The sequence below is a fragment of the Lampetra planeri genome, chromosome 69, assembly GCF_965212315.1.
Source record: "Lampetra planeri chromosome 69, kcLamPlan1.2.h2, whole genome shotgun sequence".
Classification (NCBI taxonomy): Eukaryota; Metazoa; Chordata; class Hyperoartia; order Petromyzontiformes; family Petromyzontidae; genus Lampetra; species Lampetra planeri.
In genome coordinates, this window is record NC_136174.1 from 1019044 (window position 1) to 1595759 (window position 576716).

The following is a 576716-nucleotide window of genomic DNA, read 5'->3' on the forward strand; positions in this document are numbered from 1 at the left end:
TCACTCCATCGCCTGGATCCTCGCTCACGCAGAGACACGCAGAGACACGTAGAGTCACTCACACAGACACGTAGACTCACTCACACAGAGACCCGTAGAGTCACTCAGAGACCCATAGACTCACTCACACAGAGACCCGTAGACTCACTCACTCCATCGCCTGGATCCTCGCTCACGCAGAGACACGTAGAGTCACTCACACAGACACGTAGACTCACTCACACAGAGACCCGTAGAGTCACTCAGAGACCCATAGACTCACTCACACAGAGACCCGTAGACTCACTCACTCCATCGCCTGGATCCTCGCTCACGCAGAGACACGTAGAGTCACTCACACAGACACGTAGACTCACTCACACAGAGACCCGTAGAGTCACTCAGAGACCCATAGACTCACTCACACAGAGACCCGTAGAGTCACTCAGAAACCCATAGACTCACTCACACAGAGACCCGTAGACTCACTCAGACCATCGCCTTGATCCTCGCTCACGCAGAGACACGTAGACTCACTCACACAGACACGTAGACTCACTCACACAGAGACCCGTAGAGTCACTCAGAGACCCATAGACTCACTCACACAGAGACCCGTAGACTCACTCACTCCATCGCCTTGATCCTCGCTCACACAGAGACACGTAGACTCACTCACACAGACACGTAGACTCACTCACACAGAGACCTGTAGACTCACTCAGAGACCCATATACTCACTCACACAGAGACCCATAGACTCACTCACACCATCGCCTTGATCCTCGCTCACACAGAGACACGTAGACTCACTCACACAGACATAGACTAACTCACACAGAGACCCGTAGAGTCACTCACACAGAGACACAGACTTACACAGAGACATATAGACTCATCACACAGAGACACGTAGACTCACTCACACAGAGACACAGAGTCACTCACACAGAGACCCATAGACTCACTCCATCGCCTGGATCCTCGCTCACGCAGAGACACGTAGAGTCACACAGAGACACGTAGAGTCACTCGCACAGACACGTAGACTCACTCACACAGAGACCCGTAGAGTCACTCAGAGACCCGTAGACTCACTCACTCCATCGCCTTGATCCTCGCTCACACAGAGACACGTAGACTCACTCACACAGACAAAGACTCACTCACACAGAGACCCGTAGACTCACTCACACAGAGACACAGACTTACACAGAGACATATAGACTCATCACACAGAGACACGTAGACTCACTCACACAGAGACACATAGAGTCACTCACACAGAGACCCATAGACTCACTCCATCGCCTGGATCCTCGCTCACGCAGAGACACGTAGAGTCACTCACACAGAGACACGTAGAGTCACACAGAGACACGTAGAGTCACTCACACAGACATAGACTCACTCACACAGACACATAGACTCACACAGAGACACATAGACTCACTCACACAGAGACCCATAGACTCACTCACTCCATCGCCTTGATCCTCGCTCACACAGAGACACGTAGACTCACTCACACAGAGACCCATAGACTCACTCACACAGAGACATAGACTCAAAGAGAGACTCATAGACTCACTCACACAGAGACACATAGACTCACTCATACAGAGACCCGTAGAGTCACTCACACAGAGACACGTAGACTCACTCACACAGAGACCCGTAGACTTACTCAGAGACCTATAGACTCACTCATACAGAGACCCGTAGAGTCACTCAGAGACCCATAGAGTCACTCACACAGAGACCCATAGACTCACTCACACAGAGACACATAGACTCACTCATACAGAGACCCATAGACTCACTCACACAGAGACACGTAGACTCACTCACACAGAGACCTGTAGACTCACTCACACAGAGACCCGTAGAGTCACTCAGAGACAGGTAGAGTCACTCGCACAGAGACCCATAGAGTCACTCACGTAGACACATAGACTCACACAGAGACACATAGACTCACTCATACAGAGACCCATAGACTCACTCACTCCATCGCCTGGATCCTCGCTCACGCAGAGACAGGTAGAGTCACTCACTCAGACACATAGACTCACTCACATAGAGACAAGTAGAGTCACTCACACAGACACATAGACTCACACAGAGACACATAGAGTCACTCATACAGAGACCCATAGACTCACTCACTCCATCGCCTGGATCCCCACTCACACAGAGACACATAGACTCACTCACACAGAGACACATAGACTCACTCACACAGAGACCCATAGACTCACTCACACAGAGACCCATAGACTCACTCATACAGAGACCCATAGACTCACTCACACAGAGACCCATAGACTCACTCATACAGAGACCCATAGACTCACTCACTCCATCGCCTGGATCCCCACTCACACAGAGACCCGTAGACTCACTCACACAGAGACACGTAGACTCACTCACACAGAGACACATAGACTCACTCACACAGAGACACGTAGACTCACTCACACAGAGACCTATAGACTCACTCACACAGAGACACATAGACTCACTCATACAGAGACCCATAGACTCGCTCATACAGAGACCCATAGACTCACTCGCACAGAGACCCATAGAGTCACTCACACAGAGACCCATAGACTCACTCACACAGAGACCCATAGACTCATTAAACAGAGACCCATAGACTCACTCACACAGAGACCCATAGACTCACTCACACAGAGACCCGTAGACTCACTCATACAGAGACCCATAGAGTCACTCACACAGAGAACCGTAGACTCACTCATACAGAGACCCATAGACTCACAAAGAAACCCACAGACTCACCACACAGAGACCCGTAGACTCACTCACACAGAGACCTATAGAGTCACTCACACAGAGACCTATAGACTCACTCACACAGAGACCTATAGAGTCACTCACACAGAGACCTATAGACTCACTCACACAGAGACCCATAGACTGACCACACAGAGACCTATAGACTGACCACACAGAGACCCATAGACTCACAAAGAGACCCACAGACTCACACATGAAGCCGTTTCTGCCGCCGCTGCTGCTGTAGTTGTTGTTGTTGATGTTGTTGTTGTTGCTGTAGTTGTTGTTGTTGTTGATGTTGTTTATGTTGTTGATGTCGTTCCACGGGGATGTTGGGGCCTCGGACCATCGTGGGTCAGGGCTGGAGACGGCTTCCCTGCACGCGTCGCTGGTGATGTGGAGCACAGCGGAGGCACGGGAGCAGAGCCAGAGGGAGTGTCATTGGTGGTGGTGGGGTACGCGTGTGTGTGTGCACGCGTGTGTGTGTGTGTGCACGCGTGTGTGTGCACGCGTGTGTGTGTGCACACGTGTGTGTGTGTGTGTGCACGCGTGTGTGTGTGTACGCGTGTGTGTGTGTGTGTGCACGCGTGTGTGTGTGTGTGTGCACGCGTGTGTGTGTGCACGCGTGTGTGTGCACGCGTGTGTGTGCACGCGTGTGTGTGTGTGTGTGCACGCGTGTGTGTGTGTGTGTGCACGCGTGTGTGTGTGTGTGTGCACGCGTGTGTGTGTGTGTGCACGCGTGTGTGTGTGTGTGTGCACGCGTGTGTGTGTGTGTGCACGCGTGTGTGTGTGCACGCGTGTGTGTGTGTGTGTGTGCACGCGTGTGTGTGTGCACGCGTGTGTGTGTGCACGCGTGTGTGTGTGCACGCGTGTGTGTGTGTGTGCACGCGTGTGTGTGTGTGTGCACGCGTGTGTGTGTGTGTGCACGCGTGTGTGTGTGTGTGCACGCGTGTGTGTGTGTGTGCACGCGTGTGTGTGTGTGTACACGCGTCTGTGTGTGTACACAGAGTGTAGTGGTTATCGAGCTACACTAAGAACCCGGCGACCCGAGTTCGATTCTAGCTGAAGGCCAACAATGGTGACGATCATCTGAACCGGTCCTGAGCCCTCACCTAGGTCAGCTCAGCCTCAAATGAGTACCTGGTGCTGACCATCCACCCACCCACCCACCCCCTCGTGTACCACAGTCCCGACCTTGATAGGTGCTACAAGCACTCGCCAGCCGCTTAAACACCCCCCACCCTACCCCACCGCCACTAACTCAACGTGGCGACTTAAAGACACACGTATAAACAGGAGTAGATATTAAATGAAACGTTATTAAAGTTTTTTTTTTTAATTTCCCTCCCAACTCCCGAGCGTGACCGGCGTCGGCCTAGGCCGGCCTACCGAGCACCTCGCGCCTCGGCCGGTACGGATTCTATCCGAGGGGCGGTGTCTCTCGCGGCCTCGCCTCAGCGGGGTGGTTTAAACGCCTCGGCCTTTTGGCGGCGGGGGGGGGGGGGGCTTCTTTGTCTGTCGCTCTCTCTCTCGGGGGGGGGGGGGGTGAGGAAGACAAAGACGGCTGGGAGGGGGGTGGGGGGGGGACTCACGGCGATGAGAATTCGCAGGAAGCGAGGCGACTTCGTCAACAATGGGGAGCGGTGAACTCAAACCGAATCGATTAGTGCGCGTTGCGTGACTGAAGCATCGATTCCGATTCCTCTAGATACGTCGATGTGTTGGGGGGCAAGTGGTCTTTGTCGATTTCTGGATCGAACATAAGATCCAAGTCCGATTCAGTACAGTGCATAAAATCCGTGATCTGATTCCATCTGTGAAGGATGTCGTTCCTGACTTACAGTATCCTGGAGTCTACAAATTGAGTTGCATTTGTGGTGATTGCTACATTGGAGAAACGAAACGTCATGTTTCTGATCGTGTCCGCGAGCACAAGTCAGATCTCAAACACGGCAGAACTGATTCTTCGGCCGTTGCCGATCATTGCTACAACTCGGTGGGCTCTCATGAGATTGTCTTTTCCGAGACCAAGGTGCTCTGCAAACCTCCCGGCTACCATCAAAGGTTTGTACACGAAGCCATACACATATACAAACACAGACATAATTTCAACCGTGATGATGGTTACAAACTGAGTAATTATTGGAAAGATGCGATTAACCATGTGTAATGCGGGCGTAAACGACTTCGCGGATATGACGTCATGGGGGGAGGAGTTAGGTCACGTGGGAGAGAGGGGTGAGGTCTTAAGGGAGAGATACCGGAAGAGATGGGAGAGTGTGGGAGACAGAGTTAGAGTGATGCCACGCAGGGCGGAGGTCGGGGAGTGGCGAGATCGCCACACACACGGGGGAGTAAGACTTGGCACCGTCGGCCAGCGGTGACCAAGCGCGGAGGAACGACGGGCAGCAGGGGAGCTGCAGTAAGAGCAGCGATGGAGCTGCAGTGAGCGCAGCCAGAGGACTGCACAAGGGGTCTGCAACGGAGCTGCAGAGGTGTGGAGGCTACGGGAGCGAGGGCAGCTATGGAGCTGCCAGGGGGAGAGCTCTGAGCGAGGGCCGTGCGGGAAAGGTGTAAGAACCCAGTGTAGTGTATAGTAGTGTATAGTAGTGTATAGTAGTGTATAGTGTAGTGTATAGTGTAGTGTATAGTGTAGTCTGTTGTATCCTAACCCTTCTTCCAAACTTGATATTTTTATATATTATTTTTTTTACTTGATATATAATGAATGAAAACACACCAAAGCACAGCAAACTGCAAAACACCAGGTGTTGTTAAGTGATGAACTGGAGGAGGGCTGGGATGACAGAATTTGCAACTTTGTCTCAAGGAAGATAAATCCAGGGTGAGTGGTCAAATGAAGTGGGTCAGCAACGCTGTGTGCACAGGGGAGGGAGCTGATTAACAACCCTGCCCGGCTGAACGTGAGGGGGCCTTTGACCTGAAATTAAGAATAACACTCCCAGAGCAGAAGGTTGGATGACCACAGTGAGACGAGAATAAGGGGTTGTGCCTCTCTCAAGGCTGCAGGCTCAGCTGAATAACAAGGCTGCGGAGGTTACCAGGAGTTCGCGTTCGCCTAGTTAAGTCAAAAAGCTCAATTATTCTGTATTGCTATTAAAGTAACGTTAAAGTCGGAATTTAACAACAGGGTAGGCTAAAGTTATTGATATTCACACCCACTCCAATTAAACCAGGCCACAAGTTACGCCTACTGAACCATCACCATCATTAAGTCAATATGAAATGTTATTTCCATACTTTAATATACAACTCGACCCAAAGCATATGACAATCAGAACCTTCCTAAGTCAAAATTGAATCGCACCCAGACAGGAGCGAATAGTCGATATAAGGTTGAAGAGGGAAGGAAATTAAGAGCACGGCGAACTGCAAACGTAAGCAAAAAAAGCCGGGAACAACACACCAGCCAGCAACAGCGAGTCGGGCTTCGACAGGCCATAAAAGTAGGAATAATAACTCCCGGGGTCAGGGGACATCAGAAAAAGCAAGCAGACAAAAACCAGAACTGACTCCAAGGTTCAACCGCCCTCACCTACAAGGAGTGACGGAAATTAATGAGGCCTTGAGTTAACGGCGTCAGCTGGACAGCAACAACACCGGCGAGCAGAGACAGAGTGAGGCAAAGACTGCCAGGCTATGAAATACAACTTCATGTCAGTAAAGCCGAACAAGTTAAGTTAAAGACATCACAATACATAATATCGTACATAACATCAATGTTAACGCTATTCACCGTCAACTATATTCCGCTTATATAACCATGCAGACACCAAGGAATACGAATTCCTAGGATCAAGAAACTTACCCCTTAACCTAAGATATCGGAAATAAATTAATAATAATAAGCCTATGCATGAAAGACAAAAGTAAAACTTATGAAAAGCCAGGATAGCGGGATAAATCACCACTAGGTCGAAATAAAATACATAATAAAAGAGCGATGTTAAACCCAGGGTCGGAGAGAAAGGGAGATCCCGGCCGTCTTTGTATCCCCGCAGCGCGGGATGGGAGTGTGTATGTGCTCGGGGAGGCACCTCCACTTGGGTCAAGCACCACGATGGGAAACGACACCTGAGGTTACATACAGAATCATAACTGGGAAATGGTAAGGGACAAATGTTAATTTAAAACTTTTTAACCATGTCTTTGTGTGCTGTGAGGATCGGAGGGAGTGTGCCCCTCCCTCCAGGTCGTGCAACACGGACAGAGACGCCTGTGAGACGATTTGTAACGTCTGTGTTTTGGTTCATGAAGAAGGCCAGACAAGAGATAATATTGCACCCAGACAGAGAGACGACTTCGAGGCAATTTGTAACATCTGATTGTTTGCTCATGGATTTTATGGAGGGAGTATGACAACGGAAAATACCGTGGGTGATGCACACAAGGACACACGGACGTACGGACACACACATGAACACACCTACACACGGACAGATCCTGACACAGTAAATCAAAAGAAAACCCCGCCTTGTGGGCAGGACCCAAAGGGATTTTTCGGCATAAAAGAAAGGACTCTGAGCATTGGAAACCAGTTCGACCAGGAGAGTCAACTCATCACGAGTGCGACCAACGGGTCGACTCATGAGCGAGCTCGACCGGAAGGGTCGGCTCGACTCATCAGCCGAGTTCGACCAGAAGGGTCAACTCACCAGCCGAGTTTGACCAGAAGGGTCAACTCACCAGCCGAGCTCGACCAGCGGGTCGGCTCGACTCATCTTCAGCTCGACCGAGCGGGTCGACTCAAGGGCGAGCTGCGACTAACGGGTCGGCTCGACTCTTCAGCTTCTGGGACTCAGCCGAGTTCAGCCGGCTCTCGGGGCTCGACTCAAGCGGCTCCCCATCTCCTCTGCAGGCGGGCAAGACCCGCTTGACAGCTCAACCTCTGCCGAGTCGGTTTCCCTGCTGCCGCGAGAATCACGGTTTGGCGACGACGCTGCGAGCGAGCTGTGGGCGCCACCTACCGACCGGGTTCCGAACTACGACAGCGTATCAACAGGCATCCAACCAATTCCCCACGGCGACAGAGGAGCGACTAATACGTATGACGCGCACCGCCCCCTCACCACACGACCCCCAGGCGTCTGTTTGACATAAAGAACCGACTCCGAACACTGACTATTGAAGACAACTCTTACCACTCAAACCCACTCGAACCCATAAGCCATCCGTGGCTGTGAAGAAAACACTCGAGACCGAGTGATGGCCATCCGTCGTTTATAAGAGTATTCGTAATTTTATCTTTAATATTTAGTGGACTGTACTCTTAATCGCATAAATTCCCAACAGATCCATCAATACGAATTGATTCTTGGCACCTCCTTCCGCCGAGCCACGCTCACGTGGGGAGTGGTGGCCCACCAGATCCTTATCAGGTGATCTGGTCCCCAATTAGTAAATTTGATATAAGATAACGATCTTCGGAAAAGGAGCATCGTCGCCGGCCCTTACTCCGAGCCATTCTGTTGTCAGATAACCTGCCGATGTATCTGTTGAGATTGGTGCCTTTAAGAATAATAACTGTTTTTGATTGTGTTTTTATCGACGTATAATCTTTCAAGTATCTTTCATTCATTAACGTTAAGGTTTTCTTAGCATAGTATTTGCATGTTTTAACGACTCTCTCTCTCACTAACAACCATCGCGTTACGCGGGATCCATGTGCCGTTGTCAAGTGAAATCAGACAATCATTGATGATACTGTATTGATGCCGTGTTGACGTTCCGGGATTGAGAGTTCGCATACTATATCATAGTTGAGGCTGAATTAGTAATAAATTGATTAATACAGAAGTGGTTGTGTGATTCTTTCCTGAAGTCTATGCATAAGATCTGCTTCTGCGTTGAGATCTGAACTTGGTGACCTTAATAAACACACTTACACATACTCAGTAAATGTTAAAGCGATAACGGGGCGAACCGGGGACCTAAAATAAGCGAGAATAAGACGAACCTAGACAACGATGCCGAGTTAATTTAAGTTAATCTTGCATACTTACACCACACCTGCATAACTGCATACGATTAATTGCCTTATTCCGATCGATAACCCACCCTCGTCACCGAGGCGGGGTCTGGTTATCATAACGACTTGCATCATCATAATTACACCCACTCGCATAATTACTACAATTACCTCTCGAATTGGCATAATTAAATGTGCATAATTACATAAAATTAACATATTTCCGGATAATTACACATTTGGCCAAATTTCATTTGATTATTATTATTTTCACTGAATATTCATAACCCACAAATACAACATAATAATTTCACCCACGCACGCATACAACACATCAAAATGTTCATACCCAACATATACAACATAATGGGGGCTCTTGTCCGGGATCTCTCGCAGACAGTTGTGCATGAATTCAGGAACGAATCACTGTTGTGTTAATCAAAGTGTTGTGAACTAACGTTGCCTTGTGATTATAAACGGGGGTATGTACGCGCTCTGAAGGGAAATACCAGAGTAGCAGAGTATAACAAAGACAGCTGGGCTGAAATTATTTGCTCGAGTTGAACTGACGCATCCTGTGATACAATTGTTTATAAGTACTCTGAAAAGGAATGTCAAAGTAACTCCTGCCGCTTGAGATGATAGGATTAAGAATAATTTTTGAATGGGTGACGGGGTACGGGGAGCTCGTATTAAAACGTACCGACCAATCTGTTACAAAGCAGTACAGTCAGAGAGACATATGGGGAGGGAGCTGTATCGATAACACGAACACACCTCGGGGGAAACTAATTGACTGGATAAAATGTAACAAAGGCGAACACGATGCAAAAACTGCAGAGAAGGCAGGACAGGACTCATTCCTCCTCACACAGGCATACAGTCAGGGATGGTGGAATAAAGGAAAATTTGGAAAGGAAACAGGAGAGAAATCGTCTCTAATAAACGAGGAAAAATGTCCTCACACCATCGTAAGGGAGGAGAAATCAGGGCTCGCGACACCAGCGGAACTCACAGATGGGGATCCACAGAATAAATGTGGAAGTAACATTAAATCACACTCATTCGAGAGAAGGGATGGAGAGATACATATGCAAACAAAAACATGTGAGATTGACAACTTCACAGATAGAGGGAAGCAAAATGTTAAAGTAAAGTCGACAGGACGTGCTCCGCTAAGGGCAGAGGAAAAAACTGAAGGGAAATGGCAACACGAGCGACACGGCATTGGGCGCGCACACAGAAAATGCACACCGCTTAATCACGCCCCACACAGAACAGATAAAAGTGACAGATGGCCTGATGATAACTTGGTTGATGATGACGCTGACGGCAATCAACTTTCGGAATACCTATTCACCAGTAAAACCCTTAAATTGATGGACAAGGCTCTAGTCAGAATTCCCGATTTTGACCCCCACAATAAGTCCATGGATATCCACACACATATCGCGACAGTGGAAGAGGAGGCAATGATTAGAGGGTTGATGAGACGGGATGAAAAAGCGAGTTTGTTGAAACGAAGCTTAAATAAAGATTCTATCCCATGGGTAAAGTCACTACCACACAAGGTTAGAAATGATTTTAAACAACTGAGCCTGGCAGTGATTCGGAAGTTTGGAGAATATTCGACACTCACTGAGGGGTTTTATGCTGTAAAATCGATGACCCAGGGCATGGACCAAGATCCACGTGACTACCTCGTACAATTTAAAAGAGCGTATTACGCAGGCGATGTGAATCAATACCACGAAGGAGATAAATGTTCAAAATTATGTTTTTTGAATCCTTGAGCCCAGAGATTACCGAAAGGGTGAGAATGGTTGTGAATCCAGAAACCGCATCCTTACGCCGCATAGAGAGCAAGGCGTACATGGCATGGTTATACAGAGCTAAGAATCATAATTCGGATCCAGAACACAGGGAGAGGGATAAAGAACCCAGCCTCTCAGAGAGGAATAAAAATCACCGAGCAGTCCCACAATGCAGGACGGAGCAAACACGCACGCACACATGGCAAAATAACCCAGAGAGAGGTTGGCACGAGAATGAGAGCGGCACAAAGCCGGACATTCAGAGGAATCGCAGGAGGGGGAGGTTCAGAACAGAACCATACCAACACCCCATCCCACGACACACGCAAGGTTCAAATTACGCACAGAGATGGCAAGATAACCACCTAGCGGGAAGGTGTTACACAGACCGCGGAGGTATGGATGCGAACATTCAGAGGAATCGCAGGATGGGAGGTCAAACACAATCGGTCCAATTCCGACCAATTCCTCCACCGGCTATACCAGGAGGGAATAGAGGAATAACACAGAATGCGGTCCAAAGACATGATAAACAACCCACAGTGAGCGCGAGCGAGCGGCCAACACGCGCCCCACCCGCCGAGGTATTAAACCCGAAGCTCAATGAGGAATACGGGCAGGCTGCAAGTGACAGGGCGGGCAAAAACGTGGACAGTGCTCCCGTAAATGACGCGCGGATCGAATACAAGGACAGGGTTGCATTGAAGCGTGATCGGACAGTACAAAAACCGACAGCAGGGACACGCCCTGAGGAGCGCAGGCATGAGCCTTTGAATGGAAAATATCCAAGGGAAACCAAAATTTATGTGGATCGGAGTGCTAAAATGGAGACGAATGTCCATGACGTATCGGGAATGGTGTTGGAATCCAACACACTCGTAAAAACAAAGAGGGCAACATTACGAGGGACAGAATTAAATCGACAAACTGACTCGGCAAATGTGCATGTAATCGCAGAGAGAGCGAATGCCAGTGATGACGGAGTACAGAAGTTGGTTGTGTGCGCGAATTCTGATTATGTGCAGCACAATTTTACACCACACACTCCCACGACGCGAGAGAGTGAGAGGGGAAATTACAAAAACGAACCGGAAAACCGTGATCGAATGATCAAACTGATAAGTGGTAAACCAGACACTCAGAACTTGGTAAAAAGATTGCAAGGATGTAACAGGAGGGAATTAACGCAAAAATGCGTTCGAAACCGCTACCTAGCGTTTCCCAGGATTTAGCAAAAACAAAAAAAATTAATATCCGTCGGAGTTATGAGGGATGAGAACCATGTAACTGGTGATACCGATGTTTAACGTTGTGTTTTATTTCTTTTGCTTATTTCAAATGTAACCATGTTACGATTGTGATACATATGCGCGCGTCGTAAGAAATAACCGCCGAGAGTGAGGGCGGCTTATAGATTCATAACACAAAAAAAAGGGGCATTTACTTGGTTTGGAAATTCGCCAGTGGCCAAATCGACCCCTGATAATTTTCAAACGGGCGGATTGTTGTGTCTATTTTTTTTTAATTAAGAACAATTCAAAAAAATATAATATTTTTTTAAATCTATATATATATACCTTTTTTTAATCAATTAATGAAAACAACTCACTTCTCCTCACAAGAACACCAGGAATCCATGAAACATGGAGGGCGGTTAAAATGTTGAGAGTTCGGTCACAAAGAGGTCATGGACATCCAGATGGACAAAAGATGTATGGACTAGCCTCCCAAGACATCTGGAGATATACAGATAAGGGCAGGATAAATAACGGTTGAAACTTCGCGTTTTCTTAACGTTTTCCTTACCGAAAAGTAGAAACTTAACAAAGAATTAACCAACAAACAATAATATTTTTTTTTCTATTATTATATGTTTCCTACCTACACGACCTTCCAAAAAAAATAAAATAATAAAAACTAAAGAGTACGAATTCCAGAAAGCTTAAGTGGAAACATAATAACGCTTAACCTTAGGACATAAAAAAATTAACTCAGAATAAAACACCAATCTCTGGGGAACTAAACTAATGGGCATATCACACTACAATAATGTGTAACATGTTTTCCAGGAAATGGCAGCCCTCCTGCTCACGCTCCTGCTAACGTACCTTGCCAAGCTAGAAGGGAGCCAAGGCCTGATGATGCCACCCAAGAATAACCGTAGAAACTATCTTTTTAACGATATCTGCTATAACACATAGTCAATAGAATAATTTCTCCCTCCCTTATCGTGTTACCTTCCTTTAGAATATATTTTTTTTTTCCTCTCTCTTGTCACATATAACCATGTTAAGTTGTGACACGTACGCGCGCGTTGTAAGGAAATAGCAGCAAAACTTGAGGATAATCGATGGTTCATGATGGAAGAAGGGTATACATTTTTTTAAAAATAACCCGTGGCCATTTGACCACTGGTCATTTTTAAAAGGGCGGAATGTTGTATACTAAACTCTTCTTCCAAACTTGATATTTTTATATATTATCTTTTTACTTGATATATAATGAATGAAAACACCCCAAAGCGCAGCAAACTGCAAAACACCAGGTGTTGTTAAGTAATGAACTGGAGGAGGGCTAGGATGACAGAATTTGCAACCTTGCCTCAAGGAAAGATAAATCCAGGGTGAGTGGTCAAACGAAGTGGGTCAGCTCAAGGCTGTGTACACAGGGGGGGATGATTTAAACAACCCTGCACGGCTGAACGTGAGGGGGCCTTTGACCTGAAATTAAGAATAACACTCCCAGAGCAGAAGGTTGGATGGCCACAGTGAGACGAATAAGAGCGTTGTATATCTCAAGGATGCAGACTCAGCTGAATAACAAGGCTGCGGGGGTCACCAGAAGTTCGCGTTCGCCTAGTTAAGACGAAAAGCTCAATTATTCTGTATTGCTATTAAAGTAACGTTAAAGTCAGAATTTAACAACAGGGTAGGCTAAAGTTATTGATATTCACACCCACTCCAATTAAACCAGGCCACAAGTTACGCCTACTGAACCATCACCATCATTAAGTCAATATGAAATGTTATTTCCATACTTTAATACTTTTTATACAACTCGACCCGAAGCATATGACAATCAGAACCTTCCTAAGTCAAAATTGAATCGCACCCAGACAGGAGCGAATAGTCGATATAAGGTTGAAGAGGGAAGGAAATTAAGAGCACGGCGAACTGCAAACGTAAGCAAAAAAAGCCGGGAACACACCAACCCAGCGACCCACCAGCCCAGCAACAGCGAGTCGGGCTTCGACAGGCCATAAAAGTAGAAATAATAACTCCCGGGGTCAGGGGACATCAGAAGAAGCAGGCAGACAAAAACCAGAACTGACTCCAAGGTTCAACCGCCCTCACCTACAAGGAGTGACGGAAATTAATGAGGCCTTGAGTTAACGGCGTCAGCTGGACAGCAACAACAACGGCGAGCAGAGACAGTGAGGCAAAGACTGCGAGGCTATGAAATGCAACTTCATGTCAGTAAAGCCCTGACCAACAAGTTAAGTTAAAGACATCACAATACATAATATCGTACATAACATCAATGTTAACGCTATTCACCGTCAACTATATTCCGCTTATATAACCATGCAGACACCAAGGAATACGAATTCCTAGGATCAAGAAACTTACCCCTTAACCTAAGATATCGGAAATAAATTAATAATAATAAGCCTATGCATGAAAAGACAAAAGTAAAACTTATGAAAAGCCAGGATAGCGGGATAAATCACCACCAGGTCGAAATAAAATACATAATAAAAGAGCGATGTTAAACCCAGGGTCGGAGAGAAAGGGAGATCCCGGCCGTCTTTGTATCCCCGCAGCGCGGGATGGGAGTGTGTATGCGCTCGGGGAGGCACCTCCACTTTGGTCAAGCACCACGATGGGAAACGACACACCTTAGGTTACATACAGAATCATAACTGGGAAATGGTAAGGGACAAATGTTAATTTAAAACTTTTTAACCATGTCTTTGTGCGTCTGTGAGGGTCGGAGGGAGTGTGCCCCTCCCTCCAGGTCGTGCAACACGGACAGAGGCGCCTCTGAGACGATTTGTAACGTCTGTGTTTTGGTTCATGAAGAAGGCCAGACAAGAGATAATATTGCACCCAGACAGAGAGACGACTTCGAGGCAATTTGTAACATCTGATTGTTTGCTCGTGGATTTTATGGAGGGAGTATGACAACGGAATATACCGTGGGTGATGCACACAAGGACACGGACGTACGGACACACACATGGACACCCCTACCTACGGACAGATCCTGACACAGCAAAAATCGAAAGAAACCCCGCCTTGTGGGCAGGACCCAAAGGGATTTTTCGGCATAAAAGAAAGGACCCTGAGCATTGGAAACCAGTTCGACCAGGAGGGTCAACTCATCAGCCGAGTTCGACCAGTGGGTCGGCTCAGGAGTTCGACCGGGAGGGTCGGCTCAGGAGTTCGACCGGGAGGGTCGACTCAGGAGCGAGCTGCGACCAGCGGGTCGGCTCGACTCTTCAGCTCGTCTGGGACTCAGCCGAGTTCGATCGGCTCACCGGAGCCGGCTCTCGGGGCTCGACTCAAGCGGCTCCCCATCTCCTCTGCAGGCGGGCAAGACCCGCTTGACAGCTCAACTCGGCCTGCGTGGGTCAACCTCTGCCGAGTCGGAGGTCTCTGCTGCAGCTGACAATCGCGGTTTGGCGACGAGGCGACGACCCAACATTGCACGCTGCGAGCGAGCTGTGGGCGCCACCTACCGACCGGGTTCCGAACTACGACAGCGTATCAACAGGCATCCAACCAATTCACCACGGCGACAGGGGAGCGACTGATACGTATGACGCGCACCGCCCCCTCACCACACGACCACCAGGCGTCTGTTTGACATAAAGAACCGACTCCGAACACTGACTATTCAAGACAACTCTTACCACTCAAAAACACTCGAGACCGAGTGATGGCCATCCGTCGTTTATAAGAGTGTTCGTAATTTTTATCTTTAATACTTAGTGGGCTGTACTCTTAATCGCATAAATTCCCAACAGATCCATCAATACGAATTGATTCTTGGCACCTCCTTCCGCCAAGCCACGCTCACGTGGGGAGTGGTGGCCCACCAGATCCTTATCAGGTGATCTGGTCCCCAATTAGTAAACTTGATAAGATAACGATCTTCGGAAAAGGAGCACCGTCGCAGGCCCTTACTCCGAGCCATTCTGTTGTCAGATAACCTGCCGATGTATCTGTTGATGCCTTTAAGAATAATAACTGTTTTTGATTGTGTCTTTTTTTTTATCGCCGTATAATCTTTCAAGTATCTTTCAGTCATAATCGCCGCGCATACTCGCATCCTATCAATAAGGAGTACGGTACTGCGTGAACAATATTGAGTAATCATTCATTAACGTTAAGGTTTTTCTTAGCATAGTATTTGCATGTTTTAACGACTCTCTCTCACTAACAACCATCGCGTTATGCGGGATACATGTGCCGTTGTCAAAGTGAAATCAGACAATCATTGATGATACTGTATTGATGCCGTGTTGACGTTCCGGGATTGAGAGTTCGCATACTATATCATAGTTGAGGTTGAATTAGTAATAAATTGATTAATACAGAAGTGGTTGTGTGATTCTTTCCTGAAATCTATGCATAAGATCTGCTTCTGCGTTGAGATCTGAACTTGGTGACCTTAATAAACACACTAATACATACTCAGTAAATGTTAAAGTGATAACGGGGTGAACCGGGGACCTAAAATATAAGCGAGAATGAGACGAACCTAGACAACGATGCCGAGTTAATCTAAGTTAATCTTGTATACTTACACCACACCTGCATAACTGCATACGATTAATTGCCTTATTCCGATCGATAACCCACCCTCGTCACCGAGGCGGGGTCTGGTTATCATAACGACTTGCATTATCATAATTACACCCACTCGCATAATTACTACGATTACCTCTCGAATTGGCATAATTAAATGTGCATAATTACATAAATTAACATATTTCCGGATAATTACACATTTGGTCAAATTTCATTTGATTATTATTATTTTCACTGAATATTCATAACCCACATATACAACATAATAATTTCACCCACGCACGCATGCAACATAACAAATTTTGATACCCACATATACAACACGGGTAATCAAACCCAGGTAACTGGGTTCGTAGTGCAGTGTGCTAACCACTATGCCACCACTCCCCCCACACACAAATGCACAGACACATTCACAGGCACACACTCCATCTCAACATCACAATTACCCCAGACTCGTAATGCTGATTATTTACACAAGAACGCCACACTGAGTCTCATGGTGTTGTTAAGTAGGGTCCTGCATTGGGATGTGTAAGATCCCCTGTGTAGCCTAAACAGACCATTGGGGCAAGTGCTTTTAGCGAGTGTCTACGAAGACCGGCACGGCACACAAAAACGTGGGTGGCCAGCACCACGCCCGACCACCTTTGTCTCCCTAGTGGCGATTTTGTTCACACCGCATCAAGTTCCATGATGTAAACAAAGATAAATATTCCCCGTGTTGCCTTAACAGACTGTCGGGGCAAATCAGCACCTTTGAAAGCTGGCACGACACATGAGGGGCCAGCACTACGCCTGGCCACCTTTGTCTCTCTAGTGGTGATGTTTATACACAACACCAGGTAATTATTTAGGCTGAATCGACCTCGTGCACACACACACGGTGATCAAGAACTCACACAGGAATTTGGCCACAGTTTCCTCGGTGCCTTTAAGCGAGGCAATGTCCTCTTGGCTGGGAGCTGAGGGTGGAGCTGCTGTAGCCCGCCCTATCCTGTGAAAGCAGATCAGACACGGCCACTTTCACACATAGATTATCATCACTCATAGGATCACCACAGCTCCATCACATAGACACACATCACACAAAGCATCACGACTCACATCACAATCATTCACAGCATCACCACATACAGCATGATCACTCGAAGCATCATCACAATCAACACAACCACTCACAGTTTCACCACTGACAGCATCATCACACAGCATCCCCACACAGCCAGTGTCTCACTGGCCGTGCCCCATACTCAGTCCCATGTTGTCGTGTGTCGAGTCGTGAGTGATAGTCGTCTTTTACCTGCACGTCTCCTCCAGGTGCCCCTGTGGGAGAGAGATAGATGCATTACTGTGACTCTACCTCCAATTCCTTGTGATCAGTGGAGTTCCACTGCAACACCGCGGGTGGAATTTACAACACAAAGTCTTGGCTCATGACCTCATGAGCATCAACACTGACTTACATTGCAGACATCGTCGTGAGTGGGGATGACAGCACGCAAGGACCAGGCGGAAGTTCAGGCCGTGCGTGACAAAGCGCAGTCGATGTGAAAACCTCATTCACGATCCTCAACTCTGATGCTGTCGAGGGCTCTGTGCAAATAGCGACACCAGAGACTCATCGCTCACCTGCAGGAAGGCGAGCGAGTCCCTCTCCTGCGCTAGGCCCTCCAGACGAGTGGCTGCTGCCTGGAGCTCGCCGATCTCGCGCTGGTAGTGAGCGATGTTCTTCTCGATCTGGGTCAGCAGCTCGTGCTCCTTCTTGGATGCACGAGCCAGAGCCGCCTTCTCGTCCTCGTCCAGAGCTGCTCTCATGCGGGCGAACTCGCCATTGATTCGCTGCCTCACCCCGGTCATCGATCCCTGCCAGGGCGTGTGATTTGTGTTCATTAAATAATTCAAGGAGTTAATCTCGCAACGGTTGATCTATGTCTTAGGGAGGTGGCGTTTACACCTCTCTTTCCGGAATCATAAATGTACAAGCGAATGTGGCCACACAACGCAAACTATGGGCAATAAAGTAAACCTATAGAGACACGTAGATATACCTCGCAATCCATAGAGATACATAGAGACTCAGATGTAGAGACCCATAGAGAAATACAGACACATGAAGACAAATAGAGATGCATATATACTCATTTGAGTCAATATAGGGCAGTGTGACTGTGGTCATACAACCCAGACTATGGACTGTATAATAAACCCATGGAGACACTCATAAATCCATAGAGACCCATCGAGACCCATAGAGATGCATTAACATCAATCCACAGTATTGCCACTGTGGCCATGCAACCCACACAATGGGAGACGTTTTGACCTGCAACCCTGGTGACCTTATGGAGGATGAACCCCTCCTGTACACGAGGGCCTCAGTAGCCAATGAACAATACAATTGTCACCTTTCATAACCCTGCAAATTACACAGGACTCAATCGCAAATATGACATCACAAATCTGAGAAAAATAAGGAATTTAAATGATCATTAAATATGAACCCCATCTTTTCGGAGAGTTGCACAAGGTGCGTGTAATGCAAGCAGAGTGACAAAGCAAATTGTCATAATTGAAGCTACCTGATCAGCAACGCTTCCACGCTGTATTCCTATCACAAAACAAGCCCAGCTGGGACTAGACACGAGAGCTGGGTTTCGTGACTGAGCAGTGATAAGTTCGGTGCACCGATGAGAACTGGACATGCAACTTGGTGACCGTACCTCGAAGTGTCTCTGTGCTTTGTAGGATACTTTATTTAAATTCAAATTAACTTTTATTCTCACATAGCACATTTCAATATACTGAATGGGAGTGTACTATGTGAATAGGTTACGTTAATATGCACATCTTATAAGGCACACTGCGTGCATTCAGTGTATTGCGTGGTTGTGGCTTTACAGATATTTCTCGCTACTGATGTTAGTCATCGCTGGGAGTTGATCTCAGGTGACTTGGGTTCATAGCACAATGCGATACATATTGTAAACATATATATTACGTGAACCCTGCCACCAATGTACTGGATAACAGGTATGCACTACCTCATCTGGCCAGAATAGACATATATAACAGAAGATGAAATGGCAGTTCACATGGGGATATCAGGCCCCCATCCTAAGGATGTGGAATTTCCACGACTAATTCAGTTCCTCATTGGAGATGAGAACCACTTATTTGCTTGTCTGGGTATTGATGCGCATTGACCTTGTGTCTTTAGTCCCACGATGTGTTCAGAGCCTATGGAAGTCAACGTGAATGAATGGAGTTGTCCTCCATCACAAACCCTACTCAGAGTGGAGTTACGAGGTCACAGGGTCCGGTCCAGACGCGGTACCTGCACGTCCCTGCGAGCGGCCTCCATCCGCTTCACGGACTCCTCCGCCTCCTTCCTCTTCTCCTCCACCGCCCGCGTCTCCTCTCCCACTTGTTTCTGTGAGAGACGTCACCAGGGGAGACTCCACTCACTCTCTGAGCGCCCCCTCTCACCCCCGCTCCACGCGGACCCCTCCACAGTGACGGTTCCATCTCCAGGCTGCTGCGACCCTGTGCAGCGATGGAGGCTGGAGGGGCGAGCGCTGCAGGAAACCGATTTCACGAGGAGCTCAAACGCCTCCTGCAGCATTTTGCGTTTAGTTTTCATTTCCCTGCACCTCCGATAAGCACGGTTGGTTACGTTTCGTGCGAAAGAAGTTCAGCATACGTATAGCTGGGCTCGGATAGCATGCGCAGCAACCTAAACCTGTGGACCCAATCACTCTCCACTGCTACTTGAGCAGTGGGTGAGGCTACCTGAGCAGTGGGTGGAAAAGGCGCCGCGAAATGTTAATCTGCCTTGCCTGGTATATAGGAGGTCGTGGTTTCGATCCCACCTGTATATGTGGAGTTCTCCCCATGGTCGCATGGATTTTTGTCCAGGACCTCCGGGTTTTCCTCTACATTTAGAAACGTGCGTTTAGAGTATTTGGCTGCTATGAATTTCGACTTGATAAGCCACTTCTTGGAGCTGTCATTTGTTGCCAGGTTTGGTTCTGAAAAAGAGATTCATAGCACTGTGCGCTTCACCTGGTAAAATAAAAAATAGTTTTAGTTTAGTTTTACATGGCACAAGGAGGGACTTCCATGTCTCTGTTGAGTGTCGGAGAAATTCGGTGAAGAGAATCTTGATGAAAATATAAAAACCATCACGAAATACTTGTTCTGTCAAAATCACGCAATATTTCTGGAACACTGGGAGTCCAGTGACCCGGTAGCTGCTGTAGAGTGCGGCGCTAAACTGGCACAGACCGACACGAGGCTACCAAGCGGTGAGCACTGCGACTCACGCAGTCCCAGTCGTTTTACATTTCGTTTACATTTTAGGGAATGCTCCTCTCTACCACAAATCACTTCATGTATAGAAACCACGGTCTATGCACTTTCGTCGTTTTGAGAAAACATTGTACGCATTAAAGTCCTTCGTTTTTAGAAAATATACTAAGAGCACATTTAGAAATTTGCCAAACAACAGGATTGATTATAACTTTCTGTTGTATTATTTCTTATATTAAATTAAAGTTGTTAAAATGTGAATGAACAAAGGCCAGCTGAGAGAGGAATGATATTTAGTTGGATGTTATTGTTCAGTTCGTACTGGGACATGATGACCTCACGCAGGAGAGGCTCCCGCTCACACACGCAGACCGTCTCACCTCCCGTGTCTTGTGCTCATCATCCAACGTAGCCACATCGTGACCCTTGTGGTCTCCTGCGATGGTGCAGGTTGTGCAGACCAAGCTCTTGTCCTGTCGGCAGTAAAACTCCAGCTCCTTTCTGTGCGTCTTGCACTTTCGTTCTTCAGGATTCGTGGCTGGATCCACCAGAACGTGGTCCCTGAACTTCGGGTTCTCCTGATGAGGCTTTACATGAGTCGCACAGTAGGATATATCACACTTGAGGCAGGTCATCGAGGCAGCGGTCGTGCCATCGTTGCAGAAGTCACACAAGACCACGGTGGCCATTTTCTCTGCGGCACTGCGCTGCTCCACCAGGTTGGCGAGCGTGAAGTTCTTGCTCAGCTTGGGCCTCCGAGGGAAAGTCACTCGGCACTGGGGGCAGGAGAAGGACTTGGCCACATCCCAGGCGCCCTCCACGCACTTGAGGCAGAACGAGTGGCCGCAGCTGAGCGTGCAGGGGCAGCGGAAGGCGTCCAGGCAGATGGGGCAGGTCAACTCCCCTGGAGTCTCGCTATCACTGGAAGCCCCACTCGCCATGGCCCTGTGGCTTCACTCAGAGAGGGGCGTTGGCTGGAGCTCAGGCAGTAGCTGGCCGCGCATGAGGCACAAAAACAGAAACAAGCCTCGTGAATGTGAGAAAGGGAAGTACGGTACAAACACTTTCGGTTTAATTTGCATATCAGATGAAACGCCCTGGAATGTGATGACACGTCGCCTCGTCTCAAATCCTATCCTCACACACCTCACCTCATCTGAACTCACCTCAATATCTCAACTCACCTCGTCGTCTCAACTGAACTCGTAGGGGAAGGCTGCTTGTAAACGCGTTGCGTCTAAATTATTTTGATTATTTTGCTGCTGTACATTTCCATGTGGTGATGATGATGATGATGAGTAACTAAGTTGAGCCATCATTTGTCGCCAGGTCACGTATGAAAAAATATCTAATAGTTCATTGGGGACTTATCTGGTATGAAAACAATTATTTGTAGTTTTATCTCTATAAATATGTCTCGAAGTGATTTGTCTACCTTTCCTACACTTTGTACTCCTGTCGTGTTGTTGTATTGCTTGTTGTTGTTGTAACGTTCTGACCTGCCCCGACTGGACATCGGTGAAAAAGAGCTTTATAGCTCATCGGATTCCACCAGTATGAATACTTGTTCTCATTCGGTTGCCTCTACCCTCTCTGCTCCACGATATTTTATTATTTCAGCTCCACTTTTTCTTGCCTATTTAAATCGTTAAATTACTTAATTAAAAATTAAAATTTGACTTAAAACGTTCGTGACTGCAGGGATTCATATGCTATGGTTCGTTCGGTAAAGTCACGTAGTGACGTAGTGACTTTACCGAAAGAACCAAAGAGTAAAATGAATAAAAAATAATTCTTTTCATTTTATTGATATAATTTTTTCTGGGAGTGACTTTACCGAAAGAACCAACGAGTATGGATTCCTGCAGTCACGAAAGCTTCAAATCAAGATTTAGTCACTTTATTTTCATTTTTATTATTTTAATCTTATTATTTTTTTTTCTATCTACGTGACTTTACCGCAAGAACCATAGACAAGTAAACAATGTGTCGGGTGTCTCGTTCTCGAGCTGTGAGACGCCTGTGGAGTTGCTCGCCTTCAACTCAGTCACGTGGGCTGCGGCTCACTGCTCTGTGTCGTGCAGAGACAAAGCTCCCCCGTGTAGCCCACGCAGACTCTAGGCGGTGAATGGCCAGCACCACACCCACCCGGCCGCCTTTGTCTCCCTAGTGCCGATGTCTACTACACACCGCACCAGGTAACTGTTTGAGGCTGAGTCGACCTAGGGGAGGCCCAGAGCCGGTTGAGATAATCACTGACGCTGTCCCTGGTGTGGGTGGTGGCCATGAGCGGGATTGGGGTCTCTGCCCGAATCGACGCACGGCGTGCCGCGCTAACCGCTGCGCCACCGCTCCCACCACAAAACTGTACACATTGGCACGTGCAGCCGGTGCAAGTCGCTCTGAACCACTGACACCGCACACCGCAGAATGTCCATGTGAAGTAGAGCCGATACGAGGTTGGGGGGGGGGGTCCGTCTTTTATTCACCCCCAGCCCACACTTGCCCACAGCCCTCTCCCAATCCGTTCCCCCCGCCACAATGCCCCGAGCCCCCTGATGCCCCCTCCTGCATCTCCTCGCCTTCTCCTCCCCTCCTCCACTGTTGCCGCTCCACTGTCTTCCTCCTTTTGGTTGGGAATTCCCTCCATGCCCCGTAACCCACTGTCCATCTCCATTCCCACCCCTAACATCCCTTACATACACAACACATCCACTGCCATGCCACACTCGTACATTGCAGAGCTTCCAGGGTTCCATTTGTCAGTCTCGACTCGCTGCTGGCTCCCAATGCATTTTACCACTCGGCCATTTTCATTCTACTGCTGACGTTTTGTGTCTGTTATGCATTCGTCGTTTTTATTTCACTGCAGGCTTCGCGAGTCTTATTGTTGTTCATTCTCACTCCACTGCTGTATCAAGACAGTGCTGGTGATCTACCAGTCCCTATCACTCCACTGCTGTATCTATACAGTGCTGGTGATCTACCAGTCTCTATCACTCCACTGCTGTATCAATACAGTGCTGGTGATCTATCAGTCTCTATCACTCCACTGCTGTATCAATACAGTGCTGGTGATCTACCAGTCTCTATCACTCCACTGCTGTATCAATACAGTGCTGGTGATCTACCAGTCTCTATCACTCCACTGCTGTATCAATACAGTGCTGGTGATCTACCAGTCTCTATCACTCCACTGCTGTATCAATACAGTGCTGGTGATCTACCAGTCTCTATCACTCCACTGCTGTATCAATACAGTGCTGGTGATCTACCAGTCTCTATCACTCCACTGCTGAATCAACACAGTGCTGTTGATCTATCAGTCTCTATCACTCCACTGCTGAATCAATACAGTGCTGTTGATCTATCAGTCTCTATCACTCCACTGCTGTATCAATACAGTGCTGGTGATCTACCAGTCTCTATCACTCCACTGCTGTATCAACACAGTGCTGGTGATCTACCAGTCTCTATCACTCCACCGCTGTATCAATACAGTGTGGCGTGATTCGAAGTCTACCCAAGCAGGGTGGGGGAATTGGCAGACTAACTCCACCTGATGCCTTGAAGGCACGACGGATGCCTGCCCGGGGCAGCACCGGCCACTGCTAGACCCTCGTGCTCCATCATCGCTCGTCTCCGCGAGCAACTCCTGCGGGTGCGCATCGTGCGACCCTCTACCATGCCACTGGGCCTGGCTGCAAACTCGATGGGCCTCGCCTCTGGCGGTCTCCGTTTCTTTCTCAGTGCCCCTATATAGGACAGTACTTCCTCTGAGCAATGCCCTCCTGGAGGGTACTTTGCCCCCCCCCTCTGAGTGCACCGGCACGTGCCATCGGATTGTCATCCCACACTGGGTTTGGGCAACCTTACCTGCGGGTGGGTATGTATATATGTGAATCTCTCCACAGGGGTGGTGATAACACAAGCTAAGGTCGGCCCCTCGTACCCACGGCGAATCTACACATTTTCTGCCTTTCTGCGACCTTTGGCGGCACGGGCGGAGATAAATTGGACCGTCTCCCATTTCGCCTGTTAGAGGGAGACCCGCTTTGTGCATGATAGAAATTACTCAGCGGTGGCTTGAGCACGACCTAAAGTTGGCCCCTTGCCCTACGCAACCCCCCCCCCCAATACCCCCTCCAGTTGTGGTCATGCGGCCTTCCCAAGGCTCAAGGAGACGGCTCCTCGGGGTGAAGTCCCTATGCAGGACTTGCTGGCACTCGGGAGGTTTTCTAAACTGAGAGCGTCCTGTTCGGGACGAGCCCTCTAATACATTTAGCTACCTGCCTAACAACAAGTCACTTGCACACCCACAAGGCACCACCAAAGTCAGGAAGACCAAGACGACACGGACAGTGTAACGTTTAATCTCTCACCTCTGGTTTGTCTGGGCATAGACTGACTTTCTGGGGTGACCCGACCTGGTGTGCATGGCGTGTCGGCAATAGAACCCAGAAAGTGAGAGTTCTCGCACAACTCTACAGACGACCATTCTCCAGCTCGCCCTGCTCCCGAATGTCCCGCACATGCCCTGTGCCTCCTGTTCCTGGTTTTTGCCCACTCTTGGCCCTAGCTCCCCGATTTGCTACCAACAGAGGAGTCTATGGGGCTACATGTGGTAAGTCTATGGGTCTCTGTGTGAGGGAGTCTATGGCTCACTGTGTTATTGAGTGAATGGGTGTCTGTGTAAGTCTATGGGTATGTGTGGCTATGATACTCTGTGGGAGTGTGGGTCTCTGTGTGAGTCTATGGGTTTCTATGTGATGAGTCTATGTGTCTCTGAGTGAGTGAGTCTGTCTCTGTGTGAGTGAGTCTATGAATCTCTGTGTGAGTCTATAAAAGTGCCACATGCACCCTGCAGCAGAATTCGTGTATTTTCTTGACAGACAGAACGAGGACTACTATAGGATTTGTGTTGAATCAGATACAGCGAGTACTGGTCTGATCACACGCAAACTCACGTCAAATTAGTCCGTGTCACTGTACGCGTATTGCTTTATATAGACTGTAGGTAAAAGTCACTTTGTATAAACAGTAATACTGAAGACAATAGCACGCGCTGTGTGGTTTTTGACCTTTGAATTTTTTTACGTAACATTTTTATTTTCTATCCAAACACGAGCAGCCTGCACGGCCTTTGTACTTGACTGTCCATCCCTCCGTCTTTCCCTCCAGCCATCCAGCCAGACAACGTATTTTCCTAATGTAGTTTGCTAGTATGATGATCTGAGTATGATATGATAGCGTGATGACGCATCTCACTAATTTGTGCGGGATACACGCCCAGGGGTGAATGGTGATTTGAATTTGGTAGGTAGGGAGGATTGTGACGTCAGCACCATGCAGGAACCTGTCTCAACGCTGTGGGGTGCTGTGTTGACGCCATCACGCAGATGCGCGCCGTGACGTCATCACTGAATACGCTCACTTGCTCGCCTGCCCGCCAAGAAGCCAGGCAGGCAGCCAGAAATCCAGGCAGCGAAACTTATGAACATATACGTACAGTAATGGTTATAATCACATTGCTAGATCGAACCAAGACGGTCACCGTATTGTGTGGCGCTGTTAGATGTGCTCCTTCTGTGGCAGTCTGGAACGCTTTTTCTTACATCATTAGGAAGCCACTGGAGCTCTTCTTCTTGGATAACTTTGACATTTCTACTTATACCCTAATGTTTATTGAATTGTATAACCACTCCTTAAACCAAATGTAGTGTCAACGATTCAGAGACAGAGTTTCTAGGAGGCACCTTCTTGATTCACAACTTCCACGGTCTCGTCCTTGCAATCTCTACCATTACTTAGTCTAGCCTGTACACAACCCTAACCATCAAACACTGATGGCGCTGACTGAGGTAGCCAACAACTTCCAGCAGCGCAATATCTAGTGAAGACGGCAGTGACGACGGTGACGAGGCAACAGCAGAGACGAGACGAGTCCACTCCCAGAACCGGCAGTTGGGCTGAACGATTTGGGGAAAATATCTAATTGCGATTTTTCTGACAGATATTGCAATTGCCATTTGATTTGCGATTACATATTTTTTTAAGTCAAGCTTCAGTTCAATATTCACTGTGTAATAGATTTAAAACATGTGATGAAGCATTACCACATGATACCATCAAAATATGAACTGCTCTATATATTTTAATGCAAGTGTATTGTGAGGTTACACCTGGATGATAATGATAGGCTCTGCTGGCCTCAGCCCCCAACCAATGGGGAGTCGAGCCAGGGGCGTGGCCCTGGAGCCGGACAGTATCTTCGGGAAAGTTCCAGGGGTGTGGCTGAGGATTGGCTGTGTGGTATCACGTGGGCCAGGGATTAAAAGGGGCGGAGAAAGACAGCATGTGATCAGTGTGCGGAGGAACAAAGGGAGAAGCCACGCTGGTGCCGTAGTCCGGAGCCAGCCACGTGGCGGGCCGCGGCAGTCTCTTTCTCTCTCCCTCACGCCTTCATCCAGTAGCGTGAAGGAGCAAGGGAACCAAGTGAACGGATGTAGTGGAAAGCTGTGAACGGAAACGCATAAACAACTCTCAGGTCACGACGTCGTCTGAACGGGGTTTATTACACAAGTATGAGAACGTAAAATATATGAATTGCTTCTAAAATGTATTTATTAAAATGTTTTAATTGAAATAGAACAATTAAATATATAATAATTGTTAAGTTAAATAACTAAAGACTCGCAAAAAATCGCAGCCTTTGCGATTTGTAATAGCATTGTTTCAAATTGCGATTTGAAATCGATTCATCGTTCAGCCATAACCGGCAGCCCTGAGCCCCCCGCTCTCGGCTCCATTTATGCTGCCAGTGGCGGCCTGGCTCCGCCCTAACCGTGCCTCCCTTCTCGAACCCGCTAGCAGGTTCCAGGGGCCCCCAGATGGGGTCCTCCGTGACCCTTGCCCCAGTTCCTCTCTCTGCCTACACCCCGTGCACGCCCTCACCGGCGTGTGTACTGTCTGCCCACCACAGATGCCGCTGCTGTCCACCAGCCGGCGCTATTACACTACACATGTACACCACAAGTACCGTGTGTGGTTAATGCAGTACTTGATTCCTTGCAAAAGCTATACTCTGTTTGGTGTTTGAACATCTTAACACAACTCTCTCATTTATTGTTGCCAGAAAAGGGGTATGAAAACCTCTTCTTATTGTTCACGCCCTGCCTGATTTATTAAGAACAATTCAAATTTTTTTTTTTTTTTATCTATATATATACTTTTTTAAATTCATTAATGAAAACAACTCACTTCTCCTCGCAAGAACACCAGGAATCCATGAAACATGGAGGGCGGTTAAAATGTTGAGAGTTCGGTCACAAAGAGGTCATGGACATCCAGATGGACAAAAGATGTATGGACTAGCCTCCCAAGACATCTGGAGATGTACAGATAAGGTGCAGAATAAATAACGGTTGAAACTTCGCGTTTTCTTAACGTTTTCCTTACCGAAAAGTAGAAACTTAACAAAGATAATTAACCAACAAACAATAATATTTTTTCTATTATTATATGTTTCCTACCTACACGACCTTCCAAAAAAAAACTAAAGAGTACGAATTCCAGAAAGCTTAAGTGGAAACATAATTACGCTTAACCTCAGGACATTAAAATATAACTCAGAATAAACACCAATCTCTGGAGAACTAAACTTGGCGAAGCCAAAATAATAATGTGACGAGAATCATTACGAATATTCATTAAACATAGACGAATGATTACCACGATACTAAGACCGAAGGAACTCATAAAATATAATTCAAGAATGAATGTAACACACAGGACCACATAAATGTATTACAAACATCTCCTCAGCCACCTTTGTCTTCCAGCGGGGTCTGACGGGCAAGGAGGGAGCAAAAGGTCACAAGGGGGGGGGGTGTCTGCTTCTTCTCGCTCTGTCTTGTTTGTTTTCTCTCGCAAGAGACGCGAAGAGAGGGGAGTCACGTTTTGAGTTAGGCACGGGCGCACACCTCGAAAGGACAGTCTGGGTTGAGTCAGTCCGAGTCGAGCTCAGCGTTGCGACGGGGCACGCAAGGGAGCTGTGGCAGTCGTGCCTCGAGAAGAGATGGGACGACGAGACTTCGTTAAAGTGACAGTCTGAGAGCAGTCTGTCCGAGGCGCTCGGTCTCGCAACTCGGCTTGCGACGCAGCGTTGCGACGGGGGCTCGCAAGAGAGCTGGGGCGGTTGTGCCTCGAGAAGTGATGGAACGAGGAGGAGTCGTTCGAGTCGCAGAAGTCTGAGTTCAACCTGAGTTGGGGCTGGGTTTCAGCCGTGCTCCGGCTGGCGGAGCGTCGTGTGGAAACGAAACACCGATGCCGATAGCAGGTGTCGCTTCTCGCAGAACGAAGTTAAGTGCGAGTGAAGCTGGCAGCTGCACGAACAAAGGAAGCACGGAGCAGAGAGAGTGACGAGTGACGACAAGCAATCAACCTGTAAAAGGGCGGAGATCGCCAAGCGTCGACCAAGCGTGCAAAGCAGAGAGCGCGAAGCAGTGGAGAAAGCCTGGTCAAACGGCTGGGAGGGAGAGGACAGCGCCTGAGGGCACACCGACCAACGACCAGTGTGAACACACCAGACGTCCAGAGCGACGGCGAGCATCGTGCCGACTCAACAATCAATCGAGCAGTGGAGAAGCCGGGGGCTGCCACCAAGAAAGCGCGAGCGACACCCAGCGCCACCGAGCGACACCCAGCGCCACCGTGCGCCACCGAGCGACACCGAGCGACACCCAGCGCCACCGAGCGACACGAGCGACCGTGCATCTTCAAGGACAGCATCGTGCCAACTCGTCATCCAGCAGTGGAGGGAAAGAGAGAGCGCACAAGCAGAGACACGCAGGGGCTCGCGGCGGCCACGCCCAACCCAGAGAAAACTTCTGGCCGCTGTTTGTATCCTCCTACACCACACAAGCTAACGACACAATTAATATTACGAGGGGACAACGCACACACAGCACGCACACGAATAAGACTTTAAAAAAAAAATATTGTCTTTGCGTTTCAAAAAGGGTTGCCATTTCGAGGTGGTGCGTTCAATATCAACTGATCGTGCAAAGCAGTTGCTGCCGTCGAGTTACATGAATAAAAAATGTTTAGTCATTCATATTAGGTAATCGCATAATATCGTAAATGCATAAGTTTTTGTCATTCTTTCGATTTAAAGCTTTCGTGACTGCAGGGATTCATCTTCTTGGTTCTTTCGGTAAAGTCACGTAGAAGGGAAGTAATAAAATAATAAAAATAAAACATAATAAAACAATTCTCACGACGTTTCGGCCACAACGCAAGCAGCCGTCCTCAGGCGAAGAATGTTATTATTTTATTACTTCCCTTCTACGTGACTTTACCGAAAGAACCAAGAAGAGGTTTTTGTCATTCATATTAGTTCATTGCATAATCTTGCTCATGAATTATTGACGCATTTTTGACCTGCATGATAGAATGTCACATGCTTGTTAGAATAAAATTGCTTAACACCAACTGTTCGAGTGCTTCTTTCCAAGTCCATGCAAAACTGTCTTATTCATAAGAGCTGTATCCTGTGATGAGATCTGAACTGGTGACCTTAAATATCATAACACACACTAGGATAATCAGTAAACGTTTAATCGATGATAATCGTGTTATCCTGATTGACAACTCTGGATAAACGAAGCTGAGCCTAATTATCACAACTGCACACATTAACATCATCGCAAGCATCCGCATAAATTACTACGATTATCTCAGCGATTATCATAATTTATGCATATAATTACACGCATCATCATAATTTATGCATATTAATACACACATTAACATAATTAATGCGATTTGCGCATTTTTCGGAAAATTATTAATTTTTATTATTTTCATCAAAATTTCATAACCCGACACATACAACATAATGGGTGGCTCGCCCGGGATCTCTTACAGACAGTGTTTTGCATGGATGATGGAATGAATCACTACTGTTAACCATAATATCGTGACCAAACATTGCATTGTGATTGTAAACGGGCGTAAAACAAAAAAAAAACGCCCTCTGAGGTTAAAACCCAGAATAGCAGGTTAAAAAAAAAGACAGTGGAATTAAGATAATACCGTATCAAACCGATTGCATCCTGTGATAAATGGTGTTAGAGGTACGCACTCTGAATCGGAAAAGTACAGAATAGCTCGATTCAAACTGACTACCCTCTGTGAGATAATTGTTTTATATGCACTCTAAAAAGGAAATGTCAAAGTAACTCTTGCCATACCTAAGATGCTAGGATTCAGAATAATTTTTGAATGGGTTACGGGATACTGCGAGCTCGTATTAAAACGTACCGGCCAATATGTTATAAAGCAGTACAGTCAGAGAGACATATGGGAAGGGAGCTGTATCGATAACACGAACATACCTCGGGGGAAACTAATTGACTGGATAAAATGTAACAAAGGCGAACACGATGCAAAAACTGCAGAGAAGGCAGGACAGGACTCATGCCTTCTCACACAAGCATGCAGACAGGGATTGTGGAATGAGGAAAAATTTGGAAAGGAAACGGGAGAGAAATCGTCTCTAATAAACGAGGAGAAATGTCCTCACACCCTCGAGAGGGAGGAGAAATCAGTGCTCGCGACACCAGCGAAACTCACAGACGTTGATCCACAGAATAAATATGAAAGTAACAGTAAATCACACTCTTGGGTACGGGGACAGAGTCAAGGGACTGATCGCAAAAAAATTATGAATATCGAACAAAAAATCCTTGACAAAGGGAAACCCTCACAATTCGAGAGAAGGGATGGAGAGATACATATGCAAACAAAAACATGTGAGATTGACAACTTCACAGATAGAGGGAGGCAAAATGTTAAAGTAAAGTCGACAGGACATGCTCCACTAAGGGCAGAGGCAAAAACTGAAGGGAAATGGCAACACGAGCGACACAGCACTGGGCGCGCACACAAAAATTGCACGCCACTTAAAAACAAGCGACACAACACAGACCAAAGTGACAGATTGCCTAATGATAACTTGTTTGATGATGACGCTGTCGGCAATCAACTTTCGGAATACCTATTCACCAGTAAAACCCTTAAATTGATGGACAAGGCTCTAGTCAGAATTCCCGATTTTGACCCCCACAATAAGTCCATGGATATACATACACATATCGCGACAGTGGAAGAGGAGGCAATGATTAGAGGGCTGATGAGACGGGATGAAAAAGCGAGTTTGTTGAAACGAAGCTTACATAAAGAATCTATTCCATGGGTAAAGTCACTACCACACAAGGTTAGAAATGATTTTAAACAATTGAGCCTGGCAGTGATTCGGAAGTTTGGAGAATATTCGACACTCACTGAAGGGTTTTATGCTGTAAAATCGATGACCCAATGGCATAGACCAAGATCCACGTGACTACCTCGTACAATTTAAAAGAGCGTATTACGCAGGCAATGTGAATCAATACCACGAAGGAGATAAAATGTTCAAAATTATGTTTTTTGAATCCTTGAGCCCAGAGATTACAGAAAGGGTGAGAATGGTTTTGAATCCAGAAACCGCATCCTTACGCCGCATAGAGAGCAAGGCGTACATGGCATGGTTATACAGAGCTAAGAATCATAATTCGGATCCAGAACACAGGGAGAGGGATAAAGAACCCAGCCTCTCAGAGAGGAATAAAAATCACCGAGCAGTCCCACAATGCAGGACGGAGCAAAAACGCACGCACACATGGCAAATTAACCCAGAGAGAGGTTGGCACGAGAATGAGAGCGGCACAAAGCCGAACATTCAGAGGAATCGCAGGAGGGGGAGGTTCAGAACAGAACCATATCAACACCCCATCCCACGACACACGCAAGGTCAAAATTACCCACAAAAATGGCAAGGTAACAATCCAGGAAAAATTTGGCACCCAAATGGGAGAAACACTGGGCCAAAAATGTACGAGAATCGCAGGAGGGAGAGGTTCAGAGCAGAACCATATCAACACCCCATCCCACGACACACGCAAGGTTCAAATTACGCACAGAGATGGCAAGATAACCACCTAGCGGGAAGGTGTTACACATACCGCGGAGGTATGGATGCGAACATTCAGGAGAATCGCAGGATGGGAGGTCAAACACAATCGATGCAATTCCGACCAATTCCTCCACCGGCTATACCAGGAGGGAATAGAGGAATAACACAGAATGCGGTCCAAATACATGATGAACTACCCACAGTGAGCGCGAGCGAGCGGCCAACATGCGCCCCACCCGCCGAGGTGTTAAACCCGGAGCTCAATGGGAAATACAGGCAGGCTGCAAGTGACAGGGCGGGCAAAAACGTGGACAGTGCTCCCGTAAATGACGCGCGGATCGAATACAAGGACAGGGTTGCATTGAAGCGTGATCGGACAGTACAAAAACAGACAGCAGGGACACGCCCTGAGGAGCACAGGCGTGAGCCTTTGAATGGAAAATATCCAAGGCAAACCAAAATTTATGTGGATCGGAGTGCTAAAATGGAGACGAATGTCCATGACGTATCGGGAATGGTGTTGAAATCCAACAGACTCGTAAAAACAAAGAGGGCAACATTACGAGGGACAGAATTAAATCGACACACTGACTCGGCAAATGTGCATGTAATCGCAGAGGGAGCGAATGCCATTGATGACGGAGTACAGAAGTTGGTTGTGTGCGCGAATTCTGATTATGTGCAGCACAATTTTACACCACACATTCCCACGACGCGAGAGAGTGAGAGGGGAAATTACAAAAACGAACCGGAAAACCGTGATCGAATGATCAAAGTGATAAGTGGTAAACCAGACACTCGGAACTTGGTAAAAAGATTGCAAGGATGTAACAGGAGGAAAATAACGCAAAAATGCGTTCGAAACCGCTGCCTAGCGTTTCCCAGGATTTAACAAAAACAAAAAAATTAATATCCGTCGGAGTTATGATGTATGAGAACCATGTAACTGATGATATCGATGTTTAAAATGTTGTTATCTTCTTTGCTTAATTCAAATGTAACCATGCTAAGCAAAAACAAAAATGAACATTCGTCGGAGTTATGATGTATGAGAATCAATGTAACTTGTGGTGTTGATGTTAAACGTTTTGTTGTATTTTCCTTGCTTATGTAATAAAAGACTTGACCACGATGTCTGGCTCAGTGTCCTTTATTTGGTTCGTACTGTATTACCCACACGGCTGTCTCCTATTTGTCCAGTCCCCACAGTGCTGGCTCCGATGTCGCTCCAGTCACCATCAGCAGCCCCGCTGCTGTTCCTTGTCGCTCTCGTAGCACCACAGCAGCTCCGCCGCTGTTATCTCACACAGCCCCCCTGGCTGTTCTTGCTGCAGCTCTTCTCTCTCTCTCTGCTACTCCGCAGCTCTGACAGCCTCGTGCTGTCTCTCTCTCCGTTGCCCCTGCAACTCCTGGCAGCCACACCGCTGCCTCTAACACACAGCCTTCTGGCTTTACTATCTGCAGCTTCACACCCCCCAGTAGCTTCCTACTGTCCCCGGGGTTGGCTCCCGATCCGACGGTGCCCCCCTCCTCTTGTTCGCCCACGTGGCCTCACTCTTTCCCATTCACAACCCGACTGCCTTCTCCTTCCGGTTTACCCCCTTAAGGGCCCGAACCTTCCACCCACGTCACATGACTCCGCCCCCCTGTGACGTCACATCCGGAAGGTCGCTTACGCCCGCATTACACCAACCTCCCCCGTAGAGAAAATCCCAGCCGACCTCGGCTGAACAATACCAAACCGTAATGCGGCGAACCGACCTTCCCCCTTAAAGGACACTAAGCATGCAATATAACAACAAGAACAACAACACAAGTAACATTAACGAACGTACGAAAGCATGCGATAAATACAGCGCTAAGAACAAGAACAATAACACAACATACAATCAACGAAACGTAAGCGATTTGGAACGAGTGCGGGTCGCCGGCCCGTCCCGGACGGTCGGCGGCCCACTTGCAGAACGGGGACGCGATGGAACTCGAGGAATGACAGGGGGTAATTCCCCTGCTGCGGTTGGAAGTCCACCGACGTCCCGTGTCCCTGACGAATTAGTCTTGGCCATGTCCCGCGAATGTGCCTGCAGCGGGGTCGGAAGGGCTGCAGGGCTCGAAGGTCCCGCAGACCTGGCAGGCGCCCTCCGAGCAGGGCCCCTCGTCCCCCGCGGTGTCACGGTCGGCCTGTCTGGAACAGGTACGACAGGCGCTCTAGCAAGATCAATGGACGTAGGCGGGGGAGAGTCAGAGTCAGCAGCAACAGACCCCGGCAAGGCAACATTGGGAGATGACGCATCATGTAGGGGAGCAACACATGGTTTCAACCGCAACGTATGAACAAACCAGCGACGAGATCCAATCTGAACGCGTGCCGACTGTGGGTTGGGAACCTCAATGAGGCGTACGGGACCATGCCAAGGCTTGTGCAATTTAGGAGAGGTTCCCGGCCGTACCTGTGGACAATGAAGCCAGGCTAGGTCCCCAACCTTCCAGGGGCATTCTCCCTCGGACCGTCGAGCATACCGCTCGTTTCGGGCCAGGGCTTTGGCCGTAGCCACGCGGGCATTCTCCCGCGCCTCCGTGACCCGTCGGACCATATCCTGAATGTATTCAGGGAGTGGTTTACGAGGTCCCTTCAATCCAGTTCCCATTTGCACATCCACCGGAGGCACGTTTTCCCGACCATACATAAGGTAAAACGGCGAATACCCTGTAGCAGCATGAGGCGTCATCCTGTACGCCGAAAGCACTCCGGGGATGTGCAGATCCCAATCTGATTGTCGTTCACTCACAGTATGGCAAAGCATGGCGGACAACGTCCTGTTCAGCCATTCAACCATACCATCCGTCTGCGGATGGTATGGGGATGTCCGTACTTTCTTAGTCCCAAGGCCTGCGCACACTTCCGCCAATAATTTAGAAGAGAAATTTCGGCCCTGGTCCGTGAGGAGTCTCTCAGGCGCCCCCTTGTCCATAATGTACCCAAACAAAAAGGCGTCGGTAATGGCCGCGGCCGATTGATCGGGCAACGGCCAGGCCATCGGCCAACGGGAGAGGTACTCAACCCCTACCAGCAAATATGTATTACCCCTCGCCGATGGTGGGAAGGGTCCCAATATGTCCAGTGCCACCAGTTCATTGACGCGAGACACCTGAATCGACTGGATTGGCGGCACGTAAGGACGTTTAGGCGGCTTACGTCGGGCGCACTCAGGGCACGCGCGCACGTGCCCTACGACATCTGACGCCATGCCGTGCCAAAAATAATGACGTTGCAACGTCAACAAGGTCTTCTGCACCCCTAAATGTAAGAGTGTGTCACAATGGAGAGTTCTAATCAACTCGAATCGCAAGGACGTTGGTACCACCAAACGCCAGGGTTCCTGGAACCCCTCCCACCACATAAGTAACCCATCTCGGAGAGCGGTTTGCGGCCCCACAGCCGTACTCGGACTCCCATTGTCCCTCGTAGACTGCTTCCGCAAGGACAACAACGACTCATCCATCATCTGTTCCCGAATCCAGACAGACCGCTGCAGATTCAAAACCCCGTCAGTCGGTCCCGGTTCCATCGAAGTATCCGACTTCTCGATGGCCAACGTAAGCAGCTGAGGGGGGTTTAGAATCGGCGAACACCTATGCGTCCCCGAAGCACATTTACAAGGGGCGCGCTGCGGTAATCTGGAAAGTGCGTCAGCGTTCGCATGGCGCACTCCCTTCCGATGTTGAATTTGGAATGAAAATTCCTGTAGCGTGTCCAACCAACGTGCCAACTGTCCGGATGGCTGGTCCATTTTAAGTGCATATTGCAAGGCCGCGTGATCCGTACGCACAATAAAAGAGCGACCGTAGAAAAAAACAACCGCCAAAAGTTCTCTGCGAGTGACACAGTAGCGGGTTTCCGCAGGAGACAAGACTCGGCTACCATACGCCACGACGCACTCTACACCCCCTTTAGACTGTGATAATACCGCCCCAATACCTGTGTCACTCGCGTCCGTATCAAGAATGAACGGGTGATCAAAATCGGGATAGTCCAATGTTGGGGCCGTAGCCAATAGATCACGCAGACTCCGAAAGGCCGCCTCTTCCGGCTGTCCCCAAACAAACTTCCGTCCTTTACCCGTAAGGAGATGCAAGGGCCTCGCAATCGTCGCAAAACCCGGCACAAATCTTCGGTAATACGAGGCAAATCCCAAAAACCGCCGAACATCCCCCACGGTGGCCGGAGTCGGCCAATCCCGGACGCACGCCGTCTTTTCCGGATCCGTGGACACCCCCTCAGCACTCACAATGTGCCCCAAATAACGGACGGACCGTTGCAGTAGGTGGCATTTCTTTGGTTTGAATTTCAAATTCGCAGAGCGCATCCTCGTGAACACTGTCTCCAGCCGCGTTAAATGTTCCTCAAATGTGCGGCTGAAGACAATGACATCGTCCAAATATATAAGACACGTCTCCCACTGCAACCCCGTCAAAACGAGCTCCATCAATCTCTGAAATGTAGCAGGGGCCGCATTCAATCCCATCGGAAGGCAGTTGAATTGAAATAACCCCTGCGGCGTACGGAATGCGGTTTTCTCCCGTGAGGACTCGTCAAGGGGAAGCTGCCAAAATCCCGAAGAGAGGTCCAGTGTGGAAAAGAACTTAGTCCCCGACAATGCGTCAAGGGAGTCGTCCATACGCGGCAGGGGGTACGCATCTGCCACCGATATCTTATTCAATTTTCGGAAATCAACACAAAATCGCAATTTGCCATCCTTTTTCTTAACCAAGACCACAGGAGCGCCCCATGGGCTGTTAGATGGCGATATAATGTCTGCAGCCAACATATCTTCCACTGCCCCCCGAACGTGTTCCCGCTCCGCAGGGCTCATCCGATGCGAATTTAATCGAATAGGGGCAGCGTCGCCCGTATCAATGTGATGGTAAAGCAACGATGTGCGGCCCAGATCCAAATCATCGGAGCTGAAGACATCCGAATATGTCAACCACAATTTACGCAGCGCCCCACGTTGCTCCATGGACAGGGAAGAATTTCCGTCACATAAGTCAGCAATCCAACGATTATCCGAACCCCTCAGCTCGGAAACACCAGCAACCACTCCCCGGCTGTGCAGACAATTGTGCGTCGCAAACGCCGTAGTGGCATGTGCCACAACCGTACCGGCCGGAACACGGACGTTTTCCACCCCCGCATTGAGTACCTGTAAAAACGGTAATTGATCCGGCCGGACGATGGTCTGTGCCCCAACTAACGCCAACCCGGTTGTTATCGTGGCGGACGGTGACAACAAGACCCCCACTGCTCCTAGCTGATCAGGCAGGGGCTTCCGATACCGCAAGGGTATAAGCATCTGTGAACCAGGTGGGATATCCACAGATGCAACGGACAGCGCCTGCACTTGTACGGCCGAAGCAGGTCGCCCCCAGGGCGACGGCAGAAACGAGATTTGACGGCCCCCCGGCAATTCAATACAATTCTCATTGATTTTGATCAAAATGGGCATCTTAGCCAAAAAATCTGTGCCTAATAAGCAAGGAACCGCCAAAGATCTTGATATTAACACAACGCCCGAAGCCGACACATCCCCAATAGATATCTTAGCATCCACCTGGCCCACGATACCCATGCTACCCCCGTTCGCAGCGACGCACGACCCATAGACCGGACGCACAGCCCCCGGCGGGATGTTCAACAGATGGAAAATGACATCCGATATAATAGTCGCAGACGCTCCCGAGTCGACCAAAATGCGCACGTCCACCCCTTGTATAGACCCCGGTACAGTGGACGAACCCGTAGCGGCCGCGACAACTCTCCGTGCCAATTTGCGCCACTGCGTCACCGAGCGACAAGGCCCCGTCGATGGCCCTTCTTTAACAACAACATTAGGATCGCGCAACAAAGGTGGTGGGTGAGGTGTAAAGCCTTGCCGGGTGTCTGGTGCGTGCCGACATGCCTGTTTCGGAGGTTCTTTGGTCGGCTTGTCCGGTAATGAGGCCTCCTGCTGCGGCAGACCCGGGAAGCGGGCCCAGCAGTCCTTGGCGTAGTGGCCCCTACGCCCGCAGCGGAAGCAGTCGACATCGTTGCGCCGAAGCGCAGGCCTTGCATCCCGACGGCTCCGTCCTGGTAGCGTAGCGCGCGGCCCCGGCCCGCCGCGTCCCGACCATGGAGCGGAGGCGGCCGTCAGCTCCTGAGGGCCCCGCTCATCCGGCACGTAGACCGCCTTCGTAGGGTCCCACCCAAGCGCGCCCCCCTCTTTGACGGGCCCCCCCGTCCACGCCGCCACTTGCTTCCAGCGACGGAGATTAAACTGCGCATCCAGACACTTAGCTGCCGCCCGGGAAGTGAGCATCTCATGCCCACACACGGGCATGGGGATCCCCAGATCCCGAGACAGCTCCAGCATTTTTCCTAATATGAGAGGCTCGAGCAGGTCCTGTGGCGTCTCAGGATATGCTGCCATGGCCAGCTCCAGCACCGCACCCCTGAACGCCACGGGCGATTCCTCGGGTGCTCGTTGTCGTTGAGCGAATCGCCGATGCGCGTCGTCAGGTGGCTCATAAGCGTCGGCCATTTCTTCAAAAACTCCACGTAAAGTCTTCTTCTTATCGGCCGTTATGGAACGGAAAAATCGAACAGATTCGTCGTCCAATAGAGTCGGCAACACTTCCAAGGCCTCAGCATCGGTCCATCTTGCTGAACGAACCGCCGCCAAAAATCCGCAGGCGAAAGCGCTCCAATCGCCCCCGATGGAGAATTCCTTAACTGTGGTAAGGTGGCGACTCCGACTCCTCTTTACGCCGTCTTCCAATGATGGTTGTTCTGGAGGCAAATTCAAAATGGCGTCGGCCCGCGGCGTGGCCAAGATGGCGGTTTGGCGCCGCAGAGCGCGCAAGATGGCGTCTTCTTGCCGCGTGGCCAATGGCGGCGGCAGGGCAGGCAACGTGGCGGCCCGTGGAGCACCTTCTCCTTCCGCCGTCGTCCTTGGCGTGACGAGATGACATAGTTGCGCCAGGACGTCCTTGAGTGCCTCCAGTTGTTCTGCCACCTGTTGCCATCTTTGATCAGCGTCCGATGATGTTGACGGACCCGCCATCGCGCCGACATCTTCCACGCCCGTCCCCGTGCTAGCTTCAGCAGGGCTCTCCTCCACCACCCCAGCAGAATCCGTGGTTGGAGGGAAATCGTCGTCGTCGGACGAAGAAGCCGATGCTGGCGCCAGAGGAATTTTCTTCCTTACTTGCTTCGACATGCTGTTTCACTTCTGACACCAGTGTAATAAAAGACTTGACCACGATGTCTGGCTCAGTGTCCTTTATTTGGTTCGTACTGTATTACCCACACGGCTGTCTCCTATTTGTCCAGTCCCCACAGTGCTGGCTCCGATGTCGCTCCAGTCACCATCAGCAGCCCCGCTGCTGTTCCTTGTCGCTCTCGTAGCACCACAGCAGCTCCGCCGCTGTTATCTCACACAGCCCCCCTGGCTGTTCTTGCTGCAGCTCTTCTCTCTCTCTCTGCTACTCCGCAGCTCTGACAGCCTCGTGCTGTCTCTCTCTCCGTTGCCCCTGCAACTCCTGGCAGCCACACCGCTGCCTCTAACACACAGCCTTCTGGCTTTACTATCTGCAGCTTCACACCCCCCAGTAGCTTCCTACTGTCCCCGGGGTTGGCTCCCGATCCGACGGTGCCCCCCTCCTCTTGTTCGCCCACGTGGCCTCACTCTTTCCCATTCACAACCCGACTGCCTTCTCCTTCCGGTTTACCCCCTTAAGGGCCCGAACCTTCCACCCACGTCACATGACTCCGCCCCCCTGTGACGTCACATCCGGAAGGTCGCTTACGCCCGCATTACACTTATTTCAAATGTAACCTTGTTAAGATTGTGATACATATGTAGTGGTGGTATTGACGTGCGCCGACTGTGACAGTGATGGATCACGGGGCGGCGCGGGGTGCGGGGTTGGGCACGCGTTGTGGGCGTGGTGTGGACGCGCGCGCCGGGAGTGACAGATGACGGGGCGGCGCGGCGTGGGTGGTGAGGCACGATGAGATGTGGGAAAAGAGGATCGTAGCCAGCGCCCGGCGATTGGTCGAATAAGTGGGTGCTCGCAGCGACGTCCGCAGGTGGCGTATAAAGGGGGACGCGCGAGAGCACTCGAGGAGAGTTACCCAGTTGAAGACCCGAAGACGGAGCTGAAGACCTAGTGCCCCGAGACCCCTAGTCCCGCCGTCCTTGTGGGGACCGGGGCCCTGTGTGGCTCGGAGGCGAGGCTGTGGGACCCGGGGTCCGACGCCCCCGTGGGTCGGGCTGGGGACCCACAGTCGAGACGGATACCCCGGGCAGGGAGTGTCCCGAGTAGCTCAGTGGCGTTAGTCGCCGAGTAGCTAAGTGGATGTTGGTCATCCGAGTAGCTCAGTGGGCGTTAGTCGCCGAGTAGCTAAGTGGGTGTTTGTCACCCGAGATACTAAGTGGATGTTGGTCATCCGAGTAGCTCAGTGGGCGTTAGTCGCCAAGTAGCTAAGTGGGTGTTTGTCACCCGAGATACTAAGTGGGTGTTTGTCACCCGAGATAGCTAAGTGGGTGTTTGTCACCCGAGATACAAAGTAGGTGTTAGTCACCTGTAAACGAGTTTGATAAAATAAAGAGTGTGTTACCCGTGAAGTCGTCTCCCGCCGAGTTACTACATTACAACTGGCGTCAGAAGTAAACCTGTCTTCAAGGAGTATGGACACGAGGAAGACTACCCGTACCCACGAGCGAGGTCGGGACGACGACGGCGTACCGGGGACACCGACCTCGGGAGTAGAGGACGAGGAGTTGCCGCCGATGCAGCACTTCGCGGTGATGGCCGACGCTCCGCTTGCCTCCGACACCAGCCTCCAGGACGCGCACGCCCGGTTGGCGGAGTTGCTACTCGCCGCCGCCGCTGTCTTGGCCGACATCTCCGTTCCGGCGAGCGGAAAAACGGCTGCGGGGGTCGTGGAGGAAGCGATGGTGGAGGATTCCCGCCAAAAGGCGCTTCGCGCCAAAAGTCTGGAAGTTGCCGCCGTTTTTGGGGGGCCGCCACCGATTGGCGGGAAAGACGGACGCCACGTGGCCGGACACCTCCGCGCAGCGCAGCCCACGTCATCAGCGCGCGCCGGAGCCCTCCATTTTGCGCCTGACAACCGAGCCGACATTTTACACAACTACAGCGGAGCGCGGGAAAATCTCTCCGACGTCGACGACGATCGGGTCCTCCAGCAAAGATTGCCCGCGCTGTCGGCGTTCAAGGCGGATGGGGGCGACTGGGGAGCCTTCCAACGAAGGTTCCTCGCTCATCAGGAGATGTCGGGGTGGTCCGACACCACTGCCCTGCGTGCGTTGCCAGCGATGCTTGACGACGACGCGCTTGCAGCCTTCACATCTGCTGCAAGGTCGTCCCGCTCTACGCTCCAGGCCGCACTACACCTGATGGCGAAGGTGTTCGGGCCGCCCTCCACGTGTCGCCACCAGTTCTACGATCGGCGGAAGGTGGCTGGAGAAACGACGCTCGCCTATCGCACGGCACTACTCGCCTTGGCGGACGCAGCTTTTCCCCGCATGGATAAGGAGGGGAAGGACGCCATGGTGACGGAGCAGCTGCTGGTGTTGGCCCACGAGTTGGGGGTCCCCATCAACGTGGCGGACGAGATGGATATATGCTCCCTGGCGATCGCCACGAGCATTCACGCGTACGAGGTCCTCAAACGCAAGCCGGGGGTCGTCTGCAAATGGGCGGGGAACGCGGCACTGGCCGCCACGATCGCCGAACCTCAGCCAGCTGCGGTGCAGGAGCAGGCCTTCGCTGCATCACGTCCGGGGGAGTGGAGAACGGGAGGTCGTTCGCCCACACGTTCGCCCCGCAAGCTGGAGCAACCGAAACCTACGACGTCCGTCGTCTGCTACAACTGCGGCCTTCGGGGTCACGTCGCAGCCGGGTGCCGGGCCCCGCGTCAGCGCGCCACAGGACCACGTCGGGACGACGACCAGGGCCACAAGTCATCCCAACAAAACCCGGCAAGTCGCGGCACCTCACACGTTCGGTCCACAAACACGGCACATTCGGGTCGCCGCTTCGCGGTGGGGGGTTCGCGGCTGGGTGCCGGGGGTTCATTTCGGCGAGGGGGGTCCGTACGCGGCCCGCAAGCAGTCGAGTGGTCCGAATTGGCCCACAGGATCGTGGCTGCGTCGGCCGGGTCGTCCGTGGTAACGGGGTTCATTGACGGGGTTGAGGTCCGGGTGCTTGTTGACACGGGTGCGTCGGCCACCATCATCTCGGACCTTATTTATAACATTCTTCCCGTCCAAAGTAGACCCCTTCTGCCAGTAGACGTGCCATTTTATGCGGCGAATGGGGAATCCCTGGGGATCATCGGCCAGATTCGGGCGACTATTTGCATTGGTGACATCAAATTGGCGGGCCCTATTTTTGTATCATCATCGCTGGCCGTTCCCTGTTTGCTAGGTACGGACTTTTTGTCCAAAATGCCCATCAAAATTCTTATAGATCAGGCCTGCATAGAGCTTCTGTCAGGTCGGCGGGTTGCGTTCTTGTCGAGCCCTACCAAAGTGCGCACGGTTTGTGCGACGGTGCAGGCGCTGGCGACTCACACTGTACGGGTGCCCCCGGGATCGCAAATGTTAGTACCCCTTCGGTTCAGGAAGCCACTTGAGGTGGGTGCGGAGGCACAGGGGGTGCTGTTGGGGCCGTCTAACAGAGCCAGTAGGGGCCTCGACTTAGCGGTTGCTCAAACCATGGTGAGAGGGGACAGTGAGCCGTTCGTAATGGTCCTGAATACGGGGTCGCGGCCGGCCGTAATTGCGCAGGGAACGGTGCTGGCTCACGCCGCGCCGCTACCCGTTGAGGAACGGCTCGTGGCTCAAGCAGATTTCACTGTTAAGTCGCATCCTCCAAGTGATGAGGGGACTGAGTGGTTGGACTCGTTGTGTGCCGGTTCTGCTAACTTGTCCGGGGTGCAATTGGGAGCATTGAGGGGTTTGCTAATCGAGTTTGCTGACGTGTTCAGCAAACATAAGTACGATATCGGCTGCACTGACCTGTTGCGCCACCATATAGCTACAGGGGACGCGGCCCCTATTTGTCAGAATCCCTTCCGGCTCAGCCCAGCCGAGAAGGAACATGTGCAATCGGCGGTTAATGATATGTTGGCGGCCGATATCATTTCGCCCTCTTCTAGTCCGTGGGGTGCTCCTATTGTCCTAGTAAAGAAACAGGACGGGTCCTTGCGGTTTTGTGTCGATTTCCGCCGCTTAAACAAAATCTCGATGGCGGATGCGTATCCGCTCCCCAGGATGGATGAGTCGCTGGATGCCTTGGCGGGAGCGCAGTTTTTTTCCACACTCGATCTGCTTTCTGGATTTTGGCAATTGCCACTCGATAACGAGTCTAAACCTAAAACTGCTTTCCGGACACCTGGGGGCCTATTTGAATTCAACCGTTTGCCCATGGGCTTACATTCCGCTCCCGCCACGTTCCAGAGACTCATGGAATTGGTTTTGTCGGGCCTCCAATGGGATACCTGTTTGATTTATCTCGACGATATCATCGTCTTTAGTCGGACTTTCGAGGAGCACCTCCAGCGACTGAGAGCGGTGTTCCTCAGGATGCGTTCCGCTAAGCTTAAATTTAAACCGGCTAAATGTTTTCTGCTTCGGGAATCGGTCAGGTATTTGGGCCATATCGTGAGTCGTTCAGGGATCTCGACGGACCCTGCTAAGACGCATTGCGTCAGCTCATGGCCAACGCCAACCTCGGTCACGGAGGTTCGTAGTTTCATTGGTTTCGCCTCCTATTACCGTCGTTTTGTCAAGCAATTTGCCACCATAGCCAAGCCCTTGCACGCTTTGACGGCTAAGGGTGTGAGGTTTCACTGGGGGGCGGAAGAGGAGGCTGCGTTCTGCTCCCTCCGTGACGCCTTGGTGCAGGCTCCCCCCTTGTGTTACCCCGATTTCACACAACCGTTTTTGCTTGACACGGACGCCAGCAATACGGGTATCGGGGGGGTGCTCTCACAGGTGGTCGGGGGGGTTGAACGGGTGGTCGCCTACGGTAGTAGAGTTCTTTCCCCCGCCGAACAACGCTATTGCGTAACTCGTCGTGAATTGTTAGCCATTGTGTTTTTTACACAGCAATTCAGGCCGTATCTTTACGGCCGTCATTTTACGGTCCGTACGGACCATGCGGCTCTACAATACGCTATGCGCGTGGCACAGCCATCGGGCCAATTGTCCCGATGGTTGGAGGTCCTTCAAGACTACCAATTCACGACGATTTACCGCAAGGGGTTGCGACACTCAAATGCGGACGCCTTGTCGCGGTTGCCTCCGTGCACGGACTGCACATGTTTGTTGGGATCGGCGCGGTGCAAACCCCCGGTCGCCGGCACCCCGGGAGTTGCGCTCGCCGCCACTGACACCCCGGGAGAGGACGCCCCCACGGGGAGGGATTCGCTGTTGTCGTTGCCCCTCATTGAGTGGGGCCGCCTCCAGATGTCCGACAGCTCCCTACTTACGCTACGTCGGAAAGTTGGCGCTCCCGAGGAAGGGGAGGCGCGGGTCGGTTCCTGGGTGTGCAGACAGGGCCTTTTGATGAAGTGGGACAACATGTCCCGGCGTCACGTGCTCGTTGTGCCTGTTGCTATGCGGGGTAGGGTTGTTCTGGCAGCTCATGAACGGCTCATGCATCTGGGTTTTCACAAAACGCTCGCCCTAATCCAGCGAGACTATTATTGGCCGGGGATGGGTAACGACGTGACGAATATTCTTAAGGGATGCGTAGGGTGCGCCAAAAGGAAACCGCCACCATTGGCAGCTAATCCACCGCTGCAATCCATTCAGGTTTCGCGTATAAACGAATTGGTAGCGTTGGACATCTTGGGGCCCTTTCCGGCTACACCAAGGGGAAATAGGTTCCTGCTGGTTGGCGTGGAATACTTCACCCGATGGCCTATGGCATGGCCGCTCGCCAACCAGTCGGCTGCGGCGGTGGCGGACGCCTTTGTCCAGGGTTATGTTTTGGACAAGGGCGCCCCCGAACGCTTGCTGACGGATCAAGGAAAGAATTTTTCGAGCGTTTTGTTGCGCGAGGTGTGCGACCTGTTGGGTACAAAGAAAGTGCGTACTTCCCCCTACCACCCGCAGACTGACGGGATGGTTGAGCGTCTGAACAGGACGATTACGTCTATGTTGTGCCAACAGGTCTGCGACGATCAGGTTGATTGGGACTTACAGGTGCCGGGGGTACTCGCGGCCTATCGAATGGCCCCTCATGCGGCGACGGGGTTTTCCCCATTTTTTCTTATGTATGGGCGGGAGGCCGATCCGGCCATGGACGTCCAACTGGGGATTTCCCAGCCACGTGCAAAATCTAAATTGGCAGACCACATCAAATTTAATATCGCCAAATTGACTGAAGCGCGGGAGGCGGCAAGGTTGAATTCGCGGTCGCGGCAAATTGCGAACGAGAAATTGCATGAGCGGAGGGTGCATACGCATGATTGGAAACCAGGCGATAAGGCCTGGCTGCATTGTCCACATGCACCGTTGGCTACGTCCCCCAAGTTGTTGAGACCTTGGAGGGGACCGGTGGAAATTGTGCGGGTTGCACGACCCCAGAGTATACAGATTAAATGGGGGAAACGCCGTTGGTACGTGCACCCCTCCCGACTGAAGCCCTATGCGGCACCGTGTGACCCCGTTCTGTGCCGTGACGACCGGGCGTGTGATGTGACCGTCGACTCGGGGAGGGAGGTGTCGCAGGCTGATCCTCACGTGTCTCCACCTGACCCACCCCCAGGTGCCTCGGGCTTGACGGCTGCTGACCGTCGAGAGCCTGAACCCCGGGGCACGCACGGGTCCTCGATGCCTGGCCGATGTCTTCCTGAACCGCCGGCACCACCGGACGTTCAACCGCGTCTGGTGCCGTACGACGGACCGGCAAGGCGGACTCGGGCTAGGTCTCAACAATTTTCATGAAGACGTTTTTTTCTCTACACCGAGCTCGCCCGGTGTTCCCCTATGCCGGGGTAATGTCCCGTTGTAGGGACGCTCGGAAGAAGAAGGGGACACTGCACGAGTCGAAAGAAAAAAAAAAAAAAAATTCCATTTATTTTCCTTTTTGCATACACATTGCTATTGTCACTCGCCGGTTTGTATATATTGTTCTATTGTCGCGGTGGCATTGGTTGAGGGTTGCGGATGGTAGTGTTCGCGTCGTGTTGTGTTGTTAAGTTAGTTGTTGTTCTTGTTGTTGTGTTGTGTTACGGGGCACACAGGGCGGTTTGTATATTTTTATAGCAGCCGGGTCGGCTGCGAGCTATGTGGTAGGGGGTGATGTAGTGGTGGTATTGACGTGCGCCGACTGTGACAGTGATGGATCACGGGGCGGCGCGGGGTGCGGGGTTGGGCACGCGTTGTGGGCGTGGTGTGGACGCGCGCGCCGGGAGTGACAGATGACGGGGCGGCGCGGCGTGGGTGGTGAGGCACGATGAGATGTGGGAAAAGAGGATCGTAGCCAGCGCCCGGCGATTGGTCGAATAAGTGGGTGCTCGCAGCGACGTCCGCAGGTGGGGTATAAAGGGGGACGCGCGAGAGCACTCGAGGAGAGTTACCCAGTTGAAGACCCGAAGACGGAGCTGAAGACCTAGTGCCCCGAGACCCCTAGTCCCGCCGTCCTTGTGGGGACCGGGGCCCTGTGTGGCTCGGAGGCGAGGCTGTGGGACCCGGGGTCCGACGCCCCCGTGGGTCGGGCTGGGGACCCACAGTCGAGACGGATACCCCGGGCAGGGAGTGTCCCGAGTAGCTCAGTGGCGTTAGTCGCCGAGTAGCTAAGTGGATGTTGGTCATCCGAGTAGCTCAGTGGGCGTTAGTCGCCGAGTAGCTAAGTGGGTGTTTGTCACCCGAGATACTAAGTGGATGTTGGTCATCCGAGTAGCTCAGTGGGCGTTAGTCGCCAAGTAGCTAAGTGGGTGTTTGTCACCCGAGATACTAAGTGGGTGTTTGTCACCCGAGATAGCTAAGTGGGTGTTTGTCACCCGAGATACAAAGTAGGTGTTAGTCACCTGTAAACGAGTTTGATAAAATAAAGAGTGTGTTACCCGTGAAGTCGTCTCCCGCCGAGTTACTACATTACACATATGCGCGCGCTTTGGAAGGAATGCGTTATGGATTAGTACCGATGTTTAACGTTGTGTTTTATTTCTTTTGCTTATTTCAAATGTAACCATGTTACGATTGTGATACATATGCGCGCGTTGTAAGAAATAACCGCCGAGAGTGAGGGCGGCTTATAGATTCATAACACAAAAAAAAGGGCATTTACTTGGTTTGAAAATTCGCCAGTGGCCAAATCGACCCCTGATAATTTTCAAACGGGCGGATTGTTGTGTCTATACCCTTTTTTTTATTAAGAACAATTAAAAAAAATAATGATAATTTTTTTTTTAATCTATATATATACCTTTTTTTTTTATTAATTAATGAAAACAACTCACTTCTCCTCACAAGAACACCAGGAATCCATGAAACATGGAGGGCGGTTAAAATGTTGAGAGTTCGGTCACAAAGAGGTCATGGACATCCAGATGGACAAAAGATGTATGGACTAGCCTCCCAAGACATCTGGAGATGTACAGATAAGGTGCAGAATAAATAACGGTTGAAACTTCGCGTTTTCTTAACGTTTTCCTTACCGAAAAGTAGAAACTTAACAAAGATAATTAACCAACAAACAATCATATTTTTTCTATTATTATATGTTTCCTACCTACACGACCTTCCAAAAAAAAATAAAAACTAAAGAGTACGAATTCCAGAAAGCTTAAGTGGAAACGTAATTACGCTTAACCTCAGGACATTAAAATATAACTCAGAATAAACACCAATCTCTGGAGAACTAAACTTGGCGAAGCCAAAATAATAATGTGACGAGAATCATTACGAATATTCATTAAACATAGACGAATGATTACCACGATACTAAGACCGAAGGAACTCATAAAATATAATTCAAGAATAAATGTAACACACAGGACCACATAAATGTATTACAAACATCTCCTCAGCCACCTTTGTCTTCCAGCGGGGTCTGACGGGCAAGGAGGGAGCAAAAGGTCACAAGGGGGGGGGGGTGTCTGCTTCTTCTCGCTCTGTCTTGTTTGTTTTCTCTCGCAAGAGACGCGAAGAGAGGGGAGTCACGTTTTGAGTTAGGCACGGGCGCACACCTCGAAAGGACAGTCTGGGTTGAGTCAGTCCGAGTCGAGCTCAGCGTTGCGACGGGGCACTCAAGGGAGCTGTGGCAGTCGTGCCTCGAGAAGAGATGGGACGACGAGACTTCGTTAAAGTGACAGTCTGAGAGCAGTCTGTCCGAGGCGCTCGGTCTCGCAACTCGGCTTGCGACGCAGCGTTGCGACGGGGGCTCGCAAGAGAGCTGGGGCGGTTGTGCCTCGAGAAGTGATGGAACGAGGAGGAGTCGTTCGAGTCGCAGAAGTCTGAGTTCAACCTGAGTTGGGGCTGGGTTTCAGCCGTGCTCCGGCTGGCGGAGTGTCGTGTGGAAACGAAACACCGATGCCGATAGCAGGTGTCGCTTCTCGCAGAACGAAGTTAAGTGCGAGTGAAGCTGGCAGCTGCACGAACAAAGGAAGCACGGAGCAGAGAGAGTGACGAGTGACGACAAGCAATCAACCTGTAAAAGGGCGGAGATCGCCAAGCGTCGACCAGGCGTGCAAAGCAGAGAGCGCGAAGCAGTGGAGAAAGCCTGGTCAAACGGCTGGGAGGGAGAGGACAGCGCCATCGAATGCGCCGTGTGCCTGAGGGCACACCGACCAACGACCAGTGTGAACACACCAGACGTCCAGAGCGACGGCGAGCATCGTGCCGACTCAACAATCAATCGAGCAGTGGAGAAGCCGGGGGCTGCCACCAAGAAAGCGCGAGCGACACCCAGCGCCACCGAGCGACACCCAGCGCCACCGTGCGCCACCGAGCGACACCGAGCGACACCCAGCGCCACCGAGCGACACGAGCGACCGAGCATCTTCAAGGACAGCATCGTGCCAACTCGTCATCCAGCAGTGGAGGGAAAGAGAGAGCGCACAAGCAGAGACACGCAGGGGCTCGCGGCGGCCACGCCCAACCCAGAGAAAACTTCTGGCCGTTGTTTGTATCCTCCTACACCACACAAGCTAACGACACAATTAATATTACGAGGGGACAACGCACACACAGCACGCACACGAATAAGACTTTAAAAAAAAATATTGTCTTTGCGTTTCAAAAAGGGTTGCCATTTCGAGGTGGTGCGTTCAATATCAACTGATCGTGCAAAGCAGTTGCTGCCGTCGAGTTACATGAATAAAAAATGTTTAGTCATTCATATTAGGTAATCGCATAATATCGTAAATGCATAAGTTTTTGTCATTCTTTCGATTTAAAGCTTTCGTGACTGCAGGGATTCATCTTCTTGGTTCTTTCGGTAAAGTCACGTAGAAGGGAAGTAATAAAATAATAAAAATAAAACATAATAAAACAATTCTCACGACGTTTCGGCCACAACGCAAGCAGCCGTCCTCAGGCGAAGAATGTTATTATTTTATTACTTCCCTTCTACGTGACTTTACCGAAAGAACCAAGAAGAGGTTTTTGTCATTCATATTAGTTCATTGCATAATCTTGCTCATGAATTATTGACGCATGTTTGACCTGCATGATAGAATGTCACATGCTTGTTAGAATAAAATTGCTTAACACCAACTGTTCGCGTGCTTCTTTCCAAGTCCATGCAAAACTGTCTTATTCATAAGAGCTGTATCCTGTGATGAGATCTGAACTGGTGACCTTAAATATCATAACACACACTAGGATAATCGGTAAACGTTTAATAGATGATAATCGTGTTATCCTGATTGACAACTCTGGATGAACGAAGCTGAGCCTAATTATCACAACTGCACACATTAACATCATCGCAAGCATCCGCATAAATTACTACGATTATCTCAGCGATTATCATAATTTATGCATATAATTACACGCATCATCATAATTTATGCATATTAATACACACATTAACATAATTAATGCGATTTGCGCATTTTTCGGAAAATTATTAATTTTTATTATTTTCATCAAAATTTCATAACCCGACACATACAACAGGGGGTGTTGACGTTTATTTGTTTGCATGTGAGGCAGAGGGCTGGGCAAGAGGAGGAGGTTGGGGGGAGGCAATGGCTCCGTTTGGGTTACAAATGAAGCATCCGGCTGCTCGCTCCACGGATGCTCCCGGAGGGAGGTCGACGCCGAGGGGGATCCGGGACGGTCTCGACCTGGGGGGCTTGCCACTCGCCGTTGTGACGACAAACCCAGGAACTGTGGGTGGGGGGGACCGGGAGGAGTGGGCTGTCGGGGTTGTCTGTGGGAATCGTCGTCACGTCGCTTTGGACGCCGCGACGGGTGGCCCTGGGTAGACGAGATAGTCCCCCAACACGTGGACACGACTGTGAGTTGGGTTTACAGACGCTGTCTCCACCCATGCAGTTTTGGGAGTTTGTTCGGAACGCTGTTTTTTTCCGGTTCCATCTGTAACACGGTGGTGGTTGTTGTTGTTTTTTTTCTGCCAATTTATCTTCGCTTCATTATTGTTACCTGTGCTCACGTTGTCGTTTTTGTTATTTTGGAGATCCCCCCAGCCCCAGATAACTCTTGCAAATGAGACTCCTGCCCTGGTCTCTCGAGTTCCTCACCTGGTTACAGACGATACACTTGAACTCACCCACTCAATCATTTACCCACTCAATCATTTACCCACTCACCTCCCCTCTCGCTCACTAACTTAACCACTGACCCAATCAGCCGCTCACTCACCCACCATCTCACTCACCAATGCACTCAAACGTTCACTCACTAACCTACTCACTCACGCACTCAATAAGTTACCCACTCACCCTCTCACTATTTCAAACACTCCACCAATCCACTCACCCATCCACTCACTCACTCACTAACTCACCCACAAACTATCTCCCCCGTCTACTCACCCGCTCAATCACCCACCATCTCACCCCATCAAACCATGTTCTCACTAAATCAATCAATCAATCACCCACCATCTCTGTCACTTATCTACTTACTCATCTACTCACTCACCCTAGCACTCACTCCCCATTCCACTCGCTCTTACAAATGAGACTCCAATCTTGGTGTCTTGAGTTCTCGCACTGGGTAAACACAATAAACAAAAATAACAGCCCGGACTACAAAGACGTTACAAAGACGATACCATGATGATGGTGGTAGTGGTGGTAATAATGGTAAAATGGTGATGATGGTAGTGGTGTAGATCATGGTTGTAATGATGGTAGTGATGGTGATGATGATCGTGGTGATGGTTGTGATGATTATAGTAAAAATGGTGATGGTGATAATCGTGGTGGTGATGTAGGCGGTGATGATGATAATGATGATGATAATGATGGTGGTGATCATGGTGGTGGTGGTGATGATGACAGTGGTGGTGGTAATGATGGTGATGAGGGAGATGGTGGTAATGATGGTGATGGTGGTTTTCACGGTAAAGATGATAGTGATGATGGTGGTGATGATGGTCGTGATGGAGGATGTGATAGTGGTGATGATTATAAAAGTTTTTGTGGTGTTGATGTTGATGATCGTAATGATGGTGATGATTGTGATTATTGTAATGGTGGTGATAATAAGAAGGGTGATGGTGATGTGGGTGCTGATAGTGATAATGATGGTGGTGATCATGGTGGTGGCAATGATGATGGTGGTGATGATAGTAGTGGTGTTAGTCGTGGTATTAATGGTGATGAGCTTGATGTTGGTGATGATGGTTATGGTGATGATGGGTCCGGCAAAACAACCTCCTACCTCCTCGCGGTGCCGGACGGGCAACACTGTCGTGGGCAGTGCTGTGGGGGGAGGGCCAATGCCCATTGGCCTCTCCCTTCATGGCGTCTGTGGCCACCACAGTGGCTAAACGGGAGCTCTGGACGGGTGCGAGGGGCTGGTAACCCCTCCACCTTCAATTAACCACCACTAAACTACGAAGTAAACACAGACCTGTAACTAATAAGCTTGTGCCGGAGGCCCCGGGGGGTCAGGCTTTTATGACGTCTCCTGGCCAAACTCCATTTGGCGGAGCCAGGAGATTGAATTTTCACCCTCGGGGCTCCTCCAGAAACAACGAAAAACCATTGCGGATGGCCACGTGGAATGTTCGAACGCTCACTGCGGAGGACAGGCTGCCACTCCTCTGTCGGGAGCTGGACCGGTACCGTCTGGATCTCTGTGGCATTCAGGAGGTCCGGTGGACTGGTTCTGGATCCTGCCACCATGAGGGGTGGACAGTCCTCTACTCGGGGCAGGAGACTGCCAAACAACAGGGTGTGGCTCTTCTTCTGAACAAAAAAATGAAGGGGGCGTGGGAGCGTGGCGGTGAGGTGTGGGAAGCTGTAAGCCCCAGGATACTTTGGGCTCGCCTTCCCATCAATCAGAGGCGAGGAATGGTGGTCGTGGTTACTTATGCCCCCACCGAAGACGAACATCCGTGGAGAGATGCAGGCAAAGCCGATGAGTCAGACGCTTTCTATGACCTCCTGTCACAGGTGCTGGCTAAAGTGGCCACTCGGGACAGAGTCATCTTGTTGGGTGACTTCAATGCCCGAGTTGGTCATGATGCTGACACCTGGTCTGGAGTGATTGGAAGGCATGGGCCAGATCAGCTCAATAATAACGGTAGGAGGCTGCTAGATTTTTGTGCAGCCCATGGGCTTGTAATTACCAACACGCTCTTCCGGCATCGGCGCATCCACACAACATCATGGATACATGCCGGGTCCAAGCAAGAACATCTGCTGGACTACATAGTGACGGACCAGCGGATGCGAGCCCATGTCCTTGACACCAGGACCTACCGTGGAGCTGATCTGCCCTCTGACCATCGACTAGTCATCTGTAAGATGCGCCTGCCATTCTTCCACTCCGGTGGTGGGTGTACACCCAGGATCCCATTCCAACCAAAAGTGGCCTGGTCTCAGTTAGCTGATGAAAGTTGCAAGCGAGAATTTCATCATCGCTTGCAGCTGGGGTTGGCATCGTCCCCCACTCCACCTGATGTCGAGGGTAAATGGGCGAGGTTTAAGACTGTGACTCATGCAGCTGCAATGGTTGCTTTGGGTACGCGGTCCAGACCTCCCCAGAAACCCTGGCTGACAGAGGAGGTGTTCAGGTTAATTGAGAAAAAGCGACAGGCCCACTCTCATCGCCTACAGCATCCCACGTCAGAGAATGAGGAGGTTTACCGCAGCCTTCGCTCGGAGGTTCGGAGAGCCGTAAGGCGCTGTAAGGATGGGTGGTGGTCGCGGGTTGCTGAGGAGATGGAATCTGCCTCAGTGGCCCGCGATCACAAATCACTATTTAACTCCATCAAAAAAGTAACCTGCAGCGCCACACCTATTACCATCATTAGAGGAAAAAACGGTGATCCAATCTCCGACCCCCAGGAACAGGTTTGCAGATTTGCTGAGCATTTCTGTGAGGTCCTGGGGAGGGAAAATCTCTCAGCCAGGAAAACATCATGGCACAAAGTGGGGATAACCCTGCTGAGGCTGCGGTGCCTCAAATATTGGAAGAGGTCACCCCCTGTGAGTGGCTGGCTGAGGTGCCAGCTGTTGAGGAAGTACTGAGGGCGATCCGGAGTCTGAGACCAGGGAAGGCACCGGGCAGAGATGATCTCCCAAGCGAAATGCTGAGGGAGGGTGGCGTTTGTGCACAAACTGCCCTATATGACATCATAACAACAGTCTGGACCACTGGACGGGTTCCGCAGGACTGGAAGGATGCCCTGGTGGTCCCCCTCTTTAAGAAGGGGGACCGTACCGACTGTAACAACTACAGGGGCATCTCACTCCTCAGTGTGCCGGGTAAGGTCCTGGCAAGGATTATTCAACATCGCCTTGCTAGGCACGCTGAGGAGAGGCTTGCGGAGCCCCAATGCGGTTTCAGGAAAGGGCGGTCCTGCACAGATGCCATATTTTCTGTCCGTCTGCTACAGCAGAGGTGTAGGGAATTCCAAAAAGACCTACATCTCTGCTTTATTGACCTGGTCAAGGCCTATGATACCATCAGTAGGACTGGGCTCTGGGTTGTTCTTCGTGCTTTCGGAGTCCCTGACCCTCTGCTCACGATCATTAAGGACCTTCATGATGGTGAGCGGGCCCGGGTAAAACTACGTGGCCGGGAGTCGGAGCCTTTCCCTGTACACCTTGGGGTGCGACAGAGATGTCCTCTGGCACCCACATTATTTAACATCTATTTCGACTGCGTAGTTCGTGAAGCCTTCAATAGCTGTACCGGGGGAATTTCCATTTGGTACAGATATAATGGGAGGCTGATCGACGCCCGGGTGCGATCAAGGGATGGCTCCCTATTGGTCAACCACGTTATGTATGCCGATGATTTGGTAATAGCTGCTCATTCAGAAGAGGAGTTGGAGACGCTGCTGCTGAGACTGGAGCGTGCCACTAAGAGGTGGGGCCTTACCATCAGCCCCACCAAAACTAAGCACCTGCCTGGGTATTTTGTACCATCGGACACTCCACCCCCACAACTCCCAATTGGTGATGGGGCAGTTGTGGAGAGAGTGGAGAGTTTCCCATACCTGGGCAGTGTGCTTATGACCGGCTCCAGTTTATCAGCAGAGGTCTCACTCCGAATCAGTCGAGTGGCAATATCTTTTCATCGGTTGCGTAACGCTGTGTGGAAGCTACCTGGTCTGTCGCTCCGCACGAAGCTTCAGGTTTTCTCGGCCACGGTCATTCCCTCCCTTCTCTACGCTTGCAAAACGTGGACCCCCCTAGTGGAGCATCTTCGCCGGTTGGAAACATTTAGGCTGGCCTGCCTACGATCCATCCTGGGTTTAACCAGGCTGGATTGTGTGAGGAGCTCACAAGTCCTTGAAAGATCTGGGCAAAGTCCCATCAGTGAGCTCCTCCGGCAGGCAAGGCTGCGTTGGCTGGGTCATGTAGCCCGCATGCCCAGCCACCGCATGCCTAAACAGCTTTTGTTCGGCCGGATCGAGGGGGCTAAACGGGCGCGGCACGGGCTAGAGAAGAGATGGAGTGATGTGGTACAGGAGGACGTGGAGCTGAGTGGACTTGCCGATGACTGGTACCAGCGGTGTCAAGATCGGCCTCAGTGGAGGAGGCTCGTGAAGGACGCTACTGGGCAGTTGGAGGCAGTCGCCCTCCAACAACAACGGAGGGCGGATGAGCGACGCTCACAACAACGAGCGGAGCGCCGGGTGGCTAAAGCACAGCAAGTTGGTACAGTAGGGGGCACAGGTGGTGCATCAGCCAGTCATCTCGGTCATCTCGGTCAGTCGACCCGTGGCACCTGGGTCTGCCCCGTGACCTCCTGCCAGCGGGCGTTCGACACTTCACGTGGCCTCAAGGTGCACATGGCCTGGCACAAGCGTCGTGGTGACGTCACCGCCACTTAGTGGCGAATGGCGGTTGTTGGTGATGATGGTCATAATGATGGTGATGATGACAGTGGTTATGTTAAGTAATGATTATGATGATGGAAATGATAATGGTGATAATTATTGTGATGTTGATAGTGATAATGAGGATGGTGGTGGTTGATGGTGGTGTTGGTGGTGATCGTTGTAGTGGTGATGATGGGGATAATGATGTTGATGTTGCTGATGATAGTGTAGTGTTGTAAATAACAGATGAATAAACTTTTTAAGGCACACACTGGTTTATTGTCTTTCTTCCGACACAGTCCCTATACACACACAGAGGGATATGCTAGCCTAGGGAGGTACAGCCTCCGAACTGGCGGGAGCTATTCCCAGTCTACCCGCTACCCTAGCGTCCTCCGGCTGGGACCTAGAGGAGGCTAGCTTGACCCACCGCTGGCTCGGTGGGTCTCCTGACCATAGGTCGTGCAGAGCCTTAGCTCTCACCAGAGCTGGAAGGCTGGGGAGCCAGGGTCCTGCCTGCCAGAACCTATTCTCCCCTTGACCACTGGAACACTGAGCCTTAGCTCTTACAAGAGCTGAAAGGCTTGGTCCAGGGTCCTAGCTTCTTCAGCCGGGCTTCTGTCTTCGTGTGAGGAGAACTCGCGGGCGCTCCCCGCGCACGCCCTTTTATACCCGTTTGTAACGGTTCTTATCCAATCCCACGCTCCCTCGTGGGACCCTCTGATTGGTTCTTTACAATCTGCGTTTTCGATCCTCTTTACCTCATCTGACCCTTGGCCGTTGGTCTGGCGGGAATCCGTGTTTACGATCCGCTCTCACCTCTCCCTGGTAACACTGCATTGCCCCTCTGATACATAGTGGCCCCGCAAGTTACTGAATAGAGTGTCTAGCACCTCCACATCACCCCCCCCCCCCCCCCCATTTGGAAGCTTCAGCCGTCCCGGCTGCAACAATGGTAAACTCCAACAATGCAAAAATGAAGTGTCTGTGTGCCTTGCCAAAAAGAACAAGAACCAATTTCAAAAACAAGAATAAACACCCAGTATAAATGCCCCCCCCCCCCCCTTAATAACACAACATATTTACAAGGTAACATGTCAACATTTTTACAACATGCGCGACACAACAACCCAGGCAGCAGTTGCTGCAAAAACAAGATGCACCACCGGGACCGTGTCGTACAACGTAACGTAGATATTACGAAAATCGGCGGGATTTCGCACGCGTGTGTTTCGCGGGACCATCGTAGGGGATGAGTGGCCCCTTTAGCGGTGAAGGCGGATCAGGCGGCATGACAAGAATGTCAGGCGGGTCATGAGGCCTCTCCGTAGAGACCTTTGATGACCCCGGTCCCCAGCGGTCGATCGTGGCCTGCACGGCCCCATCATTCCTGCGTCATCTGCAGAAGGAATTACACGTCTGTGCTGCGGATTAGGCACCAATGGGGCGATATCCGGTTCGTCGGACACATCGCATGCTCGGCCCTCATGTTGTGAGTTTGACGCAGAAACGCGCGGCGCAACAAAAGGCTTTACGCGAGAAGGGTGAACAAACCAGCTACGCCATCCCCAATGGATTCTAACACATTGTGGTCGTACAACCTCGAACACTTCCACCGGACCCCTCCACGGTTTTAGGAGTTTTGCCGATGTAGACACCGGCACCTGGGGGCAATGAAGCCACGCTTTATCACGCGGTGCCCACTGATGCGTGGACGTGTGAGGGGCTTGCAGCCTTGAATTTTCCCGCTGGCGGGAGGCCGAATTTTCGATTGCCGTATCACTGCCTCAGACAGCTTACAGAGATTGAAGCGTAAGTGATCAGCGAGCTTTGACGATTGTGGAGGCAGCTCTATCTCCAGCCGAACGTCGGCGGGGGGAATGGCATCCCTGCCATACATTAGAAAGAATGGGGAGAACCCCGTCGCTGCATGTGGTGCCATGCGGTATGCAGCGAGGACCCCCGGAATCTGCAAGTCCCAGTCTAGGTGGGATTCATCAACCTGATGGCACAGTAAAGAGATGAGGGTTCTATGCAGGTACTCCACCATGCCGTCAGTTTGAGGGTGGTGGGGGAAGTGCGCACCTTCTGTGTGCCCAACAGGCGGCATATATCACTCAACAGGGTACTAAAAAAATTCCTTCCCTGATCGGTCAGCAGCCGTTCCAGAGCACCCTTGTCCAATACGTAGCCCTGAACAAAGGCGTCCATGATGGCTGCTGCCGACTGGTTGAGGAGGGCCCAGGCCATAGGCCACCGTGTAAAATACTCAACCCCAACCAGAAGGTACTAGTTACCACGAGGCGTAGTAGGAAAAGGCCCCAGAATATCGAGAGCAACCAGCTCGTTTACATGGGACACCGAGATGGGCTGCAGGGGTGGGCATGCAGGCTTCGCTGGCGGTTTTCGTTGCGAAAAGTTGGGTGCAGCCCATTCAAATATCCGTTACATCACCAGCATGACTGGCCAGAACAATTGCAAACGTAGCAAGCCAATGGTTTTGTGCACACCCAGGTGCAACAATCGCTTGTGTGCCGCCCACACGGCTTTACATTGCAACCCCGAAGGCACCACAATTTTGTAATGGCATTAATCAGCATCCCAATGCATGAGCAGACCCCGCCGTATAGCGAAATAATTCAATTTCCCATAACGTGAGGCCGTATCACGTGCACGATGACGCAGAGGCAACAACGATGCGTCGTCCATCTGGTGCCGACCCCATTCATCCAGTGTTAGCCCCAGCAAGTCCTCACTTGCTGCCGGACCCACATGGTCCGCCCCCGGTGCAGAATCGGAGGGAAACGCGGCGGCAACTGTTTCAACAGGTGCAACTGGCTCTGCCAGTGATGGCTTGCAGTGGCCAGAACCCATAAAGCACGCACATTTATTCACCGGCGGAAGTCGAGATATCACATCGGCATTACTGTGCTGTGTACCCTTGCGGTAAGTTACCATGAAATTGTAGTCCCGGAGGACTTCGAGCCACCGGGAGAGCTGACCGGATGGTTGGTCAACACGCAGAGCGTATTGTAACGCTGAATGATCAGAGCGTACGGTAAAACGTTGACCGTACAGGTACGGCCTGTATTGCTGGATGAAATAAACAATGGCCAGCAGCTCGCGTTGGGTTACGCAATAGCGTTGCTATGCAGGGGACAAGACCCTGCTCCCGTAGGCAACGACCCTCTACACCATTTACGTTTTGGGACAACACCCCACCGATCCCATTGTTGCTGGTATCGGTGTCAAATGTGGCCTGTTCAGCATTCCCCCAATGAAATTTCATCCCTTTTGACGTAAGGGCATGCAGTGGTTTGGCGATTGTCGCGAAGCCAGCAACAAAACGTCGGTAATACGATGTAAACCCGATAAAAACTGCGAACGTCCCCCGCAGAGGTGGGGGTAGGCCATTGGCTGACGCATTTGGTCTTTGCGGGGTCGGTGGAAATTCCTGAGCGGCTGACTATGTGGCCCAAATAGCGCACAAACTCACGCAGAAGCTGGCATTTCTGCGGTTTGAACTTCAAGTTAGCAGCACGCATTTTCAAGAAAACAGCACGCAACCGTTCAATGTGTTCGTTGAACGTGCGGTCAAAGATGATGACGTCGTCAAGGTAAATGAGACATGAGTCCCACTGGAGCCCAGCGAGGACGAGCTCCATGAGCCTTTGGAACGTCGCTGGGGCCGAGTGGGGACCCATGGGCAACCTATTAAACTCGAAAAGGCCCTGTGGTGTCCGAAAAGCAGTCTTTGGTTTTGACGCCTTATCGAGGGGAAGTTGCCAAAAACCCGACAGAAGGTTCTAGAGTGAAAAAATAACGCACCCCTGCCAGAGCATCCAATGACTCATCCATACGTGGGAAAGGATAGGCGTCAGCCATGGAAATTGTATTCAGGCGCCGAAAATCAACACAAAAACGAAGACTGCCATCGTGCTTTTTGACCAGCACTATCGGAGCACCCAGGGACTGGTTGAAGGAGAAATGATATCAGCCGCCAGCATGTTTTCAACTGCCTATTTCACATGCTGTTTCTCCGCCGGGCTGAGCCGAAACGGGTTTTGACGGATAGGGGCAGCGTCGCCAGTGTCAATGTGGTGACACAGCAGCTTGGTGCAGCCAATATCAAATTTAGATTTTCTGAACACATCCGAGAATTCCCGCAAAAGAGCCCGCAATTTCAGCTGCTGCGGCCTGGATAAATCGCCAGCGTTCACGCAGAGTGCATCTAACCATCCCTCGTCTGATTTGGGAGGAGGTTGAGGCTGCGGGTCGTCAAATACATGTCCCATGACCTCGGTCCCCAGAGGCGCCACTGTCGCGTGAGTGAGCACAGACCCCTGTGGAACGACGGTTTCGGACAGCCCAACATTCAAAACTTGCAAAAATGGCTCCATGTCGTCTGCTACGAGGGTCTGTGCGGCCACCAATGCTAGGCCCTTAACTGCCGTGTTGGAGGGCCCTAACAGAACGCCATGTACCGAGGCGTTAGGAGCGAGTGGTTTCTTTAACTGCAAGGGTACAAGCATTTGCGCCCCTGGCGGAATGCGTACAGTGCAAGCCGCAAAAACCTACACAGAGACATTGGCCATACGTGAATGCGTGGTCGCGGGTAAAAACGCCATCCGACGGCCCGATGGAAGTTCAATACACCCCTGATCCATAAGGATTTTAATGGGCAATTTGGCGAGAAAATCAGTTCCCAGGAGGCACGGCACCGCGAGGGAGGAAGAGACCAAAACAGGGCCGCCAATTTAATATCACCAATCGAAATTTGCGCCCGAATTTGCCCGATAATCCCCAGCGAACTTCCATTCGCAGCAAAACACGGAACAGAGACCTTTTGCAAGGGTCGACATCGCACCAGCAGTATGTTATAAATTTAATCCGAAATGATAGTGGCTGATGCACCAGTGTCGACAAGCACACAAAACTCTACACAATTGAACCCACAACCACCGAGGAACCCACCGTCGCTGCGACCACTCTATGGGGCAGCTCCTACCACTGCCCAGGTCGGAGTGGCTGTGAAGAATCACCAGAACACCGCACGTCATACGCCGAATCACGAGCGAAGTCAATGGTGCATTGTGGTGTATAAGGTGTGAGTGAGGGCCGAGCGTGAGGGGTGCCGCGACTCGCCTGTTTATGCCGCGGTGTATTGGGTGCCCTGCGGTCCTGGCCTCGGGACCCGGAGGAGCGCCGACGAGGTGCACGGCAGTCGGTTGAGATGTGGCCTCGGCGGCCACAGTTGAAACACGTCACGTCACTGCGGGGGAAGGGCCGTCCCCGCTGCTGGTCGTCGCGACGCCCGGTACGGTCGGGTGATTGCCGGCCCATCGGCCTGGTCATTGCAAAGGCATGATCTGGAGAGCGATCGTCATCCCTGCTGGCAGGCTCCGACGTCGTAGCCGATGCGGTGATGATCTCGTCCTAGTCCAGCATCAGGTGAGTATGGATGCTCCGGGCAGCTCGCAGTGAGCACATATCTTCATCATCCATGGCTTGGATGACAACGTGCAGTCCACGTGCCAGCTCCAGCAGCTTCTGGAGGACGAGAGCGTTTATGGCCTCATCATCTATGCGGGGGTAAGCCGCTCTTGCCATGGCGAGAAGTGTAGTATGGAACGCCAATGGCGATTCTCTAGGTTTGCACTCTCTCATAGAACTGATGGCGGGTGGCGGAAGGAGGTCCGTAGATATCGGACATTCGCCGAAGTGCCGCTTGTAGAGTTGCTCTTTGTCGCTTGGGAATGGAGATGAGCGTGGCGAGAGCGTCGTCATCTAAGGTGGCTGGCAGCGCCCATAGTGCCTGTACGTCCGACCAGCCCACCATCTCCAGGTGGCTGAGGAAGCGATGCTGGAATGCGACGTTGTTGGAGAGCAGCCATCTCGTCATCTTCAGCTCGTTCGGACTCGGTCCCGAACGCGGCGATTGCTTGGTCTACGATGTCTACTGTACAGCGTCGCTGCCGTGATGACGTGGCATTGCCCGAGCGACTTGCGGAGGCAGCGTCCGACGCTGATGACGTGGCGTGCCGTGATTGGCTGTCAATGTTCTCAGCGTGCACTTGATTTCCACTTCCAGCGGAAGCACGTGACCTTTCGGCGGGAAATTCGAACCCTTCTGGGTTTGTAATGGCGGGAACGTCCGCCGGCTTCCGGTCCACTCCGCCCGCAGCCCCCAAGGTAATTCCTTCAAGGATGGCGGCTGAAGCATGCAGCAGTTGGGCGAGATGGCCGTGTGCAGCCTGGATCTTGTCGCCCGCGGCGATCGGTGGTCGGGCTGGCAGTTGGGCGGAGGGCTCCATGCCCACATCTTCAGCGGCGCTCTCCGCTCCTGCAGGTGAGTTGGAGTTTTCTTCCTCCATACCTCGCACACGGACTGTGCTTCTTGTTTCCATGTTCGTCTTTAACCACTTCTGACGCCAGTTGTAGTGTTGTAAATAACAGATGAATAAACTTATTTAAGGCACACACTGGTGTATTGTCTTTCTTCCGACAAAGTCCCTATACACACACAGAGGGATATCCGGTTCCCTCACCCGTAGCCTAGGGAGGTACAGCCTCTGAACTGGCAGGAGCTATTCCCAGTCTACCCGCTACCCTAGTGTCCTCCGGCTGGGACCTAGGGGAGGCTAGCTTGACCCACCGCTGGCTCGGGGGGTCCCCTGACCACTGCTCGTGCAGAGCCTTAGCTCTTACAAGAGCTGGAAGGCTGGGGAGCCAGGGTCCTGCCTGTCAGGACCTATTGTCTCCTTGAACACAGGAACACAGAGCCTTAGCTCTTACAAGAGCTGGAAGGCTTGGTCCAGGGTCCTAGCTTTTTCAGCCTGGCTTCTGTCTTCGTGTGAGGAGAACTGGCGGGCGCTCCCCACGCTCGCCCTTTTATACCCGTTTGTAACGGTCCTTATCCAATCCCACGCTCCCTCGTGGGACCCTCTGATTGGTTCTTTACAATCTGCGTTTTCGATCCTCTTTACCTCATCTGACCCCCTGGCCATTGGTCTGGCGGTAATCCGTGTTTACCATCCGCTCTCACCTCTCCCTGACCCCGGCCGTTGGTCCCAGAGTGGTAACACTGCATTGCCATCTAATACATAGTGGCACCGCAGGTTACTGAATAGAGTGTCTAGCACCTCTACTATAGTAATGATGATGGAGTGATGGTAATGATGGTGGTGATCGTTGTGATGATAGTGACGATGTTGGTGATGGTTTTGGTGGTGTTGATAGTAATAATGATGGTGATGGTGGTTGATAGTGATGGTGGTGATGGTGATAATGATGGTGATGATGGTGAATCGTAGGGATGAGGAGGCATGGTGACGCGAGCACGCACTGCAGGTGAAGGAGTGACCACATGGACTTTGGGGCTGTGCTGATTCCCCACTCAGATTTCATTAAAATCCCTCAATCTTCCGCACCGGCGATTTGTACTTGACAGGCGACATCGCTCACGCACACCAACCTGAACCTCACCCTCCCTTCTCACCCTACCCCTCCATGCTCACCTCACCCTTCCCTGAATTTTCACCTCACCCTCTGCTCACCGTCTCAATACCCACTCCTTCCCATCCTCTCCTCTCTTAACCCTCTCCTGACCCTTCACCCTCACCATCACCCTCAATGCTCACCCGCCACCTTCCCCTCCAATTTCCCCTCACCCTCACTTCACACTCTCCTCAACATCCCCCGTCTCCTCTGTTTTTTGGGTTTTTGTATCTCCCCATCCTCAGGATGCACGACTCAGATCCATGATCTTCAATGGTTCATTCAAACACCACACACACATCCCAGGGTAGAGAGGCTGCAAGAATATCTGCCGAACCTCGTGGATCACCTCCATGGAGTCGGCGCGGTAAAACGCCAGGAGCCCTTCCTCCCAGTGCAGCTGAAGCCTGATTCTGCGGGAGTAGGGGGCCCACCTCACCGACAGTGCAGTCTTCACTCCACCATGAAACACTGAGAAGTTGTCGTCATATTTCTCTAAACACCAGGACGCGTCGCTCCCTCCCAGCAACGGTGCAGCACCACCACTCCCTTTCCGTGGGATCGTCCCGTACGCGACTCCAACCCGCCACCACCTCGCGTCCCCCACGTCCACCTCCCAGTAGTGGTGGCCTGACGAGAAGCTCTCACAGCACAGGGCTTGTGACCAGTAATCAAACCGGTGTGGATGATCGGGGCGACCCTGGGAGTCACGGGTCCGCGTCATCGTCCTGAGATCCGAGGAGATCTGGAGTTGGTTATGAGCTGAGTTTGTGTCCAGAGTCGGTGAGCGTCCGTCTGTGACAACAGCGATGACAACATCACTACAGAACACCGTCATCACCATCATCCACCATCACCACCATCAACATCACCATCACCAACCATTATCTTTACCATCACCTAAAACATCACAAACATCACCATCACCAACCATTCTCGCCATCAATATCATCAATGACAACAACATAAACATCACCATCACCACCATCATCAACACTATGAACATCAACAACATCACTATCGCCATCAACAACATCACAACGATCATCACCACCACGAGCACCTTCACAAACAATCACCACCACCATCACTACCATCACCTCGACCATCACCACTATCCCCATCACCCCAACTCATCACCATCTTCATCACCATCACCAACGCAACCAGCATCATTATAACCATCATAACGACCATCAAAACCATTGTCACGACCATCACTACCATTATCACCGTAACCAATATCATCATCACTACTTCTATCAGCGCCATCAGCAAAACCATCACAACCATCACCACCTATATTATCACCAATGTCACCATTATGACCATCACCACGACCAACACCATCATTCAACAATGCCATCACCGTCCCCATCACTCACATTATCACCAACATTAGCATCATTACTAAGGACAACAACAGCAATTCGCCACTAAGTGGCGGTGACATCACCACGGGGCCTGTGCCAGGCTATGTGCACGTTGAGGCCACGTGAAGTGTAGAACGCCCACTGGCAGGAGGTCATGGAGCAGACCCAGGTGCCATGGGTCGACTGAGATGACTGGCCAATGTACCACTATCCTCATCACGACCACTATCACCATCATTATGACTATTACCAGCAAACAGGAACTCATTTGAGGTTGAAACTGCCCAGTAGAGGCCCTGGACTGGATAAGATATCACCTGCAACTGATATTAGCCATGGTGGGTAATCAAACCCAGGTAACTGGGTTCGTAGTGCAGTGTGCTAACCACTATGCTACCGCTCCCCCCACCCATACACATTCACAGGCATGCACTGCATGTCAACATCACAATTACCCCTGACTCATGCTGATTATTTACGCAAGAACACCACACTGAGTATCATGGTGTTGTTCAGTAGTGTCCTGGAATGGGATGTGAACAAAGACAAAGATCCCCTGTTTAGCCTCAACAGACCATTGGGGCAAGTGCTGTTAGCGAGCGTCTATGAAGACCAGCACGGCACACGAGGAGGTGGATGGCCAGCACCACGCCCGACCACCTTTGTCTCTCTAGTGGCGATTTTGTTCAAACACCGCATCAAGTTCCATGATGTAAACGAAGATAAATATTCCCCGTGTTGCCTTAACAGACTGTCGGGGAAAATCAGAACCTTTGAAAGCTGCCACAGCACATGAGGGGCTTGGTGGCCAGCACTACGCCTGGCCACCTTTGTCTCTCTAGTGGTGATGTTTACACACAAAACTAGGTAAGCATTTGAAGCTGAGTCGACCTCGTGCACACACACATGGTGATCATTTATTGTGAAGATGGCCCCATCACCCATGTTTCACACTGAATAACTCACACAGGAATTTGGCCACAGTTTCCTCGGTGCCTTTAAGCGAGGCAATGTCCTCTTGGCTAGGACATGAGGGTGGATCTGCTGTAACCCTCCCTGCCCTGTGAAAGCAAAACAGACATGGCTACTATCTCACGCAGAGCATCGTCACTCACAGGACCATCACAACTCCATCACATAGACACGCATCACAGCATCATCACACAGCATCACCTCATAGCATTACTATCACCACACTTAGCATCATCACACACAGCACCATCACATAACATCACCACACAATATCACTACACACATCATCACATAGCATCATCACACAGCTTCACCACACACACCACCTCACACAGCATCATCACATGAAGCTTTACTATCACCACACATAGCATCATCACATACAGCATCACCACACACACCATCACCACACAAACCATCACCACAGACAGCATCCCCACACACAGCCAATGTCTCACTGCCCGCACCCCACACTCAGTCCCATGTTGTCATGTGTCGAGTCGTGAGTGAAAGTCGTCTTTTACCTGCACGTCTCCTCCAGGTGCCCCTGTGGGAGAGAGAGAGAGATGCGTTACTGTGACTCTACTTCCAATCCATTGTGATCAGTGGAGTTCCCACTGGAACATCGTGGGTGGAAAACACTGACTTATGGGGCGAATATTTCACAGTGAGACCGATTCATAGTTAACGATAAACTACAATTTATTTTCCAGTTGTAATGCGAGCGTAAATGGGGTCGCTGCTGGGCTCTGGCCCAATCACACGGCCCGGGGTATTGGGGGGCGGAGCCCGGTATGGGGGGCGTGTGGGAGGGGCCGCCGTTTACCTCGGCTCCAATGGGAAGCGAAGTGAATGGAGATGGAGCCAGCAGGGCAGTATGGGAAGGCCGGATCTGATGATCCGGAAGGGGAGGAGTCAGGGTCACATGGGAAAGAAGATATATGTGGGAGCCCGGAAGGGATCGGGGTCAGTTGTTGGAGTGAAGAAGCGGGACCACGTTGGGTGGCCGCCGCGCCATCAGCCACGTGGCTGATGGGGCTTCGGCACACCGTCGGTCAGCGGTGTGCGGAGCGGGGAGGAGCGGAGCAACTGACGGGAGAGCGCGTGCGGGTCGCGCGCAAGAAGGAGCTGATGGGAGAGGGCGTGGCGGGGCGCGCGAGGAGGAGCTAACGGAGGAGCATGCGCGGCACACGAGAGGAGCGTGCGCGGCACACGAGAGGAGCGTGCGCGGCACGCGAGAGGAGACGCTGGTCCCTTGTCAGGACCAGCGGGGTGTGAGGAAGAGTGGAGGAGCTGAGGAGGGAGCGCGTGCGGGACGCGCGTGAGACGACGCTGGTGAGTGGAGGAGACCAGCGGGGTGCGGAGAAAGAACTTGAATTAAAGACCAACGGAGACCAGCAGTGCCTGACGGAGTCTTTTATTACACAAGTAAGGCTTACAGAGCTATATAGCTCTTTTTCAGAAGCGACCTGGCCACAAATGATAGCTCAACGAAGTTGTTCATGTCGTGGAAATGTCTAGCAGCCCAATACTCTAAACGCACGTTTTCAAATGTGGAGGGAAAAACTGGAGGACCCGGAGAAAAATCCATGCGACCATGGAGGGAGACATTTAAACTCCAAATATATAAGGACGTCAGGGTTGGGATTAAATCCCGAACCTTCGGTATACCAGGCGAGGTAGTTAACATCTCGCCACCCCCATGAGGACCAACACTAATTTGCAGGGCAAATATTTCAGAGTGAGACCGGTTGATATTGATCTGTGTTGAGAGGAATGTAGGACGAGAAGTTTCTGGAGTTACCAATGCACATGGTGCAGATCTTGTAGAAGTGATATCCAAGACACAATGATATCATTAATAAGTGTATGAGACCTATTTATTTTAGCATCCCTGATATGAGCAATGAAGGTAGCGCATCCAAGTGGAGGTACACGAAGTAAGAAGGAGAGATGACATCGGGTCGTGAGCAGGCGCTGTTGGATTGTTGCATCGCGGCATCATGAAATGTGGCAATGGCTTGGGGAGGCCTTCTTCAATAAGTGGATAGATTATGGCTGATGATAATCATGAATACCGTGTACATTGTTGTTGTATGGTTGATTTAAAAAGTGAAATTACATTAACATTTAGTTTATATTCACAATGAAACAAACTTAATGGGAATCTGTTAAAGGACGAGAGAGATAATTAATTTAACTGAGAAAATATAAGCTGGCCTTCCAAATATTAGCCACTGGAGCTGCGATGCGAGTCCAAGAGTGAAGCTGTGTTCTCAAGCCCAGGAGATGCGAGCTCTCATTCAGGAGCCTCCCTCTCCTGCTGCTGGTAAGAGGGCTTTGTGCCAGTTGTGACACTGGAGACTCATCGCTCACCTGCAGGAATGCGAGCGAGTCCCTCTCCTGCGCTAGGACCTGCAGGTGAGTGGCTGCTGCCTGGAGCTCGCTGATCACCCCCTGGTAGTGAGCGATCGTCTTCTCGATCTGGGACAACAGCTTGCGCCCTTTCTGCTCCAGTTGCTCTAAAGCCGCCTTCTCCTCTGCATCCAGCGTTGCTCTCGCGTGGGCGAATCTGACCGAGATTGTGGCCTTTTTATCTGTCATGGATCCCTGCAAAGAGAAATAAATGCCACCTCTGTTTATTAAATGTCTGGTCCTTTGTAAAATGACATTCAGGTGTCCAGAGTCTGCAGCACTGAGCCCTCCTTCTTCCTCTGATAGCGCTGCTGTGCATTGTCAGTACAACACGATTCGGAGGCAATGAAGCATTGAAATAATCAAATATCATCAGGAGTACATTTAGGGTCTGTGCCATTCTCATTGCGCAAGGCTATCAGGACGATGCTTTGTTTGCCTTCGCATGAAGCGAAGATAAATATGGAATTTGCCTTCAGCAATTTGAGCCATAAGGAATTTTGAAGTTAGGCCAATTCCTCTTCAAATGAATATTCTGCATGTGAGAGAAACCCACATATGTGTAATAAAAGACTCCGTCAGGCACTGCTGGTCTCCGTTTGTCTTTTATTCAGGTTTTTCTCCGCACCCCACTGGCCTCCTCACGGACCAGTGTCGTCTCGCGCGCGCCCCACGCACTTTCCCTCTCGCGTGCCACGCACGCTCTCTCTCGCGTGCCACGCACGCTCTCTCTCGCTCACGTGCCACGCACGCTCCTCTGTTAGCTCCTCTATTCTCGCACTCCGCACACCGCTGGCCGACGGCGTGCTGAGGTCCTTCGGCCACGTGGCCGATGGCGCGGATCTTTTCCTCACCAACCAACATGGCTCAGCCTCTTAACTTCCCCGACTGCCCCGATCTCTTCCGGGCTCCCACTTATATCCATTCCCCCCACGTGACCCTGACTCCCGCCTGCCGGATCGTCATATCCGGCCTTCCCATACTACCCTGAAGGCTCCGCCCCCATTCACCTCGCCTCCCATTGGAGCCGAGGTGAACGGTGGCCCCTCCCACACGCCCCGCAGACCAGGCTCCGCCCCCGAATGCCCCGGGCCGCGTGATTGGACCAGAGGCCAGCAACAACCCCATTTACGATCGCATTACATATGTATGGATGAAGAGAGGGGATCATGAAACCAGTTGCTATACTGGCACCTGGCTACTCTAACGTCTAATTGGTTTCACATCGGTGTGATCCACAAACTTTTCCACCAGAGTACTGGATAAGAGGTACTTACCACCTCATCTGACCAATATAGATTACAGACATTGAAGTGGTAAGTTGTATGGAGATATTGGAATGTGGAATTTCCACCACTGATTGAGCTTCTCAGTGGAGATGAGAACCACCTCGTTGCTTGTCCTGATTATTGAGGCGCATTAACCGTTATGTCTTTAGTCCCACAATGTGTTTAGAGCCAATGGAAGTCCACGTGAATGAATAGAGTTGTCCTCCATCACAAACCCTACTCAGGGTGGAGTCATGGGGTCACCGAGTCCGGCCCAGACACGGTACCTGCACGTCTTTGCGAGCGGCCTCCATCTGCCTCACGGACTCCTCCACCTCCCTCCTCTTCTCCTCCACCACCCGCGTCTCCTCTCCCACTTGTTTCTGTGAGACGTCACCGGGGGAGACTCCACTCACTCTCTGATCGTCCCCTCTCACCCCCACTCCACACAGACCCCTCCACAGTGATGGGGGCAGTAGCCCCGGTGCAGCGATGGAGGCTGGGGGATCAAGCGCTGCAGGGAACTGATTTCACGAAGAGCTCAAACGTGCGCAGGTCTACCTAAGTGTGGGTAGGGCTGCCTGAGCAGTGAGTGGAGCGACCTGAGCAGTGGGCGGAGCTACCTGAGCAGTGTGTGGGGCTACCTGGGTAGTGAGTGGGGCTACCTGAGTAGTGGGTGGGGCTACTTGAGCAATGGGTGGGGCTACCTGAGCAGTGGACGGGGCTACAGGAGAAGTGGTCTGGGCTACCCGAGTAATGCGCGGGAGTTACCCGAGTGGTGGGCGGGGCTACTCGAGTGGTGGGCGGGGCTATCTGAGTAGTTGCTGGACAGGGCAAATCAGCGGCGAGATGTTATCTGCCTTGCCTGCAATACAGGAGGACGTGGGTTCAAACCTGCGCCTGATGCCTGTTTATGCAGTGTGCATGTCTCTCTCCATGGTCGCATGGATCTTTCTCTGGGCCCTCCAGTTTTTATGTCCACGTTTTGGAAAGTAAGTTTAGAGCATTTGGCTGCTATACATTTAGACCTGATAAGCCACATTGTTGAGCTGTAATTTGTGGCCAGGTTTGCCTGTGAAAAAGAGCTACATAGCTCACTGAGCTTCACTTGGTGAAATAAAAAAAAGTTTTAGTTAAGTTTTACATGGCACAAGGAACTGCTGCTATTTGACTGTTGAGCGTCAGAGAAATTCGGTAGAGAGAATATTAATGAAAATATAAATGCAGTCACGAATTACTTGGTCCGTCAAAATCAAGCAACATTTCTGGAACGCCACTTCCAGTGACCCGGTAGCTGCTGTAGAGTGCGGCACTAAACTGGGACAGACCGGCACGAGGCTACTAAGCGGTGAGCACTGCGGCTCACGCAGTCCCAGTCGTTTTACATTTCGTTTACATTTCGGGGAATGCTCCTCCATTCCACAAACCACTTTTTTGTATACAAACCACAGTCTATGCACTCACCTCATTTCGAGAAATTATTGTATGCATTATAGTCCTTCAGTTTTATAAAATATACTAAGAGCACATTTATAAATTTGTCAGATAACAGGATTGATAATAACATGTTTTCGTATTATTTCTGCACTATGACAACCTCAGCATACTTTATATTAAATAAAGGTTGTTAAAATTTGAAAAAACAATGGGAAGCTGAGAGAGGAATGATATAATATTTATTTGGATATCATTGTTCAGTTTGTACTGGGACATGATGACTTCACGCAGGAGGAGCTCCCGCTCACACACGCAGACCACCTCACCTCCCGTGTCTTGTGCTCATCCTCCAGCGTAGCCACATCGTGGCCCTTGTGGTCTCCTGCGATGATGCAGGTTGTGCAGACCAAGCTCTCGTCCTGTCGGCAGTAAAACTTGATCCTCTTTCTGTGCGGCTTGCATTTGCGGTCCTCGGGATTCGTGTCTGGATCCACAAGAACGTGGCTCCTCAACTTCGGGTTCTCCTGATGAGGCTTTACATGAGTCACACAGTAGGACATATCACACCTGAGGCAGGTCTTCGAGGCAGCAGTCGTGCCATCGTTGCAGAAGTCACACAAGACCACAGTGGTCATTTTATCTGCAGCACTGCGCTGCTCCACCAGGCTAGCGAGCGTGAAGTTCTTGCTCAGCTGGGGCCTCTGAGGGAAAGTCACTCGGCACTGTGGGCAGGAGAAGGACTCTGCCCCGTCCCAGGCGCCCTCCACGCACTCGAGGCAGAACGAGTGGCCGCAGCTGAGGGTGCAGGGGCAGCGGAAGGCGTCCAGACAGATGGGGCAGGTCAACTCCCCTGGAGCCTCGCTACCCCTGGGAGCCGCACTCGCCATGATCCTGGGGCTCCACTCAGAGATAGGCGCTGGCTGTTGTTCAGGCAGTCTCTGGCTGTAGCACAGACAGTCTTTGGCTGTAGCACAGACAGTCAATGGCTGTAGCACAGACAGTCTTTGGCTGTAGCACAGACAGCCAATAGCTGTAACTCCGGCAGTATCTATCTATAGCTCACGAGGTCTCTGGCTGTTGCTCAGGCAGTCTCTGGCGACATCTGATACACTAAACTAGGAACAAGCCACGTAAATGTGAGGCAGGCTAAAGTACAAACTCTTTTAGTTTGATTTGCATATCATGAGGCGCACCCTGGAATGTGTTGACTTTTGACCAGGCAGAGACGTCTCGGTGCCAGAAATAGCTAAATAAAGACTCAGCTTACCTCATCTCAATTTACCTCATCTCAACTAACCTATTGCCAACTCACCTTGTATCAACTCATCTCATTCTCAACACACTTCTGTGAACGTTGGTACAACTTGGAGCTAACAAAATTCCCTCTTGTAGTTCACACAGCTGCTCTCACAAGCAACACCTACCCTCCAATAACATAAACTCACGATCCCCACCGTCACGCAGAGATGACGTAGGTTGTCCCCATAACAAAGTTGAATTCACCTATCAAAAGCTCCAAATAATCGTGACCCTTAAAGACGCGAATTTCAGAACAGTTGAGCACCAACAAATCCTGGTGCGTCCTTTCCAGACAGTCCTGAAAGGACGTGGGAGTTGCAGTTGAAAAAGTCCCTCCAGTCTAAGTTCCACTCTTAAGTTCAATCTCAAACAGGTCCACATGGTTCATGAAGTTTGTCCAAAACTTTGGCCACAAATAATGAGCCTGACACGGTGCACAGCCAGGGACTCACTACTCAAAGCAGGTGTCCTCCATGGGCACTGCAGGTGTCCTCAACAGTCTGAAACGAAAAGAGCTGCTGTAGGGTTGTGATTGGGTTTCTCGCACATTCAAAAACACTAATTTGAAGAGGAACTGGCTGAACATCCCAAAACAATATTTGAAAAGTGACTCATTGAGGTTTTACTTGTTGAAAGACAATTTACACAGATTTCTCTTCGCAGAAAGTGACAGATACAATTTTAAAAATTAACCCGTAAAAACAAAGTTTTTCACAATAAATCCTTTATATGCGTGGCATCGGTTTTATTTTATTATTCATTTCTGTTTTTCTTGAGTAAGAGTTTCATTTTTATCACATTGGTATTTTAAATTAAATATGAATTTTTTTTCCTAAAAAGTGGAACAATTTGGAAAAAAGAAATTCACGAAAGTAAATTGTCACGCACAACGAGTCTGTGTGCAAAATGTCAGCTTGATAGGATCACGGGAAGTGGGTTAAAAAACGACCGAAAGATTTGCACGGTCGTAAGCACGCAAGCAAGCAAGCAAGTGAACTTATTATAAAGGATTTAAAAATTAACCCGTAAAAACAAAGTTTTTCACTCTAAATCCTTTATATGCGTGGTGGCTATAGTCCTCTCGTCCTCTGGCTTGAGATGGCTGCTACCTATGGGTCAGATGATTGTCTGCCAGCATTAAGCAATTGGTAATTAAATAATTATTTATTTTTCCCTAAACAGTGTAAAATTTTGGAAAAAAAATTTCACGAAAATTAATTGTCACGCACAACGAGTCTGTGTGGAAAATGTCAGCTCGATTGGATCAAGGGAAGTGGGTTAAAAAACGACCGAAAGATTTGCACGGTCGTAAGCAAGCAAGCAAGCACGCAAGCACGCAAGCAAGCAAGCGAACTTAATAAAAAAATTAACCCGTAAAAACAAAGTTTTTCACTATAAATCATTTATATACGTGGCAGCTAGAGTCCTCTCGTCCTCTGGCTTGAGATGGCTGCCACCTATGGGTCAGATGATTGTCTGCAGTATTAAACAATTGGTAATTAAATATTTAATTTGTTTTCCCTAAACAGTGTAATATTTTGGAAAAAAATTTTCACGAACATTAATTGTCTCGCACAACGAGTCTGTGTGCAAAATGTCAGCTCGATTGGATCACGGGAAGTGGGTTAAAAAACGACCGAAAGGTTTGCACGGTCGTAAGCAAGCAAGCAAGCACGCAAGCAAGCGAACTTAATATAAAGGATTTAATAAAGGATTTAACAAGTAAACCCGTAAAAACAAAGTTTTTCACTATAAATCCTTTATATGCGTGGCGGCTAGAGTCTTCTCGTCCTCTGGCTTGAGATGGCTGCCACCTATGGGTCAGATGATTGTCTGCCAGTATTAAGCAATTGGTAATTAAATATTTAATTTGTTTTCCCTAAACAGTGTAAAATTTTGGGATTTTTTTTCACGAACATTAATTGTCTCGCACAACGAGTCTGTGTGGAAAATGTCAGCTCGATTGGATCACGGGAAGTGGGTTAAAAAACGACCGAAAGATTTGCACGGTCGTAAGCAAGCACGCAAGCAAGCAAGCACGCAAGCAAGCAAGCGAACTTAATATAAAGGATTTAAAAAGATGGCGACCTCCAGAGCAGTGGCGAGCCTCGCTGCGTCTGTCAACAGCGGTGCTCATCTCAACAACTTGTTTTATATTTATAGCACACCTTTTCTCAATGTGCTTAACATAGTTATATAAAAAGGTTACATAATACAATGCTACGTATGATAGGAACGTATTAAAGGCTGACGAATGGGTGACTGCGATAGGGGATACTTAGAGATCACGAAAGGGTAGGGGGAGGGAAGAGGAAGAGTGTGACGGTGGGTAACTAACTCTTGCGTCACTACATGATTACTTCCACCATGGTGATGCCCACGTAGGGTCTCGTGGGGGGGTCCCCTGGTATCCTGAGTTTTTACCGGAGGGTCCCCTCATGGGGACGACCCACGGTTTCCCAGTGCCAGGAAATTGGCCGACCCCCGCCAGGCCGAATTGCACTGCGGCCCCGTGGGAACACACCGAACACAGGGGAATAGGGCCGTGGGGAGAGCTAAACACCCAGCGAGCTGGCTAATGCTAAAAACCTCAACCAAGAGTACGAGAGGGAGGACGGGCACGGACACAATGGGTTGTGAAGCAAGTGAGAGCCAAACGCCAGGTAGGCGCCCGATTGGCCAGCAAGGTATCGCTCGCTGCCTAGCCCTGCGCGGGTGGAAAGTTTGGGCCCGATTGGCTAGGAGGGCAACACAACTTAGCCAGGGATTTTTGAATTGGGAAGAGATAAAAGTAGGAAAGAGGAGATACGTTGGTCAGTTCTCCTCCAGTCAGCCAGCTACCCAGTCGGACTCCCAGCCGCTCGAGCGTCCGAGAGACGCTGGCGAGTGCAGCTACAACTCGACCCAGGCAAAGACCTCCCGGATCCCATCGCGTCCGTGAGATATCGTGAGGACGTAAGAGGGGTGAGGAATAGCGCGAGGGTTCCCCGAGGGTTTGGATAGAGACAGGTGGGACGCTGCTCGCTAGGTATTTTGCTCCGGGTCACGCATGGTTTTTCTTCGGGTGAGCCAGTAATAAACTTTAGCACAGAGCAACGACACCGCGTGATTGCTGTGTGTGTGAGGCAGCGCGGGTAGTAATTCATTAACTGCGCTTGGGCTAGCCGTGAGTGTTTTCCCAGCGGATTAACGCGCGAATATCATCATCAATCCGATCGTCGTTCACAGTTCCTATGACCACTGTTTCATTGCTTTCATGGCTTTATTTTGGTGATTTTCGAAAAGTTTTTTGGTTTGGCCATGTTTGTTTGTTGTAGTACAGAGTTAGACTGATGGCCTTAATCTAAGTTGTCTTGTGGTTGTTGTTATTGTTTGACTTGCATCCCACTGGGATTTTTGCAAAGGATTCGTGTACGGTGATTTTTCTGCAATATTTTGCTGTCTTTTCTTGGATTTTCTGTTTGCACATAGTCACTTTAAGATGTTTTCTTGTTCATGTTTTTGTTTATTGTTTGTTGCGGTTGCACCCGATTCAAGAGTCGAATGGCTCACAGGGCTATACCTAATAAATGAACTTTGATCTTTGTGGTTCCCGGTGCTTGCGTGATTGCGTGCGGGTTTACTCAGCGCATTTTACGCAGTGTGTCTGCGTAGCGACACGCGTTTTACGCAGTGTGTCCGCGTAGCGAAGAGCGTTTTACGCAGCGTGTCCGCGTAGCGACGATAACGCTCAGTGGTGCAACGCGTGAATATTGCCATCGATTCGATCGTCGTGTGCCCAGGACTACGCATTTGCCTCCAAGGCAGAAGGAAGCAGATTTCGTGGGAGAGAGCAGAGGCGCGGCATATTCATACGGCTATTTTTAGCGTGAGTCGGGGCAGGCAACCTGAGCGGGCACGCGCATACGCATCCACCGCAGCAGGTACGGGTGTCTGGTCGTGCACGTGGTGAGCAGCAGGTACGGTTCGTGCGCATGCACGCAGCCACTGCAGCATGAGTGGTGGTTTACGTGGGGGAGGGAGTCAGGTTAACACATGGCGGTGGAGAGCCAGCCCCGAGGAAACAAGGTTTTTCCAAAACGTTGGTGCTGCAACGGTAAAATGGTTGTCACCTATTTCAATTATCGTTGTTTGGATAGTTAACAGGCAATTAATTGGATGTCTTAAGTTTCTTGGGTTTGACAGTGGGTTTATGATTTAGCTAAATGTATCACAGATTTTGCCAATAAGGATTTTACGGATGAACAGGGCCCAATGTAGATTTCGACTTGCATCAAGTGACGTGAGATGGGATTTTAAGTCGAGGTCAATTTGGTGGGTAATGTATAGTACATCCAATACAAATCTAAGATCAGAATGACAAATGGGGTTTAGTCTGTTCAGTATTACATTAGTAGCCGATCTGTATGAAGCGTCACAGTAGCCACCAACCTTGTGGAATGCAATTTGTTATTTTAATATATTTGGACGAGATTTTACCAGGATGTACCTTTTGAAAACAGTATGAGAGGTACCTCTGAAACCATTTTATTTTCTGCCTGAAAATGTTATATTATTTTGTCGTGTGAGTAGAATATCATGGTCAACAGTATCAAAGGCTTTTGATGAGGGAATGATTAGTGCACAGAAGTAGTGGCCTTTATGCAGGTTACTGAAGAAAAAATTATTATCCATCATAGCTGTGGTGGCACAGGAATCCTCATGGAAACCAGACTTATTATTGCGCGGGAGATTGTGAGTTTCAGGTCGCCGTCTATTATTTTTTTCGAATATTGTAATTGTGAAAGAATAAAAATTGGTCTATAATTATTCTTACAATGTCCGCCCTAACAAAACTGCCCACATCCAGTTCAGCAGTAACTGTGCAGGGTGCAACGATCACATTCGAAGGGTGTTTGTAAATCTTTCCATATAGCATGCAGTCACATATTCTTAATCTAGCATACAGCTGCTTATCTCTGAAGTACAATAAAACATTTCCCCACGTTCAAAAGTTTGCACTTCGTTGGTGCCGAGTAACCTATTTGTTCCTAAAAATGCAACTGGCAGTTTCTAAAAACGTTATAATCACATCCGACTTTTTCACATAGCCACCAATGATTCAGTCCCCAGCGAGTCGGATAGGCGACGTTGGACTGTAAAAATAAAAAAAATGCTAATTTTGTTACAATTTTGCATCACTGTTTACAATCTTTAAGCACAGGGGTAATTCCTCAAATCCGTACCCATACCACACGACTATTGTGTAGCCTGAAGCGTGGTCAAATAACCCCCACGACCCTCACAGCGTGCGGCGGCCCTCATCAAACAGTGGACTGACAAAAGGGCTGTACATGGACAGTTTATCGCATTGTAGTTAGGATACGGGATATATAATTAATGTACGTATGTTGAACTTGTTTCACACCGTACGTAGCCAACTGTTTAAATCGATACGAACTGTGCTCTGTGAAAAATACAACTTGACATAAGTTAAGTACGTCTTACACCCAAGCAATCATTTGCGTGCAACTTGGCAACTCGGGTGTATGCAACTGAATCGCTTCTACGTGGACGTCTCTGCAACATTTTGCTCACAGTGTAACGAGACTACTTTCAAGCATCGATCTCCTTAGCGAATCATAGCAACGTAATGCATCATCACGTGCTGCACAGTTCCGAATTGTGATAAAGTTACAATCGAGATGCAGGTGGGGGGTTGTGGTAACCAGACAAGGGGGCAGACATTTTTCGATTTAAAGCTTTCGTAACTGCAGGGATTCATCTTCTTGGTTCTTTCGGTAAAGTCACGTAGAAGGGAAATAATAAAATAATAAAATAATAAAACATAATAAAACAATTCTCACGACGTTTCGGCCACAACGCAAGCAGCCGTCCTCAGGTGAAAACCAGGTCTGTCGAGGCTTGTCTTTTGTTGTGCAACTTCTCGCACAGATTTTGCCAAAGCAGCTGCAAATGCCTAAGTCACAGGAATTCGAGTGATTTGGTTGCACAACTCATCTCTAAGATGTGGACTTGGATTAAGAAAATGTGAGACAATCCGTTTTGTAATTTTCCAAATTCCATCATTCAATCCGTGTCCATCATCATCAGCATTGTCCTTAGCACTGAAACATTTATTATCAGTAACACGTTACCTTGAGGATACAATACTGCGATAGAACCAGGAAACGCCGATTTGTAGTTAATCTAAGCGGCACAGCTGACGGTAATGTACCTGGACACATCTGTCACTTCTTCCTTACAGTAGATCTCCTGCGCAAAAGGAGACAAACGTAACCCACGATGCATCAATGCACTTAACAATAACGCTGGCATACGCTCACATACAGCATGATGGATAAGATAAGGAATTTTGTCAACAGGGAAATACTCCACATATTCTAGGGCCTCTCCATCGACATAGTTGAGGGATGTTTGGCTGCTCCAATCACGGTTCTTATCTAATCTTAATGAGATTTATATAGCATCTTTACGAAGGTGTTTTACAGCAATTATAAAATCGTATATAGCTTGATGAATTAAATGAAGAATGGGGTTATTGTAAAGTGCCGATGTACTTTTGATGACAATAAAAAAAGAGGGATGGATAAAGAGGGGTTTTGATAGGCCTGGTCGTAGCTGGGGGGGGGGGGGGTGACAGAAAGCTTGGGGGGCTGAAAAAATAATGAGGCATCGTTGTATTGAGAAGACAAAGAGTGGTGAGCGATGGGCTGGAGTTAGGAGAGAGAAGGGGGCCACCGCAGTCGAGTCAACCGCACCGCCGAAGACGTCCACAACGTCTGTGCAGTGCAGCAGCGCAGTTCCCCCCACGACGAGGTAGAAGGCGCAGCCTCAGCCCAGCTCGCTTGCCATGGACACGAATCTTCCCTCCGTGCCCGGCATGCTGACACGGTGAAGACTCCCCCAGGGGCAGGAGCTCGACCTCCCATCCGGCCACGTGGGATGGCGAGGAATTCGCACGGCGCCGGCGTGGCCCGGCGGGCGACCGCCGGCAGCCGGGCCACCAAGCGGACGTGTGGTGGGCGTGGAGGGCAGGCAAGAGACGCGGGAGGGGAGCAGCGCCGATCGTAAAAAGTGGAGAGGAAGCCACGAGGTGCCGGCGATGGTGCGGCTCAGCGAGGAACCGCTGGCAGCCAGGCTGCTGTGAGGACGACCAAGGGGCCGTTCATAAATGACGTCACGCGATTTTGGACGATTTTTTAACCCCCCCCCCCACTCGTCATACGGCGTCACAAAAACTCCAACTCCCCCTCAAATATGACGTCACAAAGCTCTGCCTTCCCCTCCCCTACCTCGCTCTCCTTCTCTCTTCTTCTTCTTTCCGTCCACCACTATCATTTGTTTTACTTCTTATTTCGGCGACTTCTGTTTTGTTTTTGCGGGCGCCGCTTCCTGATCACGTCTCCTGCCTGCTCCCGCCCCCATTGGGGGCCGTCCATAAATGACGTCACGCACCTAGAGGGGGGGTCAGACATTTGTGACGATGTGTGACGAGGGGGGTGTGAGAATTGTGACGTCACGTAAAAATGCGCAACTTTAAATAAATATAGAATTGTTATAACAACACTGATTGTTATAACAACACTCCTACAACATCAGAGTGCAGCGCCACATTAAATACGCACTACAATGACAATAGTTTAAAGCGATTTGAAGCATGTTTTATTTTCAAAATGGAAATATGATTGGGGGGGGGGGGGGGGCAGAGCTTTGTGACGTCATAGTTGAGGGTGGGGGTCTGATTTTTTGTGACGTCGTGTGACGAGGGGGCGGGGTCAAAAATCGTCCAAAATCGCGTGACGTCATTTATGGACGGCCCCTGTTGACACATACGCGCACGAGAGAGAGAATAATCCGTGGCTGTGTTTGGTTGTTCCATTGAAAGAAGTTGGACGACCGTCCGCGATCTGTGATCGTAACGAACGTTCACGTTGCATTCCCGAGAGCAAGGCGGTCCATCATGACACTGTGACCTGCATCCACACCCAAAGGTGGCTTCATCAGAGCTCAACGCTGACCCACGCAGGACACGCCCCCCCCTCAGGCCCCGCCCACCTACCCTCAGGCCCCGCCCACCTGACCCCTGATTTTGGCGGGAAACCAACATCAGATTGGCGGCAGTGATGTTGCTAAGCAGCGAGGCGGTGAGACACGGGCTGAGGTAAAAGTTTTACTTCTTGCGTACATGCACGTGAGGTAAAGTCACTGTGCTGATTACATTTACTGTGCTATGAGGTAGGGAACAGTGGTGTAAGGTTACAACTTGTCCAGATAGAGGTACGTGATTAAGAATGTAACACAACTCTGTAGCATTCTGAGCTAAATATTTAAATACGTATTTTAGATTTAAGCTGCGAATGTTAACATTTATAGCAACACTAGCGGAAGTACCCGGCGTTGCCCGGGTGAAAAATATATATTTTAAAAACCTTACATATATATACACACATATACTAAGGTATTGTGAAAGCTCGGTGGGCCGTTTGTACATTTCTATACCAACAAATATATGAGAGGCTTGCACAAGTCCAAAAAGTTGTAGAAAGTGTGGGGTAAATAGTTGATGTACAAGGTTTCCGAAAATTGTGGACCCCCCCCCCTCAAAAAATATATTTACCCCTCGTAGGTATATATACTAACAAGACCTTACATACAACAGAGTAAGTAGTATCTATTGGCTCTGTAGTAGTATCTACTGACTGTACCGTAGTATCTACTGAGCCAGTAGTAGCTACTGACTGTGTAGTAGTATTTAGTGGCTGTAGTAACTACTGACCATAATAGTATTTACTGGGCCTACAGTAGTATCTACCGACTATATAGTCGTAACGACTAACTGTATAGTATCTGCTGACTCTACTTGTATCCACTGACTATAGTAGTAACTACTAAATCTATAGCAGTATCTACTCACTCTATAATAGTATCTACTGACTCTAGTAGCCAGAGGTGTGGACTCGAGTCATGTGACTTGGACTCGAGTCAGACTCGAGTCATGAATTTGATGACTTGCGACTCGACTTGGACTTGCATAACAATGACTTTGTCCCACCTATGAGATGTGGACTCGAGTCATGTGACTTGGACTCGAGTCAGACTCGAGTCATGAATTTGATGACTTGCGACTCGACTTGGACTTGCATAACAATGACTTTGTCCCACCTCTGCTAGTAGCTACTCACCGTAGCAGTATGTACTGACTGTATAGTAGTATGTACTGACTGTATAGTAGTATATAATGACTGTAGCAGTATTGACTGACTGTAGTGGTATATACTGACTGTTTTAGTATCTACTAACTCTATATAGCAGTATCTACCAACTCGATAGCAGTATCTACTATCACTACAGCAGTGTATACCGACTGAGGTGGTACCTGCTATCACTACAGCAATGCATATTGTGTTGGTACCTGCTATGATTACAGCAGTACATACTGTGTTGGTACCTGCTATGATTACAGTAGTGCATATTGTGGTGGAACCTGCTATGATTACAGTAGTGCATATTGTGGTTGTACCTGCTATGATTACAGCAGTGCATACTGACTGGTGGTACCTGCTATGATTACAGTAGTGCATATTGTGGTGGAACCTGCTATGATTACAGCAGTGCATATTGTGGTGGTACCTGCTATGATTACAGCAGTGCATATTGTGGTGGTACCTGCTATGATTACAGCAGTGCATACTGACTGTGGTGGTACCTGCTATGATTACAGCAGTGCATACTGCTGTGGTGATACCTGCTATGATTACAGCAGTGCATATTGTGGTGGTACCTGCTATGATTACAGCAGTGCATACTGACTGGTGGTACCTGCTATGATTACAGCAGTGCATATTGTGGTGGAACCTGCTATGATTACAGCAGTGCATATTGTGGTGGTACCTGCTATGATTACAGCAGTGCATACTGACTGGTGGTACCTGCTATGATTACAGCAGTGCATATTGTGGTGGAACCTGCTATGATTACAGCAGTGCATATTGTGGTGGTACCTGCTATGATTACAGCAGTGCATATTGTGGTGGAACCTGCTATGATTACAGCAGTGCATATTGTGGTGGAACCTGCTATGATTACAGCAGTGCATATTGTGGTGGAACCTGCTATGATTACAGCAGTGCATATTGTGGTGGTACCTGCTATGATTACAGCAGTGCATATTGTGGTGGTACCTGCTATGATTACAGCAGTGCATATTGTGGTGGAACCTGCTATGATTACAGCAGTGCATATTGTGGTGGAACCTGCTATGATTACAGCAGTGCATATTGTGGTGGAACCTTCTATGATTACAGCAGTGCATATTGTGGTGGAACCTGCTATGATTACAGCAGTGCATACTGACTGGTGGTACCTGCTATGATTACAGCAGTGCATATTGTGGTGGTACCTGCTATGATTACAGCAGTGCATATTGTGGAGGTACCTGCAATGATTACAGCAGTGAATATTGTGGTGGTACCTGCTATGATTACAGCAGTGCATACTGTGTTGGTACCTGCTATGATTACAGCAGTGCATATTGTGGTGGAACCTGCTATGATTACAGCAGTGAATATTGTGGTGGTACCTGCAATGATTACAGCAGTGCATATTGTGGTGGTACCTGCAATGATTACAGCAGTGCATATTGTGGTGGAACCTGCAATGATTACAGCAGTGAATATTGTGGAGGTACCTGCAATGATTACAGCAGTGCATATTGTGGTGGTACCTGCTATGATTACAGTAGTGCATATTGTGGTGGTACCTGCAATGATTACAGCAGTGAATATTGTGGTGGTACCTGCAATGATTACAGCAGTGAATATTGTGGAGGTACCTGCAATGATTACAGCAGTGCATATTGTGGTGGTACCTGCAATGATTACAGCAGTGCATATTGTGGTGGTACCTGCAATGATTACAGCAGTGAATATTGTGGAGGTACCTGCAATGATTACAGCAGTGCATATTGTGGTGGCACCTGCTATGATTACAGTAGTGCATATTGTGGTGGTACCTGCAATGATTACAGCAGTGAATATTGTGGTGGTACCTGCAATGATTACAGCAGTGCATATTGTGGTGGAACCTGCTATGATTACAGCAGTGCATATTGTGGTGGAACCTGCTATGATTACAGCAGTACATATTGTGGTGGTACCTGCTATGATTACAGCAGTGAATATTGTGGTGGAACCTGCTATGATTACATCAGTACATATTGTGGTGGTACCTGCTATGATTACAGCAGTGCATATTGTGGTGGAACCTGCTATGATTACAGCAGTACATATCGTGGTGGTACCTGCTATGATTACAGCAGTGCATATTGTGCTGGAACCTGCTATGATTACATCAGTGCATATTGTGGTGGAACCTGCTATGATTACAGCAGTACATATTGTGGTGGTACCTGCTATGATTACAGCAGTGCATACTGACTGTGGTGGTACCTGCTATGATTACAGCAGTGAATATTGTGGTGGTACCTGCAATGATTACAGCAGTACATATTGTGGTGGAACCTGCTATGATTACAGCAGTACATATTGTGTTGGTACCTGCTATGATTACAGTAGTGCATATTGTGGTGGAACCTGCTATGATTACAGCAGTGCATATTGTGGTGGTACCTGCTATGATTACAGCAGTGCATATTGTGGTGGAACCTGCTATGATTACAGCAGTGCATATTGTGGTGGTACCTGCTATGATTACAGCAGTGCATACTGACTGGTGGTACCTGCTATGATTACAGCAGTGCATATTGTGGTGGAACCTGCTATGATTACAGCAGTGCATATTGTGGTGGTACCTGCTATGATTACAGCAGTGCATACTGACTGTGGTGGTACCTGCTATGATTACAGCAGTGCATACTGCTGTGGTGGTACCTGCTATGATTACAGCAGTGCATATTGTGGTGGTACCTGCTATGATTACAGCAGTGCATACTGACTGGTGGTACCTGCTATGATTACAGCAGTGCATATTGTGGTGGAACCTGCTATGATTACAGCAGTGCATATTGTGGTGGTACCTGCTATGATTACAGCAGTGCATACTGACTGTGGTGGTACCTGCTATGATTACAGCAGTGCATACTGCTGTGGTGGTACCTGCTATGATTACAGCAGTGCATACTGCTGTGGTGGTACCTGCTATGATTACAGCAGTGCATACTGACTGGTGGTACCTGCTATGATTACAGCAGTGCATATTGTGGTGGAACCTGCTATGATTACAGCAGTGCATATTGTGGTGGTACCTGCTATGATTACAGCAGTGCATACTGACTGTGGTGGTACCTGCTATGATTACAGCAGTGCATACTGCTGTGGTGGTACCTGCTATGATTACAGCAGTGCATATTGTGGTGGTACCTGCTATGATTACAGCAGTGCATACTGACTGGTGGTACCTGCTATGATTACAGCAGTGCATATTGTGGTGGAACCTGCTATGATTACAGCAGTGCATATTGTGGTGGTACCTGCTATGATTACAGCAGTGCATACTGACTGTGGTGGTACCTGCTATGATTACAGCAGTGCATACTGCTGTGGTGGTACCTGCTATGATTACAGCAGTGCATACTGCTGTGGTGGTACCTGCTATGATTACAGCAGTGCATACTGCTGTGGTGGTACCTGCTATGATTACAGCAGTGCATACTGCTGTGGTGGTACCTGCTATGATTACAGCAGTACATACCGAGTGTGGTGGTACCTGCTCTGATGAGAGCAGTACGTACTGTGGTGGTGGTACCTGCTATGATTACAGCAGTGCATATTGACTGTACTCACCACTCACCCTCACTATTCACCACTCACAGCTCACCCTCACCACTCATCCTCACCACTCACACTCACCACTCACTACTCACCACTCACCCTCACAACTCATCACTCACCAATCTCCCTCACCACTCACCCTCACCATTCACCCTCACCACTCACCCTCACCACTCACCAATCACCACTCACCCTCAACACTCACCCTCAACACTAACCCTCACCACTAACCCTCACCACTCTCCCTCACCACTCACCCTCACCACCCTCCCTCACCACTCACTCTCACCATTCAACTCACCATTCAGCCTCAGCACTCACCCTCACCACTCACCACTCACCATCACAACCACCACTCACCCTCACCACTCACCCTCACTACTCACCACTCATCCTCACCAATCACCACTGACCAATCACCACTCACCCTCACCACTCTCCATTAACCCTCACCACTCAACCTCACCACTCACCCTCACCACTCACCCTCACCACTAACCACTCTCTCACCCCTCACCACTCATCACTAACCACTCACCACTCACCCTCACCACTCACCCTCACAACAACCACTCACCCTCACCGCTCACCACTCACCCTCACCATTCATCTTCACCAATCACCACTCACCCTCACCGCTCACCCTCACTGCTCACCCTCACCGCTCAGCACTCACCCTCACCACTCATGCTCACCGCTCACCACTCACCATTACCACTCACCCTCACCACTCACTAATCACCACTCACCCTCACCACTCACCCTCACCACTCACACTCACCGCTCACCCTCACCACTCACCATCACCACTCACCCTCACAACAATCATTCACCCTCACAACAACCACTCACCCTCACCGCTCACCACTCACCCTTACCACTCACCCTCACCACTCACCACCCATCCTCACCAATCACACCCTCACCAATCACCACTCACCCTCACTGCTCACCCTCACTGCTCACCCTCACTGCTCACCCTCACCACTCACCACGCACGCTCACCATCACCATTCACCCCTCACGAATCACCACTCACAACCGCCACTCACCCTCACCACTCACTCACCCTCACCACTCACCCTCACTACTCACCACTCATCCTCACCAATCACACCCTCACCAATCACCACTCACCGTCACCACTCACGCTCACCACTCACCCTCACTACTCACCACTCATCCTCACCAATCACACCCTCACCAATCACCACTCACCCTCACCACTCACGCTCACCGCTCACCCTCACCACTGACGCTCACCACTCACTATTACCACTCACCCTCACCACTCACTAATCACCACTCACAACCGCCACTCACTCTCACCACTCACCCTCACCACTCACTCTCACCACTCACCCTAACCACTCACCCTCACAACAACCACTCACCCTCACCACTCAGCCTCATCAATCACACCCTCACCAATCACCACTCACCCTCACTGCTCACCCTCACCACTCACCACTTACCCTCACCACTCACCCTCACCACTCACCCTCACCACTCACCAGTCACGCTCAACACTCACCACTCACGCTCACCACTCACCCTCACTACTCACCCTCACTAATCACCACTCACAACCGCCACTCACCCTCACCACTCACTCACCCTCACCACTCAACCTCATCCCCCACCCTCACTACTCACCACTCATCCTCACCACTCATCCTCACCAATCACACCCTCACCAATCACCACTCACCCTCACCACTCACGCTCACCGCTCACCCTCACCACTCACCACTCACGCTCACCACTCACCCTCACCACTACCACTTACCCTATTCCCGTTTAAAAAAAAAAACGTGCTTACGTGTCGCCAAGTATACACCACTCACGCTCATCGCTCACCCTCACCGCTCACCCTCACCACTCACCATTCACGCTCACCACTCACCCTCACCACTCACCCTGACCACTCACTAATCACCACTCACAACCGCCACTCACCCTCACCACTCACCCTTACTACTCACCACTCATCCTCACCAATCACACCCTCACCAATCACCACTCACCCTCACCAATCACACCCTCACCAATCACCACTCACCCTCACCACTCACCCTCACCACTCAGGCTCACCACTCACCCTCATTACTCACCCTTACTACTCACCACTCATCCTCACCAATCACACCCTCACCAATCACCACTCATCCTCACCAATCACACCCTCACCAATCACCACTCACCCTCACCACTCATGCTCACCACTCACCTTCACCACTCACGCTCACGACTCACCCTCACCACTCACTAATCACCACTCACAACCGCCCCTCACCCTCACCACTCACCCTCACCACTCACTCTCACCACTCGCCCTCACCACTCACCCTCACAACAACCACTCAACCTCACCACTCACCACTCATCCTCATCAATCACACCCTCACCAATTACCACTCACCCTCACTGCTCACCCTCACTGCTCACCCTCACCACTCACCACTCACGCTCACCACTCACCCCTCACCCCTCACTAATCACCACTCACAACCGCCACTCACCCTCACCACTCACCCTCACCACTCACTCTCATCACTCACCCTCACCACTCACCCTCACCACTCACCCTCACCACTCACCAGTCACGCTCACCACTCACTACTCACGCTCACCCTCACTACTCACCCTCACTACTCACCCTAACCACTCACCCTCACCACCACCACTCACCCTATTCCCGTTTTAAAAAAAACTTGCTTACGTGTTGCCAAGTATGCTTAACATTTCTTACAGACACACACATTCACTAATTTAGCTTTTGACATTACACATACAAAACGTCAGCTTGTACTACTGTGATGATAGCAGGTACCACCACCACAGTGATGGTGAGTGGTGAGGGTGAGTGGTGAGGGTGAGTGGTGTGTAGTGAGGAGTGAGGGGTGAGTGGTGAGGGTGAGTGGTGAGGGTGAGTAGTGAAGAAGAGTGGTGAGTGGTGAGGGTGTATGGTGAGTGGTGAGGGTGAGTGGTCAGGGTGAGTGGAGGTGGTGAGTGGTGAGGGTGAGTGGTGTGTAGTGAGGAGTGAGGGGTGAGTGGTGAGGGTGAGTGGTGAGGGTGAGTAGTGAAGAAGAGTGGTGAGTGGTGAGGGTGAGTGGTGTGTAGTGAGGAGTGAGGGGTGAGTGGTGAGGGTGAGTGGTGAGGGTGAGTAGTGAAGAAGAGTGGTGAGTGGTGAGGGTGTATGGTGAGTGGTGAGGGTGAGTGGTCAGGGTGAGTGGAGAAGGTGAGTGGTGAGTGGTGAGGGTGAATGATGAGGGTGAGTGGTGAGAGTGGTGAGTGGTGAGGGTGAGTGGTGAGGGTGAGTGGTGAAGGTGAGGGTGAGTGGTGAGTGCTGAGGGTGAGTGGAGAGGGTGAGTGGTGAGAGGTGAGTGGTGAAGGTGAGTGGTCAAGGTGAGGGTGAGGGAGAGTGGTGAGGGAGAGTGGTGGTGGTGAGGGTGAGGATGGTTGGTGAGGGTGAGTGGTGAGCATGAGTGGTGAGGGAAAGGGGTGAATGGTGAGGGTGAGTGGTGAGGGAGAGTGGTGAGGGTGAGTAGTGGTGGTGAGGGTGAGTAGTGAGTGGTGAGGGTGAGTGGTGAGGGTGAGTGGTGAGCGTGAGTGGTGAGGAGTGAGGAAGAGTGGTGAGGAAGACTGGTGAGGAAGAGTGGTGAGGGTGAGTGGTGAGCGTGAGTGGTGAGGGAGAGGGGTGAGGGTGAGGGTGAGTGGTGAGGGTGAGGGTGAGTGGTGAGGGTGAGTGTGAGTGGTGAAGGGTCTATGGTGAGTGGTGAGGGGTCTGTGGTGAGTGTGAGTTGTGAGTGATGAGTGGTGAGGTGGTGAGTGGTGAGGTGTTGAGTGTGAGTGGTGAGGGTGAGTGGTGAGGGTGAGTGGTGAGAGTGAGTCGTGAAAGTTAGTGGTGAGAGTGAGTGAGAGGTGAGGGTGAGTGGTGGTGAGTGATCGGTTCTTTAAATAGAATCTTGAATTGTCACGCGAGACGAATCTGTGTAGAACATTTGAGATCGTTAGACTTCGTAAAAGCGTCAAATATTTGAAGTAACATAAACAAACAACAGGGCGTTCAATTAAAGTGTGTAAAAAATAAACCTGTCACGACCTCGGCGGCTAACCCCGACTGAGCAAAGTAAATTTCAATCGCACCAAAACATGTCCACCATTTCAAGTGGTACATACAATAACTTAAAATAAATCATATGAAAAGCAGTTTAACACGTAGACTTTCGCGACCAATATTATATACGAGGTATTTTGGAGTTAGATCGTGTTAATATAAATTAGTCGTTACGCCATTAATTACAACCAACATGTGTAGGCTGGTTGTGATGACCAGCGAATCGTCTAATTAACTGATGATTCGAGGTCTGGAGCAGAGAGGAGTGGGCACAATCCTCGGAGTGTTCGGAGGTGGTAGAGACCTGCTCTGACCGTAGCTGCGACCTGCGAGCGCACGGCCAAGCTTTGATCAAACAGCACACCGAGGTTGCGTCCTTTGGACACAGGGAGAGAGCGAGCTCTGCTAATCAGTAGAGGGTCGAAGTGGCCCTGCCACGCTCTCAGACTCTTCTCTGAGTCACTAATCATACACTCTGTCTTGCCCAGGTTTAACTGCAGCCAGTTTTGCTTCAGACAAGCATTCTGAAAGAACAGAGATAGCGGCGTCTGGATCTGACGTACATTGAAAACTAATTTCCTTGGAACTGATGTTTGTGTTTGGTTTGTTGTCTTCACCCCACACCTCCGATTTTTTACTAACAAATTACAATCGGATATTAATTGCTATGAATGTTTAAACACTAAATGCAAGTGTGGGCAATTCAGGAAACACAACAATAGTCCCTGATCACACGAAGACAGCACACAGTCTCTCAATAAAATTTACATTAATATTGAACTATTGATACATGGATATGGTTCAAAGTTCCAATCACATTTTAAAATGTGGCTGTAGCCAGCACAATTCTTCTGCTTCAGGACATTTATTGAAGGCAGATCCATTATGTTAAAGAAGGAAACAAGGTTTTTCCAAAACGTTGGTGCTGCAACGGTAAAATTGTTGTCACCTATTTCAATTCTCGTTGTTGGGATAGTTAACAGGCATTTATATGAACGTCTTAGGTTTCTTGGGTTTGACAGTGGGCTTCATGATTTAGCTAATTAAAGCACAGCTTTGTCAATAAGGGTTTTACGGATGAACAGGGCCCAATGTAGATTTCGACTTGCATCAAGTCACGTGAGATGGGATTTTAAGTCGAGGTCAAATTGGTGGGTCATGTATAGTACATCCAATACAAATCGAAGATTAGAATGACAAATGGGGTTTAGTCTGTTCAGTGTTACATTAGTAGCTGATCTGTATGCAGCGTCACAGTAGCCACCCAACCTTGTGGAACAACATTTGCTATTTAAATATTTTTGGACGAGAAGTTACCAGGATGTACCTTTTCAGAACGGTTTGAGAGGTACCTCTGAAACCATTTTATTATACTGTCTGAAAATGTTAGTTGACTGCGTCGTGTGAGTAGAATATCATGGTCAACAGTATGAAAAGATTTTGACGAGGCAATGAATAGTGCACATCAGTAGTGGCCTTTATGCAGGTCACTGAAGAAAAATAATATTTTCCATCCATCATAGCTGTGGTGGCACAGTAATTCTCATGGAAACCAGACACTATATTGCGCGGGAGATTGTGAGTTTCAGGTCGCCGTCTATTCGTGCTTTAAATATTTTTTTCGAATATTATTGTAATTGTGAAAGAATAACAATTGGTCTGTAAATATTCTTACAATGTCCGCCCTAACAAACCTGCCCACATCCAGTTCAGCAGTAACCGTGCAGGGTGCAACGATCACATTTGAAAGGTGATTGTAAATCTTTCCTTATCGCATGCAGTCACATATTCTTAATCTAGCATACAGCTGCTTATCTCTGAAGTACAATAAAACATTTCCCCACGTTCAAAAGATTGCACTTCATTGGTGCGGGGTAACCTATTTGTCCATAAAAATGCAACTGGCAGTTTTTAAAAACGTTCACATAACATCCGACTTTTTCACATAGCCACCAATGATTCAGTCCACAGCGAGTCGGATATGCGACGTTGGACTGTAAAAAAAAAGCTAATTTTGTCACAACTTTGCATCACTGTTCCAATCTTTAAGCACAGAGGTAATTCCTCAAATCCGTACCCATACCACACGACTATTGTGTAGCCTGAAGCGTGGCCAAATAACCCCCACGACCCGCACAGCGTGCGGCGGCCCTCATCCCGCAGTAGATTGACAAAAGGGCTATACATGGACGTATTGCATTGTAGTTAGAATACGGGATCAATAATTAATGCACGTATGTTGAACTTGTTTCACACCGTACGTAGCCAACTGTTCAAATCGATACGAACTGTGCTCTGTGAAAAATACAACTTGACATAAGTTAAGTACGTCTTACACCCGAGCAATCATTTGCGAACAACTTGGCAACTCGGGTGTATGCAACTGAATCGCTTCTACGTGGACGTCTCTGCAACATTTTGCTCACAGTGTAACGAGACTACTTTCAATCATCGATCTCCTTAGCGAATCATAGCAATGTAATGCATCATCACGTGCTGCACAGTTCCGAATTGTGATAAAGTTACAATCGAGATGCAGGTGGGGGGTTGTGGTAACCAGAAAAGGGGGCAGACATTGTAGTCACTGAGACTTGTGTTTTGTTGTGCACAGATCTTGACAAAGCAGCTGCAGGTGACTAAGTCACACGATTTCGAGTGATTTGGTTGCGCAACTCGTCTCTAAGATGTGGACTTGGATTAAGAAAATGTGAGACAATCCGTTTTGTAATTTTCCAAATTCTATCATTCAATCCGTGTCCATCATCATCAGCATTGTCCTTAGCACTGGAACATTTATTATCAGTAACACGTTACCTTGAGGATACAATACTGCGATAGAACCAGGAAACGCCGATTTGTAGTTAATTTAAGCGGTACAGCTGACGGTAATGTACCTGGGCACATCTGTAACTTCTTCCTTACAGTAGATCTCCTGCGCAAAAAGGAGACAAACATAACCCACGATGCATCAATGCACTTAACAATAACGCTGGCATACGCTCACATACAGCATGATGGATAAGATAAGGAGTTTTGTCAACAGGGATATACTCCACATATTCAAGGGCCTCTCCATCGACATAGTTGGGGGATGTTTGGCTTATATAGCACCTTTATGAAGGTGTTTGACAGCAATTATAAAATCGTATACAGAATGATGAATGAAATGAAGAATTGGGTTATTGTAAAGTGGTGGTGTACTTTTGATGACAGTAAAAAAGAGGGATGGATAAGGAGGGGTTTTGATAGGTCTGTTCGTAGCTGGGGGTGACAGAAAGCTTGGGGGGCTGAAAAAATAATGAGGCCTCGTTGTATTGAGAAGACAACGGGGGTGGGTGATGGGCTGGAGGCAGCAGGGGGCCACCACAGTCGAGTCCACCGCACCGCCAAAGACGTCCACAACGTCTGTGCAGTGCAGCAGCGCAGTTCCGGAAGAGCCCACGACCAGCTCACGACGAGGTAGAAGGCACAGCCTCAGCCCATCTCGCTTGCCATGGACACGAATCTTCCCTGGCCGGCATACTGACACGGTGAAGACTCCCCATAGGGGCAGGAGCTCGACCTCCCATCCGGCCATGTGGGATGGCGAGGAATTTGCACGGCGCCGTGCGAATTCCTCGCCGGCAGGTGACCACCTGCAGCCGGGCCACCAAGAGGACGTGTGGTGGGCGCGGGTGACAGGCAAGAGACGCGGGAGGGGAGCAGCGCTGATCGTAAAGAGCGGAGAGGAAGCCACGAGGTGCCGGCGATGGTGCGGCCCAGCGAGGAACCGCTGGCAGCCAGGCTGCTGTGAAGACTCCCAAGGGGCCGTCCATAAATGACGTCACACGATTTTGGACGATTTTTGACGATTTTTGACCCCCCCCCCCACTCGTCATACGGCGTCACAAAAACTCCAACTCCCCCTCAAATATGACGTCACAAAGCTCTGCCTTCCCCTCCCCTACCTCGCTCTCCTTCTCTCTTCCCCTTCTTCTTCTTGCCGTCCACCACTGTCATTTGTTTTACTTCTTATTTCGGCGACTTCTGTTTTGTTGTTGCGGGCGCCGCTTCCTGATCACGTCTCCTGCCTGCTCCCGCCCCCATTGGGGGCCGTCCATAAATGATGTCACGCAACTAGGGGGGGTGAATCAGACATTTGTGACTATGTGTGACGAGGGGGGGGGGTTTGAGAAATGTGACGTTACATCAAAATGCCAGCTTTAAATAAATATATAATTGTTATAACAACACTAATTGTTATAACTACACTCCTACAACATCAGAGTGCAGCGCCACATTAAATACGCACTACAATGACAATAGTTTAAAGCGATTTGAAGCATGTTTTATTTTCAAAATGGAAATATGGTTTTGGGGGGGGGGGGCAGAGCTTTGTGACGTCATAGTTGAGGGGGGGTCTGACTTTTTTGTGACGCCGTGTGACGCGGGGGGGGGGGGTCAAAAATCGTCCAAAATCGCGTGACGTCATTTATGGACGGCCCCTGTTGACACATACGCGCACGAGAGAGAGAATAATCCGTGGCTGTGTTTGGTTGTTCCATTGAGAGAAGTTGGACGACCGTCCGCGATCTGTGATCGCAACGAACGTTCACGTTGCATTGCCGAGGAGCAAGGCGGTCCATCATCCCACTGTGACCTGCATCCACACCCAAAGGTGGCTACATCAGAGCTCAACGCTGACCCACGCAGGACACGCCCCTCTCCCTCAGGCCCCGCCCACCTGCCCTCAGGCCCCGACCACCTGCCCTCTGACCCCTGATTTTGGCGGGAAACCAACATCAGATTGGCGGCAGTGATGTTGCTAAGCAGCGAGGCGGTGAGACACGGGCTGAGGTAAAAGTTTTACTTCTTGCGTACAGACACGTGAAGTAAAGTCACTGCGCTGATTACATTTACTGTGCTATGAGGTAGGGAACAGTGGTGTAAGGTTACAACTTGTCCAGATAGAGTTACGTGATTAAGAATGTAACACAACTCTGTAGCATTCTGAGGTAAATATTTAAATACGTATTTTAGATTTAAGCTGCGAATGTTAACATTTATAGCAACACTAGCGGAAGTACCCGGCGTTGCCCGGGTGAAAAATATATATTTTAAAAACCTTACATATATATACACACATATACTAAGGTATTGTGAAAGCTCGGTGGGCCGTTTGTACATTTCTATACCAACAAATATATGAGAGGCTTGCACAAGTCCAAAAAGTTGTAGAAAGTGTGGGGTAAATAGTTGATGTAAAAGGTTTCCGAAAATTGTGGACCCCCCCCCTCAAAAAATATATTTACCCCTCGTAGGTATATATACTAACAAGACCTTACATATGTAGTGGTGGTATTGACGTGCGCCGACTGTGACAGTGATGGATCACGGGGCGGCGCGGGGTGCGGGGTTGGGCACGCGTTGTGGGCGTGGTGTGGACGCGCGCGCCGGGAGTGACAGATGACGGGGCGGCGCGGAGTGAGTGGTGAGGCACGATGAGATGTGGGAAAGGAGGATCGTAGCCAGCGCCCGGCGATTGGTCGAATAAGTGGGTGCTCGCAGCGACGTCCGCAGGTGGGGTATAAAGGGGGACGCGCGAGAGCACTCGGGGAGAGTTACCCAGTTGAAGACCCGAAGACGGAGCTGAAGACTTAGTCGCTAGCTCAGTGGCGTTAGTCGCCGAGTAGCTAAGTGGATGTTAGTCATCCGAGTAGCTCAGTGGCGTTAGTCGCCGAGTAGCTAAGTGGATGTTGGTCATCCGAGTAGCTCAGTGGGCGTTAGTCGCCAAGTAGCTAAGTGGGTGTTTGTCACCCGAGTACTAAGTGGATGTTGGTCATCCGAGTAGCCCAGTGGCGTTAGTCGCCGAGTAGCTAAGTGGATGTTGGTCATCCGAGTAGCTCAGTGGGCGTTAGTCGCCAAGTAGCGAAGTGGGTGTTTGTCACCCGAGTACTAAGTGGATGTTGGTCATCCGAGTAGCTCAGTGGGCGTTAGTCGCCAAGTAGCTAAGTGGGTGTTTGTCACCCAAGATACAAAGTAGGTGTTAGTCACCTGTAACCAAGTTTGATAAAATAAAGAGTGTGTTACCCGTGAAGTCGTCTCCCGCCGAGTTACTACATTACAACTGGCGTCAGAAGTAAACCTGTCTTCAAGAAGTATGGACACAAGGAAGACTACCCGTACCCACGAGCGAGGTCGGGATGACGACGGCGTACCGGGGACACCGACCTCGGGAGTAGAGGACGAGGAGTTGCCGCCGATGCAGCACTTCGCAGTGATGGCCGACGCTCCGCTTGCCTCCGACACCGGCCTCCAGGACGCGCACGCCCGGTTGGCGGAGTTGCTACTCGCCGCCGCCGCTGTCTTGGCCGACATCTCCGTTCCGGCGAGCGGAAAAACGGCTGCGGGGGTCGTGGAGGAAGCGACGGTGGAGGATTCCCGCCAAAAGGCGCTTCGCGCCAAAAGTCTGGAAGTTGCCGCCGTTTTTGGGGGGCCGCCACCGATTGGCGGGAAAGACGGACGCCACGTGGCCGGACACCTCCGCGCAGCGCAGCCCACGTCATCGGCGCGCGCCGGAGCCCTCCATTTTGCGCCTGACAACCGAGCCGACATTTTACACATCTCCAGCGGAGCGCGGGAAAATCTCTCCGACGTCGACGACGATCGGGTCCTCCAGCAAAGATTGCCCGCGCTGTCGGCGTTCAAGGCGGATGGGGGCGACTGGGGAGCCTTCCAACGAAGGTTCCTCGCTCTTCAGGAGATGTCGGGGTGGTCCGACACCACTGCCCTGCGTGCGTTGCCAGCGATGCTTGACGACGACGCGCTTGCAGCCTTCACATCTGCTGCAAGGTCGTCCCGCTCTACGCTCCAGGCCGCACTACACCTGATGGCGAAGGTGTTCGGGCCGCCCTCCACGTGCCGCCACCAGTTCTACGATCGGCGGAAGGTGGCTGGGGAAACGACGCTAGCCTACCGCACGGCACTGCTCGCCTTGGCGGACGCGGCTTTTCCCCGCATGGATAAGGAGGGGAAGGACGCCATGGTGACGGAGCAGCTGCTGGTGTTGGCCCACGAGTTGGGGGTCCCCATCAACGTGGCAGACGAGATGGAGATCTGCTCCCTGGCGATCGCCACGAGCATTCACGCGTACGAGGTCCTCAAACGCAAGCCGGGGGTCGTCTGCAAATGGCCGGGGAATGCGGCACTGGCCGCCACGATCGCCGAACCTCAGCCAGCTGCGGTGCAGGAGCGGGGCTTCGCTGCATCGTGTCCGGGGGAGTGGAGAACGGGAGGTCGTTCGCCCACACGTTCGCCCCGCAAGCTGGAGCAACCGAAACCTACGACGTCCGTCGTCTGCTACAACTGCGGCCTTCGGGGTCACGTCGCAGCCGGGTGCCGGGCCCCGCGTCCGCGCGCCGCAGGACCACGTCGGGACGACGACCAGGGCCACAAGTCATCCCAACAAAACCCGGTGCCTCGGGCTTGACGGCTGCTGACCGTCGAGAGCCTGAACCCCGGGGCACGCACGAGTCCTCGATGCCTGGCCGATGTCTTCCTGAACCGCCGGCACCACCGGACGTTCAACCGCGTCTGGTGCCGTACGACGGACCGGCAAGGCGGACTCGGGCTAGGTCTCAACAATTTTCATGAGGACGGTTTTGTTGTGCTCTACACCGAGCTCGCCCGGTGTTCCCCTCTGCCGGGGTAATGTCCCGTTGTAGGGACGCTCGGAAGAAAAGGGGACACTGCACGAGTCGAAAGAGAAAAAAAAAAATTTTCCATTTTTTTTTTGTATACACATTGCTATTGTCACTCGCCGGTTTGTATATATTGTTCTATTGTCGCGGGGGCATTGGTTGAGGGTTGCGGATGGTAGTGTTCGCGTCGTGTTGTGTTGTTAGCTTAGTTGTTGTTCTTGTTGTTGTGTTGTGTTACGGGGCACACAGGGGGGGTTTGTATATTTTCATAGCAGCCGGGGCGGCTGCGAGCTATGTGGTAGGGGGTGATGTAGTGGTGGTATTGACGTGCGCCGACTGTGACAGTGATGGATCACGGGGCGGCGCGGGGTGCGGGGTTGGGCACGCGTTGTGGGCGTGGTGTGGACGCGCGCGCCGGGAGTGACAGATGACGGGGCGGCGCGGAGTGAGTGGTGAGGCACGATGAGATGTGGGAAAGGAGGATCGTAGCCAGCGCCCGGCGATTGGTCGAATAAGTGGGTGCTCGCAGCGACGTCCGCAGGTGGGGTATAAAGGGGGACGCGCGAGAGCACTCGGGGAGAGTTACCCAGTTGAAGACCCGAAGACGGAGCTGAAGACTTAGTCGCTAGCTCAGTGGCGTTAGTCGCCGAGTAGCTAAGTGGATGTTAGTCATCCGAGTAGCTCAGTGGCGTTAGTCGCCGAGTAGCTAAGTGGATGTTGGTCATCCGAGTAGCTCAGTGGGCGTTAGTCGCCAAGTAGCTAAGTGGGTGTTTGTCACCCGAGTACTAAGTGGATGTTGGTCATCCGAGTAGCCCAGTGGCGTTAGTCGCCGAGTAGCTAAGTGGATGTTGGTCATCCGAGTAGCTCAGTGGGCGTTAGTCGCCAAGTAGCGAAGTGGGTGTTTGTCACCCGAGTACTAAGTGGATGTTGGTCATCCGAGTAGCTCAGTGGGCGTTAGTCGCCAAGTAGCTAAGTGGGTGTTTGTCACCCAAGATACAAAGTAGGTGTTAGTCACCTGTAACCAAGTTTGATAAAATAAAGAGTGTGTTACCCGTGAAGTCGTCTCCCGTGGAGTTACTACATTACACATACAACAGAGTAAGTAGTATCTATTGGCTCTGTAGTAGTATCTACTGACTGTACCGTAGTATCTACTGAGCCAGTAGTAGCTACTGACTGTGTAGTAGTATTTAGTGGCTGTAGTAACTACTGACCATAATAGTATTTACTGGGCCTACAGTAGTATCTACCGACTATATAGTCGTAACGACTAACTGTATAGTATCTGCTGACTCTACTTGTATCCACTGACTATAGTAGTAACTACTAAATCTATAGCAGTATCTACTCACTCTATAATAGTATCTACTGACTCTAGTAGCTACTCACCGTAGCAGTATGTACTGACTGTATAGTAGTATGTACTGACTGTATAGTAGTATATAATGACTGTAGCAGTATTGACTGACTGTAGTGGTATATACTGACTGTTTTAGTATCTACTAACTCTATATAGCAGTATCTACCAACTCGATAGCAGTATCTACTATCACTACAGCAGTGTATACCGACTGAGGTGGTTCCTGCTATCACTACAGCAATGCATATTGTGTTGGTACCTGCTATGATTACAGCAGTACATACTGTGTTGGTACCTGCTATGATTACAGTAGTGCATATTGTGGTGGAACCTGCTATGATTACAGTAGTGCATATTGTGGTTGTACCTGCTATGATTACAGCAGTGCATACTGACTGTGGTGGTACCTGCTATGATTACAGTAGTGCATATTGTGGTGGAACCTGCTATGATTACAGCAGTGCATATTGTGGTGGTACCTGCTATGATTACAGCAGTGCATATTGTGGTGGTACCTGCTATGATTACAGCAGTGCATACTGACTGTGGTGGTACCTGCTATGATTACAGCAGTCCATACTGCTGTGGTGGTACCTGCTATGATTACAGCAGTGCATATTGTGGTGGTACCTGCTATGATTACAGCAGTGCATACTGACTGGTGGTACCTGCTATGATTACAGCAGTGCATATTGTGGTGGAACCTGCTATGATTACAGCAGTGCATATTGTGGTGGTACCTGCTATGATTACAGCAGTGCATACTGACTGGTGGTACCTGCTATGATTACAGCAGTGCATATTGTGGTGGAACCTGCTATGATTACAGCAGTGCATATTGTGGTGGTACCTGCTATGATTACAGCAGTGCATATTGTGGTGGAACCTGCTATGATTACAGCAGTGCATATTGTGGTGGAACCTGCTATGATTACAGCAGTGCATATTGTGGTGGAACCTGCTATGATTACAGCAGTGCATATTGTGGTGGTACCTGCTATATTACAGCAGTGCATATTGTGGTGGTACCTGCTATGATTACAGCAGTGCATATTGTGGTGGAACCTGCTATGATTACAGCAGTGCATATTCTGGTGGAACCTGCTATGATTACAGCAGTGCATATTGTGGTGGAACCTGCTATGATTACAGCAGTGCATATTGTGGTGGAACCTGCTATGATTACAGCAGTGCATACTGACTGGTGGTACCTGCTATGATTACAGCAGTGCATATTGTGGTGGTACCTGCTATGATTACAGCAGTGCATATTGTGGAGGTACCTGCAATGATTACAGCAGTGAATATTGTGGTGGTACCTGCTATGATTACAGCAGTGCATACTGTGTTGGTACCTGCTATGATTACAGCAGTGCATATTGTGGTGGAACCTGCTATGATTACAGCAGTGAATATTGTGGTGGTACCTGCAATGATTACAGCAGTGCATATTGTGGTGGTACCTGCAATGATTACAGCAGTGCATATTGTGGTGGAACCTGCAATGATTACAGCAGTGAATATTGTGGAGGTACCTGCAATGATTACAGCAGTGCATATTGTGGTGGTACCTGCTATGATTACAGTAGTGCATATTGTGGTGGTACCTGCAATGATTACAGCAGTGAATATTGTGGTGGTACCTGCAATGATTACAGCAGTGAATATTGTGGAGGTACCTGCAATGATTACAGCAGTGCATATTGTGGTGGTACCTGCAATGATTACAGCAGTGCATATTGTGGTGGTGCCTGCAATGATTACAGCAGTGAATATTGTGGAGGTACCTGCAATGATTACAGCAGTGCATATTGTGGTGGCACCTGCTATGATTACAGTAGTGCATATTGTGGTGGTACCTGCAATGATTACAGCAGTGAATATTGTGGTGGTACCTGCAATGATTACAGCAGTGCATATTGTGGTGGAACCTGCTATGATTACAGCAGTGCATATTGTGGTGGAACCTGCTATGATTACAGCAGTACATATTGTGGTGGTACCTGCTATGATTACAGCAGTGAATATTGTGGTGGAACCTGCTATGATTACATCAGTACATATTGTGGTGGTACCTGCTATGATTACAGCAGTGCATATTGTGGTGGAACCTGCTATGATTACAGCAGTACATATTGTGGTGGTACCTGCTATGATTACAGCAGTGCATATTGTGGTGGAACCTGCTATGATTACAGCAGTAGATATTGTGGTGGTACCTGCTATGATTTACAGCAGTGCATACTGACTGTGGTGGTACCTGCTATGATTACAGCAGTGAATATTGTGGTGGTACCTGCAATGATTACAGCAGTACATATTGTGGTGGAACCTGCTATGATTACAGCAGTACATATTGTGTTGGTACCTGCTATGATTACAGTAGTGCATATTGTGGTGGAACCTGCTATGATTACAGCAGTGCATATTGTGGTGGTACCTGCTATGATTACAGCAGTGCATATTGTGGTGGAACCTGCTATGATTACAGCAGTGCATATTGTGGTGGTACCTGCTATGATTACAGCAGTGCATACTGACTGGTGGTACCTGCTATGATTACAGCAGTGCATATTGTGGTGGAACCTGCTATGATTACAGCAGTGCATATTGTGGTGGTACCTGCTATGATTACAGCAATGCATACTGACTGTGGTGGTACCTGCTATGATTACAGCAGTGCATACTGCTGTGGTGGTACCTGCTATGATTACAGCAGTGCATATTGTGGTGGTACCTGCTATGATTACAGCAGTGCATACTGACTGGTGGTACCTGCTTTGATTACAGCAGTGCATATTGTGGTGGAACCTGCTATGATTACAGCAGTGCATATTGTGGTGGTACCTGCTATGATTACAGCAGTGCATACTGACTGTGGTGGTACCTGCTATGATTACAGCAGTGCATACTGCTGTGGTGGTACCTGCTATGATTACAGCAGTACATACCGAGTGTGGTGGTACCTGCTCTGATGAGAGCAGTACGTACTGTGGTGGTACCTGCTATGATTACAGCAGTGCATGTTGACTGTACTCACCACTCACCCTCACTATTCACCACTCACAGCTCACCCTCACCACTCATCCTCACCACTCACACTCACCACTCACTACTCACCACTCACCCTCACAACTCATCACTCACCAATCTCCCTCACCACTCACCCTCACCATTCACCCTCACCACTCACCCTCACCATTCACCCTCACCACTCACCCTCACCACTCACCAATCACCACTCACCCTCAACACTCACCCTCAACACTAACCCTCACCACTAACCCTCACCACTCTCCCTCACCACTCACCCTCACCACCCTCCCTCACCACTCACTCTCACCATTCAACTCACCATTCAGCCTCAGCACTCACCACTCACCACTCACCATCACAACCACCACTCACCCTCACCACTCACCCTCACTACTCACCATTCATCCTCACCAATCACCACTGACCAATCACCACTCACCCTCACCACTCTCCATTAACCCTCACCACTCAACCTCACCACTCACCTTCACCACTCACCCTCACCACTAACCACTCTCTCACCCCTCACCACTCATCACTAACCACTCACCCTCACCACTCACCCTCACAACAACCACTCACCCTCACCGCTCACCACTCACCCTCACCATTCATCTTCACCAATCACCACTCACCCTCACCGCTCACCCTCACTGCTCACCCTCACCGCTCAGCACTCACCCTCACCACTCACGCTCACCGCTCACCACTCACCATTACCACTCACCCTCACCACTCACTAATCACCACTCACCCTCACCACTCACCCTCACCACTCACACTCACCGCTCACCCTCACCACTCACCATCACCACTCACCCTCACAACAATCATTCACCCTCACAACAACCACTCACCCTCACCGCTCACCACTCACCCTTACCACTCACCCTCACCACTCACCACCCATCCTCACCAATCACACCCTCACCAATCACCACTCACCCTCACTGCTCACCCTCACTGCTCACCCTCACCACTCACCACGCTCACCATCACCATTCACCCCTCACGAATCACCACTCACAACCGCCACTCACCCTCACCACTCACTCACCCTCACCACTCACCCTCACTACTCACCACTCATCCTCACCAATCACACCCTCACCAATCACCACTCACCGTCACCACTCACGCTCACCACTCACCCTCACTACTCACCACTCATCCTCACCAATCACACCCTCACCAATCACCACTCACCCTCACCACTCACGCTCACCGCTCACCCTCACCACTGACGCTCACCACTCACTATTACCACTCACCCTCACCACTCACTAATCACCACTCACAACCGCCACTCACTCTCACCACTCACCCTCACCACTCACTCTCACCACTCACCCTAACCACTCACCCTCACAACAACCACTCACCCTCACCACTCAGCCTCATCAATCACACCCTCACCAATCACCACTCACCCTCACTGCTCACCCTCACCACTCACCACTTACCCTCACCACTCACCCTCCCCACTCACCCTCACCACTCACCAGTCACGCTCAACACTCACCACTCACGCTCACCACTCACCCTCACTACTCACCCTCACTAATCACCACTCACAACCACCACTCACCCTCACCACTCACTCACCCTCACCACTCAACCTCATCCCCCACCCTCACTACTCACCACTCATCCTCACCACTCATCCTCACCAATCACACCCTCACCAATCACCACTCACCCTCACCACTCACGCTCACCGCTCACCCTCACCACTCACCACTCACGCTCACCACTCACCCTCACCACTACCACTTACCCTATTCCCGTTTAAAAAAAAAAAACGTGCTTACGTGTCGCCAAGTATACACCACTCACGCTCATCGCTCACCCTCACCGCTCACCCTCACCACTCACCATTCACGCTCACCACTCACCCTCACCACTCACCCTGACCACTCACTAATCACCACTCACAACCGCCACTCACCCTCACCACTCACCCTTACTACTCACCACTCATCCTCACCAATCACACCCTCACCAATCACCACTCACCCTCACCAATCACACCCTCACCAATCACCACTCACCCTCACCACTCACCCTCACCACTCAGGCTCACCACTCACCCTCATTACTCACCCTTACTACTCACCACTCATCCTCACCAATCACACCCTCACCAATCACCACTCATCCTCACCAATCACACCCTCACCAATCACCACTCACCCTCACCACTCATGCTCACCACTCACCCTCACCACTCACGCTCACGACTCACCCTCACCACTCACTAATCACCACTCACAACCGCCCCTCACCCTCACCACTCACCCGCACCACTCACTCTCACCACTCGCCCTCACCACTCACCCTCACAACAACCACTCAACCTCACCACTCACCACTCATCCTCATCAATCACACCCTCACCAATTACCACTCACCCTCACTGCTCACCCTCACTGCTCACCCTCACCACTCACCACTCACGCTCACCACTCACCCCTCACTAATCACCACTCACAACCGCCACTCACCCTCACCACTCACCCTCACCACTCACTCTCATCACTCACCCTCACCACTCACCCTCACCACTCACCTTCACCACTCACCAGTCACGCTCACCACTCACCACTCACGCTCACCCTCACTACTCACCCTCACTACTCACCCTAACCACTCACCCTCACCACCACCACTCACCCTATTCCCGTTTTAAAAAAAACTTGCTTACGTGTTGCCAAGTATGCTTAACATTTCTTACAGACACACACATTCACTAATTTAGCTTTTGACATTACACATACAAAACGTCAGCTTGTACTACTGTGATGATAGCAGGTACCACCACCACAGTGATGGTGAGTGGTGAGGGTGAGTGGTGAGCGGTGAGGGTGAGTGGTGAGGGAGAGCGGTGAGTGGTGAGTGGTGAGGGTGAGTGGTGTGTAGTGAGGAGTGAGGGGTGAGTGGTGAGGGTGAGTGGTGAGGGTGAGTAGTGAAGAAGAGTGGTGAGTGGTGAGGGTGTATGGTGAGTGGTGAGGGTGAGTGGTCAGGGTGAGTGGAGAAGGTGAGTGGTGAGGGTGAATGATGAGGGTGAGTGGTGAGAGTGGTGAGTGGTGAGGGTGAGTGGTGAGGGTGAGTGGTGAAGGTGAGGGTGAGTGGTGAGTGCTGAGGGTGAGTGGAGAGGGTGAGTGGTGAGAGGTGAGTGGTGAAGGTGAGTGGTCAAGGTGAGGGTGAGGGAGAGTGGTGAGGGAGAGTGGTGGTGGTGAGGGTGAGGATGGTTGGTGAGGGTGAGTGGTGAGCATGAGTGGTGAGGGAAAGGGGTGAATGGTGAGGGTGAGTGGTGAGGGAGAGTGGTGAGGGTGAGTAGTGGTGGTGAGGGTGAGTAGTGAGTGGTGAGGGTGAGTGGTGAGGGTGATTAGTGAGTAGTGAGGGTGAGTGGTGAGGGTGAGTGGTGAGCGTGAGTGGTGAGGAGTGAGGAAGAGTGGTGAGGAAGACTGGTGAGGAAGAGTGGTGAGGGTGAGTGGTGAGCGTGAGTGTTGAGGGAGAGGGGTGAGGGTGAGGGTGAGTGGTGAGGGTGAGGGTGAGTGGTGAGGGTGAGTGTGAGTGGTGAAGGGTCTATGGTGAGTGGTGAGGGGTCTGTGGTGAGTGTGAGTTGTGAGTGATGAGTGGTGAGGTGGTGAGTGGTGAGGTGTTGAGTGTGAGTGGTGAGGGTGAGTGGTGAGGGTGAGTGGTGAGAGTGAGTGGTGAGGGTGAGTGGTGAAAGTGAGTGGTGAGAGGTGAGGGTGAGTGGTGAGGGTGAGTCGTGAAAGTTAGTGGTGAGAGTGAGTGGGGAGGGTGAGTGGTGAGGGTCATTGGTGAGTAGTGAGTGGTGAGAGGTGAGTGGTGAGGGTGAGTGGTGAGGGTGAGTGGTGAGGGTGAGTGGTGAGGGTGAGTGTTGAGGGTGAGTGAGAGGTGAGGGTGAGTGGTGGTGAGTGGTGGTGGTGAGGGTGAGTGTTGAGGGTGAGTGGTGGTGGCGAGGATGAGTGGTGAGGATGAGTGGTGGTGGTGGTGAGGGCGAGGATGATTGGTGAGGGTGAGCGTGAGTGTTGAAGGAGAAGGGTGAGTGGTGAGGGTGAGTGGTGAGAGAGTGGTGAGGGAGAGTGGTGAGGGTGAGTAGTGGTGTTGAGGGTAAGTAGTGAGTAGTGAGGGTGAGTGAGTGGTGAGGGTGAGTGTGAGTGATGGTGAGTGGTGAGTGTGAGTGGTGAGTGATAGTGAGTGGTGAGTGATAGTGAGTGGTGATGGTGAGTGGTGAGGGTGAATGAGGGAGAGTGGTGAGGGAGTGGTGAGGGTGTATATATTTTTGCCTATGATGACGTTTTGTATGTTAAATGTAAAAGCTAAATGTGTGAATGTGTGTGTCTGTTGGCGACACGCAGTTTGTTAAAAAGGGAATAGGGAGATTCTAAAGTAATCTCCAACCCTCGATTCCTTCGCAACGATTGCAAAGAATCGCTTCTTTTCGCGCTTGGGCTACATTTTTAATTACAGAGTTTTATTTTCATTGATATGTTATGTTTTACTGGTAGGAACGAAGTGGACCAGCCACCAATAGATTATATCGTCCGTCCGTTTGTCCGTCCATCCGTCCGTCCGTGTAGCAACATCGCCCCCTACTGCAAACACTTGGCATGACCCTACAAAACCGAGACCTAGGCCTGAAACTCTCCCTTCGTATCGTACCACCGCGTGTGTGAAAGGGACTTAATGTTTAACAATGTTACATTCCCTGATGTTTTTAAATAGCAACATTTACATTTAAAGCTTTTACATAACTAATTAAAACATTTATATTAACAATTAACTCACGGCGGCCTAAGGCCTACAGCTAGGCCTAAAGCCTAGACCTCGGCCTCAAACTCTCCCTTCGTATCGTACCCCCGCGTGTGTGAAAGGTGGTTAATGTTTAACAATGTTACATTCCCTGATGTTTTTTTATAGAAACATTTACATTTAAAGCTTTTACATTAAAAACAACTCCCTACCCCCCCCCCCCCCCCCCCCCCTCGTCGGCGGCTCTCCAGCCGAGCCAGGCCTGGGAATCTCTCCCCCGCTTGGGGTGTATAGGGCGGGGCTACAGCGGCAGGGGGCGGGGCTACGCGGGGCTGGGCGGGGCAACGGCGGCAGGGGGCGTGGGCACGAGGTGGAGGACGGGGCTACGCGGGGTTGGGGCGGGGTTACGGCGGTAAGGGGCGGGGCAACGAGCTGGGTGCGGGGACACCGAGATGGGGCAGGGCCACGGGTGGCCGGGGCGGGGTTACGCGGGTGGAGGGCGGGGCCACGGGGCATCCACTTATTGGCGGCCATTTTTTGCCATTTTATTTTATTATAGCCATTCAATTGTTCGGTCCTACCAGCCCACCCAACAGGGTCCTGTTAAAGTTGTCAGGAGTTTTTAATTATATTTTTGCCCCGGTCAACGCCGGATATTTCCCATTCGTAGCAGTTTATATCAACTTTATAACCAACTTATATTAAACGGGAACAGGGCGATTCTAAATGAATCTACAATTTTCGATTCCTTTGCGCGATTCAGATAATCGATTCTTGGCGCGGTCGGTTTTACATTTTAAATTACACAGTTGTATTTTCATTGGTATGTTATGTTTTAAAGTTTTCAGAAGATTTAAAATGTATTTTCCCCCCGGGCAACGCTGGGTATATCGAATTTATAGCACAAAGTCGTCGCCTGACAAGCGTGGGGTGTCGAGGCCTAGTACCGTGCAGAGCCTCCAGCCTCGCCTAGATTGCCCACCCGGCTGAGGCTGGGTGCTGTGGCCGTTTCCCCCCCCCCCTCGCGCTACAATAATACTGTCTAATCGCTATAATTTTATTATCTACCGACCCTATGATAGTAATTGCACACATTAGGGTGGGGTGAGTGAAGAGGACGTGAAACTTTGATGAATTTACCTCAGCGTCGCGTGTTAATTTGTGCGCATATTTTTAACGGGAATTAAAAATGGCGTCTACCCCGCAGCAACGGCGTTGCTGCCCGTTGCCAGGGGCCAACCACCCGTTGCCAGGGGCCAACCGCCCGTTGCCAGGGGCAACCGCCTTCGCGCATGCGCAACGACGTGCTTCGTTACGTGCCGGTCGGCAATAGTAAATAAATAAATAAAGAGAAATCGCACTAAATCGATAATCGGTCCGATTTAAAGTTTAGAGACGAAAAATCGGAAATGCCTAAGTTTACCGCGGGGCCGGGGGCGTGCCCACCTGCAAAATTTAATCTCGGCGAACCCCACGGTCCGAGAGCTAAATCCCCCGGACAGACAGACAGACAGACAAAAAATGAATTATATAGGTTAGATAGTTACATGGCTTAGTTATTTCTCAAAACTCGTTTGTAAGTGTGACTTGAATCAAAAGTAGTTATGATAGGTAAAAATGCTGTATTATAATTATTGACGTAAATACATACATTATTTAAAGCTATAACAAGTCTATAAAAGCATATTAAATATGTATTATGTATCTTTAAGCATTCAGAATAACGTAGTTACGTAGCTTACATGATTCTAACAACTCGTGTGTAAGTGCGTATGATTACAAGCAAACACAATGTGTGAATGTGCTGTAATTGACGCTACGCAGCACCCCCCTGTAATGACAACAGCAGAGCACCGTGATAATAAAACTTGCAGAGAGCGCGGAGATCTTAAACTTTGATTTAAAGCTTTCGTGACTGCAGGGATTCATATTCTTGGTTCTTTCAGTAAAGTCACGTAGTAGGGAAATAATACATTTTTTATTTTTATTTTTTTTATTTAATAATAAAATAATTATTTTTATTTTTTTTATATAAAAATATCTTTTTAACATAAAACAATAAATAGTTTTATTTTTTTATTATTTTATTATTTCCCTACTACGTGACTTTATCGAAAGAACCAAAATTATAGCGCGGAGATCGTCGTACAAACCCTCACGCTCGCTCCACTCTTGGGTGAAGGGATGAGGCAGCACAAGGCCGTAATTACAATATTTATTGGGGGAGAACATCCCCAAATATGCTCAAAATGTCCCCCCCAATATATTGCTATAAAAAATATTTCTGTTTATACGATTGTGGTTATGGTTGTAGTTTATTAATCCCTAATCTCTGCCATTACATATGTAATGGCGTAAGTAGCGCAGGAGACGTTGACGGAGGCAACACGTATATATTAAAATTAAATCCAATACAGCAGAGTAACGACTCTAACACTCGAAGAGGTATCGGCCCCTTCACCCGGTCTATCCGAGACAGTGTCCCTCGGCTAACGTTTCCCCGTTAGCTCCTATACTCCTCTAGCCCAGACCATCCTAGTAAAGGCTAACTGACCTGGCCCAGCTTTGGCTCAGGTCCGACCCTCAGCCACACGAGCCTGGCCCTCACAAGGACACAGACCTCGCTACTCTGAGGTCGCCCCTGGCTTGCCCTGCTCGGCTCTTATAAGAGCAGCGAGTCAGGGTAGTCCCAGGGCTAGCTAGCTGGTCTTCAGTCTTCACTGGCTCTTCTGCTCCAACGACTCCCCGAGCTCTCTCGCGCACCGCCTTATATACCAAACTGCTCCCCCGAGGGGCGGGGCTGTATGCGGACATTGATGTAGACACCCCATGTACGGACGTTGATGTAGACACCCCAACGTAACGGCTTGCTACACCCCTCTACGTAATACCTCTTCACATACAATGAAATAAAAGGAAAAAAATAAAAAACAGAGCAATGTAATACAATACACTATTAGACATTATTGTACAAAATAAATAAAAAGTCCATGCTATGTGTTGGTAATTTTTTTTATATTTTAGGCAGGAAATTAGTTTTCAAATTAAAACAAAAAAATCTGGGGGGGGGGGACCCCCAGACCCCCTGGAAGATTTGGTCCCCCCCCAATGTTGACTCCATGGCTACGGCCTTGAGGCAGCATGAACCCAGGGCACACGAATCTGCAGTGAAGTCGTTTGCAGCCTCAATGATTCCCAGCACCCAGCAGGGGGTGTCTTGTTTTCACTGACAACTGCGCTCTAGAAGTATGCACTCAAAAAGACGGTGTTTGTACTTGTGTTGGGGCCGCTGGTCCCCGAAGTCCCTCCCTGCTCCGTGCCTATGGTAGGGGCTCCGCCGTTCGCCGACCCCTCGCTACTCTGCGAGCAGCTGCTGCTGTCGCTGGGCTCATCGCCCGACGGCTCCCCTTCCTGGTCCGTCCCTCCGCGAGCTCGTGTGAGAGGCATAGCTCGCCGCACGCTCTCGTTCACCTGCAAACGCTGTGTTGTCTCTCCACCAATCACGCGCTCTAAACGGGGGTCAGGGGTCGGAGGGCGAATGACGATGCCCTCACACCGCGCGAGTCCCTGCGGCGATAGACGGAGCGGGTACCTGGGAACGCACCGACCCCTTCCCCCACGCTACGAGCGCACACACCTGCACACACGCGACACCCACTCGTGCGCCGCTCTACACAGCGCTCCCACGTGGCGAGCCGCTGTCTACACAGCACCACACGCGTTCCCACTTCTCAGCGAGATCACACAGGACACGATCGGCTATTAATGATTTATTGGTTGCTACCTGGGACTGGTTGTTGAGTGAGTATGAATCAACGAGGCTGGCCTATTCTACTACCCCTGGACCTATTCCCTATTTATCGGCTATGATCGTACTTCACCTTCTTACTCACTGCTAGGTGCCCACGGCGGTCCGTTGATCCCGTACTCACAGCGTACCTCAATGCGTCTCACGGACATTCGGGTCGCTGGACTGGAGAGCGTCTTGTCGCCTGGTGCTGGAGTAAGAGGGCGATCTCCCCTTTGCGCCCCCTTTTTATCCTCCTACATCAAAGGGATGCGGCTCCGAGCGTGGTGGCGGCCCCCTCCCAGTTTTTCTTTAACAATGGGCGCGTGCTCGTCAGCACGCGTACGGCGGTTCCGGGCGCCCTTGCTATGCTAATCAGATGCGCTGCGTGTTGCGGCGTTTATTCTAGTTAATCCCTTTCTCATGCATGGCGCCTTGGTCTTGCGCACTATGCAGCGGCGTCCATCACCACGGCCTGCTGTGGAAGTTAAGCGCGGAGCCTCCGCATGTCTCCACCACCTGCCCCATCACTTGCGCTCTATGCGCCCGAGTCGCCTCTCTGATTATTTGCAATTCCAGCCCTATCCTTTAACTTCCCTAACAATGGCACCTACGCACTCGAGCCCGCTTTCGTCGTACTGTCCAGGGGGAGATCTGCCGCACCACGGTCCAGGGTCCCCGCCAGTAGGTCGTCAGTTTCCCCACCTGCCCGGCCCCGACGCGAGGAGTGTGTAGCCATACCTTAGCGCTGGTCAGGAATAAGGGGGGTTCCATGCGGGGTCGGGCGCCCTGTTCTTGCCGCCGATGCACGGCTTCCCCTTGCGGGTATGCTCGGCCTCGGGCTTCTCGCAGGGTCTCCATCAGGTGTTCCACGGGGTGGCTTCCCTCCTCCGGCTGGGGGGAAGGAACGCCGAATAGCAGATCTGCGGGTAAACGAGACTCACGGCCGAACATCATTAAAAACGGGGTTTGTCCCGTGGACGTGTGTACGGTGGTGGCGTAGGCGAAAAGGGCGTAGGGGAGGTGTTCGTCCCAAAACCGTTGATTTGCGGCCACCATACGTTTGAGTTTCCCCGTTAGGGTCTGATTCATGCGCTCTACCATACCGTTCGCTTGGGGGTGGTACGCTATGGTTCGGTCCTTCTGGATTCCGAATTCTCGACACAGTGCCTGGAACAGCTCGGCCTCGAACTAGCTACCCTGGTCGGTAAGGACTCGTTCTGGGATCCCGTGCTTAAGTACGTGATGCTCCACGAATGCCCGGGCCACCACCAGGGCCGTTTTATCAGGGATGGCCACTGCCACGGGGTAGCGGGTGAAATACTCTACTGCGACTAGGATATACCGGTTGCCTCGATGGGACCGCGGGAATGGCCCCTGTAGGTCTATCCCCACCAGCTGGTTCGTGCGGCTGACGTGGAACGGCCTTAGGGGTACCTGATATTGTGCCGGTTTCAGCCCACACTGCTGACAGGCGCGGCAGCCCTGTACCCAGGTGGCCACGTCTTGTGCCAGTTTGGGCCAGAGGTACTGGCGACGCAGGGTCTCTCGAGTGCGTCGTTCCCCATCATGGCCCCCGAGTGGGTGGTCATGCACTAGCCGTAGCAGTTGGGGTCGCACCTGGGCAGGGACACAGATGCACCCCGGCTGGCCGGCCTCGGTTAACTCCTGTACCACCCCGTTCTGCACACACAACCGGCCATACAAACCGCTCCAGGGTCCTGGTAGGGCACTCTTTTCCTCCCGCAGTGCCGCCTCCACTGCCGCCAGATCCGGATCCCGCTGCTGGGTCTGTCTCAGCTGCTCGTCGTTCAGGCCCGGGAAGGTGCAGCTGACGTCCTCCTGGATCCGTCCGATCGGGGTGGGGTGATCCACCGGGTCCCGAGCCATGGGTCCCGCGCTTGCCGGGCGGTCGACGGGATCCTCGGTGCCACCTGTGAGGGTCTCTGTGGCGCACACTGCATTCTCTCTCGCTGGGGGGGGGGTCAGTGGCCGCGGCCTCTCGGGGGTTCGTTGCCTGCCGGCAGCGTCCCCCCGTGAAACACGGGCAGGCCTCCTCCGCCCTTGTCTCGGCGTACACCGTGGGCCGCCTCGACAAGGCGTCCGTGTTTGCATGCGTCCGGCCAGCCCGATACTCTATTTGCAGGTTGTACTCCTGCAACTGCGCCAACCACCGGGCCATCTGCCCCCGCGGCTCCTTGAATGTAAGAAGAAACTGCAGAGCATAATGGTCAGTGCGTACGCGACATTTCCTGCCGTACAAATACGGCCGGAACTGCTTACATGTGAAAATCACGGTGTACAACTCTTGGCGGGTCACGCAATAGTTCAGTTCGGCCCCACTCAAGGTCCGGCTGGCGTACGCGATGACTCGTTCCGTCCCATCCTGTACCTGTGACAACACCGCGCCCAGCCCGCTGCTGCAGGCGTCGGTGTCCAAAATAAAATCAGTGGCAAAATCGGGGAAAGCGAGGGTGGGGGCGTGGGTGAGGTGGTCTTTGAGAGTGGTGAAGGCCGTCTGGCAGCCCCCCGTCCACTGATAGGGGTGCTTAGCGGAGGTGAGTTGGGTGAGGGGGCGTGCAATCTCGCTGAATCCCTTTACAAATCGACGATAATAGGTGGCGAGCCCTAAAAATGATCTGATCTCCGTCAGATTCCTTGGCCGTGGCCACTCCACTACGGCGCGTACCTTCTCCGGATCGGTGTGCACGCCTGCCTCGCTGACGCGGTGCCCGAGGTACCCCACCTCGCGTTGTGCGATGTAACACTTACGTGGCTTGAGCTTGAGATGAGCCGCTCGCAGTCGCTGGAACACCTCTCGTAGCCTGGACCAGTGCTCAGACAAAGATCTACTGAACACGATCACGTCATCCAAGTAAATCAGGCACTGTTCCCATTGCAAGCCCCGCATCACCAACTCCATCAGCCGCTGGAACGTCACGGGCGCATTGGTGAGTCCGAACGGGAGTACTCGAAACTCGAATAGTCCCATCGGGGTGGTGAATGCGGTTTTCGGCCGATCCTCCTCCGCCATCTCCACCTGCCAGTACCCGGACGCGAGATCGAGAGTGGAAAAATATCGCGCTCCGGCGAGGCTGTCAAAAGTGTTGTCGATACGGGGTATGGGGAAGGCGTCGCCGAGCGTGACTGCGTTCAATTTACGGTAATCGACGCAGAACCGGGTTGACCCATCCTTTTTCGTTACTAGTACCACCGGGGCTGACCAGGGGCTCGTCGAGGGCTGAATTATGTTATCGCGAAGCATATCCCCAACCGCCTCTTTGATCTGGGTGCGTTCGGGTGCGCCCACTCGGTACGCAGGGAGTTTGATGGGTCGGGCTGCACCGGTGTCAATTTGGTGCTTAACAAGGTCGGTCCGACCCATGTCCGAGTCGTGTTCGCTGAACACGTCGGCATACTCCCGCAGTAACTCGCGCAGCCGATCGGCCTCTCCCTTAGGTAAATCCGCCCATGGTACATGTAACGCGTCGAGCAGGGGAACGACCTCGGCTCGGGGAGTCGGGCCGACTCGCCAGGCCAGGTCCTGGTCACCCTCAGGATGACCGGGGTCCCCAGCCCAGAGTGCGAACACCGAGTCGTATCGAAGGGGAGGCCTGCGCTACCCCTTTTGGGCTGCCACCACGCGGTGCGAGCTAGGTACCTGAGTAGCTTGTCTGCAGCTAGCGCGTCAATGACCTCCTTCGCGAACTCTGGACGGGCGATCCGGGTTAGTGATCGCACGTCCTCGGCGTAGTTTCGGAAGTCCTCGCCGGGTTGGCGACGGCGCGCCTCTAAGGCCGTCTTTGCCCGTATCGCGTTGCGCGTGCCGAAACGCAGGTCTAATCTACGCATTAGTTCTTCTAGTTGGGTTTGCGCGCTTTCGGGTAGTGCCTCTACAAAGTCGGCTGCCCACCGATCTAGGTTCAACGTAAGTTGTCGTAACGCCTGCGCGTCCGACCAGCCATTAAGCTCTTTAGCCCCTATGATATTGCGGGAAAACGCTTTCCATGTAGGGGTCCCCTGGCCGGTGAACACATGCCTTACCTTTGCGTGGAGTAGTTCGCCAATTTCCCGTGAAGATGTGAGGGTTCATCCCACTTCTGACACCAAATTGTTGGGGCCGCTGGTCCCCGAAGTCCCTCCCTGCTCCGTGCCTATGGTAGGGGCTCCGCCGTTCGCCGACCCCTCGCTACTCTGCGAGCAGCTGCTGCCGTCGCTGGGCTCATCACCCGACGGCTCCCCTCCCTGGTCCGTCCCTCCGCGAGCTCATGTGAGAGGCATAGCTCGCCGCCCGCTCTCGTTCACCTGCAAACGCTGTGTTGTCTCTCCACCAATCACGCACTCTAAACGGGGGTCAGGGGTCGGAGGGCGAATGACGATGCCCTCACACCGTGCGAGTCTCTGCGGCGAAAGACGGAGCGGGTACCTGGGAACGTACCGACCCCTTCCCCCACGCTACGAGCGCACACACCTGCACACACGCGACACCCACTCGTGTGCCGCTCTACGCAGCGCTCCCACGTGGCGAGCCGCTGTGTACACAGCACCACACACGTTCCCACTTCTCAGCGAGATCACACGGGACACGATCGGCTATTAATGATTTATTGGTTGCTACCTGGGACTGGTTGTTGAGTCAGTATGAATCGACGAGGCTGGCCTATTCTACTACCCCTGGACCTATTCCCAATTTATCGGCTATGATCGTACTTCACCTTCTTACTCACTGCGAGGTGCCCACGGCGGTCCGTTGATCCCGTACTCGCAGCGTACCTCGATGCGTCTCACGGACGTTCGGGTCGCTGGACTGGAGAGCGTCTTCTCGCCTGGTGCTGGAGTAAGAGGGCGATCTCCCCTTTGCGCCCCCTTTTTATCCTCCCTACATCAAAGGGATGCGGCTCCGAGCGTGGTGGCGGCCCCCTCCCAGTTTTTCTTTAACAATGGGCGCGTGCCCGTCAGCACGCGTACGGCGGTTCCGGGCGCCCTTGCTATGCTAATCAGATGCGCTGCGTGTTGCGGCGTTTATTCTAATTAATCCCTTTCTCATGCATGGCGCCTTGGTCTTGCGCACTATGCAGCGGCGTCCATCACCACGGCCTGCTGTGGAAGTTAAGCGCGGAGCCTCCGCATGTCTCCACCACCTGCCCCATCACTTGCGCACTATGCGCCCGAGTCGCCTCTCTGATTATTTGCAATTCCAGCCCTATCCTTTAACTTCCCTAACAATGGCACCTACGCACTCGAGCCCGCTTTGGCATGCTAAACTATGCCGCCCCGTCCCTCCTCTGCCTGTCTCGTCGACCCGTGGGGGTGTGTGTGGGGGGATGCGTTTCAACCGCGGTGGCCGAATGCCCTTCGCCGCGACCATACCATCTTAAGGCCGGTCGCAGCGCCGTGGTGCAAAGTAGCGTCGGGGGAGGTCGTCCAATTCCCTGGTCGCTGGAAACCGTGAAAGTTAATCCCGATAAGGGTTTCTCGGATAAAAACCGGTCGGTCAGGTGACCTCCCCTCGGAGCTCTATGGGGGGGGGGGGGGGGGGAAATACGTGCGGGTGTGTTCATGTGAGGTGAGGTGAGGGGGACGCGGGGTCGGCTCCGTCGCTTGGTGGTAGCGAGGTCGTAGATGGGGCGCCTGCTGAACGGCTTCGTGGCGGCGGCATCACACTTGGCCGGCACCTCCGACCGCACGTTGAACAGCTTGGCGCAGCTGCAGTCTGAGGTCTCGGAGCCGCCGGACCGGCAGTCGTCGATGGTCTCCTCCCGGAGTCCCGTGGTCACGGTGTAATGCGTGCATTTGTCGTATTTGTGATCAAAAGTACTGCACTGTTATTTGGTTCTTTCGGTATGAAAGGTGCTGACGTGTGAGCGCCAGGGGTGGCTGGTCAAAGGCCATCTCAACTAACATGTCAACTCATCTTATCTCAACATACCTCATGCTAACTCAGCTCTCTTACCTCGCCCTAAACTCAGCACACCATCCTACTAACCCACCATCTCACGCACCCATCGATTCACTCACCGACCATATCACTCATTCACTCACTCACCATCTCACTCACATTGTGTCACTTTTACACTCACCCACTCACTGATTTAATTACTCACCATCTCACGCACCCACTTACTCTCATTTGGCTAAAACAAAATAACCTCGTGTAGTTGTCCATACACCATTTAATAAAAAGCCACATTGTAACAAAGCGTTCATTCCTGCATTTACCACAAACCACCAACACCTGAAACCACTTTTAACATCTAAACCACAACCTTGAGAAATCACCCTAATACAGGGCATTCCATTGAGAGATACCCCAACTGATTTTGCGAATGAACTCCGTCTTACTCTTCCCAACAGCGATGGCTGCGTAATCTCGGAGCTGTGGGAGATGACAAGACTGTAGAGGTATTCACAAAATCCCCGTACAGCCTTAGCACACTTCTGCTGAGGCGAGTGTTGTTAGCAAGTAGCACCTATAAAGCCTGGCACGGCACACGAGGAGTGGGGGTGGGTGGGCAGTACCATGCGCGGCCGCCTTTGTCTCCCTTTAACATCATCAAAGCAAAGGTCGTCCAACAAACACCATTGGATCAGCCAACCACCCCCAGACTATCCATGTCAATGGAGAGGCCCTTGAATATGTGAAGTGTTTCCGTCTTGACACGCCTCCTTATCTTCCCCATTCTGCTGTGTGTGAGCATATTCCAGGGTTATTGTTAAATGCGTTGATGAATCGTGGGTTAAGTTTGTCTCATTTGAGCAGGAGAAGTGATAGATGTGTCGAGGTACACCACCATCGGCTGTGCCGTTTAAATTAACGACAAATCGGCATTTCCTATCTTTAACATGGCATTGTATCCTCGTCAAAAGCCTTTTGAAACTCTTGACCATGATATTCTACTCACAAGACACAGTCAACTCAAATTGTCAGACAGTACGATAAAATGATTTCAGATATACATTTCAGACCGTTATCAAAAAGGTACATCGTGGTAACATCTCGTCCACACATTTTTTTTATAACAAGGTACGGTGGCTACGGTGATGCTGCGTATACATCAGCTACTAATCTAACACTTAACAGACTAAACCCCATTTATCATTCTGATCTTCGATTTGTATTGGATGTACCATGTAGCACACACTAATTTGACCTCGACTTCAAATCCAATCTCACATCACTTAATGCAAAACGAAATCTACATTGGGCCCTGTTCATCCATAAAACCCCTATTGGCAAATCTGTGCTTTAATTAGCTAAATCATAAAGCGCATTGTCAAACCAAAGAAACCTAAGACGTACATCTAATTGCCTGTGAACTATCCCAACAATGAGAATTGGAATGGGTGACAAGGCCTTGGCTGTTGCAGCATCAACGTTTTGGAACAACATTGTTTCCTCCCTTAACATCATAAATCTTCCTGCAATAAATGTTCTGAAGCAGAAGATTCATGATGTACAAAGCCTCATTTGCGAATGTGATTGGAACGTTGATCCATACTGTTGTATGTGTTGGGTTATGAAATTTTGATAAAAATAATAAAAATTAATAATTTTCCGAAAAATGCGCAAATCGCATTAATTATGTTAATGATGTATTATCATGCATAAATTATGATAATGCATGTAATCATATGCGTAAATTATGATAATCGTGGAGGTAATCGTAGTAATTTATGCGGATGCTTGCGATTATGTTAATGTGAGCAGTTGTGATAATTAAGCTCAGCTTCGTTTATCCAGTGTTATATCAATCAGGATAACATGATTATCATCGATTAAACGTTTACCGATTATCCTAGTGTGTGTTATGATATTTTAGGTCTCCATTTTCATATCTCATCGCAGGCAACAGCTCTTATGAATAATATAGTTTTGCATGCACTTGGAAAGAAGCACTCGAACAGTTGGTGTTAAGCAATTTATTCTAACAAGCATGTGACATTCTATCATGCAGGTCAAACATGCGTCAATAATTCATGAATAACCAAACTTATGCATTTGCGATATTATGCATTCGATTAATATGAATAACTAAAATTCTTATGCATTTGCGATATTATGCATTCGATTAATATGAATAACTAAAATTCTTATGCAATTACGAGATTATGCATTTGACTAAAATGAATGAATAAACACTTATGCATTTGCGAGACTGTGCATTTAACTAAATTGAATAACTCAAAACTCTTATGCATTTAACGAACTGAATGACTTAAAACCCTCCTAACAATTGTAACCTCTACCTTTCCACCAGGCATCTCATTAGTTCGTTTTTGTATCGATCACAATCGGCAACTGGCCGAGTTTGAAAACAAGCATGACACACTTCATTTTGCGGTAATAAAAAGCACTTATTGTATCCAAGAGGCGAAAGTATATGTCAATAGATTCGTCGGCAAGTATAAAATCCTTTTAACGGAATGTTTGATATAATGGTGGGTGAGGGCGTGGGTGTATGGGAGAGCGAATCTGGCTCTGTTTTACTTAATGCTTCGGCGAGACTCTATGACAAAGGGAACTGGTTTGACAAGATATTCTCTCTCTGTGTACGGTCAATTCGTAATGAGGATTTCGAGTTTGCCTCGACGAGTCTATTGATCGCCTATGTGATGAGCGGAACAAGGGAAAGGCGCGGAAAACAACCTCACTCTTATAACCGACGGACTCTTAATCACTCGATGGGCCGCGGTTCCTCATGGCCAGCTGATGGTTCATGTGGTTGATAATCAGTCTTCTGATAATTGACTAGGGTTGATACGATGGTAAGGACGAAATAGATAGTCTCACAGGTGAGTGGGGCGTCGATGCGTGCGTGTGTGTGGGTCTATTGGTGGGGGAAGTTGTGGGTACGAACGACTTTCGGAGAAGGACCCTCTGGCTTTGCGCTGCTGCGGTGAGTGGCTTGCTTTCCGACTCCTCCCTCGGCTGACCCCGTATGATGATTGACGGCGCGGCCGCGCTCGTTTGCGTGGTCAGGCGATGCACCTCGGCGTGGCGACACGGCAAGGGAGCTGGGCTCGTACACTCGTGTGCGGCAGGCGATGCACCTCGGCGTGGTGACACGGCAAGGGAGCTGGGCTCGTACACTCGTGTGCGGCAGGCGAGCACCTCGGCGTGGTGACACGGCAAGGGGGTTGAGTCTCGCGTACTCGTTTGCGGCAGGCGATGCGCCTCGGCACCCCGCGAACCTCGTCCTTCTGGATGACGAAAAGCTTCTTCGTTGGCGGAGACGAGAAGAGATGGAGCCGAAGCCCTGGAGATCTGTGGTGGGGCCAGAGGCCCTGACGATCTGAGTTGAATGGATTTTTCCCCGGCTTATATTGAGAAAATCCACTCAGTCTTCCCGAGTCGTTTGAAGGCCGTCATATATCTTTCTGTGGGTTGAACACATCTGCGTCCGTGTGTTTTGTGTGTCGTGTGCGTGTTTATTAGTAAAGACACAGCTGTGTAACCATTCTGAGAGGAGGGGTGGGGAATGCTATTTGCTTGCGTGTGCAAATCTTGCTGTCCGTGCTGCGGAGAGACGAAGACGGCCGTGTTTTAACTCAAACGTGGGCACCCTCTCCTCTCTCCGCGTCTCTTGCGAGGGAAAACAAACAAAACAGAGCGAGAAGAAGCAGACACACTCGCGTCCCCTCCTCACGACCTTTCCTAACCCTCCAAGCATTCATGGGCCATCTGTTTGTGCTGCGGGGAGACAAGGGCGGCCGTGTTTAACTCAAAACTTGAGCACCCTCTCCTCTCTCTGCGTCTCTTGCGAGAGAAAACAACAATGTCAGCACAAACCCCCCCCCCCTTGTGACCTTTTTGCTCCCTCCTTGCTCGCCAGACCCCGCTGGAAGACAAAGGTGGCTGAGGAGATGTTTGTAATACATTTATGTGGTCCTGTGTGTTACATTTATTCTTGAATTATATTCTATGAGTTCCTTCGGTCTTAGTATCGTGGTAATCATTCGTCTATGTTTAATGAATATTCGTAATGATTCTCGTCATATTATTATTTTGGGCTTCGCCAAGTTTAGTTCTCCAGAGATTGGTTTTTATTCTGAGTTATTTTTTTTATGTCCTGAGGTTAAGTGTACTATGTTTCCACTTAAGCTTTCTGGAATTCGTACTCTTTATTTTTTTTTTTGGAAGGTCGTGTAGGTAGGAAACATATAATAATAGTAAAAATATTATTGTTTGTTGGTGAATTATCTTTGTTAAGTTTCTACTTTTCGGTAAGGTAAACGTTAAGAAAACGCGAAGTTTCAACCGTTATTTACTCTGCACCTTATCTGTACATCTCCAGATGTCTTGGGAGGTTTAGTCCATACATCTTTTGTCCATCTGGATGTCTATGACCTTTCTGTGACCGACTTCTTACCAGTTTAATGGCCGTTTCACAGATTCCTGGCGTGCTTGTAGTGGGTTGTTCTCATTATTTCATTAAAAAGTGTATATAGATATAATAAAAAGAGAAATATATATATATATTTTTCTTAATATTAATAACGGAAAACAGGGCATAGATACAACAATCCGCCCTTTTAAAAATTATCAGTGGTTGATTCGGCCACTGGCGAATTTTTAAACAAAGTAAATGCCCTGGTTTTTTTTTTATAAATCCATCAGCCGCCCTCACTCTCGGCGGTTATTCTTACAACGCGCGCGTGCGTATTACAATGTTAACATGGTTATATTCGAAATAAGCTAAGAAAAGTAAGGAAGAGGGAGGAAAAACAAAGGTACCTTCTACTGGTTATGTTTCCTAGGGGTTGCGGTTACCATGGCTTCTGTCAGTTGACATGCCCTCCCCCTTCCCTATTCTTTTTTTTTTTTTTTTTTTTTTTTTATTAGGCCTTGATTCCTCCTTTGTTCCTGGGCTCGAACGGTATGTGCTTTGTGCCTGCGATTAGTCTTTTAAGCTTGGCATTCATCTTGGACACGTGGTATGCTAGGGTTAGGATAGCCATGGCTAGTATGATCATTCCAGTTGCTCCGGTGATCCCCAGTCCCATCTGTTGATTCCGCTGGTGTCCGAATTCATCGGTTGCCCAGGTGAGGTCAGTTACGTTAATTTTTGAATCACTGATGGCTAATCTCACGGTGTGGAATTCTTTGCTGTTTAGTAGGTTCGACAGGGCGTTGCTTATTTCAAACTTGTGGCTCCTGAATATGTTTACTGTTTCTACATCTGCTTGATGTAGGCCTTTGTCTAAATTATATAATACTTTATCCCCTATGTGTACGAATGTTCCTTTTGGTACCGTGACTAGCACGACAGGGCTTGGTATCGGAACTTTCATGGTGACGGAATGTCGATCGGTGGAAATGGTTGCTGTATCCAGAGGCGTGCTGACTAGCCACTGGGCATCAGCTTGCAGGTCTCTCTGAGGCTTTGGGTCGCCAGGCCGCACATTATTTTAGCTGTATTGATTAGGAAGGGTTTGCCTGGACAGAGCCAATGGGTGTCTTTCATTATTTGGCACATGGTTAGGTCGGGTACTAGGTATTTAAGGGGGCTTTCTTCTTGGTAGGCTATTACGGAGGGTGTCTCCATTTTGGAGTAAATGTCATTTCTCCATGTACCCACGTTTAATACTGTTCGTAATCGGTATACCTGTTCGGGTTTGACTAGTGGCAAGTTTATCAGGAACGCCAGTTGTCTGGTTTGGGGGTTCACATATATAGGTGTGGCTGTACCCATGTTAAATGCAATTTGTACTTGTGTTGGGCTGATTCTTTCTAGGGAGGCTGTTTGTAGCACGTTTTGTATCAGCGTCGGAGTTACCAGATACGAGGGAATTTGACCTTGGATTAGATCACTGATGCTTCCGCTGATGCTACGCAACATGTCTTGGATTACCCATTGGATTGGTTGTCGAAGATTGCCATCGTCGTATAGATCTCGGAGTGTACGCCCCAGATCTTGGATGGTTAAGTTCAACATGGCTGAATGTAGGTTGACCAGAACTATGGTGTCTCTAAGGGTGGAACCCATTTCGATTAAGTTTTTTTCTTGGTGACGGATTTGTCGGCGGATTTGATGCATATTGAGTTGTAGGTTTTCGATGCCTTGCGTGAGGTGTCCAATTTTCACGGCGTTGGATATAGATACTCCTAATGTGATTAAGGAGCTAAAGCCGGACAGGACTCCGAAGGCCACTCCCAGGCCGATCGATCTCTTGGTCCGTGTGGTGTTGAACGTGGCGGGGGGAAGTATCATGGTTCTCTGTAATTGCTCCAGGATCGTTCTGATATTCAGTTCGCTGTATTTTAGGAAGCCATGGTACCAAATTAGGGTTTCTGCGGTGGCCGAGGATGGGAACTTCCCGAAATGTCTCTCTACTGCCATGTCAGGGTCTAATGTAACATAGACTTGTTGGGTTACTGTTTTCGTTTCGGTTACTAGGAAACCGGAAGAATCTCTCAGCATCACCCCGGATTCTGGTCCTGGCTTGAGTAGGTCTTGGCTGCCTTCTAGCTTGGCGATGCACGTTAGCAGGATCGTGAGCAGGAGGGCTGCCATTTCCTGGAAAACATTTATACGTTGTTTTAATGTGATATCCCCACTCCTTAGTTTCTTCCCCCCTTTTATTGTACCGTTACATCTACTTCTCTGGTTCCATCTGCACAGGGTACAACTTGATTTGGTTGATGTGTACCCACTTGTATTGCTGCTCCCTCCCTGTCTTTGTAATTTTTAATTGGTACACGACTGGGGATATTTTGTCAACAATCTCGTATGGTCCTGTCCAGGAAGGGAGGAATTTCCTGCATTTTTGTTTTCTTTTCTCGTAATTGAGGTACAACACCTGATCTCCTAGCTGATATTCTGCATGGCTAGCTTTTTGGTCGTAGTATGCTTTGCTCCCTTGAGCCTCGGCTTGCAATTTGTCTCTGACCATCGCGAACGTGTTCTGTAGGTGGCTGTTCAATCCGGTTATGTATTCTGTCGGTGTCATTGCCGTCGTGACTTCGTCCTCCGCTGGAACGTATAGCAGGTGTACTGGAAGGGTCATCTGTCTTCCGGTCATGATCTCGAAGGGTGTCCTGCCTGTCGCCCGGTTGGGGGTGGCTCTAATGGCCATCAATACTAGGGGTAGTTTTGTGTCCCAGTCGCATCCGGTAGTGGACACATATTTTTTTAGGAGGCTCACAATGGTCCTGTTGGCTCTTTCCACCTGTCCTGAGGATTGTGGGTGGTATGCGACATGTAGTTGTCTTTTTACTCCCAATGTCTTCCACACTTCTGCAATTACATCGGCTGTGAAGTGGCTTCCTTTGTCAGAATCAATGGTTGACGGTAGGCCCCATCTACTGAATATCTGGTTGACCAGTAGGGTAGCTGTCGTCTCCGTTGGGGGCTGGTAAGCACTCCACCCACTTGGAAAAGGCACAGGTTACAGTCAGCATGTATTTGTTTCCTTTGGTTGATCTGTTGACAGGTCCTATCCAGTCGATTTGTAGGTTAGACCAAGGGAAGTCTGTTCCCCTTTTCTGTAGGGGTGCTCGGTGTTGTGAGTTCGTTGGCTGGTATTTGCAACACACGAGGCAGTTGGACACATGCTTGTGTACGTCTTCACCCATTTTGGGCCAGTAGGCCACCTGTCGCAACATCTGTCCTGTGTTCATCTCGCACCGATATCCGCTACATGGTTCATCGTGGGCGTGTTGTAGCATTGTGTCCCGATATTGCGAAGGAACTACCCATCTGGTGTTTCCGTCTTTTTTGTTTGTGTATACCAGTAGCCCTTTCCGCATTGAAAATCTTCTGACTTGGTTATGCATGGACTCGAGTTCCTTGTTGTTGTTCAGGTTGTCTGTCGTGATTGGTTTTCCTGTCGGATCCTGGATATGGTCGGCTAGCGTCTTTATTGTTTCGTCCTCTTGTTGCATCCTGATCAGGTCTTCGGGAGGCTGTGTATTGCTCAAGTGAGCTCTGGTCCCAGTTTCTGCTGAGTTATTTCCGCTTCTTGTGACCAACCCTATAACGACAGAGTCCGAGTTCGTCGCCTCTTCTAGTCTGTTAGGTTTGGGTTGGTCTTCTAGCTTCCATGGGGTGCCTTCCAGGCTTCCTAGTTTTGCTAGGGCGTCTGCTCGGTCGTTCCCCGCCTTCTCCTGGCCTGGTATCTTGGAGTGCCCTTTTACTTTCCTCCAAAATATCTTCATGTCGTTCTGCTGGATCATAGTGTCTATGGCCTCGAACAGTTCTCGATGGTGGATTGGTCTATTCCTATGGTTCTTCATGCCATTTTTTTTCCATATGGGTAGGTGGTTTAGGAAGCTGTATTGTACGTAGTCAGAATCGGTGCACACCACCATGGTCTGTATCTTGTTATCGGCTGCCATTTGGAGGGCAATGTGTACCCCAGCCAGCTCTGCATACTTGTTTGACTTCGGTCCCAGCTGGAACCCCTCTTGGATGCCTGTGAGTGGTCCGGATTCCCACATGATTCCTGTTCCAGCGTGGAGCTTGTTTTCTTTCATTATGGCGCATCCATCGATGTACACCCTTGGTATGTTGGCACATGTTTCTTTGTCAAAGGGAAGGTGCCAGCTGTCCTCGGGAGGTACCCCTACGTCATGTGCTCCTACGCTGTCTAGGGTGCAATCATGTAGATCGGCAAGTCCTTGGGCTACTGGGCTTTTCTTATTTTTCGCGTATTTTACTGTGATTGGTAAACCTTGGAGGGTCAGTGTCCAATTGGCTATTCGGCTGCTGGTCACGCGGCCCTCTCGAATCTTCTTGCTGTTGAGATATGCTAAGGATTCATGATTTGTTTCCAAGATGATCTTTTCCCCATTCAACAAGTTCCGAAAATGTTGTATAGCCCAGATGTTTCCGAATATTGCCTTCTCACATTCGGAGAACTTTGTCTCTACTCCCCGGAGTGCTTTACTGGCATAGGCAATAATTTGTTTCCCTGCCTCTGGTCTCTGGTACAGTACTGAGCTGATACTGTGGTCTGAGTAGGCAGTCTCTAGGTAGTATTCCTTTCCTTTCTCGGGATAGGCTAGGCAGGATGCTCTTGTGATCTGTTGTTTCAATTCTTTTTCTGCAGCTTCCTGTTCTGGTCCCCACTCCCATGGCTCGTCCTTTTGTAGTAGTTTGACTAAGGGTCGAGTGATCCCTACATAGTCGTCCACGAACTGTCGGAGGTAGTTGCAGATTCCCAAGAAACTCCGGAGGGTCGGGATTGTGTTGGGCGACTTGAGTGTGAGGAGGGCTTCAATTCTGTTTGTTTGGGGTAGTAATCTCTCAGTGCCAATCTGAAACCCAAAATAGTCAACCTTTTTCGTGCCCATTGCCCTTTTTGTATTGATATTTTTGCTCCTGCTTCCTTTAATTGTTCAAGGGTATGTTGGAGGCTCTTGAGATGTTCTTGCCATGAGGAGTCCTTGACTAGTATGTCGTCGACGTAGACGATGGTGCCTCGCTCTTTTGCGTCGCCCATCGCCTTGTGTAGGAATATGTTGAAGTCTGCAGGTGAGTTCGAGTATCCGAACGGGCAGCGATTCCAAGTATACTGTATTCCGTCGAAGGTGAAGGCCAACTTGTATTGATCGGTTTTTTTTACTGGCATGGTCCAGAAGCCATTTGCTAGGTCCATTGTGGTGAGTACCTTTGCGCCTTTTATTTGGTTGAGACCGTGGTCGATTTCTGCCATTGGCCATCGAGATAGGGGAACTGTTTTATTGAGTTGCCGGTAGTCGATGGTGAGTCTCTATTTTCCCGTGGGTTTTAGTACTGGCCAAATGGGCGAGTTGTAGGTCGAGTTGCATTCCCGGATTATGTTCTTTTTGAGTAGGTTCTCCAGGGTTTCTTGGATCGATTCATAGGCGGCCAGTGGAATCTTGTATTGTTTCACGTATACCGCTGGTGCTCCCTCCAGTGTGAGAATGGATACCACATGTAGGTCGGTTTTGCCACAATCATAGGAGTCTTCGGAGAACAGGGAGTTGTATTTTTGGAGCAGTTTTCGTAGCTCGTCTCGTTGAGTGTCGTTCTCTAGGGCGTCTGCAGCTTCAATTTGTTGTTCTATTTGTTCTTCTATTGTGAGGACTCTTTTCTCTTGGTTTGGATCTAGGGCCTTCATGGTTTCGGGCGGCTCAGTTTGGTGTTTTCCTTGCGTTAGTGGTGGTTGGATCGCCGTTGCTTCACTCGAAGGGGATGAGCTCTTGCCCTTGGGCTCTCCCTTTGTTTCCTGTTCACCTGTTTGGCCACTAGTGGGCTGTCGATATTCTCTGGAGTGATGGTCCTTCGGAAAAACCGGCCGTAGGTCGGCTTCATTAAGGTCCTTTCCCCGTTCATTGGTTATCAGTTGAGTGTTACGTATTTCAGCCGGAATCTTATTTTTGTCTTTGATTGTCGGTGGCAGGTCTTTGAGTTCTTGTGCTAGCACTTGGGTTCCCGTGGGGCTTCGTTCTTCTTCTTCGTCCTCTGGATCTCTATGCCATTCCGGTATTGATTGTGCCCAGATTTGTCGGGACCCAAGGTTCACAATGGGTTTTAGCCGATTCAGTAGTTCGATCCCAATAATCAGCTCTTTTCCTGGGTATTGTACGACATATGTTGATCCCGTTGAACGTGAGCTTCATCATGACTTTGCCCAAAGGTCGCATGTGGGTCCCTTCGCATTCATTTTTCCGCTGGAGGGCAGTCTGGAGTTCACCAAATAGGTGATCGGAAATCATTGATATTTCTGTTCCGGTGTCACACAGGCCCTGGCTGGTCAGAGTGTCTTGCAGTCTTACTTCCAGGTGGACTCGTCCGCCCGGTCCTACGGGAATTAGTTCTCCCAGATAGTGACCTCTGCCCTCGGGTATCACCTCAGTGGCTGCTTCGGGGTTTCTTGAGCTTCCGATGTTCACTTGGGCTATATTTGCATTGGGTGCGTCCTCTTCCTGCGTGTGTTCTGTTGATGTTCTTGCCTTTGTTGTTTGCATGGGAGTCTTCCTATTCTCTAGGGGTTCCCTTTCCATCCGGATGTGGTGAGCATATCGATTCCAGTTGGTTGGTGGTGGTCTATGCTCTATGGCTAGTGGAGACGGCAGTGGGAGGCGGTATGGTAATTGGTTTGGTGGGCGTCGGCCTCCCCAGGGTGTGGGCGGTCCATCATTCGCTCTCCACCCCCCGTGGTTGTTCCAGGATTCGCTTGTGTCGGCATTCCCTGGTGGTGGTTGTCGCGGGTGCCAGCTTACTCTTGCCTCGTCCCTAGATCCATTGTTCAGTGGGTGGCCGGTGGGTGTTGGTCTTTGTCGGTTTGGCGCCCTCTCCTGGGGTTTTCCATGTTCGTCCCGTGTGATGCTGCTGTTGTTTTCAGGGGGTTCGCTTCCCTCGAGGTCGAGGTGTTCTTTATCCTTGGTGACGATATGTGCTTTGACTATGTTGGTTGTCCTCCGGCCGTTCACCCAGGCCGTGTGGGCCTTGCTTTCTATCTGGCGTAGGGAGGCCGTTTCGGGGTCTAACATCATTCCTACTATTCTCATGATTTCTGGCCTCAGTGATTGGAAGAACATCACTTTTAATATTTTCCTTTCTTCCTGGGTGTTGTCTACATCGCCTGCGTAATATGCTCTCTTGAGTCGGAGGAGATAATCTCGTGGGTCTTCGTCTGCACGTTGCGTCATTAGTTTTGCCGCGTTCAACCCTTCAGATAGAGTGGAATATTCCCCAAATCTTTTAATTACTGCCTGGCTTAATTGTTTGAAATCGTTCTTGACTCTGTGTGGCAAGGAGGCTACCCATGGTCTGGCATGTTCATGTAAGCTTCTTGACAATAAGCATGCTTTTTCCTCTGACTTACCCAGACCCCGGATCTTAGCCTCCTGTCTTACAATAGCGATGTGAATGTGTATATCTCGATTCTTGTTCTGTGGATCAAAATAGGGAATCCTCACGAGCGCTTTGTCCATTAGCTTGAGGGTTTTACTGTTGAAAGAGTGTTGGTCATCATCGGTGGCGTCGGTTTCCGAGGAGTGCTCACTCGAGTCGTCTCTGCTATCACTGCTATCGCGTTTCCTTTGTCTGTGTCGTGGTTTCGCTTTATCTGACGAGTCGTGTCTGTCTCTTGGCTTGTTCCTGTGTTTCTTATGTTGGTCTCGTGACCCGTGTCTCTGTTGGCGTGCGTGGTCTTCTTGATTCATGCCTGTGTGGTGAGCGTTTTTGAGCTCGGCCTTCACGCCGTCCACCATGGGTGTGGTGTCTGTTCGGCGAGGCGCTTATATTCCGATGTCCTAGCCTGGTATTTGATTTATGTTGGTGTCGTGCGTCGTGACTGTCGTAATCACTGTGGCTGTCATCTGTGGTGCGGGTTGGTTTTTTTTTTGTGGGTTTTGCGTGGCATGTGTCTCTCTGGTGAGCTGTCTGCACTATCTGGTTGGTCATGCTTGCGTTGTGCGCGTCCCTCTCGCGAGTGATCCCTGTTGGTGGTTCTACGTCGGTCGTGTGTGCGCGTCGCGTGTGTTTCTGGCGAGCTGTCTGTACTACCCGGTTGGTCATATTTGCACAGTGTGCGTCTTTGTGGTGAGTGATCTCTGTGGTTGGTTCTACGTTGGTCGTGTGTACGTGTCGCGTGTGTTTCTGGCGAGCGGTCTGCACTACCCGGTTGGTCATATTTGCGCAGTGTGCGTCTTTGTGGTGAGTGATCTCTGTGGGTGGTTCTACGTTGGTCGTGTGTACGTGTCGCGTGTGTTTCTGGCGAGCTGTCTGCACTACCCGGTTGGTCATATTTGCGCAGTGTGCGTCTTTGTGGTGAGTGATCCCTGTCTTCGTGTTGCTCGTGTTCCTTTTTTTCTGTTTTTATTTGTACTGCATATCCTGCCAATTTTTTTTTTATTTTTCCTTTCCCTCCAGCTTCGGGGTCGTCAGTCTCAATTTGTTTTGTCTGTGTCTCTCCCTCCCTTCTCTCGAATTGTGAGGGGTATTCTTTGTGACGGATATTTTGATCGATACCCATACATTTTGTGTGATCTGTCCCAGGATTGCACCCCCGTGGGTCGAAGTGTGACAGGCTGGTGATCCCGCTTGTGTGCTGTGTCAACATTTGTGGTTTTTGCCAATGTCTCTAGGTAGTGTACCTGCTCATCCAGGAGGGCTTGGAGGTGTTCTACCTCGTTTTGCACGCTCCGTCTTTCAATTTTTTCCCTTTCATATCTTTCCTCATTCCAGGCTCTTTCTCGGTCTGTTTGTCGGAGGAGATACGAGTCTAATCTTGCTATTTCCGCAATTTTCACATCATGTTCGCTTTTGGCACATTTTATCAAATCCTTCAGAAGTATTGCCCGGTGTATCTTAATGTCGTCAATACAGCTCCCTTCCCATACGTCTCTATGCCTATCCTGCTCTGTGGCAGTCCGGCCTGTGCGTTGCAGCACAATTTCCCGATAATCTTCCTCTAGTGAGTCCATCGTCCCTCGGGAGGGCTGATCCCCGTTATTGGGGTCACTCATTTGGGTGCCAGTCTTAGAACCTTGTGAGTCGGATTCCGTTTTCGTGGACTCGAGAATTTATCTTAGCCTTAACATTTCTCATGTGGCGTCAGCTGCCCTGATATTCCTTTTCAGAGTACTTATAAAACAATTGTATCAGAAAATGTAGTCAGTTTGACTCGAGTTATTCTGTTATTTTCCGATTCAGAGTGCGTATCTCTAACACAATTGATCACAGGATGCAATCGGTTTGATACGATATTATCTTAATTCCACTGTCTCTGTTTCAACCTGCTATTCTGGGTTTTAACCTTAGAGGGCGTTTTTTTTTGTTTTACGCCCGTTTACAATCACCATGCAATGTTCGATCCCGATATTCCGGTTAACACGGAGTGATTCATTCCATCATCCATGCAAAACACTGTCTGCGAGAGATCCCGGACGAGCCACCCATTATGTTGTATGTGTTGGGTTATGAAATTTTGATAAAAATAATAAAAATTAAGAATTTTCCGAAAAATGCGCAAATCGCATTAATTAAGTTAATGATGTATTAACATGCATAACTTATGATAATGCATGTAATCATATGCATAAATTATGATAATCGCGGAGATAATCATAGTAATTTATGCGGATGCTTGCGATTATGTTAATGTGAGCAGTTGTGATAATTAAGCTCAGCTTCGTTTATCCAGTGTTATATCAATCAGGATAACACGATTATCATCGATTAAACGTTTACCGATTATCCTAGTGTGTGTTATGATATTTTAGGTCTCCATTTTCATATCTCATCGCAGGCAACAGCTCTTATGAATAAGATAGTTTTGCATGCACTTGGAAAGAAGCACTCGAACAGTTGGTGTTAAGCAATTTATTCTAACAAGCATGTGACATTCTATCATGCAGGTCAAACATGCGTCAATAATTCATGAATAACCAAACTCTTATGCATTTGCGATATTATGCATTCGATTAATATGAATAACTAAAATTCTTATGCATTTGCGATATTATGCATTCGATTAATATGAATAACTAAAATTCTTATGCAATTACGAGATTATGCATTTGACTAAAATGAATGAATAAACACTTATGCATTTGCGAGACTGTGCATTTAACTAAATTTAATAACTCAAAACTCTTATGCATTTAACGAACTGAATGACTAAAAACCCTCCTAACAATTGTAACCTCTACCTTTCCACCAGGCATCTCATTAGTTCGTTTTTGTATCGATCACAATCGGCAACTGGCCGAGTTTGAAAACAAGCATGACACACTTCATTTTGCGGTAATAAAAAGCACTTTATTTGGAGCTTTCGTGACTGCAGGAATTATTCTTTGGTTCTTTCGGTTAAGTCACGTCTAAAAATAAAATAATGAATTAAAATAATAGCGACGTTTCGATTGCAACACAAGCAATCATCATCAGGCATAAAAGAAATAGCAATAAAAATCTAACTAGAAAACTATAGACAGACATAAGCAGACAGACATCACAAGGACACCCAGAGAGAGGACACATATCGGCACAGAGAGAGGGGTCGTTTCTGTGACGGTCCCTTAAATATAGAGAGGGGGGGCGGGGACGGAGAGAGGGAGGGGGCAGAGAAAATTAGCATATCAATGAGTGTACGGCAACGTGTTGCTGCTGCGCAAGTAAGATGACGACGTGGCACGGCACACAAGCTGGAAAATTACGAGAAAGGAACACTAAAATTAAATAACCTCGCAAAATATCGAAATGTGATGTAATACAACACAGAGAGTAAATAACCTCGCAAAATATCGAAATGTGATGTAATACAACTCTCTGTGTTGTATTACATCACATTTCGATATTCTCGCAAAATATCGAAATGTGATGTAATACAACTCTCTGTGTTGTATTACATCACATTTCGATATTTTGCGAGGTTATTTAATTTTAGTGTGCCTTTCTCGTAATTTTCAAGCTTGTGTGCCGTGCCACGTCGTCATCTTACTTGCGCAGCAGCAACACGTTGCCGTACACTCATTGATATGCTAATTTTCTCTGCCCCCTCCCTCTCGCCGTCCCCGCCCCGCCTCTCTATATTTAAGGGACCGTCACAGAAACGACCCCTCTCTCTGTGCCGATATGTGTCCTCTCTCTGTGTGTCATTGTGATGTCTGTCTGCTTATGTCTGTCTATAGTTTTCTAGTTAGATTTTTATTGCTATTTCTTTTATGCCTGATGATGATTGCTTGTGTTGCAATCGAAACGTCGCTATTATTTTAATTTATTATTTTATTTTTAGACGTGACTTAACCGAAAGAACCAAAGAATAAAAAGCACTTATTGTATCCAAGAGGCGAAAGTATATGTCAATAGATTCGTCGGCAAGTATAAAATCCTTTTAACGGAATGTTTGATATAATGGTGGGTGAGGGCGTGGGTGTATGGGAGAGCGAATCTGGCTCTGTTTTACTTAATGCTTCGGCGAGACTCTGACAAAGGGAACTGGTTTGACAAGATATTCTCTCTCTGTGTACGGTCAATTCGTAATGAGGATTTCGAGTTTGCCTCGACGAGTCTATTGATCGCCTATGTGATGAGCGGAACAAGGGAAAGGTGCGGAAAACAACCTCACTCTTATAACCGACGGACTCTTAATCACTCGATGGGCCGCGATTCCTCATGGCCAGCTGATGGTTCATGTGGTTGATAATCAGTCTTCTGATAATAGACTAGGGTTGATACGATGGTAAGGACGAAATAGATAGTCTCACAGGTGAGTGGGGCGTCGATGCGTGCGTGTGTGTGGGTCTATTGGTGGGGGAAGTTGTGGGTACGAACGACTTTCAGAGAAGGACCCTCTGGCTTTGCGCTGCTGCGGTGAGCGGCTTGCTTTCCGACTCCTCCCTCGGCTGACCCCGTACGATGATTGACGGCGCGGCCGCGCTCGTTTGCGTGGTCAGGCGATGCACCTCGGCGTGGCGACACGGCAAGGGAGCTGGGCTCGTACACTCGTGTGCGGCAGGCGATGCACCTCGGCGTGGTGACACGGCAAGGGAGCTGGGCTCGTACACTCGTGTGCGGCAGGCGAGCACCTCGGCGTGGTGACACGGCAAGGGGGTTGAGTCTCGCGTACTCGTTTGCGGCAGGCGATGCGCCTCGGCACCCCGCGAACCTCGTCCTTCTGGATGACGAAAAGCTTCTTCGTTGGCGGTGACGAGAAGAGATGGAGCCGAAGCCCTGGAGATATGTGGTGGGGCCAGAGGCCCTGACGATCTGAGTTGAATGGATTTTTCCCCGGCTTATATTGAGAAAATCCACTCAGTCTTCCCGAGTCGTTTGAAGGCCGTCATATATCTTTCTGTGGGTTGAACACATCTGCGTCCGTGTGTTTCGTGTGTCGTGTGCGTGTTTATTAGTAAAGACACAGCTGTGTAACCATTCTGAGAGGAGGGGTGGGGAATGCTATTTGCTTGCGTGTGCAAATCTTGCTGTCCGTGCTGCGGAGAGACGAAGACGGCCGTGTTTTAACTCAAACGTGGGCACCCTCTCCTCTCTCCGCGTCTCTTGCGAGGGAAAACAAACAAAACAGAGCGAGAAGAAGCAGACACCCTCGCGTCCCCTCCTCACGACCTTTCCTAACCCTCCAAGCATTCATGGGCCATCTGTTTGTGCTGCAGGGAGACAAGGGCGGCCGTGTTTAACTCAAAACTTGAGCACCCTCTCCTCTCTCTGCGTCTCTTGCGAGAGAAAACAACAATGTCAGCACAAACCCCCCCCCCCCTGTGACCTTTTTGCTCCCTCCTTGCTCGCCAGACCCCGCTGGAAGACAAAGGTGGCTGAGGAGATGTTTGTAATACATTTATGTGGTCCTGTGTGTTACATTTATTCTTGAATTATATTCTATGAGTTCCTTCGGTCTTAGTATCGTGGTAATCATTCGTCTATGTTTAATGAATATTCGTAATGATTCTCGTCATATTATTATTTTGGGCTTCGCCAAGTTTAGTTCTCCAGAGATTGGTTTTTATTCTGAGTTATTTTTTTATGTCCTGAGGTTAAGTGTACTATGTTTCCACTTAAGCTTTCTGGAATTCGTACTCTTTATTTTTTTTTGGAAGGTCGTGTAGGTAGGAAGCATATAATAATAGTAAAAATATTATTGTTTGTTGGTGAATTATCTTTGTTAAGTTTCTACTTTTCGGTAAGGTAAACGTTAAGAAAACGCGAAGTTTCAACCGTTATTTACTCTGCACCTTATCTGTACATCTCCAGATGTCTTGGGAGGTTTAGTCCATACATCTTTTGTCCATCTGGATGTCTATGACCTTTCTGTGACCGACTTCTTACCAGTTTAATGGCCGTTTCACAGATTCCTGGCGTGCTTGTAGTGGGTTGTTCTCATTATTTAATTAAAAAGTGTATATAGATATAATAAAAAGAGAAATATATATATATATTTTTCTTAATATTAATAACGGAAAACAGGGCATAGATACAACAATACCCACGTATCGATAGTTAAATATTCATGTGCAGTTGTATCCAGGGACTGCCGTGTTGTCTTGGTGTGATCTGGGACTGTTGTTACTGCCTTTCTCACGCTAGCATTTAGTTTTGAAAATCGGTAGGAAGTAATATACGATTGCAATTTGTAGTTATAAACTTAATTTAATTAGTATTTATCTAGTTTCAGTGATTTGCACACCTTACCTATATTTTACACCCCTATCCGTTGTTTGGACTGTGTTATTATAACTTTCTGACCCACCCCTACTGGACATCTTTGAAAAATATCTTAATAAATCATTGGATTCCTCGAGTTTTAAGATGTTGATTCAGATTCTATGTATGTATGTATGTTTAACTTATTTCGCACTGTACATAGCCAACCGTGCTAATCGGAGGTGCAGGGTGATGACAACAAACGAAAGAGAACCATCAGTTCTAAAGATATTAGTTTTCAATGTTCGAGTGTTGGTGATCCAGACGCTAAAATTCCTGCCCTTTTAGAATGCATGTCTGAAGCAAAACTGGCTGCATTTAAACCTGGGCAAGACATAGTACAAGATAGTTGGCTCAAAGCAGCGTCTGAGAGCGTGTCAGGGCCACATCGATCCTCCACTGATTAGCAGAGCTCGCCCTCTCCGTGTGTCCAAAGTACGCAACCTCGATCAGAGCTTGACCGTGCGCTCACAGCTCATAGCTACGTTCAGACACTGGCAGAGCCAGTAAGGGAGTGGGGTGGCACGTGCCCCCACAATGATCCTATCGAAATCCATAATTTAGATCTAATCATTGGGGTTTATTAGTAATAAATCAGCATTTTGCGACCCCCACTGCCACTGTGTAGCATATTATTACGTGCCAGGGACTCTATAAGATGACAGGACAATAGTCTTAGTCCATAACTGGTAATAAGTAACGGCAAAGCAGTTATACGTGACTCAGAATTGTGCGCAATTGCGTATACAGTACATGACTTCCCTGAAGGCATTCACCTTCAGCGAGCGCGATGCCGATCACACACGGTTCGAATTCGGCCCTCGATCGATGGCTGTGCCATCGAATAAAAAGCAAGGGACAAGTCCTTACTAACAACTCCTATAATTTTTCATTGCTGGAGGGGTTGCCCCCCCACCTGAAAATCCTGGCTCTGCCATTGCGTTCAGAGTAGAGGGTTGTGCCTGCTCCTCTCTGCCCCAGACCTGTAATCATTAGTTCATGCCTTTGTCTCAACACGCCTGGATTATTTATGCAGAGCTTCCACTTGGATTGGTGCAGAGGCTCCAGTTAGTGCAGAATGCAGCTGCCCGGATGATCCGGCGGGTTATCCGCTTTGAACACATTACGCCCTGTGCAGCTTGTAGCCGCTACTGGTCCGCTTCCGTGATGACAAACCCAGGAACCGTGGTGGGGTGGTTAACCGGGAGGAGTGGGCTGTTGGTGTTGTCTGTGGAAGTCGTCGTTACGTCACGTTGGACGCCGCGACGGGTGGCCCTGGGTAGACGAGATCCCCCCCCAACACGTGGACACGACTGTGAGTTGGGTGTACAGACGCTGTCTTCCCCCATGCAATATTGGGAGTTTGTTCGGGCGCTGTTTTTTTCCGGTTCCGTCTGTAACATGGTGGTGGTTGTTGTTTGTTTTTTCCGCTAATTTATCTTCGCTTCGTTATTGTTCCCTGTGCTCACGTTGTCGTTTTTGTTATTTTGGAGATCCCCCCCAGCCCCAGGTCGCTCTTGCAAATGAGACTCCTGTCTTGGTCTCTCGAGTTCTACACCCGGTTACAGACGATACACTTGAACTCACTCACTCAATCATTTACCCACTCTCCTACCCTCTCGATCACTAACTTACCCTCTGACCCACTCAGCCACTCACTCATCCACCATCTCACTCACCCATACACTCAATCGTTCACTCATTAATCTACTCACTCACGCACTCAATCATTTATACACTCGCCATCTCACTAACTCAAACAATCCACATATCCACTCACCCATGCACTCACTCACCCACCAACCATCTCCCAAGTCTACTCACCCACCATCTCACCCAATCAACCATGCACTCACTCAATCATTCAGTCACCCACCATCTCTGTCACTTATCTACTTACTCATCTACTCACTCACCCAAGCACTCACTCCGCATTCCACTCTTACACATGAGACTCTTATCCTGTTGTCTTGAGTTATTGCCCCCGTTAAACACAATAAACAAAAATTACAGCCCGAATTACAAAGACGTTACCATGATGATGGTGGTAGTGGTGGTAATAATGGTAAAATGGTGATGATGGAAGTGGTGTTGATCATGGTAGTAATGATGGTAGTGATGGTGATGATTATGGTGGTGATGGTTGTGATAATTATATTAAGACTGGTGATGGTGATAATCGAGGTGGTGATGTATGCGGTGATGCTGCTGCTGCTGATGATGATGGTAGTGGTGGTGGTGGTGATGATGACAGTGGTGGTGGTAATGATGGTGATGAGGGATATGGTGGTAATGGTCGTGATAAAGGCGACGGTGGGAATGATGGTGATGGTGGTTTTCACGGTGAGGATGATAGTGATGATGATGGTGGTGATGGTGGATTCGATAATGGTGATGATTATGGCAGTTTTTGTGGTGTTGATGTTGATTATCGTAATGCTGGTGATGATTGTGATGATGGTGGTAAGAAGGGTGATGGTGATGTGTGTACTGATAGTGATGATGATAATGATGGTGGTGATCATGGTGGTGGAAATGATGATGGTGGTACTGATAGTAGTGGTGTTAGTCGTGGCATTGATGGTGATGAGCGTGATGGATGTGGTGATGATGCTGAAAGTAATGATTATGATGACGGTGATGGACTTGATAATGATGATGATTATTGTGGTATTGATAGTGATAATGATGATGGTGGTGCTTGATGGTGGTGATGGTGGTGATTGTGGTAGTGGTGATGTTGGGGATAATGATTTTGATGATGATGTTGCTGGTGATAGTGATGATGATGGGGATGATGATGATGCTGATAGTGACGATGGTGATGGTGATTATTATGGTTTTATGGTGTTGATAGTAATGATGATGGTGATGGTGGTTGATAGTGGTGGTGGTGATGGTGATAATGACGGTGATGATATTGGTGATGCAATTGGTAATGATGATGGCGATGATGGTGGTAGTGATGACTATGGTGATTATGACACCCTCTCTACCCCTACATCATATTCTCTCCTCTCTGCAACCGTCTCCTCACCATCACCCTCATCGCTCACCCGCCACCTTCCCTCACCTTTCTCTCCATGCTCCCCTCACCCTCACTTTACCTCACCCTCCGTTCCAACTTCCCCTCACTTTCACTTTCACTTCACCCTCTCCTCACCATCCCACTCTGCTCCATTTATTGGATTTCTGTCTTGGTTTCTTGGGATTCTACCTCTCTTCATCCTCAGGATGCACGACTCAGATCCACAAACTTCAATGGTTCTTTAAAATACCCCACCCACATCCCAGGGTAGAGAGGCTGCAAGAATCTCTGCCGAACCTCGTGGATCACCTCCATGGAGTCGGCGCGGTAAAACGCCAGGAGCCCCCCCTCCCAGTGCAGGTGAAGCCCGATTCTGCGGGGGGAGGGGGCCCCCCTCACCGACAGTGCAGTCTCCACTCCACCATGAACCACTGAGAAGCTGTCGTGACGTTTCTCTAAACACCAGGATGCGTCGCTCCCTCCCAGCAGCTGTGCATCACGATCCCCTTTCCGGATGATCTTCCCGTATGCGACTCCAATCCGACACAGCCGCGCACCATCCACGTCCACCTCCCAGTAGTGGTGGCCCGACGAGAAGCTCTCACAGCACAGGGCTTGTGCATTGTAATCAAACCGGTGAGGGTGATCGGGGCGACCCTGGGAGGCATGGACCCCTGTCATCGTCCTGAGATCCGAGGAGATCTGGAGTTGGTTATGAGCTGAGTTTTTGTCAAGAGTCGGTGAGCGTCCATCTGTGACAACAGCGATAACAACATCACTACAGAACACCGTCATCACCATTATCCACTACCATCAACATCACCAACCATCATATTCACCATCAACAATAACATCACAAACATCACCATCACCAACCATCCTCGCCATCAATATCAATGACTACAACATAAACATCACCATCACCATAACAATATAAACATCAACAGCATCACTATCGCAATAAGCAACATCACAACCATCACCACCACTAGCACCATCACTACCATCACCACTGCCATCACCACTATCCCCATCACCACCATCTTCATCACTATCACCAACATCACTAACATGACCAAGATCATAACCATCACAACAAACATCAAAACCACCATCACTACCATGATCACCATAACCAATACCATCACTACTACCATCAGCGCCATCAGCAAAACCATCACAACGTTCACCATCTATATTATCACCACGACCATCACTGACATCACCACGACCAACACCATCACCAATGCTATCACCATTCCAATCACACACATCACTAACATCATCATTGCCACCATCATCACGACCACTATCACCATCATTATGACCATTACCATCATCAGGAACTCATTTGAGGATGAAACTGCTTAGCAGAGGCCCAGGACTTAATCAGATATCACCTGCCACTGATGTTAGCCATGGCGGGTGTTGTCTTGACAAATTAATAAAAATAATAAAAATGTAATGAAGATTGGAAAAATGCATAATTATCCGAAAGTATGCTAATTTATCGAATTATTATAGTAATTAGGGAGATCAGCATATTAACGTATGCCAATGTATGCGATTATGCTAATGTATGCAGTTCTGATAATTATTCTTAGCTTTGTTGTATAGGGTCGTATTATTAATCGGGACAATACAATTATTGTAAGAAGTTATGCAAGTGTGATGCAATTATGCTACATTAAGCTCGGCTTCGTTGTCTAGGGTTGTATTATCAATCGGGACAATACAATTATTGTATGAAGTTATGCAAGTGTGATGCAATTATGCTAAATTAAGCTCGGCTTCGTTGTCTAGGGTTGTATTATCAATCGGGATAATACAATTATTCTCGCTTTAACATTTACTGATTATGTCTTAGTATGTTTATGTTAGGTCTCCAAATTCAAATCTCACCGCAGGATACAGTTCTCATGATTTGTGATTTAGCATTGTTATAACCACGTATTTCTTAGGGTTTATTTAACCTTTGTTGTCTGTCTGTATCTAGGAATTTGTGCTGTTTTACTTGAGTCATATTTTGATGTCCTGAGGTTAGAACAATATGTGAGGTAAATGGGAATTAAATAAGGTACTTATTAAATCAAGGCCACCAACGTAACTGCAGTCTGATTTTTAATCTGGGTGAGTGTGTTGGTGGTTTTTGATGCCGACTTAATCTTTGTCGCTAAGTTCTGAATTTTTAACCATTGTATTAAGAGAATCGAAAACAATAAAAAAAATTATCATAGCGCTTAGTACTCTGCATTGTGTTGAGGGGGCCTTTTGAAGTTGTGATGAGATCTCCCCAGAATCTCATTAGAAAACTTCCCCCTCTCTTTCCTTTGTACCAAGGTTTTTTAAAATTACCTTTTATGGTTTATCTCCGGCTGCCTGATTTTGAGTGTGAGGCGCAGCTGCTCGTGGGGGGTGAGGGTGGTTGTTACATTTTTTTGTTTGTGCCTTATGCTACACCCCGATTAATTATTTTAAAATATATATTGGCAGAATTATTCTTAGTGTAAATTTTTGGGAAAAGGCCTATATATACAACACGGGTAATCAAACCCAGGTAACTGGGTTCGTAATGCAGTGTGCTAACCACTATGCCACCACTCCCCCCACGAACAAATACACAGACACATTCACAGGCACACACTCCATCTCAACATCACAATTACCTCTGACTCTTCATGCTGATCATTTACCCAAGAACACCACACTGAGTCTCATGGCTCTGTTCTGTAGGGTCCTGCATTGGGATGTGAACAAAGACTAAGATCCCCTGTGTAGCCTTCACAGACTATTGGGACAAGTGATGACTGTAAAGGTCTGAAGATGGCTGGCATGGCACACGAGGTGGGTGGCCAGCACAACGCCTGGCCGCCTTTGTCTCCCTAGTGGTGATGTTTATAAAACACCAGGTAATAATTTGACGCTGAGTCGACCTCGTGCACACACACGGGGATCATTTATTGTCAAGATGGCCCCATCACCCATGATTCACATTGAAGAACTCACACAAGCGTTTGACTGCAGTTGTCTCCAGCACTTTAAGTGAGGCAATGTCCTCTTGGCTGGGAGCTGAGGGTAGAGCTGATGTAACCCTCCCTGCCCTGTGAAAACAGAACAGACATGGCTACTGTCTCACATAGAGCATCGTCACTCACAGGATCATCATAGCTCCATCACATAGAGGCATCACAGCATCATAACGCGTGGGATTATCACAGCTCCACACAGGCACTCATCAAACAAAGCATCATCACTCATCTCACAATGACAGCATCAACACACATAATTACTATTACCACACACAGCATCACCACACAGCTTCACCACACAGCATCACCACACACAGCCAATGTCTCACTGCCCGCAACCCACACTCAGTCCCATGTTGTCGTGTGTCGAGTCGTGAGTGATCGTCGTCTTTTACCTGCGCGTCTCCTCCATGTGCCCCTGTCGGAGAGAGAGATGTGTTACTGTGACTACCTCCAATCCCTTGTGATCAGTGTTGTTCCCACTGCAACACCGTGGAATATAAACCCAAAGTCTTGGCTCACCAACACTGACTTACGGGGCAAATATTTCAGTGAGACCGGTTGATAGTCAACTATAAACTACTATTTGAATTTTTCCACGTAAGGCCCACTGAGTGATAGAGCTCTTTTTCAGAAGCGACCTGGCCACAAATGATAGCTCAACGAAGCGGTTCATAGCGTGGGAATTTATAGCAGCCCAATATTCTAAATGCACGTTTCCAAATGTGGAGTGAAAAACTGGACGACCCGGAGAAAAATCGATGCGACCATGGAAAGAGACATGAAAACTCCAATGTATAAGGACGTCAATGTTGGGATCAAATCCCCGACCTTCGGGAAACCAGGCTAGGTAGTTAACATCTCGCCACCCCTATGAGGACCAACATTGATTTGCAGGGCAACTATTTCAGAGTGAAACCAGTTCATATTAATCAGTGTTGAGATTCATTTCTGTCGTCAATGCACTCGTGGCAGGTCTTACAGAAGTGGTGGTGAATACACAACAATGTTATTAATACGCGTATGAGACCTCGTATTTATTTTAGCTTCCATAATCGGAACAGTGAAGGTAGCGCATCCAAGAGGAGGTCCACAAAGTAAGAAGCAGAGATGACATCGGCTCGTGAGCAGGAACTGGTGGATTGTTGCATCGCGGCATCAAGAAATGTGGCAACGGCTTGGGGAGGCCTTTATCAATAAGTGAATAGATTTTGGCTGATGATAATCATAAATACCGTGCACATTGTTGTTGTATGGTTGATTTAAAAAGTGCAAATCCAATAACATTTAGTTTATATTCACAATAAAACAAACTTAATGGGAATATGTTAAAGGACGGGAGAGAGAATTCATTTAACTGAGAAAATATGAGCTGGGCTTCCAAATGGCAGTCACTGGAGCTGCGATGCGAGTCCATGAGTGGAGCTGTGTTCTCAAGCCCAGTGGATGTGAGCTCATTCAGGAGCCTCCTTCTGCTGATGCTGGTGAGAGGGCTCTGTGCCAATAGCGACACTGGAGACTCATCACTCACCTGCAGGAACGCGAGCGAGTCCCTCTCCTGCGCTAGGGCCTGCAGGCGAGCGGCTGCTGCCTGGAGCTCGCTGATCTCGCGCTGGTAGTGAGCGATCTTCTTCTCGATCTGGGACAGCAGCTCGCGCCCTTTCTGCTCCGCTTGCTCTAAAGCCGCCTTCTCCTCCGCATCCAACGCTGCTCTCGCGCGGGTGAATCTGACCGAGATTGAGGCCTTTTCATCTGTCAAGGATCCCTGCAAAGAGAAATAAATGCCACCTCTGGTCCTTTGTGAAATGACCCGAGTGCAACTCTGAAGGTGTCCAGACAGTGATACGAGTCTGCAGCACTGAGGCCTCCTTCTTCCTCTGCCTCTGATCACTCCACTTTGCATTTCCACTACAACACGATTCGCCATAACTGGCGGGGGCTGTGAGGCAATGAAATCATCAAATACCATCATGAGTACATTTAGCATCCATGCCATTATCATTGTGCAAGGTTATCAGGACGATGCTTTGTTTACCTTCGCAAGAGGCTTAATGAAATGGGAAGTTAGGCCAATTCCTCCTTAAATGAATGTTTTGAATGTGACAGAAAACCACATGTATGGACGAAGAGAGGGGATCATGAAATCACTTGCTATACTGCCACTTGGCCACCCCAAAGCTTGAGTGATTTCAGTATGATGGTGTACAACAGTCTATGTGTGATCACCAACTCTGCCACCAGAGAATTGGATAAGAGGTATGTACCACCTCATCTGACCAATATAGTTAACAGTCGTTGAAGTGGTAAGTTGTATGGAGATATGGGAGTGTGGAATTTCCACCACTGCTTCAGTTTCTCAGTGGAGATGAGAATCATCTTTATGCTCGTCCTGATTATTAAAGCGCATTGCCCGCTTTGTCTTTAGTCCCACTATGTGTTTAGAGCCAATGGAAGTCCACGTGAATGAATGGAGTTCTCCTCCATCACAAACCCTACTCAGAGTGGAGTCACGGGGTCACAGAATCTGGCCCAGACGCGGTACCTGCACGTCCCTGCGAGCGGCCTCCATCTGCTTCACGGACTCCTCTGCCTTCTTCCTTTTCTCCTCCACCGTCCGCGTGTCCTCTCCCACTTGTTTCTGTGAGAGATGTCACCAGGGGAGACTCCACTCACTCTCTGAGCGTCCCCTCTCAACACCGCTCCACGTGAACCCCTCCACAGTGATGGGGGCAGTAGCCCCGGTGCAGCGATGGAGGCTGGGGGAGCAAGCACTGCAGGGAACAGATTTCACGAGGAGCTCAAACGTGCGCAGGGCTTCCTAAGTAGTGGGTGGAGCTACCTGAGTAGTGGGTGGGGCTACCTGAGTAGTGGGTGGAGCTACCTGGGCAATGGGCAGAGCTACCTGAGTAGTGGGTGGGGCTACCTGACTAGTGGGTGGGGCTACCTGAGTAGTGGGTGGGGCTACCTAAGTAGTGGGTGGAGCTACCTGAGTAGTGGGTGGAGCTGCCTCAGCAGTGGGCAGGGCTACTGGAGTAGTGGGCAGGGCTCCTGGCGTAGTGGGCGGGGCTACCTGAGTAATGAGCGGTTATCAGAGTGGTGGGTGGGGCTACCCGAGAGGTGGGTGGGGCAACATGAGTAGTGGGCGGGCCTATCCGAGTTGTGGACGGGGCTATCTGAGTAGTGGGTGGACAAGGCACCATAGTGGTGAGATGTTATCTGCCTTGCCTACTAAACAGGAGGTCATGGGTTCGAACCGGACCCTGATGCCTGTGTAGTGTAGTTGAACGACACTACTGTATTGGCTCGGTATGGGGGCTGTCGGCAGTTGTCACGGGGTCGTGTTGGGCCGTGAAACTTTGCGTGAACCCAACCGGACACGTGACCGGATAAAAGCGGGCCAGGGGCCCCAGGGGGGGGCGTGGCCTGGGGCAGAGCCAGCCATGCCGGAGTGGTTATAAGCGGGGTGTGGATGGAGAGCTGTGCTGTTCTGGGCTGTTCTGTGATGTTCTTCTGGGTCATCTCTGGGATGAAGCTCTCCGGTCTCCGCTAGTGGACCAGGCAGCGTGTTGGGCTGTCCTGGTCCAGTGATGTAGTATCCCCGTGGGTTGGTTAAGTTAGGAAAGGTGGCTACCACCTTAAGTCGTTATGTTAAGTGTTAATTGTTATGTTACCTAATAAATAGAATTGCCTCCAAAGTTCCAGTGTGTGCCTGAATTTAACCCACTACACCTGTATACAGTCGACCCTTCCACCTTGTGGGGGTTAGGGGCGCAGGCCCCCCGTGATCTGAAAAAAAACGCTTAAAATGTTTTGGTCCCCTTGGTCCCCTTGGCGAGCGAAGCGGCACAAAAAGATACGAGAAATGCGAGATACAAAGATCACTGCGAGATCACTGCGAGACATCAAGTGAGAGGCTGCCGTAAACACACTTGGTGTCCTCTAAACCAGCGCATAGAACCGCAGTTCTTTTCGCAAACTAACTTTAAAAAAAATGTAACTTAAAAAAATTGTGTATTTATGGTCTGTTTGTCCCGCGCGTGACGTCACTCCAAATGAGGCGAACCCCCCTCATTAATATTCATGAACAGGTGGGGTCCTCTACATGGACTCCCCCCGCCTCAATAATAATCATGAACGGGTGACGTCACTCCACATGCCGCACCCCTCCCCTCATTAATAACCATGAGCGGGTGACGTCACTCCACATGCCGCACCCCTCCCCAATAACCATTAGGGGGTTAAATCACTCCATATGGGGCAACCCCCCCCACCCCCCTCATTAATAATAATGAGCTGAACAATTTTTCTATTGAATATTTCAGATTCACTGCAATATACACCCGTCCTTGGAGGGACAAACAAGCTAGTTGAAATATTAAATACATTAATATTATATAGTACTGTACATATAATTTATGTATTTGAGTTACTAAACTTTTTGTGTGTCGTCTGCGGTTTTCGCGTGTCGTCTGCGCCTTTCGCAAAACTCCCAAAAACTCCCAAAAAATGCCAATTTCATTTCTTATGCCAACCCCGCGATATATCGAAACCGTGATGGGGAAAGTCGCGATGCAGAAGGGTCGATGGTGCTATGAATCTACCGTTCAAACACTCGTTTGAAAAATAAATTGACGGGCATGTAAAATATTAAATCCACTTTAAAATGAGGGTGGTTCGTTATAATTAGATGTTGCTGTTGAGAGCCAATGACAGAGTTCATCAGCTGATACTGCGGTATCGTGGGTACTAGGTGGTGACCATGAGAACCTCCTTCTCACCTTTCGTTTGTCGTGCTCCACCTTGAGAGTGACGAGCTCGTGCCCTCGATGATCCACAGTGACGGTGCAGTCCCTGCAGACGAGGCGTCCGTCATTAACGCAGTAGAAGCGGTACTCGTCTCCATGTTCCGCGCACCGTCGATTCTCCAGATTCACACCGGGCGACACAAGGACGTGGTCACTAAACTTTGCCAACTTTCGGTGGGGCGCGACGTGGGTCATACAGAACGACGTCTCACACTTGAGGCAAGTCTTCACTGCGGGCTTCCTGCAATGATCGCAGCAAACAGCAGAAGCAGCAGAATCGGCAGCCACGGGCTCAGCCACTCGCAGCTGCTCGATGAGGTTGGTGAGCGTCACGTTCTTGTTCAGCTTGGGCCTCCGAGGGAAAGTCACTCGGCACTGCGGGCAGGAGAAGGACTCAGCCGCATCCCAGGCGCCCTCCACGCATTTGAGGCAGAACGAGTGGCCGCAGCTGAGCGTGCAGGGGCAGCGGAAGGCGTCCAGGCAGATGGGGCAGGTCAACTCCCCTGGAGCCTCGCTACCACTGGGAGCCGCACTCGCCATGGCCCTGTGGCTCAACTCAGAGATAGGCACTGGCTGTAGCTCAGGCAGTCACTGGCTGTAGCTCAGGCAGTAGCTGGCTGGAGCTCACACAATCTCTGCCAGTAGCTCCGGCAGACTGGCTGTAACTCCGGCAGTATTTAGCTATAACTCACGCAGTCTCTGGCTGTAGCTCATGCAGTCTCTGGCGACATCTGAGACACTAAACCAGAAACAAGCCACCAAAATGTGAGGCAGGTTAAAGTACAAAGTCTTTCAGTTTGATTTGCATATCATGAGGCGCACCCTGTAATGTGTTGACTTGTGACCGGGTAGAGATGTCTCAGCGCCAGAGATGGCTAGATAAAGAGTCAGCTCACCTTATCTCAAATCACATCATCTCAACTAACCTCTTGTCAACTCAGCTCATGTCAACACACTTCTGTGAAGGTTGGTCCATCTTGGCTCGATGAACATTCTTGTTGTCCACACAGATGCTCTCAAAGGCAAAAGCTACCCTCCAATTACACAAACTCACGAGCCCAACCGTCATGCTTAGATAACGTAGGTTGTCCCCTAACAAAGTTTAACTCACCTACCAAGCTCCAAATAATTGTGACGCGAAAGACTCAAATCTCACAACAGTTGAACACCAACAAATCCCGGCGCGTCTAGTCCAGTCCTTCAGTTGAAAAAGTCCCTCAGTTGAAAAAGTCTGGTCTCAAACAGGTCTTCAGGGTTCACGAAGTTTGTCCAAAACATTGGCCATGAATAATGAGCCTGGCACGGTGCACAACCAGGGACTCACCACTCAAAGCAGGTGGCCTCCATGGGCACTGCAGGTGTCCTCAACAGTCTGAAACGAAAAAGCTGCTGCAGGGTTGTGGTTAGGTTTCTCGCACATTCAAAAACGCTAATTTGAAGAGGAAGTGGCTGAACGTCCCAAAAAATATTTATTTGAAAAGAGGCTCATTGATGGTTTACTTCTTGAAGGCCGATTTACGCAGATTACCCTTCGCTGCAAGTGACAGATACGTTATAAAAAAAATGGTGACCTCTAGGGCAGTGTCGTTGCCATTCCACAAGTTGAGCGGTGGTTTAAAATAAGGTTACATAATACAATGATATGGATGGCAGGGACGTGTTAGAGGCTGAGGAATGGGTGACTGCGATAGGGGATACTTAGAGATAACGAAAGGGTAGGGGGAGGGAAGAGAAAGAGTGTGACGGTGGGTAACCAACTCTAGCATCACTACATGATACCTCCACCATGGTGAACTATTTTTCAGGCCAGTGGGCTCCACAATGCGGAATAAGCAGCGACACCCATGGACCAGGCTTTTAAGCGGTGAAGCAATTTTACTTCTGTGCTTTGGCCAGGTTACAGACAGTAGGGTGAGATTTGTGTTGGCCCACCAACACGGCCTATCTAAACCCACTCACGTCTATGACCCTGCGTAATCCTGACACACGCACAGTCTCAGCAGTCGTGGTCGTTATGCGTTTTACCATATCACACACATCACCAAAACCAACTCCACTGTCCACACGCACTATAGACACCCCACGAATATCCCCAATAGGCACACCGCATCTTAGTAATTGATTCACCCACTCACTCATTTACTCACCCACTCACTCACCCACCCACTCACTCAACCAACATATCACTCACTCATGCACAATCCCACTCGCCCACATATGCATGTCATAAAACGCGTCCTGGAAAGTGCCGACGTCAGGGGTTGCTGGTCAAAGTCCATCTCAACTAACCTCATGGCAACTCACCTAATCTCAAATAACCTCTAGTAGACTAATCTCAAGTCACCTCATTCTCACACCTCATCTCACCTCAATTCAACTCACTTCTCGACTCACCTCATTCTCACCTTCTCAACTCACCTCACCCTGAAAGACCTCACCTTAAATCACCTCACCCACCCACTCACTCACCCATTAATTCGCTCATGCTCCATTTCAAACATTCACTCACAATCTCACACACCGACTTACTCACTCTCAACTGGCTAAATAAATAAACTCCTTGTAGAGCTGCCCATTTACCGTTTCATAACAAAGCCACATTGTAACAAAGCGATGAATTACTACAATTACCACAATCCACGAACACCTGAAACCACCGTCTGCTACACGGTACACATTAACAAGCCCATGCATTGACACTTCCATAGATTCACAGAGAGACCTATAGACTCACCACATTGAAACTCATCAGAGAGACCCCATAGACTCACCACGCAGAGACCCATAGACTCACACAGAGACCGTAGACTCACCACACAGAAACCCATAGACTCGTCAGAGAGACCCCATAGTCTCACCACGCAGAAAACCATAGACTCACCACACAATGAAGTAGGCATCAGCGCAGAACGGACACGGTTCAGCGGGAAGAGAACAACAAAAATGAATTTCGATTTAAAGCGTTCGTGACTGCAGGGATTCATCTTCTTGGTTCTTTCGGTAAAGTCACGTAGAAGGGAAATAATAAAAAACATAAAAATAAAACATTATAAAATACAATTCTCACGACGTTTCGGCCACAACGCAAGCAGCCGTCCTCAGGTGAAGAACAGGTCTGTCGGAAAGACAGCGTCTGAATTCAGCATTCAAAAACTAGTTTTTTATGTAATTTATTTATACGTTTTAGTCTAAATATTTGCTTTCAATGCTTTCACAATTTGTATCTCCCAAAAAAGCTGACTTGAAATGTATAAAATACCAAAGTTAAATGCGTCAATGTTTTATTGTTATAAATAAATAGTAACTAGCGATAAGTACCCGGCATTGCCCGGGGTAAAAAAACAGACACACACATCGACCTACACACACAGACATTGACGCACACACACAAAGACATGGACTTACACACACGCACATATGGACTCACACATACAGACATCGACTTTAGATACACACACATGGAGTTACACACACAAATCGACATACACACATACAGCGACTAACACACACATATACGTAGACTCTCACAGACACATCGACCTAAGCACACATATGGACTTTGTTGTATATATAGGCCTTTTTCCAAAAAAATTATATGAAGAATAATTCTGCCAATATTATTTTTTTCATAATTGATCGGGGCGAGCATGGGACATGAAAGGGTGGGGGCACACCCCACACTTCACACCCAGCTGCTTTACCGCATTAAAAGCAACTCGAGGGAAAAGGCCGTAAAAGAACCATTAAATAATTCTAGATTTGAAGCTTTCGTGACTGCAATGATTCATATTCTTAGGTTTTTTCGGTAAAGTCACGTAGGTAAAACATTAAAATTAATGAAAGTAAAATAAAACAAAATAAAAATAAAAATCACGACGTTTCGGAGGCAACACAAGTCTCCGTCATCAGGTGGGACCGTCACAGCCGAATTAGCTGCATCAAGTGAAGCAATGATTCAAGATGTAATCCCTTATAAGCAAGTTGAAGGGAGGTGGAGAGGGGGGGGGGTTGGAGAGCTTGTCAGACTGTGGTAGCCAATGAATGGAAACGTATCGGGAGGGAGGAGGAGCGGTGATCAAAGACTGCACGTAGTGCTCAACACAATGAATGGACACGTGTCGGGAGGGAGGAGCGGTGATCAAAGACTGCACGTAGTGTTCAACACAATGAATGGAGACGTGTCGGGACGGAAGGTGAGCGGTGATCAAAGACATCACGTAGTGCTCAACACAATGAATGGAGACGTGTCGGGACGGAGGGTGAGCGGTGATCAAAGAACAATGAAGAGATTACTGTTAAACACTGGGGATGTTAACACTCCGAGTGTTAACAGGATCAATGATCAATGATCATTCAATGATCATTCTCGACTGATTCGTACTTCATGGAACCAAGCTAATGCTGGTTTCTTGAATAATTCCTCAGCTGGAACACAATGAAGTGCCATGGAACTCTCATCAATTGGTGAGTCCCGCTTGTTTCCATCATCGATATGGAGCAATTACATCTACAACCAAGTGCTGATTGAAGGCAACAATTTGTACTAAATAATTAGAATGCTGGTCGCTATGCCCAACATCAACATACCAGAGTTCAGCTTCCTGGACGTAAAAAACTTCGATGTCATCCAAATCGACTTCATCATGTTCTACGACTCGTTCTCAATAGTGCATGATAATGCTCCATTAACTTTCATAAATCTGGATGACAAACGGAACATTCCTGAAATTGGCTTCAAGTTGCTGAACGGTTTGAAACAGCTGTTCAATCATCATGGTGCTGGAATTTTGATAGCAAACTGCAAATGCTATGCGGTGATCCAGAATAGTGACAAATATCATTTCTGTGATTCACATTCTTGTGGAGCAAAGGGAACAACATCAGCGAACAGATCAGAATACATCAAATTAATCTACTGAATAAAAGTGAGTGGTTTACTTTCGATATTAGTTTAAATTTCTTTATGCAAGCCACCCACTTGATTCAAATTTAATCAATTCTGGGGTCAAAATAATTTATTTTCTACGTTTGAATGCAAATAAAAGTGTGTGCATTGAAAAACGAGTTTTTTTTCCCTAATTTCATTTTTGTTGTTCTCTGTCCCCTGAACCGTGCCCGTTCTGTTGGAATATGTGCTGATGCCTACTTCATTGTGTGGTGAGTCTATGGGTCTCTGCGTGGTGAGTCTATGGGGTCTCTCTGATGAGTCTATGGATTTCAGTGTTGTGAGTCTACGGGTCTCTATGTGAGTCTATGGGTTTCTGCACGGTGATTATATGGGGTCACTCTGATGAGTCGATGGGTGTCTATGTGAGTCTGGGTCTCTGTATGGTGAGTCTATGGGTGTCAATGTGAGTCTATGGGTCTCTATATGGTGAGTCTATGGGTGTCTATGTGAGTCTGGGGGTCTCTCTGTGAAACTATGAAAGTGTCAATGCATTGGATCGTTAACGTGCACCGTGTAGCAGATGGTGTTTTCAGGTGTTGGTGGGTTGTGGTCATTGTAGTAATTCATCGCTTTGTTACAATGTCGCTTTGTTATGAAACGGTTTATGGGCAGCTCCACGAGGAGTTTATTTCTTTAGCCAGTTGAGAGTGAGATGGTGAGTGAATGTTTGAAATGGAGCACGAGCGAATTATTAGGTGAGTGAGTGGGTGAGGTGATTTGAAGGTGAGGTATGTTAGGGTGAGGTGAGTTGAGATGGTGGGGATGAGGTGAATTGAGATGAAGTGAGTTGAATTGAGGTGAGATGAGGTGTGTGAGAATGAGGTGACATGAGATGAGTTTACAAGAGGTTATTGGAGATTAGGTGAGTTGACATGAGGTTAGATGAGATGGACTTTGACCAGCAACCCCTGGCGCTGAGACGTCGGCACTTACCAGGGGGCGTCTTGTGACATGCATATGTTAGCGAGTGGGATTGTGCATGAGAGTGTGATATGGTGGTTGAGTGAGTGCGTGGGTAAGTGAATGAGTGAGTGGGTGAATACGTTACTAATATCCTGAGTGAGAGAATGAGTGAGCAAATGACTCAGATGGTGGGTGTCTGCATGATTTAATTAATGCGTGAATGAGTAAGTGGGTGAATTAGTTCCTGAGATTGTAGGTGGTTGAGTGAGATAGTGGTGAGTGATAAGTGAGTTGGTGGGTGAGTGAATGAGTGAATGAAGGGGTAATTGAGTGACAGAGATGGCGAGAGGGTGAAATAGTGAGATGGTAGGAAAAGTGAGTGAGATGAAGAGTGAGTGAATGACGAAGTGAATGGATGAGTGGGTGAGATGATGAGTAAATGAGTTGAGGACAGGGTGCGATGGTGTAGTTTGAGTCCCTCTCTCTATGTGCCTCTTTCTCCCTGTACTCAATCCCGTTATCGATCCTTATTCCTCTTTGGACCCTCTACTGGATAAAGATCTCCTGGACATTGAACAGCACTGCCCATAGACTCAACACTGCCCATAGACTCAATGCTGCCCAAATACTCAACACTGCCCAAAGACTGAACACTGTTCATAGACTCTACACTGACCCTGTACATGAAGCAGCCTCACTTCTTACCCTCTTTCTTTCTCTATAGTAAAGCCTGACCTCTTCTCCATTACCCTATCTCGTTGTCACGGATACAATATAACGTGGTTCACAGTGGTGTTCAATGATGGTACAATATTCTGACTCGACGGGTTTCCGGTCCATTTGAAACTGAAATTATTTGGATGTGACTAGAGACCAGGTGGCCAAAACCCATTGGCACCTTCCAGTATACAAGGGGGTTGACTGTTAGAGCAGCACCAGCAAAAGAAGCAGCACCAGCGGGAGAAGCAGCAGCCACAGTGGAGGAGGCAGCGGCACCAGCGGAAAAGCAGCAGCACCAGCAGCAGTGAGCTGAGAGTGCAAGGCAGCTCCCCCTGGGGTGGGAGCAAAGACCCACAGCCTGGTGTGAAGATCAGAAGGGAGAAGGCAGGACTCAGGATCCAGCCCACTGTAGGCCTCTTGGACTGATGCCTAAAACCGCGGTGCTGGTTTCCCGGTCCCGTGGATTGAATACGTGGTACGGTTATTCAGGGATGTTCGCAGACTGTCTACAGTACATGTGGACAGTAGAGTTGGTTTTGGTGATGTGTGTGAAATGGTGAAACGCATAACGACCACCACTAATGAGATTGTGCGTGTGTGTGTATGTTGGGATTACACAGGGTCATAGGTGTGAGTGGGTTTAGATAGACCCGTGTGTCTGTGTTGAATTGTGTGTTCTGTGGGTGTGTGGCCGTGTTGGTGGGCCTTCACACATCTCACTCTACTGTCTGTAACCTGGCCTAAGCACAGAAGTAAATGTGATGCCGCCGCCACGAAGCCGTTCGGCAGGCGCCCCATCCCCGACCTCGCCACCACCAAGCGACGGAGCCAACCCCTCGTCCCCCTCACCTCACATGAACACACCCGCACGCATTCCCCCCCCCCCATAGAGCTCCGAGGGGAGGTCACCGGGTCGAGCGGTTTTAATCCGAGAAACCCTTATCGGGATTAACTTTCACGGTTTCCGGCGACCAGGGAATTGGACGACCTCCCCCGACGCTACTTCGCACCGCGGCGCTGCGACCGGCCTTAAGATGGTATGGTCGCGGTAAAGGGCATTCGGCCACCACGGTTGAAACGCATCCCCCCACACACACCCCCACGGGTCGACGAGACAGGCAGAGGAGGGACGGGGCGGCATAGTTTAGCGTGCCAAAGCGGGCTCGAGTGCGTAGGTGCCATTGTTAAGGAAGTTAAAGGATAGGGCTGGAATTGCAAATAATCAGAGAGGCGACTCGGGCGCATAGTGCGCATTTGATGGGGCAGGTGGTGGAGACATGCGGAGGCTCCGCGCTTAACTTCCACAGCAGGCCGTTGTGATGGACGCCGCTGCATAATGTGCATGACCAAGGCGCCATGCATGAGAAAGGGATTAATTAGAATTAACGCCGCACACGCAGCGCATCTGATTAGCATAGAAGGGCGCCCGGAACCGACACACGCGCGCTGACAGGCGCGCGCCCATTGTTAAAGAAAAACTGGGAGGGGGGCCACCACCACGCTCGGAGCCGCATCCCTTTGATGTAGGAAGGATAAAAAGGGGGCGCAAAGGGGAGATCTCTCTCTTACTCCAGCACCAGGCGACAAGACACTCTCCAGCCCAGCGACCCGGACGTCCGTGAGACGCATCGAGGTACGCTGCGAGCGCTGGATCAACGGACCGCCGTGGGCACCTAATAGTGAGTAAGAAGGTGAATTAGGATCATAGCCGATAAATAGGGAATAGGTCCAGGGGTAGTAGAATAGGCCAGCCTCGTCGATTCATACTGACTCAACAACCATTCCCAGGTAGCAAACAATAAATCATCAATAGCTGATCGTGTCCCCGTGTGATCTCGCTGAGAAGTGGGAACGCGTGTAGTGCTGTGTACACAGTGGCTCGCCACGTGGGAGCGCTGTGTAGAGCGGCGCACGAGTGGGTGTCGCGTGTGTGCAGGTGTGTGCGCTCGTAGCGTGGGGGAAGGGGTCGGTGCGTCCACAGGTACCCGCTCCGTCTATCGCCGCAGGGACTCGCGCGGTGTGAGGGCAGCGTAATTCGCTCTCCAACCCCTGACCCCCGTTTAGAGCGCGTGATTGGTGGAGAGACAACGCAGCGTTTACAGGTGAACGAGAGTGGGCGGCGAGCTATGCCTCTCACAATAGCTCGCGGAGGGACGGACCAGGGAGGGGAGCCGTCGGGCGATGAGCCCAGCGACGGCAGCAGCTGCTCGCAGAGTAGCGAGGGGTCGACAAACGGAGCCACAGCCATCGGCACGAAGCAAGGAGGGACCTCGGAGACCAGCGGCCCCAACATAAACTTGCTTCATCGCTTAAAAGCCTGGTCCATGGATGCCGTTGCTTATTCCGCATTGTGGAGCCGATCGGCCTGAAAAATAGGTCACCATGGTGGAGGTAATCATGTAGTGACGCTAGAGTTGTTTACCCACCGTCACATTCTTCCTCTTCTTCTTGGTTCTTTCGGTAAAGTCACGTAGAAGGGAAGTAATAAAATAATAAAAATACAACATAATAAAACAATTCTCACGACGTTTCGGCCACAACGCAAGCAGCCGTCCTCAGGCGAAGAATGAGACATTATCAATCTAGGAGCTTATATAGGTGTAGCGAGGAGGAGCGCCTTAACAAAAGAATGTGCATATGAAGAGGAATTTAGCATACCAATGGGCAATGCGTAGGAGGGGGGCGGAGGGGTTTCAAAGTCCCATTATGCCCATGCATTATGCAGGATCAACAGCACCACGGGGGGGCGCAAGGAACAGCGTTAATAAAGGAAAGGAATGTTAATGATATGTAGCTGCATTTACCAAACAACCACGTAGAAAACCAAAGTATAAACTACATAAAAAACTAAAATATAAACTGATACTTACTATACTCTACAATAAGCTGAGTTACTAACAACAAATAATAAATTACAATTCTACGTCGTAAGAAGTATATAATATACTTCCATCTAAACTGTATTCTCTTAGCATATACAGTACTATATACTGCCATAGATAAACCCAACATTGAATTATATACTGTATTGCTGTAAACCACCCTATACTTTATACATTTTAATATAACACTATGTATTATTCAACTCACCCTAATGTGTATCGAAATGGTTTATTACGTCCTTCCAATGATTGCTAAGCCTGAATCCATCTTCTCGGTTAAAATTGTCTCTGTGTTTGTATATGTGGATCGCCTCATGAACGAATCTCTCATGATAGCCAGATGGCTTGCAAAGAACCTCCGTCTTGGAGAAGTCAATGTCATGTGAGCCCACTGAGTTGTAACAGTGGTCTGCCACGGCTGAGGTGTTTGTCCTACCGTGTTTTAGATCAGCTTTATGTTCACGAATGCGGTCTGAGACGTGTCGTTTGGTTTCCCCAATGTAACTGCTACCACAGAGGCAACTTAGTTTATTGTAGAGTATAGTAAGTATCAGTTTATATTTTAGTTTTTTATGTAGTTTTTACTTTGGTTTTCTACGTGGTTGTTTGGTAAATGCAGCTACATATCATTAACATTCCTTTCCTTTATTAACGCTGTTCCTTGCGCCCCCCCCGTGGTGCTGTTGATCCTGCATAATGCATGGGCATAATGGGACTTTGAAACCCCTCCGCCCCCCTCCTACGCATTGCCCATTGGTATGCTAAATTCCTCTTCATATGCACATTCTTTTGTTAAGGCGCTCCTCCTCGCTACACCTATATAAGCTCCTAGCTTGATAATGTCTCATTCTTTGCCTGAGGACGGCTGCTTGCGTTGTGGCCGAAACGTCGTGAGAATTGTTTTATTATGTTTTCTTTTTATTATTTTATTACTTCCCTTCTACGTGACTTTACCAAAAGAACAAAGAAGATGAATCCCTGCAGTCACGAAAGCTTAAAATCGAAATTCTTCCTCTTCCCTCCCCCTACCCTTTCATAATCTCTAAGGATCCCCTATCGCAGTCACCCATTCCTCAGCCTCTAACACGTCCCTGCCATCAATACTGTATGGTGTATCCTTTCTTTTTAACTATGTTAAGCACATTGAGAAAAGGTGTGCTCTGAATATAAAATAAGTTGTTGAGATGAGCACCGCTGTTGACAGACGCAGCGAGGCTCGCCGAGGCAGCACTCAAGCCACCACTCGACTAGTGGATGGCGACGCCACTGCCCTAGAGGTCGCCATCTTTTTATAACGTATATGTCACTTTCAGCAAAGGGAAATCTGCGTAAATTGTCGTTCAACAAGTAAAGCCTCAACGAGTCACTTTTCAAATATTGTTTTGGGACGTTCAGCCAATTCCTCTTCAAATGTGCGAGAAACCCAATCACAACCCTGCAGCAGTTATTTTCGTTTCAGACTGTTGAGGACACCTGCAGTGCCCATGGAGGCCACCTGCTTTGAGTGGCGAGTCCCTGGCGGTGCACCGAGCCAGGCTCATTATTTGTGGCCAATGTTTTGGACAAACTTCATGAACCCTGTGGACCTCTTTGAGACTGAACTTAAGAAGAGTGGAACTTAGGCTGGAGGGACATTTTCAACTGCAACTCCGACGTCTTTTTTGGACTGTCTGGAAAGGACGCGCCAGGATTTGTTGGTGCTCAACTGTTCTGATATTCGTGTCTTTAAGGGTCACGATTATTTGGAGCTTGGTAGGTGAGTTCAACTTTGTTATGGGAAAACATACGTCATCTCTGCGTGACGGTGGGGCTCGTGAGTTTGTGTAATTGGAGGGTAGCTGTTGATTGTCCAACCTTCACAGAAGTGTGTTGAGAATGAGATGAGTTGACACAAGGTGAGTTGACAATAGGTTTGTTGAGATGAGGTAAATTGAGATAAGGTGAGCTGAGTCTTTATTTAGCTACTTCTGGCACCGAGACGTCTCTGCCTGGTCAAAGTCAACACATTCCAGGGCGCGCGTCATGATATGCAAATCAAACTAAAAGAGTTTGTACTTTAACCTGCCTCACATTTACGTGGCTTGTTCCTAGTTTAGTGTCTCAGATGTCGCCAGAGACTGCCTGAGCTACAGCCAGAGACTGCGTGAGCTATAGCTAGATACTGCTGGAGCTACAGCCATTGACTGTCTGTGCTACAGCCAGCCTGCCTGAGCTACAGCCAGAGACTGCCTGAACAACAGCCAGAGACTGCCTGAGTGACAGCCAGCGATTGCCTAAGATACAGCCAGCGACGGCCTGAACAACAGCCAGCGCCTATCTCTGAGTAAAGCCACAGGACCATGGCGAGTGCAGCTCCTAGTGGTAAGGAGGCCCCAGGGGAGTTGACCTGCCCCATCTGTCTGGACGCCTTCCGCTGCCCCTGCACGCTCAGCTGCGGCCACTCGTTCTGCCTCAAGTGCGTGGAGGGCGCCTGGGACGTGGCAGAGTCCTTCTCCTGCCCACAGTGCCGAGTGACATTCCCTCAGAGGCCCAAGCTGAACAAGAACTTCACGCTCGCCAACCTGGTGGAGCAGCGCAGTGCTGCAGGTAAAATGGCCACCGTGGTCTTGTGTGACTTCTGCAACGATGGCACGACTGCTGCCTCGAAGACCTGCCTCAGGTGTGATATGTCCTACTGTGTGACTCATGTAAAGCCTCATCAGGAGAACCCGAAGTTAAGGAGCCACATTCTTGTGGATCCAGACACGAATCCTGAGATCCGCAAATGCAAGCCGCACAGAAAGAGGATCAAGTTTTTCTGCCGACAGGACGAGAGCTTGGTCTGCACAACCTGCATCATCGCAGGAGACCACAAGGGCCACGATGTGGCTACGCTGGAGGATGAGCACAAGACACGGGAGGTGAGGTGGTCTGCGTGTGTGAGCGGGAGCTCCTCCTGCGTGAAGTCATCATGTTCCAGTACAAACTGAACAATGATATCCAAATAAATATTATATCATTCCTCTCTCAGCTTCCCATTGTTTTTTCAAATTTTAACAACCTTTATTTAATATAAAGTATGCTGAGGTTGTCATAGTGCAGAAATAATACGAAAACATGTTTCGATTTAAAGCTTTCGTGACTGCAGGGATTCATCTTCTTGGTTCTTTCGGTAAAGTCACGTAGAAGGGAAGTAATAAAATAATAAAAATAAAACATAATAAAATAATTCTCACGACGTTTCGGCTACAACGCAAGCAGCCGTCTTCAGGTGAAGAATGAGACACTACCAAGCTAGGAGCTTATATATAAGCTGGGTTGGAGGTGGAAGAGCGCCTTAACAAAAAGAATGTGCATATGAAGAGGAATTTAGCATATTCATGGAAAATGCGTAGGAGGTGGGCGGGGGGGTTTCAAAGTCATATTATGCCCATGCATTATGCAGGATTAGTAGCACCAAGGGGGGGTGCAGGGAGAAGCATTAACAAAGGAAAGGAATGTTAATGATATGTAGCTGCAGTTACTAAACAACCACGTAGAAAACTAAAGTATAAACTACATAAATTTTATTACTTCCCTTCTACGTGACTTTACCGACTTTACCGAAAGAACCAAGAAGACGAAAACATGTTATTATCAATCCTGTTATCTGACAAATTTATAAATGTGCTCTTAATATATTTTATAAAACTGAAGGACTATATTTCGATTTAAAGCTTTCGTGACTGCAGGGATTCATCTTCTTGGTTTTTTCGGTAAAGTCACGTAGAAGGGAAGTAATAAAATAATAAAAATAAAACATAATAAAATGAAACAATTCTCACGACGTTTCGGCCACAACGCAAGCAGCCGTCCTCAGGTGAAGAATGAGACACTCAAGCTAGGAACTTACATATAAGCTGGGTTGGGGGTGGTAGAAGAGCGCCTTAACAAAAAGAATGTGCATATCAAGATGAGTTTAGCATATACATGGGAAATGCGCAGGGGGCGGGGGGGCTTCAAAGTCATACCATGCCCACGCACTATGCAGGATCAAGAGCACCAAGGGGGGGTGCAGGGATTAGCATTAACAAAGGAAAGGAATGCCAATGATATGTAGCTGCAGTAACTAAACAACACCGTAGAAGACTAAGGTATAAACTACATACAAAGACTAAAATATAAACTGCATAGCACCATCAGTATACCTACTATACTCTACAATAAGCTGAGTTACTAACAGCAAGTAATACATTACAATTCGAAGCATATTATATAACTTTTACGACGTAGAATTGATGGTGCTATGCAGTTTATATTTTAGTCTTTGTATGTAGTTTATACCTTAGTCTTCTACGGTGTTGTTTAGTTACTGCAGCTACATATCATTGGCATTCCTTTCCTTTGTTAATGCTAATCCCTGCACCCCCCCTTGGTGCTCTTGATCCTGCATAGTGCGTGGGCATGGTATGACTTTGAAGCCCCCCCGCCCCCTGCGCATTTCCATGTATATGCTAAACTCATCTTGATATGCACATTCTTTTTGTTAAGGCGCTCTTCTACCACCCCCAACCCAGCTTATATGTAAGTTCCTAGCTTGAGTGTCTCCTTCATCACCTGAGGACGGCTGCTTGCGTTGTGGCCGAAACGTCGTGAGAATTGTTTCATTTTATTATGTTTTATTTTTATTATTTTATTACTTCCCTTCTACGTGACTTTACCGAAAAAACCAAGAAGATGAAGGACTATAATGCATACAATGTTTTCTCGAAATGAGGTGAGTGCATAGACAGTGGTTTTTATACAAAAAAGTGGTTTGTGGAATGGAGGAGCATTCCCCAAAATGTAAACGAAATGTAAAACGACTGGGACTGCGTGAGCCGCAGTGCTCACCGCTTAGTAGCCTCGTGCCGGTCTGTCCCAGTTTAGTGCCGCACTCTACAGCAGCTACCGGGTCACTGGAAGTGGCGTTCCAGAAATGTTGCTTGATTTTGACGGACCAAGTAATTCGTGACTGCATTTATATTTTCATTAATATTCTCTCTACCGAATTTCTCTGACGCTCAACAGTCAAATAGCAGCAGTTCCTTGTGCCATGTAAAACTTAACTAAAACTTTTTTTTATTTCACCAAGTGAAGCTAAGTGAGCTATGTAGCTCTTTTTCACAGGCAAACCTGGCCACAAATGACAGCTCAACAATGTGGCTTATCAGGTCTAAATATATAGCAGCCAAATGCTCTAAACGCACTTTCCAAAACGTGGACAGAAAAACTGGAGGGCCCAGAGAAAGATCCATGCAACCACGGAGAGAGACATGCAAACTGCATAAACAGGCATCAGGCACGGGTTCGAACCCACGTCCTCCTGTATTGCAGGCAAGGCAGATAACATCTCGCCGCTGAGGTGCCCTGTCCAGCAACTACTCAGATAGCCCCGCCCACTACTCGAGTAGCCCCGCCCACCACTCGGGTAACTCCCGCTCATTACTCGGGAAGCCCAGCCCACTTCTCCTGTAGCCCCGTCCACTACTCAGGTAGCCCCACCCATTGCTCAAGTAGCCCCATCCTCTACTCAGGTAGCCCCACTCACTACTCAGGTAGCCCCACACACTGCTCAGGTAGCTCCGCCCACTGCTCAGGTCGCTCCACTCACTGCTCAGGCAGCCCTACCCACACTTAGGTAGACCTGCACACGTTTGAGCTCCTCGTGAAATCAGTTCCCTGCAGCGCTTGATCCCCCAGCCTCCATCGCTGCACCGGGGCTACTGCCCCCATCACTGTGGAGGGGTCTGTGTGGAGTGGGGGTGAGAGGGGACGATCAGAGAGTGAGTGGAGTCTCCCCCGGTGACGTCTCTCACAGAAACAAGTGGGAGAGGAGACACGGGCGGTGGAAGAGAAGAGGAGGGAGGTGGAGGAGTCCGTGAGGCAGATGGAGGCCGCTCGCAAAGACGTGCAGGTACCGCGTCTGGGCCAGACTCTGTGACCCTGTGACTCCACCCTGAGTAGGGTTTGTGATGGAGGACAACTCTATTCATTCACGTGGACTTCCATTGGCTCTAAACACATTGTGCGACTAAAGACATAACGGTTAATGCGCCTCAATAATCAGGACGAGCAACGAGGTGGTTCTCATCTCCACTGAGAAACTCAATCAGTGGTAGAAATTCCACATTCCAATATCTCCATACAACTTACCACTTCAATGTCTGTAATCTATATTGGTCAGATGAGGTGGTAAGTACCTCTTATCCAGTATTCTGGTGGAAAAGTTCCTCAACTCACTAACACTCTGGCACGCGACACAGACTGGACCAGGCAGGCAACGGCCTGCCTGGCCCAGGACGACGACCCATGATGTCTTCACTTCGGAGTACAGTACAACAGCCTCGCTCTGCGTTCACACCACGCTTATATCTGCTTTGGCGTGGCCGGCTCCGCCCAGGCGTGGCTGGCTCTCTCCAGGCCACGCCTCCCTTCCCAGGCCACGCCTCCCTTCCCCCACCTCTGGGAAGGTCCAGATCTCTCCACCACGTGACCCCCCAGGCACCCCCTTGGGGCCCCCAGCCCTCATACGGGCCGACACAGTAGTGACCGTTCTATGTCACTACACATATGTAATGCGAGCGTAAATGGGGTTGTTGCTGGCCTGTGGTCCAATCACGCGGCCCGGGGCATTGGGGGGCGGAGCCTGGTCTGCGGGGCGTGTGGGAGGGGTCACCGTTCACTTCGGCTCCAATGGGAGGTGAATGGGGGCGGAGCCATCGGGGTATTATGGGAAGGCCGGAAATGACGATCCGGCAGGCGGGAGTCAGGGTCACGTGGGGGGAATGGATAAAAGTGGGAGCCCGGAAGAGATCGGGGCAGTCGGGGAAGTTAAGAGGCTGAGCCACGTTGGGTGGTGAGGAAAAGATCCACGCCATCGGCCACGTGGCCGAAGGACCTCAGCACGCCGTCGGCCAGCGGTGTGCGGAGTGCGGGAATAGAGGAGCTAACAGAGGAGCGTGCGTGGCACGCGAGCGAGAGAGAGCGTGCGTGGCATGCGAGAGAGAGCGTGCGTGGCACGTGAGAGGGAGCATGCGCGGGGCGCGCACGAGACGACACTTGTCTGGGAGGAGGCCAGTGGGGTGCGGAGAAGAACCTGAATAAAAGACAAACGGAGACCAGCAGTGCCTGACGTCTTTTATTACACTGGTGTCAAAAGTGGAACTAGATGTCAAAACATCTCAAGACAAAGACTATACCTGCACCATCTTCAGAAGACGAAGAGGACCTTCCTCCGGTGGTGGCGGTCCCGACTATGGAAGGCGTGGGCGAAGTGGTGGCGAGCAACACGACAGGAGTACAAGATATCGTCGGGGCGGCCGGGCCGTCTGCGTCGACGGTCGCCGAGGACGGCTGGCGACACGTGGCAGTCCAGATTGATTCACTGCAGGCCGTTCTGCTGGATTTAGTCACCCTGGTCGCGCCAGCGACGATGCCGGATCGGCCACGCGGCGGGCCTTCAAGCGGGGAGCCTTCGGGTGGGGCCGAGCCGTCCGCCATTGGGGCCTCAGCGAGGCTTCCCGCCCTCTCCGACACGTTGCAGGACACCGCCATCTTGGGTGTGGTCACGGAAGAACGGCGGGAAGCTGCCATCTTGTCGCCGCCGCGGCGGGAAGCCGCCATCTTGTCGCTGCCACGGCGGGAAGACGCCATCTTGTCGCCGCCGTATTGGACGCCTGCATTGGAAGAAAGCAGCTCGGGGACTCACAGCCATCGCCTGACGACGATTAAAGAATTCTCAGTTGGAGGAGATTGGAGGGCATTTGCCTGGCGTTTTCAGTCGGCCGTCCGATCCGCCAAGTGGACGGATGCGGAGGCCTTGGAAGTTCTGCCGACGCTCCTGGACGACAAGTCTTTGAAATTCTTCCGCTCCATCAAGGCCGCGAAGAAGGCGACGCTGAAAGGGGCGTTCGACGAAATGGCGGAAGCGTACGAGCCTCCGGACGACGCACACCGCAGATTCGTCCAGAGACAACGGGCACCGGAGGAATCGCCTGTGGCTTTCCGGGGTGCTGTGCTTAAGCTGGCCATGGCCGCATATCCAGAGACAGAGCCAGACTTGCTGGAGCCCTTGATACTGGGTAAGATGTTGGAGCTGTCCAAGGACTTGGGCATTCCGATGCCGGTGTGCGACCATGAGCAGCTGACCTCCTGGATGGCAGCCAAGTGCCTCGACGCGCAGTTCAACTTGCGCCGTTGGGCACAGGTGACCGCCTGGACGGGGAGCCCGACCGTGGAGGGAGGCGCCACCGGGTGGAATCCGTCAAAGGCCGTCTTCGTGCCGGACGAGAGGGGGCCTGGCGATCTCACTGCAGCGGCGGCCCAGTGGGTTCCTCGAGGGGGAGCTGAGTCGCACTCCGGGCCACCGCTGAGGGATCGTCGAGACGGGGGGGGGGGAGCCGGATGGCGGGCCGACTCGTCATGCTACCGCTGCGGGCGTCTTGCACACGTCGCGCGGGACTATCGGAGTCGCCCTCGCACGCCTCTTCAGCCGGAGTCCCCTGCCAGGGATGCGACGTCAATGCCGGAGAGTCAACCGTGTCAGGCAAGTCGGTACGCATCAGACACCCGGCAAGGCTTGTCATCTCATGCATCACCGTCGGTATGCGTTCCGGGGGCCTGTTCTAACAGGGGGACTCTAAGGGATCCGCGTCGCTCACTGACACAGTGGCAAAAATTGGCACGGAGGGTGGTCGCAGCCACTACTGGGTCGTTGACCATGCCGGGTTCGATACAGGGGATCGACGTGCGGATTTTGGTAGATTCTGGCGCGTCCGCAACTATCATCTCGGACATGATATTCCATCTCCTGTCCATTCCGCCGTCGCGGGTACGACCGGTTTACGATTCATGTGTTGCGGCGAACGGAGGGAGTATGGGCATCGTTGGTCAGGTGGAGGCGCGTATTTCGGTTGGGGGTGTGTCGACTTCGGGGACGGTGTTAATCTCCAGGTCCCTCGCTGTGCCGTGTTTATTGGGGACCGATTTCCTGGCAAAGATGCCCATTCAGATAAGGGTAGATCAGAATTGTATTGAGTTACCGGCGGGCCAGAAGATTTTCTTTTTGCCGTCGCCGTGGGGCCAGTCCGCCCCAGACCGCCAGGTGCAGGCGCTGTCTGATGTTTCGGTCGACATTCCACCTGGCTCGCAGATGCTCATTCCACTGCGTTATCGGAAGCCCGTGCCTGGGGTCGAGGGGGCGGCGGGGGTGTTGTTGTCGCCGTCCAACGCGGTTACGGCTGGCCTGGCGCTGGTCGCAGCACGAACGATTGTTCAGCCGGGTCAGCCTCCATTTTTGCAAGTGTTGAATGGAGGCGCGGACAATGTCGTCGTGCCGGCCAGAACGGTTCTGGCCCATGATAGGACCGCCTTCGTGGCCCATTACGATCTGGCCCACCGGGGCCTCGTAGGGGGGGTTTCAGCCTCGACGTCGCAGGACGATCGATGGATCGCCGGGTTGTACCAAGAAAATGCGTCCTTGACTACGGACCAGCGGTTCGCGCTTCGCGCGCTGTTGGAGAAATATTCTGATGTCTTTAGTAAAGACGATTTCGATCTGGGACGCACCTCGTTGCTCTCCCACCATATTGATACCGGGGATGCTGCTCCCATTCGGATGAATCCACATCGGTTGAGCCCGGCGGAGAGGGATCATGTACGCGGCGCTGTGGATGATATGCTAGCCGCTGACATTATCTCTCCGTCCAACAACCTGTGGGGCGCTCCGGTGGTCCTGGTAAAGAAAAATGATGGTAATTTACGGTTTTGTGTCGATTTTCGGAGGTTAAACAACGTGTCGGTTGCGGACGCTTACCCCCTGCCGCGTATGGATGATTCCCTCGATGCCTTGTCTGGGGCGAAATTGTTTTCCACTCTTGACCTCTCTTCGGGGTTCTGGCAGCTCCCCCTGGACGAGTCCTCGAGGGAAAAGACGGCTTTCCATACGCCGCAGGGCCTGTTTCAGTTTAATTGTCTTCCCATGGGGTTGAACGCCGCCCCTGCTACGTTCCAGAAGTTGATGGAACTCGTGTTGACCGGTGTGCAGTGGGACACGTACTTGATATATTTGGATGATATTATTGTGTTCAGCCATACATTTGAGGAGCATCTTCAGAGATTGGATGCTGTTTTTGCTAGAGTGCGTTCCACCAATTTGAAATTTAAGCCCAAGAAGTGTCACCTTTTGCACCGATCCGTGCGCTATTTGGGCCACATAGTCAGCTCTGACAGTGTGGCCACGGACCCGCAGAAAACGGCGTGCGTCCGGGACTGGCCGATTCCGGCCACGGTGGGTGACGTGCGTCGTTTTGTCGGGTTCGCTTCCTATTATCGCAAGGTTCGTTCCAAATTTTGCCATGATCGCTTGGCGTCAGCGCCGACGCTGGACTACCCTGATTTCACTCTGCATTTTATTCTGGATACCGACGCTAGTGACACGGGGATTGGGGCCGTCCTATCGCATCGAGCGCGTGGTGGCTTACGGGAGCCGCGTTTTATCTCCGGTGGAGACCCGCTACTGCGTTACCTGCCGGGAACTGTTGGCTATAGTGCATTTTGTCCCTAAATACCGCCCGTATTTGTATGGCCGCAAATTTATTGTGCGCACGGACCACGCGGCTCTGCAATATTCCCTGAAAGTTGACCAACCGTCTGGCCAATTGGCGCGATGGTTGGAAACTTTGCAGGAATTTTCGTTTGAGATTCAATATCGTAAGGGGTCGTGTCATGCAAACGCGGATGCGCTCTCCCGATTTCCACAGGGATCCCCCTGCGTCTGTGCCTCTGGCACGAATAGGTGCACGCGGGTCCCACAGCCCCCGCATCCTGTCATGTCCACTGTGAAGATGCCCAGGGCTTCCACGTGTCCGGAAACGGACGACGAGGTTTTGAATTTGCCGCGTTCCGTGTGGATTCGAGAGCAATTGCTCGATGATTCGCTGGGGGCCTTACGGAGTCGGGCTGCAAAGGAGAGGGGATATCCGTCGTCCGATGGGATGCTGGGAGCGGCTCTCCGTGACGGCTTGTTGATGTGGAGGGAAGGCTTGCACAATCGCTGGCGTCTTGTTGTGCCGTCGTCGTTGCGATATGAGTTGATTCAGATTCTGGACGCTGAGAAGTTGTTACATCTCGGAGTGCAGAAAAGCTTGTTGACGTTACAGCGGGATTATTTTTGGCACGGCATGACGACTGACGTCGTCGGGCATATTCGGGCGTGCTCCGACTGCGCCCGGCAGAAGCCGCCTAAGCAACCGTATGTTCCCCCAGTGCAGTCAATACAAGTGTCGCGGGTTAACGAGTTGGTGGCGTTGGATATTCTGGGGCCCTTTCCCCCGTCCACTCGGGGGAACAAATTTTTGTTGGTCGGGGTTGAATATCTTTCCCGCTGGCCGATGGCCTATTCCCTTGCCCGACCAGTCGGCGGCATCTATCACGGAGGCATTTCTGTTCGGATATGTGATGGACAAGGGGGCGCCGGAAAGGTTGCTTACAGACCAAGGGTGAAATTTTTCTTCCAACCTATTGCGGGATGTATGCGACGCACTGGGGACTAAGAAGGTTCGGACGTCTCCCTACCATCCACAAACTGATGGGATGGTTGAACGGTTGAACCGGACCCTGTCGGCCATGCTCCGTCATATGGTTAGCGAGAAGCAGGCCGATTGGGATTTGCATATCCCTGGGGTGCTCTCCGCTTACCGGATGGCGCCGCATGCGTCAACAGGGAATCGCGGGAGGCGGCCCGATTGGCTACGGCCAGGACCCAGGCCCGGAACGAACGTTGCGCCCGGCGCTCTCATTGTGGTATCCCCTGGCGAGTGGGGGACATGGCCTGGCTCCACTGCCCACAGGTACTGGTGGGGACCTCCCCTAAGTTGCACAAGCCCTGGCAGGGGCCGATTGTGCTTATTGAGGTCCCTAGCCCGCAGTCCGCGCGCATTCGGGTCGGATCGCGGCGTTGGTACGTTCACACATCCCAATTGAAACCCTACGTGGCCCCGCAAGTGGATGCGTCATCCACTGGCGCATCCGACGCGCCACTGACTTTGCCTGTTCAACCTGCAAGCACGCCTGTTGTGCCTCCTGTAGACGGGCCGGCTGTGATCCTGCCGGACACATGGATTCCTGCACCGGGTGGGCCTACCACGGCGACGGGGACACTTGGCCCCGCTGCCCCTCCAACCCCGCCGCAGTTGCAGTTGCAGGGTGCCCCAACTACGGACCTCTCTGGAGAACGAGGTCCTGGGACGGGCAGGCCTCCACCAGCGGCAGATGGTTCTGGTTCCGCCGCTCCTAAAACCCTGTCGGGATTGCGACCTTTGAGGGCGTCACCTCTCGTGAAAGACGGGCCGGTGACCCGCACTCATTCCAAATCCTTTCCCTTTTGTTAAGTGTGTTGTTGTTATACTCTCCATTGTGTCTGGTGATTCCTGATTGTAATGCTGTCGCTCGCATTATTTGTCCTGTTGCAGCCGGGACGGCTGGCTTTTCATCTGGGGGGGGGTCATGTAATGCGAAAATAAATGGGGTTGTTGCTGGCCTCTGGTCCAATCACGTGGCCCGGGGCATTGGGGGGCGGAGCCTGGTCTGTGGGGCATGTGGAAGGGGCCACCGTTCACCTCAACTCCAATGGGAGGCGAGGTGAATGGGGGCGGAGCCAGCGGGGGTAGTATGGGAAGGCCGGATCTGACGATCAGGGAGGCGGGATCAGGGTCACGTGGGGGGAATGGATATAAGTGGGAGCCCGGAAGAGATCGGGGCAGTCGGGGAAGTTAAGAGGCTGAGCCACGTTGGGTGGTGAGGAAAAGATCCGTGCCATCGGCCACGTGGCCGAAGGACCTCAGCACGCCGTCGGCCAGCGGTGTGCGGAGTGCGGGAATAGAGGAGCTAACGGAGGAGCGTGCGTGGCACGCGAGCGAGAGAGAGCGTGCGTGGCACGCGAGAGAGAGCGTGCGTGGCACGCGAGAGAGAAAGTGCGCGGGGCACGCGCGAGACGACACTGGTCCGGGAGGAGGCCAGTGGGGTGCGGAGAAAAACCTGAATTAAAGAAAAACGAAGACCAGCAGTGCCTGACGGAGTCTTTTATTACACATATGTGGTTTTCTCTCACATGCAGAATATTCATTTGAAGAGGAATTGGCCTAACTTCAAAATTCCTTATGGCTCAAATTGCTGTAGGCAAATTCCAGATTTATCTTTGCTTCATGCGAAGGCAAACAAAACATCGTCCTGATAGCCTTGCGCAATGAGAATGAAAAAACAGAGGTGGCATTTCTTTCTCTTTGCAGGGATCCATGACAGATAAAAAGGCCTCAATCTCAGTCAGATTCGCCCACGCGAGAGCAACGCTGGATGCAGAGGAGAAGGCGGCTTTAGAGCAACTGGAGCAGAAAGGGCGCAAGCTGTTGTCCCAGATCGAGAAGAAGATCGCTCACTACCAGGGGGTGATCAGCGAGCTCCAGGCAGCAGCCACTCACCTGCAGGTCCTAGCGCAGGAGAGGGACTCGCTCGCATTCCTGCAGGTGAGTGATGAATCTCCAGTGTCACAACTGGCACAAAGCCCTCTTACCAGCAGCAGGAGAGGGAGGCTCCTGAATGAGAGCTCGCATCTCCTGGGCTTGAGAACACAGCTTCACTCATGGACTCGCATCGCAGCTCCAGTGGCTAACATTTGGAAGGCCAGCTCATATTTTCTCAGTTAAATTAATTCTCTCTCTCGTCCTTTAACAGATTCCCATTAAGTTTGTTTCATTGTGAATATAAACTAAATGTGAATGGAATTTCACTTTTCAAATCAACCATACAACAACAATGTACACGGTATTCATGATTATCATCAGCCATAATCTATCCACTTATTGAGGAAGGCCTCCCCAAGCCATTGCCACATGTCATGATGCCGCGATGCAACAATCCACCAGCGCCTGCTCACGACCCGATGTCATCTCTCCTTCTTACTTCGTGTACCTCCACTTGGATGCGCTACCTTCATTGCTCATATCAGGGATGCTAAAATAAATAGGTCTCATACACTTATTAATGATATCATTGTGTCTTGGATATCACTTCTACAAGATCTGCACCATGTGCATTGGTAACTCCAGAAACTTCTAGTCCTACATTCCTCTCAACACAGATCAATATCAACCGGTCTCACTCTGAAATATTTGCCCTGCAAATTAGTGTTGGTCCTCATGGGGGGTGGCGAGATGTTAACTACCTCGCCTGGTATACCGAAGGTCCGGGATTTAATCCCAACCCTGACGTCCTTATATATTTGGAGTTGAAATGTCTCCCTCCATGGTCGCATGGATTTTTCTCTGGGTCCTCCAATTTTTTTACTCCACATTTGAAAACGTGCGTTTAGAGTATTGGGCTGCTAGAAATTTCCACGACATGAACAACTTCGTTGAGCTATCATTTGTGGCCAGGTCGCTTCTGAAAAAGAGCTAAATAGCTCCGTGGGCCTTACCTGTGTAATTAAAGACTCCGTCAGGCACTGCTGGTCTCCGTCGGTCTTTTATTCAAGTTCTTTCTCCGCACCCCGCTGGTCTCCTCCACTCACCAGCATCGTCTCGCGCGCGTCCCGCACGCGCTCCCTCCTCAGCTCCTCCACTCTTCCTCACACCCCGCTGGTCCTGACAAGGGACCAGCGTCTCCTCTCGCATGCCGCGCACGCTCCTCTCGTGTGCCGCGCACGCTCCTTCGTTAGCTCCTCCTCGCGCACGCCCCGCATGCGCTCTCCCGTCAGTTGCTCTGCTCCTCCCCGCTCCGCACACCGCTGGCCAATGGTGTGCCGAAGCCCCATCAGCCACGTGGCTGATGGCGCGGCGGCCACTCAACGTGGTCCCGCTTCTTCACTCCAACAACTGACCCCTATCCCTTCCGGGCTCCCACCTATATCTTCTTTCCCATGTGACCCTGACTCCTCCCCTTCCAGATCGTCAGATCCGGCCTTCCCATACTGCCCTGCTGGCTCCACCTCCATTCACTTCGCTTCCCATTGGAGCCGAGGTGAACGGCGGCCCCTCCCACACGCCCCCCATACCGGGCTCCGCCCCCCAATACCCCGGGCTGTGTGATTGGGCCAGAGCCCAGCAGCGACCCCATTTACACTCGCATTACACCTGGAAAATAAATTGTAGTTTATCGTTAACTATGAATCGGTCTCACTCTGAAATATTCGCCCCATAAGTCAGTGTTTTCCACCCACGATGTTCCAGTGGGAACTCCACTGATCACAATGGATTGGAGGTAGAGTCACAGTAACGCATCTCTCTCTCCCACAGGGGCACCTGGAGGAGACGTGCAGGTAAAAGACGACTTTCACTCACGACTCGACACATGACAACATGGGACTGAGTGTGGAGTGCGGGCAGTGAGACATTGGCTGTGTGTGGGGGTGCTGTCTGTGGTGATGGTTTGTGTGGCTATGGTGTTTGTGGTGATGGTTTGTGTGGTGATAGTGTGCGTGATGATGCTGTGTGTGGTGATGGTGTGTGTGGTGATAGTGTGCGTGATGATGCTATGTGTGGTGATAGTAATGCTATGAGGTGATGCTGTGTGATGATGCTGTGATGCGTGTCTATGTGATGGAGTTGTGATGGTCCTGTGAGTGACGATGCTCTGCGTGAGACAGTAGCCATGTCTGTTTTGCTTTCACAGGGCAGGGAGGGTTACAGCAGATCCACCCTCATGTCCTAGCCAAGAGGACATTGCCTCGCTTAAAGGCACCGAGGAAACTGTGGCCAAATTCCTGTGTGAGTTATTCAGTGTGAAACATGGGTGATGGGGCCATCTTCACAAAAAATGATCACCATGTGTGTGTGCACGAGGTCGACTCAGCTTTAAATGCTTACCTAGTTTTGTGTGTAAATATCACCACTAGAGAGACAAAGGTGGCCAGGCGTAGTGCTGGCCACCAAGTCCCTCATGTGCTGTGCCAGCTTTCAAAGGTTCTGGTTTTCCCCGACAGTCTGTTAAGGCAACACGGAGAATATTTATCTTCGTTTACATCATGGAACTTGATGCGGTGTTTGAACAAAATCGCCACTAGAGAGACAAAGGTGGTCGGGCGTGGTGCTGGCCATCCACCGCCTCGTGTGCCGTGCTGGTCTTCATAGACGCTCGCTAACAACACTTGCCCCAATGGTCTGTTGAGGCTAAACAGGGGATCTTTGTCTTTGTTCACATCCCATTCCAGGACACTACTGAACAACACCATGATACTCAGTGTGGTGTTCTTGCGTAAATAATCAGCATGAGTCAGGGGTAATTGTGATGTTGACATGCAGTGCATGCCTGTGAATGTGTATGGGTGGGGGGAGCGGTAGCATAGTGGTTAGCACACTGCACTACGAACCCAGTTACCTGGGTTTGATTACCCACCATGGCTAATATCAGTTGCAGGTGATATCTTATCCAGTCCAGGGCCTCTACTGGGCAGTTTCAACCTCAAATGAGTTCCTGATGCTGGTAATAGTCATAATAATGGTGATAGTGGTCGTGATGAGGATAGTGGTACATTGGCCAGTCATCTCAGTCGACCCATGGCACCTGGGTCTGCTCCATGACCTCCTGCCAGTGGGCGTTCTACACTTCACGTGGCCTCAACGTGCACATAGCCTGGCACAGGCCCCGTGGTGATGTCACCGCCACTTAGTGGCGAATGGCTGTTGTTGTTGTTGGTAATGATGCTAATGTTGGTGATAATGTGAGTGATGGGGACGGTGATGGCATTGGTGAATGATGGTGTTGGTCGTGGTGATGGTCATAATGGTGACATTGGTGATAATATAGGTGGTGATGGTTGTGATGGTTTTGCTGATGGCGCTGATAGAAGTAGTGATGATGATATTGGTTACAGTGATAATGGTAGTGATGGTCGTGACAATGGTTTTGATGGTCGTTATGATGGTTATAATGATGCTGGTTGCGTTGGTGATGGTGATGAAGATGGTGATGAGTTGGGGTGATGGGGATAGTGGTGATGGTCGATGTGATGGTAGTGATGGTGGTGATGATTGTTTGTGAAGGTGCTCGTGGTGGTGATCGTTGTGATGTTGTTGATGGCGATAGTGATGTTGTTGATGTTCATAGTTTTGATGATGGTGGTGATGGTGATGTTTATGTTGTTGTCATTGATGATATTGATGGCGAGAATGGTTGGTGATGGTGATGTTTGTGATGTTTTAGGTGATGGTAAAGATAATGGTTGGTGATGGTGATGTTGATGGTGGTGATGGTGGATGATGGTGATGACGGTGTTCTGTAGTGATGTTGTCATCGCTGTTGTCACAGACGGACGCTCACCGACTCTCGACACAAACTCAGCTCATAACCAACTCCAGATCTCCTCGGATCTCAGGACGATGACGCGGACCCGTGACTCCCAGGGTCGCCCCGATCATCCACACCGGTTTGATTACTGGTCACAAGCCCTGTGCTCTGAGAGCTTCTCGTCGGGCCACCACTACTGGGAGGTGGACGTGGGGGACGCGAGGTGGTGGCGGGTTGGAGTCGCGTACGGGACGATCCCACGGAAAGGGAGTGGTGGTGCTGCACCCTTGCTGGGAGGGAGCGACGCGTCCTGGTGTTTAGAGAAATATGACGACAACTTCTCAGTGTTTCATGGTGGAGTGAAGACTGCACTGTCGGTGAGGGGGGCCCCCTACCCCCGCAGAATCAGGCTTCAGCTGCACTGGGAGGAAGGGCTCTTGGCGTTTTACCGCGCCGACTCCATGGAGGTGATCCACGAGGTTCGGCAAATATTCTTGCAGCCTCTCTACCCTGGGATGTGTGTGTGGTGTTTGAATGAACCATTGAAGATCATGGATCTGAGTCGTGCATCCTGAGGATGGGGAGAGACAAAAACCCAAAAAACAGAGGAGAGGGGGGATGTTGAGGAGAGTGTGAAGTGAGGGTGAGGGGAAATTCTAGATTTGAAGCTTTCGTGACTGCAAGGATTCATATTCTTAGGTTTTTTCGGTGACTTTACCGAAAAAACCTAAGAAGGTGAGGGGAAATTGGAGGGGAAGGTGGCAGGTGAGCATGGAGGGTGATGGTGAGGGTGAAGGGTCAGGAGAGGGTTAGGAGAGGAGAGGGTTGGGAAGGAGTGGGTATTGAGACGGTGAGCAGAGGGTGAGGTGAAAATTCAGGGAAGGGTGAGGTGAGCATGGAGGGGTAGGGTGAGAAGGGAGGGTGAGGTTCAGGTTGGTGTGCGTGAGCGATGTCGCCTGTCAAGTACAAATCGCCGGTGCGGAAGATTGAGGGATTTTAATGAAATCTGAGTGGGGAATCAGCACAGCCCCAAAGTCCATGTGGTCACTCCTTCACCTGCAGTGCGTGCTCGCGTCACCATGCCTCCTCATCCCTACGATTCACCATCATCACCATCATTATCACCATCACCACCATCACTATCAACCACCATCACCATCATTATTACTATCAACACCACCAAAACCATCACCAACATCGTCACTATCATCACAACGATCACCACCATCATTACCATCACTCCATCATCATTACTATAATAGAGGTGCTAGACACTCTATTCAGTAACCTGCGGGGCCACTATGTATTAGAGGGGCAATGCAGTGTTACCACTCTGGGACCAACGGCCGGGGTCAGGGAGAGGTGAGAGCGGATGGTAAACACGGATTACCGCCAGACCAATGGCCAGGGGGTTAGATGAGGTAAAGAGGATCGAAAACGCAGATTGTAAAGAACCAATCAGAGGGTCCCACGAGGGAGCGTGGGATTGGATAAGGACCGTTACAAACGGGTATAAAAGGGCGAGCGTGGGGAGCACCCGCCAGTTCTCCTCACACGAGTGAGTGGTTGTTGTGAGGGTGAGTGGTGAGGGTGAGTGGTGAGAGTGAGTGGTGAGGGTGAGTGGTGAGGGTGAGTGGCGGTTGTGAGTGGTGATTAGTGAGTGGTGAGCGTGAGTGGTGAGGGTGAGCGGTGAGTGTGTGATTGGTGAGGATGAGTGGTGAGTAGTGAGGGTGAGTAGTGAGGGTGAGTGGTGGTTGTGAGTGGTAATTAGTGAGGGGTGATGGTGATGGTGAGCGTGAGTGGTGAGTGCTGAGGTTGAGTGGTGAGGGTGAGCGGTGACGATGAGCAGTGAGGGTGAGCAGTGAGGGTGAGTGGTGATTGGTGAGGGTGTGATTGGTGAGGATGAGTGGTGAGTGGTGAGGGTGAGTGGTAAGTGTGAGTGGTGAGTGGTGAGGGTGAGTGGTTGTTGTGAGGGTGAGTGGTGAGGGTGAGTGGTGAGGGTGAGTGGTGAGAGTGAGTGGTGAGGTTGAGTGGTGAGTGGCGGTTGTGGGTGGTGATTAGTGAGTGGTGAGGGTGAATGGTAGTGGTGAGTGGTGAGCGTGAGTGGTGAGGGTGAGTAGTGAGGGTGAGTGCTGAGCGGTGAGGGTGAGCAGTGAGGGTGAGCAGTGAGGGTGAGTGGTGATTGGTGAGGGTGTGATTGATGAGGATGAGTGGTGAGGGTGAGTGGTTAGGGTGAGTGGTGAGGGTGATTGGCTTTTGTGAGTGGTGATTAGTGAGTGGTGAGGGTGAGTGGTGAGGGTGAGTTGTGAGCGTGAGTGGTGAATGGTGAGGGTGAGTTGTGAGTGGTGAGGGGTGAGAGAGTGGTTAGTGGTGAGGGTGAGTGGTGAGGGTGAGTGGTGAGGGTTAGTGGAGAGAGGTGAGTGGTGATTGGTCAGTGGTGATTGGTGAGGATGAGTGGTGAGTAGTGAGGGTGAGTGGTGAGAGTGAGTGGTGGTTGTGACGGTGAGTGGTGAGTGGTGAGGGTGAGTGGTGAGGCTGAATGGTGAGTTGAATGGTGAGAGTGAGTGGTGAGGGAGAGTGGGGAGTGGTGAGGGTGAGTGGTGACGGTGAGTGGTGAGGGAGATTGGTGAGGGTTAGTGGTGAGGGTGAGTGGTGAGGGTGAATGGTGAGTGCTGAGGGTGAGTGGTGAGGGTGAGTGGTGAGCGGTGAGGGTGAGTGGTTGTTGTGAGGGTGAGGGGTGAGGGTGAATGGTGAGAATGAGTGGTGAGGGTGAGTGGTTAGGGTGAGTGGTGAGGGTGAGTTGCAGTTGTGAGTGGTGATTAGTGAGTGGTGAGGGTGAGTGGTGAGGGTGAGTGGTGAGCGTGAGTGGTGAGGGTGAGTGGTGAGGGTTAGTGGTGAGGGGTGATTGGTGGTGGTGAGTGGTGAGGGTGAGTGGTGAGCGTGAGTGGTGAATGGTGAGGGTGAGTGGTGAGGGTGAGTGGTGAGTAGTGAGGGTAAGTGGTGAGGGTGAGTGGTGACGAAGAGTGAGGTTGAGTGGTGAGTAGTAAGGGTGAGTGGTGAGGGTGAGTGGTGAATAGTGAGTGGTGAGGGTAAGTGGTGATGGTGAGTAGTGAGGGTGAGTGGTTAGGGGTGAGTGGTGGGATGAGTGGTGAGGGTGAGTGGTGAGGGTCAGTGGTGAAGGTGAGTGGTGAAGGTGAGTAATGAGTTGTGAGGATGAGTGGTGAGTGGTGAGGGTGATTAGTGAGTAGTGAGTGGTGAGGGTGATTAGTGAGTAGTGAGGGTGAGTGGTTAGGGTGAGTGGAGACAGAGAGGGTGAGTGGTGAGCGTGAGTGGTGAGTATTGTCAAAGCCCGGTGGGCTTTGACAATACCTTAGTATCTGTATATATATGTAAGGTTATTAAGAAATGTATTTTTCACCCGGGCAACGCCGAGTACTTCTGCTAGTGTTACTATAAATGTTAACATTCGCAGCTTAAATCCAAAATACGTTATTAAAGATTTACCTCAGAATGCTACAGAGTTGTGTTACATTCTTAATCACGTAACTCTATCTGGACAAGTTGTAACCTTACACCACTGTTCCCTACCTCATAGCACAGTAAATGTAATCAGCACAGTGACTTTACCTCACGTGCCTGTACGCAAGAAGTAAAACTTTTACCTCAGCCCGTGTCTCACCGCCTCGCTGCTTAGCAACATCACTGCCGCCAATCTGATGTTGGTTTCCCGCCAAAATCAGAGGTCAGAGGGCAGGTGGGCGGGGCCTGACGGCAGGTGGGCGGGGCCTGATGGGGGGGGCGTGTCCTGCGTGGGTCAGCGTTGAGCTCTGATCAAGCCACCTTTGGGTGTGGATGCAGGTCACAGTGTGATGATGGACCGCCTTGCTCCTCGGGAATGCAACGTGAACGTTCGTTCACAATTACAATAATATTCGAAAAAAATAATAGACGGCGACCTGAAACTCACAATCTCCCGCGCAATTAAGAGTCTGGTTTCCATGAGGATTCCTGTGCCACCACAGCTATGATGGATAATTATTTTTTCTTCAGTAACCTGCATAAAGGCCACTACTTCTGTGTACTATTCATTGCCACGTCAAAAGCCTTTGATACTGTTGACCATGATATTCTACTCACACGACACAATAATATATCATTTTCAGACAGGAAAATAAAATGGTTTCAGAGGCACCTCTCAGGCTGTTTTCAAAAGGTACATCCTGGTAACATCTCGTCCAAAAATATTGAAATAGCAAATGTTGTTCCACAAGGTTGGGTGGCTACTGTGATGCTGCATACAGATCGGCTACTAATGTAACACTGAACAGACTAAACCCCATTTAAATTTCGATTTAAAGCTTTCGTGACTGCAGGGATTCATCTTCTTGGTTCTTTCGGTAAAGTCACGTAGAAGGGAAATTCAGACGCTGTCTCCCCGACAGACCTGGTTTTCACCTGAGGACGGCTGCTTGCGTTGTGACCGAAACGTCTTGAGAAGTATTTTATTATGTTGTTTTTATTTTATTATTTCCCTTCTACGTGACTTTACCGAAAGAACCAAGAAGATAAACCCCATTTGTCATTCTGATCTTAGATTTGTATTGGATGTGCCATTCATGACCCACCAATTTGACCTCGACTTAAAATCCCATCTCACGTCACTTGATGCAAGTCGAAATCTACATTTTGCCCTGTTCATCCGTAAAATCCTTATTGGCAAAATCTGTGATACATTTAGCTAAATAATAAAGCCCACTGTCAAACTCAAGAAACCTAAAACATCCATTTAATTGCCTGTTAACTATCCCAACAACGAGAATTGAAATAGGTGACAACCATTTTACCAACGTTTTGGAAAAACCTTGTTTCCTCGGGGCTGGCTCTCCACCGCCATGTGTTAACCTGACTCCCTCCCCCGCCTAAACCACCACTCATGCTGCGGTGGCTGCGCGCATGCGCACGAACCGTACCTGCTGCTCACCACGTGCACGCCCAGCCACCGTACCTGCTGTGGTGGCTGCGTGCGCGCGTGCCCGCTCAGGTTGCCTGCCCCGACTCACGCTAAAAATAGCTGTATGAATATGCCGCGCCTCTGCTCCCTCCCACGAAATCTGCTTCCTTTTGCCTTGGATGCAAGTGCGTAGTCCTGGGCACACGACGATCGAATCGATGCCAATATTCGCGAGTTGCACCACTGAGCGTTATCGTCACTACGCGGACACGCTGCGTATAACGCTCTTCGCTAAGCGGACACACTGCGTAAAACGCGTGTCGCTACGCAGACACACTGCTTAAAATGCGCTGAGTAAACCCGCACGCGATCACGCAAGCACCGGGAACAACAAAGTTCAAAGTTCAAAGTTAATTTATTAGGTATAGCCCTGTGAGCCATTCGGCTCTTGAATCGGGTGCAACCGCAACAAACAAAAAACAAAAACATGAACAAGAAAACATCTTAAAGTGACTATGTGCAAACAGAAAATCCAAGAAAAGACAGCAAAATATTGCAGAAAAATCACCGTACACCAACCCTGTGCAAAAATCCCAGTGGGATGCAAGTCAAACAATAACAACAACCACAAGACAACTTAGATTAAGGCCATCAGAGGTACTACAACAAACAAACATGGCCAAACCAAAAAACTTTTCGAAAATCACCAAAATAAAGCCATGAAAGCAATGAAACAGTGGTCATAGGAACTGTGAACGACGTTCGGATTGATGATGATATTCGCGCGTTAATCCGCTGGGCAAACACGCATGGCGAGCCCAAGCGCAGTTAATGAATTACTACCCGCGCTGCCTCACACACACATAAATCACACGGTGTCGTTGCTCTGTGCTAAAGTTTATTACTGGCTCACCCGAAGAAAAACTCTGCGTGACCCGGAGAAAAATACCTAGCGAGCAGCGTCCCACCTGTCTCTATCCAAACCCTCGGGGAACCCTCGCGCTATTCCTCACCCCTCTTACGTACTCACGATATCTCACGGACGCGATGGGAGTTGGAGGGACGAGGATCCGGGAGGTCTTTGCCTGAGTCGAGTTGTAGCTGCACTCGCCAGCGTCTCTCGGACGCTCGAGTGGCTGGGAGTTCGACTGGGTAGCTGGCTGACTGGAGGAGAACTGACCAACGTTTCTACTCTTCCCTCCTTTTATCTCTTCCCAATTCCAAAATCCCTGCCTAAGTTGTGTTGCCCTCCCAGCCAATCGGGCCCAAACTTTCCACACGCGCAGGGCTAGGCAGCGAGCGATACCCTGCTGGCCAATCGGGCGCCTACCTGGCGTGTGGCTCTCACTTGCTTTACAACCCATTGTGTACGTGCCCGTCGTTTTCTCCCACTTGCTTCCGAACCCATTGTTTACGTGCCCGTCCTCCCTCCCGAACTCTTGGTTGAGGTTTTTAGCTTTAGCCAGCTCGCTGGGTGTTTTGCTCTCCCCTCGGCCCTATTCCCCTGTGTTTCGTGTGTTCCCACGGGGCCGCAGTGCAATTCGGCCTGGCGGGGGTCGGCCAATTTGTTGGCACTGGGAAACCGTGGGTCGTCCCCACGAGGGGTCCCTCTGGTAAAAACCCAGTATACCAGGGGATTCCCCCACGAGACCCTACGTGGGCATCACCATGGTGGAAGTAATCATGTAGTGACGCAAGAGTTGGTTACCCACCGTCACACTCTTCCTCTTCCCTCCCCCTACCCTTTCGTGATCTCTAAGTATCCCCTATCGCAGTCACCCATTCGTCAGCCTTTAATACGCCCCTATCATACGTATCATTGTAGTATTTAACCTTTTTATTTAACTATGTTAAGCACATTGAGAAAAGGTGTGTTATAAATATAAAACAAGTTGTTGATGTGAGCACCGCTAATTGTTTTTTTACCCTTCTATCTGGCAACAAAACTGACACCTTCATGTTTGCATAGACCGCAATACCTGCAGTCATAATACAAACAAAAGAACATAACTCTGATAATGTGCACTGTCCTTGAAGTTGATTGGTCCACACCCGAAACAGCTTTCCTTAGAGCCTAGTCTCACATGGGTTGGACCAGATGACGCCAAAAGGCGCACTCGCACAACTCAAAAACAATGCACCGTGCGCCTTTTGGCGTCATCTGGTCCAACCCATGTGAGACTAGGCTCTAAGGAAAGCTGTCTCGGGTGTGGACCAATCAACTTCAAGGACAGTGCACATTATCAGAGTTATGTTCTTTTGTTTGTATTATGACTGCAGGTATTGCGGTCTATGCAAACATGACTCCTTGTAAAAAGGTGTCAGTTTTGTTGCCAGATAGAAGGGTAAAAAACCAATTATCATATTTTTACTGGCAAATGAGGTTCCCATAGTGAGCACCGCTGTTGACAGACGCAGCGAGGCTCGCCACTGCTCTGGAGGTAGCCATCTTTTTAAATTGTATCTGTCACTGTGAGCGAAGGGTAATCTGCGTAAATTGTCCTTCAACAAGTAAAGCCTCAATGAGTCATTTTTCAAATATTGTTTTGGAATGTTCAGCCAATTCCTCTTCAAATTAGTGCTTTTGAATGTGCGAGAAACCCAACCACAACCCTACAGCAGCTCTTTTAGTTTCAGACTGTTGAGGACACCTGCAGTGCCCATGGAGGCCACCTGCTTTGAGTAGTGAGTCCCTGGCTGTGCACCGTGCCAGGCTCATTATTTGTGGCCAATGTTTTGGACAAACTTCATGAACCCTGTGGACCTGTTTGAGACTGAACTTAAGAGTGGAACTTAGACTGGAGGGACTTTTTCAACTGCAACTCCCACGTCCTTTCTGGACTGTCTGGAAAGGACGCACCAGGATTTGTTGGTGCACAAATGTTCTAATATTCGTGTTATTTAAGGGTCACGATTATTTGGAGCTTGATAGGTGAATTCAACTTTGTTATGGGGACAACCTACGTCATCTCTGCGTGACAGTGGGGCTCGTGAGTTTGTGTAATTGGAGGGTAGCTGTTGATTGTGAGAGTAGCTATGGGGACTACAAGACGGAATTTTGTTAGGTCCAAGATGGACCAACCTCCACAGAAGTGTGTTGAGAATGAGATGAGTTGACACACGGTGAGTTGACAATAGGTTAGTTGAGATGAGGTAAATTGAGATAAGGTGAGCTGAGTCTTTATTTAGCTACTTCTGGCACCGAGACGTCTCTTGCCTGGTCAAAGTCAACACATTCCAGCGCGCGCGTCATGATATGCAAATAAAACTAAAAGACTTTGTACTTTAACCTGCCTCACATTTACGTGGCTTGTTCCTAGTTTAGTGTCTCAGATGTCGCCAGAGACTGCCTGAGCTACAGCCAGAGACTGCGTGAGCTACAGCTAGATACTGCCGGAGCTACAGCCATTGACTGTCTGTGCTACAGCCTGCCTGCCTGAGCTACAGCCAGAGACTGCCTGAACAGCAGCCAGCGCCTATCTCTGAATGGAGCCACAGGATCATGGCGAGTGTGTCTCCCAGTGATAGCGAAGCTCATGATGAGTTGACCTGCCCCATCTGTCTGGACGCCTTCCGTTGCCCCTGCACGCTCAGCTGCGACCACTTGTTCTGCCTCAAGTGCGTGGAGGGCACCTGGGATGCGGCAGAGTCCTTCTCCTGCCCGAAGTGCCGAGTGACCTTCCATCAGGGACCCAAGCTGATCAAGAACTTCACGCTCGCCAACTTGGTAGAGCAGCGCCGTGCTACAGAGAAAATGGCCACCGTGGTCTTGTGTGACTTCTGCAACGATGGAACGACCGCTGCCTTGAAGACCTGCCTCAGGTGTGAAACCTCCTATTGTGTGACTCATGTAAAGCCTCATCAGGAGAACCCGAAGTTCAGTGACCACGTTCTGGTGGATCCAGGCACGAATCCTGAAGAACGCAAGTGCAAGACGCACAGAAAGAAGATCAAGTTTTACTGCCGACAGGACAAGATCTTGGTCTGCACAACCTGCACCATCGCAGGAGACCACAAGGGTCACGATGTGGCTACGCTGGAGGATGAGCGCAAAACACGGCAGGTGAGACGGTCTGCGTGTGTGAGCGGGATCTTCTCCTGCGTGAAGTCATGTACGAACTGAACAATGATATCCAAATAAATATATAATTCCTCTCTCAGCTTCCCATTGTTTCTTAACATTTTAACAACCATGATTTAATATAAAGTATGCTGAGGTTGTCATAGTGCAGAAATAATACAACCACGTGTTATTACCAATCCTGTTATATGACAAGTTGATAAATGTGCTCTTAGTATATTTAATAAAAACTAATATATTTAATGCGTACACTGTGTTTTCAAAATGACGTGAGTGCATAGACTGTGGTTCTTATACAAAAAGTGGTTTGTGGTAGAGGGGAGCATTCCCTAAAATGTAAATGAAATGTTAAACGACTGGGACTGCGTGAGCTGCAGTGCTCACTGCTTGGTAGGCTCGTGCCAGTATGGGCCAGTTTAGCGCTACATTCTACAGCAGCTACCGGGTCACTGGATTTGGCGTTCCAGAAATGTCACGTGATTTTCACAGACCAAGTATTTCGTGACCGTATTTATATTTTCATCACAGTGCTCTCTACCGAATTTCTCGGACACTCAACAGAGACATGGCAGCGCCTCCTTGTACCATGTTAAACTAAACTTAAACTATTTATTATTTTACCAAATGAAGCTCAATGACCTATGTAGGTCTTTTTCAGAGGCAACCTGGCCACAAATGACAGCTCAACGAAGTGTCGTATCATGTCTAAATGTATGGCAACCAAACACTCTAAACGCACCTTTCTAAATGTGGACAGAAAAACCGAAAGACCCAGAGAAAATCCATACGACCATGGAGAGAGACATGCAAACTCCATTTATACAGACATCAGGCGCGGGTTTGAACTCACGACCTCCTGTATTGCAGGCAAGGCAGATAACGTCTCACCACTCCGGTGCTCTGTTCATCCACTACTCAGCCCCGCCCACTATTATGGTAGCCCCGCCTACTACAGTAGCCCCACCCACTACTCTAGTAGCCCCACCCACTGCTCAGGTAGCCCTGCCCACTGCTCAAGTAGCTCCACCCACTACTCAACACCGCCCACTACTCAGCCCCACCAACTAAGGTAGCCCCACCCACTGCTTTTGTAGCCCCAACCACTACGCAAGTAGCCCAACCCACTGCTCTGGTAGCCCCACCCATTACTCGTTTAGCCCCATCCACTTTGGTAACCCCATTCATTACTCGGGTAGCCCCACCCACTGCTCCAGTAGCCACGCCCACTGCTCAGGTAGCCCTGCCCACTGCTCAGGTAGCCAAAAACTTCTTCTTCTGGGATCCGTCGAAGTCGAGTTTGATTTCCCTCCAGGTGTCACTTGTCTGTGTTGCATGGTGGACCTCGGTGGCCATGGGTTCGGAGATTGCTGAATAGGCCAATCCGTGACCTGCAGATCTTGGCACAGTGGGGGCACGGATGGTCTATCCTGGAGCTCCCACTTGTCGTCTCTGTCTCTGGTGTGTGTGCTTTTCAGCGTGCTCTTTTCCTGGCCATCAACTCTCTTTGCTCGGCCTCAAAATGCTGAGTTCGATTGTTTTTTTTGGTCCTCCATGATGGTCTATCAAGAACATAGATTTTCCAGTTGCTTGGATCTACGTGGCTTCGCTTGAGATGCATTTGAAGGTTGTCATGGAAACGCTTCCTTTGACCTCCGGGGGCACGTGATCCATCACTGGGTTGGGAATAGAAGATTTGCTTAGGAAGCCTCAAGTCATTCATCCTCACAAGGTGACCGGCCCATCTGAGTTGATACTTCATCATGATGGCCTCTATGCTAGATGAGTTTGATCGCTCCAGGACAATGATATTAGTTTGTCTTTCTTCCTATGTGATGTTTACTATTTTCCTGAGACAGCGTTGATCAAACATTTCGAGGGATTTTATGTGTTTACTATAAGTGGTCCAGGTTTCTGCACTATATAAGAGGGTTGGAATTATTACAACATTATACACGGCCACTTTGGTCATGGCGGTAATGTTGTGGTCTTCAAAGACCATGTTCTTAAGTTTGCCAATGGCAGCACTAGCTCGGGAAATCCGATGTTGGATTTCATAATCAATTAAGACATTGCTAGAGAGATGGCTGCCTAAGTATGGAAAACTGGGAACGCTTTCTAGTATTGCATTGTTGGTAATGGTTGTAGGGGGTGATCGATGTCCTCCCGGAGCTTGTTGAAAAATAATCTTTGTTTTGCTGATATTCAATGTTAGACCCATCCTGTAAGCATCTGTAAATATATTGACGATGACCTGAAGGTCAGCTTCTGAGCAGGCACTGACTTGGGCATCATCAGCATATTGGAATTCAATAACGGATGTTTCGACTTGGCTCTTAAACGGTTAATGTTAACTATGTTCCTGTCTGTCCTATATGTGATATTTATGCCTCTGAGAAGTCTGTTCTCTGTCAGATGAAGCATTCCCACCAGGAAGATGGAGAAAAGAGTTGGTGCAATAACGCAGCCTTGCTTCACACTGGTCCTTACTTCGATTGCCTCTGAGGTTTCACCATCAGAGAGGATGACGGCCTTCATACCGTCATGCAACAGATGGAGGACGTTAACACATTTTGTTGGGCAGCCATATCTCAGAAGGATTCTCCATGGTGCATCACGATTAACAGAATCAATAGCTTTATTCAAATCAAAGAAGGCCATGTACAATGGTAGTCTCTGTTCCTGGCACATCTCTTGGAGTTGACAGGCTGAGAAGATCATGTCTGAGGCTCTCCTGCCAGGTCGAAAGCCACTCTGCGATTCAGGAAGGAGTTTTTCAGCAAGTGGTAGAAGTCTGTTTAATAGCATTCTTTCCAGTATTTTTCCAGTGGTGGTAAGAAGAGAGATGCCTTTGTAGTTGTCACAGTCTGACTTGTCACCTTTTTTTGAAGATGGTGACAAAGATGGCATCATTTCCTTTGTTGGGAAAGTCTTCATCATTCCAGATCCTGGCCATGAGGGAGTGCAGGTGTTCTAGTAGGCATTGTCCTCCAAGTTTGTAATTCTCATCAGAAATCTGGTCTAGCCCACTCGCTTTGTTCTCTTTCATCTGCTTGACAGCTTTAGCCACTTCAAGCATCGTTGGTTCTCCAGCTAAATCCTCAGTGGTAAAGTGTTGTGGAATCTCACTGAATATAGAAGCGTCTACAACAGCGTTGCAGCTGAAGTGTTCCTGCCAGCGGGAGATGATTGCATTTTTGTCTTTGAAGATTTCTGTCCCATCCTTAGACTGAAGTGGTGCAAGGCCCTGTTCTGATGGTCCAAATAAGACTGGTTTCTTTATAAAATGCATGTGGGTTATTGGAATCTGCAAGATGTTGTAATTCTTCTGCTTTGTTTCTGAACCAGTTGTTCTTCAGTTCCCGGATTTTAGTTTGTACCTCCGATTTGGCCTCCTTATATGATTGTTTTTTTCTGTCTAGATTGTTTGTGTTGTTGCCAGGCGATAAATGCTTTCTTCTTCTTGTCAATGAGGCCTGTAATTTCCTGGTCGTTGTCATCAAACTAGTCAGTTTTTCCTTCTTGTGTAGCCAATGGTGTGTTCACAGCTGATTATAACTGTCGTCTTGAGTTGTGTCCAGTTCTTTCAGTCGGTCCTGTACTGCTGGGTCTTTTAGTCTGATTACAATGAGTTTTTTCCTCTGTAGTTTTGGTCGGTTGATGTGTTTGTGGTTTAGTTTGAGAGTCACCACTGATCGAATTAGTCTGTGGTCAGTCCAGGAATCGTCTGCGTTGATCATGGTATAAGTGATGCGGACGTCTGTGCTCTCAAGCTTCCTGACAATCACGTAGTCCAGTAAATGCCATTGGTGTGATCGAGGATGGTACCATGAGATCTTAAGGCTATACTTCTGCCTGAATAGGGTGTTAGTGATTGTCAGGTAATGCTCACAACAGGTTGTAAGAAGAAGATGACCATTGGAGTTGGGCTTTCCAACTCCCTCTTTACCAATTACACCGTTCCACATTTTATGGTCTCTCCCAACTCGAGCATTGAATTCGCCGAGGAGAATCAGCTTTTCAGTTTTTGGTGTACTCTGAAGGATTTAGTTGAGTTGGCTGTAGTAGGTCTCCTTAGTGTCTTTTTTAGAGTCCAGTGTTGGTGCATAGGTGCTGAAGATGGTTGCATGTTGGTCTTTTGTAAGTTTCAGGCATAGGGTCATAACATGCTCATTGATACCAATTGGAAGCTCACTTGACCTGCTGATGAGCACGTTGTCTATTGCAAACCCTACACCATGCAGGCGTCGTTCATGCGCTGGTTTACCCTGCCAAAAGATGCAGCCTCCACTTAGCTCGGTCAGTTGGCCTTCATCCGCCAGATGGGTTCCGTTGAGGGCGGCAATATGGATTTTAAATCGTCTCAGCTCACGTGCCACAAGAGCTGTTCGGCGCTCTGGACGTTGCGAGTTTGGGTTTTTTGTGAGGGTGCTGACATTCCAGGATCCAATGTTTAGGTTATACAGTAAAACCTTGGATTGCGAGCATAATTCCTTCCGGAAACGTATTTGTAATCCAAAGCACTCGTATATCAAAGCATTCGTATATCACTTGTGATCACGTGACGCTCGGCAGATAAAGCGTATACTGTATGTACTACAGTACTCGTATTGCAAGACCTCGCTCGTTTATCAAATTCATATTTAAATTAAAAAAATTGCTTGTCTTGCAAAACACTCGCAGACCAAGTTACTCGCAATCCAAGGTTTTACTGTATTTATTTTTGTTTCGACCGCAATTATTGATGTTCCCTCTGGTCGCGGTAAGCGAGACAGGATGTTGCTCGGCAGGCTATGTTTAGGGCACATTTTCTAGCCTCCTCCCAATTTGGGGTGAGCAGAGTGGATCCTTGTGGGCTTCTCAGTCACAGCTACAGCTGCTGGGATGCACTCCTGCCTAATCCGAGTGCATGACGACCTTATAATAGCTGCCGCCTTGGTGCTGGGTTGTGACTAGGAGCTTCTAGCTGCATAGGCCTGCCCCGCTTGCCACTTGCCAATCGCCCAAGGGCTTTGGGTGTGTAGTGTGGTGGTGCGATGGCACATCTCCTCTGGAGGGTGCCAGTGCGTGAATTAATTTACGTGCAGTGTCTGTTGCACACCAGCTACCGCACGGGGCTTAACCAGGAACCAAGCCTGGGTCCAATGACGAGACAGAAAACCAAGACGATTAGAAGGCTTGTCCTGAAGCACCAGACATCCAGTGTCTTCTCCGTCATATGCCGTTGGCCAACTTAACCGGAGCTCATCTACCCCACCGAGGTGGGCCGTTGGCCACTTGGTATCCACCCGAAATTTTATCAGGGTTTACTCCCTTAGCCTAAGTGGCTAACCAGAGGTCCGTTAGCCAGCGCGTTTTCAGTTGAGTCCAGACAGGCCTTCTTGGTTACCGAAGTCGCCCAGGTGGTCGAACCACCTACCATACTTCGCTCTGTCTGGCAATCCTGTACTTTACCTGTTATCACCTCTTACGACATGGACTACTCAGCACCGCCCACTACTCAGGCAGCCACACCCACTATGCAGGAAGCCAAACCCATTACGCAGGTAGCCCCACCCACTACATGTTGCTCCAACTACTATGCAGGTAGCCCCACCCACTACTCAGGTAGCCCCACCCACTACTCGGTTAGCCCCGCCCACCACTTGGGTAACCCCGCTCATTACTCGGCTAGTCCCACCCTCTACTTCAGTAGCCACGCACACTGCTCAGGTAGCCCCACCCACTGCTCAGGTAGCTCCACCCACTACTCAGCACCACTCACTACTCAGCCTGCCCCAACCACGAAGCAGGTAGCCCAACGCACGATGCAGGTAGCCCCACCCACTACATATGTAGCCCCACCCACTACATAGGTACCCCAACCCACTACGCAGGTAGCTTTGCCCAGTGCTGAGGCAGCTCCACCCACTACTCATTTAGCTCCACCCACTAATTGGGCAGCTCCACCCACTACTCAGGTAGCCCCACGCTCTAGGTGGATCCACCCACTGCACAGGTAGCCCGACCCACTACTTAGGAAGCCCTGCGCACTTTTGAGCTCCTCGTGAAATTAGTTCCCTGCAGCGCTTGCTCCCCCAGCTTCCATCGCTGCACCAGGGCTACTGCCCCCGTCACTGTGGAGGGTTCGCGTGGAGTTGGGTTGTGAGGGGACGCTCAGAGAGTGAGTGGAGTCTCCCCTTGTGACGTCTCTCACAGAAACAAGTGGAAGAGGAGATGCGGGTGGTGCAGGAGAAGAGAAGGGAGGTGGAGGAGTCCGTGAAGAGGATGGAGGCCGCTTGCAGGGACGTGCAGGTACCGCGTCTGGGCCGGACTCTGTGACCCCGTGACTCCACCCTGAGTAGGGTTTGTGATGGAGAACAACTCCATTCATTCAGGTGGACTACCATTGGCTCTGAACACATTGTGGGTCTAAAGATACAACAGTCAATGCACCTCAATAATCAGGACGAGTAAAGAGGTGGTTCTCATCTCCACTGAGAAACTCAATCAGTGGTGGAAATTCCACATTCCCATATCTCCATACAACTTACCACTTCAACGACTGTTAACTATATTGGTCAGATGAGGTGGTACGTACCTCTTATCCAATACTCTGGTGGCAGAGTTGGTGATCACACACAATTGTACACTCTTTTAGTGAAACCAATCAGGCGTTAGAGTAGCCAGGTGCCAGTATTGCAAGTGGTTTCATAATCCCCTCTCTTCATCCATACATGTGTTTTTTTCTCACATTAAAAAAATTCATTTAAAGAGGAATTGGCCTAATTTCCCATTTCATTAAGACTCTAATTGTTGACGGCAAATTGCAGATTTCCCTTCGCTTCATGTGAAGGTAAACAAAGCATCGTCCTGAGAGTCTTACGCAATGAGAATGACACGTACCATAAATGTACTCCTGATGATATTTGATTATTTCAATTCGTCACAGCCCCCGAATCGTGTTGTATTGAAAATGTACAATGGCGTTATCAGATTGTAATAAAAGACTTGACCACGATCTCTGGCTCAGTGTCCTTTATTTGGTCCGTACTGTATTACCCACACGGCTGTCTCTTCTTATTCTCTCAGTGCTGGTTCCGATGTCACTCCAGTCACCATCAGCAGCCCCGCTGCTGTTCTTTGTCGCTCTTGCAGCCCCCACAGCAGCTCCGCTGCTGTTACTCACTCTCAGCCCCCTTGGCTGTAATCGCTGCTGCTCACTCCGCAGCGCTGACAGCCTCGTGCTGTCTCTCTCTCTCTTCGTCGCTCCTGCGACTCTCTGCAGCCACACTTCTGCCTCTAACACACAGCCTTCCTGGCTGTACTCTCCTCTCTCTTCGTCGCTCCTGCGACTCTCTGCAGCCACACCGCTGCCTCTAACACACAGCCTTGCTGGCTGTACTCTGGGGTCGGCTCCCGCTCGCCGGCGGTGCCCCCCTCCTCTCATTCGCCCTCGTGGCCTCACCCTTTTCCATTCACAACCCGACTGACTCCTCTTTCCGGTTTACCCACTTAAGGACCCCAACCTTTCACCCACGTCACCTGGCTCCGCCTCCTTGTGACGTCACATCCGGAAGGTCGCTTCCGCCCGCATTACACCACCCTCCCCCATAGAAAAAACCCAGCCGACCTCGGCTGAACAATACCAAAGCGTAATGCGGTGAACCGACCTTCCCCCTTAAAGGACACTAAGCATGTAATATAACAACAAGAACAACAACAGCACAAAGCACAACAACGCACATCCGCATGTCGTACACGACAGCCACCCGGCCCCAGGGTAGTGGAGATGATGTAATTCCGGGCCGCTTAAGAAAACCCCAATAATTACCCAAATAACCGCGATGGACGCCCCAGTATTTACATTTTAACAACAATATTATTTACACGTGAAAACAACGACAACAAAAAAATTTCTGCTCTTACCCACCAGCAGTCCTCCCTTGAGGACCAGCACAGACCTCAGACGTACACAGCATGTACCCACAGTCACTCTCAACAAACCAACAACCCCTAATCGCACACCCTCGCGTGGAGAGAGCCACGCTCCCCAGCGGTAACGTTTAATTCGCCGTAACCCTCACCGTGGTCGTCAACCCACGGCAACATCCATTTACCATACTCTCAGCTAGTGCCATTTCGGGGATGAGCAGCACTCGGCCATGCTCCTCCCTTACTATCCCATCAGCGATGGACACACACCAGCCTTGCCAAAAATAATGACGTTGCAACGTCAACAAAGTCTTCTGCACCCCTAAATGCAATAGTGTGTCACAATGGAGAGTTCTCATCAACTCGAATCGCGAGGACGTTGGTAGCACCACACGCCAGCTTTCCTGGAACCCTTCTCGCCACATAAGCAGACCATCTCGGAGAGCGGTTCGCGGCCCCACAGCCGTACTCGGACTCCCATTGTCCCTCATAGAACGCTTCCGCATGGACAACAACAACTCATCCATCATTTGTTCCCGAATCCAGACAGACCGCGGCAGATTCAAAACCCCGTCAGTCGGTCCCGGTTCCATCGGAGTATCCGACTTCTCGACGGCCAACGTAAGCGGCTGAGGGGGGTTTAGAATCGGCGAACACCTATGCGTCCCCGACGCACATTTACAAGGGGCGCGCCCTGGTAATCTGGAAAGTGCGTCAGCGTTCGCATGGCGCACTCCCTTCCGATGTTGAATTTGGAAGGAAAATGCCTGTAGCGTGTCCAACCAACGTGCCCACTGTCCCGATGGCTGGTCCATTTTAAGTGCATATTGCAAGGCCGCATGATCCGTACGCACAATAAAAGAACGACCGTAAAGGTACGGTCGAAATTGCCGTAGGAAAAACCAACCGCCAAAAGTTCTCTACGAGTGACACAGTAGCGTGTTTCCGCAGGCGACAAGACTCGGCTACCATACGCCACGACGCGCTCTACGCCCCCTTTAGACTGTGATAATACCGCCCCATTACCTGTGTCACTCGCGTCCGTATCAAGAATGAAAGGGCGATCAAAATCGGGATAATCCAATGTCGGAGCCGTAGCCAATAGATCACGCAGACTCCGAAAGGCCGCCTCTTCCGGCTGTCCCCAACAAATTTCCGTCCTTTACCCGTAAGGAGATGCAAGGGCCTCGCAATCGTCGCAAAACCCGGCACAAATCTTCTGTAATACGAGGCAAATCCCAAAAACCGCCGAACAACCCCCACGGAGGCCGGAGTCGGCCAATCCCGGACGCACGCCGTCTTCTCCGGATCCGTGGACACCCCCTCGACACTCACGATGTGGCCCAAATAACGGACGGACCGTTGCAGTAGGTGGCATTTCTTTAGTTTGAATTTCAAATTCGCAGAGCGCATCCTCGTGAACACTGTCCCCAGCCGCGTTAAATGTTCCTCAAATGTGCGGCTGAAGACACTAATATCGTCCAAATATATAAGACACGTCTCCCACTGCAACCCCGTCAAAACGAGCTCCATCAATCTTTGAAATGCGCTTCATAGCCAAGGGAAGATCAATCCCTCGGCAAGGCCAGATATCAACGAAACCCCCCCCACGGGGTAATGTTCTCTTATAGAGACAATAACGCCCTAACCCAAAACCCGTGAGCCCCGGCACACCAGGTTCAGTCTGCCACCGCACAACTGAACCATGACTCCCCGAGCCATATGAGCACACGGCCCATTAGTTTAAGACATACCACGGAGGTTTCGCCTCCGGGCTGTCAGGTCAGCCATCAGCCATAGGCCGACGTGACCACCCCTCGTGCATCACCCAATCAACAATGGCAGGCATAACAGATGGAATATTTGCCCCACCGAGGTTTTTCCCGCGCGCTCAAAATGGCGGCCCCCTTCGCCCAGCGCGTTCGTGCAATATCTCGCGCGCACTCAAAATGGCGGCCCTTTCCGCAAAGCGCATCGACGCCATACCCCGCGTGTGCGCAAAATGGCGGCCCAACGTGCGAACACGTGGCCAGTTTTCTCCATTCGTGCACCCCAGCTTCCCTTTGCTGGGGGTCACAAATTGCTTCCCCCGTCTTATTGTAACAATCCCAACAACGATAGACGCACAGCCCCAGCTTGCTGCGCGCAGCAGTCATATTGGGGAATTTTTAACCAATATTTTACCAACCACATTGGTTACACAACCCAACTCGCAAAGCAACTCGTGGCTGCATGCGACCAACCGAATACGCGCCGCAACTTGGCGCCAATTTACGGTCCCCTTAGCATTAACCTTTGAGACACCCACAACGGCGTCATCACGCACCCTCAAAGCGCGCTCTCTCTCTCACAAAGCGCCGTTACCCATAATATACACAAAATCGCGTGTACATAACATCCATACGACCAAATAATAGGGTCCCCCTCGAATTTGTTACCAATTTTCAAACAGGTACGCACAATTAATAACATCCCAACCCCAATAGTCAATCAATGCATCGCACCCCATAACCGTACAGAACGGTGTAACAGCACATACAGTCAGCATATCGCGATCACACGCGCACATTTAAGCACAATAGCAAGCCGATCTGCAGGTAACCAACACACCATTAATCCAGTCGTAACATTGCAGCAACAACACAAATATTCTCTCTCTTGCAACAACCACATCGCACATAGCACCTCGCAGCACAATACACCAAAAAATATATATATATTTTCCAATTAAGCCCATCGCACAAGGTAACCCACGAGATGATACAGCGCAAGATACCCGACGCTCCCGAGTTAATAATTAACTTCGCCATCAATATAACAACTCCACACCGCAGCGCACACACACAATTTAACACTCAGCAAGCACAGCATACTCTCCGTCCATTCTCAACACACGTACACACTTTAATTGACACCGAGCAACAAGCAGATAGCGCGTTCATCGTTATTACACAGACATACCCACAGTCCGAACCGCGCTCCGCACAATCGAGTCATGAGAGAACAAAATCGGCCCCACCCGGCCCTCGAAGATGGGTGAGGTGTGTGTAAAGGCCGGGTGCGTATCGTTACGACCCGCCCGGGGCTGCAGCAAGAAGAGGACGGCAGGGCGGCAACTTGAGTCGTCTCGCAGAACTCGTTCGGCGACTTGACTGCTCCGTTGTCACGCACCCGAGCCAGGACGGGAGAGCTCCCGCCCCAGCAGCTGTAGCGTCGTCGTCCTCTCCTCGCAGCTCCCCCTCGCAAAACAGCAGCTCACAGCAGGCTGCTCTCCCCACGGCACCTCCAGATGGCAGCGCAAGGCTGCCTCTCCGCCGCGATGTTGAAGATGGCGGCGTCTCCCCGCCGCGGTGAAGACAAGATGGTGGCTTCCCGCCGTTTCTCCCCTGCCACGCCCAAGATGGCGTCTTCGTGCCGCGTGGCAGATGGCGCTGGCAGCGCAGGCAAGGCGTCGGCCTGCAGACCACCATCGGCTCTCCCCACTGCCGTCGTCGGCGTGGTGAGCTCACACGGTTTCGCCAGCACGATTTTCCAGGTCTCCAGCTGCGCCATCTGTCTCAATCGTAAGTCGGATGATGTAGCAGATGATGGCACAGGAATATTCTTTCTTTCGAGCCGTCTTGACAAGCCGTTTCACTTCTGACACCAGTGTAATAAAAGACTTGACCACGATCTCTGGCTCAGTGTCCTTTATTTGGTCCGTACTGTATTACCCACACGGCTGTCTCTTCTTATTCTCTCAGTGCTGGTTCCGATGTCACTCCAGTCACCATCAGCAGCCCCGCTGCTGTTCTTTGTCGCTCTTGCAGCCCCCACAGCAGCTCCGCTGCTGTTACTCACTCTCAGCCCCCTTGGCTGTAATCGCTGCTGCTCACTCCGCAGCGCTGACAGCCTCGTGCTGTCTCTCTCTCTCTTCGTCGCTCCTGCGACTCTCTGCAGCCACACTGCTGCCTCTAACACACAGCCTTCTTGGCTGTACTCTCCTCTCTCTTCGTCGCTCCTGCGACTCTCTGCAGCCACACCGCTGCCTCTAACACACAGCCTTCCTGGCTGTACTCTGGGGTCGGCTCCCGCTCGCCGGCGGTGCCCCCCTCCTCTCATTCGCCCTCGTGGCCTCACCCTTTTCCATTCACAACCCGACTAACTCCTCTTTCCGGTTTACCCACTTAAGGACCCACAACCTTTCACCCACGTCACCTGGCTCCGCCTCCTTGTGACGTCACATCCGGAAGGTCGCTTCCGCCCGCATTACAAGATGAAGAAGGAGGCCTCAGTGCTGCGGACTCGTGTCACCGGCTGGACACCTTAGAGTTGCACTCGGGTCACACTGACCTGAATGCCATTTCACAAAGGACCAGACATTTAATGAACAGAGGTGGCATTTGTTTCTCTTTGCAGGGATCCATGACAGATGAAAAGGCCTCAATCTCGGTCAGATTCGTCAGCGCGAGAGCAGCGTTGGATGCGGAGGAGAAGGCGGCTTTAGAGCAAGTGGAGCAGAAAGGGCGTGAGCTGCTGTATCAGATCAAGAAGAAGATCGCTCACTACCAGCGCGAGATCAGAGAGCTCCAGGCAGTAGCCACTCGCCTGCAGACCCGAGCGCAGGAGAGTGACTCATTCGCGTTCCTGCAGGTGAGGAATTAGTTTCCAGTGTCGCTATTGGCAGCAGCAGAAGAGGGTGGCTCCTGAATGAGAGCTCGCATCTCACGGGCTTGAGAACACAGCTCCAGTCATGGATCTGTAATAATTCTCCGGAGACGGATTCGGAATCGGTCTTCTTTATTTTCACTTCACGGTACACTTGTTCCCACACGCTCCGTTGCTGGCAGACAACGGAGAGCGGCAGACTCCCACAACTCCCACCGCGCACGTGGCACCCGGAGCCCCGCTCGCGCGTGGCTCTCACCCCGTTCAGTTCCCCGTCTCCTCTCGATCATCCCTCTCTCCTCCCTCTTAATCCCTTCGTCACGTGGTCCCCCCAGCCAATCCTCCATGGGCAATCTCGACCGTTCTCGATGGTTCCCTGTCACTCCCGGGACCACGCCTCTTATCCGGATCCCCATGAGCTGGGGCCCCAATGGCTGGGCCAATCACCCCTGATGACATGCCGTGATCACGCCGGCCCCACGCTCCCTATCTCGACCCTTATTGGCTACAAGCAGGACCGGCAAGCCAATCCCCCACGTGAACCCACTATAGCTGTTATTACAGATCCGCATTGCAGCTCCAGTTGCTGTCATTTGGAAGGCCAGCTCATATTTTCACAGTTAAATCAATTCTCTCTCCCGTACTCTTAGGTTTTATCAGTAAAGTCACGTAGGTAACAAAATAAATAGAAATAATATTAGAAATAAAATAATAAATCACGACGTTTCGGAGGCAGCACAAGTCTCCGTCATCAGGTGGAACCGTCACAGCCATATTAACTGTAACAAGAGAGGAAAAATCCAAGAGACAAGCTCTTAAATACAAGTTAAGGGTGAGGGGGGGAGGGGCTTATCTGAATGTGGTAGCAAGGGAATGGAACGTGTTGGGGGGGGAGTGGGCGGGGCTAAAAGAGAACAATTGGTGCATCTCAACTCGGGGTTGCGGCCGGTGTTGGCTGACAATCCAAATACAAAAAGGGGAGTAGTGTTAAACCCTGGGGATGTCAACACTCTGTAAAGTAGAATAGTACCTGTCAAATAAGATGGTACAAATATGTGTAGTTAAATATTTTTTACATGGTTAATAACATCTTTCCAATGATTACTCAGTTTGTACCCATCATCACGGTTGAAGTTATGTCTGTGTTTGTAGATCTGGGTGGCTTCATGTACAAACCTTTGATGGTAGCCAGAAGGTTTGCAGAGCACCTTGGTCTCGGAAAAGACAATATCATGAGAGCCCACAGCGTTGTAGCAAGTATCGGCAATGGCGGAAGACTCAATTTTGCCGTGTTTCAGATCTGACTTGTGCTCGCGGACACGATCGGAGACATGACGTTTCGTTTCCCCAATGTAACAATCATCACAGCTGCAACTCAGCTTATAGACTCCAGGGTATTGCAAGTCAGGAATGACATCTTTTACAGATGGCATTAGATCACGGATTTTATGTACTGTACTGAATCGGACTTGGATCTTATATTTGTTTAGAATTTTGGAGATCTTTTTGGTCACGCCTGCTACGTATGGCAACGTGATAGTTTTGTTGGGAGTTTCAAGTGGTTGTTTCTGTATGGTGGGAGAAACAGCTTGGCGAATAGTGCGGTCAGAGTATCCGTTCATCTTGAGGGCCCGATGTACATGTTTTAATTCACTGGCCAGGTGGTGTTGGTCAGAGATGCCATGAGCTCTGTGGTATAGTGTTTTGATGAGATAATTATTTTTCTCTCTCTCCCGTCCTTTAACAGATTCCCATTAAGTTTGTTTCATTGTGAATATAATATAAATGGTATTGGAAATGCACTTTTAAAATCAACCCTACAACAATGTACACGGTATTCATGATTATCATCAGCCATGATCTATCCACTTATTGATGAAGGCCTCCCCAAGACATTGCCACATCTCATGAAGCCGCGATGCAACAATCCACCAGCGCCTGCTCACGAGCCGATGTCATCGCTGCTTCTTACTTTGTGAGCCTCCTCTTGTTCGTATTATGGAAGCTAAAATAAATACGAGGTCTCATACACTTATTAATTATATCATTGTGTCCTGAACATCACTTCTACAAGACCTGCACCATGTGCATTGGTAACGCCAGAAACTTCAAGTCCCAAATTACTCAACACAGATCAATATCAACCGGTCTCATTCTGAAATATTTGCCCTGCAATTCAGTGTTAGCCCTCATGGGGGTGGCGAGATGGTAACTACGTCGCCGAGTATACCGTAGGTCGGGGACATCACTATAAATTTGGAGTTTGCATGTCTCTCTCCATGGTCACATGGCTTTTATCCGGGTCCTCCAGTTTTTCCCTCCAAATTTGGAAACGTCCGTTTAGAGGATTGAGCTGTTATACATTTCCACGTGATGAACCACTTTGTTGAGCTATCATTTGTGGCCAGGTCGCTTCTGGAAAAGAGCCATATACCTCTGTGGGCTTTACCTGGAAAAAAATAGTTTATAGTTGACTATCAACCAGTCTCCCTTTGAAATATTTGGCCCGTAAGTCAGTGTTGGTGATGATGGGGTCATAATCCAAGACTTTCGGGTTAATATTCCACCCACAGTTTTGCAGTGGGAACTCCATTGAATGCAAGGGAATCGAAGTAGAGTCATAGTAATGCATCTCTCTTTCTCTCCCACAGGGGCACCTGGAGGAGACACGCAGGTAAAAGACGACTTTCACTCACGACTCGACACCCGACAACATAGGACTGAGTGTGGGGCGTGGGCAGTGAGACATTGACTGTATGTGATGATTCAGTGTGTGGTGAAACTGTGTGTGGTGATGTTGCGTGTGAAGATGCTGTGTGAAGATATTTTGCGTGATGATGCTGTGTTATAATGCTGTGTGATGATGCTGTGTTAAGTGATGCTTTATGTGATACTGCGTGGTGATGCTGTGTGATGGTGCTGTGTGTGATGATTCTAAGTGTGGTGATAGTAATGCTGTGTGGTGTTGTAAGTAGTTGTGATGAGTTATTATGCTTTCTGTGATAAGTCTAGATGTGATGGAGCTGTGATGATTCCACGTGTGATGAAGCTGTGATGAGTATCTATGTAATGGAGCTTTGATGATCCTGTGAGGGACGATGCTCAATGTGAGACATTGGCCGTGTCTGTTCTGCTTTCACAGGGCAGGGAGGGTTACTTCAGCTCCACCCTCAGCTCGCAGCCAAGAGGACATTGCCTCACTTCAAGTCCTGGAGACAAATGCAGTCAAACTCCTGTGTGAGTTCTTCAGTGTGAATCATGGGTGATTGAGTGGTCTTGACAATAAATTATCTCCGTGTGTGTTCACGAGGTCGACTCTACCTCAAATGAGTACCTGGTGTTTTGTGAAAACATCACCACTAGGGAGACAAAGGTGGCCAGGCGTAGTGCTGGCCACCCACCCCCTTGTTGGCCGTGCCAGCTTTTAAAGGTGCTGACTTGCCATGACAGTGTGTTAAGACTACATAGGGGATTTTAGTCTATGTTTATATTCTAATCTAGGCCCCCGACTGATCAGAGCCATTATACTCAGTGTGGTGTTTTTTGGTAAATAATAAGCATTACCAGTCATGGGTAATTGCGATATTGAGATGCGGTGTGTGCCTGTGAATGTCTCTATGCATCTGTAGGTGGGGTTAGCGATGGCATAGTGGTTAGCACACTGCACTACGAACCAAGTTTACTGGGCTTGATTACCTGCCATTGCTAACATCAGTGGCAGGTGATATCTGATCCATTCCTCCGCCTCTGCTAGGCAGTTTCAACCTCAAATGAGTTCCTGATGTTGGTAATGGTCATAATGATGGTGATAGTGGTTGTGATGAGGATGGTGGTAATAAAGCTGATATTACTGATAATGTGAGTGATGTGTGGTGATAATGATGGTGACATTGATGATAATATAGTTGGTGATGGTTGTGATGGTTTTGCTGATGGTGATAATGGTAGTGATGGTGGTATTGAGGGTTTCGATGGTCGTTGTGATGATTATAATGATGCTGGTCGTTTTCTTGGTGATAGTGATGAAGATGTTAGATGGTGATTTGAAGCTTTCGTGACTACAGGAATCCATACTCTTTGGTTCTTTTGGTAAAGTCACGTAGGTAGAAAAATAAAAAATATAAATATATCACGACGTTTCTATAGCAACACAAGCGGTCGTCCTCAAGCAGAAAAAATTATCCAGCAGTGGAACTGCTGAACCAGCGAGAGAGCTCTTACAACAATGTTATATATGTGGCGATGGGCAAGCAAGCGCTTGCCTCACCGCACAGTTGGCAGCACTGCAGCTTGTTTTACACATAGAAATGACATTAACTTACTAATTTCCCTAATCTCCCTGCCTAATCACTCCCATCAACATAGTGCTAATCTCCCATTAACACTGCTGTTGTGCGCGCATGCGGGTATTATACTCTTATGCGGCGACGGAAGCACATTTCATGCTAATCTCTCTCCCTAATCTCTCTCTCCATAATCTCCCCCATTAACACAACTGACGTGCTTGCGTCCTGGGATGGAATTCCTTTCCAGCTCAGACCCCGCTTGCCTGCCCACCGCCACATATGTAATAATACTCTTGGAGACAGCTTGTGGAATCGGTCTTATCTCTGTTCGCAGACAGATCGCAAGAGACGCACCGCCACGTGGCACTCGGAGCCCCGCTCGCGCGTGGCCCCTCTCTTCGTTCCTCGTCTGACCACGTGTCGTTCATCTCTCCCCTTATTTAATGCCTGGGTCACGTGGTACGCTCCAGCCAATCCTTGGTAGCCTGCGCCGAATTTTCTAGATTCCCCATCAACTTCCGGGACCACGCCCCTGACTTGTCTTCCCATTGGCTGAGGCCAAAACCAGCAGAACCAATCACCCTAGCTGGCACCCCTCGATCACGCCAGGGCCATGCTCCGAGGCTCTCCTCCCATTGGCTGTAAAGCAGGACCGGCAGAGCCGATCACCACATGAGCCGGACATAGGCTCTTATTGCACATATATAACCTCGTGCTGTAACAGCTCTCTCGCTGGTTCAGCAGTTCCACTGCTGGATATTTTTTACACTTGTGTTGCTATCGAAACGTCATGATATATTATTTTTTGTTTAATTTAAATGTTCTACCTACGTGATTTTACCGAAAGAACCAAAGGGTATTTTAGATGGTGGTGATGGGAACTGGTGATGGTCGAAGTAATGGTAGTGATAGTGGTGATGATTATGTTTGTGATGTTGCTGATGGCAATAGTGATGTTGGTGATGTTCATCATAATGATGATGTTGGTGGTGATTTTGGTGTTTTTTGTGCTGTGATGGTTGATGGTGAAGATGATGGTTGATGATGTTGATGTGGTGATTATAGATGGTAATGGTAATGATGGTGTCCTGTAGTTATGTTGTGATCGCTGTTGTCACAGACGGATGCTCACCGACTCTGGACACAAGCTCAGCTCATAACCAACTCCAGATCTCCTCGGAACTCAGGACGATAAAGTGGACCGGTGTTTCCCAGGGTCGCCTCGATCACCCACACCGGTTTGATGGCTGGTCACAAGCCCTGTGCTGTGAGAGCTTCTCGTCGGGTCACCACTACTGGGAGGTGGACGTGGGGGACGCGCGGTGGTGTCGGGTTGGAGTCGCATACGGGACGATCCCACGGAAAGGGGGTGGTGCTGCATTGCAGCTGGGACAGAACGATGCATCCTGGTGTTTAGAGAAACGTGACGACAACTTCTCAGTGGTTCATGGTGGAGTGAAGACCGCACTGTCGGTGAGGGGGGCCCCCTCCCCCCGCAGAATCGGGCTTCACCTGCACTGGGAGGGGGGGTTCCTGGAGTTTTACCGCGCCGACTCCATGGAGGTGATCCGGCAGAGATTCTCGCAGCCTCTCTACCCTGCGATGTGGGTGGGGTATTGTAATGAACCATTGAAGATCATGGATCTGAGTCGTGCATCCTGAGAATGAGAAAAAATAGAAACGCAAGAAACTGAGACGGACACCCAAGAAACGGAGGAAAGGGGGAATGGTGTGGAGAGGGTGACGTCAGGATGAGGCGAAGGTGGAATGGAGGGTGATGTAAGGTGAGGGTGAGGGGAGAATGGAGGGGAAGGTGACGGGTGAGCGTGGAGGGTGACGGTGAGGAGAGGATGGGAAAGACGGGGTAGAGGTTGGGGAGGAGAGGGGAGGCTATGGAGAGGGCTTAGGAGGGAGGGGAACGTGGAATGGAGGGCGAGGTAAGCTGAGTGTTAGGGGAGGGTGGGGTGACGGGAAGGGTGAGGTGAGCATGGAGGGGGAGGGTGAGGGGGAGGGGGAGGTTCAGGTTGGTGTGCGTGAGCGATGTCACCTGTGAAGTACAAATCGCCGGTGCGGAAGTTTGAGGGATTTTAATGAAATCTTATTGGGGAATCAGCGCAGCCCCAGAGTCCGTGTGGCCGCTCCTTCAGCTGCAGGGCGTGCTCGCGTCACCACGCCTCCTCATCCCTCCGATTCACCATTTCACATCATTATCATCACCACCATCATCCCCATCAACACAACCATCATTGTAATCACCAGTCATCACGACCTCCATTATCACCATCATCATTCCCACCATCAAAATGATCAGCATCATTACCATTACTCCATTTTCATTACTATCATCACCACCACTCTATCATCATCATTATAATCACCAACATCATCAACATCATTATCCCCATCATCACTACGAACACGACCATTGCCTTCATGAACCACCATCATCACCAACACCACAAAAAACACCATAATCATCACCATTATCACGTCCATCACTATCATCACTATCATCACCACCACCACCATCATCATCACAATTCATCACCGTCATCATCAATATCACTATCTCCCTCATCACCATCATCATCACTACCACCACCACTATCATCACCACGACCATGATCAACACCATCATCATCATCATCACCACCCACACCACCATTATCACCATTACCCTTCTTACCATCATCATCACCATCACTACAATCATCATTGCAATTGTAGTGCCGTAGATGATCCACACTTGCCGGCAGTGGTGGACAGGGCCCATCTGCAGGCACCTCGGACCCCCAGGGGAGGGGCCACTGTGCCAGCCCACGAGGGGGGGGGGGGCTGCTGGGGGCTCTAGGATCCTAGGCAGCTAAGCCCTCAGAGCCGGGGCCTCAGTATCCCAGATAGCCCCGACAGTTGAGCCCCTTGGCGTCACCAACGGGGGGCTGCGGGGGAACTACGATCCCACGCAATCCCACCCCTCGATGGGCAAGGGGGATAAAAGGGCCGCTCCCTGGCCGATCGGGACCAGTCGCAGCTCAACACCCAAGACCAGCCAGCTTAGGACCCTGGACCCCATCGCCCCACTTGTCCTTGTAAGGGCCGGGATGCTGTGCGGGCCAATGGTGGGACTCTGGGACTCCCGGCTCTACGCCCTTGTAAGGGCGAGTTCCGAGGAAGCCAGAGTCTAGACCCGCACCTTGGCTGGGTCGGGTCAGGTAGCCTCACCTAGGGTTACTGTAGCCGGAGGACCCGAGAGCGTAGCCAGTGTCAGGCAAGCTAGGAGTAGGCTGTTTCCCTAGGCTATGTCCCTAGGCTGTAACAGAGTATCAGGACTGTTGGAGTGTTGAATAGTAATAAAGAAGTTACCTCTACAAGTGTCTCCGGAACCCATTACATTTGGTGTCAGGAGTGGGGTTGTGCGAGCGTGGGAGACCACGGGGATGCGGTTCACGCAGTTCAGATCGTGGGGGTGTCATCTCCTGCTGGGATCTATGCGATGGGTCTCCTCAGCTCGGTCGGTACAGCTGTGTGCTGCGATGCGAGTATTGGCGAGAGACTGGGTTGAAGTTCCCCCGATACGGCCGACGCGTGCACGTCGGAAAGGTGGGGTGTGATGCCGAGTGGCATGAGATGTCTGGGTTGGCCTTCAAGGGAGGGCTGCTGGGTTGTGCGAGCGCGGGAGACCACAGGGATGCGGTTCGCACATTTCATACTGCGGGGGTGCCATCTCCTGCAGGGATCTGTGCGATGTCTCAGCCATATCGTTGGCGAGTCGGGCATTGCTGCGGATCCCGAGGAGAGCTAGGTGTGCCACTGGTCGTTGTTCACGTGTCATTGCTTCACCTTTTTGTTGATTGACGCTTGTATATAGTGTACGTTTCTACAGGTGGGTTAGGGTAGTTATGGTTGCTTTTTTGTTCTCTTTTCTTTTCCTGTTGAGGCTTGCATATTTTTTTACTCCCCTTTCGTTAATTTACACTTTCTAATTATTAACAGCCGGGGCGGCTGGAGGCTACGTAGGGGGGGGGGGGGGGGGGTAATGTAATGTAGTGCTGTAGATGGGCCACACCTACCGGCAGTGGTGGACAAAGTCCATCTGCAAGGGTGCCCTGTACCGCCAAGGGGGGGGAGGGGGGCTGCGGGGGATCTATGATCCCACGCAACGCCTCCCCTCGATGGGCAATGGGGCATAAAAGGGGACCTCCCCAGCCGATCGGGACCAGTCGCAGATCAAGACCCAAGACCAACCAGCTTAGGACTCTGGACCCCCTCACCCCGCTTGTCCTTTTAAGCGCCGGGACGCTGTGCGGGCCAATGGTGAGACTGTGGGACTCCTGGCTCTACATCCTTGTAAGGGCGAGTTCCGAGGAAGCCAGAGTCTAGACCCGCACCTTGGCTGGGTCAGGTCAGGTAGCCTCCCCTAGGGTAATTGTAGCCGAAGGACCCGAGAGTGTGCCTCAGGTGTGTCCCTAGGCTGTGTCCCTAGGCTGCAACAGAGTATCAGGACTGTTGAGGTGTGGTATCGTAATAAAGAAGTTACCTCTACAAGTGTCTCCGGAACCCATTACACAGTTACAATCCAAATGCAGGTGAGGAGTCGTGGTATCCAGAACAGGGGTCAGACAATTTGGTTACTGAGACTTGTCTTTTGTTGTGCAACTACTAGCAGAGATTTTGACGAAGCAGCTGCAAGTTACTAAGTCACACAATTTCTATTGATTTGGTTGCACAACTCATCTCTAAAGGTGTGGACTTTGATGAAGAAAATGAGACAATCAGTTGTCATTTTCCAAATTGTATCATTCAATCCGTGTCCATAATCATCAGCATTGTCCTTAGCACAAAAAAAAGTGTATTATCAGTAGCACGTTACCTTGAGGATACAATACCATGGTAGAAGCAGGAAACGCTGATGTGTGGTGAAGTGAAGGAACACAGCTGATGGTAATGCACCTGGACCAATCTGTCACTTCTTACTTAAAGTACATCTCCTGCTCAAAGGAGACAAACTGAACTCACGATTCATCAATGCACTTAACAATAATATTGGCATACACTCACATACAGCAGGATTGATAAGATAAGGAGTTTTGTCAAGAGGGAAATACTCCACATATTCAAGGGATTCTCCATCAACATTGTTGGTGGATGTTTGACTGGTCCGATCACGGTTCTTATCTAATCTTAAAAACATTCCTGCGGAGGGAGCTGGTAGGAACGTTGGGTTGCTCGGTCAATGGCCAGGGTCAACGGCGGCGTGGTGTATTCCGCAACTATGGCCGACTGTGTGGGCGGGCACAAGCCGGCGTGAGTAGGTTAAACGTTGAGTTTTATAAGGGCACCACGGGGTGACCAGCCCCTCCCCACCCAGCCCAACCCCCCCACCCCCCACCCAGCCCCACCCTCCCCACACAGCCGCTCCCCACCCTCCCACCCAGCCCCTCCCCACCCTCCCCACCCAGCCCCTCCCCACCCTCCCCTCTCCACCCAGCCCGACCCCTCCCGTTTTTGGATGCACGACCGACAGACGGACACAATAATCCCCTGTGGGCTGGTGGAACCAGGTGGTTCCTACCAGTATGAGATTTATATAGCATCTTTACGAAGGTGTTTTACAGCAATTCGAAAATCGTATACAGCATGATGAATGAAATGAAGAATTGGGTTATTGTAAAGTAGTGGTGTACTTTTGATGACAGTAAAAAAAGAGGGATGGATAAGGAGGGGTTTTGATACCTGGTCGTAGCTGGAGGGGGGGGGTGACAGAAAGCTTGGGTGGCTGAAAAAACAATGAGGCATCGTTGTATTGAGAAGACAAAGGGTGGTGGCAATGGGCTGGAGCCAGGAGGGAGAAGAAGGCCACCACACTGCAGACGACGTCCACAACGTCTGTGCAGTGCAGCAGCGCAGTTCCGGCTGGGCCCACGACGAGGTAGAAGGCGCAGCTTCAGCCCAGCTCGCTTGCCATGGACACGAATCTTCCCTCCGTGCCCGGCATGCTGACACGGTGAAGACTTTCAGGGGCAGGAGCTCGACCTCTCATCCGGCCACGTGGGAAGGCGAGGAATTCGCACGGCGCCGTGCGAATTCCTCGCCAGCAGGTGACCGCCGGCAGCCGGGCCACCAAGAGGACGCTTGGTGGGCGTGGAGGGCAGGCAAGAGATGCGGGAGGGGAGCAGCGCCGATCGTCAAGAGCGGAGAGGAAGCCACGAGGTGCCGGCGAGGGTGCGACCCAGCGGGGAACCGCTGGCAGCAAGGCTGCTGTGAGGACGCCATTAACATAATTGATCGGATTCATTTTATCCTCTTTATCCTCTTTCAGCGCACAAAAGATGCGGCCTGACGCCACGTGGAAGCCTGCCCCTTGCCTGGAGAGGGCCATCTTCTGCACTGTTGCAGGGAGCATGATTCTGGGTCTGCACGAAGTCTGCTGAACCCGGAGTTTCCAATAAGCGATGGTCGGGAGTGTAGTGATGACAGTTTTACATGGGAGAGAAAAACGTGGTCAAATATTGCGGAGTCAGAGAGAGAGAAACACAGACACAGGAGCGGGTTTAAAAACATCTTTAATTTACTTTGCACGTGGGCGCACATTAGCCATGCCTCGGGACTCAAGTCAATAAAAAAGTTTACAAATGTCATCATGCTGCTTGAACTGTTGGAATTGGCTGGCGCGCTATGCTGCTGCTTCCGATGTCTCTTATCTTATACTCATTCTTAAAAATATTAAATAATTGTAATTCGTTTAATCATTTTACCTTATATTAGTTGACTTTTATACTCAGGTTTTTTTGGTAAAGTCACGTAGGTAAAACAATTTTTACCAATAAAAGTAAAATAAAACAAATTAAAAAATTCACGACGTTTCGGAAGCAACACAAGCCTCCGTTGCTTCCGAAACGTCGTGAATTTTTTTATTTGTTTCATTTTACTTTATTGATTTAAAAAAAAATACCTACGTGACTTTACCGAAAAAACCTAAGAGTATGAATCCTTGCAGTCACGAAAGCTTCAAATCTAGAATTAGTTGACTTTGTTATTTTCATGTCATTGAGTATCGTTGTTGTTTTATGTTTCACTGCTGTAGTTATCACCTTTTACGATGCAGCATTGCCTGGCCTTGCAGCCTGCAGCTACCATCACCTCTCCTGACGTACATGTACTACTACACATTAAACTCATACACGCGAACTTACACGTATTTTCATACTCTATATCGCAGTATACACACTGTATACAGTGTTACATGTAACATACAGTACACCTGTAGGGCTGTTACAGAGAGCCCGTTATGCATGGCAGCCTATGGTAAACAAGCACAGTGGGCGGGGCTACGTCAGTGCACGGGCAGGTGCCCTCTACGACGTCCGCGCTTCGGACGTTACGATCCCCCGGGGCCCCACCCCTCAGGGAGGGGGGTGTATAAAAGGGGAATGTATCGGGAGGCTCGGGAGTGATGTTTAGCTAAAGAAGAGGAGGAGGAAGACGTCTGAGATAGAGCCCTGGACTCCCCCTGGTACGCCGTCCTTATCAGGACCGCGCAGGCTCGAGCCAGTGGCGTGGTACCAGAGCCAGAGCCAGTGCTGGTCTGGACTCTGGGTACCGGGCCCGACTGACCAGTGTCGGGCCAAGATAGCCTCCCCTAGCCCATTAGTGGAGGACTCAGAGGCAGGCTAAGGTTAGCCTAGAGGTGTGTCCTCAGATAGACGGGTGAGGGGGCCGATACCCCCTCAATTGTGTATGTCACAAAGTTGGTATTCAAATAAACAAGTGTGCCTCCAACTCCGGTGTCAACGAGTCGTAAGCGTTACTACACACCTTTACCTACACACTTACATTGCACATTAGGCACTACACGAGCTTCTCACACACACACTAACATGCCGTACATGTGGCACGTGGTGTCAGAGCTGGGAAAATTCCCCCCCCTCCTATTAAAAGACTCATCAGGATGCTATAGTAATGACTGAGAATTGAGTGGTGGTAGGGAAAGAGACGAGGCAGGGTAGGAATGGAGACACATTTCCGGCGGAGGGGTGCAGGCCGGGTGTGTGGGGTAAGGCAGGCGAGCGGGGAGTGGCAGAGGGCGACGTTAGAAACAGAGGCACGAGAGAGAGGCGGCTCTGTTGCTGTTGCTTTATTGACAAGTTAGTTGTGGGGCCGTCCATAAATGGCGTCACGCACCTGGGGGAGGGGGGGGGTCAGACATTTGTGACGATGTGTGACGAGAAGGGGGGGGGGTTTGAGAAATGTGACATCACATAAAAATGCGCCACTTTAAATAAATATAGAATTGTTATAACAACACTAATTGTTATAACAACACTCCTACAACATCAGAGTGTAGCGCCACATTAAATACGCACTACAATGACAATAGTTTAAAGCGATTTGAAGCGTGTTTTATTTTTAAAATGGAAATATGATTTTGGGGGAGGGGATGGGCAGAGCTTTGTGACGTCATAGTTGAGGGGGGGGGGGTCTCACTTTTTTGTGACGCCGTGTGACGCGGGGGGCGGGGTCAAACATCGTCCAAAATCGCGTGACGTCATTTATGGACGGCCCCTGTTGACACATACGCGCACGAGAGAGAGAAGAATCCGTGACTGTGTTTGGTTGTTCCATTGAGAGAAGTTGGACGACCGTCCGCGATCTGTGATCGCAACAAACGTTCACGTTGCATTCCCGAGGAGCAAGGCGGTCCATCATCACACTGTGACCTGCGTCCACACCCAAAGGTGGCTTCATCAGAGCTCAACGCTGACCCACGCAGGACACGCCCACCTGCCCTCAGGCCCCGCCCACCTGCCCTCAGGCCCCGCCCACCTGCCCTCTGACCCCTGATTTTGGCGGGAAACCAACATCAGATTCTAGATTTGAAGCTTTCGTGACTGCAAGGATTCATATGCTTAGGTTTTTTCGGTAAAATCACGTAGGTAAAACGTCGTGATTTTTATTTTTTCTTTTATTTTACTTTCATTCATTTTAATGTTTTACCTACGTGACTTTACCGAAAAAACCTAAGAATACAACATCAGATTGGCGGCAGTGATGTTGCTAAGCAGCGAGGTGGTGAGACACGGGCTGAGGTAAAAGTTTTACTTCTTGCGTACAGGCACGTGAAGTAAAGTCACTGTGCTGATTACATTTACTGTGCTATGAGGTAGGGAACAGCGGTGTAAGGTTACAACTTGTCCAGATCAGGGGCGGTTTCTTCATTAGGGCGATTGGGCGACGCACCACCAATGTCATTCAACCACAGAGTCACGCTAGCCGTCACTGTGCCTCTGGATATAGTCCAATCAGCGTCATGTCCCGTTCTGTGGAGTACCGCCTCTTTTTGGGCGATTTCACTCCGGCTGAGAATCGCCCCGAGTGGCCCCATAGACTTACATTCAAAGATGTTTTTTTTCGAACGGGGGCGCTGCAATGCATTCTCTATGGCTTCCGGGAGGGCTCGCCCTAACGTGCTTACGTCATCATACGTAAGCACGTTTCATCCAACAATATAATTTGTCGCCACCTAGTGGAATCTTTAATAAAAGAAACTTGAGTGGATTGTATATTGATAGTGAGTATAGAAACAAACAAGATGTATTGTAAGAGTCACTTTATTTTTCATTAATATTAAAGAAGTGAAGTTGCCTTTACATGCTTAAGCTGTTAATTTATCCATTGCATGGGTGGACCTTATCCTTATCAATCATCCAGACATTTGCCCCCCCTGAGAGATTTTGCAGGAGCCGCCACTGGTCCAGATAGAGTTACGTGATTAAGAATGTAACACAACTCTGTAGCATTCTGAGGTAAATCTTTAATAACGTATTTTGGATTTAAGCTGCGAATGTTAACATTTATAGTAACATAGTTACATAGCTTAGGTTATTCTCATAACTCGTTTGTAAGTGTGACTTAAATCAAAAGTAGTTATGATAGGTATAAATGTTGTGTTAACATTTTTGACATAAATCCGGTATTTAAAGCTAGAAAAAGTCTTTAAAAGCATATTAAATATTTAATATGTATATTTAAGCATTCAGAATAACGTAGTTACGTAGCTTACATGATTCTAAGAACTCGTGTGTAAGTGTGCGTATGATTGCAAGCAAACACGATGTGTGAATGTGCTGTAATTGACGCTACGCAGCGCCCCCCTGTGATGACAACAGCAGAGCTCCGTGACAATAAAACTTGCAGAGAGCGCGGAGATCTTTAACTTTGGTTTAAAGCTTTCGTGACTGCGGGGATTCATAGTCTTGGTTCTTTCGGTAATGTCACGTAGTAGGGAAATAATAAAATAATAAAATATACAAAATTTATTGTTTTATATTTTTATATAAAACACTTTCTTTTATATTTTTATTATTTAATAATAAAATATAAAACATTTTTCTTTTATATTTTTATTATTTAACTAGCTTTACTACCCGGCTTCGCCCGGGTCTTGGATCCACGACGCTAGGCCGCCTTTGTCTCCCCAGTGGCGATGTTCATACGCCACAGCAGTTACTCGTTTTGAGGCTGAGTCGACCTAGGGGAGGCCCAGGACCGGTTCAAATAATCGTCACCGGTGGTGGCCGTGAGCGGGAATGGAACTCGGGTTGCCGGGTTCGTAGCGTGGCGCGCTAACCACGACACTACAATGCGTTACGCTTCCGTTGTAGGATTTGTGTGAGGCGCGCCGATCCGCTGTAGGGTTTTAGTGAGGCGCGCCGATCCGTTGTAGGGTTTGTGTGAGGCGTGCCGATCTGTTGTAGGGTTTTAGTGAGGCGCGCCGATCCGTTGTAGGGTTTTAGTGAGGCGCGCCGATCCGTTGTAGGGTTTTAGTGAGGCGCGCCGATCCCCCGCGATACAATAATACTGTCTAATCGCTATAATTTAATAATCGACCGACCCTATAATAGTAATTGCACACATTGTGGTGGGGGGGGGGGGAGTGAAGAGGACGTGAAACTTTGTGTTAATGCGTGCGCCTATTTTTAACGGGAATAAAAAATGGCGTCCACCCTGCGGCGAAAAGTCGCTACTCGTTGCCAGGGGCAACCGCCGTCCAATGAAAGCGGCGAAGGCGTCGCTACCCGTTGCCAGGGGCAACCGCCGTCCAATGAAAGTGCGTATGGTCCGGCGACACAACAACAACAACCGCCATTCGCCACTAAGTGGCGGTGACGTCACCACGACGCTTGTGCCAGGCCATGTGCACCCTGAGGCCACGTGAAGTGTCGAACGCCCGCTGGCAGGAGGTCACGGGGCAGACCCAGCAGGTGCCACGGGTCGACTGACCGAGATGACCGAGATGACTGGCTGATGCACCACCTGTGCCCCCTACTGTGCCAACTTGCTGTGCTTTAGCCACCCGGCGCTCCGCTCGTTGTTGTGAGCGACACACACACACACAGACAGACAGATTCACGATTTTATATATATAGATGCTATGTGTGGTAATAGTAATGCTGTGTGGTGATGCTGTGTGGTGATGATGCTGTGTGCTGTGTGGTTATGCTGTGTGTGGGGATGCTGTGTGGTCATGGTTTGTGTGGTGATGTTTTGTGTGGTGATGGTGTGTGATGGTGCTGTGTGTGGTGGGTGGTGCGTGTGGTGAAGCTGTGTGATGATGTTATGTGTGATGAGTCTCGATATGATGGAACTGTGATGATCCTGAGTGACGATGCTGTATGTGAAACAGTGGCCACGTCTGTTCTGCTTTCACAGGACAGGGAGGTTTACAACAGATCCACCCTCAGCTTCCAGCCAAGAGGACATTGCCTCGCTTAAAGGCACCGAGGGAACTGTGGCCAAATACCTGTGTGAGTTATTCAGTGTGAAACATGGGTGATGGGGCCATCTTCACGATAAATGATCACTGTGTGCGTGTACGAGGTCGATTCAGCCTCAAATGCTTACCTAGTTTTGTGTGTAAACATCACCACTAGGGAGACAAAGGTGGCCAGCGTAGTGCTGGCCGCCAAGCCCCTCATGTGCTGTGCCAGCTTTCAAAGGTGCTGATTTGCCCCGACAGTCTGTTAAGGCAACACGGGGAATATTTATCTTTGTTTACATCAGGGAACTTGATGCGGTGTTTGAACAAAATCGCTACTAGGGAGACAAAGGTGGTCGGGCGTGGTGCTGGCTACCCACTTCCTCATGTGCCATGCTGGTCTTCATAGACACTCGCTAACAGCACTTTCCCCAATGGTCTGTTGAGGCTACACAGGGGATCTTTGTCTTTGTTCACAGCCCATTCAAGGACCCTACTGAATACAGCAACGAGTCTAAGTGTGGCGTTCTTGTGTAAATAATCAGCATTACGAGTCAGGGGTAATTGGGATGTTGAGATGGAGTGTGTGGCTGTGAATGTGTCTGTGCATTTGTGTGTGGGGGGAGTGGTGGCATAGTGTTTAGCACACTGCACTACGAACCCAGTTACCTGGGTTTGATTACACGCCATGGCTAACATCAGTGGCAGGTGATATCTTATCCAGTCCTGGGCCTCTGCTAGGCAGTTTCAACCTCAAATGAGTTCCTCATGCTGGTAATGATCAGAATGATGGTGATAGTGGTCGTGATGAGGATGGTGCTAATGATGCTGTTAATGATGTGAGTGATGGAAATGGTGATAGCATTGGTGATGGTGTTGGTCGTGGTGATGGGAGTAATGGTCGTGGTGATAATAATAACATTGGTGATAATATTGGTGGTGATGGTAGTAGTGATATTTGTTTTGGTGGTCATGGTAGTGATGGTGGTGATGGGGATAGTGGTGATGGTAATGATGGTGGTGGTGATGGTGATGATGTTGCTTATTGTGATAGTGATGTTGTTGATGTTCATAGTGTTGACGATGGTGGTGATGGTGATGTTGATGGTGGTGATGGTGGATGATGGTGATGACGGTGTTCTGTAGTGATATTGTCATCGCTGTTGTCACAGACGGATGCTCACCGACCCTGGACACAAACTCCGCTCATAACTACCTCCAGATCTCCTCGGATCTCAGGACGATGACGTGGACCGATGCCTCCCAGGGTCGCCCCGATCACCCACACAGGTTTGATGGCTGGTTACAAGCCCTGTGCTGTGAGAGCTTCTCGTCGGGCCACCACTACTGGGAGGTGGACGTGGGGGACGCGCGGCTGTGTCAGGTTGGAGTTACGTACGGGACGATCCCACGGAAAGGGGGTGGTGCTGCACAGCTGCTGGGAGGGAGCGACGCGTCCTGGTGTTTAGAGAAATATGACGACAACTTCTCAGTGGTTCATGGTGGAGTGAAGACTGAACTGTCGGTGAGGGGGGCCCCCTCCCCCCGCAGAATCGGGCTTCACCTGCACTGGGAGGGGGGGCTCCTGGCGTTTTACTGCGCTGACTCCATGGAGGTGATCCATGAGGTTCGGCAGAGATTCTTGCAGCCTCTCTACCCTGGGATGTGGGTGGGGTGTTGTAATGAACCATTGAAGATCGTGGATCTGAGTCGTGCATCCTGAGGATGATGAGAGATAGAAACCCAAAAAACGGTGGAGAGGGTGGATGGTGAGGAGAGGGTGAAGTGAGATTGAGGGGAAGGTGGAACGGAGGGTGTGGTTAGATTCAAGTTCATTTATTAGGTATAGCCCTGTGAGCCATTCGGCTCTTGAATCGGGTGCAACCGCAACAAACAAAAAACCAAAAAAATGAACAAAAACATCTTAAAGTGACTATATGTGACAAACAGAAATCCAAGAAAAGACAGCAAAATATTGATGAAAAAATCACCGTACACCAACGCTGTGTGCAAAAATCCCAGTGGGATGCAAGTCAAACAACCAACAACAACCACAAGACAACTTAGATTAAGGCCATCAGTCTTACTCTGTCTTACAACAAACAAACATGGTGAGGGTGAGGGGAGGGTGAGGTGAAAATTGAGGGAAGGGAGAGGTGAGCATGGAGGGGTAGGGTTAGGGTGGAGGGTGAGGTTCAGGTTGGCGGACATGAGAGGTGTCGCCGGTGCAGAACCAATCGCAGTTTCGTGTGTCCGCTCACGTCACCACGCCTCCTCATCCCTGCGATTCACCATCAGCACCATCGTCACCATCACCAACATCATCATTATCCCATCATCATCACTATCAACAACAACAACCGCCATTCGCCACTAAGTGGCGGTGACGTCAGCATGACGCTTGTGCCAGGCCATGTGCACCTTGAGGCCACGTGAAGTGTCGAACGCCCGCTGGCAGGAGGTCACGGCGCAGACCCAGATGCCACGGGTCGACTGACTGAGACGACTGGCTGATGCACCACCTGTGCCCCCTACTGTGCCAACTTGCTGCGCTTTAGCCACCCGGCGCTCTGCTCGTTGTTGTGAGCGTCGCTCCTCCACTCTCCGTTGTTGTTGGAGGGCGACTGCCTCCAACTGCCCAGTAGCGTCCTTCACGAGCCTCCTCCACTGAGGCCGATCTTGACACCGCTGGTTCCAGTCATCGGCAAGTCCACTCAGCTCCACGTCCTCCTGTACCACATCACTCCATCTCTTCTCGAGCCCGTGCCGCACCCGTTTAGCCCCCTCGATCCGGATGAACAAAAGCTGTTTAGGCATGCGGTGACTGGGCAGGCGGTCTACATGGCCCAGCCAACGCAGCCTTGCCTGCCGGAGGAGCTCACCGATGGGACTTTGCCCAGATCTTTCAAGGATTTGTGAGCTCCTCACACAATCCAGCCTGGTTAAGCCCAGGATGGATCGTAGGCAGGCCAGCCTAAATATTTACAATTGGCGAAGATGCTCTATTAGGGGGGTCCACGTTTCGCAAGCATATAGAAGGAAGGGAATGACTGTGGCCGAGAAGACCTGAAGCTTCGTGCGGAGCGAGAGACGCCACCTTCGTTGGTCGTAATATGCATCATGAGGGAAATGTGGGCATGAGGAAGACGACGTTTTTGCCACCCAATGGTGTGCAATGTACTGCTTGTCTATGAAAAGACGCCGCATCTCATGATGCGTATGACGACAAAAAATCCGCAGACTACCTGCTGGATCTCCTCTCTGTTTCAAAGAACAAATTTGACCTAAGGTCTTTGCTCATTTGCCAGCTTCACATTCCCTATTGCCGTACAAATACTTGAGCAGGGGCCTTTACTATTAAAGCCCCCAGGGTCTGGAATGCAATTTCCAATAAACTGCAACTTGAATCACTACCTATGAGATCTTCACTCAAAACTGCTCTAGAGGAGTTGTACAACCCTAGCTGCCACTGCTATTCAGTGGCCTGAAATCAAATGTATCGCTCCAGATGACCGCTGCAAAGTAAGATCTTGTGTTTTGATTATAGTGTGCTAATTTTTAAAGTTATACATTGAAATTTTTTGATATTCCTACTGATACTCCTGCTGTTATGCAGTGACTCAAGCAGCCGGCTATGGCTGCAAAGTTTGCTCGTACATGTTATGTATGTCGTTTATTGTTAAATTGGAATCACAACTCCTATGATCACTGTTACATTGTTTTTGTAGCTTTATTTTGGTGATTTCGAAAAGGTTCTGGTTTAGCCATATTTGTTTGTTGTAGTACAGAGTTAGACTGATAATCTAAATTGTCTTATGGTTGTTATTGTTTGACTTGCATCCCACTGGGATTCTTGCAGACAACATTGATATGGTGCATTATCTGGAAGACTTTGCTGTTTTTTCCTGGATTTTTCTGTTGCGCGTAATCACTTTAAGATGTTTCTTGTTCATGTTTTTGTTTGTTGCGGTTGCACCCGATTCAAGAGCCGAATGGCTCACAGGGCTACACCTAATAAATGAACTGAAGTTAGCTCCCACACAGCGTTACGCAACCAATGAAAAGATAATGCCGCTTGACTGATTCGGAGTGAGACCTCTGCTGTTAAACCCGAGCCAATCATGAGCACACTGCCCAGGTATAGGAAACTCTACACTCTCTTCACAACTGCCCCATCACCAATTGAGAGTTGTGGGGGTGGAGTATCCGCTGGTACAAAATACCCAGGCAGGTGCTTAGTTTTGGTGGGGCTGATGGTAAGGCCCCAACTCCCGGTGGCAAGTTCCAGGTTCAGCAGCAGCGCCTCCAACTCCTCCTCCGAGTGAGCAGCATTCACCAGATCATTGGCATATGTAACATGGTTGAGTAATAGGGAGTCATCCCTTGACCGCACCTGGGCATCGATCAGCCTCCCATTATATCTGGACCAGATGGAAATTCCTCCGGTACAGCTATTGAAGGCTTCACGAACTACGTGGTTAAAATAGATGTTAAATAATGTGGGAGCAAGAGGACATCCCTGTCACATCCCAAGGTGTACAGGAAATGGCTCTGACTCCTGGCCACGTAGTTTTCCCGGGCCCGCTCACCATCAAGGTCCTTAATGATCATGAGCAGAGGGCCAGGGACTCCGAAAGCACGAAGAACAACCGAGAGCCTACTGATGGTATCATAGGCCTTGACCAGGTCGATAAAGCAGAGTTGTAGGTCTTGTTGGAATTCCCTACACCTCTGCTGTAGCAGACGGACAGAAAATATGGCATGTGCAGGACCGCCCTTTCCTGAAACGGCATTGGGGCTCCACAAGCCTCTCCTGCATAGAAAGCCGCGTGCCTAGCAAGGCGATTTTGAATAATCCTTGCCAGGACCTTTCCCGGCACACTAAGTAGTGAGATGCCCCTGTAGTTGTTATAGTCTGTGCGGTCCCCCTTCTTAAAGAGGGGGTGTGGGGGTCGCTGGCCCCCGAGATCTCCCCTCTCTCCCGACTACAGGGGTCCCGCCGCTCCCTGACCCCTCGCTGCTGCTGTGCTCATCGCCCACGGGGCAAGGACCATCGTCTGATGGTTCCCCTCCCTGGGCCCCCCCACCTCGGGTTCGCGTGGAGAGCATAGCTCGTCGCCGGCTCCCATAAGCCTGTTAACACGGCGTTGCCTCTTCTTCAGTCACACGCAATGCCTCCTCTCGCGCAGCCCTGCACAGCACTCACACGCTGTGAGCGTACGTACGCACAGCCCCGTCAATCAAACGAATACCCACGTTACGAGTGCGCACCTGTGGAATGCTGATTACGCACACCGCGAGCGTATGCACAACACAGCGCTGACCATACAAACGCGATACCTCTTCTTGCGCCGCGCCGCACTCACACGTGGCGAGAAAATGTACACCCAGCACCCCACACGTTCACACTTCTCAACGAGACCACAAGAGCTTACTATTATTTATTATTTATTTATTATTGGCTACCTGCGATTTGCTGTTTAAGTCAGTGTGGATCGACAAGACGGACCTACGCTAACACCCAAATGTCTATTCCCGATTTACCTACTTATGATATGCTTTTACCTCCTTTACTCACGGGTTGATGCACTTGGCGTTCTGTTGGTCTCCTCGCCGTTCACCTCGACTCGTCTCATGGACGTTCGGGTAGCCAGGCTGGAAGCCGTCACGAGCACTGCCTTTCTCGAGTAAAGAGAGCGTTTACCTCTCTGTATCCTCTTTTTATATCCAAAACTACAAAGAAATCCCGACTCGCACGCCTTCCTAGCCAATCAGGTCATGGCGCTCCCTAGCTTCATTTTTGACACGCTAATGAGCCCCGTCCACGCCTGCCGCGGCGTCAGCTTGCGGGCGCCTTTGTTATGCCAATTAGCCGCGGCTTCCATAACAAAGGCTCGCCGTGGGAGGTTGTGCGACGGCGGCCTCCCCGTGCCCCTCCCACGCTAATTAGTCGCAACTCCCATAACAAAGGCCCCCCTGTGCCCAGCGTCCCCGCTAATCGACCGTGTACCCGGTCCGCCTTTTCGATACGTGGTTGTGGGGGTGCGTGTTCTCACCGCGGTGGCGGGGTGGCCCCGTCGTGACCATGCAACTTTCCACTCGAGTCATGACGCCGCGGTGCGCGTTAGCGTCGAAGGGGACCGTCCAATTCCCTGGCTGCAAGAAACCGTTAAGATTATCCCTATGAGGGCTTTTCAGGTAAAAACCTGTCAGCTAGGAGGTCCCCCTCGTGCTTTAGGTGTTGGGGGGAAATGCGTGAGTATGTGTGTTTAGGTGGGGGTGGTGAGGGGGAAGCAGCGTCGGCCTCGCTGCTCGAGACGGCGGGATCGTAGGCAGAGGCACCCGCCGATCGGCTCCTTGGCGGTGGCATCACATAGCCCCCCGAGGTGCCAGTCCCCGTCCCGGGTTGACTAGAGCACCTCGCCTGGCGACGAATTGACATGTTCTGTTTACGTGACAACCCTTACTAGTTGGATGTGTCGAGTGGTGGCGGGTTTTAACGACAAATTTATTTACGTGATCTAACCCTAAGAAACCTCTATTATGGACATCCATAATAGCTGTGGTGGCGCAGTAATCCTCACGGAAACCAGACTCTTTAATGTGCGGGAGATCGTGAGTTTTAGGTCGCCGTCTATTTGTGATTAAAGTCTTTTTTCAAATATTTTAGCAATTGTTTAAAGAATAGAGATTGGTCTATAATTATCCTTACGTCAGCCCTAACAAAACTGCCCACACCCAGTGAAGCAGTAGCTGTGCAGGGTGCAACTGTCACATTCTAAAGGTGTTCGTAAACCTTACCTTATTGCATGCAGTCCCGTATTCTTAGTCTAACAAACCGCCAATTATCTCCGAAGTATAATAAAGCATTTCCCCACTTTTCAAAGACTGCACTTTATTTGTGCCGAGTCACCTATTTTTGAATTAAAATGCAACTGGCAGTTTCTAAAAACGTTCACATAACATCCGACTTTTTCACGTATCCACCAATGATTCAGTGCCAGCGAGTCGGACACGTGACGAAGTGCTGTAAACATTTCAAGAAAAATGCTCATTCTGTCCAAATTTAGCATTGCAGTTCCAATCATAAAGTGGAGAGGTAATTCCTCACGACTATTCTATTTCTATTCCCTGAAACGTGGTCAAATAACCGCCACGACCCGCACAGCGTGCGGCGGCCCTCATCCCGCAGTGGATTAACAAAAGGGCTGTACACGGACAGCGTATCGCATTGTGGTTAGGATACGGAATCAAGAATTCACGTACGTATGTTGAACTTGTTTCGCAACGTACAGAGCCAACTGTCCAAATCGATTTGAACTGCGTTCTGTGAAAAAATACGCAACTTGAAGTGGGTTAAGTTGCGTCGACACCCGAGCAATTATTTGCGTGCAACTTGGCAACTCGGGTGTATGCAACTAAATCGCTTCGACGTGGACGTCTCTGCAACATGTTGCTCACAGTGTAACGAGACTACTTTCAAGCATCGATCTCCTTAGCGAATCGTAGCAACGTATCGCATCATCACGCGCTGCACAGAACTGAATTGTGATAAACAGTTACAATCCAGATGCTGGTGAGGATTCGTGGTAACCAGAAGAGAGGGCAGACATTTTAGGTACTGAGACTTGTCTTTTGTTGTGCAACTACTCACACAGATTTTTACAAAGCAGCTGCAATGACTAAGTCGCACGATTTCTAGTGATTTGGTTTCGCAACTTTGGATTAAGAAAATGTGAGACAATCAGTTTTGTCGTTATCCGAATTCAATCATTCAATCCGTGTCCATAATTATCAGCATCGTCCTTACCACTGAAACATGTAGGATCAGTAGCACGTTACCTTGAGGGTATAATGCCACGTTACAGACAGGAAACGCCGATTTGTCGTTAATTTAAGCGGCACAGCCGATGGTGGTGTACCTCGACACATCTGTCACTTCTCCTACTCAAAGGAGACAAACTTAACCCATGATTCATTAACGCATTTAACAATAACCCTGGAATATGCTCACACAGAGGAGAATGGGGAAGATAAGGAGGTGTAAATTTCTATTTAAAGAGAAATAATAAAACAATAACATTTTCACGATGTATCGTTTGCAACACAAGCAATCATCATCAGGTGTGAAAACTACAGCAAGAAACGTCGTGAGAATTGTATTATTTTATTATTTCCCTTCTACGTGGTGATGTTAAAGGGAGATAAAGGCGGCCGCGCGTGGTGTTGGCCACCCACCCCCACTCCTCGTGTGCCGTGCCGGCCTTCATAGGTGCTACTCGCTAACAGCACTTGGCTCAGCAGAAGTGTGCTAAGGCTGTACGGGGATATTTGTGAATACCTCTACAGTCTTGTCATCTCCCACAGCTCCGAGATTACGTAGCCATCGCTGCAATCATATTTAGTCAGCTGGGAAGAGTAAGACGGAGTTCATTCGCAAATCAGTGGGGTATCTCTCAATGGATTGCCCTGTATTAGGGTGATTTCTTAAGGTTGTGGTTTATATGTTAATGGTGGTTTCAGGTGTTGGTGGTTTGTGGTCATTGTAGGAATAAGCGTTTTGTTACAATGTGGCTTTTTTATTAAATGGTGTATGGGCAGCTACACGAGGTTATTTTGTTTTAGCCAAATGAGAGTGAGTAAGTGGGTGCGTGAGATGGTGGGTAATTGAATCAGTGAGTGGGTGAGTGTAAGAGGGACACAATGTGAACGAGATGGAGCATGAGTGAGTGAGATGGTGAGTGAATGAGTGATATGGTCGGTGAGTGAATCGATGGGTGCGTGAGATGGTGGGTGAGTAGGATGGTGGGTGAGGGAATGAATGAGTCGGTGAATGAGTGAGATATACTGTGGTGAGTTTAGGGCGAGGTAAGTGAGGTGAGTTAGCATGAGGTATGTTGAGATAAGATGACGTGAATTGTGAATTGAGATGAGATGAGGTGTATGAGGATGAGATGAGTTGACGTTAGTTGAGATGGAATTTGACCAGCCACCCATGGCGCTCACACGTCAGCACTTTTCATACCGAAAGAACAAAAGAACAGTGCAGTACTTTGACCACAAATACGACAAAGGCACGCATTGCACCGTGACCACGGGACTCCGGTCGGAGACCATCGACGACTGCCGGTCAGGCGGCTCCGAGACCTCAGACTGCAGCTGCGCCAAGCTGTTCAACGTGCGGTCGGAGGTGCCGGCCAAGCACAAACACCGTCTTTTTGAGTGCAAACTTCTAGAGCGCAGTTGTCAGTGCAAAACAAGACACCCCCTGCTGGGTGCTGGGAATCCTTGAGGCTGCAAACGACTTCACTGCAGATTCGTGTATCCCGGGTTCATGCTGCCTCAAGGCCGTAGCCATGGAGTCAACATTGTGGGGGACCAAATCTTCCAGGGGGTCTGGGGGTCCCCCCCCAAGAACAAAATCGAAATTTGAAAACGAATTTCCTGCTTAAAATATATGAAAATTCACTAACACATAGGATGGACTCTTTATTTATTTTTTACAATAATGTCTAATAGTGTAATGTATTACATTGCTCTGTATTTTCTTTTTTACTTTTTCTTGTTTCATTGTATGTAATGGCAGAGATTAGGGATTAATAAACTACAACCATAACCACAATCATATAAACAGAAATCTATTTTATAGCAATATATTGTGGGGGGCATTTTGAGCATATTTGAATATTGGATGTGTCCCCCCCCAATAAATATTATAATTACGGCCTTGTGCTGCCTCATCCCTTCACCCAAGAGTGGAGCGAGCGTGAGGGTTTGTACGACGATCGCCGCGCTATATTCTTGGTTCTTTAGGTAAAGTCAATTAGTAGGGAAATAATGAAATAATAAAATATTAAACAATTTATTGCTTTATATTAAAAATATTTAAAAAACATTTTTTATTAAATAATACAAATATTAATTTTTTTTTTTTATATTTTATGAAGTAATAAAAATATTAAGTAATGTTTTATATAAAAATATAAAACAATTTATGTTATTACTATTAAATAATAAAAATATAAAAGAAAAATGTTTTATATTTTATTATTAAATAATAAAAATATAAAAGAAAATGTTTTATATAAAAATATAAAACAATACATTTTGTATATTTTATTATTTTATTATTTCCCTACTACGTGACTTTACCGAAAGAACCAAGAATATGAACCCCTGCAGTCACGAAAGCTTTAAATCAAAGTTTAAGATCTCCGCGCTCTCTGCAAGTTTGATTGTCACGGTGCTCTGCTCTTGTCATCACAGGGGGGCGCTGCGTAGCATCAATTACAGCACATTCCAGTCCCTCCAGAAAAACGCGGAGTTTTTTGGTGATTGTTGCGGGCAAAAATCGTTGATTATGCGGCACGTTTTCTTAAAAAATGCGATGGAATATGCGAGATATTTATGCAATCTTATGCAATTAAATTGCGGGAACTTGCAAAAACTGCGGTTTGATGAAAAAGAGAAAAACACCCTATTCACTAGGCTACTACTTTAATGTAAAGAGTAATTTCTTATTACTTCCTATGATAAGTAAGCATACTACATCACAGAAAGTGCTGGGAATATTTAAGTTCTCATCTTGTTTTATTTCAGACCTTAACAAACAGATGGCTCAAACTTACAAAACATTGAGTCGAACAATTTCTGTAGCTTTACAAAATGAATATGCTACAACGTCTGTAAAAATGAATAAACAAAATATTAAAAAATAAAATGTATGCTTCCTGTTTTACAGAGGTAGCTATGCAAAATAATTTGCCCCCACTGTCATGTAACACACTGGGGAACTGCTTTGCGCAGTTTTATGGGCTTATGTTTGTTGGCAAATGAGAAAGATTTGCGGGCTTCATCATGGTTTCATTGGCATCGCGGGGTTTGCAGCTTTTCAATGATGTCGCGTAATGAGTGACGTCACTTCATAACGTTCCCATGGCAACAGGGGAAATGGCTGCGCTTGTGTGAAGTAAACGCAACATTTTTCAACTTTCTGCTAAGATATATGTGACTTTTTGCAACGAAAATGCGGGGATTATGAAATCATGCAAGCCCGCATATTTTGCGCGCGGAAATCTGCAATTTATGCGGCGAAAGTGCCGCGTATTTGAAAAAACGCGCCCCCCGCATAAATATGCGGACTTTGGCTGATTTTGCGTGAAATCTTGCGATCGCATAATCGCGTTATTCTGGAGGGACTGACATTCACACATCGTGTTTGCTTATAATCATACGCACGCTTACACACGAGTTGTTAGAATCATGTAAGCTACGTAACTACGTTATTCTGAATGCTTAAATATACATATTGAACATTTAATATGCTTTTATAGACTTTTTATAGCTTTAAATACTCGATTTATTTACGTCAATAATGTTAACACAACATTTTTACCTTTCATAACTACTTTTGATTCAAGTCACACTTACAAACGAGTTTTGAGAATAACCTAAGCTATGTAACTATGTTGCTATAAATGTTAACATTCGCAGCTTAAATACAAAATACATTATTAAAGATTTACCTCAGAATGCTACAGAGTTGTGTTACATTCTTAATCACGTAACTCTATCTGGACAAGTTGTAACCTTACACCACTGTTCCCTACCTCATAGCACAGTAAATGTAATCAGCACAGTGACTTTACTTCACGTGCCTGTACGCAAGAAGTAAAACGTTTACCTCAGCCCGTGTCTCACCGCCTCGCTGCTTAGCAACATCACTGCCGCCAATCTGATGTTGGTTTCCCGCCAACATCAGGGGTCAGAGGGCAGGTGGGCGGGGCCTGAAGAAAGGTGGGCGGGGCCTGAGGGCAGGTGGGCGGGGCCTGAGGGAGGGGGGCGTGTCCTGCGTGGGTCAGCGTTGAGCTCTGATGAAGCCACCTTTGGGTGTGGATGCAGGTCACAGTGTGATGATGGACCGCCTTGCTCCTCGGGAATGCAACTTGAACGCTCGTTGCGATCACAGATCGCGGACGGTCGTCCAACTTCTCTCAATGGAACAACCAAACACAGCCACGGATTATGATCTCTCTCGTGCGCGTATGTGTCAACAGGGGCCGTCCATAAATGACGTCACGCGATTTTGAAGATTTTTAACCCCCCCCCCCCTCGTCACACGGCGTCACAAAAAGTCAGACCCCCCCCCCCTCCAATTTGACGTCACAAAGCTCTGCCCCCCCCCCCCAAACCAAATTTCCATTTTGAAAATAAAACATGCTTCAAATCGCTTTAAACTATTGTTATTGTAGTGCGTATTTAATGTGGCGCTGCAATCTGATGTTGTAGGAGTGTTTGTATAACAATTAGTGTTGTATATAACAATTCTATATTTATTTAAAGTTGGCATTTTGATGTGACGTCACATTTCTCAACCCCTACCCCCTCGTCACACATCGTCACAAATGTCTGACCCCCCCCCCCCCCAGGTGCGTGACGTAATTTATGGACCGCCCCACAACTAACTTCTGTCAATAAAGCAACAGCAACACAGCCGCCTCTCTCGTACCTCTGTTTCTAACGACGCCCTCTGCCACTCCCCGCTCGCCTGCCTTACCCCACACACTCGGCCTGTACTCCTCCGCCGTAACTGCGTCTCCATTCCTACCCTGCCTCGTCTCTTTCCCTACCACCACTCAACTCGCGGTCATTACAATAGCATCCTGATTAGTATTTTTTATAGGATGAGCACCTAGTTTGGCCCATGCCTTCCGGTCGCTCTAACCCAGGTGTCTGCTTCATGACCCGCTCGGATATTAAAGTCACCCAACAGGATGACTCTATCCTGGGGGGCGACTTTAGCTCTCACCTGGGACAGGAGGTTATTAAAGGCGTCTGACTCATCAGTCTTCTCTGCATCCTTCCACTGATGTTCATCTTTGGTGGGGGTGTAAGCAACCACCACCACCATTCCTCGCCTCTTGTTGATGGGGAGGCAAGCCCACAGTAGCCTTGGCCTTACAGCTTCCCACACCTACTGCCACACTCCCAAACCACCTTCATTATTTTGCTAAAAAGAAGTGCCACTCCCTGTTGTTTCATGCCCCGAGTGGAGAAGTGTCCACCCCTCATGATGACTGGAGCCAGAACCGGTCCACCGGACCTCCTGTATACCACAGAGGTCCAGGCATTACCGGTCCATTTCCCAACAGTGCAGTGGCAGCCTCTCTCCCACAACGAGAGTCCAGACATTCCATGTGGCCAATCGCAGTGTTCTCCTGCTCCTGGAGAAACCCTGATGGGAGGAGGGAGGGGTTCAGTCTGGCTCTACCAGATGGGAGTGTCTCCCTGGTCTCTCGCACAAGCTTTTCGGTGTTTCCGTCGTGGTGCTTGATAGAAAAAGTGTCAGGAGGAGGGGTTACCAGCCCCTCGCACGCAATAATCTACCTACATATGTAGTGATTGTAGCATCACTACTGTGTATACACGCACACGTGTGATGCCACTATGTCGGGAGCGTCACTACCACGTGGGTCTACGCACACATATGACGTCATCCCGGCTGGAGGCAGAAATGACGTCAGGGCCGGTTCGGGACGCCACGGGGGTGCTGTGACGCCGTGGCACTCTCTGTGATCCCGGCTGGACACGTGACCGGATCCCAGTGGGGGCCGGGGGGCCCAGGGGGCACCTCAGGGAGGGCACGTGGACAGCAGGGGGGCTTCGAGAAGGTTCTCGAAGGGAGGCGTGGCCGGGGTGGGGCCCGGGCACGCCAAGCCCCATATAAGCAGCCTCCTCACGAGGTTCGGGGCTGCCCGTGCCAAGAATGAAGATGCATCGTGAAGACGCCAAGAAGAGTCAAGCCTCCAGTCAGCGGACCTGCCAGTAGCCCACCTGGCTGGGTCACGCTAGAGTAGCTGAGAGTTAGAGAAGTGTGTGTTAGCTAGAGTAGGTTGGTGGTCACCACCCTATGTGTAATGTACAGTGTTATAATACTTACTGTTCCAATAAATGAGTGTTGCCTCCCAAGAAGTGTGTGCACCTAAATTGAACCCACTATACATACACAACCCCGCACTCATACCACTATGGTTCACACACACACACAGCTTGCAGCACACTCACAACACATGACCCGCACTGTAAACACTGTAGTGCACTACATGCTGTGATATACAAGCTGCAATGGACCAGAGACGACAGTCAACCACTACAGTATGCCACGCTTCTCGAACACTGTACAGTAATTCACACGAGGGTGTATCACACACTAATGTATAAAGCAGAGGTGTGGACTCGAGTCATGTGACTTGGACTCGAGTCAGACTCGAGTCATGAATTTGATGACTTCAGACTCGATTCGACAAAATGTACAAAGACTTGCAACTCGACTTGGACTTTAACATCAATGACTCGTGACTTCACTTGGACTTGCGCTTTTTGACTCGAGAAGACTTGCTACTTCCCATGAAAACTGGGGGAAAAAATGTTCACACGGCCGCGCCGCTCTCAGTTTATCTGCATCTGTGAAAAAAATGTGCACCACCTGTATGCATGCAGAGAGCACGCGCGCTGCCTGCACGACATCCAATCACTGTAGTCCCACGTTGTTTTGATTGGACAGCATCTAAGCAGGCACATTGCAAGACAACCAATGAAGCGCAACAAGCAACAACGCGCCAGTTGGCAAAATGATACCGAAGATAGTTTCGTTTGGCTATAAAAATTACGATGTAGTCGACAAAAAACGAGTTGCAATTTGCAAAACATGCGGGTCGAAGATTACAGACGGTGCTGCCACAACGTCTAACTTTGTTCGACACCTGAAGTTGCACAAAGAAAGGTAAGTTTTGAACGAATGCTAAGCACCTTATCGGATGTACCGTAACTTACTAGCTGCTGCATATTTACTGTATCAACGAGACAGTAAACGCACGTCTCCCTTGCTGGTTAATGCTTACAAAAATAGGGATTTTTGAACCCCGATTATATGAGGTACATGAGTGCAGCACACTCAGATGGAAAACCTCTTCAGCATCATGTCAACGTCCGTTTTAAAGTATCATTTCTACCTTGCTGCTAGACGGATAAACACAAATGTATATCTCAGTCTCTCCAACACACATGAGACAAAAACAGGCCTTCCAGTTTTACTCTTTCAATCGTTCAGTTTCAGAGTGGCTGGTGTGCTGCCTCATTGAGGTCGTTTATGTAATTTTGGTTAATCACAACTAAGCTGAACTGTCGCTGAAGACATAAACAATCACAATTAAACAATGAATGAGGCAGCAGTAGACCTGCAATTGCTGTGTGATGCAGCAAGGCACCATGGAATCTGGTGTGCAGGAGAGAGTGAACTATAAAGCAGGGGTTCCCAAACTTTACCATGACAAAGCCCCCCATATACCAGTAGATTCCAGCCAAGGCCCCCCTGACATGGGCCGTTCCACACTCTTTTTTCTGTGCACCTCCTTTCACAACTCGATGGAGTTGGTGCATCCCTAAACCCATCCAAGTACAACAGGAAACATAGTAAGACATATACACTGTAAAGAGGAAAATGATGACACAGTCACAGAAGATCCACCATTAGCCTTCCCTTTTCACATCATGCCCAAACAGCAGGCAGCGCATGGACATAGCGTGCTACCGTAGTCTAGGTCTGTGAGGCAGCGCACCACTGGGATATATACAGTATATAATAAAATAATAACGATTATAGTAGTAATGTTCAGAGATGCAATAGATTATTATAGTGCAGTTCTTAACTAATGGGGATATTGTTTAGCTTATTTTTGGTTTAATTTGGTTTATTTTACTTATTTAATTTATTCAATTATTTTGTTTTGCTATACTTTTCATGCCAACTTGCCATGGCTCCCCTAGCACCCCCTCGCGGCACCCAGGGGTCCCCGTCCCCACTTTGAAAACCACTGCTATAAAGCATATGACTTCAGTTTCTTGAGGGAAAGGGCTTTCTTCTGACTTTTGAAGCAGTGAAAATATTCTTAATATTGCATACACTGAAACTGAAATGTATTATCGTATACCGTAGTGTACAATAGACAATGAATATTAACACAACAACATTGATATGAGTAAAGAGTAGTTTCAAATACAACATGTGTGGCTATAAGGGATTTTCTGACATCTGTTTCATATTCTTTTCTGTTACAGGTATGAAGAATACCAGATGAACAAAAGCATCGTAGATGAACCACAACAGCCTTCAATCTCACAATTCCTGGACACTCGTGTAGGGCGTTACAGCATGAGCCACCCACAGCAGAAGGCCATCTCCAATGCGATACTGTCTGACTTGATTATTGATTGCAATTTTCCTCTATCTATTGTGGAAAATAAGAGCTTTCGTCACTTTCTGGCTGTGCTGGACAGCAAGTATACCCCAGTCTGTCGCCGAACGCTGACCACAAAAACAGAGAGCCTTGCTGAGGAGAGACGTTCAAAGTTAAAAACTCAATTGAGCAACACTGACCATGTTTCAGTCACTGTGGACATTTGGTCTGATCGAAAGATGAGGGGATTCCTTGGTGTCACTGTGCACTGGATGGAGAGAGATGCAGAGAGGGTACAGCTAAAGACAAATCTCTTGGCCTGCAACCGCTTCAAAGGCTCGCACACAGCGGAGCGCATCTGTGACCAATTTGAGGCAATATGTGATGAATACAACATCAAAGCTAAATTGGACTATATCATTAGTGACAATGCTGCTAACATGCACAAGGCATTTACGGTCTGCTTCCCCAGCGAACAGGAGGAAGATGATGATGCTGGAGATAATCTTGATGATCCTGAGCTATGGCATGACTTAACCCTAGAAGACCAGCAAACCGTCGATGCTGCTATGGCAAAGAAACAGCGCCTGCAGTGTTTTGCACACACATTGCAACTGGTGGTGGGAGACGGTTTGAAAGAAACAAAAGCGGCATGTCCTTCTCTCTCCAAGTTATAAAAACTTAGCTCCCTGCTCTACACAAGCACAACGTTTAAAGACATATTCGATGGTGAATTTGGGGAGCACAGAGGCATCCCTGCTGCAGTGAGCACGAGGTGGAATTCTACACTGCGGCAGGTGAAAGCAGTCCTTCATTGTGATCAGCAAAAGCTCTGCGCAGTTCTTGAGAAGGCCGGGCATAAAGAACTGTCATTCACACTACGAGAGTGGAATCTGCTGAAGGAGTTGGTGGACATCTTGAAACCGTTCGGAGAAGCAACTGATTTGACACAGGGGGAGAAAGTCATTACAATCAGTGCAGTTGTTCCATCCGTCTTGTCCCTCAATCACCATCTTGAGAAGCTGAAGCCTCAAGTTCGTTTCCTGAGCGGCCTGGTCAGAGGTCTGCAGGCATCCCTGGAAAAAAGATTTCTTGGGATCTTCATTAATGTGAAAATGGCCCTGTCTCAAGAAGGGATCATTGCCCCCTTTTCAGACACAGTCTACCTGAAAGCAGCTGCCTTGGATCCAGCCTTTTGTCTGCTGTGGATTGAGCCCCATGTGCTGGTCAACCGTGACATCAAGGCAGAGGTGGCACAACGAGTTAAAGGTAAATCTTATTGACTTGCAATGCAACTTAAATGCAACGTAAAATAATTTGATCTTAATCTGATCTAGGATCTAATGTGATATTAATCTGACTTTAACAATAATAACAATTTTCAGTCTTGCACAGTATCATCAACATCAGTAATGGTAATAAGAGCTCTTTTGTTTCTGCTGTTGTGACACGTTTTTTTTGAATTGATCCTGAAAGATGCTGCAGAGACGGAGCAACCTGTGCCTGTGCCGGTGCCTGCTGAAGAAGAACTAGAGGACATGGAAGGAGAAGGGCTGTTTGCTGCATACCATAAGAGGCAGAAAAGGGATGTTGGGACCCCACCAGCAGTACAGCTAAGTCACTACATTGACATGGCAGAAGGACAGAATGCCCTTTTGTTCTGGGCACTGAACAGTAAGACTCTTCCTTCACTCTTTCAAGTAGCCATCCGAGTCTTGGCAGTGCCTGCTTCTAGTGCTCCAGTGGAGCGAGTTTTCAGCCATGGTGGCATCATTCTGCGTCCCCATCGTGCACAAATGACTGACAGACTTTTGGCCAATTTAATCTTTTGCAAATGCAATGCAGTGTAGGGGCCTCCCTCCACCTGTCCACAGCATGCATGCGCACACACACTCACTCTCTGCTCATCACCTGTCCACACAGCTCTCTCTCTCTCATACACACCAGTCTCTATGGAGGCATTCCAATTATATTATCAGGTTGGTCCAGTTTTTCAGAAGTGATAATTTTGAGGAGTGAGGATTTTATTGATGACATGTTTAAAAAAGTTTAGGCTAAAATAACCCATGTCTATTTGAAAGTGAAACTGTTTTGCAATATGAGGTCAATGCAATACAGGACTGAAGCTGCTGTGCATTGTTCTAGTGCAATATGCTGTTGAAATAAGATCATTTTTTGTGAAAATTAAATTTTCTGTTTTTTACTGTGTTTGATTAATGTCATTGTATAAAAAGAGGTTTAAATAAATACAAATCTTACAGACATACATGATTTGTATACATTTTATTTCTGTGGTAAGAGGACTTGAAATGACTCGAAACAAAAATGGTAGGACTTTGGACTCGACTTGAGACTTGCAGGCTTCGACTTCTGACTCGACTTGGGACTTGCCTCATCTTTGACTCGACTTGACTCGGGACTCGAGAGCAAAGACTTGAGACTTACTTGTGACTTGCATAACAATGACTTTGTCCCACCTCTGGCTATAAAGTACACCACGTTAAAAATGAAACCATGCACACGTAAACACACAAGGACACAAACACACAGATACATACACGCACATATACACAAACACACAGATACATAAACACACAGATACATAAACACACAGACACAAACACACAGATACACAAACACACAGATACACAACTGTGGTGCCACGACCGCGGAGCAACTCTGCAAGCGCCGCGACTCCCTCCCGCCCAACGCACTAAACACCCACCCGCATGCAGCGCACCCACGTAGAGTCCTGGTAGGGGGTTGCCTGGCACATCGGGTTTTAATCCGAAGGGCCCCGAGGAGGAGAGTCCCACGGTTTCCTGGTGCCAGTAGATTGGCCGACCCCCACAGGACAGGTTACATTGCGGTGCCCCTAAATTGGCTTAAAATTGTATGGGCGCAAAAAGCAGAGGTTCCCTGGGCCAACCGCAATGAGTTACTCACAACATTGGGGGGAGGACGCATGGTGGAATATTAGGCGCGAAGAGCAAAACCGAAGGCTCAAACTAAGAACACGATGGGTGGAGGCATAAAGGACGCTCCAGGTGAGGGCGGGGCATCAGTTGCAAATTGAAAGGTAGGCACGTGATTGGCTGCGCGATGCGACGTCCTCCCCCCCCCCTCGGGCCTTTGAAGTTTAGAGTATAAAGGTGGGAACCCCGGGATGATTGCGTTAGTTGTCTACAACCTCCGGGCCGTAACGACCCACTCCCTGCCAGCCGTCCTGCCTCTTGAAGCCGCGCACAGCATCCGTGTGATGCCAGCAAGTGCTGCTGCGAGACAGTGATTGGGCAAGTCTTCTCTCGTCCTTCTCCCTCCGACTCTCTCGGCGTCCGTGGGACACCGCGAGTCCAGTTTCAAGGTACGTGGTAGGACGTGTGAGCAACTGGGTTCATAGGCAGAGTTACGCTAGGCTCTCCGCGCGAAATATTACTCCTCCGGGGAATGCGTATTGGGGCCATTAATAAACTCTAGTACAGAATATCGGTGTAGTGTGATTTCTGTGTGTGTGGGCAGAACCTCGGCGTAGCGTCTGATCTGTGTGTGGCCACCTTGTGGGACCCTCCGATTGGTCATTCCCAATCTGACATTTGGACCCTACCTCACCCCATTTGACCCTGACCGTTTGATTGAGCAGGAAAACCTTGTTTACGATCCGCTCTCTCACAGCTTGCGAACAGCGAGTAGTTATCACCACTACATCACCCCCCCCCCCCCCTTCGGAAGCCTCAGCCGTCCCGGCTGTTACAAAGAGAAAAACTCCCCATCAATGAACGGATGCGTGTGCCAAAAAAAAAACAAGAACCACAAGAACAACAAGAACAACAAGAACGCCCAATATAAATACCCCCCCCCCCCCCAATAACACAACATATGTACACGGTGAGAGAAAATCACCAATAACGACATTCGCGATGCAACAACCCATGCAGCATTCCACTGCAGAAAAAAAACGATGGTCAATCATGAAAACCGACGCGATTTAGCCCGCGTATATTTCGCGGGCCCATCGTAGGGGATGGGTGTCCTCATCCGGGTTGCAGGCTGGTCAGGCAGCCTGGCAAAAATGTCGGTAGGGACAGGGGGCCTCTCTGCGGAGACTCTTGGTGCAGACGGGTCAGGCAGCCTGGCAAACATGTTGGGTGGGTCAGGAGGCCTCTCTGCGGAGCCTCTTGGTGCACACGGGTCAGGCAGCCTGGCAAACATGTTGGGTGGGTCAGGAGGTCTCTCTGCGGAGACTCGGCGCAGGCGGGTGAGGCAGCCTGGCAAAAATGTCGGGCAGGTCAGGCAGCCTGACAAAAATGTTGGATGGGTCCTGAGGCCTCTCTGCAGAGACTCGTGGCGCCCCCCGGTTCCCAGCGGCAGAACGCGGCTCGCACGACTCCATCAGTCCCGCATCATCTGCGGGGGGAATGACACGTCTGCGCCGTGGATTAGGTACCAACGGGGCGACATCTGGGTCGTCGGACACATCACACGCTCGGCCCTCGTGTTGTGAGTTTGACACAGAGCCGCGCGGAGCAACAAATGGCTTCAGGCGAGAAGGGTGCACAAACCAGCGATGCTGTCCCCAACGGATTTTAATACATTGTGGTCGCACAATCTCGACGACTTCAACCGGACCCTGCCATGGTTTAAGGAGCTTTGCCGATGTGGACACCGGTACCTGGGGGCAATGAAGCCATGCCTTATCACCTGGTGCCCACCGATGCATGGACGTGCGAGTGGCTTGCAACCTCGAATTGGCCCGCTAGTGGGAGGCGGAATTTTCAATCCCCGCATCACGTGCCTCAGACAGCTTCTGGAGATTGAAGCGTAAATGATCAGCGAGCTTCAATGACCGTGGAAGCTGCTCTATCTCAAGCCGAACGTCAGTGGGGGGAATGGCCTCCCTGCCATACATTAGGAAAAACGAGGAGAACCCCGTCGCTGCATGTGGCGCCATGCGGTAAGCAGCAAGGACCCCTGGGATCTGCAAGTCCCAGTTTACGTGGGATTCATCAACCTGATGGCATAGCATAGAGGTGAGGGTTCTATGCAGCCGCTCCACCATGACATCTGTTTGGGGGTGATAGGGCGAAGTGCGCACCTTCTTAGTGCCCAACAGGCTGCATACCTCGCTCAACAGGGTACTTGAAAAATGTCTTCCCTGATCGGTCAGCAGCCGTTCTGGAGTGCCGTTGTCCAACACATAGCCTTGAATAAAGGCGTTCACGACGGCTGCTGCCGACTGGTTGGGGAGGGCCCAGGCCATAGGCCACCGTGTAAAATACTCAACCCCAACCAGAAGGTACTTGTTACCACGAGGCGTTGTAGGGAAAGGCCCCAAAATGTCAAGAGCAACCAGCTCGTTCACACGGGATACCGAGATGGGCTGCAGTGGTGGGCATGCCGGCTTCACTGGCGGCTTTCGTTGCGCACATTGGGTGCAGCCCATTAAAATATTAGTCACGTCGCGAAGCATGCCCGGCCAGTAAAATTGCAATCTTAGCAAACCCATGGTTTTGTGCACACCCAGGTGCGACAATCGCTCGTGTGCCGTGCACATGGCCGTACACCGCAAAGCCGAAGGCACCACAATTTTGTGCTGGCAGGAATCAGCATCCCAATGCATGACCAGACCGCGCCGCATAGCAAAAGAGTTCAATTTACCCGAACGTGAGGTCGTATCACATGCGCGACGACGCAGAGGCAACAATGACGCGTCGTTCATTTGGTGCCGACTCCATTCGTCCAGCGTCATCCCCAGCAAGTCGTCAGTCGCTGGCGGACTTTCGTGGTCCGCCTCCGGCACAGAATCGGAGGGAAACGTGGCAAAAAGTGTTTCAGGAGGTGCAACTGGCTGTACCATTGGCGGCTTGCAGCGGCCAGAACCCGTAAAGCACGCACATTTTTTTTCTGGCGGAAGACGAGATAGAGCATCGGCATTATTGTGCTGTGTACCCTTGCAGTAAATCACCATGAAATTGTAATCCTGGAGGACTTCAAGCCATCGGGAGAGCTGGCCAGACGGTTGGTCAACGCGCAAAGCGTATTGCAATGCAGAGTGATCGGAGCGAACAGTAAACCGTTGACCGTACAGGTATGGCCTGTATTGCTGTATGAAATAAACAATGGCCAGCAGCTCGCGTTGGGTCACGCAATAGCGTTGCTCTGCAGGGGACAAGACCCTGCTTCCATAGGCAACGACCCTATCAACGCCATTTATGGTTTGGGATAGTACCCCGCCGATTCCGGTGTTGCTGGCATCGGTGTCCAGAATAAATGGTTTCGCAAAATTGGGGTAAGCTAAGGGCGGTGCTGCTACGAAAGCATTCCGCAAGGAGTCAAATGCGGCCTGTTCAGCGTCTCCCCAATGAAATTTGACCCCTTTCGCCGTAAGAGCATGCAGTGGCTTGGCGATTGTAGCGAAACCAGCCACAAACCGTCGGTAATATGACGCGAACCCGATAAAGCTGCGAACATCCCCCGCAAAGGTGGGGGTAGGCCATTTGCTGACACATTTTGTCTTTTCAGGGTCTGTGGAAATTCCCGAGCGGCTGACTATGTGGCCCAGATAGCGCACAGACTCACGCAGAAGGTGGCACTTCTGCGGTTTGAATTTCAGGTTAGCAGCTCGCATCTTTTAGAAAACAGCGCACAACCGTTCAATGTGTTCGTTGAACGTGCGGCCATAGACGATAACGTCGTCAAGATATATGAGACATGAGTCCCACTGGAGCCCAGCGAGGACCAGCTCCATGAGTATCTGAAACGTCGCTGGGGCCGAGTGGAGACCCATGGGCAATCTATTAAACTCAAAAAGGCCCTGTGGTGTCCGAAAAGCAGTCTTTTGTTTTGACGCTTCATCGAGGGGAAGTTGCCAAAACCCCGACAAAAGGTCTAACGTGGAAAAATAACGCGCCCCTGCCAGAGCATCCAATGACTCATCCATACGTGGAAGAGGATAGGCGTCAGCCACGGAAATTTATTTAGGCGCCGAAAATCGACACAGAATCGAAGACTGCCATCGTGCTTTTTGACCAGCACTATCGGAGCACCCCAGGGGCTGGTTGAAGGAGGAGAAATGATATCAGCCGCCAGCATGTCGTCAACTGCCCATTTCACATGCTGTTTCTCCGCCGGGCTGAGCCAAAACGGGTTTTGACAGATAGGGGCAGCGTCACCAATATCAATGTGGTGACGCAACAGCTTGGTGCAGCCAATATCAAATTGTGATTTGCTGAACACATCCGAGAATTCCCGCAAAAGAGCCTGCAATTTAATCTGCTGTGACCCGGATAAATCGCCGGCATCCGCGCAGAGAGCGTCAATCCATCCCTCGTCTAACTTAGGAGGAGGGCGCGGCTGCCGACTGTCAGATACATATCCAACAACCTCGGTCCCCAGAGGCGCCACTGTCGCATGAGCGAGCACTGTCCCCTGTGGAATGACGGTTTCGGACAGACCAACATTTTAAACTTGTAAAAATGGCTCTCTGTCGCCCGCTACGAGAGTCTGTGCGGCGACCAATGATAGGCTCTTAACTGCTGTGTTGGAGGGCCCCAACAGAATGCCATTTACCGAGGCGGTGGGAGTGAGCGGTTTCTTTAACCGCAAGGGTACAAGCATTTGTGCCCCTGGTGGAATGCGTACATGACAAGCCGTAACAGCCTGCACGGAGGCATTTGCCGTCCGTGAATGCGTGGCTGCGGGTAAAAATGCCATCCGGCGGCCCGACGGGAGTTCAATACATCCCTGGACGATGAGGATTTTAATCGGCATTTTGGTGAGAAAATCAGTACCCAGGAGACACGGCACCGCGATGGAGGAAGAGACAAAAACAGGGCCGGCCAATTTAATATTACCAATCGCAATTTGCGCCAGAATTTGCCCGAGAATCCCCAACGAACTTCCATTTGCGGCAAAAAACGGAACAGAGACCTTTTGCAATGGTCGACATCGCACCGGCAGTATGTTATAAATTAAATTGGAAATTATAGTGGCTGATGCACCGGTATCGACAAGCACGCGAAACTCTACCCCCTCGATCGAACCAACAATCACTGAGGAACCCGCCGTCGCTGCGACCACCCTATGGGCCAGCTCTGACCACTGCCCAGGTCGGAGTGGCCGTGAAGAGTCGCCCGAACACCGCGCATCATACGCCGAATCCCGAGCGAAGTCAACGGTGCATTGTGGTGTGTAAGGTGTGAGTGAGGGCCGAGCGTGAGGGGTGCCGCGACTCGCCTGTTTATGCCGCGGTGCGCTGGGAGCCCTGTGGTCCCGGTCTTGGGATCCGGAGGAGCGTCGACGAGGTGCACGGCAGTCGGAAGAGATGTGGCCTCGGCGGCCACAGTTGAAGCATGTCACGTCGCTACGGGGAAAGGCCCGTCCCCGCTCTTGATCGTCGCGGCGTCTGGTGCGATCCGGTGATCGGCGACTTGTCGCCCTGGACGTGGAGAAGACCCGATCTGGAGAGCGATCGTCGTCCCTGCTGGCAGGCCCTGATGTCGTAGCCGATGCGGTGATGGGCTCGTTCTGGTCGAGCATCAAGTGAGCATGGATGCTCCGGGCAGCTCGCAATGAGCACATGTCTTCATCATCCACGGCTTGGATGACAAGGCGCAGTCCCCGCGCCATCTCCACCAGCTTCTGTAGGACGAGATCGTCTATGGCTTCATCGTCCATGCGGGGATAAGCCGCTCTTGCCATTGGCTTGCACCGTCTCTCGTAAAACTGGTGGCGTGTGGCGGAAGGAGGTCCGTAGACATCGGACAGCCGCCGAAGTGCCGCTTGTAGTGTCGCTCTTTGTCGCTTGGGAATGGAGATGAGCGCAGCGAGAGAGTCGTCGTCCAAGGTGGCTGGTAGTGCATGTAGAGCCTGTACATCTGACCAGCCCACCATCTCCTGGTGGCTGAGGAAGCGACGCTCAAATGCCCCCCAGTCGCCCCCTGTGGACGAGAATTCACGGAAGACGGGCAGACGTTGCTGTAGAGCAGCCGTGTCGTCCTCTTCGTCCAGGTCGGACTCGGTCCCGAACGCGGCGATCGCTTCATCCATGACATTTACTGTATGGCGTCGCAGCCGTAATGACGTGGCGTTGCTGAAGCGTCCTGCAGAGGCACTGTTGCGCTCTGATGACGCGGTGTGCCGTGATTGGCCGCCGGAGTTCCCAGCATGCACATGGCTTCCGCTTCCGGCGGAACCACGTGACCCATCGGCGGGAAAGTCGACTTCTTCCGGGTTTGTGATGGCGGGAATGTCCGCCGTCGGTCGCTCCGCTCCGCCCACAGCCCCCAAGGTAATTTCTTCGAGGATGGCTGCTGCAGCATGCAGTAGCTGGGCGAGACGGGCGTGAGCAGTCTAGATGCCCCCGCTCGCGGTGATCGGCTGAACCGCTAGTGGTGGGGCGGCTGTCGGCATGCCGGCGTCTTCAGCGCCGCCCTCAGCACCCACGGGTGAGTTGGAGCTTGCGTCGTCCGAACTTCGCGTTCGGTTCGTTCGTCTTGTTTCCATCTTCTGACGCCAAATGTAGTGTTGTAAAGGACGGACTAATAACTTATTTATGGCCCACACAGTTTATTGTCTTAATTACACAGTCCCTAACAAACAAGGGGTATACGGTCCCCTTATCCGTTAACCTGAGGAGGTACAGCCTCCGACCCTGCACAGCTCACACTCACACTTCGCTCCTATTCTAAGGAGCTACAGCCTCCGGACTTGTCGGCTATCTGATCTCCCCGCTAGCCTAGCATCCTCCGGCTGGGACCTAGGGGAGGCACACTGACCCGCCGCTGGCCCGGCGGGTCCCCGACCTCTGGTCGCTCAAGACCTTCGCCCTCACAAGGGCGGGGAGGCTGGGAGCTAGGGAGGGTCCTATCCAGGACCTATCTCCCCTGACCACTGGTTACACTGAGCCCCAGCCCTGACAAGGGCTGGAAGGCTTGGTCCAGGGTCCTAGCTGTCTTCAGCCGACTTGGGTCTTCGTGTAGCAAAACTAACCAAGAGCTCTCAGCGCTCCGGCTTTTATACCTGTTCGTGGCCGGGTTGACCAATCCCCGGCCACCTCGTGGACCCCTCCAATTGGTCCTTCCCAATCTGGCGTTTGGATCCTACCTCACCCCAATTGACCCTAACCGTTTGATTGAGCGGGAAAACCTTGTTTACTAACTGCTCTCTCACAGCTTGCGAACAGCGAGTAGTTATCACCACTACATAACCATTGCTGTACATATATGTTCATAAGTTTTGCTGACTATATTCCTGGCTGAATGGCTAGAATCCTGGCGGGTGAGTGGGCAAGTGTTGACGTCACGGTGCGTCACCACAGCGCCCCACAGCGTTGAGCCGAATTCCTGCGTGCTGCCGACGTCACAACCCTCCCTCCCCTTCTCCCTCCCAATCTACCATTCACCCCTGGGCGTGCATCGTGTCCACATGAGTCAGATGCAAGCGTCATTATGCTGTCATTAAAGAAAATGTTTCAAGTGAAAAAATCAAGGGTAAAAAAAAACACAGTACATGTTATTGTCTTAAGTATTACAGTTTTTACAAAGTGACTTTAACCTACAGTCTATGAAAAGCAATACACGTACAGCGACGTTGACTAATTTGACGTGAGCTTGACTGTGAAACTGATAGAAAACTTTACATTACCATACTAGTACTTGCTATATATTTTCCAATATAAATCCTATTGTAGTGAGTTGAGGTGAGGTGAGTTGAGTTGTGATGAGGTGAGTAGAGGTGAGGATGAGGATTTGAGTCGAGGTGATCCGAGTCTTATTTTTTCATCCACCCCTGGAGTGGAGTCGTCTGTACTCGCTCACACGTAAACACATTCCAGGGCACGCCTCGTGATATGCAAATCAAACTGAAAGACGTCATACTTCATTGTCACCCATTTACGTGGCTTGTTGAGTTGAGTTGAGGTGAGATGAGGTGCATTAAGACGAGGGAAGTTGAGGTGAGTTGAGGTGAGTTGAGATGAGGTGACTTGGGGGGAGGTGAGATGAGGTGAGTTGAGATGAGGTGAGTTGAGGTGAGGTGAGATGATGTGAGTTGAGATGAGTTGAGTTGTGATGAGGTGAGTAGAGGTGAGGATGAGAATTTGAGACGAGGTAATCCGAGTCTTTTTTTAAGCCACCCATGGAGTGGAGGCGGCTGTACTCGCTCACACGTCAACACATTCCAGGGCACGCCCCGTGATATGCAAATCAAACGAAAAGACGTCATAGTCACCTATTTACGTAGCTTGTTCCTCGTTTAGTATCTCAGACGCAGCCAGAGACTGCCTGAGCTACAGAGACTGCCAGAGTTACCGCCAGAGATTTACTGAGCTACAGCCAGCGGCTGCCTGAGCTACAGCCAGCGGCTGCCTGAGCTACAGACAGAGACTGCCTGAGCTACAGCCAGCGACTGCCTGAGCTACATCCAGCGCCCATCTCTGAGTGAAGCCACACGGCCATGACGAGTGCGGCTCCCAGTGGTAGCGAGGCCCCAGGGGAGTTGACCTGCCCCATCTGCCTGGACGCCTCCCGCTGCCCCTGCACGCTCAGCTGCGGCCACTCGTTCTGCCTCAAGTGCGTGGAGGGCGTCTGGGATGCGGCAGAGTCCTTCTCCTGCCCGCAGTGCCGAGTGACCTTCCCTCAGAGGCCCCAGCTGAACAAGAGCGTGACGCTCGCCAACCTGGTGGAGCAGCGTAGTGCCGCAAAGAAAATGGCCACCGTGGTCTTGTGTGACTTCTGTAACGATGGCACAACCGCTGCCTCCAAGACCTGCCTCAGGTGTGATATGTCCTACTGTGCGACTCATTTGAAGCCTCATCAGGAGAACCCGAAGTTAAGTAGCCACATTCTGGTGGATCCAGCCACGAATCCTGAAGAACGCAAGTGCAAGACGCACAGAAAGGAGCTTGAGTTTTACTGCCGACAGGACGAGAGCTTGGTCTGCACAACCTGCATCATCGCAGGAGACCACAAGGGTCACGATGTGGCTACGCTGGAGGATGAGCACAAGACACGGGAGGTGAGACGGTCTGCGTGTGTGAGCGGGAGCCTTTCGTGCACGAAATCACAATTTCCAAGTACGAACTGAACAATAATATCCAACTAAATATCATTCCTCTGATATTTAGTTGGATATTATTGTAAAGTATGCTGAGGTTGTCATAGTGCAAAAATAATACAACCACATGTTATTATCAATCCTGTTGTATGGCAAATTTATAAATGTGCTCTTGGTATATTTGATAAAACTGAAGAACTTGAATGCGTACAATGCTTTCTTAAAATTACGTGAATGCATCGACTGTGGTTCGTATACAAAAAGTGGTTTGTGGTAGAGAGGAGCATTCCCTAAAATATAAACGAAATGTAAAGCGACTGGGACTGGGTGAGCCGCAGTGCTCACCGCTTCGAAGCCTCGTGCCAATCTGTGCTAGTTAAGCGCCGCACTCGACAGCAGCTACCGGGTCACTGGACTTGGCGTTCCAGAAATGTCACTTGATTTTGATAGACCAAGTATTTCGTGATCGTTTTTATATTTTAATCAAGATGCTCGTTACCAAATTTCTCCGACACTCAACAAAGACATTGCAGCCCTTCCTTGTGCCATGTAAAACTAAACTTGACAAATTTTTATTTTACCAAATGAAACTCACAGAGCTATGTAGCTGGAAACCTAGCCACAAATGACAGCTCAACAAAGTGGCTTATCAGGTCTAAATGTATGGCAGCCAAATACTCTAAACGCACCTTCCTAAACGTGAACAGAAAAACCGGAGGACCCGGAGAAAAATCTATGCGACCATGGAGAGAGACATGCAAACTGCATAAACAGGCATCAAGTGAAGTTTCGTACCCACGATCTCCTGAATAGCAGGCAATGCAGAGAATATCTCGCCACTCTGGTGCCCTGTCCACCCACTACTCCAGCAGCCCAACCCACTACTTAGGTAGCCCCACCCACTACTTAGGTAGCCCTGTGCACGTTTGAGCTCCTCGTGAAATCAGTTCCCTGCAGCGCTTGCTCCCCCAGCCTCCATCGCTGCTGTGGGGGGTTTGCGTGGAGCGGGGGTGAGAGGGGACGCTCAGAGAGTGAGTGAAGTATCCCCTGGTGACGTCTCTCACAGAAACAAGTGGGGGAGGAGACGCGGGTGGTGGAGGAGAAGAGGGCGGTGGCGGAGGAGTCCGTGAGGCGGATGGTGGCCGCTCGCAAGGACGTGCAGGTACCACGTCTGGGCCAGACTCTGTGACCCTGTGACTCCACTCTGAGTAGGGTTTGTGATGGAGGACAACTCCCATCATTCACGTGGACTTGGCTCCAAACACATCTTGGGACTAAAAACACAACACTTAATACGCCTCAATAATCAGGACGTGCAAAGATGTGGTTCCCATCTCCACTGAGAAACTGAAACAGTGGTGAAAATTCCACATTCCCATATCTCCATATAACTTACCACTTCAATGACTGTTAACTATATTGCTCAGATGAGGTGCTACGTACCTATTATCCAATACTCTGCTGTCAGAGTAAGTGGATCACGCATAGACTGTTGTACACCATCTTAGTGAAACCAATCAGGCTTTAGGGTGGCCAGGTGGCAGTATAGCAAGTGGTTTCATGATCCCCTCTCTTCATCCATACATATGTTTTTTCTCACGTGCAAAACATTCATTTGAAGAGTAATTAGCCTACCTTCCCATTTCATTAAGGCTCTACTTGTTGAAGGCAAATTACAGATTTCCCTTCACTTCATGCGACGGTAAATAAAACATCGTCCTGATAACCTTGCGCAATGGTAATGGCACAGACGCTAAATGTACTCATGATGGTATTTGATGATTCCATTGCCTCACAGCTTCTGCCAGTTATGGCGAATCGTGTTGTAGATAAAATGCAAAGTGGCGTTATCAGAGGCAGAGGAAGAAGGAAGCCTCAGTGTTGCAGACTCGTATCATTCTCTGGACACCTTAGAGTTGCACTCGGGTCACACCGACCTGAATGTCGTTTCACAAAGAACTAGACATTTCATGAACAGAGGTGGCATTTATGTGTCTTTGCAGGAATCCGTGACAGATGAAAAGGCCTTAATCTTGGTCAGATTTTCCAGCGCGAGAGCAGCGTTGGATGCGGAGGAGAAGGCGGCTTTAGAGCAAGCGGAGCAGAAAGGGCGCAAGCTGCTGTCCCTGATCGTGAAGAAGATCGCTCACGACCAGCACGAGATCAGCGAGCTCCAGGCAACAGCCACTCGCCTGGAGGCCCTAGCGCAGTTGAGGGACTCGCTCACGTTCCTGCAGGTGAGCGATGAGTCTCCAGTGTCGCTATTGGCAAAGAGCCCTCTCAACAGCAGCAGCAGAGGGAGGCTCCTGAATGGGAGCTTGCATCCACTGGTATTGAGAACACAGTTCCACTCATGGACTCGCATTGTAGCTCAAGTGGCTGCCACGTGGAAGCCCAGCTCATATTTTCTCGGTTAAATTCACTCCCGTCCTTTAACAGATTCCCATTAAGTTTGTTTCATTGTGAATATAAACTAATTGTTATTGGAATTCAACCATACAACAACAATGTACACGGTATTCATGATTATCATCAGCCATAATCTCTCCACTGATGGATGAAGGCCTCCCCAAGCCGTTGCCACATCTCATGATGCCGCCATGCAACAATCCACCAGCGCCTGCTCATGAGCCGATTTCATCTCTGCTTCCTACTTAGTGTACCTCCTCTTGGATGCGCTACCTTCATTGTTCATATCAGGGATGCTAAAATAAATACGAGGTCTCATACACTTATTAATGATATCATTGTGTCTTGAACATCACTTCTACAAGATCTGCACCATGTGCATTGTTAATCGAGAAACTTCTAGTCCTACGTTCCTCTCAACACAGATCAATATCAACCGGTCTCACTGAAATAATTACCCCTTAAGTCAGTGTTGGTGATGATGGGGTCATAAGCCAAGACTTTGGGGTTTATATTCCACCCACGGTGTTGGAGTGGAAACTACACTGATCACAATGGATTGGAGGTAGTCACAGTAACGCATCTCTCTCTCCCATAGGGGCACCTGGAGGAGACGCGCAGGTAAAAGACGACTCACTCACGACTCGACACACGACAACATGGGACTGAGTGTGGGGCGTGGGCAGTGAGACATTGGCTGTGTGTCGTGATGCTGTGTATGGTGATGCTGTGTGTGATGATGCTGTGTGGTAAAGCTGTGAGTGGTGATGCTGTGTGTGATGGTGCTGTGTGCTTATGCTGTGTGGTGATGCTTTGTCTGATACTGCGTGGTGATGCTGTCCGATGGTGCTGTGTGTGATGATGCTACTATACAATACACACTACACTACTATACAATACACCTACGTGTATAGTAGTGTATTGTATAGTAGTGTAGTGTGTATTGTATAGTAGTGTAGTGTGTAGTGTATAGTAGTGTAGTGTGTATTGTATAGTAGTGTAGTGTGTATTGTATAGTAGTGTAGGTTGTATTGTATAGTAGTGTAGGTTGTATTGTATAGTAGTGTAGTGTGTAGTGTATAGTAGTGTAGTGTATTGTATAGCAGCGTAGTGTGTATTGTATAGGAGCGTAGTGTGTATTGTATAGTAGCGTAGTGTGTATTGTATAGTAGTGTAGTTGGTCCACTTAACTCCTCGTGCCACGGCAGATCTCACTCCTACTTCAGCAGTTTTTTCTTGCCGTGGTTGACCCACCTGAGGAAGATTGCTTGTGTTGCTATCGAAACGTCGTGACTTAATTTAGTTGTTTTCATTCTCATTTTATTTTTACCTGCGTGACTTTACAGAAAAAACTAAAGAGTATGGATCCTTGCAGTCACGAAAACGTCAAATCTAGAATAAAACTTCAAATCTAGAATGTGATGATCCTGTGAGTGACGATGCTCTATGTAAAACAGTGCCCATGTCTGTTCTGCTTTCACAGGACATGGAGGGTTACAGCAGCTCCACCCTCAGCTCGCAGCCAAGAGGACATTGCCTCGCTTAAAGGCACCGAGGGAACTGTGGCCAAAATCTTGCGTGAGTTCTTCAGTGTGAAACATGGGTGATGGGGCCATCTTCACAATAAATTATCCCCGTGTGTGCACGAGGTCGACTAAAATGATTACCTGGTGTTGTGTATAAACATCACCACTAGGGAGACAAAGGTGGCCAGGCGTAGTGCTGGCCACCCAGCCCTCATGTGCTGTGCCAGCTTTCAAAGGTGCTGATTTGCCCCGACAGTCTGTTAAGGCTGCACGGGGAATATTTATCTTTGTTTACATCAGGGAACTTGATGCGGTATTTGAACAAAATCGCTACTAGGGAGACAAAGTAGGTCGGGCGTGGTGCTGGCCACCCACTTCCTCGTGTGCCATGCTGGTCTTCATAGACACTCGCTAACATCACTTGCCCCAATGGTCTGTTGAGGCTACACAGGGGATCTTTGTCTTTGTTCACAGCCCATTCCAGGACCCTACTGAACAGAGCCATGAGACTCAGTGTGGTGGTCTTGTGTAAATAATCAGCATTACGAGTCAGGGATAATTGTTTTGTTGAGATGCAGTGAGTGCCTGTGAATGTGTCTGTGCATTTGTGCATGGGGGGAGCGGTGGCATAGTGGTTAGCACCGCTGCACTACAATCCAAGTTACCTGGGTTTGATTACCCGCCATGGCTAACATCAGTGGCAGGTGATATCTGATCCAGTCCTGGGTCTCTACTCGGCAGTTTCAACCTCAAATGAGTTCCTGATGCTGGCAATGATCATAATGATGGTGATAGTGGTCATGGTGAGGATGGTGGTAATAATGCTGATGTTAGTGATAATGTGAGTGATAGGAATGCTGATGGCATTGGTGATGGTGTTCGTCGTGGTGATGACAGTGACGGTCGTGGTGATGGTAATGATGGTGACATTGGTGATAATATAGGTGGTGAAGGTTGTGATGGATTTGCTGATGGCACTGATGGTAGTAGTGATGATATTGGTTCTGGTGATAATGGTAGTGATAGTCGTTGTGATGGTTATGATGCTGATCGTGTTGGTGATGTTGGTGATAGTGATGAAGATGTTAGAGATGGTGGTGATGGGGATAGTGGTGATGGTCGAGGTGCTGATAGTGATGGTGGCAGTGATTGTGATGGTGCTAGTGGTGGTCATGATGGTTGTGATGCTGCTGATGGCGATAGTGATGTTGTTGATGTTCATAGTGTTGGATGATGGTGGTGATTGTGATGTTTATGTTGTTGTCATTGATATTGATGGCGAGGATGGTTGGTGATGGTTATGTTGATGGTGGTGATGGTGGATAATGGTGATGATGGTGTTCTGTAGTGATGTTGCGATCACTGTTGTCACAGATGGAAGCTCACCGACTCTGGACACAAACTCAGCTCATAACCGTCTGCAGATCTCCTCGGATCTCAGGACGATGACGCGGACCGGTGACTCCCAAGGTCGCCCCAATCACCCACACCGGTTTGATGGCTGTGTACAAGCCCTGTGCTCTGAGAGCTTCTCGTCGGGCCACCACTACTGGGAGGTGGACGTGGGGGACGCGCGGCATTGGCGGGTTGGAGTCGCGTACGAGACGATCCCACGAACATGGGTTGGTCCTGCACAGCAGCTGGGAGGGAACGACGCGTCCTGGTGTTTAGAGAAACGTGACGACAGCTTCTCAGTGGTTCATGGTGGAGTGAAGACTGCACTGTCGGTGAGGGGGGTCCCCTGCCCCCGCAGAATCGGGCTTCACCTGCACTGGGAGGGGGGCCTCCTGGCGTTTTACCGCGCCGACTCCATGGAGGTGATCCACGAGGTTCGGCAGAGATTCTTGCAGCCTCTCTACCCTGGGATGTGGGTGTGGTGTTCTAATGAACCATTGAAGATCGTGGATCTGAGTGATGCATCCTGAGGATGGGTAGAGAGAAACCCAATAAACGGAAGAGAGGGGGGGATGGTGAGGACAGGGTGAAGTGAGAGTGAGGGGAAGGTGAAACGGAAGGTGGAATAGAAGGTTGAACGGAAGGTGAGGTAAGATGAGGGGAGGGTGAGGTTATGGGATGGTAAGGTGACGGTTAGGGGGGGATTGGGGTGAAAATTGAGGGAAGGGCGAGGTGAGCATGGAGTGAAGAGGGTGAAGGGGGGGGGGTGAGGTTCAGGTTAGTGTGCGTGAGCGATGTCGCCGGTGCAGTACAAATCGCCAGTGTGGAAGTTTGAGGGATTTGAATGAAATCTGAGTGGGGAATCAGCGCAGCCCCAGAGTCCGTGTGGCCGCTCCTTCACCTGCAGTGCGCGCTCGCGTCATCACGCCTCCTCATCCCTGCGATTCACCATCATCACCATCACCCCATCATCACCATGATCACCATCACCATCATCATCACCACCACCACCAACACTGCCACGATCATTGCCTCATCATCATCAGTCACCTCATCACCATTTCACCATTATTACCACCACTAACACCTTCATCACAATCATCACCATTACTATCATCATCACCCCCCCCCCCCCACCCCCTTGGCAAATCCCTTATCTCCACATGAAACATTAAAGACATAACACATACCATGTAACGTTTTACTCATCCCATCAGTCGCAGGCACGGCCTTCTGGGAGTGCCTAATTGAAGCGGCATTTGGTTCAACGCAAGCAGCACTCTGGGCAAGTTTCGACATTCAGTGTCTCATCAGCAGTAGAGCCAGGCATTGCTTAAACCAAGGCTCACGAAGTTTTGCTGACTGGATTCCTGGCTGCCTGTCTGGCTTCTTGGTGAGCGGGCAAGCAAGTGGTGACGTCACAATGTTGTATATGCCGGGTCTTGAAAAATTAATAAAAATGAAATGAAAAAATACGCAATAATCCGAAATTATGCTAATTTATGTGATTACGTGCATACATTTGTGCTAATTAGGGAGGTGTAATCGTATTAAGTTATGCAAATGTATGCGATTGTGCTAATGTATGCAGTAATTATAATTATGCTTAGCTTCGTTGTCTAGGGTCGTATTATCAATCGGGATAATACAATTATATTCGCTTTAACATTTACTGATTATGTCTTAGTGTGTTTATGTCAGGTCTCCAAATTCAAATCTCACCGCAGGATACAGTTCTTATAATTAAGATTATTATGCATGAACTTAGGAAGGCACCACTCAGACACTTCTGTGTTAAGCCATTTTAATTTCTAACCAAAAACATGACACGCTAATATGCGAACTCTTATGCTTGGAAATGTCAACACAGTACCCCTGGAGATGTTCTCCTCATTGATCCGTACATTTAACCCTCAATGATTACGTTGTTAACTGGGTAACAGAACATTCGATTCATTCCTCAGAGTAACGCGAGCATATACGGCGATAGGAAAACGTCCTTAAACATGTGAAGTATTTGAAATGACGGCAGGAAACTCCTTGACGGGTAACACACTTTTTATTAAATCTTGACTTGTCACGATACAACGTGTGGTCTCTATTCTTCTGACTACTGTCACGATACAACGTGTGGTCTCTATTCTTCTGACTACTGTCACGATACAACGTGTGGTCTCTATTCTTCTGACTACTGTCACGATACAACGATACAACGTGTGACCTCTATTCCTCTGACTGCACACTTCACTTAGCTCGTGTAGACTCTATGCCTCTGGCTACACACGCATCACTCGTCTCGTGTAGACCCTATGCCTCCGGCTACACACACTGCATGCTCACACTGCATGCTCACCCTACACTCCGCCTCTGGGTTACACAGAGTCCCGGTCCCTACAGGACAGCGGGACTGGGTACCACAGGGCCATATCTCTTCCTCTCCGTCTTCAGTCTTCGCTGGTTACACTCTCCCCGTGCGCCTGTGTGCATGACCTTATATAGTCCCCGCTCACGGGAGACGGAGCGGATGCGGACCTCGACGTGAGCATCGCTCCTTAGTTAACCAATCACGACGCGCTATTCCTATGATCCGTTTCCCCCAGCGCGTGTTACCACTACCCAACCAATCACGCCACGCTGCCACCCGATCACTCCCTCTCAAGCGCGTCACCGGCACACAGCCAATCACTACGCGCTGGCACCCGATCCCTACCCCAGCGCGTATCACCACTACATCACCCCCTCCCACATAGCTCGCAGCCGGCCCGGCTGCTAACCAACAACACAACACAACGTTAACACAACAAAAACCCCACCCCCCAGTGTGCCCCGTAACGCAACAACAACAACACAACAGCAACCTATGTACAAATTGACAACTAACACAAGAAAAGTCAACAACAACACACACAACACCTCGATAAGAAGCTATGTACAGCCCGACGAACAACACAATAAAAGCGATTTCCAGAAAATGAACGCGCCCAGTGTCTCTGTGACTAAACGCAGTGACGAGGCGCTCCAGCTGCCTCGACTCCTCACGTGGTAGGTCATAAAAAGTAGCGCGACCTGGCGCGAGTCCGTCTGGCCGGTCCGTCATATGGGACGGGACGCTGACGACCGTCCGGTGGCTCCGGCTGCTCTAGACGGCGCGGATCGGGCCTGAAAGGACCGGCCCCGCCGCGAAGATCCGGCCGCCGGTGGTCGGCAGCTGTCAGTTCCGAGACACCTGGGAGGAGATCAGGCGGAGACATGTGAGGATCAGGCGGAGACATGTGAGGATCAGGCAGAGACATTTCCCCCTTTGGGTCGTCGGTCACGTCACATGCTCGGCCCTCACGACACAAGGGGAGGCCATATGGAGGCGAGAATGGTTTCAGTCGGGAGGGGTGGACGTACCACCGTCGCTTTCCCCATTTTATCTGAACGCACTGGGGGCGTGCAACACGCACGACCTCCACGGGTCCCCGCCATGGCTTCAACAATTTAGGCGACGTAGCCAAAGGTGCCTGAGGGCAATGCAGCCAGGCCCTGTCACCTGGTTTCCAGTCGTGCACGGACACCTTCCATGCACGCAACCGCTCGTTTGCAATTTGGCGAGCCCGCGAATTAAGCCGTGCGGCCTCCCTTGCCTCTGTCAGCTTATGAATATTAAATTTAATATGTTCTGCCAATTTTGAATTAGTTCGTGGTGCGGACAGGCCAAGCTGCGTTTCCATGGGCGGGTCGGCTTCCCGACCGTACATCAGATAGAATGGGGAAAATCCCGTCGCTGCATGGGGGGCCATTCTATACGCGGCGAGGACCCCCGGGACCTGCAGGTCCCAATCAACATGTGCCTCACACACCTGCTGGCACAGCATAGAAGTCAAAGTCTTGTGGAGTCTCTCCACCATCCCGTCCGTCTGCGGGTGGTACGGGGAGGTACGCACCTTCTTAGTACCCAACAGATCGCACACCTCTTGCAGCAATTTACTTGAAAAATGTTTCCCTTGGTCGGTCAGCAAGCGTTCGGGAGCCCCCTTGTCCAGGACGTAGCCCTGGACAAAGGCGTCCGTCACAGCCGCCGCCGACTGGTTGGCGAGTGGCCACGCCATAGGCCACCGGGTAAAATATTCGACCCCCACCAACAGGTACTTATTACCCCTAGGCGTGACTGGAAAAGGCCCCAGAATATCGAGCGCAACGAGCTCGTTAGTGCGCGAGACTTGAATAGATTGCAGCGGTGGATTAGCTGCCACGGGCGGTGGTTTCCGTCTGGCGCACTCAACGCATCCCTTCAGAATATTCACCATGTCACTCCCCATCCCCGGCCAATAATAGTCACGCTGAAGCAGGGCAAGCGTTTTGTTTACTCCCAAATGCAAGAGGCGTTCGTGTGCGGCCAAGACAACTTTCCCCCTCACAGCAGAAGGCACCACAAGTGCGTGCCGCCGGGACAAACTGTCCCATCTCATTAACATGCCTTGCTTAAGTACATAGGAGCCAGTTCGCTCCTGGTCCTCTTTGGGACCCCCTACCCTGCGGCGCAATGCTAGCAGGGAGCTGTCCGCCATTTGGAGACGGCCCTACTCACTCAGCGACAGTGAGAGCAGCGAGTCCTGACCCTGAGAGGTAGCGGGAACATCCCCGATCGGTGCGCCCGCGGTCACAGCCAATGCCCCCATATCTTCCACAACCGGCGGTTTACAGCGCGCCGATCCCGATAAACACGCACATTTATGACAAGGCAACAATCGCGACAGGGCATCGGCATTTGTGTGTCGCAACCCCTTACGGTATGTAGTCGTGAACTGATAGTCCTGGAGGACTTCCAACCACCGTGACAATTGGCCCGAGCGTTGGGCGACCCTCAATGAATACTGTAGCGCCGCGTGGTCCGTCCGGACCGTAAAGTGACGACCATAGAGATACGGTCTGAATTGTTGTACAAAAAAAACAATGGCAAGCAGCTCGCGACGGGTGACGCAGTAGCGCTGCTCCGCCGGTGACAACACCCTGCTACCATAAGCGACCACCCTTTCGACTCCCCCAACGACTTGGGATAGCACCCCCCCAATGCCCGTGTTGCTAGCATCCGTGTCTAGCAGGAAGGGACTCGCAAAATCCGGATAGCGCAAGGGTGGGGCACCCACCAAGGCGTCCCGGAGGGAGCAGAACGCGGCCTCCTCCTCCGGTCCCCATCGGAACTTCACTCCTTTCGCCGTTAGAGCGTGCAAGGGTTTTGCAATAGTGGCGAAGTGCTCAACGAATCGGCGGTAATAAGAAGCAAAACCGATGAAACTGCGCACGTCCGAAACTGACGTGGGTGTCGGCCATGAACTGACACAGTCCGTCTTCGCGGGATCGGTAGAAATCCCCGAAGAATCGACAATGTGACCCAAGTATCTAACGGACTTACGAAAAAGGTGGCATTTGGCCGGTTTAAATTTTAATTTAGCCGATCGCATTCGCAAGAACACCCCTCTCAATCGCTGGAGGTGTTCCTCAAATGTTTTACTGAAAACAATGACATCGTCAAGGTAAATCAAGCACGTATCCCATTGCAAGCCCGACAAAACCAACTCCATAAGGCGCTGAAACGTCGCTGGAGAGGAGTGAAGTCCCATGGGTAACCGGTTAAACTGGAATAGGCCCCCTGGAGTCCGAAATGCTGTCTTAGGTTTAGACTCTTCGTCGAGTGGCAACTGCCAGAATCCCGATAATAAATCAAGAGTCGAAAAATATCGCGCACCAGACAATGCATCGAGGGACTCGTCCATCCTGGGGAGCGGATACGCGTCAGCCACAGAGATCTTATTCAGGCGACGGAAATCTACGCAAAATCGCAAGGACCCGTCCTGCTTCTTAACCAGCACAATAGGTGCTCCCCAAGGACTGGAGGAAGGCGAAATAATGTCGGCTTCTAGCATATCGTTAACGGCCGACTGAACATGTTCCTTCTCAGCAGGACTCAGTCGGAAGGGATTTAGCCTGACCGGTGCCGCATCGCCCGTTTCAATGTGGTGGCGTAACAAATCCGTGCACCCAATGTCATACTTATGTTTACTGAACACATCAGAAAATTCTATTAGCAACTCGCGCAGCGCACCCAACTGTACCGCTGACAAATCGTCCGAGTCCGCGCACAGCGAATGGACCCATTCAAGGTCCTCCCTCGGTTCAATGTTCTGCGTGGGGCTCGGATCACCCTGCGCAACCAGCCGCTCATCCGCAGGGACCCGTGCCGCGTGAGCTAGCACGGTGCCCTGCTGAATGACGGCTGGCCGCGACCCAGCGTTTAAAACCATCACAAACGGATCCTTGTCAGCCCGAACCAAAGTGTGAGCCACCGACAAATCGACACCGCCGACAGCCCTGTTAGAAGGACCCAAAAGCATGCCTTGTTCCGAAGTCTCCCCCACCCATGGTTTCCGCAACCGTAGGGGAATTAACATCTGTGAACCCGGGGGCATGTGCACGGTCTGTGTCGCCAACGCTTGTATCGTAGCGCACGCCGTCCGAATTTCAGTAGGGTTCGTCAAAAATGAAATACGGCGACCCGATGGTAGTTCAATGCAACGCTGATCGATGAGAATTTTAATGGGCATTTTAGCCAAAAAATCAGTGCCCAATAGACAAGGAACCGCCAAAGAAGACGAAACGAAAACGGGTCCCGACAATTTGATATCTCCAATGCAAATGGACGCCCTAATCTGACCGATAATGCCCAACGATCCCCCATTAGCGGCGTAAAATGGCACATCCACTGGGAGCAGCGGACGACACCCTGACCTCGACCCCATCAATAGATCCCGTAACGACGGATGAACCCGCTGAAGCAGCCACAATTCTGTGCCCCAACTCCGACCATTCAATGTCTCCCCGGTCCCGGCCGAACCCCCCTCGCCGAACCGAATCCCCGAACCTTAACCGGCCCTCCTCCGCCGCAACGCGACGGCCCATGTGTGTCGAGTATGTAGGCCGAGCATGTGAGGTGCCGCGACTTGCCGGGGTTTGTAGGGATGACTTGGGGCCTTGGTCGTCGTCCAGCCGAGATCCCATGGCGCGCTGACGTGGAGCGCGGCAACCGGACGTCACGTGGCCCCGGAGGCCGCAGTTATAACACGTGATGAGGGTCGTTGTAGATCTCGGTTGCTCCGGCTTGTGGCCCGATCGCAGAGGCGAACGACCCCCCGACCTCCAGTCCCCTGGTCGTCCCGCGGTGAACGCCTCCTCTCGTGGGCTGACGACTTGGGGTTCGGTGACCACCGGACCCGGAGCTGAGGCCACGGCAGCGTTGCAGACGACCCCCTGTTTGCGTTGAAGGACCTCGTGCGCTTGTATACTCGTAGCGACCCGCAAGGAAGAAATATCGATCTCGTCGGCCGTGTTGATGGGGACCCCCAGGTCCTGCGCCAACTTGAGCAGCTGCTCCAAAACCATCGCATCTTGGCCCTCCTCGTCCATACGAGGGAATGCGGCATCGGCGAGAGCCAGCAACGCCGTGCGATAGGCGAGCGCGGTCTCCGTGTCCGCCTTCCGCCTTGCATAAAAATGATGGCGACACGCCGAGGGAGGTTCGTAGACCTTGGCCATGAGACCCAACCGCTTCCTTCAACGTGGAGCGGTCCGACTTCCGTGCGGACGTGAAGGCCGCGAGCGCGTCGTCGTCCAACATGGCAGGCAACGCCCGCAGCGCCGTAGCGTCGGACCAGGCGGACATCTCCTGATGCGCCAAAAACCTGCGCTGAAATTGGCCCCAGTCCCCGCCTTCCGCCTTGAAGGCTGACAATGTGGGAAGGCGCTGTTGAAAGATGAAGTCGTCCTCTGCCTCGTGGTTCCTCTCCGCCGCCCCGTCGGTGTGTAAGATGGCGGCCCCAGTGGCGGGTGTCTGATGGCGGTCCGCAGCGCGCGTTGATGACGTAAACGTGCGCGCTTTGAGAACCGCCGCCACGTGGCGCTCGCCGTTCCCGCCAAAAGTCGGCGCAGATGAAATGGCGGGAATCGCCCAGTCATTTTGGCGGGAATCTGCGGGGCGACCCTGTAGAATGTCCGCCGCCGTCCCCGCTCCTCCCGACGAGCTGATCTCCGCCAGGATGGACGCGGCGGTGAGCAGCAGCTCCGCCAGACGGGAGTGCGCCTCGCGGAGCACGGCATCGGTCCCCAGTCGCTCGCCCGGCGCCGTCGGCGGATCCTGCAGCGTGGACAAATCTTCGTCCTCACCCCCCGATGCCAGCTGGCCCGAGTCGTCAAGGTTATCCTCGCGGTCAATCCCGTGGGTCCGACGGGTCTTCCTTGTATCCATGCTTGGAAGACTGTTTCACTTCTGACGCCAGTTGAAGTATTTGAAATGACGGCAGGAAACTCCTTGACGGGTAACACACTTTTTATTAAATCTTGACTTGTCACGATACGTGTGGTCTCTATTCTTCTGACTATTGTCACGATACAACGTGTGGTCTCTATTCTTCTGACTACTGTCACAATACAACGTGTGGTCTCTATTCTTCTGACTACTGTCACGATACAACGATACAACGTGTGACCTCTATTCCTCTGACTGCACACTTCACTTAGCTCGTGTAGACTCTATGCCTCTGGCTACACACGCATCACTCGTCTCGTGTAGACCCTATGCCTCCGGCTACACACACTGCATGCTCACACTGCATGCTCACCCTACACTCCGCCTCTGGGTTACACAGAGTCCCGGTCCCTACAGGACAGCGGGACTGGGTACCACAGGGCCATATCTCTTCCTCTCCGTCTTCAGTCTTCGCTGGTTACACTCTCCCCGTGCGCCTGTGTGCATGACCTTATATAGTCCCCGCTCACGGGAGACGGAGCGGATGCGGACCTCGACGTGAGCATCGCTCCTTAGTTAACCAATCACGACGCGCTATTCCTAGGATCCGTTTCCCCCAGCGCGTGTTACCACTACCCAACCAATCACGCCGCGCTGCCACCCGATCACTCCCTCTCAAGCGCGTCACCGGCACAGAGCCAATCACTACGCGCTGGCACCCGATCCCTACCCCAGCGCGTATCACCACTTCACATGCATGCGACGATATTCATACGAACGGCAATAAAGAAACATTTCCCGAAGTCAAAAGTATATGTCAATTAATTCATTGGCAAGATTATGCAATTAACGAAAACGAATGACTAAAATACTTCTAAACAACCGTATCCACGTAACTCAATGGGCAGTATTGCTTTTCACGATCAGTTTATATTTAACGCACCACCTTGGAATGGCAACCCTTCTTGAAACACAAATAACTTTTTGGAACAATCTTATTAGTCCCGATATGCGTGTTGTGTGCGTGTGTCTTCTTTGATCAATTCTTTGCGTAAAGCAGACACCGAGGTTGGGCATTCCTTGTACCAAAAATGTAGTTTGTTCCCTGCGGAGCAGTGAGCGTGTGAGGGTGGGCGTGTCATACAAACGGCTTCGTTGCTCTCTCAAGCTCGGGGCGTGTCTGCTGGCAGCTGCCGGCTCCTTCCACTGATGGATGAGCTGGTTGCACGCGCTCTCTCCTGCCCCGTGCTCTCTGGCGATGAACGATGCGCTCGCAGTTCGTTCGCTGGTGGCAGACACCCTTGCTCGATGGAGTTGGTGGCGCTGCTGTGTGCTCTCTCTCCTGCTCCGTGCTCTCTGGCGGCGCACAATTGCGCGTGCAGCTGGTTCTCTGTGATGCTGGCTTGGTCGACACTTGGTGCTTTCCGCCCTTTCTCGAGATTGATTGTTTGACGTTGCTCGTCGGTTCAACTCGAGCTGCAGCTGCTCGTCCGCTGGCACTCACTCTCAAAACTTGTACATTGTATTTGCACACCTCTTAAACAACTGTGAAAGCTTTGCAAGAGACTCAACACTTAAGGAAAATTTTAGAATATAACTTTCAGCGATACTCTGTCGGTCCATGCCGAACTCAACACCGAGCATCACCTCGCCCCTCTTCTCTGCGAGACACAAAACCCATTGCTAATGTCGAAGCCAAGCCCCGCAGCCTGCTCCTTTGCAAGACTGAATTGCATTATCTGTGTCCGTGCTTAGATGTGAAATTCTCTCCCCTCTTTGCGCGTCTCTTGCGAGATAAAAAAAACAGATGTCCTCTGTCACCATCCTCTCTCCGCGGCTGCACCTGATTGCCCCCCCCCTCTTCCCTTGATGACCCCGGACGGGCTGTTTTCCGTCAAAGTTTATGCTTGTTTGCATTCCCCCCCCCTTCATAGTGTTTGTTATCTCGAGGCCAGACACCATTCATACGTATTTTATGGCTACCATGTGTTTGTGTCAAATTGTTCGAAAACAAAGGTGGCCGGGGAGGCTCTGATTTCATGGAATACATATTATCTAGTCTGGTGTGTTTAACCTATTTTATTGTATCTCTTATGAGTTACCCCCGGTCAAACATCTCGTAGTTATTATTTGGTTTATGTTTAACCAAGATTCGTAATGCCCCTCGTTATCACCATTATTCCGAGGGTTTGCCAAGCTTTGTTATAAGTCTGTGTCACCAGGGATCGTGTTTTATATTGAGTTATATTTTGATATCCCGAGGCTGGAGATATATCCAAGCCCTCACTTTCTTGACTGCCAGAATTCACATTCCTTGGTTCTCTTGGTGAAGTTACATGGATAGAAAGATACAATACAAAATAATGAGTTGAATAAGGGTGAAGTAAAATAAGTAATAATAAAGCAACTAACATAGACTGCAGTCTATAACGTCGATTTGTTCAACTTTTTACCGTTAACGAAAACGTGAGTTGTAACGTCCGTTTGTCTCTGCTCTGTGCTCTGGAGATTTGTTTGTGAACGGTCCAAAACGTCCGGGGAGGTCATGTCAAATGGTCATCTGCCAGCCTGGAGATTTCCCAGAGTCGCTAACCCCTCTCTGCCACGAAGTTTGTTTTTTAATGTTTTTTATGACCTCCAGATGCTTGGTGTGGCTTGTGAGGGGTAGCGGAGTTGAGTGTTGGTCTAATCAATTTATCTATTATTTAAGAAAAAAATATTGGCCGAATTATTCTTAATATTAATTTTTGGAAAAAGGCCTATAGAGTATACACAACGGCGCGCATCTGCGGGATGACGTCACCACCGCACCCCCCAGCGTTGAGCCGGGTTCCTGCGTGTCGCTGACGTCACACCCCCCCCCCTTCGTCCTAATCCACCATTCACCCCAGGGTGTGCATTCCACACAAATGAGTGGGATGTGTCATCACGCTATCGTGTCATACTCAGATCATCATACTAGCAAACTACATTAGGAAAATACATTTTGCTGGCTGGATTGCTGGAGAGAGAGAGAGGGACGGACAGTCAGGTACAAAGGCCGTGTGGGTTGCTCGTGTTTGATTAGAATATAAAAATGTTCAATTAAAAATTGAAGGTAAAAAAATCACATAGCACGTGTTAGTGTCTTGAGTATTACTGTTTATTTAAAGTGGGTCTATAGAAAGCAATACACGTACAGCGACTCGGACGAATTTGACGTGAGTTTGTGTGTGACCAGACCAGTACTCGCTGTCTGATTCAATACAAATCCTCCCGTAGTGCTCGTTCTGTCTATCAACAAAAATGTGCCAAGTTTGCTGCACTGTGAACTTGAAAGAGTTAATGTATTAGCACTTTTATAGATTCACTCAGACCCAGAATCACCACACAGAGACACAGACTCACTCACACAGACCCATGGACTTACTCAGAGACAGAATCATGAACAGGGACCCATAGACTCACACAGAGACCCATACACACACACCAACCCAGACTCACACAGAGGACCCACAGACTCACAGGGACACAGACTCTGTCACACCGAGACCCATTGACTCAGACAGAGACCCATAGACTCACCACACAGAGACGCATAGAATCATGACACAAAGACCCATAGCCTCACATAGAGACCCATAGACTTACAGAGACCTATACACTCACACAGAGACCCATAGTCGGTACTGCCACCACTACTGCTGTAGTTGTTGATGTTACTTTTTGATGTCATTCCATGGGGATGTTGATGTTACTTTTTGATGTCATTCCATGGGGATGTTGATGCTTCGGATCACCGTGGGGTCAGGGCTGGAGAAGGCTTCCCTGCACGCGTTGCTGGTGCTGTGGAACACAGCGGAGGCATGGGAGCAGGGCCAGAGGGAATATCAATGGTGTTGTACACGTGTCTGTGTGTAGACGTGTTTGTGTGTGTAGAGGTGTCTGTGTGTAGAGGTGTCTGTGTGTAGACGTGTCTGTATGTGTGTACACGTGTCTCTGTGTGTACACACTCGTGTACACGGAGTGGGGAGCGGTAGTGTAGTGGTTATCACGCTGCACTAAGAACCCCGGCAAACTGAGTTCGATTCTAGCTCAAGGCCAACACTGATGACGATTATCTGAACTGGTCCTGAGCCTCACCTAGGTCGACTCGGCCTCAAATGAGTACCTGGTGCAGTGGTGTGTAGTGAACATCGCTACCGGGGAGACAAAGGCGGCCGGGCGTAGTTCTGACCAGCCACTCTCTCGTGTGCCACAGTGCCGGCCTTGATAGGTGCTACAACTCGCGAACAGCACTTGCCCCTAGACCTAGAGTCTATTGGAGGCTACACGGGGGAGCTTTGTATGTCTCTACAATGTGACAAAGCTCCCCCGTGTAGCCACCCAGGCTGGAGGAGCAAGAGCTGTTAGTAGCGAGCAGCAGCAGCGCATGTGAAGGCCGCCACTGTGGCACACGAGGGGTGGGTGGCCAGCACCACGCCCGGCCGCCTTTGTCTCCCCAGCGCTGATTTTTACACACCGCACCGGGTTCTGATTTTGAGTCCGAGTCGACCTAGGGGAGGCACAGGACCCGGTTTTGATATCACTCGCCACTGATGTTGGCCATGAGCCGCGACGCAGCGCGCGCAACCGCTCCCCACACTTAACATTTACAAACTACAACCATTAACCACCAATCACAATTACAGTGTGGGTCTGTATGGGTCTCTGTGGGTCTGTGTGGGTCTCAGTGGGTCTCTGTTTGCGGCTTTGTGTTTGGGTCTCCTAGTATGGGTCCCTGAGTATGAGTTTTTGGGGGTCTATGTATGGGTCTCTGAATATGGGTCTCTGTGGTTCTAAGTATGGGTCTCATTGGGTCTCTGTGGGTCTATGTATAGGTCTCTGTGGTTCTATGGATGGATCTGTGGGTCTCTATGGGACTCTGAGTATGGGTCTATGTATGGGTCTCTGTGGGTTTCTGTATGGGTCTCTGTGTGGGTCTGTAAGCACCAGAATCTGCATTTATGCTCCAGGAGGAATCCGAAAAGCTCTGAAGCTCTTTCAACACAGATGTCCAGTCGGGGGCCACGGGGGTCCGAACGTTACAACACACAACACGCGCACAAGACACGACGGGAGGGGCAGCGTGCAGAAGTAAGCAAATCACTCAACACATTCCTCCTGCGGAGGGAGCTGGTAGGAACGTTGGGTTGCTCGGTCAATGGCCAGGGTGAACGGCGGCGTGGTGTATTCCGCAAATATGGCCGACTGTGAGGGCGGGCACAAGCCGGCGTGAGTAGGTTAAACGTTGAGTTTTATAAGGGCACCACGGGGTGACCAGCCCATCCCCACCCAGCCCCTCCCCACCCAGCCCCACCCAACCCTCCCCACCCAGCCCCACCCAACCCTCCCCACCCAGCCCCTCCCCACCCAGCCCCACCCAACCCTCCCCACCCAGCCCCTCCCCACGCAGCCCCACCCAGCCCCTCCCCACCCTGCTCCTCCCCACCCAGCCCCTCCCCACCCTCACGACGGACACAATAATCCCCTGTGGGCTGGTGTTACCAGGAGGTTCCTACCAGTAACAGATTGTCTACAAACAGCAGCAAGCCGATTAAACACCCCCACCCGACCACCACCACCAACTCAATGTCGCGAGTTAAAGACACAAATATTAATAGGAGTAGATATTAAATGAAACGTTATTAAAGTTGTTTTAAATTTCCCTCCCCACAGCCGCCGACCGCGCGTGACCGGCATCGGCCTAGGCCGGCCTACCGAGCACCTCGCGCCTCGGCCGGTACGGATTCTATCCGAGGGGCGGTGTCTCTCGCGGCCTCGCCTCAGGGGGGTGGTTTAAACGCCTCGGCCTTTTGGCAAGGGGGGGGGCTCCTTTGTCTGTCGCTCTCTCTCGGGGGGGGGGGGTGTGAGGAAGACAAAGACGGCTGGGAGGGGGGTGAGGGGGGGGACTCACGCGACGAGGATTCGCAGGAAACGAGGCGACTTCGTCAACAATGGGGAGCGGGGAACTCAAAACGAATCGATTAGTGCGCGTGGCGCGCCTGAAGCATCGATTCCGATTCCTCTAGATACGTTGATGTGTTGGGGGGCGGGTGGTCTTTGTCGATTTCTGGATCGATTTCGGAATCGCGATTCGATTTCACGTTATGTTGAATACGGTTATAACACGATCCGAGTCGTGGTTCATATTTTCGTGGATCGATCCAAATATTAGAATCAGAATCTTTGTTTAGACTGCAGGAGTCCAGTTGGGGTCACGGGGTCAGCGAGTTACTGCGTCACTGTAGTGTATAGTGTAGTTTATAGTGTAGTGTATAGTGTAGTGTATAGTAGTGTATAGTGTAGTGTATAGTGTAGTGTTTAGTGTAGTGTATAGTGCAGTGTATAGTGTAGTGTATAGTGTAGTGTATAGTGTAGTGTGTAGTGTAGTGTATAGTGTAGTGTGTAGTGCAGTGTATAGTGCAGTGTATAGTGTAGTGTATAGTGTAGTGTATAGTAGTGTATAGTGTAGTGTATAGTAGTGTATAGTGTAGTGTAGAGTGGAGTGTAGAGTGGAGTGTAGTGTATAGTAGTGTATAGTGTAGTGTGTAGTGTATAGTAGTGTATAGTGTAGTGTATAGTATAGTGTAGTGTGTAGTAGTGTATAGTGTATAGTAGTGTAGTGTATAGTGTAGTGTATAGTGTAGTATATAGTGTAGTGTGTAGTGTATAGTGTAGTGTATAGTGTAGTGTATAGTGTAGTGTGTAGTGTAGTGTATAGTGTAGTGTATAGTGTAGTGTATAGTAGTGTATAGTGTAGTGTATAGTAGTGTATAGTGTAGTGTATAGTGTAGTGTATAGTAGTGTATAGTGTAGTGTATAGTGTAGTGTATAGTAGTGTATAGTGTAGTGTATAGTAGTGTATAGTGTAGTGTATAGTGTAGTGTATAGTAGTGAATAATGTAGTGTATAGTGTAGTGTATAGTAGTGTATAGTGTAGTGTATAGTGTAGTGTATAGTGTAGTGTATAGTAGTCTATAGTGTAGTGTATAGTAGTGTATAGTGTAGTGTATAGTAGTGTAGTGTATAGTGTAGTGTATAGTAGTGTAGTGTATAGTGTAGTGTATAGTAGTGTAGTGTATAGAAGTGTATAGTAGTGTAGTGTGTAGTGTAGAGTAGTGTATAGTGTAGTGTATAGTGTGTAGTGTAGTGTATAGTAGTGTATAGTGTAGTGTATAGTAGTGTATAGTGTAGTGTATAGTGTAGTGTATAGTGTAGTGTATAGTAGTGTATAGTGCAGTGTAGTGTATAGTGTAGTGTGTAGTGTATAGTGGTGTAGTGTATAGTAGTGTATAGTAGTGTAGTGTATAGTGTAGTGTATAGTGTAGTGTATAGTAGTGTATAGTGTAGTGTAGAGTGGAGTGTAGAGTGGAGTGTAGTGTATAGTAGTGTATAGTGTAGTGTATAGTATAGTGTAGTGTGTAGTAGTGTATAGTGTAGTGTATAGTGTAGTGTATAGTGTAGTGTATAGTAGTAGTGTGTAGTGTATAGTGTAGTGTATAGTGTAGTGTGTATAGTGTAGTGTGTAGTGTAGTGTATAGTGTAGTGTATAGTAGTGTATAGTGTAGTGTATAGTAGTGTATAGTGTAGTGTATAGTGTAGTGTATAGTGTAGTGTATAGTAGTGTATAGTGTAGTGTATAGTGTAGTGTATAGTAGTGTATAGTGTAGTGTATAGTAGTGTATAGTGTAGTGTAGTGTATAGTGTAGTGTATAGTAGTGAATAACGTAGTGTATAGTGTAGTGTATAGTAGTGTATAGTGTAGTGTATAGTGTAGTGTATAGTGTAGTGTATAGTAGTCTATAGTGTAGTGTATAGTAGTGTATAGTATAGTGTATAGTAGTGTAGTGTATAGTGTAGTGTATAGTAGTGTAGTGTATAGTGTAGTGTATAGTAGTGTAGTGTATAGTAGTGTATAGTAGTGTAGTGTGTAGTGTAGAGTAGTGTATAGTGTAGTGTATAGTGTGTAGTGTAGTGTATAGTGTAGTATATAGTAGTGTAGTGTATAGTGTAGTGTATAGTAGTGTAGTGTATAGTAGTGTATAGTAGTGTAGTGTGTAGTGTATAGTGTAGTGTATAGTGTAGTGTATAGTAGTGTATAGTGTAGTGTATAGTAGTGTATAGTGTAGTGTAGTGTATAGTGTAGTGTATAGTAGTGAATAATGTAGTGTATAGTGTAGTGTATAGTGTAGTGTATAGTGTAGTGTATAGTGTAGTGTATAGTAGTCTATAGTGTAGTGTATAGTAGTGTATAGTGTAGTGTATAGTAGTGTATAGTGTAGTGTATAGTAGTGTATAGTGTAGTGTATAGTGTAGTGTATAGTGAAGTGTATAGTAGTGTATAGTGCAGTGTAGTGTATAGTGTAGTGTGTAGTGTATAGTAGTGTAGTGTATAGTAGTGTATAGTAGTGTAGTGTATAGTGTAGTGTATAGTGTAGTATATAGTGTAGTGTATAGTAGTGTATAGTGTAGTGTATAGTAGTGTATAGTGTAGTGTAGAGTGGAGTGTAGAGTGGAGTGTAGTGTATAGTAGTGTATAGTGTAGTGTGTAGTGTATAGTAGTGTATAGTGTAGTGTATAGTATAGTGTAGTGTGTAGTAGTGTATAGTGTATAGTAGTGTAGTGTATAGTGTAGTGTATAGTGTAGTGTATAGTAGTAGTGTGTAGTGTATAGTGTAGTGTATAGTGTAGTGTGTAGTGTAGTGTATAGTGTAGTGTATAGTAGTGTATAGTGTAGTGTATAGTAGTGTATAGTGTAGTGTATAGTGTAGTGTATAGTAGTGTATAGTGTAGTGTATAGTAGTGTATAGTGTAGTGTATAGTGTAGTGTATAGTAGTGTATAATGTAGTGTATAGTGTAGTGTATAGTAGTGCATAGTGTAGTGTATAGTGTAGTGTATAGTGTAGTGTATAGTAGTCTATAGTGTAGTGTATAGTAGTGTATAGTGTAGTGTATAGTAGTGTAGTGTATAGTGTAGTGTATAGTAGTGTAGTGTATAGTGTAGTGTATAGTAGTGTAGTGTATAGTAGTGTATAGTAGTGTAGTGTGTAGTGTAGAGTAGTGTATAGTGTAGTGTATAGTGTGTAGTGTATAGTGTAGTGTATAGTAGTGTATAGTGTAGTGTATAGTAGTGTATAGTGTAGTGTATAGTGTAGTGTATAGTGTAGTGTATAGTAGTGTATAGTGTAGTGTATAGTAGTGTATAGTGTAGTGTATAGTAGTGTATAGTGTAGTGTATAGTGTACTTTATAGTAGTGTAGTGTATAGTAGTGTAGTGTATAGTGTAGTGTATAGTGTAGTGTATAGTGTAGTGTGTAGTGTATAGTGTAGTGTATAGTAGTCTATAGTAGTGTATTGTGCATTGTATAGTGTAGAGTATAGTAGTGTAGTGTATTGTGTCACATGGTACAAATAAGTGGCAAAAGAAAATACACCTGTTTAGGGAAATTGGGTGATTTAGATTATGAAACACCTGCAGCAAACAAAGTGTCAATCACCACCAGGGACTAAAAGGTGAATGGAGGAAGACCCCAGGCCTCTCCGCTCTTGAACTCCAGCCAGCAGGGAACGAGAGCCGTACCCAGAAACCGACCACGCTTCCAGCTTGGACACCCGGTGGGGAGCAGGGAAGGGGCAGAAGAGCACAAGGAGGCTGCCTCTGACACCTCCCTATGGCGGAAAGGAGCCAGCAGGCTCCGGATCGCTTCCTCTACTCTGACGACGACGGTGTCAGGCTGGCGGTGGAGCTCGAGCGGCCTGCTGAGGTGCCATCTGTTGAGGAAGTGTAGTGGTGGTGTTGACGTGCGCCGACTGTGACAGTGATGGATCACGGGGCGGCGCGGGGTGCGGGGTTGGGCACGCGTTGTGGGCGTGGTGTGGACGCGCGCGCCGGGAGTGACAGATGACGGGGCGGCGCGGCGTGGGTGGTGAGGCACGCTGAGATGTGGGAAAACAGGATCGTAGCCAGCGCCCAGTGATTGGTCGAATAGGATGGGTGCTCGCAGCGACGTCCGCAGGTGGGGTATAAAGGGGGACGCGCGAGAGCACTCGGGGAGAGTTACCCAGTTGAAGACCAGAAGACGGAGTTGAAGACCTAGTGCCCCGAGACCCCTAGTCCCGCCGTCCTTGTAGGGACCGGGGCCCTGTGTGGCTTGGAGGCGAGACTGTGGGACCCGGGGTCCGACGCCCACGTGGGTCGGGCTGGGGACCCACAGTCAAGACGGACACCCCGGGCAGGGAGTGTCCCGAGTAGCTCAGTGGGCGTTAGTCGCCAGGGTAGCTAAGTGGGTGTTGGTCACCCGAGTAGCTCAGTGGGCGTTAGTCGCCAGGGTAGCTAAGTGGGTGTTGGTCACCCGAGTAGCTCAGTGGGCGTTAGTCGCCGAGTAGCTAAGTGGGTGTTGGTCACCCGAGTAGCTCAGTGGGCGTTAGTCGCCGGGTAGCTAAGTGGGTGTTGGTCACCCGAGTACCTCAGTGGGCGTTAGTCGCCAGGGTAGCTAAGTGGGTGTTGGTCACCCGAGTAGCTCAGTGGGCGTTAGTCGCCAGGGTAGCTAAGTGGGTGTTTGTCACCCGAGATACTAAGTGGGTGTTAGTCACCTGTGAACGAGTTTGGTAAAATAAAGAGTGTGTTACCCGTGAAGTCGTCTCCCGCCGAGTTACTACATTACAACTGGCGTCAGAAGTAAACCTGTCTTCAAGAAGAATGGACACGAGGAAGACTACCCGTACCCACGAGCGAGGTCGGGACGACGACGGCGTACCGGGGACACCAACCTCGGGAGGAGAGGACGAGGAGTTGCCGCCGATGCAGCACTTCGCGGTGATGGCCGACGCTCCGCTCGCCTCCGACACCAGCCTCCAAGACGCACACTCCCGGTTGGCGGAGTTGCTACTTGCCGCCGCCGCTGTCTTGGCGGACATCTCCGTTCCGGCGAGCGAAAAAACGGCTGCGGGGTTGGTGGAGAAAGCGAGGTTGGAGGGATCCCGCCAAAAGGCGCTTCGCGCCAAAAGTCTAGAAGTTGCCGCCGTTTTTGAGGGGCCGCCATCGATTGGCGGGAAGCACGGACACCACGTGGCCGGAGACCTCCGCTCAGCGCAGCCCACGTCATCAGCGCGCGCCGGAGCTCTCCATTTTGCGCCTGACGACCGAGCCGACATTTTACACAACTACAGCGGAGCGCGGGAAAATCTCTCCGACGTCGACGACGATCGGGTCCTCCAGCAAAGATTGGGAGCCTTCCAACGAAGGTTCCTCGCTCATCAGGAAATGTCGGGGTGGTCCGACACCACTGTCCTGCGTGCGTTGCCAGCGATGCTCGGCGACGACGCGCTTGCAGCCTTCACATCTGCTGCAAGGTCGTCCCGCTCTACGCTCCAGGCCGCACTACACCTGATGGCGAAGGTGTTCGGACCGCCCTCCACCTGTCGCCACCAGTTCTACGATCGGCGGAAGGTGGCTGGAGAAACGACGCTCGCCTATCGCACGGCGCTGTTCGCCTTGGCGGACGCAGCTTTTCCCCGCATGGACAAGGAGGGGAAGGACGCCATGGTGACGGAGCAGCTGCTGGCGTTGGCCCACGAGTTGGGGGTCCTCATCAATGTGGCGGACGAAATGGATATCTGCTCCCTGGCGATCGCCACGAGCATTTACGCGTACGAGGTCCTCAAACGCAAGCCGGGGGTCGTCTGCAAATTGGCGGGGAACGCGGCACTGGCCGCCACGATCGCCGAACCTCAGCCAGCTGCGGATCAGGAGCAGGCCTTCGCTGCATCGCGTCCGGGGGAGTGGAGAACGGGAGGTCGTTCGCCCACACGTTCATCCCGCAAGCTGGAGCAACCGAAACCTACGACGTCCCTCGTCGTCTGCTACTACTGCGGCCTTCGGGGTCACGTCGCAGCCGGGTGCCGGGCCCCGCGTCAGCGCGCCACAGGACCACGTCGGGACGACGACCAGGCCGACAAGTCATCCCAACAAAACCCGGTGCCTCGGGCTTGACGGCTGCTGACCGTCGGGAACCTGAACCCCGCGGCACGCACGGGTCCTCGATGCCTGGCCAATGTCTTCCTGAACTGCCGGCACCACCGGACGTTCAACCGCGTCTGGTGCCGTACGACGGACCGGCAAGGCGGACTCGGGCTAGGGCACAACAATTTTCATGAAGACATTTTTTTTTTTCGACACCGAGCTCGCCCGGTGTTCCCCTCTGCCGGGGTAATGTCCCGTTGTAGGGACGCTCGGAAAGAATGGGACGCTGCACGAGTCGAGAGAAAAAAAAAAAAAAAAAATTTCCATTTATTTTTCTTTCTGCATTCACATTGCTATTGTCACTCGCCGGATTGTATATATTGTTCTGTTGTCGCGGTGGCATTGGTTGATGGTTGCGGATGGTAGTGTTCGCTTTGTGTTGTGTTGTTACGTTCTTGTTGTTGTGTTGTGTTACGGGGCACACAGGGGGGTTTGTATATTTTTATAGCAGCCGGGTCGGCTGCGAGCTATGTGGTAGGGGGTGATGTAGTGGTGGTGTTGACGTGCGCCGACTGTGACAGTGATGGATCACGGGGCGGCGCGGGGTGCGGGGTTGGGCACGCGTTGTGGGCGTGGTGTGGACGCGCGCGCCGGGAGTGACAGATGACGGGGCGGCGCGGCGTGGGTGGTGAGGCACGCTGAGATGTGGGAAAACAGGATCGTAGCCAGCGCCCAGTGATTGGTCGAATAGGATGGGTGCTCGCAGCGACGTCCGCAGGTGGGGTATAAAGGGGGACGCGCGAGAGCACTCGGGGAGAGTTACTCAGTTGAAGACCAGAAGACGGAGTTGAAGACCTAGTGCCCCGAGACCCCTAGTCCCGCCGTCCTTGTAGGGACCGGGGCCCTGTGTGGCTTGGAGGCGAGACTGTGGGACCCGGGGTCCGACGCCCACGTGGGTCGGGCTGGGGACCCACAGTCAAGACGGACACCCCGGGCAGGGAGTGTCCCGAGTAGCTCAGTGGGCGTTAGTCGCCAGGGTAGCTAAGTGGGTGTTGGTCACCCGAGTAGCTCAGTGGGCGTTAGTCGCCAGGGTAGCTAAGTGGGTGTTGGTCACCCGAGTAGCTCAGTGGGCGTTAGTCGCCGAGTAGCTAAGTGGGTGTTGGTCACCCGAGTAGCTCAGTGGGCGTTAGTCGCCGGGTAGCTAAGTGGGTGTTGGTCACCCGAGTACCTCAGTGGGCGTTAGTCGCCAGGGTAGCTAAGTGGGTGTTGGTCACCCGAGTAGCTCAGTGGGCGTTAGTCGCCAGGGTAGCTAAGTGGGTGTTTGTCACCCGAGATACTAAGTGGGTGTTAGTCACCTGTGAACGAGTTTGGTAAAATAAAGAGTGTGTTACCCGTGAAGTCGTCTCCCGCCGAGTTACTACATTACAGAAGTACTGAAGGCGATCCAGAGTCTGAGACCAGGAAAGGCACCAGGCAGAGATGATCTCCCAACCGAAATGCTGAAGGAGGGTGGCGTTTGTGCACAGACTGCCCTACATGACATAACAATAGTCTGGAACACTGGACGAGTTCCGCAGGATTGGAAGGATACCCTGGTGGTCCCCCTCTTTAAGAAGGGGGACCGCACAGACTGTAACAACTACAGGGGCATCTCACTACTTAGTGTGCCGGGAAAGGTCCTGGCAAGGATTATTCAAAATCGCCTTGCTAGGCACGCGGCTTTCTAGGCAGGAGAGGCTTGTGGAGCCCCAATGCCGTTTCAGGAAAGGGTGGTCCTACACATGCCATATTTTCTGTCCGTCTGCTACAGCAGAGATGTAGGGAATTCCAACAAGACCTACAACTCTGCTTTATTGACCTGGTCAAGGCCTATGATACCATCAGTAGGCTCTCGGTTGTTCTTCGTGCTTTCGGAGTTCCTGACCCTCTGCTCATGATCATTAAGGACCTTCATGATGGTGAGCGGGCCCGGGACAACTACGTGGCCGGGAGTCAGAGCCATTTCCTGTACACCTTGGGATGCGACAGGGATGTCCTCGTGCTCCCACATTATTTAACATCTATTTTGACCACGTAGTTTGTGAAGCCTTCAAAAGCTGTACCGGAGGAATTTCCATCTGGTCCAGATATAATGGGAGGCTGATCGATGCCCGGGTGCGGTCAAGGGATGACTCCCTATTACTCAACCATGTTACGTATGCCAAGGATCTGGTGAATGCTGCTCACTCAGAGGAGGAGTAGGAGGTGCTACTGCTGAACCTGGAACTTGCCACCGGGATTTGGGGCCTTACCATCAGCCCCACCAAAACTAAGCACCTGCCTGGGTATTTTGTACCATCGGACACTCCACCCCCACAACTCCCAATTGGTGATGGGGCAGTTGTGGAGAGGGTGTAGAGTTTCCTATACCTGGGCAGTGTGCTCATGACCGGCTCCGGTTTAACAGCAGATGTCTCACTCCGAATCAGTCAAGCGGCATTATCTTTTCATTGGTTGCGTAACGCTGTGTGGGAGCTAACTTCAGTTCAGTTCATTTATTAGGTATAGCCCTGCGAGCCATTCGGCTCTTGAATCGGGTGCAACCGCAACAAATAAAAACATGAACATGAAGCATCTGAAAGTGATTACGTGCAACAGAAAAATCCAGGAAAAAACAGCAAAGTCTTCCAGATCAAGCACCGCATATCAATGCTGTGTGCAAGAATCCCAGTGGGATGCAAGTCAAACAATAACAACCTTAAGACAATTTATATTATCAGTCTAACTCTGTACTACAACAAACAAATATGGCTAAACCAGAACCTTTTCGAAATCACCAAAATAAAGCTACAAAAACAATGTAACAGCAGTAATCATAGGAACTGTGATTCCAATGTAACAATAAACGATACACATAACATGTACGAGCAAACTTTGCAACCATAGCTGGCTGCATGAGTCATTGCATAACAGCAGGAGTATCGGTAGGAATATCAACATTTTTCAATGTATCTTTAAAGATTAGCACACTATAATCAAAACACAAGATTTTACTTTGCAGCGGTCATCCGGAGCGATACATTTGATTTCAGGCCACTGAATAGCAGTGGCAGCTAGGGTTGTACAACTCCTCTAGAGCATCTTCTTGGTTCTTTCGGTAAAGTCACGTAGAAAGAAATTAATAAAATAATAAAAAGAAAACATAATAAAATTATTCTCACGACGTTTCGGCCACAACGCAAGTAGCCGTCTTCAGGTGAAGAACAGGTCTATCAAGGAGACAGAATTATTTTATTATGTTTTACTTTTATTATTTTATTAATTTCTTTCTACGTGACTTTACCGAAAGAACCAAGAAGATGAATCCCTGCAGTCACGAAAGCTTTAAATCGAAATCCTCTAGAGCAGTTTTGAGTGAAGATCTCATCGGTAGTGATTGAAGTTGCAGTTAATTGGAAATGGCATTCCAGACCCTGGGGGCTTTAATAGCAAAGGCCCTTGCTCCAGTATTTGTACAGCAATAGGGAATGTGAAGCTGGTAAATGAGCGAAGACCTTAGGTCAAATTTGTTCTTTGAAACAGAGAGGAGATCCAGCAGGTAGTCTGCGGATTTTTTGTCGCCATACGCATCATGAGATGCGGCGTCTTTTCATAGACAAGCAGTACATTGCACACCATTGGGTGGCACAAACGTCGTCTTCCTCATGCTCACATTTCCCTCCTGATGCATATTACGACCAACGAAGGTGGCGTCTCTCGCTCCGCACGAAGCTTTAGGTCTTCTCGGCCACAGTCATTCCCTCCCTTCTCTACGCTTGCGAAACGTGGACCCCCCTAATGGAGCATCTTCGCCAATTATTAATATTTAGGCTGGCCTGCCTACGATCCATCCTGGGTTTAACCAGGCTGGATTGTGTGAGGAGCTCACAAATCTATGAAAGATCTGGACAAGACCCCATCGGTGAGCTCCTCCGGCAGGCAAGGCTGCGTTGGCTGGGCCATGTAGACCGCCTGCCCCAGCCACCGCATGCCTAAACAGCTTTTGTTCGGCCGGATCGAGGGGGCTAAACGGGTGCGGCACGGGCTAAAGAAGAGATGGAGTGATGTGGTGGAGGAGGCTCGTGAAGGACGTTACTGGGCAGTTGGAGGCAGTCGCCCTCCAAGAACAACGGAGGGCGGAGGAGTGACGCTCACAACAACAAGTGGAGCGCCGGGTGGCTAAAGCACAGCAAGTTGGTACAGTAGGGGGCACAGGTGGTGCTGTTGTATATGTCGGGTTATGAAATTTTTATAAAAATAAAAAAATTTATTCAAATTTAAAAAATTGCGTAATTCACATAAAGTATGCTAATGTATATAATTATATGCATAAATTATGATAATCACTGAGATAATCGTATTAATTTATGCGAATGCTTGCAATTATGTTAATGTGTGCAGTTATGATATTTAGGCTTAGCTTCGTTATCCAGAGTTGTATCAATCAGGATAAAACGATTATCTTTGATTAAACATTTATTGATTATCTTAGTGTGTTTATATTATGTTACGTCTCCAAATTCATATCTCCACGCAGGATACAGTTCTTATAAATAAGACAGTTTTGCATGGACTTGGAAAGAAACACTCAACATACTTCTGTTTTAAGCAATTTTAATTCTAAACAAACATATGACACTCTAATATGCAAAGGCGAAAGCATACGTCAATAGATTCATCAGCAAGATTATGCAATTAACGAAAATGAATGACTAAAACATTTCTTATTCATGTAACTCGACGGCAGCAACTGCTTTGCACGATCAGTTGATATTGAACGCACCACCTTGAAATGGCAACCCTTTTTGAAACACAAAGATAACTTTTTCAAAGTCTTATACGTGTGCGTGTTGTGTGTGCGTTGTCCCCTTGTAAAATTAATTATTATTTTTTTAGAGCCGGGAGTTGTGTCGTTAGCTTGCGGGGGTGGGGGAGGGGATACAACCAGCGGCCAGAGAGGTTCCCTCTTGCTTGGGCGTGGCCGCAGCGAGCCCATCCTGCTCGGGCGTGTCTCTGCTCGTGCGCTCTCTCTCTCCACTGCTAGATGAGTGGCGTCGGCACGATGCTCGCCATCGTGACGCGCGATGATTCCGTCGTCGGATAGCGCGCAGCTCCGCCACCGCTGGACGATATGTGTGTGTATTAAACACACGGCGCATTCGATGGCGCTCTCCTCTTCCTCATTTTCTCCGTGCTTTCTCCTTGATCGCTGCCAGCTTCACACGGACACCCGCCCTTACTTCAGGGCTGCGTTGGCTCAGGCTCTGGACGACGCGGCTGTGCACGCTCACCGGCTTGGAGCACTCTGGCGATGAACGATGCTCTCGTTCGTTGCTGGGTTGACGTTGGGTTGACGTTGAGTGTCTTCGCTATTGCTCGAGAATGATAACTGAAATCTCCATCAGTTTCACTCGCACCTCGACGGCTCGCTATTAAGCGAGCCCCGTCATACTTGCTGATTTTCTTGAGTCTTCTATGTTGGTGGTGATGGTGTTGAGATGCTGAGATTATGGTGGCGCTCCTCCGTTGGTGGTGATGAGCGAGCTTCCGTTCTCTCTCCTTGCTTTCACCTTTGGCGTGCAGCTGACAGCTTCGTACGGGCACTCGCTGATGCCTCTCCCGCCCTCACTTCAGGGGTTTCGTTGGTTCAGGTTCTCTCACGAGAGTGATAGCTGGAATTTCGCAAGCTTCACTCGCACTTAACCACACCTCGCCACTTCGTTCTGCAAGAAGCGACGCCGGCCATCAGTATCGGTGTTTGCTCCCTCACGACGGCACCGCCAGCCGGAGCACGGCGGAAACCCAGCCTCGACCCAGGCTGAACTCAGACATTCTGCGACTCTAACGACCCCTCCTCTTCCCATCTCTCCTCGAGGCACAATGCGCCCCAACTCAGCCTCCCTCGCAACGCTGCGTCGCAAGCCGAGTCACGAGACTGAGCGCGACTCGAACCAGACTGCACACAGACTTCTGCGCGTTTGTGCGTTGTGCTTAAAACTCAAAAACGTGAAAAAAATAGACGCTAGGAGTGTCAGGCACAGACCCCCCCTTCGCGACCCTTTGACCCCTCCTTGCGCATCTCTTGCGAGAGAAACAACAAAATAAAAAAAAACAGACACCCTCCCGACCCCTCCGCGCGACCGCCCTGACCCCCCACTCCCTCTGAGTGGGTCATCCCGAAGCCAGACCCCACCATGCGTATTTCATGGCACGCGTGTTTGTGCCAAACCGTTGGAAGACAAAGGTGGCGGGGAGGTCCTGACGTTTGTTGTCCATCTGTATACAGGGATTGCACTGTTTTACTCGAGTTATATTTTAATGTCCTGAGGTTAAGTGTAACTAAGTTTCCACTTAAGCTTTCTTGACTGCTGGAGTTCGTATTCTTTAGTTTTTGGTAAGGTCATGTAGATAGAAACATACAATACAAAATAATATATATGCGGTGAATACGAGTAAAATAAGGGAATTACTAATAAAAAGCCCCTATTGTAGGCTGCAGTCTTATAGGGTTGGTTGATTCTTTTTGTTAAGTTTCTTCTTTTCGTTAAGAAAACGTTAAAGAAAACGCGAGTTGCAACAGTTGTTTTTCTCTGCTGTGCACGTTATCCGTGCATCTCCAGACGTCTTGGGAAGGTTAGGCCATCGACCTTTCGTCCATCTGGATATCTCTGGATAGTCTGACCTCTCTGTGCTCCGAAGTCTTGCCGTTTAATGGCCTTCCACGTTTTTTTTAATGCCTGGTGTGGCCTGCGAGGGTTAGCGGGTTGTTTTCATTATTAATTAAAAAATATATATATATTTTTGGCCTAATTATTCTTAATATTAATTTTTGGAAAAAGGGGCATAGATACAACAGTGCATCAGCCAGTCGTCTCAGTCAGTCGACCCGTGGCATCTGGGTCTGCACCGTGACCTCCTGCCAGCGAGCGTTCGACACTTCACGTGGCCTCAAGGTGCACACGGCCTGGCACAAGCGTCGTGCTGACGTCACCGCCACTTAGTAGCGAATAGCGGTTGTTGTTGTTGATAGTGATGATGATGGGGTGATGATGATGTTGGTGATGGTGACGATGGTGCTGATGGTGAATCGCAGGGATGAGGAGGCGTGGTGACGTGAGCGCGCACTGCAGGCAAAGGAGCGGACACACGAACCTGCGATTTGTTCTGCACCGGCAACATTGCTCATGTCCGCCAACCTGAACCTCACCCTCCCCCCTCACCCTACCCCTCTATGCTCACCTCTCCCTTCCCTCAATTTTCACCTCACCCTCCCCTCACCCTCACCTAACCTCACCCTCCGTTCCACCTTCCCTCACCCTCGCTTCGCCCTCTCCTCACCATCCCGCTTCTCCACCGTTTATTGGGTTACATGTTGTTTATGCCGTTTATTGTGAAAATTCCGTCACAGTTCCTATGATCACTGTTTCATTGCTTTCATGGCTTTATTTTGGTGATTTCGAAAAGTATATTGGTTTAGCCATGTTTGTTTGTTGTTGTACAAAGTTAGACTGATGGCCTTAATCGAAGTTGTCTTGTGGTTGTTGTTGGTTGTTTGACTTGCATCCCACTGGGATTTTTGCACACAGCGTTGGTGTACGGTGATTTTTTTCTGCAATGTTTTGCTGTCTTTTCTCGGATTTCTGTTTACACTCAGTCACATATAGTCACTTTAAGATGTTTTTTGTTAATTTTTTGTTTGTTTTTTGTTTGTTGCGGTTGCACCCGATTCAAGAGCCGAATGGCTCACAGGGCTATACCTAATACATGAATTTGAACTTGAACATAACCTCACCCTCCATTCCACCTGCCCCTCACCCTCACTTAACCCTCTCCTCACCATCCCCCTCTCCACCGTTTATTGGGTTTCTATCTCTCATCATCCTCAGGATGCACGACTCAGATCCATGATCTTCAATGGTTCATTAAAACACCCCACCCACATCGCAGGGTAGAGAGGCTGCAAGAATCTATGCTGAACCTCGTGGATCACCTCCATGGAGTCGGCGCGGTAAAACGCCAGGAGCCCCCCCTCCCAGTGCAGGTGAAGCCCGATTCTGCGGGGGGACGGGGCCCCCCTCACCGACAGTGCAGTCTTCACTCCACCATGAACCACTGAGAAGTTGTCGTCACGTTTCTCTAAACACCAGGACGCGTCGTTCCCTCCCAGCCACTGTGCAGCACCACCACTCCATTTCCGTGGGATCGTCCCATACGCGACTCCAACCCGACACAGCCGTGCCTCCCCCACGTCCACCTCCCAGTAGTGGTGGCCCAACGAGAAGCTCTCACAGCACAGGGCTTGTGCAAAGCGATTAAACTGGTGTGGGTGATCGGGGCGATCCTGGGAGGCACGGGTCGGTGTCATCGTCCTGAGATCCGAGGAGATCTGGAGGTAGTCATAAGCTGAGTTTGTGTCCAGAGTCGGTGAGCGTCCATCTGTGACAACAGTGATCGCAACATCACTACAGAACACCATCATCACCATCATCCACCATCACCACCATCAACATTACCATCACCAACCATTATCTTTACCATTAACAATAACATCACAAACATACACATCATCAAGCATCCTCGCCATCAATATCATCGATGACAACAACATATACCTCACCATCACCACCACCATCAACAATATGAACATCAGCAGCATCACTATAGCAATAAGCAACATCACAACCATCATCACCACCACGAGCACCATCACAAACAATCACCACCATCATTACCATCATCACTATTTCTATCACCACAATCTTCATCACTATCACCAAAATCACCAACACGACCAACATCATCATAACCATCACAACGACAATCAAAATAATCATTATCACCACCATCACTACCATGACCACCATAACCAATATCACTACTACCATCAGCGCGATCAGCAAAACCATCACAACCTTCACCACCTATATTATCGCCAATGTCACCATCATTACCATCACCACGACCGTCACTGACATCACCACAATCAACACCATCACCAATGCTATCACCATTCCCATCACTCACATCACTAACATCAGCATCAGTACCACCATCATCACGACCACTATCACCATCATTATGACCATTACCAGCATCAGGAACTCATTTGAGGTTGAAACTGCCCAGTAGAGGCCCTGGACTGGATAAGATATCACCTGCCACTGATATTAGACATGGCGGGTAATCAAACCCAAGTAACTGGGTTCGTAGTGCAGTGTGCTAACCACTATGCTACCGCTCCCCCCCACGAACAAATGCATAGACACATTCACAGGCACACACTCCATGTCAACATCCCAATTACCACTGACTTATTGCCGATTATTTACCCAAGAACACCAGACTGAGTACCATGGCTCTGTTCAGTCGGGTCCTGGAATGGGATGTGAACAAAGACAGAGATCCTCTGTGTAGCCTTCACAGACTATTGAGACAAGTGCTGTCCGTGAGCGTCTATGAAGGCTGGCATGGCACACGAGGTAGGTGGCCAGCACCACGCCCGACCACCTTTGTCTCCCAAGTGGTGATTTTGTTTACACACCGCATCAGTTTCCAAGATGTAAACAAAGACATCCCCCGTGTAGCCTTTACAGACTGTTGGGGCAAATGAGCACCGTTGAAGGCTGGCACGACACACGAAGGGGTTGGTGGCCTGCACTACGCCTGGCCGCCTTTGTCTCCCTAGTGGTGATGTTTATAAAAATCCAGGTAATTATTTGAGGCTGAGTCGACCTCGTGCACACACACGGGGATCATTTATTGTCAAGATGGCCCCATCACCATGATTCACACTGAAGAACTCACACAGGAGTTTGACTGCAGTTGTCTCCAGAACTTTAAGTGAGGCAATGTCCTCTTGGCTGGGAGCTGAGGGTGGAGCTGCTGTAACCCTCCCTGCCCTGTGAAAGCAGAACAGACATGGCTACTGTTTCACACAGAGCATCGTCACTCACAGGATCATCACAGCTCCATCACATAGACACGCATCACAGCATCACCAGGCGTGGGATCATCACAGCTCCATCACACAGGCACTCATCAAACAAAGCATCATCACTCATCTCACAATTACAGCATCACCACACAGAATTACTATTGCCACACACATCATCACCACACACGGTATCAACACACAGCATCATCACACATAGCATAATCACACACGGTATTACCACACAGCATTACCACACACAGCATCATCACACAACTTCACCAGACACTACCTCATCGCACAGCTTCACCACACAGCCTCATCACAGCATCACCACGCAGCTTCACCACACACAGCCTCATCACATAGCATCACCACACAGCATCACCACACACAGCTTCACACACAGCATCACAACACAGCATAACCACACAGCACACAGCATCATCACCACACAGCATAACCACATAGCACACAGCATCATTACAGCACCATCACACAGCATCCCCACACAGCCAATGCCTCACTGTCCACACCCCAAACTCAGTCCCATGTTGTCGTGTGTCGAGTCGTGAGTGATAGTCGTCTTTTACCTGTACGTCTCCTCCAGGTGCCCCTGTGGGAGAGAGAGATGCGTTACTGTGACTCTACCTCCAATCCCTTGTGATCAATGGAGTTCCCACTGCAACACCGTGGGTGGAATATAAACCCAAAGTCTTAAATTATGACCCCATAATCACCAACACTGACTTACGGGGCAAATATTTCAGAGTGAGACCGATTGATAGTCAACTATAAACTATTTGAATTTTTCCACGTAAGGCCCACTGAGTCATAGAGCTCTTTTTCAGAATCGACCTGGCCACAAATGATAGCTCAACGAAGTGGTTCATCACGTGGGAATTTATAGCAGCTCAATACTCTAAACTCACGTTTTCAAATGTGGAGTGAAAAACTGGAGGACCCGGAGAAAAATCGATGCGACCATGGAAAGAGGCATGAAAACTCCAAATGTATAAGGACGTCAGGGTATTGATCCAATCCCCGACCTTCGGTATACCAGGCGAGGTAGTTAACATCTCGCCAACCCCATGAGGACCAACACTGATTTGCAGGGCAACTATTTCAGAGTGAGACCAGTTGATATTAATCAGTGTTGAGATTAATTTATGTCGTTAATGCACACGTGGCAGGTCTTACAGAAGTGGTGGTGAATACACAATAATGTCATTAATACGCGTATGAAACCTCGTATTTAATTTAGCTTTCATTGACTCATGAGCAGGCACTGGTTGATTGTTGCATCGCGGCATCATGAGATGTGGCAATAGCTTGGGGAGGCCTTCATCCATCAGTTAATAGATCACGGCTGATGATAATCATGATTACCGTGTACATAGTTATTGCTGTTGTTGTAGGGTTTATTTAAAAAGTGTAATTTCAATAACATTTAGTTGATATCACAATGAAGCACACTTAATGGGAATCTGTTAAAGAATATGAGAGGGAATTCATTTAACTGAGAAAATATGAGCTGGGCTTCCAAATGGCAGCCACTGGAGCTGCGATGCGAGTCCATGAGTGGAGCTGTGTTCTCAAGCCCAGTGGATGCGAACTCTCATTCAGGAGCCTCCCTCTGCTGCTGCTGGTGAGAGGGCTCTGTGCCAATAGCGACACTGGAGACTCATCGCTCACCTGCAGGAACGTGAGCGAGTCCCTCTCCTGCGCTAGGGCCTGCAGGCGAGTGGCTGCTGCCTGGAGCTCGCTGATCTCGCGCTGGTAGTGAGCGATCTTCTTCTCGATCTGGGACAGCTGGTCACGCCCTTTCTGCTCCGCTTGCTCTAAAGCCGCCTTCTCCTCAGCATCCAACGCTGCTCTCGCGCGGGTGAATCTGACCGAGATTGAGGCCTTTTCATCTGTCATGGATCCCTGCAAAGAGAAATAAATTCCACCTCTGGTCCTTTGTGAAATGACCCGAGTGCAACTCTAAGGTGTCCAGACAGTGATACGAGTCTGCAGTACTGAGGCCTCCTTCTTCATCTGCCTCTGATAACGCCGCTGTGCATTTTCACAACAACACGATTCGCCATAACTGGCAGGGACTGTGAGGCAATGCAATCAATAAATAGCATCATGAGTACATTTAGCATCCATGCCATTATCATTGTGCAAGGTTATCAGGACGATGCTTTGTTTACCTTTGCATGAAGTGAAGGGAAATCTGTAAAGAGCCTTAATGAAATGGGAAGTTAGGCCACTTCCTCCTTAAATTAATATTTTGAATGTGAGAGAAAACCACATGTATGGCTGAAGAGAGGGGATCATGAAACCACTTGCTATAATGCCAACTGGCAACCCCAAAGCTTGAGTGATGTCAGTATGATGGTGTACAACAGTCTGTGTGTGATCCCAACTCTGCCACCAGAGTATTGGATAAGAGGTATGTACCACCTCATCTGACCAATATAGTTAACAGTCGTTGAAGTGGTAAGTTGTATGGAGATATGGGAATGTGGAATTTCCACTGCCACAGTTTCTCAGTGGAGATGGGAACCATCTCTTTGCTCATCCTGATTATTGAGGCGCATTGACCGCTTTGTCTTTAGTCTCACGATGTCTTTAGAGCCAATGGAAGTCCACGTGAATGAATAGAGTTGTCCTCCATCTCAAACCCTACTCAGGGTGAAGTCATGGGGTCACCGAGTCCGGCCCAGACACGGTACCTGCACGTCCCTGCGAGCAGCCTCCATCTGTTTCACGGAGTCCTCCGCCTCCCTCATCTTCTCCTCCACCACCCGCGTCTCCTCTCCTACTTGTTTCTGTGAGAGACGTCACCAGGGAAGACTCCACTCACTCTCTGAGCATCCCCTTTCACCCCCACTCCGCACAAACCCCTCCACAGTGATGGGGGCAAATTCGGTAGAGAGCATCTTGATGAAAACATATATACGGTCATAAAATACTTGGTCTGTCAAAATCACGTGACATTTCTGGAACACCACGTCCAGTGACCCGGTAGCTGCTGTAGGGTGCGGCGCTAAACTGGCACAGACCGACACGAGGCTACTAAGTGGTGAGCACTGCGGCTCACGCAGTCCCAGTCGATTTACATTTCGTTTACATTTTGGGGAATGCTTCTCTCTACCACAAACGACATTGTGTATAGAAACCACAGTCTATGCACTCACGTAATTTTGAGAAAACATTGTACACATTAAAGTCCTTCAGTTTTATCAAATATACTAAGAGCACATTTATAAATTTGCCAAACAACAGGATTGATAATAACTTTCGGTTGTATTATTTTTAAAATATAACAACCTCAGCATAAATTATTATTGAAAGCTTTCGTGACTGCAGGGATTCATATTCTTGGTTCTTTCGGTAAAGTCTTTTAGATGGGAAATGTTTAATATTATTATTGTATTAATTCCCTTCTACGTGACTTTACCGAAAGAACCAAGAATATGAACCTCAGCATACTTTATAGTAAAACAAGCTTGTTCAAATATGAAGGAACAATGGGCAGCTGAGAGAGGAACGATATTTAGTTGGATGTTATTGTTCAGTTCATACTGGGAAATTATAACTTCATGCAAGAGAGGCTCCGGCTCACACACGCAGACCGTCTCACCTCCCGTGTCTTGTGCTCATCCTCCAGCGTAGCCACATCGTGACCCTTGTGGTCTCCTGCGATGATGCAGGTTGTGCAGACCAAGCTCTCGTCCTGTCGGCAGTAAAACTTGATCTTCTTTCTGTGTTTCTTGCATTTGCGTTCTTCAGGATTCGTACCTGGATCCACCAGAATGTGGCTACTTAACTTCGGGTTTTCCTGATGAGGCTTTAAATGAGTCACACAGTAGGACATATCACACCTGAGGCAGGTCTTCGAGGCAGCGGTCGTACCATCGTTGCAAAAGTCACACAAGACCACGGTGGTCAATTCATCTGCGGAACTGCGCTGCTCTACCAGGTTGGCGAGCGTCACGCTCTTGCTCAGCTTGGGCCTCCGAGGGAAGGTCACTCGGCACTGCGGGCAGGAGAAGGACTCTGCCGCATCCCAGGCACCCTCCACGCACTTGAGGCAGAACGAGTGGCCGCAGCTGAGCGTGCAGGGGCAGCGGAAGGCGTCCAGGCAGATGGGGCAGGTCAACTCCCCTGGAGCCTCGCTACCACTGTGAGCCGCACTCGCCATGGCCCCGGGGCTCCACTCAGAGACGGACGCTGGATGGAGCTCAGGCAGTCTTTGGATGTAGCTCAGGCAGTCGCTGGCTGTAGCTCAGGCAGTATCTGGATGTAGCTCAGGCAGTTGATGGCTGTAGCTCAGGCAGTCTCTGGCTGTAGCTCAGGCAGTCTTTGTCTGTAGCTCAGGCAGTTGATGGCTGTAGCTCAGGCAGTTTCTGGCTGTAGCTCAGGCAGTCTCTGGATGTAGCTCAGGCAGCCACTGTAGCTCAGGCAGTCGCTGGTTGTAGCTCAGACAGTCTCTGTCTGTATCTCAGGCAGTCTCTGTAGCTCAGGCAGTCTCTGTCTGTATCTCAGGCAGTCTCTGTAGCTCAGGCAGTCGCTGTCTGTATCTCAGGCAGTCACTGGTTGCGTCTGAGACGCTAAACGAGGAACAAGCCACGTAAATAGGTGACAAGGAAGCAGGAAGTCTTTCAGTTTGATTTGCGTGTCACGAGGCGTGCCCTGGAATGTGTTGACGTGTGAGCGAGTACAGACGTCTCCACTCCAGGGGTGGCTTAAAAAAGACGACTCGGATTACCTCGTCTCAAATACTCATCCTCACTCACCTCACCTCAACTCACCTCACCTCATCGTAACTCACCTCACCTCATCGCAACTCACCTCAGGGTTCCGTCCATAAACGACGTCACGCGATTTTGGACCCCCCCCCCCTCGTCACACGGCGTCACAAAAAGTCAGACCCCCTCTCAAATATGACATCACAAAGCTCTGCCCCCCCACCCCCAAAACCATCTTTCCATTTATAAAATAAAACATGCTTCAATTCGCTTTAAACTATTGTCATTGTATTGCGTATTTAATGTGGCGCTGCACTCTGATGTTGTAGGAGAAAACAAGTATTAAAAAGGAGGCGTTGGAAAGCTTAAATTTAGCATAATATTCACTTGAAAATATTCAACGTCTAACTAAAACTGCAGATGTTCAGAATATTATATTGAAATTATCTTATAATTATAAATCATTAAAAGTAATTATAACTATAAAAAATACTTGAAACTTTGTAGAAGAACGAAGCAAAATGGAGAGTACAATAATAACAACAATATATTCAGTCCAGAGAATGAAAATCCCTGGTAGAATGATTAGAATAAAAATGTTAACTAACAATCATTTAAAAAAATGTTCAAAATGTATGCTTCTCCATTTTGCTTCTCCATTATCCCATGGAGAAGCAAAATGCTCCTTCATGGAGAAAATAAAAGGTGACCTTTGTAAATTTAAATAATCAAATAGTTCATCTTCTTGGTTCTTTCGGTAAAGTCACGTAGAAGGGAAGTAATAAAATAATAAAAATAAAACATAATAAAACAATTCTCACGGTGAGAATTGTTTTATTATGTTTTATTTTTATTATTTTATTACTTCCCTTCTACGTGACTTTACCGAAAGAACCAAGAAGATGAATCCCTGCAGTCACGAAAGCTTTAAATCGAAATCAAATAGTTAATAATGAAAATGTATCAAAATTAGTGTTATTATAACAGTTCTATATTTATTTTAAGTTGACGTCACATTTCTCACCCCCCCCCCCTCGTTACGCATCGTCACAAATGTCTGACCCCCCCCCCTAGGTGCGTGACGTCATTTATGGACTGCCCCTCACCTCATCTCACCTCACTACACCCCCATCGTAACTCAACTCACCTCAACTCACCTAATCTCACCTCACCTCAACTCACCTCAACTCAACTCACCTTAACTCACCTCATCTCACCTCAACTAAATTCACCTCATCAACTCACCTCACCTCAACTCGTCTCAACTGAACTGACAGGGGAATGTGGAGGCTGACGTCCAACTCCCCGCTCCCCGTGAGCGGGCAGGGCGTGACGTCCACCCCCTTCACTTCTCCCTCCTCCACTTCGGCCGCCTTTCACCGTGCCCCCGCCATTCGAGTGATCGGCCCCCCCGCGCCAACGCCCTCTTTGAGGGACATCGCTACTCGGCTGGCTCACCACCGCCCGGGGTTATCTCGCACACTCCCACGTACACCACCACCACTAACGCGGAGGTGGCTGCGTGCACGCGCGCGCCCCTGCCGGCGCTTGTTGCACACAAAGGCTCGCGCTAAAAATAGCCGTATGGATATGCACGCGCCCCTCCCCGTGGCTAAGCCCTAATCCGCTGTGTAACTATGCTACGCGAAAAAGGGAATGGCTGCGGCATGACCCTGGGTGCACGCCTCAACTTTAAGGCTATTTTTAAATCCTTTATATTAAGTTCACTTGTGCGTTTGCTTACGACCGTGCAAATATTTCGGTCGTTTTTTAACCCACTTCCCGTGATCCAATCGAGCCGACATTTTCCACACAGACTCGTTGTGCGTGACAATTAATTTTCGTGAAAAAATTTTTCCAAAATTTTCCACTTTTTAGGAAAAAAAGAAATTTCACTAACACAATCATATATTTTTCCTAAACACAGAAAATTATTCAAGAAAACAACAAAAATGTACAATATAAATAATCATACAAAAACTGAAAACCTTATAATCCTTATATACGACATTCCTTATATTTAATTTAAAATACCAATGTGATAAAAATGAAACTCTTACTCAAGAAAAACAGAAATGAACAATAAAATAAAACCGATGCCACGCATATAAAGGATTTAGAGTGAAAAACTTTGTTTTTACGGGTTAATTTATTACTATGTCCATGCGCCTTGTAAAGGCATGCGAACGCCAGCGAACGGGTGGATCGACCCCGCCTTAATCACTCACGCGGCGCTGCGTCTTTCAGCTTTCTTTCAGCTTCTCTTTTTCTTTAAGTTTAACACTTTAAACTACTTCATGAAAATAATTTGTTCCTGTCTCAAAGTCGCGTTCCAGTTGTCGAGCTGTGAGACACCGGTGGGAGTTGCGTGTTTAACTCGGTCACGTGGCTGCGGCTCAGGGTTCAGTTTGTGGAGCCACAAACCACCGGGCGAGGCCCTTTGCTGAACCCGGCACCGTGACCCGCTCATGTGGGCGGGGGGCAGGCGCCCCAGGGGTAGAGCGGTTGTATCACATCAACATCAGCACGTAAAAACTAAATAGTAGCTTATTTGCCGGTATAAAAGTGTGAGAAAATAATAGTAATAATAGGTTTTACCATTTCTGGCAATAAAACAGGAGTTGTGTTAAGATGTTCGAACACCAAATACGTTTGTGTGGTTAATGCAGACTTTATTCCTTGCAAAAGACATCAATTTTGCATTTGAACATCGTAACATCTCATGGGACCTCCCTTGCCAATATCAAAATATAAGAATAAGTGTTACCCTTTCTGGCAATTAAACAGGAGTTGTGTTAAGATGTTAAAACACCAAACAGAAACTTTTGCGAGGAATAATGTCTGCATTAACCACACACAGTACTTGTGGTGAATATGCAAACAGAACATGCTTTGATAATGTAAAGGCCTACACCAGAGACAGCAGACTTCTTTATGGCCTAGTCTCACCATCAATGTTAGTAGACCAGAGAATACTAAAACACGATCAGTACAAAGGCAAGAGAAAGCAGTTAGGATCCATTTTCTTTTCCCTGCAATTCCTAAAAATTTTCTTATAGGGCACCAGCGCGGATTTTTCAACATTGCTTTAATTGCGACAAAAACAAGGACATTAACTGGCTCAGGAATACAGAGAAACTTAACAAGATTTGGAATTGAATAACCACATCTCGATTCGTCATGCAATATTGAAACACTTTGCTCAAGGACGTAAACCAACTGTGGCAGATACAAATTTATTGACAACCAAGTGCAGCCAATTCTTCAAAATTCTCGGCAACAGTAAAAGCGCACGTTTACGTAACCCCGTAAGTCCACCGGCTTAACACGGCGACCCCACAGCGCCTCGACGATCGCAGAACTCCGCGGCGACCGTTCGTACCACAACCCTGACGCACGCTCCGCTCCCGGGTGACGAGGCAACGCGGCAGAAGCCCACCAGCTTGGTGCGCAACATTTACTCACGGGGACCACCCCCCCACCTCGACCTAGAATCTTCTAGAAGGTCTTTTCATAAGGGGTCTTAGGAAGTGGTGGGGGGGGGGGTCCCCCTCTGGAGGTTGGGGTGTCAAGCTTCGGTCATGGGGGAGCTGGGATTTGAGTTAGTAGTGTATAGTGTGTAGTGTATAGTGTAGTGTATATTAGTGTATAGTGTAGTGTGTAGTGTAGTGTATAATGTAGTGTATAGTAGTGTATAGTGTAGTGTATAGTAGTCTACAGTAGTGTATAGAGTAGTGTATAGTAGTGTATAGTGTAGTGTATAGTAGTCTATAGCAGTGTATTGTGTATTGTATAGTGTAGTGTATAGTAGTGTAGTATGTAGTGTATAATGTAGTGTATAGTGTAGTGTATAGTGTAGTGTATAGTAGTGTATAGTGTAGTGTATAGTAGTCTACAGTAGTGTATAGTGTAGTGTATAGTAGTCTATAGTAGTGTATTGTTTAGTGTAGAGTATAGTAGTGTAGTGTATTGTGTCCCATGGTACAAATAAGTGGCAAAAAGAAAATACACCTGCATAGGGAAAGTGGGTGATTGAAATTTTGAAACACCTGCAGCAAACAAAGTGTCAATCACCACCAGGAAGTAGAGGGTGAATGGAAGAAGACCCCAGGCCTCTCCGCTCTTGAACTCCAGCCAGCAGGGAACGAGAGCGGTACCCAGAAACCTGCCACGCTTCCAGCTTGGACACCCGGTGGGGAGCAGGGAAGGGGCAGTGGAGCACAAGGAGGCTGCCTCTGACGCCTCCCTATGGTAGAAAGGAGCCAGCAGGCGCCGGATCGCTTCCTCTACTCCTCCGACGACGGTGTCAGGCCGGCGGTGGAGCTCGAGTGGGCTGCTGAGGTGCCATCTGTTGTGGAAGTGTAATAAAGCTCTTTGAGACGACTTCTGGAATCTGTCTTTTATTCACTTTAGGTTACAGTTACTTCACGCTGCTGATAGGCAGTGTGAGAGGGACAGATAGAGAGAGACGCACTGCCACATGGCAACTCGGAGCCCCGCTCCCGCGTGGCCCCTTCCTCCGTTCGTTCCCGTTCTGACCACGTGTCGTTCCTCTCTACCCCGATTTAATACCCGGGTCACGTGGCACGTTTCCGCCAATCCTCGTTAGCCTGCATCGAATCTTCCAGGCTCCCTTGTCAGCTCCCGGGACCACGCCCCTGACTCATCTCCCCATTGGCTGAGGCCAAAGCCAGCAGAACCAATCTGCATAGTTGTCACCCTTCCATCACGTCAGGGCCATGCCCCCAGGCTTCCCCCCATTGGCTGTAAACCAGGACCGGCAGAGCCAATCACCATGACAAGTTGTGATACGTCAGTGAGCCGGATATATTCTCATATTACAGAAGTACTGAAGGCGATCCAGAGTCTGAGACCAGGAAAGGCACCGGGCAGAGATGATCTCCCAACCGAAATACTGAGGGAGGGTGGCGTTTGTGCACAGACTGCCCTACATGACATAACAATAGTCTGGAACACTGGACGTGTTCCGCAGGATTGGAAGGATACCCTGGTGGTCCCCTTCTTTAAGAAGGGGGACCGCACAGACTGTAACAACTACAGGGGCATCTCACTCCTCAGTGTGCCGGGAAAGGTCCTGGCATGGATTATTCAAAATCGCCTTGCTAAGCACGCGGCTTTCTAGGCAGGAGAGGCTTGTGGAGCCCCAATGCCGTTTCAGGAAAGGGCGGTCCTGCACATGCCATATTTTCTGTCCGTCTGCTACAGCAGAGGTGTAGGGAATTCCAACAAGACCTACAACTCTGCTTTATTGACCTGGTCAAGGCCGATGATACCATCAGTAGGCTTTCGGTTGTTCTTCGTGCTTTCGGAGTCCCTGACCCTCTGCTCATGATCATTAAGGGCCTTCATGATGGTGAGCGGCACCGGGAAAACTACGTGGCCGGGAGTCAGAGCCATTTCCTGTTGTTGTATATGCCGGATTATGAAATTTTGATAACAAAAAAAGAAAAAAAAAATGCGAAATTCGCATAAATTATGCTAATTATATGCATACATTATGATAATCACAGAGATAATCGTATTAATTTATGCGAGTGCTTGCGATTATGTTAATGTGTGCAGTTATGATAATTAGACTTAGCTTCGTTATCCAAAGTTGTATCAATCAGGATAAAACTATTATCTTTGATTAAACATTTATTGATTATCTTAGTGTGTTTATGTTATGTTAGGTCTCCAAATTCATATTTCAACGCAGGTTACAGTTCTTACGAATAAGACAGTTTTGCATGGACTGGGAAAGAAGCACTCGAACACTTGGTGTTAAGCAATTTTAATTCTAAACAAAAATATGACACTCTAATATGCAAAGGCAAAAGTATATGTCAATAGATTCATCGGCAAGATTATGCAATTAACGAAAATAAATGACTGAAACATTTCTTATTCATGTAACTCGACGGTAGCAACTGTTTTGCACGATCAGTTGATATTGAACGTACCAACTTGAAATTGCAACCCTTTCCGAAACACAAAGATAACTTTTTGAAAGTCTTATTCGTGTGCGTGTTGTGTGTGCGTTGTCTCCTTGAAAAATGATTTTTTTTTTAGAGCCGGGAGTTGTGTCGTTAGCTTGCAGGGGGTGGGGGAGGGGGATATACCACCAACAGCCAGAGAGGTTCTCTCTCGCTTGGGCGTGGCAGCAGCGAGCCCGTCCTGCTTTCTCTCTCCACTGCTAGATTGAGCGGCGTTGCCACGATGTTCCTTGAAGAAACTTGGATGCTTGGCGCTTGATGGTTCCGGGGGCTTGGTGCTGCTCGTGCACTCTCTCTCTCTCCACTGCTTGATGAGTGGCGTCGGCACGACGATCGCCGTCGTGGTGCGCGATGATTCCGCCGTCGGATAGCGTGCACGACGCTCGGTGACGCCCGGGTGGTGCTGCTCGTGCGCTCTCTCTCTCCTTGATCGCTGCCAACTTCACACGGACACCCGCCCTTACTTCAGGGCTGTGTTGGCTCAGGCTCTGGACGACGCGGCTGTGCGCGCTCACCGGCTTGGAGCGCTCTGGCGATGAACGATGGCTCTCGTTGCTCATCCGCTGCTGCTCGTCCTTTGCGATGCTCGCTTGGTCGACGCTTGGCGATTTCCGCCCTTTTCTACAGGTTGATCGCTTGTTGTCACTCGTCACTCTCTCTCTCTCATTTCTCCGTGCTTTCCTTTGTTCGTGCAGCTGCCAGCTCCACTCGCACTTAACCACACCTCGCCACTTCGTTCCATCTCTCCTCGAGGCACGACCCATGGTTTGTTGATGCCTCGGCAAGCCTCCGCCCTGTCTCCCTTATGAGCCTCCCTCGCAACTCTGCGTCGCAAGCTTGAGTCACACCGAACACGACTCGAACCAGACTGCCATCAGACTGTCACTCTAACGACCCCTCGTCGTCCCATCTCTCCTCGAGGCACGACGCACCCCAACTCCCTTGCGAGCCCCGTCGCAAGCCGATAGCAAGACTGAGCGCGACTCGAACCAGACTGCACTGCGTGATGTGCGTTTGTGTTTAAAACCCAAAAACGTGAAAAAAACCCCCTCCCCTCTGCGCATCTCTTGCGAGAGAAAAACAACCGAAAACAGACGTCCCAGCTATGCCAGCACAGACCCCCCTCTCGACATTTTGACCCCTCCTCCCCCTGAGTGGGTCGCCCCGAGGCCAGACCCCTCTCTATTTGATGGCTGGCATGTTTGTGCCGAACCGTTGGAAGACAAAGGTTGATGGGGAGGTCCTGACGTTTGCTGTTTTTGGTGGCATTCCACTTTCCCAGATGCCCGGCGTGGAATGTGGCGAGTAGTGGGTTGTTTTCATTATTTAATTAAAAAATATATAGAAACATTTTGGCCTAATTATTCTTAATATAAAAAAAGGGGTATAGATACAACACTGTACACCTTGGGATGCGACAGGGATGTCCTCTTGCTCCCACATTATTTAACATCTATTTTGACCACGGCGTTCGTGAAGGATTCAATAGCTGTACCGGAGGAATTTCCATCTGGTCCAGATATAATGGGAGGCTGATCGATGCCCGGGTGCGGTCAAGGGATGACTCCCTATTACTCAACCATGTTACGTATGCGAATGATATGGTGAATGCTGCTCACTCAGAGGAGGAGTAGGAGGCGCTGATGCTGAACCTGGAACTTGCCACCGGGAGTTGGGGCCTTATCATCAGCCCCACCAAAACTAAGCACCTGCCTGGGTATTTTGTACCATCGGACACTCCACCCCCACAACTCCCAATTGGTGATGGGGCAGTTGTGGAGAGGGTGTAGAGTTTCCTATACCTGGGCAGTGTGCTCATGACCGGCTCCGGTTTAACAGCAGATGTCTCACTCCGAATCAGTCGAGCGGCATTATCTTTTCATTGGTTGCATAATGCTGTGTGGGAGCTAACTTCAGTTCAGTTCATTTATTAGGTATAGCCCTGCGAGCCATTCGGCTCTTGAAACGGGTGCAACCGCAACAAACAAAAACATGAACATGAAGCATCTGAAAGTGATTACGTGCAACAGAAAAATCCAGGAAAAAACAGCAAAGTCTTCCAGATCAAGCACCGCATATCAATGCTGTGTGCAAGAATCCCAGTGGGATGCAAGTAAAACAATAACAACCTTATAACAATTTATATTATCAGTCTAACTCTGTACTACAACAAACAAATATGGCTAAACCAGAACCTTTTCGAAATCACCAAAATTAAGCTACAAAAACAATGTAACAACAGTAATCATAGGAACTGTGATTCCAATTTAACAATAAACGATACACCTAACATGTACGAGCAAACTTTGCAACCATAGCTGGCTGCATGAGTCACTGCATAACAGCAGGCGTATCAGTAGGAATATCAAACATTTTCAATGTATCTTTAAAGATTAGCACACTATAATCAAAACACAAGATGTTACTTTGCAGCGGTCATCCGGAGCGATACATTTGATTTCAGGCCACTGAATAGCAGTGGCAGCTAGGGTTGTACAACTCCTCTAGAGCATCTTCTTGGTTCTTTCGGTAAAGTCACGTAGAAAGAAATTAATAAAATAATAAAAAGAAAACATAATAAAATTATTCTCACGACGTTTCGGCCACAACGCAAGTAGCCGTCTTCAGGTGAAGAACAGGTCTGTCAAGGAAACAGAAATATTTATTATGTTTTATTTTTATTATTTTATTAATTTCTTTCTACGTGACTTTACCGAAAGAACCAAGAAGATGAATCCCTGCAGTCACGAAAGCTTTAAATCGAAATCCTCTAGAGCAGTTTTGAGTGAATATCTCATAGGTAGTGATTCAAGTTGCAGTGTATTGGCAATAGCATCCCAGACCCTGGGGGCTTTAATAGCAAAGGCCCTTGCTCCAGTATTTGTACGGCAATAGGGAATGTGAAGCTGGCAAATGAGTGAAGACCTTAGGTCAAATTTGTTCTTTGAAACAGAGAGGAGATCCAGCAGGTAGTCTGCGGATTTTTTGTCGTCATACGCATCATGAGATGCGGCGTCTTTTCATAGACAAGCAGTACATTGCACACCATTGGGTGGCAAAAACGTCGTCTTCCTCATGCTCACATTTCCCTCATGATGCATATTACGACCAACGAAGGTGGCGTCTCTCGCTCCGCACGAAGCTTCAGGTCTTCTCGGTCACAGTTATTCCCTTCCTTCTCTACGCTTGCGAAACGTGGACCCCCCTGATGGAGCATCGTCGCCGGTTGGAAACATTTTGGCTGGCCTACCTACGATCCATCCTGGGTTTAACCAGGCTGGATTGTGTGAGGAGCTCAGAAATCCTTGAAAGATCTGGACAAGGCCCCATCGGTGAGCTCCTCCGGTAGGCAAGGCTGCGTTGGCTGGGCCATGTAGACCGCCTGCCCAGCCACTGCATGCCTTAACAGCTATTGTTCGGCCGGATCGAGGAAGCTAAACGGTCGCGGCACGGGCTAGAGAAGAGATGGAGTGATGTGGATCAAGAGGATGTGGAACTGAGTGGACTTGCCGATGACTGGAACCAGCGGTGTCAAGATCGGCCTCTGTGGAGGAGGCTCGTGAAGGACGCTACTGGGCAGTTGGAGGCAGTCTCCCTCCAACAACAACGGAGGGCGGAGGAGTGACGCTCACAACAACAAGCGGAGCGCCGGGTGGCTAAAGCGCAGCAAGTTGGCACAGTAGGGGGCACAGGTGGTGCATCAGCCAGTCGTCTCAGTCAGTCGACCCATGGCATCTGGGTCTGCGCCGTGACCTCCTGCCAGCGGGCGTTCGACACTTCACGTGGCCTCAAGGTGCACACGCCTGGCACAAGCGTCGTGGTGACGTCACCGCCACTTAGTGGCGAATGGCGGTTGTTGTTGTTGATAGTGATGATGATGGGGTGATGATGATGTTGGTGATGGTGACGATGGTGCTGATGGTGAATCGCAGGGATGAGGAGGCGTGGTGACGTGAGCGCTCACTGCAGGCAAAGGAGCGGCCACACGAACCTGCGATTTGTTCTGCACCGGAGACACCTCTCATGTCCGCCAACCTGAACCTCCCCCTTCACCCTACCCCTCCATGCTCACCTCTCCCTTCCATCAATTTTCACCTCACCCTCCCCTCAATTCACCCTCTCCTCACCATCCCGCTTCTCCACCGTTGATTGGGTTACATGTTATACTAATAGGGGTTTTTCCCCTTTTTTTCTGGCAACAAAACTGACACCTTTTGCAAGGAATCATGCTTACATTAATCACAATACTTGCAGTCAAATGCAAACAAAAAACAATACTCTGATAATTTATGCATTGTCGAACACCATATGAGACTAGGCTCCAAAGAAAGCTGTCTCTGGTGTGGACCAATCAGTTTCAAAGACAATGCATAAATTATCAGAGTATTGTTTTTTGTTTGCATTTGACTGCAAGTATTGTGATTAATGTAAGCATGATTCCTTGCAAAAGGTGTCAGTTTTGTTGCCAGAAAAAAAGGGGGAAAACCCCTATTAGTATATTTTGGTACTGGCAAAGGAGGTCCCATGATGGGTTACATGTTGTTGATGCCATTTATTGTGAAAATTCCGTCACAGTTCCTATGATCACTGTTTCATTGCTTTCATGGCTTTGTTTTGGTGATTTCGAAAAGTGTATTGGTTTAGCCACGTTTGTTTGTTGTAGTACAGAGTTAGACTGATGGCCTTAATCTAAGTTGTCTTGTGGTTGTTGTTGGTTGTTTGACTTGCATCCCACTGGGATTTTTGCACACAGCGTTGGTGTACGGTGATTTTTTTCTGCAATGTTTTGCTGTCTTTTCTCGGATTTCTGTTTGCACTCAGTCACATATTCACTTTAAGATGTTTTCTTGTTCATGTTTTAGTGTTTTTGTTTGTTGCGGTTGCACCCGATTCAAGAGCCGAATGGCTCACAGGGCTACACCTAATACATGAACTTGAACTTGAAACTAACCTCACCCTCCGTTCCACCTTCCCCTCACCCTCACTTCGCCCTCTCCTCACCATCCACCCTCTCAACCATTTATTGGGTTTCTATCTCTCTTAATCCTCAGGATGCATGACTCAGATCCACGATCTTCAATCGATCATTACAATACCCCACACACATCGCAGGGTAGAGAGGCTGCAAGAATCTCTGCCGAACCTCGTGGATCACCTCCATGGAGTCGGCGCAGTAAAACGCCAGGAGCCCCCCCTCCCAGTGCAGGTGAAGGCCGATTCTGCGGAGGGAGGGGGCCCCCCCCACCGACAGTGCATTCTCCACTCCACCATGAACCACTGAGAAGCTGTCGTAACGTGTCTCTAAACACCAGGATGCATCGCTCCCTCCCAGCAGCTGTGCAGCATGATCCCCTTTCCGTAGGATCGTCCCGTACGCGACTCCAACCCGACACCACCGCGCGTCCCCCACATCCACCTCCCAGTAGTGGTGGCCCGACGAGAAGCTCTCACTGCACAGGGCTTGTGACCAGCCATCAAACCGGTGTGGGTGATCGGGGCGACCCTGGGAGACAATGGTCCGCGTCATCGTCCTGAGATCCGATGAGATCTGGAGTTGGTTATTAGCTGAGTTTGTGTCCAGAGTCGGTGAGCGTCCGTCTGTGACAACAGCGATGACAACATCACTGCAGAACACCATCATCACCATCATCCACCATCACCACCATCAACATTACCATCACCAACCATTATCTTTACCATCAACAATAACATCACAAATATACACATCACCAAGCATCCTCGCCATCAATATCATCGATGACAACAACATATACCTCACCATCACCACCACCATCAACACTATGAACATCAGCAGCATCACTATAGCAATAAGCAACATCACAACCATCATCACCACCACGAGCACCATCACAAACAATCACCACCATCATTACCATCATCACTATTTCTATCACCACAATCTTCATCACTATCACCAAAATCACCAACACGACCAACATCATCATAACCATCACAACGACAATCAAAATAATCATTATCACCACCATCACTACCATGACCACCATAACCAATATCACTACTACCATCAGCGCGATCAGCAAAACCATCACAACCTTCACCACCTATATTATCGCCAATGTCACCATCATTACCATCACCACGACCGTCACTGACATCACCACAATCAACACCATCACCAATGCTATCACCATTCCCATCACTCACATCACTAACATCAGCATCAGTACCACCATCATCACGACCACTATCACCATCATTATGACCATTACCAGCATCAGGAACTCATTTGAGGTTGAAACTGCCCAGTAGAGGCCCTGGACTGGATAAGATATCACCTGCCACTGATATTAGACATGGCGGGTAATCAAACCCAAGTAACTGGGTTCGTAGTGCAGTGTGCTAACCACTATGCTACCGCTCCCCCCCACGAACAAATGCATAGACACATTCACAGGCACACACTCCATGTCAACATCCCAATTACCACTGACTTATTGCCGATTATTTACCCAAGAACACCAGACTGAGTACCATGGCTCTGTTCAGTCGGGTCCTGGAATGGGATGTGAACAAAGACAGAGATCCTCTGTGTAGCCTTCACAGACTATTGGGACAAGTGCTGTCCGTGAGCATCTATGAAGGCTGGCATGGCACACGAGGTAGGTGGCCAGCACCACGCCCGACCACCTTTGTCTCCCAAGTGGTGATTTTGTTTACACACCGCATCAGTTTCCAAGATGTAAACAAAGACATCCCCCGTGTAGCCTTTACAGACTGTTGGGGCAAATGAGCACCGTTGAAGGCTGGCACGACACACGAAGGGGTTGGTGGCCTGCACTACGCCTGGCCGCCTTTGTCTCCCTAGTGGTGATGTTTATAAAAATCCAGGTAATTATTTGAGGCTGAGTCGACCTCGTGCACACACACGGGGATCATTTATTGTCAAGATGGCCCCATCACCATGATTCACACTGAAGAACTCACACAGGAGTTTGACTGCAGTTGTCTCCAGAACTTTAAGTGAGGCAATGTCCTCTTGGCTGGGAGCTGAGGGTGGAGCTGCTGTAACCCTCCCTGCCCTGTGAAAGCAGAACAGACATGGCTACTGTTTCACACAGAGCATCGTCACTCACAGGATCATCACAGCTCCATCACATAGACACGCATCACAGCATCACCAGGCGTGGGATCATCACAGCTCCATCACACAGGCACTCATCAAACAAAGCATCATCACTCATCTCACAATTACAGCATCACCACACAGAATTACTATTGCCACACACATCATCACCACACACGGTATCAACACACAGCATCATCACACATAGCATAATCACACACGGTATTACCACACAGCATTACCACACACAGCATCATCACACAGCTTCACCAGACACTACCTCATCGCACAGCTTCACCACACAGCCTCATCACAGCATCACCACGCAGCTTCACCACACACAGCCTCATCACACAGCATCACCACACAGCATCACCACACACAGCTTCACACACAGCATCACAACACAGCATAACCACACAGCACACAGCATCATCACCACACAGCATAACCACATAGCACACAGCATCATTACAGCACCATCACACAGCATCCCCACACAGCCAATGCCTCACTGTCCACACCCCAAACTCAGTCCCATGTTGTCGTGTGTCGAGTCGTGAGTGATAGTCGTCTTTTACCTGCACGTCTCCTCCAGGTGCCCCTGTGGGAAAGAGAGATGCGTTACTGTGACTCTACCTCCAATCCCTTGTGATCAATGGAGTTCCCACTGCAACACCGTGGGTGGAATATAAACCCAAAGTCTTAAATTATGACCCCATAATCACCAACACTGACTTACGGGGCAAATATTTCAGAGTGAGACCGATTGATAGTCAACTATAAACTATTTGAATTTTTCCACGTAAGGCCCACTGAGTGATAGAGCTCTTTTTCAGAATCGACCTGGCCACAAATGATAGCTCAACGAAGTGGTTCATCAGATGGGAATTTATAGCAGCTCAATACTCTAAACGCACGTTTCTAAATGTGGAGTGAAAAACTGGAGGACCCGGAGAAAAATCGATGCGACCATGGAAAGAGGCATGAAAACTCCAAATGTATAAGGACGTCAGGGTATTGATCCAATCCCCGACCTTCGGTATACCAGGCGAGGTAGTTAACATCTCGCCAACCCCATGAGGACCAACACTGATTTGCAGGGCAACTATTTCAGAGTGAGACCAGTTGATATTAATCAGTGTTGAGATTAATTTATGTCGTTAATGCACACGTGGCAGGTCTTACAGAAGTGGTGGTGAATACACAATAATGTCATTAATACGCGTATGAAACCTCGTATTTAATTTAGCTTCCATTGACTCATGAGCAGGCACTGGTTGATTGTTGCATCGCGGCATCATGAGATGTGGCAATAGCTTGGGGAGGCCTTCATCCATCAGTTAATAGATCACGGCTGATGATAATCATGATTACCGTGTACATAGTTATTGCTGTTGTTGTAGGGTTTATTTAAAAAGTGTAATTTCAATAACATTTAGTTGATATCACAATGAAGCACACTTAATGGGAATCTGTTAAAGAATATGAGAGGAAATTCATTTAACTGAGAAAATATGAGCTGGGCTTCCAAATGGCAGTCACTGGAGCTGTGATGCGAATCCATGAGTGGAGCTGTGTTCTCAAGCCCAGTGGATGCGAACTCTCATTCAGGAGCCTCCCTCTGCTGCTGCTGGTGAGAGGGCTCTGTGCCAATAGCGACACTGGAGACTCATCGCTCACCTGCAGGAACGTGAGCGAGTCCCTCTCCTGCGCTAGGGCCTGCAGGCGAGTGGCTGCTGCCTGGAGCTCGCTGATCTCGCGCTGGTAGTGAGCGATCTTTTTCTCGATCTGGGACAGCTGGTCACGCCCTTTCTGCTCCGCTTGCTCTAAAGCCGCCTTCTCCTCCGCATCCAACGCTGCTCTCGCGCGGGTGAATCTGACCGAGATTGAGGCCTTTTCATCTGTCATGGATCCCTGCAAAGAGAAATAAATTCCACCTCTGGTCCTTTGTGAAATGACCCGAGTGCAACTCTAAGGTGTCCAGACAGTGATACGAGTCTGCAGTACTGAGGCCTCCTTCTTCATCTGCCTCTGATAACGCCGCTGTGCATTTTCACAACAACACGATTCGCCATAACTGGCAGGGACTGTGAGGCAATGCAATCAATAAATAGCATCATGAGTACATTTAGCATCCATGCCATTATCATTGTGCAAGGTTATCAGGACGATGCTTTGTTTACCTTTGCATGAAGTGAAGGGAAATCTGTAAAGAGCCTTAATGAAATGGGAAGTTAGGCCACTTCCTCCTTAAATTAATATTTTGAATGTGAGAGAAAACCACATGTATGGCTGAAGAGAGGGGATCATGAAACCACTTGCTATAATGCCAACTGGCAACCCCAAAGCTTGAGTGATGTCAGTATGATGGTGTACAACAGTCTGTGTGTGATCCCAACTCTGCCACCAGAGTATTGGATAAGAGGTACGTACCACCTCATCTGACCAATATAGTTAACAGTCGTTGAAGTGGTAAGTTGTATGGAGATATGGGAATGTGGAATTTCCACTGCCACAGTTTCTCAGTGGAGATGAGAACCATCTCTTTGCTCATCCTGATTATTGAGGCGCATTGACCGCTTTGTCTTTATTCTCACGATGTCTTTAGAGCCAATGATAGTCCACGTGAATGAATAGAGTTGTCCTCCATCACAAACCCTACTCAGGGTGAAGTCATGGGGTCACCGAGTCCGGCCCAGACACGGTACCTGCACGTCCCTGCGAGCAGCCTCCATCTGTTTCACGGAGTCCTCCGCCTCCCTCATCTTCTCCTCCACCACCCGCGTCTCCTCTCCTACTTGTTTCTGTGAGAGACGTCACCAGGGAAGACTCCACTCACTCTCTGAGCATCCCCTTTCACCCCCACTCCGCACAAACCCCTCCACAGTGATGGGGGCAAATTCGTTAGAGAGCATCTTGATGAAAACATATATACGGTCATAAAATACTTGGTCTGTCAAAATCACGTGACATTTCTGGAACACCACGTCCAGTGACCCGGTAGCTGCTGTAGGGTGCGGCGCTAAACTGGCACAGACCTGCACGAGGCTACTAAGTGGTGAGCACTGCGGCTCACGCAGTCCCAGTCGATTTACATTTCGTTTACATTTTGGGGAATGCTTCTCTCTACCACAAACGACATTGTGTATACAAACCACAGTCTATGCACTCACGTAATTTTGAGAAAACATTGTACACATTAAAGTCTTTCAGTTTTATCAAATATACTAAGAGCACATTTATACATTTGCCATTCAACAGGATTGATAATAACTTTCGGTTTTATTATGTTTGCAATATAACCTCAGCATAAATTATGATTGAAAGCTTTCGTGACTGCAGGGATTCATATTCTTGGTTCTTTCGGTAAAGTCACGTAGAAGGGAAATGTTTGATATGTTTATTATTTTATTATTTCCCTTCTACGTGACTTTACCGAAAGAACCAAGAATATGAACCTCAGCATACTTTATAGTAAAACAAGCTTGTTCAAATATGAAGGAACAATGGGCAGCTGAGAGAGCAATGATATTTAGTTGGATGTTATTGTTCAGTTCATACTGGGAAATTATAACTTCATGCAGGAGAGGCTCCGGCTCACACACGCAGACCGTCTCACCTCCCGTGTCTTGTGCTCATCCTCCAGCGTAGCCACATCGTGACCCTTGTGGTCTCCTGCTATGGTGCAGGTTGTGCAGACCAAGCTATTGTCCTGTCGGCAGTAAAACTCTAGCTCCTTTCTGTGTGTCTTGCACTTGCGGTCTTCAGGATTCGTGGCTGGAGCCACCAGAATGTGATCCCTGAACTTCGGGTTCTCCTGATGAGGCTTTACATGAGTCACACAATATGACATATCACACCTGAGACAGGTCTTCGAGGCAGCGGTCGTGCCATCGTTGCAGAAGTCACACAAGACCACGGTGGCCATTTTCTCTGCGGCACTGCGCTGCTCCACCAGGTTGGCGAGCGCGAAGTTCTTGCTCAGCTTGGGCCTCCGAGGGAAGGTCACTCGGCACTGGGGGCAGGATAAGGACTTGGCCGCATCCCAGGTGCCCTCCACGCACTCGAGGCAGAACGAGTGGCCGCAGCTGAGCGTGCAGGGGCAGCGGAAGGCGTCCAGGCAGATGGGGCAGGTCAACTCCCCTGGAGCCTCGCTTCCGCTGGGAGCCGCACTCGCCATGGCCCCGTGGCTCCACTCAGAGACGGGCGCTGGTTGTAGCTCAGACAGTCTCTGGCTATAGCTCAGGCAGTCTCTGACTAACTCAGGCAGTCTCTGTAGCTCAAGCAGTCTGTCTGTATCTCAGGCAGTCACTGGCTGCGTCTGAGACGCTAAACGAGGAACAAGCCACGTAAATAGGTGACAAGGAAGCAGGACGTCTTACAGTTTGAGTTGCGTATTACGAGGCGTGCCCTGGAATGTGTTGACGTGTAAACGAGTAAAGACGTCTCCGCTCCAGGGGTGGCTTAAAAAAGACGACTCGGATTGCTACATCTCAAATTCTCACCTTCACTCACCTCACCTCAACTCACCTCAACTCACCTAAACTCACTTCAACTCAACTCACCTCAACTCACCTAAACTCACTTCAACTCAACTCACCTCAACTAAACTCACCTCAACTCACGTCAACTCACCTCACCTCAACTCACCTCATCTCACCTCATCTAAACTCACCTTATCAACTCACCTCACCTCAACTCGTCTCAACTGAACTGACAGGGGAATGTGGGGGCTGACGTCCACCTCCCTGCTCCCCGTGAACGGGCAGGGCGTGACGTCCACCCCCTCCACTCTCCCCTCCTCCACTTCAGCCGCCTCTCGCCGGGCCCCCGCTATGCGAGTGATCGCCCCCCCGCGCCAACGCCCTCTTTGAGGGACATCGCTACTCGGCTGGCTCACCACCGCCCGGGGTTATCTCTCACACGCCCACGTACACCACCAACACTAATGCGGAGGTGGCTGCGTGCACGCGCGCGCCCCTGCCGGCGCTTGTTGCACACAAAGGCTCGCGCTAAAAATAGCCGTATGGATATGCACGCGCCCCTCCCCGTGGCTAAGCCCTAATCCGCTGTGTAAATATGCTACGCGAAAAAGGAGATGGTTGCGGCATGACCCTGGGTGCACGCCTCACCTTTAAGGTTATTTTTAAATCCTTTATATTAAGGTCGCTTGCTTGCTTGCGTGCTTGCTTGCTTACGACCGTTCAAATCTTTCGGTCGTTTTTTAACCCACTTCCCGTGATCCAATCGAGCTGACATTTTCCACACAGACTCGTTGTGCGTGACAATTGATTTTACACTGTTTAGGGGAAAATAAATAAATATTTAATTACCAATTGCTTAATGCTGGCAGACAATCATCCGACCCATAGGTGGCAGCCATCTCAAGCCAGAGGACGAGAGGACTCTAGCCGCCACGCATATAAAGGATTTAGAGTGAAAAACTTAATTTTACGGGTTAATGTATTACTATGTCCATGCGCCTTGTAAAGGCATGTGAATGCCAGCGAGCGGGTGTATCGACCCCGCCTTAATCACTCACGCGGCGCTGCGTTTTTCAGCTTCTATTTTTCTTTTAAGTTTAACACTTTAAACTACTTCATGAAAATAATTTGTTCCTGTCTCAAAGTCGCGTTCAAGTTGTCGAGCTGTGAGACACCGGTGGGAGTTGCCGTGTTGAACTCGGTCACGTGGCTGGGGCTCAGGGTCCAGTTTGTGGAGCCACAAACCAATGGGCGAGGCCCTTTGCTGAACCCGGCACCGTGACCCGCTCATGTGGGCGGGGGGCAGGCGCCCCAGGGGGGTCCGGCCGTAACACATCAACATCAGCGCGTAAAAAAAAAAAAATAGGTCCCTTTAAAGTGTGAGAAAATAATAATGATATGTAAAAAAAAATATGGCAATAAAATAGTTGTGTTAAGATGTTAAAACACCAAACAGAAACTTAAGCAAAGAATCATGTCAGCAGTAACCACACACAGTGATTGTGATGAATGCATTAAAAATATGCTCTGATAATTATATAGGCATTGTATTTGAAACTGCTTGGCCTACACCAGAGACAGCAGCCTTCTTTATGGCCTAGTCTCACCACTAGTGTTAGTAGACCAGAGAACACTAAAACACGATCAGTACAAGGGCAAGAAAAAGCAGTTCGGATCCATTTTCTTTGCCCTGCAATTCCCACAATAAACTTTGTTATATGGCACCAGTGCGGATTTTTCAACATTTTTTAATTGCGACAAAAACAAGGACATTAACTGGCTCAGGAATACAGAGAAACTTAACAAGATTTGGAATTGAATAACCACATCTCGATTCGTCATGCACTATTGAAACATTTTGCTCAAGGACGTGAACCAACTGTGGCAGATACAGATTTATTGACAACCAAGTGCAACCAATTCTTCAAAACTCTCGGCAACAGTAAAAGCGCACATTTACGTAACCCCGTAAGTCCACCGGCTTAACACAGCGCGTCGACGATCGCAGAACTCCGCGGCGACCGTTCGTACCACAACCCTGACGCGCGTTCCACTCCCGGGTGACGAGGCAACGCGGCAGAAGCCCACCAGCTTGGTGAGCAACATTTACTAACGAGGTCGCTTGCAGCCTCGGGGACCACCCCCCCCCCCCCAGGACCCAACGGTAGTGCAGCACTCCAAGGATTCAAAGCAGCATCCACCTCGACCTAGAACCTTGTAGAAGGTATTTTGTTAAGGGGTCTTAGGAAGTGGTGGGGGGGGGGGGTCCCCCTCCGGAGGGTGGGGTGTCAAGCTTCGGTCATGGGGGAGCTGGGATTTGAGTTAGTAGTGTATAGTGTAGTGTATAGTGTAGTGTATAGTAGTGTATAGTGTAGTGTAGTGTATAGTGTAGTGTATAGTAGTGTATAGTGTAGTGTATAGTAGTCTACAGTAGTGTATAGTGTAGTGTATAGTAGTCTATAGCAGTGTATTGTGTATTGTATAGTGTAGTGTATAGTAGTGTAGTATGTAGTTTATAGTGTAGTGTATAGTGTAGTGTATAGTAGTGTATAGTGTAGTGTATAGTAGTGTATAGTGTAGTGTATAGTAGTGTATAGTGTAGTGTATAGTGTAGTGTATAGTAGTCTATAGCAGTGTATTGTGTATTGTATAGTGTAGTGTATAGTAGTGTAGTATGTAGTGTGTAGTGTATAGTGTGAGTGTATAGTAGTGTATAGTGTAGTGTGTAGTAGTGTAGTGTATAGTAGTCTATAGTAGTGTATTGTTTAGTGTAGAGTATAGTAGTGTAGTGTATTGTGTCACATGGTACAAATAAGTGGCAAAAGAAAATACACCTGCATAGGGAAAGTGGGTGATTGAAATTTTGAAACACCTGCAGCAAACAAAATGTTAATCACCACCAGAGACTAGAGGGTGAATGGAGGAAGACCCCAGGCCTCTCCGCTCTTGAACTCCAGCCAGCAGGGAACGAGAGCGGTAACCAGAAACCGACTACGCTTCCAGCTTGGACACCCGGTGGGGAGCGGGGAAGGAGCAGTGGAGCACAAGGAGGCTGCCTCTGACACCTCCCTATGGTAGAAAGGAGCCAGCAGGCTCCGGATCGCTTCCTCTACTCTGACGACGACGGTGTCAGGCTGGCGGTGGAGCACGAGTGGCCTGCTGAGGTGCCATCTGTTGTGGAAGTGTAATAAAGCTCTTTTAGACGACTTCTGGAATCCGTCTTTTATTCACTTTAGGTTACAGTTAGTTCACGCTGCTGATAGGCAACGTGAAGGGGACAGATAGAGAGAGACGCACTGCCACGTGGCAACTCGGAGCCCCGCTCCCGCGTGGCCCCTTCCTCCATTCGTTTCCGTTCTGACCACGTGTCGTTCCTCTCTACCCCTATTTAATACCCGGGTCACGTGGTACGCTTCCGCCAATCCTCGTTAGCCTGCATCGAATCTTCCAGGCTCCCTCGTCAGCTCCCGGGACCACGCCCCTGACTCATCTCCCCATTGGCTGAGGCCAAAGCCAGCAGAACCAATCTCCATAGCTGTCACCTCTCCATCACGTCAGAGCCATGCCCCCAGGCTTCCCCCCATTGGCTGTAAACCAGGACCGGCAGAGCCAATCACCATGACAAGTTGTGATACGAAAGTAAGCCGGATATATTCTCATATTATAGAAGTACTGAAGGCGATCCAGAGTCTGAGACCAGGAAAGGCACCGGGCAGAGATGATCTCCCAAGCGAAATGCTGAGGGAGGGTGGCGTTTGTGCACAGACTGCCCTACATGACATAACAATATTCTGGAACACTGGACGGGTTCTGCAGGATTGGAAGCATACTCTTGTGGCCCCCTTCTTTAAGAAGGGGGACCGCACAGACTGTAACAACTACAGGGGCATCTCACTACTTAGTGTGCCGGGAAAGGTCCTGGCAAGGATTATTCAACATCGCCTTGCTAGGCACGCGGCTTTCTAGGCAGGAGAGGCTTGTGGAGCCCCAATGCCTTTTCAGGAAAGGGCGGTCCTGCACATGCCATATTTTCTGTCCGTCTGCTACAGCAGAGGTGTAGGGAATTTCAACAAGACCTACAACTCTGCTTTATTGACCTGGTCAAGGCCTATGATACCATCAGTAGGCCTGGGCTCTGGGCTGTTCTTCGTGCTTTCGGAGTCCCTGACCCTCTGCTCATGATCATTAAGGACCTTCATGATGGTGAGCGGGCCGGGAAAACTACGTGGCCGGGAGTCAGAGCCATTTCCTGTACACCTTGGGATGCGACAGGGATGTCCTCTTGCTCCCACATTATTTAACATCTATTTTGACCACGTAGTTCGTGAAGCCTTCAATAGCTGTACCGGAGGAATTTCCATCTGGTCCAGATATAATGGGAGGCTGATCGATGCCCGGGTGCGGTCAAGGTATGACTCCCTATTACTCAACCATGTTACGTATGCCGATGATCTGGTGAATGCTGCTCACTCAGAGGAGGAGTTGGAGGCGCTGCTGCTGAACCTGGAACTTTCCACCGGGAGTTGGGGCCTTACCATCATCCCCACCAAAACTAAGCACCTGTCTGGGTATTTTGTACCATCGGACACTCCACCCCCACAACTCTCAATTGGTGATGGGGCAGTCGGGTGGTGGAGGGTTACGACACATTTATAAATAACGCGATCTAAACCCAAAAATCGTTGATTATGAACAATATTGGTCGCGAAAGCCTTCGTGTTAAACTGACTAACCTCTATGGGGAGGATACTTTTCTTAAAACCAGAAAATTGGAGAAGCTCCGCATTAAGCGGATGAAATTGATATCTTCATTGGCGTTCCTCAAAAGGTGCAGAGATTCGAAGGTAATACCAAACGCAGTTAAAATAACACATCACATAAAGTCTTCTAAAGCTAACAAAATACTACACAAAGCTAGCGAATTATTATTAATAGAGAGAATACAACACAACAGGAGTGAATTATCCAGCATTTCTGAATCGCTAAAGCATTTACATTTAAATATAAGCAATAGTGTGTCTATGCATGATTGGAATATAATCGATACTATAACACAACAATCGGCTGATAATGTGTTTAATCTAACAAATGCTAACCAAATTAACAAATTTTCTAGACTTTACAATAAACAAATCCCTATTAAAAACGAACAATTTAAAAACAAAACCGTAATGAACTTGACTAACACTAATTTAACCACTGACATGATTTCTGTCCTTTCTAAAGGCCTTAACTTTGCCGTTACCCCACGCACAATTCCAGTGGATGAGATAATTGCTGAGGTAGAATCAGCAGTAAGACTTCTTCCACATAATGAGGCAGAGATGACTAGACACGAGGTTGCCAAAATAATTGAGAATAGTAAAATACCGAAAGTAAATATTAGCTCGAACGAGGCAAAAGCCTTAAGAGAGCTTCGTCTAAATAAAGATATTCAAATCCTAGCAGCTGATAAGGGCCGCACTACTGTAGTGATGTCACGAGCCGATTATGATAATAAAATTAAAGATTTATTAGAGGAAAGTACCTACATTAAAATTAAACGAGATCCAACTAATACTCTGGAACGTAAGACTACTGCAATCATTGCAAATTCATTAATCCCAAAAAATGAGCAATTCCTAATTAAGCCAAGGGCTTCAAAACCACCTAGACTGTATGGGCTACCAAAGATCCATAAAATCGGCATCCCTTTACGACCCATAGTTAGTACAATTGGCTCTGCCACATATAAATTAGCAAAATATGTAACTAAACAAATACAGCCCTACATCGGTAGGACATCATCATTCATAAGAAATTCAGAACATCTTGTGAATATGATCAAAGATATTAAACTTAACCCTAATGATATTTTGGTGAGTTTTGATGTGATTTCGCTATTCACTAAGGTTCTAGTGAGCGAGTCGCTTAAATTACTTGATACACTGGTAAAGAATACAGATTTACCAAAAGATATTCCGAAACTCGCTGACCATTGTTTAAATAACACTTACTTCTTATGGAGAGGTGAATTCTTTAAACAAAGGGAGGGAGCAGCAATGGGCTCTCCTTTATCTCCTGCTATAGCAAATTTGTACATGGAAAACTTTGAAACCAGAGCACTTGCCTCGAGCACATTAAAACCATCCTTTTGGTTTAGATATGTGGATGACACTTTGGTTGTCTGGCCACATGGTAAAGATACACTTAACGATTTTCTAAATCATCTCAATGCACAAAACCCGGCCATTCAGTTCACCATGGAAATGGAGGTGAATAACACACTCCCGTTCCTGGATATTTTACTTGGGCATGGCCTAAATGGTAAAATAACACACAGCGTTTACAGAAAGCAAACGCACACTGTTGCCTATCTGAATGCGAAATCGCATCATCACCCAGCTCAGAAATCCTCTCTAATCAAGACGCTCATACATCGGGCTAAAACAGTGTCAGATGATGAAAGTCTAGTGAGAGAGATTAAACATGTTAAAGAAGCACTAAGACAGAATGGCTACAATAATGCTCAAATTAACAGAGCACTAAATGCCAAATCACGATCGCAAAGCAACACTGCTGAAAGCGATCAGATTATTAAAACAATAAAAATACCATTTATCTCAGGAGTAACTGACAAATTAGCCCGTGTTTTGCAAAAGCAAAACATTACAGTAAGATTTGGTACAGTACACAAAATTCAACAACTAGTTACGTGCACTAAAGACGAATTACCTAAATTATCAACAGAAGGTGTATATCGGATTAATTGTGTATGTGGCAGATGCTATATTGGACAGACAGGGCGTAACGTTAGTGTAAGACTAAAAGAACACCAGAGAAATATTAAACTATCGCAAACACAACTGTCGGCAGTGGCAGAACATGCTTGTCAACAGGGACACTCAATTGATTTTGACAACGTTGAAGTGTTGTGTAAAACTAGTTACTACTGGCAAAGACTAATTAGAGAATCCATTGAGATTGAGAGAAACAGAAATAACTTTAATCGCTCAGACAGCTACAGGCTTAGTGCGGCCTGGAAGCGTATTATTAAATAAGATGCATTACAATTCCTTATAAGGGAAACAAGCACTAACTGATTATTAATGTAGCATAATCACAATAGAACACATTCCAAATGATTACTAATCTACAACTCGCATCGTAACAATAGCCTTATTACTAATCAAGTATATAATAACAATAACCCCCCCCCTCAAATCTTTGCACCTGATGAGTTAATGAGTTAATGATGACGTCACCCTGCTGCTGCTCTATATAAGAACGGGAGACACAGCAGAGCCTCACCATTCTGGCGAATTGCCCGATGAGGGCCCCGACCGCGGCGGGTTTGTATCTACTGTGTCTCTGCTGGTGTCGTGTCTAGTCTCGGCTCCCTGGCTGCCTGGCCAGTGGCAGCCTCGCAGGCCCGCGGGGCCATGGCGACCAAGCGATCCGGGGTGGTGAGCCAAGAGGCGGAGGATGGTGCGATGAGACGGCCTGGAGGAGGGAGACCCGCAGAGGAGAGGGACGAGGCGCGAGCGTCGACCTCGAGGCGAGCGGAGGAGGACGCCTGGTGGCAGCGGGCGAGGAAGGGAGAGGAGCCGACGAGGAGTGGGATGGTGTCGGCCAGCCCAGGAGAGGAGGCGGAGGAAGCACCGAGCTCGGCGGGCCTGCAGGCGCAAGGTGCCCAAAGCGACGCTGTCCAGGCAAGTCCTGGACCGGTGGGGGCAGGGCGACCCCAGGAGCGCGCAGGGCGGTGGCGCGGAGGTTCGGCAGGGAACTTCACCCCGCTACACGCTAAGAGGCATAACTGCGTGCGGGTGTCCTTTAAGGAGGACGTGCCAGAGGAGGTCACGATCGACAGACCGAGGTTCGTGCGGTCAGTGATGGTCGAAACTCTGAAGGTGGATCCGGCAGATCTGTTTTGCTTGATAGCCTTGCCAGGTGGCAGGGCTTTTGACGTGAGCTTTAAGACAAGCAACTTACTGCAGCGTTTTATGACTTTGTTCGAGGAGAAGGCGGGGGAACGGCCACTGTCACTGCTGAAGCTCCAACTGCTCTCTGAGCTCGATACTAAAGTGGTCACCATATTTTTGTACAACGAAGCTCTGCCAGACCACGACGTCGAGGTGTGGCTGAGGCAGCACTGCCTGGTGCTTTCGGACAGTAAGCGGGTCCAAGACTCTTTAGGGATCTGGACGGGCGCCAGGCAATGGCGAGTGAAGTTGGGAATGGCAGAAGGGGCTCTGCAACACATCCCGAGCGCCCTGAACATTGGTGGCAATAGGGGCTACGTGGTGTATGCGGGGCAGCCGAAGCTCTGCAGGCGATGTGGGGGGAGTGGCCATCTGGCTGCAGCGTGCGAGGCACGGATATGTTACCGATGCAAGGCACGAGACCACGTTGTGGCAGAATGCTGCGCCCCGGCATTGTGCAACCTATGTGGGAATAAAGACCACCTGTACAGGGACTGCCCGCTGTCATACGCAAATAAGGTCCGCGCACATAGGAGCAGGGTGTCGGATGGAGAAGGGGAGGTGGCCGAGGACGGGCTGAAGCCAACGGAGCCCGGCGGGAAGATGGAGGACGGGGGTGGAGAGGTGGGCAGGCAGGGTACGCCACTGCAGGACGAGAGGGAGGAGGGGGAGATGACATCGGAGGAAGACGTGGATCCCACGGGGCGGCAGGTGGAGCACCCTGGGGACAAGGACGAGGAGCCCGTGGGAAAACCCCCCGACCCAACGGTGGTTGACTGGGCGGAGGCGGTGGAGGCGGGGGAAGACGGAGAGGAGCAGCAGAGGGAGAGCACCAGGAGGGAGAAATTCAAGAGGGTGGTGAAAAGGAAGCAGAAAGCGCCGCGTGGCCCAGCGAGGTCGACCCGCAAACGGGACCTGGAGGCAACAGACTCCTCGATAGACGCGAGGTCGTCGGAAGATGGTGCTGTGGCGGCTAAGACCAACCAGGGAAGAGGGCTGCCCAAGGAGCCTAGGAAAGGGGAACAATTGCAGGGATTGGCTGACACAAACCTGTATGAACTATTGGACGACGGGTCTGGGTAGGGAGAGACAATTCTGGGTATGGACCTTACCGTAGCATCAGTAAACGTGAGGGGAATGTGGGGCAGGGCTAGGAGGGGGGCCATTCTACATTATCTACGGTCCCTGAAAAAGGACGTTTACTTTTTACAGGAGTGCCACTTGCCATACTCCCTTGGTCGAGAGGATCTGGCTAGGGACTGGGAGGGACACTGCTTCTGGTCCGGAAGCAATGTTAATAGGTGCTCAGGAGTGGTTATCCTCCTAGGTAGAAAGAACATAGAGGTGCAGGAGGCCCGAGAAGTGGTCCCGGGACGACTCCACTATGTCGATGTTGCATATGGTGGGGCGGCGGTCCGGCTGATCAATGTGTACGCCCCCACAGGCTCTCCGGAACGTGTGGAGCTGCTAGAGAACGTGGCAGCCTTGCTGCTAACACGAAGACACATCGTCATGGGGGGTGATTTTAATTGCCCTCTAACCCTGGCGGACACGCGGCCAGTCGCCGGATGTCGAAAGTTGGACCCCTCCTCTAGGAGGCTGGGGGCTTTGGTTGGAGATTTTGATTTGATTGACGCTTACCGGTCGTTACACCCGAAGCGACCAGGGTTCACGTGGTCGAGTTGTTTGGGAACCGCACACTCGAGGATTGATTTCCTCTTTGTCTCTGCCAAGGTTAAAGTGGAGAGAGTGGAAAACGAACCTTTCTCTTTTTCTGACCATAAGATGATAGCGGGGGGGCTCAGAATCCCAGATGGGCTGAGGTTGGGAAGGGGAATCTGGCGCATGAACTCGGGACTGCTGGAGGACAAAAAGGTGGTGGAGGAATTTGTCAGGCAGTACGAGGAATGGAGGAGCCTGCGGTGCTGCTTTGGCACGATAGCTGAATGGTGGGGAATGGTGAAGGGGCGAATTAAGTCCTTTTTCCAGTCCCAGAGTAGAAGGAGGAGCGTAGGGGTTGAGTTGCGGGGATTGAATGAGAGATTGGAGGGAGCATATAAACTGATGGAACTGGGATTCCCCGTCATGGGAGAAATAAAGCAACTAAAAGATAGGATCTCTGCGGTGTGGGAGAAGCAGGCCGCGCAACTTGCATTCAGGGCTCGGGTGAAGGCGGTCGAGGAGGGTGAGCGTTGCACGCGTTTTTTCTTTAAGAAGTGCAGGAAAGCGGACAACACAATCCGAGAATTGGTTTGTCCCAGGTTAGGTAGACTCAAGAACACAGAGGGGATAACGGAGGCCGCCAGGGGTTACTACAAGGAATTGTACAGGAGCAGGCCGTCAGATGAGGGGGCGCGGAGCACACTGCTAGGGGGGGTAGATAGGGTTATTGAGGCTCCAGAGGAGATAAACAAGCATATCCAGAGGGCAGAATTGGATGAGGTGGTGGGGGGATTACGTCGGCACAGTGCACCAGGTTTAGATGGGATACCGGCCGAATTCTATGTTACGTTTTGGAGTACCCTCAGGGACGACATGTGGCAGATGTATAAGGAAATTACGGAGGAAGGCCCTGTGCCAGATTCAATGACTAGAGGGGTCATAACCCTTATATACAAGGGGAAGGGGGAGCGCAGCGACCTCGGGAGCTGGCGCCCGATCACCCTGCTGAACACCGATTATAAAATCCTGGCCAAAGTTATCGCGGCGCGCCTGGGGAAGGTGGTGGGGGAGGTGGTGGGGTCGGACCAGAAGTGTGCGGTTCCGGGCAGGCGGATATCCGATACCCTCGTTCTGTTGAGGGAGGTGGTGGAAACCACTGTGGAGAGGGGTAATTCATTGGGTCTACTCAGTTTGGATCAGGAGAAGGCATTTGATAGCATCTCGCACGATTATTTGTTCGCGGTTTTGAGGCAAATGGGGGTGGGGAAACAGCTTATAGACTGGATAGGGAAGCTATATCATAAGCTCACAGGTAGCCTGCTAATAAATGGAGTCCTCTCGGAAGGGTTTCCAATTGGGTCCGGTGTGCGGCAGGGGTGCCCGATGTCGCCGGTGTTATTCATAATGTGCGTGGAGCCTTTTTCCCAGGCTGTCAGGGGAAGTCGGCTGATTAGAGGGGTGAGCATGCCAGGGTGTGCGGAACCAGCAAAAATTGCAACGTATATGGACGATGTTGTCATTTTCTGTGGGAATGTTGCTTCAGTATGGGAGGCCCTAAGACTTGCGGATAGATTATTTTTGGCCTCAGGATTAAAGGTGAATGTAAGCAAAAGTGAGCTGCTGATATTCGGTGACCCCAGGTTATTTGAGGGCCGCCCGCCAGGTATAACGGTCCAGGGTGAGGGTATCAAAATCTTAGGAGTCACGTTCTATAGGGAGGACTCGGCGACTAAGAATTGGCGGGGAAAAGAGTGCATGGTGAGAGGCAGGCTGGCTGGTTGGGCAGACAGGCGCCTTTCAATGGAAGGTAGAGTGTTAGTTTTGAGGGTGGAAATCCTCCCGGTACTCATCTACCTGGCTTACGTGTTCCCGCCAGGGGCGCAAATGGCAAAAAGGTTGGAGCGCCTGTTTTTCAAGTTCATCTGGGGGGGAGGGATGGACCGAGTGAAGAGAGAAACAATGTACAAACGTGCTGAGAACGGTGGGAGGGGGGCCCCGAATGTCGTGTGCATCCTTAACACGATTTTTGTTTGTAATACGCTGCGACTATATTTCTCCAATGGGCTCCAGGTGAAAGCCTCATATTATGTTCGGTATAGACTGGCGTGGCTCCTGAGACGGCTAAGCATGGCGTCGTTGCCGCGCAGCACCCCCCTGGCTTGGCCTCAGGGGTGGTTGTGCACCACGGTAAATGAATACATCGCGAAGTATGAGCCGGACCGGACGCGGGGGTCGTGGGTTCCCAGGGAAGTCCTGGCGGAAATGTCGAAAAAGGAGGTCTGCACAGAGGTGCCGGGTGCTCGGGGTACCCGGGCACGACAAATTTGGGAAAACGTAGCATCGGCAGCCCTGACCAAAAGGCAGCGGGACTTATCCTGGCTGGCCGCATGGGACAGGCTGGAGTGCAGACTATTTATGTGCTCCCGCAGATTGGCCCGCTCACCTGATTGCCCGAGAGGCTGCGGCCTGGGAGAGAGCGCTGCTCATGCCCTCGTACAGTGCCCATTTGCCCAGGAGGTGTGGGAGTTAAGCCGACCCCTGCTGTCCCATTTTTGCCCCGTAAAGGCCACAGCGCCTAATATGATTTGGGGGATGTTCAGGCAGAGAGCGGGTGGGGTCTGGGCTCAGGCATGGGCCGTCATAGGTGCCGTAAAAGAGGCCCTGTGGATGGCGCGCCAGAAACTGATTAAGGGCGCCTATATGTCGCCTCCCGAGGTGTGCCGACTGGCCAGGGGGCTGTTGGAGAGGGTGGTGGAGGTGGAGCGGGCGACAGCGGGCGGAGCAGCCACGGGCGCGAAGTGGCGGTGGCCGCTGCCCAAGTGCGGGATGGGCTAATTCGAAACGACCCCCCCCCCCCCTTTCGAGAATGAGTGGATGAACGCACCCCCCCCCCCCCCTTTTTTTTGCGACGGTAATTTTTTGTTTTTTTTTGAGTGAAGGGTGTAAAAGAGGGGAGCTTGATCGCGGCGTAGCTCGGTGTGTCGGCAGTGAAGGGGATCCCCTGTTCCCGTTACGTTTGTGTGGTTTTTCCGGTCCTTTTGGCTGTACAAAGCAGAGGCCTGCTCCGGCTTGAAAGGAAATAAAAACCTTAAATCGCGGCTGGTTTGTATCTACTGTGTCTCTGCTGGTGTCGTGTCTAGTCTCGGCTCCCTGGCTGCCTGGCCAGTGGCAGCCTCGCAGGCCCGCGGGGCCATGGCGACCAAGCGATCCGGGGTGGTGAGCCAAGAGGCGGAGGATGGTGCGATGAGACGGCCTGGAGGAGGGAGACCCGCAGAGGAGAGGGACGAGGCGCGAGCGTCGACCTCGAGGCGAGCGGAGGAGGACGCCTGGTGGCAGCGGGCGAGGAAGGGAGAGGAGCCGACGAGGAGTGGGATGGTGTCGGCCAGCCCAGGAGAGGAGGCGGAGGAAGCACCGAGCTCGGCGGGCCTGCAGGCGCAAGGTGCCCAAAGCGACGCTGTCCAGGCAAGTCCTGGACCTGTGGGGGCAGGGCGGCCCCAGGAGCGCGCAGGGCGGTGGCGCGGAGGTTCGGCAGGGAACTTCACCCCGCTACACGCTAAGAGGCATAACTGCGTGCGGGTGTCCTTTAAGGAGGACGTGCCAGAGGAGGTCACGATCGACAGACCGAGGTTCGTGCGGTCAGTGATGGTCGAAACTCTGAAGGTGGATCCGGCAGATCTGTTTTGCTTGATAGCCTTGCCAGGTGGCAGGGCTTTTGACGTGAGCTTTAAGACAAGTAACTTACTGCAGCGTTTTATGACTTTGTTCGAGGAGAAGGCGGGGGAACGGCCACTGTCACTGCTGAAGCTCCAACTGCTCTCTGAGCTCGATACAAAAGTGGTCACCATATTTTTGTACAACGAAAACTCTGCCAGACCACGACGTCGAGGTGTGGCTGAGGCAGCACTGCCTGGTGCTTTCGGACAGTAAGCGGGTCCAAGACTCTTTAGGGATCTGGACGGGCGCCAGGCAATGGCGAGTGAGGTTGAGAACGGCAGAAGGGGCTCTGCAACACATCCCGAGCGCCCTGAACATTGGTGGCAATAGGGGCTACGTGGTGTATGCGGGGCAGCCGAAGCTCTGCAGGCGATGTGGGGGGAGTGGCCATCTGGCTGCAGCGTGCGAGGCACGGATATGTTACCGATGCAAGGCACGGGACCACGTTGTGGCAGAATGCTGCGCCCCGGCATTGTGCAACCTATGCGGGAATAAAGACCACCTGTACAGGGACTGCCCGCTGTCGTACGCAAATAAGGTCCGCGCACATAGGAGCAGGGTGGCGGATGGAGAAGGGGAGGTGGCCGAGGACGGGCTGAAGCCAACGCAGCCCGGCGGGAAGATGGAGGACGGGGGTGGAGAGGTGGGCAGGCAGGGTACGCCACTGCAGGACGAGAGGGAGGAGGGGGAGATGACGTCGGAGGAAGACGCGGATCCCACGGGCCGGCAGGTGGAGCACCCTGGGGACAAGGACGAGGAGGCCGTGGAAAAACCCCCCGACCCAACGGTGGTTGACTGGGCGGAGGCGGTGGAGGCGGGGGAAGACGGAGAGGAGCAGCAGAGGGAGAGCACCAGGAGGGAGAAATTCAAGAGGGTGGTGAAAAGGAAGCAGAAAGCGCCGCGTGGCCCAGCGAGGTCGACCCGCAAACGGGACCTGGAGGCAACAGACTCCTCGATAGACGCGAGGTCGTCGGAAGATGGTGCTGTGGCGGCTAAGACCAACCAGGGAAGAGGGCTGCCCAAGGAGCCTAGGAGAGGGGAACAATTGCAGGGATTGGCTGACACAAACCTGTATGAACTATTGGACGACGGGTCTGGGTAGGGAGAGACAATTCTGGGTATGGACCTTACCGTAGCATCAGTAAACGTGAGGGGAATGTGGGGCAGGGCTAGGAGGGGGGCCATTCTACATTATCTACGGTCCCTGAAAAAGGACATTTACTTTTTACAGGAGTGCCACTTGCCATACTCCCTTGGTCGAGAGGATCTGGCTAGGGACTGGGAGGGACACTGCTTCTGGTCCGGAAGCAATGTTAATAGGTGCTCAGGAGTGGTTATCCTCCTAGGTAGAAAGAACATAGAGGTGCAGGAGGCCCGAGAAGTGGTCCCGGGACGACTCCACTATGTCGATGTTGCATATGGTGGGGCGGCGGTCCGGCTGATCAATGTGTACGCCCCCACAGGCTCTCCGGAACGTGTGGAGTTGCTAGAGAACGTGGCAGCCTTGCTGCTAACACGAAGACACATCGTCATGGGGGGTGATTTTAATTGCCCTCTAACCCTGGCGGACACGCGGCCAGTCGCCGGATGTCGAAAGTTGGACCCCTCCTCTAGGAGGCTGGGGGCTTTGGTTGGAGATTTTGATTTGATTGACGCTTACCGGTCGTTACACCCAAAGCGACCAGGGTTCACATGCTCGAGTTGTTTGGGAACCGCGCACTCGAGGATTGATTTCCTCTTTGTATCTGCCAAGGTTAAAGTGGAGAGAGTGGAAAACGAACCTTTCTCTTTTTCTGACCATAAGATGATAGCGGGGGGGTTCAGAATCCCAGATGGGCTGAGGTTGGGAAGGGGAATCTGGCGCATGAACTCGGGACTGCTGGAGGACAAAAAGGTGGTGGAGGAATTTGTCAGGCAGTACGAGGAATGGAGGAGCCTGCGGTGCTGCTTTGGCACGATAGCTGAATGGTGGGGAATGGTGAAGGGGCGAATTAAGTCCTTTTTCCAGTCCCAGAGTAGAAGGAGGAGCGTAGGGGTTGTGTTGCGGGGATTGAATGAGAGATTGGAGGGAGCATATAAACTGATGGAACTGGGATTCCCCGTCATGGGAGAAATAAAGCAACTAAAAGATAGGATCTCTGCGGTGTGGGAGAAGCAGGCCGCGCAACTTGCATTCAGGGCTCGGGTGAAGGCGGTCGAGGAGGGTGAGCGTTGCACGCGTTTTTTCTTTAAGAAGTGCAGGAAAGCGGACAACACAATCCGAGAATTGGTATGTCCCAGGTTAGGTAGACTCAAGAACAGAGGGGATAACGGAGGCCGCCAGGGGTTACTACAAGGAATTGTACAGGAGCAGGCCGTCAGACGAGGGGGCGCGGAGCACACTGCTAGGGGGGTAGATAGGGTTATTGAGGCTCCAGAGGAGATAAACAAGCATATCCAGAGGGCAGAATTGGATGAGGTGGTGGGGGGATTACGTCGGCACAGTGCACCAGGTTTAGATGGGATACCGGCTGAATTCTATGTTACGTTTTGGAGTACCCTCAGGGACGACATGTGGCAGATGTATAAGGAAATTACGGAGGAAGGCCCTGTGCCAGATTCAATGACAAGAGGGGTCATAACCCTTATATACAAGGGGAAGGGGGAGCGCAGCGACCTCGGGAGCTGGCGCCCGATCACCCTGCTGAACACCGATTATAAAATCCTGGCCAAAGTTATCGCGGCGCGTCTGGGGAAGGTGGTGGGGGAGGTGGTGGGGTCGGACCAGAAGTGTGCGGTTCCGGGCAGGCGGATATCCGATAACCTCGTTCTGTTGAGGGAGGTGGTGGAAACCACTGTGGAGAGGGGTAATTCATTGGGTCTACTCAGTTTGGATCAGGAGAAGGCATTTGATAGCATCTCGCACGATTATTTGTTTGCGGTTTTGAGGCAAATGGGGGTGGGGAAACAGCTTATAGACTGGATAGGGAAGCTATATCATAAGCTCACAGGGAGCCTGCTAATAAATGGAGTCCTCTCGGAAGGGTTTCCAATTGGGTCCGGTGTGCGGCAGGGGTGCCCGATGTCGCCGGTGTTATTCATAATGTGTATGGAGCCTTTTTCCCAGGCTGTCAGGGGAAGTCGGCTGATTAGAGGGGTGAGCATGCCAGGGTGTGCGGAACCAGCAAAAATTGCAACGTATATGGACGATGTTGTCATTTTCTGTGGGAATGTTGCTTCAGTATGGGAGGCCCTAAGACTTGCGGATAGATTATTTTTGGCCTCAGGATTAAAGGTGAATGTAAGCAAAAGTGAGCTGCTGATATTCGGTGACCCCAGGTTATTTGAGGGCCGCCCGCCAGGTATAACGGTCCAGGGTGAGGGTATCAAAATCTTAGGAGTCACGTTCTATAGGGAGGACTCGGCGACTAAGAATTGGCGGGGAAAAGAGTGCATGGTGAGAGGCAGGCTGGCTGGTTGGGCAGACAGGCGCCTTTCAATGGAAGGTAGAATGTTAGTTTTGAGGGTGGAAATCCTCCCGGTACTCATCTACCTGGCCTACGTGTTCCCGCCAGGGGCGCAAATGGCAAAAAGGTTGGAGCGCCTGTTTTTCAAGTTCATCTGGGGGGGAGGGATGGACCGAGTGAAGAGAGAAACAATGTACAAACGTGCTGAGAACGGTGGGAGGGGGGCCCCGAATGTCGTGTGCATCCTTAACACGATTTTTGTCTGTAATACGCTGCGACTATATTTCTCCAATGGGCTCCAGGTGAAAGCCTCATATTATGTTCGGTATAGACTGGCGTGGCTCCTGAGACGGCTAAGCATGGCGTCGTTGCCGCGCAGCACCCCCCTGGCTTGGCCTCAGGGGTGGTTGTGCACCGCGGTGAATGAATACATCACGAAGTACGAGCCGGACCGGACGCGGGGGTCGTGGGTTCCCAGGGAAGTCCTGGCGGAAATGTCGAAAAAGGAGGTCTGCACAGAGGTGCCAGGTGCTCGGGGTACCCGGGCACGACAAATTTGGGAAAACGTAGCATCGGCAGCCCTGACCAAAAGGCAGCGGGACTTATCCTGGCTGGCCGCATGGGACAGGCTGGAGTGCAGACTATTTATGTGCTCCCGCAGATTGGCCCGCTCACCTGATTGCCCGAGAGGCTGCGGCCTGGGAGAGAGCGCTGCTCATGCCCTCGTACAGTGCCCATTTGCCCAGGAGGTGTGGGAGTTAAGCCGACCCCTGCTGTCCCATTTTTGCCCCGTAAAGGCCACAGCGCCTAATATGATTTGGGGGATGTTCAGGCAGAGAGCGGGTGGGGTCTGGGCTCAGGCATGGGCCGTCATAGGTGCCGTAAAAGAGGCCCTGTGGATGGCGCGCCAGAAACTGATTAAGGGCGCCTATATGTCGCCTCCCGAGGTGTGCCGACTGGCCAGGGGGCTGTTGGAGAGGGTGGTGGAGGTGGAGCGGGCGACAACGGGCGGAGGAGCCACGGGCGCGAAGTGGCGGTGGCCGCTGCCCAAGTGCGGGATGGGCTAATTCGAAACGACCCCCCCCCCCCCCCTTTCGAGAATGAGTGGATGAACGCACCCCCCCCCTTTTTTGCGACGGTGAATTTTTGGTTTTTTTTTCTGAGTGAAGGGTGTGAAAGAGGGGAACTTGATCGCGGCGTAGCTCGGTGCGTCGGCAGTGAAGGGGATCCCCTGTTCCCGTTACGTTTGTGTGGTTTTTCCGGTCCTTTTGGCTGTACAAAGCAGAGGCCTGCTCCTGCTTGAAAGGAAATAAAAACCTTAAATCGCAATTACCAGCGAAACGCGTTCCTGAACCGGTTCTCCCTGATACACTGCTGCGGCTCGTCGGTGTCCCGTGGGTTCTCCAGCCACCCCGGGGTGTGCGAGGGCCCCAGACCGGGTGGTCTGGGGTGGCCTTGCTGCCGGAGGGTGGGGGAGCCGCGGGCGCTGTGGGAGGAGTGACCCAGCTGCAGCGAGCACATGGAGATGGAGACGGAGTCGCGGCGCACGGCGCAGCCTGAGGAAGACACCCGATGCGCTGCGAGAGACCGTAGGAGCGGGGCGGGCCCGTCTGGTGCGAGGGTGATGTCGGGTGAGGCGCAACAAGGGAAGAGAGTGGGGGGGGTGGAGGGGTTGGGGAGCGCGGGGAGGGAGGAGCGGGGAGGAGAACGAGGGGGAGCGCCGGGAGGAGGGGGTGGGAGTACCCCCGATCGGAAGGGGGAGGAAGGGGCAGGAGAGGCGCCCGCAGCCCAGGGGCCGGGAGGGGGGCAGTGGAGAGAGAAGACGGCGGGGGTTGGCCCGGTGGGTGCGGGGAGGCCCGGCGGGGGAGCGGGGAGGTGGCGCGGTGGTGCTGGGGCGGGCCTGACCCCGTTGCAGGCCAAGAGGCACAATTGCGTGCGGGTCGAGTTTAAGGAAGATGTGGAAGAGGGGGTCACCCTGGACAGGACGACCTTCGTGAGGTCGGTTGTGCTGGGAATGCTGCAGGTGGAGGTGGAGGACTTGTACTGCCTGATTGCCCTGCCGGGGGGGAGGGCATTCGACGTGAGCTTCACCACCAACATCCTGCTGCAAAAATTCCTTGCCCGTTTCGAGGAGAAGGCGGGGGAGAAGCCGCTGGCGTCTATGAGGACGCGGTTGCTATCGGACCTGGAGACGAAGGTCGTGACCGTGTTCCTTTATAATGAAGCGTTGCATGATCAGGACGTGGAGGTGTGGCTGCGGCAGCACTGTGTGGTCCTGTCGGGTTGCAAGAGGGTGCTGGATGCGGCGGGGATATGGACGGGGGCCAGGCAGTGGAGGGTGCGTCTGAAGACGGAGGGGGGGGCACTGAAGCATGTCCCGAGTGCTCTGAACATCGGCGGAAACAGGGGCTATGTGGTGTACGCGGGACAGCCCAAGCTGTGCAGGAGGTGTGGGGGAGGGGGGCACCTGGCAGCAGCATGCGTGGCGCGCGTTTGCTACAGGTGCAGGGCGCTGGACCACACGGTGGAGGAGTGCGGGGAGCCTGCCCTTTGCAACCTGTGCGGCAGCAGAGGGCATTTGTACAGGACCTGCCCAGAATCCTACGCTAACAGGGCGCGGGCATGGCGGAGTGGCCAGGTGGAGGAGGCGACGGAGGCTGCCGGACGGGAAGCGGGCCGGGAGCGGGAAGGGGAAGGGAAAGGGGAGGTGGAGGAACCGCGGCCCCCCGAGGAAGGTGAGGGAGGGGGATCGGCGGAGGAGGGAGCACCACCACCACTGGAGGGGGCGGAGGAGGGAAGGGGAGACGGCATGGAGGGGGAGGGAGGGGGATCGGCGGGGGAGGAAGCACCACCACCACTGGAGGGGGCGGAGGAGGGAAGGGGAGACAGCATGGAGGACTCGGGAACGCCGCTGGGGAACTGGTCGGAGGTGACAGGAGAGGAGGGCGAGGTGGGGCAGCGGGTGGAGGAAGGGGCGGATGAAGCATGGGAGGAAGTGGGGGGGAGGAAAAGGAAGCGGGACAGAGTCCTGATAGGAGCTAGTCCCCAGGAAGACACGAGCCCTTCAGGATCCGCGCCGGACTCGGGAGAGTCGGGGTAGAGGTGGGGGGAAGGGGGGGAACGTTTGATCCGGGGAAAGCCCCGTAAATCAAAGGGGAGGAAAACGGTTAAGGGGAAGGCGGGCAAAGGCAGGAGGAGGGAGAGCGCGCCGGAGTCCGACACGGGATAAATCACGCCCCGGCATGGACATATCCGCAGCATCGGTCAATGTGAGAGGGATGAAGGGGAAGGGAAGGAGGGGGGCAATCATGCAGTGGCTGCAGCTCACCAGAAGCGATGTAATCTTCCTCCAGGAATGTCACCTCCCCTACACCCTAGGGTCGGAGGCTCTGCTGGACGGATGGAAGGGACAGTACTTTTGGTCTGGCAGCAACGAGAGCAGGTGCACAGGTGTGGTCACCCTCATAGGAAGACGGGGAATGAGTGTAGAAGGGACCCAGGAAATAATACCGGGTCGGCTTCTCTGTCTAGACGCTACTTACCAGGGCGTGCAGCTTCGGCTGATAAACGTGTACGCCCCGGTACGGTGCATGGAAAGGAAGGAGGTGTGGGAGAGCCTGGCGGGCCTACTGGCCACCAGGAGGCAGGTCATCGTGGGGGGCGATTTTAATTGCCCGTTAGGCCTGGCGGACCTGGTGTCGGTGAAGGGGAGGAGGAAGTTAGATTCCTCTTCCAGGGAACTGAGGGAGCTGATGGGGACCTTTGGGATGGTGGATACGTTCAGGAGGATGCACGGCACGCGGCCAGAGTTCACGTGGGCGGACAAGAGTGGGGGAGCACAGTCACGCATTGACTTTATCTTCGTTTCCGACAAGGTAAATGTGGGCAGCGCGGGGGTGGAACCTTTTCCCCTCTCGGATCACAGAATGGTGGTGGCGGAGCTTGTGATCCCGGGGGGGGTGAAGAGGGGGAAGGGCGTGTGGAAGATGAATGTGGGCTTGCTGGCGGAGCAGGAGTTGGTGGAGGATTTCAAGCGAGCGTATGCCAGCTGGAGGACGCTGCAGGTGTGCTTCCCCACGAGGGTGGAGTGGTGGGGGCATGTAAAGTGTAGGATCAGAACGTTCTTTCAGTGTTACAGTAGAAGAAAGGGGTGGGTAGGGATTTGAGACAATGGAACGCTAGGTTAGAAAGGCTGTATGGGCTGCTAGGGCTAGGGTTCCCGGTGGGAGAAAGGATAGCGGAGATGAAGGGGAGGGTAGCCTCAGTCCTGGAAAAGAGGGCTAGGCAATTAGTGTATAGGGCGAGGGTCAGGGCAACAGAGGATAGGGAGCAGTGTACACGTTTTTTCCTTAAGGCGGGTAGGGAGGGAGACAATGAAATGAGGGAGCTGGTTAGTCCTACTAGGGGTAGACAGGTGACGACGGAAGGGATGATTAGTGTAGCGGAGGACTTTTATGGGGAGTTGTATAAAGGGAAAGGGATAGATGGGGGGGGGGCGGCGGGAGGAGCTGCTGGGAGCATTGGCGAAGAGGGTTGAGAACCCGGAGGCGCTAGGGGAGAGGATTCAATGGGAGGAAGTGGAAGGGGCGGTGAAGGGGCTGAACAAGAACAGGACCCCAGGCCCAGACGGGATCCCGGCGGACTTTTACATAAAATTCTGGGAACTCCTGAAGGAGGATGTTGTGCAAATTTGTAGGGAAACGTTGGAGGAGGGGCAGGTACCGGACGACATGCAGGAGGGCCTGGTGACACTGATTTATAAAGGGAAGGGGGAGCGTAGGGACCTGGGAAGTTGGAGGCCAATAACCCTCCTGAACGCGGACTATAAGATCGTGGCAAGGGTGGTGGCAGGGCGACTGGGGAAGGTGGTGGGTGAGGTGGTGGGGCCGGACCAGACGTGTGCGGTCCCGGGGAGGAGGATCGCGGACACTTTGGTGGTCTTGAGGGAGGCGATTGAAGGCGAGAGAGAGAGGGGGTGTCCGTTGGGGATCCTAAGTCTGGACCTGGACAAGGCCTTCGACCGCCTCTCTCATGAATTCATGCTGGCGGTGATGGAGAGGATGGGGGTGTGCGGGCCCCTGGTGGAGTGGGTGAAGCGACTCTATGGGGGGCTCAGGGCCAGGCTCCTGATAAATGGGGAATGCTCCGGGATCATCCCAGTGGGATCGGGGGTGCGGCAGGGATGCCCGATGTCCCCAGTGCTATTTGTCATGTGCATGGAGCCGCTGGCGCAGATGATAAGGAATGACCAGAGGATTGGGGGGGTGGTAATACCGGGGAGCAAGGAGCAGGGAAAGGTGACCCTGTACATGGACGACGTGGCCGTGCTATGCAGGGACGTGGCATCGGTATGGAGGGCAATGGAGGGGATGGGGAGGTTCTGCGCGGCCTCCGGATTGAAGGTCAGTGTGGGGAAAAGTCAGCTCATGGTTTTTGGAGACCCGAGGCTTTTCGAGGGTCGGCCGCCGGAGCTGAGTCTACAAACAGAGGGGATAAAGATACTGGGGGTGTTTTTCTGTGGGGATAGGATGGGGGAAGGTAACTGGGAGAAGGGGGTGAGGAAGGCAAAGGGCTGCCTAGGTAAGTGGGCTGGGAGGCGGCTCACGATGGCCGGTAGAATTATGGTGGTTAAAACAGAAATATTACCACCCCTAAACTACTTGGCGCAGGTGTTCCCGCCAGGTGGGAGGGAGGCTAAGGCCTTGACCACGGCGATTTTCAGGTTTATCTGGGGGGGGAGGGATGGAGAGGGTGAGGAGGGCCGTGGTGTGTCTGCAGGTCCAGAATGGGGGGAGGGGTGCCCCAAATGTGGGGTATACCCTGCAATCGACCTTTGTCTGCAATGCGCTGCGGCTGTTCTTCTCTGCGGAGCCGCGGGGCAAGGCAGCGTGGTATATGAGGTACCGACTGACGTGGCGGTTGCGGGGGCTCGGGATGACTGAGGCAGGAAGGAGCACCCCTTTGGACTGGCCGGGGGGCTGGGTTAGCGACGTGGTGGGGAGCTACGTCGGGCAGCACGGCCTGAGCCGGTGGGGGGGTCGGTGGGCCCCCAGGGAGGTGCGGGCTGCGGCGGAGAAGGAGGAGGCCTGTGACGAGGTGGCCGGTGCGAGGAGGGAGACGCACGGGAAGATTTGGAGGAATGTGGCGTCGGCAGTGCTCACGAAGGAGCAGCGGGACCTGTCATGGCTGGCTGTCCGAGACAGGTTGGAGACGCGGGGTTTCTTGTACAGCCGCCAAATGGCGCATACCCCCAAGTGCCCGAGGGGCTGCAACGCGGATGAAACTGCGGCGCATGTGATGGTGGCGTGCCCTTTCGCCCAGGAAGTCTGGAGGAGGAGTAAGCCGTTGCTGGCCCGTTTCGCTCTATCAAGGGTGACGGCACGGGACGTCATGTGGGGAGAGCTGCGGGGGGTGGGGAGGGAGGACAGGGACCGGGTGTGGGCTGTAATAGGAGCGACGAAAGAGGCGCTGTGGAAAGCGCGAAAGAAGGGGCTGGAGGGGTCCCTGACGTCCCCGTTGGAGACATGCTATGCTGCGAGGAGACTGTTGGAAAGGGTGGTAGAGATGGACCAAGGGAAAATGGGTCGCGAGGCCGCAAGGGAACGATGGAAGTGGCCGCTGCCCAGGGTGGGCTAGGGCGGGGGGGGGGGGTGGGAGGTCCTCGCCGGCATCCGGGGGGTGAAGGTGTGCGTGGCTGGAAGGGGAGGCTTCCCCTCCGATGCTGTGGCACGGGTGATCCCGGCCCAGAGGATGGGTCGGTGACTGAGCGGGACCTTTAGGGCGCGAGTGAGGGGGCGCCCCCTCGGGATTCGGTTTGTTTTTCGGTTTGTTGTCACCGCCGAGATACTGAATAAAATTTAAAAACCGCAATTACCAGCGAAACGTCGTACTCAAATTGTAAATGTTGTGGTTTCACGCTTCAACACACCGGTGGGCTAAAGCAGTGAACTATTTGTCTTTTGTCAACGTGACACTTTTTTTTACTGATTGGCCGTGTCGGGTGGTGGAGGGTTACGACACATTTATAAATAACGCGATCTAAACCCAAAAATCGTTGATTATGAAGTTGGCACAGTAGGGGGCACAGGTGGTGCATCAGCCAGTCGTCTCAGTCAGTCGACCTGTGGCATCTGGGTCTGCGCCGTGACCTCCTGCCAGCGGGCGTTCGACACTTCACGTGGCCTCAAGGTGCACTTAGCCTGGCACAAGCGTCGTGCTGACGTCACCGCCACTTAGTGGCGAATGGCGGTTGTTGTTGTTGATAGTGATGATGATGGGGTGATGATGATGTTAGTGATGGTGACGATGGTGCTGATGGTGAATCGCAGGGATGAGGAGGCGTGGTGACGTGAGCGCTCGCTGCAGGCAAAGGAGCGGACACACGAACCTTGCGATTTGTTCTGCACCGGCAACATTGCTCATGTCCGCCAACCTGAACCTCACCCTCCCCCCTCACCCTACCCCTCCATGCTCACCTCACCCTTCCCTCAATTTTCACCTCATCCTCCCCTCACCCTCACCTAACCTCACCCTCCGTCCCACCTTCCCCTCACTCTCACTTCACCCTCTCCTCACCATCCCGCTTCTCCACCGTTGATTGGGTTACATGTTGTTTATGCCGTTTATTGTGAAAATTCCGTCACAGTTCCCATGATCACTGTTTCATTGCTTTCATGGCTTTATTTTGGTGATTTCGAAAAGTTTATTGGTTTAGCCATGTTTGTTTGTTGTAGTACAGAGTTAGACTGATGGCCTTAATCTAAGTTGTCTTGTGGTTGTTGTTGGTTATTTGACTTGCATCCCACTGGGATTTTTGCACACAGCGTTGGTGTACGGTGATTTTATTCTGCAATGTTTTGCTGTCTTTTTTCAGATTTCTGTTTGCACTCAGTCACATATTCACTTTAAGATGTTTTTTGTGAATTTTGTTTGTTTTTTGTTTGTTGCGGTTGCACCCGATTCAAGAGCCGAATGGCTCACAGGGCTACACCTAATACATGAACTTGAACTTGAATCTAACCTCACCCTCCTTCCACCTTCCCCTCACCCTCACTTCACCCTCTCCTCACCATCCCCTTCTTCACCGTTTATTGGGTTTCTATCTCTCCTCATCCTCAGGATGCACGACTCAGATCCACGATCTCCAATCGATCATTACAATACTGCACCCACATCCCAGGGTAGAGAGGCTGCAAGAATCTCTGCCGAACCTCGTGGATCACCTCCATGGAGTCGGCGCGGTAAAACGCCAGGAGCCCCCCCTCCCAGTGCAGGTGAAGCCCGATTCTGCGGGGAGAGGGGGCCCCCCTCACCGACAGTGCAGTCTTCACTCCACCATGAAGCACTGAGAAGCTGTCGTCAAATTTCTCTAAACACCAGGATGCGTCACTCCCTCCCAGCCACTGTGCAGCACCACCCCCTTTCCGTGGGATCGTCCCGTACGCGACACCAACCCGCCACCACCTCGTGTCCCCCACGTCCACCTCCCAGTAGTGGTGGCCCGACGAGAAGCTCTCACAGCAGAGGGCTTGTGACCAGCCATTAAACCGGTGTGGGTGATCGGGGCAACCCTGGGAGTCACCGGTCCGCGTAATCGTCCTGAGATCCGAGGAGATCTGGAGTTTGTGATTAGCCGAGTTTGTGTCCAGAGTCGGTGAGCATCCGTCTGTGACAACAGCGATGAAAACATCACTACAAAACATCGTTATCACCATTAGACACCATCAACATCACCATCATCCACCATCACCTCCATCATCATCACCATCACCAAGCATCCTCACCATCAATATAATCAATGACAACAACATTAACATCACCACCATCATCAACACTACGAACATCAACATCACTATCGCAGTAAACTATCCCAGGGAATGGAGTCTTTGTTCCACTGCAAGTCTCCTTTCACCACTCTCCCATTGACATATTTCGTTGCTTCCTCTTAGTACCTTTCACGCGACGGTCAATGGTATAGTGTATAGCAGATTGTATAATAAAAAATAGTATAAAAGTGTAATGCTTAATATAATGTATAAGGTAATATATAGAATCGTAATTGTATAGTGAATATACAGCAGTGTGGTATACAGTAGGGTGGGTAGAATAATACATAGTGTAATATTACAATGTATAGTCTAAGGTATAGGGTGGTGTAAAGTAATGCAGTGTATAATTTAATGTTGGGTTTCTCTATGGCAGTATATAGTACGGGGTATATCCGTGTGATGTAAGAAAAAGTTTAGCTGGAGGCATATTATAATTTTTTTTGCGACGTAGAATTGTAATGTATGACTTACTGTTAGTAGCTCAGCTTATTGGAGAGTATATTGAGTCAATTTATGATATTGATGTAGTTTATATTTTAGTTTTTTTTACGTGGTGTTTTGGCTGCTGCAGCTCCTTACTATTAAAATTTCTTCCCTTTTTTACTGATAATACTACTTCCTCCCTTTATTACTGCTAATCCTACATAATACACGAGCATAATATTTGAGACCCCCCCCCCCCTTCACCTACACATTCCACAAGTAGTGACTAATCCCATATCTGCATTTTCCATAAATATGCTAAATTCTCTGTTGATATGCAAATTCATTTGTCAAGGTGCCCTTCCTCCTCTAACCCAGCAGCGTAAATATACGCTGCCAAGCCTGGTGGTGTTTCATTCAGACGCTGTCTTTCCGACAGCCCTGTTCTTCACCTGAGGACGGCTGCTTGCGCTGTGGCCGAAACGTCGTGAGAATTGTATTTTATTAAGTTTTATTTTTATTATTTCCATTCTACGTGACTTGACCAAAAGAACCAAGAAGATCAGCATCATTACCACCATCCTCATCACGACCACTATCACCATCATTATGACCATTACCAGCATGGGGAACGTATTTGAGGATGAAATTGCCTAGCAAAGACCCAGGACTGAATCAGATATCACCTGCCACTGATGTTAGCAATGGCGGGTAATCAAACCCAGGTAACTGGATTCGCAATGCAGTGTGCTAACCACTATGCCACCGCTCCCCCCATGCACAAATGCACAGACACATTCACAGGCACACACTGCATCTCAACATCACAATTACCCCTGACTCATGCTGATCTTTTACACAAGAACACCACACTGAGTTTCATGGCTCTGTTCAGTAGGGTCCTGGAATGGACTGTGAACAAAGACAGAGATCCTCTGTGTAGCCTTCACAGACTATTGGGACAAGTGCTGTCCGTGTCTCTCTATTAGGACTGGCATGGCACACGAGGTGGGTGGCCAGCACGACGCCTGGCCGCCTTTGTCTCCCTAGTGGTGATGTTTATAAAACTCCAGGTAATTATTTGAGGCTAAGTCGACCTCGTGCACACACACGAGGATAATTTATTGTCAAGATGGCCCCATCACCCATGTTTCACACTGAAGAACTCACACAAGCGTTTGACTGCCATTGTCTCCAGAACTTTAAGCGAGGCAATGTCCTCTTGGCTGGGAGCTGAGGGTGGATCTGCTGTAACCCTCCCTGCCCTGTGAAAGCAGAGCAGACATGGCTACTGTCTCACGCAGAGCATCGTCATTCACAGGATCATCACAGCTCCATCTCACAGGCACTCATCAAACAAAGCATCATCACTCACCTCACAATTACAGCATCACCACACAGAATTACTATTACCACACACAGCATCACCACGCACGGTATCAAAACACAGCATCACCACACATAGCATAATCACACAGAATTACCACACAGCATTACCACACAGCATTACCACACACAGCCTCATCACACAGCATCATCACCACACAGCATCACCACACAGCCTCATTACACAGCATCACCACCCATAGCATAATCACACAGCATCACCAGACACAGCATTATCACCACACAAAATTACTATCACCACACATAGCATCATCACATACGGCACCATCACACAGCATCACCACACACAGCATCCCCACACAGCCAGTGTCTCACTGCCCACGCCCCACACTCAGTCCCATGTCGTGTGTCGAGTCGTGAGTGAAAGTCGTCTTTTACCTGCGCGTCTCCTCCAGGTGCCCCTGTGGGAGAGAGAGAGATGCGTTACTGTTACTCTACCTCCAATCCCTTGTGATCAGTGGAGTTCCCACTGCAACACCGTGGGTGGAATATAAACTCCAGAGTCTTTGCTTATGACCCCATGATCTCCAACACTGACTTACGTGGCAAATATTTCAGTTAGACTAGTTGAAAGTCAACTATAAACTACTATTTTTATTTTTTCCACGTCAGGCCCACTGAACAATAGAGCTCTTCAGAAGCGACCTGGCCACAAATGATAGCTCCCGAATTGGTTCATCACGTGGGAATTTATAGCAGCTCAATACTCTAAACGCACGTGTGAAAAACTGGAGGACCCGGAGAAAAATCGATGAGACCATGGAAAGAGACATGAAAACTCCAATGTATAAGGACGTCAATGTTGGGATCAAATCCCCGACCTTCGGGAAACCAGGCGAGGTAGTTAACATCTCGCCACCCCTATGAGGACCAACATTGATTTGCAGGGCAACTATTTCAGAGTGAAACCAGTTCATATTAATCAGTGTTGAGATTAATTTCTGTCGTCAATGCACTCGTGGCAGGTCTTACAGAAGTGGTGGTGAATACACAACAATGTTATTAATACGCGTATGAGACCTCGTATTTATTTTAGCTTCCATAATCGGAACAGTGAAGGTAGCGCATCCAAGAGGAGGTCCACAAAGTAAGAAGCAGAGATGACATCGGCTCATGAGCAGGAGCTGGTGGATTGTTGCATCGCGGCATCAAGAAATGTGGCAACGGCTTGGGGAGGCCTTCATCCATCAGTGGATAGATTATGGCTGATGATAATCATAAATACCGTGCACATTGTTGTTGTATGGTTGATTTAAAATGTGCATTTCCAATAACATTTAGTTTATATTCACAATGATTCAAACATAATGGGAATCTGTTAAAGGACGGGAGAGATAATTAATTCAACTGAGAAAATATGAGCTGGGCTTCCACATGGCAGCTACTGGAGCTGCGATGCGAGTCCATGAGTGGAGCTGTGTTCTCAAGCCCAGGAGCCTCCCTCTGCTGCTCCTGGTGAGAGGGCTCTGTGCCAATAGCGACACTGTAGACTCATTGCTCACCTGCAGGAATGCGAGCGAGTCCCTCTCCTGTGCTAGGGCCTGCAGGCGAGTGGCTGCTGCCTGGAGCTCGCTGATCTCGCGCTGGTAGTGAGCGATCTTCTTCTCGATCTGATACAGCAGCTCGCGCCCTTTCTGCTCCGCTTGCTCTAAAGCCGCCTTCTCCTCCGCATCCAACGCTGCTCTCGCGCGGGTGAATCCGACCGAGATTGAGGCCTTATCATCTGTCATGGATCCCTGCAAAGATAAAGAAATGCCACCTCTGTTCATTAAATGTCTGGTCCTTTGTGAAATGACGTTCAGATCAGTGTGACCCGAGTGCATCTCCAAGGTGTCTAGACAGTGATACGAGTCTGCAGCATTGAGGCCTCCTTCTTCCTCTGCCTCTGATAACGCCGCTGTGCATTTTCACTCCAACACGACTCGCCATAACTGGTGGGGGCTGTGAGGCAATGAAATCATCAAATACCATCATGAGTACATTTAGCGTCTGTGCCATTCCCATTGTGCAAGGATATCAGGACGATGCATTGTTTACCTTCACATGAAGCGAAGGGAAATCTGTAATTTGCCTTCAACAAGTAGAGCATTAATGATATGGGAAGTTAGGCCAATTCCTCTTTAAATGAATGTTTTGAATGTGAGAGAATGCCACATGTGTATGGATGAAGAGAGGGGATCATGAAACAACTTGCTATACTGCCATCTGGCCACCCTAAAGCCTGATTGGTTTCAGTAAGATGGTGTACAGTCTGTGTGTGATACACCTTATCTGACCAATATAGTTAACATTCGTTGAAGTGTTAAGTTGTTTGGAGATATGGGAATGTGGAATTTCCACCACTGATTGAGTTTCTCCGTGGAGATGAGAACCACCTCGTTGCTCGTCCTGATTATTGAGGTGCATTAACCGTTGTGTCTTTAGTCCCACAATGTGTTTAGAGCCAATGGAAGTCCACGTGAATGAATAGAGTTGTCCTCCATCACAATCCCTACTCAGGGTGGAGTCAAGGGGTCACCGAGTCCGGCCCAGACACGGTACCTGCACGTCCCTGCGAGCGGCCTCCATCTGCCTTATGGACTTCTCCGCCTCCCTCATCTTCTCCTCCACCGCCCGCGTGTCCTCTCCCACTTGTTTCTGTGAGAGACGTCACCAGGAGAGACTCCACTCACTCTCTGAGGGTCCCCTCTCACCCCCCGCTCCACGCGAACCCCTCCAGTACCGTGGGCAGTAGCCCCGGTGCAGCGATGGAGGCTGGGGGAGCAAAGGCTGCAGGGAACTGACTTCACGAGCTCAAACGTGTGCAGGACTACCTAAGTAGTGGGTTGGGCTACCTGAGTAGTGGGTGGGGCTACCTGAACAGTGGGCGGGACTACTGGAGTAGTGGGCGGGGATACCGTAATAGTGGGCGGGGTTATCTGAGTAGTGGGTACATGGATAGGGCACCGGAGTCACGAGATGTTATCTGCCTTGCCTGCTATACAGGAGGTCGTGGTTTCGAACCCGTGCCTGATGCCTGTATATATCCAGTATACATGTCTCTCTCCATGGTTGCATGGATTTTTCTCTGGGTACTCCGTTTTTTTGTCCACGTTTAGGAAGGTGCGTTTAGAGCATTTGGCTGCCATACATTTAGACCTGATAAGCCACTTCGTTGAGCTGTCATTTTTGGCCAGGTTGCCTCTGAAAAAGAGCTACATAGCTCAGTGGGCTTCACTTGGAACAATATAAAGTAGTTTAATTTTAGTTTTACATGGTGCAAGGAGGGGCTGCAATGTTGCTGAGTGTCCGAGAAATTCGGTAGAGAGCATCTTGATGAAAACATAAATACGGTCAGAAAATACTTGGTCTGTCAAAATCAAGCGACATTTCTGGAACGCTACGTCCAGTGACCCGGTGGCTGCTGTAGAGTGCGGCGCTAAACTGGCACAGACCGGCACGAGGCTACCAAGCGGTGAGCACTGCGACTCACGCAGTCCCAGTCGTTTTAGATTTCGTTTACATTTTGGGGAATGCTTCTCTCTGCCACAAACGACATTTTGTATACAAACCACAGTCTATGTACTCACGTAATTTTGGAAAAACATTGTACACATTAAAGTCCTTCAGTTTTATCAAATATACTAAGAGCACATTTATAAATTTGCCATTCAACAGGATTGATAATAACTTTCGGTTGTATTATTTTTGCAATATAACAACCTTAGCATACATTATGATTGAAAGCTTTCGTGACTTCAGGGATTCATATTATTGGTTCTTTCGGTAAAGTCACGTAGAAGGGAAATGTTTTATATTTTTATTATTTTATTATTTCCCTTCTACGTGACTTTACCGAAAGAACCAATAATATGAACCTCAGCATACTTTATAGTAAAACAAGCTTGTTCAAATATGAAGGAACAATGGGCAGCTGAGAGAGCAATGATATTTAGTTGGATGTTATTGTTCAGTTCATACTGGGAAATTATAACTTCATGCAAGAGAGGCTCCGGCTCACACACGCAGACCGTCTCACCTCCCGTGTCTTGTGCTCATCCTCCAACGTAGCCACATCGTGACCCTTGTGGTCTCCTGCTGTGGTGCAGGTTGTGCAGACCAAGCTCTCGTCCTGTCGGCAGTAAAACTTGATCTCATCTCTGTGCGTCTTGCACTTGCAGTCTTCAGGATTCGTGGCTGGATCCACCAAAATGTGGTCCCTGAACTTCGGATTTTCCTGATGAGGCTTTACATGAGTCGCACAGTAGGACATATCACACCTGAGACAGGTCTTCGAGGCAGCGGTCGTGCCATCGTTACAGAAGTCACACAAGACCACGGTGGCCATTTTCTCTGCGGCACTGCGCTGCTCCACCAGGTTGGCGAGCGTGAAGTTCTTGTTCAGCTTGGGTCTCCGAGGGAAGGTCACTCGGCACTGGGGGCAGGAGAAGGACTTGGCCGAATCCCAGGCGCCCTCTACGCACTTGAGGCAGAACGAGTGGCCGCAGCTGAGCGTGCAGGGGCAGCGGAAGGCGTCCAGGCAGATGGGGCAGGTCAACTCCCCTGGAGCCTCGCTACCACTGGGAGCCGCACTCGCCATGGCCCCGTGGCTTCACTCAGAGACGGACGCTGGCTGGAGCTCAGACAGTTGCTGGCTGGAGCTCAGGCAGTCTCTGTAGCTCAGGCAGTCGCTTGATGGAGCTCAGGCAGTCGCTGGATGTATCTCAGGCAGTCTCTTACTGTAACACAGACAGTCTCTGGCTGTATCTTAGGCAGTAGCTGGCTGCGTATGAGACGCAAAAACAGGAACAAGCCTCGTAAATGTGAGAAAGGGAAGTACGGTACAAACACTTTCGGTTTGATTTGTATTATCACGTGACATGCCCTGGAATGTGATGACACGTCGCCTCGCCTCAAATCCTATCCTCACACACCTCACCTCATCTGAACTCACCTCAATATCTCAACTCACCTCGTCGTCTCCACTGAACTCGTAGGGGAACGCTGCTTGTAAACTCGTTGCGTCTAAATTATTTTGATTATTTTGCTGCTGTACATTTCCACGTGGTGATGATGATTAGTTACTAAGTGGAGCCATCATTTGTGGCCAGGTCGCATCTGAAAAAATATCTAATAGTTCATTGGGGCCTTATCTGGTATGAAAAAAAATATTTGTAGTTTTATTTCTATAAATATGTCTCGAAGTGATTTGTCTGCATTTCCTACACTTTGCACTCCTGTCGTGTTGTTGTATTGCTTGTTGTTGTTGTAACGTTCTGACCTGCCCCGACTGGACATCTGTGAAAAAGAGCTTTATAGCTCATCGGATTCCACCAGTATGAATACTTGTTCTCATTATGTTGCCTCTCCCCTCTCTGCTCCACGATATTTTATATTTTAGCTTCACTTTTTCTTGCTTATTTAACTCGTTAAACTACTTAATTAAACAATTAAATTTCGACTTAAAACTTTCGTGACTGCAGGAATTCATATTCTATGGTTCTTACGGTGAAGTCACGTAGCAAGAAAAAATAATAACAAAAATAATAATAAAGTAACTTCGTCACTACGTGACTTTACCGAAAGAACCAAAGAGTAAAGTGAATAAAAAATAATTATTTTTATTTTATTGTTATTTATTTTTCTATTAGTGATGGATTCCTGCAGTCACGATAGCTTCAAATCAAGATTTAGTCACTTTATTTTCATTTTTATTATTTTATTCTTATTATTTTTTCTTCTATCTACGTGACTTTACAGAAAGAACCATAGACAAGTGAACAATGTGTCGGGTGTCTCGTTCTCGAGCTGTGAGACACCTGTGGAGTTGCTCGCCTTCAACTCAGTCACGTGGCTGCGGCTCACTGCTCTGTGTCGTGCAAAGCTCACCCGTGTAGCCCACACAGACTCTAGGCGGTGAGTGGCCAGCACCACACCCACCCGGCCGCCTTTGTCTCCCTAGTCTACTACACTCCGCACCAGGTTATCATTTGAGGCTGAGTCGACCTAGGGGAGGCCCAGAGCCGGTTCAGATAATCAGATAATGTCCCCACAAGACCCAACCTAAAAAATCCGGAACAGTCATCTCTGCTTGACGTCCTATTGTCAAATGCCCCTCACAATTTCACACTGACTGGTGTTCTGGGTAATAACCTTAGTGATCACTCCTTCATTTTTGGGGTGAGATCATCAGCCAGACCCAAAGCCCCCCCTAAATTGATTGAGAAGCACTCCATGAGACACTTCAGCACTCAGGCATTTACTAATGATGTGCTTCACTCGGATATTGACAAGGTCAGTGATATCCCCAACCTGACTACGGCTTGGGAGACCTTCAGGTACACGTTTCTCCAAATTCTTAACAAACATGCTCCGTTGGTTCGATTTAAAACTAAAGGCAACCGCTCACCATGGTTTGATCCCTTGATTACAAAGCTCATGAAAACTAGGGACAAGGCTTGGGCATGTGCTCAGAAAAGTAATTTGGTCAATGACTGGCTAGAATACAGGATCTTAAGGAATAGATGCGTCAAAAAATACGGCATGCAAAAAATGCCTACTTTTCCTCCACTCTCCTGGAATCACATGGAAATGCCAGGATTTTCTGGAAAAACAATCAAATGCATCGAAAAGGCATCCAAAACAGATAATCTGCCCGTTGAGCTTAACCGAAATGGGGAATATTTTTCAGATCCCCAAAAAATGGTTGACAATTTTAACCTTCATTTTTCTGAAGCTGGTGACTTTTTTGATAATGTATTGGGAGTCACCCCTGCTCATGCTAATTCCTACACCCCTGTCCAAACATTAAACGAATTTAGTTTCTAGCCAATCCACGAAAGTAATGTTCTGAAACAACTGTCCTACCTCAAAGGGTGCTGCCTCTACCGGAGCAGATAGTATTCCCATCTTTGCTCTGCTAACTGTTGGTCACCTAATATACAAACCTATAGCCCATTTTTTCAACCTGTCCATCAAAGAAGCATCAGTTCCTCTTCACAAAGGGGGCCCTAAAGATGATCCAAATAACTACCGACCTATCTCAATTTTGTCCCCGTTGATGAAAATTTTGAAAAATTATTGAACTACCAAATCATCAGTTTCCTGTCTGCCAACAATCTATTACATCTAAAACAATCTGGGTTCCGAAAAAAAATACAGCACCACATCTGCTGCATTAGACTATCTGAATCACATTTATAGTAGCCTTGATAATAAGCAGTACTGCGCCTGTCTTTTTCTTGACTTGTCCAAAGCCTTTGATCCAGTGGACCACAACACCCTGCTTAGTAAACTAAGTTGCCTCCGTTTCTCCAAACACGCAGTAGAATGGTTAAAAAATTACCTCTTTTCTCACACCCAAACTGTCTTCACAGATGGTTGCAGGTCAAACAGTGTTATATAAATCAGCCTCCAGTACTGTACTGAAGAAGCTTGACTCAATTTATCACTCGGCCTTAAGATTTGCATTGAACTGCCCATATAGGACCCACCACTGTGATCTCTACATTGGGTCAAACTTAACATATCTTAATGATCGACGGCTTGTGCATCACATCTTATTTATTTTCGATGTACTTACAAAAAAATCCGGAGACTACCTGCTGGACCACCTTACTGTTTCGAAGAACAAATGTGACCCAAGGTCTTCGCTCATTTACCAGCTTCACATTCCCTATTGACGTACAAATACTGGAGAAAGGGCCTCTGCTATTGATGCCCCCAGGGTCTGGAATGCTATCGCCAATAAACTGCAACTTGGATCACTACCTGTGAGATCTTCACTCAAAACTACTCTAGAGGAGTTGTGCAACCCTAGCTGCCACTGCTATTCAGTAGCCTGAAATCAAATGTATCGCTCCGGATGACCGCTGCAAAGTAAGATCTTGTGTTTTGATTATAGTGTGCTAATCTTTAAAAAGTACATTGAACATTTTGATATTCTTACTGATACTCCTGTTGTTATGGAGTGACTCATGCAGCCAGCTATGGCTGCAAAGATTGGTAGTACATGTTACGTATATCGTTATTGTAAAATTTTAATCACAGTTTCTATGATCACTGTTACATTGCTTTTATAGCTTTATTTTGGTGATTTCGAAAACATTTTGGTTTAGCCATATTTGATTGTTGTAGTACAGTTAGACTGATAACTTTAATCTAAATTGTCTCATGGTTGTTATTGTTTGACTTGCATCCCACTGGGATTCTTGCACACAACATTGATATGCGGTGCTTTTTCTTGAAGACTTTGCGGTTTTTTCCTGGATTTTTCTGTTGAGCGTAATCACTTTAAGATGTTTCTTGTTCATGTTTTTGTTTGTTGCGGTTGCACCCGATTCAAGAGCCGAATGGCTCACAGGGCTATACCAAATGAATGAAACTGAAATGAAAACTGAGTCTCTATGGGTCTCTGTTTGGGGCTCTGTGTTAGGGTCTCCGAGTTTGGGTCTCTGTGGGTCTGCATGGGTCCCCGAGTATGGGACTCTGTGGATCTATGTATGGGTATCTGGGGGTCAATGTGTAGTGGCGTAACGTGCGCAGGGTTTGCAAACAGCAGTTGCATTCATGTACGGAGTTGCAAAGAGTGAGGTCAGCCCAGGACAAGCAGGTGCAAGCGGGTGGCCTGGAAGACAGCAAACAGAGAGACGCCATAAATTAGAGAAAGAGGCAGTGATTGGCTGGCTGCAAATGCAAACAAGGGGTAGGCGCCACGGAGGCGAGAGATAGAGGCGATAAGGGGGAGAGACACGCCACAAGGGCGCTGCTGAGGGCACGGGTGAGGTTGGAGGTGCGGGTGTAGACAGGCTATTGGAGGAGAGGCGAGCGTAATCTTTAGTCTGAGTGTGATAGGCTGTGGGGTGAGAAGCTAGTGGAGAAATAGCGCGAGCGAGAGTCCATGGCAGCTTAGAAAAGTGGAGAGTAACAGGCTAGCGGAACGAGAGAGAGTAAGCTCGAAGGAGTAGGCTAGCGGAGGAAGAGATTCAATCCCATCCGTAAAAGATGTAATTCCTGACTTGCAATACCCTGGAGTCTATAAACAGAGTTGCAGCTGTGGTGATTGTTACATTGGGGAAACGAAACGTCATATCTCCGATCGTGTCCGCGAGCACAAGTCAAATCTGAAACACGGCAAAATTGAGTCTTCCGCCGTTGCTGAACATTGCTACAACGCTGTGGGCTCTCATGAGTCTTTTCCGAGACCAAGGTGCTCTGCAAACCTTCTGGCTACAGTCAAAGGTTTGTACACGAAGCCATCCAGATATACAAACACAGACATAACTTCAACCGTGATGATGGGTACAAACTGAGTAATCATTGGAAAAATGTTATTAACCATGTGAAAAAAATTTAACTACGCATATTTGTACCATCTTATTTGACAGGTACTATTTTAATAATTGGTTCTTTACCCTTCTATCTGGCAACAAAACTGACACCTTTTTACAAGGAGTCATGTTTGCATAGACCGCAATACCTGCAGTCATAATACAAACAAAAGAACATAACTCTGATAATGTGCACTGTCCTTGAAGTTGATTGGTCCACACCCGAGACAGCTTTCCTTAGAGCCTAGTCTCATATGGGTTGGACCAGATGACGCCAAAAGGCGCACATGACTCCTTGTAAAAAGGTGTCAGTTTTGTTGCCAGATAGAAGGGTAAAGAACCAATTATCATATTTTTACTGGCAAATGAGGTTCCCATAGGTACTATTTTACTTTACAGAGTGTTGACATCCCTAGCGTTTAACATCACTGCCTTTTTTGTATTTCAATTGTCAGCCAACACCGGTTACAACCCATAGTCGAGGTACAGATTGTTCTCTTTGAGCCCCGCCCACCCCCTCCCAACACGTTCCATTCACTGGCTACCACATTCAGATAAGACCCCCCTTCAACTCAGCCAAAAAAAATCCCCCTAAACTCACCCAAAACCCCCCTTAATATCCGCATCTCCAGTTTCTTCCTCCTCCCACTCCCAGCCCCGCCCACTTCCCCCCCTCCACCTCTATCTCTCCTCCCTGGCTCCTCCCCCGTCTCTTACCTATATAGCCCCTTGTTACAGCAGCTATTTTGCCCACTTCAGCATTTGTTTCTTGCTGTGGTTGTTCCACCTGATGACGGACGCTTGTGTTGCGCCCGAAACGTCGTGATTTATTATTTTATTTATATAATTTCTATTATTTATTTTTACCTACGTGACTTTACCGAAAAAAATTAAGAGTAAGAGAGGAAGAGTTTTCCACAGGAGTACGTGGTGTTGAACGTGAGGAGCATCCGTGTGAGAAGCTGCAAATAAAGTGACACAGGAGAAAAAGACGAAGTTGTCCGTGTGAATAAACACATTACATATGTATGGGTCTCGGAATATCTCGGCCTCGCTGTGCGCTGCGTTGCACCGCTAGTCGAGTAGATAACCTTGCGTTTAATAAACCCTCGGAGCCAGGATGAACGTCCAACTCCAATCCTCATTTATTGATTGTAACAAGGTAAAACTGGTGAGAAAACACAGATACAGCATCTGTTATAATCCGTAAACACCAACACAATGAACACCACAGCATCAGAACATTGTCTTAGATAACAATAGATCCTGGACGGTCCAGGCCCCTACATTACCACTGAACAGCTAGACAAGAGCACAAGCCGGTGTGTTGCATACAGGCACATCGTGTATTCATCCCACTGCACCCCAAATGTACAGCAACATAGGCACAAGTCTGACTTGACCTACTAAATCACAAGTAACATCCACAATAAGGAAAGTCGCAGGCTTCGTTACTAACTAGGCCTCATATTTACTACAACAACTTAACGGCACCATAAAGGCATTTGCATCACTATAACGGTTATTCCAACATTACAACAGCATTGCCAATATTATAGTAATATAAACAAACTTACAGACAATGCTTCTTAAGCTCCCACAATGGACAAGTGCGGCTGTGGTCTCACTGAGATGTGATGTATGCCGCCATCTTGAATTATGAGTAAGATGGCCGTTGCCCGTGTGGTTCACTAAAATCTAACATCGTGACTTCCTGGTCACGTGACCAAAATTAGCATAAAAAAACAGGAACTTCCTGTGAACGTACGCTCCACGTCTGCCATGAGGCAAGACACTCCCCGTCTGGTATCTAGGAGATACCACCATTTATTTCCTATCTCATAAAAAGTGTAAAACAACTTCAACGGGTCGACTTATTCGTCCATATCTTTGCGAGAGAGAAGTAGTACTATCTCGACTATGGGCCTGATGAAAGTTCTTGCGATACCTTGATTCGCAATCATAACCTCGACCTTTCGAACTTTTCCATCGGCACTTGGAATCGACTTGAGGATGCGGCCCATTGGCCACTCATTTTGTTTGGCTTGGTTGTCCTTCAGTAGGACGAGGTCGCCTTCTTGGATGTCTGGTCTGTTAGACTGCCACTTGTTGCGCACTTGGAGTGTCGTAAGGTACTCGTTTTTCCAGCGACGCCAGAACGTGTTCGCGAAGCCCTGCACTTGTCTCCATTGACGTCTGTAGAGGTCTGCAGTGCTGCCTCCTTGGTAGGTGCTGTGAGCACATGTGTCTTCTGGGTAAGAAGTGTAGCAGGAGTCAAGATGAATGGTGACTCCGGGCCGGTTGAGACGGGGATCAGGGGTCTTGAGTTAATTATGGCTGAGACCTCGGCCATGAGAGTGGTCAAGACCTCGTGAGAGAGCTGTGTGGACCCGACATCACATAGAATGGAGTCGAGAATGCGTCGAGCAATCCCGATCATGCGTTCCCAGGCTCCACCCATATGCGAAGAGTGGGGAGGATTGAAGATCCATGTGCAGCTTTGGTCACTAAGGTATTTCCTGACAGAATCATCTTCGACATTCTCCGTATTGATCTTAAGCTCTTTACATGCTCCTATGAAATTGGTTCCACAATCAGAACGGAGTTGCTTGGCTGGCCCTCTGATGGCGAAGAATCTCCGGAGTGCATTTATAAAGCTCGAAGAGTCCATTGACTCGATGACTTCGATGTGCACTGCTCGTGTACTCATACAGGTGAACAGCACTGCCCAACGTTTGCTGTTCGTGAGCCCTCCTCTGGTGCGGCGTGAGATGACTGTCCATGGTCCGAACACGTCGATCCCTACAGAGGTGAAGGGAGGTTCCACACTGAGTCGATCGGCTGGGAGGTCTGCCATTTTCTGTTCTTCCTGTTTTCCACGTAGCTTACGACACCGAATACACTTGTGGATTGTGCTGGCGATGTACCTCTTTGCTCCAACGATCCACAGCCCTGCAGATCGGATTGCTCCTTCTGTGAAGTGCCGACCTTGGTGCCTGACCTTCTCGTGGTAGTGGCGCACGAGTAAGATTGCGATGTGGCTCTGACTTGGGATTATGAGGGGGTTTCGTTCATTCTCATCTAATTTTGCATTCCCTAGCAGACCACCGATCCTGAGCAAGTCGTCTTTGTCCATCCTGGGGTTTAGCTTCCTGAGGGTGCTGACCCTAGGAAGGTTTTCTCCCTTGTTGATGGCCTTGATATCACTTGCATAAGCTGCCTGTTGCACATAGCGGAAGATTGATTTCCTTGCTCTGGAAAGCTCATCTTCAGTGCGTGGCACTGTGCAGTGATGCCATCCATTGCAGCTACCAGTGGTGCCTCTCATCGGGCGATGAAAGCAGTCTGCGATATGCGTTAAATGTGCTATCGCTCGCACGAGTGTCGTCCATTTCGAGAAATGTTCAAAATGGTGTGGACTCAGTGGACTTCTTGGTCGCACATTTGTTACGAAAGTTGTCACTTGAGGACGAATCTCCTTGTTTGACTCGGGCTCTATGAGTCCAAAGGTCTCTTTGGTAGTACATGGGCCACCGTCACGTCGGAAAAGGAACGCTGGACCCGTCAGCCAGATAGTTTGCTTCAGCAGAGATGCAGGGACGGACCTAGTTGCGAGATCTGCTGGATTCTGGTCAGTTGGAACGTAAATCCATTGCTCTGGCTGCGTCGATCTCCTGATGCGCTCCACCCGGTTGCTGATGTAGGTGTAGAACCTTCTCGTTTGGTTGTTTATGTAGCCTAGTACGACCTTACTGTCCGTGTAGAACTTGACCACGTCCAGTTTGACGTCAAATTCGTCTAAGATCAGTTCCGCCACCTCTGTAGCAAGAACCGCTCCACACAGCTCAAGCCTTGGGATGGTATGGTCCGGTTGTGGGGCCTTGCCGTGGAACTCCTTCCAGGATTCCCACTCGGATGACAGCTCCGGGTCTAGGAACGAAGAGGCCACGGCCGCAGCAACCACCGCCATGACCACCAGCAGAGCGACGAGCAGCGGCTTCGTCTTTGGCTTCCTCTTGTCAGTGAGGACTGGATTGGAGAAATGTGGAGGAACAAAATCCAGCGAAGATGGTGGATGTACGTGCGAAGTTGTGGTCAGCATGGTGGTTTCTTTGTAAGTCTGCACGGCACAGCCTTCACTTCTGTCTCCGAGCTTTTCTTTCAGCGTGAAGTGGTTGGGGCACGGTTTGAAGAGCGACGTGTGTCCATTCACGAGCACACTCGTTCTGAATGTGCTAATGTGGTCTGGTTTGTGTGTTCCATCGAGACAAACGTCACCTACGATGACCCATCCTAGGTCGAGTCTCTGGGCGTAGGGAGCGTCGTGAGGTCCATTGCGTTGATTGCGAACCTTATGGACTCTCAGCATGTCCTTGCCGAGCAGAAGTAAAATCTGTGCCGCGTGATCCAATGGCGCGATGAACTCTGCTATGGGTTTCAGGTGTGGGTGGTGGCGTGCAACTTCGGGCGTGGGAATCTCACTCCTGTCGTCCGGTATCTCATTGCACTCTGTCACCGTAGGAAGGGCTAGCTTTATGGTGCTATCTATGGTTCCCACCATGAGGCCGCTCGCTCTTTTTCCCGCTGTCTCCATCAGTCCTGAGCATGTTCTGAGCGTGTATGGAAAGGAATTCCCACCTACGCTTAGCTGATCAAAGAACTCTGACCTTGCCAAAGACCTGTTGCTCTGGTCGTCCATTATGGCGTACATCCTTACTGCCCTTTCAGGATGTCCTTTGGGATAGACTCGGATGAGGCATATCTTTGAGCAAGATCTTCCTTTGAAGCCTTCTCCACAGACTTCTGTGCATTTGGTTGTGATTGGCGAAGTGAGTGCGGCGGTCTCGACTTGCTCCCCGCCGCGCTCTGCTTCGGGATCGGAAGCCTTAGTGCCACTGGGTTTCGAGTAAAATGTGTGCAGAGCAGTTGCGTGTTTGTCGCTGCCACATTCCTCGCACTTGATATCTGCCTTGCAATTCCTTGCAAGGTGGTTTGTAGAAGCACAGCATTTGAAGCACACTCCAAATTATTTCAGCATGTTCTTCCGCTCTTCCAATGGCTTCCTCCTGAACACGGCATTTCTGGAGGGAGTGAGGTTTATCATGCAATGGGCATTGCTTCTCTGGATCCTCTATCTTTTTCTTTGTGGTGGTTGCCTGGACGGAGTTTGCGAATGTCGCAGGAGAGACCTCAGTCTTGTGTACGGAAATTGGCACTCTCGCTGTTCCTCGTTTCGCCATTGCTCTTTCCATTTTTTGGAGATCTGGACTGGTAATCCCCGTGGTGCCAAACATGAAACTCGGGTCATTTCTAGTCTCAGCCAGGTTGCGGATAAACATTGAGAAAAAAGAGAATGGGGGGAATGCAACCTGATGCTCTGACTTGTATCTTGAACCCGCTGTTCTCCATTTTTTCTGCACGTCAAATGGCAATTTCTCTACGATGGGGTTCACGCCATGGTAGGTATTAAAGAAAATGAGACCTGGTAAGTAGGGGTCAGCCTGGGCTGATTCGAGCTCCATAAAAAGATCTCCAAGCTCCCGTAACCTTTTATTGTCTCGACCAGAGATTTTTGGAAAGTTCTGCAACTTCTTGAAGAGAGCCTTCTCAATGGTTTCTGGGCTACCATAGCACTCCTCGAGCCTCTCCCACACCACATGCAGGCTTGAGGTGGGGTCGTCAATGTTTACTGACCGGATCCTCTTTGCGTACTCTGCAGATTCATTTCCTAACCATTTCACCAACAGGTCCAGTTCTTCACTTGCAGAGATGTCTGCATTTCGGATTGCATTCTTGAAGGTAGATCTCCAGGCTCGATAGTTCGCAGAGTGGTCATCAAACTTAACGAGTCCTGTGTTGATTAGTTCGCGGTGAGCCAGGTACCTAGCAAAGTCCCCTAGTCCTGCTGATCCAGGGTGTGTCCATACTGACGCTTGTGAGGTGGCATTATTGTCTGTATTGCCTTGCATGCCGTCATTTGCGATGGCGTTGGACTGTGGGCCCAAAGGGTTTCTATCACGTTGGCTGGATCCCCTTATGTGACTGTCTGGAATGTGGGTCTGACTTGGTGCATCCACGTCTGACCCCACGTGCGCAACGCTGAGTTGGCGACTAACTGCCAGGGCAGGATATACATTTCCCCCCTTCCTGTAGACAGCATTCATGTTCATTCGGTGTGGAAATGGCGATGCCTGAACGTCCACCCTTTGTTCAGTATCGTTTGGTGGAGGAGCATTGATGCATTGTTCAGACCAGTCCAAAATATTTTTTCTGGTGAGTTGATCACGGTCCTTGACAGGTAACTGAGTGCCAAACTCACTCCAATTCTCTTCCTTATCCAGGTTGGCTGCTGCCTCGAGCACCTCTGCCTGGGCCCTTGCAGCAGCTGCTTCCTTTTTGAGTTGTAGGGTACTTAACTGAGCATCCAGCTCAATTTTCTTCCGCGTAGCGGTAGCCACTAATATACTCTCTTGCTCTTCAAGCTCTGCTTTCTTCCATGCGGCAGCAGCCGCTAATGTACTCTCTTGCTCTTCAAGCTCTGCTTTCCTCCGTGCGGCAGCAATTGCTATGCTTGTTTCTTCCTGCTCTGCTTTCCTCCGTGCGGCAGCAGTTGCTATGGTTGCTTCTTCTTGTATGCGAGCCTTTTCAATTAGCATGGCTTGCTCTTCAGCCATGTAGGCAATACGGGCGCTTGCTGCTTCTGCTGCTGCGTGTGCCTGAGCTGCTGCCATACCAGTAGATGATGTCTGTGAGTGCGCTGAGCCTTTAGATCTTGTGGTGGACCTGAATGAGACAGAGTGCTGAGATCGTGTCTCTCTTAAGCCCTCCACACGGTCCATTGCCTCTTGTATCACTGCCTGCACATTATCATCGAGCAGTTCAAGGAAGTGCTCTTGCATACGCACTCCCTCAATGCCCTCATCTGTTTTCACCTTCATCAGGAGGGAGATGTATTTATTTGCCAGGAGCTTGTAGCTTAAGCTGCTCACCTTCACTCGCTGGATGGCCCGCTGAATTGAAGCCACTGTGTCTGAGGCATTTGAAGCTTCAGATAAATCTGCTTCAACCCGGTTCCATGCCCGTTGTATCCTGGCATCAAGGTCCTGTTTCTCAGCCTCATAGCTTTCCAAGGCCCGTTGTGTCAACCTGACCTCTCTTTGGGGCCTTGAACTCCCTTGGTCTTCTTGAGGCAGGATGGGAGGTCTTGAATTGCTTAAATCACCTTCTTCAGTATCTCTCCCTGCTGAACTGTGGCTTTCCATGCTGCGATGCTTGCAGCACGATTTTAATGTAGACTCGTTGCAGAGTTCCTTGCTTGCTGCAGGCTGACTGCTTGAGAGCTGGTTGCTTGCTGCAGGCTGACTACTTGAGAGCTCCTTGCTTGCTGCAGGCTGACTGCTTGAGAGCGGGTTGCTTGCTGCAGGCTGACTGCTTGAGAGCTATTTTCTTGCTGCAGGCTGACTGCTTGAGAGCTCCAAGAAGAGTATATTTTTACTTGGCTGCAGAGAGCTGGCTGCAGCACTGGTTGGGAGCTTCAAGAAGACTGTCTTTTAACTGCTGTAGGGCTGGCTGCAGCACTTCTTGTGAGCTTCAAGAAGACTGTATTTTTACTATCTCGGCCTCGCTGTGCCCTGCGTTGCACCGCTAGTCGAGTAGACAACCTTGCGTTCAATAAACCCTCGGAGCCAGGATGAACGTCCGACTCCAATCGTCATTTATTGATTGTAACAAGGTAAAACTGGTGAGAAAACACAGATACAGCATCTGTTATAATCCGGAAACACCAACACAATGAACACCACAGCATCAGAACATTGTCTTAGATAACAATAGATTTTGGAAGGACCAGGCCCCCACATTACCACTGAACAGCTAGACAAGAGCACAAGCCAGTGCGTTGCATACAGGCACATCGTGTATTCATCCCACTGCACCCCAAATGTACAGCATTACACATACCACTAAACTGTGGATGAGATACTTCGTCATCTTTACTCTCAGGATCGCAACATAGGCACAAGTCTGACTCGACTTACTAAATCACAAGTAACATCCACAATAAGGAAAGTCGCAGGCTTCGTTATTAACTAGGCCTCGTATTTACTACAACAACTTAATGGCACCATAAAGGCATTTACATCACTATAACGGTCATTCCAACATTACAACAGCATTTCCAATATTATAGGAATATAAACAAACTTACAGATAATGCTTTTTAAGCTCCCACAATGGACAAGTGCGGCTGTGGTCTCACTGAGATGCGATGCATGCCGCCATCTTGACTTATCTGTGTAATGGCCGATGCCCGCGTGGTACAGTGGAAACCTAACATCGTCACTTCCTGGTCACGTGACCAAAATTAGCATTAAAAAACAGGAACTTTCTGTGAACGCACGCTCCACATCTGCCGTGAGGCAAGACAAAAACAAAGCAATTTACAGTACCGTACCGTATAAACTATATACTGTATGTATTTATTAATTACAATACTGTATTGCACAGTAAAATGTAAAGGAAAAAAAACAAGGTAATTTCTTAGCCTACCTATATGAACTGCAATTTAATGGAAAGTTTTTTTCTGGAAACAATCCTATAAACACGCTAACACCGAGACAACTTAACTCCGTCGACCGCTGGTGAGAGTGAGGCATCACACAAGGTGGGAGATGCGTACATCCCGGTAGCGTCCCAACGTACAGTATCGTACCTCGTACGCTGCTGCGTTTGCCTGCCGCGCGAAATTTAAAATAATTTACAATTTTGTCGTATCGCTATCGCCATCGTAAGATCGAAATATCGTTAGTCGGACCATTGTAACTCGGGGACTATCTGTATAAGAGGGGCCCAGGGAGGGGACCTCGGGGCTGTCGTTTGGAGTGGGATCTCGTCAGCTGCTGGAGTCTTCACCATCGTCTCCGTCTTCACCATCTCGGCATCGCCAGTCAGGCAGTCTACCAGCTGTCCTGACTGGGAACCGTAGTTACCAAGTGTGAACTGTTATGTCCGTGTTAATAAAGTGCCTCCTACTCTTAGTGTTTCTGAGTCAGTCACTGCACATAAACCCACAGATGACGATTCCTCTGTATAGTCCACAACAGACTATGAGTACCTAACTTCACACACACTCATTTTCACACGTACTCCCCACCACCTCACACAGCACCACCACCACCACACACACTACAATATAACACACTACTACACTATACACTACACCACTATACACTACAGTGTGATACTTTGGTTCTTGCCTACTTCTCCAGGCTCACCTGTATCGCGGCCACTATATTTTTGGTAAGCCAAGTGACGCCCGTGTATAGTGTGGGTCGAGTCTAGCGAGAGATCAATTGATACCAAAACTTTGAGGCGATTCGAGAGGGTTGATTTGTCTTTAATTATAACACTGGTCAACACACTTTTTCTGGCATAAGGTATTCCAACGATTTTGATGTAATTTTGGGGTGCTGATTCCAAATCTGGCATCAGTTTTTGTCTATGGCATCAGGTTTTTGAGATATCAAATATTGCATTTTCAATAAAAACTGCAGAAGAAAAATATTAAATAAATGCGGATATCTACATAAAATGATATTATAAACACAGTATCCAAAAAATACAGCACCATATTTTAACACTAAAGCAGTCAATAACTCGCAACAACTTCCTATCATAAGTGACAGAGTTAATTTCGGGTAAAATCAATGAAAATGGAGTATGCCGATAGCATAACAATGAGATGTGATAGAGCAAATCTGAGATCAGATTTGGAATCAGCACCCTGAAATTAGTCTAACACAGGTGCAAAAGTCCAGGCCAGAAAAAGAAATGTGTTCTTTTTTGTTGACCAGTGTTAGTAGCCCAGCCACCCTGCCGACTTTCACGCCATAGAAGATCTCTGGGCAAACGCGGTGCGCTCACGATACACAGGATGACCCCTTCATCCCGACACTCACATCTGAGCCTACGCTCACACACCCTTAAGGCACTTTGAGGCTCAGATGGCGTTTACCATCTGATTTGGGCTACATTCACAAGCAACCCGACGTCAGGGTGAAGCTCGACGCCATGCGTCGTGCACCACCGCCAGCCTGACACCATCGTCATCAGAGGAGAGGAAACGAGCCGGCCCCTGCTGGCTCCTTTCTGCCATAGGGAGGTGTCAGAGGCAGCCTCCTTGTGCTCCTCTGCCCCTTCCCTGCTCCCCACCGGGTGTCCAAGCTGGAAGCGTGACCGATTTCTGGGTACCGCTCTCGTCCCCTGCTAGCTGGAGCTCAAGAGACGGAATGGCCTGGGGTCGTCCTCCATTCACCCTCTAGTCTCTGGTGGTGACTGACACTTTGTTTGCTGCAGGTGTTTCTAATTTTCGATCACCCGCTTTCCCTATGCAGGTGGACCCCACCCTCCATTGTATTTTCGTTTGCCACTTATTTGTACCATGTGACACAATGACACTCCACTACTATACACTACTCGACACTACACTACTCTAGACTACTATACTGCACTATTATACACTACTATACTGTACACTACTATAGACTCCTATACACTATAGTATTATACACTCCAATATACACTGGTATACACTATGCAATACACTTCACTGAATACTACACAATACTCTACAATACACGACACTACTATACACTACACAGCACACTACTATACACTACACAATACACTACAATAGACTACACTATGCATTACTATAAACGACACTATACACTACACAATACTATACACTACTATACACTACACTACACCATACACTATAGGAAACACTACTATACACGACACTATACATTACACTATACATAACTATACACTACAATATACACTACTGTACACTACCCTATACACTATATTATACACTACACTACTATACACTACACTATACACTGCACACTACACCATACACTACAGTGACACAGTAACTTGCTGACCCCGTGACCCCGACTGGACTCCTGCAATCGCAATAAATATTCTGAATGTAATTGGTGGATCGATCCACTAATATTTGAACCACGACTCGGATCGTGTTTGCAGTGTATTCAACTTAACTGGAAATCGAATCGCGATGTAAAATGATGTCGGAATTCTAGAACGACCCCCCTCCCAACTCAACGATGTCGCTAGAGGAATTGGAATCGATGCCTCAACTGCGTTATAACTACTAATCGATTCGGATCGAGTTCTCCGTTCCCCGTTGTTGACCGAGTCGCCTGGAGTCCTGCAACGCCTCATCACCGTGAGTCCCCCCCCCTCACCCCCCTCCCAGCCGTCTTTGTTTCCCCCCCCCTCCCGAGAGAGAGCGACAGACAAAGAAGCCCCCCCCCCCCGTAAAAAGGCCGAGGCGTTTAAACCACCCCTCTGAGGCGATGCCGCGAGAGACACCGTCCCTCGGATAGAATCCGTACCGGCCGAGACGCGAGGTGCTCGGTAGGCCGGCCTAGGCCGATGCTGGTCACGCTCGGTCGGCGGCGGTGGGGAGGGAAATTAAAAAACAACTTTAATAACGTTTCAATTAATATCTACTCCTATTTATATTTGTGTCTTTAAGTCGCGACGTTGAGTTGGTGGTGGTAGGGTGGAGGTGTTTAAGCGACTGGCGACTGACGGTGTGGTGAGAGTGACGCGCTGTGTGCGAGTGATCCACACGCGTGCACTGCTGCTCTCTATACACACAGCTTGCTGCTGTTTGTAGACAATCTGTTGAGTGATTTGTTTACTTCTCCTGTACGCTGCCCCTCCCGTCGTGTCTTGTGCGCGCGTTGTGTGTTTGTTATTGTAACGTTCTGACCCCAGTGGCCCCCGACTGGACACCTGTGATGAAAGAGTTTCAGAGCTTTTCGGATTCCTCCTGCAGTATAAATGCAGATTCTGGTGCTTAGAGACCCATACATAGACACATACAGAGACCCATACTCGGTCCCATAGATACCCACATATCCATACATAGACCCGCAGAGTCCCATAGAGACCCCTATTCAGAGACCCATACATATGTAGTGCTCGAACCGACACGACAGTTTCTTGTCTTTCCTCGTTACTTTATTCCGCGTACATTGTTCCACATCTCTCCCGTCAACGCCGCTCAATGTTCCTCCGCTCACACCGACCCACAACTCTTCTCCCCACTCGCTCGCCGCGTTCCGTTGGCCTCGCTCGCTCCCCTCTACTCCTCCGTCGACTCTCCTCTCTCTCTCTCCAACTCGGCTGCTCTTTATCAGCTCCGCCGTCCCACTCAGTCGTAACTACACCAGTTCTTCCATGCTCCAGCCGCTTCCTACTCTCCGTCGTCTCTCTGTTGCTCTACGCTTCTCCACTGCTACCCTACACTTCTCCACTGCTACCCAACACTTCTCCACTGCTACCCTACACTTCTCCACTGCTACCCTACGCTATACTCACTCTGCCGCTCCGTCTCTCCATCTGTCTCTCCTCCCAGGCACGAACTCCCGTCTCACTCCACAACCCCTCACTTTATCACTAAACCAATTAACTCCTAATTAATCAGGCGACGCCACTCGCCCCCAGCCCCCACTCGCCCCCAGCCCCCGCTGCCACGTGGCGTTGTTTTTCCAGACACACCGGCGCCTCTCTCCGACAACAGCGCACTGCACCCTTAATTACCACCTGCTAGCACCCTTAACCATCACGCCACCTTAATTTGGACAACAACAACAACGACCAGCCAATCAGCGCCCTGTGTCCTCACTGTCCGCCGCGTGCGCGCACACCGACCCAGCGCGTGACGCGTATCTCAAGCACTACGCATATGTAGTGTGGTATTTATTCACACGGGCAATTTCGTCTTTTTCTCCTGTGTCACTTTATTTGCAGCATCCCACACGGATGCTCCTCACGTTCACACCACGTACTCCTGTCGCAATCTCTTCCTCTCTTCCTCTCTTCCTCCGCTAGCCTGCTACTTCGAGCTTATTCTCTCTCGCTCCGCTAGCCTGTTACTCCCCACTTTTCTAAGCTGTCATGGACTCTCGCTCGCGCTGTATCTCCACTAGCTTCTTACCCCACTAGCCTATCACACTCAGACTAAAGATTACGCTCGCCTCTCCACTAGCCTGTCTACACCCGCACCTCCAACACAGGGGAGCTTTGTCTCTGCACGACACAGAGCAGTGAGCCGCAGCCACATGACTGAGTTGAAGGCGAGCAACTTCACAGGCGTCTCACAGCTCGAGAACTAGACACCCGACACATTGTTTAATTGTCTATGGTTCTTTCAATAAAGTCACGTAGATCAAAGAAAAAATAATAACAATAAAATAATGAAAATAAAGTGAATAAATCTTGATTTAAAGCTTTCGTGACAGCAGGAATCCCATACTCTTTGGTTCTTTAGGTAAAGTCACTACTAGAAAAAAAACAATAAAATTATAATATTTTTTTTTCACTTTACTCTTTGGTTATTTCGGTATTGTCACTAAAGTCACTATGTGACTTCACCGAAAGAACCATATAATTTGAATTCATTCAGTCACGAAAGTTTTAAGTCAAATCTTAATTGTTTAATTAAGTAGTTTAACGATTTAAATAAGCAAGAAAAGTGAAGCTGAAATATAAAATATCGTGGAGCAGAGAGGGTAGAGGCAACCGAATGAGAACAAGTATTCATACTGGTGGAATCCGATGAGCTATAAAGCTCTTTTTTACATGTCCAGTCGGGGCAGGTCAGAACGTTATAACAACAAGCAATACAACAACACGACAGGAGTGCAAAGTGTAGGAAACGTAGACAAATCAGTTAGAGACATTTATAAAAACAAACTACAAATATTTTGTTGTATCATACGAGATAAGACCCCACTGAACTATTAGATATTTTTTCAGACGCAACCTGGCCACAAATGATTGCTCAACGAGTTTACGAGCAGCGCTCCCCTCCAAGTTCAGTTTAGGTGAGTTGAGGAGATATTGAGGTGAGTTCAGATGAGGTGAGATGAGGTGAGGTGTGTGAGGATGAGGATTTGAGACGAGGCGACGTCACCGGAGTCTTTATTCAGCCACCCCTGGAGCAGAGGACTCTTACTGGTTTGTCTGTCAGCACAATCCAGGGCGTATCACGTGATATGGAAATAAAACCAGAAGTGTTTGTACTTCCCTCCTTCACAGTCAGAAGGCTTGTTCCTGTGTTTTCGTCTCATACACAGCTAGCCACTGCCTGAGCTACAGTCAGAGACTGCCTGAGCTCCAACCAGCGTCCATCTCTGAGTGAAGCCACGGGGCCATGGCGAGTGCAGCTTCCAGCGGTATCGATGCCCCAGGGGAGTTGACCTGCACCATCTGCCTGGACGCCTTCCGCTGCCCCTGCACGCTCAGCTGCGGCCACTCGTTCTGCCTCAAGTGCGTAGAGGGCGCCTGGGATGCGGCAGAGTCCTTCTCCTGCCCGCAGTGCCGAGTGACCTTCCCTCAGAGGCCCAAGCTGAACAAGAGCGTGACGCTCGCCAACCTGGTGGAGCAGCGCAGTGCCGCAGATGAATTGGCCACCGTGGTCTTGTGTGACTTTTGCAACGATGGCACGACTGCTGCCTCCAACACCTGCCTCAAGTGTGATATATCCTACTGTGCGACTCATGTAAAGCCTCATCAGGAGAACGCGAAGTTAAGTAGCCACATTCTGGTGGATCCAGGTACGAATCCTGAAGAACGCAAATGCAAGAAACACAGAAAGAAGATCAAGTTTTACTGCCGACAGGACAAGAGCTTGGTCTGCACAACCTGCACCATTGCAGGAGACCACAAGGGTCACGATGTGGCTACGCTAGAGGATGAGCACAAGACACGGGAGGTGAGACGGTCTGCGTGTGTGAGCTGGAACCTCTCTTGTGTGAAGTCATTATTTTCAAGTACTAACTGAACAATAATATCCAACTAAATATTATATTATTCCTCTCTCAGCCTCCCATTGTTTCTTCAAATTTTAACAACCTTGATTTAATATAAAGTATGCTGAGGTTGTTATAGTGCAGAAATAATACGAAAACATGTTCTTTCTAGATTTGAAGCTTTCGTGACTGCAAGGATTCATACTCTTAGGTTTTTTCGGTAAAGTCACGTAGGTAAAAAATGAAATAACAATTAATAAAAGTACAATTTAAATCACGACGCTTGCAAGCGTGCTGTGACGCTTGCAAGCGTGCTGTGACGGTTCCACCTGAAGACGGAAGCTTGTGTTGCCTCCGAAACGTCGTGATTTTTATTTTACTTTTATAAATTTTTAGTTAATTTTTTACCTACGTGACTTTACCGAAAAAACCTAAGAGTACGAAAACATGTTATTATCAATCCTGTTATCTGACAAATTTATAAATGTGCTCTTAGTATATTTTATAAAACTGAAGGACTTTAATGGATACAATATTTTCTCAAAATGACGTGAGTGCATAGACCGTGGTTTGTATACAAAAAAGTGGTTTGTGGAATAGAGGAGCATTCCCCAAAATGTGAACGAAATGTAAAACGACTGGGACTGCGTGAGTCGCAGTGCTCACCGCTTGGAAGCCTCGTGCCGGTCTGTCCCAGTTTAGCGCCGCACTCTACAGCAGCTACCGGGTCACTGGACTTGACAGACCAAGTATTTCGTGACCGTATTTATATTTTCATCAAGATTCTCTTCACCGAATTTCTCCAACACTCAACTGAGACATGGCAGTCCCTCCTTGTACCATGTAAAACGTAACTAAAACTATTTTTTTTTTATTTTACCAGGTGAAGCTCACAGTGCTATGTAGCTCTTTTTCAGACGCAAACCTGGCCACAAATGACAGCTCCAAGAAGTGGCTTATGACGTCGAAATTCATAGCAGCCAAATACTCTAAACCAGGGGTCCTCAAACTTTTTAAACAGGGGGCCAGTTCACTGTCCCTCAGACCATTGGAGGGCCGGACTATAGTTAAAAAAAACTATGAACAAATTCCTATGCACACTGCATATATCTTATTTTGAAGTGAAGAAACAAAACGAGAACAAATACAATATTTAAAATGAAGAACAAGTAAAGTTAAATCAACAAACTTGCCAGTATTTCAATGGGAAATATGGGCCTGCTTTTGGCTAATGAGATGGTCAATGTCCGGTTCCATATTTGTCACTGCTAGTCGTAACAAGTGATGCAAGTGTGCATCCGTTAGTCTAGATCTGGTTGGAGATTTCAAATGTTTCATTCTGGAAAAAGTCTGTTCACAGATATCAGTGCTGCCAAAGGTGGTTGCCATTTTGAGTGCATGGTTCCTGAGATGAGGATATGTCTCAGAGGGGAGAGATTCATAGAAATTATGAAGGCTGCTTGACTTGAATGCGTCTTTCAGAGAGTCACAATTCTGCAGTTCAGCCAGTTCCATTTGGTAAATTGTATCCACATTTTCAATGTCAATAGAAAATGGGTTACAGAAAAGCTGTATGTCCTGTTCATGGAGATGAAGCTCTTTAAATCTAAATTGTAACTCCTTTTGCAATTTTTCCAGTGAATCCACATGTTTTGTTTGGGAATGCAACCAATGGTTTTTCCGCTAACAGATTTTGAGTTGTGGGGAGATGGCAGAAGTTTTCCTCCTTCACTTGTTTGATGAGAATGCCTATTTTTACTTCAAATGCTTTGACATGTGATTGCATATCACAGATGAGCTTCCCCTTTCCTTGAAGTTGCACATTGAAACTGTTGAGTAGCTCTGTTACATCTGTCAGAAAGGCAAGGTGCCATTTCCATTCTGCATCATTGAGCTCTGGTACTTCTTTGTTTTTTGAAAGCAGAAAAGCTGTAATCTGTGGAAGTAAGTCATAGAAACGTTTTAAAACTCTCCCTCGACTCAGCCAACGGACTTCTGTGTAGTACAGAACATCTTCATAGTCAACATTTAGCTCAGACAGAAATTCCTGAAATTGTCTGTGGTTTAGGGCTTGAGCTCTAATGAAGTTAACACAAGATACCACAATTTTCATAACAGAGTCCCACTTCAGTGATTTACTACACAGCGCTTGTTGGTGGATGAGGCAGTGTATGGCTATTGGATGAGAATGGTTATGTTTGTCCATCTCTTGGTTAATGCGAGCAATTACTTCTTTCTTAGACCCCACCATGCTAGGAGCACCATCAGTTGTCACACTGGCTAGTTGAGCCCAGTTCAGCTCCAAACCATGCACAGTTTTGCAAACCTTTTCATAGATATCCTCTCCTGTAGTTGTTCCTTTGATGCTTTGCAGTGCAGCAAGCTCTTCTGTGACTTCGAAATCGTCATTCGTCCCACGAATAAAAATTAGAAGTTGTGCAGAATCACGAACATCATTGCTTTCGTCGAGTGCCAAGGAAAAATAGGAAAGTTTTTTTGTGGAGTTTTGCAAATGCTGATGCAAATTGTCTTCCATTTATTCAATCCTCCGTGTAATTGTAGGTCCTGAAAGACTCACTGTACTAAATAAATCGGCCTTCTCTGGACACATCTCTTTGGCAACAGAAAGAAGGCATTCTTTAACAAATTCTCCCTCCACGAATGGTCTGCCAGTGCACGCTATTAGCTTGGCAACTTGAAAACTTGCTCGCAGTGATGAAATATTTAGCTGCTTCTGCTTCACAAAAGTATTTTGCCGAGTTGTTAATGTATTTTTCAGTTTTAATATTTTATCTTTTCTCACTTCTCCGACCAAACAATCATATTTATCTTTATGTTGAGTTTCATAGTGTCGGCGTAAATTGTATTCTTTGAACACAGACACTATATTCTGGCATATCAGACACACAGCTCTTTCCTTGTACTGCATGAAAAAGTAATCATAAGTCCACTGTTCTTTGAATATCCTACACTCCGAGTCAATTTTTCTCTTTCTTGACATCATTGTTTCCTAGGGAGTCAAAATTGTTATTAGTAAAATACCTATATATATACAGCGCTACAAAAACAATATACCAGCAATAACTTTGCCCACACAGAGACATACAGACTGCACTGCCCATCAATGCAGTCTGATTGGGGGAACTCCGCTTTTACCCCAGGCTCACACTGGTGCGGGTGCCATTAAAAAGTTAATTACACCTGCAGTTTTGTTCACAGATCGCAGTGCGGTGGGCACAATGAGTGCCCACCACCGCAGCTCAATCAGTGCTCGCCACCGCAGCCCAATGAGTGCTCACCAGCGCAGCCCAATGAGTGCTCACCAGCGCAGCCCAATTAGTGCTCACAAGCGCAGCCCAATTAGTGACCATGGGCCGGATAAATGTCCTCGGCGGGCCGCATGTGGCCCGCGGGCCGTAGTTTGAGGACCCCTGCTCTAAACGCACGTTTCTAAATGTAAAGGAAAAACTGGAGGACCTGGACAAAAATCCATGCGACCATGGGAAGAACAAATTCCAAATATACAGGTGTCAGGGTCAGGATCGAAACCACGACCTCCTGTATACGTGGCAACGCAGATTAACATTTCGCGGTGCCTTTTCCACCAATTACTCAGAGCCCTACTCACTACTCAGAGCCCCACCCACTGCTCAGGTAGCCCCGCCCACGACTCAGGTACCAGTGGAGAGTGATTGGGTCCACAGGCTTAGGCTCCTGCGCGTGCTATGTGAGCCCAGCAATAATCAGAATCAGAAAGGGTTTTATTCGCCATGAAAGTTTGCACAGACAAGGAATTTACTATGGCAGGAAGGCGCATACATTCAACATGTAGGAATCTTAAAACTTAAATAAGTGGTATACAGTCTAACTATACTAAAATGACAAAGTCTAACTAATACTAAGGGGCTAAAGTATGTAAAAAATGTAATAAGTATACAATATAAAATGTAAACTAGCCGTAATATACAATCTTAAAATACAAATAGGGTAACATGTTGTAAATATGGCAAGGTGTAATTTTGTAGATAAAATGTTAAAGTAAGTGTAAAAGTCATTTTAAACCCTTGGCCTTGCTGAAGAGGCCAACAGCGGATGGGAAGAAACTGTTTTTATGACGTAAGGTTTTGGTCCTGATGGACCGCAGCCTTCTGCCGGAGGGAAGTAGCTGGAACAGAGAGTGCACCAAACATAGCCAACCGTGCTTATCGGAGGTGCGGGGGAATGACAACTAAACACAAAATGCTCCAGCAGTCGTGTGAGCTCCTCGTGAAATCGGTTTCCTGCAGTGCTCGCTCCCCCAGCCTCCATTGCTGCACAGGGGTCGCTGCAGCCTGGAGATGGAACCGTCACTGTGGAGGGGTCCGTGTGGAGCGGGGGTGAGAGGGGGCGCTCAGAGAGTGAGTGTAATCTTCCCTGGTGACGTCTCTCACAGAAACAAGTGGGAGAGGAGACGCGGGCGGTGGAGGAGAAGAGGAGGGAGGCGGAGGAGTCCATAAAGCAGATGGAGGCCGCTCACAGGGACGTGCAGGTACCGCATCTGGAACGGACCCTGTGACCCTCGTAACTCCACCCTGAGTAGGGTTTGTGATGGAGGACAACTCCATTCATTCACGTGGACTTCCATTGGCTCTGAAAAACATCGTGGGACTAAAGACACAACGGTCAATGCGCCTCAATACCCAGGACAAGCAAATAAGTGGTTCTCATCTGCAATGAGGAACTGAATCAGTCGTGGAAATTCCACATTCTTAGGATGGGAGCCTGATATCACCATGTGAACTGCCACTTCATCTTCTGTTATATATCTATTCTGGCCAGATGAGGTGGCACATACCTGTTATCCAGTACATTGGTGGCAGGGTTCACATTATATATATGTTTACAATATGTATCGCATTGTGCTATGAACTCAAGTCACCTGAGATCAACTCCCAGCGATGACAAACATCAGTAATGAGTAATATCTGTAAAGCCACAACCGCGCAATACACTGAATGCACGCAGTGTGCTTTATACGATGTGCATATTCACGTAACCTATTCACGTAGTACACTCCCATTCAGTATATTGAAATTGGCTATGTGATTGTAATAAATGGACTCGACCACAGTATCTGGTCTGGTGTCCTTTATTCGGGTTCGTTCTTCTCTTCCCACACGGCTGTCTCACTCTCAGACCCTCCGCTCGGCGCCGACGCTGCTGCCGCACCCGTCGCCGCCAATAGCCTCTTTGCTGGTCTCCTCGTGTCGCTCCTGTAGCCTCTAGCAGCCTTGCTGCTGTTCCCCCACACGCAGCCCCTCCGGCTGCTGTCGCTCCCGTAGCCCTCTTGCTCTGCAGCTCCAGGCTGGCTGCTGTAGCCCCTAGCAGCCTCGCTGCTGTCTCTCACACGCAGCCTCTCCGGCTGCCCTCGCTGCTCCCAGCTTTCGCCCTCCTTGGCCTCACCCTCGTCCAGTCTCCATTCTTTCCTTGCCCGACTGCCCCGATCTCTTCCTGTCTCACCGCTATACCATCTCCCTCTCACGTGACCCTGACTCCTCCCCCACATGACGTCACATCCGCCAAGCCCTTTACGCCCGCATTACATGAGCATTAAAGTTCATTTTAATTTAAAAGGCGTATTCGACAGCACAGAGACACTTCGAGGTACGGTTACCAAATTGCATGTCCAGTTCTCACCGGTGCACCGATCTTATCACTGCCCAGTCACGAAACCCAGCTCTCGTGTCTAGTCCCAGCTGGGCTTGTTTTGTGGTAGGAATACAGCTTGGAGGCGTTGCTGATCAGGCAGCTTTAATTATGACCTTTTGCTTTGCAACTCTGCTCGCATTACACACACCTTGCGCAACTCTCCGAAAAGGTGGGGTTCATATTTAATTATTATTTAAATTCCTTATTTTTCTCAGAATTGTGATGTAATTTTTGCGATTGAGTCCTGTGTAATTTGCAGGGTTATGATAGGTGACAATTGAATTGTTAATTGGCTACTGAGGTCGTGATGCACAGGTCACCGGGGTTACAGGTCAAAACGTCTCCCATAGTGTGGGTTGCATACCCACAGTGGCACGAGTGTGGATTGACGTTAATGCATCTCAATGGGTCTCGGTGTATCTCTGAGTGTCGCCATGGGTTTAGTATACATCCATAGTTTGGGTTGTATGACCACAGTCACACTGCCCTATATTGACTCAAATATTTGAGCCTATATGCATCTCTATTTGTCTTCATGTGTCTCTGTGTTTCTCTACGGGTCTCTATATCTGAGTCTTTATGTATCTCTATGGATCGCGAGGTATATCTATGGGTCTCTATAAGTTTACTTTATTGCCAATAGTTTGCATTGTGTGGCCACAGTTGTTTTTCCATTTATGATTCAGGAAAGAGTGGTGTCAACGCCACCTCCATAAGACATAGATCAACCATTGCGAGATGAACTCCTTCGTGAATTAGTTAATAAAAACATATCACACGCCCTGGCAGGGATCGATGACCGGGGTGAGACAGCGAATCAAAGTCGAGTTCGCCCGCATGAGAGCAGCTCTGGACGAGGACGAGAAGGCGGCTCTGGCTCGTGCGTCCAAGAAGCAGCGCGAGCTGCTGACCCAGATCGAGAAGAACATCGCTCACTACAAGCGCGAGATCGGCGAGCTCCAGGCAGCAGCCGCTCGTCTGGAGGGCCTAGCGCAGGAGAGAGACTCGCTCGCCTTCCTGCAGGTGAGCGATGAGTCTCTGGTGTCGCTATTTGCACAGAGCCCTCGGCAGCGTCAGAGTTGAGGATCGTGAATGAGGTTTTCACATCGACTGTGCTTTGTCACGCACGGCCGGAAATTTTGCTCGGTCCTTGCGTGCCGTCATCCCCACTTACGACGATGTTTGCAATGTAAGTCAGTGTTGATGCTCATGAGGTCATAAGCCAAGACTTTGTGGTGTAAATTCCACCCGCGGTGTTGGAGTGGGAAATCCGCTGATCCCATGGGAATCGAGGCAGAGTCACAGTCATGCACCTCTCCCTCTCTCTCTCTCCCATAGGGGCACCTGGAGGAGACGTGCAGGTAAAAGACCACTATCACTCGCAACACGACAACATGGGACTGATTGCGAGGCACGGGCAGTGAGACACTGGCTGTGTGTGGGGATGCTGTGTGATGATGCTGTCAGTGGTGAAACTGTGAGTGGTTGTGTTGATTGTGATGATGCTGCGAGTGATCATGCTGTATGTGTACTCTTAGGTTTTTTCCGTAAAGTCACGTAGGAAAAAATAATAAAATAAAATAATAATAATAATAATAAATGAAAATAAATCAATTAAATCACGACGTTTCGGAGGCAACACAAGCTTCCGTCTTCAGGTGGAACCGTCCCAGCACGATTGCTGTATCAAGTAAAGAAAATTCCAAGAGACCCGACCTTGTATATATACTGGTTGAGGGGGGAGGAGCCAGGATGGGCCGCGGGAGAGACTGCGGCTGCTGCTGCTGGGACTAAGCCTTTGTTATGTAAACTGGTTGAGCGGGGAGGAGCCAGGGTGGGCAGCGGGAGAGGCTGCGGCGACTGCTGCTGGGACTGTGCCTTTGTTATGTAGATGGCAGAAGCAGAAAAGCATTTCAGGACAAAGCAACCCCCTGCTATGTTGCTGGGTGGGTAAAACTTAAAGCAGGAAACCAGCGTGTAAAAAATAAGGTAAAACATGATACAAAACCAAACTGGCTGTCTATCAGTAAACTGTACGTTAACTAAAGAATAGTGCCTGTTAAATAATATGGTTTAAATGTGTAGTTAAATCTTTTTTTGTATGGTTAATTACATCTTTCCAATGATTACTCAGTTTGTACCCATTATCACGGTTGAAGTTATGTCTGTGTTTGTATATCTGGATGGCTTCGTGTACAAACCTTTGATAGTAGCCAGGAGGTTTGCAGAGCTCCTTGGTCTCGGAAAAGACAATCTCATGAGAGCCCACAGCGTTGTAGCAATGATCGGCAATGACGGATGACTCAATTTAGCCGTATTTCAGATCTGACTTGTGCTCGCGGACACGATCAGAGATATGACATTTAGTTTCTCCATTGTAACAATCACCACAGCTGCAACTCAGTTTGTAGACTCCAGGGTATTGTAATTCAGGAATGACATCTTTCACAGATGGAATTAGATCACGGATTTTATGTACTGTACTGAATCGGACTTGGATCTTATGTTTGTTTAGAATTTTAGACATCTTTTTGGTCACGCCTGCTATGTATGGCAACGTGATAGTTTTGATCGGAGTTTCAAGTGGCTGTTTCTGTATGGTGGGAGAAACAGCCTGGCGGATGGTGCGGTCAGAGTCTCCGTTCATCCTGAGGGCCCGATGTACATGTCTTAATTCACTGGCCAGGTGGTGTTGGTCAGAAATGCCATGAGCTCTGTGGTATAGTGTTTTGATGAGAGAATTATTCTGAGACGGGTGGTGGTGGGAATCAGGTTTCAAGCAGGCATCTGTGTGGGTGACTTTCTTGTAGAAAGAATGTCCCAAGGATCCGTCAGGTCTCCTCTCAAACAGAATATCTAAGAATGGTAGTTTGCCATCTTTCTCCACTTCCATGGTAAATCTAATGGATGGGTGTCGGAATTTATGTGGTCCAAAAAGTGGTTCAATGCTGGGAGGCCATGTGGCCAAATGACGAAAGTATCATCCACATACCTCTTCCACAGGGAAGGACGCAAGGTGGACGTCTGGATGGCGTCTGATTCAAACTTTTCCATGAACACATTGGCTATTACTGGTGACAAGGGGGAGCCCATAGGGGTACCCTCATTCTGTTTGTAGAAGGAGCCATACCAGGTAAAATAAGTGTTGGTGAGGCAATGCCTAACCAACGCAGGTACATCCGAATTCAATCCATGTTGACCAAGTCTTCAATAATTGTTAAGGTGTCAGGCACTGGAACTTTGGTAAACAGAGATACAACATTAAAACTGACGAGGATATCGTCAGGAGACAGTACCATGTCCTTGACCATAGAGACCAATTGGGTTGAGTTAAGTACTGCTGAAGCGGTCTTGCCAGTGAAGGGGAGTAGAGTATCTGATAGAAAACGGTCTAGTTTGTAGGTAGGAGAGTTGATAGTGGACACTATGGGACGTAGTGGGGTGCCTTATTTATGGATCTTGGGAAGACCATATAATCTGGGAGGTCTAGCAGCCGAGGGTTTTAAGGAGGGACGTTTGGTTGGTTCGATTAGGGAAGTCGACCAAACGTCGGATGTACCTGCGTTGGTTAGGCATTGCCTCACCAACACTTATTTTACCTGGAATGGCTCCTTCTACAAACATAATGAGGGTACCCCTATGGGCTCCCCCTTGTCACCAGTAATAGCCAATGTGTTCATGGAAAAGTTTGAATCAGACGCCATCCAGACGTCCACCTTGCGTCCTTCCCTGTGGAAGAGGTATGTGGATGATACTTTCGTCATTTGGCCACATGGCCTCCCAGCATTGAACCACTTTTTGGACCACATCAATTCCGACACCCATCCATTAGATTTTACCATGGAAGTGGAGAAAGAATGCAAACTACCATTCTTAGATATTCTGTTTGAGAGGAGACCTGACGGATCCTTGGGACATTCTGTCTACAGGAAAGTCACCCACACAGATTCCTACTTGAAACCTGATTCCCACCACCACCCGTCTCAAAATAATTCTCTCATCAAAACACTATACCACAGAGCTCATGGCATTTCTGACCAACACCACCTGGCCAGTGAATTAAGACATGTACATCGGGCCCTCAGGATGAACGGAGACTCTGACCGCACCATACGCCAGGCTGTTTCTCCGACCATACAGAAACAGCCACTTGAAACTCCGATCAAAACTATCACGTTGCCATACATAGCAGGTGTGACCAAAAAGATCTCTAAAATTCTAAACAAACATAAGATCCAAGTCCGATTCAGTACAGTACATAAAATCCGTGATCTAATTCCATCTGTGAAAGATGTCATTCCTGAATTACAATACCCTGGAGTCTACAAACTGAGTTGCAGCTGTGGTGATTGTTACATTGGAGAAACGAAACGTCATATCTCTGATCGTGTCCGCGAGCACAAGTCAGATCTGAAACACGGCAAAATTGAGTCATCCGCCGTTGCCGATCATTGCTACAACGCTGTGGGCTCTCATGAGATTGTCTTTTCCGAGACCAAGGTGCTCTGCAAACCTCCTGGCTACCATCAAAGGTTTGTACACGAAGCCATCCAGATATACAAACACCGTGATGATGGGTACAAACTGAGTAATCATTGGAAAGATGTCATTCCCCATACAAAAAAAGATTTAATTACACATATTTGAACCATCTTATTTAACAGGCACTATTCTTTAGTTAACGTACAGTTTACTGATAGACAGCCAGTTTTGTTTTTTTATCATGTTTTACCTTATTTTTTCACACACTGGTTTCCTACTTTAAGTTTTACCCACCCAGCAACATAGCAGGGGGTTGCTTTGTCCTGAAATGCTTTCCTGCTTCTGCCATCTACATAACAAAGGCACAGTCCCAGCAGCAGTCGCCGCAGCCTCTCCCGCTGCCCACCCTGGCTCCTCCCCCCTCAACAAGTATATATACAAGGTCGGGTCTCTTGGAATTTTCTTTACTTGATACAGCAATCGTGCTGTGACGGTTCCACCTGAAGACGGAAGCTTGTGTTGCCTCCGAAACGTCGTGATTTAATTGATTTATTTTCATTTATTATTTTATTATTTTTACCTACGTGACTTTACCGACAAAACCTAAGAGTATGAATCCTTGCAGTCACGAAAGCTTCAAATCTAGAATTAATGCTGTATGTGGTGATGCTGTGAATGATTGTGATGTGAGTCGTGATGCTTTGTGTGATGTGTGTCTATGTGATGGAACTGTGATGATCCTGTGAGTGATGGCCGTGTCTGATCTGCTTTCACAGGATAGGGCGGCCTAGAGAAGCTCCACCCTCAGCTCCCAACCAAGAGGACATTGCTTCGCTTAAAGGCACCGAGGGAACTGTGGCCAAACTCCTGTGTGAGTTCTTCAGTGTGAAACATGGGTGATGGGGCCATCTTCCCAATAAATTATCACCGTGTGTGTGTGCACGAGGTCGATTCAGCCTCAAATAATTACCTAGTTTTGTGTAAACATCACCACTAGGGAGACAAAGGTGGTCGGGTGTGGTTCTGGCCACCCACCTCGTGTGCCTTGCCGGTCTTCATAGACACTCGCTAGCAGCACTTGCCCCAATGGTCTGTTGAGGCTACACAGAGGATCTTTGTTTTTGTTCACAGCCCATTCCAGGACCCTACTGAACACAGCCATGAGACTAAGTGTGGTGTTCTTGGGTAAATAATCATCATTACGAGTCAGGGGTAATTGTGATGTTGAGATGCAGTTTGTGCCTGTGAATGTATATGCATGTGTGTGTGGGGGGGAGCGGTGGTTTAGTGGTTAGCACACTGCACTACGAACCCAGTTACCTGGGTTTGATTACCTGCCATGGCTAACATCAGTGGCAGGTGATATCTTATCAAGTCCTGGGTCTCTACTAGGCAGTTTCAACCTCAAATTAGTTCCTGATGCTGATAATGGTCATAATGATGGTGATAGTCGTCATGATGAGGGTGGTGGTAATGATGCTGTTAGTGATAATGTGAGTTATGGGAATGGTGATGGCAGTGATGGTCGTGGTGATTATAAAGAAGGTGACATTGGTGATAATATAGGTGGTGATGGTTGTGATGGTTTTGCTGATGGTATTGGTTATGGTGATCATGGTAGTGATGGTGATGATGATTTTGATGGTCGTTGTGATGGTCATGATGCTGGTCGTGTTGGTGATATTGGTGATAGTGATGAAGATGGTGATGGGGATAGTGGTGATGGTCGTGGTGATGGTAGTGATGGTGCTAGTGGTGGTGATAATGATGGTGGTACTGTTGCTTAATGCGATAATGATGTTGATGTTCATAGTGTTGATGATGGTGGTAATGGTGATGTTTATGTTGTTGTCATTGATATCATGGCGAGGATGGCTGGTGATGTTTGTGATGTTTGTGATGTTTTTGTTGATGGTGAAAATGATGGTTGGTGATGTTGATGGTGGTGATGGTGGATGATGGTGATGATGGTGTTCTGTAGTGATGTTGTCATCGCTGTTGTCACAGACCGACGCTCACCGACTCTGGACACAAACTCGGCTAATAACCAACTCCAGATCTCCTCGGATCTCAGGACGATGACGTGGACCGGTGACTCCCAGGGTCGCCCCGATCACCCACACCGGTTTGATTGCTGTGCACAAGCCCTGTGCTGTGAGAGCTTCTCGTCGGGCCTCCACTACTGGGAGGTGGACGTGGGGGACGCGAAGTGGTGGCGGGTTGGAGTCGCGTACGGGACGATCCCGCGGAAAGGGAGTGGTGAGGCACAGCAGCTGGGAGGGAGCGACGCGTCCTGGTGTTTAGAGAAATGTAACAACAACTTCTCAGTGGTTCATGGTGGAGTGAAGACTGCACTGTCGGTGAAGGGGGCCCCCTCCCCCCGCAGAATCGGCCTTCACCTGCACTTGGAGGGTGAACTCCTGGCGTTTTACCGCGCCGACTCCATGGAGGTGATCCACGAGGTTCGGCGGAGATTCTTGCAGCCTCTCTACCCTGTGATGTGGATGGGGTGTTTGAAAGAACCATTGAAGATCGTGGATCTGAGTCGTGCATCCTGAGGATGAGGAGAGATAGAAACTCAAGAAACCGAGACAGAAACCCAATAAACGGAGGAGAGGGTGGATGGTGAGGAGAGGGTGGAGTGAGGGTGAGGGGAAGGCGGAACAGAGGGTGAGGTACGGTGATGGTGAGGGCAGAATGGAGGGTAAGGTGACGGAGAGGATGAGGAGTGGGTGAGGAGAGGATGTGAAGGAGGGGGTAGAGAGAGGGTGAGGTGATGGGAGGGTGAGGTGAAATTGAGGAAAGGGTGAGGTGAGGTGAGCATGGAGGGGTAGCGTGAGGGGAGAGGGTGAGGTTCAGGTTGGCGTGCGTGAGCGATGTCGCCGGTGCAGCACAAATCGGAGGTTCGTGTGGTCGCTCCTTCGCCTGCAGTGTGCACTCGCGTCACCACGCCTCCTCATCCCTACGATTCACCATCATTACCATCATCATCACCCCATCATCATCACTGTAATCATCACCATCATCTCCTCATCATCACTACCATCACCACCATCACCACCATCATCACACCATCATCGTCATCACCACTGTCATTATCACCACCATCATCATAATCACCATTATCATCACTACCACCATCATCGCCATCATCATGATTACCAACAGCACCACCAACATCATCACCACCATCATCATCAGCATCACTATCAACCACAATCACCACCATTATTAATATTATCACTATCATCCCATCATCATCATAATCATTACTTAACATCACCACTATCATCACCATCAATATGACCATCATCACCACCATCAACATAATCACCACCGTCAAAACTACCATCAGCGTCATCACCACCAACATCAAGCTCATCACCATCAATACCACGACTAACACCACTACTATCATCACTACCGTCGTCATTATCACCACCATGATCACCACCATCATTATCATCATCACTATCAGCACCCACATCACCATGCTTACCATCACAATCATCACCATCATGAACATCAAACACCACAAAAACTGCCATAATCATCACCATTATCACATCCACCATCACGACCATCATCACCACCATCATCATCACTATCCTCACCGTGAAAACCACCATCACCATCATTCCCACCATTACCCTCATCACGACCATTACCACCATCTCCCTCATCACCATCATTACCACCACCACTGTCATCATCACCACCACCACCATGATCACCATCATCATCAGCAGCAGCAGCAGCATCATCATTACCGCCTACATAACCACCACGATTATCACCATTCTTACTATCATCACAACCATCACCACCATCATCATCACCATCACTACCATCATTACTACCATGATCAACAACACCACCATCATCATCACCACCATTACCAACACTACCACCATCACCATGGTAATGTCTTTGTAACGTCTTTGTAGTTCGGGCTGTTATTTTTGTTCATTGTGTTTAACCGGGGCGAGAACTCAAGACACCAGTATAGAAGACTCATTTGTAAGAGTGAGTGGCATGGGGAGTGAGTGCTTAGGTGAGTGAGTAGATGAGTAAGGAGATAAGTGACAGAGATGGTGGGTGATTGAATGATTGAGTGAGTGCATGGTTGATTGGGTGAGATGGTGGGCGAGTGAGTGCATGGGTGAGTGAGATGGTGTGTGAGTGAATGGCTGAGTGCATCAGTGGTTAAGTTAGTGAGCTAGAGGGTAGGTGAGTGGGTAAATGATTGAGTGAGTGAGTTCAAGTGTATAGTCTGTAACCGGGTGTAGAACTCGAGAGACCGGGACAGGAGTCTCATTTGCAAGAGTGACCTGGTGCTGGGGGATCTCCAAAATAATAAAAACGACAACGTGAGCACAGGGAACAATAACGAAGCGAAGATAAATTACCAAAATAAAACAACAACGTACTTTGGACACACGGAGAGGGCGAGCTCTGCTAATCAGTGGAGGATCGATGTGGCCTTGCCATGCTCGCAGACGCTGCTCTGAGCCAACTATCATGTACTCTGTCTTGCCCAGGTTTAGCTGCAGTCAGATTTGCTTTGTTCAAACAGCGACTTCAGACAAGCATTCTGAAATAATTCTGATATAGCGGCATCTGGATCTGACGGAGATTGAAAACTAATTTCTTTAGAACTGATTGTTGTGTATAAGTTGTTGTCCTCACCCCGCACCTCTGAATAGCACGGTTGATATCTACGGTGCGAAATAAGTTCAACATACATACAGTGAGGGAAAAAAGTATTTGATCCCCTGCTGATTTTGTATGTTTGCCCACTGACAAAGAAATGATCAGTCTATAATTTTAATGGTAGGTTTATTTGAACAGTAAGAGACAGAATAACAACATCAAAATCCAGAAAAACGCATGTAAAAAAGGCTATACATTGATTTGCATTTTAATGAGGGAATAAGTATTTGACCCCTCTGCAAAACATGACTTAGTGCTTGGTGGCAAAACCCTTGTTGGAAATCACAGAGGTCAGACGTTTCTTGTAGTTGGTCACCAGGTTTGCACACTTCTCAGGAGGGATTTTGTCCCACTCCTCTTTGCAGATCTTCTCCAAGTCATTAAGGTTTCGAGGCTGACGTTTGGCAACTCGAACCTTCATCTCCCTCCACAGATTTTCTATGGGATTAAGGTCTGGAGACTGGCTAGGCCACTCCAGGACCTTAATGTGGTTCTTCTTGAGCCACTCCTTTGTTGCCTTGGCCGTGTGTTTTGGGTCATTGTCATGCTGGAAAACCCATCCACGACCCATTTTCAATGCCCTGGCTGAGGGAAGGACGGTCTCACCCAAGATTTGATGGTACATGGCCCCGTCCATCGTCCCTTTGATGCGGTAAAGTTTTCCTGTCCCCTTAGCAGAAAAACACACCCAAAGCATAATGTTTCCACCTCCATGTTTGACGGTGAAGATGGTGTTCTTGCGGTCATAGGCAGCATTCCTCCTCCTCCAAACACGGCGAGTTGAGTTGATGCCAAAGAGCTCCATTTTGGTCTCATCTGACTACAACACTTTCACCCAGTTGTCCTCTGAATCATTCAGATGTTCATTGGCAAACTTCAGACGGGCATGTATTTGTGCTTTCTTGAGCAGGGGGACCTTGCGGGTGCTGCAGGATTTCAGTCCTTCACGGCGTAGTGTGTTACCAACTGTTTTCTTGGTGACTATGGTCCCAGCTGCCTTGAGATCATTGACAAGATCCTCCCGTGTAGTTCTGGGCTGATTCCTCACCGTTCTCATGATCATTGCAACTCCACGAGGTGAGATCTTGCATGGAGCCCCAGGCCGTGGGAGATTGACAGTTCTTTTGTGTTCTTCCATTTGCGAATAATCGCACCAACTGTTGTCACCTTCTCACCAAGCTGCTTGGCAATGGTCTTGTGGTCCATTCCAGCCTTGTGTAGGTCTACAATCTTGTCCCTGACATCCTGGGAGAGCTCTTTGGTCTTGGCCATGCTGGAGAGTTTGGAATCTGATTGATTGATTGCTTATGTGAACAGGTGTCTTTTATGCAGGTAACACGCTGAGATTAGGAGCACTCCCTTTAAGAGTGTGCTCCTAATCTCAGCTCGTTACCTGTGTAGAGGAGTAAAATGGGGAGGTGACGTCAGGTGTGCCGTTCAGTGCGATGACATCACGTCTCCTAGGGTACTTAAGGGAGACCCCGTGACGTAAGCGGGGTCACTGTGGGAACGGATAGAGTAAGAAGGGTGAAGAGGGAACCAGGGTTAGAGAGGGATTGAACAGTGAGTCTGGGGAGAAGCCGGTGGTAGCCGTAGAGGTGCTTCTCTCTCCGTTCGGTGGAGTCGGCAGAGTCCACGATCCGAAACGAGAGAGAGAGACCGGAGCTAGCCGGCAGGGATCCGGACTCAGAGTAGGATCCTTAGCCCCTGGGAGTTGTGTACCCTTGTGTGTTATTGTTAAGCTTTAATAAACCCTCGGCGAAAGCCCTTAACTTACCTCCGTCTCCGAGTGCTTCCGTGGGAACGTCTCTACAACTGGTGTCAGAGTGTCTGCACTGCCGCCATCATGTTTACATCGGGAGCGGAGCGCAAGAACACCTGGGAGCCAGAACACTTTCTGATTGAGAGGGGGTCAAATACTTATTTCAATCATTAAAATGCAAATCAATTTATAACATTTTTTACATGCGTTTTTCTGGATGTTGTTGTTATTCTATCTCTCACTGTTCAAATAACCCTACCATTAAAATGATAGACTGATAATTTCTTTGTCAGTGGGCAAACGTACAAAATCAGCAGGGAATCAAATACTGTTTTCCCTCACTGTACATATAATCTGAATCAGCATCTTCATTTAATGAGTTATGAAGCTCTTTCTCGAGATGTCCAGAAAGTTACAATAACAAAAAGTACAAACAACCGATCAGAGGGTAAAATATAGGAAAGGTATGCAAATCACTGAAACTTGATAATGACTAATTAAAAAAGTATATAACTACAAATTGCAATTGTTTTTTTATTACCGATTTTTTCAACACTAAATGCAAACGTGGGCAAGGCAGTAACACAACAACAGTCCCAGATCACACCAAGACAACACGGCAGTCCCTGGACACAACTGCACATGAATATTGAACTATCAATACATGGGTATGGATCAACGTTCCAATCACATTTGCAAATGAGGCTGTGTACAGCATGAATCTTCTGCTTCAGACATTTATTGAAGGAAGATTTATGATGTTAAGGGAGGAAACAAGGTTGTTCCAAAACGTCGGTGCTGCGATGGCTAAGGCTTTGTTACCCATTCCAATTCTCATTATTGGGATAGTTCACAGGCAATTATATGTACGTCTTAGGTTTGTTTGGTTTAACTGTGGGGTTTATGATTTAGCTAATTAAAGCACAGATTTGCCTATAATGGTTTTATGGATGAACAGGGACAAATGTAGATTTCGTTTTGCATCAAGTTATGTGAGATTGGACTTGAAGTCGAGGTCACATTAGTGGGTGCTGTATCGTACATCCAATATAAATCGAAGATCAGAATGATAAATGGGATTTAGTATTTTTCGATTTAAAGCTTTCGTGACTGCAGGGATTCATCTTCTTGGTTCTTTCGGTAAAGTCACATAGAAGGGAAATAATAAAATAATAAAAATAAAACATAATAAAATACAATTCTCACGACGTTTCGGCCACAACGCAAGCAGCCGTCCTCAGGTGAAGAACAGGTCTGTCAGAAAGACAGCGTCTGAAGACGCGTTGTGGCCGAAACGTCGTGAGAATTGTATTTTATTATGTTTTATTTTTATTATTTTATTATTTCCCTTCTACGTGACTTTACCGAAAGAACCAAGAAGGGGTTTAGTATGTTAAGTGTTAGATTAGTAGCTGATTTATATGCAGCATCACAGTAGCCACCGCACCTTGTGGAACGCCATTTGTTATTTGAAAATTTGTGGACGAGATGGTATCACGATGGACCTTTTTGATAATGGTCTAAGATGTATCTCTGAAACCGTTTTATCGTACTGTGACAATTCTAGTTGACTGCGTCTTGTGAGTAGAATATCATGGCCAAGAGTTTCAAAATGCTTTAGACGAGGCAAGGAATAGTCCACAGCAGTAGTGGCCTTCATGCAGGTTACTGAAAAACATTTAAATACATCCATAATAGCTGTGGTGGCGCAGTAATCCTCATGGAAACCAGACTGTTTACTGTGCGGGAGATTGTGAGTTTTAGGTCGACGTCTATTCGTGATTAAAGTTTTTTTTTCAAATGTTTTAGTAACTGTTTACAGAATAACGATTGGTCTATACTCATTCTTACAACGTCCACCCTAACAAAACTGCCCACATCCAGTGAAGCAGTAGCTGTGCAGGGTGCAACGGTCACATTCTAAAGGTGTTCGTAAACCTTACCTTATCGCATGCAGTCCCGTATTCTTAGTCTAGCAAACAGCCTATTATCTCCGAAGTATAATAAAGCATTTCCCCACTTTTAAAAAATTGCACTTTATTGGTGCCGAGTAACCTATTTTTGCGTAAAAAATGCAACTGGCTGTTACTAAAAAGTTAACATAACATCCGACTTTTCACATATCCACCAATGATTCAGTCCCTAGTTAGTCAGACACGTGACGGTGTACCATAAACATTTCAATAAAAATCCTCATTCTGTCCCAACTTTGTGTTGCCTTACCAATCCTTAAGCGGAGAGGTAATTCTTCAAATCCTTACCCACGCCACACGACCGTCCTATTTCGATACCCTGAAACGTAGTCAAATAATCCCCACAACCCCCACAGCGTGTGGCGGTCTTCATCCCGAAATGGATTAACAAAAGGGCTGTACACGGACAGCGTATTGCATTGTGGTTAGGATACAGGATCAATAATTCACGAACGTGTGTTCAACTTGTTTCGCACCGAACATAGCCAACTGTCCAAATCGATACGAATTGTGCTCTGTGGAAAAAAAAATACTTGACGTAAGTTAAGTTGCGTCGACACCCGAGCAATCAGTTGCGTGTAACTTGGCAACTCGGGTGTATGCAACTGAATCGCTTCTACATGGACGTCTCTGCAACATGTTGCTCGCATTGTAACGAGACTACTTTCAAGCATCTCCTTAGCGAATCATAGCAACGTATCGCATCATCACACGCTGCACAGTTCTGAATTGTGATAAACAATTACAATCCAAATGCAGGTGAGGAGTCGTGTAACCAGAACAGGGGGCAGCCATTTTAGTCACTGAGACTTGTCTTATGTTGTGCAACTACTTGCACAGATTTTGGCAAAATAAACTGCAGGTTACTAGATCGCACAATTTCTAGTGATTTGGTTGCGCAACTCATCTCTAATTTTGATTAAGTAAATGTGAGACAATCAGTTTGGTCATTTTCCAAATTGTATCATTCAATCCGTGTCCATAATCATCAGCATCGTCCTTACCACTGAAACATGTAGGACCAGTAACACGTTACCTTGATGATACAATACCACGGTAGACGCAGTAAATGCTTATACAGTATGTGGTTAATTTAAGAGACAGCTGATTGTGGTGTACCTCGAGACATCTTTCACTTATACCTTACAGTACATCCCCTGCTCAAAGCAGACAAACTTAACTCACGATTGATGAATGCACTTAACAATAACGCTGGCATGCGCTCACATACAGCAGGATTGATACGATATGGAGGTGTCAAGAGGGAAATACTCCACATATTCAAGGGCCTCTCAATCAAAATTGATAGTTGGGGGATGTTTGGCTGTTCCAATCATGGTTCTTATCTTAATGACATTTATATAGCACCTTTACGAAAGCACTTTACATCATCTTCTTGGTTCTTTCGGTAAAGTCACGTAGAAGGGAAGTAATAAAATAATAAAAATAAAACATGATAAAATAATCCTCACGACGTTTCGGCCACAACGCAAGCAGCCGTCCTCAGGTGAAGAATGAAACACCACCAAGCTTGGAGCGTATATTTAAGCTGGGTTGGCGGGGGGGAGGTGGGAAGAAGAGCGCCTTGACAAAAAATTTGCATATCAAGAGGAATTTAGCATATGGAAAATGCGTAGGAGGTGGGCGGGGGGGTTTCAAATTAATATTATGCCCGTGCATTATGCAGGATTAGCAGCATCAAAGGGAGGGGGAAGGGGGGTAGCATTAACAAAGGAAGGGAATGTTAATAGTATGTAGCTGCAGTTACTAAACAACCACGTAGAAAACTAAAGTATAAACTACATAGCATCATCAGTATACTTACTATACTCTACAATAAGCTGAGTTACTAACAGTAAGTAATACATTACAATTCTACGTCGTAACAATTATATAATATGCTTCCATCTAAACTTTATTCTCTTACATCACACGAGTCTACACCGTACTATATAATGCCATAGACAAACCCAACATTAAATTATATACTGTATTGCTATAAACCACCCTATACCTTATACATTTTAATATAACACTGTATTATTCTACCCACCCTAATGTGTATCACACTGCTATATGTTTACTATACAATTACGATACTATATATTACTTTGTACATTGTATTAAGCATATAAATGTTATACTATTTGTTATTATACACTGTACCATTGACCGTCGTGTCAATGGGTGAGTCGTGGCGGGAAAACTTGCAGCGGAGCAAAGAATCCATTCCCTGCGGAGAATACAGTGCCAGTGAGTGGAACGCGGTCTGAAAGTCACCGTAAACGTGAACACAATCAGTTAAGATCTGAAATTGTTTATTACGTCCTTCCAATGATTGCTAAGCCAGAATCCATCTTCTCGGTAGAAATTATCTCTGTGTTTGTATATGTGGATCGCCTCATGAACGAATCTCTCATGATAGCCAGATGGCTTGCAGAGAACCTCTGTCTTGGAGAAGTCAATGTCATGTGAACCCACTGAGTTGTAACAGTGATCTGCCACGGCTGAGGTGTTTGTCCTGCCGTGATTCAGGTCTGCTTTAAGTTCACGGAAGCGGTCCGAGACATGTCGTTTGGTTTCTCCAATGTAACTGCTACCACAGAGGCAACTTAATTTGTAGACGCCAGGGTACTGTATGTCTGGAACCACATCTTTTACAGACGGGACCAGATCACGGATTTGATGTACTGTGTTTAATCAGGATTTTGGAGATCTTTTTTGTGACCCCAGCAATGTGGGGTAAGGTGATGGTCTTGAAAGGCTCCTCAACAGGATCCTTCTTGATGGTTGGAGTGATGGCTTTGCGGATTGTGTAGTCGGAGTAACCATTAGCCTTAAGAGCTTGGCGTACGTGTTTGAGTTCACTGGCAATGTGTTCCTGGTCGGAGATGCATTGGGCTCTATGGTATAGAGTCTTGATGAGGGAATTTTTCTGGGATGGATGGTGGTGGGAATCCGGTTTTAGGTAAGCATCCGTATGGGTGGCTTTCCTGTAGACAGAGTGGCTCATTGAACCATCAGGTCTCCTTTTAATTAGGACATCCAAAAAGGGTAGCTTGCCATCTTTTTCGACTTCCATGGTGAATCTGATGGCTGGGTATATGGAATTGATGTGGTCGAGAAATTGGTCTAGAGCAGGCCGGCCATGTGGCCAGATGACAAAAGTGTCGTCTACGTACCTCTTCCATAAGGTCGGGCGTAGAGTGGCAGTCTGGATGGCGTCAGTCTCAAATTTCTCCATGAAGATGTTGGCTACAACCGGAGATAGGGGGGAGCCCATTGGGGTGCCCTCAATTTGCTTGTAGAAAGTTCCATTCCAGGTGAAGTATGTATTGGTTAAGCAGTGTCTCACCAGGGGGGGGGTACCCCAGCATTCAGTCCTTGATGAACCAAGTCTTCAATGATTGCGATGGTGTCAGGTACAGGAACTTTGGTGAATAAGGAAACCACATCAAAACTGACAAGCAGGTCGTCTGGGGACAGGGCAATCCCCTTGATTGTCGATACCAGGTCAGTAGAGTTTAGTACCGCTGAGGTGGTTTTTCCAGTGAAAGGCCGTAGGATTTCAGACAAAAAACGAGCCAATATATAGGTGGGGGAGTTGATAGTAGAGACAATGGGACGAAGAGGTGTATCTTCTTTATGTATCTTTGGCAAACCGTATAATCTTGGTGGCCTGGCTGCAGAAGGTTTCAACGAGAACTGTTTGGTCTGATCAATTAATGCGGTTGAATCAGAAATTATTTGCTTTGTTTTAGAGACGAGGCTGTTGGTGGGGTCTCTTTTTATTTTTGTATAGCTGCCATCGTTGAGTAGTTCTTGGATTTTGTTGTTGTATTCTGTTTTGTCCATGATGACAGTGGCATTGCCTTTGTCGGCTGAGAGGATGACAATGTCATCCCTCTTTTTTAATTGAGCTAATTCAAAACGCTCATCTTTGCTGATGTTGCTAGCTGGCATCTTATCGTTTTTGAGGGTTGCAGAGATTTGAGATCTTGCTACGTCTGCAGCGATGTGACTCAGGTCCTTGAGAGCTACATCTACTCTAGCAATTATATCATTAACTGGTATGTGTCTAGGTGTGACTGAAAAGTTTAGTCCTTTAGCTAAAACGGATTTCAGACCTTCAGAAATAGACCTGTTACTGCGATTAATTACGACTTTGTTAACATCTAGCTTTTCAATGTGTGGGTCCGGTTTCTTGTTTGAGAGGCGGTTGAATTTGGAAATCAAGTTGTCCTTACATTTGGTCGACATAGCGGCAGCTGAAGAGGCAGTCATTTTATCTACATGTTCCCAATCCGATGTGGATATTGTTGCACTCAAAGATAAGTGTGATTCGTAGAGTGTATTTTCTAACTGATCTAGTTCGGTGTGCGTAAGTCTGATTTTCTCTGCGATAAGAGCTAAGCTAGTTCTAGACAGAATTCTTTCGCATTATAAGAAATTACAGCAGCAGATGTTAGTGTAAATGCGTTTGGTATTACCTTAGAGTCGCGGCATCTCTTCAGAAAGGTGAGAGACTCGATTAGCTGAGCCTTCTTATACAATTGTATACAGCATAATAAATGAAATGAAGAATTGGGTTATTTTAAGGGCCCATTGTGATTTATAAAATGCGGGCTATCCCATGCTTGTGGGACGACTTTTCAAATAGAATGCCCTCAGAAATTGACGGAGTAGAAGTGTAAGGGATTCCGTCAGGGCAGCGGTTATTTTTTATGGATCCTTTTGGAGGGGAGGCGGGTGCAATGTCGAGATTCAGGCATTGGTGAGGGAATCGGTAGAGATCCCGCAGGGCATACAGATGTCGGTTCCCTTACGGTACCTTAAGCAGTTGCATTCGATCGACCCAGATGTGGCGATTCTCCTGAAACCATCCAACAGTGTGACACACAAGCTTACGCTGACTCATTAACCCCCCCCCCCCGCCCACTTTGTGCAAGAGCGCAGAAGTGTGGTCACCACATCTACGCCTCTAAATAAGGAGCGAAACAGACTTCTCTACAAATCTGGCTGTCGCCTAATGAAGCTAGTTGTAATTACTGGCGGGTAACGGTGCCGGGTTCAGCAAAGGGCCTCGCCCGGTGGTTTGTGGCTCAACAAACTGGACCCTGAGCCACAGCCACGTGACCGAGTTAAACACGGCAACTCCCACCGGTGTCTCACAGCTCGACTACTGGAACGCGACTTTGAGACAGTAACAAATTATTTTCATGCAGTAGTTTAAAGTGTTAAACTTAAAATAAAAAAGGTGAAGCTGAAAGACGAAGATAACAACAACAATCCCGTGGTGTAGAACGGCATGGAGCAACGAGTTTACTAGCAGAGTTCCCCTGCCAGTTCAGTTGAGATGAGGTGAGTTGAAGTGAGTTGTGATGAGGTGAGTAGATGTGAGGATGAGGATTTGAGACGAGGTGATCCGAGTCTTCGTTTTTAAGCCACCCATGGAGTGGAGACGTCTGTACTCTCTTACACGTCAACACATTCCAGTGCAGATCTATTGATATGCAAATCAAACTGAAAGACTTCCTACTTCCTTGTCACCTATTTACGTGGCTTGTTCCTCGTTTAGCGTCTCAGACGCAGCCAGCGACTGCCTGAGCTACAGCCAGAGATTGCCTGAGCAGCAGCCAGCGCCCGTCTTTGAGTGGAGCCACAGGGCCATGGCGAGTGTGGCTCCCAGTGGTAGCGAGGCTCCAGGAGAGTTGACCTGTCCCATCTGCCTGGACACCTTCTGCTGCCCCTGCACGCTCAGCTGCGGCCACTCGTTCTGCCTCAAGTGCCTGGAGGACAACTGGGATCCAGCGGAGTCCTTCTCCTGCCCGCAGTGCCGGGTGACTTTCCTTCGGAGGCCCAAGCTGAACAAAAGCGTGACGCTCACCAACCTCATCAAGCAGCTGCGAGTGGCTGAGCCCATGGCTGCCGATGCTGCTGCTTCTACTGTTTACTGCGATCATTGCAGGAAGCCCGCAGTGAAGACTTGCCCCAATTGTGAGATGTCGTTCTGTATGACCCACGTCGCACCCTACCCACAGTTGGCAACGGTTAGTGACCACGTCCTGGTGTCGCCCGGTGTGAACCTGGAGACTCGACGGTGCGCGGAGCACGGAGACGAGTACCGCTTCTACTGCGTTAACGACGGAAGCCTCGTCTGCAGGGACTGCACCGTCACTGTGGATCATCGAGGGCACAAGCTTGTCACTCTGAAGGTGGAGCACGACAAACGAAAGGTGAGGAGGAGGTTCTCATGGTCACTGAGTAGTACCCACGATATCGCAGCATCAGCTGATGAACTCTGTCATTGGCTCTCAACAGCAACATCTAATAATAATGAAACCACAGTCAGTGGCTCAGACAAATTTTAAAGTCATACTCTATCATTTAATTTATTTTATTTCTACGTGACTTTACCGAAAAAACCAAAGAGTAATTCTTGCAGTCACAAAAGCTTCAAATCAAGTTTGGATTTTATATTTTACATGCCCGTCAATTTATTTTTCAAACGAGTGTTTGAAGGGTAGATTCATAGTACATGGACAACATTCCACATAAATGCAGTGTCCCCACGTGTCTCCCTGAGTCTCAGTGTCTCCATGTGTGCCCATGTGTCCTTCTGAGTTTCAGTGTCTCAATCTGTGCCGATGTGTCCCTCTGAGTCTCAGTGTCTCCATGTGTCCCCACGTGTCCCTCTGAGACTCAGTGTCTCCATGTATCCCCACGTGTCTCCCTGAGTCTCAGTGTCTCCATATGTCCCCACGTGTCTCCCTGAGTCTCAGTGTCTCCATGTGTGTCCATGCGTCACTCTGAGTCTCAGTGTCCCCCTGTTCATGAGTTATCCCCATGTCCTATGATGTGTCAAGAGCAGGTGCGCTTTACAGTACCTCCATGAGCTTAATCCAATAATTTTTATGTTCGAGTTGAAGTCGCGTTACTTGTATATATTATTTTAAAAAAAAACGTTGTTTATATCTTACTAGAAGGAAGTACCCAGCTTTGCCCGGGGGAAAATATATATTTCAAAACTTGTCTTATCTTAAAAAACACAACATTTACATAGGCAAATACTAAGCTATTGTGAAATCCCGGCGTTCCGTTTGTCTGTCCATTTGTCCATCAACAAAATTATAAGAAGCTTGCAGGTGTGCTGAATCAAGAAGAAATAGTATGTGGGGGATGAATAGTTGATCTAAAAGGTTTCCGAAAATTGTCGCCTCCCCCTACAAAAATATTTTAACCCCCCCCCCCAGCCAATTTCTAATATAGTAGGCATATAAACCTACACACCCTCATACAATAGAGTCAGCAGTATCTAGTGCCTCTATAGCAGTACCAACTGACTCGAAAGTAGCATCTAGTGATTCTATAGTAGTGTAGTGACTTAACTTGGAGACGCTAAGACGTGGAGGCACTTATTTTAGTACACGCTTTTACAGTATTTAACTCAAGTTGCGCGAAAATTATTGCTTGGGTTTCAACGTACTTAACTTACGTGAAGTTTTATTTTACACGCTTTTATTTAACTCACTCTGTCTGTCGTTGTTGTATCCTCAAATCTTGTAACTCAATTTTAACCCACTTCCCAATGTGGTATCGACTAATAACTTGGTATATTTATGTCATACTGATAACAATACTATATTCTGTCATAAAAAATATATATACTTTTTTAAACATTCTTTTTTATAAGAGATGTTTCGGCTTGGGACTTATTGTCCATGGTCAACTATCGTTGGCTGTAATTGCCCATGGTCCCTTACATTATGGCAAGCTTCGGGGCCACTTCCTGGAGTCGTGGAGTTCTTCCATTACTACAGTACATTCATGTTTATGATCATTTCATAAAAGCGTGTTTAAAAAAAAGTAGTTTTAAACATATATTTTTAACCGAGCATCCTTTGCACAATAAACACCCAACGCTGGTGTTGCTAGCCTATACACAACAATTGCCGTCTTACACTGACGGCGCTGAACAGAGACAGCCAACTGCCATCTAGCAGCGCAATATCGAGTGAAGACGACAGCGACAAGACGACAGCGACGATGGCGACGATCTTCAACAGCACGACGGGGATCCCACTCCATATGACAGCCCCGAGCTCTCCCTCATGGCCCCCTTTTATGCTCCCAGCGTGGCCTCACACTGCCCCAGCCACGACCTCTCTCTAGAACCTACCAGCAGTTTCTCGGGGCATCCTCCGTGCCCCTTCTTTAAACTTTCCCCCAGATGTTCCCTATGGTGTATCACCTGGCCTGCAGATGTCAGGGCTGCTATAAGCTGCAGATCCCCTTCCCTGCCAGCAGCCAGCGCTATGCTGCTACACTGCTTATTCTATGTCAGTACAGTAGTATCTAGTGACTCGACAGTAGTATGAACTGACTCTACAGTAATATATATTGGCGCTACAGTAGTATATAGCTCTACAGTTGTATCTACTGACTCTATAGTAGTATCTGCTGACTCTACAGTAGTATCTACTGACATTAGTAGTATCTACTGACTGTATAGCAGTATCCACTGACTATAATAGTGTAGTGTGGTGTTTATTCACGCGGACAACTTTGTCTTTTTCTACTGTGTCACTTTATTTGCAGCATCCCACACGGATGCTACTCAAGTTCATCACCATGTACTTCTGTCGCAAACTCTTCCTCTCTTCCTCTGCTAGCCTGCTACTTAGAACTTACTCTTTCTTGCTGTGCTAGCCTGTTACTCGCCTTTCTACTAGCCTGTCACGGACTCTCTCTCCGTATATTCCGTTAGCTTCTCACTCCGCTAGTCTATCACACTCAGACTCAAGATTCTGCTAGCCTCTCCTCCGCTAGCCTGTCTACTCCCGCACCTCCAACCTCGCCCGTGCCCCCAGCAGGGGATCAGCCATCACCGCTGGGGAGGACGTGGTGTGGAGGGCGAGGTCCCGGACTTGTCTTGAATACTGCTCACTGCTTCATCTCCAACTAACTCGCTCCTATGCTTCACATGTTCCCCTTACATCCCCCTTCTCATTAAGTGCCCTCAGATGACCCTCATTAAGCCAGCGTCCTTCCAGCATCTCTTGCACGTCTTCTCCCCCTTATCACCTCTATCTCTTGCCTCTGTGGTGCCTACGCCATGTTTTAATTTGCAGCCAACCAATCACTGCCTCTTTTCCTGATTGCTGGCGTCTCTCTGTCTGCTGTCTCCGAGGCCAAACGCTCGCACCTGCTTGTCCTGACATGATCTCACTGTTTGCAACCCCATACATGAATGCAACTGCTGTTTGCAAACCCTGCACGCATTATGCCACTACACTAGTAACTACTCACTCTATAGTAGTACCTTCTGACTCTATAGCACTATCTGCTGACTCTATAGAAGTACTGACTCTAGAGTCGTATCTACCGACTGTATGGTATTATTTACTGACTCCATAGTAGTAACTACTAACTATAGTAGTATCTGCTGACGTTATAGCAGTGTCTGCTAACTCTAAATCAGTATCTCCTGACTCTATAGTCGCAGCATTGTAATGCGAGCATAAACAGGGTGGTTACAGGCCCCTGCGCCAATCACACGGAGCGTGTGGGAGGAGCCACTGCTCACCTCGGCTCCAATGGGAGACGAGGTGAACGGGGGGCGGAGACGGGGGCAGTACGGGAAGGAGGAGTCAGGGTCACGTGATGGGAAGGATATAGGGAGAGAGCCGGAAGAAATCGGGAGTGGGAACGGAGCGAGAATAGGGGAAGCCATGCCGGGCAGTGGGGGAGATGGCGCCATCTGCCACGTGGTGGAGCGGCGCCATCTGCCACGTGGGGTGCGTGGGGTAGACGGGGCTAGCAGAGTGTGAGGGCTAGCAGGGTGTGCGGGGCACACGTGGCTAGTGAGTGACTAGCCGAGTGTGCGGGGCACACGTGGCTAGTGAGTGACTAGCAGAGTGTGCGGGGCACACGTGGCTAGTGAGTGACTAGCGGACTGTGTGGGGCACACGGAGCGAGCGGTGTGGCTGGCGGCGTGTGCGGGGCACACGGAGAGAGCGGAGCGGCCACACGGAGCGTGCGCGGGGCGCACGTGGAGTCTGTGCAGGTCCGGCCGAGGACCAGCGGGGTGCGATACAAAGAACCTAAATAAACGACACAGCAGAGACCAAAAAAGCCTGACTGAGTCGTTTATTACAGTATATACTGGCTTTAGTGGTATCTACTGACTGTAGTAGTATGTACCGATCCTTTAGTAGCATCGCCGACTCTACTGACACTACAGTCGAATCTACTGAATGTATAGTAGTATCTACTGACTAATCTTGATTTGAAGCTTTCGTAACTGCAGGAATCCATACTCTTTGGTTCTTTCAGTAAAGTCACGTAGGTAGAAAAATAAAAAAAAGAATGATATATTACCACCTTTCGATAGCAGTGAAACTGCTGAACCAGCGAGAGAGCTGTTCCAACAAGGGGTTAAATGTAGTGAAGCGCAAGTAGGCGGGATCTGAGCTGGAAAGGAATTCCAACCCCGGACGAAATGAGATGCACTCGCCGCATAAGTGTATCGCCTCTGCATATGCGCATTACAGCAGTGTTAATGGGAGATTAGCACTATGTTTATGGGAGAGAATAAGCAGAGAAATTAGGGGGATTAGCAAGTTAATATCATGTCTATGTGTAACTCAAGCTGCAGTGCTGCCAACTGTGCTGTGAGAGGCAAGTGCATCCATGCAAGAGAACCACCGCAATGGTGTTCGCGCCAGTTAGTATTAGTTAGTATTAGCCATCCCAGCTAATACTAACTCCGTGGTCCATCCTTGGAAAGGCAGCCTTTGCCAGCGCCAAAATTGCGCTAAGGAAGGCAAGGGGCGTCTCGGTTTTCCCTATCTTGTAAGTAGTGAACTTGTGGTGCACGTTGGATGGCGGCTCGTAAATGGCTGGCATCTGGTCGAAGGCTTGCGTCAACATGGCTCTCTCCGACGGCGGGATGATGAGGAACGCTGCCAGGGCGTCGTCATCAAGGGCAGCGCTCTCAGAGCCTCCGCCTCTATCCAGCCCGCCAAGTCGGCGTTCGTCAGGAACCGCCGCTTGAAGACCACCCAGTCACTCCCGGTGGCTGTAAATTATTTTATGAAGGGAAGTCGACATTAGAGAAATATGAACGTCCACCGGCGATTTCGACGCAACTTCGGATTTGGCGGGTCCCGCGCTCCACTCCTCTGAGGAGATGATGGCTGCTAGCGCGAGCTGCGCCGTGGAGCTCTGTGAGGATGGACACCGCGGCATGGAGGAGCTCTGTGAGGCGACCATGTGCAGCTTGGAGCATCTTTTTCATCGGCATGGAGCAGTCGCATAGACGGTTGGTGCTCTGCTCCATGGGCAACATTTCACCTCGCTCCTCCGGGGCTGTTTACGGGGATGAGATCTTCGTCTTCAATCGTCCAACGTCCTAATATGTAGTCTGCTGCACGTAGACATAGTCTACAGCTAGCTAAGTAAAGCAAATTTAGAGTACAGCCACTTCCGACACCAGTTGAAGTGGATTCAACTGAGTCGCAGACGTATTTCTTGGAGGAAAAACATATTTATTAATACCAAAACATAACACAAAGGGATTACTGCCCCTTCACCAGATAAGCTATGGTGGTGGACCACCAGGCTAACTATGCTACTATGCTAGTTACTCAGAGTAGCTATAACGGACAGCACCCGAGCTGGAGTCCTCATCCACGTGTTGCCGACTTCATTGAATGTAGATCGTAGATCTTCAGATGACAGCAGCAACGCTGAACCCCGGTTCCCTGTGTGGACCCGGTTTATATGCTGCTGGGTCGTGGCTGGCCCGCCCTTGGCCACGACCACCTTCGAGAAGCCTTGGGTCATGTCTCGACCCTTCCCATAGAATTTCACCCTGACACGTGACCACCCCGAAGCCCCCTCCTGGCGCCCTTGTGTAGATCTTACTGGTCACGTGCCTTCCAGGGCCAACCAGAGTGCCATGGCCTAGGGTAACCTTATCCCATGGCTGACACTCCCACACTCCCTCCTGTAGGAGTCAGCACTGCACGCCACGCGTGGTGCCACTGCGCTATCCCAGCGCTCACCGAGCTCACACGAGGGCTGGTACTACACCCACCTACAATGCATCCGCGATGACAATGCATCACCCACCGTGCCTCGATAGAGCTGGTATTACACAGTTACATACACGATGTCGCTAAATATGTGATGTCCGCGATGTGAGTACTAACTGTATAACGGTAGCCAATGACTATAGTAGTAACTACTAACTCTATAGTAGTATCTGCTGACTGTGTAGCAGTAACTGCTGACTCTATAGCAGTATCTATTGACTCTATAGTCGTATCTACTGACTCTGCAGTAGCATATACTGACTGCAGTGGTATCTACTGACTGTAGTAGTATTTAATTACTTAATAGTAGTACTTTTAGTTTTTCGGTAAAGTCACGTAGGTAAAAAAAATAATAAAATAAAAAATTTCATTTTTTACCTACGTGACTTTACCGAAAAAACTAAGAGTATGAATCCTTGCAGTCACGAAAGCTTCAAATCTAGAATTAATAGTAGTAACTACCAACTCTATAGTAGTATCAACCGACTCTATAGTAGTAACTACTGACTACAGTAGTATTTAATGACTATAGTTGTATCTACTGAATATATAGTAGTATCTTTTGACTCTATAGTAGTATCCACTGACTATAGTAGTAACTGCTAACTCAATGGCAGTATCTGTTGACTCTATAGCAGTATCTACTGACTCGATAGTCGTATCTACTGACTCTACGGTAGTATCCACCGACTCTATAGTATAACTATTGAATCTACAGTGATATATAATGACTATAGTAGTACCTGCTGAATCTATAGTGGTATCTATTGACTCTATAGTAGTAACTACTGACTGGACAGTAGAAACTACCGACTCTACAGCAGTCACTCTTGACTCTACAATAGTATCTATTGACTCTATGGTAGTATCTACTGAGTCTACAGTGGTATCTACAGACTCTACATTAGTATTTGCTGACTAAAAGTAGTATCTATTGACTCTGCAGTAGTAGCTACTGAAATTACAGTAATAACTACTGACTGCAGTAGTTATTACTACTGACTGCAGTAGTTATTACTGAGGTCCTTGTATATCCAACCTCCTGACGTTTTGACAAACGAGCATTCAGGGCTACGTTGTAGGGAATGCTGCAGGAGATATTTAGTGCTTGGACCCTGAGTGAATCTTAATCCATTGGGAACTTGCAGAAGGAGTTGCTGTAAAACGATGACGTGGGTGTAAGTTTATGGTAAAACAATATCCATGATGGATACAGAGTGGATAGACTCTATCCAGCAGTGGATTGACATAAAGGCTGGATTTTCATTTATTTCAACAAGAAATATATTTAAATCACATACGATCTTAAAATGTAATCTTAACTAAGAATATGCACATTGTATCAGCAAGTCTACCATGTCAAATTATGGGGGGAACAATACCAGTACCATGACAGTGAATCTCCAATGGTAGTGAATGTACGTGAAGTGAACCTCTGGAGAGTGAGTGGGTCCTGGACTCAAGCTCCATGATCTCTGAGCCCAGTTCCAGGAGGCATTTGAGCTCTTCGTGATATCAGTTCCGTACAGCGCTCGCTCCCCCGGCCTCCATGACTGCACGGGGCCGCTTCTGCCTGGAGCTGGGACCGGCACTGTGGAGGGGTCCAAGTGGAGTGAGGGTGAGAGTCTCCCCTGGTGACGTCTCTCACAGAAACAAGTGGGAGAAGAGACGCGGGCGGTCGTGGAGAAGAGGAGGAAGGCGGAGGAGTTCGTGAGGCAGATGGAGGTCGCTCGTAGGGACGTGCAGGTACCGCGTCAGGGCTGGACCCTGTCACTCCACCCTGAGTAGGGTTTGTAATGGAGGACAACTCCATTCATTAACGTGGACTTCCATTGGCTTTGAACACACCGTGGGACTAATAACACAACGGTCAATGCGCCTCAATGCTCACATCTCCAATAAGGAACTGATTCAGGGGTTCGTTAGCAATATTGGTCAGATGAGGTAGTAAATACCTCTTATCCAGTACTCTGGTGGCCGATTTGATGGATCACACATAGACTGTTGTACACCATACTAGTGAACCAGTTTGGAATTGGGTTGGCCAGGTGAAAGTTTAGCAAGTGGGTTCATGATCCCCTCTTTTAATTTATACATCTGTGGTGGGTTTGTTCTCACATTCAAAACACAAATTTAATGAGGAATTTGCCTATCGCCCCAATTCAATATTTTATTGAAAAGAGACTCATTGAGGATTTATTTGATGAAGGGAAATTACAGATTTCCCTTCATCAAATAAATTAAATATTTCCCTTTGCTTAATGCGAAGGTAAACAAAGCGTAATCATCATTGCCTTGCGCAATGAGAATGGCACAGATGCTAAATGTACTCACGATGGTCTTTGATTTCAATGCCTCACAGCCCCCACCCGTTATGGCGAATTGTGTTGTAGTGAAAATGCACAGCGGCATTATCGGAGGCAGAGGAAGAAGGAGGCTTCAGTGCTGCAGACTCGTATCACTGTCTGCACACCTTCACAGTTGCACTTGGGTCACACCGACCTGAATGTCATTTCACTAAGAACCAGACATATTTAATGAACAGAGGTGGCATTTCTTTCTTTTTGCAGGGGTTCATGACAGATGAAAAGGCCTTAATCTCGGTCAGATTCGCCCGCACGAGAGCAGCGTTAGATGCGGAGGAGAAGGCGGCTTTAGAGCAAGCGGAGCAAAAAGGGCGCGACCTGCTGTCCCAGATCGAGAAGAAGATCGCTCACTACCAGAGCGAGATCAGCGAGCTCCAGGCAGCAGCCACTCGCCTGCAGGCTCTAGAGCAGGAGAGGGACTCGCTCGCATTCCTGCAGGTGAGCGATGAGTCTCCAGTGTCGCTATTGGCACAGAGCCCTCTCACCAGCAGCAGCAGAGGGAGGCTCCTGAATAAGAGCTTGCATCCACTGGGCTTGAGAACTCAGCTCCACTCATGGATTTGTATCACACCTCCAGTGGCTTCCATTTGGAAGGCCAGCTCGAATTTTCTCAGTTAAATTAATTCTCTCTCCCGTCCTTTAACAGATTCTCATTAAGTGTGTTTCATTGTGAATATAAACTAAATGTTATTGGAATTGCACTTTTTAAATAAACCATACAACAATGTACACGGTAGTCATGATTATCATCAGCCATAATCTATCCACTTATTGATGAAGGCTTCCCCAAGCCGTTGCCACATCTCATGATGACGCGATGCAACAATCTACCTGCTCACGAGCTGATTTCATCTCAGCTTCTTACTTCGTGTACCTCCACTTGGATGCGCTACCTTCATTGTTCATATTAGGGATGCTAAAATAAATACGGTCTCACACTCATTAATGATATCATTGTGTCTTGAACATCACTTCTACAAGACCTGCACCATGTGTATTGGTAACACCAGAAATTGCCAGTCCTTAGTTAATCTCAACACAGATCAATATCAACCGGTCTCACTCTGAAATAGTTGCCCTGCAAATCAGTGTTGGTCCTCATGGGGGCGGTGAGATGTTAACTACTTCGCCTGTTATACCGGAGGTCGTAGATTTAATCCCAACCCTGACTTCCTTATATATTTGGAGTTTTAATGTCTCCCTCCATGTTCACGTGGATTTTTTATCCAGATCCTCCAGTTTTTCACTCCACATTTGAAAACGTGCGTTTAGAGTATTGGGCTGCTATACATTTCCACGTGATTAACCACTTCGTTGAGCTATCATGTGTGGCCAGGTCGCTTCTGAAAAAAGGGCTACAAAGCTCCCGAGGCCTTACCTTGAAAAATATAAATAGTAGTTTTTAGTTGACTATCAAGTGGTCTCACTCTGAAAGCTTTGCCCCGTTTTGTTGGTGGTGATCATAGGGTCATAAGCAAAGACTTTGGGGTTTATATTCCACACACGGTGTTGCAGTGGGAACTCCACTGATCACAAAGGATTGGAGGTAGAGCCACAGTAACGCATCTATCTCTCTCCGACAGGGGCATCTGGCGGAGAAGCGCAGGTAAAAGACGACGATCACTCACGACTCAACACACGACAACATGGGACTGAGTGCGAGGCGCGGGCAGAGACACTGGCTGTGTGGTGATGCTGTGTGATGATGCTGGGTGTGGTAATAGTAATGCTGTGTGGTGATGCTGTGTGGTGATGATGCTGTGTGTGGTGATGCTGTGTGTGGTAATAGTAATTCTGTGTGATGCTGTAATTCTGAGATGAGTGATGATGCTTTGTTTGATGAGTGCCTGTGAGATGGAGCTGTGACGATCCCACGTGTGATGATGCTGTGATGAGTGTCTATGTGATGGAGCTGTGAGTGACGATGCTCTATGTGAAACAGCAGCCATGTCTGTTCTGCTTTCACAGGACAGGGAGGGTTACAGCAGCTCCACCCTCAGCTCCCAGCCAAGAGGACATTGCCTCGCTTCAAGTCATGGTGACACCTGTAGTCAAAATCCTGTGTGAGTTCTTCAGTGTGAATCATGGGTGATGGGGCCATCTTGACAATAAATGATCCCCGTGTGTGTGCACGAGGTCGACTTAGCCTCAAATTATTACCTGGAGTTTTATAAACATTACCACTAGGGAGACAAAGGCGGCCAGGCGTCGTGCTGGCCACCCACCTCGTGTGCCATGCTAGCCTTCATCGACACTCATGAACAGCACTTGTCCCAATAGTCTGTGAAGGCCTCATAGGGGATCTTAGTCTTTGTTCACATCCCATTCCTGGACCCTACTGAACAGAGCCATGAGACTCAATGTGGTGTTCTTGGGTAAATAATCAGCATTACGAGTCAGAGGTAATTGTGATGTTGAGATGCAGTTTTTGCCTGTGAGTGTGTCTGTGCATTTGTGCGTGGGGGGAGCGGTGGCATCGTGGTTAGCACACTGCACTACGAACCCAGTTACCTGGGTTTGATTACCAGCCATGGCTAACATCAGTGGCAGGTGATATCCGATCCAGTCCTGGGCCTCTGCTAGGCAGTTTCCTCCTCAAATGAGTTCCTGATGCTGGTAATGGTCAAATTATGATAGTGGTCGTGATAAGAATCGTGCTAATGATGCTGATGTTAGTTATAATGTGAGTGATGGTAATGGTAATGGGTTTGGTGATGGTGTTGGCCGTGGTGATGGCAGTGATGGTCGTGGTTTTGCTGATGGTGCTGATGGTAGTAGTGATGATATTGGTGATGGTGGTCATGGTGGTGATAATGGTTTTGATGGTCGTTGTAATGGTTATAATGATGCTGGTCGTGTTGGTGACGTTGGTGATAGTGATGAAGATGGTTGTGATGGGGATAGTTGTGATGGTAGTGATGGTGGTGGTGATTGTTTGTGATGGTGCTAGTTGTGGTGATGATGGTTTTGATGTTGCTTATTGCGATAGTGATGTTGATGTTCGTAGTGTTGATGATGGTGGTGATGGTGATGTTTATGTTTTCATTGATGATATTGATGGTGAGGATGCTTGGTGATGGTGATGATGTTATTGTTGATGGTGAAGATGATGGTTGGTGATGGTGATGTTGATGATGGTGGATGATGGTGATGACGGTGTTCTGTAGTGATGTTGTCATCGCTGTTGTCACAGACGGACGCTCACCGACTCTCGACACAAACTCAGCTCATAACCAACTCCAGATCTCTGCGGATCTCAGGATGATGACGCGGAACCGTGACTCCCAGGGTCGCCCCGATCACCCACACCGGTTTGATGGCTGTGCACAAGCACTGTGCTGTGAGAGCTTCTCGTCGGGCCACCACTACTGGGAGGTGGACGTGGGGGACGCGCAGCTGTGTCGGGTTGGAGTCGCGTACGGGACGATCCCACGGAAAGGGAGTGGTGATGCACAGCAGCTGGGAGGGAGCGACGCGTCCTGGTGTTTAGAGAAATGTAACAAAAACTTATCAGTGGTTCATGGTGGAGTTAAGACTGCACTGTCGGTGAGGGGGACCTCCTCCCCCCGCAGAATCGGCCTTCACCTGTACTGGGAGGGGGGGCTCCTGGCGTTTTACTGCGCCGACTCCATGGAGGTGATCCACGAGGTTCGGCAGAGATTCTTGCAGCCTCTCTACCCTGGGATGTGGATGGGGTGTTTGAAAGAACCATTGAAGATTGTGGATCTGAGTCGTGCATCCTGAGGATGAGGAGAGATAGAAACCCAAGAAACCAAGACAGAACCCAAGAAACAGAGGAGAGGGTGGATGGTGAGGAGAGGGGGAAGTGAGGGTGAGGGGAAGGATGAAAGGAAGGTGAGGGAAGGTGACGGGTGAGCGTGGAGGGTGATGGTGACGGTGAAGGGTGGGGAGAGGGTGAGGAGAGGATGTGAAGGAGGGTGTAGAGAGAGGGTGAGGTTGAGTTTGCGTGCATGAGCCGGTGCAGTTCAAATCACAGGTTCGTGTGGCCGCTCCTTCACATCACCACATCGTCTCATGCTTGCGATTCACCATCATCACCATCATCACCATCATCATCACTGTCATCATCACGACCATCACCAGCATCAACACCACCACCATCATCATCACTACCATCACCACCATTATCACCCCATCATCACCATTGTCATCATCACGACCATCACCACCATCAACACCACCACCATCATAATCACCATAGTCATCACTACCACCATCATCACCATCATCATTACCAACAGCATCACCAATATCATCATCATCATCACCATCATCATGATCACCACCACCACATCATTAAAAACCTCCATCACTATCATCATTACTATCAACTCTACCAAAACTATCATAATCACTATCACCAACATCGTCAATATCATACCACGTTCACCACCATCATTACTATCATCATCACCATCACCCCATCATCATTATCAGCAACATCATTATCCCCATCATCACCACTACCACAACCACCACCATCATCATAATCATTATCACCACAATAATCAGCACCATTATCACGTCCATCATCATAATCATTACTTATCATTACCACTATCATCATCACCACCATCATTATCATCACTATCAGAACCCACATCACCATCACCATTCTTACCACCAACAACAACCGCCATTCGCCACTAAGTGGCGGTGACGTCACCACGACGCTTGTGCCAGGCTATGTGCACGTTGAGGCCACGTGGCCTCATTCTTACCACCACTACCACCACAATCATCACCATCATTACGATCATCAACATCAATACCACAAAAAAACTGCCATAATTATCACCATTATCTTGGAAGTGCTTGCACAAAGGATAGTAACATCTCATCCTGTGCTCTTTGGAATCTGAATATCTGGACTTGTCCAGTGACTGCTGAGAAAGATCAGTCCTTGTGGCGGCACGGAGAGACGGCTGACAGGAGGGAATAGACCCCACTGGGACAGTCACGGGTTAGCTTCCCATTTCTGTAGTTTCCCATGCTTCGTAGTATGTTGGAAACACCCGCTTTAGCTACAGAAAGTCAACATACGAGAATACCCCTAGAGTCTGCGAGAGCGGGGGCGGAAGATGACTCATCGACTGACAACATGGTAACGACTGGACCGGAAACGACTACGAGTAATGAGAGCACAGCACAAGAGAACACCACAGCAACTGTCACAAGTTCCACTGCAACAGCAGGCCACAAAAGATGCAGGTATGTGTCTGTGGTTGGAGGAAAGTTACATCACACCATGAGTTGAGGATCCACCAGGGGAAGAAGGGGTGTTTGGGTAAAGAGAGACAGAGGCCTCGCATTGATTACTTTCTGCGAAAGCGATCAAATCAGTCGAATGAAGCACAGCAACTGGACGCAAAGCATAGTTTGCAGTGCATCAGTACCACTGTCATGGAGGACGTAAACTCAAGCACCGAAGAAACAACTGAGGTGGAACCAACAACAGGAGTGGAACTCACCCCAGCCTCCCAGACCTGCAGTCGAGAGGAGACTACCAGGGCACAGACCGTATGTGAAGTGGCCTGGCACCAGTGACAAGAAGTTGTGGGAAACAGTGAATACTGACCTTACCTTGACCCTCGAGAAACTTCGAGGCACAGTGGAGAAGAAGTTGGAGAGGATGGGGGACATCATCTATGAGTACGGGGCAGAAAGCTTTGGAGTGCAAGAGGCAAAAGGCGGGAGAAAGGTTCCAACCCACCGGTTTCCAGGAGGCAACAATAAATCAACCGCCTCGTTCAAGAAAGGAGACAGCTTAAGAAACAGTGGAAGAAAGCCTCGGAAGTGGAAAAGGAGGGCATAGAGGCACTTCAGGCTGACATCAAAACCCGGTTGGCATCCCTCCGTAGAGCAGAGAACCTACGGAAGCGCAGAAGGAAGAAAGAACAAACTAGAACTCGATTCTATAAAGATCCCTTCAAGTTCCTTAAAAGTCTCTTCACGAAGGAAAAAAGTGGAGTTCTAAAAACAACAAAGAAAGACCTAGAAGAGCACCTGAGAACAACAAACTTTGACTCAAAGCGACATGAACATCTGGCCATCCCATCAGATATCCCACCCATTGAACCCCCGGAACATCATATTGAGACCAGCCCTCCGACATGGAAAGAGGTGGAAAACACAGTTCGAAGGGCAAGAACAGCATCAGCCCCGGGGCCAAATGGAGTCCCGTACAAAGTGTATAAGAACGCACCAGACGTCCTGAGGGTCCTCTGGAGGCTTATGAGAACAGCTTGGCAAAAGAAGATAATACCCAAAGTGTGGCGTAGGGCAGGCGGGGTCCTGATCCCTAAGGAGAAGGATACAGTGAACATCAGCCAATTCTGCCCAATCTCCTTACTGAATGTCGAGGGTAAAATCTTCTTTAGGGTCATTGCCCAGAGGATGGCTGAGTACCTGCAAAGGAATGCGTACGTCGATACATCTGTACAGAAGGTAGGAATATCAGGGTTCTCTGGCTGCTTGGAACATTCCAGCATGATCTGGCACCAGATCCAAATAGCCAAGGTGGAGAAAAGGGACCTCCATGTAGTCTTCCTCGACCTCGCCAATGCATTTGGCTCTGTGCCCCATGAACTCCTGTGGTCTGCCTTCAGATTTTTCCACATACCGGACACCATCACAACCCTGGTGAAGTCGTACTTTCAGGATCTGCAGTTCTGCTTCATCACCTCAGAGTTCACCACCTCATGGCAGTGCCTGAATGTAGGTATAATGGCGGGATGTACCATTTCTCCATTGGCATTCATAATGGCAATGGAGGTTATCATCATATCCTCAAAATGGGTTGCTGGTGGACAGCGAGTCGACTCTGGTTTTCGCCTCCCTCCACTCAGAGCCTATATGGACGACATTACAACATTGACCACCACTGTCCCATGCACCAGGAGACTGCTCAGAAAACTCGAGGAGAACATCAGCTGGGCCCGTATGAAGATTAAACCATCCAAGTCACGCAGCATCTCGATTGTGAAGGGAGTGCTCTGTGACCTGAAATTCTTCATCGGAGATGACCAAATCCCAACAGTGTCTGAGCAGCCGGTAAAAAGCCTTGGAAGGTGGTATGATGCAAGCCTGAAGGACAAAGACCAGGTGCAACAGCTGCGCAAAGACATCAGTAGTAGCCTACAGTCCATCGACAACACCCAGCTACCTGGAAAGTTAAAAGCCTGGTGTCTGCAGTTTGGTCTCCTACCCTGGGTGTTGTGGCCCCTAGCAGTGTATGAGGTTCCAATCTCAACAGTGGAGAAGATGGAAAGAGGAGTCACGAGCTACTTAAAGAAGTGGCTCGGAGTTCCACGATGCCTTACCACCATAGGCCTCTATGGAGATGGTGTCCTCAAGCTGCCCCTCACCAGTCTAACCGAGGAATTCAAGTGTGCAAAAACCAGGCTCCAGATGACACTGAATGAATCTCGAGACCCAGTGGTGAGCAACAACGCGCCGACCTTGGCAACTGGGCGCAAATGTAGGCCAGGAAAAGCAGTCCAGGAGGCAACAGCAGCCCTCAGACATGCTGACATTGTGGGTCATGTTCAGCAAGGGAGAGGAGGCCTCGGGCTAACTAGCCGTGCTGCTTGGAGTAAGGCTACTGCACCAGAGTGGCGGAAGATGGTAGTGCAGGAAGTACGCCATCAGGAGGAGGCTGCAAGGTGGGCTAAGGCAGTCTCTCTTGCCAAACAGGGACAGTGGACTCGATGGGACAGTGTGGAGAAGAGGAAGATCAGCTGGAAGGATCTGTGGGCCATGGAAGCGAGGCGGTTGAGCTTTTCCATCAGAGCAACATATGACGTCCTTCCAACACCAGTTAATCTTGACCAATGGTATGGTGAAGATCCGGACTGTGCCCTCTGTCCATGCCAGCCAACCTCAGGCACATTCTCACAGGGTGTAAAACAAGCCTCACCCAAGGACGCTACACTTGGAGTCACAACCAAGTCCTTAAAAACCTTGCGTCCGCCCTGGAGGACAAGCGAGCTGCCACCAACTCCCTACCACCCCCAGCAGCATCACACCCCTTACGGACGACCTTTGTCCGCAAAGGGGCTAAACCACCGAAGAGCGGCTCTACACCAATAGAGCGAGACCAGCTGCGCTTGGCCCGCGACTGGAAAATGCTAGCTGACATTGGCCGGCAACTTGTGTTTCCTCCGGAGATCGCAACCACCACCCTAAGACCTGACATGGTGCTCTGGTCCCGTTCGCTCAAGAAGGTCTTCATCATTGAGCTCACAGTACCCTGGGAGGACTCAGTAGATGAGGCTTATGAACGAAAACATCTGCACTATGCCGATCTAGCTGCCGAAGCACGGCATCATGGCTGGAACACAGAAGTCCGACCAGTGGAGGTGGGCTGCAGAGGTTTTGTGGCAACATCTACAACCAGACTGCTTAGAGACCTGGGAATTAAGGGCCAGAGCCAGCGTTCGGCAATCAGAGCTGTATCGGAGGCGGCAGAAGGCAGCAGTCAGTGGCTCTGGATGAAGAGGAAAGACCCCAGCTGGGCCCCAAAGTGAGAGGGCCAGGAGGTATGCAGTCAACAATGCTTGACTCAGGGAGGACACCCCTGCCATGCATAGTCCCATGGGATGTTGGCTATCAACAACAAGGCAACTCCTATGACTAATTGGGAATGGGATGCAAGCGTAGGATTGATCACCCTGTCGCTGGCCGCCTTTGGGGAGGGTGTATAGTGTGAAAGGCCGAAACACCCTAGGAACCAAAGGTTCACTACTGACGATGCGCTCCCCAAATTTCACCAGGCTCACTGTTCATGAACTCTTGGAAGTGCTTGCACAAAGGATAGTAACATCTCATCCTGTGTTCTTTGGAATCACCATCACGACCATCATCACCACTATCATCCTCACCGTGAAAACCACTATCACCATCATTCCCACCAACACCCTTATCACGACCCTTACCACCATCTCCCTCATCGCTACCATTACTACCACCAATGTCATTATCACCACTGCCACCATGATCACCACCATCATTATCACCATCATTACCATCATTACTGCCATGATCAACACCACAACCATTATCACCATTTCACCATTATTACCACCACTACCACCATCATCATGGTGACGTCTTTGTAACGTCTTTGTAGTTGGGGCTGTTATTTGTTCTAGATTTGAAGCTTTCGTGACTGCAAGGATTCATATTCTTGGGTTTTTTCGGTAAAGTCACGTAGGTAAAACATTAAAATTTATAAAAGTAAAATAAAATAAAAATCACGACGTTTCGGAGGCAACACAAGTCTCCGTCATCAGGTGGGACCGTCACAGCCAGATTTGCTGCATCAAGTGAGGCAAGGATTCAAGATGTAATCCCTTAAATGCAAGTTGAGGGGGGAGGAGAGGGGGGGGGGAGCTCATCAGAATGTGGTAGCCAATGAATGGAACGTATCGGGAGGGAGGGGGACGGGGCTCAAAGAAGGCACGAAGTGCTACGTAGAACGTATCGGGAGGGGGAGGGGGGCCAAAAGGATGGACGACGTGGTACACGAGAGTCGACGGCGTGGACGTGGTTGTGCGCAAGCAACTATTGTTGCACACGCCAACGTATTGGACAGAGAGGGGGAGGGGAGGCCAAAAGAGAGTGTGGGGTGCAAGTGTACGTGGACATGTGTGTGTACAAGCACCTGTTGATACACATGATAGAAAAGAACGAAAATGCCCATGTTTATACCAGTGCTGGCTGAACAATAAAGAGAGTACTGTTAAACACTGGGGATGTTAACACTCGGTAAAGTAAAATCGTGCCTGTCAGATAAGATGGTCCAAAAATGTGTAATTAAGTCTTTTTGCGTGGTTGATAACATCTTTCCAATGATTACTAAGTTTGTACCCATCATCACGGTTGAAATTATGTCTGTGTTTGTATATTTGTATGGCTTCGTGTACAAACCTTTGATGGTAGCCAGAAAGTTTGCAGAGAACCTTGGTTGTGTTTAACCGGGGCAAGAACTCAAGACACCAGAATAAGAGTCTCATTTGTAAGAGTGAGTGGAATGAGGAGCGAGTGCTTGGTTGAGTGAGTAGATGTGTAAGTAGTTAAGTGACAGAGATGGTGGGTGATTGAATGATTGAGTGAGTGCATGGTTGATTGGGTGAAATGGTGGGTGAGTGGGTGAGGAGACGGGGGAGATGGTTGGTGGGTGAATGAGTGAGTGCATAGGTGAGTGGGTCGGTGGAGTGTTTGAATTAGTGAGTGGGTAAACTATTGAGTGTGTGAGTAGATTAGTGAGTGAACGATTGAGTGCATGTGTGATGGTGGGTGAATAGCTGAGTGGGTCAGTGGTTAAGTTCGTGAGCGAGAGGGTAGGTGAGTGGGTAAATGATTGAGTAAGTTCAAGTGTATCGTCTGTAACCGGGTGTAAAACTCGGAAGACCGGGACAGGAGTCTCATTTGCAAGAGTGACATGGGGCTGGGAGGATCTCCAAAATAACAAAAATGACGTCAGCACAGAGAACAACAACGAAGCAAAGATAAATGAGCGGAAAAAAAACAACAACCACCATCGTGTTACAAACAGAACCGGAAAAATAACAGCACCCTGAACAAACTCCCAATACTGCAAGGGTGGAGACAGCGTCTGTCCACCCAACTCACAGTCGTGTCCACGTGTTGGGGGGCTATCTCGTCTACCCAGGGACACCCGTCGCGGCGTCCAACGCGACGTAACGACGACTCCCACAGACAGCCCACACCTCCCGGTCACCCCCACCCACGGTTCCTGGGTTTGTCGTCACAACGGCGAGCGGCAAGCACCCCAGGGCGAGACCGTCCCGGATTCCCGCTAGGCGTGGGCCTCCCTCCGGGAGCATCCGTGGAGCGAGCAGCCGGACGCTTCGTTTGTAACCCAAACAGAGCCACCACCTCCTCCTCTTGCCCATTCATGAGCCTCCCATGGTGATGCTGTGTGTAATGATGATGGTGTGATGATGGTATGCGGTGGTGCTGTGTGTGTGTGTGGTGGTGCTGTGTGTGTGGTGGTGCTGTGTGAGTGTGTGGTGGTGCTGTGTGTGTGGTGGTGCTGTGTGTGTGGTGGTGCTGTGTGTGTGTGGTGGTGCTGTGTGTGTGTGGTGGGGCTGTGTGTGTGGTGGTGCTGTGTGTGTGTGTGGTGGTGCTGTGTGTGTGGTGGTGCTGTGTGTGTGGTGGTGCTGTGTGTGTGGTGGTGCTGTGTGTGTGGTGGTGCTGTGTGTGTGTGTGGTGGTGCTGTGTGTGTGTGTGGTGGTGCTGTGTGTGTGTGTGGTGGTGCTGTGTGTGTGTGTGGTGGTGCTGTGTGTGTGTGTGGTGGTGCTGTGTGTGTGTGTGGTGGTGCTGTGTGTGTGTGTGGTGGTGCTGTGTGTGTGTGTGGTGGTGCTGTGTGTGTGTGTGGTGGTGCTGTGTGTGTGTGTGGTGGTGCTGTGTGTGGTGGTGCTGGTGTAGAGGTTAAGTCGGGAACATCGCATCACGCGCGCCTTCCGGTGGGATGATTTGACGGGAAGTGACGTCATGGGCAGTGGGCGGGGCGATGACGTCATGTTCCCTCGACGTACTTAAGCTAGTGCCCGTGAAGTGAGCAGGGTTCGTTGTAGGAACCCGGGAACGTGAAGGGTGGAAGCTAGAACCAGGGGTAGGGCTGACGGAGTCTGAAAGGAAGCCAGCATTAGCTGGCTTCCTTTCAGACTCCGATGTTGGCTGATCCCTCGGCCGACACAGAAGAAAGAGCCGGCGAAGCTAGCTGTGCTACAGAGCAGACAGATTGTGGGTCCGGGTGAAGGACCAAGCATAGGACCCCTACCCCTGGGGACAAGTGTTATATCCCTTAATCTGCTACTGGCGTAAGCCCTTAATAAACACCTGGTATAAGCCCCTACAGAAGATCTGCCTCCGAGTCGTCTTTGCACCGCAACATTTGTATGTGATGATGCAGTGTGTGGTGATGCTGTGTGATGCTGCTGTATGTGATGATACTATGTGTGGTGATAGTAATGCTGTTTTGATGATGCTGTGTGTGTAGTAAAGCTGTGTGATGATAGTAATGCCATGTAGTGATGCTGTAATTGTGATTTGAGTGATGATGCTTTGTGTGATGAGTCTCGATATGATGGAGCTGTCATGATCCCACGCGTGATGATGCTCTATGTGAAACAATAGCTATGTCTGTTCTGCTTTCACAGGACAGCGAGGGTTACAGCAGCTCCACCCTCAGGTCGTAGCCAAGAGGACATTGCCTCGCTTAAAGGCAATGAAGGAACTCTGGATAAACGCCTGTGTGAGTTCTTCAGTGTGAAACATGGGTGATGGGGCCATCCTCACAATACATTATCCCCGTGTGTGTGTGCACGAGGTCGATACAGCCTCAAATGATCACCTGGTGTTGTATGTAAACATCACCACTAGGGAGACAAAGGTGGTCGGACGTGGTGCTGGCCGCCCACGTGTGCCGTGCCAGCCTTCCTAAATGCTCGTTAACATCACTTGCCCTAATGGTCTGTTTAGGCTACACAGGGATCTTAGTCTTTGTTCACATCCCAATCCAGCACCCTATTGAACAGAGCCATGAGACTCAGTATGGCGTTCTTGTGTAAATAATCAGCATTACGAGTCAGGGGAAGTTGTGATGTTGAGATGCAGTGTGTGCCTGTGAATGTGTCTGTGCATTTGTGCGTGGGGGGAGGGTTGGCATAGTGGTTAGCACACTGAATTATGAACCCAGTTACCTAGCTTTGATTACCAGCCATGGCTAACATCAGTGGCAGGTGATATCTGATCCAGTCCTGGGCCTCTGCTAGGCAGTTTCAACCTCAAATGAGTTCCTGATGTTGCTAATGGTCATAATGATGGTTATAGTGGTCGGGATGGTGGGGATGATAGTGGCGCAGCAGCCAGTCATCTCAGTCGACCCATGGCACCTGAGGCTGCCCCATAACCTCATGCCAGTGGGCGTTCTACACTTCACGTGGTCTCAACGTGCACATAGCCTGGCACAAGCGCCATGGTGACGTCACCGCCACTTAGTGGCGAATGGCGGTTGTTGTTGGAAATTATGCTGTTGGTGAAAATGTGAGTAATGAGAATGATTATGGCATTGGTGAGTGATGGTGTTGGTCGTGGTAATGCCAGTGATGGTCGTGGTGATGGTAATGATGGTGACATTGGTAATTATATAGGTGGTGATGGTTGTAATGGTTTTGTTAATGGCGCTGATGGTAGTAGTGATGATGATATTGGTTATGGTGATAATGCTAGTGATGGTCCTGATGATGGTTTTGATGGTTGTTGAGATGGTTCGGATGCTGGTCGCGTTGGTAATGGTGATGAAGATGTTAAGAGATGGTGGTGATGCTCATAGTGTTGATGATGGTGGTGATGGTGGTGTTCATGTTGTTGTCATTGATGATATTGATGGCGAGGATAATTGGTGATAGTGATGTTTGTAATGTCCTTGTTGATGGTTAACATGATGGTGGTGACGGTGATGTTGATGGTGGTGATGGTGGATGATGGTGATGATTGTGTTCTGTAGTGACGTTATCATTGCTGTTGTCACAGACGGACGCTCACCGACTCTGGACACAAACTCAGCTTATAACCAACTCCAGATCTCCTCGGATCTCAAGACGATGACAGGGGTCCGTGCCTCCCAAGGTCGCCCCGATCACCCACACCGGTTTGATCACTTTGCACAAGCCCTGTGCTGTGAGAGCTTCTCGTCGGGCCACCACTACTGGGAGGTGGACGTGGGGGACGCGCAGCGGTGTCGGGTTGGAGTCGCGTACGGGACGATCCCAAGGAAAGGGGGTGGTGTTGCTGCACAGCTGCTGGGAGGGAGCGACGCGTCCTGGTGTTTAGAGAAACGTGACGACAACTTCTCAGTGTTTCATGGTGGAGTGGAGACTGCACTGTCGGTGAGGGGGGCCCCCTCCCCCCGCAGAATCGGGCTTCACCTGCACTGGGAGGGGGGGCTCCTGGCGTTTTACCGCGCCGACTCCATGGAGGTCATCCACGAGGTTCGGCAGAGATTCTTGCAGCCTCTGTACCCTGGGATGTGGGTGGGGTGTTGTAATGAACCATTGAAGATCGTGGATCTGAGTCGTGAATCCTGAGGATGAGGAAAAATCGAAATTCAAGAAACTGAGATGGAAACCCAAGAAACTGATGAAAGGGGGGATGGTGAGAAGAGGGAGAAGTGAGGGTGAGGGGAGATTGGAGGGGAAGGTGAGGGAAGGGGACAGGTAAGCGTGGAGGGTGAAGGGTCAGGAGGGGGTGAGGAGAGGAGAGGATGGGAAGGAGGGGGTAGAGGCGATGGTGAGGCAAGGTGAGGGTTAGGGGAGGGTGGGGGTGATGGGAGGGTGAGGTGAAAATTGAATGAAGGGTGAGGTGAGCATGGAAGGGGAAGGTGAGGGGGGAGGGTGAGGTTCAGGTTGGTGTGCGTGAGCGATGTCACCTGTGAAGTACAAATCGTCGGTGTAGAAGTTTGAGGGATTTGAATGAAATCTGAGTGGGGAATCAGCGCAGCCCCAGAGTCCATGTGGCCGCACCTTCACCTGCAGTGCGCGCTCACGTTACCACGCCCCATCATCGCTGCGATTCACCATCATCACCATCATCACCACCATCATCCCTATCAACACCACCATCATTCTAATCACCAGTCATCACTACCTCCATCATCACCATCATGATCATCAGCATCATTGCCATTGCTCCATTTTAATCACTATCATCACCACCACTCTATCATCACCAACATCATCAACATCATTATCCCCATCATCACTACGACCACGACCATAACCATCATGAACCACCATCACCACCAACACAAAAAACACCATAATCATCACCATTATCACGTCCATCACTATCTATACCACCATCATCACCACTACCAACACTGCCACGATCATCACCACCATCATCGTTACCACCACCATGATCACCACCATCATCACAATCACCATCATTACCATCATCATGAACACCACAAAAAAACCATAATAATCACCATTATCACATCCACCATCACGACCATCATCATCACTATCATCACCGTAAAAACCACCATAACCGTCATCATTATCACCATCTCCCTCATCAACATCACTACCACCACCACAATCATCATCACCACGACCATGATCAACACCATCATCATCATCACCACCCACACCACCACCACCATTATCACCATCACCCTTCTTACCATCACTACAATTATTATTACAATGATAATCACCAATACCATCATCACGATTTCACCATTATTACCACCACTACCACCTTCATCACAATCATTACCATCACCATTACTATCATTGTCACCAACATGATCATCATTCCTCCTTCGCAAAACCCTTCTCTCCACAAGAAACATTAAAGATATAATACACACCACGTACTTTCTGCCCCCCCCCCCCTTCACTCTCCCCCCCTGCAGCCGATCTCTCAGATCTCTCCAAGTGCAGCCACGGGGTCCACTTTCTGCCCCGCCCCCTCTCTCCCCCCACCCCCTCTCTCCCCCCGCCCCCTCTCTCCCCCCACCTCTCTCACTCCCCCCGTCCCCTCTCCCCCCCGCCCCTCTCTCCCCCCGCCCCCTCTCTCCCCCCGCCCCCTCTCTCCCCCTGCCCCCTCTCTCCCCCCGCCCCCTCTCTCCCCCCGCCCCCTCTCTCCCCCCGCCCCCTCTCTCCCCCCCCCACCTCTCTCTCCCCCCTACTGCCGATGCCGATATAACCTCGTGCCACGGCAGGTCTCTCGCCTACTTCAGCAGTTTTTTTCTTGCCGTGGTTGTCCCACCTGATGACGATTGCTTGTGTTGCGATCGAAACGTCGTGATCTATTATTTTTCTACCTACGTGACTTCAGCGAAAGAACCAAAGAGTATGGATTCCTGCAGTCACGAAAACTTCAAATCAAGATTGACACCACGTAATGTTTTACTCATCCCATCAGTCGCAGGCACGGCCTTCTGGGAGTTCCTAATTGAAGCAGCATTTGGTTCAACGCAACACTCTGGGCCGGTCAGTTGCGTGAAGCAATGTATGTATGTTGAACTTATTTCTCACCGTACGTAGCCAACGTACGTAGCCAACTGTGCTAATCGGAGGTGCAATGCTGGCGAATTGCCCAGATGTTCATAGGCAAGGACAAGTTCTGACGTTCAGTGTCTCATCAACAGTAGCCAGGCTTTGCTTAAACCAAGGCTCTCAAAGTTTTGCCAACTGGATTCCTGGCCGCCTGCTTGTATGTATTGTGTGTTGAGATTATATTGCAACGAATGTAGCCAGCTGGGCTAATCGGAGATGCGGGGGAAGGACAACAAACTAAGCACAAAAACACACCCTCAGGCACGGACAGTCAGGTACAAAGGCCGTGCGGGTTGCTCGTGTTTGATTCGAAAATAAAAATGGTCAATAAAAATCGAAGGTAAAAAAGAACACACAGCACGTGTTATTGTCTTGAGTATTACTGTTTATTTGAAGTGACTTTAACCCACAGTCTATAGAAAGCAATACACGTACAGCGACACAGACTAATTTGACGTGAGTTTGTGTGTGACCAGACCAGTACTCGCTGTATCTGATTCAATACAAATCCTATTGTAGTGCTCGTTCTGTCTATCAACACATGTGCCAAGTCTACTGCACGGTGAACGTGAAAGAGTTAATGCATTAGTACTTTGATAGATTCAATCAGACCCATAGACTCACCACACAGAGACATAAACTCACTCAGAGACACAGACTCACGAACAGGGACCCATAGACTCCATCACACGCAGACCCATAGACTCACACTGAGATCCACACTCACACAGAGACCCATACACACACCGAACCAGACTCAAGAGACCCATAGACTAAGACAGAGACCCATAGACTCACCACACAGATACCCATAGACTCATGACACAGAGACCCATAGACTCATGACACAAAGTGTAGTGTATAGTGTAGTGTATAGTGTAGTATACTAGTACAGCACTAGTGTATAGTGTAGTGTATAGTGTAGTGTATAGTGTAGTGTATTGTGTAGTGTATAGTAGTGTATTGTGTCGTAGTGTATAGTGTAGTGTATAATAGTGTATTCTGTAGTGTATAATGTAGTGTTTTGTGGAGTGTACACCAGTGTATAGTGTAGTGTATAATAGTGGAGCGTATAGTAGTGAAATGGTTCGATAGAGGCGCACACACTGAACTTGGGAGGCAACACTATTTATTATTAACACAACGGGTAACTCTTAACATCGGGTGGTGACCACCGACCTATCCTCGCTAACACACATCATCACTCGCTAATGTAGTACCGTCGAACACAGGTCGACACCCGGGGTTGAGGCACACTGATGTTTATTATAACTTCACACTCGGCACAGGGCAACGTATACTGGAGTGGGTAGCGGCCCCCTCACCCGGATAACTGGGGACACACCGCTGGCTATCCCTAACCTACCCCCGAGTCCTCCACTAACGGGCTAGGGGAGGCTATCTGGCCCGACACTGGTGAGTCGGGCTACGGTACCTGGAGTCCCAGAGTGCTGACTCTGGTTCACAGGACCACGCCACTGGCTCTGACCTGCGCGGCCCTTACAAGGGCGGCGTTCCAGGGGAGACCAGGGCTCTCACTAGGCAGGTCTTCAGTCTTCAAGAGTCACCACCACATTCTGCCCCGAGCCCTCCGGCTCATTCCCTTATATCTCGAACCCCTCCCCCCCGCTGGAGTACCATCTGCGGACGTCGGTGCGAGCACCCTCCCGTGTGCTCACTAAGCCCCGCCCACTGTGCTAGTTTCTCATAGGATCCCATACATATCACCCCTACACATCTCTCCTCCGTAAGACCCCTACATCACCCCCCCCTGTACAGCTCGCAGCCGTCCCGGCTGCAACATTGACAATAAAAGTTAAACCCCTCTCCATCCCGCAGCGTGTGCCTCATTTTTTTTCAACAATAACGCAACGAGAAGAACAACAGGAAGGAAAAATAACCCGACGAACCCGACGAACCCCGCCCGAATAAATACAAAATCCGTAATACGAGCGTATATACACGTGTTTCTTAACCTGGAATCCCCCCCAGCACACAGAACACCCAGAACACACACACACAGCACGCCCAACAATCGTACAATGCAACGTGCCGGGAACACAGCACGGACGCCCCACACCGTGAGCACAACATGCGAATGAACATCGGAAAAGAGAAACCAAAAGAAATACTCCCATCAAAATTTTTTTTTTTTTTTTTCTAATTTCCTCACAAGAGTTTTCGCATTTTTGCGCGCGTCCTCGCCGCAGGCCCGTCACACGGGACAGGCCCGACCGGCAGGTCGTCGGCCGGCAGGTGTTCATCACCGAGTGAGTCTGTTGCTGACGTCGCAAGACCCTCAGCATTCCCTGTGGGGGTCGTCGGGCGTGAGCCCGTCACTCCCGGTGCACCTGTGGGTGGTACAGCCGGCAGCACGTTAGGCGAGAGAACCGGAGAAGACCTCCCTGAGTCGGACGCCCCCCCACATGTTTGGCCACGCGCGTGTGTAGTGGGACCTCGCACCGCAACGAAGGGTTTTAGCCTGGAGGGGTGTACAAACCACCGGCGCCTCCCCCATTGAATGCGCACGCACTGAGGTCTCAGGACCTCAACCACCTCGACGGGACCCCGCCATGGTCGCAGCAGTTTAGAGGAGGACGCGAGCGGTACCTGGGGACAGTGCAACCATGCCCTGTCCCCCGGCTTCCACTGTAGCACATGTGCGCGAGCCATTCTGAGGCGCTCATTAGCCCTCTGCCGCCTGTCAGAATTTTGCATGGCAGCATCCCGCGCTTCCGTTAATCTTTCCAGGATGAATTTAACATGTTCGGCCAATTGAGTTTTTCCCTGAGGCGCTGGGATCTGCAGCTGGGCCTGAACAGGTGGCTCCGGTTCGCGGCCATACATAAGGAAAAAGGGGGAAAATCCCGTCGCAGCATGGGGGGCCAACCGGTATGCTGACAGGACCCCCTGGATTTTCAAATCCCAATCTGTCTGTGAGTCAGAAACGTGCTGCGACAACATCGACGTGATGGTACGATGCAACCGCTCGACCATCCCGTCGGTTTGTGGGTGATATGGAGAGGTGCGAATCTTTTTAGTGCCAAGGATCTCACAGACCTGTTTGAGCAATTTGCTTGAAAATTTTTTACCCTGGTCGGTCAGCAGCCGCTCGGGAGCACCTTTGTCAAGGACATAGCCCTGGACAAAGGCCTCCACGATGGCTGCCGCCGACTGGTTGGCCAGGGGCCAGGCCATAGGCCAGCGCGTGAAATATTCAACACCGGTTAGCAAATACCTATTTCCCCTGGGGGTGGCGGGGAACGGTCCTAGAATGTCCAGCGCGACGAGTTCGTTTACCCGGGAAACCCTGATAGATTGCAGGGGCGGGTTCGACTCCTTCGCTGGTGGTTTGCGCTGCGCACACTTAGGGCACGATCCTAATAGATCCCCGACATCCCTCGTCATGCCCGGCCAAAAGAAATCAAGTTGGAGCAAGGCCAGGGTCTTTTGGGTACCCAGGTGGAGGAGGCGCTCGTGAGCGGCCCACACCACCCTACCCCGTAACCCCGAAGGGACCACTAGCCGGTGTCTACGGGATTTCCCGTCCCAATGCATTAACAACCCACCGAGCATTTCCCATGCGTCGGCATCACCCCTCCCCCGCCCCCGGTCCCTGACGCGGCGGCGCAACGCAAGGAGGGAAGTATCTTCCATTTGCAACCGACCCCATTCCGTAGCAGGCAACCCCAACAGGGAATCAGAACCCTGTTGTGCGATGGAATTTGTCATTGGTGCTACGTCGTCAGTAGCCGCCAAGACCGGGACAGGCAATTCAGCAGAATGCCTGCACCGACCCGACCCCAGGAGGCATGCGCATTCGGGGGTGGTCGGCATGCGTGACAGGGCGTCCGCGTTGGTGTGGCGAACGCCCTTACGGTACGTGGTCTGAAAATCAAAATCCTGGAGAACCTCCAGCCATCGAGACAATTGACCCGATGGTTGTTGGACTCGCAGGGCGTACTGTAGCGCCGCATGGTCTGTACGGACGGTGAAACACTGTCCGTACAGATATGGCCGGTACTGCTGGATGAAGTAGACAATTGCCAGCAGTTCCCGACGCGTCACACAATATCGTTGCTCCGCTGGAGACAACACTCGGCTTCCGTACGCGACCACCCGTTCTACGCCATCAACCACCTGGGATAGCACGCCCCCAATACCTGTGTTGCTCGCGTCGGTATCGAGCACAAAGGGCTTCGAAAAATCGGGATAAACCAGGGGAGGGGCATTAACCAGAGCGTCCCGAAGTGAGCGGAACGCAGCCTCCTCCTCCTGTCCCCAATGGAAGCGGACCCCCTTTGACGTCAAAGCGTGCAGGGGCTTAGCAATGGTGGCAAAGTCCGCGACAAAGCGTCGGTAGTATGACGCAAAACCAACAAAGCTCCTGACCTCTCCCACCGAGGTGGGAGTCGGCCAGGAGCTGACACACTGCGTTTTGGCGGGATCGGTAGCAATACCCGAGCGCCCTACGATGTGCCCCAAATAACGTACCGATTCACGCAACAAATGACACTTTTGTGGTTTAAATTTCAAATTAGCAGCCCGCATTTTGAGGAAAACGGCCCGTAACCTCTGGAGATGCTCATCAAATGTTCTGCTAAAGACGATAACGTCGTCCAAATAGATTAAACACGAATCCCACTGCAATCTAGCCAAAACCAATTCCATCAATCGCTGGAAAGTCGCCGGCGCCGAGTGTAATCCCATCGGCAACCGGTTAAATTGGAAGAGACCATGTGGCGTACGGAATGCGGTTTTAGGCTTAGATTCATCGTCCAGAGGAAGCTGCCAGAATCCCGAAAGCAAATCCAATGTGGAGAAGAATCGCGCCCCCGCCAAGGCGTCGAGCGATTCATCAATACGGGGAAGCGGGTATGCGTCAGCAAGGGAAATTTTGTTGAGGCGGCGAAAGTTGACGCAAAACCGCAACGATCCATCCTGTTTCTTTACCAGAACGATCGGTGCTCCCCACGGGCTGGTAGAGGGAGAAATGATATCGGCGGCTAACATGTCATCAACAGTCGATTTGACATGGTCCTTCTCGGCGGGACTCAGCCGGAAGGGATTTTGGCGTATGGGCGCGCTGTCACCAGTATCAATATGGTGACGCAGCAAATGGGTGCAGCCCAGATCGAATTTGTTTTGACTAAACACATCGGCAAATTCGCGCAATAGTGTCCTAAGTTTTTGACGCTCTACATCCGACAGGTCCGTCGATCCCGCACAAAGCGCCTCAAGCCACCCTTCATCGGTGTCCGAATGTGGAGTCGGCAGAGTGGCAGCGTGTACGTGATTTGCAACAGACTCCTCACAGGGCACCGGCGTTGCGTGAGCAAGCACGGTCCCTTGGGGAATGACCACGGCCTGCGACCCCACATTGAGGACCGCGATGAAGGGGTCCCCGTCCCCCCTTACAATGGTCTGAGCGGGCACCAAATGCGGCCCGCTAACCCCAGCCCTAGATGGCCCCAGCAGGACACCCTGGTCCCCAACACCCTTAGCGAAGGGCCTACGAAGCTTAAGGGGCACCAACATTTGTGCCCCCGGCGGCACTCGAACCGTTTGAACTACCAACGCGGGTACCGCCACGAACGCCGAGCGATCCGTAGTAGGGGAAGGCAAAAACGCCATCCGTCGTCCCGACGGGAGTTCAATGCAACCCTGATTAATCATAATCCGAATCGGCATTTTGCCCAAGAAATCCGTCCCCAGCAGGCACGGAACCGCCAGCGAGGAGGAAACAAAAATAGGGCCGGACAATTTAATATCACCGATCGAAATTTGCGCGCGAATCTGACCCATGATACCCAGTGAGCCCCCGTTAGCAGCGTAGAATGGGACATCAACCGGTAGCAAGGGACGACTTTGGACAGGGAGAATGTTGTATATTAGTTCCGAAATGATGGTCGCCGACGCACCTGTATCGACGAGGATACGCACTTCGACCCCGTCAATATACCCTACTACGGCCGACGACCCCGACGGCGCAGCCAGAACGCGATGGGCCAACACGGACCACTGTGCGGGTTCGAATTGGGTCCCCATAGTGGTTCGTGTTGGCCCCGCGGTATGCAATGTTGGCCCCCCGTTCGTTGCGGTGTGTACATGTGTAACGGGTGTGTGCTTTGGCCAAACATGTGGGGTGCCGCGACTTGCCGGGTCATGTCGGTGGAGCTTGGGAGGAGGAGGAGGAGGAGGCCCGTCGTCCCGGCGAGGCGTCGTCCCCCGCTGTCGAGGGGAGCGGCACCCCAAGGCGACGTGGCCCCGGACGCCGCAGTTATAGCAGCGCGGGAACGTAGGCGGTGAAGACAGGCGGTCGGAGCGGACCGACCCATCCCGGTCCGCCCGTGCTCCCATCCGCTGCTGCTGTCGGAAGTCGGCGGCGTAGACCTCCTCCGTCGGTGGGGTGATGGCAGCCACCGTACGCCCGGCCGCTGCCCTGCTGGCCTTCCTTCGCTGCGACAGGAGGTTAGCGTGGAGGAGCCGCGCCGCTTGGAGGGAATCCATCTCTGCGTCCTCCTGCGCAACGATAGTGACATCCAGGTCGTCCGCCAGCAGAAGGATCTTCTCGGAGACCATGGCATCCACGCCTTGGTCATCCATGCGAGGGAAGGCCGTCTTGGCCAGCGCCAGAAGGCTCGTACGGTAGGCGAGGGGCGACTCCTTCGCACCCCACTGGCGATCGTAGAATCGCTGCCTACACTCCGCCGAAGGCCCGTAGACCCCAGCCAGCAATTGCAGCGCCGTCTGAAGAGTAGAGCGCTTGTCCCTCGATGCGGACGTAAGAGCGGCGAGGGCGTCGCCGTCAAGGAGCGCTGGTAGCGCGCAGAGGGCTTCGTCATCTGACCACCCCGCCATTTCTTGATGCGCGAGGAAGCGCCGCTGAAATCCCCCCCAGTCGCCCTCCTCAGCCACGAACTCCTTCAGCGGGGGCAGCCTTTGGTGTAGCGCAGCGGCCGCCGTGGAGGCCCGCACTTTGCTGTCCCTGCAACTCGGCTGAGCGTCAGCACGAACGGCAGATGTAATCGCCTGTCGCGCAGATAGTGACGCTCCGTCCGAAGGTGGTGACGTGGCAGCCCCCGTAGAGCCGACGTGGGACCCCAGGTTGAGGTTGGCCACGCCCTCGGCAGCTGCTGCGGCGATGGCGGGATTTTCAAAAGTGGCGTCGGTAGAAATGGCGGGAAGGCGCAACGGCCGTCGGCCGTCCTCGCCCCGCGGTGGTCCCGCAGCCCCCAGCCGAGTAATGTCGCGGCAGCGGCGTATAGCAGCTCTGCCAACCTCGCGTGCGCCAGCCGAAGTCCGTCGGGCAGCGACTCCCCTTCCTCCCGGTGCCCCGGTAAGGATGCATTCTGTACCGGCTGCTCGTTGCCCCCATCAGCCATCTCTGGTACCGCCATTTCCGCGGTGTCCTCCGCCTCTTGCACCCCGGACCGAGCCGTTCAGCGCGTGTCCATGTTCGTTGTTTACTTCTGACGCCAGATGTAGTACCGTCGAACACAGGTCGACACCCGGGGTTGAGGCACACTGATGTTTATTATAACTTCACACTCGGCACAGGGCAACGTATACTGGAGGGGGTAGCGGCCCCCTCACCCGGATAACTGGGGACACACCGCTGGCTATCCCTAACCTACCCCCGAGTCCTCCACTAACGGGCTAGGGGAGGCTATCTGGCCCGACACTGGTGAGTCGGGCTACGGTACCTGGAGTCCCAGAGTGCTGACTCTGGTTCACAGGACCACGCCACTGGCTCTGACCTGCGCGGCCCTTACAAGGGCGGCGTTCCAGGGGAGACCAGGGCTCTCACTAGGCAGGTCTTCAGTCTTCAAGAGTCACCACCACATTCTGCCCCGAGCCCTCCGGCTCATTCCCTTATATCTCGAACCCCTCCCCCCCGCTGGGGTACCATCTGCGGACGTCGGTGCGAGCACCCTCCCGTGTGCTCACTAAGCCCCGCCCACTGTGCTAGTTTCTCATAGGATCCCATACATATCACCCCTACACATCTCTCCTCCGTAAGACCCCTACACTAACACTGACACGACGAGCGTGGCCAAGCCAGGAGGGCTACTGGTTGGCCACGCCGACTTGAGGCTTGACTCTTCTTCTTCACGAGGCGTCTTCATGAGGCATCTTCATCCTGGACCCGAGCAGCCCCGCACCAGGTGCGGAGGCCGCTTATATGCGCCTCGGCGTGTGCGGGCCACACCCCGGGCACGCCCACCTTCGAGAACTCTCGAGAAGGTGACCACGTGGTCCCCAGGGTGCCCCCGGGGCCCCCGGCCCCCACCTTGATCCAGTCACGTGTCCAGCCGGGGTCATCCAGAGTGCCACGGCCTCACACAAGCCCCGCGGTACTGACCCACGGCCTCCAGACCCCCTGATACGGCAGTGATGTAATTCCCGCATGCAGACGTAGTGACGTCATGTGTGTGTGGACCAGCGCGAGGTAGTGACACTCCCCCAGGTTGTGACATCACGCGTGTGTATGGAGGCCCACACGGTAGTGACGTAACACTACATCACCCCCCCCCCCACCCATGTAAAAATACAGCCGTCCCGGCTGTGATAACACAGGGAAAAAAATACAGTGTGCCCCCAACAAGCAACGTCAATAAATAACCGCTGACAAAAAATAACACGAGAACAAATGTACAAATATAGAACCCCGAACGAACCACGAACGCACCAACAAGAAGACGAACAAGCATCAACACAAATAAACGGGAACGGACAACCCCAACACCCCAAGACGCCCCCCCCCTCACTCGCAACTCGATGAACCACAACAGCAATTCTGTGGGTGGAGAAAAATCACGCGCGATCGTAACATTAAAGACCAGTGGAACAATCTGCATGTGTGACAGTGTCATTTGAACCGTGCGGTCCGTGAGCGAGTCCGCGCGGCCGGACCCCCAGGGGAGGCGGGCCGAAGCACCCCGGAAGGTGTGGGGGTAGTGTCGTCACAGGTGGGCGGCCGCGGCCCCCCCGTCGGTGGCGGCGGTGCGGATGGAGGTCTGCCAGTCGATAGCCACTCCTCCTCGAGCAGGGTTTTCGGAGGAGCATCTCCGACGGCGCTGAGAGGATCACGAGCTCCGATCCTGCGGGCGGGACCACAGAGCCACCCTGAGGGACCACCTCAACCGGCGCGTCCCAATCAGTTTCACATACAATGCCTTTATGATTATCAGAGGATGTTTTGTTTGCATATTCACTACAATAACTATATGTGGTTAATGAAGACATTATTCCTCGCTAAGGTTTTTGTTTGGTGTTTTAACATCCTAACACAACTCCTGTTTTATTGCCAGAAAGGGTGAAACTTATTATTCTTATATTTTGATACTGGCAAGGGAGGTCCCGTGAGGTGTTAAGATGTTCGAACACAAAATTGATGACTGTTGCAATGAATAAAGTCTGCATTAACCACACAATCTTATTTGGTCTTTGAAAACCTGAACACAACTCATGTTGTATTGCCATAAAGGGTAAAACCTATCATTATTACATTCTCATACTTTTATACCGGCAAAAAAGGTCCTATTTAGGTTTTTTACGCACTAAGCGGGAAACGGTGCCGGGTTCAGCAAAGGGCCTCGCCCGGTGGTTTGTGGCTCCACCAGCTGGACCCTGAGCCACAGCCCCGTGACCGAGTTAAACACGGCAACTCCAACCGGTGTCTCACAGCTCGACTACTGGAACGTGACTTTGAGACAGGAACAAATTATTTGCATTAAGTAGTTTAAAGTGTTGAACTTAAAACTAAACAAACAGATTGAAAGAGGAAGATAACAACAATCTCGTGGAGTAGAGCAGCAGGGAGCAACGAATTTACTAGCAGCGTTCCCCTGCCAGTTCAGTTGAGACGAGCTGAGGTGAGTTGAGGTGAGTTGAGCGGAGTTGAGATGAGTGGAGTTGAGTTAAGGTGAGTTGAGGTGACTTGAGTTGAGTTGGGGTGAGTTGAGGTGAGTTGAGGTGAGGTGAGATGAGGTGCCGTGAATTGTGATGAGTGGAGTTCAGTTGTGATTAGTTGTGATGAGGTCAGGTGAGTTGTGATGAGGTGAGTAGAGGTCAGGATGCCGATTTGAGTCGAGGTGATCCGAGTCTTATTTTTTAAGCCACCTCTGGAGTAAAGACGTCTGTACTCTTGGTTTAGCCATGTTTGTTTGTTGTAGTACAGAGTTAGACTGATGGCCTTAATCTAAGTTGTCTTGTTGTTGTTGTTTGACTTGCATCCCACTGGGATGTTTGCACACAGCGTTGGTGTACGGGGTTTTTTCTGCAAAATTTTGCTGTCTTTTCTTGGATTTTCTGTTTGCACTTAGTCACATATTCACTTTAAGATGTTTTTTGTTCATGTTTTTGTTTGTTGCGGTTGCACCCGATTCAAGAGCCGAATTGCTCACAGGGCTATACCTAATAAATTAACTTGAACTTGAACTCTCTCACACGTCAACACATTCCAGGGCACGTCTCGTGATATGCAAATCAAACTGAATGACTTCCTACTTGTCACCTATTAACGTGCCTTGTTCCTTGTTTAGCGTCTCAGACACAGCCAGCGACTGCCTGAAATACAGACAGATACTGCCTGAGCTATAGCCAGCGACTGCCTGATCTACAGACAGTTACTGCCTGAGCTCCATCAAGCGCCCGTCTCTGAGTGGAGCCACAGGGCATGGCGAGTGCGGCTCCCAGTGATAGCGAAGCTCCAGGGGAGTTGACCTGCCCCATCTGCCTGGACGCCTTCCGCTGCCCCTGCACGCTCAGTTGCGGCCACTCGTTCTGCCTCAAGTGCGTGGAGGGCGTCTGGGATTCGGCTAAGTCCTTCTCCTGCCCCCAGTGCCGAGTGACCTTCCCTCAGAGGCCCAAGCTGAGCAAGAACTTCACGCTCGCCAATTTGGTGGAGAAGCGCAGTGCTGCCGAGAAAATGGCCACCGTGGTCTTGTGTGACTTCTGCAACGATGGCACGACCACTGCCTCGATGACCTGCCTTAGGTGTGATATGTCCTACTGTGTGACTCATGTAACGCCTCATCAGGAGAACTCGAAGTTCAAGGACCACATTCTGGTGGCTCCAGGCACAAATCCTGAAGGATGAAAATGCAAGAATCACAGAAAGAGGATCAAGTTTTACTGCCGACAGGACGAGAGCTTGGTCTGCACAACCTGCACTATCGCAGGAGACCACAAGCATCATGATGTGGCTATGCTGGAGGATGAGCACAAGACACGGGAGGTGAGACGGTCTGCGTGTGTGAGCGGGAGCCCCTCCTGCATGAAGTCATCATTTCCCAGTACGAACTGAATAATAATATCCAGCTAAATATAATTCCTTTCTCAGCTGCCCATTGTTTCATCACATTTTAACAGGCTTGTTTTACTATGAAGTATACTGACGTTGTCATAGTGCTGAAATAATACAACCACAAGTTATTATCAATCCTGTTGTTTGGCAAATTAAAAAAAAAGTACTCTTAGCATTTTTTAAATAAAACTGAAGAACTGTAATGCATACAATGTGTTCTTAAAATTACGTGAGTGCATAGACTGTGGTTTGCATACAAAAAAGTGGTTTGTGGTAGAGAAGAGCAGACACTTTTTTATTTTACCAAGTGAAGTTCACTGAGCTATGAAGCTCTTTTTCAGAGGCAACCTGGCCACAAAAGACAGCTCAACAAAGTGGCCTATCAAGTCTAAATGTATAGCAGCCAAATACTCTAAACGCACCTTCCTAAACGTGGACAGAAAAACCGGAGGACCCGGAGAAAAATCCATGCGACCATGGAGAGAGACACGCAAACTGCATAGAAACAGGCATTAATGTCCGGTTCGAACCAACGTCCTCCTGTATAGCAGGCAAGGCAGATAACATCTCGTCACTCCGGTACCCTATCCATCCACTACTCAGCACCGCTCACTACTCACGCAGCCCCAACCACTACGCAGGTAGCCCAATCCACTACGCAGGTAGCCCTACCCAATACGCATGTAGCCCCAACCACTACGCAGGTATCTCCACCAACTAGATAGGTAGCCCCCCCCACTGCTCAGATAGCCCCGCCCACTACGTAGGGAGCCTCACCATACTAGTTAGGTAGCCCTGCCCACTGCTCAGGTAGCTCCACTCACTACTTCGGTAGACCTGTGCACGTTTGAGCACCTCGAAAAATCAGTTCCCTGCAGTGCTTGATCCCCCAGCCTCCATCGCTGCACCGGGACTCCTGCCCCCGTCACTGTGCAGGGGTTCGCGTGGAGCGGGGGTGAGAGGGGACGCTCAGAGAGTGAGTGGAGTCTCCCCTGGTGACGTCTCTCACAGAAACAAGTGGGGGAGGAGACGCGGGTGGTGGAGGAGAAGAGGAAGGAGGCGGAGGAGTCTGTGAGGCGGATGGAGGCCGCTCGCAGGGACGTGCAGGTACCGCGTCTGGGCTGGACTCTGTGACCTCGTGACTCCACCCTGAGTAGGGTTTGTGATGGAGGACAACTCCATTCTTTCACGTGGACTTCCATTGGCTCCGAACACATCGAAGGACTAAAGACAAAACGGTTAATGCGCCTCAATAATCAGGACGAGAAAAGAGGTGGTTCTCATCTCCACTGATAAACTCAATCATTGGTTGAAATCCCACATTCCCATATCTCCATATTACTTGCCACTTCAACGTCTGTTATCTATTTTGATCAGATGAGGTGCTACATACCTATTATCCAATAATCTGGTGGCAGAGTTTGTGGCTCACACACAGACTGTTGTATGCCATTTTATTGAAACCAATCAGGCATTAGAGTGGCCAGGTGCAAGAGTAGTGGATTCACGGAGAGTGGAGGCGACTTACAGAGGCAACGCGTTTATTACAACAACGGTAACAATAGCAGTCTTACACAAATGGGCATCGGCCCCTTACCCTACTGCCTGGGGAGGTACAGCCTCCGGGCTCGCGTGCGCTATCACTGGGGCTACGGGCTCTGAGTCCTAGGGGAGGCTACACTTACCCGACCCAGCCAAGGTATGGGTCCCGACCACTGGCCCACTGAGTCCCAGCCCTTTCAAGGGCAGCGGGTCTACGGGTCCCAGGGTCCTAGGCTAGCTGATCTTCTGGCTTCGGTCTTGGACTGGCCCCGGACCCGTCCAGAGGTCCGGCTTTTATACACCTCCCCAGGTGTGTCCGCCCCTGGCCATGCCTCCCTAACAGAGAGTTCCAGGGGGGGTCTCGGGGGATCCTAGAACACCCGTAGCCCCCGCCCCCCCTGCTTTGGGGCTGGGGAATGTAGCAACCCTCATGCCGGTTCAAGTTACTGCCCCTGGTGGGCCGTGTCTGCTACTGCAGTTACGTACACAGCCCATTAACAGCGCTCCACAAGAATAGCAAGTGTTTTCATGATCCGTTCTCTTCATCCATACATATGTCGTTTTCGCTCACATTCAAAACATTAATTTAAAGAGGAATTGGCCTAACTTCCCATTTCATTAAGGCTCTACTTGTTGAAGGCAAATTACAGATTTCCCCTCGCTTCATGCATAGGTAAACAAAGCATCGTCCTGATAGCTTTGCGCAATGGGAATAGCACAGACGATAAATGTACTCATGGTGGTATTTGATTATTTCATTGCCTCACAGCCCCCACCAGTTATGGCAAATCGTGTTGTAGTGAAAATGCACAGTGGCGTTATCAGAGGCAGAGGAAAAAGGAGGCCTCAGTGCTGCATGCTCGTATCAATGTCTGGACACCTTCAGAGTTGCACTCGGGTCACACCGACCTGAATGTCATTTCACAATAGAACAGACATTTAATGCACAGAAGTGGCATTTATTTCACTTTGAAGGGATCCATGACAGATGAAAAGGCCTCAATCTCGGTCAGATTCGCCCGCGCGAGAGCAGCGTTGGATGCGGAGGAGAAGGCGGCTTTAGAGCAAGCGGAGCAGAAAGGGCACAACCTGCTGTCCCAGATCGAGAAGAAGATCGCTCGCTACCAGCGGGAGATCAGCGAGCTCCAGGCAGCAGCCACTCGCCTGCAGGCCCTAACGCAGGAGAGGGACTCGCTCGCGTTCCTGCAGGTGAGGAATGAGTCTCCAGTTTCACTATTGGGACAAATACCTCTCATCAGCAGCAGCAGAGGGAGGCTCCTGAATGAGAGATCGCATCCACTGGGCTTGAGAGCACAGCTCCACTCATGGACTTGTATCGCAGCTCCAGTAGCTGCCATGTAGAAGCCCAGCTCATATTTTCTCAGTTAAATGATTTCTCTCTCCCGTCCTTTAACAGATTCCCATTAATATTCTTGCTTCTTTCGGTAAAGTCATATAGAATGGAAATAATAAAATGATCAAATTATAAAACAATATTGTTTAATATTTGTATTAGTTTTTTTTAATTTCCCTTCTACGTAACTTTACCGAAAGAACCAAGAATATGAATCCACGCAGTCACGAAAGCTTTAAATCAAAAGATTCCCATTAAGTTTGGTTCATTGTAAAAATAAACTAAATGTTGTTGGAATTGCACTTTAAAAAAAACCCTGCATGAAAAAATGTGTACGATATTCATGATTGTAATCAGCCATGATCTATTCACTGATGGATGAAGGCCTCCCCAAGCCATTGCCACATCTCATGATGCTGCGATGCAACAATCCACCAGCGCCTGCTCACTAGCCGATGTCATGTCTGCTTCTTTATTTGTGGACCTCCTCTTGGATGCCGAGCTTCAGTGTTTATATTCGTGAAGCTAAAATAAATACGAGGTCTCATATGCTTATTAATGATATCCTTGTGTATTGACCACCACTTCTACAAGACCTGCCACGTGTGCATTGGTGACGCCTGAAATTACCAGTCCTAAGTTACTCTCAACAGAGATCAATATCAACCGGTCTCACTGAAATAATTGACCTGCAAATTAGTGTTGGTCCTCTTGGGGGTGGCGAGATGTTAACTACCTCGCCTGGTATACCGGAGGTCGTAGATTTGATCCCAAACCTGACATCCCTATATATTTTTAATTTTCATGTCTCTCTCTATGGTCGCATGGATTTTTCTCCGCGATCTCCAGTTTTTCCATCCAAATTTGTATTGGGCTGCTATCATTTGTGGCTCGGTCACTTCTGAAAAAGAGCTCTATCGCTCCGTGGGACTTACGTGGAAAAATATAATTAGTTTATAGTTGACTTTCAAACGGTCTCACAGAAATATTTCCCCCGTAAGTCAGTGTTGGTGATGATGGGCTCATAAGCCAAGACTTTGGGGTTTATATTCCACCCACGGTGTTGCAGTGGGAACTCTACTGATCACAAGGGAATGGAGGTAGAGTCACAGTAACGCATCTCTCTCTTTCCCATAGGGGCACCTGGAGGAGAAGCGCAGGAAAAAGACGACTATCACTCACGACTCGACACACGACAACATGGGACTGAGTATGGGGTGCGGGCAGTGAGACATTGGCTGTGTGGTGATACAGTGTGTGATGATGCCGTGTGATGGTAATGCTGTGTGATGGTGCTGTACTGAAGGCGATCCAGAGTCTGAGACCAGGAAAGGCACCGGGCAGAGATGATTTCCCAAGCAAAATGCTGATAGAGGGTGGCGTTTGTGCACAGACTGTCCTACATGACATCATAACAACCAACAGTCTGGGCCACTGGACGGGTTCTGCAGGATTGAAAGGATGCGCTGGTGGTCCCCCACTTTAAGAAGAGGGTCCACACAGACTGTAACAACGACAGGGGCATCTCACTCCTCAGTGTGCCGGAAAAGGTCCCGGCAAGGATTATTCAACATCGCCTTGCTCGGCACGCTGAGGAGAGGCTTGCGGAGCCCCTATGCAGTTTCAGGAAAGGGCGGTTCTGCACATATGCCATATTTTCTCTCCGTCTGCTACAGCAGAGGTGTAGGGAATTCCAACAAGATCTACATCTCTGCTTTATTGACCTGGTCAAGGCCTATGATATAATCAGTAGGCCTGGGCTCTGGGATGTTATTCGTGCTTTCGGAGTCCCTGACCCTCTGCTCACGCTCATTAAGGACCTTCATGATGGTGAGCAGGCCCGGATAAAACTACGTGGCCGGGAGTCAGAGCCATTTCCTGTACACCTTGGGGTGTGACAGGGATGTCCTCTGGCTCCCACAATATTTAACATCTATTTTGACCACGTAGTTCGTGAAGCCTTCAATAGCTGTACCGGAGGAATTTCCATTTGGTACAGATATAACGGGAGGCTGATCGATGCCCGGGTGCGGTCAAGGGATGGCTCCCTATTGCTCAACCACGTAATTGCTGCTCACTCAGAGGAGGAGTTCGAGACGCTGCTGCTGAAACTGGAGCGTGCCACTAAGAGGTGGGGCCTTACCATCAGTCCCACCAAAACAAAGCACCTGCCTGGGTATTTTGTACCATCGGACATTCCACCCCCACAACTCCCAATCGGTGATGGGACAGTTGTGGAGAGAGTGGAGAGTTTCCTATACCTGGGCAGTGTGGTCATGACCGGCTCCGGTTTAAGAGCAGAGGTCTCACTCCTAATCAGTCGAACGGCAATATATTTTAATCGGTTGTGTAACGCTGTGTGGAAGCTACCTAGTCTGTCGCTCCGCACGAAGCTTCAGGTCTTCTCGGACAAGGTCATTCCCTCCCTTCTCTATGCTTGCGAAACGTGGAACCCCCTAATGGAGCATCTACGCCGGTTAGAAACATTTAGGCTGGCCTGCCTATGATCCATCCTGGGTTTAATCAGGCTGGATTGTGTGAGGAGCTCAGAAATCCTTGAAAGATCTGGACAAAGTCCCATCGGTGAGCTCCTCCGGCAGGCAAGGCTGCCTTGGCTGGGTCATGTAGCCCAGCATGCCCAGCCAACGCATGCCTAAACAGCTTTTGTTCGGCCGGATCGAGGGGGCTAAACGGGCGTGGCACGGGCTAGAGAAGAGATGAAGTGATGTAGAACAGGAGGATGTGGAGTTGATTGGACTTGCCAATGACTGGTACAACAACGGAGGGCGGAGGAGCGACTCTCACAACAATGAGCGGAGCGCCGGGTGGCTAAAGCAGAGCAAGTTGGTACAGTAGGGGGCACAGGTGGTGCATCAGCCAGTTATCTCAGTCATCTCAGTCAGTCGACCCATGGTATCTGGGTCTGCCCCGTGACCTCCTGCCAGCGGGCGTTCGACACTTCACGTGGCCTCAAGGTGCACATGGCCTGGCACAAGGGTCGTGGTGGCGTCACCGCCACTTCGTGGCGAATGGCGGTTGTTGTTGTTGGTGCTGTATGTGATGATGCTTTGTGTGGGGATAGTAATGCTGTGTGGTGATGATGCTGAAAGGTGATGCTGTGTGGTGATGATGCTGCGTGTGATTAGGATGTGTATGGTGTAGCTGTATGTGGTGATGCTGTGTGTGAAGCTGTGTGGTGATGATAATTTGTTTGATGAGTGCCTGTGTGATGGAGCTGTGATGATCCCACGCGTGATGATGATGTGATGCGTGTCTATGTGATGGAGCTGTGATGATCCTGTGAGTAACGATGCTCTATGTGAGACAGTAGCCATGTCTGTTCTGCTTTCACAGGACATGGAGGGCTACAGCAGCTCCACCCTCAGCTCCCAGCCAAGAGGACATTGCCTCGCTTGAAGTCCTGAAGATATCTGCAGTCAAACTCCTGTGTAAGTTATTCCATGTGAATCATGGGTTATGGGGCCATTTTGACAATACATGATCCCCGTGTGTGCGTGTGCACGAGGTCGACTCAACCTCAAATGATTACCTGGTGTTTTATAAACATCACCATTTGGGTGACAAAGGTAATCGGGCGTGGTGCTGGCCACCCACCTCCTCATGTGCCCTGCCGTCCTTCAAAGGTACTCGCTAACAGCACTTGCCCCAATGGTCTGTGAAGGCTGCACAAGGGATCTTAGTGTTTGTTCACATCCCATTCCAGGACCCTACAGAACAGAGCCATGAGACTCAGTATGGTGTTCTTGGTAAATAATCAGCATGAGTCAGGGGTAATTGTGATGTTGAGATGGAGTATGTGCCTGTGAATGTATAGGCATGTGTGTGGGGTGCGGGGGTCGGTGGCTTAGTGGTTAGCCTACTGCACTACGAACCCAGTTACCTGGGTTTGATAACCCGCCTTGGCTAACATCAGTGGCAGGTGATATCTGTTCCAGTCCTGGGCCTCTGCTAGGCAGTTTCAGCCTCATATTAGTTCCTGATGTTGGTAATGGTCAAAATGATGGTGATAGTGGTCGTGATGAGGATGGTGGAAATGATACTGATGTTAAATCTAGATTTGAAGTTTTCGTGACTGCAAGGATCCATCCTCTTTTGTTCTTTAGGTAAAGTCACGTAGGTATAAAATTAAATTAATTAAATTAAATCACGACATTTCGGGCGCAACACAAGTGCCCATCATCAGGTGGAACAACCACAGCAATAAACAATTGCTGAAGTGGGCAAGAGGAGGATGCTTGTAACAAGAGGCTATATATAAGTAAGAGAGGGGGGGGGGGGAGCCAGGGAGGAGAGATAGAGAGGGTGGGGGTGTGGAGTAGGGGGAGTGGGGGAGGAGTGCCTGCTCAACACCGAGTAAAGCACAATGCCAGGGCTGGGAAGTGCAAGATCCAACACGAGTACGACAAAATGCTGGGGCTGAAAAGTGAGCGGGGCTGGGGGGTAGGAGGCTGAAGAAACTGGAGATGCGGATAAACTATAAAGCAGTTAAGGTTAATAACATCCTTACAATGATGGCTCAATTTGTATCCATCTTCTAGGTTGAAGTTATGTCTACGTTTATATATCTGGATGGCTTCATAAACAAACCTTTGATAGTAGGCCGTAGGTTTGCAGAGCACCTTGTTCTCGGAAAAAACAACATCAAGAGAGCCCACAGCGTTATAGCAATGGTCAGACACGGCAGAGGTATTAGTCCTGCTGTGTTTCAGATCTGCCTTGTGCTCGCGAACACGGTCCTACAAATGTCGTTTCGTTTCCCCAATGTGACAATCACCAAAGGAGCAACTTAGTTTGTAGACTCCTGGATATTGCATGTTAGGAATGACATCCTTCACAGATGGGATTAGATCACGAATTTTGTGTACTGTCCTGAATCGGACCTGGATCTTGTGTTTGTTTAAGATTATGGCAATATTTTTGGTAATCCCTGCTATGCATGGTAACATGATGGGTTTGATCGGCGTCTCAGGGGGTTGTTTCTCCATGGTTGGAGAAACCACTTTGTGGATAATGCGGTCCGAATATCCATGAATCTTAAGGGCCTGGTGTACGTGTTCCAGTTCACTGGCTAGGTGGTGTTTGTGAGAAATGCAGTGGGCCCTATGGTGTCGTGTTTTGATGAGGGAATTATTTTGTGCCGGATGGTCGTGAGAGTCAGGTTTCACATAGGAATCTGTGTGGGTGGCTTTCCTGTAGACAGAGTGTCCCAAAGAGCCATCAGGTTTCTTCTCAAACAAAACATCCAGGAATAGTAGCTTAACATCCTTCCCTACTTCCATGGTGAATTTGATGGATGGGTGTATGCAATTAATGTGGTTGAGAAATTGGTTCAATGCTGGCAGGCCATGTGGCCAAATGACGAAAGTGTCATCCACATATCTCTTCCACAAGGAAGGACATAGGGTAGAAGTGTGGATGGCATCTGTTTCAAATTTCTCCATGAAAACATTCGCTATCACTGGTTACAAGGGTGAACCCATGGGGGTACCTTCATTTTGTTTGTAGAAAGTACCATTCCAGGTGAAGTAAGTGTTGGTAAGGCAGTGCCTAACCAGAGTAGGAGCATCAGGGTTCAGTCCATGTTAGACTAAATCTTCAATTATTGCTAAGGTGTCAGGCACTGGAACCATGGTGAACAGAGAAACTACATCAAAGCTGACGAGAAGATCATCTAGGGACAGTGAAATGCCCTTGATTAGCGAGACCAAGTGAGCTGAATTAAGTACTGCTGAGGTAGTCTTGCCAGTGAATGGAAGCAAGGTATCAGACAAAAAACGGGCCAGCTTGTAGGTAGGTGAGTTGATAGTGGAAACGATGGGCCAAAGTGGAGTGCCTTCTTTATGGATCTTAGGAAGACCATAGAATCTGCGTGGTCTAGAAGCAGAAGGATTTAGGGAGAGCCGTTTGAATGGTTCGATAAGAGAAGTCGAACTGGTAATGATATTCTTGGTTTTTGTAGTCAGGCTGTTAGTAGGATCTTTGTTGATTTTGGTGTATCTGCCATCCTTAAGAAGGTCCTGGGTTTTGTTGTTGTATGTGGTTTTATCCAAGATGACAGTGGCATTACCCTTGTTGGCCGAGAGGATGGCTATGTCATCCCTCTTTTTCAATTTTGCGAGTTCAGAGCGCTCATCTTTGCTAATGTTACTGCTTTTTTTTGCATGTTTAAGGATGGTGGCAATTTCAGCTCTAGCAACGTCTGTCGGGATGTGTCCCAAGCCATCCACTGGGATATGTTTAGGGGTGACTGCGAAATTCAACCCTTTAGCTAGTACCGATTTTAGGCCGTCAGAAATTGGGATGTTACTCTGATTGATGACAATCTTGTTAACATCTAACTTTTAAAAATGGGAGTCACGGTTTCTTTTTTGACGGGAGGTTGAATTTAGCAATCAAGTTAACTTTATATTTGGTTGACATTGAATTAGCAGAGGAGACTGTCATGTTATCTACATGGTCCCAATCAATTGCCCATTTCAGTAATTGTTGAAATGATGACAGGCACTTGTATTGCACCCGAAACGTCGTGATTTAATTTAATCTATTTTATACCTACGTGACTTTACCGAAAGAACCAAAGAGTATGGATTCCTGCAGTCACGAAAATTTCAAATCTATATTGAACCGCCTCTACAGGGAGTGTTTCCACATATCTGGTTAGAGCTTTTAACAGACAGCAGGCCAAGAAGGCGTAGCTAATCGAGTCGCTAACCTTCCTCAAGAGATGTCAGTAGCAAAATATAATAATAGGTTTTTAAAAAATATAATAATAGGTTTTTTACCCTCATGATGTAAATGCTTACCCCGAACCCTCATTACTCTGATAATGCGTTGTCTATGAGTTGTGCACCTTTTGGCATCTTCTGGTCGAACACCATATGAGACCAGGCTCGAAGGAAAGCTGTCTCTGGTGTGGACCAATCAATTTCAAGGACAATGCATACATTATACACCCCCACCCTCTCTATCTCTCCTCCCTGGCTCCCCCCCTTCTCTTAATTATATATAGCCTCTTGTTACAAGCAGCCTCCTCTTGCCCACTTCAGCAATTGTTTATTGCTGTGGTTGTTCCACCTGGTGACGGGCACTTGTGTTGTGCCCGAAACGTCGTGATTTAATTTAATAAATTTTATACCTACGTGACTTTCCCGAAAGAACCAAAGAGGATGCTGATGTTAGTGATAATGTGAGTAATGGGAATGGTGATGGCATTGGTGATGGTGTTCGTCGTGGTGATGGCAGTGACGGTTGTGGTGATGGTTATGATGGTGACATTGGTGATATAGGTAGTTATGGTTTTGTTGCTGGCGCTGATGGTAGCTGTGATGATTATATTGATTATGGTGATAATGGTAGTGATGATGGTGATCATGGTTTTGATGGTCGTTCTGATGGTTATGATGCTGATCGTGTTGGAGATGCCAGTAATAGTGATGAAGATGTTAGAGGTGGTGGTGATGGGGATAGCGATGGTGATGATGATGGTTGTGATGTTGCTGATGGCGATAGTGATTTTGTTGATATTCATTGTGTTGATGATGTTGGTGATGGTGATGTTTATGTTGTCATTGATGATGTAGATGGCGAGGATGGTTGGTCATGGCGATGTTTGTGATCTTATTGTTGATGATGATGATGATGGTTGGTGATGGTAATGTTGATGGTGGTGATGGTGAATAATGGTGACGACGTTCTCTAGTGATGTTGTGATCACTGTGTTCACAGACGGATGCTCACCGACTCTGGACACAAACTCAGCTCATAACCAACTCCAGATCTCCTCGGATCTCAGGACGATGACAGTGGTCCGTGCCTCTCAGGGTCGCCCCGATCACCCACACCGGTTTGATGGCTGTCCACAAGCCCTGTGCTGTGAGAACTTCTCATCAGGCCACCACTACTGGGAGGTGGACGTGTCGGACGCACAGCTGTGGTGGGTTGGAGTCGCGTACGGGACGATCCCACGGAACGGGGGACGTGCTGTACAGCTGCTGGGAAAGGGCGGCGCGTCCTGGTGTTTAGAGAGACGTTATAACAACTTATCAGTGTTTCATGGTGGAGTGAAGACTGCACTGTCGGTGAGGGGGGCCCCCTCCCCCCGCAGAATCGGGCTTCACCTGCACTGGGAGGGGGGGCTCCTGGCGTTTTACCGCGCCGACTCCATGGAGGTGATCCACGAGGTTCGGCAGAGATTCTCGCAGCCTCTCTACCCTGGGGTGGGTGTGCAGTATTGTAATGAAGGATAGGAGATCGTGGATCTGAGTCATGCATCCTCAGGTTGAGGAGAGATAGAAATCCAAGAAACTGAGACAGAAACCCAAGAAATAGAGGGGAAGGTGGAACGGAGGGTGAGCTAAGGTGAGGGGAGATTGGAGGGGACTGTAACGGGTGAGCGTGGAGGGTGAAGGGTGAGGAAAGGATGTGAAGGAGGAGGTAGAGGGAGAGGGTGAGGTTTTGGGAGGCTGAGGTGAAAATTGAGTGAAGGGTGAGGTTAGCATGGAAGGGTAGTGTGGGGCTCAGGTTGGCGTGCGTGAGCGATGTCGCCTTTGCAGTACAAATCGTAGGTTCGTGTGGCTGCTCCTTCGCCTGCAGTGCGCGCTCGTATCATCATGCCTCCTTATCCCTGCGATTCACCATCATCACCATCATCACCCCATCATCATCACTACCATCACCACCATCACCACCCCATAATCATCACCACTGTCATCAATACCAACATCATCACCATCATCATTACCAACAGCATCACCAACATCATCATCACCATCATTATCACCATCATCACCGCCATCCTCACTATCAACCACCATCACCATCATCATGACAATAAACACCACCCAAAACATCAGAATCACCATCACCAACATCATCGTCACGATTACCACCATCATTACTATCATCATCACCATCACCCCATCATCATCACTGGCATTAGCAACATCATTATCCCCATCATCACCACTACCACGAACACCACTATCACCACCATCAACCAACCATCAACCACCACCATTATCACTATCAACACCATAATAATCATCACTATTATCACGTCCATCACCATCATCATAATCATTACTTATCATCACCACTATCAACATCACCATCATTATGACCATCATCACCATAACCATCATCATCACTATCACCGCCGTCACAACCGTCAAAAACTACCATCAGCATCATCACCACCACTATCAAGCTCATCTCCATCAATACCACGACTAACACCACTACTGTAGTGGGTTCAAACTGACTCGCAGACACACTATTGGAGGCAACACATTTATTAACACCAACACACACCAACACAAGGGGTAACTGCCCCTTCACAAGATAACAACCTATGGTGGTGGACCACCAGGCTAACTACACTAATTCGACTGGGAGTAGCTATAGTGGACGGACCCCAGCTTGGGTCCAGGTCCACGTGTTGATGACTCTTCTTGGACGTCGGATGTAGAACGTAGATTCTTCAGGATGACAACAGCAGCCGGTCCCACTGAGGGACCCGGCTTCTATGCTCCGTGGCGGGGCTCAATCTGCCCCTAGCCACGCCCACGTTCTCCAAACCTCGAGAAGGATCTCCACATGGACACGTGATCACACCAGCCCCCCCCCCCCCTTTGGGGGTCTCTGGGTAGATATCTCCGGTCACGTGTCCTCCAGGGTCAACCAGATTGCCATGGCCCCTTGCAACCCAGTTCCGTGCCCGGCACTCTCGCCCTCTATCCTGTAGGGGCTGGCACTGCACGCAGAGCGTGGTGCTATCCGTCACTGTGAGGCAGTGCTCACCGAGCCCGCTTAGGGCCGGTACTGCATCCACATTCAAGTGGTGTCAGCGATGTCAATACATCGCGCGCCGTGCCTTTCCCAGGCTGGCTTCACACGGTGACATCCAACGATGTTACTACACTACTATCATCACCACCATCGTCATTACCACCACAATGATCACCACCATTATTATCATCATCACTATCAGCACCCACATCACCATCACCATTCTTACCACCAAATCACAATCATTACCATCATTACGATGACCAACACCACAAAAACGGCCATAATCATCATCATGATCACATCCACCATCACGACCATAATCATCACCATTATCATCACGATCATCCTCACCGTGAAAACCAGCATGACCCTGATCACGACCATTACCACCAACACTGTCATTATCACCACCACCACCACCACCACTGTCATCACCACCACCACCACCACGATCACCACCATCATTATCATCATCATCATCAATATCATCACCGCCCACATGACCACCACGATTATCACTATCACCATTCTTACTATAATCATCACAACCATCACCACCATCACTACCATAATTACTACCATGATCAAAACCAGTACCATTATCACCATTTCACCATCATTACCACCACTTTCACCATCATCATGGTAACGTCTTTGTAACGCCTTTGTAGATCCGGTTGTTATTTTTGTTTATTGTGTTTAACCGGGGCGAGAACTCAAGACACCAAGATAGGAGTCTCATTTGTAAGAGTTAGTGGCATGTGGAGTGAGTGCTTGGGTGACTGAGCAGATGAGTAAGTAGATAAGTGACAGAGATGGTGGGTGACTGAATGATTGAGTGAGTGCCTGGTTGATTGGGTGAGATGGTGGGTGAGTGAGTGGGTGAGTAGACAGGGGAGATGGTTGGTGGGTGAGTGAGTGCATGGGTGAGTGGATCGGTGGAGTGTTTGAGTTAGTGAGAGGGTCAGTGATTGGGTAAATTATTTAGTGCGTGAGTGAGTAGATTAGTGAGTGAACGATTGAGTGCATGGGTGAGTGAGATGATGGGTGAGTGAGCGGCTGATTGGGTCAGTGGTTACGTTAGTGATCAAGAGGGTAGGTGAGTGTGTAAGTGATTAAGTGAGTGAGTTCAAGTGTATCATCTGTCACCGGGTGTAGAACTCGAGAGACCAGGACAGGAGTCTCATTTGCAAGAGTGACCTGGGGCTGGGGGGATCTCTAAAATAACAAAAACAACGTGTGCTCAGGGAAGAATAACGAAGCGAAGAGAAATTGGCAGAAAAAAACAACAACAACAACCACCACCGTGTTACAGACGGAACCGGAAAAAAACAGCGCCCCGAACAAACTCCCAATACTGCAAGGGTGGAGATAGCGTCTGTACCTCCAACTTACAGTCGTGTCCAAGTGTTGGGAGGCGATCTCGTCTACTCAGGGCCACCCGTCGCGGCGTCCAACGCGACGTAACGACGACTCCCACAGACAACACCAACAGCCCACTCCTCCCCTCCCCCGGTTAACCACCCCACCACAGTTCCTGGGTTTGTCGTCATGGAAGCGGACCGGTAGCTGCTGCAAGCTGAGCAGGGCGTAATGTGTTCAAAGCGGCTAACCCGCCGGATTTTCCGGGCAGCTGCATTCTGCACTAACTGGAGCGTCTGCACCAATCCAAGTGGAAGCTCTGCATAGATAACAATATGTAACATAATTTTTGTTCCTGGGTAGTAAGTGTTATTTCCTAATTGATCATGTCTAAAAAGTAAAGAAACTGGCTATTATTCCCCATAACCTTTGCTTTTGTGACCAGGACATTGATATTTTTAAATTTACCTATTTTCAGTGAGAAAACGGGTGAATATGTCTTTTCGTTCACATAGTCAGAAAAAAAACATATGAATGAAAATTAACATGTATTTATACTAAAGTAAAACAAAAATTATTACAAAAGATTCATAAGTGAGTAGTTTTGGAGATTTACAATTATACTGTAAATCACTTTCACGAATCAGCCCCAAATATAGTCTCCCATCATGTTCTTGTTATACTGTCCTTGGTAGCGGCATTCTGCATCATAATCCAGGCGTGTTGAGACAAAGGCATGAACTAATGATTACAAGGCTGGGGCAGAGAGGAGCGGGCACCGCCCTCGGAGTGTTTGTAGGTGGTAGATATCTGCTCTGAACGTAGCTATGAGCTGTGATCGAACAGCACACCTTTGGACACACGGAGAGGGCGAGCTCTGCTAATCAGTGGAGGATCGACATGGCCTTGCCACGCTCTCAGACGCTGTGTGGGGGCTCATGCCCCCCTCCTCCTCTCCCACTTGGACCTCCTCTCCTTCGCGCCGGGCTGCCACGCTATCGAGTCATCGGCCTCCCCGCACCAGCGTCCTCCCTGTCCTGTGGGACATGGCTCGTGGCTGGCTCTCTGTCGCCTCGCCGCGTTATCCTGCCTCCCTCCCCTGCGTAAATCTACTCCCCTCCACCTCGGCTGCAAGAGCGTGGGTCCACGCGCCAGCGCAAGTCCCGGGCACACAACGAGCGAATCGATGGCAATATTTGCGCGTTGCACCACATGGAGCGTTATCGTCGCTTTGCGGATGCACTGCGTAAAGCGCGCCGTGTAAACACGCACGCGAGCGCAAGCACCGGGCCCAACGGCGATTTATTGATGATAATATTCGCGCGCTAATTCCCCATGCAAACAGTCGATGGCCATATATGCGCGCTAATCCCTGCGCAAAAACGCGCTAGGTAAATACGCTCGAGATCGCACGCACGCGAACGTCAATGATCGTTTTAGTATTGATTACCTGCGTGCTTCGCACATATGCACGTACCCACACCACCCCTACGCTCTCTACACACACACACAGAAATCACGTGGCGTCGTAACTCGGCGATAAAGTATATTAATGTGGTACCTGAAGAAAAGCCCTGTGTGGCATGGAGCAAAACCATCTAACGAGCAGCGTCCCACCTAGCTGTATCCAACCCCTCCTCACCTATCTCTAACCAAACCCTCTTGGAGCCCTCGCGCTATCCCTCACCCCTCTCACGTACTCACGGTTTCTCACGGACGTGCTGGGAGTCGGAGGGACGAGGGTCCGGGAGGTCTCTGCCTGGGTCGAGTCGTTGCTGTTCTTGCGCGTTGCCGTTTCTTTGCCTTTTTAGCTCTAGCCCGCTCGCTAGGTGTTTTTGGCTCTCCCCACGGCCCTATTCCCCTGCGTTCAGTGTGTGCTCATCGCGGTTGCTCAGTGAGCTCGACGTGGCCATATAATTTTAAGTTAATCCACGGGGCCGCAGTGCAATTCGGCCTGGGGGGTCGACCAATCTCCTGGCACTGGGAAACCGTGAGACATCCCCACGAGGGGGCCCTCGGGTAAAACACAGGGTTCCAGGTTATCCCCACACGAGGCCCTACGTGGGGCACGTGTGTGTGTTCGGTTGGGGGGTTGCGAGGGCATAGCAGCTCCGGCAGAGTTTCTCCGTTTCCGCGGCACCACAGCTGCTCTGAGCCAACTAGCATGTACTCTGTCTTGCCCAGGTTTAGCTGCAGACGGTTTTGCTCCGTTCAAACAGCAACTTCAGACAAGCATTCTGAAATAACAGATATAGCGGCGTCTGGATATGACGTAAGTTAAAAACGTATTTATTTAGAACAGATTTTTTTGTTTGGTTTGTTGTCCTCACCCCGCACCTCCGATTAGCACGGTTGGATATGTACGGTGCGAAAGAAGTTCAACATACATACATAGAATCTGAATCAGCATCTTTATTTATAGTGGAGGAATCCAATGAGTTATGAAGCTATTTTTAAATCCTTTATATTAAGTTCGCTTGCTTGCTTGCGTGCTTGCTTGCTTGCTTACGACCGTGCAAACCTTTCGGTCGTTTTTTAACCCACTTCCCGTGATCCAATCGAGCTGACATTTTGCACACAGACTCGTTGTGCGAGACAATTAATGTTCGTGAAAAAAAAAACTTCCCAAAATTTTACACTTTTTAGGCAAAAAAAAATTATTTTACATATATTCAAATATAACTCATTCATGGCTTTGGCTGAACGTCACAGTATAAGAGCCCAGAGCGTAACCCCTCCACAGGCCGTGGCGGAGTAGCGCAGTTGGTAACGCCCTCGCTTCCCATGCCAAAGGTCGCGGGATCGATCCCCGTGTCCTCTACAGGCGAATATATTTTTAAATCCTTTATATTAAGTTCGCTGCCACACATATAAATGATTTATAGTGAAAAACTTTGTTTTTACGGGTTATACTTATTAAATCCTTTATATTAAGTTCGCTTGCTTGCTTGCGTGCTTGCTTACGACCGTGCAAACCTTTCGGTCGTTTTTTAACCCACTTCCCGTGATCCAATCGAGCTGACATTTTGCACACAGACTCGTTGTGCGAGACAATTAATGTTTGTGAATTTTTTTTTCCAAAATTTTACACTGTTTAGGGAAAACAAATTAAATATTTAATTACCAATTGTTTAATACTGCAGACAATCATCTGACCCATAGGTGGCAGCCATCTCAAGCCAGAGGACGAGAGGACTCTAGCCACCACGCATATAAAGGATTTAGAGTGAGAAACTTTGTTTTTATGGGTTATACTTATTATTCAAAGATGTGCAGTAGGGGCAGGACATAAAGTTACAATAACAAACAGTACAAACAACTGATCAGGGTGTAAAATATAGGAAAGGTGTGCAAATCATTGAAAATAGATAATACTAATTAAACAAAGTATATAACTACTGTTTGCAATCGTATATTACTTTATACCGATTTTTCAACACTAAATGCAAGCGTTGCCAAGGCAGCAACACAACAACAGTTCCAGATCACACCAAGACCACACGGCAGTCCCAGGACACAACTGAACATGAATATTGAACTATCGATACGTGGGTATAGATCAACGTTCCAATCACATTCGCCAATGAGGCTGTGTACAGCATGATTCTTTTGCTTCAGTACATTTATTGAAGTAAGATTTATGATGTTAAGGGAGGAAACAAGCTTGTTCCAAAACGTTGGTGCTGCAACGGCAAAGGCTTTGTCACCCATTACAATTCTCGTTGTTGGGATAGTTCACAGACAATTATGTGTTCGTCTTAGGTTTCTTTGGTTTGACAGTAGGCTTCATGATTTAGCTAATTAAAGCACATATTTGACAATAATGGTTTTATGGATGAACAGTGCCCAATGTAGATTTCGTTTTGCATCAAGTGATGTGAGATTGTATTTGAAGTCGAGGTCACATTAGTGGGTGCTGTATGGTAGATCCAATACAAATCGAAAATCAGAATGATACATGGGGTTTAGTCTGATAAATGGGACATTACTAGCTGATTTGTACGCAGCGTCACAGTAGCCACTGAACCTTGTTGAACACCCTTTGTTTGTTTCAATATTTGTGGACGAAATGTTATCACGATGTACATTTTTGATAATGGTCTGAGATGTATCTCTGAAACCGTTTTATTGTTCTCTCTGACAATTGAGGTTGACTGCGTCTTGTGAGTAGAATATCATGGTCAAGAGTTTGAAAAGGCTTTTTACGATGCAAGGATCAGTCCACATCAGTAGCGGTCTTTATGCAGGTTACTGAAAAACATTTTAAATCATTCATAATAAACCAGACTGTTTACTGTGCGGGAGATTGTGAGTTTTAGGTATCCGTCTATTCGTGATTAAAGTAAAAAAATGTTTAGTAATTGTTGAAAGAATAGAGATTGGTCTATAATCATTCTTACAACGTCCGCCTTAACTAAACTGCCCACATTCAGTGAAGCTGTAGCTGTGCAGGGTGCAACGGTCACATTCTAAAGGTGTTCGTAAACCTTAACTTATGGCATGTAGTCCCATATTCTTAGTCTAGCAAACAGCCTATTATCTCCGAAGTATAATAAAGCATTTCCCTACTTTTCAAAGATTGCACTTTATTGTTGCCGAGTAACCTATTTTTGCGTAAAAAATGCAACTGGCTGTTTCATAAAACGTTCGCATAAACATCCGACTTGTTCACATCCACCAATGATTCAGTCCCTAGTGAGTCAGACACGTGACAGTATACTATAAACATTTAAATAAAAATCCTCATTCTGTCCGAACTTTGTGTTGCCGTTCCAATCCTTAAGCGGAGAGGTAATTCCTCAAATCCTTACCCACACCACACGACCGTTCTATTTCGATACCCTGAAACGTAGTCAAATAACCCCCACGACCCGCACAGCGTGCAGCGGCCTTCATCCCGCAGTGGATTAACAAAAGGGCTATACACGGACAGCGTATTGCATTGTGGTTAGGATACGGGATCAAAAATTCACGAACGTGTGTTGAACTTGTTTCGCACCGTACGTTGCCAACTGTCCAAATCGGTACGAACTGTTTTCTGTGAAAAAATACAACTTTACGTAAGTTAAGTTGCGTTGACACCCAAGCAATCATTTGCATGCAACGTGGGTGTATGCAACTGAATCGCTTCTACATGGACGTCTGTGCAACATGTTGCTCGCATTGTAACGAGACTACTTTCAAGCATCTCCTTAGCGAATCATAGCAACGTATCGCATCATCACACGCTGCACAGTTCTGAATTGTGATAAACAGTTACAATCCAAATGCAGGTGAGGAGTCGTGTAACCAGAATAGGGGGCAGCCATTTTAGTCACTGAGACTTGTCTTATGTTGTGCAACTACTCGCACAGATTTTGGCAAAAGAAACTGCAGGTTACTAGATCGCACAATTTTTAGTGATTTGGTTGCGCAACTCATCTCTAATTTTGATTAAGTAAATGTGAGACAATCAGTTTTGTCATTTTCCAAATTATATCATTCAATCCGTGTCCATAATCATCAGCATCGTCCTTACCATTGAAACATGTAGGATCAGTAACACGTTACCTTGATGATACAATACCACGGTAGAAGCAGGAAATGCTTATATGTGGTTAATTTAAGCAACAGCTGATTGTGGTGTACCTCGAGACATCTGTCACTTCTACCTTACAGTACATCCCCTGCTCAAAGCAGACAAACTTAACTCACGATTTATGAATGCACGAAACAATAACGCTGGCATGCGCTCACATACAGCAGGATGGATAAGATAAGGAGGTGTCAAGAGGGAAATACTCCACATATTCAAGGGCCTCTCAATCAAAATTGATAGTTGGGGGATGTTTGGCTGTTCCAATCACGGTTCTTATTTTAATGACATTTATATAGCACCTTTACGAAAGCGCTTTACAGCCATTATAAAATTGTATACAGCATGATAAATGAAATGAAGAATTGGGTTATTTTAAGGGCCCGTTGTGATTTCTAGAACGCGGGCTATCCCATGCTTGTGGGACAACGACTTTTCGAATAGAATGCCCTCAGAAATTGACGGAGTAGAAGTGTAAGGGATGCCGTCAGCTGACATTTTCCACACAGACTCGTTGTGCGAAACAATTAATGTTCGTGAAAAAAAATTCCCAAAATTGTACACTTTTTAGGCAAAAAAAATGATTTTACATATATTCAAATAGAACTCATTCATGGCTTTGGCTGAACGTAACAGTGTAAGAGCCCAGAGCGTAACCCCTCCACAGGCCGTGGCGGAGTAGCGCAGTTGGTAGCGCCCTCGCTTCCCATGCCAAAGGTCGCGGGATCGATCCCCGCATCCTCCACAGGCGAATATATGTTTTAAATCCTTTATATTAAGTTCGCTGCCACGCATATAAAGGATTTATAGTGAAAAACTTTGTTTTTACGGGTTATACTTATTAAATCCTTTATATTAAGTTCGCTTGCTTGCTTACGACCGTGCAAATCTTTCAGTCGTTTTTTAACCCACTTCCCGTGATCCAATCGAGCTGACATTTTCCACACAGACTCGTTGTGCGTGACAATTAATGTTCGTGAAAATGTTTTTCCAAAATTTTACACTTTTTAGGACAAAAATGTTATATTTAATTATCAATTGCTTAATGGTGCAATGCAATCATCTGACCCATAGGTGGCAGCCGTCTCAAGCCAGAGGACTCTAGCTGCCACGCATATAAAGGATTTATAGTGAAAAACTTTGTTTTTACGGGTTATACTTGTTTATGGATCCTGTTGGAAGGGAGGCGGGTGCAATGTCGCGATTCAGGCATTGGTGAGGGAGTCAGTAGAGATCACCGCTGGGCAGAGAGATGTTGGTTCCCTTGCGGTACCGGAAGCAGTTGCATTCGGCCGACCCAGATGCGGCGATTCTCCTGAAACCATCCAACAGTGTGACACACGAGCTTACGCTGACTCATTAATCCACCCCATTCACTTTGTGCAAGAGCGCAGAAGTGTGGTCACCACATCTACGCCTCTAAATAAGGAGCTAAACAGTTAGACTTCTCTACAAATCTGGCTGTCGCCTGATGAAGCAAGTTGTAATTACTGGCAAAACGTCGTACTCAGATTGTAGATGTTGTGGCTTGGCTCTCCAATACACAGGTGTGCTGGACTAGTGACGAATTGGCACGTTCTGTTGACGTGACAACACTTACTAGTTGGCTGTGTCGGGTGATGGCGGGTTTTAACTACACATTTATATATCTACGCGATCTTAAACACAAGTTCAAGTTCAAGTTCATTTATTAGGTATAGCCCTGTGAGCCATTCAGCTCTTGAATCGGGTGCAACCGCAACAAACAAAAAACAAAAACATGAACAAAAAACATCTTAAAGTGAATATGTGACTAAGTGCAAACAGAAAATCCAAGAAAAGACTGTGTGGTTAATGAAGACATTATTCCTTCCAAAAGTATTTGTTTGGTGATTGAACATCTTAACACAACTGTTTTATTGCCAGAAAGGGTAACACTTATTCGTATATTTTAATACTGGCAAGGGAGGTCCCATGAGGTGTTAAGATGTTCATACATAAAATGGATGCCTTTTGCAACGAATAAAGTCTGCATTAACTACACAAACTTATTTGGTGTTTGAACACCTGAAAACAACTCCTGTTTTATTGCCAGAAAGGGTAAAACCTATCATTATTATTTTCTCACACTTTGATACCGGCAAAAAAGGTCCTATCTTTTTTTTACGCGCTGATGTTGATGTGTTACGGCCAGACTACCCCTGGGACGCCTGCCCCCCGCCCACGTGAGCGTTTAACGGTGCCGGGTTCAGCAAAGGGCCTCGCCCGGTGGTTTGTGACTCCACAAACTGGACCCTGAGCCGCAGCCCCGTGACCGAGTTAAACACGGCAATTCCCACCGGTGTCTCACAGCTCGACAACTGCATCGCGACGTTGAGACAGGAACACATTCTTTTCATGAAGTAGTTTAAGGTATTAAACTTAAAACAAATAAAGTGAAGCCGGAAGACGAAGATAACAACAACAACAATGACGTGGAGTAGAGCGGCAGGGAGCAACGAGTTTACTAGCAGCGTTCTCCTGACAGTTCAGCTGAGACGAGTTGAGGTGAGGTGAGGTGAGTTGGTGAGGTGAGTTGAGGTGAGGTGAGTTTAGGTGAGGTGAGTAGAGGTGAGTTGAGTTGTGATGAGGTGAATGAGGATGAGTATTTGAGACGAGGTGATCCGAGTCTTCTTTTTAAGCCACCCCTCGAGTGGAGACGTCTGTACTCGCTCACACGTCAACACATTCCAGGGCAGGCCTCGTGATATGCCAATAAAATTGAAAGGCTTCCTGCTTCCTTGTCACCTATTTACGTGGCTTGTTCCTCGTTTAGCATCTCAGACGCAGCCAGCGACTGCCTGAGCTACAGACAGAGGCTGCCTGAGCTCCAACCAGAGACTGCCTGAGCAAAAGCCAAAGACTGTCTGAGCTACAGCCAGCGTCCATCTCTGAGTGGAGCCACGGGGCCATGGCGAGTGCAGCTCCCAGTGGTAGCGAGGCTCCAGGGGAGTTGACCTGCCCCATCTGTCTGGAAGCCTTCCGCTGCCCCTGCACGCTCAGCTGCGGCCACTCGTTCTGCCTCAAGTGCGTGGAGGGCGCCTGGGATGCGGCCAAATCCTTCTCCTGCCCACAGTGCCAAGCTGAGCAAGAACTTTACGCTCGCCAACCTGGTGGAGCAGCGCAGTGCCGCAGAGAAAATGGCCGCCGTGGTCTTGTGTGACTTCTGCAACGATGGCACGACCGCTGCCTCCAACACCTGCCTCAGGTGTGATACCTCCTACTGTGCGACTCATGTAAAGCCTCATCAGGAGAACCCGAAGTTAAGAAGCCACATTCTTGTGGATCCAGACACGAATCCCAAGGAGCGCAAATGCAAGCCGCACAGAAAGAGGATCAAGTTTTACTGCCGACAGGACGAGAGCTTGGTGTGCACAACCTGCATCATCGCATGAGACCACAAGGGTCACGATGTGGCTACGCTGGAGGATGAGCACAAGACACGGGAGATGAGACGGTCTGCGTGTGTGAGCGGGAGCCCCTCCTGCGTGAAGTCATCATGTCCCAGTACAAACTGAACAATGATATCCAAATAAATATTATATCATTCCTCTCTCAGCTTCCCATTGTTTTTTCAAATTTTAACAACCTTTATTTAATATAAAGTATGCTGAGGTTGTCATAGTACAGAAATAATACGAAAACATGTTATCATCAATCCTGTTATCTGACAAATTTATAAATGTGCTCTTAGTATATTTTATAAAACTGAAGGACTATAATGCATACAATGTTTTCTAGAAATGAGGTGAGTGCATAGACAGTGGTTTGTATACAAAAAAGTGGTTTGTGGAATGGAGGAGCATTCCCCAAAATGTAAACGAAATGTAAAACGACTGGGACTGCGTGAGCTGCAGTGCTCACCGCTTGTAGCCTCGTGCCGGTCTGTGCCAGTTTAGCGCCGCACTCTACAGCAGCTACCGGGTCACTGGACTTGGCGTTCCAGAAATGTCGCTTGATTTTGACGGACCAAGTAATTCGTGACTGCATTTATATTTTCATTAATATTCTCTCTACCGAATTTCTCTGACGCTCAACAGTCAAATAGCAGCAGTTCCTTGTGCCATGTAAAACTTAACTAAAACGTTTTTTTATTTCACCAAGTGAAGCTCAGTGAGCTATGTAGCTCTTTTTCACAGGCAAACCTGGCCACAAATGACAGCTCAACAATGTGGCTTATCAGGTCTAAATATATAGCAGCCAAATGCTCTAAACGCACTTTCCAAAAGGTGGACATAAAAACTGGAGGGCCCAGAGAAAGATCCATGCAACCATGGAGAGAGACATGCAAACTGCATAAACAGGCATCAGGCACGGGTTCGAACCCACGTCCTCCTGTATTGCAGGCAAGGCAGATAACATCTCGCCGCTGAGGTGCCCTGTCCAGCAACTACTCAGATAGCCCCGCCCACCACTCGAATAGCCCCGCCCACCACTCGGGTAACTCCCGCTCATTACTCGGGTAGCCCAGACCACTTCTCCTGTAGCCCCGTCCACTGCTCAGGTAGCCCCACCCATTGCTCAAGTAGCCCCACCCTCTACTCAGGTAGCCCCACTCACTACTCAGGTAGCCCCACACACTGCTCAGGTAGCTCCGCCCACTGCTCAGGTCGCTCCACTCACTGCTCAGGCAGCCCTACCCACACTTAGGTAGACCTGCGCACGTTTGAGCTCCTCGTGAAATCAGTTCCCTGCAGCGCTTGATCCCCCAGCCTCCATCGCTGCACCGGGACTCCTGCCCCCGTCACTGTGGAGGGGTCTGTGTGGAGTGGGGTTGAGAGGGGACGCTCAGAAAGTGAGTGGAGTCTCCCCTGGTGACGTCTCTCACAGAAACAAGTGGGAGAGGAGACGCGGGCGGTGGAGGAGAAGAGGAGGGAGGTGGAGGAGTCCGTGAGGCGGATGGAGGCCGCTTGCAGGGACGTGCAGGTACCGTGTCTGGGCCTGATTCTGTGACCCCGTGACTCCACCCTGAGTAGGGTTTGTGATGGAGAACAACTCCATTCATTCACGTGGACTTCCATTGGCTCCAAACACATTGTGGGACGAAACCCACAACGGTCAGGACGAGTAAAGAGGTGGTTCTCCTCTCCACTGAGAAACTAAATCAGTGGTGGAAATTCCACATTCCCATATCTCCATACAACTTGCCACTTCAACGTCTGTCTATATTGGTCAGATGAGGTGGTACATACCTCTTATCCAATACTCTAGTGAAGAGTTTGTGAATCGCACAGACTGTTGTACACCATTTTACTGAAACCAATCAGGCTTTAGGGTGCCAAGGTGCCAGTATGCAAGTGGTTTCATGATCCCCTCTCTTCATCCATACATACATGTGGTTTTCTCTCGCATGCAAAACATTCATTTAAAGATGAATTATCCTAACTTCCCAATGATACTCTTGGGTTCTTTCGGTAAAGTCACGTAGGTAGAAATAAAATAAAAATAAAACAAATCACGACGTTTCGACTGCAACACAAGCAGCCGTCATGAGGTGAGAATCACGCAGAGAGAGGGAACACACAGAGGGACACCACGCAAAGAGACATACACACATGGAGATACAGGGATACACAGAGGCAAGCCATGTGTGCGAGAGAGCGAAACACGTAAACTGAGGGGGGGGGAACTTATATAGGCTGTAGAGAAGGGGGAGAGGGGGCAGGGAAAAGTAATAGACATGTACATCGAGGAAGAGGGCGGTGGTAAAGCACACAGAGAACGGCAAACTGCAAGGAGGTAAAGACAGCAAGAAGATGGGAGACGCGAACCTAGCTGAACTTATGCAACCCAGAGTCGGCCAACAATACAGTTAAACACTAAAACTGGTTGATGATGTATTTTAATAGATTGCTAAATTGTTTTTGCATCCATCTTCTAGGTTGTGTGTATGGCTCTTTGTTTCTCTTTGTGTGGTGATGACGGATGCTTGTGTTGCAGTCGAAACGTCGTGATTTGTATTATCTTATTTCTACCTACGTGACTTTACCGAAACAACCAAAGAGTATGATATTCCTGCAGTCACAAAGCTTCAATTCTAGATTAACTTCCCAATTCATTAAGGCTCAAATTGTGGAAGGCGAATTACAGATTTCCCTTCGCTTCATGCGAAGGTAAACAAAGCATCGTCCTGATAGCCTTGAGCAATGAGAATGGCACGGATGCTAAATGTACTCATGATGGTATTTGATAATTTCATTGCTTCACAGGCCCCGCCAGTTATGGCAAGTCGTATGGTAGTGAAAATACACTGGCGTTATCAGAGGCAGAGGAAGAAGGAGGCCTCGGTGTTGCAGATTCTTATTACTGTCTGGGCACCTTCACAGTTGCACTCGGGTCGCACGGACCTGAATTTCACAAAGGACTAGACATTTAATGAACAGAGGTGGCATTTCTTTCTCTTTGCAGGGAGCCGTGACAGATGAAAAGGCCTCAATTTCGGTCAGATTCACCCGCGCGAGAGCAGCGTTGGATGTGGAGGAGAAGGCGGCTTTAGAGCTCGCGGAGCAGAAAGGGCGCGAGCTGCTGTCCCAGATCGAGAAGAAGATCGCTCACTACCAGCGCGAGATCAGCGAGCTCCAGGCAGCAGCCACTCGCCTGCAGGCCCTAGTGCAGGAGAGGGACTCGCTCGCGTTCCTGCAGGTGAGCGATGAGTCTCCAGTGTCGCTATTGGCACAGCCCTCTCACCAGCAGCAGCAGAGGGAGGCTCCTTAATGAGAGCTCGCATCCACTGGGCTTGAGAATACAGCTCCACTCATGGATTCGCATCACAGCTCCAGTGGCTGCCACGTAGAAGGCCAGCTCATATTTTCTCAGTTAAATGAATTCTCTCTCCCGTCCTTTAACACATTCCCATTCAGTTTGTTTCATTGTGAATTTAATGGAATTTAACTTTTTTAAATCAACTATACAACAACAATGTACACGGAAGTCATGATTATCATCAGCCATGATCTATCCACGGATGGATGAAGACCTCCTCAAGCCCATTGCCACATCTCATGATGTCGCGATGCAACAATCCACCAGCGAACTGCCCACAAGCCGATGTCATCTCAGCTTCTTACTTCGTGTACCTCCACTTGGATGCGCTACCTTCATTGTTCATATTAGGGATGATAAAATAAATACGGTCTCATACGCTTATTAATGATATCATTGTCTTGAACATCACTTCTACAAGACCTGCACCATGTGCATTGGTAACTCCAGATATTACCAGTCCTAAGTTACTCTCAACACAGATCAATATCAACCGGTCTCACTCTGAAATATTTGCCCAGCAAATCAGTGTTGGTCCTCATTAAGGTGGCGAGATGTTAACTACCTCGCCTGGTATACCGGAGGTCGTGGATTTGATCCCAAACCTGACTTCCTTATATATTTGGAGTTTTCATGTCTCTCTCCATGGTCACATGGATTTTTCTCCTGGTCCTCCAGTTTTTCACTCCACATTTGTAAACGTGCGTTTCGAGTATGGGGCTGCTAACAGGTCCCTGCGGGGTGGGCTGGTAGGAACGAATAACCAAAGAATATAAACATAATGTATTATTACACTTGTTTAGCCAGGAAAGCCTCACTGAGTCTAAAGGTTTTTGTAGGGTCCTGCCAAGTGTTTGCAGTAGGGGGCGATGTTGCTACACGGACGGACGGACGATATAATCTATTGTAGACTGGTTCACTTCGTTCCTACCAGTATAAATTTGCACGTGAAGAACCACTTCGTTGAGCTATTATTTGTGGCCAGGTCGCTTCTGAAAAAGAGCTAAATAGCTCCGTGGACCTTATCTGGAAAAATAAAAATAGTTTATGGTTGACTATCAACCGGTCTCACTGAAATATTTGCCCTGTAAGTCCGTGTTGATGATCATAGGGTGATAAGCCAAGACTTTGGGGTTTATATTCCACGGTGTTGCAGTGGGAACTCCACTGATCACAAGGGATTGGAGGTAGAGTCACAGTAACGCATCTCTCTCTCCCACAGGGGCACCTGGAGGAGACGTGCAGGTAAAATACGACTTTCACTCACGACTCGACACACGACAACATGGGACTGAGTGTTGGGTGCGGGCAGTGAGACATTGGCTGTGTGTGGTGATGCTGTGTGATGGTGCTGTATGTGATGATGCTATGTGTGGTAATAGTAATGCTGTGTGGTGATGATGCTGTGTGCTGTGTGATTATGCTGTATGTTGATACTGTGTGGTAATAGTAATTCTGTGTGGTGATGCTGTAATTGTGAGACGAGTGATGATGCTTTGTTTGATGAGTGCCTGTGAGATGGAGCTGTGACGATCCCACGCATGAAGATGCTGTGATGAGTGTCCATGTGATGGAGCTGTGATGATTCTGTGAGTGACGATGCTCTGTGAGGCAGTAGCCATGTCTGCTCTGCTTTCACAGGGCAGGGAGGGTTACAGCAGCTCCACCCTCAGCTCGCAGCCAAGAGGACATTGCCTCGCTTCAAGTCCTGGAGACACCTGCAGTCAAACTCTTGTGTGAGTTCTTCAGTGTGATCATGGGTGATGGGGCCATCTTGACAGTAAAATGTGTGTGCACGAGGTCGACTCACCCTCAAATAATTACCTCGAGTTTTATAAACATCACCAGTAGGGAGACAAAGGCGGCCAGGCGTAGTGCTGGCCATCCACCCCCTTGTGTGTCATCCCAGCCTTCAACGTTGCTGATTTTCCCCAACAGTCTGTAAAGGCTACATGGGGGATGTCTTTGTTTACATCCTGAAACCTGATGCGGTGTGTAAACAAACTCGCCACTAGGGAGACAAAGGTGGTCGGACGTGGTGCTGGTCACCCACCTCGTGTGCCATGCCAGCCTTCATAGACGCTCACGGACAGCACTTGTCCCAATAGTCTGTGAAGTCTACACAAGGGATCTCTGTTTTGTTCACATCCCATTCCAGGACCCTTTTTAAGAGAGCCATGAGACTCGGTGTGGAGTTCTTGGGTAAATAATCAGTGAGTCAGGGGTAATTGTGATGTTGAGATGCAGTGAGTGCCTGTGTATGCGTGGGGGGAGCGGTAGCACACCTCACTATGAACCCAGTTACCTGGGTTTGATTATCCGCCATGGCTACCATCAGTGACAGGTGATATCTGATCCAGTCCTGGGTCTCTGCTAGGCAGTTTCAACCTCAAATGAGTTCCTGATGCTGGTAATGGTCATAATGATGGTGATATTGGTCGTGATGAGGATGGTGGTAATGATGCTGATATTACCGATAATGTGAGTGATGGGTTTGGTCATGGTGTTGGTAGTGGTGATAGCAGTGGTAATGATGGTGAGATTAGTGATAATGTAGGTGGTGATAGTTGTGATGGTGGTGATAGTGATGAAGATGGTGGTGATGGGGATAGTGGTAATGATCGTGGTGATAGTAGTGATGGTAGTGGTGAATGTTTGTGATGGTGCTAGTGGTGGTGATGATGATGGTTGTAATGTTGCTGATGGCGATAGTGATGTTGTTGATGTTCATTGTGTTGATGGTGAGGTATATGTTGTCATTGATAATATTGATGGGGAGGATGCTTAGTGATGTTTGTGATGTTATTGTTGTTGATGGTGATGATGATGGTAGGATATGGTAATGTTGATGGTGGTGATGCTGGATAATGGTGACGATGGTGTTCTGTTGTGATGTTGTCATCGCTGTTGTCACAGACGGATGTTCACCAACTCTGGACACAAACTCGGCTCATAACAAACTCCAGATCTCCTCGGATCTCAGGACGATGACAGCAGTCCGTGCCTTCCAGGGTCGCCCCGATCACCCACACCGGTTTGATGCCTGTACACAAGCCCTGTGCTGTGAAAGCTTCTCTTCGGGCCACCACTACTGGGAGGTGGACGTGGGGGACGTGCGGCTGTGTCGGGTTGGAGTCGCGTACGGGATGATCCCACGGAGAGGGAGTGGTGCTGCACAGCTCATGGGAGGGATCGACGCGTCCTGGTGTTTAGAGAAATCGTATAACAGGTTCTCAGTGTTTCATGGTGGAGTGGAGACTGAACTGTCGATGAGGGGGGCCCCCTCCCCCAGCAGAATCGGGCTTCACCTGCAATGGGAGGGGGGGCTCCTGGCGTTTTACCGCGCCGACTCCATGGAGGTGATCCATGAGGTTCGGCAGAGATTCTTGCAGCCTCTCTACCCTGCGATGTGGATGCGGATTTTTAATGATCAATTGGTGATCGTGGATCTGAGTCGTGCATCCTGAGGATGGGGAGAGATAGAAGCCCAAGAAACCGAGACAGAAACGGAGGAGAGGGGGGTGGTGAGGAGAGGGTAAAGTGAGCGTCAGGGGAAGGTGGAACGGAGGGGGTGAGGTTAAGGTTGGTGTGCGTGAGCGATGTCGCCGGTGCAGAAGTTTGAGGGATTTGATTGAAATCTGAGTGGGGAATCAGCGCAGCCCCAGAGTCCGTGTGGCCGCTCCTTCACCTGCAGTGCGCACTCACGCCACCATGCCTCATCATCCCTGCGATCTACCATCATCACTACCATCACCCCATCATCATCATCATCATCACCGCCATCAACACGGCCCCCATCATAATCACCATAGTCCTCACCAACACCATCATCGCCATCAACACCAACAGCATTATAAAGACCACCATCATGATTACTATCAACACCACCAAAACCAACATTCACCATCACCAACATCATCATCACTATCACTGTCAAAACCACAATCACCATCAGCCCTACCACCAACACCACCACTGTCATAATTACCACCATCATGATCATCTTCATCATTACCATCAACTCCATAATATTCACCACCATTAACATAATTACCATCATCACAATCATCAATACCACAAAATCCACAAATCATCACAATCATCATCAATACCACAAAAACCACCATAATCATCACCAGTATCACATCCACCATCACGACCATCATCATCACTACCACCACCACCGCTATCATCATAACCACCACTATGATCACCATCATTATCATCGCCATCAGCAGCATCATCACGACCCACATCACCACCATCATTATCACCATACTTACCATCATCATCACAACCATCACTACCATCATTACTACCATGATAACCACCACTACCGTCATCACCATTTCACCATTATTACCACCACTACCACCATCATCACCATCATCATTACCATCACCATTTATATCGTCACCACCACCATCATCCCCCTCCTCCTTGGCAAATATCTTCTCTCCACAAGAAACATTAAAGACATAATACACACCACGTATCGGTTTACTCATCCCATCAGTCAGTCACGGCTTTCTGGGAGTGCCTAATTGAAGCAGCATTTGGTTCAACGCAAGCAACACTCTGGGCAGGTTTCGACATTCAGTGTCTCATCAGCAGCAGTCAGGCTCGCGTAAAGCAACTTACTTCGCACCGTATGTAGCCAACGTACGTAGCCAACTGTGCAAATCGGAGGTGCAATGCTGGCGAACAACCCAGATGTTCATAGGCAAGGACCAGTTCAGACGTTCAGTGTCTCATTAGCAGTAGAGCCAGGCGTTGCTTAAACCAAGGCTCACAAAGTTTTGCCGACTGGATTCCTGTCCGCCTGCCTGTATGTACTGTATGTATGTTGAAATTATATTGCAATGTATGTAACCAACTGGGTTAATTTGAGGTGCGGGGGAAGGACAACAACCTAAACACAAAAATAAGTTCTAAATAAATAGTTTGTAAATTTAGATGATTTAAAAGTGAAGAGCTCCAGTGGCTTCATAATAATGTAAGGAAAGGCGTTCCAGACGGCTGCAGAAACAGCACCACTAACAGCGCCACACAATACGGTGACCGTCTTTGTTCAATCCTGCAATAGGATTAAAACCATTACTGTACGGAAATGTTCATAAGTTTTGATGACTCGATTCCTGGCTGCCTGCCTGGCTTCTTGGCGAGCGGGCGTGCAAGTGGTGACGTCACGGCGCGCATCTGCGGGATGACGTCACCACCGCACCCCACAGCGTTGAGCCGGGTTCATGCGTGGTGCTGCCGTCACAACCTCCCTCCCTCCAAATCCACCATTCACCCCAGAGCGTGCATCTCACGCAAATGAGTGGGATGCATCATCAAGCTATCATATCATTCAGATCATCATACTAGCAAACTACATTAGGAAAATTATTTTTTTTGGTTGGATGGTTGGAGGGAGAGACGGAGGGACGGACAGTCAGGTACAAAGGCCATGCGGGCTGGTCCTGTTCAATTAAAAATCGAAGGTAAAAAAACACACACAGCACGTATTATCATCTTGAGTATTACTATTTATACAAAGCGACTTTAACCTGCAGTCTATAGAAAGCAATACACGTGCAGCGACTCGGACGAATTTGACGTGAGTTTGTGTGTGACCAGAGCAGTACTCGCTGTATCTGATTCAATACAAATCCTCTTGTAGTGCTCGTTCTGTCTGTCAACAAAATGTGCCAAGTCTGCAGCACGGTGAACGTGAAAGAGTTCATGCATTAGACGTGACTTAACCGAAAAGAACCAAAGAATAATTCCTGCAGTCACGAAAGCTCCTAAATTAACATTAGCACTTTGATATATTCACTCAGACCCATAGACTCACCGCACAGAGACACAGACTCACTCAAAGGGACACAGACTCCGTCACACAGAGACCCATAGACTCCCTTACACAGAGACTCATAGACTTACCACAAAGATACCCAGACTCCCTCACACGGAGACCCATAGACTCACAAAGAGATATATACACTCACACAGAGAAAAACAGTCGGTTATGTCGCCACTGCTGCTGTAGTTGTGGTTGCTGTAGTTGTTATTGTGGTTGTTGTTGATGTCGTTCCACGGGGATGTTGAGGCCTCCGTCCATCGTGGGTCAGGGCTGATGATGGCTTCCCTGCACACGTTGCTGGTGGTGTGGAACGAGAGCGGTACCCAGAAACCGGCCACGTTTCTAGCTTGGACACCCGGTGGGGAGCAGGGAAGGGGCAGAGGAGCAGAAGGAGGCTGCCTCTGACACCAACCTATGGCGGAAAGGAGCCAGCAGGCGCCGGATCGCTTCCTCTCTGACGACGGTGTCAGGCCGGCGGTGGTGCACGACGCGCGGCATCGAGCTTCACCCTGACGTCGGGTTGCTCGTGAATGTAGCCCACAGCAGACGGTAAACGCCATCTGAGGCTCGAAGTGCCTTCAGGATGAGTGAGTGTTGGGGAACGCGTCGGCTCAGGTGTGAGTGTCGGGATGAAGGGGTCATCCTGTGGTGTGTCGTGAGTGCATCGCGTTTGCCAAGAGATCCACTACGGCATGAAAGCTGGGTCTACGAATTAAAGACTAACTAACCCTCTAGAATTGCCTCAAAGTTTTGGTATCAATTTTTTCTCTCGCTAGACTCAACTCACACTATACACGGGCATGACTTAGCTTTCCAAAAATATTATAGTGGCAGCGATAAAGGTGAGCGTGGAGAAGTAGGCAAGAACCAAAGTAACACGTAATTTATATTGATGTGGTGTACAGTCAGGCAAAAACAACCCCCTACCTTCTTGTGGTTCCGGACAGGCAACGCTGTGGTGGGCAGTGCCATGGGGGGAGGGCCAATTTAGATTGGCCATTCCCCTCATGGCATTTGTAACCACCACAGCGGCCAAATGGCAGCTCTGGACGAGTGCAAGGGGCTAGTAACCCCTCCACCTTCAATTAATAACCACAAACCCACGTCTAAATACCTAATTAAGCTTATGCCGGAGGCCCCAGGTGGACAGGCGTCTGACGTCTCCTGGCCAAACCCCATTTGGCGGAGCCAGGAGATTGAATCTTTACACAGTCCTTTATTCTGGGCAGGAGACTACCAAATAGCAGGGAGTGGCTCTTCTTCTGAACAAAAGAATGAAGGGGGCGTGTGGCGGTGAGGTGTGGGAAGCGGTAAGCCCAAGACTACTTTAGGCTCACCTTCCCATCAACTGGAGGCGAGGAGTGGTGGTCATGGTCACTTATGCCCCACCAAAGACGAACATCCGTGGAGGGATGCTGGCAAGGCCGATGAGTCAGATGGCTTCTATGACCTGTCACAGGTGCTAGCTAAAGTGGCCCCTCGGGAGAGAGGCATCTTGTTGGGTGATTCAATGCCCGATTTGGTCATGATGCTGTCACCTGGTCTGGAGTGATTGGAAGGCATGGGCCAAATCAGCTTAATAACAAAGGTGCTAGATTTTTGTGCAGCCCATGGGCTTTCTAATTACCAACACGCTTTTCTGGCATTGGCGCATAAACACAACATCATGGATGCATGCCGGGTCCAAGCAAGAACATTTGCTGGACTTCGTAGTGATGGAACAGCGGGTGTGGGTCCATGTCCTTGACACCAGCACGTACGGTGGAGCTGATCTGACCACTGACCATCAACTTGTCATCTGTAAGAAGCGCCTGCCATTCTTCCACTCCAGTGGTGGGTGTACACCCAGGACCCCATTCAAAACCAAGGTGGCCTGGTCTCAGCTAGCTGATGAAAGTTGCAAGCGAGAATTTAATCATTACGTGCGGCTGGGATTGGCATTGTCCCCCACTCCTCCAGATGTCGAGGGGAAATGGGCGAGGTCTAGGACTGTGGCTCATGCAGCTGCAATGGCTGCTTTGGGTACATGGTCCAGACCTCTGCAGAGACCGTGGCTGACAGAGTATGTGATCAGGCTGGCTGAGAAAAAGCGATAGGCTCACTCTCATCATAAGAAGCATCCCACGTCAGAGAATGAGGAGGCTTACCGCAGCCTTCGAGGTTCGGAGAGCTGTGAGGCGCTGCAAGGATGGGTGGTGGTCGCGGGTTACCGAGGAGATGGAGTCTGCCTCAATGCCCCTCGATCACAAGTTGCTATTAATTCCATCAATAAAGTTACCTGCAGCGCCACACCTATTACCATAACTCGGGTAAAAAAACGGTGATCTAATCTCCGACCCCCAGGAACAGGTTTGCAGATTTGCTGAGCATTTCTGTGATGCCCTGGGGGAGGGGAAATCCCTCGGCATGGAAAACATCGTGGGAACAAAGTGACAAAGTGGGGATGACCCTGCTGAGGCTGTGGTGTCAAATATTGGAAGAAGCCACCCCCTGTGAGTAGCTGGCTGAGGTGCCATCTATTGAGGAGGTACTAAAGGTGATCCAGCCTGAGACCAGGAAAGGCACCGGGCAGAGATGATCTGCCAAGCAAAATGTTGAGGGAGGGTGGCGTTTGTGCGCTGACTGCCCTACAGGGGGACCGCACAGACTGTAACAACTACAGGGGCATCTCACTCCTCAGTGTGCCGGGAAAAGTCCTCGCAATAATTATTTAACATCGCCTTGCCAGGCACGCTGAGGAGAGGCTTGCTGAGCCCCAATGTGGTTTCGGGAAAGGGTGGTCCTGCACATATGCCATATTTTCTGTCCGTCTGCTACAGCAGAGCTGTAGGGAATTCCAACAAAACATACATCTCTGCTTTATTGACCTGCTCAAGGCCTATGATACTGTATAATACTCTTGGAGACGACTTGTGGAATCGGTCCTTTTATTTATTCCAGTTATAAGTACTCCCCGCTGCTGGCAGGTAACGGGAAGTGGACAGACAGACGACAAGAGACACACCGCCACGTGGCATTCGGAGCACGGCTCGCGCGTGGCCCCTCTTTTCCTTCGTTCTTTGTCTGACCCCGTGTCGTTCATCTCTCCCCTTATTTAATGCCTGGGTCACGTGGTACGCTCCAGCCAATCCTTGGTAGCCTACGCCGAATCTTCTAGATTCCCCAGCAACTCCCGGGACCACGCCCCTGACTTGTCTTCCCATTGGCTGAGGCCAAAACCAGCAGAACCAATCACCCTAGATGGCACCCCTTGATCACGCCAGGGCCATGCTCCCAGGCTCTCTCCCCATTGGCTGTAAAGCAGGACCGGCAGAGCCGATCACCACGTGAGCCGGACATAGGCTCTTATTACAATACCATAAGTATGCCTTGGCTCTGGGTTATTCTTCCTGCTTTTGGAGTCCCTGACCCTCTGCTCACGATCATTAAGGACCTTCATGATGGTGAGCGGGCCCGGGTAAAACTACGTGGCCGGAAGTCGGAGCCATTCCCTGTTCACCTTGGGGTGCGACAGGGATGTCCTCTAGCTCCCACAATATTTAACAATTTTTTCGACCACGTAGTTCGTGAAGCCTTTGATGGCTGTACCTGAATAATTTCCATCTGGTACAGATATAATGGGAGGCTGATCGATGCCCTGGTGCGGTCAAGGGATGGCTCCCTATTGGTCAACCACATTATGTATGCCGATGATTTGGTACTAGCTGCTCATTTAGAGGAGGAGTTGGAGACGCTGCTGCTGAGACTGGAGCGTGCCACTAAGAGGTGGGGCCTTACCATCAGCCCCACCAAAACTAAGCACCTGACTGGGTATTTTGTACCATCTGACACTCCACCGCGACAACTCCCAATTGGTGATGGGGCAGTTGTGGAGAGAGTGGAGCATTTCCAGAGGTGGGACAAAGTCATTGTTATGCAAGTCCAAGTCGAGTCGCAAGTCATCAAATTCATGACTCGAGTCTGACTCGAGTCCAAGTCACATGACTCGAGTCCACATCTCATAGGTGGGACAAAGTCATTGTTATGCAAGTCCAAGTCGAGTCGCAAGTCATCAAATTCATGACTCGAGTCTGACTCGAGTCCAAGTCACATGACTCGAGTCCACACCTCTGAGAATTTCTCATACCTGGGCAGTGTGCTCATGACTGGCTCCGGTTTGACAGCAGAGGTCTCACTCCGAATCAGTCGAGTGGCATTTTCTTTTCATCAGTTGTGGAACGAAGTGTGGAAGCTACCTGGTCTGTCGCTCCGCACAAAGCTTCAGGTCTTCTCTGCCACGGTCATTCCTTCTCTACGCTTGCGAAACGTGGACCACCCCCCTAATGGAAGATCTTCGCCGGATAGGTCATGTAGCCCGCATGTCCGGTCACCGCATGCCTTAACAGCTTTTGTTCGGCCGGATAAAGGGGGCTAAACGGGCGCTGCTCGTGCTAGAGAAGAGATGGAATGATGTGGTACAGGAGGATGTGGAGCTGAGTGGACTTGCCGATGAATGGTACCAGCGGTGTCAAGATCGGTCTCTGTGGAGGAGACTCGTGAAGAACGCTACTGGGCAGTTGATAGCAGTCGACCTCCAACAACAACAGAGGGCGGTGGAGCGACGCTCACAAGAATGAGCGGAGCGCCGGTTGGCTAAAGCACAGCAAGTTGGCACAGTAGGGGGCACAGGTGGTGCATCATCCAGTCATCCCAATAAATCGACCCGTGGCACCTGGGTCTGCCCCGTGACCTCCTGCCAGCGGGCGTTTGACACTTCACGTGGCCTCAAGGCACACATGGCATGGCACAAGCGTCGTGGTGACGTCACCGCCACTTAATGGCGAATGGCGGTTGTGTGTCCCTGTGTTTGTGTATCTGTGTGTTTGTGTATCTATGTGTTTGTGTATCTGTGTGTTTGCGTGTGCATGGTTTCCTTTTTAACGTGGTGTACTTTATACATTAGTGTGCGATACACCTTCGTGTGGATTACTGTACAGTGTTCGAGATGCGTGGCGTACTGTAGTGGTTGACTGTGGTCTCTGGTGCATTGTAGCTTGTATAGCACAGCATGTAGTGCACTACAGTGTTTACAGTGCGGGTCATGTGTTGTGAGTGTGCTGCAGGCTGTGTGTGTGTGTGAGCCATAGTGGTATGAGTGCGGGGTTGTGTATGTAGCTAGATTATTGTGTGCGAGGTGCTGGTAACCCCAGACCAGGGGGACACTCCCATCTGGTAGAGCCAGACTGAACCCCTCCCCCCCTCCCATTAGGGTTTCTCCAGGAGCAGGAGAACACTGCGATTGGCCACGTGGAATGTTCGGACTCTCGTTGAGGGAGAGAGGCTGCCACTGCACTGCTGGGAGATGGACCGGTAATGCCTGGACCTCTGTGGAATACAGGAGGTCCGGTGGACCGGTTCTGGCTCCAGTCATCATGAGGGGTGGACACTTCTCCACTCGGGGCAGGAAACAACAGGGAGTGGCACTTATTTTTAGCAAAATAGTGAAGGTGGTTTGGGAGTGTGGCGGTGAGGTGTGGGAAGCTGTAAGTCCCAGGCTACTGTGGGCTTGCCTCCCCATCAACAAGAGGCAAGGAATGGTGGTGGTGGTTGCTTACGCCCCCACCAAAGATGAACATCAGTGGAGGGATGCAGAGAAGGCCGATGAGTCAGATGCCTTTTATAACCTCCTGTCCAAGGTGAGAGCTAAAGTGGCCCCCCAGGATAGAGCCATCCTGTTGGGTGACTTTAATACCGGAGCAGGTCATGAAGCAGACACCTGGGTTAGAGCGACCGGAAGGCATGGGCCAAACTAGCTCAATAATACGGTAGGAGCCTCCTAGACTTATGTGCAATCCATGGGCTTGTAATTATGAATATAGTGTTCTGGTATCGGTGCATCCTCACAACATCATAGATACACGCCGGGTCCAAGTGTAGTGGCATAGCGCTGGCTGCTGGTGAAAAAGGGGAACTAAGGTGTATGTCAGTACTAAATTCAGCAGGCCATGATATACACAAGAGGGGGGCATCTCGGGGAAAGGTCACAGAAGGGGCCCATCGGGAAGCCCCGGGAACCCAATAGTAGGTTCCAGAAAGGGGGCATGGCAGGGGCGGAGCAAGGTGGCGCTGAGAGTATAAGAGGGGTCCCTGTGCGGGACCATGTGGCTGTTGCTGGAAGTGGGATCCCCATCGTGCTGCTCAAGTTAATCGTCGTCACCATCTCGTCATCGTCACCATCTCCTCATCATCATTTCCGTATTCACCATCCCGGGGCACTGCTAGTCAGACAGCCTACCAACTGTTCTAACTGAGTAGTGCTGCCAATAGATGGTCTTAATAATAATAATAGTGTGCACCCATGTAGGGTGAGATTTATCCCGATGGTAGTTGTTAAATAAAGAAGTGCTTCCAAGTCTTACTACCTCCGAGTTAAGTCACTACACATGGATACTTAATAAAGAAACCATCCAAAGACAAGTGCGTTCAAGTCGTCTTTACATATGTAACATACAGTACACCTTTACCTACACACTTACATTGCACATTAGGCACTACACACGAGCTTCTCACACGCACACACTAACATGTCGTACATATGGCACATGTTGTCAGTTAGAGCTTGGAAGAAAAAAAACCCTCCCATTAAAATACTCATCAGGATGCTATTGTAATGACCGTAAATTGAGTGGTGGTAGGGAAAGAGACGAGGCAGGGTAGGAATGGAGACAGTTCTGGTGGAGGAGTGCAGGCCGGGTGTGTGGGGTAAGGCACGGGAGCGGGGAGTGGCAGAGGGCGTCGTTAGAAACAGAGACGAGAGAGAGGCGGCTCTGTTGCTGTTGCTTTATTAACTCAGGTTAGTTGTTGACACATACGAGCACGAGAGAGAAAGATAATAATGCGTGGCTGTGTTTGGCTGTTCCATTGAGAGAAGTCGGACGACCGTCCGCGATCTGTGATTGTAACGAACGTTCACGTTGCATTCCCGAGGAGCAAGGCGGTCCATCACACTGTGACTTGCTTCCATACTCCACCAGGTATCTGAGTCACAGACTGATTGGGATCTCCACATACCTGGTGTCTTGGCCGCCTATAGAATGGCGCCCCATGCTGCCACGGGGTACTCGCCATTCTATCTTATGTATGTGTAGAGCCGTTGTAGACGGCCGGATTTAGACTTGCCGCGGATGGCAAACAAACACAATGGGCGTGGCTACATCGGTACGCGAAGAAGGTGTTTACTGCGACGTCCGCGTTGTTATCCTGGGGGGCTATTGCGGAGCTGGGATCCCCCCACAGCCCCACCCCTCAAGGGGGGAATGGCTATTTAAGGCGGCGAGCAGGACGGCTCGGGGTCTAGTGTTAAGCTGTAACCAGTGAAGAAAGAAGACCAGCTAGACAGGCCCTGGAACTCCCTGGGATCGCTGCCCTTTTAAGGGCCGACCAGGCAAGCCAGCGGCGTGGCCCCAAGAGCCCAGAACCGACGCTCTTCCAAGAGCCGGTCTGGGTATTCGGGGTGCCGTAACCTAGCTGTAAGCTAGCTGTGAGTCAGGCTGTTGTGTCCCGTAGCGTAGACGGGTGAAGGGGCCGATACTCCTTCGAGTACTGTAAGCTTGCCTGTTACGTGCTGGTGTTAATAAAGAAGCGTGTGCCTCCAACTACGTTGTCAAGTCTCCGGGAACCTTACTACATATGGTAGGAAGGTTTGCCCTCCAATCGACTACCACCGACAGTCGAGCACGGAAAATCGTGGTGTGTGCCGATTCTGGTTATGTGCAACACAACTTCACGCCACATAATCCAACATGGAAAAAACTGGCATGAGAAAATACAAAAATGGACAAGTAAATCGTGCGCAATTGACAAAAGCCATAAAAACAATGAACCAGGAGGATGATGTTATGATGCTGTGTGAAAAGGTATTAGGTTACTCTAAAGTGCCTGGCCATGAGAATATTGATAATGATCATGCAAATGCCATAAAAGAACCAAGTCTGAAATATATTGCGTGGAAATCAGCATGTCAAATTTAAACCATAAAGGAGGGAAAGAAGAATCCTAAGCAGGCGACACTCGTAACCAAAAATTGCAAAGCAGCAGACACCCATAACTTAGTAAACATGCGGCAGGGAGGTAACATAAGGCAGGTAATGAACAACCGTGTTCAAAACCGCTGCCTGGCATTTCACAGCAACTAAAACAGAAAACATCACAGTAACAATAATTGATAAGAACCTATGTAACATGTTTCCTTTATAATATTGTTGCTTATTTCAAATGTAACCATGCTAAGTTCATGAGAAGTATGCGCGTTGTAAGGAAAATAGCAGCCGAGCCTTGATGACAATTGGTGGTTCATAATGGAAAAAGGCATTTATTTTGTTAAAAAAATAACCCGTGGCCAATCGTCCAACGATAATTGTATAAAGGGCGAATGTTGTATATATAAGCCTTTTTTCCAAAAAAATCATATTAAGAATAATTCTGCAAATATTTTTTGTTTAATAATCGATCGGGGTGAGCATGGGGCATGAAAGTGTGAGACACACTCCACTTCATCATTGGACCTCCTTTGCCAGTACCAAAATATAATAATAGGGGTTTCCCCCTTTTTTTCTGGCAAGAAAACTGAAACCTTTTTTACGAGGATTCATATCTGCATTAACCACAATACCTGTAGTCAAATGCAAACAAATAACGATGATAATATATGCATTGTCCTTGAAACGGATTGGTCCACACCAAGGGACGGCTTTCTTTTGAGCCTCGACCCAATTGGTGCTCGACCAGAAGACGCCAAAAGGCGTACAGCTCAAAGACAATGCACTATCAAAGTAATGATGGCTCAGGGTGAGCATCTACATCATTGGACCTCCTTTGCCAGTACCAAAATATAATAATAGGGTTTTCCCCTTTTTTCTGGCAACAAAACTGAAACCTTTTTACGAGGATTCATATCTGCATTAACCACAATACCTGCAGTCAAATGCAAACACAAAACACACAATGATAATATATGCATTGTCCTTGAAACTGATTGGTCCACACTAAGGGACGGCTTTCTTTTGAGCCTCGACCCAATTGGTGCTCGACCAGAGGATGCCAAAAGGCGTACAGCTCAAAGATAATGCACTATCAAAGTAATGAGGGCTCAAGGTGAGCATCTACATCATTGGACCTCCTTTGCCAGTACCAAAATATAATAATAGGTTTGAAGCTTTCGTGACTGCAAGGATATTTAACTTTTATTAATTTTAATTTTTTACCTACGTGACTTTACCGAAAAAACCTAAGAATATAATAATAGGGGTTTTCCCTTTTTTCTGACAACAAAACTGAAACCTTTTTTTACGAGGATTCATATCTGCATTAACCACAATACCTGCAGTCAAAAGCAAACAAAAAACACACGATGATAATATATGCATTGTCCTTGAAACTGATTGGTCCACACCAAGGGACGGCTTTCTTTTGAGCCTCGACCCAATTGGTGCTCGACCAGAGGATGCCAAAAGGCGTACAGCTCAAATATAATGCACTATGAAAGTAATGAGGGCTCAAGGTGAGCATCTACATCATTGGACCTCCTTTGCCAGTACCAAAATATAATAATAGGTTTGAAGCTTTCGTGACTGCAAGGATATTTAACATTTATTAATTTTAATTTTTTACCTACGTGACTTTACCGAAAAAACCTAAGAATATAATAATAGGGGTTTTCCCTTTTTTCTGACAACAAAACTGAAACCTTTTTTACGAGGATTCATATCTGCATTAACCACAATACCTGCAGTCAAAAGCAAACAAAAAACACACGATGATAATATATGCATTGTCCTTGAAACTGATTGGTCCACACCAAGGGACGGCTTTCTTTTGAGCCTCGACCCAATTGGTGCTCGACCAGAAGATCATGCAATTAACGATATGTCTTGGAACAATGGAGTGCAGCAGTGTGCCTGTCTGTCTAGCAAATGCGTATCAATTGTCTAAGGCTTCAATAAATTCGCGGGCAAGATCCTGTGATCAACAGAAAGATTTCAACACAATAGTCTCCCTGTGAGTGTGTAGATTCGTAACGTAGATGTTTCTAAATGTTTAGTCTCATCAATGAATTAATTGGTACAGTTATGCAATTAACAAAAAGAATGACTAAATACTGCTAAACGACCGTATCTATGTAACTCAAGGAGAGAAACACGAGGAAAACTTTTGGAGAACTCTTATTCGTCCCGATATGTGCCTTATGTGTGTGTTGGTGTATCGTGTCCTTGCTCAACTATTTGCGTTAAGCAGACGCCGAAGTTTGGCGTTTCTTGTACCAAAATTAGTTTGTTCCCTGCTGGGCGATGCGTTGTGGGTGTGCGAGTGTGGGCATTTCATACACACTGCTCTCCCTCTCTCTCTCTCTCGAGGCGGCAGCTGCAGCTGCTTGTCCATTGCTGGATGAGCTGAGTCGGCACGACGCTTGTCTTTGAAGGTGCTCGATCGCGCTCGCAGCTCGTCTGCAGGTCGCCGGGGCTGGCACTGTTGCTCGGTGCTCTCTGGTGATGCACGATTGCTCTCGCAGCTCGTCGCTGCTGCTGATCCTCTGTGATGCTCGGTTGGTCGATTCTTGGCACTTTCCGCCCTTTCTCCAGGTTGATTGCATGTCGTTGCTCGCCACTCTTTCTATTTCTATCTCCTTCATCATGCCGCTGTTGGGTGGGAGCTGGCACTCAATGTAGAATAAAACTTTGAGCGATACTTCGTCTGTCAGCGCCGAACACATACTGAGTGACACATCGCTACTCGGCAAACCTCGCCATCCTTGGTCGATTGCAGGGCCCAGCCCCGGAGCTTGCCGCAGCAAGACTCAACTCTTTGCGTTGACTTCGTAGACCTGTGGCTTTTGCTGATGCAGCTCCCTATCGATGTGTCATGGGGGCAGGTCGCAGAACTCAGATGTGTGTGTCATGTCTCTGCTTATATCTGAAATTCTCTCCCTTCGGCTCGCCCTCTCACAAAGGACCGGAATTTATTTTATTTTGCTCTTAGCTTGTGGGTGAAGTTGTTCGTCCGGTGTACGTGTGTGTGTGTGTTCTGTCATGGTCGGGGTGTTACATTTTTGTCTCTCTCAAAAGGGGCGCCTGTGACTTTGAAGTTGCGTTTTCCCGTACCGGTTGGAAGTAAAAAATATTATTTTACCTCTTATAGCTTGATACCGTTCCACCTTATACAGTTTTGACACTGTAAGTGACTCAAGGTATGTTTGGAGCAGTGTTACAGTACTTTTATCGTGGTTTGGAATTCCTTCATGGTGTTTGATATCTCGAGGCGAGATGCCCTCCTTATGTCTATGTAATTTATTGCTACCACGTTTTTCTGGAAGACAAAGGCGGTTGGGAGGCTCTCTCTATGGAACGCATTATCTTGGTCGAGTGTGATTGACCTGTTTTGGCTTCATTCTCGAGTTATATTTTGATATCCTGAGGTTGGAGATATAACTAAGTTTTGACTTAAACTTCCATGAGTGCCAGAATTATTTTTTTAGTTATTTCAGTAAAGTCGCATAGATAGAATAATAATATAAAAAATAAGGTGAATACCATTAATATAAAATAATATATGAGAAATAATAACCCACTAATGTAGATTGTAGTCTGGTTCTTAATCTTAGTCTAATCTATAATGTCGACTTATTCTTATAGCCAAGCTTCGAACTTTAACTGTTGAACTAAAAGAAAGCAAAAAAAATGTGTCTGTTCGGTTCTCGCCGCCAAGAAGGAATTGGGGTGCCTCTTGCATGTACGTGCTATGTGGCGGCCTTTGAAGCCCGGGAGAGATTTCTAGAATCTCATTAGCAACCCCCCCTTTTGCACCGGGTTTTAATTTGTTTTATCTTTTATAGCTACTTTCTTGCCTGGTGTGCTGGTGAAAGGCAGCTGTCGTTTGAGGGGGTTCGCATCACCCCCTTTGTGCCTCTCGCGACACCTCGATAGATTTTTTAAAATATATGTTGGCAGAATTATTTTTAATATCAATTTTGGAAAAAGAAATATATATATACAATGGATATTTTTAAACAAAATAAATGCATTTTTCCATTATGACCCACCAATTGTCCTCAAGTCTCGGCTGCTATTTTCCTTACAACGCGTGCGTACTTATCACGAACTTAGCATGGTTACATTTGAAATAAGAACAATATTCTACCAGCTACATGTTACATAGATTATTGTTTCCATTATTTTTTGTTTTACTTCCTGAGAAATGCCAGGCAACGGTTTCGAACACGGTTGTGCATTGCCTTCCTTATGTTACCTCCCTGCCACATGTTTACCAGGTGTTGTATGTGTCGGATTATAAAATTTGATAAAAATAATAAAAATTAAGGAAATTTCCAAAAATGTGTAAATCACATAAATTATGTTAATGTATAATTATATGCAAAAATTCGGATAATGACGGACATAATCATAGTAATTTATGCGGATGCTTGCAGTTATGTTAATGTGTGCAGTTATGATGATTAGGCTTAGCTTCGTTATCCAGCGTCGTATCAATCGGGATAAAACGATTATCATTGATTAAACATTTACTGATTATCTTAGTGTGTTTATGTTATGTTAGGTCTCCAAATTCATTTCTCATCGCAGGATACTGATTCCAAAGAACACAGGATGAGATGTTACTATCCTTTGTGCAAGCACTTCCAAGAGTTCATGAACAGTGAGCCTGGTGAAATTTGGGGAGCGCATCGTCAGTAGTGACCCTTATGAATAAGACAGTTTTGCATGGACTTGGAAAGAAACACTCGATATACTTCTGTGTTAACAATTTTATTCTAAACAAACATGTGCCACGCTAAAATGCAAAGGCAAAAGTATACGTCAATAGATTCATTGGCGAGATTATGCAATTAACGAAACTGAAGGCTAACATTCTTCTAACAATCGTAATTTCTACTTTTCAACCAGACATCTCATTAGTTCCCCCATGTATCGAGCACAACCGGCGACTGGCGGAGTTTTAAAACAAGCATGCAACGATATTCATATGACGGGCAATAAAAGCACTTATTGTACCCTGAAGGCGAAGCATACGTCAATCGATTCGTCGGCAAGATTATATTTGTTAACGAAATGTTTGAGACAATGGTGGTTGAGGGCGTGTGTTTGTGTGAGCGCGTATATGGCTCTGCCTTAATTAATTCTTCGGCGAGACTATATGACAAAGAAACAGGTTTGACACGATATTCTCTCTCTGTAAACGTGTCGATTCGCAATAAGGATTTCGAAAGGTTCAGTTTGCATCGACGAATCTATTGGTCGTGTATGCGATAAGAAAAACGAAAATGAAAAGGCAAGAAAAAAAAACTTCACACTCTTATAACCGACGGATTCTTAATCACTCAGAGGGCCACGAGTCCTCACGGCCAGCTGGTGTTCCAACTTTATAATTAGTTTTCTGATGATTGTCTAGGGTTGGTCCCATTGTGAGAGAGGTGGATTGTCTCTTGGATAAATTCTTGCATGCCCCGCGGAAAGTAGATGTGTGCGTGTGTGTGTATGTGCTTCCTGGAGGTTGTGAGTGGGGGAGGTGATACGACCCTGGTTCGGAGATTTTCCTCTCGCCCGTGCGGGTTGCAGCCGCGACTTTCTCCGCTGGGAGATGATGAGCGGCTTCGGCCCAATGCGGGTCGCGGAGAGGCTTGCCCGCTGGGTGGTGCTTGGCGGCGCTTGGCGGCGCTTGGCGGCCCTCGGAGCAGGTACCCGTACTGTGTGACTCTGACGGCGCGGTGCCGTTCTCTGTAGCTGACGACGCGGTGGCGTTCTCTGCAGCTCTGACGGCACGGCGGCGCTCGTTCGGAAGGCTCTGACACTCTCTGCACTGCTGGATGACGAGTCGGTTTTAGTTGGTGCTTGTTGATCTGTGTGTGCGTATTGAACACACGGCGCATGCGCTGGCGCTGTCCTCTTCCTCACGGCCGTTCGATCAGCTTTCTCCACTGCTTCGTGCTCTCTGCTTTGCTCACTTGGTCAACGTTTGGCGATTTCCGCCCTTTCTCCAGGTTGCTCACTGGTTGTCGCTCTGGCTATGAACGATGCTTCGTTCGTTGCTGGGTGGACGTTGGGTGTCTATGTTGGCTCGGCGGCTCAGTGTAGCGATTCTTCTTAGGTGGTGCAGACCTCAGCTTGTCAATGCACGTCGCTACCCCGCGAACATTGTCATTTTGGATGACGAGAGAGCTCCTTCGTAGGCGGTGACGAGACGAGGTGGGGGCTGTGCCCCGGTGGTACCCCCGGTAGGATCCCCGGTGAGATGGGGGGTCCTGAGCCCCGGTGGCGTCGAGATGAGATGGGGGCCTGAGCCCCGGTGGCGTACGTTGAATGGATTTTGCCTCGGCTTATATCGGGAAAATCTACTCGGTTTTTTTTCGAGTTGTTCAAAGGCCGGAACCATATAACTTTTTTTGTTTGTGTGTGTGGACACATCTGCGTCCGGGTGTGTCGTGTGCGTGTCCGTGTGTGTCGTGTGTGCGATTTATTGGAGGGATAAGGTTCTTCAAAGACACAGCTGTCCGTAATAATCTTGAAAGGAGGGGTGGGGGTTTCCTCGGAAAACGGCGTTACATATGAGTCATCAAACTTAACCAGACTGACGATTCGCGTTCGCACCGAGGTTGCAAAATCATAATCCACGTTTTGGGTTTTGATTATGAATAATATTTGTCGTGAAAGCCTACGCGTTAAGCGAGTCTTATAATCCCTTCCCTCGCTCTGGGCGCCCATCCTTTGCTTCACACAGCTCCAAGTTGCTCGTCTGGTTTGGAAGTTAAAAATGAGATTCACTTTGCTGCTTAGCATTATTGTGACCCGACTGCAAGTAGCCGTGTTTACGGCACTTCCATCGTGGTTTGATTTCTTTATGGGGAGATGTCATCTGCTCGTCTGCGCAAATCTTGCTGTCCGTGCTGCGGGGAGACAAAGACGGCTGTGCTCCATCGTTGGAGCACACTGCGCGTGTGTTTTATTTATTTATAGAGGCATCTGTTGATTTCCTTTCTCGAGCCGTTGCTCGCTCGCCATGAACTTTTATGAGGGCCATTTCCCGGCTTTGTGCCTGATCTGTGGCCTTTTCTCTCAGGAAGACAAAGACGGCTTTGGATATTTTGGGACCATTCCCTGTTACCCCGCAGGGTCATAAATATTTGCTGGTGGGGGTTGAGTACCTCACTCGGTGGCCTATGGCATGGCCACTTGTGGACTAAATCGGCAGGATCGATCATGGAGGCCTTCCTGCAGGGTTACGTTTTTGATAAGGGTGCTTCGGAGCACCTGCTTACTGATCAGGGAAAAAATGTTCTTCCCGTCTGTTGAAGGAAGTATGTGATGCATTGGGTATGAAGAAAATTCAGACGTCCCCGTAACACCCGCAAACCGACGGGATGGTTGAGGGTCTTCATAGGACGTTGACGTCTATGTTGTGCCAGCAGGTTAATCCGGCTCAAACAGATTGGGATCTACATGTTCCGGCGGCCCTGGCCGCGTACAGATTAGCCCCGCATGCCTCAACGGGGTATTCACCCTTCTATTTGATGTCTGGTCGTGAACCGGAGGCCCCGGCCCTGGTCAAGCTGGGTATCAAAACTAAGGGGAAGTTGTCAGCAGTGCCTGCCCCCATGCAAGTGGCATTGGACCGTCTGAAGGAGGCTGGAGAGGCTTCACTGGGGGAATATGGAGCGGAGGCAGGCGGCTAATGAGCGCCTGCACGGTACACAGCCTCCGCGGGAGCCATGACGAGTTGGAGACAGGGCTTGGTTGCATTGTCCTATGGTGCCAGTGGGCATATCACCGACATTCCATCGGCCCTGGCAGGGTCCCATTGAAATTGTGGAGGTTCAAAGGGACCAGAGTGTACAGATTCGGTGCGGTCGTCGATTGTGGCATGTTTACCCGTCGCGGTTGAAGAAATATGTATTACCTTATGATGCGTCATCTCCCATCCCGGAGCGGCCTGTATTGGATGTGTCCAACGGGCGTGTTGTGTGGCAGCGTGAGAACGCATCTCAGCAGTTTACCCCCCATGTGTCTACAGGATCACCATTTTTGAGTCAGGTGCCACCCCGGGACGCATGGGAACGGAATGCGATCTCGCCAGGGAGCGGCCGGTGTGACGAGGAGAGGCACACGTTATGGGCAGGATGCTGCCCCGCGCCCACGGAGGATTGCTCCCAGCCCTTGTCCCCTGTTCACCCGGGCCGGAGTGATGGACCGGCCGCGGGAACCCGCTCCCGAAGAGTGACTTTTTCTTGACATTCGTTGGCATTGTAGTCGTGTTGCGTTGTCAGGGGGTGTCGTGTAACTATTTATATAGGGGTTTTTGTAGGTTGCCGTGTGACGCGTTATGCTTAGCTGGGACGGCTAATTATTTAAACATGGGGGGGGGGGGGTGATGTAGTGCCTGAAAGTACATGTCACGCGCGGAGGTCGGTGTGCGCGCACGTGGCGTACAGTGGGAGCAAATAAGGACACGGGGCGCTGATTGGCTGGTCAGTGCTGTTGGCGGGATGTTGGGCTGCGCTGCCTGAGGATGGTAGCAAGTGGCAGGGAGTAATTAAGGACGCAGGGCGATGATTGGCCGAGAGGGGGTTGTTGTCGCTGAGTGGCGCTGCATTGTCTGGAAAAACATGCCAAGTGGCAGCGGGGGCTGGGGGCGAGTGGCGTCGCAGGGGATGCCCCTGATTAATTGGGGAGTAATTGGCTCAGGGATAAAGACAGGGGTTTTTGGAGGAGACGAGAGTTCGCACCTGGGAGGAGACAGAGGATGGAAGAGTCGGAGCAGCAGTGCTAATAACAGTATAGGGTAGCAGTGTAGAAGCGTAGGGTAGCAGTGGAGAAGCGTAGGGTAGCAGTGGAGAAGTGTAGGGTAGCAGTGGAGAAGTGTCGGATAGCAGTGGAGAAGTGTAGAGTAACAGTGAGACGACGAAGCCAGTAGGATGTGGCTGGAGTGTGGGAGGAGAAGCTGATATAGTTACGACTGAGTGGGACGGCGGAGCTGATAAAGAGCAGCCGAACTGTGGCGGAGAGAGTGGAGAGGAGAGTCGACGGAGTCAAGGGGAGCGAGTGAGGCCGGCGGAACGCGGCGAGCGAGCGGAGAGCGCGGAGGAGAACTGTGGATCGGTGTTAGCGGGAGGAACGTTGAGCAATGTTGGATGGAGGAGTGTTGATCGACATACGCGAAATAAAGTAAAGAGGAAAGACATGAAGCTGTCGTGTTGGTTCGAGCACTACATATGTGTAATATGAGGATGCACCAGGGGGTAACTGGGCGATGGTGATAGGATCTGCCAGCCTCAGCCCGCAGCCAATGGGACGTCGAGCCAGGGGCGTAGCCCTGGAGCTGTAGAGCAACATCGACAAGGTTCCAGGGGAGAGGCTTATGATTGGCTGCGTGGCATCACGTGAGCCAGGTGATATAAGGGGTGGAGAGAGACAGCTCGTGGTCAGTGTGGAGAGCTTCGAGGAGAGACCACGTCTGTGCCTCTGGCACGCCAGCGGCCGCGTGGCAGGCCGGAGGCTGTCTCTCGAACGCCGTTAGCCAGCGGTGTGAGGGAGCGAGGAAAGCGAGCGAACGCCACGCTCGAGTAACGGGAGTAACAGGAATAACGGGGATAAAGGAACCCAGCGATGTGAGAGAGCTGTGTAAATGAAGAATGAATAAAGACAAGACAAGAAATACGATATCGTCCGGAGTGGGTTTATTACATATGCATCTATAGAGTTATATTTTATATAAAGTTAGATATTAGATATATCGACATATAGTTAGATATTAGATTTTTTCACGTGGTATCGTGGTGATTGAATTGACAGTGGAGCTGTTATTAGCCCCTCACACCCGTGAAGAGCCCCCATTGTCCACTGTGGTAGTTACAAGCACCATGACGCGAACAGTCGATTAGAATTAGCCTTCATCCCCATTGCAGTGCTCACAGCCACCACAGTATTACCATTCGGTAACACCAATAACACGAGATCTTAGTAAAAGCCCACTTCATGTCAATATTGGGTCCCCTAGAATTAAATCGAAAAACTACCTCTGGATTGCAAGTCTGGTGTGTTAACCATTTAGACCGCGATTCCAGCTCACTTAATATCTCAGTTAAAAAAAAATAATGTTTCGTTTGTATTACTTTAGACACTTATATACGTGCAGCAAAATAGTGATCTTCCTGAAATTATCCCGTTATGCATTTGGTTCATGGTAATGCAAAAAGAGAGATATTAACAATATGAGAATTGGGATGGGCAGCGGATTAACTCTGATCTCTAGATTTGGCACTCCAAGATTGCTCCAGTATTAGTCACAAGCAGTAGTGTGGAGCCGGTTATGGAAATTGAAAGAAAGGATCTTCCAGGGAAAAGCTCAATCCAGGCGTTCATGTTGATATTGCTGAAAACCATAGCACACGCAGACACAGACAAAACATTTAATTGTAAAGTAAAAATATATATATATTTCTGGTCAGACACACTCACACTCTGTAAAACACGAAGAGAACATATAAACTACACGAAGCAAGGCACGCAGGTTACTCAAGAACGGGTATTTCAAAATCTGTCTTTTGTTTAAGCATGTATCCCAGGTGGCTCATGTAGGCTACAGTTGACATAGGGAATTGTGCTATGTCATTCAGGATAGGTGTTTATGGGATTTCCACGTGTTCAGTTTCGTAATATATGCCACTCCATAACATGCTTGGAGTAAATGCGTTTTGACTTTTTAAAAAGCTTGCAGTTTAATATCTAGAAATTATGCGTCTGGTTAATAGTGTTGTTTAATATCTAGAAGTGATGCTTCTGGTTGACAGTGATGTTTGTAGTGTAAATTTTTTGGAGATGAATGGGGGGGGGGGTGGTTGGCCGTTAAGTCACTATCTTTGTTGATTGCACTTGTGGTTTGCAGGTATCTGAAAAAAGATGAGTTTGGTACATTGTGTTTGGCTCTGATGCTTTAAAAAACTTATCTTAGTTTCTCCCAAGAGTTAGTCTCCAATCTTATGGGTAATTGCATTCATCCAGGAGGGCCAATTCACACATTTGTTGTGGATGGATAGATTTCCCCAATTAGCCGAGTGCGGCTGGATGCTAGTTGGGGACATTGTTGGTCTGAGTGTTCACATCAATATTGCGCAGCTGCCAGACCACAGTGATTTGGGGTGGGAAAAAATTAACCCGTAAAAACAAAGTTTTTCACTATAAATCCTTTATATGCGTGGCATCGGGGCGGCTAGAGTCCTCTCGTCCTCTGGCTTTAGATGGCTGCCACCTATGGGTCAGATGATTGTCTGGCAGCATTAAACAATTGGTAATTAAATATTTTAAAAAAATTCCCTAAACAATGTAAAATTTTGGAATTTTTTTTTCACGAAAATGCATTGTCACGCACAACGAGTCTGTGTGCAAAATGTCAGCTCGATTGGATCACGGAAAATGGGTTAAAAAACGACCGAAAGATTTGCACGGTCCTAAGCAAGCAAGCGAACTTAATATAAAGGATTTAAAAAGGTTATTCATGCCAAGGTCCATTGATCTATTAAAATTTGTTCCCATTCCTTCCAAGTACCTCAGACTGCTGGATTCAATGACTGTTTTTTTTATTTATTTAATGAGAGTTTCTATAGCCAAGTAATATTTATAGAAGTCACGTGCCATATAACCTCTTCCTCTCTTTGCTGAGGACATAGTCTATTGGTCTATTCTGGAAAGTTTGTGGCCCCAAATGAATGAAAAACATGTGACAGTGTCGTTTTTTTAAAAAAGGTATTAGGTATTCTTGTGGGAATTATTACATCAGCATAAAGGTTGATGTTATGCTCTTTCGCACCAAATTAAATTTCCCTGATCTCTTTTGTGGCTTTAACCATTTATATAGAGGGTTGAATTGCTTTTGCAATCAATGACCTTTGTCGTTGCCTCTTTTTTCGACGTAATTAATTAAATTCTTCTTATCTGGCATTGACTTTAAGCTCCACTCTGGATGTGTTTTAATTTAATATTTGTTTTGCACGCTTCTCCACTGTCTGCCTGCACGTGTTTTCCTTTACACTTATTTAACTTCCCCTCCACTGTGCACAATTCTTATGAGCTAATTTTAACCCTTCATAACTGGTAACTACATATCGAGTGTGTGCCGTGCTGGCCTTAATATTTGCTCGCTAGAAGTCTGTTTAAAAGGTTATATGGATCTTCTTTTTATTTGTCTTTGTAAAAGTGCATGTCTGTGTGATTGTGCACGGATGTGTTTGTGTTGGGTGTTTGTGAGAGTGTGGTATCGTGTGAATGCGTGTCTCTTGCTCTGGTACCAGTTAATGTGACTAGAGCCAGAACCAGTCCATCGGACCTCCTGGATGCGGCAGGGAACCATTCGGTATCAGTCCAGATCCCGACAGGGGAGTGGCAGCCTCTCATCCAAACCCATCCAGGGAGTATTTGAACATGTTCAAATGATCACTGGGTTTCGCAGAATTTAAAAGATTTGCCAATACAATCCTTATTGGCGAATCTGCTCTATTCTTAGATAATTCATGGACCCCGTTGTCGAACCCAAGAAGCTGAAGACACAACCTTTGCCATTGCAGCACCAACGTTTTGGAGCAATCATTTTCCTCTCTCAACGTCGTAAATCTTCATTTAAAAAATATTTTGAAGCAGAATATTAGTGCTGGTTACAACTACATTTGCCAATGTGATTTGTAACTTTGATCCTAACCCATGTATCGATAGTTCAATTTAAATGTGCATGTTTATTGAGGTACTATGTGCTATCTTGGTGTGGTCTGTAAATGTTTTTGTTTGTGTTTTTCTGCCTTGATCAAGAATGCATTTGGTGTTTAAAATCGCAGAAATTGGTGTACTTATGCAATTTTTACATGTAACTTAAAAAATATATATATATTTAGTGACTTGTAAGAACAGGTTTTACTCTTTCTGACTTGCTTAGCTTGCCTATATTTTGCACGCCTATTTGTGTTTGTATTGTTTGTTGTTGCAACTTTCTGCACCACCCCTACTGAAAATCTGTGAAAAATATCTTCACAGCCCATCGGGTTCTTCAGGTCTAAATAAAGATTCTGAATCTGTTCATTTTTATGAGGGTCCTGTCAAATTTTAGCAGTAGGCGATGATGTTACAATGTAATTCAAATTGACTAACTTTTGGTGAATGTTTTTTTCCCCTGATATTGACACACAACAGCCTACTCTTTGCAAATTAGATCACAGGATTTGTGCCATCTACTGTGAAGCAGATGTCGCAAATTTTATAGTGAGCATATCTGCAGTATTAACCGGGGAAACTGATGAATTCAAACCGTAAATATGTGATACAAGTAGCTCACTCGATACAGCTAGACCATGTCCCCAAGATAGGATCATTAACGTGTACAATCTGACTCGGGCTTTTGTGTGATACGACGATAATTATGGTATATTGAGGTGAGATTGATGTATGTTATCATTAATGCTCTATTTTAATGTCGTGTTTGACTGTACACTAAAACCAAAGCTAAGGTAGAGATGAAAAAAGAACAGGAATCACAATTGATAATACGATTGCACGTTCATATATTCAGTTAGTGGTTTAGACAATTAGAGCATTCTAAGATTAACCAAAAGCCACCTTAATTTTTTTTCTGTAAAATCTCAAAAGTACTTACGTGTAGTGCAAAATGAGTGTTTTGCTGATGACATAAAGTCCTTGAGAATCGTCCACTGCCATCTTGATGGGGAATCCGGGAAATTTCGGGAAAGCTGTTGTTGCCCAAGCAGTGCTGGAGCAGCCAATTTTGGCTTTATGAAAAGTATCAGAATATATGTTTATAGCCCAACAACCTATGCCTGTGCAATGAACGATGCGCATCGTGTATGGAAACATCTGCAGGTTTATACTTAGTGTGAATGAGGCGAGATTACTCAGATCGATCACGCCACAGGTCACTCTCCACATGTTTTTCAGATTCTTAATGGCGTACAGGTTGTTGGTCACTCCACTTGATATTTGCACAACTTCATCTGTCAGTACAAGACGTGTGAGAATTAGTATTTAGAAAATTTGTAACCATATCGGTGATTAACTCTGTAGGATTTGAGGTAACATTTAAAAATATATTATTTCTGCTACTGGGGAAAAACATTGTGTTGGATTGTATGGCTATTGACAAGTGCTTTGAACTGAAGATCACCCCGAAGTCTTTGGGGGGGGGGGCATTTCAATGTTTTATTAAGAGAGAGCTCGAGACAGAAGTGAAAAGGTACAGGGGACCACTCTGACAACACTGAGGCGGTAATATGGTCGGGCTTCAAAGCATTCAAAACTTGTTGCCGAGTTTCTTGGTCCAATGGGTGCCTGGCACTGTGGGTCTATTAGTCTAAACACTGGATGCTGTCTGCTAGTGATTGTGACAGATCCTGTGATATCATTTACAAGAGCAGGCCATTGTGTCTTCACGTCATGGTCCAAAGTATAAAAAGAATTTGATAATTACCTGCAAATTTCTCAATTGAAAGGAACAAAACAATGATCATCCCTTACTCAAAGACGTACCCAGAACCTCCTTTAAAAGAGTCACAAGACTCGGTGAGACTTTCCTGGATTAACAACTGCCGCTGTGGCGAGATGTTATTTCCATCATCAGGTATATAGAGTCACGTAAAGGGAAGTAATGAAATAATAAAAATAAAACATAATAAAATAATAGATTATATTATTTTATATTATATTATTTTATAATATTATACTATTTTATGATGTTTTATTTTTATTATTTTATTACTTCCCTTCTACGTGACTTTACCGAAAAAACCAAGAAGATGAATCCCTGCAGCCACGAAAGCTTTAAATCGAAATTTAAAGGTATATAGAGGTCGTGGATTCGATCCCTACCCTGACATCTGTATATTTGGAATATTTTAATGTTCTCTCTCCCCGTGGTCGAGTGGATTTTTCTCTGGGTCCTCAGGGTTTCCCCTCCACATTTATAAACATGCGTTTAGAGTATTTGGCTGCTATAGATTTCCAAACGAAAAGGCAATTTGTTGAGCTATCATTTGTGGCTAGATCGCTTCTCAAAAAGGGCGAATAGCTCAGTGGCTGCACCTGGTAAAAATATATACGTATTGGTTAGTTTATAAGCGTGATAATAATATCAGTGAGAGCAATGCACAGGGGGATGAGAGAGATTGAGAGACAGACATGGTGAAAAGTGGAATCAGAAACACGTAGAGTGATATACATGTCTATGGTACTGTATAGAGAAACGTTATAATGTATAAAATACAACAGGTTGAAATAATTAAGAGCAGGCGGCCGGATGATAATTAGAACAGCGTGTAATAACTCTTTTGGTTCTTTCGGTAAGTCACGTATAAAGATACAATACATTAAATAATAGCATACGACGTTTCGATTGCAACACAAGCAATCATCATCAGGTATAAATGAAATAGAAACAAAAAATCTAACCAGAAAACTATAGACAGACATATAAGCAGACAGATATCACCAAGATTCATAGAGATAGAGTAACACAGGCACAGAGTTACTCTCTCTCTATGTATCTTGGTGATATCTGTCTGCTTATATGTCTGTCTATAGTTTTCTGGTTAGATTTTTTGTTTCTATTTCATTTATACCTGATGATGATTGCTTGTGTTGCAATCGAAACGTCGTATGCTATTATTTAATTTATTTTATCTTCATACGTGACTTTACCGAAAGAACCAAAAGAGTAATTCCTGCAGTCACGAAAGCTCCAAATTTAAGGGTGTAATAATTACGACCAGGTGCCGGATGTATAGAATTTTCGAGTGGAGATTACTGTCTAATTAAGGACGGGGAGTGAACCGATGAAAGAAAGAGCGAAGCCACCAGTCGGGGCACTTGCCTGGGATAAAGACAACAACAGTGGTGACAACAGGAGCTGTAACCATCTACACCTATGCAAGTAAAATGTACCTTCCTCTTTACGGACGCCTCCAAGGAGCTTTTTTACACATGCACAGATGAAGACACACAAATACATGGAGAGAGACACACAAGGGCAGATGGAGAGACATAGCAATAGGTATATCAGGAACAAATACGTGAGACCAGGAGATATCGAGTTAGCGACATGGCAAACACAAAGTCGGATACAACGATGCGATACAGATAATAAGCTAAGGATGAAGACAGAGTCACGGAAACAGACACAACAGACATTTCCTTGTAATATACGAATATTTAGATTTTTATCCTCGATTTTAGGAGAACAGTGGTTCATGTATGTATGCAGCAGGGTGGCACAGTAACACGTGTGCCTCACAGCCATAAGGGGCTAGCTTCGATTCCTGACTCCGGTGCCTTTATGTGTGGAGTTAGTTTGTTCTGCATGAGTTTCTTCTGGGTTCTTTGTTTTGCGCCCATTGGGAGAAATAGCATAACTAGTACTAGCAAAGCCTCTTTTTCAGGAGGGTCTGGCCAAATTTTGTGCAGTGGGGGATGATGTTGCTACGTATAGAGTACAGCATTTGAATAATTTACAGGTACTTTTTCAGCATTGAGATGATTGGCCAATACCAGTTACACTGCGTGTTTATAGCTATGGGAGAAAATCACAGAATCCGAAGGAAACCCAGAACATGAAAACTCCACTCTGAAAGTGCCCGATTTAGGAATTAAACCCAGACAATTCTTGCTGTGTGGCACAAGTGATACCACTGCACCATCCTACCACCCAGTGATTGTTAAACCTCGCTCTTAAACCTCAACTCCAATACACCATGTTGGCACAAGAAGTTGCAGATTGAACAACTCACAAAGATATGCATTGAACGTAAAAAACTCAGCCTTATCCAGACTACGAGCTAAAAATAACCGAATGTGTGGCCATTGTTTAAAATGTAATCCACCAACTCAGAGTTGAGAAAATGTAGCCATCCCAACATGAAGGAGGGAAACAAAGACGCAACTGTAGACAATTTCATCCTCATTAGGAATCATCAGTACAGTTATCAATGTTCACGTCTGCATTATGCCTATGAGAAGCATACAAGGCAACAATAATTAAAATGAATAAAATACGTGAAAACCCTTGCAACAGAAAAAGTTAAACCTTTGTGTGTTGTTACATTGCTTGCATATCTATCCATCTGGTTATTTGTCCAACTGACCAGGCGTCAGAGTTGTATTCTCTACGGTGTATATGTGTAAGGAGACGACTTCCGAGATACAACTTGTACAGGGTTTATTATTTATATCTCGACACTTTAAGGATAGGGTCACAGAATAACATAAGTGCTGAGTTACTTCTAGCTTAGCCACCCATACATCCACATTGGCGACGCACAATATATAGCTGACTGACTATATAGCAACGACGACGATGAAGACTGTATATCCAGCTGGCTACGCAGCGACGATGACAAAGAGATGGCAGCGATGAGAGCGACAACAGCCAGGACCCGACCCTCTACGACAGCCCTGAAACCCCGTTTGCCTCTCTCTTATATCCCTCCAGTGTGGCTAAGCCCCACCCCTGGCCCTCCCCACTTCTGGAACTCACTTGCTGGTTCCCGGAGCTTTCAGATCGATCCCCTCCTTGACCCTTGGCCCTGTCACACCCCCTTTTGGCTGCTTATATGTGTGTAGTTCTATAACACACCCATACATGTAAGTTAGCCCCCATGGTCAGCAGATGGAACACTGTCACTACATATGTATGTAGAATTTATTTCGCACCGTATGTAGCCAACTCTGCTAATGGGAGGTGCGTGTGGATTACCTTGAACAAAGATCCATTTCTGCTTGTAAGAAACATATAATTTGTTGTTTCTGGCGAGTCCCCAAACATGATTGCCCGTGATTGCAATTTCTTTGAGACACCCGAACATTCGATTCCATGTGCAATTGCACCAGGCATACACATTCACACCATTCTTCACTGCAAGAAACAAGGTGGAGTTCGATGCTATGTCTGTGAAATTTGACCACTGCTCAGGTGAACATTGCAGACCTGGAATGATATGAAGAAGCAATTCAATAAATTATATGATAGAATGGAGCTTACAGTACATTTTTTTTTAATAGAATTTTACAAAGTCATTTTCCAAAATATCAAGTAAGTAAATGACGAGAAAATTAGTGCAGGATATAAACAAATAGCTTATCAAAACATAAGTGTACATTGCATGAACAAATCTCTCAGCCATATTCAGACCACCAGCTTCCCAGAAGTAATGTTATGACCATTTGTCATTTATATCGGAGGCAACGCTGATGACTAATATTCTGGTGAGCCCTAATGAGGACAAACGCAGTTTAGAATTGGGTCTTTGTTTTACTGCTGCCTGTTGATGAAAGCTTCACCTTTACCTCACCATAGCCTAACATTCATTTCACTGAATGAACGCCTCACTTTTAGATTAAGCATTGTTTTATTATTAAGTGATCGATATACGTTTTTCATTTGTAGGTTAAAATATAATTGACCTCCTTTTGGGACACATTTGTTTGCATAACACATTTAGTTTATAATAATAATGCTAATCTGTAGCGTGCACAGTTTCACTTGCCCGAAGGCAGTGACCCTGAGGCGCGGAGCCCAGCCCCGGAGATCCGCTCAGGAAACGTCGAACAAAAATACTGTATGTTGTTTGATAAGGCGCTTAGAGGTAGGTTAAAACTCAAAACTGCGAATGTGGAGGGAGATGGCGTTCCAGGTGGAGGGGCCGACAACAGAGAAACGACGCATTGCGATCATGGTCCTGGCTCTCGGTGTTTAGAGTAACTCCCGGGTAGAGCTACCGAGAGTTCTGGTGGTGGTTTGGGAGCAGGGCGTCAGGAGGTCCGAGTGTTATGGAGGGCAACCGGTCCTGTAGGCAGGCGATTTTGAAGGTGATTCTGATGGGGATTGAGAGCAAGTGGAGGGGCTTGGAGAGCAAAGTCGGAGGTCAGAACCAGTTAGTGGGAGGTGAGTACAGTGTGTGCCAGATGGTTTTGTAGACGTTGGAGTTTCTTAGGTTGTTTTGTTGGGACCGGGTGAGTACTGAGCTGCAGTAGTCAATGCGTGAACCGATGATACTGCATGCTTCTGTGTTTGTGGTGTCTGTAATGATGAGTAGGTGAAGATGACGAAGGGCTCTAAGGAGGTAGTTACAGTTTCTGATGACCAGGTTGGAGCGAGTATTAAATATCAGGGTGGAGTCCATCGTGACACCTAGAAATTTGAGATGCTCAAAAAATTAGACAGCAGACCCAGCGAATAGGATGGTTGTAGGTACCGATGCGTTTGGCTTAAAATTTCGAAGGGTTGAGTGAGAGAACGTGATACCAGAACCAGTGCTGGAGTGGGAAAGAGCAGTCAGAATGGTGTGCAAGCCCAGAGGTGCCAAATGGCGTGAAGTCGGCAAAAAGAAGGGTGTCGTCAGCATATGAGTGATGGTGCATTCCGAAGCTATCGCTGAGTCATCCGATGGGTCATGCGAATTCACGGAATAAAAGTGGTCCGAGAATATATCCCTGAAGGATGCCGCAGCCTGTCGTGAAATAAGGGAATGAAAAGTTGACAAATTTAGTGGTGGAATACTTGTCGTAGATGAAAGATTTTAACCAGCTGACTACTGTGACAGTGAAGCCGAAATTGGAAGAAAGAAATTATATTAGGATGTTGTGGTTCATGGTGTCTTAAACCGAGGAGATGTCAAGGGTAGTGACAGCGACTATGGAACCAGAGTCAATTATCTTCTTGGTTCTTTCGGTAAAGTCACGTAGAATAGAAATAACAAAATAATAAAAATAAAACATAATAAAATAACACTCACGACGTTTCGGCCACAATGCAAGCAGCCGTCCTCAGGTGGAGAACAGGTCTGTCGAAAAGACAGAGTCTGAATGACACGCCCCAGGCTTAGAGCGACTATTTAAGCTGGGATGGAGGGGCGAAGATTGTCTTTACAAAATAATTAGCATATCAAGAGGAATTTAGCATATTTATGGGAAATGCAGATATGCGATTAGTACTACTTGTGAAATGCGTAGGAGGTTTGGCGAGGGGTTTAAAGTCATAATGCCCGTGCATTATGCAGGATTATAAGCATCAAAAATACTAAGAGGAAGCAACGAAATATGTCAATGGGAGAGTGGTGATAGGATACGTGCAGCGGAGCAAAGAATCCATTCCTTGCGGAGAATATAAGATATATAGTCAATGCCAATGAGTGGACTGCGGTCTGAAAGTCACCGTTAACGTGAACACAATCAGTTAAGATCCGAAATGGTTTATTACGTCCTTCCAATGATTGCTGAGCCAGAATCCATCTTCTCGGTTGAAATTGTCTCTGTGTTTCTATATTTGGAACGCCTCATGAACGAATCTCTCATGGTAGCCAGATGGCTTGCAGATAACCTCTGTCTTGGAGAAGTCAATATCATGTGAGCCCACTGTAAAAGATGTGGTTCCAGACATACAGTACCCTGGCGTCTACATACTAAGTTGCCTCTGTGGTAGCAGTTACATTGGAGAAACCAAACGACATGTCTCGGACCGCATCCGTGAACATAGAGCAGACTTGAAACACGGTAGGACAAACACCTCAGCCGTGGCAGATCACTGTTACAATTCAGTGGGCTCACATGATATTGACTTCTCCAAGACAGAGGTTCTCTGCAAGCCATCTGGCTACCATGAGAGATTCGTTCATGAGGCGATCCACATATACAAACACAGAGACAATTTCAACCGAGAAGATGGATTCTGGCTCAGCAATCATTGGAAGGACGTAATAAACCATTTCGGATCTTAACTGATTGTGTTCACGTTTACGGTGACTTTCAGATCGCAGTCCACTCATTGGCATTGACTAAATATCTTGTATTCTCCGCAGGGAATGGATTCTTTGCTCTGCTGCAAGTATCCTATCACCACACTCCCATTGACATATTTCGTTGCTTCCTCTTATTATTTTGTGATGCTTCTAATCCTGCATAATGCACGGGCATTATGACTTTAAACCCCTCGCCAAACCTCCTACACATTTCACAAGTAGTATTAATCGCATATCTGCATTTCCCATAAATATGCTAAATTCCTCTTAATATGCAAATTATGTTGTAAAGACGATCTTCGCCCCTCCATCCCAGCTTAAATAGTCGCTCCAAGCCTGGGGCGTGTCATTCAGACTCTGTCTTTTCGACAGACCTGTTCTCCACCTGAGGACGGCTGCTCGCGTCGTGAGAGTTATTTTATTACGTTTTATTTTTATTATTTTGTTATTTCCATTCTACGTGGCTTTACCGAAAGAACCAAGAAGATGAATCCCTGCAGTCACGAAAGCTTTAAATCGAGTGTCAATTATGTGCAGAATGCGGTCGAGGTTGCAGGTGAGGGCGGTTTAAGCAGCGTATGTTTTGCAATAAGCCGATTGATGAGGACAGAAGTTTGGAGATGCGGTGTTGTGGGGTGTTAGCTGTGCGAGCGCAAGACGCTCGAGGAGCTTAAAGGATGTGGACAGGTTCGTGATGGGACGATAGTTTGATGGGTCGTCGTAGTTTATGTTTGGGTTTTTTCATGAGTTATTTGGCCAGTCTTAAAAAATGATGGGGAAACAGCCGATACAGAAAGGGCTATAATTACACTCAAATAAAACTTGTTTCTACCACGCTGCTTGCAAGAATCAGGAATGTTTTTAAATGTCATAGCTTTAATACGTATGTTAGAATTCTTCAACACTATACGTAGCCTACCGTGCTCATCGGAGATGTGGGTTAAGGACAACACACTAAACACAACAATCAGTTCAAGAAATAAGTTTTCAATCGAAGATTTAAAAGTTGCTTCGCTCCATTGGCTTCTTAAAATATCCGAAGGAAAGCTGCAGCAGTGCATCTGAAATCACGCTATGCAGTGGTCATCTTTGTTTGATGGCCAGCCATCTACTTGATGAGATCAGCAAGATATTGTGGTCAATTTGTGGCAAGCTCTTCCTGTGTAATGAGTGCGACCTTATAATGTATTCGTTCAGCAACCAGAAGCCAATGCTGCTCGGCGAGCACTGGACGGACGTGGTCGGATCTTGCAGTACCCATCACGACACGTACCAGATAATTTTTTACATGCTGCAGCTTAGAATTGTTTTGTCAGATGTCTGCTGCCTGAGAGATGGAGTCCATGAGATATTAACCTAACTTTGACTTTACTGCAGTGAACAATTGTGTATCATCATATTGATGGAACTTGATGTAATGCAATGAGATGACATTGGCGATTAAAGAGACGTATGTTGAAAATAGCAAGGGCCCAAAGATGAACCTCTGTGGTATGCCAACTAGGCATGACATAGGTGACGACTGTTCATCCCAACTGCAATTGACCATATAGGTGTAGTGACTGACTCAGATACACTAATAGTAGGAGGCACTCTGTTTGTTAAACGACCTTAACAATCATCATTTAAAGCTTTTGTGGCTGCAGGAATGCATACTCTTGGGTCTTTCTGTCAAGTCATGTAAATAAAAATAATAATAGATCATGACGTTTCGATCGCAACATTGTTGCAACAATGTTGCGATTGAAACGTTGTGATCTATTCTTTTTTTATTTACGTGACTTGACCGAAAGACCCAAGAATACGGCCTTAACAGATAACACTTGAGAACTACGGTTCCCAGTGAGGACAGCTGGTAGACTGCCTGCCTGGCAATGCCGAGATGATGAAGATGGAGATGACAGTGAAGAATCCAGCAGCACGACGGGATCCCTACTCAAAACGACAGCCCCGAGGTCCCCGCCCGGGGCCCCTCTTATACTGTCAGCTTGGCCTGACTCTGCCCCCAGCCACACCCCCCTTATGGAACCTACTAGCGGGTTCTGGATGTGCCCCTTCCGTTACCTTTCCCCTACATCCCTCTCTGGTCTATCACGTGACCTGCTGTCAGCCAGGGCTGCTGCAAGCTGCAGATCCCCTTCCCTGCCAGCAGCCAGCGCTATGCTGCTACATGACCGATTCTATGTCACTACATCCACACACGATTAATGCCTCATGGCCTTGATCGCGGCTGAGAGATTGAGGCCAACTAATGCTGATGTGCACCGGTCATCCATGCTGGTTGGCACTCAGGCAAAACATTTTTGGGAGGATTAGATGTGGCAGTCGCAGACTCCAGGATTTAGTTTCCTACTCACATACGAGTCTCGGCACCATACTTGACCAGAATATATTTTGATTACCGCATGTGATATGTAGTCAAGTCCTGAAATTTACATATCAAGCCTCTACGACACATTTTCCAAAATTGAGTCGTGACATAGCCAACATAGTGGCATGTAGGTCAGTATATTACAAGTCACTACTTTATAGAACGTCTGGAATACATTTCCAAGCCTCAGCGTATACAACATTTTCTGGCACGTGTCATGACGGGTACTGTAATATCCGAAAATGTCTGTCCAGTTCTCACTGAGCTACATTGGTTTTCGTTTGCCAAAGAAATACATTATAAGGTCGCACTCATTGCACACAAAGTGCTTGCCACAAATTAACCACAATACTTTGCTGATCTCGTCAAGAAGCATCAACCGTTATACCAACTCTGGTTATCATCGCAGCGGCTTTTACTCCCCCATTGAATGAAGACGGTTACCGCATCGCTCACTTTTAGGTATGCTTCTGCGGCCATCTGGAATGCTCTTCCTTCCAATATTAGAAAGCTATTGGAGCTATGCACATTTACATCGAGATTCAAAACTAATTTATTTCGCACTGCTTTTTGTGTTTAGTTTGTTTTCCTTTCCCGCACCCTCGATTAGCACAGTTGGCTGTGTATGGTTTGAAATAAATTTAACAAACATATATCCATACACTAATGTAACCATTTACATGCCAATTTTAAAGGTGTACTTTCCGGAAAAGTATCGAAATGTAAATTTAATCAGGCCTCATGGTGAACAGAGTATTATCCATCTCTAATCTTTTCTATTTCTTCGTCTACTCGATGTATGTGTAATAAATGATGTTGACGACACACAGCTTAGTCTCCGTCTCTCTTTAATTCTTTGTTATGCCGCTCACACTCCGCTGGTCCCAACAGTGGACCGGCTGTTCCTCTTGCGCGCCCCGCGCGCCCTTCCCGTCAGTCGCACTCCTCCCTGCTCCCGCACACCGTTGGCTGACGGTGTGCTTGGAGTCGTCTCCAGCCACGTGGCTGATGGCGCAGGAGACCTCCCATGACCCAACGTGGTCCCACTCCGTGACTACGCCAACTGACCACGATCCTCTTCCGGATCCCCCTTATATTCCCCTCCCCACGTCATCCTGTCTCCACCATCCACCACGCCCGTTCCGAACCTTCCAGATTACGCCCTTCACTTAGCGCCCCCCCGGCTCCGCCCTTAGGCTCCGCCCCTGATCTTCCGGGCATCCGGTTGGATCGGAGGTGGGCGGCGGACCTTCCCAAAACCCACATTACTGGGCCCCACCTCCAATACTCCGGGCCGTCTGATTGGCCCAGAGCTGAGCGGCGAAACTTGTGCATTACAGAAGGGCCACTGCCCTGAAAGTCACTGATTATTTTACTATTCCTGTTAAGGCCATGGTAATATTGATGGAAATTTTAGTTTGTTTTGTTTATGATCGAAACAGACATTCAGCAACTTCATCTAAATATGTGATAGGCGTGGCTTGAATGTTTTTGTTTCTTGAACCACTAAGAACCAGAGGTGTGGACTCGAGTCATGTGACTTGGACTCGAGTCAGGCTCGAGTCATGAATTTCATGACTTGCGACTCGACTTGGACTTGCATAACAATGACTTTGTCCCACCTATGAGATGTGGACTCGAGTCATGTGACTTGGACTCGAGTCAGACTCGAGTCATGAATTTGATGACTTGCGACTCGACTTGGACTTGCATAACAATGACTTTGTCCCACCTCTGCTAAGAACTTCAACAATACAAAGGAGCCACCGAAGCAATTCAAAGCCAATCAACTGAATAATTTCCCGGCTAATCTGGAGATAGATGTTATAGTTATCCACCCAAATTCAACGAGATCGGTGATCCATGCCTACAGTTTAAGGTGGGATCCATTCTTAAAATGAGAAATGGTGACATTGCCCAGCAGATATACATTCACCGTTTGTTGCAGGGGTTCACAGTTAGAATCCAGCGGCCACTCTGATATATACTGCGGTGTATATATAAAATGGGATTACACTTAGCAACCATCACCCCTCTACTGCATACATCTTGGCAAGACCCTCAAGAAAAAAAAGGCATGAGACTCAGTGAGGTTTGACTGCGTAAACAGCATAATAATACTCTTTCGTTCTTTCGGTAAAGTCACGTAGAAAGGAAATGAATGAAATAATAGAATACGACGTTTCGATTGCAACACAAGCAAACGTCATCAGGTAGAACTAAAATTGAGAGAGAGACAAAACACAGACACGGAGACACGCAGACAGACACACAAGCAGAGAGAGACAACACAGACACACAGAGAGAGACACACAACATAGACACACAACATAGACACACAGAGATCCAATGCCTCTGTGTCGAGGCCTTAAATAGAGAGGGGGGGGACAGAGAGAGGTGGATCTGCTGGAGCAGTTGCTGGAGCATATGAATTAACATGTCAATGAATCCACCCCGAAGCGACTGAGGGAAAGAAGATCGAATGGCTCTATGAGAGGCTGGCAAATTTTAGATGTCTATGTTTTGTGTCTCTGTGTGTCTGTTGTCTTTCTCTGCTTGTGTGTCTGTCTGTGTCTCTGTGTCTATACTTTGTCTCTCTCTTAATTTTAGTTCTACCTGATGATGGTTGCTTGTGTTGCAGTCGAAACGTCGTATTCTATTATTTACTTTTTTTTCTGTGTGACTTTACCGAAAGAACCAAAGAGTAATTCATGCAGTCACGAAGGCTTCAAATCAAGCGCAATAACAATCACGATAATGGGCAATGAGATTGCTGCTAAGCCACAGATAATTTTGAAATAGCTGCAAAATTACGGTGCCTTTAGCGATTTTCACATTTATATTTAACCCATAGTTTTACAACTGCACAATTCCCTCTCTGCTATTTGAAGCAATTTGTTTGAACAGTTGAACATGACTCGACATATAAAACAGGACAATTCATCTTACTTTTTTCTGGAACTTAATGCAGCAGCCTAGACACAACATACATATTGAAGCATTGCAAGTGGAATATGAATCATTTATCGTTCGACCAGAATAAGCAACAGTAAACAACATTATTTGTCATCAATTTGAAACTATTAAGCAGTGCTATGCAACACAGTGATGCAAACATACATACTTACTGGAAATGCCAGCAACATGTGAAAACAGCACAAAAACAATGATGTAAACTGACGCCATCATTATAATGATGTTTAAAATATATATTGCTACGGTGTATGTATAATTTTGGTTCCTGCGAATAAGAGTAATGACTGACTATACAGGAGAGCTGCTTCATGAAGAGTTGACAAATATGCTCAAGCCAAGTTGAGCACAGCGTGCCCCTGTTTTATTGGAGAGGGATATGGGTTGTGAAGTAGAAACACGCCTACTCAGTTTTCTACCCCCCCCACCTCAACCCCAACCCTTTCTCATCAGCTGGAGTGACTATAAAGGGTCTTTTTCAGTCACCTGATCAGTTTTCTATAGAAATCGGAGACGTTTCGGTGGTATCGCATTCGCCGCTTGTTGCAGAGGTTCGTGGTTCAAGCCCAAAAAATGCCCTGGTTATTACTGTGGTGCACGTTAACCATAAAATAAGCGACAGTAAGTCAAGGGACAGTGGCAGTCGTGACTGAAATAAGGTGATGGCAGACCTTGCATCGTGTTGTACGTTGATGACAGATGCCCTTCAGGTACCAGATTGGCACTGGAACCTGCACATTGATGATGGCTCCATGACAACGCATGTTATGTATGTGTAGGGATATAGCGCTGGCTGCTAGTGGAAAAGGGTAACTGCGGTGTACGGCAGTACTCGCGTCAGTAGTCCACAGTATATATGGGAGGAGGACATCTAGGGGAAAGATCATAAAAGAGGCCCATCGGGAAGTCGCGGGAATCCGCTAGTAGGTTCCAGAAGCGGGGCGTGACTGGAGCGGAGCAAGGCCATGCTGGGAGCAGCATAAGAGAGGACCCTTAGCGTGAGCTCAGGGCGGTTGCTGGAAGTGGAATCCCCGTCATGGCTGTTCAACACCATCGTAGTCGCCATCTCGTCGTCGTCACCATCTCCTCGTCGTCGTTTCCGTCTTCACCATCCCGGGGTGTTGTTAGTCAGACAGCATACTAACTGTTCTTACTAAGTAGTAGTGTCGACAATAGACGTATTAATTATAATAGTGTGCACCCACACAGGGTGTATTTATGTCCCGATGTTTGCTCGTTAAATAAATAAGTGCCTCCAGTATTCTGACTCCAAATTCCGTCACGTATGAAGAAATTGAGAGACTCTATGATAAATAGAGGTGACATCACAACGGGGAACTGCCACGAGTATGTTTGTTAGAGCAATGGAGAGAGTAAGGGGATAGACATAAAAAGAGGATACATATTAGTAGGAGTTGAGTTAAGCCTGGAGAGGAGAGGGAGTGGCTGGGTTGTGAAAGCTCCATAGAAAATTATAGAATAAATAAGTATAGGAGTGTAAACAACACGTTACCAATTTTTTACAGTTGTGAAGTATATTTTAATTAATTTGTGTTACGCATTTTGGATTAAAAATATACATGATTGTCAGTCTTCTCTTACTGTTTATATATATAAACATTTAGGTGACGTAACATATGTGTATATATGTGGAACATATTTCACACTGTACATTGCAAACAATGCTAATTGGAGGTGCGAAGGAAAGACAAAAAACCAAACACACAAATCAGTTCTAAATAAATGTTTTCAATTTATATTTAAAAGTGCATAGCTCTAGTGGCTTCCTAATATTTGAAGGAAGAGCATTCCAGACAGCCGCAAAAGCGCATCTGAAAACACGCGATGCAGTGACCATCTTTTGTTTTCTGGTTAGCCAAAATCCACTGCTAGGATGATATGAGTTTTGCATGATGGTTTATGCTCCATGACGCGATCAGCAAGGCATTGTGGTTTATTTGTGGCAAGCACTGTGTGTGTGTAATGAGTGCGACTTTATGATGTATTCGTTCGGTAACTGGAAACCAATGCAACTCAATGAGGACTGGATGGACATGATCGGATCCTGCAGTACCCGTCACATGTGCCAAATAATTTTATACACACTGCTGCTTTGTATTTTTTAGTCAGTTGCAATAATGGAGTATTGTTGATACTATGGTACATATCTTCGTGTTGGCTATGTCACGACTCAATATTGGTTAAATGTGTCGAAAAGCTCTGATATATAAATTGCAGGACCTGACTATATGTTACACGTGGTGATCAAACGATGTATTCTGATCGAGTACGGTGCTGAGGCTATTTAGATGAGCAGACAACTGAATCCTGGAGTCTAGAACCACCACACCTGATCCTCCCACAAATGTTTTTGCCTCAGAATGGCTGCCAACTAGCAAAACCTCTGTTTTTTCTGGATTAAGCAGCATTTCGTTCTATGCAAACCACATGTGCACCACTCGTGTGCAATATTGAAGGTTACCGAGGCTCTCCATATCTAACTTTGACTTCACTGTGGAGGACAATTGTGTATCATCAGCATATTGATGGAACTTGATGTCATACGATGAGATGACATCAGCGATCGGAGATATGTACAGTGAGGGGAAAAAGTATTTGATCCCCTGCTGATTTTGTACGTTTGCCCACTGACAAAGAAATGATCAGTCTATTATTTTAATGGTAGGTGTATTTGAACAGTGAGAGAGAATAACAACAAAATCTAGAAAAACGCATGTCAAAAATGTTATAAATTTGTTTGCATTTTAATGAGAGAAATAAGTATTTGACCCCTCTGCAAAACATGACTTTGTACTTGGTGGCAAAACCCTTGTTGGCAATCACAGAGGTCAGACGTTTCTTGTAGTTGGCCGCCAGGTGTGCACACATCTCAGGAGGAATTTTGTCCCACTCCTCTTTGCAGATCTTCTCCAAGTCTTAAGGTTTCGAGGCTGACGTTTGGTAACTCGAACCTTCAGCTCCCTCCACAGATTTTCTATAGAATTAAGGTCTGGAGACTGGCTAGGCCACTCCAGGACCTTAATATGCTTCTTCTTGAGCCACTCCTTTGTTGCCTTGGCCGTGTGTTTTGGGTCATTGTCATGCTGGAATACCCATCCACGACCCATTTTTAATGCCCTGGGTGAGGGAAGGAGGTTCTCACCCAAGATTTGACGGTACATGGCCCCGTCCATCGTGCCTTTGATGCGGTGAAGTTGTCCTGCCCCCTTAGCAGAAAAACACCCCCAAAGCATAATGTTTCCACCTCCATGTTTGACGGTGGGGATGGTGTTCTTGGGGTCATAGGCAGCATTCCTTCTCCTCCAAACACGACGAGTTGAGTTGATGCCAAAAGAGCTCCATTTTGGTCTCATCTGACCACAACACTTTCACCCAGTTGTCCTCTGAATCATTCAGATGTTCATTGGCAAACTTCAGACGGGCATGTATATGTGCTTTCTTGAGCAGGGGGACCTTGCGGGCGCTGCAGGATTTCAGTCCTTCACGGCGTAGTGGTTTACCAACTGTTTTCTTGGTGACTATGGTCCCAGCTGCCTTGAGATCATTGACAAGATCCTCCCGTGTAGTTCTGGGCTGATTCCTCACCGTTCTCATGATCATTGCAACTCCACGAGGTGAGATTTTGCATGGAGCTCCAGGCTGAGGGAGATTGACAGTTATTTTGTGTTTCTTCCATTTGCGAATAATCGCACCAACTGTTGTCACCTTCTCACCAAGCTGCTTGGCGATGGTCTTGTAGCCCATTCCAGCCTTGTGTAGGTCTACAATCTTGTCCCTGATATCCTTGGAGAACTCTTTGGTCTTGGCCATGGTGGAGAGTTTGGAATCTGATTCATTGATTGCTTCTGTGAACAGGTGTCTTTTATACAGGTTACAAGCTGAGATTAGGAGCACTCCCTTTAAGAGTGTGCTCCTAATCTTAGCTCGTTACCTGTATTGAAAACACCTGGGAGCCAGAAATCTTTCTGATTGAGAGGGGGTCAAATACTTATTTTTCTCATTAAAATGCAAATCAATTTATAAAATTTTTGACATGCGTTTTTCTGGATTTCTTTGTTGTTATTCTGTCTCTCACTGTTCAAATAAACCTACCATTAAAATTATAGACTTATCATTTTTTTTGTCAGTGGGCAAACGTACAAAATCAGCAGGGGATCAAATACTTTTTTCCCTCACTGTATGTTGAAAAAAGGAAGGGACCGAGGACGGAACACTTTAGTATGTAAACTAGGGATAGCATAGGCGATGACTGTTTGTCACCGAGCTTGACGAACCGTGATTGGCCGTAGCTGCCCGATGAGTATCTCATGGTCGATTGTCTCGAAGGCCGCTGAGAGATTAAGCCCAACCAAAGGTGTGGCACACCAGTCATCCACGATCTTGAAGAGGTCATCGCTGATCTTTAGTCGAGCCATCCCAGTGCTATTGGACTTCTGGTACACCGACTGGAATTGGTTGAGTCTGTCCATCGCAGCGAGGTGGGGAAATAACAGCTTTAGATAAAAATGCCCTTCATGACCTTTGAAATCATACCCAGGTTTGAGATTGGGCAATAATTTGCAGGGTCACTATGGCTCAAGCCAACTTTTTCAAGAGCAGTATTACCTGTGTAGAGATGTGGAATGAGTCACGGGCGCGCGTGCCACTGGGAGATTGGTAAACAATAGAATTAAGGGTAACAGCCCGTTCTTCCAGTTGCAGCTGTAGGCAAGGCATGGAGCAATCTGGGGGATCCAGAGGGGTGCGGGGCCGAGGGAGGAGCCTGGCCACGCTGTTCAGGATATAAGGCGAGCTCCGACTAACAGTCGGGGCTGCTGCGATTTGGAGTGGAACTCGTCGTGCCATTGTCATTGTGATCTTCACCCTCTTCAAGCTGCGGGTCTGGCAGCATGTTGGCTGTCTCGACCAGGTGGGTGGTTATCCCCTAAAGGCTGTGAAGGCCGGAATAAAAGAGAGTACCTCCTACTAGTGTCTGTGAATGAGTACACTACATTTGGTGTCAGGAATGTTAACAAACTTTTTTTTAAATATATATTGTAGGGTTGTTAGGATTTTTTTTTCTTTTTGAATCCTTGAGGAAGAAATAAGATATTGCAGAATCCACGAAGAATATGGTTCTCATCTGAAGGTCCTTGAGTGAAGAGGACAATGGCGAGGAGGGTTCTCGGGCAGTCGCGGCCCCGGTGGGGGATCCCGGAGTGGCGGTCCCAGTGGGGCAGCGGGTGAAGGATGATGATTCCACACCGCCGCCAGCTGGAGAAGGGCTACGGGTACTCGGCACGTGCATCGTGGAACTGCTTTCCGTGGTGATGGCACTGGTGGGGCAGCTGGGCAAGGAAGAGCCGGTGGAGGGGGCGGCGAATTGGGGGCAGCGAACAGGCAACGCAGCCGTCGCTGACCAAGGGCGGGTATAGATACCCCGATTTCTCCTTGCAGTTTAGGTTGGATACAGATGCCAGTGATACCAAGATCGGCGCCGTGTTGTCACAGGTGGAGAATGGGGTGGAGAGCGTGGTTGCTTATGGTAGCCGGGTGCTGTTCCCCGCAGAGCAGCGCTATTTTGTTATGCGCCACGAGGTGTTGGCTATCATGCACTTTGTACAACAGTACCTCCCATAATTCTATGGTAGGCAGTTTATGGTGCGCACAGATCATGCGGCTTTGCAATATATGCTACGCGTTGACCAGCCAGGAAAGGGTTGTGCAACTGCAATCCGGACGCTCTGTCACGGTTATCGCCGAAGAGCCAATGCGCATGTTTGATGGGCACCGGCCGTTGTAAGCAGGTGCTTGCGGGGGAGCCGGGCACCTCGGTGGATGCTCTGCCACCCATCCCGAGGGTGGCGCGGGACTTCTTTCGGCCCGGAATGGCAGAGGACGTTCATAACGTGCTCAAGGGTTGTATAAAATGTGCCGGCCGGAAGCCCCCGCCGAGACTGACCTGACCACCGCTGCAGTCCATTGGGATGTCCCGTGTAAACAAGCTCGTTGCCCTTGACATCCTCGGGCCATTTCCTAACACTCGAGGGGAAACAAATTTGTGCTGGTAGGGGTAGAGTACGTGTCACGGTGGCCGGTGGCATGGCCCCTACCAGATCAGTCGGTGGCGTCCACTATGGACGCATTGCTGCAGGGGGGTCATGAGCCGACTCATTGAAGAGCAGAGCATTAAACAATCTGCAAGATTCAATTAATCATTTGGCAGATCTGCAGATGGTTCTGTAAGCAATTCGGACAGTCTCAAAACCAGTTTTATTTCAAACTCACTCTAGCCTTATTCTTTGGATCTTTCGGTAAAGTCACATAGATAGTTAAAAATTAATGAAAATAGTAAATATAAAGTAGACAAAAAAACTACGACGTTTCCATAGGGTGTAGTCGTAGGGTCATAAACTAAGTGGGCAGGGCTAGTGATGTTAATGTCAGAATTTTTTTAAATATTATTTATTTTTATTAATTTGTACCTCGACGTGGCTTTACCGAACGACTCAAAGAATATGAATTCCTGCAGTCACGAATGCTCTAAGTCAGGAATCACTCCAGCCTTTTCTGCATCTGATTTTCAGCAATTGCCTACATTGACAGCCAGTTATACAGGAGGGTTTTTTTTGGTTAGATTCTATAAATATATAAATGTGTCGTTAAAACCCGCCACCACCCGACAAAGCCAACGAGCAATAGTTGTCAAGTAAACAGAACATGCCAATTCGTCACGAGTACAGCACACCGGTGTGTTGGAGAGCCAAGCCACAACATTTACAATCTGAGTAATTACAACTAGCTTCATCAGGCGACAGCCAGATTTGTGGAGAAGTCTGCCTGTTTAATTCCTCATGTAGTGACATCGCGTGATGTTACTGTGCAGTGGCGGGCCTAGAGAGGCACGGCGTGCAGTGTAACGACATTTCGGAAATCACAATGGTGTGAGTGTAATACCAGCCCAAGAGCGGCCCGGTGAGCACTGATTGATAGCGCTAGATGGCACCATGCTTAGCGTGCAGTATCAGCCCTACAGGACAGGGTATTGGAGTGCCGGTCGTAGGATGAGGTTACTAAAGGGCATGGCACTCTGGTTGACCCGAGAGGACACGTGACCAGTTAAGTCTACAAAGGGGCCCAAGTGGGGGCTAGGGGTGGTCACGTGGTTAGCATCCAGATCCTTCCCGAGGATTCTGGAAGGTGGTCGTGGCCAATGGCGGAGCCAGCCACGCCATAGAGAAAAAAGCCGGGTCCCCAAAGGGACCGGCATTGTTGTTCATCCTGAAGAAACCTTCGTCTACATCTACGTTCTCCGCTAAACGAGTTCCCAACACGTGGACCTGGACCCGAGCTGTGGTCCCGGTCCGTAGTAGCTAGTTACGTTGTGAAGTGTAGTTAGCCTGGTGGTACACCACCATAGGTTGTGATTCTGTGAAGGGGAAGTGACCCCGTGTGTTGGTAATAAATAAATGTGGTGCCTCAAAGAGTCCGTCTGCGACTTAGTTGAACTCGCTACACTTATATAGATGTGGTGACCGGTGACACTTCTGTGCTCTTGTGCAAAGTGGGGGGGGGAGGGGGAATTAATGAGTCAATGCACATTATGCATGAGCATTATGCAAGTCTTTTAATCTTGTCCTTCCTGTCCATTGTGTGTATTAAAGTAGCCGTACCAACGGTAATCCCTGTTGAAGTATTTAAAGGCATGCATTTAAACAATGCATTATTTGATGATTCGCTTCCACGCAGGACAAAGGCAGTTGCTATCCGAAACGGTTAAAATTATTTTTACTTATGTAGTGGTGATACGCGCTGGGTGTATACGTCGTGTGCCAGCGCGTATGTACGGGTGTGTGTGTGGTGACGCGCGCTGACGGGGAGGAGCAGGCGTCAGTGCGCGGGTGGGGGTAGTGCTGCTGATTGGCTGTGTGCCGGTGACGCGCTGAGAGGGAGTGATCGGGTGGCAGTGCGGTGTGATTGGTCGGGGAGTGGAAACACGCGCTGGGCGGAAACGGATCGTAGAGATAGCGCGTGGTGATTGGGTAACTGAGGAGCGGTGCCGACGTTGAGGTCCGCATCCGCTCCGTATCCCGGGGAGAGGAGATATATAAGGTGATGCACAGAGGAGTAGGGGGCAGAAGTGGAACCATCTAAGAATGAAGACGAAGGTGCAGAGATAGAGCCCGGAGAGGAGAGTAATGGAGAGGAGAGGAGAGTAATGGAGAGTAGAGGAGAGTAAGGTATAAGTGTGTAGCCAGAGAGAGAGAACGGTCTACACGAGCTGAGTAATGTATAGTGTGTAGCCAGAGAGAGAGAAAGGTCTACACGAGCCGAGTATGCATACGGTGTAGCCAGAGAGAGAGAAAGGTCTACACGAGCCGAGTATGCATACGGTGTAGCCAGAGAGAAATGCAAAGTCTACACGAGGCGAGTGGAGAGTGTAGCAGAGGCGCAGAGTCTACACGAGACGAGAGAAGAGTGTAGCCGAGGCGCGGAGTCTACACGAGGCACAGAGAGCCAGCAGCACAGAATCTAAGAGAGTCAAGAGAAGCGTAGGGCGGAGAGAAGAGGTCACGAGTTGTACCGTTGTATGATGACCGCATTGTGAAGAAGAGAGGCCACGCGTTGTATCGTTACAAGTCAAGATTTAATAAAAGAAGTGTGTTCCCGTCAAGGAGTTTCCTGCCGTCATTTTCCAATACTTCATCTGGCGTCAGAAGTGAAACGGGCTTCCAAGCATGGAGACAAGGAAGACCCGTAGGACCCACGGGATTGACCGCGAGGAAAACCTGGACGACTCGGGGTCGCTGGTGGCGGGGGATGAGGAGGAGGACTTGCCCACGCTACAGGATCCGTCGACGGCGCCGGCCGAGCGACCGGGGACCGACGCCGGGCTTCGTGAGGCGCACTCCCGACTGGCGGAGCTGCTGCTCGCCGCCGCGTCCATCTTGGCGGAGATCAGCTCGTCGGGAGGAGCGGGGACGGTGGGGGACATTTTACAAGGTCGCCCCGCAGATTCCCGTCAAAACGAATGGGGGATTCCCGCCATTGCGCCTGGGCCTACTTTTGGCGGGAGCGGCGAGCGCCACGTGGTGGTGGGTTCCCAAGCGCGCGCATCGACGTCATCAGCGCGCGAGGGGGTCCGCCATTTTACGTCTGCTGCTGGAGCCGCCATCTTACACACCGACGGAGAGGCGGAGAGGAACCACGAGGCGGATGACTTCATTTTTCAGCAGCGCCTGCCCACGTTGTCAGCCTTCAAGGCGGAAGGCGGAGACTGGGGCCAATTTCAGCGAAGGTTTTTGGCGCATCAAGAGATGTCAGCGTGGTCCGATGCTACGGCGCTGCGGGCGTTGCCCGCCATGCTGGACGACGATGCGCTCGCGGCCTTCAGGGCTGCACGGAAGTCGGACCGCTCTACGCTGAAGGATGCGCTGGGTTTGTTGGCCAGGGTCTACGGACCTCCCTCGGCGTGCCGCCATCATTTCTACGCAAGACGGAAAGCGGCCACGGAGACCGCGCTGGCCTATCGCACGGCGTTGCTGGCTCTTGCTGATGCTGCGTTCCCTCGGATGGACGAGGAGGGCCAAGACGCGATGGTTTTGGAGCAGCTGCTTAAGTTGGCGCAGGACCTGGGGGTCCCTATCAACACAGCTGACGAGATTGATATTTCTTCTTTGAGAGTCGCCACGAGTATTCAAGCGCACGAGGCCCTACAACGGAAACAAGGCGTTGGTTGCAACGCTGCTGTCGTCGCAGCCCCGGGTTTGGTGGTCGCCGAACCCCAAGTCGTCAGCCCACGAGAGGAGGCGTTCGCCACGGGACGACCAGGGGACTGGAGGCCGGGGGCCCGGTCGCCTCTGCGATCGGGCCGAAAGTCGGAGCAACCAAGATCTACTCTGACCCTCGTCACGTGCTATAACTGCGGCCTCCGGGGCCACGTGGCGTCCGGGTGCCGCGCTCCGCGGCAGCGCGCCATGGGAGCTCGGCTGGACGACGACCGAGAGCCCAAGTCATCTCTACAATCCCCGGCAAGTCGCGGCACCTCACACGCTCAACCTGTTTATTCGGCACACATGGGACGCCGCGTTGCGGCGGAGGAGGGCCGGTTAAGGTTCGGGGATTCGGTTCGGCGAGGGGGGTTCGGCCGGGACCAGGGAGACATTGAATGGGCGGAATTGGGGCATAGAATTGTGGCTGCTTCGGCGGGTTCGTCCGTTGTTACGGGATCTATTGATGGGGTTGAGATTAGGGTGTTAGTGGACACGGGGGCATTGGCAACTATTATATCGGACCTCATTTATAATATTCTTCCAGTCCAATGTCGTCCGCTGCTTCCAGTGGATGTGCCATTTTACGCCGCTAATGGGGGATCGTTGGGCATTATCGGTCAGGTTAGGGCGTCCATTTGCATTGGAGATATCAATTTGTCGGGACCCGTTTTCGTTTCGTCTTCTTTGGCAGTTCCGTGTCTTTTGGGCACTGATTTTTTGGCTAAAATGCCTATTAAAATTCTTATCGATCAACGATGCATTGAACTGCCATCGGGTCGCCGGATTTCACTTTTGACGGGCCCTACTGACATTCGGACGGCGTGCGCTACGATACAAGCGGTGGCGACGCAGACCGTGCAAGTGCCCCCGGGTTCACAGATGTTGATTCCCCTCCGGTTGCGGAAACCATGGGTGAGGGAGGCTTCGGGACAAAGTATGCTTTTGGATCCTTCTAACAAGGCTGTCGGGGGTCTTGATTTATCGGTGGCTCACACTTTGGTGCGGGCTGACAGGGATCCGTTTGTGATGGTTTTGAACGCGGGGTCGCGACCAGCTGTCATTCCGCAGGGCACCGTGCTGGCTCACGCGGCGCGGGTCCCTGTGGATGATGGGTTGGTTGCGCAGGTGGGCTCGAGCCCCGCGCGGAACGTTGAGCCAAGGGAAGACCTTGAGTGGGTCCATTCGCTATGCGCCGCCTCGGACGATTTGTCGGCGGCGCAGTTGGGTGCGCTGCGCGAGTTGCTCATTGAATTCTCTGATGTATTCAGTAAACATAAGTATGACATTGGGTGCACGGATTTGTTGCACCATCATATTGAAACGGGCGATGCGGCGCCGGTCAGGCAAAATCCCTTCCGACTGAGTCCCGTGGAGAAGGAACATGTTCAGTCGGCTGTTAACGAAATGCTAGAAGCCGATATTATTTCGCCCTCCTCTAGCCCGTGGGGAGCGCCTATTGTGCTGGTTAAGAAGCAGGACGGGTCCCTGCGATTCTGCGTTGATTTCCGTCGCCTGAATAAGATCTCTGTGGCTGACGCGTATCCGCTCCCCAGGATGGATGAGTCCCTCGATGCATTGTCTGGTGCGCGATATTTTTTGACTCTTGATTTGTTATCGGGGTTTTGGCAGTTGCCGCTCGACGACGAGTCGAAACCTAAGACAGCATTTCGGACTCCAGGGGGGTTGTTCCAGTTTAACCGGTTACCCATGGGACTTCACTCCTCTCCAGCGACGTTTCAGCGACTTATGGAGCTGGTTTTGTCGGGCTTGCAGTGGGATACATGCTTGATTTATATGGACGATGTCATTGTTTTCAGTAAAACGTTTGAAGAACACCTCCAGCGATTGAGAGGGGTGTTCTTGCGAATGCGATCGGCTAAGTTGAAATTTAAACCGGCCAAATGTCACCTCCTTCGTAGGTCGGTTAGATACTTGGGTCACATTGTCGATTCTTCGGGGATCTCCACCGATCCCGCGAAGACGGATTGTGTCGGTTCGTGGCCGACACCTACGTCCGTTTCCGACGTGCGTAGTTTCATCGGGTTTGCTTCTTATTATCGGCGGTTCGTTGAGCACTTCGCCACTATTGCAAAACCCTTGCACGCTCTAACGGCGAAGGGAGTGAAGTTCAAATGGGGACCGGAGGAGGAGGCCGCGTTTCGCTCCCTCCGGGACGCCTTGGTGGGTGCCCCACCCTTGTGTTATCTCGATTTTGCCAGTCCCTTTTTGCTGGACACGGATGCTAGCAACACGGGCATTGGGGGGGTGCTATCCCAAGTCGTTGGGGGTGTCGAAAGAGTTGTCGCCTACGGTAGTAGGGTGTTGTCTCCGGCGGAGCAGCGCTACTGCGTCACCCGTCGCGAGCTGCTTGCCATTGTCTTTTTTGTGCAGCAGTTTAGGCCATATCTCTATGGTCGTCACTTTACGGTCCGAACGGACCACGCGGCGCTACAGTATTCATTGAGGGTCGCCCAGCCCTCGGGCCAGTTGTCGCGTTGGTTGGAAGTCCTCCAGGACTATCAGTTTACGACTACGTACCGAAAGGGGTTGCGACACACAAATGCCGATTGCTTGTCGCGGTTGTCGCCTTGTGATGAATGCGCGTGTTTGTCGGGATCGGCGCGCTGTAAACCGACGCTTGCGGGGAAGATGGGGGCACTGGCTGCGACAGCGGGCGCACCGATCGTGGATGATTCCACTGCCTCTCAGGGTCGGGACTCGCTGCTCTCGCTGTCGCTCAGCGAATGGGGCCGCCTCCAGATGGCAGACAGCTCGCTGCTAGCATTGCGCCGCAAGGTTGGGGGTCCCGAGGGGGACCAGGAGCGTACCGGCTCCTATGTACTTGAGCAGGGCATGTTATTGAGATGGGACAGTTTGTCCCGGCGGAACGCACTCGTGGTGCCTTCCGCTGTGAGGGGGAGGGTTGTCTTGGCGGCACACGAACGCCTCTTGCACTTGGGAGTTAACAAGACGCTTGCCCTGCTTCAGCGTGACTATTACTGGCCGGGAATGGGAAGTGATGTGGTAAATATTCTGAAGGGGTGCGTTGAGTGCGCCAGGCGTAAACCACCGCCCGTGGCAGCTAATCCACCGCTGCAATCTATTCAGGTCTCGCGTACCAACGAGCTCGTTGCACTCGATATTTTGGGGCCCTTCCCAGTCACGCCGAGAGGGAATAAATATTTGTTAGTGGGGGTCGAATACTTTACCCGATGGCCTATGGCGTGGCCTCTCGCTAACCAGTCGGCAGCGGCTGTGACGGATGCCTTCGTCCAGGGCTATGTCCTGGACAAGGGGGCTCCCGAACGCCTGCTGACCGACCAAGGTAAAAATTTTTCGAGTAAATTGTTGCAAGAGGTGTGCGATCTGTTGGGTACCAAGAAGGTGCGTACCTCCCCGTACCACCCGCAGACAGACGGGATGGTGGAGAGACTCCACAAAACTTTGACTTCCATGCTGTGCCAGCAGGTGTGCGAGGCACATGTAGATTGGGACCTGCAGGTCCCGGGAGTCCTTGCCGCGTATAGAATGGCCCCCCCATGCAGCTACGGGGTTTTCCCCATTCTATTTGATGTACGGTCGGGAAGCTGACCCGCCAATGGAAACGCAACTTGGCCTGTCCGCTCCACGAACTAATTCTAATTTGGCAGAACATATTAAGTTTAATATTCACAAGCTGACAGAGGCGAGGGAGGCCGCACGGCTTAATTCGCGGGCTCGCCAAATTGCTAATGAACGGTTGCGGGCACGGAAGGTGTCCATGCACGAATGGAAACCAGGTGACAGGGCCTGGCTGCATTGCCCTCAGGCACCCTTGGCTACGTCGCCTAAATTGTTGAGACCGTGGAGGGGACCCGTGGAGGTCGTGCGCGTTGCACGGCCCCAGTGCGTTCAGATAAAGTGGGGAAAGCGCCGTTGGTACGTTCACCCCTCCCGACTGAAACCGTTCTCGCCTCCATATGGCCTCCCCTTGTGTCGTGATGGCCGGGCGTGTGACGTGACCGGCGACCCAGAGGGGGAAATGTCTCTGCCTGATCCACACGTATTTTCGCCTGATCTGCTCCCAGGTGTCTCGGAACTGACAGCTGCCGATCACCGGCGGCCGGATCTCCGCGGCGGGGCCGGCCCTTTCAGGCCCGTTCCGCGCCGTCTGGAGCAGCCGGAACCGCCGGACGGTCGTCAGTGTCCCGCCCCATACGACGGACCAGCCAGACGGACTCGCGCCAGGTCGTGCTACTTTGCATGACCTGCCTCGTGAGGAGTCGGGGCAGTTGGAGCGCCTCGTCACTGCGTGTAGTCGCAGGGACGTGGGGCGCGTTCGTTTTTTGGAATTTGCTTGTTTCGTGTTATTGTTGACTTTTCGTGTTCATTGTCAATCTGTACATAGTTATTCTTGTTGTTGTTGTTATGTTACGGGGCACACTGGGGGGGTTACGGGTTTTTTTTTGTTGGTTGTCGTCTTATCGTTGCGGTTGGTTGTTGTTAGCAGCCGGGCCGGCTGCGAGCTATGTGGGAGGGGGTGATGTAGTGGTGATACGCGCTGGGTGTATACGTCGTGTGCCAGCGCGTATGTACGGGTGTGTGTGTGGTGACGCGCGCTGACGGGGAGGAGCAGGCGTCAGTGCGCGGGTGGGGGTAGTGCTGCTGATTGGCTGTGTGCCGGTGACGCGCTGAGAAGGAGTGATCGGGTGGCAGCGCGGTGTGATTGGTCGGGGAGTGGAAACACGCGCTGGGCGGAAACGGATCGTAGAGATAGCGCGTGGTGATTGGGTAACTGAGGAGCGGTGCCGACGTTGAGGTCCGCATCCGCTCCGTCTCCCGGGGAGAAGAGATATATAAGGTGATGCACAGAGGAGTAGGGGGCAGAAGTGGAACCATCTAAGAATGAAGACGAAGGTGCAGAGATAGAGCCCGGAGAGGAGAGTAATGGAGAGGAGAGGAGAGTAATGGAGAGTAGAGGAGAGTAAGGTATAAGTGTGTAGCCAGAGAGAGAGAACGGTCTACACGAGCTGAGTAATGTATAGTGTGTAGCCAGAGAGAGAGAACGGTCTACACGAGCTGAGTAATGTATAGTGTGTAGCCAGAGAGAGAGAAAGGTCTACACGAGCCGACTATGCATACGGTGTAGCCAGAGAGAGAGAAAGGTCTACACGAGCCGAGTATGCATACGGTGTAGCCAGAGAGAGATGCAAAGTCTACACGAGGCGAGTGGAGAGTGTAGCAGAGGCGCAGAGTCTACACGAGACGAGAGAAGAGTGTAGCCGAGGCGCGGAGTCTACACGAGGCACAGAGAGCCAGCAGCACAGAATCTAAGAGAGTCAAGAGAAGCGTAGGGCGGAGAGAAGAGGTCACGAGTTGTACCGTTGTATGGTGACCGCATTGTGAAGAAGAGAGGCCACGCGTTGTATCGTTACAAGTCAAGATTTAATAAAAGAAGTGTGTTCCCGTCAAGGAGTTTCCTGCCGTCATTTTCCAATACTTCACTTATTTCAATTTCGATAGATTATTGAATTAGTCTTGGCCAGTAGTAGCTAACACCGTACTAGCAAAGGAGGTCCCATGACAGTAGTAGCTAGTTTTGCACAAAAATTAAACCTTATCAAAATCCATTGAGTGTATTTTTTGACAGGCGTGTTCTGCTACTGCTGACAGTTGTATTTAGCGGGTTTTAAATGTATATATTTACGCGATGTAAAAAAATCTAAAACTTGTACTGGTCGCGAAAGCCTACCGTTTAATAGAGTCACGGAGTACTTTCCCCAATATTTTTCTGCTTGGTCGGATGAACACGAGTTCATCAACAACAGCAGTGATGCCATTTTCTAATCTAGCTGCAAATTAATCGACCACTGATGTAGGATTTATACATGCCAACGATGACCGGATCTTCCGACACAGAGAGCATCGTGATCCAGTCGTTTCCAGTTTCTGTAAACTATCATTGTGATGAGTGCATGAACAATCGGTGATTCAACTTTGCACGTCAGGAGGCTGCGATTTGAATTACCAACGTCTTTGATAACAACGTTGGTCACAATTACAGCATCGGCACATGTGAATATATGATCCAGCGTATTTCCTGAGCGAAAGGTCACCCCATTGACGTACTGGGTCAAACTGTGACTGTCGATAATCTCTGAGATCACTGTTGATTTTAACACAATAACCAGTAGGTCCAGTCCAATTCCGGCAACCACGGATAATATAGCAAGAGCCAAGTCTCACAGGCCGGAAAGAAAATGATTCTAACAGTGGTGAAGACGGTAGTTGATATATGACAGCAATTGTAAGCATTACCTGTTTGTTATTTTCACAAGCAGAAGCTCAAATTACATCATTGTTATTGAGTCTCTCAGGACTTCCACGCAGATGTCTTTACGGTGAATCAGTATGATCCCAACACCATGTAGAGTGCCAGTGTAAGGCTTCCTGCGACGGTGCTGATGTGTAATACTGTATCCATTAGGTGCAGCCTCATGCTTAAATATGTCCCCTGAGTCGTCATATACCCAGGTTTCAGAAACAGCCAATTTGTTCAGTCCGCAATCGTTGATAAAATCGTGGATATTATTGACTATGGAGCGTGCATTGACCAATGAAAAGTTGAGAATCCTGGTCCGGGGTTTTTCTCCATACTCGGTATCAGCAGCAGCATGGAGATGAAGGCGCTTTTCCATAATCTTGTGGATGTAGGGCAGGAGAATATCTGAACAGATTTGCAGCACAACCATGTGTGAGGCATTGCAACAAGTGACGAGCATGGTCGGGTAGGAGTAAGAATTTTCAAAGCAGATCGTAGCATTGACGCAAACCTTATTCTCTTACGTACACATTTTTAGTCATTCATCCTTGATGTGGGCAGGGTAATACTTCTTCAACACCACATGGAAACAGAGGATGATGTATGGTCCTAACGTCAACAACCCTATCAGGTTAGCCCAGAAGAGAAGCAGTGCATAGCAGAACAAGTACAAACACCTTTTAGCGGCAAACATCATTGTGCCATTGTCGAGTTCTTGGGGCATACAAGTTCCTCGCTATTCATTTATTATTTTTTTTGTTTTTATTTGCTAAAGTGGTGGGATTTTGTTTTTGTATTTCTGTGTCAGGAACTGGGGAATTAATGTGCAGCATTGTGGGATGCAATTGCTTGAATTATGCTATATAAAATGAAATCGTTATTATTATTACGCGCTAAGAAGCGTGATGCCTAGGGATGGGCCTGTTGTTTCGCTGTCCGGGGGTCATTCCGTTTCTTTTATGAAAATAATTTGCATGCTCCTTGGCACCCCCCCCCCCACATTCCTTACACGGCATGCAACATACACACGAATATGTAATAAACATACGCACACTGGGGCCCTCTAAACATATCATTGTATACATGGGATTTAAAAGTCACAGTTTAAGTTTAAGTTAACTTTGATTCTAATTATACTGATCATCCATTTGAGCTAGTTGGCTGGTTATGTTACAAGGGAGATCTGTAGTGCGCAAATACAGCAGCGAAAAAAACTAAATACAAATACATCAATATTGCAGAGAACGAGTCCTAAGAAATATTGCAAACTAACAGACGAATAATATAACATTCATAAACTAAACACACGATAATAAACAAAAACAGTACAAATATACGAGAGTAAAAGTCGCCAGAAAAAGCGAGTTATATATCAAAGTAAGCTCTGTGTTTTGGCCTCATATGGAAATCAAAAAGAGTAGTGCAGGGAAAGAATCAAGGTGGAGATGAGCGTCAAGATTTTTCCAGAAACGTGGAGCAGAATTGTGGACGTAATTTTCACCAAAACTTAAAATGAACTAAGTAGTCTCTTAGCTAGTTGGCGGATTTGTCTAAGAGCACCTTTTGGATGAAGACGACCCAGATGTGGTTTTTCTAGATATCCAGGGGTAATAGATGCGAGTTAATGTACAGGTTTGAATGATGCGTTCTATAGGGGGGTCAAGGTCAAAACAAACATCAGTGATAGAATGGAATGAGACGTTTTAAGGTAGATTCCGAAGCTTGCTTGAATATGGTGTCACAATAGCCAAATATGGGCAGGATGTTCGCTTTAACTATATTCAGACAAAGTCGAGGTGGAACACAGCATTTGTTTCTCTCTCGGAATGCAATGTTTATACACATATATATCTTGGTGGTCATGTGGTCAATGTAGGTCTTAAAAGACCTCTTCGAGTCCAGGATAATGCCTAGATATGTAACGTTGTAAAACTGCTCAACAAGATGTGAGTGCAGAAGCAAAATATGCACAGGTGACGAGACAGGCTTGAGACAGTCAAATATTTATCATAACATTAAGATTTTTAGTGTTGAAGACTAGTTTTAGGGCCTCAAGTTGAAGATGGTCAAAGTCCTCTTGTAGATGCTGTTGTAACTCTTGCAAGGAATTTTCAGAGGTCATCTATGCTGTCATTAGGCAACAAGGTTATTGTCAGAGTGCAGGTTGGAGATGCCTAGATTGTTGACCTACAGAGAAAACACGATTGGGCCAAGGACATAATCCTGTGGAGCTCCCTTTATAATGGGGTTCTGCAAGATGATCTATTATTGAGGGAGACAAATTGAAATTGTTGAGATAAGTAGATTGCATAATCCGAAAAATGTAGGTATTCTAGCCTTTGCAACATCATAGCATGATCCACAGTGTGAAATTCGTTAGACAGGTCGAGGAGTAGGATGGCGCGATGAGGACGAGATTCAAAACTTTTGTAGATAAAGTGAAGATTATCGAAGACTGCAGAGGCTGTGCTATATTTTTCTCGAAAGCCACATTGCTTTTGATGGAATGATCTGAAATGTCTGATTTTAAGATCTTCCCAAAGATCTAGATTCAGATAGAGCGACAATTGTTAGGGTCATCTCTCGTGCCACCTTCATGGCAAGTGCACACGAAAGCAGCTTTCCATTCAGGAGGGATGGATGGCTCGAGCTGTACGTGTGCAAACTATTGAAAATGGTCGTGTAGGTTTCAACTATTCGCCGCGGACAAATCGTCACTGACAGTCCCTTTTAGAATACACATTTGTAACAAACTATAAACTAATAAACTATTTTTTATTTTACCAGTTAAGGCCCACTGAGCCCATATAGCTATTTTTCAGAAGCGACCTGGCTGCAAATGATTGCTCAACAAAGTTGCTTATCAAGTTGAAATGTTCGTCATGAATGTAAAGGAAAAAGACGGAGGACCCGGAGAAAATTGCATGCAAATATACAGATGTCAGGGTCACCTTCCTGTATACCAGGCGAGGTAGTTAACATCTTGTCACTGCAGCGCCTCAAACAGTTGCCTGAGTGTGTAATAGTGACAAAAAAAATGTCATAGTGACCCACTCTTGTCAGAGATATTTGATATCTGGGTAGCAATATTGAATCAGCTATGTGTAAACAACACACTCTGTGCACATAAACTACTTTAATGGGTTCTTATTCCGTGTGCACGCTGTATCAACATTGAGCAGCTATAGAGCTCAGTGGCTTCTCATGTTACTGACTGTTGTTGATGCCTCAAGCTATCTTTGTAACTTTTCACAACAGTCCTGGCCAGTCTCACTACTTGGTATGAGGTGACATCCAGCCCGGCCTTCTATTCGTTCTTTGTGAGTATGGATACAAGTATTAAAGAGTATTTGTGTATGTGTAGTGGTGGTATTGACGTGCGCCGACTGTGACAGTGATGGATCACGGGGCGGCGCGGGGTGCGGGGTTGGGCACGCGTTGTGGGCGTGGTGTGGACGCGCGCGCCGGGAGTGACAGATGACGAGGCGGCGCGGAGTGAGTGGTGAGGCACGATGAGATGTGGGAAAAGAGGATCGTAGCCAGCGCCCGGCGATTGGTCGAATAAGTGGGTGCTCGCAGCGACGTCCGCAGGTGGGGTATAAAGGGGGACGCGCGAGAGCACTCGGGGAGAGTTACCCAGTTGAAGACCCGAAGACGGAGCTGAAGACCTAGTGAAGCCGAGTAGCTACTCGGCGACTAACGCCACTGAGCTAAGTGGATGTTGGTCATCCGAGTAGCTCAGTGGGCGTTAGTCGCCAAGTAGCTAAGTGGGTGTTTGTCACCCGAGTACTAAGTGGATGTTGGTCATCCGAGTAGCTCAGTGGGCGTTAGTCGCCAAGTAGCTAAGTGGGTGTTTGTCACCCGAGATACAAAGTAGGTGTTAGTCACCTGTAACCAAGTTTGATAAAATAAAGAGTGTGTTACCCGTGAAGTCGTCTCCCGTGGAGTTACTACATTACAACTGGCGTCAGAAGTAAACCTGTCTTCAAGAAGTATGGACACAAGGAAGACTACCCGTACCCACGAGCGAGGTCGGGATGACGACGGCGTACCGGGGACACCGACCTCGGGAGTAGAGGACGAGGAGTTGCCGCCGATGCAGCACTTCGCGGTGATGGCCGACGCTCCGCTTGCCTCCGACACCGGCCTCCAGGACGCGCACGCCCGCTTGGCGGAGTTGCTACTCGCCGCCGCCGCTGTCTTGGCCGACATCTCCGTTCCGGCGAGCGGAAAAACGGCTGCGGGGGTCGTGGAGGAAGCGACGGTGGAGGATTCCCGCCAAAGGGCGCTTCGCGCCAAAAGCCTGGAAGTTGCCGCCGTTTTTGGGGGGCCGCCACCGATTGGCGGGAAAGACGGACGCCACGTGGCCGGACACCTCCGCGCAGCGCAGCCCACGTCATCGGCGCGCGCCGGAGCCCTCCATTTTGCGCCTGACAACCGAGCCGACATTTTACACAACTCCAGCGGAGCGCGGGAAAATCTCTCCGACGTCGACGACGATCGGGTCCTCCAGCAAAGATTGCCCGCGCTGTCGGCGTTCAAGGCGGATGGGGGCGACTGGGGAGCCTTCCAACGAAGGTTCCTCGCTCATCAGGAGATGTCGGGGTGGTCCGACACCACTGCCCTGCGTGCGTTGCCAGCGATGCTTGACGACGACGCGCTTGCAGCCTTCACATCTGCTGCAAGGTCGTCCCGCTCTACGCTCCAGGCCGCACTACACCTGATGGCGAAGGTGTTCGGGCCGCCCTCCACGTGCCGCCACCAGTTCTACGATCGGCGGAAGGTGGCTGGGGAAACGACGCTAGCCTACCGCACGGCACTGCTCGCCTTGGCGGACGCGGCTTTTCCCCGCATGGATAAGAAGGGGAAGGACGCCATGGTGACGGAGCAGCTGCTGGTGTTGGCCCACGAGTTGGGGGTCCCCATCAACGTGGCAGACGAGATGGAGATCTGCTCCCTGGCGATCGCCACGAGCATTCACGCGTACGAGGTCCTCAAACGCAAGCCGGGGGTCGTCTGCAAATGGCCGGGGAATGCGGCACTGGCCGCCACGATCGCCGAACCTCAGCCAGCTGCGGTGCAGGAGCGGGGCTTCGCTGCATCGTGTCCGGGGGAGTGGAGAACGGGAGGTCGTTCGCCCACACGTTCGCCCCGCAAGCTGGAGCAACCGAAACCTACGACGTCCGTCTGCTACAACTGCGGCCTTCGGGGTCACGTCGCAGCCGGGTGCCGGGCCCCGCGTCCGCGCGCCGCAGGACCACGTCGGGACGACGACCAGGGCCACAAGTCATCCCAACAAAACCCGGCAAGTCGCGGCACCTCACACGTTCGGTCCACAAACACGGCACATTCGGGTCGCCGCTTCGCGGTGGGGGGTTCGCGGCTGGGTGCCGGGGGTTCAATTCGGCGAGGGGGGTCCGTACGCGGCCCGCAAGCAGTCGAGTGGTCCGAATTGGCCCACAGGATCGTGGCTGCGTCAGCCGGGTCGTCCGTGGTAACGGGGTTCATTGACGGGGTTGAGGTCCGGGTGCTTGTTGACACGGGTGCGTCGGCCACCATCATCTCGGACCTTATTTATAACATTCTTCCCGTCCAAAGTAGACCCCTTCTGCCAGTAGACGTGCCATTTTATGCGGCGAATGGGGGATCCCTGGGGATCATCGGCCAGATTCGGGCGACTATTTGCATTGGGGACATTAAATTGGCGGGCCCTATTTTTGTATCATCATCGCTGGCCGTTCCCTGTTTGCTAGGTACGGACTTTTTGTCAAAAATGCCCATCAAAATTCTTATTGATCAGGCCTGCATAGAGCTTCCGTCAGGTCGGCGGGTTGCCTTCTTGTCGAGCCCTATCAAAGTGCGCACGGTTTGTGCGACGGTGCAGGCGCTGGCGACTCGCACTGTACGGGTACCCCCGGGATCGCAAATGTTAGTACCCCTTCGGTTCAGGAAGCCACTCGAGGTGGGTGCGGAGGCACAGGGGGTGCTGTTGGGGCCGTCAAACAGAGCCAGTAAGGGCCTCGACTTAGCGGTTGCTCAAACCGTGGTGAGAGGGGACAGTGAGCCGTTCGTAATGGTCCTGAATACGGGGTCGCGGCCGGCCGTAATTGCGCAGGGAACGGTGCTGGCTCACGCCGCGCCGCTACCCGTTGAGGAACGGCTCGTGGCTCAAGCAGATTTCACTGTCGAGTCGCATCCTCAAAGTGATGAGGGGACTGAGTGGTTGGACTCGCTGTGTGCGGGTTCTGCTAACTTGTCCGGGGTGCAATTGGGAGCATTGAGGGGTTTGCTCATCGAGTTTGCTGACGTGTTCAGCAAACATAAGTACGATATCGGCTGCACTGACCTGTTGCGCCACCACATAGCTACAGGGGACGCGGCCCCTATTCGTCAGAATCCCTTCCGGCTCAGCCCGGCCGAGAAGGAACATGTGCAATCGGCGGTTAATGATATGTTGGCGGCCGATATCATTTCGCCCTCTTCTAGTCCGTGGGGTGCTCCTATTGTCCTAGTAAAGAAACAGGACGGGTCCTTGCGGTTTTGTGTCGATTTCCGCCGCTTAAACAAAATCTCGATGGCGGATGCGTATCCGCTCCCCAGGATGGATGAGTCGCTGGATGCCTTGGCGGGAGCGCAGTTTTTTTCCACACTCGATCTGCTTTCTGGATTTTGGCAATTGCCACTCGATAACGAGTCTAAACCTAAAACTGCTTTCCGGACACCTGGGGGCCTTTTTGAATTCAACCGTTTGCCCATGGGCTTACATTCCGCTCCCGCCACGTTCCAGAGACTCATGGAATTGGTTTTGTCGGGCCTCCAATGGGATACCTGTTTGATTTATCTTGACGATATTATCGTCTTTAGTCGGACTTTCGAGGAGCACCTCCAGCGACTGAGAGCGGTGTTCCTCAGGATGCGTTCCGCTAAGCTAAAATTTAAACCGGCTAAATGTTTTCTGCTTCGGGAATTGGTCAGGTATTTGGGCCATATCGTGAGTCGTTCAGGGATCTCGACGGACCCTGCTAAGACGCATTGCGTCAGCTCATGGCCAACGCCAACCTCGGTCACGGAGGTTCGTAGTTTCATTGGTTTTGCCTCCTATTACCGTCGTTTTGTCAAGCAATTTGCCACCATAGCCAAGCCCCTGCACGCTTTGACGGCTAAGGGTGTGAGGTTTCACTGGGGGGCAGAGGAGGAGGATGCGTTCTGCTCCCTCCGTGACGCTTTGGTGCAGGCTCCCCCCTTGTGTTACCCCGATTTCACACAACCGTTTTTGCTTGACACGGACGCCAGCAATACGGGTATCGGGGGGGTGCTCTCACAGTTGGTCGGGGGGGTTGAACGGGTGGTCGCCTACGGTAGTAGGGTTCTTTCCCCCGCAGAACAACGCTATTGCGTAACTCGTCGTGAATTGTTAGCCATTGTGTTTTTTACACAGCAATTCAGGCCGTATCTTTACGGCCGTCATTTTACGGTCCGGACGGACCATGCGGCTCTACAATACGCTATGCGCGTGGCGCAGCCATCGGGCCAATTGTCCCGATGGTTGGAGGTCCTTCAAGACTACCAATTCACGACGATTTACCGCAAGGGGTTGCGGCACTCAAACGCGGACGCCTTGTCGCGGTTGCCGCCGTGCACGGACTGCACATGTTTGTTGGGATCAGCGCGGTGCAAACCCCCGGTCGCCGGCACCCCGGGAGTTGCGCTCGCCGCCACTGACACCCCGGGAGAGGACGCCCCCACGGGGAGGGATTCGCTGTTGTCGTTGCCCCTCATTGAGTGGGGCCGCCTCCAGATGTCCGACAGCTCCCTACTTACGCTGCGTCGGAAAGTTGGCGCTCCCGAACAAGGGGAGGCGCGGGTCGGTTCCTGGGTGTGCAGACAGGGCCTGTTGATGAGGTGGGACAACATGTCCCGGCGTCACGTGCTCGTGGTGCCTGTTGCTATGCGGGGTAGGGTTGTTCTGGCAGCTCATGAACGGCTCATGCATCTGGGTTTTCACAAAACGCTCGCCCTAATCCAGCGAGACTATTATTGGCCGGGGATGGGTAACGACGTGGCGAATATTCTTAAGGGATGCGTAGGGTGCGCCAAAAGGAAACCGCCACCATTGGCAGCTAATCCACCGCTGCAATCCATTCAGGTTTCGCGTATAAACGAATTGGTAGCGTTGGACATCTTGGGGCCCTTTCCGGTTACACCAAGGGGAAATAGGTTCCTGCTGGTTGGCGTGGAATACTTCACCCGATGGCCTATGGCATGGCCGCTCGCCAACCAGTCGGCTGCGGCGGTGGCGGACGCCTTTGTCCAGGGTTATGTGTTGGACAAGGGCGCCCCCGAACGCTTGCTGACGGATCAAGGGAAGAATTTTTCGAGCGTTTTGTTGCGCGAGGTGTGCGACCTGTTGGGTACAAAGAAAGTGCGTACTTCCCCCTACCACCCGCAGGCTGACGGGATGGTTGAGCGTCTGAACAGAACGATTTTGTCTATGTTGTGCCAACAGGTCTGCGACGATCAGGTTGATTGGGACTTACAGGTGCCGGGGGTACTCGCGGCCTATCGAATGGCCCCTCATGCGGCGACATGGTTTTCCCCATTTTTTCTTATGTATGGGCGGGAGGCCGATCCGGCCATGGACGTCCAACTGGGGATTTCCCAGCCACGTGCAAAATCTAAATTGGCAGACCACATCAAATTTAATATCGCCAAATTGACTGAAGCGCGGGAGGGGGCAAGGTTGAATTCGCGGTCGCGGCAAATTGCAAACGAGAAATTGCATGAGCAGAGGGTGCATACGCATGATTGGAAACCAGGCGATAAGGCCTGGCTGCATTGTCCACATGCACCGTTGGCTACGTCCCCCAAGTTGTTGAGACCTTGGAGGGGACCGGTGGAAATTGTGCGGGTTGCACGGCCCCAGAGTATACAGATTAAATGGGGGAAACGCCGTTGGTATGTGCACCCCTCCCGACTGAAGCCCTATGCGGCACCGTGTGACCCCGTTCTGTGCCGTGACGACCGGGCGTGTGATGTGACCGTCGACTCGGGGAGGGAGGTGTCGCAGGCTGATCCTCACGTGTCTCCACCTGACCCACCCCCAGGTGCCTCGGGCTTGACGGCTGCTGACCGTCGAGAGCCTGAACCCCGGGGCACGCACGAGTCCTCGATGCCTGGCCGATGTCTTCCTGAACCGCCGGCACCACCGGACGTTCAACCGCGTCTGGTGCCGTACGACGGACCGGCAAGGCGGACTCGGGCTAGGTCTCAACAATTTTCATGAGGACGGTTTTTTTTGTGCTCTACACCGAGCTCGCCCGGTGTTCCCCTCTGCCGGGGTAATGTCCCGTTGTAGGGACGCTCGGAAGAAAAGGGGACACTGCACGAGTCGAAAGAAAAAAAAAAAATTTTCCATTTATTTTTTTTGTATACACATTGCTATTGTCACTCGCCGGTTTGTATATATTGTTCTATTGTCGCGGTGGCATTGGTTGAGGGTTGCAGATGGTGGTGTTCGCGTCGTGTTGTGTTGTTAGCTTAGTTGTTGTTCTTGTTGTTGTGTTGTGTTACGGGGCACACAGGGAGGGTTTGTATATTTTTGTAGCAGCCGGGGCGGCTGCGAGCTATGTGGTAGGGGGTGATGTAGTGGTGGTATTGACGTGCGCCGACTGTGACAGTGATGGATCACGGGGCGGCGCGGGGTGCGGGGTTGGGCACGCGTTGTGGGCGTGGTGTGGACGCGCGCGCCGGGAGTGACAGATGACGAGGCGGCGCGGAGTGAGTGGTGAGGCACGATGAGATGTGGGAAAAGAGGATCGTAGCCAGCGCCCGGCGATTGGTCGAATAAGTGGGTGCTCGCAGCGACGTCCGCAGGTGGGGTATAAAGGGGGACGCGCGAGAGCACTCGGGGAGAGTTACCCAGTTGAAGACCCGAAGACGGAGCTGAAGACCTAGTGAAGCCGAGTAGCTCAGTGGCGTTAGTCGCCGAGTAGCTAAGTGGATGTTGGTCATCCGAGTAGCTCAGTGGGCGTTAGTCGCCAAGTAGCTAAGTGGGTGTTTGTCACCCGAGTACTAAGTGGATGTTGGTCATCCGAGTAGCTCAGTGGCGTTAGTCGCCAAGTAGCTAAGAGGATGTTGGTCATCCGAGTAGCTCAGTGGGCGTTAGTCGCCAAGTAGCTAAGTGGGTGTTTGTCACCCGAGTACTAAGTGGATGTTGGTCATCCGAGTAGCTCAGTGGGCGTTAGTCGCCAAGTAGCTAAGTGGGTGTTTGTCACCCGAGATACAAAGTAGGTGTTAGTCACCTGTAACCAAGTTTGATAAAATAAAGAGTGTGTTACCCGTGAAGTCGTCTCCCGTGGAGTTACTACATTACATATGTGTACGTGTCTATGTGGGGAGTGATAGTGTAGCGTTTATTGTGCTGAGCTACGAACCTAGTGACCTGCGTTCGATTCTCGCTCATGGCCAACACCAACAGGAGTCAGGGTCTGGAACATACCCACCGCCTCCTGCATACTGGGCGACGGAGATAACATCTCCATCAACACCAGTAACATTGAACCAGTCCTGAACCTCCCCTACGTCAACTCATATTCAAATGAGTACCTGGTGTGGTGTGTAAACATCGCCACTGGAAATGCAAAGGCGACCGGTGCTTGGAACCCACGCCCTCGTGTGCACTGCCAGCCTTCATAGGCTTCGAAACTCAATGGGAGAGCAGACCAGTTTTAATACTATTTTGCCAAACATCGGCTATATAAAACAGGAGATAAATTCACGTCTCAAACCCATGAAATCTCACAACACATGAATGAATACAATGATATATACAGCTACTCAGTGCTGCAGCCGCTTTCTTCCTGATGCCTGACACCTTTTTGTTTTGACCACTGCATCGAAGTTCGGAACAAGTGACTGGACTGTTACTAGCTTTATTTGGTGTGCGCAGATAAAGCATGTTGGTTTTCAATTAACTTCCACAAAAAATATGAATTCCTCCTCTTCTCGGACTGATATCACAAGTAAAAAAAAGATGTATTTTCCCATGCATTCGTATTTAGAATTTGAAACGGAAATTGAAACGAGGGCCATTGGTGCTGGAGTGATGAGGGTAGTCGAATCGGTAGGGGTTGCGTATTTAGAAGCACGGTAAGTAAATTTCTCGGGTTTCTAGGGACACAGCAGTGGTGCGGCAGAGTGTCCGTTGTACTTCTCGGATGTTTATGGAATGGGAATGGATGTGTAATAAGAGCCATGTATGGCTCACGTGGCGATCGGCTTGCCGGTCCCACTTTGTAGCCAATGAGGGGAGAGCCCGGGAGCATGGTCTTGGCGTGATCACGGCATGTTAGCTAAGGTGATTGGCTTGGCCGATCTTGGCCTCAGCTAATGGGAAGCCGGAGCAGAGGCGTGGTCCCGGGAATTGATGGGGAGTGATCTGGAGCGTTCGACGCTGACTACTGAGGATTGGCTTAGGGGTACCACGTGACCCAGGGGTTAAGAAGGGGAGAGACGGAGGAGTCGGGAGCAGACCTGGGAACGAAGAGAGCAGGAGCCACGCGCGTACGGGGCTCTGGGTGCCACGTGAGCGGTGCGACTTCACTGGCTGTCTGCCCGCTTCCCGTTGCCTGCCAGCAACGGGGAGTGTGTGTAACTGTGGAAGTGGAAAATAAAGGACTGATTCCAGAAGCCGTCTCGAGAAGGTGTATTACATTGGTGTCAGAAGTTCTTCTTGGACCGTTTGGACGATCTTCAAGATGTCCAAGCACCTCAGAAAGAAGAACCCACCCGAGCCTCCATCGGAGGAAGATGTCGAGACGGACGAAGATGATCTGTTGGGAGCTACAGCTCCTCTGCCGCCGGCTGCTGCTACTCTCCTCGACGCCTCTCAACGCCGACAGGGTGAAGATACGACCACCTCAGGGGCGAAGGACGGATGGCGGCTGATGGCGGAGCAGATCGAGTCATTACGCGCAATTCTGCTGAGTTTGGTGACAGTGGTGGCATCCTCACCAGCCGTGGGTCGCCAGATAGCAGGCCAGCTTAACGCCGCGGATCGAGATCCTGCCCAGGAATCTGCGTCCACCATTGCTCCTGCACGCGGGAAGAGGCCGACATCTTGGGCGGGGCGGCAGCACCGGAGCCGTTGGGCGCCATTTTGTGCGAAGCTGCCACCACGCGGCCGCCGGACGCCATTTTGACTGCGACAGGTGGAACGCGGGAAACGAAATCGGAGACGCCGGCGGCGTCTGCCTGCCACCGCGGACATCGCCTTCCACAGATTAAGGAATTTATCGCCGGGGGCGATTGGAGTGATTTTACGTGGCGCTTCGAGTCGGCCTTAAGATCCGTGCGATGGACAGAGGCGGAGGCGCTGGAAGCGCTACCTACACTGCTCGACGATGTTTCTCTGGGGGTCTTCCGCTCCATCCCGGTGTCCAAGAAGAAGACGCTTTGTGATGCTTTCGCAGAGATGGCGGAGTTCTACGACCCGCCGACAGCAGCCACGAGAAAATTTATGTCGCGTCGCCGAGGATCGGAGGAGTCGCCTTTGGCTTATCGGGGGGCGTTGATGGCGCTGGCCATGGCCGCTTACCCCGACGCGACGGCCGATCATCTGGATCCTCTCATCCTTTCCCGTATGCTGGAGCTGTCCCAGGAGCTCAACATTTCGCTGCCGGTATGCGGCCACAAACCGCTCACATCGCGTTGGGTGGCGCGCTGCCTGGACGCTAAGTTTAACATCAAGCGCTGGGACCAGATGGCGGCGTGGACGGGGAAACCAGAGATCGACGGTCCACCCTTGGGGTGGTCTCCACGACGGGTCGTCCACTGCTCCGACGACTCCGGCGACGACGAGGTGCTGGCTGCTGCTGTTCCGCACGGGATTCCGAGACTGCGGCTGCGCGACCAGCGTGGTGACTACGCGAGCCGTCCACGCACGGGGGCCGAGTTTTACCGACCGCCGGCCGACGACGGCCACGTGTTTCAAGTGCGGCCGACGAGGCCATTTCGCCCGCGACTGCCGCTGCCGACCTCTGCCTTCTCCGCTTCCACCGAGTGGACCTCCATCTCCTCCACCGGGCGCGGATCCACGACACCCTCGGGCGAGTCGGCACAAATCGGACACCGGGCAGGTCTTGTCACATCATTCATCCACTCGCACACATAGTTGCGCTTTGAATGATAAATGTTGTACATCTGTGTCATTGCCACGCTCTACTACACAATGGAAAAAATTGGCTCGTAGGGTTGTGGCGCTGCGTCGGGCTCATCGACGGTACGGGGTACCATCGATGGGATCAATGTCCGTATTTTGGTGGACACTGGCGCGTCTGCCACCATCATTTCCGATGTCATTTTTCATCTCTTGTCTATTCCTAAGTCACGAATCCGCCGGGTTAATGACGCGTGTGTAGCTGCAAATGGGGGTAGCATGGGTATTTTCGGGCAAGTCGATGTGCGCATTGCTATCGGTAATATTACCGCGAAAGGACCAGTGTTAATTTCTCGCTCATTGGCTGTCCCATGCCTATTAGGCACCGATTTCTTGCGCCGCATGCCACTTAAGATACTTGTCGACCAAGATTGTTTAGAAATGCCAAGGGGATGTAGGATGTCGTTCCTGCCTTCCCTGCTGGCCTGTTCGCCCCCGGGTAACGCAGTTAACGCCATGGTCGCCGCCACGGTAGAGGTTTCGTCAGGCTCGCAGATGCTTATTCCGCTGCGTTACCAAAAACCTTTTCATACTAAGGACGGTGCGACGGGTGTGCTTGTTATCCCCGTCGAATTCGGTGGCTAAATCTTTTTCCCTGGTAGCGGCTCAAACGATCGTTCGGCCGGGTCAGGCCCGTTCATACAGGTGTTGAATGGTGGCCCGGACCGGGTCGTTGTTCCGGCTGGATCGGTATTGGCTCACGCCACTACCGATTTCACCAGCTTTGACGGTAAACCACCAACGAAAACACCCACCGATGGACCGCCACGCAATCGTTCACAGGAACGGTAGATCGTGGATTTGTGCGGGGAAAATTTATCTTTGTCGAACACGGACTGCTCTGCTTTCATTGTTGTTACAGTGCTGACGTTTTCAGTAAAAATGATTTGGATCTCGGACATACCTCGCTTTTGTCGCACCATATTGACACCGGTGTGACGCCTCCGATTTGTATGCACCCGCATCGCATGAGCCCTGCTGAAAGGGAACACGTGCGCGGCGCGGTAGACAAAATGTTTGCGGCGGATATTATTTCGCCGTCTAACAGTCCTTGGGGCGCGCCGGTGGTGCTGGTTAAGAAAAAGGATGGTGGAACAAGATTTTGTGTAGATTTCCGGCGGTTGAATAAGATATCCGTGGCGGACGTATACCCCTTACCACGGATGGACGACTCATTGGACGCTCTATCAGGGGCAAATTTCTTCTCCACCCTCGATCTGTCGTCGGGCTTTTGGCAGCTTCCCCTCGATGACGCGTCGAAACCCAAAACGGCGTTCCGCACGCCACAAGGCCTCTGAGTTTAACCGCTTACCTATGGGCTTGAATGCGTCACCGGTGACGTTCCTAAGCCTGATGGAACTGGTGCTGGCGGGACTGCAGTGGGAAACATGCCTCATATATTTGTACAATATCGTTTTCAGCCGCACGTTCGAGGAACACCTCCAACGCCTGGAGACTGTCTTTCAGAGGATGCGTTCGGCTGACCTAAAATTTAAACCAAAGAAATGCCACCTTTTGCAACGCTCCGCCTGATACTTGGGTCACATCGTCAGTTCGGACGGCGTGTCCACTTACCCTCAGAAAACGAAATGTGTCTGAGAGTGGCCCACACCCACTTCGGTGGGCGACGTTCGGCGCTTTATTGGGTTTGCATTCTACTATCACCGTTTTGTTAAGAACTTCGCGACACTGGCTAAACCACTGCATGTTCTGATGGGGAACAATCAGAGATTTAAATGGGGTCCGGAGGAGGAACGCTCTTTTCACTCTCTTCGGGATCACCGCGCCACGGCGCATACGCTCGACTACCCAGACTTTTCCCAGCCGTTCATCCTTGACACGGATGCTAGCGATATTGGCATCGGGGCCGTTTTGTCGCAACGTAAGGACAGAGTTGAATGAGTGGTTGCATACGGCAGCAGGGTTCTATCCCCTGCCAAAACACGATATTGCGTGACGAGGCGGGAACCTTTGGCGATCGTACATTTTGTCCGGCAGTACCGGCCGTACCTGTATGGAAGGAAATTCCTCGTTCGCACTGATCACGCGGCTTTGCAATACTCGTTAAAATTGGACCAACCATCAGGCCAATTGGCTCGGTGCTTGGAATCGTTACAGGAATTTTCCTTCGATATCACATACCGCAAGGGTGCTCGCCATGCCAACGTGGACGCGCTCTCCAGGTTACCACCCATTCCTCCATGCGCCTGTCTGACGGGTATGCACCGCTGTGCAGCGCTGCCTACCTCGCCCTGTCCGGTTATGGGAGCGATGTCGAACGAGGACAGCCAGGATGTACCAGTAGACACTGATGATACCCTGCGGCTGCCTCACTCGGTGTGGCTACGCGAGAAGGAGGCAGATACCTTTCTGGCTTCGCTGCGGAAACTAATCGGGAAACCGGGGGCTCATCTGGCGGGATGGAAATGGCAGATGTTCCGGGGCCGGGCGGGACTATTGATGTGTACCGATGGATTGTCTGACCGATCACGCCTGGTCGTGCCTACATCCCTTCGCCATGACCTGCTCCTGCAGAAAACTTTGGCCGCAATGCAGAAAGATTTCTTTTGGCCCGGCATGACGGCAGACATTAGCGACTTTGTCCGGTCATGCCATGATTGTGCAAAGAGGAAACCGCCTCGGCAACATTATGTGCCGCCACTACGTTCGATTAAGGTATCCCGTATCAATGAACTAGTTGCTCTGGACATCCTGGGCCCGTTCAATCCATCGGCTAGGGGTAACAAATACCTTTTGGTCGCGGTCGAATATTTTTCTCGATGGCCTATGGCCTGGTCTCTGCCTGAACAAACGGCCGCGTCCATCACTGATGCTTTCTTGAATGGTTATGTCATGGAAAAAGGAGCACCCGAAAGGCTGCTCATAGATCAGGGACGTAACTTCTCCTCCAAATTGCTCAAGGATGTTTGTGCTGGGCACAAAGAAAATGCGCACTTCACCTTACCATCCGCAAACGGATGGCATGGTGGAACGATTTAACCGCACCCTTTCGGCCATGCTTTGTCACACGGAAAGTGAAAAACAAACCGATTGGGACTTGCACATACCGGGCGTCCTAGCGGCATACCGCATGGTTCCGCACGCGTCCACGGGATATTCGCCATTTTTCCTGATGTATGGCCGTGATAATGTACCCCCCATTGATGTGCAACTGGGTACGCCGAGTAAACAACCGTCCCTTTCCTTGCCTGATCACGTATGGGACTCGCTTGAACGGGTTACAGAGACGCGAGAGGCCGCCAGGTGTGCGACGGCCCGTACGCAGGTAAGGAACGAGAGGTATGCGCGTCGATCGCGTACTCACATGCCCTGGTCGGTGGGCGATCTGGCATGGCTCCACTGCCCTCAGGTGCCAGTGGGCAACATCCCCTAAACTGCACAGGCCTTGGCGGGGGCCTGTGACACTGGTGGACATTCGGAACCCACAGAGTATTTGCGTCCGGTACGGAAAACGTCGTTGGTACGTCCATTCGTCGCGATTCAAACCCTACGTTGACCCGCGTGCCGACCCTCATCTCCACTTGTTGACCTGCCGGGGTCTGGTGTGCCGAATGTGCCGCTTGCCTCGCCCGTTGATCCCCAGCGGGACTGTGTTGTGCCCCCCGCAGATGAACAGGTTTTGAGGGATGATGAGACCCCTGCCGTCCCTCCTCCAACGGGACCTACCCCGGATACGACCGAAACTGAACATTCTTCTTCTTCTCCACGCCAACCACCTCCTGCAGATCCGGCGGCAAGGCGACCATGCGCAGGAAGTGAAGAGGGTCCTGCGTCGCGTACGCGGTCGAAATCTCTTCCGTTTCGATAGCATTGATTGCCTTGCAGTCCTTTCCCTGTTGTTACCGCGCTACAGGGGCGCCCTAATGTGTGTCTGTTGTTCATGGGTGATTTTTATTTTGGTTTTTTTTCGGCGCATAGATGCCTGTTTCACCCCTTTACTTGTTAATGCGTCTTGGACGCCCTAATAATCAACTTTATTGGATCGGCTTGTCACCCTTTTCCCAGCCGAGACGGCTGACTTTTAAACCGGGGGGGGGGGGGGGGGGGGGTGATGTAATAAGAGCCTATGTCCGGCTCACGTGGTGATCGGCTCTGCCTATCCTGCTTTACAGCCAATGGGGGGAGAGCCTGGGAGCATGGCCTTGGCGTGATCGAGGGGTGCCAGCTAGGGTGATTGGTTCTGCTGGTTTTGGCCTCAGCCAATGGGAAGACAAGTCAGGGGCATGGTCCCGGGAGTTGATGGGGAATCTAGAAGTTTCGGCGCAGGCTACCAAGGATTGGCTGGAGCGTACCACGTGACCCAGGCATTAAATAAGGGGAGAGATGAACGACACGTGGTCAGACGAAGAACGAAGAAAGAGAGGGGCCACGCGCGAGCGGGGCTCCGAGTGCCACGTGGCGGTACGTCTCTTGTGGTCTGTCTGCCCACTTCCCGTTGCCTGCCAGCAGCGGGGAGTTCTTGTGAACTGGAATAAATAAAAGGACCGATTCCACAAGTCTTCTCCAAGAGTATTATTACACATGTAGCACTGTATAGTATGTAAACATGTGTAAGTTCGCGTGTATGAGTTTAATGTGTAGTAGAACATGTAGGCCAGAAGAGGTGATGGTAGCTGCAGGCTGCAAGGCCAGGCAATGCATCGTAAAAGGTGATAACTACGGCAGTGAAACACAAAACAACGATACTCAATGATATGAAAATAAGAAAGTCAACTAATAGAAGGTAAAATGATTAAACGAATTAAAATAATTTAATAACTTTTTTGATTGATTATCTGATAAGAGATATCGGTAGCAGCAGCATCGCGCCAGCCAATTCAAACAGTTCGAGCGGCATGTCTAATGTGCGCCCACGTGCATCGTAGATTAAAGATGTTTTTAAACTCGCCCCTTTGTCTGTGTTTTTCTCTGACTCCACAATATTTGACCACGTTAAAACTGTCACTATTACTCTCCCGACCATTGCTTATCGGCAACTCCGGGCTCAGCAGGCTTCGTGCAGACCCAGAATTATGCTTTCTGCAACACTTCAGAAGATGGCCCTCTCCAGGCAAGGGGCAGACTTCCACGTGGCATCAGGCTGCATCTTCTACAATGTAGGGTAAGGTGATAGTTTTGAATCACTCCTCAAGAGCGTCCTTCATGGCTAGAGTGATGGCTTTGCGGATTGTGTAGTCTGAGTAACCATTAGCCTTAAGAGTTTGGTGTACGTGCTGGAGTTCACTGGCAATGTGTTTATGGTCAGAGATGCATTGGACTCTATGGTGCAGAGTCTTGATGAGGGAATTCTTCTGGGATGGATGGTGGTGGGAATCCGGTTTCAGGTAAGCATCCGTATGGGTAGCTTTCCTGTAGACATAGTGGCTCATTGAACCATCAGGTCTCTTTTTTATTAGGACATCCAAAAAAGGTAGCTTGCCATCTTTTTCGTCTACAAATCGAGTTGCCTCTGTGGTAGTAGTTACATTGGAGAAACCAAACGACATGTATCGGACCATATCCGTGAACACAAAGCAGACTTAAAACACGGTAGGACCAACACCTCAGCCGTGGCAGATCACTGTTATAATTCAGTGGGCTCACATGACATTGACTTCTCAAAGACAAAGGTTCTCTGCAAGCGATCTAGCTACCATGAGAGATTTGTTCATGAGGCTATCCACATATAAAAAAAAAAGAGACAATTTCAACCGAAAATATGGATTCTGGATTAGCAATCATTGGAAGGATTTGATAAAACCATTTTGGGTCTTAATTGATTGTATTCACGCTTATGGTGACTTTCAGATCGCATTCCATTCACTTCCTCTCCCCCCTCCTCTTTTCCGAACATAGATAAACTTGTCCATCTGAAAAACTGCCAAAGTCACTGTCCGTGGTGCGAACGTTAAGAAAAAAAACGTCACTTTTTTCAAATTTTATTGCTGTGTTTTTCACACCTGATGACGATTGCTTGTGTAATACGAGAGTTCACTGACGATCGCCGATCAGTGGGATAGGCTCCGCTGCCTGGGCCATCAACCAATCAAAGGGATGAGCCGAAGTTAAGGGCGGAGCTTAATGGCTCTGGGGAGTAACCATCTAGAAGGGTCGTGAGGGGGCGTGACTGTAGGCGGCGCTTGGTGACGTAGGTCAGGGATATAAGGGAAAGCCGGAAAGAGCTCGAGGTCAGTGTGTCGAGTCAGAGAGCGGGACCACGTCTCGCGCATCCGGAACGCCAGCGGCCACGTGGCGGGCCGGAGGCTTCCTCCTTGCGAGCCGCCTGTCACCGGCGCGCGGGAGAGGGGGTGAGCGAGCTGGTGCGAGTGACCACATCTAACCGTGTCAGAGTGAAGAGCGCGGAGCTGTCCAGCTGTGAAGGAATGAATAAATAATAAAGAAGACACAAGTTCCAAATTTCCTCGCAGTGGTTTATTACACTTGTGTTGCAGTCGAAACGTCGTGAGAATTTTATTATTTATATTTTTAGTATTTCATTGTTTCCCTTCTACGTGACTTTACTGAAAGAACCAAGAATGCGTGTGGGCAGTTTTGTTAGGGCGGACGTAAGAATAATTGTAGACCAATCTATATTCTTTCAACAGTTACTAAAATGTTTGGAAAAAAAAACTTCAATCACGAATAGACGGCGACCTAAAATTCACAATCTCACGCACGGTAAACAGTCTGGTTTCCATGAGGATTAGGGGCCATCCATTTAGTACGTACGCAAAAATCTGTCAACCTGACCCCCCCCCCCCCTCCCTGTACGCAAGCGTACTTTAACCCCCCCCTCCCACCAGCGTAAGTATGCTTGACGCACCCCCCCCCCCCCCGAATCCTATAGAACGGCCGATATTTAATCCACGTACAAACGATCAAGGATTAATAACATAAACGTGTTTAAGCAAACAGTCCACCGCCGGCTGCATTAAAGAATTAAGTTGCGTACCTTTAAAAAGTGTGTCTAGTGTCCGCTAGATTCAAACGCCGACTGAACCCAGTCGAACAGGTGACGTATTATAGAAATTTCGTCAACACGCGCCATGTCAGGCTGAAGCACAGCAGCGTCAGCTGCAGTCTGCTGGGCCGCCGTCTCAATATCCCCAGCCTCGCTGACATCATCATCATCCAGCTTTTGATTGTCCTCGCTGTCAGAAGACTCAGTAGTGTGAGCCAGCAGCAGTCTGCAGTGAGGCCAGATTGAAGGATGTGTCATCCATGGGGCAGGCCGCCAGACTATGTCAGACTCACTACTGAGCTGCGTGATAGCGAGCAGTCAGGGGTACGGTGGCATACAAGTGTAATGCAGGCGAAAGCGACCTTCCGGATGTGACGTCACGAGGAGGCGGAGCCAGGTGACGTGGGTGAAAGGTAGGGGGTCCTTAAGCGGGTAAACCGGAAGGAGAAGGCAGTCGGGGTATGAATGGAAAGGTGTGGGGCCACGCGGGCGTACGAGCCGAGGGGGCACCGTCAGAAGCGGGAGCCAACCCTGGGAACAGTAGGGAGCTACTGGGAGGTGTAAAGCTGCAGACAGAGATAGGCAGTAAGGCTGTGTGTGAGGGGCAGCGAGGTGGCTGCCAAGAGTCGCAGGAGTAACGAGAAGGCGAGACAGCACGAGGCTGTCAGAGCTGCAGCAGGAACAGCCAAGGGAGCTGTGTGAGAGTACAGCAGCGGAGCTGCTGTGGGGCTGCAAGAGCGACAAGAACAGCAGCGGGGCTGCTGATGTGGACTGGAGTGACATCGGAACCAGCACAGAGAGAATAAGAGAGACAGCCGTGTGGGAACGCAGTACGGACCGAATAAAGGACACTGAGCCAGAGATCGTGGTCAAGTCTTTTATTACACTGGGGTCAGAAGTGAAACGGCATGTCTAAGCAAGTAAGGAAGAAAATTCCCCCGGCGCCAGCATCGGCTTCTTCGTCCGACGACGACGAATTCCCTCCGACCACGGATTCTGCTGGGGTGGTGGAGGAGAGCCCTGCTGAGGCGAGCACGGGGACGGGCGTGGAAGATGTCGGCGCGATGGCGGGTCCGTCAACAACATCGGACGCTGACCAAGGATGGCAACAGGTGGCAGAACAACTGGAGACACTCAAGGACGTCCTGGCGCATCTATGTCACCTCGTTACGCCAAGGACAACGATGGAACGAGAAGGTGCTCCACGGGCCGCCACGTTGCCTGCCCTGCCGCCGCCATTGGCCACGCGGCAAGAAGACGCCATCTTGCGCGCTCCGCGGCGCCAAACCGCCATCTTGGCCACGCCGCGGGCCGACGCCATTTTGAATTTGCCTCCAGAACAACCATCATTGGAAGACGGCGTAAAGAGGAGTCGGAGTCGCCACCTTACTACAGTTAAGGAATTCTCTATCGGGGGCGATTGGAGCGCTTTCGCCTGCCGATTTTTGGCGGCGGTTCGTTCAGCAAGATGGACCGATGCGGAGGCCTTGGAAGTGTTGCCGACTCTACTGGACGACGAATCTGTTCGATTTTTCCGTTCCATAACGGCCGATAGGAAGAAGACTTTATGTGGAGTTTTTGAGGAAATGGCCGACGCCTATGAGCCACCTGACGACGCGCATCGGCGATTCGCTCAACGACAACGAGCACCCGAAGAATCGCCCGTGGCGTTCAGGGGTGCGGTGTTGGAGCTGGCCATGGCAGCATATCCTGACACGCCACAGGATCTGCTCGAGCCTCTCATATTGGGAAAAATGCTGGAGCTGTCTCGGGATCTGGGGATCCCCATGCCTGTGTGTGGGCATGAGAAGCTCACGTCCCGGGCGGCAGCAAAGTGTCTGGATGCGCAGTTTAATCTCCGTCGCTGGAAGCAAGTGGCGGCATGGACGGGTGGGCCCGTCAAGGAAGGAGGCGCGATGGGGTGGGACCCCACAAGGGCGATCTATGTGCCGGATGAGCGGGGTCCACAGGAGCTGACGGCTGCCTCCTCTCCAAGGTCGGGACGCGGAAGGCCGGGGCCGCGCGCTACGCCATCGGGACGGGGCCGCCGGGATGCAAGACCTGCGCTTCGGCGCAACGAGGCCGATTGCTTCCGCTGCGGCCGTAGGGGCCATTACGCCAAAGATTGCTGGGCCCGCTTCCCGGGTCCGCCGCAGCAGGAGCCCACAACACCGGACAAGCCGACCAAGGAACCTCCGAAACAGGCATGTCGGCACGCACCAGACACTCGGCAAGGCTTTCCACCTCACCCACCACCTGTGTTGCGCGATCCTATTGTTGTTGTTAAAGAAAGGCCATCGACGGGGCCTTGTCATTCAGTTACGCAGTGGCGCAAATTGGCACGGAGAGTTGTCGCGGCCGCTACGGGTTCGTCCACTGTACCGGGGTCCATACAAGGTGTGGACGTGCGCATTTTGGTCGACTCGGGGGCGTCTGCGACTATTATATCGGATGTCATTTTCCATCTGTTGGGCATTCCGCCGGGGGCTGTGCGTCCGGTTTATGGGTCTTGCGTCGCTGCGAACGGGGGTAGTATGGGTATCGTGGGCCAGGTGGATGCTAAGATATCTATAGGGGATGTGTCGGCTTCGGGCGTTGTGTTAATATCGAGATCTTTGGCGGTTCCTTGCTTACTAGGCACGGATTTTTTGGCTAAGATGCCCATTTTGATTAAAATCAATGAGAATTGTATTGAATTGCCAGGGGGCCGTCGAATCTCGTTTCTGCCGTCGCCCTGGGGGCGACCTGCTTCGGCCGTACAGGTGCAGGCGCTGTCCGTCGCATCTGTGGACATCCCACCTGGTTCACAAATGCTTATACCCTTGCGGTATCGGAAGCCCCTGCCCAATCGGCTAGGAGCATTAGGGGTCTTGTTGTCACCATCCGCCACGATAACAACGGGATTGGCGTTAGTTGGGGCACAGACCATCGTCCGGCCGGATCAATTACCGATTTTACAGGTGCTTAATGCGGGGGTGGAAAACATCCGTGTTCCGGCCGGTACGGTTGTGGCACATGCCACTACGGCGTTTGCGACGCACGATTGTCCGCATCGCCGGGGAGTGGTCGCTGGTGTTTCCGAGCCAAGGGGTTCGGATAATCGTTGGATCGCTACCTTATGTGACGAAAATTCTTCCCTGTCCGTGGGGCAACGTGATGCGCTGCGTAAATTGTTGCTGACGTATTCGGATGTGTTCAGCTCCGACGATTTGGATTTGGGACGCACATCGTTGCTTTCCCATCACATTGAGACGGGCGACGCTGCCCCTATTCGGTTAAATTCGCATCGGATGAGTCCAGCGGAGCGAGAACACGTTCGGGGGGCGGTGGAAGACATGTTGGCTGCGGACATTATATCGCCATCTAACAGCCCATGGGGCGCTCCTGTGGTCTTGGTTAAGAAAAAGGATGGCAACTTGCGATTTTGTGTCTATTTCCGGAAATTGAATAAGATATCGGTGGCAGATGCGTACCCCCTGCCGCGTATGGACGACTCCCTTGACGCATTGTCGGGGGCTAAGTTCTTTTCCACACTGGACCTCTCTTCGGGATTTTGGCAGCTTCCCCTTGACGAGTCCTCACGGGAGAAAACCGCATTCCGTACGCCGCAGGGGTTATTTCAATTCAACTGCCTCCCGATGGGATTGAACGCGGCCCCTGCTACATTTCAAAGATTGATGGAGCTCGTTTTGACGGGGTTGCAGTGGGAGACGTGTCTTATATATTTGGACGATATTATTGTGTTCAGCCGCACATTTGAGGAACATTTAACGCGGCTGGAGACAGTGTTCACGAGGATGCGCTCTGCCAATTTGAAATTCAAACCAAAGAAATGCCACCTACTGCAACGGTCCGTCCGTTATTTGGGGCACATTGTGAGTGCAGAGGGGGTGTCCACGGATCCGGAAAAGACGGCGTGTGTCCGGGATTGGCCGACTCCGGCCTCTGTGGGGGATGTTCGGCGGTTTTTGGGATTTGCCTCGTATTACCGAAGATTTGTGCCGGGGTTTGCGACGATTGCGAGGCCCTTGCATCTCCTTACGGGTAAAGGACGGAAATTTGTTTGGGGAGAGCCGGAAGAGGCGGCCTTTCGGAGTCTGCGTGATCTATTGGCTACGGCCCCGACATTGGATTATCCCGATTTTGATCGCCCTTTCATTCTTGATACGGACGCGAGTGACACAGGTATTGGGGCGGTATTATCACAGTCTAAAGGGGGCGTAGAGCGCGTCGTGGCGTATGGTAGCCGAGTCTTGTCGCCTGCGGAAACACGCTACTGTGTCACTCGTAGAGAACTTTTGGCGGTTGTTTTTTTCCTACGGCAATTTCGACCGTACCTTTACGGTCGTTCTTTTATTGTGCGTACGGATCATGCGGCCTTGCAATATGCACTTAAAATGGACCAGCCATCGGGACAGTGGGCACGTTGGTTGGACACGCTGCAGGAATTTTCCTTCCAAATTCAATATCGGAAGGGAGTGCGCCATGCGAACGCTGACGCACTTTCCAGATTACCAGGGCGCGCCCCTTGTAAATGTGCGTCGGGGACGCATAGGTGTTCGCCGATTCTGAACCCCCCTCAGCCGCTTTCGTTGGCCGTCGGGAAGTCGGATACTCCGATGGAACCGGGACCGACTGATGGGGTTTTGAATCTGCCGCGGTCTCTCTGGATTCGGGAACAGATGATGGACGAGTCGTTGTTGTCCATGCGGAAGCGGTCTATGAGGGACAATGGGAGTCCGAGTTCGGCTGTGGGGCCGCGAACCGCTCTCCGAGATGGTCTGCTTATGTGGCAAGAGGGGTTCCAGGAAAGCTGGCGTGTGGTGGTACCAACGTCCTTGCGATTTGAGTTGATTAGAACTCTCCATTGTGACACACTATTGCATTTAGGGGTGCAGAAGACCTTGTTGACGTTACAACGTCATTATTTTTGGCACGGCATGGCGACAGATGTCGTAGGGCACGTGCGCGCGTGCCCTGAATGCGCCCGGCGTAAGCCGCCTAAACATCCTTACGTGCCGCCTCTCCAGTCGATTCAGGTGTCTCGAGTCAATGAATTGGTGGCACTGGACATATTGGGACCCTTCCCACCATCGGCGAGGGGAAATAAATATTTGCTGGTAGGGGTTGAGTATCTCTCCCGTTGGCCGATGGCCTGGCCGTTGCCCGATCAGTCGGCCGCGGCCATCACCGACGCCTTTTTGTTTGGGTACATTATGGACAAGGGGGCGCCGGAGAGACTCCTCACAGACCAGGGCCGAAATTTCTCTTCTAAATTATTGGCTGAAGTGTGCGCAGGCCTTGGGACTAAGAAGATACGGACATCTCCATACCATCCGCAGACGGATGGTATGGTTGAGCGGCTGAACAGGACATTGTCTGCCATGCTTTGCCATACTGTGAGTGAACAGCAATCGGATTGGGATCTGCACATCCCCGGAGTGCTTTCGGCGTACAGGATGACGCCCCATGCGGCTACAGGGTATTCGCCGTTTTACCTTATGTATGGTCGGGAAAACGTGCCTCCGGTGGATGTGCAATTGGGTACTGGGGTGAAGGGACCTCGTAAACCACTCCCTGAATACATTCAGGACACGGTTCGCCGGGTTACGGAGGCGCGGGAAAACGCCCGCGTGGCTACGGCCAAAGCCCAGGCCCGGAACGAGCGGTATGCTCGGCGGTCTCAGGGGGAGTGCCCCTGGAAGGTGGGAGACCTGGCCTGGCTCCATTGCCCGCAGGTGCGGCCGGGGACCTCTCCTAAATTGCACAAACCTTGGCATGGTCCTGTGCGCCTCATTGAGGTTCCCAATCCACAGTCGGCGCGCGTTCAGTTTGGTTCTCGCCGTTGGTTTGTTCATACGTCGCGGTTGAAACCATATGTTGCTCCCCTACGTGATGCGTCATCTCCCAATGTTGCCTTGCCGGGGTCTGTTGCTGCCGACTCTCCCCTGCCTGCGTCCACTGATCTTGCTCGAGCGCCTGTCGTACCTGTTCCAGACAGGCCGACCGTGACACCGCGGGGGAGGAGTGGGCCTGTTCGGAGGGCGCCTGCCAGGGCTGCGGGACCTTCAAGCCCGGCGACCCTTCCGACCCCGCTGCAGGCGCATTCGCGGAATACGACCAAGACTGATTCGTCAGGGACACGAGATGTCGGTGGACTTCCAATCGCAGCAGGGGAATTACCCCCTGTCATTTCTCGTGTTCCATCGCGTCCCCGTTCTACAAGTGGGCCGCCGACCGTCCGGGACGGGCCGGCGACCCGCACTCGTTCCAAATCGCTTACGTTTCGTTGATTGTATGTTGTTATTGTTCTTGTTCTTGCCGTCGTATTTATCGCATGCTTTCGTACGTTCGTCGATGTTACTTGTGTGTTGTTCTTGTTGTTATATTGCATGCTTAGTGTCCTTTAAGGGGGAAGGTCGGTTCACCGCATTACGCTTTGGTGTTGTTCAGCCGAGGTCGGCTGGGTTTTTTCTATGGGGGAGGGTGGTGTAATGCGGGCGAAAGCGACCTTCCGGATGTGACGTCACGAGGAGGCGGAGCCAGGTGACGTGGGTGAAAGGTAGGGGGTCCTTAAGCGGGTAAACCGGAAGGAGAAGGCAGTCGGGGTATGAATGGAAAGGTGTGGGGCCACGCGGGCGTACGAGCCGAGGGGGCACCGTCAGAAGCGGGAGCCAACCCTGGGAACAGTAGGGAGCTACTGGGAGGTGTAAAGCTGCAGACAGAGATAGGCAGTAAGGCTGTGTGTGAGGGGCAGCGAGGTGGCTGCCAAGAGTCGCAGGAGTAACGAGAAGGCGAGACAGCACGAGGCTGTCAGAGCTGCAGCAGGAACAGCCAAGGGAGCTGTGTGAGAGTACAGCAGCGGAGCTGCTGTGGGGCTGCAAGAGCGACAAGAACAGCAGCGGGGCTGCTGATGTGGACTGGAGTGACATCGGAACCAGCACAGAGAGAATAAGAGAGACAGCCGTGTGGGAACGCAGTACGGACCGAATAAAGGACACTGAGCCAGAGATCGTGGTCAAGTCTTTTATTACACAAGTGACACCTCTCCCACAGTCCTACTTCTCCCGGTAGTACTTGTCTGACAGCTGAAGAAACTGAACCGTGGCTCATTTGAAGGCCAATGTAGACAAATTATTATCAAGGCTTCACCCCCCCCCCCTCGTGTTCTATGCATACGTACATTGTCAGTAAACCCCCCAATATGCAAGTGTACGCATTTGGGTTAACCCCCCCTCCCCCCTCCATGCGTACGTACTAAATGGATTGCACCTTACTGCACCACCACAGCTATTAAGGATCTATTAAAATATTTTCAGTAACCTGCATGAAGGCCGCTACTGCCGTGGACTATTCATTGCCTCGTCAAAAGCCTTCTTGAAACTCTTGACCATGATATTATACTCACAACTATAATTGTCAGACAGTACTATAAAATGGTTTAAGAGATACATCTCAGAACGTTATCAAAAAGGTACATCGGATAACATCTCGTCCACAAATTAAAAAAAATAACAAAGATCGTTCCACAAGGCATGGTGGCTACTGTGACGCTACGTACAAATCAGCTACTAATCTAACACTTAACAGATTAAACCCCATTCATCATTCTGATCTTCAATTTGTATTGGATGTACCATACAGCACCCACTAATGTGACTTCGACTTCAAATCCAATCTCACACCACTTGATGCAAAACGAAATCCACATTGGGCCCTGTTCATCCATAAAACTCTAATTGCAAACCTGTGCTATAATTAGCTAAATCATAAACCCCACTGTCAAACCAAAGAAACCTAAGACGTCCATCTAATTGCATGTGAACTATCCCAACAACGAGAATTGGAATGGGTGACAAAGACTTTGCCGTTGCAGCACCAATGTTTTGGAACAACCTTGTTTCCTTAACATCATAAATCTTCCTTCAATAAATGTACTGAATCAGAAGATTCATGCTGTACACAGCCTCGTTAGCAAATGTGATTGGAACTTTGATCCTTACCCATGTATCAATAGTTCAATATTCATGTGCAGTTGTGTTCAGGGACTGCCGTGTTGTCTTAGTGTGATCTGGGGCTGTTGTTGTGTTGGTGCGTTGCCCACGCTTGCATTTAGTGTTGAAAAATCAGTAGGAAGTAATATACGATTGAAAATTGTAGTTATTTACTTTGTTTAATTAGTATTTATCTAGTTTCAGTGATTTGCACACTTTTCCTATATTTTACACCCCTATCGACTGTTTGTACTCTGTTTATTATTGTCCATTTTTGACCCACCCCTACTGGACATCTTTGAAAAAGAGCTTCATGACTCATTGGATTCCTCCAGTATAAATAAAGATGCTGATTCAGATTTATTGTATATATGTTGAACTTATTTCGCACCGTACATAGCCAACCGTGCTAATCGGATGTGCGGAGTGATAACAACACAATAAACAGCACCAACCATCAGTTCTAAAGAAATTCGTTTTCAATGTGTAGTGCTGAACTTTACGCGGACAACTTCTTATTTTTTCGTCGTCACTTTTTATTACAAAACTCTTTACATTTCACAACCGTGACTTCAGCATGTTCTCTGCTCGCTCGCCGCGCTCCGCTTGCCTCGCTCGCTCCGCTCCCTCCGTTTCTTTCTCCATCTCTCTCTCCCCGACTCTCCTCTCTGCTTCGACTGTCTCTGCTTCGACTGTCTCGCTCTCGGCATCTCTGTCTCACTCCAACTGTCTCTCTCTCTCGACGTCTTCGTCTCTCTCCGACTGTCTCTCTCTGCCTCTCATATCTTCTCTCGTTCCTGTTCCACTGCTAGCCTATCCTATCTCTCATATCTTCTCTGTCCCTGTTCCACTGCGAGCCTATTCTATCCATCATATCTTCTTCTTGTTTCTGCTCCACTGCTAGCCTATTCTATCTCTCATATTTTCTTCTTCTCCCCGACTGTCTCTATCCAGCTCCCAGCAACAACTCCCCGTCCCTGTATAAAATACACCTGTTCACAGAAGAAATCAATCAGATTCCAAACTCTCCACCATGGCCAAGACCAAAGAGCTCTCCAAGGATGTCAGGGACAAGATTGTAGACCTACACAAGGCTGGAATGGGCTACAAGCCCATCGCCAAGCAGCTTGGTGAGAAGGTGACAACAGTTGGTGCGATTATTCGCAAATGGAAGAAACACAAAATAACTGTCAATCTCCCTCGGCCTGGGGCTCCATGCAAGATCTCACCTCGTGGAGTTGCAATGATCATGAGAACGGTGAGGAATCAGTCCAGAACTACACGGGAGGATCTTGTCAATGATCTCAAGGTGGCTGGGACCATAGTCACCAAGAAAACAGTTGGTAACACACTACGCCGTGAAGGACTGAAATCCTGCAGCGCATACAAGGTCCCCCTGCTCAAGAAAGCACATACATGCCCGTACATCTGAATGATTCAGAGGACAACTGGGTGAAAGTGTTGTGGTCAGATGAGACCAAAATGGAGCTCTTTAGCATCAACTCAACTCGCCGTGTTTGGAGGAGGAGGAATGCTGCATATGACCCCAAGAACACCATCCCCACCGTCAAACATGGAGGTGGAAACATTATGCTTTGGGGGTGTTTTTCTGCTAAGGGGACAGGACAACTTCACTGCATCAAAGGGACGATGGACGGGGCCATGTACCGTCAGATCTTGGGTAAGAACCTTCCCTCAGCCAGGGCATTGAAAATGGGTCGTGGATGGGTATTCCAGCATGACAATGACCCAAAACACACGGCCAAGGCAACAAAGGAGTGGCTCAAGAAGAAGCACAATAAGGTCCTGGAGTGGCCTAGCCAGTCCCCAGACCTTAATCCCATAGAAAATATGTGGAGGGAGCTGAAGGTTCTAGTTGCCAAACGTCAGCCTCGAAACCTTAATTACTTGGAGAAGATCTGCAAAGTGGAGTGGGACAAAATCCCTCCAGAGATGTGTGCAAACCTGGTGACCAACTACAAGAAACGTCTGACCTCTGTGATTGCCAACAAGGGGTTTGCCACCAAGTACTAAGTCATGTTTTGCAGAGGGGTCAAATACTTATTTCCCTCATTAAAATGCAAATCAATTTATAACATTTTTGAAATGCGTTTTTCTGGATTTTTTTGTTGTTATTCTGTTTCTCACTGTTCAAATTAACCTACCATTAAATTTATAGACTTATCATTTCTTTGTCAGTGGGAAACGTACAAAATCAGCAGGGGATCAAATACTTTTTTCCCTCACTGTATAGGCCTTTTTTCCAAAATTCATATTAAGAATAATTCGGCTAATATATATTTTTAATAATAAATAAATAAAACCAACACTCAGCCCGCTACACCTCACAAGCCACACCAACCATCAGGAGGTCATATAAAAAACCATTAAACAACAAACTTAGGGGCAAAGGAAGGTTAGTGACTATCTGGGAAATCTCCAGATTGACAAAGGGCATATGACCCGACCTTCCCAAACGTTCTGGACAGTTTACAAACAAATATGCAGAGCCATAAAAAAAAAACACACACGCACAGAGCAGAGACAAACAACATTTACAACTCGCATTTTCTTTAACGATAAAAGTTTGAAACTCAGCAAAAAGAACAAATCAACGTTATAAACTGCAGTCTATATTAGTACTTTATTATTGTTACTTATTTTATTTCACCTTTATTCAACTCATATATCATTTTGTATTGCATGTTTCTATCCACGTGTAATAAAGGACTCTTTCACAGTGTAGATCTCCGTTGTCCTTTATTTGGGTTCGTGTCTCTCTCGCTCCTACGGCGTCCTCGCTCAGTCCCGTGCCTCCTCCGACGAGCACTCCGCAGCCACACCGCTGCTCCGCTCTGCAGCCACGCCGCTGCTCCGCTCTGCAGCCACACCCCTGCTCCACTCCTCGCTCCCGGCTAGCCTCCCACACTCCGCTAGCTCCTCTGTGCCCACGGACACCGATGGCGGACGGTGCCGTGGCCTCCAAACACGTGGCGATCGCGCTACCCTCTCGCCCCTGCCCAGCGTGGCCTCCTCCCATTTCCACTCCGTCTCAACTCCCCGATCCCTTCCGGTTCTCCCCCTAATCCTCTCCCTCACGTGACCCTGACTCCTCCTTCTCCTCACGTGACCAAGTCTCCGCCCCCCTCAATCCTTGCTCGCATTACACATGTAACTTCACCAAGAGAACCAAGGAATGTGAATTCTGGCAGTCAGGAAAGTGAGGGCTTGGTTAAACACCGATCCCTGGAGACACAGACTTATAACAAAGCTTGGCAAAACCCTCGGAATAATTATGGTAACAAGGGGCATTACGAATCTTGGTTAAACATGAACCGAATAATAACCACGATATATTAGACCAGGGGTAACTCATAAGAGATACAAGGAATAGGTCCAACACACACAAGACCAGATAAATGTATTCCATGGAATCAAAGCCTCCCTGGCCACCTTTGTCTTCCAACAATTCGACACAAACACATGGCAGCCATAAATACGTATGAAGGGTGTCTGGCCTCGAGATAACAAACACTACGAAGGAGGGGGGGAAATGCAAACAAGCATAAACTTGACGGAAAACAGCCCGTTCGGGGTTACCAAGGGAAGAGTGGGGAGAGTCAGGGCGGCCGCGGAGAGAGGACGGTGAAAGAGGGCATCTGTTTTTTTGTTTTTCTCTCGCGGGGGACGCGCAAAGAGGGGAGGGAATTGCACATTTTTAAGCACGAACACGATTCACAGATCGTTCAGTCTTACGAGGGAGTCTTGCGAGGGACCAGGCTGCGTTCATTCTGGCTGAGGGACATGGCACCAACATCAAACATGGGTGTGGCCTAGCAGATAGAAGGGGCGATGTGTTGTTAAGAGCTGTGTTCGGCATGGGCCGACAGAGTATCGCTGAAAGTTTTATTCTACATTTATCCTTATAAGTTGAGTCGCTTGCAAAGTCAAGGATTGCGATAAGTTTTATTGCACGCAGGTTTCACAGTCGTTTAAAAGGTGGGCGAATACAATTACGAGTTTTGAGAGTGAATGCCAGCGGACGGGCAACTGCAGCTCGAGTTGAACTGACGAGCAACAAGCTGTTTGTATGTCCCTCCCCCACCATCACAAGCTCACGACTTAGCGCCCGGCGTCTGCTTAACACAAATAATTTATCAAGGAGACAATCCACACACACATGTTTCCAAAGAACACAGGATGAGATGTTACTATCCTTTGTGCAAGCACTTCCAAGAGTTCATGAACAGTGAGCCTGGTGAAATTTGGGGAGCGCATCGTCAGTAGTGACCCTTTGGTTCCTAGGGTGTTTCGGCCTTTCATACTATACACCCTCCCCAAAGGCGGCCAGCGACAGGGTGATCAATCCTACGCTTGCGTCCCATTCCCAATTAGTCATAGGAGTTGCCTTGCTGTTGGTAGCCAACATCCCATGGGACTATGCATGGCAGGGGCGTCCTCCTCCCTGAGTCAAGCATTGTTGACTGCATACCTCCTGGCCCTCTCACTTTGGGGCCCAGCTGGGGTCTTTCCTCTTCATCCAGAGCCACTGACTGCTGCCTTCTGCCGCCTCCGATACAGCTTTGATTGCCGAACGCTGGCTCTGGCCCTTAATTCCCAGGTCTCTAAGCAGTCTGGTTGTAGATGTTGCCACAAAACCTCTGCAGCCCACCTCCACTGGTCGGACTTCTGTGTTCCAGCCATGATGCCGTGCTTCGGCAGCTAGATCGGCATAGCGCAGATGTTTTCGCTCATAAGCCTCATCTACTGAGTCCTCCCAGGGTACTGTGAGCTCAATGATGAAGACCTTCTTGAGCGAACGGGACCAGAGCACCATGTCAGGTCTTAGGGTGGTGGTTGCGATCTCCGGAGGAAACACAAGTTGCCGGCCAATGTCAGCTAGCATTTTCCAGTCGCGGGCCAAGCGCAGCTGGTCTCGCTCTATTGGTGTAGAGCCGCTCTTCGGTGGTTTAGCCCCTTCGCGGACAAAGGTCGTCCGTAAGGGGTGTGATGCTGCTGGGGGTGGTAGGGAGTTGGTGGCAGCTCGCTTGTCCTCCAGGGCGGACGCAAGGTTTTTAAGGACTTGGTTGTGACGCCAAGTGTAGCGTCCTTGGGTGAGACTTGTTTTACACCCTGTGAGAATGTGCCTGAGGTTGGCTGGCATGGAACAGAGGGCACAGTCCGGATCTTCACCATACCATTGGTGAAGATTAACTGGTGTTGGAAGGATGTCATATGTTGCTCTGATGGAAAAGCTCAACCGCCTCGCTTCCATGGCCCACAGATCCTTCCAGCTGATCTTCCTCTTCTCCACACTGTCCCATCGAGTCCACTGTCCTTGTTTGGCAAGAGAGACTGCCTTGGCCCACCTTGCAGCCTCCTCCTGATGGCGTACTTCTTGCACTACCATCTTCCGCCGCTCTGGTGCAGTGGCCTTACTCCAAGCATCGCGGCTAGTTAGCCCAAGGCCTCCTCTCCCTTTCTGAACATGACCCACAATGTCAGCATGTCTGAGGGCTGCTGTTGCCTCCTGGACTGCTTTTCCTGGCCTCCATTTGCGCCCAGTTGCCAAGGTCGGCGCGTTGTTGCTCACCACTGGGTCTCGAGATTCATTCAGTGTCATCTGGAGCCTGGTTTTTGCACACTTGAATTCCTCGGTTAGACTGGTGAGGGGCAGCTTGAGGACACCATCTCCATAGAGGCCTATGGTGGTAAGGCATCGTGGAACTCCGAGCCACTTCTTTAAGTAGCTCGTGGCTCCTCTTTCCATCTTCTCCACTGTTGAGATTGGAACCTCATACACTGCTAGGGGCCACAACACCCGGGGTAGGAGACCAAACTGCAGACACCAGGCCTTTAACTTTCCAGGTAGCTGGGTGTTGTCGATGGACTGTAGGCTACTACTGATGTCTTTGCGCAGCTGTTGCACCTGGTCTTTGTCCTTCAGGCTTGCATCATACCACCTTCCAAGGCTTTTTACCGGCTGCTCAGACACTGTTGGGATTTGGTCATCTCCGATGAAGAATTTCAGGTCACAGAGTACTCCCTTCACAATCGAGATGCTGCGTGACTTGGATGGTATAATCTTCATACGGGCCCAGCTGATGTTCTCCTCGAGTTTTCTGAGCAGTCTCCTGGTGCATGGGACAGTGGTGGTCAATGTTGTAATGTCGTCCATGTAGGCTCTGAGTGGAGGGAGGCGAAAACCAGAGTCGACTCGCTGTCCACCAGCAACCCATTTTGAGGATCTGATGATAACCTCCATTGCCATTATGAATGCCAATGGAGAAATGGTACATCCCGCCATTATACCTACATTCAGGCATTGCCATGAGGTGGTGAACTCTGAGGTGGTGAAGCAGAACTGCAGATCCTGAAAGTACGACTTCACCAGGGTTGTGATGGTGTCCGGTATGTGGAAAAATCTGAAGGCAGACCACAGGAGTTCATGGGGCACAGAGCCAAATGCATTGGCGAGGTCGAGGAAGACTACATGGAGGTCCCTTTTCTCCACCTTGGCCATTTGGATCTGGTGCCAGATCATGCTGGAATGCTCCAAGCAGCCAGAGAACCCTGATATTCCTGCCTTCTGTACAGATGTATCGACGTAGGCATTCCTTTGCAGGTACTCGGCCATCCTCTGGGCAATGATCCTAAAGAAGATTTTACCCTCGACATTCAGTAAGGAGATTGGGCGGAATTGGTTGATGTTCACTGCATCCTTCTCCTTAGGGATCAGGACCCCGCCTGCCCTACGCCACACTTTGGGTATTATCTTCTTTTGCCAAGCTGTTCTCATAAGCCTCCAGAGGAACCTCAGGACGTCTGGTGCGTTCTTATACACTTTGTACGGGACTCCATTTGGCCCCGGGGCTGATGCTGTTCTTGCCCTTCGAACTGTGTTTTCCACCTCTTTCCATGTCGGAGGGCTGGTCACAATATGATGTTCCGGGGGTTCAATGGGTGGGATATCTGATGGGATGGCCAGATGTTCATGTCGCTTTGAGTCAAAGTTTGTTGTTCTCAGGTGCTCTTCTAGGTCTTTCTTTGTTGTTTTTAGAACTCCACTTTTTTCTTTCGTGAAGAGACTTTTAAGGAACTTGAAGGGATCTTTATAGAATCGAGTTCTAGTTTGTTCTTTCTTCCTTCTGCGCTTCCGTAGGTTCTCTGCTCTACGGAGGGATGCCAACCGGGTTTTGATGTCAGCCTGAAGTGCCTCTATGCCCTCCTTTTCCACTTCCGAGGCTTTCTTCCACTGTTTCTTAAGCTGTCTCCTTTCTTGAACGAGGCGCTTGATTTCTTGTTGCCTCCTGGAAACTGGTGGGGTTGGAACCTTTCTCCCGCCTTTTGCCTCTTGCACTCCAAAGCTTTCTGCCCCGTACTCATAGATGATGTCCCCCATCCTCTCCAACTTCTTCTCCACTGTGCCTCGAAGTTTCTCGAGGGTCAAGGTGAGGTCAGTATTCACTGTTTCCCACAACTTCTTGTCACTGGCGCCAGGCCACTTCACATACGGTCTGTGCCCTGGTAGTCTCCTCTCGATTGCAGGTCTCGGAGGCTGGGTGAGTTCCACTCCTGTTGTTGGTTCCACCTCAGTTGTTACTTCGGTGCTTGAGTTTACGTCCTCCATGACAGTGGTACTGATGCACTGCAAACTATGGTTTGCGTCCAGTTGCTGTGCTTCATTCGACTGATTTGATCGCTTTCGCAGAAAGTAATCAATGCGAGGCCTCTGTCTCTCTTTACCCAAACACCCCTTCTTCCACTGGTGGATCCTCAACCCATGGTGTGATGTAACTTTCCTCCAACCACAGACACATACCTGCATCTGTTTGTGGCCTGCTGTTGCAGCGGAACTTGTGACAGTTGCTGTGGGCCAATAATACGAATAATTATAAGAGTGCATGAACCATTAGCTGATCGTGAAGACATTGGTGCTCATCGAGTGATATGAATACGGTCGTTTATAAGTACATTAGTCTTCTATTTTAAATCGCTTAAAAATTACCAATAGATTAATTGATGTAAACTAAACGTTTGAAACCTTCGTTACGAATCTACATGCTCACTGGGAGAATATTGTGTTAAACCTTTCTTTAGATCACAGAATCTTGCTCACGAATTAATTGACGCCTTAGCGTAAGATAAGCATCTTGCGTAAGCAGGCACACACGGCTGCACACCATTGTACCAAGACATTTCGTTAATTATATAAACTTGCCAATGAATCTATTGACGTATACTTTTGCCTTCGGGATATAATAATAATATTTTAATTGCCTTTCGTATGAATGTCGTCGCATGCATGTGTAATAAAAGACTTCGTCAGGCACTGCTGGTCTCCGTTGCTCTTTTATTTAGTTTCCTCCTCGCACCCCGCTGGTCCTGACCGCGGACCAGCGTCTCCTCGCGCTCGCCCCGCACGTGCTCCCTCGTCGGCTCCCTCTCGCACCCCGCTGGTCCTGACAGCGGACCAGCGTCTCCTCGCGCGCGCTCCTCCGTCAGCTCCTCCACTCCCCCACTCCGCACACCGCTGGCCGACGGTGTGCCGAAGCCCCATCAGCCACGTGGCTGATGGCGCGGCGGCCACCCAACGTGGTCCCGCTTCTTCACTCCAACAACTGACCCCGATCCCTTCCGGGCTCCCACCTATATCCTCTTTACCACGTGACCCTGACTCCTTCAATTCTGGATCGTCAGATCCGGCCTTCCCATACTGCCCTGCTGGCTCCACCTCCATTCACCTCGCTTCCAATTGGACCCGAGGTGAATGGCAGCCCCCCCCTCCCGCACGCCCCCTATACTGGGCTCCGCCCCCCAATACCCCGGGGCCGTGTGATTGGGCCAGAGCCCAGCAGCAAACCCCGTTTACGCTCGCATTACACATGTTAAGGACTTTTCCCTATCGCCGTATATGCTCGCGTTACTCGGTGGAATTAATCAATTGTTCGGTTGCCCAGTTTGACAACGTAATCATTGATGGTTAAATGTACGGATCAATGAGGGCAACTTCCCCAGTGGTACTGTGCTGATAATTCCAAGCATAAAAGTTTGCATATTAGAGTGTTATGTTTTTGTTTAGAAATTTTAATTGCTTAACACAGTGTCTGAGTGGTTTCTTTCCGACTTCATGCATAATAATCTTACTTATAAGAACTGTATCCTGCGTTGATATTTGAATTTGAAGACCTGACATAAAAACACTAAGACATAATCGGTAAATGATAAAGCGAGAATAATTGTATTATCCCGATTAATAATATGACCCTAGACAACGAAGCCGAGGTTAAATTAGCATAATTACATCACACTTGCATAACTTCATACAATTCATTGTATTATCCCGATTGATAATACGATCCTAGACAACAAAGCTAAGCCGAATTATAATAGCTGCATACATTAGTATAATCACATACATTCACATAAAATAATACGATGACCTCCCTGATTAGCATAATTTATGCGCATTTTTCCAATCTTCATTTATTTCGTTATTATTTTAATAAATATTTCAAGACCCGACATATATGTAATATGAGGATATATCCGGCTCACTGACGTATCACAACTCGTCATGGTGATTGGCTCTGCCGGTCCTGGTTTACAGCCAATGGGGGGAAGCCTAGGGGCATGGCCCTGACATGATGGAAAGGTGACAGCTATAAGGATTGGTTCTGCTGGCTTTGGCCACAGCCAATGAGGAGATGAGTCAGGGGCGTGGTCCCGGGAGCTGACGAGGGAGCCTGGAAGATTCCATACAGGCTAACGAGGATTGGTGGAAACGTACCACGTGACCCAGGTATTAAATAGGGGTGGAGACGAACGGCACGTGGTCAGAACGGGAACGAAGAGAGGAAGGGGGCCACGCGGGAGCGGGGCTCTGAGTTGCCACGTGGCGGTGCGTCTCTCTATATCTGTCCCTCTCTCACGCTGCCTATCAGCAGCGTGAAGTAAACTGTAATACGTTGAATAAAAGACGGATTCCAGAAGTCGCCTCAACGAGCTTTATTACATATACAACATAGTGGTGGTAATAATGGTGAAATGGTGATAATAGTAGTGTTGATCATGTTAGTAATGATGGTAGTGATGGTGATTATGATGGTGGTGATGGTTGTGATGATTATAGTAAGAATGGTGATGGTGATGTGAGCGGTGATGATGCTGATGATGATAATTATGGTGGTAATGGTCGTGATGAGGGTGATGGTGGGAATGATGGTTATGGTGGTTTTCACGGTTAGGATAGCGATGATGGTGGTAATGATGGTCGTGATGGTGGATGTGATAATGGTGATGATTATGGCAGTTTTTGTGGTGTTGATATTGATGATCGAAATTATGGTGATGATTGTGATGATTGTGATTGTGGTGGTAAGAATGGTGATGGTGATGTGGGTGCTGATAGTGATGATGATAATGATGGTGGTGGCATTGATGATGGTGGTGTTGATAGTAGTGGTGTTAGTTGTGGTATTGATGGTGATGAGCTTGATCGTGGTGGTGATGATGCTGATGGTAGTTTTGACGGTGGTGATGACAGTGATAGTGATGATGGTGGTAGTGATGACTATGGTGATTATGATGGTGGTGGTGGTGTTCACGGTGTGATGGTGGTGATGATAACAGTGGTGATGATAGTGATGATGGTGGTGATAGTAGTGATGATGATGATGGGGTGATGAAATTGATGATGGGGTGATTATGATGATGATGTTGGTGATGATGGTGATGATGGTGAATCGCAGGGATGAGGAGGCGTGGTGATGCAAGCGCGCACTGCAGGAGAAGAAGCAGCCCCACGAAACTGCGATTTGAACTTCACTAGCGACATCGCTCACACACGCAACCTGGACCTCACCCTCCCCTCCATGCTCACCTCACCCTTCCCTCAATTTTCACCCCACCCTCCCATCACCTCACCCTCTCTCTACCCCCTCCTTCACATCCTCTCCTCTCCGCACCCTCGCCTCACCCTTCACCCTCACAATCACCCTCCATACTCACCCGTCACCTTCCCTCACTTTCTCCTCCATTCTCGCCTCACCTTACCTCAACCTCACTTCACCCTCTCCTCACCATCCCCCCTCTCCTCCGTTTATTGGGTTTCTGTCTCGCTTTCTTGGGTTTCTATCTCTCCTCATCCTCAAGATGCACAACTCAGATCCACGATCTTCAATCGATCATTACAATAACCCAGACACATCCCAGGGTAGAGAGGCTGCAAGAATCTCTTCCTAACCTCGTGGATCACCTCCATGGATTCAGCGCAGTAAAACGCCAGGAACCCCCCCTCCCAGTGCAGGTAAAGCCCGATTCTGCGGGGGGAGGGGGCCCCCCTCTCCGACAGTACTGTCTTCGCTCCACCATGAAACACTGAGAAGCTGTTATAACATTTCTCTAAACACCAGGACGCGTCGCTCCCTCCCAGCTGCTGTGTACTACCACTCCCTTTCCGTGGGATCGTCCAGTACGCGACTCCAACCCGCCACCACCGCGCGCCCACCACGTCCACCTCCCAGTAGCGGTAGCCCGACGAGAAGCTCTCACAGCACAGGGCTTGTGCACAGCTATTAAACCGGTGTGGGTGATCAAGGCGACCCTGGGAGGCAGGGCTCAGCGTCATCGTCCTGAGATCCGAGGAGATCTGGAGGTAGTTATTAGCTGAGTTCGTGTCCAGAGTCGGCGAGCGTCCGTCTTTGACAACAGCGATGACAACATCACAACAGAACACCATCATCCACCATCAACATTACTATCACCAACCATCTTTACCATCAACAAAAACATCACAAACATACACATCACCAAGCTTCCTCGCCATCAATATCATCGTAGACAACAATATATACATCACCATCACCACTATCATCAACACTGAACATAAACAACATTACTATAGCAATAAGCGACATCACAACCATCATCACCACCACTAGCACCATCACAAATAATCACCACTATTACAAACAATCACCACCATCACTACCATTACCACTATTTCCATCACCACCATCGTCATCACTATCACCAAAATCACCGACACGACCAGCATCATCATAACCATCACAACGACCATTAAAACCATCATCACCACCATCACTACCATGACCACCATAACCAATATCATCACTACTACCATCAGCGCCATCAGCAAAACCATCACAACATTCACCACCCATATCACCAATGTCACCATCATTACCATCACCACGACCGTCGCTGATATCACCACGACCAACACCATCACCAATGCTATCACTATTTCCATCACTCACATTATCACTAACATCAGCATCATTACCACCATCCTCATCACGTCCACTATCACCATCATTTTGACCATTATCAGCATCAGGAACTCATTTAAGGTTGAAACTGCCTAGCAGAGGCCCAGGACTGGATCATGTATCACCTGCCACTGATGTTAGCCATGCCTGGTAATCAAGCCCAGGTAACTGGGTTCGTAGTGCAGTGTGCTAACCACTATACCACCACTCCCCCATACATAAATGCACAGACACATTCACAGGCACACACTCCATCTCAACATCACAATTACCCCAGACTCGTAATGCTGATTATTTACCCAAGAACACCACACTAAGTCTCATGGCTCTGTTGAGAAGGGTCCTGGAATGAGATGTGAACAAAGACTAAGATCCTCTTGTAGCCTTCACATACTATTGGGTGGGCAGCACCACGTCTGACCACCTTTGTCTCCCTAGTGGCGAGTTTGTTTACACACCGCATCAGGTTCCAGGATGTAAACATAGAAATATCCCCTGTGTAGCCTTTACAGACTGTTGGGGCAAATCAGCACCGTTGAAGGTTGGCACGACACACGACGGGATGGGTGGCCAGAACTACGCCTGGCCGCCTTTGTCTCCCTAGTGGTGACGTTTATAAAACTCCAGGTAATTATTTGAGTCTGAGTCGACCTCATGCACACACACGGGGATACTTTATTGTCAAGATGGCCCCATCACCCATGATTCACACTGAATAACTCACACAGGAGTTTGACTCCAGTTGTCTCCAGGACTTTCAGTGAGGCAATGTCCTCTTGACTGGGAGCTGAGGGTGGATCTGCTGTTACCCTCCCTGTCCTGTGAAAGCAGAACAGACAAGGCTACTGTCTCACATAGAGCATCGTCACTCAGGATAATCACAGCTCCATAACATAGACACTCATCACAGCGTCATCGCACGTGGGATCATCACAGCTCCATCTCACAGGCACTCATCAAACAAAGCATCATCACTCATCTCACAATTACAGCATCATCACACAGAATTACTATTACCACATACAGAATAACAACGCACGGTATCAAAACACAGCATCACCACACATAGCATAATCACACAGCATTACCACACACAGCATCATCACACACAGCCTCATTACACAGCATCATCACCGCGCAGTTTCAAAACACAGCCTCATCACACAGCTTCACCACACACAGCCTCATCACACAGCTTTACCATACACAGCCTCATCACACAGCATACCACACACAACCTCATCACACAGCTTCACCACACACAGCCTCATCACATAGCTTCACCACACACAGCATCATCACACAACATAATTACCACACAGCATCACCAGACACAGCATCATCACCACACAAAATTACTATCACCACACATAGCATGATTACGTACGGCACCATCACACAGCATTCACTACACACAGCATCCCCACACAGTCAATGTCTCACTGCCCGCACCCCACACTTAGTCCCATTTTGTCGTGTGTCGAGTCGTGAGTGATATTCGTCTTTTACCTGTGCGTCTCCTTCAGGTGGACCTGTGGGAGAGATAGAGATGCATTACTGTGTCTCTACCTCCAATCCCTTGTGATCAGTGGAGTTCCCACTGCAACACCGTGGGTGGAATGTAAACTCCAAAGTCTTTGCTTATGACCCCATGATCACCAACACTGACCTACGGGGCAAATATTTCAGTGAGACCAGTTGAAAGTCTATAAATTACTATTTTAAAATTTTCCACGTCAGACCCACTGAGCGATAGAGCTCTTCAGAAGCGACCTGGCCACAAATGATAGCTCACGAAGTGGTTCATCTCGTGGAAATTTACAGCAGCCCAATTCTCTAAACGCACGTGTGAAAAACTAGAGGACACGGAGAAAAATCAATGAGACCATGGAGAGAGACATGCAAACTCAAAATATATAGGGACGTCATGGTTGAGATCAAATCCACGACCTCCGGTATCCAGGCGAGGTAGTTAACATCTCGCCACCCCTATGAGGACCAACACTGATTTGCAGGGCAACTATTTCAGAGTGAGACCAGTTGATATTGATCTGTGTTGAGATTAATTTCTGTCGTCAATGCACACGTGGCAGATCTTACAGAAGTGGTGGTGAATACACAAGAATATCAGTAATACGCGTATGAGACCTCGTATTTATTTAACTTCCATAATAGGAACACTGAAGGTCGCGCATCCAAGAATAGGTCCACAAAGCAAGAAGCAGAGATGACATCGGCTCGTGAGCAGGCGCTGGTGGATTGTTGCATCGCGGCATCATGAGATGTGACAATGGCTTGGGGAGGCCTTCATCTATCAGTGGATAGATCATGGCTGATGATAATCATGAATACCGTGTACATTGTTGTTGTAGGGTTTATTTAAAGATGCAATTCCAATAACATTTAGTTTATAATCACAATGACACAAACTTAATGGGAATCTGTTAAAGGACGGGAGAGAGAATTCATTTAAATGAGAAAATCTGAGCTGGCCTTCCAAATGGCAGCCACTGGAGCTGCGATGCGAGTCCATGAGTGGAGCTGTGTTCTCAAGCCCAGTGGATGCGAGCTCACATTCACGAGCCTCCCTCTGCTGCTGGTGAGAGGGCTATGTGCCAATAGCGACACTGGAGACTCATCGCTCACCTGTAGGAACGCGAGCGAGTCCCTCTCTTGCGCTAGGGCCTGCAGGCGAGTGGCTGCTGCCTGGAGCTCGCTGATCTCGCGCTGGTAGTGAGCGATCTTCTTCTCGATCTGGGACAGCTGCTCACGCCCTTTCTGCTCCGCTTGCTCTAAAGCCGCCTTCTCCTCCGCATCCAACGCTGCTCTCGTGCGGGCGGATCTGACCGAGATTGAGGCATTTTCATCTGTCATGGATCCCTGCAAAGAGAAATAAATGCCACCTCTGTTCATTAAATGTCTGGTCCTTTGTGAAATGACATTCAGGTCAGTGTGACCCGAGTGCAGCTCTTAAGGTGTCCAGACAGTGATACGAGTTTGCAGCACTGAGGCATCAGTCTTCCTCTGATAGCGCTGCTGTGCATTTTCAGGACAACACGATTCGGGGGCTGTGAGGCATTGAAATCATCAAATACCATCAGGAGTACATTTAGGGTCTGTGCCATTCTCATTGCACAAGGCTATCAGGACGAAGCGAAGGAAAATTTGTAAAGGGCCTTAATGAAATGGTAAGTTAGGCCAATTCCTCTTTAAATGAATGTTTTGAATGTGAGAAAAACACACATGTATGGATGAAGAGATGGGATCATGAAACCACTTGCTATACTGCCACCTGGCCACCCCAAAGCTTGAGTGATGTCAGTAAGATGGTGTACAACAGTCTGTGTGTGATCCATCAACTCTGCCACCAGAGTGGTGGATAAGAGGTACGTACCACCTCATCTGACCAAAATAGATAACAGACGTTGAAGTGGTAAGTTGTATGGAGATATGTGAATGTGGAATTTACACCACTGATTTAGTTTCTCAGTGGAGATGAGAACCACCTCTTTACTCGTCCTGACGGTTGTGGGTTTCGTCCCACAATGTGTTTGGAGCCAATGGAAGTCGACGTGAATGAATGGAGTTGTCCTCCATCACAAACCCTACTCAGAGTGGAGTCACGGGGTCACAGAATCAGGCCCAGACACGGTACCTGCACGTCCCTGCGAGCGGCCTCCATCCGCCTCACGGACTCTTCCACTTCCCTCCTCTTCTCCTCCACCGCCCGCGTCTCCTCTCCCACTTGTTTCTGTGAGAGACGTCACCAGGGGAAACTCCACTCACTCTCTGAGCATCCCCTCTCACCCCAACTCCACGCAAACTCATCCACAGTGACGGGGTCAGTAGCCCCGGTGCAGCAATGGAGGCTGGGGGAGCGAGCGCTGCAGGGAACTGATTTTACGAGGAGCTCAAACGTGCGCAGGGCTTCCTAGGTTGTGGGTGAAGCTACCTAAGTAGTGGGTATGGCTACCTGAGTAGTGGGTGGATTACCTGAGCAATGGGCAGAGCTACCTGAGTAGTGGGTGGGGCTACCTGAGCAGTGGGTGGAGCTACCTGAGTAGTGGGTGGAGCTACCTAAGTAGTGGGTGGAGCTACCTAAGTAGTGGGTGGAGCTGCCTCAGCAGTGGGCAAAGCTACCTGCATAGTGGGTGGGGCTGCCTCAGCAGTGGGCAGAGCTTCCTATGTAGTGGGTGGGGCTAACGGCGTAGTGGGTGGGGCTAGCTGCGCAGTGGGCAGGACTACTGGAGTAGTATGTGGGGCTATCCGAATGGTGGGTGGGGCTACATGAGTCGTGGGCGGGGCTATCTGAGTAGTGGGTGGACAGGGCACCAGAGTTTTAAGATGTTATCTGCCTTGCCTGCGATACATGAGGTCGTGGGTTCGAACCCGACCCTGATGCCTGTATACAGTCGACCCTTCCACATCGTGGGGGTTACGGGCACAGGCCCCTCGTAATCTGGAAAAACAGCATAAAATGTTTTGGTCCCCTTGGCGAGTGAAGCGGTACAAAAACATAAGAGAAACGCGAGATACAAAGATCACTGCGAGATCCCTGCGAGATATCACGTGAGAGGCTGCCGTAAACACACTTGGCGTCCTGCAAACCAGCGAATTGAACCGAGGTTCTTTTCGCAAACTAACTTAAAAAATGTTTAACTTAAAAAAATACGTTTATATTTATGGTAATTACAACTATAATGAGCCAAGAATGTCTGTGTGTCCCGCGCGTGACGTCACTCCACATGAGGCCATTCCCCCTTCATTAATATGCATGAACAGGTGGGGTCCTCCACATGCTGCACCCCTCCCCTCATTAATAACCATGAGCGGGTGACGTCACTCCCCATGCCGGACCCCTCCCCAATAACCATTAGCGGGTTACGCCTCTCCATATGGGGCAAACTTCACCCCCCCCCCCCCCATCAATAATCATGAGCTGAACAATTTTTTTATTGAATATTTCAGATTTACTGCAATATACACCCGTTGTTGGACGGGCAAACAAGCTAGTTAAAATATTAAATACATGAATATTATACAGTACTGTACATATAATTTATGCATTTGAGTTTCTAAACTTTTTGCGTGTCGTCTGCAGATTTCGCAAAATTCCCCAAAACTCCCGAAAAATTACCCTTTTATTTCTTATGCTGACCCCGCGATGTATCGAAACCACGATGGGGAAAGTCGCGATGCAGAAGGGTCGACTGTACTATGAATCTACCCTTCAAACACTCGTTTGAAAAATAAATTGACGGGCATGTAAAATATTAAATCCACTTTAAAATTAGTCTGAGCCACTTGCTGTGGTTTCATTATTTTTAGATGTTGCTGTTGACAAAGTTCATCAGCTGATGCTGCGGTATTGTGGGTACTACTCGGTGACCGTTAGAACCTCCTCCTCACCATTCGTTTGTCGTGCTCCACCTTCAGAGTGACGAGCTCGTGCCCTCGATGATCTACAGTGATGGTGCAGTCCCTGCAGACGAGGCGTCCATCGTTAACGCAGTAGAAGCGGTACTCGTCTCTGTGCTCCATACACCGTCGATTCTCCAAGTTCACACCGGGCGACACAAGGACGTGGTCACTAAATTTTGTCAATTTCTGGTGGGGCGCGACGTGGGTCATACAGAACGACGTCTCACACTTGAGGCAAGTCTTCACTGCGAGCTTCCTGCAATAATCGCAGCAAACAGCAGAAGCAGCATCATCGGTAGCTATGGGCTCAGCCACTTGCAGCTGCTCGATGAGGTTGGTAAGCGTCACGCTCTTGTTCAGCTTGGGCCTCTGAGGGAAGGTCACTCGGCACTATGGGCAGGAGAAGGACTCGGCCGCATCCCAGGCGCCCTCCACGCACTTGAGACAGAATGAGTGGCCGCAGCTGAGCGTGCAGGGGCAGCGGAAGGCGTCCAGGCAGATGGGGCAGGTCAACTCCCCTGGAGCCTCGCTACCACTGGGAGCCGCACTCGCCATGGCCCCGTGGCTCCACTCAGAGAAGGGGCACTGGCTGGAGCTCAGGCAGTAGCTTGCTGGAGCTCACACAATCTCTGCCAGTCACTCCGGCAGACTGGCTGTAGCTCCGGCAGTATTTAGCTATAGCTCACGCAGTCTCTGGCTGTAGCTCATGCAGTCTCTGGCGACATCTGAGACACTAAACCAGAAACAAGCCACCAAAATGTGAGGCAGGTTAAAGTACAAAGTCTTTCAGTTTGATTTGCATATCATGAGGAACACCCTGTAATGTGTTGACTTGTGACTGGGTAGGGATGTCTCGGCGCAAGAGATGGCTAGATAAAGAGTCAGCTCACCTTATCCCAAATCACCTCATCTCAACTAACCTCTTGTCAACTCAGCACATGTCAACACACTTCTGTGAAGGTTGGTCCATCTTGGACCTATGCAAATCCCCTGTTGTTGTCCACACAGATACTCTCACAAGCAACAGTGTTGTATATGTCGGGTTATGAAATTTTGATAAAAATAATAAGACTGAAATGAAGATTCGAAAAATGCATAAATCCCGGAAAATATGCTAATGTATGTAGATATACTTGTATTAATTTATGCAAATGTTTGCGATTATGTTAATGTGAGCAGTTATGATTATTGGGCTTTGCTTCGCTGCCCAGAGTTGTATCAATCGGGATAAAACAATTATTCTTTCTTAAACATTTATTGATTATATCTTAGTGTGTTATGTTAGGTCTCAAAATTAATATCTCAACGCAGGATACAGTTCTCAAAAAATAAGATAGTTACGCATGAACTTAGGAAAGAACCACTCAAACACTTATTTTAAGCAATTTTAATTCTAAACAAAAACATGACACTCTAATATGCGAACTCTCATGCTTGAAATTCTCCCCGGTACCATCGGGGAAACTTCCCTCATTGAGCAGTACCTTTAACCATCAATGATTGCGTTGTTTCACTTTGGCCACCGGACATATAATTAATTCCACCGCGTGACACGAGCATAGACGACGATAGGGAGAGTTCTTAAAACAGGCATGCAACGATATTCATATGAAAGGCGATAAGCATATTATTACATCCCGAAGGTAAAGTATATGTCAATTGATTCATTGTGAAGATTATGCAATTAGCGAAAACGAATGACTAAAATACTTCTAACAATCGTATTCATGTAACTCGACGGGCAGAAACTGCTTTTCACAATCAGTTGATATTTAACGCACCACCTTGGAATGGCGACCCTTTCCAAAACACAAAGATAACTTTTTGGAACAATCTTATTCGTCCCGATATGCGTGTTGTGTGCATGTGTCTTCTTTGATCAATTTTTCGCGTAAAGTAGTCGCCGAGGTTTGGCATTCCTTGTACCAAAATTTTGTTTGTTCCCTGCGGAGCAGTGAGTGTGTGAGGGTGGGCGTGTCATACAAACGGCTTCGGAAAATTTCCCTCTTGCTCGGGCGTGGCTGCAGTGAGCCGCCGGCTTTCTCTCTCCGCAGCTAGATGAGCTGCGTCGGCACGATGTTGTCTTTGAAGAGGCTCGGTTGCTCGACGCTCAGTGGCGCCCGGTGCTCGGCGGCGCTCGTTCACTCGTGCGCTGGCGGGCTGGCTGGCTCCCGTGCTCTATGGCCGTTTTCAGCTGTTTGTCCGCAGCTGGATGACGAGTCAGCACGACGCTCGCCGTCGTGGTGCGCGATGATTCCGTCTTGGTTCCCAGCTGGTGCAGATCGGTGTGTGGTGGAACACACGGCGCATTCGATGGCGCTCTCCTCTTCCTCATGGGCGGCTGGTCCAGGCCATTTCCACTGCTCCGTTCTCTCTCCTTGCTTTCGCCTTTGGCGTGCAGATGACAGCTTCAAACGGGCACCCGCTGATGCCTCTCCCGCCCTCATTTCAGGGCTGCGCTGGCTCAGGCTCTTTCACGAGAGTGATAGCTGGAATTTCGCAAGCTTTACTCGCACTTAACCACACATCGTCACTTCGTTCTGCGAGAAAAGACACCGACCATCGGTATTTGATTCATTTGGTGAAGTTATATAGATAGACAGATACAATACAAAATAATATATATGAGTTGTATAAGGGTGAAATAAAATAAGTAATAATAAAGCCACTAATAGATTGCAGTCTTATCACGTTGATTTGTTCTTTTTGCTGAGTTTAAAACTTTTACCGTTAAAGAAAACCGTTAAAGAAAACGCGAGTTGTAACGTTGTTTGTCTCTGCTCTGAGCGTGTGTGTTTTTCTCTGGCCCTGCATATTTATTGTGAATGTCCAGAATGTTTTGGGAAGGTCGGGGTCATATAGGCCCTTTGTCAATCTGGAGATTTCCAGATATTCTCTAACCTCTCTATGCCTCGAAGTTTGTTGTTTAATGGCATTTTACGACCTCCAGATGCTTTGTGTGGCTTGTGAGGGGTAGAGTTGAGAGTTTTTGGGGTATCTGTTTTCATATATATATTTTTCCTATTATTAATAAAAAAAAAATATTTGCGAATTATTCTTAATATGAATTTGGAAAAAGGGGCATAAATACAACAACAGCTACCCTTCAATTACACAAACTCACGAGCCCCACCGTCATGCTTAAATAACGTATGTTGTCTCCTAACAAAGTTTAACTCACCTAATGCGCTCGTCCAGACAGTCCAGAAAGGACGTCGGAGTTTCAGTTAAAAAAGTCCCTCCAACCTCACTTCCGTTCTTCAGTCCGGTTTCAAACAGGTCTACAGGGTTCACGAAGTTTGTCCAAAACATTGGCCACGAATAATGAGCCTGGCACGGTACACCGCAGGGACTCGCCACTCAAAGCAGGTGGCCTCCATGGGCACCGCAGGTGTCCTCAACGGTCTGAAACGAAAAGAGCTGCTGCAGGGTTGTGTTTGGGTTTCTCGCACATTCAAAACACTAATTTGAAGATGAATTGGCTGAGCGTCCCAAAAAAATATTTGAAAAGTGACTCATTGAGGCTTTACTTGTTGAAGGACAATTTAGGCAGATTTCCCTTCGCTGAAAGTGACAGATCTTATATATAAAAGTCTCCGCGCGCGCTTGCGGGGGATTTGGCTCTCGGACGGTGGGGTTTACGACCGAAATAATTTGCCAGCCGGCACGCCCTCAGCCCTTGGTGGGAATAGGCTATTCCGTTTTCACGTCTGTAAATTTTAAAGTCGTTTAATTAACGAATTAGTGGCATTCTTATTTTTATTATTTACTTATTGCGCGACATCGACCGTAGCAACTCACGACAATTGCCTGGGTTGGCGGACCCTGCCAAGTGATGCGCGTTCGCTCCAGCTCACGGGGGACATTTTATTTTAGGCGTTTAACATGGAATAAATATACACATCACGCTGCCGATTTCTCTTCACAGTGTGATGTTCTCTCCCCCCCCCCACCCCAATGCGTGCAGTTACTGCTATAAAGTCCTTAGATATTACTTTAATATTATTAAAGCGCTTACATAGTATTATTCTGCCTCGGGCGGGGTGATGGTGGGGGGTGGGGCAGGGGTAGCGGCCAAGCCCGCAGCCTGGCAATATCTCACCTCCTCCTGCTTGCCAATCAAGGCGAGGCCGCGGGCTCTGCACAGGACGAGGCGTCACCACGCCAATGTAAAGTACAATTGTATTGCATCTTTCGCTAAGAACTGAGGTTTATTGTATACTATTATTAAAGAAATAAGTTTACAAATATTACAATTATAATGTTCGTGTGCAGAAACTACATGTGTGTCCCTAAAGTCCATGTCTGTGTGTGAGTCCATATGTGTTTGTGTGCGTGTAAGTCGATGGGTTTCTATGCTTGTGGGTCCATGTCTGTGTGTAAGTCCATGTGTGTGTCTGTTTTTTCAAACGGACAACGCCCCATGTGTTTGTGTGTGTGTGTCAGTCCATTTGTGTGCGTATCAGTCGCTGTGTGTTAGTCCACATGTGTGTGTAAGTCCATACGTGTGTGTTTCACTCGATGTGTGTGTGTATCAGTGAATGCGAGTGAGTCGATGTGTGTGCATGGCTCCATCTGAATGTGGAAGTAAATGTGCATTTGTGTCATTGTGTGTCAGTCGATGTGTGTGTGTTAATCCATGTGTGTATCTAAAGTAGATGTCTGTGTGTCACAGTCCATATGTCTATGTGTGTGTAGGGCAATGTGTGTGTCAGTCTATGTATGTATGTGCGGTCATCTCGGTCATCTCGGTCAGTCGACCCGTGGCACCTGGGTCTGCCCCGTGACCTCCTGCCAGCGGGCGTTCGACACTTCACGTGGCCTCAAGATGCACATGGCCTGGCACAAGCGTCGTGGTGACATCACCGCCACTTAGTAGCGAATGACGGTTGTTGTTGTATGTGTGTGAAATTCCATGTGTGTGTCTTAGTAGATATGTGTTTGTGTAAGTACATGTGTGTTTACGTCAATGTGTGTATGAGTCCACGTATGTCTGTGTGTGAGTCGATGTGTGTGTGTGAGTCGCTATATGTGTGTACGTCGATATATGTGTGTGTAACTCCATGTGTGTGTATCTTAAGTGCATGTCTATGCGTGTGTGAGTCCATATGTGTGTGTGTGTAAGTCCATGTGTTTGTGTGTGTGAGTCGATATGTCTGTGTGTGTCAGTCCATGGGCTTCTGTGTTAGTCGCTTTGTGTGCATGGCTCCATGTCAGTCAGTGAAAGTCCATTTCTTTGCGTGTCTGTAGGTCCATGTGTGCGTGTGAGTGAATGTACAGTATGTGCTTTATTGACTTGCTCAAGGCCTATGATACCATCAGTAGGCCTGGCATCTGGGTTGTTCTTCATGCTTTCGGAGTCCCTCAAACGTTGCTCACGATCTTTAAGCACCTTCATGATGGTGAGCGGCCCCGCGTCAAACTACGTGGCCGTCAGTCAGAGCCATTCCTTCTACACCTTGGGGTGTGACAGAGATGTCATCTGGCTCCACATTATTTAACATCTTTTGACCACGTAGTTCGTGAAGCCTTCAATGGCTTTACCCGAGGAATTACCATATCGTACAGATACAATAGGAGGCTGATCGATGCCCGGGTGCGGTCAAGGGATGCCTCCCTATTGCTCAACCATGTTATGTATGCCGATGCTCTGGTCATTGCTGCTCACTGCTGCTAAACCTGGAGCTTGCCACTAAGAGGTGGGGCCTTACCATCAGCCCCACCAAAACTAAGCACCTGCCTGGGTTTTTTGTACCATCGAACAATCCACCCCCACAACTCACAATTGGCGATGCGGCAGTTGTGGAGAGATTGCCAAGATTCCCATACCTGGCCAGTGTGCTCATGACCGGCTCCGGTTTAACAGCAGAGGTCTCACTCCGAGTCAGTCGAGCGCCATTATCTTTTCATCGGCTGCGTAACGCTGTGTGGAAGCTACCTGGTCTCTTGCTCCGCATGAAGCTCCAGGTCTTCTCGGCCATGGTTATTGCCTCCCTTCTCTACGCTTGTGAAATGTGCACCCCCCTAATGGAACATTTTCGCCGGTTAGAAACATTTAGACTGGCCGGCTAACAATCCATCCTGGGTTTATCCATATATGTGTGTTTGTGCGTCTAAGTCCATGTGTTTCTATATATGTGGGTCAATGTATGTGTGTAAGTTCATGTGTATGTCTGCCTTTTTTGCCCGAGAAACACCGGGTACTTACCACTCGTCTTCTTTTTCTTTTCTTTTTTTAATATATAAAAGTCTCCGCGCGCGCGCTTGCAGGGGATTTGGCTCTCGAACGGTGGCCTTCACGTAGAAAAAAAATTGCCAAACGGCACGCCCTAATCCCCGCTGTGGGAATAGGCTATTCCGTTGTCCCATCCGTAAACTTTAAAGTAGTTTAATTAACACATTTGTGCTGTTTCTATTATTAATTATTTACTTATTGCTCGACATCGACCATACCAACTGACGCCAATTGCGTGGGGGGGGGACCCTGCCAAGTGCAGAGTTATGTATGTACAGGCAAGACGTACATACGTAACTCTGCAGATATTTCTTCACAGTGTCATGTCCTCTTCGCCCCCCACCCCAACACGATGCGTCTGCTTTATACTACAGACTCCGTACATAATAATATTTTACTGCTCTACTACTATGGGAACCTCATTTGCCAGTAAAAATATGATAATTGTTTTTTTACCCTTCTATCTGGCAACAAAACTGACACCTTTTTGCCAGATAGAAGGGTAAAAAAAAACAATCATCATATTTTTACTGGCAAATGAGGTTCCCATAGTGTAGATGCTTGCCCCGAGCTTTCATACTCTGATGGTGCATTGTCTTTGAGTTGTGCGCCTTTTGGCGTCATCTGGTCCAACCCATGTGAGACTAGGCTCAACGAAAGCTGTCTCGGGTGTGGACCAATCAACTTCAAGGACAGTGCACATTATCAGAGTTATGTCTTTTGTTTGTATTATGACTGCAGGTATTGCGGTTTTGCAAACATGACTCCTTGTAAAAAAGGTGTCAGTTTTGTTGCCAGATAGAAGGGTAAAAAAATTTACCCGTAAAAACAAAGTTTTTCACTATAAATCCTTTATATGCGTGGCATCGGTTTAATTTTAGTATTCATTTCTGTTTTTATTGAGTAAGCAAGCAAGCAAGTGAAGTTAATATAAAGGATTTAAAAATGTAAGATCACCTCTTGACATGCCCCGTATATTCCCGAGGGCACTAGCGTTGACCCGTTTTACCACTTTCAAGAACCTGGCGGCTTCAATTTAACTGCTCTATAAATAGTCTCCACTGTACAGCGTGGGGCAGGGATTTCATGCCATGTGGTTAGTCAACATTTGCGTCATCATGAAACGGGCGGCTAGAGTCCTCTCGTCCTCTGGCTTGAGATGGCTGCCACCTATGGGTCAGACGATTGTCTGCCACCATTAAGCAATTGGTAATTAAATATTTTAAAAAAATTCCCTAAACAGTGTAAAATTTTGGAAAAAATTTTTCTCGAAATTTAATTGTCACGCACAACGAGTCTGTGTGCAAAATGTCAGCTCGATTGGATCACGGGAAGTGGGTTAAAAAACGACCGAAAGATTTGCACGGTCGTAAGCAAGCAAGCAAGCACGCAAGCATGCAAGCAAGCAAGCGAACTTAATATAAAGGATTAAAAAAAAAACAATTATTATAATATTTTACTGCTTACATAACATGCTTGCACGGGCAGGGGATACAGGGGGGGGGGGGTAGCGGCCCAGCCCCTAGCCTGCCAACGTGCCAACTCCACCGCCTCGCCAATGTAGGCCAGGACGGGGGCTACGCATGGCAAAGGCCTCAACACGCCTATGGTAAGTACAAAGTTCCTTGTTAAACACATTAGTTTACAAACATTACAATAATAATGTTTGTGTGCTGATAAAAAATCTGCTTCATTGCTTAATATGATGAAAACAAATACGTTGCCAGATATTACTATATTTATCTTTGTGTGCACATACCAACTCTGGTTCATTGTTTATCTTTCATTTACACTTATTTCTGCTTATTTCTTAAATGCATTTCTATTGTTTCCATCGCTCACGTCACGCTATTTACTCATACGTAGTACTGCGATACTGATAGCTGTGCCATCATCGGGGATTGTTGTGCCCATCGATGTGTGTGTGTGAGTCCACGTGTGTGTCTTTGAGTCCATATGTTTGTGCGTGTAGAGCCATGCATGTCTTTGACACCCATGTGGGTGTCTGTCATTTTCGAATGGACAACGCCCGATGTGTGTGTACGTCCACGTTTTTGTGTGTGTGTGTCAGTCCAAGTGTGCGTGTCAGTCCATTTGTGTGCGTATCAGTCACTGTATGTGTGTTAGTCCATGTGTGTGTGTTAGTCGATGTGTGTGCATGGCTCCATCTGAGTGTGTAAGTCAATGTGCATTTGTGTGTCTATGTGTGTCAGTCGATGTGTATGTGTGTGTCAGTCCATATGTATGTGTGTAAGTCCACATGTGTGTGTAAGTCCATACATGTGTGTGTGTCACTAGATGTGTGTGTGTAAGTCAGTGCGTGTGTGTGAGTCGATATGTGTGTGTTAATCCATGTGTGTGTCAGTCTATGTGTGTGTAAGTCCATGTGTGTCTAAGTACATGTGTGTTTATGTCAATGTGTGTGCTAGTCCACGTATGTCTGCGTGTGATTCCATGTGTGTGTGTCTGAGTCGCTGTATGTGTGTACGTCCATATATGTGTTTACGTCAATGTGTGTGTGTGTGTCAGTCCACGTATGTCTGTGTGTGAGTCGGTGTGTATGTGTGTGAGTCGCTGTATGTGTGTACGTCGATATGTGTGTGTAACTCCACGTGTGTATGTCAAGTGGATGTCTATGTGTGTGTGAGTCCATATATGTGTGTGTAAGTCGATGTGTTTGTGTGGGAGTCGATACATGTGTGTGTATCAGTCCATGTGCGTGTGTGTTAGTCGCTTTGTGTGCGTTGCTCCATGTGAGTCAGTGTAAGTCCATTTCTTTGCGTGTCTGTAGGTCCATGTGTGCATGTGAGTCAATGTATGCGCTTTATTGACCTGGTCAAGGCCTATGATACATAAGTAGGCCTGGCCTCTGGGTTGTTCTTCATGCTTTCGGAGTCCCTCACCCTTTGCTCAGGATCCTTAGAACCTTCATGATGGTATTCAATGGCTATACCGGTGGAATTACCATATGGTACAGATACAATGGGAGGCTGATCGATGCCCGGGTGCGGTCAAGGGATGCCTAACTATTGCTCAACCATGTTATGTATGCCGATGCTCTGGTGATTGCTGCTCACTGCTGCTGTACCTGGAGCTTGCCACTAAGAGGTGGGGCCTCACCATCAGGCCCCACCAAAACTAAGCACCTGCCTGGGTATTTTATACCATCGAACAATCCAGCCCCACAACTCACAATTGGTGATGCGGCAGTTGTGGAGAGATTGCCGAGATTCCCATACCTGGCCAGTGTGCTCATGACCGGCTCCGGTTTAACAGCAGAGGTCTCACTCCAAATCAGTCGGGCGCCATTATCTTTTCATCGGCTGCTACCTGGTCTCTCGCTCTGCATGAAGCTCCAGGTTTTCTTGGCCATGGTAATTCCCTTTCTTCCTCTACGCTTGCAAAACGTGCACCCCCCTAATGGAACATCTTCGCTGGTTACAAACATTTAGGCTGGCCAGCTAACGATCCATCCTGCGCTTAACCATATGTGTGTGTGCCTCTAAGTCGATGTGTTTCTATGGGTGTGAGTCGATGTCTGTGTGTAAGTCTACATGTGTGTCTGCCTTTTTCACCCGGGCAACGCCGGGTACTTAGCGCTAGTATTTAATAAATCTTGTGTTCGGTAACTTCATTTATATAATAATTGTTTTTTTACCCTTCTATCTGGCAACAAAACTGACACCTTTTTACAAGGAGTCATGTTTGCATAGACCACAATACCTGCAGTCATAATGCAAACAAAAAACACAACTCTGATAATGTATGCACTGTCCTTGAAGTTGATTGGTCCACACCCGAGACAGCTTTCCTTAGAGCCTAGTCTCACATGGGTTGGACCAGATGACGCCAAAAGGCGCACAACTCAAAGACAATGCACCATCAGAGTATAAGAGCTCGGGTAAGCATTTACACCATTGGAACCTCATTTGCCAGTAACCTTTCTCTTTTGGTCTCGGTCGAAAGTGTAGTTAAACTTTCGGTTTCGGCTGCGGCATCGGCTGAAAGTGTAGTTAAACTTTTGGTTTTGAATTCCGTTTCGGCCGAAAGTCAATTTTATAATTTTGATCTGGTTTCGGTTTCGGCTGAAACCATAAATTCAGTTTTGGTCGACCTCTAGTTCGTATCGATTTTAACAGTTGGCTACGTACGGTGTGAAACTATTTCAACATACGTACGTGAATTATTGATCCCGTATCCTAACCACAATGTGATATACTGTCCATGTGTAATAATACAGGTCGACGACAAGCGACTGTGTCTCTGTCCGTTTATTTATTCATTATCTGGACAGCTCGCGTTCCGCTCTCTCGGACATTCCGCGGCACGTCGCGTGAGCTGGCGTCCCGCTTCCCCGCTCCCGCGCACCGCTGGCAGACGGTGCGCTGGGAGCCGTCTCCACGTCGCCACGTGGCCGATTGCTCGCGGAGACCAGCGACGTGGTCCAGCTTCCAGCTCTCACCAACTGAACTCGAGCCCCTTCCGGCTCTCCCTTATATCCCCTTTACACGTCACCCAGACTCTGCCCTTCACCACACTCCTTAAGAACTTTCCAGATAATACCACCCCCGAGCGCCCGCGGGCTCCGCCCTTGAACCCTGCTCCCGATGGCTCATGCCACCTGGTTGGCTTCAGGGCTGGGGCGGCGAAGCCCCAGCCTATGCTCACATTACACATGTACAGCCCTTTTGTCAGTCCACTGTTTGATGAGGGCCGTCGCACGCTCTGCAGGTCGTGGCGGTTATTTGACCACGCTTCAGGCTGCTCAATAGTCTTGTGGTATGGGTATGGATTTGAGAAATTACCTCTGTGCTTAAAGATTGGAACAGTAATGCAAAGTTGTGACAAAATTTCATTTTTAAATCCTTTATATTAAGTTCGCTTGCTTAGGACCGTGCAAATCTTTCGGTCGTTTTTTAACCCACTTCCCGTGATCCAATCGAGCTGACATTTTGCACACAGACTCGTTGTGCGAGACAATTAATGTTCGTGAAAATTTTTTTCCAAAATTTTACACTTTTTATGCAACATTTTTTTATTTTACATTTATTCAAATAGAACTCATTCATGGCTTTGGCTGAACATCACAGTGTTGGAGCCCAGAGCGTGACACCTCCACAGGCCCTGGCGGAGTAGCGCAGTTGGTAGCGCCCTCGCTTCCCATGCCAAAGGTCGCGGGATCGATTCCCGCGTCCTCCAAGGGCGAATACATTTTTAAATCCTGTATTAAATCCTTTATATTAAGTTCGCTTGCTTGCTTAGGACCGTGCAAATCTTTCGGTCGTTTTTTAACCCACTTCCCGTGATCCAATCGAGCTGACATTTTCCACACAGACTCGTTGTGCGTGACAATTAATGTTCGTGACATTTTTTTCTCCAACATTTTACACTTTTTAGGACAAAAATATTATATTTAATTACCAATTGCTTAATGGTGCAATGCAATCATCTGACCCATAGGTGGCAGCCATCTCAAGCCAGAGGACGAGAGGACTCTAGCCGCCACGCATATAAATGATTTATAGTGAAAAACTTTGTTTTTACTGGTTATATTATTTTTATTTTTACAGTCCAACGTCGCATATCCGACTCGCTGGGGACTGAATCATTGGTGGATATGTGAAAAAGTCGGATGTGATTATAACGTTTTGATAAACTGCCAGTTGCATTTTAGGAACAAATTGGTTTCTCGGCACCAATGAAGTGCAAACTTTTTAACGTGGGGAAATGTTTTATTGTACTTCAGAGATAAGCAGTTGTATGCTAGATTAAGAATATGTGACTGCTTGTGATAAGGTAAGATTTACAATCACCTTAATAATGTGACCGTTGCACCCTGCACGGTTACTGCTGAACTGTATGTGGGCAGTTTTGTTAGGGCGGACATTGTAAGAATATTTACAGACCATTGGTTATTCTTTCACAATTACAACAATATTCGAAAAAAATACTTAAAGCACGAATAGACGGCGACCTGAAACTCACAATCTCTCGCGCAATAAAGAGTCTGGTTTCCATGAGGATTACTGTGCCACCACAGCTATGATGGATAATAATTTTTTCTTCAGTAACCTGCATAAAGGCCACTACTTATGTGCACTATTCATTGCCTCGTCAAAAGCCTTTGATACTGTTGACCATGATATTCTACTTACACGATGCAGTCAACTTACAATTTCAGACAGTATAATAAAGGTACCTCTCAGACCATTCTCAAATGGTACATCATGGTAAATTCTCGTCCAAATATATTCAAATAACAAATGGCGTTCCACAAGGTTGGTGGCTACTGTGACGCTTCATACAGATCAGCTACTAATGTAACACTGAACAGACTAAACCCCATTTGTCATTCTGATCTCCGATTTTTATTGTATGTACCATACATGACCCAAAATTTGACCTCGACTTAAAATCCCATCTCACGTCACTTGATGCAAGTCGAAATCTACATTGGGCCTTGTTTATCCGTAAAATCCTTCTTGGGAAATCTGTGCTATAATTAGCTAAATCATGAAGCCCGCTGTCAAACCCAAGAAACCTAAGACATCCATTTAATTGCCTGTTAATTATCCCAACAACGAAAATTGAAATAGGTGACAAAGCCTTTGCCGTTGCAGCACCAACGTTTTTGAAAAACCTTGTTTCATTCCTTAACATCATACATTTTCCTTCAATAAACGTCCTGAAGCAGAATAATCGAGCTGGCTTCAGCCACATTTGCAAATGTGATTGGAACTTTGATCCATATCCATGTATCGATAGTTCAATATTCATGTACAATATTATTGAGAGATTGTGTGCTGTCTTGGTGTGATGAGGGACTTTTTTTGTTTTTCCTGACTTGCCCAGGCTTGCATTTCGTGTTCAAACATTCATATAAATTTATATCCGATTGTAATTTGTTAGTTATATATCGGAAGGTGCGGTGTGAGGACAACAAACCAAACACAAAAATCAGTTCCAAAGAAATTCGTTTTCAATGTAAGTCAGATCCAGACGTCGCTACCTCTGTTCTTTCAGAATGCTTGTCTGAAGCACAACTGGCTGCAGCTAAACCTGGGCAAGACAGTGTATATGATTGTTGACTCAGAGCAGAGTCCGAGAGCGTGGCAGGGCCACTTCGATCCTCCACTGATTAGCAGAGCTCGCCCTCTCCGTGTGTCCAAAGGACGCAACCTCGGTGTGCTGTTTGATCAAAGCTTGGCCATGCGCCCGAAGGTCGCAGCTACGGTCGGAGCAGGTCTCTACCACCTCCGAACACTCCGAGGATTGTGCCCACTCCTCTCTGCTCCAGACCTAGAATCATCAGTGAATTAGACGATTCGCCAGTAATCACAACCAGCCTTCACATGCTGGTTGTATTTAGTGGCGAAATGACTAATTTATATTTACTCGATCTAACCCAAAAATACCTCTTATAGATAATATTGGTCGCAAAAGACGACGTGTAAAACTGCTTTTCATATTATTTATTTTATTGATTGCATTTACTACTTGAATTGGTGGACATTTTTCGCATATGCACGCATTTATATAGCATTGCAGTCTGTATGTACCTGACCGGCTTCCATATAGTGCAGTACTTAATGATCACAAATACGTCAAACGCGTTACAGTACACATATTATCTTGTTCTAAATGTAATTTATTCTAATTGTAATATGCGTGCTTCGTGCGAGGTGCTATCAACCTTGCATTACCTAAACTGTTGTTGCATAGCAATGCGCATGCTTTCATTTATTGTAGGGTCAAGGGTTGACATAAGCAAGCCATCATTGCCATCTTTACAGCGTCATTAAACAGGTACAACTGTGTGCCATGTCGTCAGTGGTTGTTAAAGAGAGCCTCTGCCATGGGAATGTGGAATTTCCACTGGTGGAGATGAGCACCGCACAATGCCTGTAGGAGCATAGATAACTTTTGTCAATCCACTGCTGGTTGTGGAGGCCGTTTGACATACTTCTCCCCGGCTGCTCAGTGTGGATTGGTAAAGGCAGGCAGCATAGATGTGTAGTGCAGTCCAACCCCACAGAGATGAGGAACACTGTAAGGGCTTTTTGCCGTTTATTAACACGTATTTCCACACTGTAATCTACACTCACACCAGTGTACGTGCCCCTATTTTCTGGCCTTCACCTGGATCTGGAATCACCCCTCTCTCCGGGTTCCAACCTGTGGTCCTTCATCGGACCCGGGATAACTATGTACGTGGGGACTACTTCGGCTACCCCTAAGCTCTCTGACTCGTTTGCCCGGGGCGGGGGATCAGCCAACACTGCCCCACAATGAGGAGAGAGACCTCTTCCGGCCGCTCCTTACCATGGCCCTGCACTACCACCATGTGTCCCCCACGTGGTCTCCCTTAAGTACCCCTTCCGTAGCTCCTCCCTTTAGCTCGGCCACGCCCCCCTTCTCGAAGGTGCTACCTGAAGCCCCTCTACGTAACCCGTGGCATTACGTAATCCATGCCCTCCCATCCTTCCTACGCTCATCCCTCATTGGCTACTCAAAGTACTCGTCTACCGATGTATAGTACAACTGCATATAAACACAACGTGGCCCAACAGCAAGGGACTGTCCAAGCTGAGATCTGCTTGGCTTTCAGGGTCCCACCAGATCGGCCACATCTTCAAGTCCGGGTGATTTATTCATAGCCAATGAGAGTTATAGTGTTGCTGTTCTTAACAGTTAACATCTTGTGCCTGCATATTTGGCGTTTGCATGTTCTCCTGGAAATATGATATTAACTTTGCATATGCATCAATAGAGAGATGAATTCCACTTTTATTTCTTTGCTTCACTTCAACATTACATAAGCTTACTATATGCAAATTCCCAGATTTTATGTAGTAGTCTTATTTAAGTGAATGACAATGAGACTAAAACGGGAAAAATATTTAATGTGCATGTTGCCAACGAATTCATTTCCTTTAATTTTTAAATCGCCGTTGGAATTTTTATTTCCAACAAAAAAATTATCGAAAAAAAAGTGTTTTTGGTCCTTTTGCCCTCAGTCCAAAATTACCGGTATTCTAAGTCTTGCGGAATTTGCTAAACAAAGATATTTCATCCCACTTGAGACGGTTTCAGTGCTGGTACTACACCCACCTACGGGTGTACGCGAAGACAGTGCATCGCACGGCATTACCCTCTAGGGCCGGCACCATACAGTGACATCCCCAATGTCACTACACAAGCATTACGCTCCCAGAAGTATTTAAATAGCTGAAATCATATTTCCTAGTTAATATTACGGACATTTTAAATCAAAATAACAGGAGAATTTCTGTTAAAGAAGGAAACGTCAGAGATTGCTGAAAAATGTATTTCCATCAACAGATCACAAGAGATTTAATTTCGTTATCAACAGCTAATGGTAAGTTTCAACGCTGACGGTCAGAAATGTATATCAACGTCACGTGATAAGCCCTAAAACATATATGCTGCCAAACGTTTAATTGCCATTTCTTCTAAAATCATGGGTAAAAAGCAAGAAACGCAAAGTCAGTGACAGAGAAGGCTTGATAAACAAAAGCAGTACGATCACAAAAGAAAATAAACTGCAACATCATCACAAAAAGGCAAACAGGGAAAATTGCGTGCAGTTTACCATGCCAAAAAAGCTTCAGAACCACCGGAGCATCGAGAAAATTGATTAGAAGCCATACAATTCACACGTCTAGCCATGGGGATTGCAGAAAAAAAACTCCAGAACAGTGTCCAAAGATTAGTATAACAAAGAGAACGTCAGACATCACTGATTGCACAGGAAGGACCTGAAGAGCGTCGCTGCCGTCTAGAACATGATTCACAGCGCCATGCCACACAAAGAACAAACGAGTCGGTAATCTGATAGAGTCCAAAAATTGGAAACACAATGACAGTGCAGACTCATTGCAGTCGCGGATTTTGGATTCTTTGATTGGCAAATCAACGTGCTTGCTGACAAGGTTCACGAGGAATGTCAGAATCAGTGATATACTAGCCAATAGAGTCATTTGAGATTGAATTCTGCGCAAATTCCCGACGACTTTCCATTGCAGCTTTCACAAAAGTCAAGTATGTTGTTGTGTGATCGATACAGACAATCTAGATCAGGGGGCAATTCGTCGATAAATTGCTGTTCTATCCCAAGTTCAACAGCTCCTCATATCCCGCATTATTCCACTCATCAAAATCCTCAAAATTTGGTGCATTTTATGTGCAGTATGGATTCAAACGCCAGACCATCCTGTTCGCTCAAGACTCTTCGAAGTGAGTGAGCGTTTACTGAACATGCTGCTGCGATCTCCAGAAATGGCCGGAAATGTTCTTGTCAAGGATGAGGTGGAAAATCTTTACATCACCAGTTCTCGATTTCGACAGAACGTGTAAATAGGATCCTGAACTGGCTCATCAACAACAATCCACTCTACAGAAATGTCCAGCACATTACCGATGATACCAATCTGCAGCAAAACGCAATTGTGCGACAAGAGAGAGCAGAACAAGAAGAACTGTTTGAACTCGATGCTTACTTCAGGATCAATGATCATTCCCGACTGATTCGTACTTCATGGAACCAAGCTAATGCTGGTTTCTTGAATAATTCCTCAGCTGGAACACAATGAAGTGCCATGGAACTCTCATCAATTGTTGAGTCCCGCTTGTTTCCATCATCGATATGGAGCAATAACATCTACAACCAAGTGCTGATTGAAGGCAACAATTTGTACTAAATAGTTAAAATGCTGGTCGCTATGCCCAACATCAACATACCAGAGTTCACCTTCCTGGACGTAAAAAAACTTCGATGTCATCCAGATCGACTTCATCATGTTCTACGACTCGTTCTCATGATAATGCTCCATCAACTTTCATAAATCTGGATGACAAACGGAACATTCCTGAAATTGGCTTCAAGTTGCCGAACGGTTTGAAACAGCTGTTCAATCATCATGGTGCTGGAATTTTGATAGCAAACTGCAAATGCTATGCGGTGATCCAGAATGGTGACACATATCATTTCTGTGATTCACATTCTTGTGGAGCAAAGTGGAACAACATCAGCGAACAGACCAGAATAAATCAAATTAATCTACTGAATAAAAGTGAGTGGTTTACTTTCGATATTAGTTTAAATTTCTTTATGCAAGCCACCCACTTGATTTAAATTTAATCAATTCTGGGGTCAAAATAATTTATTTTCTACGTTTGAATGCAAATCAAAGTGTGTGCATTGAAAAACGAGTTTTTTTCCCTAATTTCATTTTTGTTGTTTTCTGTCCCCTGAACCGTGCCCGTTCTGTTGGAATATGTGCTGATGCCTACTTCATTGTGTGGTGAGTCTATGGGTCTCTGCATGGTGAGTCTATGGGGTCTCTCTGATGAGTCTATGGATTTCAGTGTTGTGAGTCTACGGGTCTCTATGTGAGTCTATGGGTTTCTGCACGGTGATTATATGGGGTCACTCCGATGAGTCGATGGGTGTCTATGTGAGTCTGGCTCTCTGTATGGTGAGTCTATGGGTGTCAATGTGAGTCTATGGGTCTCTGTATGATGAGTCTATGGGTGTCTATGTGAGTCCATAGGTCTCTCTGTGAAACTATGAAAGTGTCAATGCATGGGCTCGTTAACGTGCACCGTGTAGCAGATGGTGTTTTCAGGTGTTGGTGGGTTGTGGTCATTGTAGTAATTCATCGCTTTGTTACAATGTCGCTTTGTTATGAAACGGTTTATGGGCAGCTCCACGAGGAGTTTATTTCTTTAGCCAGTTGAGAGTGAGATGGTGAGTGAATGTTTGAAATGGAGCACGAGCGAATTATTAGGTGAGTGAGTGGGTGGGTGAGGTGATTTGAAGGTGAGGTATGTGAGGGTGCGGTGAGTTGAGATGGTGGGGATGAGGTGAATTGAGATGAAGTGAGTTGAATTGAGGTGAGATGAGGTCTGTGAGAATGAGGTGACATGAGATGAGTTTATAAGAGGTTATTTGAGATTAGGTGAGTTGACATGAGGTTATATGAGATGGAATTTGACCAGCAACCCCTGGCGCTGAGACGTCGGCACTTACCAGGGTGCGTCTTGTGACATGCATATGTGAGCGAGTGGGATTGTGCATGAGATAGTGATATGGTGGTTGAGTGAGTGCGTGGGTGAGTGAATGAGTGAGTGGGTGAATAAGTTACTAAGATCCTGAGTGAGAGAATGAGTGAGCAAATGACTCAGATGGTGGGTGTCTGCATGATTTACTTAATGCGTGAATGAGTAAGTGGGTGCATTAGTTCCTGAGATTGTAGGTGGTTGAGTGAGATAGTGGTGAGTGATAAGTGAGTTGGTGGGTGAGTGAATGAGTGAATGAAGCGGTAATTGAGTGACAGAGATGGCGAGAGGGTGAAACAGTGAGATGGTAGGAAAAGTGAGTGAGATGAAGAGTGAGTGAATGACGAAGTGAATGGATGAGTGGGTGAGATGGTGAGTAAATGAGTTGAAGACAGGGTGCGATGGTGTAGTTTGAGTCCCTGTCTCTCTGTGCCTCTTTCTCCCTGTACTCAATCCCGTTATCGATCTTTATTCCTCTTTGGACCCTCTACTGGATAAAGATTTCCTGTACATTGAACAGCACTGCCCATAGACTGAACACTGCCCATAGACTCAATGGTGCCCAAAGACTCAACACTGCCCAAAGACTCAACACTGTTCATAGACTCTACACCAGGGGTCCTCAAACTACGGCCCGCGGAGCACATGCGGCCCGCCGAGGACATTTATCCGGCCCATGGTCACTAATTGGGCTGTGCTTGTGAGCACTAATTGGGCTGCGCTGGTGAGCACTAATTGGGCTGCGCTGGTGAGCACTCATTGGGCTGCGGTGGTGGGCACTGATTGGGCTGCGGTGGCGAGCACTGATTTGGCTGCGCTGGTGAGCACTGATTGGGCTGCGGCGGTGGGCACTGATTGAGCTGCGGCGGTGGGCACTCATTGGGCTGCGCTGGTGAATGGTTCAATGGGCCAATTGACTGGACTTGCCCCCCAGGCCTAAGGCTGCCAGCCCTCCCTTGGCTGCGCTTGACTGGCTCTCCCTCCCTCAGCTCCATCACTTTCCCCTCGGCTCCACTCCCAGTGATATTCCTGTGTGCTGGGGATATAGATCCCCAGCACACGCACCGCTGAGTAAAAGATAGAGGGGTAATAACAGAGTGATCTCTGATCTTTGGAGGGGCTGCCTGCTGTTTTCCCGTGCTGGTCAGTGACAGACAGCCGAGGAGTAGGAAACCCAATTTAAATGACAGTAAGTGCATTAATAATCTGATTGCTATTCAGTTGTATGAGATTATATGTTGTATGTTGTGTAAGCCCCGGTTCATACTGTTGCGATCACTGAGCAGTGTGAGTTCAGCCATATGCTTGTATGGCTGAACTTGCATTCGATTCGGAAGAAAAAAGGCACATGTGCCTTCTTTTTTCCTGCAGTGGAATCGGATCGCATGGGTCTTCTCCCCCATGCGATCAGATTCCTATGCGAGTTCGCAGATCGCACTGCGATCTGTGAACAAAACTGCAGGTGTAATTAACCTTTTAATGGCACCCGCACCAGTGTGAGCCTGGGGTAAAAGCGGAGTTCCCCCAATCAGACTGTATTGATGGGCAGTGCAGTCTGTATGTCTCTGTGTGGGCAAAGTTATTGCTGGTATATTGTTTTTGTAGCCCTGTGTATATATATATATTGGTATTTTACTAATAGCAATTTTGACTCCCTAGGAAACAATGATGTCAAGAAAGAGAAACATTGACTCGGAGTGTAGGATATTCAAAGAACAGTGGACTTGTGATTACTTTTTCATGCAGTACAAGGAAAGAGCTGTGTGTCTGATATGCCAGAATATAGTGTCTGTGTTCAAAGAATACAATTTACGTCGACACTATGAAACTCAACATAAAGATAAATATGATTGTTTGGTCGGAGAAGTTAGAAAAGATAAAATATTAAAACTGAAAAATACATTAACAACTCAGCAAAATACTTTTGTGAAGCAGAAGCGGCTAAATATTTAATCACTGCGAGCAAGTTTTCAATTTTCCAAGCTAATAGCGTGCACTGGCAGACCATTCGTGGAGGGAGAATTTGTTAAAGAATGCCTTCTTTCTGTTGCCAAAGAGATGTGTCCAGAGAAGGCCGATTTATTTAGTACAGTGAGTCTTTCAGGACCTACAATTACGCGGATGATTTTTCCTTGGCACTCGACGAAAGCAATGATGTTCGTGATTCTGCACAACTTCTAATTTGTATTCGTGGGACGAATGACTATTTCGAAGTCACAGAAGAGCTTGCTGCACTGCAAAGCATCAAAGAAACATCTACAGGAGAGGGTATCTATGAAAAGGTTTGCCAAACTGTGAATGGTTTGGAGCTGAACTGGGCTAAACTAGCCAGTGTGACAACTGATGGTGCTCCTCGCATGGCGGGGTCTAAGAAAGGAGTAATTGCTCGCATTAACCAAGAGATGGACAAACATAACCATTCTCATCCAATAGCCATACACTGCCTCATCCACCAACAAGCGCTGTGTAGTAAATCACTGAAGTGAAAATTGTGGTATCTTGTGTTAACTTCATTAGAGCTCATGCACTAAACCACAGACAATTTCAGGAATTTGACTATGAAGATGTTTTGTACCACACAGAAGTCCGTTGGCTGAGTCGAGGGAGAGTTTTGAAACGTTTCTATGACTTACTTCCACAGATTACAGCTTTTCTGCTTTCAAAAAACAAAGAAGTACCAGAGCTCAATGATGCAGAATGGAAATTGCACCTTGCCTTTCTGACAGATGTAACAGAGCTACTCAACAGTTTCAATGTGCAACTTCAAGGAAAGGGGAAGCTCATCTGTGATATGCAATCACATGTCAAAGCATTTGAAGTAAAATTAGGCCTCCTCATCAAACAAGTGAAGGAGGAAAACTTCTGCCATCTCCCCACAACTCAAAATCTGTTAGCGGAAAAACCATTGGTTGCATTCCCAAACAAACATGTGTGAATTCACTGGAAAAATTGCAAAAGGAGTTCCAATTTAGATTTAAAGAGCTTCATCTCCATGAACAGGACATACAGCTTTTCCGTAACCCATTTTCTATTGACATTGAAAATGTGGATACAATTTACCAAATGGAACTGGCTGAACTGCAGAATTGTGACTCTCTGAAAGACGCATTCAAGTCAAGCAGCCTTCATAATTTCTATGCATCTCTCCCCTCTGAGACATATCCTCATCTCAGGAACCATGCACTCAAAATGGCAACCATCTTTGGCAGCACTTATGTCTGTGAACAGACTTTTTCCAGAATGAAACATTTGAAATCTCCAACCAGATCTAGACTAACGGATGCACACTTGCATCACTTGTTACGACTAGCAGTGACAAATATGGAACCGGACATTGACCATCTCATTAGCCAAAAGCAGGCCCATAGTTTCCATTGAAATACTGGCAAGTTTGTTGATTTAACTTTACTTGTTCTTCATTTTAAATATTGTATTTGTTTCCGTTTTGTTTCTTCACTTCAAAAAAAGATATATGCAGTGTGCATAGGAATTTGTTCATAGTTTTTTTTAACTATAGTCCGGTCCTCCAACGGTCTGAGGGACAGTGAACTGGCCCCCTGTTTAAAAAGTTTGAGGACCCCTGCTCTACACTGACCCTGCCCAAAGACTCAACACTGCCCAAAGATTCAACACTGTTCATAGACTCTACACTGACCCTGTACATGAAGCAGCCTCACTTCTTACCCTCTTTCTTTCTCTATAGTAAAGCCTGACCTCTTCTCCATTACCTTATCTCGTTGTCATGGATACAATATAACGTGGTTCACAGTGGTGTTCAATGATGGTACAGTAGATGATGGTACAGTAGACTGGTTTCTGGTCCGTTTGAAACTGAAATTATCTGGACCCATTGGCACCTTCCAGTTTACAAGGGGGTTGACTGTTAGCAGCAGCACCAGCGGGAGAAGCAGCAGCAACAGTGGAGGAGGCAACGGCACCAGCAGGGGCAGCAGCAGCACCAGCAGCAGTGAGCTGAGCGAGCAGGGCAGCTCCCCCTGGGGTGGAAGCAACGACCCCAATGCCTGTTGTGAGGATCAGAAGGGAGAAAGCAGGACTCAAGATCCAGCCCACTGTAGGCCTCTTGGACTGATGTCTAAAACCTCGGTGCTGGTTTCCCAGTCCCGTGCATTGAATATGTGATACGGTTATTCAGGGACGTTTGTGGACTATCTCCAGTGCATGTGGACCGTAGAGTTGGTTTTGGTGCTGTGTGTGAAATAGTGAAACGCATAACGACCACCAATACAGAGACTATGCGTGTTTATCGGGATTACACAGAGTCATAGGCGTTAGTGGGTTTAGATAGACCCGTGTGTCTGTGATGAATTGTGTGTTCTGGGGGTGTGCGGCCGCTTTGGTGGGACTACATACATTTCACCCTACTGTCTGTAACCTTGCCTAAGCACAGAAGTTAAATTGCTTCATCGCTTAAATGCCTGGTCCATAGATGCCGTTGCTTATTCCACATTGTGGAGCCGACCGGCCTGCAAAATAGTTCACCATGGTGAAAGTAATCATGTAGTGACGCTCGAGTTGGTTACCCACCGTTACACTCTTCCTCTTCCCTCCCCCTACTCTTTCGTAATCTCTAAGTATCCCCTATCGTAGTCACCCATTCCTCAGCCTTTAACACGTCCCTGCCATCCATGTTGTATTATGTAATGCTTATTTTAAACTATGTTAAGCACATTGAGAAAAATGTGTGCTATAAATATAAAATAAGTTGAGATGAGCAAAGCTGTTGACAGACGCAGCGAGGCTCGCCAAGGCAGCGCTCGAGCCACCACTCGACTAGTGGATGGCGACGCCACTGCCCTAGAGGTCGCCATCTTTTAAATTGTATCTGTCACTTGCAGCGAAGGGAAATCTGAGTAAATTGTCCTTCAACAAGTAAAGCTTCAATGAGTCACTTTTCAAATATTGTTTTGGGACGTTCAGCCAATTCCTCTTCAAATTAGTGTTTTTGAATGTGCGAGAAATCCAACCATAACAACTGCAGCAGCTCTTTTCGTTTCAGACCGTTGAGGACATCTGCAGTGACACCATTGGAACCTCATTTATCAGTGAAAAATATGATAATTGTCTTTTTTACCCTTCTATCTGGCAACAAAACTGACACCTTTTTTACAAGGAGTCATGTTTACATAGACCACAATACCTGCAGTCATAATGCAAACAAAAAACATAACTCTGATAATGTGCACTGTCCTTGAAGTTGATTGGTCCACACCCGAGACAGCTTTCCTTAGAGCCTAGTCTCACATGGGTTGGACCAGATGGCGCCAAAAGGCGCACAACTCAAAGACAATGCACCATCAGAGTATGAGAGCTCGGGGTAAGCATTTACACCATTGGAACCAATGGTGCATTGTCTTTGAGTTGTGCGCCTTTTGGCGTCATCTGGTCCAACCCATGTGAGACTAGGCTCTAAGGAAAGCTGTCTCGGGTGTGGACCAATCAACTTCAAGGACAGTGCACATTATCAGAGTTATGTTTTTTGTTTGCATTATGACTGCAGGTATTGTGGTCTATGTAAACATGACTCCTTGTAAAAAAGGTGTCAGTTTTGTTGCCAGATATGTAATAAAGGACTCTTTTACTGGGTCTGTCTCCGTTGTCCTTTATTGTGGTTCGTACAACTTTGCCCGCACGGCGTCTCGCTCAGAGTCTCCTCCACCTCCCGCTCGACAACCCCTCTGCTGCCGTCGCTCCCGCAGTCTTGCTGCTGGCTCCCGATGCAGCTCCACTGCTGGCTTTCCACTCAGCCTCTCCGCCCCCGACCTGCAGCCCCACGGCTGCTCTCTCTGCAGCCCCCCTGCTGCTCTCTGTCTCCCCCGTGCCCAGACACTGCTGGCCAACGGTGCCGAGTCCCGACCTGTGGCGATCGCGCCACTTTCCACCTCCTGCCCTGCGTGGCCTCCTCCTGTCTTTATTCTTACACTCTCCCCCCGGCACTTCCGGTTCCTGCCCTTAAGAGCTCTCCCTTCTCCCCAAGTGACCCAACTCCTCCCCCCTGTTACGTCATATCCGCGAGGCCGTTTACGCTCGCATTACACCACCCTCCCCCGTGGAGATAATTCCAGCCGTCCTCGGCTGAAACACACCAAGTAATGCGAGCGACCACCAACCATCAGCCATGAACGGACAACGGAGAATGCAACGAATATAACAATAACAACAAGAACGAGAACAACATTAATCAACAAAAAGAAAGGGACTTCGACCGCGTGCGGGTCGCCGGCCCGTCCCGGACGAGCGGCGGCCCCCCTGGAGACCGAGAACGCGACAGGGTTTTAGGAGCGACAGGATCAAAACCGCCTGTCGCTATTGGAGGCCCGCCAACGCCAAGGTCCCGTTTCCCCGAAGGACCAGAGTCCGGGGCGTCCCGCAACCGTGTCTGTGGTGGGGTTGGAGGGGCGGTGGGGCCAGGTGTCCCCGCAGCCATGGTAGGCCCACCCAGAGCAGAGTCCCCTGCCTCCTGCAGTGTCACGGCCGGTTTGTCTGTAAAAGGCACGACAGGCGCTCTTGCAGGGTCAACAGGCACAGGCAAGGGTGCGTCGGCAGCAACAGATACCGGCAAGGCAACATCAGGAGATGACGCATCCGTTCGAGGGGCCACGTATGGTTTTAAGCGAGACGTATGGACGTACCAGCGCCGAGATCCGAACCGAATGCGCGCGGACTGCGGGTTGGGAACCTCGATGAGCCTAACAGGCCCCTGCCATGGTTTATGTAATTTAAGGGAGGTCCCTGCCCGCACCTGCGGGCAATGCAGCCAAGCCATGTCCCCCACCTTCTAGGGGTACTTCCCCTTCGAGCGTCGAGCGCACCGTTCGTTCCGGGCCTGGGTTTTGGCCGTAGCCATGCGGGCCCCCTCCCGCGCCTCAGCGACGCGGCGAACGGCGTCCTGAATGTAATCAGGGAGAGGCTTAATAGGTCCTCTCACTCCTGTTCCCAACTGCACATCCATTGGCGGCACGTTTTCGCGACCGTACATGAAAAAAAACGGAGTATATCCTGTGGACGCGTGAGGCGTCATCTGGTATGCCGAGAGTACCCCAGGGATGTGCAAATCCCAGTCCGCTTGCTTTTCATTAACCGTGTGACACAGAGTCCGATTTAGCCGTTCAACCATGCCATCCGTCTGTGGGTGGTAGGGAGATGTCCGGATCTTTTTAGTTCCCAGAGCCGCGCACACCTCCCCCAACAATTTCAAACAAAAATTCCGGCCCTGATCCGTGAGCAGCCTCTCCGGCGCCCCCTTGTCCATGACATATCCGAATAGAAAGGCGTCCGTAATGGACGCCGCCGACTGGTCGGGCAAGGGCCAGGCCATCGGCCAGCGGGAGAGATACTCCACCCCAACTAGCAAGTATTTATTACCCTTAGCGGATGGCAGGAAGGGTCCCAAAATATCCAACGCCACCAACTCGTTAACTCGAGACACTTGAATAGACTGTATCGGCGGCACATATGGGTGTTTAGGCGGCTTCCGCCGGGCACATTCGGGACACACATGAACGTGCCCGACGACATCCGTCGTCATGCCGTGCCAGAAGTAGTCTCGCTGCAACGTCAATAAGGTCTTCTGCACCCCCAGGTGTAACAGCATGTCGCAATGCAGAGTCCTAACCAATTCGTACCGTAACGACGCCGGTACAACAAGACGCCAGCGATCCTGTAACCCCTCCCTCCACATCAGCAGTCCGTCATGGAGAGCGGTCCCCGGCGTCCCCCCGGAAACCAGTCCCCCCCCTCCCTTTGCAGCCCGACTCCGCAGGGTCCCCAACGAGTCGTCAAGCATTTGTTCACGAATCCATACAGCCCGTGGAAGGTTCAAAATCCCATCGGCCGGTCCCGGGGCACACTGGAGCCTCAGGCACCTCGACCGCCAACGCAATAGGCCAAGGGGGCTGCTGGATCGGCGTACACCTATGCGTCCCCGACGCGCAAGCGCAAGGGGATCGCTGCGGTAACCTAGAGAGCGCGTCCGCATTCGCGTGACGTGCCCCCTTCCGATGTTGAATTTGGAAGGAAAACTCCTGCAGAGTGTCCAACCATCATGCCAGCTGGCCAGATGGTTGGTCTACCTTCAGAGCATATTGTAAAGCCGCATGATCCGTGCGCACAATAAACGAACGGCCGTAGAGATACGGCCGAAATTGGCGGAGGAAATAGACAATAGCCAAAAGTTCCCGGCGAGTGATGCAGTAGCGGGTTTCGGTGGGGGACAAAACACGGCTACCGTATGCCACCACGTGTTCTACACCGCCTTTGGACTGTGACAGCACGGCCCCAATGCCCGTGTCACTCGCGTCCGTGTCCAGAATGAAAGGGTGATCAAAATCGGGATAGTCCAACGTCGGCGCCGTTGCCAACCGATCGCGCAGGCCCTTAAACGCCGCCTCCTCTGGCGGTCCCCAACTGAATTTCCATCCTTTACCCATAAGGAGGTGCAGAGGCCTCACGATCATTGCGAAATTGGGAACGAATCTACGGTAACATGAGGCAAACCCCAAAAAGCGACGCACATCCCCCACTGTGGCCGGGGTTGGCCAGTCACGGACGCACGCTGTCTTTTCCGGATCCGTGGCAACCCCGTCGGCACTGACTATATGTCCCAAATAGCGCACGGACCGTTGCAGTAGGTGACATTTCTTAGGTTTAAATTTCAGATTGGCGGAGCGCATCCTGGCGAACACCGCCTCAAGTCTCAGTAAATGTTCGTCAAATGTGCGGCTGAAGACGATAATATCGTCTAAATATATCAGACATGTCTCCCACTGCAACCCCATTAATACCAGTTCCATCAACCTCTGAAATGTGGCGGGGGCAGCATTGAACCCGATCGAAAGACAATTAAATTGAAATAGACCCTGCGGCGTACGGAAAGTAGTCTTTTCCCGCGAGGACTCATCGAGGGGAAGTTGCCAGAATCCCAAATAGAGATCCAGCGTCGAAAAGAACTTTGCCCCCGACAAGGCATCGAGGGAATCATCCATACGCAGCAGGGGGTACGCATCCGCCACGGACACTTTGTTTAATTTGCGAAAATCGACACAAAATCGCAATTTCCCGTCTTTCTTTTTGACCAAGACTACAGGCGCGCCCCATGGCCTATTAGACGGAGATATTATGTCCGTAGCCAGCATGTCATCCACTGCTCCACGAACATGGTCTCGCTCCGCCGGGCTCATCCGATGCGAGTTCAACCGAATCGGAGCAGCGTCCCCCGTGTCAATATGATGGGAAAGCAGGGAGGTGCGTCCCAAGTCCAAATCGTCGGAGCTAAACACATCGGAATAACTCAACAATAGCGCGCGAAGCGCGGATCGCTGTTCCCCGGTCAGGGAAGAATTTTCGCCGCACAATTCAGCGATCCAGCGATCATCTGGGGCCACAGGGCCAGAAACTCCGGCAACCATATCCCGGCGGGCCAGATGGTCCTGGGCCGTGAACACAGTAGTGGCATGGGCCACGACCGTTCCGGCCGGCACGCAAACATTCTCCGTACTCCCATTAAGCACCTGCAAAAATGGCCGCCCGTTATGGTTGCGGACGGCGATAACAAAACCCCAGGCGCTCCTTCCCGACCAGGCACCGGTTTCCGATATCGCAAGGGGATAAGCATTTGTGAGCCAGGTGGAATGTCCACAGATACCTCGGATAGCGCCTGCACCTGGCAGACAAGAGCGGGTCGCCCCCAGGGCGACAGCAAAAATGTAATTTTTTGACCCCCCGGTAATTCAATGCAATTTTGATTAACTCTTATTAGAATGGGCATTTTGGCCAGAAAATCAGTTCCCAACAAACACGGAACAGCAAGGGACCTCGAGATCAACACAATTCCCGAGTCCGACACCCCCCCGATGGATATATTGGCGTCCACCTGGCCCACAATGCCCATACTTCCCCCGTTCGCTGCAATGCAGGAATCGTAAACCGGGCGCACTGCATCCGGTGGGATGCCCAACAGATGTAAAATTACATCAGATATAATCGTCGCGGACGCACCGGAATCCACTAAAATGCGCACGTCAACCCCCTGTATAGAACCCAGCACAGTGGACGAACCAGTAGCGGCCACGACAACCCACCGTGCCAATTTACGCCACTGCGTTACCGAGTGACATGGGCCAGTCGGTGGCCTCCCGTTGTTAACGACACCCGGATCGCGCGGCAACGGTGATGAATGAGGTGCCAAGCCTTGCCGAGTGTCTGGTGCGCACCGACTTGCCTGTCCAGGAGGGTCCTTCCGCGGCACGTCTGTGATCGAGGCCTCCTGCTGGGGCGGCCCCGGGATACGGGCCCAGCAGTCCCTGGCGTAATGGCCTTTGCGACCGCAGCGGAAGCACTCGACGTCATTGCGACGCACCACACTCCCCCCATCTCGACGCTCCCGCGTCGGCGGCGCAGATCGCGGCCCCGGTCCACCGCGGGCCGGCCACTGCGCAGAGGCGGCCGTCAATTACTGCGGGCCCCCCCGTCAGGAACGTACACCGCCTTCTTGGGATCCCAACCCATGGCATCCCCTTCCACGATGGGCCCCCCCGTCCACGCTGTCACCTGCTTCCAACGGCGCAGATTAAACTGGGCATCCAAACACTTCGCAGCCGCCCGAGACGTCAGCTTCTCGTGGCCGCACACCGGCATAGGGATCCCCAAATCTCTCGACAGCTCAAGCATCTTGCCCAAAATCAGGGGTTCCAGTAGGTCAGGCTCCGTCTCAGGGTATGCGGCCATGGCCAATTCCAAGACAGCACCCCTGTATGCCACCGGCGACTCTTCGGGTGCCCGCTGGCGCTGAACGAATCGTCGGTGAGCGTCATCCGGTGGCTCGTACGCTTCCGCCATCTCGTCAAAAACCCCTCTCAGTGTCTTCTTTTTCTCGGCTTTGATGGAACGGAAAAATCTGACAGACTCATCGTCGAGAAGAGTTGGCAGAACTTCCAGGGCCTCTGCGTCAGTCCATCTGGCGGAGCGCACCGCCGCTAAAAATCTGCAGGCGAATGCACTCCAATCGCCTCCAATTGAAAATTCTTTAACTGTTGTCAAGTGATGACTGCGGGTCCTCGCTCCGCCATCCTCCGCAGACGGCGCATCGCGTGGCATATTCAAGATGGCGTCGCACCGCAACGTGTCAAAGATGGCGACTTCCCGCCGCGGAGGGTGCAAGATGGCGGCTTCCCGCGGTTCTTCCCCTGCTACGCCCAAGATGGCGTCCTCGCGCCTCGTGGCAGAGGGCGCTGGCGGCCCAGGCAAGGCCGCGGTCTGCCGATCACCCCTGGGCCTCCCCGACGCCGTCGCCAGCGTGACGAGGTCGCACAGTTGCGCCAAGACGGTCTTCAAAGTCTCCAGCTGGGCCGCCATCTGTCTCCATCGCTGGTCAGCGTCCTCCGGTGCGGGCGGATCCACCGACGCGGCGACATCTTGCACTCCCGGCCCACCACTCGTTCCCACTAGGATTTCCTCCACCATTGTTGGCAGCTCCACTGCCTGAGGAAGGTCGTCGTCGTCGGAAGATGTACCAGACGATGGTGCGGGGATATTCTTTCTTCTGAGCTGTTTTGACATGCCGTTTCACTTCTGACACCAGTGTAATAAAGGACTCTTTCACTGGGTCTGTCTCCGTTGTCCTTTATTGTGGTTCGTACAACTTTGCCCGCACGGCGTCTCGCTCAGAGTCTCCTCCACCTCCCGCTCGACAACCCCTCTGCTGCCGTCGCTCCCGCAGTCTTGCTGCTGGCTCCCGATGCAGCTCCGCTGCTGGCTTTCCACTCAGCCTCTCTGCCCCCGACCTGCAGCCCCATGGCTGCTCTCTCTGCAGCCCCCCTGCTGCTCTCCGTCTCCCCCGTGCCCGGACACCGCTGGCCAACGGTGCCGAGTCCCGACCTGTGGCGATCGCGCCACTTTCTACCTCCTGCCCTGTGTGGCCTCCTCCTGTCTTTATTCTTACACTCTCCCCCCGGCCCTTCCTGTTCCTGCCCTTAAGAGCTCTCCCTTCTCCCCACGTGACCCAACTCCTCCCCCCTGTTACGTCATATCCGCGAGGCCATTTACGCTCGCATTACAGATAGAAGGGTAAAAATACAATTATCATATTTTTGACTGGCAAATGAGGTTCCAATGGTGTAAATGCTTACCCCGAGCTCTCATACTCTGATGGTGCATTGTCTTTGAGTTATGCGCCTTTTGGCGTCATCTGGTCCAACCCATGTGAGACTAGGCTCTAAGGAAAGCTGTCTCTGGTGTGGACCAATCAACTTCAAGAACAGTGCACATTATCAGAGTTATGTTTTTTGTTTGCATTATGACTACAGGTATTGTGGTCTATGTAAACATGACTCCTTGTAATAAAGGTGTCAGTTTTGTTGCCAGATAGAAGGGTAAAAAAACTATTATGACATCTGCAGTGCCCATGGAGGCCACCTGCTTTGAGTGGCGAGTCCCTGGCTGTACACCTTGCCAGGCTCATTTTTCGTGGCCAATGTTTTGGACAAACTTCGTGAACCCTATAGACCTGTTTGTGACCGGACTTTTTCAATTGAAAGACTTTTCAACTGAAACTCCGACGTTCTTTCAGGACTGTCTGCACGAGACGCGCCGGGATTTATTGGTGTTCAACTGTTGTGAGATTTGAGGCTTTTGCGTCACAATTTTTTGGAGCTTGATAGGTGAGTTAAACTTTATTAAGGGACAACCTACGTTATCTCAGCATGACGGTGGGGCTCGGGAGTTTGTGTAATTGGAGGGTAGCTGTTGCTTGTGAGAGCATGTGTGGACAAGAAGAGGGAATTTGCATAGGTCCAAGATGGACCAACCTTCACAGAAGTGTGTTGACGTGAGCTGAATTGACAAGAGGATAGTTGAGATGAGGTGATTTGAGATGAGGTGAGCTGACCCTTTATCTAGTTACCTCTGGCGCCGAGACATCTCTGCCCGGTCATCAAGTCAACACATTCCAGGGTGTGCCTCATGTTATGCAAATCAAACTGAAAGACTTTGTACTTTAACCTGCCTCACATTTAGGTGGCTTGTTCCTGGTTTAGTGTCTCAGATGTCGCCAGCCGGAGCTACAAACAGAGACTGCATGAGCTATAGCTCGATACTGCCGTAGCTAAAGCCAGACTACCGGAGCTACAGGCAGAGATTGCCTGAGCTACAGCAAGAAGCTGCCATAGCTACAGCCAGAGACCGCCTAAACAACAGTCAGAGACTGCCTGAGCTACTGCCACAGACTGCCTGAGCTACAGCCAGATACTGCCTGAGCTACAGCCAGCGCCGTCTCTGAGCAAAGCCACAGGGCCATAGAGAGTGCGGGTCCCAGTGATAGCGAGGCTTCAGGGGAGTTGACCTGCCCCATCTGCCTGGACGCCTTCCGCTTCCCCTGCACGCTGAGCTGCGGCCACTCGTTCTGCCTCAGGTGCGTGTAGGGCGCTTGAGGCCCACAGTGCCGAGTGACCTTCCCTCAGAGGCCCCAGCTGAGCAAGAACTTCACGCTCGCCAACCTGGTGGAGCAGCGCAGTGCCGCAAATAATATGGCCACCGCGGTCTTGTGTGACTTCTGCAACAATGACACGACCACTGCCTCCAAGACCTGCCTCAAGTGTGATACCTCCTACTGTGTGACTCATGTAAAGCCTCATCAGGAGAACCCGAAGTTCAGGGACCACGTTCTGGTGGATCCAGGCACGAATCCTGAGGAGCGCAAATGCAAGCCACACAATAAGAAGATCAAGTATTACTGCCGACAGGACGAGAGCTTGGTCTGCACAACCTGCATCATCACAGGAGAACACAAGGGTCACGATATGGCTACGCTGGAGGATGAGCACAAGACACAGGAGGTGAGACGGTCTGCGTGTGTGAGAGGGATCCTCTCCTGTGTGAAGTCATAAAATCCCAGTACGATCTGAACAATAATATCCAACTAAATATTATATCATTCCTTTCTCAGCTGCCAATTGTTTCTTAAAAATTGAACGTTGGTTTAATATAAAGTATGCTGAGGTTATCATAGTTTAGAAATAATACAACCACATGTTATGATCAATCCTGTTATATGACAAATATATAAATGTGTTCTTCGTATATTTTTATAAAACTGAAGGACTTTAATGCGTACAATGTGTTCTCAAAATGACGTGAGTGCATAGACCGTGGTTCGAATACAAAAGCAGTCTAAGGTAGAGAGGAGCATTCACTAAAATGTAAACGAAATGTAAAACGACTGGGACTGCGTGAGCTGCAGTGCTCACTGCTTGCCAGCCTCGTGCCGGTCTGTGCCAGTTTAGCGCCGCACTCTACAGACCAAGTAATTCGTGACCATACTTGTATTTTCATCAAGATTCTCTCTACCTAATTTCTCCGACACTAAACAGTGACATAGGCCTGTTGATTAAAACTAAACTAAAACTTGTTTTATTATACTAAGTGAAGCTCACTGAGCTATATAGGTCTTTTTCAGAGGCAAACCTGGCCAAAAATGACAGCTCAAAGAAGTAGCTTATGAAGTCGAAAATCATAGCAGCCAAACACAATAAACGCACGTATGTAGAGGGAAAACAGGAGGACCCGGACAAAAATCCATGCGACCATGGGGAGAACAAACTCCACGTATACATGTGTCAGGGTGGGATCGAAACCACGACCTCCTGTATACCAGGCAAGGCAGATTAACATCTCGTGGCGCCTTTTCCACCCACTTCTCAGAACTCTACCATCTACTCAGAGACCCACCCACTGCTCAGGTAGCCCTGCCCATGACTCAGGTAGCAGTGGAGAGTGATTGGGTCCACAGGCTTAGGCTCCTGCGCGTGCTATGTGAGCCCAGCTATACGTATGCTGAACTTCTTTTGCACCAAACGTATCCAACCGTGCTTATCAGAGGTGCGGGGGAATGGCAACTAAACGCAAAATGCTCCAGGAGGCGTGTGAGCTCCTCGTGAAATCGGTTTCCTGCAGGCTCACTCCCCCAGCCTCCATTGCTGCACAGGGGCCGCTGCAGCCTGGAGATGGGACCGTCACTGTGGAGGGGTCAGTGTGGAGCGGGGGTGAGAGGGGGCGCTCAGAGAGTGAGTGGAGTCTCCCCTGGTGACGTCTCTCACAGAAACAAGTGGGAGAGGAGATGCGGGTGGTGGAGGAGAAGAGGAGGGAGGCGGAGGAGTCCATAAAGCGGATGGAGGCCGCACTCAGGGACGTGCAGGTAACCGCGTCTGTACCAGACCCTGTGACCTCGTAACTCGACCCTGAGTAGGGTTTGTGATGGAGGACAACTCCATTCATTCACGTGGACTTCCATTGGCTCCGAACACATCGTGGGACTAAAGACACAACGGTCAATGCGCCTCAATACCCAGGACAAGCAAATAAGTGGTTCTCATCTGCAATGAGGAACTGAATCAGTCGTGGAAATTCCACATTCTTAGGATGGGAGCCTGATATCACCATGTGAACTGCCACTTCATCTTCTGTTATATATCTATTCTGGCCAGATGAGGTGGCACATACCTGTTATCCAGTACATTGGTGGCAGGGTTCACGTTATATATATGTTTACAATATGTATCGCATTGTGCTATGAACCAAAGTCACCGGAGATCAACTCCCTGCGATGGCAAAGTAATGAGTAATATCTGTAAAGCCACAACCGCACAATACACTGAATGCACGCAGTGTGCTTTATACGATGTGCATATTCACGTAACCTATTCACGTAGTACACTCCCATTCAGTATATTGAAATGTGCTATGTGAGCATTAAAGTTAATTTTAATTTAAAAGTATTCGACAGCACAGAGACACTTCGAGGTTAGGTCACCAAGTTGCATGTCCAGTTCTCACCGGTGCACCGATCTTATCACTACCCAGTCACGAAACCCAGCTCTCGTGTCCAGTCCCAGCTGGGCTTGTTTTGTGGTAGGAATACAGCTTGGAAGCGTTGCTGATCAGGCATCTTCAATTATGGCCTTTTGCTTTGTCACTCTGCTCGCATTACACACATCTTGCGCAACTCTACGAAAAGATGGGGTTCATATTTAATTATAATTTAAATTCCTTTTTTTCCTCATATTTCTGATGTAATATTTGCGATTGAGTCCTGTTATTTGCAGGGTTGATAGGTGACAAATCAAGATTGACAATTGTATTGTTCATTGGCTACCGAGGCCGTGATGCACAGGAGGGGTTCATCCTCCATCAGGTCACCGGGGTTACAGGTCAAAACGTCTCCCCTAGTGTAGGTTGCATGGCCACAGTGGCAAGAGTGTGGATTGATGTTAATGCATCTCTACGGGTCACGATGGGTCTTTATGTATCTATGAGTGTTGCCATGGGATTAGTATACAATCCATAGTTTGGATTGTATGGCCAGTCACAACTGCACTATATTGACTCAAATGGGTCTCTATGCGTCTCTATTTGTCTTCATGTGTCTCTGTGTTTCTCTATGGGTCTCTATATCTGAGTCTCTATGTATTTACATGGATCGTGAGGTATATCTATGGGTCTCTATAGGTTTACTTTATTGCCCAGAGTTTGCGTTGTGTGGCCACAGTCGCTTTTCCATTCATGATTCAGGAAAGAGTGGTGTAAACGACACCTCCCTAAGACATAGATCAACCATTGCGAGATTAACTCCTCCTTTAATTAATTAATAAAAACAAACCACACGCCCTGCCAGGGATCGATGACCGGGGTGAGGCAGCGAATCAATGGCGATTTCGCCCGCTTGAGAGCAGCTCTGGACGAGGACGAGAAGGCGGCTCTGGCTCGTGCGGCCAAGAAGGAGCGCGAGCTGCTGACCCAGATCGAGAAGAACATCGCTCACTACCAGCGCGAGATCGGCGAGCTCCAGGCAGCAGCCACTCGTCTAGAGGGCCTAGCGCAGGAGAGGGACTCGCTCGCCTTCCTGCAGGTGAGCGATGAGTCTCCGGTGTCGCTATTTGCACATAGCCCTCGGCAGCGTCAGAGTTGAGGCTCCTGAATGAGGTTTTCACATCGACTGCGCTTTGTCACGCACGGCCGGAAATTTTGCCCGGTCCTTGCGTGCCGTCATCCCCACTCACGACGATGTTTGCAATGTAAGTCAGTGTTGATGTTCATGAGGTCATAAGCTAAGACTTTGTGGTGTAAATTCCACCCGCGGTGTTGGAGTGGGAAATCCACTGATCCCATGGGAATGGAGGCAGAGTCACAGTCATGCACCTCTCTCTCTCTATCTCTCCCATAGGGGCACCTGGAGGAGACGTGCAGGTAAAAGACCACTATCACTCATGACTCGACACACGACAACATGGGACTGAGTGTGGGGTGCGGGCAGTGAGACACTGGCTTTGTGTGGGGATGCTGTGTGTGTGATGATGCTGTGAGTGGTGGTGCTGATTGTGATGCTGCGAGTGTCCATGCTGTATGTGGTGATGCTGTGAATGATTGTGATATGAGTCGTGATGCTTTGTGTGATGTGTGTCTATGTGATGGAGCTGTGATGATCCTGTGAGTGATGGCCGTGTCTGATCTGCTTTCACAGGAGAGGGTGGCATAGAGAAGCTCCACCCTCAGCTCCCAGCCAAGAGGACATTGCCTCACTTAAAGGCACCGAGGGAACTGTGGCCAAACTCCTGTGTGAGTTCTGCAGTGTGAAACATGGGTGATGGAGCCAACTTCACAATACATTATTACCGTGTATATGTGTGCACGAGGTCGACTCAGCCTCAAATGATTACCTGGTGTTGTGTGTAAACATCGCCACGAGGGAGACAAAGGTGGTCGGGCGTGGTGCTGGCCACCCACCTCGTGTGCCGTGCTGGTCTTCATAGACACTCGCTAACAGCACTTGCCCCAATGGTCTGTTGAGGCTACACAGAGAATCTTTGTCTTTGTTCACAGCCTATTCAAGGACCCTACTGAATACAGCCACGAGACTAAGTGTGGCGTTGTTGGGTAAATAATCAGCATTAAGAGTCAGGGGTAATTGTAATGTTGAGGTGGATTGTGTGGCTGTGAATGTGTCTGTGCATTTGTGCGTGGGGGGAGTGGTGGCATAGTGGTTAGCACACTGCACTACGAACCCAAGTTCCCTGGGTTTAATTACCCACCATGACTAACATCAGTGGCAGGTGATATCTGACCCAGTCCTGGGACTCTACGAGGCAGTCTCAACCTCAAATGAGTTAATTCTAGATTTGAAGCTTTCGTAACTGCAATGATTGATATTCTTAGGCTTTTTCGGTAAAGTCACGTAGGTAAAACATTTAAATTAATAAAATAAAAATAGAAATCACGACGTTTCGGAGGCAACACAAGCTGCTGTCTTCAGGTGGAACCGTCACAGCACGATTGCTGTTTCAAGTAAGAGAAATTACAAGAAAACAGTCCTTGTATATATACTGGTTGAGGGTGGGAGGAGCCAAGGCAGGCACCTGGATATTATTATTGTGAATGGGGCTGAGCCTTTGTTATGTAGATGAAACAGCACTTTGCTACGTTGCTGGGATTAATTCTAGATTTGCCAAATATGTGTGGTAAAACTTAAAGCAGAAAAAACCAGTGTGTGAAAAAAGAAGAAACTATGCGATAACTGAATAGTGCCTGTCAAATGAGATGGTCCAAATATGTGTAGCTAACTCTTTTTTTCATGGTTAATAACATCTTTCCAATGATTACTAAGTTTGTACCCATCATCACGGTTGAAATTATGTCTGTGTTTGTACATTTGGATGGCTTCGTGTACAAACCTTTGATGGTAGCCAGGAGGTTTGCAGAGCACCTTGGTCTCTGAAAAGACAATTTCATGAGAGCCCACAGTTTTGCCGTGTTTCAGATCTGACTTGTGCTCGCGGACACGATCAGAGATATGACGTTTCTCCAATGTAGCAATCACCACAACTGCAACTCAGTTTGTAGACTCCAGGGTATTGTAAGTCAGGAATGACATCTTTCACAGATGGAATTAGATCACGGATTTTATGTACTGTACTGAATCGGACTTGGATCTTATGTTAATTTCGAATTTTGGAGATCTTTTTGGTCACGCCTGCTATGTATGTGTAATGCGAGCGTAAATGGGCAGTTTGGATGTGACGATCCGAGAGGGAGGAGTCAGGGTCACATGGGAGAGGGAGGAGTCACGGTTACGTGGGGGAGAAGTTATAACGGGGAGACAGGAAGACATCTGGGCAGTCGAGGGAGTGAAGAGGGGAGACCACATTGGGTGGCCGCCGTGCCTCAGCCTGGTGGCTGAGGGGCTCATGACGGCGCCAGCCAGCGGGGTGAGGAGAGAGCAGAGTGCGCGGGGCGCACAGGGCGTGCAGGGGTTGCACGGAGCAGCCGAGTAGCTGCAGAGCTAGCGGAGGCTAGCAGAGGGTGCGAGGTTGCACAGGGCAGCAGAGTAGCTGCAGACTAGCGGAGGCTAGCAGAGGGTGCGAGGTTGCACAGGGCAGCAGAGTAGCTGCCTAGCGGACCAGCAGTGGGGCTGCATAGGGGGCAGCAAGGTAGCTGCAGAGTGCGCGGGGCGCAAGGAGAGACGACGCTGGACCGAGGAGGAGGCCAGCGGGGTGAGCGGAAGACGAACACAAATAAAGGACCGACGGAGATCAACATCGTGTGACGGAGTCCTTTATTACATTGGTGTCAGTGGACTTTTTCAAGGCAAAATAACATCGAGGAAGACGGCCGAGAACTTGAAAAAGCGTAACCCACTTGTTACGTCTTCCGACGACGAAGAAATGGCCGCCGGCGCACGTCCTCCAGCGGCTACGTGGCGGTCCAACTTGAATCGCTGCAGGCCGTTCTGCTGGATTTTGTCACCTTGGTTGCGCCGGCGACGAGGCCGGATCGGCCACGCGGCGGGCCTGGAAGCGGTGAGTCTCCGAGTGGGGCTGCGCCTTCCACCATTGGGGCCTGGCCCACGCTTCCCGCCCTCTCCAACACGCGGCAGGGCGCCGCCATATTGGGTGTGGTCGGGGCGAAATGGCGGGAAGCCGCCATCTTGTCTTCACCGCGGCGGGAAGACGCCGCCATCTTCAACATCGCGGCGGAGAGGCGGCCGTGCGCTGCCATCTGGAGGTGCCGCGGGGTGATTCCATCTGTATATGCCTGCCATTGTTGATTGGGTGATGCACGAGTTGTGGTCACATCGGCCTATGGCTGATGGCTGACCTGACAGCCCGGAGGCGAAACGCTCCATGGTATGTCTCAAACTAATGGGCCGTGTGCTCATATGGCTCAGGGAGTCGTGGTTCAGTTGTGCGGTGGCAGACTGAACCTGGTGTGCCGGGGGCTCACGGGATTTGGAGTAGAGGTTCCGTTACGTGTCAGCGAATGGGGTGACCTGGCTGGCATGGAGCGGGGATTCTCTTTGTGGGTCCTCCAGCTGGAAGGGCCGCGACTTGTTCCGCTCTGGGTTAGGGCGTTATTGAATCTATAAGAGAACATTGCCCCGTGGGGGGGGGGGGGGGGGTCGATGGGGTCTGGCATTGCCGGGGGATGAACCTTCCCTGGGCTATAAAGCGTCAGACTATAAGATGCTGGTGTGTGTCCATCGCTGATAGGATAGTAAGGGAGGAGCATGGCCAAGTTGCTGCTCATCCCCGAAATTGCACTAGCCGAGAGTATGGTCAGTGCATGTTGCTGTGGTTTGACGACCACGGTGAGGGTTAGGACGAGTTAAACGTTACCGCTGGGGAGCGTGGTTCTCTCCACGCGAGGGTGTGCGACTGAGGGCTTTGTTGAGAGTGACCGTTGGTACATGCTGTGTACGTGCGATGTCTGTGCTGGTCCTCAAGGGAGGACTGCTGGTGGGCAAGAGCAGGAATTTTTTTGTTGTTGTTGTTGTCACGTGTAAATAATATTGTTGTTAAAATGTAAATACTGGGGCATCCATCGCGTCTATTTTGGGTATTTATTGGGGTTTTCTTAAGCGGGCCGGATTTACATCATCTCCACTACCCTGGGGCCGGGTGGCTGTCGTGTACGACATGCGGATGTGCGTTGTTGTGCTGTGCCTCAGGGGATTGGATTCTCCTTCTCGTCACAGATCTTCGGCGCCTGCCACACTGAGTGTTACCTGGTGTGCTAACTGGATGAGGACTTAAAGGAGCAATTGAGCGCCCGTTCGTCATTCCTGCACTACCACTTGCTCTTTGACGTTGGACTTGAGCCGAGCGGATGGAACAGCAACATGGACGCGCTCTAAGACACCACATTCCTGGGTTGTGCGCGTCGGCCGTTCTTGTGTGTCGGTTGCCGTTGTTGTCCATTGTTCCATTTTTATTCTTGTTGTTGTTGCGCGGAGGACAGGCCGGTGTTCTGTTCCGGATCCTGATCCCTCCCCTTTCGTTACTTGTGTTGTTGTTGTTATAATCTCCGTTGTGTCTGCGGGACTCCTGATTGTGATGCCTTCGCTCGCATTATTTTGTTCTGTTTCAGCCGAGGACGGCTGGATTTTTCTCTACGGGGGAGGGTGGTGTAATGCGAGCGTAAATGGACAGGTCGGATGTGACAATCCGAGAGGGAGGAGTCAGGGTCACGTGGGAGAGGGAGGAGTCAGGGTCACGTGGGGGATAAATTATATCAAGGAGACAGGAAGAGATACAGGGCAGTCGAGGGAGTAAAGAGGGGAGACCACGTTGGGTGGCCGCCGTGCCTCAGCCTGGTGGCTGAGGGGCTCATGACGGCGCCAGCCAGCGGGGTGAGGAGAGGGCAGATTGCGCGGGGCGCACAGGGCGTGCAGGGGTTGCACGGAGCAGCCGAGTAGCTGCAGAGCTAGCGGAGGCTAGCAGAGGGTGCGAGGTTGCACAGGGCAGCAGAGTAGCTGCAGACTAGCGGAGGCTAGCAGAGGGTGCGAGGTTGCACAGGGCAGCAGAGTAGCTGCCTAGCGGACCAGCAGTGGGGCTGCATGGGGGGCAGCAGGGTAGCTGCAGAGTGCGTGGGGCGCAAGGAGAGACGAAACTGGACCGAGGAGGAGGCCAGCGGGGTGAGCGGAAGACGAACACAAATAAAGGACCGACGGAGATCAACATCGTGTGACGGAGTCCTTTATTACATATGGCAACGTGATAGTTTTGATCGGAGTTTCATGTGGCTGTTTCTGTATGCTGGGAGAAACAGCTTGGCGGATAGTGCGGTCAGAGTATTCGTTCATCCTGAGGGCCCGATGTACATGTCTTAATTCACTGGCCAGGTGGTGTTGGTCAGAAATGCCATGAGCTCTGTGGTATAGCGTTTTGATGAGATAATTTTTTTGAGATGGGTGGTGGGAATCAGGTTTCAAGTAGGAATC

General features: G+C 49.3%; 15 protein-coding genes, 2 long non-coding RNA genes and 2 pseudogenes across 27 annotated transcripts in view; 12 read left to right on the forward strand and 7 right to left on the reverse strand.

The window, feature by feature from the left end:
• The window catches only part of LOC144737467 (E3 ubiquitin/ISG15 ligase TRIM25-like), a 30226-nt gene extending 8490 nt beyond the window's left edge, over positions 1-21736 (reverse strand). The window contains exons 1-6 of one of the 2 annotated variants that reach the window (XM_078620185.1): positions 21095-21736; positions 19741-19836; positions 18036-18269; positions 17707-17729; positions 17306-17400; positions 2997-3172 (exon numbers count right to left, since the gene is read on the reverse strand). In XM_078620185.1, coding sequence (XP_078476311.1) covers positions 3087-3172; positions 17306-17400; positions 17707-17729; positions 18036-18269; positions 19741-19836; positions 21095-21655 — 1095 coding nt within the window. In that variant the 5' untranslated portion in view covers positions 21656-21736 and the 3' untranslated portion in view covers positions 2997-3086. Of the gene's footprint in view, positions 1-2996; positions 3173-4376; positions 4471-17305; positions 17401-17706; positions 17730-18035; positions 18270-19740; positions 19837-21094 lie in introns of those variants that run through there. The other variant, XR_013588986.1, reaches the window with a different exon arrangement.
• A 35456-nt stretch (positions 21737-57192) lies between these two features.
• On the reverse strand, positions 57193-278142 carry LOC144737450 (E3 ubiquitin/ISG15 ligase TRIM25-like). 4 transcript variants are annotated; one of them, XM_078620161.1, is made up of 6 exons: positions 71572-72483; positions 70096-70191; positions 68502-68735; positions 66650-66672; positions 66120-66214; positions 57193-64575 (listed from the first exon to the last, which is right to left on the reverse strand). In XM_078620161.1, the coding sequence occupies exons 1-6, from the start codon at positions 72130-72132 to the stop codon at positions 64022-64024; spliced, it is 1563 nt and encodes a 520-aa protein (XP_078476287.1). In that variant the 5' UTR covers positions 72133-72483; the 3' UTR covers positions 57193-64021. The 4 variants fall into 4 exon arrangements, with proteins under 4 accessions (XP_078476287.1, XP_078476289.1, XP_078476288.1 ...); XM_078620162.1 differs by lacking the exon at positions 71572-72483 and adding an exon at positions 276921-278142 and having other exon boundaries at positions 63909-64575; XM_078620160.1 differs by lacking the exons at positions 57193-64575; positions 66120-66214; positions 66650-66672; ... (1 more) ...; positions 70096-70191; positions 71572-72483 and adding exons at positions 265857-271791; positions 273160-273254; positions 273880-273902; ... (1 more) ...; positions 276010-276105; positions 276921-278130.
• LOC144737449 (E3 ubiquitin/ISG15 ligase TRIM25-like) lies at positions 136943-147237 on the reverse strand. Its single transcript, XM_078620159.1, has 6 exons — positions 145066-147237; positions 142830-142925; positions 141819-142052; positions 140683-140705; positions 140265-140359; positions 136943-138010 (listed from the first exon to the last, which is right to left on the reverse strand). Exons 1-6 carry the CDS (start codon positions 145630-145632, stop codon positions 137460-137462), a joined length of 1566 nt encoding a protein of 521 aa, XP_078476285.1. The 5' UTR covers positions 145633-147237; the 3' UTR covers positions 136943-137459.
• LOC144737452 (E3 ubiquitin/ISG15 ligase TRIM25-like) lies at positions 156642-174767 on the forward strand. Of its 2 annotated transcripts, XM_078620164.1 has the most exons (6): positions 156642-157445; positions 160364-160459; positions 167832-168065; positions 169833-169855; positions 170209-170303; positions 171844-174767. In XM_078620164.1, the coding sequence occupies exons 1-6, from the start codon at positions 156885-156887 to the stop codon at positions 172395-172397; spliced, it is 1563 nt and encodes a 520-aa protein (XP_078476290.1). In that variant the 5' UTR covers positions 156642-156884; the 3' UTR covers positions 172398-174767. The 2 variants fall into 2 exon arrangements, with proteins under 2 accessions (XP_078476290.1, XP_078476292.1); XM_078620166.1 differs by lacking the exon at positions 167832-168065.
• Positions 179060-200352, forward strand: LOC144737462 (E3 ubiquitin/ISG15 ligase TRIM25-like). Of its 2 annotated transcripts, XM_078620178.1 has the most exons (6): positions 179060-180836; positions 187050-187145; positions 193164-193397; positions 196064-196086; positions 196555-196649; positions 198819-200352. In XM_078620178.1, the coding sequence occupies exons 1-6, from the start codon at positions 180276-180278 to the stop codon at positions 199358-199360; spliced, it is 1551 nt and encodes a 516-aa protein (XP_078476304.1). In that variant the 5' UTR covers positions 179060-180275; the 3' UTR covers positions 199361-200352. The 2 variants fall into 2 exon arrangements, with proteins under 2 accessions (XP_078476304.1, XP_078476305.1); XM_078620179.1 differs by lacking the exon at positions 193164-193397.
• Positions 208095-219177, forward strand: LOC144737469 (tripartite motif-containing protein 14-like). Its single transcript, XM_078620187.1, has 2 exons — positions 208095-209502; positions 210626-219177. Exons 1-2 carry the CDS (start codon positions 209364-209366, stop codon positions 211174-211176), a joined length of 690 nt encoding a protein of 229 aa, XP_078476313.1. The 5' UTR covers positions 208095-209363; the 3' UTR covers positions 211177-219177.
• LOC144737372 (uncharacterized) lies at positions 223815-227954 on the forward strand. Its single transcript, XR_013588965.1, has 3 exons — positions 223815-224235; positions 225570-226957; positions 227165-227954. It is a non-coding gene; the product is annotated as an uncharacterized LOC144737372 (long non-coding RNA).
• LOC144737459 (E3 ubiquitin/ISG15 ligase TRIM25-like) lies at positions 236939-243781 on the forward strand. Its single transcript, XM_078620174.1, has 6 exons — positions 236939-237700; positions 238806-238901; positions 239743-239976; positions 240747-240769; positions 241632-241726; positions 243049-243781. The coding sequence occupies exons 1-6, from the start codon at positions 237140-237142 to the stop codon at positions 243597-243599; spliced, it is 1560 nt and encodes a 519-aa protein (XP_078476300.1). The 5' UTR covers positions 236939-237139; the 3' UTR covers positions 243600-243781.
• LOC144737466 (uncharacterized) lies at positions 244857-258256 on the reverse strand. Its single transcript, XM_078620183.1, has 2 exons — positions 257289-258256; positions 244857-255178 (listed from the first exon to the last, which is right to left on the reverse strand). The coding sequence occupies exon 2, from the start codon at positions 251351-251353 to the stop codon at positions 250166-250168; it is 1188 nt and encodes a 395-aa protein (XP_078476309.1). The 5' UTR covers positions 251354-255178; positions 257289-258256; the 3' UTR covers positions 244857-250165.
• An 8685-nt stretch (positions 278143-286827) lies between the features above and the next one.
• Positions 286828-295653, reverse strand: LOC144737460 (E3 ubiquitin/ISG15 ligase TRIM25-like). The gene is made up of 6 exons (XM_078620175.1): positions 294752-295653; positions 293841-293936; positions 292813-293046; positions 291711-291733; positions 290991-291085; positions 286828-289622 (listed from the first exon to the last, which is right to left on the reverse strand). Exons 1-6 carry the CDS (start codon positions 295310-295312, stop codon positions 289072-289074), a joined length of 1560 nt encoding a protein of 519 aa, XP_078476301.1. The 5' UTR covers positions 295313-295653; the 3' UTR covers positions 286828-289071.
• A 24353-nt stretch (positions 295654-320006) lies between these two features.
• On the reverse strand, positions 320007-328027 carry LOC144737457 (E3 ubiquitin-protein ligase TRIM11-like). Of its 2 annotated transcripts, none has more exons than XM_078620173.1 (6): positions 327076-328027; positions 325599-325694; positions 324560-324793; positions 323436-323458; positions 322821-322915; positions 320007-321090 (listed from the first exon to the last, which is right to left on the reverse strand). In XM_078620173.1, the coding sequence occupies exons 1-6, from the start codon at positions 327634-327636 to the stop codon at positions 320768-320770; spliced, it is 1332 nt and encodes a 443-aa protein (XP_078476299.1). In that variant the 5' UTR covers positions 327637-328027; the 3' UTR covers positions 320007-320767. The 2 variants fall into 2 exon arrangements, with proteins under 2 accessions (XP_078476299.1, XP_078476298.1); XM_078620172.1 differs by having other exon boundaries at positions 320007-321064; positions 327076-328010.
• A 15501-nt stretch (positions 328028-343528) lies between these two features.
• Positions 343529-363873, forward strand: LOC144737454 (E3 ubiquitin/ISG15 ligase TRIM25-like). The gene is made up of 7 exons (XM_078620169.1): positions 343529-343616; positions 346540-347177; positions 351647-351742; positions 353692-353925; positions 354241-354263; positions 358161-358255; positions 359392-363873. Exons 2-7 carry the CDS (start codon positions 346617-346619, stop codon positions 359940-359942), a joined length of 1560 nt encoding a protein of 519 aa, XP_078476295.1. The 5' UTR covers positions 343529-343616; positions 346540-346616; the 3' UTR covers positions 359943-363873.
• A 7453-nt stretch (positions 363874-371326) lies between these two features.
• LOC144737447 (E3 ubiquitin/ISG15 ligase TRIM25-like) lies at positions 371327-390205 on the forward strand. The gene is made up of 6 exons (XM_078620157.1): positions 371327-372068; positions 379581-379676; positions 380501-380734; positions 381880-381902; positions 382265-382359; positions 383490-390205. Exons 1-6 carry the CDS (start codon positions 371502-371504, stop codon positions 384038-384040), a joined length of 1566 nt encoding a protein of 521 aa, XP_078476283.1. The 5' UTR covers positions 371327-371501; the 3' UTR covers positions 384041-390205.
• Positions 385453-394507, forward strand: LOC144737401 (tripartite motif-containing protein 14-like). The gene is made up of 4 exons (XM_078620081.1): positions 385453-385528; positions 385930-386000; positions 392483-392600; positions 393881-394507. Exons 1-4 carry the CDS (start codon positions 385453-385455, stop codon positions 394432-394434), a joined length of 819 nt encoding a protein of 272 aa, XP_078476207.1. The 3' UTR covers positions 394435-394507.
• Positions 394508-406700: 12193 nt separating this feature from the next.
• Positions 406701-425719, forward strand: LOC144737471 (nuclear factor 7, brain-like; annotated as a pseudogene). The gene is made up of 6 exons (XR_013588989.1): positions 406701-407656; positions 408737-408832; positions 410243-410476; positions 411759-411838; positions 413976-414070; positions 418368-425719. The product of XR_013588989.1 is annotated as a nuclear factor 7, brain-like (transcript).
• Positions 425720-428318: 2599 nt separating this feature from the next.
• Positions 428319-440733, forward strand: LOC144737470 (E3 ubiquitin/ISG15 ligase TRIM25-like; annotated as a pseudogene). The gene is made up of 6 exons (XR_013588988.1): positions 428319-430853; positions 432217-432312; positions 433795-434028; positions 435371-435393; positions 435790-435884; positions 437065-440733. The product of XR_013588988.1 is annotated as an E3 ubiquitin/ISG15 ligase TRIM25-like (transcript).
• An 11999-nt stretch (positions 440734-452732) lies between these two features.
• LOC144737371 (uncharacterized) lies at positions 452733-457219 on the forward strand. The gene is made up of 2 exons (XR_013588964.1): positions 452733-453722; positions 456053-457219. It is a non-coding gene; the product is annotated as an uncharacterized LOC144737371 (long non-coding RNA).
• A 71181-nt stretch (positions 457220-528400) lies between these two features.
• On the reverse strand, positions 528401-539575 carry LOC144737465 (tripartite motif-containing protein 16-like). The gene is made up of 6 exons (XM_078620182.1): positions 536110-539575; positions 534356-534451; positions 533347-533580; positions 532210-532232; positions 531425-531519; positions 528401-530107 (listed from the first exon to the last, which is right to left on the reverse strand). Exons 1-6 carry the CDS (start codon positions 536329-536331, stop codon positions 529557-529559), a joined length of 1221 nt encoding a protein of 406 aa, XP_078476308.1. The 5' UTR covers positions 536332-539575; the 3' UTR covers positions 528401-529556.
• A 27217-nt stretch (positions 539576-566792) lies between these two features.
• Positions 566793-576716, forward strand: part of LOC144737464 (tripartite motif-containing protein 16-like) — a 13793-nt gene continuing 3869 nt past the window's right edge. Inside the window, exons 1-5 of one of the 2 annotated variants that reach the window (XM_078620180.1) lie at positions 566795-568284; positions 569547-569642; positions 571119-571352; positions 571668-571690; positions 571965-572059. In XM_078620180.1, the coding sequence (XP_078476306.1) occupies positions 567976-568284; positions 569547-569642; positions 571119-571352; positions 571668-571690; positions 571965-572059 (757 nt within the window). In that variant the 5' untranslated portion in view covers positions 566795-567975. Of the gene's footprint in view, positions 568285-569546; positions 569643-571118; positions 571353-571667; positions 571691-571964; positions 572060-576716 lie in introns of both variants that reach the window. The other variant, XM_078620181.1, reaches the window with a different exon arrangement.

Coding starts and splice junctions, on each gene's coding strand:
- LOC144737454 (XM_078620169.1), top strand. CDS start 346,617: ATGGCGAGTGCAGCTTCCAGCGGTATCGATGCCCCAGGGGAGTTGACC. Junction 351,743..353,691: donor CCGCTCACAGGGACGTGCAG/GTACCGCATCTG, acceptor ACGCCCTGGCAG/GGATCGATGACCGGGGTGAG. Junction 354,264..358,160: donor CACCTGGAGGAGACGTGCAG/GTAAAAGACCAC, acceptor CTGCTTTCACAG/GATAGGGCGGCCTAGAGAAG.
- LOC144737460 (XM_078620175.1), bottom strand. CDS start 295,312: ATGGCGAGTGCGGCTCCCAGCGGAAGCGAGGCTCCAGGGGAGTTGACC. Junction 293,937..294,751: donor ATGAGCACAAGACACGGGAG/GTGAGACGGTCT, acceptor CGTCTCTCACAG/AAACAAGTAGGAGAGGAGAC. Junction 289,623..290,990: donor AACTGCAGTCAAACTCCTGT/GTGAGTTCTTCA, acceptor CTGTTGTCACAG/ACGGACGCTCACCGACTCTG.
- LOC144737465 (XM_078620182.1), bottom strand. CDS start 536,331: ATGACCCACGTCGCGCCCCACCAGAAATTGACAAAATTTAGTGACCAC. Junction 533,581..534,355: donor CCGCTCGCAGGGACGTGCAG/GTACCGTGTCTG, acceptor TTCTCTTTGCAG/GGATCCATGACAGATGAAAA. Junction 530,108..531,424: donor AACTGGAGTCAAACTCCTGT/GTGAGTTATTCA, acceptor CTGTTGTCAAAG/ACGGACGCTCGCCGACTCTG.
- LOC144737450 (XM_078620161.1), bottom strand. CDS start 72,132: ATGGCGAGTGCGGCTCCCAGGGGTAGCGAGGCTCCAGGGGAGTTGACC. Junction 66,215..66,649: donor CACCTGGAGGAGACGTGCAG/GTAAAAGACGAC, acceptor TTGCTTTCACAG/GGCAGGGAGGGTTACAGCAG. Junction 64,576..66,119: donor AACTGTGGCCAAATTCCTGT/GTGAGTTATTCA, acceptor CTGTTGTCACAG/ACGGACGCTCACCGACTCTG.
- LOC144737466 (XM_078620183.1), bottom strand. CDS start 251,353: ATGGATACAAGGAAGACCCGTCGGACCCACGGGATTGACCGCGAGGAT.
- LOC144737459 (XM_078620174.1), top strand. CDS start 237,140: ATGACGAGTGCGGCTCCCAGTGGTAGCGAGGCCCCAGGGGAGTTGACC. Junction 237,701..238,805: donor ATGAGCACAAGACACGGGAG/GTGAGACGGTCT, acceptor CGTCTCTCACAG/AAACAAGTGGGGGAGGAGAC. Junction 239,977..240,746: donor ACTCGCTCACGTTCCTGCAG/GTGAGCGATGAG, acceptor TCTCTCCCATAG/GGGCACCTGGAGGAGACGCG.
- LOC144737469 (XM_078620187.1), top strand. CDS start 209,364: ATGCTGTATGTGAAACAGTGGCCACGTCTGTTCTGCTTTCACAGGACA. Junction 209,503..210,625: donor AACTGTGGCCAAATACCTGT/GTGAGTTATTCA, acceptor CTGTTGTCACAG/ACGGATGCTCACCGACCCTG.
- LOC144737401 (XM_078620081.1), top strand. CDS start 385,453: ATGAGAGCACAGCACAAGAGAACACCACAGCAACTGTCACAAGTTCCA. Junction 385,529..385,929: donor GCAGGCCACAAAAGATGCAG/GTATGTGTCTGT, acceptor TTCGAGGCACAG/TGGAGAAGAAGTTGGAGAGG. Junction 386,001..392,482: donor AAAGCTTTGGAGTGCAAGAG/GCAAAAGGCGGG, acceptor GTGAAACAATAG/CTATGTCTGTTCTGCTTTCA.
- LOC144737447 (XM_078620157.1), top strand. CDS start 371,502: ATGGCGAGTGTGGCTCCCAGTGGTAGCGAGGCTCCAGGAGAGTTGACC. Junction 381,903..382,264: donor CATCTGGCGGAGAAGCGCAG/GTAAAAGACGAC, acceptor CTGCTTTCACAG/GACAGGGAGGGTTACAGCAG. Junction 382,360..383,489: donor ACCTGTAGTCAAAATCCTGT/GTGAGTTCTTCA, acceptor CTGTTGTCACAG/ACGGACGCTCACCGACTCTC.
- LOC144737449 (XM_078620159.1), bottom strand. CDS start 145,632: ATGGCGAGTGCGGCTCCCAGTGGTAGCGAGGCTCCAGGGGAGTTGACC. Junction 142,926..145,065: donor TGGAGCACGACAAACGAAAG/GTGAGAAGGAGG, acceptor CATCTCTCACAG/AAACAAGTGGGAGAGGACAC. Junction 140,360..140,682: donor CACATGGAGGAGACGCGCAG/GTAAAAGACGAC, acceptor CTGTTTTCACAG/GGCAGGGAGGGTTACATCAG.
- LOC144737452 (XM_078620164.1), top strand. CDS start 156,885: ATGGCGAGTGCAGCTCCTAGTGGTAAGGAGGCCCCAGGGGAGTTGACC. Junction 157,446..160,363: donor ATGAGCACAAGACACGGGAG/GTGAGGTGGTCT, acceptor CGTCTCTCACAG/AAACAAGTGGGAGAGGAGAC. Junction 160,460..167,831: donor CCGCTCGCAAAGACGTGCAG/GTACCGCGTCTG, acceptor TTCTCTTTGCAG/GGATCCATGACAGATAAAAA.
- LOC144737457 (XM_078620172.1), bottom strand. CDS start 327,636: ATGGCGAGTGCGGCTCCCAGTGGTAGCGAGGCTCCAGGGGAGTTGACC. Junction 323,459..324,559: donor ACTCGCTCGCATTCCTGCAG/GTGAGCAATGAG, acceptor TCTCTCCCACAG/GGGCACCTGGAGGAGACGCG. Junction 321,065..322,820: donor AATGGCAGTCAAACGCTTGT/GTGAGTTCTTCA, acceptor CTGTTGTCACAG/ACGGATGCTCACCGACTCTG.
- LOC144737462 (XM_078620178.1), top strand. CDS start 180,276: ATGGCGAGTGTGTCTCCCAGTGATAGCGAAGCTCATGATGAGTTGACC. Junction 187,146..193,163: donor CCGCTTGCAGGGACGTGCAG/GTACCGCGTCTG, acceptor TTCTCTTTGCAG/GGATCCATGACAGATGAAAA. Junction 193,398..196,063: donor ACTCATTCGCGTTCCTGCAG/GTGAGGAATTAG, acceptor TCTCTCCCACAG/GGGCACCTGGAGGAGACACG.